Raw genomic sequence first — 576,716 nt, 5'->3', positions numbered from 1 at the left:
CTAGGAATAAACCTAACCAAAGATGTACAAGACCTATTTGCAGAAAACTACAGGGCATTGAAAAAAGAAACAGAGGAAGATATAAAAAGTGGAAGCACATACCTTGTTCATGGATTGGAAGAATTAACATCATTAAAATGTCTATATTACCCAAAGCAATGTATAGATTCAATGCAATCCCCATCAAAATACCAATGACATATTTCACAGAACTAGAACAAATACTTTAAAAGTTTATATGGAACCAAAAAAGACCTCGAATAGCCACAGCAATCTTGAAAAGAAGGACAAAGTAGGTGGGATCACAATACTGAATATCAGGTTATACTACAAAGCTACTATATATAAAACAGTCTGGTACTGGCACAAGAAGAGGCATATAGACCAGTGGAACAGAAGAGAGAACCTGGAAATGGACCCAAGACATTATGCTCAATTAATATTTGACAAAGGTGGCAAGAGCATACAATGCAGTAAAGATAGCCTCTTTAATAAATGGTGTTGGGAAAATTGGACAGCTACATGCAAAAAAAAAAAAAATGAACACTACACCATCAACTTACACCATCCACAAGCATAAACTCAAAATGGATAAAAGACTTAAATGTGACTCACGAATCCATAAAAATCCTAGAGGAAAACATAGGCAACAAAATTTGAGATATCATATGCAGCAGAGTTTACACTGATACATCACCTAAGGCAACAGAAACAGAGGAAAAAATGAACACATGGGACTACATCAACCTAAAAAGCTTCTGCACAGCAAAAGAAACAACCATCAAAATGAAAAGAGAATTCACTGTGTGGGAGAGCATAATTGCCAATGATACATCTGATAAGGGTTAATTTCCAAAATATATAGAGTACTCATACAACTCAACAAAAGGAAGACAAAGAACCCAATTAAAAAATGGCAGAGGACCTTAACAGACACCGTTCCAAATAGGACATACAAATGGCCGAGACATATAAAGAAATGCTCAACATCACTAATCATCAGATAGATGCAAATTAAAATGACTATGAGGTATCACCTCACACCTGTCAGAATGGCTGCCATCAACAAATCATCAAACAAGTGATGGTGAGGGTGTGGAAAAAGGGGACTCTAGTACACTGCTGGTGGGAATGCAGACTGGTACAGCCACTATGGAAAACACTATCATGTTACCTCAAAAAGTTAAAAATTGAACTGCCATTTGACCCAGTGATCCCACTTCTAGGAATATACCCTAAGAACCACAAAACACCAATCAGAAAGAATATATGTACCCCCATGTTCATAGCTGCACTATTTACAATAGCTAAGATCTGGAAATAGCCCAAGTGTCCATCAGTAGACGAATGGATAAAAAAGCAGTGGTACGTATACACAATGGAGTACTATGCAGCTATAAGAAAGAAAGATCCCTTATCCTTTGAGACAACACGGAAGGACCTGGAGAGTACTATCTTAATTAATTATAGCTAGGTAACACTGCCAACTAACATGTGGAAGTTTAAGATCTGATTTTTAAATTATTTTTACTTAAATAATATATTTAAGGAAGTTTTATCCTATTACTAAAATGTAAAAGCAAAATCTCCATAGATAGCTTACTGTAACAATAAATTATATGATATCAAATATTTGATTGACTTCGAAATAAAAAGTAAAGATATTTTCTCAAAGTAATTCAAAATCTTCAAGATTGTTACATATGACAAATCTAATTTGAACTCTTCTGTAATATCTTGCTATTTATTAAACATAGGTATCCCAGAAGAAAACTTAATTTTATATGAAACAAAACATATCAAAGTTTGTATAGTAAGGGATACGTTCCAAGACCCCTGGTGGATGCCTAAAATCATGGGTAGATTCAAACCCTATATATACTGTTTTTTCTATGCATACATACTTATGGTAAAGTTTAATTTATAAATCAGGCACAGGAAGAGATTAACAACATTAATTAATAATAAAATAGAACAATTATAATAATACATTGTAATAAAAGTATGTGAATGTGCTCTCTCTCTCTTCAGTAATTTTCATATTTTACAATCCAGTCACATTCTTTCTATCCTCACCTGAAGACATTTTTCCATTTTTTGTACAGATAGAGTGGGAGAGAAAGAGAAACATCGACGTGAAAGGGACACATCGAGTGGCTGCCACCCGCACGACCCAAGCAGAGCTGGGGACAAACTACAACCGAGGTAAATGCCCTTAGCGGGAACCAAACCCGGGTCTCTCCAGACTGCAGACCGACACTCTAACCGCTGAGCCAAACCAGCCAGGGCGCAGTCCAGTCACATCCTTGAATCTGTGTAACCATTCCTTACTTACAGTTAAATGGGTAACTCCTTTTAGGGGATCCCTTGCTGAATTTACAAACAGGCTCAATACTTTCTGGTGTAACAAATTTCTGTCATTTTTCTGTTCGTGTTCTCTACCCACAAATTTAATGCTTTTTCCATCTTAATGAAGCATTTGTCATGCACTGTGTTTGTAACTTTTGTAGTTTGAGTTGCTACAGCAAAAGGTGCATAAATTTGTTTTTCTTTTTTCACAATTTTAAGAATAGAAGATTGGTTCTTACTGTAGATCTTATCAACCTCAGCTTACAATTTTTTTTTCTTTCCTTACTGTCGAGAACGTTCACCTTTTCACTTAAAAGAAGGATTTCATGGCTTCTCTTTGGCATATCCAGATTGCCAGTATCACTATTCTTGCACTTTGGGGGCCATTGCTAAGTAAAATAAGGGCGACCTGAACACTAGCACTCAACTGACTAATGGGCAGGATAGGCTGGACAAAGGGATGATACGCTTCTGGGTGGGACAGATGGAGCAGGATAGCACAAGGTTCCATCATGCTACTCAAAACGGCACACAACTGAAAACATACATCTTTTATTTCTAGAATTTTTCATTTAATATTTTCAGATCACAGCGGACTTCGAGTAACTGAAACCACAGAAAGCAGGACTGTAGTTAAGGAAGGACAATTATATTGAATAAAATAAATAATCATTGATTTTCTCTTCTCCTCATTTAGACATTTATTTTCTAGAATGTAATGAAAACAATACAAACTTAAAATATCAAAAAAATAGACAGGAAAGAGAAACAACACAGAGAAAAAGAATAAATGAAAACCCACAGCATATCAGGACTGACAGTGTATGCAGAAACTACAAGAACATATTTTTAAAAATTGCCTGCAAGGTGTACAAGTAATGGCAAATCGACTGGAATGAAAATGTTAACGATTATGTCAGCACCTGAGAGATTATGGGAGGTGGGTTGTTGGTCAGTGTGGATGAAGGGCTACTGCTTACGTTGCTACTAAAACCAGGGGCTGCAGAAGCCTCCCTCTGCAGGAACTCAGTGCTCTTCCTCTATGTGTCTGGGGCCTGAGGGGTTCTGGGCCAGCTGCTAAGGATAAAGTTTGGGCAATAGTTCCACTAAATGACAGGCCCACTGAGGTTGCCAGCATGGTGCCCGTGGTCTGGGGGGAGGGTACAGGAAGCGGGGATCTTGGCAGAGGCACCAGCCCACGCTGTCAGGGGATCCTAACTGTGTGTTGCTGTCCAAGTTAAGCACATAACAGCCAAAAATGCTAGAGAGGCTGGTCCTGATCCCACAGGCACCTAGCACTAGAGGTTCTGTGCAGACGCCGCAATAGATAAAAAACACACATTTTCTGAGAGTCTGCTGTACAAGCCACTTTGGAAGCAGAAATGACTCTTAAGATCTTTCTAGCAGACAAAGGAGAAATATTTATAAGGTTAAGTTCCTTTTAAAAAGCATGAATTTGGAGCTGAGAGGCAAGAATTTGATGACCATTATAGAATTCAACTTGCAAAGCTAGAAAAAAGATAAATAAATCCAAAAAATATAGAAGAAAGAAACTAGTGAGGAAGAAGGCAAATTTAAAGAAATAAAAATATACAATATAAAAGAATCAATAAACTAATAAAACACAGGCTTTTGAAAGGACAGGTAAAAGAGACAAATTTGTCAAGATTGATCAAGAAAAGAATAGTGAACACATAAAAAAAGTTAGGATTGATAAACAATATATAAGTAGTATTACAGTAGAGGCATAAAAGTAAATAACACTACAACTAAACTTAGGCCAATAAATATGAAAACTTAGGTGAAGAAATTATCTTTAAAGAAGATGTAACTTATAAAACTAACTTAAGGAGAATGGGAAAAATTCTAAAAACACCTATGATTATTAAAGAAATTGAATCAGTAGCAAAATATCTACCTCCCTACCCAAACAAACACAAAAAACAATATCAATAAGGCAAGGCCAAGTAATTCTATTGACAATTTACACCAAACGTCTAAAAAAAAAGAAAGAAAAGAAAACCAGTCAAGTAATTTTATAAGATTAATATAATTTTGAATCAATATCAAAAAAGAACAGTATAAGAAACAACAATTATAAGCTAATTTTACATTTATTATAGAATAAGGCTACACCAGAAATGTTTGATTTCAGTTTAAAGACAGCCAAGAATGATGACTGAAATCCAAATCAAGGTGGCCTTCATTGCAGTTTCTTACTGAACCAGTGAATGAGTGAAACACAAAATATATGAGAGAAGGCACAAGGGAAAAAGTGGATACAGCTTCCTAGTCCTTGCTTAGTTTCTCATAGAAACTAAGTTTTGTTTTCAGTAAAGAGAGGGCAGGAGGAGAAACCTTCCATATCAAAGTAGCCCAAGTCACTCGCTTCCTTTCATTTATTAAAAAAATAAGAGGGGTCATGTCATCATTCAAGGGTCTATGGACCACTATATAAAGCATTTCCTTTCTACACTACAGTGACACAGTCTGTGTCATTAATGCATTGTGATTTTATTGCATTATGAGCCATATAGTGGGCTTGACCATAGCCTGATATGTGTGTGTGTGTGTGTGTATATATATACACATAAAACTTCTAAAAATGTATATGTGCAAGTTCAAATCCACAATATATTTAAAAAGTAAATCATGACCTGGTTGGTTACATCTTAGAAGTGTAGAGGCGATGTGATATTAAAAGCTCTCATATGCAATACAGCACGTTAATAAAGGGACAGAAAAACATAATTTTGGTGCATGCAAAAACATTGTATAAAGTCAACTTCAATTTAAGATTAAAAACTAGAAATAAAAGAGAATTTACCTAACCTAAATAAAATGCATTGTGCAGACACTATAACTGGATGAAAACTGGATGAATCTAACACATAATTCTAATTCTTTTTTTAATGTTATTTTTCATTATATAAGCTGAAAACCTTAATGCTTGGTTTCCTAGTCTGCCTTTAAAGAGTTCTGACCTGGGTAACTGAACATGCAGCAGCTATTTTGAATGCATGAGGGAAATATCTATATCTATGCTTATTTTGACATGAGAAAAGATAACTTATATGTGTTTGAGATACTAGACTCTTGTCACATTTCCTGATACCTTATAAATGAAATGAACACATTCACAAGGGATCCAGATTATCTGACTAAAACCTACAACAATGACCATTATTAATGTTGAAATTCTAAAAGCATTATCTTTAAAAATTAAGACCAAGGCAAGAAAAGTTACTATTACTGCTACAATTTAGCAGCATATTGACTGTTCTTGTTAGTCCAGGTGACAAGGGTAAAAGCTAAAATCCGTGAGATATAGGAGAGAAAAACTATAATTCTCCCAGAAAAACACTGAAAGGATATACAGGCAAATGTTTACAATTAATAAGATTTAAGCAAGTTTTAAGAAGACTAATATAAAAACTCAGTTGAATGTCTATACTCCAGCAACAGTATAATAGGAATTTTATTATTTTTTTTTATCCTCACCCGAGGACATTTTTCCATTTTTTGTACAGACAGAGTGGGAGGGAGAGAGATGAAGAGAGAGAGAGAGAGGGAAACATCGATGTGAAAGGGACACATCGAGTGGCTGCCACCCGCACGAACAACCAGGGCCGGGGACAAACTGCAACCGAGGTACATGCCCTTAGCGGGAACCGAACCCGGGTCTCTCCGGACCGCAGGGGGACGCTCTAACCGCTGAGCCAAACCGGCCAGGGCTATAATAGAAATTTTAAAAGTAACAATGACTATCAGCAATCTATAAATAGAGGGGAACTCCTAAAGTTGATAAAGGATGCCTATAAAAAACATACAGCTAACATAATATTTTTTTAAATTTTATTTTTGTTACAGATGTTTCTCCTTTTTTACCCCCTTGGCACCCTCCTCCCCATCCCCCCCGCCCCATCCCCGGCTTTGATGTCCATGTTCATTGGTTATGCGTACATGCATATAAGTTCTGTGGTTTATCTCTTCTCATCCCCACCACCCCCTCTTCTGAGGGTTGTCAGTCTGTACCCTACTTCCATGTTTCTGGGTCTACCATATTCCTCAGACTGTTATGTTCATTATATTCCATATATAAGTGAGATCAGGTGGTATTTGTCTTTTTCTGCTTGGCTTGTTTCACTTAGAATAATACTTTCCAGGTCCCTCCATGTTGTCTCAAAGGATAAGAGATTTTTCTTTCTTACAGTTGCATAGTACTCCATTGTGTATACGTACCACTGCTTTTTATCCATTTGTCTACTGATGGATACTTGGGCTGTTTCCAGATCTTAGCTATTGTAAACAGTGCAGCTATGAACATGGGGGTACATATATTCTTTCTGATTGGTGTTTCAGGCTTCTTAGGGTATATTCCTAGAAGTAGAATCACTGGGTCAAATGGAAGTTCAATTTTTAACTTTTTGAGGTAACATGATAGTGTTTTCCATAGTGGCTGTACCAGTCTGCATTCCCACCAGCAGTGTACTAGAGTCCCCTTTTCTCCATACCCTCGCCAACACTTGTTTGATGATTTGTGGATGGTGGCCATGCTGACAGGTGTGAGTGATACCTCATTGTTGTTTTAATTTGCATCTCTCTGATGATTAGTGATGTTGAGCACAGCTAACATAATATTAATGGAACAAATCTTGAAGCTTTCCATTAAGATCAGGAACAAGGCAAGGATATCTTTTCTCACCGTTACATTTGAACATGGTACAGGAAGACCTAGCTAATGCAATGAGACAAGAAAAGGAAATAAAAAGTATCCAGATTGAGAAAAATAAAAATAAATCTGTCTTTGCAGCTGATATGATTGTCTATGTAGAAAATCCAAGAGAATCAACAACAACAAAAACTCTCCAGGAATTAAAGAGTGATGATAGCAAGTTTGCAGGATACAAGGGGAATATACCAAAGTCAATAATTTGACTATATACAACAATGAAAAGTAGAATTAAAAGTTGAAAACATGATACTATGTACAATAGCACCCTCCCAAAATGAAATACTTAGGTATAAGTCTAACAAAATATGTACACAATATATATGAGAAAAACTAAAAAACTGTGAAGATATATCAAAGAAGAACTAAATAAATGGAGAGCTATTTCATGTGGATGGATAGGAAAATTTAGTATTGTAAAGATACCGGTTCTTCCTTACTTGATCCATAGATTCAATACAATACCCAAAAATCCTAGTAATAAACTGATTCTGAAGTTTATGTGCAGAGACAAATAGCCAACAAAATATTCAAAGAAAATACTGGAGGACTGACATAACCTGACTTCAAAATTAACTATAAAGCTACAGTAATCAAGAGAGAATAGCATTTGTGAAAGACTAGAGAAGTAGATCAATGAAATAGAATAGAGATCTCAGAAATAGACCCTCATAAATATTAATTAACTTATTTTTACAAAGGAGAAAAGGCACTACAAGGAAGCAAAGGTAGTTTTTTTAACGAATGTTTCTGAAATGCTCAGACATCCACATGTGAAAAATTAAAAAAAGAAAGATCTAGATATAAATGTTGTGTCCTCCATACACACAAAAAAGCAACTCAAAATGAATTATAGACCTAAATGTAAATAAAAAACTATAAAATTTCTATAAGATAAGAGAGGAGAAAAACTAGGTGACATTGGGTATGGTCATGATTCTATATACAACACCAAAGTCATGCATGATCCATGAAAGAAATAATTGATAAGGTAGTCTTTCTTAAAATCAAAAACTTCTGCTAAAGACAATGTCAAAAGAATGGGAAAACAAGCCACAAAGTGGGAGAAAATATTTGCAAAAGATACATCTGATAAAAAGACCATTATTAAAAATATACCAAGAACTCTTTTAAAATATGTTTTTATTGATTTTAGAGAGAGATGAAGGGAGAAGGAGAGATAGAAACATCGATGGAGGGAAACATCAACTGGCCGCCTACTGCATACCCCGTGTTGGGGACTGAGCCTGAAACCTGGGCATGTACCCTGACCAGGAATCAAACCAGCAATATATTGGTCCATGTGACATTCAACCACTGAGCCACACTGGCTGGGCACAAAGAACTCTTAAATATCAACAATAAGAAAACAAACCACTTAATTTAAAAATGGGCAAAAGAAATGAACGAATACCTCACCGAAGAAGACACGTGTGGAAAGTGGCTCATGAAAAGATTCTCTACATCATATGTCATCAAGGAAATACAAATTAAAGCAACAGTGTTATACTACTACACACTTACGATACAGGGTTGGGCAAAAGTAGGTTTACAGTTGTTCATATGGCAAGTCATACAATGGTTAATAAGAATACAAGAACAAACTTTGTTTCACATACTCATAACTGTAAACCTACATTTGCCCCACCCTGTATCCAGAACACTGACACCACCACATGCTGATGAGTTTGGGAGCAAGACGGAATCTTACTTATTGCTGGTGGAGATGCAAAATTTGATTGGTCCAAAAGACACTGTTCTGATTGGCCAAAACAGAGGCACTCTCACTGGTCAGAGCTGTGCAGCTCTGATTGGATGGGAAAAGCTTCAGTCCTATTGGTTGAAATGGGATTCTAGAACCCTTATAAGGGCTCTCTAAGATGACAGAAACTGGGTGCAGGCAAACAGTTCAGTACAGAGGCCGGCAGTTCAGTGCTGGCTTCTCCCTGAAGTGTAGTTTGGGTGAGAGGCACCCATGTACAAAGAGCTTCTGGCTCTAGTTTGTCTGTTTGTTTAATTTGAGTCCAGTTAGACACCAGGAGCCCTTCTTAGTAGGTGTCTTCTTTCTCATGGCTCACAAAGGTTAAAAATACATTTAGGTTAGTGGTTACTTGAGGCCTGATCTCACACAAAGAGATCACAAAGCCATACATAAAAAGGCTTCATCTGTATTTGTAATGACTTCTTTGTTCAACTGCATAGTAGGTACAAGGGAAAATTGTGTACTATATATATATAATATATAATATATGCTTTAGTATTGCTCCATTTTCTTCTTCTTTTTTTTAATTTTAAATCTTTATTGTTGAATGTAGAATGAATTACAGATGTTCCTCATTTTCCCCCATTGACCCCCTTCTCCCCACTCCCGCCTTTTCCCACACTATTGCCTGTGTCCATTGGTTATGCATATAAGTTCTTTGGTTTATTTCTTCCCACCCCCCAACCCCTTTCCCTTTGAGGTTTGTCAGTCTAGCAATGAATTTGTACTTCTTAATCCCTTCACCTTTTTCACCCATTCCCCCAATCCCCCAATCATCTGGCAACCAACAAAATGTTCTCTGTATCAATGAGAATGTTTCTGTTCTACATGTTCATTTTGTTTGTAGATTCCATTGTTGATAGATATGTATTCATTGCCATTTTCTTTGTTCATATATTTTATCTTTTTCTTTAAAAAGACCCTTTATCATTTCATATAATAACGGTTTGGTGGTGATGAACTCCTTTTATGTTTTCTTGTCTAGGAAAGTCTTTATATGGCCATCGATTCTAAATGACAGCTTTGCAGGATAGAGTAATCTTGGTTGTAGGTTCTTGCTTTTCATCACTCTGAATATTTCTTGCCACTCCCTTCTGGCCTGCAAAGTTTCTTTTGAGAAATCAGTTGACAGCCTTATGGGTACTCCCTTGTAGGTAACTAGCTGCCTTTCTCTTGCTGCTTTTAAGATTCTCTCTTTGTCTTGAACCTTTTGCAATTTGATGATGATGTGTCTTGGTGTGGGCCTGTTGGGGTTCATCTTATTTGGGACTCTCTGTGCTCCCTGGACTTGTATGTCTGTTTCCTTCACCAAGTTAGGAAAGTTTTCTGCCATTATTGTTTCAAACAGGTTTTCGATTTCTTGTTCTCTCTCTTCTCCTTCTGGCACCTTCAAGATGCGAATGTTGGCATGCTTGAAGTTGTCCCAGAGGCTCCTTACACTATCCTCATTTTTTTGGATTCCTTTTTCTTTTTTGCTGTTCTGATTGGGCGTGTTTTGCTTCCTTATATTCCAAATCGATGGTTTGCTTCTTGGATTTACGTACTCTACTATTGAATCTGTGTAAATTATTCTTTATTTCAGTTAATGCCTCCTTTATTTCTGACTGTGCATCCATCATTTCTGACTGGTCCTTTTTTATGCTCTTGAGGCCCTCACTAAGTTCACTGAGCATCCTTATAAGCAGTATTTTGAACTCAGCTTCTGTTAGGTTGCTTATCTCCATTTCGCTTAGTTCTTTTCTTGGGGTTTTGTTCTGTTCTTTCATTTGGGACCTGTTTCTTTGTCTCCTCATTTTGGCTGCCTCCCTGTGTTTATTTCTCTGTATTACTTTACGAGCTGTATGGGGCTATCTGAGACCAGATGCTGTTTGTTTGAAAGAATTTAGGAAAAACCTGAAGCAGGATCCAAGACAGGCCAATCCTATGGTTAAGCAAGTGGCAACAGCTTGGGTGGGCCTGAAAGTTGGGTGGGGCAGGGCGGGGCCTCAGGGAGTCACCAGGGTGGGCCTACCTGTGTGAGCCAGGTTGCTGGAGTCCCAGATATGGCTTCTGTCTGCCGCCCCAGGGAAGGGCTCACCAAGGGAACAAAGGCCTCTGACAGCACTTTTGTCCCGGAGAAAGCCCCCTCTCCAGCCCTCGCTTCAGTGCCAAACAACTCAGTTCTTCCCTGTATGTCTCTGGTGCCCCTGGAGCTGCCTCCCCTCCAAGCTTAGAGGGAGAGAGTCCGATAAGTCCGTGCGCGGGCCCTTTAAGGAGCTGCCTGGGGCTCCAGTCACCTCAGCCTCCCTGAGCCTCAGTTCCCGCTGGTTTTTCCAGGCAGAAGTTATGGGGATTCTCTTCCTGGCACTGGAACCCTCAGCGGGGCACCTGGTGTGGGACGGGGACCCCTCAGTCCTCAGGGAGGACCTTCCCAGCCGAGGTGTCCTCCTGATTTTTATCCGCCACATGTGGGTGTGGGACCAGCCCGTCCCCTCAGCCCCTCCTACCAGTCTGGATGTGGCTGCTGCTTTAATTCCGTAGTTGTAGGACTTCCATTCAACTGATTTCAGGAGGTTTTGAATGATGGTTGTTCTGTAGTTTAGTTGTAACTTTGATGTGGTTGTGGGAGGTCGTGATACCGCATTTACCTACCCACCATCTTGACCGGAAGTCTCCTATATTTTTATTATTTGTATTATATTTATATTTTTTTGTACAGATTCATAAATAGAGAATAACATTTTCCCTTATTTACCCTTGAAAGACTTTTTTTTGGTTATTGGTTCTTCTACAATATACCTTTCTAAGCTACAACAAAGCCAACATAATCACTTTAGGCCATAATGTTCAATACACTTCAAAAAATAGTGCTCATCACCTTATTTTGTTCATTATATTCCATAAATAAGTGAGATTATGTGGTATTTGTCTTTCTCTGATTGGCTTGTTTCACTTAGGATAATACTTTCCAGGTCCCTCCATGTTGTCTCAAAGGATAAGAGATCTTTCTTTCTTATAGCTACATAGTATTTTATTGTATATATGTACCACAGCTTTTTTATCTACTCATCTACTGATGGACACTTGGACTGTTTCCAGATCTTAGCAATTGTAAATAGTGCTGCTATGAACATAGGGGTACATATATTCTTTCTGATTGGTGTTTCAGGCTTCTTAGGGTATATTCCTAGAAGTGGGATCACTGGGTCAAATGAAAGTTCCATTTTGTATTTTTTGAGGAAACATCATATTGTTTTCCATTGTGGCTGCACCAGTCTGCATTCTCACCATCCGTGTACTAGAGTCCCCTTTTCTCCACACCCTCCAACACTTGTTGTTTGATAATTTGTTAATGCTAGCCATTCTGGCAGGTGTGAGGCGATACCTCATAGTCATTTTAATTTGCATCTCTCTGATGATTAGTGATGTTGAACATTTTTTTATATGTCTCTTGATCATTTGTATGTCCTGTTTGGAGAGGTGTCTATTTAGGTCCTCTGCCCATTTTTTAATTGGATTCTCTGTCTTCCTTTTGTTGAGTTGTATGAGTACTCGATATATTTTGAAATTAACCCCTGATCTGATATATGATTGGCAATTATGCTCTCCCATACAGTGGGTTCCCTTTCCATTTTGATGGTTGTTTCTTTTGCTGTGCAGAAGCTTTTTAGCTTGACATGGTCCCATTTATTAATTTGTTTCTGTGTTTCTCTTGCTGAATAACCACAACAATCTTTCAAAAGAAGAACAAAGTAGGAAGGATCATAATACCGGATTATCTGGTTATACTATAGAGCCATTGTATTCAAAACAGCCTGGTACTGGCACAAGACCAGGCATATAAATCAATGGAACAGAACAGAGAACTCAGAAATTGACCCAAGACATCATGCTCAATTAGTATTTGACAAAGGTGACAAGAGTACACAATCGAGTAAGGACAGCGTCTTCAATAAATGGTGTTGGGAAAACTGGACAGATAAATGCAAAAAAAATGAAACTAGGCCACCAACTTACACCATATACAAGAATAAACTCAAAATGGATAAAAGACTTAAAATTTCTTTTAAGATACTTTCTTTTGTCCATGACAAAGTTGAATTCATAGCTAAAGCAATACCTGTTCTACATAAGACCAACTTGGTTTGAAACAATATGCATATTTATAAAATGTGTCTCTCATTATCAGATAAAAAAGTGTGTATTAAGATATCAACTATCCTTGCTCCAAAACTATGGAATGGAAAAGAGTTGCAGCTATACTATAAGGTTATTTCTCCCTTAGAAAAGACTTTGTTGCAAGCATGCATTCATTCCCTTAATTTCACTTCAGGGACTTTTGAGATAAAAAAAAAAATCAGCTACAGTAATGAGATAATGTATTTAAAGGATATGTATACCAAATCCAACAGAATTGTCTGTTTTTGTTTCATGTTTTAAGATCATGTGCTTTTTGTTTTTAATGAAAAAGTCAATGTGAGGAGAAATATGCAATTTTGCTTTTGAAGGTAAATTTAGCTACATTAAAGTGGTGATCTTATATGATCTAATTCCTATCATCTATTCTCACACACATTTATACATCATATAGTCCTAACCATAAAGCAATATATTTCATGGTAAAGTCATACATTTAAAAAAGTGTGTATGAGTGTATTTACAATGGTAGAAAATAGAAGATATATGAACTGTCTTCTTTGATCCAATTTATAGAATTGTGCATGACAGGATAATTTCAGAAATTCTATTTTTTAAAAGTGCTTGTATGATACATGATCAAAAACCACCTAAACAATGGACTCCTACTCATTTTTCATAATGAAGCTCAAGTAAAATTTCCTTTGAAGAGTTGTCCCTAGCACCTCCTCTCCAGAGGCTGAAGTAGGCACCTCTTCAGCAGCTCCCAAGGCTCCCCTCCATTGTGCTGAGAACTCGAATGCCCCCTAACAGTCCTGTGTGTGTCTGTCTCCTCTGGGAGCATGAGCACCTGGGAGCTGATCTATTTCAGGGTCCTCAAGCTAGCCTCATGCTTGGCACTAAGTATTTACTCAACAAATAATTGCTCATCTGACCTTTTTGTGATATACATATATTCTGAATCTACATTCCCATGAATCTAATTAGGATCTTATTCTTATCTAGAAAAAAACATTTCAAGCAGGGTATGAGAAAAAAAAAGTGCCCATTTGCCAACAACATGTTACAATTTTACGTCTTCATTACCCTCTCTTCTTCTCTGGCAGAGTAGCCCTTTCTGGCATAACCAGTGACAACGTGACATTCCTCTAATAGAAACAGTTACTTTTTTATTTTCCAGAACATTGGGTTTAAAATAAAATTTAAAAGAAGTTAGTGAACTATTCTAATGATATAAGCTTACCTTGGTGTATGTATGTCTTAGCAACAGCGAAAGTACTTGATTCAACATGCATAAAAATTTTATCTTGGATAATATTTGATATAATTTCTATAATACACCTGGATTCTTATCACAATATGTAGTGATGTATATAAGAACTCTGCATGTCTAAAAAATGGAATAAGGGATACATTGAATTATGTATCATCTGAGAAGTAGTGACAGATGGCATTATAGAACATGCTGAACACTGGTATTTATACAGTAGTATGGAATGCACCTCTCTAGATAAATGAGGTTATTTCCAGGTATGACGCACCTAACCCCCAAATAACGGTTTATTTTAGGTTTGAGCACATCACACAACTTATTTTAGAGGCTACATCTGTCAGAATGAAACTGATGTGATGCAGAAATATAAAATTTATCAAAAAGAACTCCAAGAACACCTAGAAATGTGGGAATACAAAGAGAACTTAGAACAAAAGGATAAAAATCCTTGGCGGTGGAAATAAAATAAAATAAATAATTGAACTTCAAAGAGAACTGAGAAAAAATGTTTAGAATCATGGATCCAAGTCACTTAAAAAGCATTCCATGGATAAAGAACTCCACCCAAGCATAAGAAGCCTAAATGACAGCTGAAAAATATAGCAATCTCTAATCAATATAATTTACTTTGATTTTAGAGACCAAAATAAATCTTTGGAGGATGCCACTGACGGATCCTACATACAAAATGCAAAGTCACTCTGCTTTTTGCTTTGTATTTTGAAAACCCATCTTTTAAAAAAGCCAACGAACATAAATGAAATCATTGTAACTTGTGTTATCCAATTTATTTCTCACTTCTGCTTTCAATTTTTTTCTTCATGGAGAAACTGAATTCTTATTTCTTCAAAAATAGATTTTTTTTCACACCTAGCAGTGAAAAAAAATTACCTCCAATTTAGACCAATGATCAACTTTTTCCCCGAAACTTCAAATTTTTATTTGAGAATTCATGGTTTATTTACATTGAGGGGGGAAAAATTATATAGCATACAGAAATGTAATATTTTTATCATGCCCTTTGCAATTTTGCACTTTGAGACGTTTTCATAAACATAAAGCTCAGTTTGGAGCCAGTTTGTTGCTTCCCAAGCTCTTTGTGCACCTATAAACTTGACCTCATTCCCTTGTTGGGGTGTAGAATGGGACATTCTGCCATTCATCAATCACTTCCTGGTACAGTAAAATGCATCCACTCCTTTTGTGGCAGGATAATAAGAAGCTAGGAAAGTTCCTTGACAAGCAGAATAAGGGAAACTGAGACAAAATAATTGAACAAGGCCAAACGATATGAGCAATTTGCAGCCAGCTCATGAACCATATAGTTTTATCTTTCCTAACCAAAGATACTTAGGAGCAAATGGTTTACATATTCCAGACCATCCAGGGACAGAATGGCCCCAGTCCTGGCCCCTCTTCAGTGACATTCTTTGAAAATAAAACTAACCAGAAAATAACCCTGATGCACATTTTGATGAATCAACATATTGAAGGAGACACCTGGAAAGCTAATGAATATTCTGTTAAGACCCTCTCCTGAGATGCTGTCTTGCTAGAGCACATCTACACCTTATATCTCTGCTCTCTTCCTCCTAAACTCTAAGGGACCCCAGGCGACTTGCAACCAGGGAAGCATCACTCAAGGGCAGCTCATCCTGGGCTTAAGCCCTGAGCCTGTCTCTAAGGCCCCCTGTTCTCTGACTTTGCAGTGAGCTGACAGCAGCCTCACCTAGGCTCACTTCTGTCACTGTGACTTTTATTTCTCAGTGAGCTAAAACAGCCCTGCTGAGGCTCACTTTTGTCCTTATGGTATTTCTAGAGAGGCAAAGCAACTCGCCGCCCCCCCCCCCCCCCCCCCCCCCCCGGGCTCTCTCCTGTTGTTTCTTCTACCTTAAGCCCTTCCTTTGTTTCACTGTCTTCAGCTTTATAAACATACTGTAAAAATCACCTGGACTCCTGTTGTGAAATCTTTCCTGCACAAAGTCAAGAACCCACACAGTACTGGCTGACCCGAGCCAGACCTGTTCTGGGCCCAGTTCCCATCTGGCAACACTTTTAAAATGAAAATATAAGACTAAATTGAAAGAAAATTACTTATTTTACAATTGTGAAAATTTTGATGACACAGATGAACAACTACCACTGTTTTATTTTAAACAGTGACTTAAGTTTTATAAAGTATGTTTCCAAATGTATCAGTGATGACAAATATCTTCAGAACAAAAATAATTGCTATAAACATCAACTAGCATGTTGTCAAAGAATAAAAAGCTTTTATGTTTTCTGTCTGGTTATCCTACTGAGTGCTACTGCTGGATATCAGGAACAGCAAATCTAAAATGGAGAAGAATAGACACACAGTAAATTTATATATATTAAACTTCAAAACAAAGATTATTAATGAACAGGTCAAGCTTCCTCATTTTAACATGTTTGTATTTTTGCTCATGATTTCCCAGAAATAACTAAAAAATCTTAGTTAAATGCAATGCTATTTTCCACTTTGTAATTTGTACTATTTCCTTCTGAATAAAAATGAAGTATTAACTCTGTTGAGCAAAAATCTATATCACAGAACAATTAATGTTCTGTTTTTTCCATTTATTTTTAAATTACAGTTGACATGCAATATTAAATTAGTTTCATGTGTATAATACAGTGATTAGATATTTATATACCTTACAAAGTGATCACCCTGATAATTCAAGTACTCATCCTATACCTACTTCATTATCACATAACAAGCTATATGAAAACAGTACATGTTCTAATTTATGTATTGAAAACCTACTATGGGACCAATTACACATGCATCAAATTGATGATCATTAAGCTGCAGATAATTAAATATGAAGATCAGAAAAATTTTGCAGGTCTTTTTCAATAGTAATATAAACTGAGGTGGACATAAGTGGGCAGGAAAATTAAACTACAAAACAGCTTTCTTTACATTTTTAAGAGATATATATACACATCAGATATGCCCTAAAGCAGTATGAGTGATTGAAGTTGTTCAGCATTTTAAAAAATTGAATATTTTATATAAAAGCTCACTGTTCTTGGAAAATCATAATAATGATTATACTGGGCCTACATTGTCTATGGCAAAGGTTCTCAAAGTTATCTAGACCAGCAGTATCAGCATTACCTGGGAACATGTTAGAAATGAAGATTCTCTGAACTCATGCCAAATCCACTGAATCAGTTGCTAGGAATGGGGAAGAGCAAACTGTATTTCAGCAAGCCCTCTACATAATTTGGTTGTTTGCTGAAGTTTGAGAACCAAAGATCTTGGGCAATAAAAGGCATGGTTTTGCTTTGCTTAGCTGTGTTTTTGAACAGCAACAAACTAGTGTTGCATTTTATGCAATCCTTTCGTTTATTTCTAATTTATAGAGTTTTTACAGTGTGAACTATTTTATTGTTTTTTTTATTTATTTTTATTTTTAACTTTTAAACTATTCTTTCATAGCTACTTGGTTATTTGAATAGTTTTCCAGTTTGGTTTGCTAATACTATTTTATTTAAATTTGCCCTCTATGTCATTAGGTAAATTATTTTATAATTTTCCTTCCTTATCTAGTTTTATCAAGCATTTAAATAAGGTAGGAAGCTTTTCCATTTTTTTTTTTTTTTTTTTTTCCTTTTCTCTAGAATAGTTTGTATAAGACAGGGATTATCAATTTCTTGAAAGTTTTGTAAAACCTTTCTATAAAGAAATACTGGGCTTTGTAATTTTTTGAACAGACATGCAATCCTAAGTATTAGAGGATTCCATATCTTTGAATTCACCTGATCACTAAGACGTATGTTATCCCCAAATGAATATTCACAGTGCTTTTGCAGTCGCTCACAGACATCTGTCACCCGATGTGGATGCTCCTACCTGAGATCAAACAAGGTGACACTGCCTACTAGTTCCAGATCACACATTGTAAACAAGTACCCTTTCTACAGTCCGGACGTGACACGTTTTTTACATTTTGGTACTTTTGGTTGGTGATTTCACTGTTTAAAATGGCCCCCAAGTGTAGCGCTGAAGTGCTGTCTAATGATCCTAAGGGCAAGAAGGCTGTGTGTGGCTTACAGAGAAAATACATGTGTTACATAAGCTTTGTTCAGGCATGTTATAATGCCGTTGGCCAAGGGTTCAATGTTAATAATCAACAATATATGTTATATACAGTGTCTTTAAGAGAAACACATAAAATAAGACTATGTATTTATCAGTTGATAAAAATATTGGGACTGGAGGCTCTCAGAATTCTAATCTTGTATTTTCTCCTAGGAGTAATGGTTCATGTTTCCTAAGTCAGTGTTCACAGTTATGGAACATCTATATGTGAATAATGAGAATGACAGTGTTTTAAAACTACCAGTTCTTTAATGGCTATAGATCTACTAGGTTTTCTCTTATTTTTTGAGTCAGTTTGTTTATTTAAATTTATATTGAAAATTGTCCATTTCATAAAATTTTTTGCTACTATAGAGTTTTTTTTTTCTTTTATCCTCACCCAAGGACATTTTTCTATTTTTTGTTCAGGTAGAGTGGGAGGGGGAGAGAGGAAGAGAGAGAGAGAGAAATATCGATGTGAAAGGAACATATCGAGTGGCTGCCACGCGCACGACCAACCAGGGCCGGGGACAAACTGCAACCAAGGTATGTGCTCTTAGCGGGAACCGAACCCGCGTCTCTCAGGACCACAGGCTGATGCTCTAACCACTGAGCCAAACTGGCCAGGGCTCTATATAGATTTTTTTAAATCTGTGGTTGTGTCTTTTTTTTTTTTTTTTTTATCCTCACCCGAGGATATTTTTCCATTTTTTTGTACAGATAGAGTGGGAGGGAGAGAGAGGAAGGGAGAGAGAGTGAGAAACATCGACGTGAAGGGACACATCGAGTGGCTGGCACCCGCACGACCAACCAGGGCCGGGGACAAACCGCAGCCAAGGTACATGCCCTTAGCGGGAACCGAACCCGGGTCTCTCCGGACCGCAGGCCAACGTTCTAACTGCTGAGCCAAACTGGCCAGGGCTGTGGTTGTGTCTTTTTATTTTATTCCTAATATTGCTCAATTTTGCTCTTTGTTTTTTTCCTTGATCAATTTTATCAGGTTATTTACCTATTTTATTTTAAATACTTTTGGTTTGGTTTTGTAAAACCTGTCCATTGTTCCTTCATCTTCTATTTTATTAACTGTTTTCTTTTAACTCTTTCCTTCTGTTACAGGAGAAATCAGTGGGCTCAATGTCTGCACCACTTGTGGGAGTGAGGTTCTTGGGGTTTCACTGAAATAAGCATTTTCAGAAGCCCTCACAGGAGAATGAGATGTAGCAAAAGACTTGATCTCTGCGGAGTTAAATTCCTTGGGTTGCAAAGTCCCATGTTCCTTAGTCGTGTCCTGGAAAGGGAGCTGCTATGGATTCAGCAGAGCTAAAAGCAGAGCTGGTGTCCAGAGTTTTTGATCCACGGTGAAGCTGGGTCTGATATAGCTAGGTTCAGTTCATCAGTCCATTGTGTGGAGTCCACATGGCAATGGCCCATGTGGGCAAAAGCAAGAAAACACTCCCCCTGCAACAGGACTTCCAAGAGGCCCAGGAGACCCAATATAGTAAGAGCTTTCTTTGTTCAGGAGGTGATGTAGCTCAGATTTTGTGCTCTTGCAGTGGCTATACCTATTCTGGCCACTGACATGTTCCCAAGTGTGACCGACAGGTCAGCACCTTCCCATGTCACTTAGACCTTACTGGGCATGTGTCTAAACTGCCTCTGTCCAGTCTCTTCCCCCATCAGTCTGTGAGGAACATAGCTGGGGAGTAACTGCAGCTTTCTGGCAAAGCTGCATAAAGGACATGCCTATATTATCTGGTCTACCCTTTACTCCTTTTCTGTTAAATAATAACCAGATTATTGTAATGGTATCACTTCTACCTACTTGGGTCTTACTGATGTTTCATTTTTGTTTTTTAGAGAGAGAGGAAAGGAGAGAGAAATAGAAGCATTGATATGAAAGAAAAACATAGATCAGCTGCCTCTTGCACCACCTTTCTAATGGGGACTGAAACCACAACCCAGGCATGTGCCCTGACCAGAAAACAAATGGCACCCCTCAGTCCACGCTCAATACACTGAGCCACACCTGCTGAGCTGATTTTTTTATTTTTTTAAACTTGTAAGTTGAGTATTGCATTTCTTTATTTGTCCTTTTCAGTGTATAAATTTAAATGTAAAATTTTTTATGCTCTTTATTTTGTTTTATTTCCCTTGTCATTCAATTATAATTATTTCATAACTTACAGTGAAAATTTTTGGACTATAAATATGTTAGAAAAGATGTTTTCTGTATGTTTTAGATTCCAAAAATATAGGAATTTCAGCTTTTTTGCTCTAATACTAAATTTATTGCATTGAGATTATAAAATAAGGAATGCATAATAATGATTTTGCAGATATTTATTTTAGGTTCTACTGTTTGCTCAGTTTTGATAAATGTTCCATGTGTAGTGGAAATGAGTGAGTATTCTCTATGAATGCAAGATACTACATATATTCATAAAATCTGCTTATTAATTATGTTGTTAATGTTTTAATATTTTCAATAATTGTTTTTGTCTGCTTGATCATTTTTTGTCAGAAAAAATTGTATTGTAATCAACCATTAAGATTCGGGGGTCTGTCTATTTATCTTCTTGCTCTGTCTATTGTAAATTTATATGCGTATAAATAAATATATATATATATGCAATAATATATGTCTTTTTATAATTAATTTAATTATAGATTTTTAATAATTTTGTTGCTTTTTTAAATAGAATTTCTTTTTGCTTAACTTAAGTTATTCTTTTTTTTAGAAACTGAATTTCAATAATAAGTGTTCAAGTTGGTCTTACAATATATAGAATTAGGAAGAATTGGAGAACCAACTTTGTATGTAGCATTGAAAATGGTATTCTGTGTCATAAATAGGATATTTCTGCTATTATATTTTCTAACTAGTTTCTAACTACTTCTAACAAGTTTTGGCTTTATAATTAAATTTTATTAATCTCTGTATATTAAATTTGTACATAGTCATCTACTACATTTTTACTTGTCATAGTTTTTCAATTTATTCTTTTAAGTATTCCAAGTAGACATTCACTTTGGCTGTTAGCAATGATTCTATTTATATTCTACTTTTATACCTCCTGCTTTGTTCTCTTGACTAGTTGCATTGGCTACTACCTCTATAACAATGATAAATAATGATAGTAGATATTTTTATCTTGTTTCAGCTTTTATTGCTAAAGCAAATGCTAACTTTTAGTTAATACATTAGTCACAACCATGAAAATCTCATCTATTCAATTTTTAACATACTGTGAATATATCCACCTATTACTATTTTATATAGGGCAAAGATGTTTATTCATAATTTATAACATTATAGAAATTTCCATTGATTTCTAGTTCAGATAGTAAATATTATCTAATACCTTTAAGGATTTATAAGGATGACCACATTTTTTTCTCTCCTTTAATACTTTGTTTTTAAAGATTTTGTAGAATACCTTTTTAGCACTACCTTGTCTTAAAAATTGGGGATTGTGATACACAAGAATAAACTAAAAATGGATAAAAGACTTCTATGTAAGTTGTGGATCCATAAAAATTCTAGAAGTAACCACAGGTAGCAAAATCTCAGACATCTCATGTAGCAGAATTTTCAATGGTACATTGCCTAGGGCAAGAGAAACAAAGCAAAAAATAAACAAATGGGACTTCATCAAAATTAAAAGCTCTGCACAGCCAAAGAAACCATTAACAGAATGAAAAGGGGTCACACTGTATGGGAGAACATATATGCCAATGATATCTCTGATAAGGGGTTAATTTCCAAAATATATAGAGAACTCATACAACTTAACAAAAGGAAGACAAACAATCCAATTTAGAAATGGGCAAAGGATCTAAATGGACACTTCTCCAAAGAGGACATACAAATGACCAAGAAACATATAAGAAAATTCTCAAAGTCACTAATCATCAGAGAGATGCAAATTAAAATGACAATGAGGTATCACTTCACACCTGCCAGAATGGCTACCATAAACAGATCAACAAACCCCATGAGTTTTGGTGAGGTTGTGGAGAAAAAGGAACCCTAATACACCAATGGTAGGAATGCAGACTGGTGGAGCCACTATGGAAAATAGTATGGAGTTTCCTCAAAAAATTAAATTGAAGCTGTCATTTGACCCAGTGATTCCACTTCTAGAAATATATCCTAAGAATCTTGAAACACCAATCAAAAAGAATATATGTACTCCTATGTTCATAGGAGTGCTGTTTAAAATTGCTCAGATCTGAAAACAACACAAGTGCCCATCAGTAGATGAGTGGATAAAACAGCAGTGGTAAATTTACACAATGGAATATATGCAGTTATAAAAAAGAAGGATCTCTTACCCTTTGAGATAGCATAGAGGGACCTGGAGAATATTATACTAATTGAAATAAGCCAGTCAGCAGTACAAGCTTCTCCAGGGCAGGAGCCCAATCTCCCACACAGGTGCTGCCGTCCCGAGTCCATGAGTTGAGCAAGAAATCCGAGTAACACTTTGATTCTCTACAGGATACAGTAATAATTTTGCTGTATAAAAGACTTGTGATGAGAGAGTTCCAAAATGGCAGCAGAGTGAATGGAAGCTATACAGACCATCTTCCAGGACCAAACTGGAATTACAACAAAAATAAAGACAAATCATCAGGAAAAATCAAGAGGAAAGCAGTTGGAGAGGACCCATGTAACCAGGGACAGAAAAAAGGGGACACTGAATTGAGCCTGGTAGGATCTGCAGAGGCACAAGAGGGTGGGCTGGGAGCCCACAAAAAGAAGCTGTTTTAGTTGTGAGTAGCTCCCTCGGGGTTAAAATACCAAGCCAGCTCCACAGCACAGAGGGCTGGGACAAAGCACTAAAATAGCTACAGCCTCTCGCCTTGGGCTCCGACAGAGGGAGGGTGGACTGGACTGGAACTATGTGGACGCTTGGGAGCTTAGAAAGATGGGAGGGCATTGGAAGTTTTCTGCTGAATCACTCCCTAACAGAACAGTAGCTATATTACTCAAAGAGCCCCTTCTCAGAGCCCTAGGGAGAAGGAACAGCCCCTCCCTCAGAAATTTAATTCCACTCAGCTGGGCCAGAGAAATGCAAACTGAAGCTTCTTAACAGCTAGCATCTGCCCCACTCTCTGGAAATCCTTTTACCCTGAACACTTGAGAAATTTTTTATTCAGCTGAGGGCTACAACCTAAGGCTCATCAAGTAAATGAGACTAATACCCTCCAGGTAAAAAGCTAGAGGATAACTTAACCTTTCCTGGGCTTTTAAATCTACCCAGGGAAGTAAGACTTGACAGTGGTGTTTAACATGGGTCCTCCCACACTCATCCAAACCCAGTAGAGGAAGCCACAAACAGCAGAATACAAACAGGGTAAATTTGGCAGGCTCCAAAACCCACTGAAATAGCCAAACTGGTGAAACAAAGAAACAAATGCCAAATAAAAGAACAAGAGAACTCTACTGAAGAAGAGATAAATTAAATACAGTTAAGTGAGTTATCAGAAGTAGAGTTCAGATTGATGATAATGAGGAAGATCAACAGCATGAGTAAAGAGCTCAGTACCATAAGTAAAGATATAGAAACATTGAAAACCAACCAACTGGAAATGAAGAATGACGTAGCAGAAATCAAGAACACATTGGAAAGAATAACCAGCAGAGTAGAGGAAGCTGAGGATCGGATCAATGAATTAGAAGACAGATGCAAAAAGAAAAAAACAATTAAAAAACAGAAAGACAGCTTAAAAGAACTGTGGGACAGCTGGAAACAAAATAACATCACATCATAAGAGTTCCAGAGGAAGAAGAAAATGAGCAAGGGTTAGAGAATATATTTGAAGAAATAGTGACAGAAAATGTCCCTAATTTGGTGAAGGAAGAAGGCATTCAAGTTCAAGAAGCACAGAGAGCCCCAAGGAAGAAGAACCCGAACAGGCCCACACCAAGACATATAATAATTAAAATGCCAAAAATTAAAGACAAAAGAGAATCCTAAAGACAGCAAGAGATAAGCAACAGGAACCCCTGTAAGGCAAGAGAAACAAAGGAAAAAAATGAACACGTGGGACTACATCAAACTAAAAAGCTTCTGCACAGCAAAAGAAACAACCATCAAAATGGAAAGGGACCCCACTCTATGGGAGAGCATAATTGCCAACAATACATCAGATAAGGGGCTAATTTCCAAAATATATAGAGAACTCATACAACTTAACAAAAGGAAGACAAACAATCCAATTTAGAAATGGGCAAAGGATCTAAATGGACACTTCTCCAAAGAGGACATACAGATGACCAAGAGACATATAAAAAAATTCTCAAAGTCACTAATCATCAGAGAGATGCAAATTAAAACAACTATGAGGAATCACCTCACACCTACCAGAATGGCTGCCATTAACAAATCATCAAACAAATGCTGGCAAGGGTGTGGAGAAAAGGGGACTCTAATACACTGCTGGTGGGAATGCAGACTGGTGCAGCCTCTATGGAAAACAATATGGTATTACCTCAAAAAATTAAAAATTGATCTGCCATCTGACCCAGTGATCCCACTTCTAGGAATATACCCTAAGAAGCCTGAAACACCAATCAGAAAGAATATACATACCCCTATGTTCATAGCAGCACTACTTACAATTGCTAAGATCTGGAAACAGCCCAAGTGTCCATCAGTAGATAAGTGGATAAAAAAGCTGTGGTACATGTATACAATGGAATACTATGCAGCTGTAAGAAAGAAAGATCTCTTATCCTTTGAGACAACATGGAGGGACCTGGAGAGCATTATGCTAAATGAAATAAGCCAATCAGAGAAAGACAAATACCACATGATCTCACTTATTTGTGGAATATAATGAAAAAAATAATCTGATGAACAAAACAGACCCAGAGACATATAAAAGAGTATGGTTCAGACTGACAGACCTCAGAGGAGGGGGGCAGGGAAGGTTGGATGAGATAAATTAAAGAACTTATATGCATGATTGCATAACAAATGGACATAGACAACAATGCTGGGGGGGAGGGGTCAAAATGGAGGGAAGAGTGGCTAGGGAGGAAAAAGGAGAAACTTCTGTAACAAAAATAAATTACTAGAAATTGAAAAAAACAAACAAAAACTTGTGACAAGATTGTGAAGATTAATAAAGGAAAACCTCATTTAAACTGGAGTTAAGAGGGCCTGTAGAGTGTTCACATCCTATCACTCATCATCACTTACCTCAAACAGGAAGAGATGTATTTTCCATGTCCAACAGGAAGATGCCTTTCTGCTCTCCTACTCTAGCAGAAGAAGGAGAATCTTCTCCTCCCCCAGCAACCACTCAGTAAATGAAAGACTTCTACAACTCAGCCAATGAAAAGCCACTGCACTTCGAAATCCCAGTTTCCTCCAATGGACTCTTTGTTTACAACAGCCCCTCTGAACTCCCTCTTTTCTCTCCTTTGTTTTCTGAACTTGTATGTGGTTCACCATTAGACCACCTGTCCCAAATTGCAATTCTTTGGTGCCCTTAAATAAACTCATTTTGCTGGAGAAAAGAAATAAGCCAGTCAATGATGAGTATCATATGATCTTATTTGTACGTGTAGTCTAATGAACAAAGTAAACTGATGAACGAAATAATCCAGTGACATGGAAGCATGGAACAGACTGACAAATCTCAGAGGGAAAAGGGAGTGGGTGGGAAGAGATTAACCAAATAATTTATATGCATATATGCATAACCCATGGACACAGACCATTGTGTGGTGAAGGTTGGGGGCGGGTGATGGTGTGGAAGGGGTAAATGGGGGAGGAAAGAGGGGCATCAGTAATTCAATAATAAAGATAAATTTTAAAAAATTAAGTTAATTAAAATTTTTTCAAAAATGAATTGGAGGTTGTGGAGGGTGGATGTATGTGTATTATTTGTCTCTGAAAATCCCTTTGCTTTTATCATGGCAACTAGTCTGTTTGGGTTATGGAACTTTACTTGAATTAGTTTTATAATTTTTATAAATAATCCACATATATGTGAAAAGGTATTGTTTTCAGGGTACAGAATTTTACATATAATTTATCATTATGCTACTTTGCTTATACATGAATAGTAACATGAAATAAACTTTTTCAATACTAATGTGTTTCTATTTCTCTTTGTATTTCTAGCAGGCTTAAAAAATTTTTGCAATTATTTCTTTTTTATTAAGATTTTTAAAATTTTTCAATAATAGTTGACTTACAGTTTTATATTAGTTTCAGGAGTATAACCCAATGACTGGACATTATGTAACTTATTAAGTGATCACCCTGATAAATCTAGTACCCATCTGATACCATACACAGTTATTACAATATTATTGACTACATTTCCTAAACTATACTTTACATCCCTGTGACTATTTTATAATTGCCCATTTCTCCTTCTTAATCCCCTCACCCTCCTCCCATCTTTTGAAATCTCAGTTCCCCATTGCCCCTCCCCTCTGGCAACCATCAGTTCTCTCTCTGTGTCTATGAGTCTATTTCAATCTTGTTTATTTATTTTGTTCTTTAGATTCCACATATCAGTGAAATCATATGCTATTTGTCTTTCTCTGACTGACTTATTTCACTGAGCATAATACCCTCTAGGTCCATCCATGCAGTCTTTTATTTTTATGGAGATATATATATATATATATATATATCACAGCTTCTTTATCTACTTGTCTAATAATGGACACTTGGGTTGTTTCCATAGTTTGGCTATGGAATAATGCTGTGATGAACATAGGGGCATATATATTTTTTCAAATTGGTGTTTTGGGTTCCTTTGGATAAATCCCCAGAAGTAGAATTGCTGGATTATAAGGCAGATCTATTTTTAGGTTTTGAGAAAACTTCATACTGTTTTCCACAGTGGCTGCACCAATCTGCATTCCTACCAACAGTGCACAAGGGTTCCCTTTTCTCCACATCCTCATCAATACTTGTCATTAGTGAATTTATTGACAATAGCCATTCTGGCAGGTGTGAGGTGATACCTCATTATGGTTTTAATTTGCATTTCTCTGACAATTAGTGATGTTGAGTATCTTTTCATATGTCTATTGGCCTCATGCATATCTTTTTTGGAGAAGTGTCTATTCAGGTCCTCTAACCATTTTTTAAATTGGATTGTTTATTCTTTTGGTGTTGAATAGTATGAATTCTTTATAAATTTTGGATATTAAGCTCTTATCAGATGTATTATTGGCTAATATGTCTCCCATTTAGTAAGTTGTCTCTTCAATTTTTTTATGGTTCCTTTTTTGTGTAAAAACTCTTTAGTTTGATGTAGTCCTACTTGTTTATTTTTTCTTTTGTTTCCCTTGCTCAAGGAGATATATTAGAAAAAAATATTGCTAAGAGAAATGTCAGAGATTTTACTGCCTATATTTTATTCTAAATTTTTATGGTTTGGTTATGGTTTAAATCTAATTTTAAGTTTCTAATTCATTTTGAGTTTATTCTTGTATAGGGTGTAAGGAGGTTGTCTAGATCCATTTTTTGCAAGAATCTACCCAATTTTCCCAACACTATTTATTGAACAGACTGTCTTGACCCCTCGTATGTTCTTGCCTTTTTTTGTCAAATATTACTTGACCAGATAGACATGGGTTTATTTCTGGGCTCTCTGTTCTGTTCCATTGATCCATGTGTCTGTTTTTATGCCAGTACTACCTAGCAGGTATTTTTAAACTGTTACTTCCTCCTTAAAATATTTTTAAATTATTTTTTCCCAGAGACTGTTTCACTTGTAACATGGAATTAATGTGACTATTATACTTGTAGTATTTATGGAAATAAGACAAATTTCCTTCAAAGTCTGATAAATGCAACTACTGTTTTATATTTGTTCAAAACTGATTTCTAAGGGCCTATCATCAATGTCTTAAATTATTCCAAAGGGAAAGAACAATTCCAAAGGCCAAGAAATTATTTGTTTAGCCTTCCTAAGAATACAGGTAACTCCTTTGACAAGTAGCTCATTCTTCAGATTCACCCCAGTTCTCTTCACTGACCCAAACCTTTAACAGGATCAGATTCAGTCAACAATTGTGTTCAACTTAGAAGAGGACAGTAGTTGATTAGTAGTTAAATGGAATACATAGCCAACTAATTATGTGTAGATTTTAACCTCTATTAGGTCGGTGAGGAATTATTTGTTGATAATAATTCATATTCAATGTTGGACATAAATAGATTTGATTGATTTTCTAGACTGATATATATAGTTATACTCAGTTTGGCCCAGAAATTAAGTCAGTTGGCACCCTCACTAGGCTTCTAGTCATCATATGATCCATGTTCTGTGCTCCTATTTGCCTATAGTGACCTTGTGTTTGATGTTAAGTCCTCATCAGTTTTTGAGAATGAGAAGTTACCACCCTCCATCAGCTTCCTGCCACCACCCTACAACTGCCACATTATATGGCATCTTCTTCATCCTAGACAGATAATCATTACCCTCTTTTTCTCAATGCCATTGTCTCCCCATAAATCAACAAACAGAAAGAACATGTATAACAAAAGACAAAAGTTACATCCTCCCTAAAGCCCAACTGTACCAAACCGCTGTTGCACTTAATTGTCACTGTATGAAAAAAAAAATACCAGCCCTGGTCAGGTGCTTAGTTGGTTAGAGCATCACTCCAATATGCCAAGGTTGTGGCTTTGATCCCTGGTGAGGGCACATACAGGAATCAACCAACGAATGCAGAAATAAGTGGAACACAAATCAATGTCTCTCTGTCTCTCTCATCAATAAATAAAAATTAAAAAAAAAATAAATCTCCAAATTTCTTGTCTAGCTCCCTCAGCTATATCATCAAACTTCCTGTCAATCTCTTTACACTATTTCTTATGAAGATTTCTTTACATAAATATGTTCTTTTCTTATTTTGTGCCACATTTTTCTTCTTTTTTTTCACCCTGTTTCTCAAACTGAAAAGTCATTCTAGCTTAGCATATTAAAACCAATCCAACCAATGTTGCACCCATTACTGCGCTTTCTGTTTCTACAGAAGAATAGAAAATTGGCTGAGAAAGTGAGTCTTTGTTGATCTTCATTTAATTCAAGTACCATCAATACCTTCCTCAGAGTGTACCTTCTGTTTGGGCCTTGCTGTAAGCCAGTTGTCATGAAGCTACTAAATTATATCATTTCATGTCACTTTTATTCACATCCCCTACCTGGTCATACTATACAATGATGTTCTGTTCTTTTCCACTGTAACTGTACAAAAAATACTGTCACCAGGTTTTTTTAACATTGTTTGGGGGATTTTTTGGTTTGTTTATATGTTGTTGTTTTTGTGTCTTTTATATTCTGTAGTGTTTTCCCCTAGTGTATTTCCTGGGCATCTGACTTTTCAGAAAGAGAAACCACAATATCTGAAGAGAAATAATTCCTGGTTACAATTTCTTCACATCTAACTTTTACAAAGACTTGGTAATAGCATTTATAATTCACTCTATCCTTAGTATTTGCATGATTACAATAAAGACTTATTTCAATGTAAGAGTATGAATAAATAGTAACTAAAAATCTACATAAGCATAAATTCAATTTTGCAGATATTTCAGCTGTTCAAGCCACTAAACATCCACATGGATTATTTCATGTCATTCCACACATATTTATTCTGTTTCCACTCTTTGCCTTACGCTTCAATTAGATCCTTGAGGAATAGAAAACAACAAACAAACAAAACCTATAATATTCTTGCTCTTCAAGTGTCTGGCTTCTAGTCAATGAGACATAAATGAATATAGTGTAAACAACTGGAAAGTAGCATTATCTGGTAACATTTTCTATGCACATAAGAGTTTCATTACAAGGAAGCAAAAAACTAATTTAGTTGCTCATAGACTTTGTAATATACCAGTTTTAAGGCTAATGTGTATTTCAATGTAAAAACATGAAACAGTATAAAATGCAGCTCTTCTTTACTATTTAAGTACAGTATTTAGACATAATCAATGTTTCAAAAACATAAAATGAATGAAAAACTGAATGAATATTGTTATGATTTAAATCCAATAATTCTACTAACGTTCTGTAAGATTTCATGTAACTTCTATTCACAAAAACTGTTTCAAATGTATAAATTGAAGTTTTACTTTCATCTTTGCTTTAAACCATGAAATTAAGAACAGTGAAATAATTCTCTAATTTAAATATATCATATAATCAGATGCATCATAATCAAATGGTAGCTTTATCTTATAGCCAACTCAGTGACTTCAATTTAATAACATTAGTCTTAAACTATTCCTGAAAGTTCAATAAAAATTATTCTTAGCTAGAAATATAATGAAATAGATCACTTGGTTTTCTCATGTGTAAACGTGGGAATTCCAAGCTGCAATAAGCAATGTATCTTAGCTAAAGTTAAGAATGTTGAAAGAAAAAAAAGGCACATTCTTAGAACTTTCAAACTATGCAATGTATTGTTTTGTGTCATTAAAAGAGCTTGTCTTATTTGTCTACCTTAAATAATTTAAGAGGTTGTGATGATGGTGATGGTTATAAGAATGTAAAACAAGCTGATGAACAAAATAGACCCAGAAACATAGAAGTAGGGTACAGACTGACAGACCTCAGAAGAGGGGTATGGGGGAGGGAAGAGATAAACCACAGAACTTCTATGCATGTATGCCTAACCAATGGACATGGACAACAGTGCTGGGGGTGGGTGGCGGGATTGGGAGGAGAGTGTCAATGGGGGGGAAAAGGAGAAACATCTAACAAAAATAAACAAAATAAAATAAAAATAATTTTAAAAAAGAATGTAAAACAGAACATTTCCCATCAAAATATAAATGCACCATGAAGAGCAGATAAGATTCTGGCTGTATTTTGGCAAAGGTGGATGAAGCTTTAAGCTGAGGGAAAATTGTTGGGTTTCAGAACATTTTAAAAATGAACCTTAAACACTGAGGGAGGTCTTGATTTTAATGAAACAAATTGTGGTACCTTATTACTATTGTACCTGGCTGGAACTCTTGGGCAGGAAGACATTTTTCACTCAAAAAAAAAAAAAAAAGATCGATAATTGAATCCTAATAAAATAGAAGACAAAATCTGAAACATTTCAGGTTATGACTAGATGACCAGCTTCAGGGATGATAAGATTCCTACCTGGGTCACACATTGAACTATTTGGATGATTTCCAAGAGCCTGTGGTAGTTTGGTATCCTCACTTTTCATTAGAGTCATAATTGCATAATTTGAAACATTTCTATTTGAACAATATCACTAAGTTTTGCAAGTGGATGAATGAATTGTCTGATCTAGTCAAAAAAGTCAAGTGCCTTCATATTTAGGAAATGGGTTTCCTGTTACAAATTGTACTCCTAATCCAGAAAAACAGCTTTCAAATGTGTGCAGCTAAGATGCCTCCACAAACCCCTGCCTACATTATTGAAAAGCCCTCCTGGTGTGTTCCAGGACCATGATTTGGAACAAATGAAGCAAAATAGAGAACTGATAACAGAGTAATGAATTCAGAGATGTGCTAGCAAGCCAGGCCATGCGGGGTCTTGTAAACCCTGAAAGGACCGTTGCTGTTGCTCAAGGAGTAGAGGGAAGCCACGGGGAGGGTCAGAGTAAGAAAGCGGCTTGATCTAACTTTACTTCTTAAAGAATATCTCTGGCTGCTGTGTACACAACAAGTTCATTAAGATGTCTTTTAGTGGACACCTGTAAAAATTAAATCCGAAGTCATCTACCAAGCCCTCCTTTTCCTTTACTTCTTCACATCACTAATCACATTTGAACATTGTCCAGGCCTGGGAGGACACGTGGAAAATTCAAACAGCATAGGTAACTGATGGGCACACATTAAAGGGAACTCTTGGGCAGGAAGAGTTTACAAAGGTACGGGCAAGGTTAATGAGACTAAGAGTCAATGGTGAAATCTCCCCTAGTTAGTAATAGCAGGGAGCTGTCGCCAGCACTAGAGCTGAAGGGGAAAGGTGAATGGTGTTTACCAGAACCCAGAAGTAATTTCTGTAGCTTTAGGAGAAGACACCTGTAAGAGTCACGTCTCTAAACACAGCAATGCAGACAACTGCAGCAACCAGCAGCAAAGCTCGTTTTGAAGATGCAAATATGTCCCAATGCGATTGACATATTAGGAAACACTTTGAGCATAAGTGAATCTGATGTTTGCTGATGCACAATTTCACCCATGAGAAATACTGAGTGAACAGAGAATACTGCAGCTGAATGGTGCTGAGTACGAATACACAAAATATACACATGCACACATCTTGAATATCTACCAGCTACCTCAGCGCACTGTGTATGTTATGAGCCAGGTCCTCTCACATCTGGCTTCAAGTTCCATCCATTTCCAGATAACCCTCTTGTACCACTTCACAATAACACATTCTGCAGCTTTTCCAATGTCCACTTCTACAAGCAAACTTCAAGTCCTTTTCAAGATAAAGTGTCCTATTCATTGTAAAATGTGTGTTGTTTTTGTTTGTTTGTTTGTTTTTTTACCATTTAACGTGTGTAAAACTAGGCTACAGTTTTTATTAGGTTACGATATTTGTGTGTGTGTGTGTGTGTGTAACTGACAAAAATTTTGAGTGCTCTATTTCTAACCATATATATTTTTTTAAGCGATAGGAAAGTTTATTTGAAAGAAGACAGACTTCCTGCCTCAGGGAGGGGACCCAATTGGGTAGCCCGGCCCTGTGGTTTTAATTGCATAATTTTTCACAGTGTGATCATTTTTAGCACCTCAAATGTCCTGGTATAGAAAAGCTGATTGTACATACTTAGATCTCATCACATCCCTCTTTCCAGTTTCAGCCAATTGTTCTTACTGACCAAAATCAACTAGATACTAGGGCAAAGCAGCCTACTGATGTACTTCGTGAGGGTCGGCCTCCTGGGGCACAGTGCAGGATGGAGAAGAGAGGAGAGTGAATCTGAAAAGGCAAACTGCAAGTGTGCGGCACAGAAACCTTCTTTAGTTTAAAATCCTTTTTTGTTGTTTTTATTCCTGGTGCCTTGCTACTCAAAACGTAGTTCAAGGATCAGCAACTTCAGCATCTTCAGGGAGTGTGTTAATAATGCAGAGTATTGGGTCTCACCACAGAACTACTGAATCTAAGTCTGCATTTAAAAAAATCCTTCAAGTGATTTGTATGTGCATTAAATTTTCAGGAACACTGTTCTCAAAGCATATTATGTTGATTCTTCTCCTGTCTCTAAGTCACTGGCCACCGCCTTGCTATATCCTTCCCTATCAGCTCTTTCTCATCCAACTCAATAAATTTTCGAAGTGGTGTTGGAGCACAACTAGCCTGTAACCTGAAAAATATCAATAGTGGAGTAAATTTTGATTTCAATGATATCATTTCTATCCTAGTAGCTAGCTCCAAGAATACCGTAAAAAGTAAAATAACATCTGTTCCTAAGAATCCAGATCAAGACCGTTAGTCAAGCTTAATCTATGCTGATTCAAATACCAATATTGTCTACCAGCTTTCAAGGAAAATAACATGAGACCCCTAAGCAAATCAAAATGATAAATCTACAGTTGTTAATAGATACATGTATAGTTTAACATTTTAATATAGCAAAGTCTAAGAAATTTAGTTGGCTATGGAGGCTCCATTGTTTAAATTCAGTACATGATTTTATCCTTCTACTTTATTTTCAATACCTACCAACTCAAAGCGAAGTCACCTTCATCATCCATCACCTCTATCAGCTCCCCCCCAAAATTCTCCTGGTCACCTACTCTCAAGTCCTTAGAATTATATTTGACTCATTTATTTTTCTTGATCTCATTCCTAGAAACCACAAAATCACTGAATCTTAACAATCCTTTTTTTTTTTAATGCCTCATATCTTTTTCATCTTTTGCATTCTCATTTCTCATTTTCTGGTATATATCATGCCACCACTTACCTTGGGATACATAAATACTCTCCCAAGTGGTCTTTCTATATTTATTATTTCCTTACATCAGTAATTTTACCCAAACCTACAGGAGATCATCATTGTCTCCAGAGTAAAATTCATGCTTGCCCTAAGATTCATGATTTCATTTGGTCCCCAACTAGCATTCCAAGTTTATTTTGGAACTTGCACAGTGTTCTTCACAGCTCTATCACCCACCATGGGTGAGGCCCCAGGTCTCCGTGAGTGCATCCCTGAGTCTATGTAGAAAAATGTTGGAGAATTCCTGAACATCCGGCTATTGTGTGCTCGTCTGAACTTGTTTCCGTCATCCTCTTCTCCTTTAAGACAGTCCATTTACTTCAGACATGGCTTTCTAGGCAGACCACTTTGATTTTTATTTGTTTTTGTCCTTGGTGTTAATTTTTCAGATTCCTCTTGATTCCATGCTTCAAAGTACAGATCATACCAATACCTCCTTCAGGACTCAACCCTGAGAAACCTCAGCTCAATCAGTGCACCTAGACTCTTTTTATGGTGTGTTATTGAAAAAGAGATGTAGAATCCTTATTTGTAGTCTTTTCTACTGTTCTATTTCTCTAACCAAACTAGTTTCTTGAACTATTTGCCTCCATGAATGGAATATACTCTCCTTTCTTCTCCGAATACACAAATTGTTTCCACCTTCCAAGGACCCGATAAATTCCATTTCTCCATAAATGATTCAAATCCATATTACTTTAGCCACACCAATTATTGCTCTTTTCTTTTTCTCTAGGTACTTTTTATTTTTTAAATGAGTCTTTATTTTTAGTGAAGACTCATATGGTTTACAATATCAGGTGAATTTTTCCTGAATTGCTTAACTCATGTTTATTCCTTGCATCCTAACAGACCATAAACAAAGTCTAACTTCCTTAAACTTTTTGGAAGTTTTGCATGTGCTCAATATTTGTTGATTAAAGCCATAGCAATTTCTCTCATTTGTTTAATGGAAGAACCTGAGGTGTTTTTTTTTTTCTTAATAGTAAAGATAGAGCCTGGGCACTGGGAAGGAGCATATAAATATTACAAATACTACCCACATGCTAAACAGACTGACGGTGATTTTAAAAGTTGCCATTAAGAATACAATTCAAGTCTACATTTTATTAAACTTTAATCCTATGGCAATCTCTCCCCCCCCCACCCCCTTCATTCTCTGTTACTTTGTGTCAATAATTCTATTTAACTTTAACCATTAGGGAATAAATTAAAACAAATACACAATTAAATTGCCACGGGAAAGTTATTAATGCTGTTTTTTAGTGCAAAGCTTTCAATCTTAAGTATATTAAATGTGTCTATTGCTTGTCTACTTTGGCTAATTGTTCATAACTTTATTCCACTACAACTATCACTTAAATGTACTTGCATATATATGTATGTATGTTTTCTATACATGTATATTTAATTTTGTATGCATAGCTAAAATAGAAAACTAGTTGCTTCAAATAAGTTTTAGTATAAGAAATGTTTAAAAGAGTTTCCAGTGTTTGAGATATTGACTTTAAAACTAAAAAAACTTGAAATAGGCTTATAACATTAATAAAGTTTATAACAAATTATGTTTGTGTTTGATTTTGATTTAATTAAAAAATTGTATAGTGCTTCCTATGAGTCAGACACTGTTCTAACTTTACAAATTTGAACTTGTTTAGTCCTCATAACAATATGATGACCAAGGTATTATTATTATGCTCACTTTAGAGATGGGAAATCAGGCACAGCTAGTTTGTGACAAAGATAGGATTCATGCCCAGGATGTTTGGCTTGTTCAGGCTTTTAACCATCAAATACTGCTGCTATTCTTGTGAAAGAACAAAATAATGTTGTGGGGTATTTTGTGTATAAGTTTAAAATATTCTTCTATCTATATCCAAAGCCATTTTTTTAAATACGCAAAGCATCACATATCAGAGTATGTAAACCTGATCATGAAAACCACGTAAGTTCACCATCATTTACACTAAGGAATTGTGTTGTTTCTATTATACTTCTCATAAACTTTTCGACAAATTTTTATCTAGATTTTAATTCTTGTTTTATCAACAGTATTTTCTTTATGAATTTGTGCACATTTTTAATAATGGTCAAGATTTAAATTTAATGTTTATGTGTAGTAAAGTGAGACATACATAATTCTAAAGCCAAATAGTATCATAAACATTTTATAAAATATGTTTTTATTGATTTTAGAGAGAAAGGAAGAGAGAGGGAAAGAGAGATAGAAACATCAATGAGAGAGAAACATCAATTGGTTGCCTCCTGCATGACCTCTACTGGGAATTGAGCCTGAAACCTGTACATGTGCCCTGCCTGGGAATTAAACTGGCAACCTCTTGTTGTGTAGAATGATGTTCAACCAAGCCACACCAGCCAGGCTCATAAACATTTTTAATAAATGACAGTTACCTGTCCCAACCCTTTTCATCCTTGATTTTCATCTCCCAGATACAACTATTTTAAAATTATTCTGTTCCGGACATATAAATGGCCAAGAGACATATGAAGAAATGCTCAACATCACTAATCATCAGAGAGATGCAAATTAAAATAACAATGAGGTATCACCTCACACCTGTCAGAATGGCCGCCATCGACAAATCATCAAACAACAAGTGTTGGTGAGGGTGTGGAGAAAAGGGGACTCTAGTCCACTGCTGGTGGGAATGCAGACTGGTGCAGCCACTATGGAAAACACTATGGTGTTACCTCAAAAAGTTAAAAGTTGAACTGCCATTTGACCCAGTGATCCCACTTCTAGGAATATACCCTAAGAAGCCTGAAACATCAATCAGAAAGAATATATGTACCCCCATGTTTGTAGCAGCACTATTTACAATAGCTAAGATCTGGGAACAGCCCAAGTGTCCATCAATAGACAAATGAATAAAAAAACCATGATACATATACACAATGGAGTACTATGCAGCTGTAAGAAAGAAAGATCTCTTATCCTTTAGGATGGCATGGAGGGATCTGGAAAGTATTATCCTAAGCGAAACAAGCCAAACAGAAAAAGATAAATACGACATGATCTCACTTATTTGTGGAATATAATGAACATAACAGTCTGAAGAACAGGGTAGACCCAGAGACATGGAAGTAGGGTACAGACTGACAACCCTCAGAAGAGTGGTTGGGGGTGCAGGGGAAGGGATAAACCACAGAACTGATATGCATGTATGCATAACCGATGGACAGGACAACAAAGCTTGGGACAAGGTGGGGGATAAATGGGGAGGAGGGTGTCAATGGGGGAAAAAGGAAAAATATCTGTAACAAAAATAAATTAATAAAAAAATTAAAAGAAAAAAATAAAATTATTCTGTTCCCTCTGGTGTTTACAGCACCTCATTTTTTAAGAAACCGATTAAACTATTATTTCTTTTTTGCTTGTTTATTTTAGGTATGGCTTATTACTATTGGCGTGTGATAGATAAGGAGTCAAAAGAACCTACACTCAAATACATACTTGTATACTTGTCTAGTTTCTTTGTGCTTTGGCTATCCACAAGTTGTCTTATTTACCCGCTTTCTTTTCTTTCTTGTCTTAATTGAAGGAATAAAACACCCTAGTAAATTTAAGGGGACAGCTAGCTATAATTCAGGACCATATGCTATCTTATTAGGTTTGGCTTTTAAAGTGTGCTTAATTTTCATTTTCATTGCCAAGACGAACATCTTCTCCTTAGATCTTCAAAATTATGTGTCTGAATTATTTTAATCCATATAAGCATAAAAAAACGCTTTTTATTAAACCATTTTCATATTATTATTTTCTACCAGTTGCTTTTTCCAAATAATAACAAAAACAAAAGCATAGATTTGCATAACACTCATAGTTTCAAATCAATTTCACATACCTTGTCTCATTTTCTCCTTCCAATGCTTTATGAGGTATGGAGGCTGGTTTTATTTTCTACACCTTATAGATAATGAAACTGAGGTACAGAGAGTTTAATGTACTTGCCCAAGGGCATATAGCTAATAAATGATAAAATAGAGCTACGGCGCAGGTCTTCTCTTTTCTGATCCACAAAAGAATAAATCATGAGTATTTTTGAAGCCTTAATTCCTATTCAAACCAAGCTTTTACTATTAGATTAGACCAAATGTTTATATAAACGACTAACAGTATATTCTAGTGGTGAGCCAAACTCTGCATCTAGAATTGCCTCAATTTTCTTGTTGTAAAGGGGAGATAATGACAGAATCTAATTCATTGTGTTGTTATGACAATAAAATGAGTTAACACAAGTAAGAGCTCCTCTTGTGAACAAACCCAGGTTAAAATCTTGGCTCTTTTGGCCCTGGCCGGTTTGGCTCAGCAGTTGGAGCGTCAGCCTGCGGACCGGAGAGTCCCGGGTTCAGTTCCCGCTAAGGGCACGTACCTCGGTTGCAGTTTGTCCCCAGCCCCAGTTGGGGTCATGTGGGTGGCAACCACTCAATGTGTCTCTCTCACATTGATGTTTCTCTCTCTCTCTTCCTCCCTCTATCCCTCCCACTCTGCCTGAAGATAAATGCAAAAAATATCCTCGAGTGAGGATAAAAAAAAAATCTTGGCATTTTTGTACCAGCTCTGGACTCCTGGGCAAGTGACCTCCCCTTCATGAATCTCCAAAATAAAAATAACAACCTGGCCCACAGATTCTTGAAATAATTAACTGTGATAATATATGCAAGCTCCATTACAGTTCAACTATCAGATAACTGCTATTGCTGCTTCCCAAGTATTAGTCCTTGTCAATGTTGCCACTGGTTTTATTTGTCTGCTTGTTCTTAAGTGCTATGATTCAGGATTTCACTTCATCACTCACTTCATTGATCAACATTATTAGTTACTTTGGGGATAGCTGTCCAACTAGATAAAAAGGTACTTAACTCCTTTTTACCCACATCCCCCTCCCCCCCATTTTGTCCACTGGATACAGTGAGGTATTTTTCAGAGGCTTTAAGAGAAATACACCTAGATATCTGCTCCATCTACTGTGTTCCCACAGCACTTAGTTTGTACCTCTGTGATAGCCCTTACTGTGGTAAGTTACTGTTTTTACTTCTATCATCTTGAAATCAGGTAGCAGCAAGCCGCCCAGTGGATCCAGCCAGCCGTGACCCAGGGAAAATGCTTCTGCCCCCAAAGTCAGAAGTTTGTGCCTACACCGGCAGCTAGAGAACCACAGAGCACTGGCCAGGAGCAGCCCCTCCCGCGGCTACACAGAACACTGTCTAAGGCAGGGTACCCTAAAGCAAACAGAATAAAGTTAAATGGCTGGAGACCTAGATCTCAATTGAAGTGGGGCAGAAACTGATGAATCAAAAGTTGGTGCAACACAATCAGATTAATGAGGACATTTAAAGTTTATGAAAGGAAGGTGAAACTGGAAAAATTCTCTGTGCTAGAAATTCAGGTAGTATCTGATTAGATGTATGTGCCTGCTGGGGGACTGAGCACTGCTGCAAAGAAGTGAGTGATTCCGTCTCAGTCATTCTAGATGTGAATGAAAAGCCTCCTTCACGGCCATGTCAAGCCCACCTGCAACTGTGTCTGAGCTTATTACAGGAGGGATGTCATGTTAAGTCTTTTCCTCCCAGGGTATTAACAAGAGTCTTTGCATTTGGTGGAGCCTGTGATTGTCCTGTGCTGCAATGAGAACAGGACACAGTTTCTTCAAGCAGTCCCACGCACCCCAATGGGAAAGTCCTGTTAACTGGATAGGTTTTCTACATGTGCACTTTATTGCTATTACTGTTTTCTTCTCCATTTTTTACTTTGAGTTACAAACTTCCATTCCCGAACCTCTTGTCACTGATTTCCTCTGCTCCCATGCCTTCTGGCTTACTTCTTCCAACCTGTCTAGGAACAATTCACCCTTTTAATAAAAGAGCACTTTCCAAAGGTTTTCTTTCAGCTTTGTCTCTAACATGGAGATGAACTTGCATTCAAGCACACATCGCCAGAGATTATCCAAAGCAAAAATACATGCATAGCACATAAGCTATAGATCACTGGAACAGGTGCCATCATGCTCAAATGTAATGGGTCTCAAGAGTAATTCTTTAGCTCCCCTGATATATTTCTCCTTATAAATTGTGCAGGAATTGCCTCTTTGTAGCTCCTGCTCTTCCAGGGGAAGAACTACTTATTACCACTTATTACTTACTTAAGATTCATCCTCTCCTACTTGTTAACTTGCAAATGTGCTGTAGAATGTTAACTTTAAACAAGATTCCAACCCTGTTTCTAGTATTCTCACCCACAGAGCATACACAACAGGCTCTTGCAATGGACTTCACTTCTCCCACAGACGTTTGGTCTGCATGGCAACACATCACTGCCTTGCTTTCTTGCCTTTGTAGCATTTCTTGCTTCTCTGCTGATATATGGAATTTGGAACTAGAAAAGACTGTCAGCATGAGAATAAATCGGTTACTGTCTTCTTAGTTATTGCAGAGGAGAAATGGGTATGATGCAAAGATCTTACATGTGTTAGAAGGTGAATCTGAGGGAATGTGACACCAAGGTTTTAAGTCAGAAAGTCCAAAGGATACAGCAATTTAAATTATATTCCAGTCATCGCAGAGCTCTGGAGCCCCTAGCAGTAGCTGAGGAGCAAAGTCTTGACAAATTGACATTCAAACTGAGCAGCTTAACTCAGTGTAATTTTTCTGAGAGTATTTGAATTGCCCCCCCTCCCAGTTAATACTGTCATACTACAGAAAAATCACAACAGCTGCTGACTTATCAATTGGTGTGTTGATTAACTGGCCTGTTGAATATGGATATAAATGTCTACATCTCTGGTTCCAAGTGATGCTATAAGGGAATTTCCCGACCACCTTGGTCTTTGATGATAGACAGCGAAATCATCACTGTTCATTTGTACACCTGTGTTCTAATTCTCTTTGACGTTCAGCTTTCATATAGATATGAATATATGAATTTATAATTATTCTGTATATATTCCTATCTCTAATACTAAAAATAACCTATATTATCTAGTTTGAAGATTTCTGCTTTTTTTTAAACTAGAACATTTTCTCAAATTGTCTTTCATTTTTAAGTGACAGGCACCAGTATTTTCCTTTAGTTCTTTATATCCTTCTCTTATTCTTCTCTCTTCCTCTTTCCTTTCTCTTCCCTCCTATCCTTACCCACCTTCTACTACCAACCATCCCAGTTCAATATGACAGTGATGTCTTCTCAACCACAAACATGTGAAGAAAGAATCCCATTGTTTCTGGCTTCACCATCTCCAAACCAGAAATGCTCTTTCATTTCAGAAACTTGTGTTAGAAAAAAAGGAAAGATGCACTTTTAACTAATACTACAATTAACTAAGTGCCAAGAAAAAAAAAAACACAAATGCTTTGTAAACATTACCAATAATCTATTTCTATAAACTAAAGGAAACAACAACTTTCATACCTAAATAATCTTCTTATAACCCAAAACTAATGTTGGCTGACACTATTAAGGAGTTTTCATCTTACTGAGTGCTTGTTCTGTGTCAAGCACTGCATTGAACAAAATGCATTATTTTGTTTAATCCTCACTGTGATGCTATGAAACACTGTTGATAGTATTACTGTCATTTCTAAAATGAGGAAATTGAGATTTAGAATGGCTAAATCATTTATTCCCGGTCAAAAAGCTAGTAAAACTGTAGATTTGAAACCTAGGTCAGACTCATTTTAAAATACATGGTTTAAACCTATGTACTCTAATGCCTTCGGGGCTTTTTAAAAAGACTTTCAAAATATATTTTGAAGTAAAGATAAAAATAAAATTCTTGATCAATTGAAGTAATAGACTTTTTTTTTTTTTTTGCCAAACTCCACTTATAAATGGATTATAAAGCTACTTTTATTCCCTTTTGAGACAGAGTTCCCTAGAGATAATAAAAACAAAAAAATTATAATCATTTTGGTCATATTTTAAAGCAAACTTCTGGCATTATATGACCTCAACTGTTAAATAATTCTGTAAGAATATTTACAAAATGTAGACATTTAATTACATAATCCTATTACTGTATCTACGAAACTTAATGCTAACTTTTAATATTTACTAACTGGTCCGTATTTAATTGTTTTTAAGTTAGGAGCAGTTCTATCCTGAACATTAGCAAGACCAGCCTACTGAGACTCTTATACCAAAACTGGATATTTAAATTTTTGTAATAAATATTTAACCACTAAATAGTTAATAATTTAAAAACTATTTCTCAACCTAATAAATTATTAGATATATTATGTTTATCTTTTTACCTCAACAAGTATACTTTTATATAACAGTAAAACTTGAAAAATATGTATACAGCTATGGTTTTTATATGACTGAAAGTTTTAAAAATATAAAAAGATGACTATATATAATTATAACCGCATATGTCAGGCTGTTCCTTGGTTATGTTGGAAGGCATGTTGGAAGGCATAATAAAATACAGATATACATAATTTATAATTTATATATTCACTACATAAAGTTTATTTTTCTTGATTTACTTCAACAAAAAACATTGATTTTTATTATTCTGATTAAGTTTGTTTTATATTGATAGGAATGATTTAAATAAATCATGTCATTTCTAAAGTATACAAAATTAAAATCTACTTTAACAAATGCTGTCAATTTTAAAATTTAATTTTTTTTTGTTTTCCAAAATGTTACTTTTTGTATAATATTCTGTTACATGTTAAAATTATAAAATACATAGTAACATTGATAAATATTAAAATTGTAATTTATTACTTATAGTCTGATATTTGTGTCTAATTTCTTAAAAATTTAATAAAGTCATTAATTTTTAATAAAACCATAACTATTCTCAATTCTTGCATTCATTGTCTATTGTGTTGCCAATGCAAAAAAAACTGGTGTCACACTTGACTTAAATTACCTCTAGATCTACATATTTTAAGTTTCAGAGTAACTCTGTATGGTTTCTTATTATAAGAATGCCTGTCATCATATGCAACTGTTGTAAATTTCACACTATTTCATTGTACCTTCAGAACCATGAATTAGAACAGAAAAATAAGCAAAATAAAGGATTCTCATCACCGCTGAGAAACAGTTCTTCATTATATTGTAAAATCGATTGCAGTCATACTATCTGGAAGGAAGCATTTGACAAGTTAATTAATGTGTCTTTTCTGCCCATGAAGCACTTCTGCCTCTCAAATTCTTCCTGCACTATGAAGCAGTGTCAATTTCCAGTGTTCACGCAGGCGTAATCCTCAAATCCTCAGACCACATTCGGAGGCTGTCTTCTCTAATTTCAGACTACAAGACTAGAGACATAGAGAGGCGTTTCCCTGGGGCCTGAAGAGAGTTGGCCACAAGAATACATGTTTGGAACTAAGGGCTTTGTGGTACCAGTGCTGAGAGCCAGATCTCAGATCTCAAGCCAGAATTTTTATTTTGTTTTTTTGTATCCTCACTTGAGGACATTTTTTCATTTTTTGTTCAGATAGAGTGGGAGGGAGAGAGAGAGAGAAAAAAAAACATCAACATGAAAGGGCCGGGGACAAACTGCAACCGAGGTACGTGCCCTTAGTGGGAACTGAACCCGGGTCTCTCTGGACCGCAGGCCGACGCTCTAACCGCTAAACCAAACTGGCCAGGGCTTTATTTGTTTTTGTCTGCTTTGTAAATGTTTGTGTTTTGCAGAAATGTCTAACTTGTTTGCCTAAGGAAGAGGTCCCTTTGTCCAGATCAAGAGTTTATAATGTCATAGGTTATTCTGAATGTCAGGGGATCATCTGTTGAAAAAGCAGCCAATTCTAAAGCGTAGATAAGTCCCTCCATGCTGTTTCAAATTTAATCTAATCAGGACTTCCATATATGATTTATTTTTGTCCAATTTGTTTGGCAGTGGTATATAATATTTCAAACGCCATCTGTACTCTGCTAACCCAGAAGAGTAAATCAGCTGTGGGGTAGTGTCCATTGGGTCCCATCCAACACTGGACAATCAGACTAAAATATACTTATAATATAAAAAAAAAAAGGAAGAAAGATGTTCATTGCTGCTTCCATGCAATTTTATTTTCTATTATACCAAGAAAACTCATCAATACAAAAGCAATAAAAGAGATTTTAGGAATGGAAATTACTCTGAAGATTTTGCAAGCAAATGCTTAAAAAATAAATTTTAAAAGACACCCATTTCTATTCCAAGAATGGGAGATTTACATTCACTAAAGGAAAACAAATGTGTGTCAAATTGCTACTTAATCCTTGTCCAGGCAGAATTCAATCAGGGCAAGGTGCCTGATCAAATTGCCATGATGATCTATCGAAGTTATAAATATGACAATTTCTACCACAGAAAGAAATATGGGCTATCAATATATATGAGTATATGGATATTGAATGGAAGAAACAAGTTACAAAACTGTCTATTTTATTTCAGAGTCTACATTGTGTTAATGTAACATGAAAAGCCTTATGTTGATACAGAAATTCTGTTAAAATGTGTGCATGTACAATATGCACATAATATATAAATATGTGACTATGTTTGGATAAGTGCACCAGAAATCTTATACAAATAGCCTGAGCTATATTCAAGTAACAGTGAAAGTAATTAAACAAATAAAGGCACTGATTTATAAGAAAAGACTTAAATATATAAATATATTAAATTTAGAAATAAAAAGCTTAGTAGCATAATTACATTATTTTTAAGTGCTTATACTAGTCCAGGGTCACAGGTGGCTGGAGCCTCTTTCTGCAGCTCAGGATCCAAGGCAGAACCCGCCCTGGATAGGACACCCTTCCAAAGCAGGGCACCCTGACACACACACACACACTCACTCACACTCAGATGATGTAGACATGACAGTTCACCCCATATGCACATCAGATCACCCCAAGAAAACCCACACAGGCATGGGGAGAACGTGCAAACTTCACACAGACAGTGGTCCCAGGTGGGAATCGATCTTTTTCCTCAACGTTATCATGAAATGGGGTTGAATAAAATATTATTCAAAGACCAGCTCTACTACAAAATCCAGTTTGCTAAACTCAGAGAACGAAAACATTTAATTTCCTATAAGCATTTCTAGTGAGACTAGGGAGTTGCAGTTGTTTACTCCTCTGTTATATGTCTCATGTGCACCTGCTCCAGAGATCCCATACGTAATGATGGCATTTCAAACTTTAAAAATTATAATAACCACAGTTGAATAAATATTGTTTCTTTTCCAATCAGATAAGAAAGTGATGAGACTATTATTTTACTCTAACAATAACAATAACAAAAAGCAAAATAAGCTACAAAAAGCACAATTTTGAAAATTCATTGAAGAACTGAGGACACAAAATTAAGTTATTATCCAGAAAGGCCAAGTCCTTCATACAAGAGAAGAGATCCAAGGCTGCTCAGGAAGAAAATATGCCACGAAAGTGAGATGCGGATGAAGGTTAAGTAGGGAGTAAGTAGAAATTAGATACAGATTTAAAGAATTGTTAACAGGGACATGTGGGCTGCAATGGCCGATTAGAATTTGGAAGAACGCCACCCACAGACCAAACCTGCATCCATCTGCCAGTTCTCACTCCTGAGCGGTCACCAAGGGTAGGGAGTGATCACTAAAAGCAGAGAGGGTGGTGTCAAAGAACGAGAGCAAAGAGATAGCTCCTATGAGATGAGCAGGGCCTCTTCAGGGTGCAAATGTCCCTCAAAAGAAGGGTATTAGGGGAAGGAATCAGAGAGAAAAGTATTATCTAAGGAAGATGGGAGAAATTGAAGAGCTGATGAGAAGCCCCCCCCCCCCCCCCCCCCCCCCGCGCGCGTACACACACACCTGCTCATGGAAGACATTCATATTAATCACCACGTTCCATCCTGCTGAGCCAGGTATGACTTCAGAATCTTCTTCATCACCGCGCCTGAGACAGACACTACCATTCTGGTGAGAAACTCTTTGCCATCTTGTTCTGAATTTCCATTAGTGTGACCTTGTTTGATCAAGATTCTATAGCTATAAAGTGAGGAGCATGATCTCTATGATTTAAATCAAGGAGTCAGGAGTACAGTACTAAAACCATCATGGCATCTTCTAGCTCCAAATGACACATAGACCATGTGAGTTCAAATGAATTAGTATCTGCTAAGCTTTTTTTAGTGCATTTGGTGACATAGGCTGAATGTGAACAGTGATGCATTATTATTTTCAATAAGTGTTTATTTGTCCACCTTTAGAAAACTGGAAAGCAAATAGGCACCTTTTCTAAAATGATACTCAGCTCTGTGATTCTTTCAAATATCTGGAATCAAATTAAAACAAATATCCTTGTTTGTCATATTAAATAATCTTGTTTTTAAATAATCACTTTTTAAGCATTATTTCTTGCTTAGAAATAGACTTTCTAACATGCCTACCCCAAATTCACAATGTTAATATCTATTGTCAATATAGAAAACTCACCTTTTAGAACAAAAAGATTATTTGTGTGGCTGATTAGTTATCTCAGTTTAATTTCTTGCCATTTTGAGAGTTAAGTTTTTTGTTTTTTGTTTTTTCTCCAAAGTGACAAATTTGGTAGATAGTAATAGCCCTCTGGTCTTCTCAACTAGAAACAACCCCTTGTTGCAGATCAGTTAGTCATGCCAACAATTGATACATGAAAGTGCAATGGTTGTCTGTGTGGATATAGTGGAAAAGTGAAATAAGAGTGAATAGTCAGAGAAAGCAATAGTCAGAGGAAGGAAGAGTGTATCTGCCATTTGTATACTCTTTTTATAAAGTCTTAATTGTTGAGAGTATTACAGATGTCCCCCCTTTCTCCCCATTGTCCCCCTCCACCTGGTTTCCTCCTTGCCCTACGCCTTCACCACCCTATTGCCTGTGTCCATTGGTGATGCATATATGCATATACATTCTTTCGTTAATCTCGTCCCACCTCCCTCACCCTTCCTCATTTGCATACTCTTTAAAATTGTTGCAATGAACATTCAGCAAGAAAAAATAAATTCCCCTTCTTATAAACTTATTATTTTGAATATTAACAGGAGGCATTTTGTTAGCTGAGAGTAAATAACCAATGAAATTTTAGCTATAGAATGCAAAATTTAAGATATTGAAATGTACTAAGATTAGAGAAATTAATATCTCCAAACTCTCTTGCCATACTCACTACAACTTGAATCTCAACATAATCAACTCAACTCAAATGGAAACCTTTTTCTAATTTTGATAGCCCAGTATTTACTGCAAAGTTACTAAGCTTATTAAAGATACAATAAAAATCTGTCAAATTTCTTTAAAATGCAGGAAATGTTAAACTCTGCTGATTTTGGCAGGTGAAATCATACATGAAGTTGGCTTATAGAAACTATCAATAGCAACAGTACATTTTAATAAGGATTCACCAACTGACTTTAAATGTCCTCAATCTCTCCCTTGAATGTAGATTTTCATGGCTCTCCGATATCAGTATTCTCCTCTGGGCAAACACACTATACTCTCTAGCCTGCTTGTAGTAAGTTTGGGCTGAGGTGTCCATCTGTGACCTGTTTGCTCCCAGAACCTTCCCTTTTCTTGATCAGCTCTGCATGGCAGGGTGTGGATCCCTGAAGCCTGTCATGCCCTGGCTTGTAGTTATAGCTTCAAGCTGGATTTGGCAAATGAGAGCTACTGAACATTAAAGGAGGGAAGAAAGGAAAATCCACGGTGGCATTTACAGCAGTGGCTACATTTCTGCAGAGCTCGAATTCCCACCAGACACCCCACCATGATTTCAGCTTCCAATATGTAGCATGACCTCGGTTCTGGTAACACTGACTTCTATAACCAGAGGATATAAGAGTTTACTGCCATTGCTGATTCCTCAGGTGCCTTACTGTCCATTGTTTGTCTTTTATCACCTGTGTAGTGTCCTGTATTAAATTTCTTATGACCCATTCTTTATTTTGGGTCCTATAAAATAAGTTCTTTCTCTCTGATTGGACTCTGATAGATAACATCATATTTTCACATATCAACCATATGGGCAAAAGTGATGAGTGTCATTTCCATTAGATCTTCCCAGGTATAATTTGCATTCCTTTTCCCTTCTTCTGCTGAATAGAAAGGGCTGGGAGGATTTGTAAGGGAATAGTTCTTACCCAACTGGCACACATTATATTTTTACATAAATAAGAGATTAGCATTTATTAAGTTTCTGAGCTTTCAAGGTGTATCTATTACTGTATCTAGTGTTTACCTTAAATAATACAGGTGCCTTTCTGCTTCTATAATATTGGATCTCTACATTCACATACAGAATAATTATTTTTGTACAAATGTTTCTAATATCTAAAATTAGAGTTTAATAACACTTATCAGGAAAGTGATTTTGGGATTAATCCTCAATAACTATCTGAAAATTGTTTAAATAATAAAGTTGGATGTTGGTATATCTCATCTGTTTTTTAAGGTTAATACTCCAAACTTTTATGAACCTACCTCACACTAAAATAGTCATTTTATTGTCTCTCTTTTTTTAATCTTCACCCGAGGACATTTCTGCATTTATCTTCAGATAGAGCAGGAGGGAGAGGGGGAGGGAGGGAAAGAGAGAAATATCAATGTGAGAGAGACACATAGACTGGCTGCCACCCACACGACTCCAACCAGGGCTGGGGACAAACTGCAACCGATGTACGTGCCTTTAGAGGGAACTGAACCCGGGACTCTCCAGTCTGTGGGCCGACACTCTAACTGCCGAGCCAAAACAGCCAGGGTTTATTATCTCTTAAAACACATTAACTTGAACAATTTTTTTTCTCTCAGCCATCAGTGAGTATAGATGATCCAGTGCTAGTAGGGTGTGTCAGTGGTGTTAGGGTTTTCTCTTTTTTTCATCTTATCTGGCAAGCCTTATTTTTTGTCCTTGGGTTCCTTGTCAAAGATGGCATCATATCTACACTCCAGCCTCAGGGAAGAAGAAAGCAAGAGAAGGTGAGGAGAGAGCGGTGGGAAAGGTTTCTTTTATTCTAGATGCGCTAGCCAGAATTTACATAAATCACTTCTGTTCACACCACATAGGCAAAGCCTAGTCATGCAAGGGAGATTGGAAATGTGTCCCACCAAAGCTTCTGTTACTCTAAAAGGGGTAATAGATATGGGGATGGGAGAGCTGGAACAGAGGTTGCTTCTGTCATGGAGGTTTGCAAAATAAATGTGATCAAGCTATTAGTGAGTACTGTAAAAAAAAAAAAAAAAAATCAAGAAGCAAGTGCTTCTATAACAAATACTAAAATAAAGAAGCTGAAAGATCTTACCAAAAAAGGTAAAGCCATATTATAATATACACATTTTAAACTCATGTTCTGTTGACTTTAAAAAGCTATCAATCCAGTCAGTGTGGCTCAGTGGTTGGGCATCGACCCATGCACCAAAAGGTCACCGGTTCAACTCCCAGTTGGGACACAGGCCCAGGTTGTGGGTCCAAACCCCAGTGGGGGGCATGCAGGAGGCGGCCAGTCAATGTTCTTCCTCGTGGATGTTTCTACCTCTCCTTCTCACTTCTTCTCTCTCTATAAAGGAAATAATCTATAAAGGAAAAAAGCTATCAATTACATGATGTACTGCTATCTTATAATCACAAGGGGTAAAATGTTCATAATTAAACTATAGCACGATGTTTTTGTATTATTTAGAATTTATATTTTGTATTCATTGCAATAAATTTTCTATTTTTATGTATATGGACACTTTAGTACATGTATGCTTCTCTGTTTCCCACCTTTCTACGGATACAATAATTCTTTGTACTAAGGATGACTCACAGTGTATTCTTAGACCTGGTGATATTTAAAAAGCCAATTAAATTCAATGTATGTAGTACCAACAATGTGAATCATTCCATTGAAATGATAATATTATGAGCAGCTGTGGTCACGTTTTCACATGAACAGTCAATATCTGCTAGATAACTACTACTATCTGGCAAAAAAAAAAAAAATGATTAGAAGATGCATCCTAAATTTAGAGGTGTTCAAATGTTAAAAACAAAAAGTTCACCTTCAAATAAATGAAATACAGTAATGAGAAGGTACCACATGTGCCCTCCCACTGTGTCCCTCCCCACATCCACTCATTTCTGTTAGCTTTGTTGCATTTTGAACAGCACAGGTTTTGTGAAGGAGGAACACACCATCTTCTTGTTAAAAATTCAAATCCACTTTTGTTTTGTGATGAATATTTAAATAATTTTTATTTTATAAATGTTGGCCATTGTTTCTATTTTTAGATGCCACCTATAAGCGTAGTGAGGAAGACTGATACATAGTAATAGAACAGAATGTAAATGATAATACTTTTGACAGCAAAAATAGAAAGATGTGGTAATCAGCAATTGATATTTGGAGGGGACAAGAAAAGATGGAGGAATATTTAAGGTCACTAAGTCCCTCAATTTACATTGTGAAAATGCCGTCTTACATTGACAAATTAAAAAAAAAACTTATTATATTAAATTAATCTTTAAATTTAATCCAGAAACTGAATGACTAGCAAAAATATGGGGTGGAGCAAAGGGAGAAGAGAAAGTATAGACCAAGTAAACTGAATTCTTCATCTTGAAGGATGGGAGATCAACAGATACAGTGTAAAGCTATTCCTTCTAGGGAGTAGGTGAGGAATGAGATAAAAAGAGCTTTTTACTCTTTCATTGTATAACCTCTATATTTTTGACTTTTTTTTTTCACTTTTTAATTTCAGTGATTAGATTTTTTTAAAAATCCTCAGTGAGGGTATTTTTCTATTTATCCTCAGACAGAGTGGGAGAGAGAGAGAGGAAGATAAAGGGAGAGAGAGAGAAACATCGACCTGAGAGGGACACATCAACTGGTTATCTCCCACACGACCCCTACCCCCAAGCAGGGCCGGGGACAAACCACAACTAGCTACTTGTCCTTGGCTGGAATCAAACCCACAACTCATTGGTCCGCAGGCCAACACTACCACTGAGCCAAACTGGCCAGGGAAGTGATTACATTTTTAATGTTATTTTTCAAGAATAGTTGCTTGTTTTTAATGATCACCTGCTTGTTCATTTTATGTTCTATTTTTTTATTTCTTTACAAATTTTATAAACATTTAACACTATTCTTTATCTGAGAATTCTAATCATTAAAGTCTTTAGAGATCATATCTAATTTTTGGTTGCTTATTTGCTTTTGTTTGTTATTGATTTTATATTAATTGTGAATTCATATTTTTAACTTAACTTTAGGCGAAGGGATTGTCCTAAAAAACAACCTTGGGTGTACTTTTCAGTGACATGCTTGACCTGGAATCTCTTTAGGCTCATTTAAGGATTTCTTCTGAGCTCATGTCTTGCAGTGAAATCTAGTCTTGGTCTCTTATTTCCAGAATAAGTCAGTAAATATCCTGGAATAACATTTCACAGGCTTCAGTTTATTTTATCCTTGGGAATATTTCTTATCTCTTATAATTCCAGTGATTCAAGCAATACATTAAAAAGTGTACTTTAGCCGTGGCCAGCTTGGCTCAGAGGTTGAGCGTCGGCCTGCAGACCAGAGAGTCCCAGGTTCGGTTCCTGTGAAGGAATAAAATAAAATAAGAAGTGTAGCTTGAATTTTGTTGTATTATTGGGGGGGGGGTCTTTCATAATATTAAGTCAGCTGTACTTGTAGAAGTAGAAGAATATAAAATTCTGTAATGATTTATTAGTTATCTATTAGTATGTTAACAAGTTATCCCCAAACTTGGTGGCTTAAAACAACAAAAATTAATTAGCTCATAGTTTCTTTTACTCAAGAATTCCAGCATGGCTTCTATGAATACCTCTGGCTCAGGGTCTCTCACAAGGCTTTAGTCCAGGTCTTGGATGGACCTTCAGTCATTTTAAGGCTGGACTGGAGAAGGATGCTCATCCAAGCTCACTTACTGACTGAGGTCTTCATTGGCTGTTGTCCAAAATCACCAGTTCCTGGCCACATGGACTTTTCCACAGTATGGCAGTTGGCTTCCCTCAGAGCAACCAGAGAGACAGCAAGCTAGTATGGGAACCATAATCTCTTTGTAACCTAATCTTGCAAATGGCATCCCATCACTTTGGCTATAGTCTACTCAGAAAAGAGTCAGTAAATCTAGCCCACACTCAAGGATTACACAGGATTAGGTGGAAGAAGTCACAGGGGGCCATTTTATAAGATGCCTACTGCAATGACAAAAATAAATAAATTTTAAGGGAGTAAGTTTGTATTTATGTAAATCATTTGCCCGTATTATGGACGTATAGTATCTTTCCTTGAGTCCTTCATATTATATAACTCAACCAAATTTTCCACCATGAATCTCTTTTATTTTTATTCTGTATGCCTCAAAAATTACATTTCTTCTAAGATTCCAAAATGGCGGCAGAGTGAATGGAAGCTACACAGACCATCTCCCAGGACCAAACTGGAATTACAACTAAAATAAAGACAAATCGTCAGGAAAAAGCAACAGAAAAGCAGCTGGAGTGGACCCTATAACCAGAGACAGGAAAAAAGAACACTGAATTGAGCCTAGTAGGTCTGAAGAGGCATGAGAGGGCAGGCTTGGATCCCAGGGACAGCAGCTGTTTTAGCTGTGAGCAGAGCCCTCAGAGTTAAAATCCCAAGCCGGCTCCACAGTGCAGAGGGCCAGGACAGATCACTAAATTAGCTACAGCCACTCACCTTGGGCTCTAGGAGGGAGGGTGGACTAGACTGGAACTGTGTAGAGAGTCTTGAAATTTGGAGGGCACTAGGACTTTTTGCTGAATCACTCCCTCACAGGACAGTAGCCATCTCACTCAAAGAGCCCCTTCCCAGAGCCCCAGGGAGAAACAACAGCCCCTCCCTCTGGAAATTAACACCACTCAACTGGAGCAGAGGGTCATTAACAGCAAGCAAGCATCTGCCCCACCTTCTGGAAATCTTCTTACCCTGAATACCTGAGAGACTTTTTCACTCAGCCGAGGACTACAACCCAAGGTTCATCAAGTAATTGAGCCTTGCAAATCTACCCAGAAAAGTTAGACTTGACAATGGTGTTTAACATGGGTCCTCCAACACTCATCCAAATCCAGTAGAGGGAGCCACAAACAGCAGAACACCAACACCCACAGGGTAAATTTGCAGGCTTCAAAACCTACTCAGATAGCCAAAATGGTGAGAAAAAGAAACATCCCAAATGAAAAAACAAGAGAACTCTACTGAAGATGAGATCAATGAAATGCAGTTAAGCAAGTGATCAGAGGTAGTGCTCAGACCAATGATATTAAGGAAGCTCAACAGCATGAGTAAGAAGCTCAGCACCATGAGTAAATATATAGAAACACTGAAAACCAACCAACTGGAAATGAAGAATGATATAGCAGAAATCAAGAACACATTGGAAGGAATAACCAGCAGAGTAGAGGAAGCTGAGGATCGGATCAGTGAATTAGAAGACAGGGTAGAAAAAATCACCCAATCAGAAAACCAAAATGAAAAAACAGAAAGACAGCTTTAGAGAACTGTGGGACAACTGAAAACATAATAGCATTTGCATCATAGGAGTTCCAGAAGAAAAAGAAAATGAGCAAGGGTTAGAGAATGTATTTGAAGAAATAGTGACAGAAAACTTTTGTAACTTGGTGAAGAATGCATTCAAGTTTAAGAAGCACAGAGAGCCCCAAGTAGGAAGAACCCAAATACGCCCACACCAACACACATAATAATTAAAATGCCAAAAATTAAAGACAAAGAGAAAATCCTAAATAAAGCAAGAGATAAACAACAGGTTACCTATGAAGAAATGCCCGTAAGGCTCTCAGCTGACTTCTCAACAGAAACACTACAGGCCAGAAGGGAATGGCACAAAATAATCAAGGTCATGAAAAACAAGGGTCTGAATTCAAGACTACTCTTTCCAGCAAAGCTATAATTCAAAATAGAAGGTGAAATATAGAGCTTCCCAGACCAAAAAAACAAAAAAAGGCTAAGGGAATATATTAGCACCAAACCAGCACTGTAAGAAATGTTAAAAGGACTGCTGTAATTAGCACACGAAATGGGAAGAAAAGTATAAGCACACTAAACAAAAATGGCAATAAATAAGTGCATATTAATAATGACCTTAAATGAAAATCAATTGAATGCTCCAAAAGACACAAGTAGCTGATTGGGTAAGAAAGCATGACTCATATATATGTTGTTTACAAGAGTCCACCTCACAACAAAGGTTGAAAGTGAAGGGATGGAAAAAAATCTTCCAAGCAAATGAAAAGGAAAAAAAAGCTGGAGTAGCAATATCATATCTGATAAAATAGATTTTAAAATGAGGGCCATAACTAGAGACAAAAAAGGCCACTACACAATATTGAAAGAATCTATCCAACAGGAAGATATGACCTTGGTAAACATATATGCACCCAATATAGAAGCACCAAAATATATTTTAAAATCTTCTGAAGGACTTCAAAAGAGAAATTGACAGCAATACAATCATAGCAGGGGACTTCACCACCCCACTGACATCACTGGATAGAACCTCTAGACAAAAAATTAACAAAGAAACAAAGACTCTAAATTATGCACTAGATCAAATGGATTTAATAGATATCTACAGATAATTACACCCCAAAACGGCAGAATTCACATTCTCCTCAAATGCATATGGGACATTCTCAATGATAGACCACATGTTAGGACACAAACTAAGTCTCTTCAAGTTCAAGAGGTTTGAAATTATATCAGTCATCTTCTCAGATCACAATGGCATTAAACTAGAAATCAATTTGCAACAAGAACATAAAAAGACATTGGAACACATGGAAATAAATTGCATGTTATTAAACAATGAATGGGTTACCAAAGAGATCAATAAAGAAACTTAAAAATTCCTGGAAACCGATAAAAATGAACACACAACAACACAAAAATCTATGGGGTGCAGCAAAAGCAGTTCTGAGAGGAAAGTTCATAGCATTACAGGCCTACCTCAAGAAACAAGAAAAATTTCTCATTGACCATTTAACTTCACAACTCAAAGAATTAGAAAGAAAACAAACAAACAAACAAAAACAACCCCAGAGCAAGTACAAGGAAAGAAATAGTAAAGATTTCAGCAGAAATAAATGACATAGAGACCAAAAAAAAAAAAAAACAATTCAAAAGATCAATGAAACAAAGAACTGATTCTTCAAAAAGATAAACAAGATTGATGGACACTGAGCTAGCCTCACCAGGAAACAAAGTGAGAGAACCCAAATACACAAACTCAGAAATGAACAAGGAGAGTAACAACTGACACCACAGAAACACAAAGGATTGTTAACAAATACTATGAACAAGTATATGGCAACAAATTGGACAATCTAAGTGAAATGGACAAATTCCTAGAAATGCAGAGTCTCCCAAAACTGAACCGGGAAGAGATAGAAAACTTGAACAGACCAATAACAACTATGGAAATTGAAGATGTAATGAAGACTCCCCCAGCAAACAAAAGCCAAGGTCTGGACAACTGCATGAAAGAGTTTTACCAAACATTCAAAGAACTAACACCCATTCTCCTCAAACTATTCCAAAAAATTCAAGAATAAGGAAGACTTCCAAACTTGTTTTATGAGGCCAGCATCATTCTTATTCCAAAACCAGAAAAAGACACTACAAAGAAAGAAAACTATAGGCCAATATCCCTGATGAATATAGATGCCAAAATTCTGAACAAAATACTAACAAATCAAATCCAGTGATACATTAAAAATTATTCACTATGGCCAAGTGGGATTCATCCCAGGGATGCAAGGCTGGTACAATATTCACAAATCAATAAATGTGATACGCCACATAATTAAAATGAAGAGTGAAAACAATATGATCATATCAATAGATGCTGAAAATGCATTTAGAAAATCCAGCACCCATTTCTGATAAAAACAGTCAGCAATGTAGGAATAGAGAGATCATATCTTGACATAATAAAGGCCATATATGAAAAACCTATAGCCATCATCATACTCAATGGCCAAAAGCTAAAAGCATTTTCCTTAAAAACAGGAACAAGACAGGGATGCCCACTTTTGCCACTCTTATTTAAAATAGTACTGGAAGTCTTAGCCACAGCAATCAGACAGGAAGAAAAAATAAAAGGGATCCAAATTAGAAAGGAGGAAATGAAACTGTCATTATTTGCTGATGACATGATATTGTACACAGAAAACCCTGGAGACTCCATCAAAAATCTATTAGATTTAATAAACGAATTTCACAAGGTAGCAAGATACAAAATTAAGATCAATAAATCGATGGCATTCTTATACACCAATAATAAACTCACAAAAAGAAAAACTAAAAAACAATCCCATTTACCATTGTGGCAAAATAATTAAGATACCTAGGGATAACTTTAACCAAAGAAGTAAAGGACCTATTTGCAGAAAACTACAAGACATTGAAAAAAGAAAGAAAGGAAGATATGAAAAATGGATTGGAAGAATTAACATTAAAATGTCCATACTAACCAAAGCAATCTATAGATTCAATGCAATCCCCATTAAAATACCAACAATGTATTTCACAGAACTAGAACAAATACTTCAAAGTTTATATGGAACCAAAAAAAAAAAAAAAAAAAACCCAAATAGCCTCAGCAATCTTGAAAAAAAAAAAGAACAAAGTGGGAGGGATCACATTACCAGATATCAGGTTATACTACAAAGCAACTGTAATCAAAACAGCCTGTACTGGCACAAGAACAGGCAGTTAGATCAATGGAACAGAACAGAGAACCTGTAAATTGACCCTAGACATTATGCTCAATTAATATTTGACAAAGGTTGCAAGAGCATAGAGTGGAACCAAGACAGCCTCCTTAATAAATAGTATTGGGGAAATTGGACAGCTACACACAAAAAGATAAAACTAGATCACCAACTTACCCCTTACACTAGAATAAACTCAAAATAAATTTAAAAAACTTAAATGTGACTCTTGAATCCATAAAAATCCTAGAAGAAGGCAAAAAAAATTTTCAGACATCATACGCAGCAGAATTTTCACAGATACAACGCCTAAGGCAAGAGAAACAAAGGAAAAAATGAACACATGGGACTACATTAAACTAAAAAGCTCTGCACATCAAAAGAAAAGGCCATCAAAATAGAAAGGGAACCCACTATATGGGAGAGCATAATTGCCAACAATACATCAGATAAGGGGCTAATTTCTAAAATATATAGAGTGCCCATACAACTCAGCAAAAGGAAGACAAAGAACCCACTTAAAAAATGGGCAGAGGACCTTAATAGACACCTTTCCAAAAAGGACATACAAATGGCCAAGAGGCATATGAAGAAATGCTCAATGTCACTAATCATCAGAGAGATGCAAATTAAACCAACTATGAGGTATCACCTCACACCTGTCAGAATGGCCGCCATCAACAAATCCTCAAACAACAAGTGCAGGCGAGGGTGTGGAGAAAAGGGGACTCTAGTACACTGCTGGTGGGAATGCAGACTGGTGCAGCCACTATGGAAAACAATATGGTATTACCTCAAAAAATTAAAAATTGATCTGCCATCTGACCCAGTGATCCCACTTCTAGGAATATACCCTAAGAAGCCTGAAACACCAGTCAGAAAGAACATACATACCCCTATGTTCATAGCAGCACTATTTACAATCACTAAGATCTGGAAACAGCCCAAGTGTCCATCAATAGATGAGTGGATAGAAAAGCTGTGGTACATATACACAATGGGATACTAATGCAGCTATAAGAAAGAAAGATCTCTTATCCTTTGAGACAACATGGAAGGACCTCATGAGTATTATGCTAAGTGAAATAAGCCAATCAGAGAAAGACAAATATTACATGATCTCACTTACTTGTGGAATATAATGAACAAAAAAAAGCTGATGAACAAAATAGACCCAGAGACATAGAAAGGACTATGGTTCAGACTGTCAAACTTCAGAGGAGGGCAGTAGGGGGAGGGATGAGATAAACCCAAGAACTTATATGCATGTATGCACAACCAATGGGCATAGACAACAATGCTGCGGGTGGGGTAGGGAGCAGGATGTGGAGGAGGGTATCTATGGGGAGAAAATGAGAAACATCTGTAACAAAAATAAATTAATAAAAGATGAAAAAGAAAAACAAATTATATGTTTATAATTAAAGCTGGTTTTCAAAATCTTAAAAAACAAATAAAATCATTTCCTCTATGAGTTATATTTTCATCATGCAACTCCTCTTTCATAAAGCTTTTTTTTATTGTTGATTTCTAATCTCCTTTGTTTTCCTGATATATTCTATGTGATCAACCTTATTTGTCTTCTTCCTAGGAAGCATTTCTCAAACTGGTTTATTCCTTGCTACATCCCTGCCTTTATTCAGGTTATTTGACATGCCTGCTTGACTTTTCCTATTTCTCGCTTCTTAAATATTCTCATAATCTTCAAGATCTAGTTCATCCCATCTCTTCTACCTAGGCTCTCTCTGCTTTCAAGCTCATAGAGTTATGTTTTATTACTTATATCACTCATTTGACAGTTAATCACATATTGTTTTGTGACAGTTTTTTTTATAAATATTGTTTTCAACTCCCACTGGTATTTCATGTAAATGTGGATTTTATCAGCAAGGTTGTTAGTATCTAAAAGCAGAAATTGGTTTTCTAGAATATGTATAACAGTCAAAATGTACCTAGCTTAGAGATGTCACTCAAAAAAATATCTCAAACATTGACTTAGAGAAAAATAAAATCAAACTATCACCGTTAAATGTATTTTAACCTAGTAGCCATCTGAGTTTTAATTTACCCAACATATCAATGAACCTTTTTTTTATTACAACAAAATAAAATTTTTATTGGATACTTAAATATAGGAAAAATTTGTATTAAAACCAAAACAGTAATTTAAATCAATAATGAATAATAATCAATGATGATGGTGTTGCAAAGTTCACATGGAATTAAAAGGAAGCTTTAGAACAATCAAACTTAATGCTTAACCTTTATGATCTTAGTTTTCATAGCTGTGAGTGCCCCACTTTCTAAGTGTAGACATTCCTAAAGATAGGAAAGGAAAACAAGAGGCTAGTCGTACATGCAACATGAGTAGGAAATAGCCAGAGAGGATTCTAATTTATTAAATAACCTCAAAAAGACAAAAATAATAATAATCCTATTATCACCGGTGAAGCAAAGATCAGGTTAAAATGTTGGTGGTCGAATACTCTTTGTGACACAGCAGGCCAGTGTTACAGCCTCCCGGTTCATGGACAGGGATGGTTTATATGTCACCTTGTTGCAGGATCACTCAAAGCAAGGAAATAGAAAAGAAAATGGTAGGTTAGCCATACTTCATCTTTAAAAACTCCTTTTGAAGATATCTTCACAATGTCTAGAAACCTTTCTATCTTACTTCTTTTACAAATTGTGCTTCAGGAAGTCACAGCAGGATACTAAGAATCTCAGCTACTTTAAGAAAACAGATGAACAGCACAATGAGAAAAAGTAAAGTTTTCTCTCTTTAAACCCAATCTAGTTTTGAAAAAAAAAGGAAATCTTACTAGGTTACAATGTGTTAAGTGAGTTGCCCAAGGACAGAGAATGACTCATAGCAAGGCTAAGAATAACATGGCTTTTACGCCCTAGAAAACTTTTATTTAGAATAAAAATTTAAAACCTATGTGTAATTTCAAAAGTGTTCTTATAAATTTCTAAGTGTTTCACCAAAAAGTTTCTTTTCTTTTTCTTTAAATTTAAGGTAAGCGTTTGCAAAAATGTTATGCTAAATGAGACGGCATTGATCTCGGGATATAGAAGCCTTAAATATAGAGAGCTGAAAGGAAAGAAAAATGGGGAGGGAGAACTAAATGAAGTTAATATTTATAATTTTGATATAGTTGGACTACTCTAAAAGCCATTTATTTTAGAGAACATTATCAGGATGTACAAAGAGTATAAGTTCTAAGATCACAAAATGACTGGACTGCTCTATGAGAGTTGGATAAGTCACTTAGTCTGAGGTTTAAAGTCTTCTTTCTGGCCCTGGCCGGTTTGGCTCAACGGTTAGAGCGTCGGCCTGTGGTCCTGAGAGGCCCGGGTTCGGTTCCCGCTAAGGGCACATACCTCGGTTGCAGTTTGTCCCCGGCCCTGGTCGGTTGTGTGGGTGGCAGTCACTCGATGTGTTCCTTTCTCTCTCTCTCTCCCTCCCACTCTACCTGAACACAAAATGAAAAAATGTCCTCGGGTGAGGATAAAAAAAAAAAAGTTGGACTACTCTAAAAGCCATTTATTTTAGAGAACATTATCAGGATGTACAAAGAGTATAAGTTCTAAGATCACAAAATGACTGGACTGCTCTATGAGAGCTGGATAAATCACTTAGTCTGAGGTTTAAAGTCTTCTTTCTGGCCCTGGCCAGTTTGGCTCAGTGGTTAGAGCATTGGCCTGCGGTGCCGAGAGACCCAGGTTCGGTTCCCGCTAAGGGCACATACCTCGGTTGCAGTTTGTCCTCGGCCCTGGTTGGGTTCTGCGGGTGGCAACGACTCGATGTGTCCCTTTCACGTCAATGTTTCTCTCTCTCTCCCTCTCACTCTATCTGAACAAAATATCAAAAAATGTCCTCGAGTGAGGATAAAAAATAAATAAATAAATAAATAAAGTCTTCTTTCTGGGTGTAATTATCATGACATCATAATTTCAGTTATGCAACACAATACTTCAATATTATTTTATATTGTGAAATGGTCTCCGCAATAAGTCCCCTTAATATCTGTCATCATACATAGTTAAATTTTTTTTCTCCTGATAAAAACTTTCAATATCCACTCTCTTGCTACCTTCAAATATTCAATGTATTATTACTAATTGTAGTTATCATGTTCTACATTATATCCCATGACTTATACATTTTATAATTGAAAATTTATACCTTTTGACCCTCTTAACCAATTTCACCCACCACTCTATCACTGACTTCAGTCATCCATCAATCTCTTCTCTACATTCATGAGCTGGTTTTTGTTGTTGCTGCTATTGTTGTTTGGGTTTTTGTTTTGTTTTTCTAAATTCCACATATGTGAGATCATAGGGTATTTGTTTTTCTCTGCCTGATTTATTTCACTTAGCATAATGTCCTCGAGATCCAACATGTTGTCACAATAGCAAGATTTTATTGTTTTTTTTCTTACGGCGGAATCATATTCCATTGTATATAGATATCACATTTCCATTGTTCATTCATTCATTGATGAAAATTTAGGTTGTTTCAATGTCTTGGCTATTGTAATCGAGCTTCAAGGCCTTTACCCATAATTTACATTACAATGCAGCCCAATAGAGCTATTGTATGTAAAAATCCTTTGTAAATTCTAAAGCCTACATACATATTAAGCTATCTGTGGCCCCAAGATTTTATAACTTTTCCCTAAAGCGAAAAACGATAGGAGCTAGCTCTAGGCAAAACTGTAAATCAGACCAAATTAGATTTTATATTTTACCTGTTTTATTATTTTCCTCCATGTCTGCTGTTACTGTGAATATTCAAATGTCCTCTCTCCTTTTATCACCTCCTCCCTTTTCTACACTCAACTAAGATCAGAGACGGTGTCTGTATCTGTGTACATGCACTCCTATTTGCTGTACAGGGACAAGGGCCTATGGAAGAAATACAAAATCTTCCTTTTTCCTGGTAGCAATTTATCAGTGGGCTCCAAAAAACAGTGTTCCCTTTAAATACCCCAGAAAATTTGCTAAAATGGACAGATCACGGACAATCTGAAACAAAAGACACATCACAGAAAAAACTGAGTTTGGGGGGAAGTTAAAAGATTTTACAGCACTACTCACAGAATAAAACAGCAACTGCTACTGGCACATGCCCTGCACCTACTTTCTATTTTATATTTCTAAACTGCTTAAAGATCATGTCTGGGCACAGGGCTGTGTTTGTAGGACTCTCATTAATGTTAATGGAGTTGCCCAATATGAATAGTATTCATTTTTATACATAGAACTCCAATAGATATTAAACAGCAATTTGAAGTAAAATATAATTTAGCCAGATTTACATTTATAGGGTGAATGATTGCCAGGGCATATTTTCACTTTTTGTCCTGGAGACATTCTTAATGTATGAAAGGCAACTGTTTCTGAAATATGTAGAAAATTAAGTGAAACAGTAAAAAAAAAAAAAAAAAAACAGCCTGCTATAATCTGAGTGACTTATCCTGGTGAGGCTATTAGATTTAAGCAACTTTGGTCTCCTCTGATTGCCATTTAAAATGCATTTGAAACCCAGCTGGTGTGGGTGGGTTGAGCATCGTCCCATAGACTGAGAGGTCCCTGTTTGATTCCTGGTCAGGGCACATGCTGGGTTGCGAGATGATCCCTTGGGGGGGGGGGGTGTACAGGAGGCAGGCGATTGAGGTTTCTTGTGGTTTTTTTTGTTGTTGTTGAAAGTATTAGAGATGTCCCCTTTTTCCTCCATTGACCCTCTCCTCCTTGCTCCCACCTCTTTTCTGCTTTCCCCAACCTAATGTCTGTGTCCATTGGTTGTGCATACATGCATATACGTTCTTTGGTTTATCTTTTCCCACCCCTCTCACTCCCCCACCCCATACCTCTGAGGTTTGTCAGTCTGTTCTTTACTTCCATGACTCTGAATCTATTTTGATCGACAGCTTATTTTGTTCATGATGTTTCATAAATGAGATCATGCTATACCTGTCTGTCTCTGACTGGCTTATTTCATTCAGCATAATACTCTCCAGGTCCCTCTATGTTGTCTCAAAGGGTAAGAGATCTTTCTTTCTTATAGTTGCATAGTACTCCATTGTGTAAATGTACCACAGCATTTTTATCCACTATGTACTGATGGACACTTGGGTTGCTTCCAGATCTTAGCTATTGTAAATAGGATGGCTATGAATATAGAGATGCATGTATTCTTTCTGATTGGTGTTTCAGGTGTCTTAGGATATATTACTAGAAGTGGAATCACTGGGTAAAATGGAAGTTCTATTATTAATTTTTTGAGGAAGCACCATATTGTTTTCCATAGTGGCTTCACCACTTTGCATTCCAACCAGCAGTGTACTAGAGCCTCTTTTTCTCTACATTCTAGCCAGCACTAGTTTTTTGAGGATTTGTTGATGGCAGTCATTCTAACATGTGTGAAGTGATATTTCATAGTCATTTTAATTTGCATCTCTCTGATGATTAGAGATATTGAGCATTTTTTTTTCATATGTTTCTTGGCCATTTGTATGTCCTGTTTGGAGAAGTGTCTATTCAGGTCCTCTTCCCATTTTTTAATTGGATTGTCTGTCTTCCTTTTGTCGAGTTGTATGAGCACTCTATATGTTTTAGGAATTAACTCCTTGTCTGAAGTATTATTGGCAAATATGTTCTCCCAGAGAGCGGGTTCCCTTTTCATTTTGATGCTGGTTTCTTTTGCCATGCAGAAGCTTTTCAGTTTTATGTAGTCTCCTTTATTGATTTTTCCCTTTGTTTCTTTTGCCCTTGGCAATGTATCAGTGAAAATTTTGCTACACATAATGTCTGAGATTTTTCTCCCTACAATTTCTTCTAAGATTTTTATGGTTTCATGAGTGACATTAAAGTCTTTTATTCATTTTGAATTTATTCTTGTATATGGTATAAGTTGGTGGTCTAGTTTCATTTTTTTCATGTAGCTGTCCACTTTTCATAACACCATTTATTGAAGAGGCTGTCTTTTCTCCATTGTATGCTTTTGCCTCCTTTGTCAAATATTAATAGTATACTAGCTTGGGTCAATTTCTGGGTTCTCTGTTTTGTTCCATTGGTCTATATGCCTGTTCTTGTGCCAGTACCAGGCTGTTTGATTATGATGGTTTTGTAGTATAACTTGATATCTAGTATTATGATCCCGTGTTGTTCTTCTTTTTCAAGATTGCTGTGGTTATTCGGGGTCTCTTTTGGTTCCATATAAATTTTTGGAGTATTATTTCTAAATATGTGAAATATCCTGTTAATACTTAAATAGGGCCCTGGCCAGTTTGGCTCAGTGGTTAGAGCGTCAGCCTGCGGTCCACAGAGACCCAGGTTCAGTTCCCATTAAGAGCATGTACCTCGGCAGCAGTTTGTCCCCGACCCTGGCTGGGTTGTGGCCATTCGATGAGTTCCTTTCACGTCGATGTCTCTCTCTCTCTCTCCCTCCTGCTCTATCTGAAAAAAAAAAAAGGAAAAATGTCCTCACGTGAGGATAAAAAAAAAAAATACTTAAATAGAAATTGCATTGAATCTGTAGATTGCTTTGGGTAGTATAGACATTTTAATGATGGTGATTCTTCCGATCCGTGAACATGGTATATGTTTCCACTTTTTAATATTTTCTTTTCTTTCTTTTTTTAATGTTTTATAATTTTCTCAGAACAGGTCTTTTACCTCTTTCGTAAAGTTAATTTCTAATCTTATTTTTGTTGCAATGGTAAATGGAATTTTGTTTTGTTTTGTTTTTTTAGTTTCCCCTTCTGAATATTCATTTTTCATGTATAAGAATGCCATTGAGTCCGGCTGGTGTGGCTCAGTGACTGAGTGTCGACCCATGCACCAAGAGGTCTCCAGTAAGATTCCCAGTCAGGACACATGCCCAGGTTGTGGGCCCAATCCCCAGTGGGGGCCATGCAGGAGGCAGCCAATCAATGTTCTCTCTCATCAATGTTTGTATCTCTCTCTCCCTCTCTCTTCCTCTTCCTCTAGAAATCAATAAAGAAAAGAAGACTTAAAAAAAATAATGCTGTCAATGATGTTAATTTTGTATTCTGCTACTTTGCCAAACTCATTTATTAAATCTAGTAGACTTTTATGGAGTCTTTAGGGTTTTGTACATACAATATCATGTCATCTGCAAATAATGACAGTTTCACTTCCTCCTTTTCGATTTGGATCCCTTTCATTTTTTTCTTCTTGACTTCCAATACTATGTTAAATAAGAGTGGTGAAAGTGGACATCCTTATATTTTTCTTGTCCTTAAGGAAATGTTTTTAGTTTTTGCTCATTAAGTATGATGTTGGCTGTAGGCTTTTCATATATTGCCTTTATTATGTTAAGATATGATCCCTCTATTCCCACTTTGAGCTCTTTATTTAAACATCTATTTTGAATGATAGCCTTACCAGGTAGAATAGTCTTGATTCAGATCCTTGTTTTGCACTACCTTGAATACTTCATGCCATTCTCTTCTAGCCTGTGGTGTTTCTGTTTAGAAATTAGCTGATAGCCTTATGGGGGCTCCTTTGTAGGTAACCTGTTGCTTTTCTCTTGCTGCTTTTAAGATTCTCTCTTTGTCTTTAATTCTTGGCATTTTAATTATGATGTGTCTTGGCGTGGGCTTCTTTGGTTCTTTTTACTTGGGGCTCTCTGTACTTCCTGGACTAATATGCCTTTTTTCTTCACCATGTTAGGGAAGATTACTGTCACTATTTCTTCAAATAAATTCTCTAACCCTTGCTCACTTTCTTCTTCTTCTGGTATTCCAGTGATGCAGATGTTGCTATGTTTCATATTGTCTCATAGCTCTCTTAAACTGTCTTCCTGTTTTTAAATTGCTTTTTTGTTTTTTGTTTTTTTGGGTTTTTTTGGTTCTCAGATTGAGTGATTTTTTTTTCTCTATGCTGTCTTCTAATTCAGTGATCTGATCCTTTAATCTGCTGGTAATTTCTTCTATTGTGTTCTTTATTTTTGCTATGTCATTCTTTATTTCCACTTGGTTGTTTTTCATTTCCAATTGGTTTATTTTCATTGTTTCAATATATTTACTCATGCTGCTGAGCTCTTTACTCATACTGTTGAGCTTCATCATAATCATTACTCTGAACTCTACATCTGATAACTTGCTTAACTCTATTTCATTTACCCCTTCTTCTGTAGAATTTTCTTGTTCTTTCATTTTAAATTCTTTTTCTTTGTTTCACCATTTGGGCCATCTCAGCAGGGTTTCAAGCCTGCCAAAATTTTCCTATGGGTATTGATATTTCACTAATTGTAGCTCCTTCTGCTGGATTTGGATGAGTATGGAAGGGACCATACTGAAAAGCAATGTCTAGTCTTATTTTCCTGGGTAGAGTCTTGGGCCAAGCAAAGATTCAATTATCCCAGAGCTTTTGCCTGCAGGCTATTAGTCTCAGTAACTTAATGAGCCTTAGGTGGTAGACCTCAGCTGAATGAAAAATACATTAGGTGGGCAGGATAAGAGGATTTCCAGTGGGTGGGACAATTGCTTTCCACTGGGCTAAAGCTTTTTTGAGAATGAAATGATTTATGCAGCATTGGTTAATGACTTAGCACTGGAGCCCAGGCAGCTTCTTTCTCAGCTCTGACCCCAGAGCCTCAAAACCCAAAGACCACTTGCAGGGCCTAAGGGTCAGTGCACCCAAGCACTCATCTTTGCCTGCAGGCTGGTTGGTAGTCTTTGGCAGTTAATTTAGCCTCAGGTTGCACTTCTCCTGGCCAGGAAGGGTTAAATTCCCAGGGGAGGGGTTATTGCTTCCCTCCCTGGGCTATAGCTGCTTTGATGGGAGCCTTCTACCCTAGAAGAATGGTTCCTTCTGTGTGGGTTAATGGCTTAGCACAGAGACCCAGGCTTAGCCTTCACAGATTAGTCCCCGCAGCCCCGAAACCCAACAATCAAGAACCAGTTCCAAGGATCAAAGCCTCCAGAGGCTCTTCTCTGCCTACTGGCTGGTGGGTAGTATCTGGCTGTTAATGAGCTTCAGGTTGCACTTCTCCCGGCCTGGTAAATTTAAGTTCCCAAGGGAGGGGCAGTTGTTTCTCCCCTGGTCTAAAGCCACTCTGATGGGAAGGGGCTTCTTGAGGAAGATGGCTACTGCAGCATGGAGGAATGACTCAGCATAGGGCTCCTAGTGGCCTCCATCCCTGCTTTCTCCCCAGCACCATGAACCCCCAACTCATGCAGCCCCAACCCAGTCTTTCCTTCCTCTGCCAGAGCACAAGGTGAGTGGCTGTGGCTGTAATTTAGTGCACTGGTTCTTCAGGGAAGTGCCAGCGTTCCCTGTGCATGTCCCTGTTGGACAAAACCTCTGCTCTAGCGATTTTCTCAGCCAGGTATTGTGGGTGCCTTTCCCTATTCTGCCGCTCTGTGCTGGGGAGCCAGCTTGGGGCTCTACCCCTCAACTTCTCAGAGGGAGCTTCTCACAGCTAAGATATTCCTTAGCTATTGCCTGTAGGAACCCAGCCAGCCCTCTCATGCCTCTGCACCTCCTACCAGTCTCGATTTGGGGTTCTCTTTATGTCCTTGGTTATAAGGGTTCTGTCCAGCTGCTTTTCAGTTGCTTTTTCCAGATGACTTATCTTTATTTCAGTTGTAATTCTAGTTTTGTCCTGGGAGACAGTCTGTGTAACTTCCATTCACTCCACTGCCATCCCCCCCGCCATATCAATGTTTCCAACTCTTTCTCTTTTCCTCTCTCTCTAAAACATGTCAATAAAAACATATTTTTTAAAAAATAATAAGCCTGGACGGAGTGGCTCAGTGGTTGAGTGTCAACCCATGCACCAAGAGGTTGCCAGTTTGATTCCCGGTCAGGGCACATGCCCAGGATGTGGGCCTGATCCCCAGTAAGGGGCATGCAGTAGGCGGCCAGTCGATGTTCTCTCTCATCAATGTTTCTATCTCTCCCTTTTCTCTCTCTAAAAAAAAAAAAAATCAATAAAGAAAAAAATATTAAAAATAATAAATATTTAATAAATATTAAAAAATAATAAATAAAAAATAATAAATAAAATGCATTTTACTAATAACTACACATGCTAACTAAGACTTCCACACTGTTTTTTGTTTTTTGGGTTTTTTTGCACGTATCTTCAGATAGAGTGGGAGGGAGGGAGAGAAAGAAACATTGATGCAAGAGAGACACATCATTTGGTTGCCACCCACACAACCCCAATCAGGGCTGGGGACAAACTGCAACAGAGGTACGTGCCCTTAGCGGGAACCAAACCCGGGACTCTCTGGTCTGCAGGCCGAAGCTCTAACCGCTCAACCAAACTGGCCAGGGCCATACTGTTCTTCTACCAAGAAATCTAATAGTAGTGTTTATATAGACTCTGAAGATTCAGCATTTTTTCCTATCCCATATCTGTTATTTCCAAAACCACTTGCTTCTAACATGAAATATTATAATTTTGACATTAGTGAAACTGCTTCATAAGTGGATAGTTATTAATATCATGTACTTAAATATCATTAATATGTTTACTATTTTTTATGTACCATATATAACTCTATTTTTCTCCAACTCCATAGATCCTAATAAATATTTATGCCTATAATTAAAGTGTGTAAGTAATAATGGACTTTACAAATTACATGTGAACAAGTATAATTTGTTTGTTGACTTTCAGTAGTTATCTTGTAACAATTTTAAAAATTCACTTTCTATTGCTTGTAACATGTGTCCCTTCTTTGGGAAAGTGCTACATTTATCACCAATTAAAATATGTTTATGTACAATAAATTTCCGTTGACATTATGGCAATTTTCATTCATGTACTATTTTAATATTTTTTAAAGAAACATTTCCCATTTTTATTCATAAATTAATCAAAACAGCAAAAATAAATTTACAGAGCCACATATCAACAACAAAACAGGAAGGAAACAAAATATTCTAGAGATATCTTGAAAAGTTTCAAAGGAATACACATCGGGATAAAAATCAGTTAAACAGTGGTTGCACAGCAGATTATATTTATTCCTGCTTTTTCTCAATAAAGTCTTTCTTATATTTGCCTTTCTCTTTTCCAACTTGTTGAGATTTGGCTTTTTGTTCAAGAATTTTTTCCCAAACCTTGTCCAGGCTTAGCCTGGTGATAACCACCTTGCTCGGGTGAATGCTCACGTGGACAGTTGCGCGGTTAGCCTGTTCGTGCTGCACCTGCTCGATGTAGATAACACATTTCTTTCTGTATACCTGGACGACCTAGACGATTTGCTGACATTTGTATTGTACTCAAACCACCTGAACCTTGTCACCCATGTGGATAGGCGTGGAGTGGATGCTATACTTTTGGCCCAGCTCCTTGGAGAGTGGGGATGACATGGTCCTGATGCATGTGTCAGAGGGCATCAAAGTGGCATTCGAGGTTTTTGCTTCGGTCCGAGATCACGAAAGAGTGGATCTTCCTGGTGAGTGTCTACCTGGTGTCTATTCCACCATTTTTTGACAGTCATGTTATGTTTCAAACATGGCTGGCTAATTGTTACAATTTATAATTTATTTACTTCTAGTTTTACAAATTTCATAAGAAAGTCTTGGTGAGCACCTGTCTTTGAAAACTAAAATTCCTACGTAGACATTTTATTTGAAGATGTGAAGTTCCTTGTCTCCATGTCCCTCAATTCCGCCTCTCGTCCAGTCTTGAATGAGCTTCACTGCCTGCTTTCTGAGCCTCTACATCAGCACTCTGAGCTCTAATGCAGAAAATCACACAACTGCTCAGACTGATTCCAATTCCACTTGATGGCTTGCGCATCTGCTGGGTGTTCACATCTGCTTGGCAAACATTCTGTTCCGAGGCACCCTCTCTCCCAACCTCTAATTGGCAATTTCAAACATTCTCCCTCTCCTCACACCTCCCACCCCACCACCTGATCTGTCACTCTTAACACAAGACATATCCTTCTATTTGAAGAGAGAGAAAGAGAGTCTTTAAAAACTCCTTACTGCTGAGCTGTCCCCATCCCTTACCTGACTGTCCATCCTAGTCCCTGGACCCCTGATACCTGACCTCCTCAGAGAGCATGCTCTCACACTTTGGCCCTTTAACCTCCTGCTTTTGTAACACCCCTGTACCTCTTATAGCTTCCTTTCCACCAGCACTTACCCCAGGATGTTGGCATGAATTAGGCAAAAAAGCAGTGGGCATGGAGAGAAACCGACAGATTCAAGGTATACAGAGAATGAAGAATTAGACACATTTTGTGTTTAATGTGAAATGATGTCATCAATATTAATTTGTAAATAACCTATATTCCGGCTTGAAAAACTGGGAATCTTTTTATGTCATTTTGTAAGCCAGAGAAATTCACAAAGAGCTAGGAAATGGTAGATGGCTTTGCAACAGGCCAGACGAGTGCCGACTGAGTGGACTTTTGGCCATGTGAAGTTTAGGACTAGTGCATCTCCCGGTGGAAATATCCAGTGAAGAATTGTCTGCGAGGCTCTGAGTTTCAGCAGAGAAGGATGGGCTATAATTCTGGAAGTTATCATCGTACAGATGGTAAATGAGTCTATGTTAGTCCATTAAATCACACAGGGAAAATATTGGACATAAGACGAGAAGCAAGTTGAGGGTGGAATCCCTCATACATGCCTTTAAGGGATAAGCAGAGAACCTTGATTGCACACTGAGAAAGAATTGAACACCGGGGGAAGAAAATCAGGAGAATGTGCTATAGAATGCAAACGGGAGAATTTGGGGAAAGATGTATGAATAAAGAGTATCACACAAATGCCAAGGGTCAAGAGAGTAGGACTGAGAAGCACTTATTGGATCAATATACAGAAATCACTGGTAGCTCAGCAGGGCAGTTTAGTCGTTTGGGGGGTGCGGTGAGATGCGAGAAATTCAGAAATGCGTGGGAAAGAGTAAGTGGAAGTAACTAGTGTAGGAAGGGTCAAGAACGTTTTGTTAACGTGGGTGAGACTTGGGAGGGTAAGGACTCGTGGGAAGGAAGCGATACGAGGAAGAAGGGGGTTGAAATTAAGAAGCAGAAGAAAGAAGGTGTGAGTGTGTCTGGGGTCCAGCACACAGGTGGCACCAGCCAGGCACGGAAGGAGGGACAGCTCAGCAAGAAGTAAAAAATCCACTCTCCTCTCTTCCCCTCCCTTCCTCCTCCCTTTCTCCTCCCTTCCCCTCTCCTCCCCTCCCTTTGCTCCCTCTCTAAACAGGAGGGGAGATCTTCTGTAGAGAGTGACAAGTCAGGAGGCAGGGTAGGAGACGTGAGGAGAGAGATGACTATTGAAACTGCCAGCTAAAGCCAGTGAGGGGTGTCTGCGGAAACCCCCTTCCAGATTACCACTAGAGTGTCTGACTTCTCTGCCTGCCTCCTCCGTGGTCCCCCATACTGCACACTACAACCAGGGTGATTGTATTACAACACATTTCCTTTTTAAATGCTCCAGTTCCTTCCCACAAGTCTCAGGAATTTCTAGCCTCCTGAGCATGACATCAGGACCCTCACTCTGTGGTCCCTGCCCAAGGTTATGTTTTCTGTCTCAAGTCTTAGTACATGTGGATACCTGTCTAGAATGCCTGTGTCTGCCTACTCAGCCTGCCTCTTCCTCTTCTCCTATCTCCCCAGTCTTAATTTGGAAGTTGTCACCTGGAGAAGAGCTTTCTGCTCACTCCCTGCCGTGGGGAGTTGCTCTATCCTTTATTAGCACACGTACTGCATCAGGAGTTTCTGGTAACTTGTTTTATTTCTCCTATCAGCATCATGGCAAGGCCAGAGTAAGTACTAAGTAAACAGTTTTGAATGAATGCATAATGAAGCCATCCCGGAGATGAGTATTTGTTATACAAGTGTTTATACTTTATACATGACTAATTTTCAAAGAAATATAAACGAGAAGGCAAAATGTGTGTCCTCCTTGGACAAATAAGTACTATATCCATTTTTTTTTTCCATCCTCACCCGAGGACATTTCCATATTTTGTTCAGATAGAGTGGGAGGGAGAGAGAGAGAGAGAGAGAGAGAGAGAGAGAGAGAGAAACATCAAAGTGAAAGGGATACATGGAGTGGTTGCCACCCGCACAACCCATCCAGGGCCAGGGACAAACTGCAACCAAGGTACATGCCCTTAGCGGGAACCAAACCCAGGTCTCTCTGGACCACAGGCCACCACTCTAACCACTGAGCCAAATCAGCCAGGGCAGTACTATATCCATTTTAAAACAGAGAATCTAAACATGTGATACTCTGCCAGCATGAGGGGCAGACTGAGTGTGTATGGAACCTGGGTGTAATTTAAGACTATTGGACTCAGGCAGGTCAGGAACTGGGGCATCTCTTGCTGCCATCAGTAATAAGGCCTTCAAACTAGTGGGTCGACAATAGAAATGCCAGTAGTCACAACATACTGGCTCCTGTTATCTAGTCTGCAGACTCCGGCTACTAAATATACATTAGATCAATGAACGAGAGCAGTACGATAGTCCGCACAGACGGAGGGCCACCATCTTTTGCAGGCAGCTGAAGGTTGGAAACACACTGGACAGCACCCTAATTAAATGCTACCCTTATTTAACACTACAATTTTAAATTCTTCTATTCTCTGTTTTCTTTCTCCATTTTAATATATAAACTACAGTTATTCACCTCAATTTAAAAGCCAGGCATAGTTTTAGTATTTTCTGCTTTAAATAAAAAACCTAATAGCTTTTGTTTTATTTTCCATCTTTCTCTTCTTCTGGTAACCAACCTTTCTATGCTCTTTAGGTCTATTCAGGGATTAGACTGGTGACTTCTTATGTCAGTACGAAAGTGTCTCACAGCATGTTAGTCATTTTTTTTTTAAATTATGAAGTGCTATTACAACCTGGGCAAAAAAAGAAAAAAATGACACCTTCCCCACTGCATGCTGCAGAGATACCAAACAACTACCCAGCCTCTGTCTTTACAAGCTGATGCTCTATTTTTTGCTGGATCACTTGTCCAGCCCAACTTGTTCAGACAGAATAAGTTATCATCCACCATTACATAGAGTTGCCACACAAAGTAGAGGAAATCAAGTTAAATTTGGATTTCAGATTAAAAAGTGAATAAATTTTAGTGTAAATATGTCCCATGCAATTTTTGTAATATACTTACACTAAAAATTATTCACTAACTATCTGAAATTCAAATTTAACTGGGCCTCTCATTTTCTTTGCTAACTCTTACAACTAACTCTACCTGTGAAGGCTGCAGCCAGGAAGAGACCGTCTCAAAAATCATTTTCCATTTTCTATGCAGCCACCTCTCACCCACTCTCATCACTATCTCGTCTCCTTACCTGAAAAACCTCACCACTCAGAGATGCCGCAGGAAGGACAGCTCTCCAAGTCCAAGTCCAAGTCCAAGCCCCACCTGCTCATTCTCTCTTGAAGGAACAGAGGTTCAGAGTTGAGTGGCTGAAACGAGACACACAGTCATGAGATGGCAGAGCTGAGAGAGGTCCCAGTTTTGTCACTGTTTTTGTTAACTACAAGTTTTGAGTTCTAAAAATCTACATTTTAGAAAAAAAGTGTCATTTTGTTTTCAGGGTGTCACTAACAAAAGGCGGCTAAGCTTGGTTGGGTGGGAGATGGTTTCAGATTCTAAGAATAAAGGTCATAATAAATACCTTCTGAATTGATTTGCATGCAATATAATCCTACGCAAACCGATAGCTAACCCAGAAATAACCCGGACGTGGAGGTGTATCAAGAGGACAGAAAAGGGAATTAACAGCTGGAGGTGTCAACATGTCCCTGGAAACAAAGAAGCCCCTGGAGACCTGGGTGGATTCTCTTCAGAACTGCACAAGAAGCGTTATATCCCAGTAACGGGCCGTGTGGCACCGCTGATACCTATCAATGTACAAGCACATCGGAAAACAATCAACATAAAATGATACATATACATCTGAACACATTGAGCTTATTTATGCTTGAAGACAACTGCCTCTCTAAGGTCAAACCTGGGCCTGCTTTCCCCATGAACTCTCACTCTGCTCCCCCACTGGTAAAACATCCATCTGTATGATCCATGTCCTATTTCCTAATGTGAAATGCAATTTTAATAATATAAATCTCAAGCATATGATCCTCCAGATCACCCTCACTTGCCTCCAGGCTCCTGAAGGATGCAGGCACCAAAGAAATCAATGGAAATAATACTCTGAGCAGAGCAAGACCTCATCATGCACCAAGCTCAGAACCTGGCTTCTATCTGTCCTACGAGCAGGCTGAAAACTGGCAGCGTGCCTTAGTCAGGAGGTGGGAATTTAGCAGGTAGCCATGTGCTTTGGAACAAGAAGAAACAGCAGCTTTACAGTGTGCTGGTGGCCGCAATGATGTGATCCAGACAGGCCCAAGAGAAAGGCAGTATGCATTATCAGAGGTTCCCAGCGACTATGGGCTGTGCAGACAACCTAGCTTGGAATTACCCAGCCAAGCAAAAAGGAGATCCTGTCCACTAGTAAATAAAAGTGATAAAAATGGAAGAAGATCGTGAGAAATGGATGATGGGTTAAAAGGCACAGAACTGAAACTCAGAAGCTGTCTGTAAAGATAGGCATACATGGTGTGCTGTGTACCCCTCTTCTCAACACCATGTGCAGTGACCATAGGAAAATGTGTACGTTGAAATTGACTAACAATTCTAATCACTGTTTGTTTGCTTTTCTGAGGGTCAATTTACAAGCACGGCACTGCCCACAACCTAAAACCCAGCAGAGGAAACATGACAGAGGCAGTAGAGGACCATTGAACCCGGGTTGCCTTCAAAGAAAATGACCGGGGGCCAGAGGGGCAAACCCAGAAGCAGAAGTGGAAAGAAGAGTCTGGCATAACTTCTCGGGATCTAGAAGCCCTACCCATCCAAATCTAATTCAGAAGAGAAATCTAAAAAGTTCATCTCAGATTATGTTGATGCAGAGAAAAGAGAGAATATATAAACTTTAAATAATATTTAGAAATGAATGCTCTGTAAACGTGTACATTTTTAGTTCTACTTTGTTTGCTGCCTGAATTTTCCTTTGAAAATTCAAATCCTGTCTTTGCTGTTCTGTTTTGTTTCTAAACCTTAGTCTTGAGAGCCCCACACGAGGTTGCTGGAGCTGGGAGATGGAATAGGAAAGAGATGCCAAAAGAGGCAAGAAGGACCTCGTGTTGAACTTGGCCCGCTTTCAAACAGATACTAATAGCTCTTCGACCAAGCACAGCTATACCTGGAATTTGCAAAACTGCCTCCAGAGGTTCCACAGGACACCCACACATGAGTGAAGGCCCCAGACGTAACAAGGCAGCCTCCGACGGCATCCACGGGCATAGTGCCTGAATTTGCTCAAGGATATAAAAATTGCTCATTAATTTGCTTTCCCTGCAACTTCAAGACAAGGACAAACCTTAAGCAATCAGTGTGTGCATGGGCAAGCAGATAATTGCTTTTGCACTTTAGCAAAAGGTAATTGCCAGGCCTGTTCCAGAGGACAGGAAAGAAATACATTTCTTGTATTTTTTGTACCAAATGTTTTGCCAATTCCCAGTAAAGAATTGTAAAGATGACTGATTATTTAAAGACAACTGAAATTGCCCTGTATGTGCAAGACAGCATTCATCTCCTTGGTCTTGATAAGAAATTATTTTATTTACTACTGCAAACATTATACTCATTCTACAAAAGATATGTAAAAAAAATGACGAGGATAATAGTGGAAATAAGTATGGGGTGTGTGTGTGTGTGGTTCTGGTTTTTTAACTTTGAGCTTATTTTAAAGCCATCTGAAATTCCTTTTTTAAAATTTATACTTAAATCATAATTCAAGAAAATATCCGTTTTAAAGTAGAATATATAGAAATAGTTTTAAAGCAAAAAAAAAAAAAAATTATCTTAGCAATCAATTAATTCAAAGCCTAAATCCTACAGATGAGGAAATTTAGTTGGTTGCTAATGGAAGATCCCAAGTCTACTCCTCGGGCTCTGAATCCAAAGTTCTTTCTGGGACTCTGACACACTGCTTCCCTGGAAAGAAATAACCTAATACCTATTGACAGGGGCTGTATAAAATATTTAAGTATGTGATATATTTAACAATGCAGGTGAAGTGAGGGCAAAGCAGGTTAACCAAAGCAAACACTCTGGTGCGTGGGTTATCCCAGCTCCTCCCTTCAGCAATGCAGAGAGCCTCAGCTGTAGTTTCAGTTAGGGCCATCTGCAATCTCTGCTCTTTCCTCCTAACTTCATGCTGAGCGGTTTTGACCAAGTAACCAGAACTGGTCACTGCAAGACAAGATGGCCTCTAAAACGGCTTCTACTGCAAAACACTCATCGCTCACTGCATGTCCCTTTCTCATCCAGGTGAGCACTTTCCTAGTCACTTACTCCCCAGGGAACAGGTGCTAGAGAATCTGTATCACATTTGCCTGGTACTTGAAAGAAAATGTCCTACTCTTTTTTGGTGCATGAGAGGTGTTCATACACACCAACAGAACACGTTTTAACTATATTTCTACAGGAATAACCCTGCTTTCCATTTCCTGCCCTTGATATTATTTTAGGTTTTCTGGAACAATGACCCTTAATGCATCAAATTTTTTGTCAGTTGTTTTGACAATTAAAGCAAAATGCAGAAAGAGACTTCTAATATAACATCACTTATTTTAATTCTAGTTTACAGTGACTTGTGCTTGAAAATCATTTGTGATTATAAAAATTGAATAATCGAGAAGTTGCTGTGTACAACAGTGCAGGTGTGGCTTTGCACGATTCTAAAGGATGCCACTCACTTCATAATGGATAGCATCGTGCCCCCTCCAGAGTTGTATCATGTAGTCTGCATGGCTGTGCATGGTGGTGTCATCTCCTTGGGGGCTCATTTGCCTATATTTATGGAGTATAAAAGGCTATCTCGTGTGTTTTGCACTCTCTAGCAACTACTACTCTTTTTTCCTGTTTTGCAAACTCTTCCCCTGAGTCTCAATTATACAAACTCCATGAATAACAAAACCACAACTGCTTGATCTGTGATGGCAGGAAAAGCTTTCAGGACAAGACTATGAAGAGTAGAGATCTAAGCATGAAGACACAGGTTCAAATCCCCATCCAGGTACCTGAACAAGTCATTTGTGGATTCAGCCTCATTTTATTCGGCTGTAATGTGAAAGTAGGAGAATGTGACTTATCTCACTCAGTCACTGCAGTGAGGTAATGAAGTTGAAATCATCGAGCATAACCTGGCATCTTCCAGAGGAGGCTTCTACAGGCATTAAGAATTCTGAAGGGATTCCTATGATAGACCTGAGATTTAGACCACTTGGTAACTTATAGACCACTCTTCATTCATTTGTGTTAACCTAAGGGACCCAAGCAGAGCAGGCTGCCTACTCATGGAGAAACCAATGTCAAACTTGAGAAGACTGGGGGGAAAATGTATGAATAAATCATAATAAGACATATATAAATTAATAAAGGACAAGTGTAATCAACCTCACTTGTAATCAAGGAAATGCAAATGTAAGCATCAGTGGGAAAATATTTCCCACCCATCAAATTAACAAAGATGAAAAAAAATTTTGATGTTGAGGAAGTTGAAATGAGATTCCATCCCACACCACCAGCAGGACTGTAAATTGGCATCATTTTTTAGTAAAGCAATGTGACAGCAGGACACTGGACAATTAAAAAGTTAGTAATCTTTTTTTTTTTTTTTTTTATCCTCACCCGAGAACATTTTTCCATTTTTTGTTCAGGTAGAGTGGGAGGGAGAGAGAGAAACATCGATGCGAAAGGAACACATCGAGTGGCTGCCACCCGCACGACCGTACAGGGCCGGGGACAAACTGCAACCGAGGTACGTGCCCTTAGCGGGAACCGAACCCGGGTCTCTCAGGACCGCAGGCTGACGCTCTAACCGCTGAGCCAAACCGGCCAGGGCAAAAAGTTAGTAATCTTTCACTTAGAAATCCCACTCATAAGAATAAGCCTAAAGAAATAAGCCAGAGATGTACAGAAAAAGGTATGCATGGGGATACAAATACTTGGGGAAAATTAGCAAAAAAAAGAATCTATACTATCCAATAGAGTATGCAAAAATGAAATAATATTTTAGCAGAATGTTAAATGGTACACAAAATGCACCCTATATAGTTTTAAGTGAGTTATGTAGAGTAGACTTCCAATTTAAATACTCACCATATTGAGTGTACTTTGTAAAAGATAACTATAATCATAGCACTATAGGCCAGTAAAATCATTACTAGACTATTTTTAGGAAGTTCAAAGATAGGTAAAATTAAACTATGGTGTTAGAAACCGGGACAGTCATTACCTCCAAGGACTAGATAAGGGGTAGTAATTTGGAGGGTCTTCTGGGATGTTTTACTTCTTTTATTTGGGTGGTGATTACCCTACTGGGTTCACTTTGTGATAGTTCATTGAACACACTTGCAGTTTAATTCATTTTTTTCTGTATGTGTGCTATATTTCAATAAGAATTGATATATACATGATTTGTTAAACTATAAAGAAAAACAAGTGAATGTGTCATACAATTCATAACACTGGTTAAAACAACGCAATTCTTAGAGGTATGTAGGTTTCTTCAAGTGTATTCATAATGTTCTATGTCTTAAATTGTGTGGGTGATACATGGCTGTTCTCCTTAATATATGCAAACAGTATTTGAACTGCTTCATATGTGTATTTTACATTGAAAAATATTTTAAACTTTTCTTTAGAAAAAATATATAAAAATGTATAAAGTCTGTTTATGTAACTCAGACCTGTGTATTTGTGTGCGAAAGAAGTGGAGAACAGGGGGGATCTTTTTTTTTTTTTTTTTTTTTAATCTATTCATAGTAAAAAGGCTGCAAAGACATATACTAAATGTTTAGTCTTTCTCTTTAGAATAACAGGCAAATTTTTTTTTATGTACATCTTTTTGTATTTTCCAAATTATTCTTGACAATCATATTGGGGGGTTGGGGGGGAGATTTGTTCCATGTATTCATGCATTTATTGGTTGATTCTTCTATGTGCCCTGACTGGGGATAGAACAACCTTGGTTAACGGGACAATACTCTAATCAACTGAGCTAATCGGCCAGGGCCAACAATCATATACTTTCAGGATCCAGAAGGAAAACTACAATCTTTTTATACAATTTAAAATACGCATCAGGAGGCACCGCAGGGAAAAGGCACCGCTGCTGCCTGGTGGGAGAGGCTCGTGGGTGGGGCAGCGCCCGAAGGGGCAGAACTGGGGAGTGCGTGACGTCTGGAACTTGGGTGCCGCCCCCTCACGCGCTCGCAGACCATCCTGGCTGCGGATTGGGACGTTTGGGCCCGCGTGGGGCAGATGCTGCGGTTGGAGTCCAGGACACCGCTGGTCCCCGCTGCGCTGGGCCACAACAGTGGAGGTAGGAGGAGATACAGGTGGGCTCAGCGAACACTTCCCGCCCCACCGGCTCCCTTGGGAAGGTGGTCGACTGAGCTTCAGGGGAAAGTTCGAGTAAATTGGGGGAAAGCAGATGCTCCTTTCTTCCTTCCCACTTGAACCAGGAACGTTGCTTATAGATAAGCCTAATAAGTAGCCAAGAAATCATCTCCTGCGGGCAACTACAAGAGGGTATTCCAAAGTGGTTCCCCGTCCCCTACCTGGGCACACCCTCTCCCATTCTCTCTCGAAGGCCACGAAAGGCCAAGATTTTATTTGGTTTCCAAGTAACAGATTTTTTTGTTTTGTTTTGTTTTATTCTAACGTATATTCCTTAATAATGTGTATAATTTGAGGACATCTGCCTCTGGTCAAACGAAAGATGATGGTTATTTCAGAGTGCAGATTTTTGCTTATCTTTTGCGATATGGGCCGTTGTCTCCTTGACTTGAGTTACTGTGGATGTAGATATTGAATATCACTGAGTAGGGCAGAGAGACCATCTGAGCTCTCTTTCTCTAGAATACACAGACTTTGCCTTCAACTGTGTATGTTCGAACACCGTGCCTGGCATAATACTTGTTCCCTGAGGTGTTTGATGTATGAGTGACTGAGTGAGGGATCAAGGGACTGAGTGAAGGAATGTCTTTCACAAGGAGCCTACCATTCAAAGGTGGTTCAGCACGAGCAATGAAAAATAGATGTCAAGCTTGTTCAAAATTTCACGTTCCTTGTCCATGAAGTATTTATAGGTATCAGTAAGAGTCTCAGTTTTTGAAACACAGCCAAGTGTTTACATTTATTAGTAAACCACTAGTTTGAGATGAATGAATGAAAACTTGCTTTCTATTGATAAAAACCTTTTAACACGGTAATGTAACATGTTGCATGTAACATGCTAATAATGTTATACATACCAAAGGGTTTTGATCTTTCAAATTTCACCAGTAAGACCGTGAAAGCCTACAAGTGCTTTCTTTTAAATATTGCAGGCTGGATGGACTGTTTTCCTCCAAGTGGAATAATAACTTCAATTGGGGCTCAATAATATTTTGCAGGGTGTTTTTCTTCATGTATGACAAGAGTTCAAGGATTTTTGTAAAAGGAAAGGTACATAAAGGAAGAAGATAAAAAGAACACACTGGAAGCAAGAGATGGGCCAGAATTCTTCCAACTGCCTAACTTTGCCTGGGGAGTCTCAATTGTCTTAATTTGAGTAAGGAATGAAATATTGATTCTGATATAGAAGAAAGGGAGTCAATCTCTGCAGCACTGTATTGTACAGTGTTTCAGAGAAGTTTAAAAACAATTTTAAGCCTCTTTTCCAAGTTCATAGAACCAACCTAAACTGGTGCGTTGTCATGGTGCGCAACACAAGTACATAATCAAGATAGAACTGAGATTTGTTGTTGTTTCCAATGTGCACTTTTCACTGAAGTACCTATTCAATCTGTTACTCATCAGTGATATTATAAGCGAATGGCTAAAACTTCCAATCTGGTCATTCTAACGAGAAATAATTTTAAAAGCCATTCAGGAAAAATACCTCTTTTTAAAAATTTTACCACCACTCAGAATGGAAAATAACTACTTATAACAGAAACTGCCCTAAATTTGTAAAGGTACTCATCTTCTGAGCAGTGAAACTAGCACATTGGAAGTTGATTCCAACTTAAAAACACAGCAAGTGAATCATGAAATACAGAACCTTAAAATGATCTCCAGGGTAAGCCCACAGTTCATTCCTTACTGCATGAGAATATTTTTTAATTAAGACACGTAATGACTAAAAATCAAATTTCTCTACATAGAATTTGACTGCAATTTCTTTCTTTTTCTTTTATGTGACACATCAGTTGAAAATAGATTAGTAGGTACCCCAACAATGGTAGGCTATGGTAACAGATGCCATACAAACACCATATGCTCAAGGGTTTTTAAAGCTTTTTACAACAGGGAGCCCAGAATATTGTCTCTCAACTAGTGTGAAATATATTGAGTCATCTTCCTGGAAAGTAACACTCAAGTTGTAACATTTTGCACCCATGAAGAGCCTTGTTGAATTTTCTCAGGGATGTTAATAAAATAAAATATTACAGCAGTCTGGCTTAAAGACCACTGAAGGGGAGGCTATAACTTAGCACAGCTCTGGCAACATTTCAAAATACTTATGATGAATGAGCATGAGCTGGGTATCCAATAGAAAGAGCATTTTTCTAATTGTCTAACTTTTAAGAATTGCTGAGCACTAATAACAACCATAACAAAAATGACGATAGCAATACAATAGTTAACATTTACTGAGCACTTACTGTCATCAAGCAACCTTCTATTACTCTTCTCAATGACATGAGGCAGATATTATCATTAACCACATTTTTTTAAGTGAGGAAACTAAGAACCCAATGACCATGAATGTTATCAACATCATTCCAAATTCTCTAGACAATGAGAAAACGGTTGTAAAATAAGCATGATGTCAAAGATTAAGCTTTACTTCTGTATAGTATTTTAGAAAGCTTTAAGGAATAAATGTGTTTACATATTATATGATGTGATATCTAACTGTGTACACCTATGTATATCTATTATGAAGTGTCAGGATTCAGGTATTTGAACCACTAATATTTCATAAATTTTAGGCAATTTTGAAACATAATTAAACTGACAACACAGGGTAAGTGTTAGAACGTGTCCCTTTAAACTTAATGAGTTGAAACTGAAGTTACATTGAAATCTAGAACTGAGAGACAAGTGGGAAATTGATGTGGTTTTTAGTAGATCATTTAAAAAATGTTTTGAGAAGACTAGTATTATAATCATTGAGTAGAAATTGAAATTACTAATAAAATCAGAGTTTTTTATTTAATTTCTTTTTAATGGATGACTTGTTGTATCTGGCTATTTACTAAAATAAATTCAATAAATCATAATAATGAATGATAAAACTAATAATTAAATTATTCATAAGTTAAATCTTAAATAAATAATATATATTAAAGTTAAGATTTATTTATTTAAGATTTACTTAAATAAGGTTTATGTGTGCCTTTCCAAAGTGAACATTAACAAAGGGAATCAAAAATTTAAAAGTAATACTAAACCCCCTTCAGCAGAGGATGGGAATTGTATAAAACTCTGTTTGAGCTGGGATTTTTTTTAATGTGTTTGAAAATACAGACTTGGGAATGGTCTTGCTTTTCTTCAGACACCTAGAGTTTGTACTTATTAAGGTGATAGCTCCACATGTAGTTTAAAAACTACTGGCGCTCAACCTGGACCTGTAATTCTCTGCTAGAATAACTTCCCTTGGGAAATTCCAGGTTGTGGGTGTTCATCTGATTTCACATTCATGAATGCTTCAGTGTTCTCCCACCAGTTAGCACTTAAATTCCTGTTAGCCAGCGTAACTCAAGTGGAAGAATTCAATGCTGTCTTTAAAGATCACCCAAGTTACAGCTTGAAAAGACATTGTATTGTCACTGCCTTCCAAAAAAAAGTGTGCTTTTAACTTGTTAGAATTCAGCTCAATTTTATTAACTTGAAGGTGTAAGGAGCAAAACCATGATATAATAACTACTTCTCATCCCTCTTGACAAACCTTTGGAAACCTAAGTTTAAGTTGTAGAAAGGACTGCCAGGTGGTTGGGGGGAGTGGAGACATGTTGGTCAAAGGGGACAAACTTCCAGTCATAAAAGGAATAAGTTCTGGGGGTACAATGTCTGACATAGGATTATAGTTAATGATACTGTGTTATATCTTGGAAGCTGCTGAGAGAGTAGACCTTAAATGTTCTTATCACAAAAAAGAAATGGCAAGTACGTGAGGCAATGGAGATATTAACTAACCCTACTTTGGTAACCATTTTGCAATATATGTGTATCAATAAAGCTGGTAAAAAGAAAGAATTGCAATAGTACCATGGCCTCCACAGTCATGTATTAGGCCTCCCAGCCTATTGTATCTAGTCTCTATTTTAGGGAGATGAGTCTGGGGAGGGGGGCATGGTTAGGGAGGGTATTGAGTTCCTGGGGGCCTACTCAGAGAGGAAGAAGAATGGAGGAACACATAGAAAGTATCTAAATTCCCTTAGGTACTGGAGGCAATGCTTAATTAAAGATCTCAAAAGTTCATACCCCATCTTTTATACTTACTAATGTCAAGTTAAACATGAGGGTCATTATGAGACTGAGGGGCAGAACTTGCTATACATTCAAAATGATACCATGTATGAATTTAAACATTCCAACCTATGTATAGAATCCCTTCAGATGTTGCCCATACATGCATTGGCCAATTCCGTGTATGTAGAAAAGCAAGGATAATCTACAGTTTATAGAAGCATTATCTTCTCATGCAGTGCCATTTCTTCCCCTTTTCCTCCCAGAGAGTCTACTTTCTATGGGCCTTCGTGGTACTCTGGTGTCACAGAATCTGTCCAACTAGTACCCACACTAAACCGGTCACCTGGCTTTGTTCTTACGTTCCAGTGGCCAGTGACTACCTCTGTGTTTCACTTAGATCTTCGCCTCCCAAATTCATAATAACTTTTCATCCTTCCAGATCTTTTGTATCTACAATATGCTCTCAAAAACAATGGAGTGGATTTGGGATGTGGGGAGGGAGGTGTAATTTGAAAAATCGCTGCGGAAGCCTGATTCATCCCTTCCTCGAGGGTTGAGAACACTGCTTTGGTCTGGGAATTTTATACCAGGAGACGTTGCCCTATGCTGGTATTGATGTGAAGTGAGGGGAGAAGATAAAGTTTATTATTCTAGTGGGATTCATTGAGCTAACTCTTGAGGCTCCATGTTGAACTGTGGCAATGGAGAGAGGGACTATTTAAACTTGCCACTCAGAGATGACTGTGATTTACAATAGCTTTTTTTGGTAAATATTTCATAAACTTGAAGATCAAATTCTTTGTTATGTTTATTTTTCCAACTCAAGTAGTTATCCTTTTCTTTCTCTTTCCCAAGACAGAGAATGAGGAAAGCTTATTCATCGTCATGGCAACTGAAATGCGAAGAGGCCTTGTCAGTGCCTTCTCTGGTCCACACTGGCCTCTATTGAGACGTATTTCTCCCCAGCTCTTCCCCAGAATTGAGTGGTAACTGAAGTGGGGTTGATCCTGAGGTCACTGATGTGGTCATCAGGGCAGTATACCTACCAGTTAACATAACACCAGTGGCATGAAGACGAGAGAGCAAGCACAGAGCTCCCCCCCCCCCCGCCCCCCTGCCGCTGACCCCTTATCATAACTGAACTTTGAAAAAGTATGAGGTCAGCAAGCAAATTCTGCACATCCAGTGAAAGTTGTTTAGGCTAGTTGGGGTCTTCAAAAACAAACACAGGTAGAAAATCTCTTCCATTCTGTCCTCCATACACATAAAAAGAGTTAACTCCTAAGTCACTTGTATGAACTGCATTTCATTTGTTTTGTGTGGTTTTGCTCTCCCCGACAGTTTTGTAGATAAACATCTCCTGACTTACTGTCAAATTTTTTCCCTGCCTTAACACTCATATTTTCAGAAAATACAGAGAGTGTAGGTAGCAGAGTAGAGGGCATGTTATTAAGAAAGTCTTGCTTTAAAGGTAAACTCAAATTTTTTGGTATATGAAATTGCAAGCAGTTCTGACCTTCAATTTTCTTAGTGTAAGCCTTTTATTTGCATATAACATGCCTTTGATAAAGTGCACAAATTGTAAATGTACAGCTAACTGTATTATTTTATCAGCGTACTCATGTAACCAGCTCTCAGATCAACAAATGGTGATACCAATAAGCCCAGGAACGCCCTCCTGGCCCATTTCACTCTTCCGACACTGCACATTCGTTTTGCCTGCCTCGACTTTTAGTTTAATAAATCGTATAGTATTTGTCCTTAGCTTTTTTATACAACATTTTATTTTGGAGATTCTTCCATATAGTTGGTTTCTTGTAGGTGTAGTTTACTTATTCCCACGGCCATATAATATTTCCCACTGTATAAATATACTACCATTTATTTATCTTTTCTACTGTTGATGGACATTTAGAATACTTTCAGTGTTTTTGATGCTATAAACAGCTCTACTGACAATATTTCTGTCCATGTATTTTGTTGATCATATGTATGCATTTCTTCTGGGCACATAGGGGAAAAAAACAGATAGAGAGTATGGGAGGAAGTGGATGCTACCAAACAGCTTTCCAAAGTGGTTGTACTAATTTGGATTCACAACAGCAGTATGTAGGAGTTCCAGTTGTGCCATATACTTGCCAACACTGGGCATCGTCTATCTTTTTAATTGTAGTCTTCTGATGGATTTCAGGTTGTATCAACCTGGTGTTTCAATTTACATTTCCTTGATGTCTAGTGAAGTTGATAACTTTTTCATAAGTTTACTGGCCATTTGCAAATCCTTTTTGTAACATGTCTACTAATATTTTTGGCACCTTCCTCTACTGGCTTATCTATCTTTTTTCATTGATTTATAGAACCCTTTATATGTTCCTGATATGAGTCCATGTCCAATATATGTTTTATAAGTATTTTCTCTCATTCCATGAATTGTCTTTTCATTTTCTTCATGATACATTTCGATGAACAGAAGTTATTACTTGTAACATAATCCACTTTATTATGCTTTCTGTCCTACCTAAGAAATTTTTGCTTACCTCAAAGTCATGAAAGTATTCCAGGTTTTCTTCTAAAAACTTTGTTACCTTTTATATTTAGTTTTGTACTGCATTTGGAGTTACTTTTTGTGCATAATGTAAGAATCAAAGTCATTTCTTTCATTTGACTTAGTCAAGCACCGTTTATTAAGGAGGCCATAGTTTTCCTCATTGCATGGAAGGGTCACTCTTCTATTAAATGGTAATTTATGTATTTGTCTATTTTTGGGCTCTTTATTCTGTTCAAGTGGTTTAATTGCTTAATCTTGCCTTCAAACCACACTGACTTAATTATTATAGCTTTACAATAATTCTCACAATCTGGCTTTTTAAGTCTTCCAGCTTTGTTGTTCTTAGGGTTTAACTTGGCTATTCTTAGCTCTCTGTAGTTCTATATAAAATGTGAAATTTGTTGTTGTTTGACTTATGATCCAGCCATGGTCGATTTTTGTAAAGGTTTCAGGTATCCATGAAAAGAAAAATACATTCTGATGTCCTTTGCTTCAGGACTCTATGTATATCGATTAGGTCAATTTCACTACCTGTGCTGCTCTGAGCTTCTGTGTCTTTAAAGGTTTTCTTTTTTTTTTTTAATCAGTTACTGAGAGAGGTAAGTTAAAATTAAAATTTTCAACTATGATTGGAGATTTGTCCATTTTGTTGAGAAATGTCTAGTTTTGCATTATGTTATTTTAGAGCCATCTTATGGACCCACCTGACTGATGGCCTTGTGCCATCTTTTCCTTGCATTGATTCCTTTCTGTTATAAAATACCCTTTTGTATCAGTTAAGGTTCAGTCACAAAACAGAAACTAGATGAAACAGATTAGTACAAAGAATAATTACCTGGATTAGAAAGTGGCTACCTGCTAAAAGGAAGAGAAAGAGAACTCCAAGGATTGTCGACGTAGAACCAGCAGCAAGCAGGTTACTCCTATTAGGGCTGAGAGGAGAACAAGGAAGAAGCTGGAAACCTTTGCGGAGGTCCTGCAGGACAGAAACTCATGCCTCTGAGAAGGCACGGCTGTCCCTGGAACTCGTGACTATGATGGTATTCACTTGTGCAGAACTGGGACAACAGTGGGGCTGTATTAATAAAGCAACTTACCAAAAGGACACCTCCACCGAACATGAGACTGCCACCCCAGAGCTCAATGCTGCCTGGACCCCTGATCCCCTTGCTACTGGCCGAAACAGAGCGCCAGAAGAAGGAAAAGTTCCTTCTTCCTCATGCAGCCTAGAGTGTTTCTCCAGTACCCTCTAGGGGCAGGGTGCTCCAGCCAACTGGAAGAAAAGAAAAGTAATGGGGTCTGCAGAATGTGGTTGAGGACCACTTTTGGAGCTGAGACAATAAATTAATAACTGGCACACATGCTTTATGTCTAGTAATGCTTCTTGCCACAAAGTCTACCTTGTCCGATAGAAGAGCCCTCCCATTCTCATGGTTGATGTTCGCTTGCTGTTTCTTTCTGCATGGTTTTATTGTCATCCTTTCTGGGTCCCTATATTTAAGGTGCATTTCTCATAAGCAGAATACAGTTGGGGTTTGTAATTTTTTTTTAGTGTGATAATCTTAGATTTTTATTTGGAATATTAGTACTTATAAGTATAAAGTTATTACCTATCATTTTTGTTTATATCTGCCATATAGCTACCTGTTTTTTGTTTTGTTTTGTTTTTTGTTAATCCTCACCCAATGATATTCTTTCCATTGATTTTTAGAGAGAGTAGAAGGGAGGGAGGAAGAGGGAGACAGAGATAAACATTGATGTGAGGCACATCCATTGGTTGTCTCCTGCACACACCCCTATCTGGGTCAGGAATCAAACCTTCAAACCAGGTACCTGCCTTTGACCAGGAATTGAACCCATGACCCTTTGGTCCATGGGCCAATGCTCTATAACTGAGCCACAGTGGCCAGGACTACCTGTTCTTTATTTGCTTTTTTTTTCATTAATTTCTTGCCTTTCTTCCCTGGATTATTCAAAATACTTCATTTTCCCCGATATTAATTTATTAATTATACATTCTTTTACTCTTCTTCAATTTTTACCCTAGACATTACAATATGAATTCTGAATTTATTACAATCTGATACAAATGATTATTTTTACCAAATTACTGATAATTTTAGAACATTAGAATAGTTTAACTCCATTTACCCTCTCTGTCTTTTATATTGTTACTGTTCTTTTTAATTTGACATACATTGTAAGCCTGGTAGACACTACTGTTCTTGCTTTATACAGTCAAATGACAGTCAGTCAATATTTGTTTTTGTATGTACAGTCTCATGTCTTCACTGTTACTCTTCATTCCTAACTGCAGTCCTGTCTTGCCTCTGCTTCCTTCCCATCTGTACTGCTTCTGGGGTTCCCACTATGCTTCTACTCGACCCTTTCAAGGGGTTCCGCACATCTCTGAAGTTCTTTTTGTTTATTTTTTGTATTTTGTATTCTTTTACTTCTCTACTTAAATTCAGATGTCTTCTATTGACTCTTGAGTTTACTGATCCTGTTTTCTGCCACGTCTATATCTGTTGTTTAATCCACCTGAGGAACTAATTTCAGATACTATATTTCTTAGTTCTAGAATCCTCATTTGATTCTTTTTTACAAAACCAATACTCTGGTAAAATTCTTTATCTTTATCATCTCTCCCTCTATTGCCTTGATTATATCAGAGTTATTTTAAATACACGAGTTATTTAATATAGGAGTTATTTACCTAACTCCTATATTTTAATCACCTATGATTGTGTTTCTATTGTCTACTTTTTCTTTTGGTTTTTAATTATGTTATATTTGGGGTGTTTGGGGGCATATGTAATAATTGTTATTGAGTGCTGAATATTGTATATTGAAGATTATGGAGGATCCAGATGATGTATCTTCCCTCATAACGGATTCATTCTTCCCTTCACTGGGCAGATAACATGGTAGTTTGTCTTAATCAGGGACTGTTTCACGTGGAGGCTTGGTGGCAGCTCTGAAGAGTCTACCTCTGGTTTATTCTGGCTCTCGAGAGTTTTCAGCTGAGAATCTGATGTTTCTTTAACGACACTTCTTCCTGCAGATCTTTGTCTTCTGAGACTGCCAAGGCTTTGCATTACTTTTTCAGAAGCTCTCCACTTTGGTCTTTAGAATTTTGTCCCACATGGCCTCAGAAATGATCATTTTCCCCCAGTGGTGAACATCTCTGTGCTTGAGGTTCCCCAAACGTGGCCCCAAAGCCGCGCTGGTTTTACCATCACCAGAGATGTATCTCCTTCAGTGAAAAGCTGAGGTTCTCAGCCTTCTCCCCAGGCTGAACCAGCAAATGCCCCAGGATAAAAATAGCTGTAAAGGACAGCTCATTCTCATGAAGGGGCATGCCCGCTCCACTCCTCATCCCTGCTCAGCTCTCCAGCACACTGCTTCTCTACCTGTTCTCAGGGACAGTGCTGATCCGATACAAGCGACTCCTCTCTACCCACAGGCAGAAGCTACCATGTAACCAGATGGTTCACATAATATATTGGGCAGGTTGAAATTGTTAATATAGTAATTTTAAAAATATGGCTTTGTTTTAAAAGTCTGATACATATCAAAAGTTTTCTAAGCAGTTGTTTGACTTCACTGTTCTCTTTCTCTGAGATCAGTTGGGAAGTATTAGTGACTGATTAATACGCAGTCAGTTTTCAAATATTTCTCAACTTTGCAAACCTGTAAATCTTCATTAAATGTCATTGAAACCTGATTGAAAAAGAAATAATACAAAAATTCTAAGCTATTTTGATATCTTCTCTATCTTAATTCAAATATTAATATCCCCCACAGACAATGGCATTTCTGCAAAATAAATATCAGCACTTATACTAGAAAAAGAGTCAGAAAAAAATTTCAAATAATAGTACTAAAAAACTCTACAAGGAAGAAATTAAATTATTATCTTCTTTACCTATGTTGTTTTTGATGTGGGGAGAAGCAGCAGAGCAGTGTGCAGGGAGGAGAGACCCTGAGGCTCTCTGCCCCCTTACTCCCTTTTCATACTCCAGGGGAAAACAGAGCGAAGCTGACTACACCTGGAAATGAGGCTGTGTGTTTAAACACAGAGGGGGAGGGATCTGTGTGTTGAGCAACCTGAGCAAGGGGCTGAGGGATGTTAGAGGGGTGAGGAAAGGGTGCATGCTACGTGTTGCTTTGTACCTTGGACTGGGAAGGAGCGTAACAGCCCACAGCAGCTCATGGGTTTGCAAACCAAGCCTGCTGGCTTCGTGAAGGGAGGCAGTAAAGTCTAATTAAATGTCAAGTCATTTATGCAAAATATGCAAAAATAACTTAAACACACACACACACAAGACAAATATATACAAGATCTAAATTGTTCTGTTTGAAAGCACTTCATAATTATATTATCTTTGGGAAAATATCAAACTAGAAATATTACAAAGAATTATGGAAGCCCACTTTTGGCTCAGATACTTATGATGTGAAATGGCTTGGCCTGAATAGACAGTTAGATAAATAGATCTTCTCACTGTGTGTGTGTGTGTGTGTGTGTGTGTGTGTGCGCGCACATCAGGTTCTGTGGTAAATGTCTACAACAATATGCCATTAATCCTCAGTCAAATTATATTAAAAATACCATCAGTCTCTCTAGTGTTAAAAATGAAATCTTTTTCTTAACTTTTAAAGGGAAGGACAATTTAGGAATTGTTACGTTAAAATGCATTGTAAACATATTAAAATATATTAAAATTACAACAGCGATAGTTTTTTATACACTATGTTTGGAGATTAAGGAATTTCTATGTTTACTTTCTACCTGTCTGTACCCTACTCCAAAAGACATCACAGAGATATATAATGATCTTATGTGAAAATAAGCATCCAATTCAGCTTCAGGGAAAAATAATTTAGAAGCAGTTTCATTTTTATGCCTCAGGTTCCATTTGTGAGACAGTAGTGGTAAATATTAATTATTCATGCATTACCCATAGTGTGCCCCTTTTATAAACCATGCACTGTTTGGGTGGGTATGTGTGATATCAGCAGAAAATAGATCAGTAAGTTTTCTTTGGAGTGAATGTTCTCTTACCTTACTGACTGCTCTCCAAGACACAATTTCCTAAGGGGCCAACTGTTTTGAGATTCAATTTTTATGTAAATATTAGTCACTAACCTTTTTAAATTTAGGAAGAAAATTGATACATGTGTACTGTGTGTGAATATAAAGAAAGTCTCACAATATAAAGCAAGTCACCAAAAAAATTAGTGTTTTATGTATAAATATTATGTTTATAATTTGTTCATTATATAGAATATATACGATATTTACCGCCATAATTGCTACCCTCACGGAGAATGTATGTATCGGATAATGCATTAGTATCTAACACATGCTGTTTTGCTCATTCTTCGGTCATCCCTATGAGGAACGAGTTAGTGTTTGATGGATGAGAAAATCAAGAGCCATCAAAGTCAAATATTTTACCAAAAGTTTCTTCAGCAAATAAGAAACAGAGTTAGGATGTGAACTCATATCTCTCTAAGTCCAGACTGTGTGTCCTGACTCGTATCCTGCTCAGTGTTTTCACCTAGTAGAAACCCAACAAGTATTGTTGACTGAATGGATAAATGAATGTCTCCCAATAATCCATCCTTACAGCTGCTTTTAGGGAAGGTAGCGCGTAGAGGTCAGGTGTTTCTTTAGCATCAGCGGCCGCCTTCCTGGCAGACTGCCTCCTCCGTGTCAGCCCAGGCACAAGTGCTGCCTCAGCCACGCACAACACTTGAGTGCATTGGCCCGGGGTCAGCATGGCCACAGACCTCTTACTTCCGACTCCCCTGGAGTAGACTGACCATGAACGTGCTTGATAATTTTACAAAAAAATTTGGTCCAGCATTTAATATTATTTAAAATTAATCATCATCATAACAACTGAACCTTGTCGAGCATTTACAAATGTTCATTTATGCTTTGGTGTTGCTAATACTTTTAATTTCAAGTGGTCAGGGACTGGAGTGGGAGAGTCAAGAGACAGTGCATATACCATAGCAATTTCACATTGGACGTCTTATATTTCTAGTGCAGCCCTCCTCTGCTTATTTAATGAGCAAATTTCTATGTATCACTCCAAACAAGTGAATGAACATGTGTGGGGCCTGGAACCTAAGAGGCCGCAGAAAATTCTGATGCATGCTGACATAGGGCTCCCAGCAGACTGTCAACTCGGATGCTTTCCTGATGTCCAGCTCTCCCCCTAAGCATTCTAATAGTACTGTGGATTGGGAAGAGAAAATCACCATTTGCAATCATCACAGTTAAGATTGGTTCAGGCAACAATCGTCTGTGGATGATAAATTGAGACAGGGGTAGACGGATGTTGGATGAGGAGCATAATAATTGCATGGTCTCAAAGTGTCTCCCCAAAGACTGCTTATAAGTTGCAACATGCAAATCTTTAACTATACTCTGAAGAAACTAGATAACATCATGACCAGGTGCTTAAAATTGGCATCACCCAAAAAAATGGTGGGCATGTGTGCCTCTGAATGGGATACCTTGAGAAAGACACCTCATTCTGTTCTGACTGGGAATGTTCAACCTGAATCTAAACGTGTGGAAATATCAGACAAACCCAAAGTGAGGTGGATTCAGTAAAAAAGCTGGCTTATACTCTTCAAAAAAATATTGATGTATGGAAAACAAAGAAGGCTGAGGAACTATTCCAGAGTAAGAGACTAAACAGAGGTGACAACTACATGCAATATATTACCCTAGACCAAATCTTACACTGGAGGACAAAATACTAAGAGGACATTATCAAGACAGCGGATAGAATTGGAATAGAGACTATAGATTAGACAATAGTGTTATATCGATGTCTACATCAGTGGATTGTGTTACATAAGAGAAATATCCTTGATTTTAAGAAATATGTGCTGAAGTAGTAAAGGGTGATGAGGCATGATGTATGCAACCTACTTGCAAATGACTTCTATGTGTGTGTGTGTGTGTGTATACACACACACACTAAATGTGTGTAAGTGTGTGTGTGACCTATTTATACTACACATACACACACACACACTCACATATTAGGGAGAGAATAAAAAATGTGACCAAAATATTTAAAATTAGTAAATATGGGTAAAAGGCAGCAGGATATTTTAGATACTATTCTTAAAGAACTTTTCTGTATATTTAAAATTATTTCCAATAAAAACTTGTGTTGTTTTAAAGATACCTTTCCCATCTCTGGGCAGATTTAACATGTTTGAGAACAATTAAGTCATTTAAAGGGTAGCTCAAAAGATAAGGAGTCTTTGTAGTTACTGTTCATTAATTTTGTGAGCCTCTGAAAACAAAGTGCTGAGCCTTCCAGTATGTGCTTCTTCATTTGGAAATGGCAATTTTGATCACCATTTACTGTGTGCTTGGTGGGAGGCAGTGGAGTGAGGTAGAGCAAGTTCTGAGTACTGCAAAATGTGGTTCATAGCACTGATTTGCTGTGTGCCATGGGCAGGTCATTTCACCAGCCTAAGGCCCCATTTCTTCATCAGCAAAGCAAGGATATTAAATTGGAGTACATTGAAAACCTCTTCATATCTACCTTCCTACCATTCTTAATTATAGTTTAAGAAATAAAATATGAAAGTCTAAGAATTAAGAACAATAGCAACAGAATTAAAGAGTTGACCAAAGTTAAAAGAAAATGTTTTCCTTAGCACATCTGTACAGCCTTAGCCTCTTAAGTAAATAGAAACTTGGATCACTTTTATAGAAAGACAGAGCAATGTTTGCAAAGAAACAGAAGGAGATTAGCACTTTCCCTCAGGATGCCCATGAACTTGGTGGCCCCGTTGCATTTATGTTTCAAGAAGAAATGTAGCCAAAGGTCTCGGAAGCACACTGAAACATTACTTCCACTACCCTCATATTCCTGCCACAGCATGAGTTACTGTTTTTACAATCAAATTAGATGAAGGATGTTGGAGAAGTATAGGTGTGTCCTCATGGACTACACTTGTAAAGATAGCAAGTCTTACCCATTATTGCCTCCCCAAAAAGGTCTGGTTTTTTTCTTTCTGATTTTGCTTTTGCTTCCAGATGAGCCATACTTTATATCAACAAAGAATTGGAAAATTTATTTACTTCTTAACACAGACTCAAATACAAGAGATCAGGGTAGCTGCATCATAAATATTGTTGATGTAGAGTAGTAAATAATAAAAATAGAAGAAAGGAAAGAAAGTAGACAGGGAGGGAGGGAGGGTGGGTGAGTGGGTGGGAGGGAGGGAGAAGAGGAGGGAGAGAGGAAAAGGAAGAAAGGGAGGGAGGGAAGGAGAGAGGGAGGGAGGGAGGGAGGGAGGAAGGAAGGAAGGAAGGAAGGAAGGAAGGAAGGAAGGAAGGAAGGAAGGAAGGAAGGAAGGAAGGAAGGAAGGGGAATTGCCCGGAGAACCTTTCTATGATGAAACCAGTTTGTAAAACACTAGCTTATAGTTAGTTGACTCCTAACTAAACTGTCTAATAACCTTTTATAATGTGATACAGCAAGAAATGAAAAAGATAATCTTGATTTTTTTATTAGATATAAAGAAAGATAAAATACCATTATTTCATTTGTCCAGTCAACAGATATTTATTGTGTATCTACTCTGTGTCAAACACATCCTGAATATATAGCCGTGAACGAGTCATACAATACACATTCTCTCATCGAGCTTAAATCATGGTGGAGGAAGATAGATATGAATGAAATATACATAAGTAAATATTGCTGTGATAAGGAGTATGAAGAGATTTAAAATCGATATATGACTGAGGGGTGGTTACTTTAATTCATCAGAGAAGGTTTCTATGGGAACAGACATTTAAGCTATGATCTGAGTAACCATGAAAAACAGTGGAGAGAACTTTCCAGCCCATCTAATGCAAAAGTTCTAAGGTGAGAAGGAATTTGTAAAATTAGCAGAACAGAATGAAATCCAGGTGGCTGGAAAATAGTAGATAAGGGAGGAGAACATGATGAATTTTTAGAGGCAGCAGAGGTATAAGGGATTTATATTCTATTCTATGTGTTAGGGGCAGCCATTAAAAGGTTTTAAGTGTGAATTTGGGATCTTTCACTTGAAAGGATGACTGGTGTGCTGTGTTCGAGGAAGCAATTCCAGTTATCTAGACATGCGATCAAGGGATCTGGAGGAGGGTATTGTCATGGATGTGCAAAGAGGTGGACCTTTGAAAGAAAGAGTCTATAGGGTCTGATGACAGAATGAAAGATGGAGGTTAAGTGAAAGAAAGAAAAGAAAAGAAGAAAGAAAGAAAGAAAGAAAGAAAGAAAGAAAGAAAGAAAGAAAGAAAGAAAGAAAGAAAGAAAGAAAGAAAAGGAAAAGATGGCTCATAAATTTCTGTCCTGGACAACTGCATAAATGTGGGGCCATGGACTGGAATGGAGAGGCCTGGGAGAGGGGCAATTTGAGGGGATGGGAATTAAGAGATCAGTTTGGGGCTTGTTAATTTTAAGATGCATATTAAGCCATTACAAATAGATATGTCACATAGACAGCTGGGTGTATAATTTTGAAGTTCTGGGAGTCTGTTAGGCTAGAGCTGTACACCTGGGAGTTGAGAGCATATGACAGTACTTGAAGCTATACGACTGGACAGATTACCCAAGGACAGAATGTAGTTGGAGAAAAGAAGTGGCACCAGCTCTTGAGTGGAACAGAAGAGAAAGAGCCCACCCCGAAGACTGAAAATGGGTGGCCAGTAAAGTGACAGAAAAATCAGATGGCCGTGGTACCTGAGGTCAGCGAGCATTCCATAAAAGAGAATGTCACCTGCAAAGATTGCTCCAAGATACCTGGCTGATGAGAGCCTCGGGATGGCAACACGAAGGTCATTGATGACGTGTGTCCGAGCAGTCCGAAAAGAATGAACGGAAGGGACTACAGCCGCGAGAGAGTGGATTGGGAAGAGAATATGTGTTGAAAAAGTGGAGACAGAACATCAAAAAACGTTCAGTCAGTTTTTTCAGTGCAGGCAACAGCAACATAGGAGAGGAGCCGGAGGGAGAAGTGAGAGCAAGGGAGTTTGCTTGTTTGTTTTTCTTAGAAGAAAACGTTGCTTATGCTAAGCGAAATAAGCCCGTCAGAGAAAGGTAAGTATCACATGACCTCACTTATTTGTGGAATCTAATGAACAAATTAAACTGATGAACAAAATAGATCCAGAGACAGGGAAGTGGGGATCAGACCGATAAACCTCAGAAGGAAGGGAGGTGGCAGGGGGCGGGAAGAGATAAACCAAAGAATTTGTGTGCAGATGTGCACAACCAATGGACACAGACAGCAGTGAGCCAAGGCAGAGGAAGTGGGGGTGGGGAGGAGGGTGTCAATGGGGGAAAAAAGGAGGGACATCTGTAATATTTTCAACAATAAAAATAAATTTTAAAAAATAACAATATTGTGATTAGTTTACATGGTGTCAGATTGTTAAAATTAGTGAGAAGATTACATTGTAATCTTTACAATTTTACATTGTAAAATATAAAAATGTTTAGTAACTATTCTGTATACCTGAAACTGATATAATCCATATAAGACTATATACCCACTATACTTAAATAAAAAATACATTTTAAAATCACACACACACACAAGATAGAAGTGTTGTTAGATCGGTATGTGCAATACCAGGATTGAGCAACTGAGAAGAGGTGATGTGGAAAGATGACCTGCAAGAGCACAGCCATCGGGAGGAGAGGTGGGATCCAGATAAAAGAGTTTAGACTTTCTAAGAGTAAGGGGATCTTCAGGGAGGCTGCTTGTGTAAACCTCACCTCCTCTCTTCATCGATGTGCCGTTTCAGAAATGATCTCATTTGGTTTTCACATGGTTCACGTGTTTTCGATCACTCCCATTTCCAGAGAAAGGAAATAAAGTTTGCAGACGTTGGATAATTTCTCCTAGGACAGATAGTTAATAAATAGTAAATCTAGAATTTAAACTCTTCTTGCAACTCCAAATGGGATGCTCTCCCCACCACAGAACCCTGTGCTGCAGCTGTCTTTCGAACAGGCTCCCTGATGCAGCGTGGGAACGTTCAGTGTACCAGGTACAAACAAGTGCAGTGCTTTGGCACCATTATTCCCACTTGGTGACTCAGTGATCAGCAAATGATTTGGCAGTTTTAAGTTTGAAGTCCCTGGAGTTCACTCATGTGAAAGTTTAATGTCCACATCATTTTGAATTTAATGATTGTTGGAATATAACAGGGCCATACTAGCACTTGCAACAAAAGATCTTGTAAAAAATAAAACTCCTAAAACCTAATGACTTTCTCAACAAATTTGGTTCATATACTTGCTAAGCATACATTGTTAATTCATTTTGTCACCATTTTAAAAGGAGTCCCACCCACTAAAACAGAACTGAAGTTAAATAGCTGGTTATTAAATTAATTTTTAAAAATTTAAGGTAGGGGAAGCACAGATCCCTGTCAGTGGTAGTACAGTGAACAGGGATTTATTATCCTACAGTCCAAAATGCCCTGCATTCCAGTCTTAGGTCTGGCAAACTCTCTGGGTGGTCACCTTGAAGTTGTTCAATCTCCTGGTTTCCTCCTTAGTAAGATGAGGGTAATGGCGTTGATACAAAAGGGGTAATCCAGTGAGCTAACTGTAAACTGGGAGTGTCTTTGGTGGTGGTTATTATTATTATTATTATTATATTACATAATATGTTTAATTTTGTGTTTCTTAATATTGTGAGCCAATTTCCTTCTCCCTTCTGATAATAGTGCCTTATGGGTACTTCGATAAAAGAAAAGAAAAATTGCCTGTATAGGGACACGTCCCCGCCAGCCTCTGAAAAGCAAATCTCTTGAAATTGTGTCAGTCCCATGTTCCTACAGAAGCAGATCCGTTGTCACTACAACAGTATTCACCTCAGCCATGCTCGTATTCAGTAACAAATGTGCACCGAGGGCCTATTTCGTTCAGGTTTTGGAGAGAATCTGACATCACTGTAGCAAAAGAATTTAATACATTTCCATCTCAAAGGTTCACAGTCTGAAAGAGAGTGTCTCCACCGTATGCACTTATCTATCTGTACATCTCCCCTCCTCACCCTCCACCCCTGTTCCCAACTGTGAGCGCTAGAACGCCAAGTCCATTCTTGCTCATCTTTAGTTTCCTTCATAATATCCAGTACAAAACCTCGCTCATAGTAGGTGTTCAATAAATAATTATTGGGTTGAGGAGATCTTTTGTAGTGTGTTTTTTAAAATATCATGGTGTACTAGTAGACTAACAAACAAGATGTTTTCCTTATAATGTCTCTCTGGTTACATTTAACAGCAAGTTAAAATTAGATCCTTTTCTGTGTGTGTGGTGTTTTTTGTTTTTTTTTTTTTTATAAGAAAGAAAACCATGGCAACTGTGATGTTGAATGTTTCAGAGAGCACATTTTTGTAAGGATTCTCTTTTTCTGAATTTCCCATGTTTGAGCTGCCTATTTCAATTGAAATTCTAATAGATAATTTGTGGTACTAATAGCCATATAGACCACTGATCGTATCTATGAAGCAATAGAAATTCCCACGTAGAACAGAATGCTAGATGAAATGCCTGAAGAGAAAAATAAATGTGTAGAAAATCCATTGAATAGATTTTAAATGGTTACCCCCTGGAAATGATTGAACATTAACCTCTCTTTGTTTCTTGTACCTGTATTTATTATAAAACATTGGAGATTGTTCTAATGTTTTGTATCAATATTTGCTAGAAATCATTTTTTTCTCTGTGAGGAAATCAATTTTACAATGCTGTCTTCTAAATTAAAGAATGGGCATTTTTACAGAATGTTATCAGTGAATACTGTCTAATAGTTTTCTCCAAAAGTATTTTTTACTGAAGTAGTGATTAAAGTGTAACTTGGTGCCTCAGGAACACTGAGTAATGTCATGTTAATCAACTTGACTACTAAAAACATGAAAAGGTTGATAGTTTAAATCTAGTTGGTACAGGATTCATTTGAATTATCAAAGAAGAAGCTGTACTTTATCCAAAACCAAATTTAAAACAAACAAAGAGAGATCTAGCAAAGTATCTGAGAAACAACTTAAAAATTTACAAGCCATACCTTAAAAAAATCCAATTTTGTTTTTCTTAAAATGTGTAAATTATCCTTTGAGTCACAATATCCATATTGATCAACATCTATTGAATGCCTATTTTATGCTAACCACTGTCAAGATACATAAAGCATATTTCTGCTTTTAGAGAATTTATTGGAAGAAATAAGTCATTCGTACATAACTGCAATGTACAAAATAAGTGCTATAAATGCCATGGGTATTCTAAGGAAGGAAACATGGATAACTCTGGACAGGTACAATAAGGTGGGCACAGGAAGATGAAGAACTCTTAGTAGACAGATGGAAAACCTAGTATCTTTGGGAAGTAACACGAATTTCAAATTATCATTAGCATAGTTTACAGAAGGACTGCTAAATAAGCCTGGAAGCATACATTGGGCTAGGTGGTGAAAGGTCTTGAATTCCAGGTTATTTAAATGGAATTTAATAATTTTTTTAAAAAAGCTATAGGTAAGAAGTTCCGTAACTCTTCTGCAGATGTGCAATGCTTTTTATAAAGAGCAGGCTCTAAATCTGAAGCTGAAGTCACTTGATTTGTAACCAACAATTGAAGAATATTGGTTGGGTTTGGCCATGTTATTTCAGCCTGCACATTTAGGCCACTTTTAAGGATATTTATTCTGGGTTTTTGAGGGGGCATGAATTATTGTTTCTTGGATACATCTGCAATAATTAATCTTCCAGATGTTTGAAATGAAACATTTTTTCACAAATTTCTTTCCTCTGAGTGCTCTATCTACCACATGCACTTTCCCCTGCTCTTATTGTTTCTTATACAAATCTTCACTGAAAACCAGAATTATGGTTTCTATAGAGAGGTTTAAGAACTGTTGCAGAAATACTCAGAAACCAGTTTTATGAAACCTTCCTTCTTGTAAAGAAAAAAAAAAAAGTTGTGGAGAGGAGGGGGGGACAACTGGGAGGAAGACTGGTGTGGGGGAATTTGAAGGAAAAATAGGCAGAAGATAGAAGGGAGGGAGGGAGGGAGGGAGGGAGGGAGAGGGAGGGAGGGAGGGAGGGAAAGAAAGAGATTGAGAGAGAGAGGAGAGAGAGAATACCTTCTAGAAGAAGTCGTTATGAGGATACGTTTATACATTTATATGTGTTTAAGGGATGTAAAATCAATGCAGAAGAGATAGGTAATGCTACTGTAGAGAGGTAATGCTAAAAATATTGCTAAGTATAAACAATTACAGACAATCTGACACATTTTAGTCACCGGTTCTTGAAGTAGAGAGAGAGTTCTGGGGCATACCGTGAAAGTGTTTGAATAGCTCACCGACCTGTGTTTCCTGTTTATGTTTTTGCAGTCTATTTTAACAATAAATATGAATCAGTGATCCTTAAAATCTGATATTTTGAGCTTTAAACCATTTTCAAGTGTTTCACATTTCTTTGCCTTCACGAGGTAGTATTAAACCAAGATTTTATATATATATATGTCTCCTTCTTGGTTACATATACACACACACACACACACACACATATATCCTTCTTGGTTATATACACACACACATACACACACACACACACATAATTTCTATAGTATTAATCTGAATCAAGCTTTATTTGGAACTTAGCCATACTGTGTGATATATAAATTTTACTCAAAATTTTATATGCTCCTTAAAAAAAAACAAAAAAACCATACAATGCATGCATGGGGTGTTGGAGTTGTGCCACTTTCTTTTCTGCATATCTGCTACTGAAAGAAACTTATTGGTATAGTTGTATATCCCAAGTGTCCAAGTTTCCAACCATGAGACATCTTAATTCAAGGACCAGCACTAATTTTTTCAAATCATATATGGTACAAAGGTAAACATAAGATAGAGCAATGGCCAAGGCAAATTTTATCTCATCACTCTATCTAGCCACATTAATGGTCCAAAAGACATATTGGATGCTAGCAATGATTCCAAGGGAGGAAAGAAAACAGGGCCTTGATCAAAGTCAAGCTGTGTGGATGGGGCCTATGATTCCCTGCCATGGTGATCTCCTTCATTATTAAGTGAAACACAGACTGCCAAAAATGTATTTTATTAGGCATTTTCTTCCATAGAAACACAACTCTAATAGCTCAGTATGAATCACTGGGGAAATATTATTATAGTATTAAACTTTTGCAAATGAATTTCCAAGATGGCTGTTAATGAAATTATTGAAATTTGACCTCTCTAATAAAATAATATAGATCTCACAGAACAGTTTTGACATATCCACATTTGAACTCAACCTTTTCTGATGACAAAAATGTACAATTTTAGGGAGAAAGAAAGTACCTCAAAGGTTAGAGCCATATGTACAGTTTTGTTTCTCCCTTTACTGTCCTTAAGAATTACTGGGGAGGAGATCCAAGATGCAGTAAAGTTGATAGAAGTTACATTCACCTCCTCCCAAGACTAAACTGGAATTTCAACTAAATTATAGATCAACCTGAATAATGAACTGAAGACTAGCAGAACAGAAGTCTTATAACCAAGGATTTATAGAAGAAGCCACATTGAGACTGGTAGGAAGAGTGATGTACAAAGTCTGGCCCTTCACCCATGTGTGATGGTTGAGCACCTGGAGAGACACCAGAGCTGCAGAGTTCCTTCTGAGGAGGAAGGGTCTCAACTCCATTCCAGGCTCCCTAGCCCAGAGCACCGGAGCTGGAAAAAGGAGCCCACGTGACATCTGGCTATGAAAATCATGGGATTCTGTCTGCCAAGGAAAGATGAAAGTCTGCTAGAAATCCAAAACCCACTTAAATGTTCAATGCACAAAAATCTTGTTTGTAGACACTCAACCAGGGCACCAGCAAAGGGAAGGCAGCTCTGAGAAAACTGGAGTTATATAGGAAAATCTGGGTCGTGTGGCTCCAGGGAGGGAGCTGAAGAGACAGCCTTCAAGGTCCCTGATCTGAGTCCCTTTCCCACAGCACCCACAGAGGCCATCTTTCCTGAGTCAGGCACTCCCCTCCATATAACATCAGCATGGGGAAATGCAGTAGCCCCCGCCCACTCCCTGTAGCCCCATCCTGACAAGTTCACACCCTTCAGAGGAGTCAGCTGACTGAGGCTAGCCTGGGCCGATGGTGCAGACTTTCTTGGAGGGCTCTTGAGGAAGTCCAGGCACACACACGGTGTGTTGGAGATGGGCATGGAAAGAGACTGAGTTTTGTGCCTCTGAGTGGGGACCATCCCACACACACACCTGACCCAGTCCGTGTCCCCTGGAATATCTACTAACTTCAAACTCCTGGTGACCTCACTCTGCCATGTTTGTACCCTACAGAGGAGTCAGCTGGCTGCCATCAGCCTGGGCTTATGATGTAAATGTTCTTGGAAGACTCTTGAGGCGGTCCAGATATAGTCTGGGAGATACTGAGTTGTGTGGATCTAAGGCTGAGGACATTCTTCATTGACATCCTCAACCAGTGCCACCATTCCTGTGAAGAGACTTCACTTCAGATGGACAAATCCTGGTCTGTTTTTTCCTGGTGAATTCTATTGGTCTCACCATGATGGTTCTCTTAGACCCTGTCCCACCACAGAAGTCCATGGGCACTAAGTAGGAAGCAACTGGCCTTGATGTATCCTGAGACTTTTGCTGAGTGGTCTCAGGCCCAGCTCTGGTGCTGAGTTTAAATTTGTATCAGTCTGGTGAACACTGCTCGCCCCTACCTGATGACTCACTGAGGACCTACCTCATGAATCTTGCATAACTGCCAGAGGTTCTTTCACTGGCTGAGCCTAACAGGCAGCCGATAGGCAGAGATGGATCTCAAGGTGCCTTGGGCCTTTTGTTGATTTGCTCTCAGACTCAATACTGGTGGAAGCTGGCCTTAGTGAACAGTTCAGCCTTTTCATGCACACCCAACCTAGTAGAGGCAGCTACAAACTGTGGATTGCTTTGTAGCTCCAAACAAGTAGCCCAGGGCTGATCACAGACAATGTTTGACATTGACCTGCACTGCAGTCCCTCCTAAAAAGCCCAGAAGCAACTCACCCAGTGGCAGGCTTTGGTCCACATCAGAGCATGACAAAATTAGTTCCACAAGTGGTACACACAAATGAAGATCTTGACAGACACTAGCACTTGCTGGGATGAATTCCCTTTATGGGACCAACCCTTGTACAACAGCTCATACACTGTGGTCAAGGTTAATTCTCATACTCAGCCAGCCTGAGGGTCAACACCACCCACAGACAGGCCAATAGCAATCAAGACTCAACTATAACAGAAGGGTTCACATAACTCACACAAAAGACATTTCTGAAATACCTAGCTCAGGTGATCAGGGGGACTGTGCCACTGAGCCCCACAAGACACCATGTACGTAAAGCCGTCCTATCAAGAATGGATAGCAGATATACCTAATACACAGAAAGAAATACAGATAGGTAGCCAAAATGGGAGACAAAGAAACATGTTACAAATGAAAGAACAGGAGAAATCTCCAGAAAAAAGAACTAAATGAAATGCAGGCAAGCAATCTACCAGATAGAGTTCAAAACAATGATCATAAGAATGCTCAATAAACTTAGGAGAGGAATGGAAAAGCTCAGTGAGAACTTAAACAGAGAGATAGTAAGCATAAAAAAGGACATAGAAACCACAAAAAAAGAATCAGTCAAAAATGAAGAGTATAATATCTGACATGAAGAATACACTAGAAGGAATCAGCATCGGGTTAGGTGAAGCAGAGGATCAAATTAGCAATTTGAAAGACAAGATAGCAGAAAACACACAATCAGAACAGCAAAAAGAAGAAGATTTTTAAAAATGAAAATAGCCCTGGCCAGTATGGCTCAGGATTGCTGGTTCAATTCTTGGTCATGGCACACGCCCAAGTATGGGCTCAATTGGGCATGCAAAAGGCAACCGATTGGTATTTTGCTCTCACATTGATGTGTCTCCCTCTTCCTCTCTCTCTCTAAAATCAGTAAAAATATTTTTTTTAAATGAAGATAATTGAAGGAAGCTCTGAGGCAACATCAAGCATAACAACATCTGCATCATAGGGGTACCAGAAGGAGAGAAGCTGATCTGTGGTGACCTGTTGGACTTAAAACTAGTTAACTTCTTATTCTTTCTTTTTTCTTATTTCTTTACTCTTAAAATTTCTTCTTATTTTTCTTTTTATTGTTTTCTATTTTTCTTTTTTACTGACTTTTTTTTCTTTTTCTCAATTTTTCTTTTTGTTCTCTTCTCATTTTTGAATTTTTTAATATTCTTGGTACTTTTTCTTAATTTTCTATAGAATTTTTTAGTTAATATTGTTAGTATTGATGTAGTTAGTATAGTTATTATTATTTATTAACATTGATAATTAGCATAGTTAATATTATTAGTACTAGTTACCATAGTATAATTAGTATTATTTGTTAGCACAGTTAGTAAGCAGAGTTAGCACTGATAGGATTGTCGGTTAGTGTAGTTAGCAAGTCACTCTGTCTAATAAACTTGTAACCATTTCTGTCAGTGAGGAGCCCCATAATGGCCATTACCAGCTCCTAAACACCTTGGCCAGGGAAACTTTGCCATGGTGAGGTTGACCTGGCACATTCTGACCAGGCCAGAAGTAGCTGTCAAAATCATTAATTGGCTGGGCTCCTCCAGGCTTTTTCAAGAAGTCCACTGTACGAATGGCTTAAAGCACCCAAATATCATAAAGTTTTCGAGGTGATTGCCACTGAAGAAACATTATTCCTCATTATGGAGCATGTGAGCACAGGGGACATGTTTGATACTCTGGAGAACCACGGCCACATGACTGATAAGGAAGCCCTAGTCAGGTCCAGCAGCTGGCATCAGTGGTACAGTGCTGCTGCCAGAAAGGTATTGTCCACAGGGATCTGAAGCCAGACAACATACTTTTAGATGCTGAGGTGAATGTAGAACTTGCAAACCTTGGCCTCGGTAGTGAATTTATCTGCCATAAACTGAGCACATTCTGTGGCACCCTCTCATATCACCCCAGAGGTGGTGTGGTGCCAAACCTATGGCTGATGTTTGGAGCCTGGGGGTGGTTCTTTACAGGATGGCCCTAGGGGCTCCCCCTCCACCCATACTGTAGCATCAGTATTGGAGACCCAGAGGGAGCCAACAAGGAAATCTCCCTCCATGCTGGGCAGCCTGATGGTGGAACCTTAGCCTCTCCTCTGGCCACAGCCAAGACCGCCAGGGGTGGCTAGGAGCGTCTTCAGTTTCATATTAAGACTCGTGCTATGGGCCATCCACTGGAAAAAAAAAAAAAATCTCAAAAGGATAAGAGTCAAGCCTTTATAATTTTTTAGATTGTAGAAAAACAAGTCACAGTCACAGTCAGAGACTCTGGGGAGATCAAGCCACACTCTTTGCATTTTTAATGCAAATCTTGAAGGTGCTCTCTCAAGGAAGGCAAGCCATGTGGTACAGGAAATCAGCTAGAGGCTGGGTGCAAATATCTGTGGGTGAGAGCAGTGCTAGAAATACACACTGTGTGTGCAAGGACCCCAGGAGAGAGGACTTGGTCCAGTCGATGATGGAGGTATGCAAACTGCTGTGGCATTCTCTACTGGGGATTCACACCAGAAGGGTATCCAGCATCTCTATGGCCTTCAGAAGCATCTTATCCAAAATAGCTGCTAAGCTTAGAGGAAGGCCTGGAGCCCCCTGTGGCTCAAGAGGAGAGACTGCCCTCACTACGGATCCATCCCTTGGCCCCACCTGAATGAAACTTGAGAGACTGAACTGTTTTTCTTGGGGCCCTTCTCCTCTCCCCTGCTCTTTTCTTCCGTGTAAGTGGAGGTTCTTATTGAAGTATTTGGTTTGTTCAACATTTTTAATAAACTTGATGCTCCAGAAAGATGAATTGGATACTCTGTTTTTCATCCTCCCTGTATAGAATTTTGCATCCTCAAAAAAAGAATTGCTGGGTCTGACTTATTTTACTTAGCATAATACCCTCCAGGTCTAACCATGTTGTCACAAATGGTAAGATTTCATTCTTTTTTATAACCAAGTAATATTCCATTCTATATAGAACTACATCTTCTTTATTCAATCATCTATTGATGATCACTTAGGTTGCTTCAAGAGACAAGCTATTGTAAATAATACTACAATGGACATAAGGATGTGTATATCTTTTTCAATTAGTGTTTTGGATTTCTTCAATAAATACCCTGAAGTGTAATTGCTGGGTAACAGCAGTTCTATTTTTAATTTTTTGAGTAACTTCCACACTGTTTTCCATAGTGTCTGCACCAATTGCAACCCCACCAATAGTGCACAAGTGTTGCTTTCCCCCATATTCTCGCTAGTACTTGTTTGTTGACTTATTGATGATAGCAATTCTGACAGGTATGATGTTATATCTAATTGTGGTTTTAACTTTGATTTTCTCTGATAACTAGTTATGTCAAGCACCTATTCATAAGTCTATTAGCCATCTGTATGTTGTCTGGGGGAAAATGTCTATTCAGGTCTTCTCCCCATTTTTAATTGGATTTTTGTTTGTTTTGGTGTTAAATTGTATGTTTTCTTTATAAATTTTGGATATTAATCCCTTACTTAATGTATCATTGGCAGATATCTTCTTCCATCCAGTAGGTGGTCTTTTCATTTTGTTGATGGTTTCCCTTGCTGTGAAAACACCATTTAGTTTGATGCAGTCCTATTTGTTTATTTTGTTTTTTGTTTTCTCGCAGAGAAGGACAAAAACCCTATGATTTCACTTATATGTGGAACTAAAAACCCAAATAAATGAACAGCAAAATAGAAACAGACTCATATATACAGAGAACAAAATGATGGTTGCCAGATAGAAGGGGGTTGGGAGGCTGGGTGGAAGGTTAATGGATTAAGAAAAGCAAATTGTTAATTACAAAATAGTGATGGGAATGTAAAGTATGGCATAGGAAATATAGTCAATAATATTGTAATAACTCTGTACGGTACCTGGTAGGTACTAGATTTATTGGGATAGATCACTTTGTAAGTTATATAAATGTCTAACCACTAGGCTGTGCACCTGAAACTAATATAATACTGAATGTCAACTATAATTGAAAAAGAAAAAGGAAAAAAAAATGAACTACTAGGTCAAAGTTTAGTGCTTTTTAAAAGGGTTTCTATAAGCAAACTACTGTCTTTCAAGCAAACCAATAAAAATAATCAGCAATATTACCATAATCATAAATTTCGAAAGCTACTTAAGACTTCGGTAGGCGAGAAGCAAGAATACTAGCAATACTAGCTCTTTTCTCATTGTTTTCTTACTATACTCAGGCCTTCTTTCTTGCCTTTTCTCTTCTTTTTGTGTTCTGATGCAAGGCCACTATTAGCTCTCTTATTCTATAGAGAAAGGAGCTACCCCCAAGCTAGGAGGCAGTGAGTGGAAGTTCCAGGGCGGAAACGGCAATCCAGGTTCTGCTAGTGACCAACAGTATGACTTGAATAAGCAACTTAACCTCTCTATCCCTTATTTACTTTGGAAAATGTGGTCCTCATTCCTGTTTACTGTACAGAGTTGTTTCCAGAACAGAGTATGTTAGATGAAAAAGTCTTCAAAAATGTGTCTTCAAACCGTACTACACAATCATTAGGTCTTAGGATTTTTATATTTTGAAATTAATCTAGAAGCAGAGATAGTATGCAGAAACGTTTGAATCAAAAGGCTGTTAGTTATTATATTTGTTGAACATTAGTGGTTTAGGAAAATGCTGTGTCTTCATATGATATACAGTGTTGATGCCATTGCTACCAAAATATTAATACAGTAGAATCATGTAGCTCCACATTAATGAGAGGTTGAAGGGCATGTTCTTCTGCTTTCTAGTCAGGTCTGAATAACAGTTACCTTTAAATGGTTTAAACTTGAGATTTTCCTTACTAATAGAAAAAACAAATTGTGGAAACATGGTGCTTACATTTCTGAAAGCTTTTCAGAGGAAGCAGCTGCTGTTTCTTTAGACACTCAAGTCTATTATACAGGTTAGTGGTATATTTTATAATGAGTTCTAGACCAACTGCCTTTCTCAGGAAATTAATATTGAGATGGATTTTTGTTGTTGTTGTTGTCTTTTTTTGTCCTCAGTGGCTGGTATAAGGTTTTCCTATTTGGTGACTTTGGGTAGCCCATAAAATTGTTCGTTCAATGTTGTTCAGCTATAGATGATTATTTTTAAGACATTGTCTAAATGTATTTTCAACAAATGCTTGGTAAATTTTGAAATTGAAACATGCACTTCCTTGGTAAAACGGCAGTGATGTACACACAGTTTTACTTTATAGAGACAAAATACCTATAATGCATAAAAGTGTTTATAAATAAATTTTAGCCCTGGCTGGTTTGGCTCAGCAGTTAGAGTGTCAACCTGTGGTCCAGAGAGACCCAGGTTCGGTTCTGGCTAAGGGTATGTACCTCGGTTCCAATTTGTCCCCAGCCCTGATTGGATCGTGTAGGAGGCAGCCACTCAATGTGTTCCTTTCATATTGATGTTTCTCTCTCTCTCTCTCTCTTCCTCTCTCTCCCTTCCACTCTATCTGAACAAAAAATAAAAAAAGTGTCCTCAGGTGAGGATAAAAATAAAAATAATAAATAAATTTGACTATAGTCTTAAATCATTAAAATTTCAAAATATTGTTTTAATTATTTTTCTTCTTCTAACCCCTATAGGAGTTTCGGGGGGAATCAATGAATTCAGAAAGCAGTAGGAGTTTGGAGAATACAGTAAACAGGGTCTATTCTGATCAGCTGGTTCCAAAGATAAACACAAGCAGGAAACTGTCCACTTCAGCAAACCCACCCAGCATCCTGGAAATACCACAAGAGATTAAGAAAAGCTGTGGAGACAAACAGGTAGAAATCACAGTCGAAAGAATAAAAATGGCAAAGAGCATCAAAGAAAAACAAAGCAATGATTTAGAGAAACTGGCCTTTAAAAGGAAGGCAGAAGGCGAAGAAAAGCCAGCTGGAAGGAAAGAGGCAAAGATCCTGGAACTTGACAGCCCGTTGATCACACCGCCCCTGCCTCACATCCCCCTGAAGAACATCATGGATGTGGAGGCGAAGTTGGTCTACATCGATGAAGAGGACGTGAGCTACGAGTTTGTGGAGCCCTTCACGTCCACTGGGACTCAGCCAACATGCCGAGCTGCTGAAATAGTAGACCCTGTGCACGCACCTAATTGCAGCCGTCTGCCTCAGATTGACAAATGGCTTCAGGTAGCCTTAAAGGATGCCAGCTTGTGCTACAGACAGAAGAAGTACGCCGTGGCGGCGGGACAGTTCAGAACAGCACTGGAGGTACGGAATTAGAGAAAATATAGATTGGTGAGAAGGAACTGTGAAATGAAAAGTGATTACATTGAGCAGCTTTGATCATACTGTAATGAATAGTGATCATGGGGTGAAAATCTTGAATGATATGAGGATTATGTGGTTTCTGGTTTCCATAAAGCAAATAAGATATGCCTGTAAATTAAAATGCCTGTGTGCCCTTGACATAACTCATGCCTTTTCTCTGATAACAAACCTTGAAGTAAGCAATAACATATAAAAGTGCAGTTGGTTTTATAATTTAGATGTACACCTTTAAAAGCCATAAAGTTTTAGTACCGCAGTGGTGGGTAGAATATAGATTCTTTAGAAATAGGTACTTAACGAGTATACCAATTGTCCCCTTTTGATGTTAGTCTTAATTACTAAATATAGCTGTCTTTGCTTTTTAGCATGTAGTGGTAATTGATGCATAATACATATTAAAAACAAAACAACACCATTTTACTTTATCATCAAACTTCACTTTCCTTCCCAGCCTAGTGAGCTTTATGAATAATTCTTTTTCTCTCTGCGAGCAGGTAAGTTGGTCAATATCTTGGTATAAAGAAATTGCCCAAGGACTAAAATGAACTTGAAAATCACTACTAAAACACAAAATAGTAGGAAAAATTACTTCATCTCTTGACTTACTGAGCCCATAAAAGGATTGAAGTGTGTAAGTAGAAGTCCTATTGGCCTGGCAATATGGGTAACTGCATATTTCATGAACTGCAAAAAAAAAAAAAAAAAAAATTCAGTGCATTATCTATATATGCCTAGTGGCCACTGGAGATATAATTAATGAGGTAAGACATGGTTCCTTCCCTCTAGCAGTCTGAGGGAGACAGACCAGTAAACAGTTAAATAAAGATGGCATAAAGGAGTACGATTGACTACCATGAGACAGAGGGCGGGGGCAGGAGTCAAACATGAGATGTTTGTGATGGAGATTTAAAGAGTAAAGTATGTCCACTGTTACTTGCAGGTTAAAATGACTACATCTACAATGAATTATTAATAAACAGTATAGACATGTGCCCCTAAATATTTAAAAAGAAATGCTAAGCACAAAAAGGGTAGCCTAACGAGATATGAAATGAGAAGGGAGAGCACAAATAGATTCATCTATACATATTTCTGTCCATAGAGGGTTACCCACGCAGAGAAGGGAAGAGTCCTGCACTGGGTAACAAGGGCCCAAATAATCAAGCTGTCCACAAAGCTCTGAGAACCCTTCGCTGTCCTCTGGCTGAGAAGGGAATGTTAAAGAAAGACTCAGGAACAGCCCTAGGCATTTCTGCTGGGTCTGTTTTCAGATGACATTTTTGTGTGTGTAGGGGAAGGGGGCAAGGTGAAAGGTGCAATTTTATAGATAAAAATAATCATTTTGGCAATGAAATAGGGGCACAAAAAATAAAGGATATAAACTTCCAGTGATGCCTAGGCAGAAGGAAAAGCTATCTGCATTGACTGGAAGAAAATATCCAGTTTTTCCATAAAGCCCAGTGTTCAAAATTATAAAATTTGAATCAGGTTTTAATGACCCCAAGATGTAACTGTACTGGAAAATGCTTATGTTCTGACTCTTTTTTATGCACATTCATTCTCTACCCCCTACCCTCATCTCTTTCTCTATCTCTGCCCAACCCCCAAAGTTTTTAGGAAAGTGTTGGATGCTGACATTAATTGCTGGTAATTAACAAAGGTAATTATTTTGAGTCCAAAACTTAGCTTAGACATCTGGTCTAGCTTTTGTCTCATTATCTTGGGAGTTAATTTTGAAATCTTACCAATCTTACCTAGAATGTCTCTTAATAAGCCAAAGCTACTAGAATAGAAAAGATTTTTGACTTCTTGAACCCTTTTTTCTCATGAATTTAATTTTTCTTAAATTTAACCTCTTCAATACTGAGCGTTCTCAGGTATTATTTAATGCATCTCTCTCTTTTCCTTGGGTCCCATCATGAATTTGAGTAAGATAGGATGGATGACAGAGACCAAGACATAATGAAAAGAATCATACCTGCAAGATAGATGCATCAATGACTATTTGAGTATGTGTATGTTAGAATTACATTTGGATGCAAGTGACAGGAAACCCAAAATAACAGTGTCTAAAGCAAGAGAGAAGTTTATTTATTTATTTATTTTTGCACAGAAATGTAGGTAGAGAAGGGCAGGTATGGTAAGATCATCAGGGTGTCAGATTCTATTTTATTCTTTAAGATGTGGCTTTGATCTCATGATCCAAAACAGCAGCCTCTATTGGTGTCATTGCATCCACCCTCTAGCCAACCAGAGAGGAAAAAAGGAAGGACAGAGGCACATGGTTTTTCTACAAGCACACTTCATAGAAGTTGCACACACCATTTCTGTTTTTTTTTTCATTGACCCAAATTTAATCATGTGGCCACACAAACCTACAAAGAGGCTGAAAAATATCTTTATTCCACATGCTCCTAACACTCAGGGTCCTATTACTGAGGAAGAAGGGTAGAATAGACATTGAAGGATGACTAGCAATACTGAAGCATTCCATCCAAATGCTTGTTACTTGAGGGGGCATTGTGAAGAATACAAAATGCTTGCCAAATGGGTGGTATAAAGACAGCTGTTAGGAGTATATAGATGACTTATTGTGGATAAAGGTGAAACCACAAAAAAATAAACAAAAAAATTAAAACTTGGAAAGACCCTGGAGATTTGTAAATATTTATTTATTATTTGACATGATAATTTCCAGTGCACCTAATAATCCCTTTAGGAATATTCTGCTTATATGTTAGTTTCCCTGTGCTATTGACAAAGTATTAACTAATTTTTTATGACAGTATTTTATGATTAAGATTAAACGGTATGCAGTGATTGAAAAGACAACAGTTCAGCTTCCAAAAAGCAGTCAACTTTGGTCTTTTAGGATTTCAGAACACAGAAGGCATTTATTAAATTTGCTTAACGACACTTATTTTGCTATTCTTTCTTTTTACTGTATAAAGTTGAATCAGTTGTGTAGGCAAGATGAGTTTTTAGCTCTGTGACCAACTCATCAATCTTTGTTAAATTTTAATAAAATCAGTCATTTGCTGTTTATTTGGGTCCTCTCTTTGTTTCTTGATGAGTCATCAATCTTGCTTATCTCTCCAAAGAGCCAGCTCTTGATTTCATTGATCTTTTATATCGTATTTTTTAGTCTCTCTGTCATTTATTTCTACTCTGATCTTGACTATTCCCTTCCTTCTACTTACTCTGGGCTTTTCATGTTGTTCTCATTCTAATTCTTTTCATTTTAGGAGTAGATAGTTCATTAGAGATTTTTTTTTTATTTCTTGAGGTAGGCCTATAATGCTATGAACTTTCCTGTCAGGAATGCTTTCACCGTGTTCCATTAATTTAAGGTAGTTTTTAAGGTAGTTGTGTGTTTATTTTAGTTTTTTTTTCACAACGTTTTTATTTCTTCCTTGATTTCATTGTTAACCCATTCATTGTCTAATGGCATGCTATTTAGCCTCAAAGTGTTTGTTTTTTAGAGTTTTTATTGTAGTTGATTTCTAGTTTCATGCCATTGTGATCTGAGAAAATGCTTGATCTAATTTCAATATTCTTGACTTATAGAGACTTATTTTGTGTCCTAACATGTGGTCTGTCTTTGAGAATGCCCCGTGTGCACTTGAGAGTCATTGGCTTTTGTGTTTGTATTCACATCAGAAGTCACACTAGTAGGGCAAATGGTATAAGCTAGGGATAAAAAAAAAAGCACAAATTTATATTAAATTACATTTTCATGCCTAGATGCTATTTCCCATAATTTTTAGAGGACTAGTATATAAATTCATCCGCTATAAAAATAGTAGGGGTTCTCTATAAGGAAATATATAAGATACTGCCCTCGTGTGGTTGTATTTGCATAGTAGGCAATAGACACTATTTTCAACTCATTTATAAACATTCCAGTTGCACTTTATTTTTTTTTACAATTGCACTTTATATAACAATAATTATTAATAAAGACCTATAGGAAAATTTGAAGGTGTGGGAATGTACTAGTCAAGTTTTGGTGTATTGTTTTTGTTTGTTGGTTTGTTTTGTTTTGTCACTTATAGGAAAAACACTCATTATAAAGGGTTCTTCTAAGTTTGTCATGCAACCAAAATAATATCATCATTTCAACCTTACTCATAGGATCTTAGTAAGAAAGAGGCTTCCACCTTTGAATTAGAATTAGATCTATACACACCCTTCAAAATACACAGCTTCAAACAATTCCACTGAGTCAGCTAAAGAAGGTAGAACACAGCTTATCCCTTACCAAATGGAACTTCCTTTTTTTAAAAAAGTTTATCTTTACTGTTGAAAGTATTAGAGATGCCCCCCCCCCCCGCACTGTCAACCCAATTGATCCCCTTCACCCTGCTCCCTCCACAGCCAAATGGAATTTTGAATTCTGATTTCGTCACATAGGAACTCATTGAGATACTAATGTTTTGTTTTTAAATATCTTGGTGCCTCAGTCACTGATCAGTGAAGTTAGAGTAATAACTCACATTTATGAAGCTCTTTCTACAGGTCAAATATTATTCCATTTTATTCTTACAACAAGCATAGGGGATAGGACTATTATTATTCTTGTGTTACTAATGAGAAGACTGAGGAATAGCTAGGTTAAGGAACTTGCGCAAAGGTCAACAGCTAGAAGTGGTAGAACTAGAAGCCGAACCGGAATGATCTGGCTTTGAGTTCACCAGCTTAACCACTATGCCTTTACTACTCTGAGTGTGAGTTTGTTGGAAAAACAGAATTGTTGCCTGTGCCAGACCTGCAGAATCAAGATCTGCATTTAAATAAGATCCCAAGTGGTCCTTGTGCACATTGCAGTTTGAGGAACATGGCACTCTGCAATGTGTCAACATGGAACGGGTTTGCCCTCCAATTAAAACTTTGCAGTTGGGTCCCTCACTTAAAATGCTCTATGCCCCTCACTAATTTCATAGTAAATAATTTTCTTTTAAGCATTTTTTTTCTATAACAATGGTCTAGAATTTTTGGATTTCAGAGATTCATAAAATTTAAAAAAAAAATAAGTTAAGGAGGAGGATTACTGTTGTATTTGTATTATGCAAGAACATTATATAAAAATTACTATCTATTATCATCATCATCTCATAACAAAAACATGGAGCAATTTAAGATCAATGAGATAGAAAGAAAATAGAAAGAGCATATGCTCAGAAAGAAGGATTTTTATAAGTAAATTGTATTTTAATTTGATGAAAAGTTGACTAAATTGTCTTTTTCTTTTTATTATTTCCCCTTGGATTAGTAAAGCATTGGTCTGAGAACCAGTTTTTGGGAATCACTGTTCTAGAACACATTCCCTTTATGGTAAAAATCAGGTATCCAGGATGATTAAACCTGCACAGGGCCTTCTTATGAGATTACGTCCAGTGTAATGGAATTTGGGATGAAGCAGGTCCATGTTGGAGCCTGTCCAAGGGGGCTTATTTAATGAAGTAGCAAAGATATCTCATTATGGGGCAGCCTCACCTATAATTGCTTTGCTGAGAATAATTCTGTAGCAAATCTCTAGGACATCCCTGCACCTAATGGACATCCCAGAAAGCTTACTTTAAATGGATTCTAACCCAGATAGTTCTTAGTGGAACATGATCAAGAAATCAGGAGTTCACCACATTTCCTGAGTGCCTGGGCTGTCTTTTCACACTTCTGTGGATTTGCATGTGGAGTTGGTATGCACATCTTGACTCCTGCTGGGGTCCAGGCCCCTTTATTCAGCTAAACACCCCAATAACCTTCAAAGACAGATATTATCCCCATTTTACAGACAAAGAAACAAATGCTCTAAAATTGTTGGTTTTTTTAAAGAAAACATCTTACAGTGCCACATCTTGTTTGTGGCAGGGCTGAGACTGAATTGAGGTGCCCTGATTTCACATCTGGAATTCTTACACTACTGCCTTTTCATACATTCGCGTATGCAATAATTGCCTAGGAATATTGTTTAAAATGCAGATTCTAATGGGTTAGGTCTGTGATGGGAAACCAGATGCCTCATTTCAAATAAGTTCCCAAATAATGTCCATGGTGCTGGTCCAGAGACGACTCTGAGTAGCAAAGATTTATGCTACACCACTGGTGGGTTTGCAAATGCCTGCCATTGCCCTTCCAGCCAGTTAGCAGTAAGTACTTCCACATCATTAGCTCACACAGCCCTGGGTGGGCACAAGGCTCCAGGGCTGTGATGGACAGAGCACCAGATTTAGCATTAGATTGTCTGTGTTTGATGTGGCTTCTGGTACCTAATTGCTGTGTGACTTTGAACAAGTTTCTAAACCCCTCAGAACATTGTTAAGTAGGAGTGATAATAACTAATGCCCATCAACAAGGTGCCGTCACATAGGATTACTTGTTGAAAAGCATGCTGAACTCTAAATTCATGTGCGACCTGTCATTGGACCGCTTAAGTACCTCATTTCCCTGTACAGTATATATTTAACTTAAAGCTTTAGCACAGCCAAGGGTTTTTCTCAGTTCGGTGTTTATCATCATTGTTTTTATCCATATCCCATTTTTCCTTTGATTAACATTAAAAATTTATCATCTTCTTTTGATGATATTTGAAATTCTGTCAGAGCAGAGGGTCAAAATAATGCATTACTTTCCACTCTAGCCACGCTTTCAGAAGCAATTATCTAAATCAAACACTACTTTGAACTATTAACTGCTTTTGACAAAAATACAGCTTTCATTTTAATGCACAAATTGTTGTGCTAGAATAGCTCACTTTTGCTTTGTTGTCAGGTATAAACGGATTGTTGAGCTCTGTATGTTCCGAATTGAACATTTCAGATTTTAACGTGATTGCTGCCATCTTTGTTCCAGCCAGAGACATCGTAACTAATAAGTATCCAATAGTAAAAGAGATTGTCTTAAAACTAGTAAATTTATATAGCAGAAAAATACTAAATGGATTCCTCTCTTAACCTCAATAAAATAAGATATACCCCATAATTAAACACTAGCTAAGTAAAACAAATCTCTAGAAAAGCAGGATTTGTCATTATAAAGAAAAAGTATGTTAATATCCCTGACATTTACTGGCTGTCTCAGCCTGACATAGAGCTAGGTGCAGGAACACAGATATAAACAAAACCTCATCCCCTCCCTAAAGGAGCCAGAGACTAGAGACAAGGATGGGGTCCTGCTGCCTGTGTTCCATTACTTCATTTGCATTTTCAGTTTATCTATTTTTTTCTTTTTAATTCAGTGTGTTGTTGTTATTTATATCTTAATTTTTTTTTCTGAAACACGTCCTTCCTTTAAGTGCACACTGAAAAGGACTTCTTACATATTTCAGTGTAACTTCATTAATTCTGGTGACCATCACCCCAACCCAGGTGGAATCAACAGAATGGAAAGATTTAAGCTACACCAAGAAGAGTTGATTTTTGGTTAAAGGAAAACAATATTTTCCAGGCTGAATATCATTAAAAAGAGATGGGAAATGGGAAGAATATCTAAAGTGATTCCCCAGTTTGATGGGCCCCTCTTACTACAGAGGCTTTTTTTCCAGATGACCTGGATCCAACTCACCTGACTCCTGTTAAGCCCTCTTCCTTCCTGCGAGGAAAAGAGCAGCAATTCTTATATGTACTGAGCACCCATAATATGGGGGAGCTTGTGGGGCTGGATGTGGGGAGAATCAAAAGGAGGAGAAGCATGAAAAAGGGGGCAACTGAGTTGCAAGGCAGGTGTTGACTCTCTCCAAGAGTACTGAGTTTCCACCCTGGTCAGTTTGGCTCCGCGGTTGAGCAATGGCCGGTGGACCAGAGAGTCCTGGTTGCTGCTAGGGGCACTTACCACCAAAAAAAAAAAAAGAGTACTGAGTTCCCATACAGTAAAGTGTGGGGGAAGGGTGAGTAGGAGAATTTTTCAAGAAATAAGACTATGTGCTATAATTTGTATCACTGTACATACGAAAGAAGAATTTCATTTTACATAAAAATATTATAAAATTCACAGATTCTTGACATTGTTACAATCACCTAGGGGAGATGTTAAATATATATGGATGCCCAAAGTCTCCCTCAGAGAGTCTGATACAATTGTCTGGGGTTCAGATAATGACCATGCCTGGGCACTGGTAATTTTTAGTTCCTAGCATGAAAGATGTTCATCACTTCCTTCTCCTTTAAAAGCACCTACAAGTAGTGTTAACCGACATGTGCCTTTTTTAAGGAATTAAGAGAACTGATATCTAAATATTCTAAAGCTATTTTAAAATTTTAAAAAATGGCATTGTCATGAAAATGTATTCTTTGGAAATTTACACTTAAAATAATCTCATATTTACTTAAAAATCATATTAACTTAATGACTACTTTCTTATTAACAACTAAGAAATAGATTGTTACTAAACTCTAGTCACTGGTTAATTAGCATGTACCTCTGAAATATTAAATTTATTTTATTAATGATGACCTTACAAAAAAATGAATTATTAATCCATAGGAAGCTGAATAAGATATTTTTCAAGAGCAGGATTATTGCCATAGTTTACAGGTGGTCATTATGGACTTGATTCAAACAACAGTAAATATTAATATAGTTTTTAAATATAGTTAATTCTGTTCACATTGTTTTGACTCAAAACCCAATCAATCAACTCAGTCACTGAAGTCTTATATAATTTGTTATTCAAGTCGATGGTTCCATGTTAAAGTTCACACACACACTAAAACATGATTCTAATCAAAATATTGGATAATATTGCCCAACATTTCTCCTGCTATTCAACTTTCCAAATTTATTGCAAGATTTCCAAAGCCAGATAAAGTTCAAATCAGCAATCTTCTTTTTTCCTTCATGCACAAAATAGTGTGATGTTCAAACAGACTCCATAGGTACTGAGTAGATGAGATCCACTTGAATCTATTAAAAAAAGTTGTAACACAGAGTGAGGTTGTGGTTCCTTTTTTGATTCAGGTGATCTAGAAGAAAGTTAAAGAAAAAATTTTATTTTAACATCTAGTTATTTGTTTAATTCTTCTGTTGCTTCATTTGACATTCACTAAAATACAGAAGACTTTTTTTTCACTTGGGACATGACTCTGTTCCTATCAGAGAATAAGATGCAGTTAGGCAACAGATTTTCCTCGCACTGCCTCAATGTGGTTTCCTTATTTTGTATGAATTGTATGAGTACCTAGAACATTGTAGTCATCCATACTTTACTGCCACTATCAATGTGTGTTTTATATCCAGAAATAAGTAACTTCTGGAGTACCTGTTTTAGTCTACAATGATGGTGATGATGATACGATACTACTAACCTATGAATAATTAATTAATCATTGATTTTGTGGGGTAAGTTATACCAAAAACTCAAACACAAATTATTAAGTTGAAAATTTCTCATTAGTTTCTATCAAATTGTTTGGTGACATGGGGGTAAAGCACATTTTATGACAGGACTTTGGTTCTCAAAGAATTTAGATTTGAGCTTCAGACAGAGTCCTGAAACTGTAAGGCAATTAGGAACCTATCAAGTGTTCGGTGATGGTCATGGCTGTGTAGAACAAAGGTTTATGATGGGAGAGTCTGATGGAGTTTGTGATGCACACTTTTCAGCATGACTCTGTGTCATGCCATTTATCTGTATTAACTCCTTTAATCCTCGCAGCAACCCAGTGGGTCAGGAACTATTATTATTCCCTATAAAAGAGATAAAATGCATAAAGCACTCATGAAAATGATGACAGGATTTGGGTTGAATTTAAGGGTTTGAATGGACCTGAGAAATAAATAGTTAAATGGAAAAGTGGAGTGGTAGAGGGGAAATGTGTATGATATGTGAGAGGAACACTCCTAACAGGATGGAGAACTTGAGGAAGAAGCATGAAATGAAAGGCAGCAAAGAGAGGGGTGGGCCAGGAAAGCATTATTATTAAATAAATGTGGATTGATAAAGCTAGATTTTAGATAGTCTTAAACATCAGGTAGAGAAAATTGGGATTTGTATTGAAGGCAAAAGAGATGTTTTTGGATAGGAAAGTAGTAATGTAAAAAAAAAAATGATTAATTGAGAATTAATAAAGGAAATGTTTAGTAGTTATATTTTATCAATACCATGTTGGTTATTATGGAAGCTACAAGAAAGTATAAGATTTCAACTCCCAAATTATAGCTCTTTATCTTTTATTATGTTACATTTGAAATGTAGTTATACTCTTTTTATGGTAGATATTTTATTTGCCATGACCCAAATGTTAATTTTAGAGGAAAACAGCCAGAGGGATGAGAGTCTGAGGGAACCAGAAAGAGAAAATTCCAGGGTAAAATAGGAAGGAGGTGGCTGTTGCTAGGCTAGAAAGTGCTGGCAGAATGGGGAGAAGTGAAGCTGGAGGAGCTGGCAGCTTGCCAGGGAGCCGTGTGTGCCTTGTCTCAGCCTTGAGCACTATCCGGTGGGCAACAGGAGCCCAAAAGGACTAATGTGGCAAATGACAGTCAGATTTTCGTTTTGCTATATCACTCTGGTGTATATAGAGAGCAAAAATAGTGCTCAGTCTCTGGGTTATAACCTATTACTGGGTTGTGAAATCAATTTAATGGGTAGTGATCAGCCTTGCATTTAATTGAAATCTAGAATAGAACAGCATAGAACAGCATAGAATAGAATAGAATAGAATAGAATAGAATAGAATAGAATAGAATAGAATAGAATAGAATAGAATAGAATAGAATAGAATAGAATTACAATCCAATAGAAAATATCAGAGTTTATGGAATATTGGAAGGTAAGTTTTACTTTGTGAAAACATTGTTTCTGGTATGTAATGTATATCAATATCTATATATAAATAGAAAGGGGAAGAAGTATAAATAAATTAATTACTCGTGCTCTGTGCATGTGTGTGTGCGTGCACGTGTATGTCCTGGTTCTGATGTAAAATCTATTTCTTACCATAAATTGTGGTAAAAAATATTTAAAAGTCTCTGGTTTAGAGGCAGATTTGGGAAGAAAAAGACTGAAGGCCATTAAAAGGTTATACCTGTGATGATCCGGGTGAGAAAACTAAAAGGCAGAAATGGATGAGTAATAGTAAGTATAAAGAGGAGAAACCAAAGTAAAGTAGTAAAGGAAGAAGGAAAAGAAGAAAAATGTTTACACCCTAGAGGCAGGTGAGAAACAAAGAAGCATTTCCTAAGGATCAAAGTGCAACCAACTCAGGAACATGAGCACATTTAGAGGTAAAGTGGATGAAAGCAGTTGGCTGTGTTTCATGTGAGGACTGATGGCAAGCTCAGTTGGAGCAGCATATTTGCTGGCTAGAGGCATGTAGGAAGCACAGAGGAGAGTGTGTGACCAAAAATAGACATTGATGAATCATCCATTCCTGATGCCACCTGAATTCTAATAAGAAATAGGGATGAGGAAAGAATCCTGGAGAATGTGAACAATTAAGAAAAGGCTCTTTTAAACCAAGAAATGATGAGACTGAAGAAGAAACTCTAAAATGTAACTCTTTGTGGACTGGAGGCTTTGGGAAAATGGCTAGTTACAGAGTTTCTAGAGATAGCACTAAGAGTGAAAAATAATCCATTTGGCTGTCAAAGGTCTATAGACAGATAGACAGAACACGTTAAATGGCTGTCACTGCAACCCAGCTAGGAAGCCTTGCTTCCTCAAACATGGGCAGGACACACTTCAGCTTAGCAAGCCTAGGGAAGAAATAGTTCGAACCTGAAAAGTTACACTGACCATGTTCACAACTTTCATGTTTAAGATGTGGACTAAAATTTAGCAAGCAAAATGTGTACCTTGAAATTTTACACACTGGCACAATTAGTCTTTGTATTCATTACATAGATGAGCATAAGATGTAATCTCAGTGACCTATGTTAAAACAATAGACAATCACCTGAAACATCTGATTCCATTTGCTTGTTGACAAAGGAGAACTGTGCTTGTAGAACATAGCCTTTCCACCAAGCCAACCATCAAAAGCCAAGATGAGATTGAAAAGGAAAGAAGTGGGGCCCTGGCTGAGTAGCTCAGTTGGTCAGAGCGCTGTCCCAATGCATCAAGGTGGCAGGTTCAATCCCTGGTCAGGGCAAACACAAAAAGCATCCAATGAATGCATAAATAAAAGGAACAGCAAATTGATTTCTCTCTCTCTTTAATTAATATGCAAAAATATTTTTTAAAAAAGAAAGTGTCACCCTGGCCGGTTTGGCTCAGTGGTTGGAGTGTTGGCCTGCGGTACAGAGAGACACGGGTTCAGTTCCCACTAAGGGCACGTACCTCGGTTGCAGTTTGTACCCGGCCCTGGTTGGTCGTGCGGGTGGCAGCCACTCGATGTGCCCCTTCACATCGATGTTTCCCTCTCTCTTCCTCTCTCTCCCTCCTGCTCTATCTGAACAAAAAATGGAAAAATGTCCTCGGGTGAGGATAAAAAAAAATAAAGAAAGTGTCCAAAATATTGATTTGAAAAGAAGAGGAAAAATGAGTGATGCAATGAAAATGTAGAGTGATGGGCTTATTCTCACTTTTTATTTATTTATTTTTTTAAATCTTTATTGTTGAATGTATTACAGATGTTCCTCATTTTTCCCTCATTGACCCCCTCCTCCATCACCCCCCCCACACCATTTCCCACACTATTGTCTGTGTCCATTGGTTATGCATATAAGTTCTTTGGTTTATTTCTTCCCACCCCCCAACCCCTTTCCCTTTGAAGTTTGTCAGTCTAGCAATGAATTTGTACTTCTTAATCCCTTCACCTTTTTCACCCATTCCCCCAACCCCCCTCCCATCTGGCAACCAACAAAATGTTCTCTGTATCTATGAGAATGTTTCTGTTCTACATGTTCATTTTGTTTGTAGATTCTATTGTTGATAGATATGTATTCATTGCCATTTTGTTTATTCATATATTTTATCTTTTTCTTCAAAAAGACCCTTCATCATTTCATATAATAACGGTTTGGTGGTGATGAACTCCTTTCGCTTTTCCTTGTCTGGGAAAGTCTTTATATGGCCATCGATTCTAAATGATAGCTTTGCAGGATAGAGTCATCTTGGTTGTAGGTTCTTGCTTTTCATCACTCTGAATATTTCTTGCCACTCCCTTCTGGTCTGCAAAGTTTCTTTTGAGAAATCAGCTGACAGCCTTATGGGTACTCCCTTGTAGGTAACTAGCTACCTTTCTCCTGCTGCTTTTAAGATTCTCTCTTTGTCTTGATCCTTTTGCATTTTGATGATGATGTATCTTGGTGTGGGCCTCGTGGGGTTCATCTTATTTGGGACTCTCTGTGCTTCCTGGACATGTATGTCTGTTTCCAAGTTAGGAAAGTTTTCTGCCATTATTGTTTCAAACAGGTTTTCAGTTTCTTGTTCTCTCTCTTCCCCTTCTGGCACCCCCAAGATGCGAATGTGGGCACGCTTGAAGTTGTCCCAGAGGCTCCTTACACTATCCTCATTTTTTTGGATTCTTTTTTCTTTTTGCTGTTCTGATTGGGCATTTTTTTCTTCCTTATATTCCAAATCAATGGTTTACTTCTTGGATTTACATACTCTACTATTGAATCTGTATAAATTATTCTTTATTTCAGTTAATGTCTCCTTCATTTTTGACTGTGCATCCATCATTTCTGACTGGTCCTTTTTTATGCTCTTGAGGCCCTCACTAAATTCATTGAGCATCCTTATAAGCAGTATTTTGAACTCAGTATCTGTTAGGTTGCCTATCTCCATTTCACTTAGTTCTTTTCTTGGGGTTTTGTTCTGTTCTTTCATTTGGGACCTGTTTCTTTGTCTCCTCATTTTGGTTGCCTCCCTGTGTTTGTTTCTGTGTATTACCAACGAGAGGTATGGGGCTAGCTGAGACCAGATGCTGCTTGTTTGAAAGAATTTAGGAAAACTTGAAGCAGGATCCAAGACAGGCCAATCCTACGGTTAAGCAAGTGGCAACAGCTTGAGTGGGCCTGAAAGTTGGGTGGGGCGGGGCCTCAGGGAGTCACCAGGGCGGGGCTACCAGCGTGAGCCAGGTTGCTGGAGTCCCAGGTATGAGACTGTCTGCCACCCCAGGGAAGGGCTCAGCAAAGGAACAAAGGCCTCTGACAGCACGTTTGTCCCTGAGAAAGCCCCCTCTCCAGCCCACGCTCCAGTGCCAAACAGCTCAGTTCTTCCCTGTGTGTCTCTGGTGCACCCTGAGCTGCCTCCCCTCCAAGCTTAGAGGGAGAGAGTCCGATAAGTCCGGGTGCGGGCCCTTTAAGGAGCTGCCTGGGGCTCCAGCCGCCTCAGCTTCCCTGAGCCTCAGTTCCCGCTGGTTTTTCCAGCCAGAAGTGATGGGGATTCTCTTCCTGGCACTGGAACCCTGAGCGGGGCACCTGGTGTGGGACGGGGACCCCTTAGTCCTCAGGGAGGACCTTCCCAACCAAGATGTCCTCCTGATTTTTATCTGCCACACGTGGGTGTGGGACCAGCCTGTCCCCTCCGCCCTCCTACCAGTCTGGATGTGGCTGCTGCTTCTTTAATTCCATAATTGTAGGACTTCCATTCAGCTTGATTTCAGACGGTTTTGAATGATGGTTGTTCTGTAGTTTAGCTGTAACTTTGATGTGGTTGTGGGAGGACGCGATACCCATTTACCCTCCCGCCATCTTGACCGGAAGTCTCTTATTCTCACTTTTTAAAAGAATATGAACACTGGATATGATTATATTGGCCATGTCCATAGAGAAAAGAGAAAGAATAAAAGTAATGAAAAGGTGATGGACAATGTGAGGTCCCCAGGGAAGCATGAAAAGATTAGGGTCTGGGGACAGAAGAAAGGGTTAGATTGAACATGTGAAAACCTGTTTCACTGGATAGGAAGGGAGACTTTTTATGGGTAGAGGGTAAGCTGAGAGAATTCTTAGCTTACGTTTTTTGAGTTGGAAGCAGTTTAGGAATTTGAGACTTCAACTGAAGATTAGTCAAACAACAGAGGCAAGTCAGACAAGGGCCAAATAGGATGAAGGCAGGGGATTCAGGGACTCCCTAAGGAGAGGGACCAGGAATCTAACAGCAACACAGTGCAAAGTTATATGACTTTCTACAATGTGTCTCTGAGAATCCAAAAGTTTTGGTTGACTCAGACTTGAGGTTTTGATGAGAAAGATGAGAGGGCAAAACTATTGTGTTTAATGTGGAAAGAATGGTGGTAGTGGTGGACTGTGGGTCTGGGCTGGATAGGAAAGGACAGGGCAGAGGACAGCTGTCTGAGGGAGAGCACATGGCATTTCAGGGACTAAAGGTTAACCGAGTGAGTAGAAGGTAGTGAAAGAGCTGAAAGGGTAGGTTTGGTCAAGAAGTTGTACTGTCGTATAAGATTTGATATGTTAACTTCCACGGGATTGAGGAGTTAAGGAACTAAAAAAAAAAAAAAGGCGAGAGGCCAGGATGTTAGTGGATGACTGCTGAATCCTCCACAAATGAATATCTAAAGTCACTCAGGACGATCCTGGGACAAAGAGCAAAAGTGTCAACTTTTAGTAAATGTGGGGAGATATCAGGAGTCTGGTCAATGACAGAGTTAGGGTAGAATAACTGGATGACACAGTGTTCTGCAATACTGTCCTAAGGGACAGGAAAGACAAAAACCTCTGACTGTAAGGAAAGTGGGCTCCTTGGAGGGTCAGGTGAAATTGAAGAATGTGAAGAGAACATTCAACCTCTTGATTAACTGAATGTGGTGACTGGTTTGCAGTGGGAGGGATCATGCGTGACAGTAGCAGCTGTGGGAGGCAGATTTCTGAAGGGAAGCCACACAGCACAATAGCAATGAGATTTGGGGAATGTTTCATTCAAAGAGGGGTTGAAACATGCCTGGGGCAGCATTGTTACTGGTCAACGGTCTAGCCCAGGTGAAGGTCATACACAATCCACCTATGCTCAGTCTTCTTGGAGAGCTCAGCAAGCCTTAGTTTGAAGGTGGAAAAGAGGAAAGAGGCTTGTTTCTATATGCAGCAACGTATAGAACATTTTTCTTCTTTTTGTTACTGTGCCCTTTTTCCTATGTATGTACAGCACTAATAAACAAACAGTGAGGGATGTTCCAATGATATAAACTGGCACAATGATAAATTGCTTTTATAATACACCTTTAAAGTCAGTTAGCAAGGTTATTTGTACATTTTGGCATGTTCATTTATATTTATTGAATTTTCCTCTTGATTTTAATATTTGAAATATTAATGAATAATTGTTTATGACTACTTAGAAGGAAACATATAAATACATATAGTGGTAATCACATCTTTTTAATAATAAAAAAAAAGACCACCCTAATTTACCTTGAGTGTTTAAAAGATTAATTTAAAATATTGATAAAAAATCATTCTCAATGGCTTTGTTACCATACTGTGTATGTGTATTCTTTGTGTGCTCTGTGCTTTTAGTACACTCCATTTGGGATGTTTCCTAGAGCCAGGTGATAATTATGTGTTGCCACACAAAGTTTTAAACACGATAAATAACTGTTTTTATGCACCAACCAAAACAGTGAAAAAATGAAAATTAAAGAAGTAATTATTATTCACACTTGCGGATGCCTTCATAAGGTGTGAACATCAAAAGCTTGTAACTTCACATCAGTTTATCCTTTTGTTTCTATTTTAATTGTTTTATAACTTTAAAAGTTGACTCAGCAACAGACCAAAACAAGGTGCCAGAAATAGTTTCAAGTAGCCCAAGCCTGATACTCCTCTCAGATGAGGAATAAACAGAGTGTCCAACCATTTGGATGGGTTATGGGAACAGCAATCAAGTAGCCACTTAAGCAAAAGAAGTAAGTAAAATATTATGCTCTCTAACACTGGGAACATATGTCATTGTCGAGAACAGGAAGCTACCGCTGGCACTAAGGGGCCTGCTCAGCATTTCTGGCTCCCACAGAGAGTTTTTTCACAGCCACTTTAAAACTGAGTTATTGTGTGTTTCCCTCCGCTATAGTGTCATGAACACTGAGGGTGCTTTCTAAAGCAGGGCCAGCCGCTAAGTGATGCTAAGTGATGGGTTTCGGCAGAGTTCTCCGAGGGGGCGTCCAGAGAGCGCAATCTTCCCATCGGGATGTCCATGTAAGGCATCACACAGTTGCTGCCACCACCACTTGTTAATTTAGGCTGTCAAAGGAGGAATATGGAAAAATGAAAATGAATGCCAAGAGACTCCGCTGAAGCTAGAGAGAGGTGTAGGTGGCTGTGACAGGTTTTTGACCTCCACTGAAGTGTGTCCTGATGACAGTAACATGCACAGTGGAATCCTCAGCTCACTCATCAGCTCACCCACACACAGCATGACTATCACAAGTGGGAGCTGTTCTGTGCCACTCACTGCTTTTGTTTTACATATTTTAAATATGTCACTTATTTTTGTATAGGTAATATATTCACATAGTTCAACATTCAAGAGGTACAAAATTGTATGCAGGAAAAGTCTCTTTTCCAGCCCAATGCTGCAGCCACCCAGTTTCCCTCTAAATGGGCAACCATTGTTTATCTTTTAAGTTGATACATATATTGATACATATAAGTTGATACTCATATTGATTTTTTTTTTTTTTTACATCTAAGTGCATCTTAAAGGCTATTCTCTAGCAGTGTCTATCATATTTTCTCCTGTTTATTACTGCATACTATTTCACTATATTAAAGATATATATTCTCTATTTATGACTATTTGGGGTTATTTTTTTTAGTATCTTCTTCTTATAAATAGTGCTGCAATTAATAACCTTGTATACATGTCATTTTCATGAATGCAGGCCTATCCTTACATCAGAATCCAAGAACTTGCACATTTGAAATTTTTATAGATGTTACCAAGTTACATCACATCAGCCATGTATGAGAACCTATTTTCTTTCATCTCACCAAATCAGTGTATTAGCAAAATTCTTTTAATCTTTTCCAAAATAATAGCTAAAAAAAAATTAGAGTATAAGACAAATTTGCATTTCTCTTATTATGAAAAAGTTGAACATCTTTTCCTATTTTTTTTTTTTTTATCCTCACCCGAGGACATTTTTCCTTTTTTGTTCAGGTAGAGTGGGAGGGAGAGACAGGAAGAGAGAGAGAGAGAGAGAAACATCGATGTGAAAGGGACACATCGAGTGGCTGCCACCCACACGACCAACCAGGGCTGGGGACAAACTGCAACCGAGGTACATGCCCTTAGCGGGAACCGAACCCGGGCCTCTCGGGACCGCAGGTTGACGCTCTAACCGCTGAGCCAAACTGGCCAGGGCTTAAGAGTCATTAACATTTGCTTTTTTTTTGTCTATTTCCATTTCCATGTCTATTATTTTACCCAAGTTACTCAGGAGTAGAGTGTCTTTCAATTCAAAACAAGTTTGAAGTTCCTTTGGGGCAAATACTTTTTCTTTTATTTTAATGTAATTCTGGTAAATTTCTGCAGAGTAGAAGAAAACTTTCCCCTTTAATTTCTGTTGGGTTATAAACTTATATTAGAACCCAATTACCATTCTGGAGTAGCACCAGGGCTGACCGGAGTGGCCATTCCTTACAGGGTGAGGTTAATGTCTCTAGAGTGAAGTGCGTGCTTATATTTTCAAGAAATGGGATAGTAGTTAAGCAATAACACTTAGAAAAAAATACTCCTAGTCTATAAAAATCAGAAAGACCTTTATTAGTAATAAAGTTCTTGTACATAAGCACTACTTCTTTCACATTTGGAGACTGTAAAATCTTTGGCAATTTAGGAAACGTTATTTGAGATTGTAACATTTTAGATTTTCACCAAGTGTAGCACTGTCATTTCTCCTAGAAAGTCCTGAGAGGAAGAATGTGGTAGAGGTTAATAGCTAGCTAAAGGTAGATTTCACCAGACTGTCCCTCTAATGATGTGTTTTATAGGTAGCATATAGTAGCACAGTTATATTAACTCTGGCTGAATTTTTTCTTGTGAAATTTTGTTGAAAGATCTACATTTTAATTAGTGTCTGGGATAAACCATTGATTTTAAATAGGAAAATTATCTGATTCCTTCTACTACATATTTACTGCAAAACAAGAAATATAAAGGTTGTCAATAATGGCTCAGTCAACCATGACACCCAATTTGGAATTCTCTCTGACTAGTGGCAGTGATTTGATAGAAAGGCTATTTTTTCTTCCATGACATCAGAAGGTCAGTGCTGAACTTTGAGCATCAATTGCCTCCAGTAATACTGTGCTTTTACTTAATCTAAAATGTATAGATAGGTTACAGATACATAGGTAAATTTTACAATTCTTTTTATTCATTCTTAATCTGTAAGATGTAAAGGAGAGAAGAAATTCTTTTTCACTTTCATACACAGCAAAAAAAAAAAAAAGTTTTCTATCATTATTCTGAAATCACTTCCATTCAAATACTTAGAAGCATGGTCTTAACTCTGATTGTCATTCCTGCACTTCAGTCAGCATTTATTATGCTGTTAGTGTGTGCCAGCTCTTTTCTTCCTTCAGTTCTCACAACCACCCAAAGAGGTAGGATTATCATTCGCCCCATTTTGCAGATGTGGAAACTATGGCTCTGGGAAGTCAAATTATTCGCTTCAGATCACTCTACCAGGCAGTAGCAAAGTGAGAGCTTGAATAGGATTCCAAATACATAGAAACTATAACCACTATGCATACAGCCTACTGAGCAGTGGAGCCTTTTTCAAACCAAACCTTTCAGAGAACCATGAGTGATAGTCAAAATATTTTGTAATCAGCATAGCCAAAGCACTGAACAATTATAAAAAGGGCACACACTAATCTGAACAAATGCCTACAGCCAATGGCTGAATATGAGCTCAATAAACTTAGAAAGATAAAATGAGAGGAAAAAAATGGCGGTAGAGTGAATGGAGCTACACAGACCATCTCCCAGGATCAAACTTGATTTACAACAAAAATAAAGACAAATCATCAGGAAGGGACAACCGAAAGGCAGCCAGGAAAACCACATAACCAGGGACACTGACTCAGTGGGAGGACACAAGAGGGGGCTGGGAGTCCACGGTCCACAGCGGCCTGGGCTGGGACCAGCGGACTCTGGGACCAAGGGCTGAGTGCTATGCCCTTGGCTGGTGCCACAGACTCGGCCACCCTTAGCTGGGAGCAGCGCCCTCGTGTTAAAAGTCCCAGGCAGCTCCATGATGCAGAGTCTGGACAGAGGCTAAATTGGCAGCAGTCACTCACCTTGGGCTCCAGCAGAGGGAAGGCAGACTGGACTGGAACTGTGTGGGGACACTCGGGATTTGGAGGGTGCTCAGAGCTTTTGCTGAGTGCAGCCATTCAGGACTGTGGTCATCTTACTCCTTCCCAGAGCACTTGGGAGAGGCGGTGGCCCCTCCCTCGGATATTCAACCCCACCTGGTGGCCATTGAAATGCTAATTGAGGCCCATTAACAACCAGCATCTGCCCGACCCTTGGGAAATCCACTTACACTGAGACTGAGGGAGTTTTTCAGGCAACTCAGAAACCAAGGTTCTTTAAGTGACCTCTACTAATAGCCTCAAGGCAAAATGAAAGCTAGAGGAAAGTTAAGACTTGACAGTGGTGGTTAAAATGGGTCCTCCCTGCCTCATCCAAACCCAGGAGAGGGAGCCACAAACAGCAGAACACCAACACTCACAGGGAAAATTTGGCAGACTCCAAAGCCCACTGTGATAGCCAAAATGGTGAAAAACAGAAACAAAAGCCAAATGAAAGAACAAGAGACCTCTACTGAAGATGAGATAAATGAGGTGCAGTTAAGTAAGTTAACAGAACTAGAATTCAGAGCCATGATCTTGAGGAAGCTCAATAGCATGTGTAAGGACATGAGCACCATGAGTAAAGACATAGAAATGTTGAAAATCAACCAGTTGGAAATTAAAAACGACATATCAGAAATGAAAAACACATTGGACGGTCTAAACAGCAGAGTAGAGGAAGCTGAGGACCGGATCAGTGAATTAGAAGACAGGGTAGAAAAAATCAACCAATCAGAAAAACAAAAGGAAAAAACGATTAAAAAACAGGAAGACAGCTTAAGAGAACTGTGGGACAACTGGAAATGTAATAATATTCGCATATTAGGAGTCCCCGAAGAAGAAGAAAATGAGCAAGGGTTAGAGAATATATTCAAAGAAATAGTGACAGAAAACTTTCCTAATTTGGTGAAGGAAGAAGGCATTCAAGTTCAAGAAGCACAGAGAGCCCCAAGTAAGAAGAACCCAAACAGGCCCACACCAAGACAAATAGTAATCAAAGTGCCAAAAATTCAAGACAAAGAGAGAATCCTAAAAGCAGCAAGAGATAAGCAACAGGTCACCTACAAAGGAAACCCCATAGAGCTCTCAGCTGACTTCTCACAAAGAACACTACAGGCCAGAAGGGGAATGGCATGAAGTAATCAAAGTCATGAAAAACAAGGATCTGAATCCAAGACTACTCTGCGCAGCAAGGCTATCATTAGAAATGGAAGGGCAAATAAAGAGCTTCCTAGACAAAAAAGGCGAAGGGAATACATTAGCACCAAACCAGCACTGCAAGAAATGTTAAAAGGACTGCTGTAATTAGCAGTAGAAATGGGAAGAAAAATAGAACCACACTAAACAAAAATGGCAATAAATAAGTACATATCAATAATCACCTTAAATGTAAATGGATTGAAGGCTCCCATAAAAAGACACAGAGTAGCTGATTGGATAAGAAAGCATGACTCATCTATATGTTGTTTACAAGAGATCCACCTCACAACAAAAGACTCACATAGATTGAGAGTGAAGAGATGGAAAAAAATCTTCCAAGCAAACAGAAAGGGAAAAAAAGCTGGAGGAGCAATACTCATATCTGATAAAATAGACTTTAAAATGAAGGCCATAACTAGAGACAAAGAAGGCCACTACATAATATTGAAAGGATCTATTCAACAGGAAGATATAACCTTGATAAACATATATGCACCCTATATAGGAGCACCAAAATATATTAAAAATCTTCTGGAGGACTTCAAAGGAGAAATCGATAGCAATTCAATCATAGCAGGGGACCCCGCTGACATCACTGGATAGATCCTCTAGACAAAAAATTGGCAAGGAAACATAGACTCTAAATGAAGCACTAGACCAAATGGATTTAATAGATATCTACAGAGAATTACACCCCAAAACTACATAATTCACATTCTTCTCAAGTGCACATGGGACATTCTCAAAGACAGACCACATGTTAGGACACAAAATAAGTCTCTACAAGTTCAAGAAGACTGAAATCATATCAAGCACCTGCTCAGATCACAATGGCATGAAACTAGAAATCAATTGCAAGAACATACAAAGACATTTGAACACATGGAAGCTAAATAGCATGTTATTAAACAATGAATGGGTCACCGAGGAGATCAAGGAAGAAATCAAAAACTTCATGGAAACCAATGAAAATGAAAACACAACAACACAAAATCTATGGGATGCAGTGAAAGCAGTTCTGTGAGGGAAGTTCATAGCACTACAGGCCTACCTCAAAAAAACAAGAAAAATCTCTAATAGTCTATATAACCTCACAACCTAAAGAACTAGAGAGCAAACAAAAAGAAAACCCCTGAGCAAGTAGAAGGAAGGAAATAGTAAAGATTTGAGCAGAAATAAACAACATAGAGACCAAAAAAACAATTCAAAGGATCAATGAAACAAAGAGCTGGTTTTTTGAAAAGATAAACAAGACTGATGGACTCTTAGCTAGACTCACCAAAAAACAAAAAGAGAGAACCCAAATACACAAAATCAGAAATGAAACAGGAGAAGTAACAACTGACACCACAGAAATACAAAAGATCGTTAACAACTACTATGAACAATTATATGGCAACAAATTCGACAATCTAAGAGAAATGGACAAATTTCTAGAAACACATAGTCTCCCAAAAATGGACCAGGAAGAGAGAGAAAACTTGAACAGACCAATATCAACAGAAGAAATTGAGGATGTAATCAAGACTCTCCCAGCAAACAAAAGCCGAGGCCCGGATGGCTTCACGGGGGAGTTTTCCAAACATTCAAAGAAGAACTAACACCCATTTCCTCAAACTATTTCAAAAAATTCAAGAAGAAGGAAGACTTCCAAACTTGTTTTATGAAGCCAGCATAATTCTAATTCCAAAACCAGAAAAAGACACTATGAAGAAAGAAAACTACAGGCCAATATCCCTGAATAACATGGACACCAAAATCCTGAACAAAATACTAGCAAATCGGATCCAGCAATACACCGAAAAATTATCCACCATGACCAAGTGGGATTCATCCCAGGAATGCAAGGCTGGTACAATATTTGCAAATCAATAAATGTGATACACCACATAAACAAAATGAAAAATAAAAACCACATGATCATATCAATAGATGCCGAAAAAACCTTCGACTAAATCCAGCATCCATTTCTGATAAAAACACTCAGCAATGTGGGAATAGAGGGATCATATCTAGACATAATAAAGGCCATATATGAAAGACCTACAGCCAACATCATACTCAATGGGCAGAAACTAAAAACATTTCCATTAAGAACAGGAACAAGACAGGGATGTCCACTTTCACCACTCTTATTTAACATAGTACTGGAAGTCTTAGCCACAGCAATCAGACAGGAAGAAAAAATAAAAGGGATCCATATTGGAAAGGAGGAAGTGAAACTGTCATTATTTGCAGATGACATGATACTATACGTAGAAAACCCCAAAGACTCCATCAAAAATTTACTAGACTTAATAAATGCATTTGGTAAAGTAACAGGATACAAAATTAACGTCAAGAAATCGATGACATTCTTATACACCAAGGATGAACTCACAGAAAGAGAAACTAAGAAAACAATCCCATTTACCATTGCAGCAAAAAAATTAAGATACCTAGGAATAAACTTAACCAAAGAAATAAAGGACCTATTCGCAGAAAACTACAGGTCATTGAAAAAATAAATAGAGGAAAATATTAAAAAGTGGAAGCACATACCCTGTTCATGGATTGGGAGAATTAACATCATTAAAATGTCCATATTACCCAAAGGAATCTATGGATTCAATGCAATCCCCATCAAAAAACCAAAGGCATACTTCTCAGAATTAGAACAAGTACTTCAAAAGTTCATATGGAACCAAAAAAGACCTCAAATAGCCACAGCAGTCTTGAAAAGGAAGAACAAAGTTGGAGGGATCACTTTACGAGATTTCAGGTTATACTACAAAGCCACCGTAATCAAAACAGCCTGGTACTGGCACAAGAACAGGCATATAGACCAGTGGAACAGAACAGAGAACCCAGAAATGGACCCAAGGCAATATGCTCAATTAATATTTGACAAAGGTGGCAAGAGCATACAGTGGAGTAAAGACAGCCTCTTTAATAAATGGTGCTGGGAAAATTGGATAGCTACATGCAGAAAAATGAAACTAGACCATCAACTTACACCCTACACAAGAATAAACTCAAAATGGATAAAAGACTTAAATGTGACTCATGAATCCATAAAAATCCTAGAAGAAACTGTAGGCAACAAAATTTCAGATATACGCAGCAGAATTTTCACTGATACATCACCTAAGGCAATAGAAACAAAGGAGAAAATGAACACATGGGACTACATCAAACTCAAAAGCTTCTGCACAGCGAAAGATACAATCATCAAAACGGAAAGGCTACCCACTGTATAGGAGAGCATAATTGCCAATGATATATCAGATAAGGGGTTAATTTCCAAATATATAGAGTGCTCATACAAGTCCACAAAAGGAAGACAAAGAACCCAAAGAAAAAATGGGCAGAGGAGCCCTGGCCGGTTTGGCTCAGCGGTTGGAGCATCGGCCTGCGGTCCTGAGAGACCCGGGTTCGGTTCCTGCTAAGGGCATGTGCCTCCGCTGTAGTTTGTCTCCAGCTCTGGTCAGTCAGTCGTGCGGGTGGCAGCCACTCGATGTGTTTCTTTTACGTCGATGTTTCTCCCTCTCTCTCTCTGTTCCTCTCTCTCCCTCCCACTCTACCTGAACAAAAAATAGGAGAATGTCCTCGGGTGAGGATAAAAAATAAAAATAAAAAAATAAAAATGGGCAGAGGAACTAAATAGACACCTCTCCAAACAGGACATACAAATGGCTAAGAGATATATGAAGAAATGCTCAACATCATTAATCATCAGAGAGATGCAAATTAAAACAACAATGAGGTATCACTTCATACCTGTCAGAATGGCCGCCATCGACAAATCATCAAACAACAAGTGTTGGCGAGGGTGTGGAGAAAAGGGGACTCTAGTGCACTGCTGGTGGGAATGTAGAGTGGTGCAGCCACTATGGAAAATAATATGGTGTTACCTCAAAAAACTAAAAATTGAACTTCCATTTGACCCAGTGATCCCAATTCTAGGAATATACTCTAAGAAGCCTGAAACACCAATCAGAAGGAATATATGTACCCCCATGTTTGTAGCAGCACTATTTACAATAGCTAAGATCTGGAAACAGCCCAAGTGTCCATCAGTAGACGAATGGATAAAAAGCAGTGGTACATATACACAATGGAGTACTATGCAGCTGTAAGAAAGAAAGATCTCTTATCCTTTGAGACTACATGGAGGTACCTGGAAAGTATTATCCTAAGTGAAACAAGCCAAACAGAGAAAGACAAGTATCATATGATTTCACTTATTTGTGGAATGTAATGAACATAACAGTCTGAGGAATGGGGTAGTCCCAGAGATGTGGAAGTGGGTTGCAGACTGACAATCCCCAGAAGAGGGGGTGGTGGGGGAGAGATAAACCACAGAACTTATATGCATGTATGCATGAACGGTGGACATGGACAACAAACTTGGGACAGGGCAGGGAGGGAGGGGGAGAGGGAAATCAGTAGGGGGAAAAAGGAGAAATATCTGTAACAATAATTAATTAATAAAAAATAAATAAATTTTTTTTAAAAAGAAAGATAAAATGAAGCAGTTCTGAAGCTGCTATGGAGAACCGGCGACTCCCCTTGTGGCCTGCCCATCACACTCTTTTAGAAGACCCTTGTTCTATCCTTATTTGTCCCTTTAATCTCCTCCTCCCAGAAATGAGGGCTTAATATTAAAAGAAAAAAAAACAACTCTCATGAAACCTCATTCTGTTTGTATTATTTTATAATCTAATATGAGCTCCTATCCTTCTTGTTTGTACTTTGTTTCAGTAATTGGATAAAGATATGGATTCATTCAAATCCCTTTAAAATATCTTTTGACTACACCTACTTCTAATTTTTCTAGTATCGTTTTGTAGGGAAACCTGTCCTTGTACATTTTAGCATACAACTGCTGGGAAATATATGTTTGTCCTTTATGGTCATTTTCTGAATATTCATAAGAATGCTTATAATTTTCCATTGGCTCAAAATTACTTCCCTTTTTAAAGTGTTATATAGAGAATATATTGTCCAAATGAGGATTTGGCTTTAAACATTTATGATTCACTTATTTAAACAGTTACCAGGTAAGTTTCACAGTGGGAAGATGAGCCTTGAATGCTGCTCTTACTGTGAGAAAATCGGACAAAATCTATGGGAGAGAGTGTAGGACAAGCCTGGCCATTGTGAAAAGTTGTATAGTGGGGCTTCAATGCAACACTGATTGAGCCAGTTAGTATTTCCATTTCTCTTTTTTTAGAAAGTACTTTTGGTGGCTTACTGTACAAAGAAACATAGCTCAAATAAGAGCAAAGGAACGCAAGTCAAAAAGGAATGGAAAAGTGGCAGAGGAAGTAAGATGGAAAAGAGGAAATTGAGTAAATCAGAAAGCCTGCTCTGTGCTCCTCCTACTCCAAATAAACGCAAAGTGGTATTTTGTGCTTACCAGGAGCCAAGGTGAACAAAGGGATGGAATTAATTAACCTAGCTACATTCACTAATTTTAAATAATACTGATTCATGAGAAGATGTGTCTTTTTATTACTACTGAACTCTAAAAGATATTTGCTACATAGGGATCTATATAAAGAATATCAGTACCTTTTGAGGACATTGATTTGGGAATATAAATGTAATTTGGGAAGCATGGTACATGCCAAAGCACTGGCTGTTTTTGTTTCACATGCATAACTTTCGCAGGTTTTTTTCTTGGGGTGCTCGCATGATGCATATGATCTTAGTACTTATAGTATCATCATACACATATTAATCTCTTGGAAATTTTTATTTCCTAATTGACGGCATGCAGCACATTTTTACTGGGTGCCTGTTCTGTGCCAGACACTGTGTTAGGCTCTGAGGATGTAATTCAAAATAGTCATGTTCTCTCTCCTAATGAGGATTCTAGCTCAGCAATGAAAATAAAATGTGGTATGTGTTTCAGTGAAGGAAGAATAAAATGCTATGACAGTAAATGACATTTGACAGCATCTAAAGCTGTGGTTCCCATATTGTTTATTTCATGAATCAGTGTATTTGTTAAAATGGGGATCAACATAGGTTGCCAACATTTTATTAACCAAGAAAAGATATATAAAAGAGAAAAAAAGAGGAACTATTGCCTTCTAATAAACATAATTCTATTTGAAGGACATTTTACATTAAAAATGTAGAAAGAACACCGTCTTAGAATAAGGGCGGACTTTTACCAAAAGGACAGTAGACAAGGGTAATTGTCAATCTTAACTCAAAATACATGTAATGTTTTAGTTACAGACAAATTACAAGACCTGATTTTAATAACAATTGGTAGGAAGTGCTACACAAGTATAGTGCTATAACAGGTAATAACCAGAGGGAGCTGCTTCAGAAGAGAGAACCGGGACTCTGCTCAGAAAAGAGAGAACGTTTATAATCAGGCCCAAAGGATAAGCATGAGTCAGAAGTGCAACAAAAACACCCACAAAAACTGTCCCTGTCAGAAATGTTTAACATTCTTCCCCTCCATATTATTGCTCTATGATTGCTATAAAAAGTAACTATTTAATGGCTTAAACAACACAATTTATTATCTCAGAATTTTGCTGAGTCAATGAGACTCGCTGGACTAAACTCAGGGTGTTTGCAGGGCGGCGTTCCTCCTGGAGGCTCCAGGGGAGAATCTGTTTCCTCGCCTTTTCCAGCTTCTAGGTGCTGCCTGCATGCTTTAGATCATGGCCCCTTTCTCCATCTTCCAATCCACAGTGTAGCATCTTTAAATATCTCCCTGCTTGTGACACTGGCTCCTTTGCCGCCCTATTCCACATTCGGAGAACACTTATGATGTCACTGAACCCACCCAAATAGTTCAGAATAATCTCTTTAATTTAAAGATAGCTGATTAGCCCTTGCTAGTTTGGCTCAGCAGTTAGAGCATCGGCCCCCAGACCAGAGAGTCCCGGGTTCGGTTCCCACTAAAGGCACGTACCTCTGTTGCAGTTTGTCCTTGGCCCCAGTTGGGGTCGTGTGGGTGGCAGCCAGTCTGTGTGTCTCTCTCACATCGCTGTTTCTCTCTCTCTCTTCCCCCTCTCTCCCTCCCGCTCTTTCTAAGATAAATGCAAAAATGTCCTCGGGTGAGGATTAAAAAAATAATAATAAAGATAGCTGATTAGCAGCCTTGTTTCCATCTGCAAACTTACTCCATCCTTGTCAGTTACAAAACCTCCAGGGAGTAGAATTTAGACATCTCTGGGAAGCCATTATTCTACCCTCTGACTAACGGAGACCAACGTATGGGCTCAGCTGCTTTCTTCTGGACCACTGGCTTGTCACGGACCGCGAAGGCCTGCGCGATATCACCTTCTTCGCAGGCTAACAGGACAGCCTGCCAGAATTCATGGGTGACAATAGAAGACATGAGGCTCTTGGGTCACAAACCAAGGACTGCCTTACTCCTAGCACAGCAGTAGCATCACATCTGCATCAGCTCCCGTATCTCCACGTCCCATGGGGGGGTCCAGGTGAGGCCTGAAGGATGCCTGCACACGTCCTGGACTGTGTTGTAGGAGAGAAACCTCAAGCTTACAGAACCTGAATCACTGATGATGGTCAGTAAGCATGACCCTTTTTATCCACAGGGAGACATCACCTCTCTCCTCCATGGCTGTTCCATATACAAACTTGCTTGAAAAGACCATCCAAAACAAAGGGAAGTTATTGCCTTGTTTGTAAGACATGCAAGAAAATTAGAGACCCTTGGAAAATTTTCCTCCAATATATTTATGCTGTGCCTGTTTTAAGTTAAAGGACTTGATTTTCTCTTTTTAAATACCTTTTTTTTTTCAATTACTTATTCAACTGAATCTCCATTTATTTATACATTGTATTTAAATATTTCTCTAGTGCCTACCCTATTCCTTATTATCTTTTCAGAGAATTCTAGATGAAAACATGTTGACTTTTTGGCTAATTAAATAAACAAATTATTAACACAAAATGACAACTTGACCTCAGTACATAATGAGAAAACAAATATTAGCAAATTTTCTAATTAGAGCCCTGATACAAACAGGTAATTATGAAGAAAAACCAGGTGCTAATATTCCCTTGATGTGAAATGTCATTCTAGGAACACAGTGACTGAGAGAGGCCTTCACTAAGAAGTGGAAGACAGCCAATTCATTTCCACATATTAAATTAAACCCATTCTGAAAGTAAGTAATGGCTGCAACAAGTTAAAAAAAACACACAAATAATTAAACAAGTGATCACATTTGACATTAAAAGTATCAGCATTTATAAATGTATAAATTTACTAATGGGTCTATTCCCCCTTTTTTTCTGACATTCTCCTAAGTTAAAGCTGACAATTCCATATGTTCCTACTTTTAAGGACAAAGACAGCTACGAGGAAAATATTAAATAATGATGAAAATGAGCTAAGTCAGGATAAAAAAAAATGAAGTAACATGAGATATAGTCTATCTTTTATGTGCAGAGGTGATGGTCATAGTTGCATATCAACAAGACATATTGTTTGAGTAACTTTTTCTCCATAAGTGGTAACACACAAGGTGAGTTGTCAATATCCTCCCATCTAATAGTCCTAAGACCAACGTCATGCTACCAGACCAAGGGAAAGGTGACAGATTTTATTTATAAAAAAGAGTTGCTCACAAGCCAACTAGATTGTATTTCTAGTCTACATCTGTAGTAATTGCAATCTTCCCACTCAATTTATTATCCCTTTGACAGTTCTGGAAAAAAAAAACTGAGATAAAGCACTATCCCTAATTTTAAAATGCCCCTGTGCTGTAGTAAATTGGTGCTCCTATGTTAATTTATCAACTTGAATATGTTGACTAAAGAAGCACTTACAAGTTGCCAAGGAGCTCGACAAACTCCGGCAGCTTTCCTGGACGGGCAAGGAGCTGCAGCAATTCGGTGGAAGGCAGTTGGGACTTGCAGCCAGAAAACCTGCGCTTTCCGTCAGGCTCCTCCCCACCCGACCTCAGTGAACGCCGAACCTCAGTTTCCTCATTTGCGAGGAGAATGAAAACGTGTTGCTCTATCTCCGATCTCAAGGTGACATGATGGGATACTTCCAAAACCACCTCGATTCATACATGAAAGGTTGTTTATCTTTAATCTGGACTTCATTCTTTTTGTTTGATTTTTGCTTCGGAATTTTCTTTCAGGGAGTTCTTTAGCACCCGTGAAGAGCAGGCGTTTCAGTGCATGGTACCTTTGGAAAACAAGGAGTGTGCTCCACAGTTTACAACCTGCTTGGGTCAGAAATCCCATTTACCATTTAAAAGGATTTTTCAGTTTCTATATGTATAAATTTTGTTTATATGTATGCCACTTTTTTTCAGTTTAATGTCAATGTAGTTAATGGTTGAAGCCTATAAAACTTTTACTTTTAACTAGAATTATTTATTAAGCCCTAAAACATAATTTTTATAAATGTCATAGGTACACCTTAAAAGATATAGTTCAATTTAAAATGACTAGTATGTTTTTATTTCCAAAGTAATTATAAATACCTAAGTGATGCTAGGCTCTATGCTAGGAACTGGTGATGCAACAATGAACAAGGCAGATCCCTGCTTTTAGGGGGTTTAAACTCTAGCAAGGAATAAAGAAGAGAAGATATACTGTTATGTGTTATGACTGGAGGGTTCGAGGCACTACTACCCTTAGACTCTGGCAAAAAAGATCCCTTGCCCCTGGCCCCTTCAGAGAACCTCACTCTGGCTCTCCTCCACTGTGCCCCTTCTCACTAGGCACAGAGACCACAGCATCTGTGGAGCATCCTGGCATGCCCCTCTGGAGCCCATAGCCCCCACTAGACCCTCCTCTGGGTAGCAGCGATGCCAGAATTCCCTGATTAAATGGTTCCAACCTACTTCTAGGGCCAGAGCAGACTTTTCTAGATCCACCCTCCTGAAGATGGAGGTTGTATTTATGCTCATTGGTAGAGACACAAACTCAGTGCTTGGGGAGGCTGTGAATGGGGTTTGAAAGCATGATCTGGGTTGTCCCCATGTAGGAGAAGCTGTTCACAGTACTGGGTGGAGGCAGGAGTGGAAAAGGAAGGAGCAGTGGCCAGACTGGGAACAGGAAGCTGGGGCCACTTCTTTTCAAAGTCACGTTCTAGGACAGAACTCCGAGGATCCTGGAAATTCTAATTTGAACTTCGTTTTCCAGGTGGTTTTGAGGATATATTTGTCAAGGTAGGAGGATGGAACATATTTTATTCAATGGTTTGTTAGCTTGATTTATAGCTTTAAAATATTTAGACATATGGAATGTGGGCCTTCATTTGTATTCTTGCCCCAGGCCCTGCAAATGTTGGGGCAGTCCTGGTACCAAGTGCTCTGGGGACACCTAACATAGAGATTTAAGCTTACATGAGGGTGTGTAAAGGCCTCTCAGATTGCTCATGGTTCTGTAGAGTAGGTTCAGCAGAGTAGGCTTAGCCACAGATAGTCTCCTGTGTAAATCACTACATTTGTAGTCTTAAGGTAAAAAAGTCATATGTTCATCATAATAAGTGATAAAATACATTAACTGTTTTTTTAATATGTTTGGGTTGGTTTTTTTGGTTTTGTTTTTTTTTTTTTTTTTTTTTTTTTTTTGGAGAGAGAGAGAGAGGAAGGGAGAGAGAGATAAAAACATCAATGTGAGAGAAACCCACTAATCGGCTGCCTCCTAGCCGTCCTGCACTGGGGATCAAGCCCTCAACCCGGGCATGTGCCCTGACGGCACTGGACCAGGACCTCTCGGTCCATGGGATGATGCTCAATCCACTGAGCCACACCACACCGGCTGGGCAAAATTCATTAATTCTTAAGATTCTAGAATAACAACATATTTAGTATAATAAATAGTATCTATATGAAACTAAAATACTGACATCATTCTTAAAAGGCAAGTACTAACTGTTGCTTTTAACTTTTACCTAAAACAAGAAGGCAACTATCATTCAATTATTTTACATGGATCTTAAATTTCCAGCCAGTTCATTTTGGCAGATATTAATTTCTTTTTTCCTTTCCTAGGGGTGTTTTCATTTACTCCACAACTTCTTTAAAGTTTTTTCTTTTTAATTGATGTTAGTGAGAAAGAGAGATCAGAGTGAGAGACATTGACATAAGAAAGAAAGATGGATCAGTTGCCTCCTGCACGTGCCCCAGCCAGGGATCATACCCACAACCTGGGTATGTGCCCTGACTGGGAATCGAACCCACCACCTTTTTGGTGCTCAGGAGGATGCTTCAGCCAATTGAGCCACCTGGCCAGGGCTCAAGCCTTTTACCTCGTTCGAGTTCCCTGTATTGTTGCTGGTCTATACCCTGTTTTGAAGGCATGAGTCCCATAAAATTACTAATTGCTTGCTAAAATACACTTTTACTTATTTCAAATTTTCTCTTTCAAGATTCATTGGAAGCCTTCATTTTCCTCTTTATGATTTTTTTCATCTGTTTGGTCAACCACTGCTCAGAGCTGGTGTTTAGGCCAGGAAGCAGCTCATTATTTTCCCAAATGCTTCCTATGTCTCGATTATTAATCTGCATCAGCTGGAGGCAAATAGTATTCTGTACACTCTCCGGTCTTAACACATAATCAGGAACTTGGCAAAGGAAGAGAGCGGTGGTGGAAGTCCTGGCCAGGCTGGCCATGAGGAAGAAGCAGTAAATCAAATATAAGCAAGTCACATGGCTTTTTTAATTTGAGTAAGAATACAAGTCTATTTTAACATTGTTGGCCTGGTCAGGCATCTGTTAGCTACTGTGTTTGCAAATTCATTCTCTCTCTCTCTCTTGTATTTCTAAACTAGAAATTTCCAGATAAGATTTTAGTATTTTGATATTTGACATTTGAGGAAGGGGTTTTATCAAACAATGACTAAGGGAAAGGTAAGACATCTCTAAGAATCAGCAGTTTGGAAGGTGCTCTCTGGCTCCTTCAGGTTGACAATAGAACACTTGAGAACCGGGATGCTTGCTCTCACAGTACATTTTCTGAGAGAATATCTCATTCCAAGCTTGCGTAGGTATGTTTCTTCTCCGCCACAATTTAGGACCCGTGATCATTTTTTGGAAATCAAGCATGTTATGCTGAACTCTCTCCTCCATTAGCTAGTAGGCAGACTTTAAGCTGTGTGCTTGTAATCCTCCCCGCAGTACCACTTTGTAAGTTCAAAAATAGGGAATTTCATTCAGAATTTGTCTAGTGGTGCCCTGTTTACTTAAATTCAAGGTCCTTGCAAGATCAGAAATTGCCTAAAACTGTTTCTCCTATTGTTCGTCAAGTATAATTTTGACAATGAACAAGATCTCTAAGATCCTATTTCCATAAAACAACAAAATTCTCCATAGTGGCATCCCCGTATATCTCCAGTAGACCTCACTGCCAGCACCCTAGTCTCTCCTTTCTCCTCCTTCCCCACTACACCCAGAGCTCTAGGTCCCGAAAGGACAATCAAGTGGCAGGTGCAGCGCACTGAGAGGGCTTCCTTTCGCATTTTGGAGTTTCAGCATGAAAAGACCAGCCCTGGTTTCCCCTCCTTGCAGGAGAGCGCTTTATTCAACTCTGATGTGCTTGCCTGCTTTCTGACTCTCCCCAGTCTTTGCCTGGTCTCTAACTACTTGATCTGAGGAATTCCTTTCCTCTCTTTAGACTCCTCCCTTCTGAAAGGTACTTGAGTAGATTCTAGTAAAAGGAGTGGTGGTGCAGGCCCAGGGACTCTCCTACCTAAGGCAGTGCCAACGTAATACTTGTGTTCCGTCCCCTTCCAGACTTCTGTTCTAGAGAATCTAGTCACAAACAACCCCGCACACTGAGTGGGTAATCAAAAGGAAGAAAATTACAGTTGCAAATAATCCCATGACTCAACACTAATAAACATTAGAGTTTATATTTTAGGATATGGAATGGTGTGGCATGGATAGTATAATTAATACATGGGACATAATTATGCTACAAATTATTTATTATTTTTTTATGTAAAATTCCATTTTAACTGGGTGCCAGGTATTTTTATTTTCTAAATTTAGCAGCCCTATAACAGCTTTAATCTCCACAGGCGTGTTTTCTTTTACGTATAATATACCCTCACTAATAATCTCACATTTTTTTTTAAAGCTCTTTATTTATTTTATTTATTTATTTTTTATCCTCACCCAAGGACATTTTTCTCCATTTTTTGTTCAGAGTGGGAGGGAGAGAGAGAGAGAGAAACATCGACGTGAAAGGGACACATCGAGTGGTTGCCACCAGCACGACCAACTAGGGCTGGGGACAAACTGCAACCAAGGTACGTGCCCTTAGTGGGAACCGAACCCTGGTCTCTCTAGACCGCAGGCCGACGTTCTAACCTCTGAGCCAAACTGGCCAGGGCAATAATCTCACATTTTCAAAAGTTAAGAACCAGTGAAAGATCATTTTAGGAATCCTTTTGCTCAGGAAATAGAGAGCATTTTGCTACTCATGTACACGGTGAAAAATTGTCTCCTTTATTAACTAGTAGTATGTTGATGGAGAACATGAGTGATTTTAATTTATATTTTGGTGTTTTCATTGAGAATTATAGCTTCAAAATGTACTAACTAGTTGGTTGGCGTATACCAATTATTTTAGTTAACTCTGAGTATTAAGCAATGATAGATTTTTATTTAGAATTAAATAAAAGGTCAAGTTGGCAGATTAAAAGCTTATAAAGAGGAGATAGAGTAAATTCATATGAAAAAGATATAATTTCATTTTTTGCCCAATGCATAAAAAAATTAGAAATGAAATTTTTATAGCCCTGTATAAAGGGAAAAATATTATTTTATTAGTGACTATAAGGTTTCACTTTGGGGAAGGTGAGTGCAGATTGTTTTATTTTATTAATTTAAAGTGTTTTGGTTTATTTTAAACAAGAACCTCATCATGGACACGGTTTTTCTTATTTATGTTCACCATAATATTGTCAACGATGCACTCCTTGATCCTAGAAGTGATTTCAAGTCATAATGAGGATTGCATATAAGATATTTGTGACTTGTCAAGCTCACAAGAAATACAGAGAATTGCACCTGAATGACATCAACTATTTATATCAACTCACTGACAATCTTTTGACAGTATCATATTTCAGACAGTAACTTTATAAATTTGGGCACCTAGAGAAATTCCTTAATAAACTAAAATATTTTCAGGGTGACATTAACCATAGGCACTTTTAGTGTCACACGCAGGCAAGAATTACAAAATGGATTTACACTGAAAACTTTTTCTAGTTCTTGCAATTACTGTAACGTGATGGCTGGAAAACAATGGCAGGAAGATTTTCTTCTACTTATCTGCAGACCCATCTCCTTCTATTTGGTGTCACCAAAGACTAGTGTGGAAGACAGTTGCAAAGATTGGACAACGAAAAGAGTCTGCAACAACTCATTGGGTGTTTATGGAAGGTGACATAGCATCAGGGTTCATTGAGAGCCAGAAGGAAGATCTGCAATACTAATTAAGGGAAAAGCAGTTCTCATTCACCTGGCTTGTTCCGATATCACTTCTTGGCAGTAAAAAGAGACTAAGATAATATGCAAATCTGACAATTGGGAAGTTGATGAGTTAAGGTAGATACTTGATATCACCTCTTTTTTCTGACCACCAGGCATCTGTCCCATTTTCAAAATTATTTTCAATGTTGAAATGATTTATATGGTCAGAATCACTCCAGTATGGTTCACAGTAAATATAAGGTGGCAGCAACTAACATCAGACTTAATGCATGTTTCTAGTTGGTTTGCTCTTCAAATATATTTAACCAACTGGTATGTTTTTTAATCCAAGGAATTCCCTAATTTCAAAACGTGATGTGTTTAACTCATTTTTTCCCTCCGTACATTTGTCATTTGGACTTTGCTATGTTGGAGGAGGTCATCGAGAAACCATGACCTTCAGTTGACCTGGGAGGTAGACCCAGATAATCAGAGGCTCCTGTCCTTAAAATGTACATTGCATCCACTGTTCTCACAACCAGAGCTATTTCAAGGCTGCATCCTGAGAAATGAATGGGTTGTTGAAACCGTCTGGACTAAATATGTGACTGACCCCTGTTAAAGCCTTTAAAACTTTTAAGATTCTGGAGGGTGAGTGTGGAGATCTACTCATCTTGTGGTGATCCAAGTAACCTCACATGTAAGTTTCCATGCTTATTAAACCTGCCACCTACCAATCCAGAGTGGTCTGTGTCTTTCTTCACTCTCTCCTTGCCTTTTGTGTACAGGGACCAATTTGTGAACCAATAACCATGACAGATAAGGTGTAGATTCCTATAGAAAAAAATGGGTACATTTCCTGACTGGAAGCCAATACTGTAGTACCAGCACCACAGTAGCCAGTATTTAACTACAAGAGTATTTAAAAATGCAATGGTTAAGAGAATGCCTTCTGAGCTCTGAGCCATGTGAGTCTGAATGCAAGCTTAGTTGTTTACCACAGCTTTGTGACCTTGAGGAAGTTATTTAAACTATCTAAGCCTCAATCCTATAATCTGTAAAGTGAAAATAATGGTGGACCTGTGTCATGTGGTAATACAAGTAAAAGGCTTAACATAATTCATGGCATCTGTAAATATGCAATAAACAATGGAAATTGTTATTGCTCTAAGAAATATTAACAAGTTTAAGTTACATTATAGTATAATTCACTATGGAAGTGTTACAATCATCACATTTCTTCGTGACTTTTCTCCCCTTACCTATGACTAGCTAAAATATTGAGGTAGAAGGTTTTTTTTCTCCTTGATACATTTTATCCTGGAGGCTGCCCATTGTTAGCAGCATATAGGCAAAGAGGAGATGGCAAGTGATGTCTTCATGTTAAACCTGTTTTCTAAACAAGGTCAGTATAGAAACTCACTTTCTATTTGGGTGCATCTTTCCTTTTTTTCAGAAGTGGAAAACATTTTTACAGAACCTTTAGGAGACTCTGATATGAGAGTATTAGTTGGTGAGACAGAAAGTAATCATTTCCTTCTTGTGCACTTGAACTGAGAGCCATCAAAATAAGTTATCACCTGTTCTCACATCCCTTAAAATCCTGATTAGTTCTCTAGCAAAAGTACTCCTTTCTGCCACGTCTTAGCACCAGTCCTGGAAACAGCATGCCTGCTTTTACATTGAAACTTCAATGATTGTGCTTTAAATAAAGTTTTATTGTTGTATGGAAAAATGACTTGCATGTACTATAAAAACTTATTTTTCGCTGCATAGATCCATAAATATTGCTTTAAAGTTCCTTTCCAGAATTCAGATCCTCTTATCATTGCTTTTATGCCTCTTTTCTCCTAAAATATTTAAATTAAAAAAACAATACTTTAAAAATAAACTCCCACCCCTTCTGCCATTTTTTAATCAAACCCATGAGAGAGATGAAGTCTGATTTATAATATAAATTATATACATGGAATCAGAAAACAAACCTTGTGAACAAAACATTTCAGAAAGAAGTGTACAGATATGGGGAAAGCACTGAATTTGAAATCAGAAGAATTATTTTTCATTTCTTCCTCTGCCGTGTATAAACTGTGTGACCTTGGATGGGTCTAGCTCTCTTCAAATTTCAGATTTATTACCCACAAAATGAGAGTCAGTGTCTACCTCACCTGGCTCTTTGAGCTTTAGTGAAGAGAAAATAAGGTAATGCATAGAAGTGTTATATAAATTCCACATCTCCATTTAAGTATTTTTAGCAGTGCAGAATTAACTATTCAGCTGCTCTTCAGAAATTCTTTTTTAAGGTTCTGAAGAGCTTGCTGTCTTTTACAATTAGGACCCAGCTCTGCCCACCATGTTGACGGGCTCAGGGTTCACTGCTGCCAGGACATCCGACAGCACCTCTCTGAACATTCGGATGTGCTGATAAGAGAGGGATTATGCAAAAACATACTGATATTTTGCCTGAAAGATTAGTGAATAATTTCCCTTCATTCTATTTTGAAGAGCAAACACTTAAAAGTCACAATATTGACTAATATAGTCCTCTCATCTACATCATATAATATATTCTTCAACCTTTTTATTATCTCTGAGTGGCTATAAAATCTCAGCTGTATAAAATATTTTTTTTTCAGATTTATAACATTCCATAAAAATTTTAGGTGTGAAAAGTATTTTCTACCAAGCTAAAACTATCCCAGCCTCATGGATGTTTCTTTTTAAAAAGGTGTTATTCTTCATAGCACAACATCAAGGTGTTAATTTAAACATGCATTTTGAGAAGGAATGTATCCATTGGTATTGCTAATTTAAAAAAATTTTTTTTTTTTTTACTAACCAGAATTTTACAACTGATGAAACAGTGTGGATTAAATGACCCCAGAACTCCATTCTTTCTGGGACTAGAAACTGAAATCTCTTGGCATCTGCAAGCCAAGTAATTTCTTATTTACTTTAAATATGCACATTGAACATCTCTGAAATGTCTTAAAAGTGAATTCTAAAAGACAATGAGACATGCCTGGATTTGACCAACTCAAAAGTAACACAGGTAACATATACATTGAAATAGACTACACCAGCTCATATCTATAATATAATTACATTGCCTTGTGAACAGACAGGCTAAACTTGCATCTTTCTCTCCTCATATTATTTTTAGAAGTATTTATCTCAAAATTGGGGTATTAGATACCAGCCCCATTTGAACCAAAAAGTAAGAAAGATGGAAGTTGCTTTAAGATGGTGTTTCCCAAAATGATTTCCACAAAACTCTAGGCCCTCAAGATATTCTTCCAAAAAATAATTTGTTGCAGAAACATGATTCTCTGGTCAAATAAGTTTGTAAAATATTGTATGTCATATTTTCCTCTTAGATATTTGCAATATGCATTAGTATGTCAAATAGTTTTAGTAGCCCTGCAGTCAAGCATATCACAAGCTTATTTAATCTGAGAAATTGTTTGATATAACAACTCCTTAACATCTTGTAGAACACAAAAATTCTGAACTGTTTCTGATGAGTGACATCAGAGGAATGGAGGTGTGAGAGATCCCTCTGGTCTCTCCCCCTGACATTTCAACAAGTTGATCAGCTATAATTCAACAAAGGATTCCCTGCTCAACATATAGGCATGCCTCAAAGGTCTGTGCATTGAAGCAACTAGAGGTGAGCAAATGAGAACAAATAGGGGACATGAGAAGGAAGGAGAGCTCAGATGGCCACGGACAGCCCTGTAGCTGGAAGCACTTGGTGGACTCAGCCCAGAGAGGAGAGGAAGCCTGCAGCAACAACCACTTCCTTCCACTGGGAGAAGCAGAGAGTCTTGGTGAGCACTCCTTCAGGAGTGAGTGTTGTGAACTGTAGCTGAGCCAGCCAAGATGCCTGGGCGAGGACACAGTGCGGGGGCTCTGCAGTGGCTGTCTGCTGTCAGGGAGTTGGTGTTCCAAACAAAGAAATGTAGCCATAGAGCCCTGCCATCGCTTAGACTCCCAAAACTCACCTCCTGTCTCCCTTGGTGTCAGGTTGAAGAGCACATTATCTGCAATATGAGAACTCTTACAGCAGAATTACTATTTCCTTCTGTGACTGATCTCCCATTGGGGCACAAGGGTAGAACCTTATGGAGGTCTGGGGTCATCATTACCAAGAGGACAAAACAAACACCACCCCAAGCAGCAGAGCTATATTGACTATAGTTGTGGAGGTCAGCTTTGGGATTTCACAGAGCTAAAAGTCTTGTGATTCAGTGCCTACTGGAAATTAATAGAAAGACCTCTTCATAGAAAGCTCTAGAGAAGGGCCAACAATATATCGATGCCTTGACAGAGAAGAAGCCCAGCATGTATCATGAATCACTATGGTAGCTAGGCAGTTAAGAAAGAAAATGAAAAATATCCAGAAAGCAAACTGGAACACATGGAAATATGTGATATAAATGACAGAGAATTCAGGATTGCAGTTCTGAAAATACTCAGCAAAATGCAAGAAAATACGAACAGGCAATTTAATGCACTCAGAAAACATTAATGAACAAAACAAGTACTTTATCCAAGAGATTGAAACTTTAAAAAAAAAGAAATCCTGGAGATGAAACATTCAATTAAAAAGATTAGGAGTGAACAACTGAGCATAGGAAACAGAGCCAGCCAGATGGAGGAAAGAATTAGTGATATTGAAGATAGAAATCTAGAAATAACACAGAGGGAAGAAGATAGAGACCTGGGCATAAAAAGGAAAGAAAGAAAAAAAGGGCTCTATGAAATATGACTCCATCAGGAAATGCAATATAAGAATAATAAGCATACCAGTAGAAGAGAGGGAGAAAAGAACAGAGAGCCTATTCAAACAAATTAGTGGATGAGAACTTCTTAAACCTATGGAAAGAATTAGGTCTTTGAATCCAAGAAACAAACAGAATACCTAGTTACCTTAACCCAAAGAGGCCCTCTCCAAGGCACACTGTATTAAAACCATCAAAAATTAATGACAAATAAAGTATTCTCAAAGCAGCCAGGGAAAAGAAGGAAGTGAACTACAAAGGAAAACCCATCCAGTTATCATCAAATTTCTCAGCAGAAACTCTACAAGCCAGAAGAGAGGAATCAAATATTCAAAAAACCAAAAGAGAGAAATTACCAACCAAGAGTAAACTATCCAGCAACGTTATCCTTTAAATATGAGGGAGAAATAAAGACCTTTCCAGACATATAGAAGCTAAGGGAATTTATCACCAGAAAACCTCCACTGCAGAAAATACTCAAAGAGGTTATCCTACCTGAAACAAAATGCATAAGGTCACAACACAAGATCACCAAAGAACTTACAGCATAAACAGGGATAATTTGTGACAACAAAAACATAAAGAGCAAAGAGTAAAGGTCTGAATTGGCAAAGGAAGATGGAGATAAGATACACTCACCGGAAACAAAAAACTATTGTATATATGCAACTTTCTTCTTCAAAAACCTAATGGTAACCACACACAAAAACCTCTATATCTAAGATACATAGATTAATTTTTAAAAAAAGGAAATAAGTATGGAAAACCACCAAACAAAAATGACAGACAGAAACACAAAGGAGACACAGAGCTGCCAGAAAATAAAGGATTAAATGGCTAGAGAAAATTGTCATACATCAATAATTACCCTACATGTAAATGAACTGAATTTATCAATAAAGAGGCACAGAGTAGAAGATTGGATCAAAACCAAAATCCAACCATTTGTTGCCTTCAATAGACACATCTAAGCTGAAAAGGCAAAGGTAGATTCAAAGTGAAAGGGTGGAAAATGATTCTCTAGGTAAATAACATCCACAGAAAAGTAGGTGCAGTCATACTTACATCTGACAAAATAGATTTCAAGATAACAAAGGTAACGGGAGACAAAGAGGGGCATTTTATAAAGATAAAGGGGGAAACTACATCAAGAAGACATAATACTTCCTAATACATATGCACCCAGTCAGAGAGTAGTGAAATATATAAAGCAACTACTCACAGAACTAGAGGGAGAAACAAACCAAAACAAAGTCGTAGTTGGGGAATTTAATAGTCCATTGACCACTCTAGATAGATCATCCAAACAAAAAAAAAATCAATAAAGAAATATCAGCCTTAAATGGCACATTAGACCAAATGGACACAAATGACAATTATAGAACCTTTAATCTCATATTATCAGATAATACCTTCTTCTCCAATGCACATTTAACTTTCTTAAAAATAGACCATATGTTAGGTCACAAAACTAGCCTCAAAAAATTGAAGAAGATTGAAATTATACTAAGCATATTCTCTGACTACAATGCCTTGAAATTAGAAATCAACTGCAAAAAAAAAGTAAAGAAATTCAGAAATATGTGGAGACTAAACAACTGAAAACTGATTTGGTCAAAGAAGAAATAAAAGGTGAAATCAAAAGATATATAGAAACAAATGAGAATGACAATATGATATATCAAAACTTCTGGGATGTAGTGAAATCAGTAATGAGAAGCAAGTTTATATCATTACAGGCCTATCTCAAAAAAACAAGAGAAATCCCAACTAAACAACCTAACATTACATCTTAAAGTACTAGGAAAAAAAAACAAAAGCAGCCCAAAGTCAGCAGAAGAAAGGAAATAATAAAAATTAGAGCAGAACTGAATGAAATAGAGAAAAACGACTATACAAAAAAAATTAATACAACAAAGAGCTGGTTCTTTGAAAAGATTAATAAGATTGACAAAACTGCTGTCTAGACTAAGGTAAAAACAAGTCCCATATAAACAATATCAGAAATGAAAGAGAACTTATCACAGACATCACATATATACAAAGAATCATACTAGAGTACCATGAAGGACTATATGGCACCAAATTCAGTAACCTAAAAGAAATGGATAAGTTCCTAGAAATATATAACCTTTCTAGACTAAATCATGAAGAATTAGAAAAGCTAAATAGACTGATCAGCAGTGAGGAAATTGAAATAACCATCAAAAACCTCCAAAATATATGATAAAAATCCAGGACCAGATGGCTTTACCAGTGAAGTCTACCTAACATTTAAAGAAGATTTAAAACCTATCCTTCTCAAACTCATCCAAAAAGTTGAAGAAGAGACAATACTTCCTAACACATTTTATGAAGCCAACATAACCCTGATAACAAAATCTGGCAGGGATGACACACACAAAGAAAGAAAACTACAGATCAATATCTCTAATGAATACAGATACAAAAATCCTAAACAAAACACTAGCAAACTGAGTACAAAAATACATTTTAAAAAATAATATATCACAATCAAGATGGATTCATTCCAGGTGCACAAGGATGGCTCAACATATGCAAATAATCAATGTATACACCACATTAACAAAAGTAAGGATAAAAATCATTATTTTTTCAATTGATGCAGAAAAACATTTGATAAGATACTACATACATTTATGGTTAAAACAATAAAATAGGAATAGAAAGAAAGTACCTCAACATAATAAAGGCCATACTTGACAAACTCTCAGATAATATTATACTCAATGCCAATAAAAACCTGAAAGCTTTTCCTCCAAAATCAGTAGCAAGACAAGGATGCTCACTCTTACCACTCTTATTCAGCATAGTTCTGGAAGTCCTAGCCAAAGCAATAAGACAAGAGAAAGAAATAAAAGGCATCCAAATTGGGAAGGAAGAAGTAAAAGTGTCACTTTTCGCAGCCAACATGATTCTGTACATAAAAAACCCTAAATACTCCACATACACACAAAAACTATTAGAAACTATAAGCAATTACAGTTAAGTTGCAGGATACAAAATCAGTGTACAAAAAGTGATTGCTTTCCTGTAGACTAACAACAGTACTTCATGAAAGGAAATGAAGAAAACAATTGTTCTTGCAATTACAACTAAAAGAATAAAATACCTAGAAATAAACTTAACAAAGAATGTGAAAGATCTATGTAACAAAAATTACAAAACATTATTAAAAGATGTTATAAGAGACACAACAAAATGAAAAGATATTCCACGTTCATGGATTAGAAGAATCAACATAGTTCAAATAGCCACCTCACCCAAAACAATATACAGATTTAATGCAATCTCCATCAAAATCCCAATGTCATTTTTTAAAGAAATAGAATGAAAAAAAAATCAGATTTGTATGGAATCACAAAAGGCTCCAAATAGCCAAAGCCATTCCAAACAGGATGGCATTGTCAGAGAAACAGACATACAAATCAATGGAACAGATTTGAGAGCCCAGATATAAACCACATGTATGTATGTAGATAATTTTTGACAAAAGAGCCAAAAACACACAGTGGAGAAAAGAAACCCTCTTCAATAAATGAAACTTAAAAATTAGAAAGCCACTTGCAAAAGAAATTAGATTACAGTTTGTCCCTATGTACAAAAACTAATTCAAAGTGGATCAATGACCTAAATATAAGATCTGAAAAAATAAATTGCATGGAAGAAATCATAGGTACTAAACTTATGGAACTTGGTTGTAGAGATCATTTTATGAATTTGACCCCAAAGGCAAGAGAAGTAAAGGCAAAAATAAATGGATAGGACTATATAAAACTAAAAATCTTCTGCAGAACAAAAGAAACTGACAGCAAAGCAGAGGCAAACAACCAAATGGGAGATGATGTTTATAAACAAGAGCTCTGACAAGGGGTTAATATCTAAAATATGTAAAGAACTTATATAATTCAACACCAAATAAGCAAACAACCAATTAAAAAGCGGGCAAAGGACCTAAAGAGATACATCTTCCAAAAAGATATACAAATGGCCAACAGATATATATATAAAAAGACGTTCCACTTCACTAGAAATTAGGAAAATGCAAATCAAAACTACAATGAGATACCACTTCACACCAGTTATAATGGCTATTATTAACAAGACAAGTAATACTAAGTATTGGAGAGGCTGTGTAGCCCTGGCCAGTTTGGCTCAGCGGTTAGAGCGTCAGCCGGTGGTCCGGAGAGACCCGGGTTCGGTTTCCGCTAAGGGCATGTACCTCGGTTGCAGTTTGTCCCCGGCCCTGGTTGGGTTGTGTGGGTGGCAACCACTCGATGTGTCCCTTTCACATCGATGTTTCTCTCTCTCTCTCTCTTCCTCTCTCTCCCTCCCACTCTATCTGAACAAAAAATGGAAAAATATCCTCGGGTGAGGATAAAAAATAAAATAAAATAAAATAAAATAAAAAGAGAGGCTGTGTAGAAAAGGGAACCCTCATTCACTGCTGATGGGAATGTAAACTGGTACAGCCACTATGGAAAATAGTCTGGCAATTCCTCAAAAATTTAAGAATGGAATTAACCATATGACCCAGCAATCCATTTCCTGGGTATCTACCCATAAAACTTGAAAACATATATTCACAAAGATATATGCACCCCTATGTCCAGTGCAGCATTATTCACAATGGCCAAGACATGGAGACAACCAAAGTGTCCTTCAGTAGAAGATTGGATAAAGAAGATGTGGTACATACACACAGTGGAATACTATTCAGCCATAAGAAAAGATAAAATACTGCCATTTGCAACAACATGGATGGACCTTGAAAATATGATGCTAGGTGAAATAAGTCAGTCAGAAAAAGCTAAGAACCATATGATTTCACTCACATGTGGGATATAAAACTGAAATTCGTAGATACAGACAGCAGTGTGGTGGTTGCCAAAGGGAAGGGAGGGTGGGCCAGAGTGGGCCTAATAGATGGTGATGGAAGATAACCTGATTTTGTGTGGTTGGCACACAGTACAATATACAGATCTCATATCACAGAAATGTGCACTTGAAATCTGTATGATTCTATTATCCAATGTGACCTCAATAAATGTAATAAAAATAAAAATAAAAAGTTTGCCAAAAAAACAAAAAACTGTTTCTGTCCTGTAGGAAATTGTGGTACTAAAAGCAAAAGAAAGATGGTGATAATAGAGATCCAGACTTTTATCTTGTGTCAAAACCTACAGTGCACACCTTTACACCAGGATGTGTGGAAAAATTTGGAAAAGAAATTCTTAGAGAGATAAATTTAGTTCTCTGCTTATAGTAGGTTAAGTTATTTGTCCCAATTCTTTGCCCCCACTCTCACAAATCATAGTATTTATTATATACATCCTCACCCCAGCTACGGTCCCAGTCCTTGACATTGGGAAGCCCTTGTGACTTGCTTTGAACAGCGGGTTGTTAGACCTGAAATGAGCAAGGCTTTAAATGTACTTGACCAGTTGTCTCACCCTTTTCTAATGTTGTCTTTTCTACGATAAAAACATGTCTTTGATAGCTGCTGTTGCAAGTCCTAGTTAAGCTGGAGTTAACTATCATCTTAGACCCAATCCTAGCTAAACATAACCTAGTTTGGTCAACCTTAGACAACCTGCGGTTACATAGATAAGAAATAATTGCATATTGGTGTATGCCAGTGAGTTTGGGAGTAGTTTGTGTTGCTGTGTTTTCATGACAATTGTTGACTTATGTACTGCTCCATAGGAGTTTGCTCCAAAATAATTAATACTGCTATCAATGTCCATGATAACTGAAGGAGAAATCAAGTGAATGGGAGTGAAATCAAGCCATGTATAGGGCAATGAATTTGTGGATTATTGGGGTTTTATTTCCCTTAATTCTTTAGTTCTTAAAAAATATGTCCTGTTGCCCTGGCCAGTTTGGCTCAGCGGTTGGAGCGTCGGCCTGCGGTCCAGAGAGACCCGGGTTCGGTTCCCGCTAAGGGCGCGTACCTCGGTTGCAGTTTGTCCCCGGCCCTGGTTGGTCGTGCGAGTGGCAGCCACTCAACGTGTCCCTTCACGTCGATGTTTCTCTCTCTCTCTCTCTTCCTCTCTCTCCCTCCCGCTCTATCTGAATAAAAAATGGAAAAATGTCCTCGGGTGAGGATAAAAAAATAAATAAAAAAAAATATGTCCTGTTAAAAGCATGTTGTTGTTTTTTTTATATCTGACTTGTCTTAGTATGGTTACCCCAACATTTCTAAAGAAAACATACCCTCCCAGACAGCCCAGCTTTCCCCACTTTAAAAAAAAAAAAAAATGAGGCTATGAAAAACACTTAATTAACATGAATATCAATTGGAAAATAAAGAAATCTGCCATTTATATATTAAGACCAAGGGTCCCACAAATTCCCAATTATTTTCAAATTCCCTTAAAATATTAATGTTAACTATACTGCTGTTCAGCAAAGGTGATGAAGAGGTAGACTAGAAACCCCCAGCCTAGGGAACTGGTAGTTCCTGCTGGACAGTCATTGCCCACCAGGCTGCTCACTGCCACCAGCCAAGGCCTTCCTCACTGGACCCCAGACAAGGACACTTGTGATCTTACCCCCCCAAAGCACCTCCACTGTGTTTGTTTTCTCATTCGCATGCCATATTTAGTCCTTTTCAACATTTCCACATGTTCTCGCCTTCTCTGATTCTTGAATTAGTCAACTACCTGTGTATAAAATGGGTGATTATAGAAATAAAGTGATTCATGTATGTAAAAGTTCCTTACCTGGCTACTCAATAAATGTTGCCTATCTCTCTTTTCCTGCCTATCCTACTATTTCTTAATGATTGTCCTTTGAGATATAATAAGCTATAAAGATAGATATAGATATATAGCTATAAGCCACTCAATATAGGAATGTAAATAAAGTGGTCATAAATAAGAAACTAGTGTTAATAATAGCTGTTGGGATTCACAATGATCTTTCTAGGGTTTGACTATGACTAATATTAATGGCCACATGAGCAGCACACTGTCTAAAGAACATAGGATCTAGGTGAGGATGAGAGAGCAGGTCTGGTTTTGAATCTAGGTCTAGAAATTACTGTCTGATAAGTTAGGACCGTCTCTTAAACCCAATTTCCACATCTGAGAATGGGAAATAATAGTGTTTAAGAAGATGCCATCTATAAAGGATAATATCTAATGAGATACTACATACAAAGGGCTTAGCACAGTGTCAAACACGTATCAGCACTCAGTAAATGCTAGCTATTATAATTATGTCCCAAGAGTTAACTATGTATGTGATAATATATTTACTTTATAATAAAAATAACTACTTCAAAATGAGCATGTTGTTAACATTCTTTTTATTTTAAAACCACTACATTTATGACCTGAAATGCAGGGACAAGAAGAAATGAAGCTATAATGTATTAATTAATCTCACTCCTGCCACATTTCTAATCTGCTTTACACATCATGTAGCTGGAATTTAGGGGTATACCAGAGAAAAAACCTGAAGGTTAATGTGTATCATCTACATGCTTCAGAGTATAAGCAAATTACTGGCTGGTCATATCAAGGTGAAACACAGAGGAATGAACACACTGGCCACACCTCTATTTGAAGGCTACCTGGGGGAATAAAAAAAAAGACTGAAGCACAGCCATTTCAACAAATAGGAGTGGGAGTGATTAATTACTTTTTACTGTCATTCAACAACTTGTCACCCAGGGAGTAACCTCATTTCTTCAATTCCCATAAATTTAATAGAGGTCACATCATGGCCTACTTGGCTGAAAAGCATTGCTTCTAAAACCCTGATGGTACTTTTAAGTCCGCTGATGTGTGAACATAATACTGTGCATCTCTTAGCTTCACATATTCTGTCTCTCCCATGGAGACACTTTAGTAGATCTATGTGGCACCATGTAGAAAGTTACAAGTGATGAGCTCTCTGATTCATTCCTCTTTCATGCAACAAGATGATAGAAAACTTAAAACCAGTGGGTGTTATTCTACAGTGTAGAGCTTCTTTCCTTTCTGTTAAGGGTATATAAAAGGTGTTTATTGAACTTGAAAACTATTAGTTATGAGGCCCTTTCAGTTGAACATTTAGTTTGGTATTTAAAAAGAAATTGTAAAGATCCCATTGAAAAATTTACAGGTAAGGATGGTAGTTTAGCTGTTGTGCCTAATTCTCATCCCACCATATGCATTAATCCCCATGAAGAAATTTTGAAAATGTAGGATAACAGCAAAAGATCTGCCAAACACCAAATAGAATTTTCAAAGGACAAAGCTCCAAGGAAGAACAGATGATAAAATTTAGATTATTGTACATATTTGTCTATTGCATGCCCAATTCAGAGATACGGGCTTTTTTCTTCTTCTTCTTCTTCTTCTTCGTTGACATTTAGGGAGAGAGGAAGAGAGAGATAGAAACATCGATGAGAGACAACATCGATTGCCCCCACTGGAGATTTGGCCTAACACCTGGGCATGTGCCCTGACCGGGAATTGAACCGATGACCTCTTGGTGCATGGGTCAATGGTCAACCACTGAGCCACACCAGCTGGGCGACACGGGCCTTTTGCAACGAGAATGTAGCAGTCCCCAGCTTTGTTCAAAGATTCATTTCTGGGACTCTTCATGCTATTTCACCCCCTAATTCCACTACTAGTACCTATCTTTTTTTATCTATGCATAAAATGTTAATCCCTTGAACATGGGGGAAATGGAAATTTACAAGCAGCAATTTTCTTCACCTTGAGATATGAAGTCAAAGATGTGGGGAAAGAAAGAGCAGTGAACTCTGGAGGCTGAAGTTTAGTAATTTTCCTTTCCAATTCTCCTGGCAGAGAAAGCTGTATATGCGAGGTTTAACAACACCTAGGTGAGCTGCAAGGAGAACCAAGGAGAACCACCAACCCAAATTCTAGAAAACATTTGGCATGGACCAGTCTCTTTTACAAACACAGGTCTATACAGTGAAGAAACAAACACACACACACACACACAAAAGAAAGCATTAAACTCAGGTGGAATCCAGAAGTCATATTTTCCAAAAGAAAATCATTATGTTGTAATAAGAAGGTCTAGTGAAAGTCTAACAGAAGTGATAGGTACTAAGACTTAAATAAAAATTTAAGAAATACATTAATTTAGGATAATGAACCTGATGTGGGATACAGAGAAGTTTCCATTAAAAAAAAAAAAAAAAATTAGTTCTAGCCTCTGCTACTAAGTGGGGCTAATCACTATTTACTTTTTTTGCATAGGTTTTAATACCTATTAAATGGAACAAATTTTATCTGCCTCATGGAAATATTAAGAAGTTAAATGTAAATATGTGCATGAAAATGTCTTAAAAATTATAAAAATGTATTAGCAATAAAGTCTTTAATATATTTTTAAGAGATTTTCCTCCACATTTCTGATTTCATTTTATCACTTATTGATTCTTTATTTGCTTCTAATTTAAAATTTATTCTTATAGTTATTTGCTATTTCTTATTTATTTCCTCCTATTCTCTAATTTCACTTTTTCAAAATAACCAAAAGAATACTGCTTTTTTATATTTCTTATTTTAAAATCTCTCGTATTTTTATTTAAGAGAGTATCTTCAGGATTAAATGTTGAGCTTTCTAGCTTCTTCAACTTTGGCTTCATTTCTTCTGTGTTGACTTCATTCTCAGGCAGAAATGTGTTTCCTATAGCAAAGAAGGATCCCTCAACACTAAGTTCCTGCTGTCGTAACATCCACACCTTGGAAACGGCTACCACCTCAGGTAGAGGCAGTTGTCTTAATGAGCTCGATTCTGTAGGATGAGGAAAGAAATACAGAACATGCCAAAACACAGGCTTCCCTGGCTGAGCTCTTGGAAATTAACATGAAAAATAATGTGAAATGGAAGACAAATGGTAAAGCAACTGAGAAGATAATTTATAAATAAAGAAATATAAAATGACTAGCAAATATGGAAAAAAGGTCTAGTCTTACAAGTAACTAAGGAAAGCGGGTGGTAAAGTTTTTTTCTTTTTCAAAAAAAATTATTTTATTGATTTCAGAGAAAGAGGAAGGGACAGGGAGAGAGAGAGAAACATCGATGAGAGAGAACATCAATTGGCCGTAACATTGATGAGAGAGAACATCGATGAGAGAGAACATCGATTGGCCGCCTCCTGCATGCCCCTCACTGGGGATTTGGCCCACAACCTAGGCATGTGCCATGACTGGGAATTGAACCGGTGACCTCTTGGTGCATGGGTAAACATTCAACACCAAAGGAGCTAAAGTTTTCTTCTTTATAGGCTTCACTTATTTATTTATTTCCATCAGGGACAGTTATTTATTTTTTTAATTATTAATAATTTTTTTATTACAGATGTTCCTCCTTTTTCCCCATTGACACCCTCTTCCCGGCTCCCCCCTCCCTCCACATTCACCGCACTGTTGTCTGTGTCCATTGGTTGTGCACATATGCATATAAATTCTCTGGTTTATCTTTTCCTGCCCCCTTACTCCCCTTCTCTCTGAGGTTTGTCAGTCTGTTCCCTACTTCCATGTCTCTAGATCTGTTTTGTTCATGAACTTATTTTTTATTTTATTTATTTTTTTATTTTTGGTACATGCCCCTAGTGGGAACCGAATCTGGGACTCTCTGGTCCGCAGGCCAACGCTCCAACCGCTGAGCCAAACTTGCCCGGGCTCATCAACTTATTTTGTTCATTATATTCCACTAATAAGTGAGATCATGAGATACTTGTCTTTCTCTGATTGGCTTATTTTGCTTATTATAATACTCTCCGTGTCCCTCCATGTCGTATCGAAGAGTAACAGATCTTTCTTCCTTAGAGCTGCATAGTATTCCATTGTGTAAAAGTACCACAGTAAAGCAGGTAGTCAAGTTTTAAAGAGCAACAGTAAGCCCGTACCTTCTTAAATAGTTTTTGACAAAAGAGATGGAAATAAGAGCTTTTAATTTTTTCTTGAGTAACACACAGAAACATACAACAAACTTATATACAAGAAAAACTAAAATAAATAACCTAGGTATTGAACTACAGATATTAGTAGAAGATCTACAGAAGGGGGAAAAAAAAAAGAAAGAAAGAAAGAAAGAAGCAAAAAATAACAAGGCCCTGGCCAGTTTGGCTCAGCGGTTGAGCGTGGGCCTGTGAACCAGAGAGTCCCGGGTTTGGGTCCTGCTAGGGGCACGTACCACAGAAAAAAAAAATATCAAGGCCAACAGAAAAAAACAAAAGACTAGTGAATTAGAAAGCATAATGGAAGAATTAGTAAATTAATCTAAGAGTTTGTTCTATTTAGAGAAAATAAATGGCCAGTCTAGCTAAATCAACCCGGTGGGGGGGGGGGGACTACATAGTATTGAGAGGAGAAAGGAAATGCCACCGCAGTTACACAGGCATTTGAAACGTTCTGAGACTGTAGCATTCTCCACTGTAAGGACACATTTTAAAATGAGTGAAACTGGCCCTGGCCGGTTAGGCTCAGCAGTTAGAGTGTCGGCCTGCGGTCCAGAGAGATCAGGGTTCGGTTCCCGCTAAGGAACCAATTCTAATGTACCTCAGTTGCGGTTTGTCCCCGGCCCTGGTTGGGTTGTGTGGGTGGCAGCCACTCCATGTGTTCCTTCCACGTCGATGTTTCTCTCTCTCTCTCTCTCTCTCTCTCTCTCTCTCTCTCTCTCTCTCTCTCCCTCCCACTCTATCTGAACAAAAAATGGAAAAATGTCTTTGGATGAGGATTTAAAAAAAAGAAAAGAAAAGAAAAATAAATAAAATAAAATGAGTGAAACTGATCATTTTCTAGGAAAACAAAATTGATGCAAAACATTAAAATCCTGAACAGAACAACTATTAAAAAAGAAAAGAAAAAAAAAACAAACGTGAAAGGAGCTATACTCAATCTTTTCAACTATTTATTTCAAAATGTTTCAGTCAATTGAAAAAGATGGGAATCCTTCCAAATTGTTTTACAAATCTAGGACAAGCCTGATACCAAAATGTGATAAACATAATTCAAAGTAAATATGTATTTGAGAAAAATGTAATTATACATTTACTAAATGAAAATAAGTCACTAAAAATTAGAACAACCCAGCTTAAAAATGAAGAAAATTCATGAACAAACATCATACATATACATGTGGCCAATAAATGTGAGGTTGAGCTAGTAATCAAATTAAAGTGAAATAAATTAGCATTGCTAATACTTAGTATGGGTGACGATGTAGAGAAACAAGAATTTAAATAAATTGTTGGTAAAACTGTAAAACTTATTTGAAGAGCACTCTCTGATGTATATTCTAAAATATTTTTTTGAATTGTATTGTATACTCCTGACTCTGCAATTCTAATATATAAGGAGAAATTATAACATTTAGAATATAACAGTTTGGAAATGATTAAATGTGTGGGCCAGGATGTATATACAAGGCTGTTCTATGGACATTATTTATGATGTTGAAAACTTTTAATGTCACTACAGAAAGTTCTCTCTATGGAAAGCATCAAATGAGGATCTAGTAAAATTATGCAGTTATTTTAAAATGGTATACATCTAAAGACTATACTTTCAGAGATCATTTCTATTGTTTGTTAAAAATGCTATACATCTTTATTTATTAACATGGAAATGATAATAATATGTTCAAAGAAAGAAACAGTTTACATAATAGTATGGATAACTAATAACAATTTTTGTAAATGGATAACTAGCCAGCTAACTAGATAGATAGATAGATAGATAGATAGATAGATAGATAGATAGATAGATAGATAGATATGGATAGATATATCCACAACAAAATCTAACAGTGGTCATTTTTTAATAATAGAGTCATGTATGTACTTTCTTCTTTATAATTTCTTGTTTTTTTCCTTGTTATTGAATTTGTTGAGGTGACACTGGTTAACAAAAGTTTATAGGTTTCAGGTGCACAATTCCACAACACATCATTGGTACATCGTACTGTGTGTTCACCACCCCAAGTCAAGTCTCCTTCCATCATCATTTTCCCCCCATGCCCTCCTCCACCTTCTCCCACCCCGCCCCCAGCAGTCATCACACAGTTGTCCATGTCTATGAGTTTTTTCTCTCTCTTTTTTGCTCAATTCGTCCACTCTCCAAACCAGCTCCTCAACCACCCCCTTTTACATCAGTCACCCTGCCCTTTCTCCAAGTCTGTCTCTATTTTGCTTGTTAGTTCATTTTAAGTGAAATAAGCCAGTCAGAGAAAGCCATGTACCATATGATCTCACTCATATGTGGAACTTAATGAACAAAATGAACTTTATAATTTCAATTTTCTACATTTCTAACAGTTCAGTAGAGTTCTTTACACTATCAGTGGTGAAAAACTTGTGATGTTTGGTTTTATTTGGGTCCCAATCTGTTATGGACTACTTTATCAAATATAATAAGGAATTACTAGAAAAAAATAAGTCATAAAAAATACAAAACCTAACATTTTTATCTTAAGATTCAACAGACATATTTCTCTGTTGAATTTCTAAAAAGTTTCTAAATGCTTACTCTCTGTGATGTAGGTATCTCATCATGGATCAGTAGTTCATGGGATGACACTGTGTGGCGTTGATGCAGTGATCAAAGACATAGATCAGCGATTTTCAACCCGGTGCAGTGCACACTGTGGGCTGCAAGAAATTTTAAAACGTGCAATACCTGACCATTTAGTCAGGGGCACTGACCTCTTTTCCTTGACATTGCCAAAAAAAATGACAACAGTCCGCACAATAGCCATCCGGTGTGACTGAATCAAAATTTACCTTTTTTTGCCAGATTGACAATAAAATATATAACATATTTTTGGTGTGCCACAGAATTTCAGTAATTAGTTTCTGTGTGCCATGACATGAAAAAGGTTGAAAATCACTGACATAGACTCTAGTGCCAGACATCTCAGTGTAAATCCCGGTTCCTAATTCTATGGCCTGAGCAGATTGCTTAAACTCTGAACTGCAGTTTTCCCCGTAAAATGAGTGCTACGAATTGAATGTTTGTGTGCTCCCCAAATTTGTATGTTGAAGCCCAATCCCCCTATGCAGTGACATTTGGAGGTGGGTCTTTGGGGGTTATTAGGCCATAAGGGTGGAGTCCTCATGAATGTGTGAGCGCCTTTACAAAGGAGCCCACGTGAGTCCCATCACTCTCCTGCCATATGAGGCAACAATGAGAAGCTGGCAGTTTGCAACGTGAAAGGAAGGTCCCCACCAGCACTCGGCCATGCTGGCACCCTGATCTTGGACTTCCCAGCCTCCAGAACTGTGAGAGATAAATGTTTGTTTTATAAGTCACCCAGTCTATAGTATTTTGTTTTAGCAGTCTGAACTAAGACAGTGGGCATGAAAATAGCGCTTCATATGGTGATTATTAAATGAGGTAACAGATGTAGAACACTAGAACATTGCTTGTAATGTATTGAACTATTTAAATGTTTGCATTCATTATCACTAGTATTGCTTTTATAAAAAAGTAGAGTGGAAAATAAAGCCAAGGATGTAGCAGATAATCTTGAGACACTCTTCTAGAATGCAGAAATAAAATAAAATTGGAAAGCCTAAAGAATAGAGATGGAATATGCAACTTAAGAACTACTTCATTAAAAAAGAAAACATAGCCATTGGAATGGGACCAATAATCAAAGATGTAACTGGAAAAAACTTCTAAGCCTAAAAAAAGTCTGAGTATGAAAACACAGGAGACACAAAGAACTTACCTCTTTTCAGGCAGAATAGATTAATATAGAACACATTGGGTACATGGTAATAATTTGAATTATAAGAAGAGAAAAAATACTATATATTGGGGAAAAGAAAGACATTTCAACACAGGAAGGTCTTTAAAATTATGTCTGGCCCTGGCCGGTTTGGTTCAGCGGTTAGAGCGTCGGCCTGCGGTCCTGAGAGACCCGGGTTCGGTTCCCACTAAGGGCGCGTGCCTCGGTTGCAGTTTGTCCCCGGCCCTGGTCGGTTGTGCGGGTGGCAACCACTCGATGTGTCCCTTTCACATCGATGTTTCTCTCTCTCTCTCTCTCTGTTCCTCTCTCTCCCTCCCACTCTACCTGAACAAAAAAAAAAAAATGGAAAAATGTCCTCGGGTGAGGATAAAAAAATAAAATTATGTCTGATTTCATAAAAAAGTATTGTGTTTCTTCTTTTCTGCATGCTAAATACAAAAATATAAATGCAGAACTATGTATTTACAAGAAATGGTTATGTCTCAAGAAATGTATACTCAGCCACATTCATTTACAAGTGTAAAATATATTCTCAAGTATTCATAAGAACAGAAAAGTTAACATCCTCAGAACCCCTCCTGAAAAAAGGAGGGTGCTGCTAACAGAGAGATTATTAAGAAAAAATATTAATTATACAGAAGTCATTATACAAAAAGATGTACCAACTTTCCTCTGGGAATATCACTAAACACAATCCTCATCTCATAGAAACATAATGAGAATATGGAGAGAAAATGCATCCTTTCACAATGGCTTCTGAATAAAACTTCAGAGCAAACCGCATTATTTCTTAACCCCCATTATAGAAATCAGTCTATAATTTGACAAGAAAAACCTATTAAAAACTTTCCCTCAGATATGATTTATCTTTTCATCTAAAATCCCAGTTAAAGATGATTATAACTATGCTTAAAGGAAAGGCAGGAGGAATAAAATGAAGGACAGCTAGATCTTTGCATGATTATTTTTTTAAATTAATTTATTTTTGTTACAGATGTTTCTCCTTTTTCCCCCATTGACACCCTCCTCCTGATCCCACCCCTGCCAGCATTGTCTATGTCCATTGGTCAGGCATACATGCACATAAGTTCTTTGCTTTATCTCTTCCCTTTCCCTTGCCCCCCTCCTGAGGTTTGTCAGTCTGAACCCTACTTCTATGTCTATTTTGTTCATCAGCTTATTTTATTCATTATATTTGACAAATAAGTGAGATCATGTGATATTTTTTCTATTAAACTCTACTTTGAGATCATTGTAGATTCATATGTAGCTGCAAGAAATAATTCAGAGAGATCCCATGTACTCTTTATGCAGTTTCTCCCAATGATAAGATCTTGCAAAACTGTAGTAAGGTATCACCACCAGAATACAGTGTGAGGCAAAAGTAGCTTTACAGTTGTGAGTACACGAAACACAATTTATTCTTGTATTGTTTTTTTATTAATTACTGTATTATTTTCCATGTGAACAATTTTAAACCTACTCTTGTTCCACTCTCTATTAATACTGATGCAAGGGCCATCAATCTAAAATTTCTCCATCTTTATATACTCTGTGTGTGTATTTAGTTCTGTTGAGTTTTGTAATGTGTTGATTTGTGTCACCTCGGTTCTATCCGTACAAGGTTCTTTCCTGTTGTTTTCATAGCCACAGCACCTGTTCCATCCCTAAGCCCTCATAATCACTAATCTTTTCTCTATTCCTGTAATTTTCTCATGCAATCATACAGTACGTAACATTTTGGGATTGGCTTTTTTCTCTCTAACCCTAATTCCCTAGAGATTCATTTAAGTTCTTATATATATCACTCATTGGTTCTTTCTTGTTACTGAGTAGTATCACATAGCATTGATGTACCACAATGCATTCAATCATTCACCCATTGAAGGACATCTAGATCGTTTCTAGTTTGGGGCTATTGTGAATTAAGTTGCTATAAACATTCATGTATGGACTTCTGTATGAGCATAAGTCTTTATTTCTCTATAATAAATATCTAGGGGTGCAATTGTTGAATTGTATCATAGTTGCTTGTTTAGCGTTTTAGGAAACTGCCAGTTTTCTCCAGTGGTTGTACCATCTTAATTTCTATCACCAATGTGTGATTGATCCAATTCCTCACCATTCTCAGCTTTTGGCAATGTCATTATTTTTCATTTTAGCCATTCTGATGGGCATGTAGTGATATCCCACTGTACTTCTAATTTGCATTTCTCTAATGACTAATGATGTCAAACAATAAACATTTGGGACATATTTTTATATGCTTATTTGCCATCTGCATGTCCTCTTCAGTGAACTATATAGTCATGTCCTTTGCCCAATTTCAAAATAGACTGTGTTAGGGTATTTTTACTGTTGAGTTTTTATTCCATTATGGCAAGATAATATAGTCAATGAGTTCAATTTCTTTTCAATTTTGGGGTGGCTTAGAATATGTTTTATATCAGTAGCTTTTCCATGGATGCTTGACAAAAATATTTATTCTGCTGTTGCTAGGTGGAGTACTCTAAATACTGAATGTGTCGATTATATCCTGTTGGTTGATTTTGTTCATATCTTCTATATCTTTGCTGATTTTTTTTCTAGTATTTCTATCATTTGATGAGAGGGGGACATTGAAATATCCAACTATAATTGTAACATAAATATATTTTAATATATTTTAGATTTTAATTGAAAACATAAAAACAAGTAGAGCACATAAAAAGGAATGCAAAATTACATATAATGTGTAATTTATTATGATACAAATACATGTAGAAAAAGTATGCCAAAATTAATGGCAATTATACATGGTGAGAGGGTTATAGATAACATACTCTCCATCTTTAGAGTTTTTTTTTGTAAGTTCCAAAAACAATATTAAAAAATCTTTAAAATTACTGGTTGAATGGATAACATATATCTTAATTTGCTGATATTTGATAACTCAAACAATGCCATATTTTGTTCAAGATTTATTGTCCTCCTTAGATCTTAAGGGATCACTCAAAATTATGTCCAAGAAATATAGTGGGCAAACACTCACCATATACTATTTAATTAAAGGGGAATCTATTAACAATATCAATCTTAGTAATTATGATCCTATTTTTTTTGAAATATGTGGTTGTGTTTTTAAAAATGGGACCCATAGCATAATAATTAACATTGGTTATTTCTGTTATTAGTGGGAAATGCATAATTTTTATCTGTGTTTTTAACAAATCTTGAAATTCTGGTGTACAGTACCATAATTTTTGAAAATAGGTGTGATATTTATTTCTTAAAATAACTGCAATACCTTAGAAAAAAGTATTTAATGAAGTATTATCATTTTATTTTCAAAAATTATCAAATATGTTTTATAAAATATGTATTTTCTTATTAAATGTGAGCTTGTGATTTTAATTTACTATTGAAATTTCATTTAATGTCTAACTACTTATCAAAACAGCAACTAAACCCATAAAAGGATTTCATTGCATTTTCCCTTTAATAATATGCTTTAAATTTGTCCATGTTTCATTCAAAAATATTGTAAGGCTTCATTTTGAAATAAAAAAACTGACACCTGATATTATTTTTTCTAATTAAAAATTTTCTCACTGATATATCAGGTAGTTTAAAAGTTTCTTACCTTATCTCTATAAGTTATTTCCTCAAAGACTTGGTGTATAGTTTTAGACAACTATTAATGTGAACAAAATCATTTTTCCTACATTCAAGCAAATGTATACCAAATTAAAGTCCTTCATCTTCCGGAGAATTAACTTCGCAGTCTTTGCAGATGCCTGCGTAGAAATTTTAAAATTCAGTGAAATGCCTGGACTGCTTTTTATAATCATGATATCAGTGTTTTGTCTACATTTACATATAATTCTACCTTTAAATTCAACATATTCCATAAATGTTTGCCTTATTGCAAAGCTTACCTCAAAGATATACCACTTTGGCAAAAACAAATAAAGTAATCTTTGATAAAATCAAGAACGTTCTCTATCTTACAATACCTGATTGATAAAACAAGATTACTACAGCTATGCATAAAAACCTACCCAGCAGGCTGCCTGTTTTCCATTTTAATGCGAATTGAAAAATTATCTTTGTCTTTCAGTGTGGTCTCACAGTTTGGTTTTATGAAGTACTCCCTTTAGTGTGTTAAGATTGATTATTTTTATTTCTTTTCTGGCCTCAAGTCTCATAGAAGTAGAAAATATTACAGACATTCGATGATAAGGCATTTTAGTCTTCCCTTAGTTTTGGTGTTCAGAGACAAAGCCTTTAATATTATTAAATCTGGAGGTTGGCTTCCTCTTGCTGTGTTGGATCTGAATGTCCTCACGGAAGCAACCCCTTCTACTCTCTCAGTGACCCCCATTCATCCCACAAGAAGTGTGCTTGAGAAAGGAAGCTGTTTGCTCCACCACCTTAAAGAGGAATACAGCCCTGGCTGGTTTGGCTCAGCGGTTAGAGCGTCCACCTGCGGTCCAGAGAGACCCGGGTTCGGTTCCCGCTAAGGGCACGTACCTCGGTTGCAGTTTGTCCCCGGCCCTGGTTGGTCGTGCGGGTGGCAGCCACTCGATGTGTCCCTTTCACATCGATGTTTCCCTCTCTCTCTCTCTCTTCCTCTCTCTCCCTCCCGCTCTGTCTGTGCAAAAAGTGGAAAAATGTCCTCGGGTGAGGATAAAAAAAAAAACATGGGAAAAAAAATAAAAAGAGGAATACAGACAGACGGGGCTGACTAGAGGGAGGCAAAAGAAGGGGTACGGGGATATCTGTAATACTCTCCTACAATAAAGATAAATTTTTAAAAATATATGAAATGTGTGGCTTGTTTGTTTCTTTGTGTTGTTTCTATAACATTGAAGAGTCCAGGAGGTTTGGGTATGTAAGGCTTGAAAAAATAATGCTGATTTTATTTAGAATATAAAATTATTCAAGAAGTCCTAGCATTTTAATACTGTGATGTATACTAACAAACAAAACTACACAGTAGAAAAGAACAGAGATGCAGATGCCCTGCGCACAGTCACTAAACAGAAGGTGCAGTTTTTCCTTTCCCATCAGCCTTGATTCCAAGAACAGCAGAAAATTCTGAGGGGGTGAGAGTGCTGAGCTACACTTGTCATATTATTGACACTCCTTACTATTTGGGGTTCTCCAAAAAAAAATTGTTTTTTCTCTACAGTTTATTCATAGTGTCCAGAAACCAGTGGCTTCCTGGAATTTTTATTAAGAATTCCACATTCTTGCCATGTTTTTCAGATACTGTGGCCTCTGCCAATAAATTCTAATAAATTTTTACTTCTTTTCTTTCAATAACATCCTAGAGAACATGATTCAGACTCAAATTAATCACCGATCATGTTAATGGCTCCTAGGAGTTTACTTCCGATACCTCTTATTCCATTAAATCAAACTTGATAGTGTGCTAGATCATTGCTCAGCTGGGTTTCCATAAAAGCACTGGTATTTAATATAATTTATACCTGGTTTTCTGTGAAGGTCTTTGCTTATTGTGTGCTTTATTTTTAAAACATTCTTAGCAAATGACACTCCTTTAAAATAGATCATACTTCTAAAACATTTTACAGTTAAATGTGTTACTTATTTCATATTACAGTCACATAATAGTGAACAAAAACAATTTATTTAATTTACAATCAAAATATTAATATTTTACTTGTAGTTTGGTAAAGGAGGTGTACATATATATGTTTTACTTATTTAAAAGATAAATTATATTCCAAGATTACTAGAATATATAAAGTGTTGTATTTTTTTAAGCTTTGCAGCAAAGGGGCAGTTCTGGGAAAACCATTTGAAGCATCTGCTGAAGATATAGCAAGCGTAGCAAGTTTCATTGAGACAAAGCTTGTTATATGCTATCTACGGATGAGGAAACCTGACCTTGCCTTGAATCATGCACACAGGTAAAATGAAATATTAATAACCAAAAGTAAGTACTATCTATGCAAGCAAAGATATTATGTGAACTTGTGTTATTAATTTCCATTCCACTGAAATTTCAGGACAAAACAACAAAACATTTCTTCATGACTTGATCTATGTTAAGCTAGGCGATCATAGATACCACAAAGAGCATCTCAAAACCTAATGAAAGAAATAGACGTAAATGACTATTTCAAAATGCAGGGCAAAATAAAAAGGCAAATAACTGTGGTAGCAAACTATTATAGGAAGAAAGGAGGGAGCAAATAAGGTAAGTAAGGGAGGTGATACTCAAGGATAAGAGAATTTCCAGAATTGTACAAAATACGGAGAATGGTGGAGAGGAATTCTGACTGTGAAGCCTGGGCCTTGAAAGTTTGTTGCTTATTTTGGGGGATGGCATAGCAATCCCAAGGATGCTATGCAGGGCGTTAGAGCTGTCCATGGGTATGAAACAGTTTTTATCTATGTCCTTAACAGTTTGTTTTTTTATTTTTATTACTTTTCAGAACTCTGTATTGTTACATTATCTTGTGACTTCCCAGAACCCCCAGGCCTATTTTTTTCTATAAAATTATTCCTCTCTCATGGCCTGTTTCTTAAAAGCTTGCTCTTCTCCTGGGTAATAATCAGTTTAATCTATATCAAAGATAAAGTGATTCTGTTACACTTTTCAAATAACTCTTTCGTTAGAATTATGATGTTTCTATCCCTCCCTGCCTGCCTTAGAGCAACTTACCTAGAACATCCGTCTTGTCCATTCTCAGTCTGTGTTCTTTTGAATACAAACAGCAAAACTAACACCAACATGAAAGAAAAATCCCTGCCCTGTTAACCACAGGAAACACAACTATCAGTCATATTATGACCTATGATGTAAGCAGGAGATCTGCCAACATAGTAAAAGTCACTTACAACTCCACATCCACGAATACATGCAAGTTCTGCCTGAGATTCTTCAAGCCCTGAAGAGACGTCTAGCTTGTAGGCTTAAGATCGACATCAAGGACCTGCAGGCAATACATTCGACTTGAAATTCACAAGATAACCTGTGTGGAAAATATTTTCCTGTTTAAATAAACTACAGAACCTAAGGCATATTCTCTTTGGTGCTGAAAGAAAATTCATCTCCCTATAGTTTCCAAACCCGGTATCAGGACATATGGCCTGTGCAAGAATTATATTCCATTTCCATTTAAAAGAACCAATATTGGAAATGGAAGCTGTGTTTTAGTGTGTCAAAGTATTGGAATATCTGGGCTACTAGGGTGACTTGTGAGCACTTTGGGGAAAATATTTGAAATTGGGGTTAGCCCAGAAGATCTATAGGCATATGTAAACTATAATGAATTGAAATGCACTAAATTATGTATCACCTTCTTCGTGGCTTTCACTACAGATAGAAAGGGCCCTGGATATCAGAATAGTTTGATGAATTTTCAAATCACTTATTATACAAGGGTTCCATCTGGTATGGTCAGGTCAAAGTTCTATTGAGTATTATAAAAATAAGAAATGAGCCCTGGCCGGTTTGGCTCAGCGGTTAGAGCGCCCGCCTGCGGTCCAGAGAGACCCGGGTTCAGTTCCCGCTAAGGGCATGTACCTTGGTTGCAGTTTGTCCCCGGCCCTGGTTGGTCGTGCAGGTGGCAGCCACTCGATGTGTCCCTTTCACATTGATTTTTCTCTCTCTCTCTCTTCCTCTCTCTCCCTCCCACTCTGTCTGTACAAAAAATGGGAAAATGTCCTCGGGTGAGGATAAAAAAATAAAAAAATAAATAAATAAATAAATAAATAAATAAATAAGAAATGAACATGTTTCAAAAATTCCTCTAAAATCCAAATATAAGATACAATTAAATGCTACAATTCCTGAGGATGAAAGAACTACCTAAAATAATTTCACTATTTAGACTTTAAAACTTTTGTTTTAAAACTAAGAGTGCTCTTTCAAGACCTTGAAAATTGCTGAGGGGAGGATATATAATGGTGAATAGTGAAATCATCTTCCTTATATGCTAGATTTAATTTTTGTATCCTTTTTATATTTTAAAATAATGTTTGCTTCTGTTTCTAAATTGAAAATTAAGTAAGAAATGCAAATCAATAGAGGTTAAACAGCCAATTCATACAATTAATAATGCACCATGTGAAATAAATCATTTTACTGGGCTTGCCATATTGCAGAACTGTATAAGTAAGTGCATATAATTCTAGTATTGAAATGTTTTCAAAGAGCTCAGATTTAAAAGCAGACATTGAAATACAATCAATATATTTCTAAATTAATCAGGATACTCAGTCTATAAATAGCTTAAAACCATTAGTTATACTCTGAATGCAAAATGTTGCCTTTGTATTATTATCATATTGTGATGATTGATTCTAATCATGAATCAAAATTAAAATATTCCTTTTTGCATTTATTTGCATTTGCCTAAGCATCCTTTCTTTAATTTTATGTAAATGTGAAGTCTTCTGCATATCGTTCATTTGCAATAACAAAAGATATTTGTTAACACAAAAATTAGCTTAAAACTATCATGTAGTTTGTTTCTGATAAAAATAAATGCATGTTGTTTTGTCATGTAGAAGACTATGAGACCATAACTTTACAGTTTTCAGTTCAACAAAGATATATTTTAAAAATAATTAGGTGGGGTCTGGCTGGTGTGACTCAGTGGTTGAGCGTCGACCCATGCACCAAGAGGTTGTTGGTTCGATTCCTGGTCAGGACACATGCCCAGGTTGTGGGCCTGACCCCAGTGGGAGGCATGCAGGAGGTGGCAATCGATATTCTCTCCCATCAATATTTCTATATCTCTCTCTCCCTTTCCCTTTCTCTCTCTCTAAAAAATCAATAAAGAAAAATAAGTAAAATTAATTAGGTGAGTATTACCATTTGAATATGATGAAAAGTGATACAAAGTCTCTAGAAATAATTATTAACAAAAATATATTTTTTATTTTAATAACATATTCAACGTGGCAAACATGGACATCATTTTTTTTTTTTTACTTTAATCAAGAGTGATACCTAAATTCACCAGTCAAACATATCAAGTCTGTACTTCATTAAACTAGTGTCATTGTTTATCAGCAGGTGTTTTGAACATTCTAGACTGATTTCTAATTACTGGTAACTTATCAAGAGTAGAAATTCTTCTATAACTCTTTTCCCATCATATAATTATATCTTGATGTATATAATTGTAAAGATTCTAATGATGCATGTCGCTTGTTTGCATATTTCTCACCTTTAGATTTTTGTTTTTGTTGCAGAATTTTTATGCCACACGGTGGCAAACAAATGAAGTGCAAATACTGAATATGTGGAAAAGATTCTGTTTTCAAAATTGCTTTATAATGGTGATATCTACATTCATTCATTCATTCAACATATATTTATTGACTTCCTACCAAGAGCCTGTGCTAGGTAGTGAGGAGGCCATTGTAAACAGGAAATATATGGTATTTATACATAGTGGAAAACTAGCCAACAAAGTTAAAAATAAATATTAATAAATCTATGAGAAAAGAGTATGATAAATATTATGAAGAAAATAAACATAATTTCATGTTACAGAGGCAGCATGTATGGTATAGTGAATCAGAGCACAGAATCTGGAATCTGACTGCTAAGATTTAAATTCTTACTCCCCTACTCACTGCTTAGTCTGAATTTAATTCTTTACAAAATTGAGTTATAATAATAGTATCTACTTCACAAATACTATCTCACGGGGTTTCAAAAAATTAAATACAAGCCCATGTATTTTTTATTCCAGCCATGAAAAAGTTACTGGTATCGCACCTGCCTTCCTGCTGTAAACAACTATAAAAGTGGACAAAATATATAAGTAATTGTTTCCGACATTGGACAATGGTCACAGCAGGCCTTTGATTCTCTAGAGAAGGAAAATATACATTGTGAGCCCCACAATTTTCTCAGCTTTTGGCTTGGATTATTTTCCTGCCTTAATTCAAGGAGATGGAGATCAACTTAAACTACAGTTTTGCTGAGCTGAGGATGCAGAGATTTCAATACTAAGCTACAAAAAAAGCTGTAATTTATAGGCCAGTTGGCCATAGAAGAGGTAGCTGTGGGAGGAAGTTGGGTGTAGAAGTCTACATAAGGATTTACTGCAGGTTCATGGCCAGTGTGAGTAGTGAGACTCATGTAACAGAGATTTCCCACTAAAGATCTAAGTGCTAAATGAAAATACTAGAGGAGCTGCAGTGATAGAAGATTTTGGAGTACCAGTGCAGAGAGACCTCACTGAGTACCTCAAACATTCAACTGAGACCCCAGACAGACCATGCTTTAAGAATAAGCAGCATGTCCTCAAAAAGGACTACATCTTAGGACGAAGCTCAAAGCTCTAATGGACCTGCCCTAAGATAGACTAGAACCAAGCATGACAAGAGCAAGATTGTTCATCATTTAAACTGACTAATAGGAAAAAAAAAAAAAAATCATTTCACCGATACAACATATAAGGCAAGAGAAACAAAGAAAAAAATGAACACATGGGACTACATCAAACTAAAAAGCTTCTGCTCAGCAAAAGAAATAACCATCAAAACAGAAAGGGATCCCACTATATGGGAGACCATAATTGCCAATGATGCATCAGATAAGGTGTTAATTTCCAATATATATAGAGTGCTCATACAACTCAACAAAAGGAAGACAAAGAACCCAGTTATAAAATGGGCAGAGGACCTAAATAGACACCTCTCCAAACAGGACATACAAATGGCCAAGAGACATATGAAGAAATGCTCAACACCACTAATCATCAGAGAAATGCAAATTAAAACAACTCTGAGGTATCACCTCACACCTGTCAGAATGGCCGCCATCAACAAGTCATAAAACAGCCAGCGTTGGCAAGGGTGTAGAGAAAAGGGGACTCTAGTACACTGCTGGTGGGAATGCAGACTGGTGCAGCCACTGTGGAAAACGCTATGGTGTTACCTCAAAAATTTAAAAATTGAACTGCCATTTGACCCAGTGATCCCACTTCTAGGAATATACCCTAAGAAACCTAAAACACCAATCAGAAAGAATATATGTACCCCTATGTTCATAGCAGCACTATTTACAATAGCTAAGATCTGGAAACAACCCAAGTGTTCATCGGTAGATGAGTGGATTAAAAAGCTGTGGTACATGTAGACAATGGAGTACTATGCAGCTGTAAGAAAGAAAGATCTCTTATCCTTGAGATGGCTTGGAAGGACCTGGAGAGTATTATGCTAAGTGAAACAAGCCAAGCAGAGAAAGACAAATATCACATGATCTCACTTATTTGTGGAATATAATGAACTAAACAAACTGCTGAATAAAATTAACCCAGAGACATAGAGGTGGGGTACAGACTGATAAGCCTCAGAGGAGGGGGGTTTGTGGGGGAAGAGATAAACCACAGAACTTACATGCATGTATGCATGACCAATGAACATAGACAACAAAGCTGGGGATGGGGCGGGGGGACGGGAGGAGGATGTCAATAAGGGAAAAATGAGAAACATCTGTAACAAAAACAAATTAGTAAATAAAATTTTTTTAAAAGAAATCAACAATGTTGCTGAGATAAATCATAATCCAATTTCCTACATTATTCAAAATGTCCAGCGTAAATAAAATAATTACTATACATGCAAAGAAAAAGGAAAATGAGACTCATACTTAAAAAAATAAACAGTCTATAGAAACAGATTCAATAATGTCCAGATGTTGGAATTGCTAGAAGATTTTTAACAAGCTGTGAAAAATAGGCTTGAGGACCTTGAGGTAAAGATAGTCATAATAAGTAAACAGATGATGAGACTCTAACAGAAAAATAAAAACCACAGAAAAGAACCAATTTTGCATAGATTAAGAAAACATCTAAAAAAAAAAAATTGTACCTATTGACCTTAATATCAGTTTGGAGCCCTTAGCTGGGTAGTTCAGTTGGTTAGAACATCATCCCAATACTCCAAGGTTGCAGGTTTGATACCTGGTCAGGGCACACACAAGAAATCAACCAATGAATGCATAAATAAGTAGAACAACAAATCACTGCAAATCTCTCTCTCTCTTCCTCCCTCCCTCCCATCCTCTTTTTCTCTAAAAACAATTTAAAAAATCATATTGGAGACTGCTAAAGATAAGGTTAGTGAACCTTAAGACAAATCAATAGAAACTACCCAATGAAGAATAGAGACTAAAAGGAGATTTTTAAATATTAACCAATACTTCAGTGACCTGTTCTCAAGGACTGTAGCAAGTAATCTAGCACAGATATAATTTAAGTCTCAAAGGGAACAAAAAAAAAGAATGGAACATAAAAGTTGTTACTGGGAATTTCCTAAATTTGGTTAAAAAAAGGAAGATCCATTTAGCTCAAACTAAGATAAATACATAGAACACCATAATGAAACTCTTGAGAACGCAAGATGGAGAGAATTTATTAAAGGTAACCAAAGGAAAACAACACATTACATACAAAGAAACAATGATGCAAATAGCAGGTGACTCTGGAAATAACAGAGGCCAAAATACAACAGAACAACTTTAAAGTGATGAAAGAAAAATAAATGATACTAAACCGAAATTCTATCTTCAGCAAAAGTATTCTTCAAAAATAAGAGTGAGATAAATATATTTTTATATAAATAAAAGTTTGGAAATTAATCCTAAGCAGATCTACACTTTAAGAAATGATGAAGAAGGTATTTCAAGCTGAATGATGGTAGATTGAAATTTGGATCTACAAAAAGGAATGCATAGCACCAGAAATGATAAATAAGTGAGTAAATATAAAACACGATTTTTTTCTTATAATGTATTTAAAGAATGACTATTTAAAGAAAAATAATAGCATTTTTATATTATGTAAAGTAAAAATAATAAATAATAAGATTACATTATTTTAATGGGAAATATTTGACTACAATACCTCAAAGGCCTGTGGGAGGGAATATAAATGGAATTTTATTACTAAGGTTTTTACAAGAAGTAATACAATATTAACTCTAAGTAGCCTGTCTTAAATTAAGGATGCAGATTATAATCCTTAGAGTATCTAAAAACATAAAGAGTATAGCTAGAAAGCCAATAATGGACTTAAAATTACATATTAAAGAATATTTAAGTAACTGAAAATAAATGGGAAAGGGGTAATTGGGAAACAAATAATGAGTGGGACAATGGAAGACAATAACAAGATAGTAGAGTTGAACCAAACCATATTCATAATTGCATTAAATATACATTGATTAAACATTCCATTTAAAAGACAGTGATTGTCAATCTAGAGTAAATTAAAAAATTCAACTATATGCTATCTACAAAAGGACATAGGTTTAAAGTAAAGAGAAGAAAAATTATATGCTACACAGTAAACATTAAAACCTGTTTTTATGTCAGGTTTGCCTATGTTAGTATCTAACTAGACCTCAGGAAAGGGGTACTATCAGAGATAAAATTAGGCTCAATAAGCAAGATATCTAGAAAACCCCTTCAAGCACTTGGAAATTAAACAATACACATAAAAATAACCATGCGTCAAATGTAAGAAATAAAATGACCAAAAGCATGGGTTTGAATCTTTGCTTCATCGCTTACCAGCTTTGACTTTCACAAGTAGCTTCTCTTTGCCTCAGTTTTCTCACCTCTAACGCTGAGTAGAGATCCCAAAATACATCAGACTTGTGTTTTAGTTCAATCCCACCACCACCACCAAATGCAGATTATTTTCAATGGTAATAATACCAATAAACTACATATATATGCATAGAGGAAACTATGATTTTTAAATATCCTTTTTGAACCCCAACAGATACTCAATTAAGTAGACAATTTGAAAACTATGAAAATACAACTGTTAGGGCCTCATTTTTCACAACTTTGAGGATAATTAAAATGTTTAGAAGTGATGTGAGCTTCAAACATGACATATTCATGAGGTTTTTTTCTTTCTTTTAATGTTTTTTCTTGATTTTAAAGAGAGAGTGGAAGGGAGAGAGAGAGAGAGAGAGAAAGTGGTTCTGAAATTGGATCCAATTTCTTAAGTTGCATTTCCAAGTAGCAAAAGCTGTGATAAAAGAATCACGCTCTATTTCTATTAAATATATTTACAAAATTTCATGCTTGTATTTTAACTTTTTTATTATATAGAGCTTGCAATAGATTAATTCAAATAACTACCTATGATATTTTTATATTGCCGCCATTACACTTTACCATTCATTCCATGGCTCTTCACTCAAACTTGTCATCTGCTACCTTTATATTCAAAGTGACTGCATTTTAGTTTATAATCCTCTTGCTTGGTGTGTTATGTCTCATTCTAGCTTCCACTCTTTCTTTTCTAACAATTTAGCTTGGTCTTAATTCTGGGATCAGTATCCATTTGGCTTTTATCTTTTCTACCCATTAACTTATTACTATAAAAATAGTTTATAAATGAGGAAGCAGTATATTAATGGAATGGAGTGGTATTCTTATGCAACAATGCATGTGTCTGTCTATCTTTAGAAGGTAAATCTACCATTTACTGCTGGTTTGTTCAATTTCCCTGTGAGTCCTGAAAAACAGAGCAGGAGGTGCTAATGTACAACTCCCACCTTTCCTGCCTTCAGGAAATGTTCAGTTTGATCCGATCCTCAGAGAGGGCAAGAAGGCTGCACAGATACTCCTCATGGGTGGGTTTTTTCCTACGTTATTATAAGATGATGCTATGATATTTGTTTCCCACTTTCTAATACCCCAGCTCTAAAATCCATTCAGATGTGTTGAAAAAAATCACTTAGCCTCTCTGCAGCTTCTTCCTCTGTAAATCTCACTGGGACACTAAAAGTATTCATGTACTTGAAATGTTCTAAAACATGACATTTGCTTAGCCTGGGGTAAATACAAATGAGAACTGAAGAGATATGTTTGTTTCTACTTCCTGCAAGGTCAATTGATGTTTTAAAAGTTCTAAATTTTCCAAAATTGATTCTGTAAATACAAATAAAAAGAAAGAAAAGGAGCTGTAAATGTCCCTGTAATGTGCATGTTAAACAAGGTTCGAAAAGGAAAAGTCTGCCTTTGAATCCCTGCAACATCACTGGCCTTGACTGGCACAAGTCACTTAACTTTTCTTGCCTCGGTTCTGCATTTCTTAACAAAGGAAAAGGACAGTATCTTCCTCAGCACTTACAACAGGGATAAAATGACATTACAGATGGGAAAATATTTGTGCAAATCTTAACATGAAGGTCAAATTGTGCTTATTTTCAAAGACCTCAGGTGACCAACCTGAAACTTCACAAGAGTCTAGAATTCAAACTTCTTTTCATGAGCACATTTGCTCTGCCTACCACAGTGAGTAGTCAGTCCATCTGATGCTCACCAAGAAAGTGAAAACGTTTTGGTGGTCCCCATGAGGGAATTCATATTTATCCTCCTAATTTGCTGTCTTTATATGCAAAAAAGATTTCCTGACAAGTAGTTAGAAAAATGGAATAGCTCAAGACCAGTACTAAAACTGAATAAGTATAGAGATATACAAGAAATTCATGAATACTGAATGTTCAAAAATGTTAAAAATAATTTAAAAATTAATTATTTCTTAAATGGAGAACTACCATATTTCCAAATTTATCCGACATTGTGTGTAAGGGACACAACCTTATTCCCAGTGAATCTGCCTCACCCAGGCTAAACTCTAAAATTGATGTTTGTGTCTTGTCCTCAAAGCAAGTTGTCTCGATCTTTTGCCCCCTGTTCAGTCCTGAAGATCTCGTCTGGGATATCTGGCATGGGAAAACCACCTCCAGGCTATTACAGACAGGGCTACATGTAGCAAGAGACAAACTGGGAGCAGACCAGTTTTTATGGAGAAGGTAAAAAACATGACCTAGTTGCCAGCCCCTATTTATTTAATAGCTCTTGTCAGTCTGTGTTTGATGTTTTAAGGTTTCTTTTTACCTTTTTTTCCCCAGATAGAAATCTCTTGTTGGGTGTGCCCAACTTGCTCTCACTCTAAAACTTTACCATAGAAGAGCTGATTACCTTACAAATAAAGGTACACTCTACTATCCGTTTTACTTTTCATGACTCATGAATGTGTGTTTCATGGATATGGATATTTTCATGGACATTTTATACCGTTGTCAACACAGTACGTGCCTCAACTAACATTTTGCAGCTCCTGGGGTTATACTGTTACGGCTGTATTTATCTAAACTGTCCCTCATTTCCTCCTCTGTTGCTATGGCAAGAATTCTCATATTTATCCTCTTTCAGGCCTGTGACTTTTCCTTATTTTTCACAGAATTCTGAAGAGCAGCCATATGTTAAGTTATAACACCTTAGTTTGAAAATAAAAGTCTCCTTGGTGGCATTGCCTATAACTGCTCACAGGTTACATGTGACATACATTTCTTGTGACGCTTCCTCACTAGAGAGGTGAGGTGCCTTTTCCAGGTTACCTGAGGCAAAATAATTTGTAATTGGATATAACTATTCTTATAATATTACCAAGTATTAAGCTTTTGTTAACAAATATGATTTTCACACACAAAAAAAACAGCTGATTTCACAGTACTATTTGATTTTTTTTTCTTTTTTTGGTATTTTACTGTAAGAGATTAGCAGATAAAAGAAGTCTAATATATAACTTTACTATATATCTAACCTCAATCTTTTTGCTTTTTTTAGACTTTTAGCTTCTGTGAGCTTTCCATGTAGAACCTGTTCAATACATACAGGCTCGGATAAAGTTATTTTGGTTTTTGCAAAAAGAAAATAATGTGAGAATCACATTGAGAAGTCACAGGAATGTAGCCCAAAAAAGGGGACAGGATGTATCGGTTTTAGGAGAGAAGTCCAAAGGAGGGTGTGACATAATGCAAATTATTAAACCAGCATGTTCCATGTGCCTCCTCATCTTCATCTGTGCATTAGAGCCTTCACACCAGTCTAACTGTTCCCTTGTCCTCACACTGGTCCTGTGACCCCATTATTAAAGTTCCCAAAGCGGTTTTTGTGTGTGTTATATCTATAAATATTCATCGTATTAGAAACTAAAATGTAGAAATTTTAAAATATTTATTTATTTTAGAATAACGATAAACCAAATAAATGTTAACAAAAATACATATTTTACGAAAAATAACTATTTTCAAAAAGCATACATTGAGGAGTAGCATTGTTGTACATTTTTGCAGATTTGTTAATGTGTGGCATTATAAAAGAAAACTGGGTTCTCATAGCTGACTCTGCATTCAATCTGTCGCAATATGGTTGAACTATATGAAGAAAACCCAGTCTGACACAGTTGGAAAAAGTTTAAAAAAGGAAGAGAATGTTAATAGACTTTTTAGATACTCTTGAATATTCTCCTTTGATAATACACCAAGATTAACAAGTGGTAATTTCTTTAACATTAATTGCAATATGGATTCTAAAACCTTATCAACCAATTTGTACTCTTACATTAAAAGCTATTTGGGCCTTGGCTGGTTTTGCTCAGCAGTTAGAGCATCGGCCTGCAGACCAGAGAGTCCTGGGTTCGGTTCCTGCTAAGGGAACGTACCTCGGTTTGTCCCCAGCCCCAGTTGGGGTCGTGTGGGTGGCAACCACTCGATGTCTCTCTCTCACATCGATGTTTCTCTCTCTTTCTTCCTCTCTCTCCCTCCTACTCTATCTGAACAAAAAAATGGGAAAAAAAAACAAAAAAAAAGCCATTTGGTCTTTCTTACACTTCGAATGGATTGTTTACCCATGACTTAGTAACATCATACATTGGTTATTAGGAAAATAATGCATCATTTGCAGATTTCAATTATGCAATAGTAAAACTTTTTAAATTGCATGTTAATTTCACCAATCTCATCAGGAAAGTCTTTAAGCATTGGGCAGCTGTCAAGCTCACAGTGAAAGATACAAGTTTTTCAAAATTCTAATTTTACTTGAAAGTTCAAACTTTTATCGCTGGCAATAAATACTGTCAGTTGTGTTCCTTTAAGCGACAGGCACACTGATATTATTTTTGAGAAATGTCTGCCAAATTCCAAGTCTGATCATCATAGTTTGTTAGTTGTTCTTCCAAGTAAAACACATTGTTCCGTGGAAACAGTGACTATGTCAGCTGACAAACACAAACACCTGCGCAAGGGCTTTCTTCGAGACCACCCTCACGCTTTGCTGTGCCGGAGAGAAATGCTGTATGCACACATGCCATGTAGTTATGCCAAACATTAAAAAGACATGTGCTCAAGGGATGAGATTTATCTTTTGTGGGGGAGGGTGGTGTGATAGGGGAGTGTATTCCACTGGTGAAGAATACACTCAGTGGACAGTTTGCTATCACTGATTTCATTCCTGAAGAAGAGCCTGCAGTTTTACCCACAGGGTTTTTTATACATCAGTACAAATGTCAACACTGAAAAAGAAAAATAATAACTTAATGTCATTATAAAAATAATAATAATACTGTGAACCCCCTGAAAGTTCCTAGGAACCCTTGGGAATCCGCAGGCCACACCGGAAGAACCACTGTGCTGGTTCCTAGCGCCCTCAGTATCCTCCCGGCTGGTGTACCCGTCCTCTCTCTTCAGAGAGTTGCAATGATTACCCTCTTTAAAAAAATGTTTCCATCATGTGCTTGCTTTGTAATCCCTGAAGGATTAGTAATTTCTGCCATAATATTAAAAATCCTTTAACTAATGAGCAGATTTTCCTGCCTTGCCCTGTAGTTACTGTATCACTTTAGTCCAGCAAATTTACATGGCAGTTTTTAATATGGCTCGCCATGCTCTAGCAGCAGATCATTTGTGGGTCACTTTTCCAGTTTGGGTTTTCTACCTCTATTCCCTAATTGTGACCATTTTAAAGTGCAGCTCAAAATTTACTTCCTCCTGATTTATTTCCAAGTTTTATCCTTTCCCATCATTGCAGACCCTTTTGCAAACCTATTTTTTTTCCATCTCCTTTGTATGCATCTCACAATGTAACTGTTTCCAGTTCCAGTGAATTTATAGTTGTTTATATGTGTATTTTTATGGTTTTTTACAATTTGGTTACTACTTCTATTTGGGTGCTAGTTGCTTATTGTCTAACATAGCTTTTTAAACAAAGCAAACACAATATATACTATTGTCATTATATTCACAGAAATGGCAGAACTTTTATAGATATTCAGGAAATGTATTCTCTCTAAAGTAATGTGCTATGACACTTTATTTGGTACAAGTCCCAACAGGTTGCAACTCAATACTTTGACCAAAGAGAATAGAATGTCAAAATGGAAGATTTAGTTATCTTTGTCAGTAAAAAAAGGATTAATAAACCCATTAGAAATCATTTTGTATTTCAAAGTAGAATCATTAACATTTTCATTTATAGTATTAGTAATTATTAGACTTTTTTAATTATTGTCACTTTGAGTAATAGTAATTTGGTTTATAACTAAACATTGAATCCAATAATGAGAACTTTTTCTATCATTAAAGTCCTTATCCAATTCAAATTTTGATTTTAAAATTCCAAACTACAGTATATAATCTAGGGATTTGGCCAAAATGAATAATGTGGTAACCCTGCTAATGCTACTAATTAAGCAAAGGAAAATCACAGACAATTAGCTGAAGTCAAAATGCTTCACAAAGCCTAAGAGTTACATTAATATTTCTCCTTTGGTTTAGAGGCTATAAGGGACCTTATAGTAGGTAAAATATTGTTATCTAGATGTCATTTATTAGTCTCCAAACCCAAAAATAATGTTTATATCAATAATTTTAATACTTGATAATATACAAATAGTTTTGATCTTGCTATTGAAAAATCCCTCTAATTCTCAGACTATAAAAGAAATAAGTGTCCTATTTCATTTTCCCATGAAACTATCTGGTAGAATTCTTCATAATTTATTTCAGTTTAGTTGAAAGGTTCTTGCATAATTGCCCATTGAAGGCAGCATAAACAATAATAGAATGAAGGAAGACACTTATTTCCATAGAATAGGTCTACTCAAAATATTAATTTAAGTTTGTATTTACTCTTCTGACTCTTTTCTTTAAAAGCTGTACAGTGCCTGGAACCTGATTTATACTCAATAATTGTAGCTGAATGAATCATCGTTTCTGGTAGATTAGAACAGAGGGAATTTATTAATTGTGCTTTTCAAAACAATCATTCTAAAGTGCATCCCACCCAAGAAACACAGAGAATGGAAGAAATGTGATATTTGTCAAGCTGTTCTTGAACCACCACCATCGCTACTCCGCCCACCCCTCCTCAATGTTCCACAGACAGATGAACCGGCTTTATATCTACATCTTTGGTTTCTGAATCTTGATAGCTTTTCTACAGGAGAGATGATAAGCTGTATTTGGTTCATGGGTCCTGAAGAAAAGATAGCAGAGCCAACACTATTATTTTTTTCAGAGAAAATGTCAAGAACAAAAAAATGAAAATGTCAAAAGATAGGTTGATATACTGTATTACTTAAAAGACTGTTTTGTTGGAAGAACTGACCAAGTGATTTACTAACAGCTTTTACTGGACAGTCTTTGGATTACAATGTAGATGAAAAATAAATGGGATTCATTTCATATTTACTCCAGGCATTTGGCACATGGAGAAAAAAATGGGTAAAAGCAAGTACGGTCTAGAAATGTGGGGTTTTTTTGTTTGTTTGTTTGTTTTCATGTCTTCAAATTATGAAAAACAATTTTGTATTGAGAATTTTTCTCAAAGGCCTTACTTATCTATCTTTATCTCTGTATACTTTAATTATATAAACTGCCTTTCGTCCTGATCATATCTTCATAGAGTTGGGGATTATGAGATTGTGTAAACCTGACATTCAACTGGGATATAGGTGCAAAAATCAGTGGAGAGAGGCTCTTCGTAGATTTGGGTCACCATTGATATAAACCTAATTAGAGAATCTTAGATAAAATTAGGGTCTTTGGTCACTCCTTTGGAAGAGTGTGTTCAGTAATTCAGTAACATTGTTTTATTCCAAAAACATTCATTGAGTGCCCATTATGTGTTAAGTATTGTCTAGGTGCTCCACATATAAAGAGAATTTTTGGTGAACATTACTTTCTATTATGGAGAGGTCTCCAATGGATACAGAGTAATTAAGCTCGTAAAAAAGAAAAAAAAAATGTAGGGAAAATGAAATGTTCTCCATTGCTCAAAAAGGCATTTACTTTGCAATTCCAAAGATCTCGTAGCATATCATACTTATTTTGGGTGATTATTTGATTCATTTTGGAAGATACAGAAGACTAAAAGGCAGCTTCCTTCTAAAATTTTTTATTTCTTGGTATTAATGACCCATTAAGTTTGTTATTCAAATTTTAATTAATAGGTTGCTAATTTGATTTCTGGTCAGGGCACATGCCCAGGCTGTGGACCAAATCCCCAGTGAGGGGCATGCAGGAGGCAGCCAATCGATGTTCTCTCTCATCAATGTTTCTATCTCTCTCTCCCTCTCCCTTCCTCTCTCTCCAAAGTCAATAAAGAAAAAAAAATTTTTAAGTAAAATATACTTAGACAGACATACTCATCATTCTTTAATGTGTATACATTACTAATTCTTTAAGAAGACAGAAAATATAACATCTCCCTTTTAACTATATATTTTTCCATACTGTGACAATAAAGCAATTCTTAAAAGTACTTATCCGATTGACTCTTGGTCATGTCAAGAAATAAGCTATTTGTTGTTCAATTGAGTAATTCATACTTTTCACATTTAATATTTTTCACATATAATTAATTGTAATAAGGGGGAAACAAAATATCTGAGATGGTATTTGAGTTACTCCCGCTTGGCTTTTTCTCTAAACTTGTTTTCTTCTGTGCCATGCACATGCTGGGATCTCAAGAAATATGTGAGAATTATTTTTTCTTGCTCTTTCCCTAAAGAGCTAGGTTTTACTTTTATGCTTTTTCAAAAACATACTTTGCTACTGTTTTGGCAGAGCTATATGTTTTATTCGACAACAATCTACTGTAATTCTCTTATTTTGAAAACCAATGCCCTTAATTCTAATGTTATGCTCTAATACTTTATAAAATAGTTCTATTTATCCCATGTAAATTAAATTGGGTCATTCTATTGTTCTGTCTTGCTTGGCAATGTAAGATATTTAAAGTGAGCAATGGATCTCTCAATTCTTTTCAATAAGTTGAGGACTGTTATACTTTATTTTAGCTTTTAATTCTAATCATCAATCTTTTGTAATGCACCAAGTGACCAAATAAGACATATTTCACTGAATCCTTGTGCAGTGATAACAGTATTGCATAAGCTTCCTTTACATTCCCATTCCTTCCACCTACCCAGAATTTAGGTTACTAGATTGAGATTTCATATTATGCCAACAACCCATAATGAAAGAAGCTCAAAAAAGCAACCATATGGAACACTTTCTGATTTTTCTATAAATCTGTTACTGAGGACAGATTGTTTCATTCTAGGGCATCTTTGGATAAGGTGATCTTTCTGATTATACTACAAGAAATATTTGAATTGAGCAACTGGCTTGTTTAAAACAAACTATATGCCCTCTTTGCATGTGCTATGAGAAAACCTGGAAGAAAATGTATCGTTCATCTCAACCAAACTCTTAGATCTTACGACATATTTTATGTACTATCCTCATCCAGGCCTCGTCTTAACTCTCCTACTTTTAATATTGCTTTCCTCATTCAGTTATTTTTTTTATTATTAATTGTAATAAAACACACATAAAGTATACCATGTTATTCATTATTTAAATGTGTAATTCAGTAGTGTTAAGTACATTCACATTGTTGTAAATCAATCTCCAGAACTCTTCATCTTGCAGGAGTAAAACTCCATACCATTGAACAACTTCCCGCTGCCCTTTCACTCCAGCCTCTGGCCACCAGCATTCTACATGCTATCCCTATGAATTTATCTACTCTAGGTAACTCATATAAGTGAAATGACACAGTATTTGTCTTTTCATGATGGGTTTATTTACCCTAGCATACTGTCCTGAAGATTCATCTATGCTGTAGTATTTATAAGAATTTCCTTCTTTCTAAGGGTAAACAATATTCTGTTGTGTGTATAGGCCACATTGTATTTATCCACTCAACTGTTGATGGACACTTGTGATATTTCCACCTTTTAGCTATTGCAAATAATATTGCTATGAGCATGGGGGTGTACATCTTCAAAACCCAGCTGTCAATACTTTTGGGTACATACACAGAAGTGGAATTGTTGAATCAGATTGTAATTCTATTTTTAGTATTTTGAGGAATTTTGATAATGTTTTGCACAATAGCTGCACCATTTAACATTCCCACGCGCCATGCACAAGGCTTCTAATTTCTTCACATTCTTAACAACACTGGTTATTTTCTGGGGTTTTTTGTTTGTTTTTGATAGTCATTCTAATGAGTGTGAGGTGGTATGTGATTGTGGGCTTTTTAAAAAAAGAATAGTTTATTGATTTTCAGAGAGAGAGTGAGAAACATCTATGTGAGACAACATCAACCAGCTTCCTCCTATATACTCCCCACAGAGGACTGAGTCTGCCACCCTCAGCCTGCAACCAGGATGTACCCCTGACAGAGAATCCAACTGGCAAGTTCCTCGTGCACCAGAGGACACCCAACAGCTAAGCCACACCAGCCAGGGCTCTCATTGTGGTTTTGATTTACATTGTCTTAAGAATTAGTGACTTTGAGCATCTTTTCATGTGCTTATTGGCCATTTGCGTATCTTCTTTGAAGAAATGTCTATTCTAGTTCTTTGCCTGTTTTTTAGTTTTTAGGGTTTTTTTTTTTATTGTTGAGTTGTAGGAGCTTCTTATATATTCTGGATACTAGTCACTTATCAGATACAAACATGATTTGCAAATATTTTCTCCCATTCCATGGGTTGCCTTTTCATTCTATTGATAGTGTCTTTTGATGTACAAAAGTTTCTAATTTTGCTAGTCCAATTCATCTAGTTTTTCTTTTGTTCCCTGTGAGTTATTTTTAGTTTAATGTAAGTTTTCTATAAGTTGCTTTAAACTCTTTCTAGAACAGTATATAAATAGATGATAATATAATTACTCACTTTTCAACATTGAGTATTTTGTCACTTTTGCAAGATATTTCAATTTTTTGGACGTTGTTATGAAGCCTTTTTCATTTGTTAATGGCATGAATAGGACAAATAGTACTTGAATATCTGAATGAAAATTATCAATGTAGAAAGATAATTCTCCATGGGTCTCCTGCATTATTATTATTATTATTTATTTTTTGCATCCTTTGAAAAAGGCACAGCATGTCCTTACTCTAGACTATTTTTTTTTTTTTTAAATAGTATGCATTGGAAGAAAAGGCAAGTCTTCTTACAGCCTTGGAAGACGGAATTACTATCTCCCTCTAGAGCTAAGGAGAGACAGGCTTACAGCTCACTTTAAAAGATTTATATTCTCTAAGCTCAGCAGTCCTTTCCTGTGATGCAACCTACTGCATGTGAAGGTGTCACTGGCCTTCTCTGCATCGCCATCTGCAAACTGTGGCAGTACAACACAAGACTGATACATTGGCTACTGCCAAGACTATGACTAAGAAACTCTCCTTTGTCTCTGTCCCTGGAGGTTCATGTCTTCTATGAGCATCCATGAAACGATGTTATGCTAACTTACTAACCTGCAAGTAGGGAAAAATTCAGACCCTTCACCGTGCTCAACAGTGTATGTATTATAAGGGATTTTGGTGATTATACTTAAAAATCATTTAGTCTAATCTCCCAGTCAGTCAAGAATTTATTACACATCCTGACAGATGGCATTCTAAATATCACTTAAATGATTCCGGTAATAAGAAACTCTCCTCAAAGCCTGTTGTATCATTGGTTAATAAGTATCTCCTTATTGATAACTTTATAATATTGGTTTTAGCCTGGCCTCATCTGGTATTATATAGAATAATTGTTCTATTTTTCACATGGTAGGTCTTTGTATTTGAAAGTACTTAGTTTGTCTGCACTAATTTTATTTAATTATCTAAACACATTTTCATTCTATCAGCTTCATACACTGTTCTCCAGACTCACTGGACACTCTAGACACACTCCAATATGATGATGATTCTCACAGATGCTCTGAACTATAGATGGGTTCAAGGGACTGTATGGCTATGGCACAATTCAGTGAAAATATTATATATTATTTGGACACTATACTTTTATTGATTTTATGTAAAATGTTATGTAGCTATATTATATTGTTATATCACATTTCACTTGTGATTAGTTTAAATTCAGATTTTTTCCACATGGTCATACTCAAACTGCGATTATATCTATAAAATTGATTTTTTTTTAAAATTCATGACATGACCTGGCTGGTGTGACAGCTGGTGGGAACATCATCCTGTGGACCCAAGAGTCGTGTGTTCAATTCCTGCTCAGAGCACATATCTAGGCTATATTTCAGTCCCTGGTTGGGGCGCATTTGAGAGTCAGCCAATCAATGTTTCTCACATCAATGTCTGTCTGTCTGTTTCTCTCTCTCCCTTCCTCTTTCTCTAAAATCAGTGGACATGTCCTTGGGTGAGGACTAAAGAAGGAAAAAGAAAAGAAAAAAAATTAATACAGTATTAAGTTGAAGTATCTGTGATGCGTTCAGGTGCATAATTTAAAAATAAATTATGACATAAGGTTTTTATTTTTAACCAGTGCAGATCATTTGAATTTAGCTTCTGTCATCAGCGGTATTAGTTCCTTGTTAGGTAAAATGTATGCCATCTGAAAATTTTATAGGCACCTTTCAATTTCTCAGTCTTACTTACTAATGGATATATTGTTCACAACAGTGGCTAAGAATAAGCCATTAAATTCCTTATTTTATAGTAAGCCAGACCATACTTCAAGAGTCTTGAGCAATTGTTCAACCACTTCTAATCTACTGAATGATGTCATTATCCAGTATAAATGTCACCATCTTAACCATACAGATATCATGCTTTATATTGTAGTAAAATCAAAAATTAACAATAAAAATTTTAATAAGAAAAACAACCCTGTAGAAGTCAAGCAGTGTTGTCCTGAATAAATTTTCAATCAAAATGAAATTAAAATCTGTAATTAGAGGCTAGGGAAAAAACTATGAGACAAAAGCATACTCTGTCATTCTTAAGGAAAGGGTCAAAGGTAAAATCAGTTTTTAAAAATTATAGCTATAAAAGTTTTAATTAGAGCCCTGGCCAGTTTGGCTCAGCGGTTAGAGCATCGGCCTGCGGTCCGCAGAGACCCGGGTTCGGTTCCCGCTAAGGGCACGTACCTCGGTTGCAGTTTGTCCCCGGCCCTGGTTGGTCGTGCGGGTGGCAGCCACTCGATGTGTCCCTTCACATCGATGTTTCTCTCTCTCTCTCCCTTCCTCTCTTTCCCTCCCACTCTATCTGTACAAAAAATGGAAAAATGTCCTCGGGTGAGGATAAAAAAAAAATTTAAAAAAAAGTTTTAATTAGAAAGAAAACATAAATAAATGGCAAGTCAAGAATAAGAAGAAAAGTAATAAAATAAAATCCAGAGAGGACAAAAATGGATTAACAAATATAAATGTAGAAATAAATGAATTAAAAGACAAAAGGAATAATAGAGTGAATAGCTAAATCTAGATTAGTTTGGTTGAAAGACTATAAAATACAAAACCTTTGGCAAATTAATTTCTGCATAATATTTTATAAAAATCACAGTATAATAAAAAAAAAATCTTAATTTTATGCTTGTTCACTGCTGTCCTGAATGCAGTTTTGTTTTATTATTTACTTTCTTCATCCTTCACTTTAATATTTTGCTTAGTAATTTTAATGTTCTTCTGAATCACAAATTAATTCAAATGATTTCTGCAAGAGATTAAAGGAGATAGTCTACAAGATCACGTTCATAGATCCAACGTGTGTTTGAAAAAATGAAACATTTATTTTTTATATTAACTCAGGAAAATGATATATTTTTCTCAAATCAATTCATAATTAAAATCATCAGTATAATAGTGAAGCATCCCTATACCACCTAACTTATTTAAATTTCTTTTTTTTATTTTAGCCTATTTAGTAAGAGAAGAAAAGAGATGTATATATAGAAAAACAGTACCAACACCATTATTTGCAGACAATGTGAATAAAACTAAATTATTGTAATATTAAGTTATAAGAATGAAAAGTGTTTTTAAAGTACATATCCAAATGTTCACAATAAGAAGTTAGAGGATTGGATGCATGGGACAGTCTGAAAACTGTCAGAGGAAAGGGAGAAGGTGGGGACTGGAAGAGAGAAAGTGGAGGGATTAGCTAAGGAACATAAATGTATAACTGACGACACTGACAACAGTGGTGATGGCCAGAGGGAAGTGGGGGTGGGGTCCGTGGCGAGGAGATAGGGGGTTAAAACTGGGACATCTGTAATAGCATAAACAATAAAAATAAAGACAAAAAGAAGTTGGAAAATATAATGGGGAAAAACATCTCATTTTTATTTTGCATATATGTAGTGCTTCTCAAACTTAAATATGCATACAAATCACCTGAGTGTTTTGTTAAAATTCAGATTTAGTATGTTTGTAGGATGGAGAATCAAGGTTTTATGGTTCTAATGAGCATCCGGGTACTACTGATTATACTTTAAGTAGTAAGTTATAGATACATACATACAAATATACATATAAACATATATTCTCATGTATAAGTCTTATGTATAATTTTATAGCTTAAGAATCAACAAGAAAAATATTACTGGGAGACATAGAAGAATATTTGAATTAAAAAGAGAAATGCTACATTCCTGGATGGAAAGACAATAGTACAAAAATATCTATTCTTTCTAAAATTATTCCAATACCTTTATTTAAACACCAGTGAAAATCACCAAATGCAGTTTTTTTGCAACTTTAAAAAATGAAGATTATAAAGCTCATCAGAAAGGATAAATCTGCCATATTAGATAACAGACATTTTCACAAAGAGAACATTAGGCAGGCCTTTCCCTGCAGGAAATTAAAGTGTATTTTTAAATGACAACAATTAAAACAATTGGTTTCTGCCAGAAACAGACATATCAACAGTGTGGGGTACAAATTCCAGCCATCGATCTAAGGGTGCATATGAATTTAGTGTATAATAAAAGTGGCATATCAAATCACTGAGAAGAGTAAATTATTTGATATGTGAACTGAGACACCTTGAATAATCACCAAAACAGACTTATATTCTGGCCTCACAAGATTATGACCTTAGGACTTAAAGCAAGCATACATGCCTACATGAGTACATGTTATGTAAAATTTAATATAAAAGATAAATTTTAAAGCATTCATAAATAGAAATAATAAAAAGCATAAGATATACTACAGGGACAAAATTTATAAAGAAAATAAATTTTCATCTATTGTAACATTTATCATTTTACATGACCCCATTCTTAACGTAAGGTTAGTCAATTGAGTGAGCAATTGTGGTCCATTGTTAACACTGTGTCTATTCTTCTGGCAAAAATTTGATGACTTGTATAATTTAGTTATTTTGTCTAATGTGATTTTTGTTTTTACCGAAAGCCCTAGCTCCATAGCTAAATCAGAGTTATTTCCTCGCTGATAAAATCAGGCCAATCAGCACAGAGATCTTCTCTAAATATAATTAATTGTAGGGTTTTTGGTTTTGATTTTGTTTTTACTACAGCCCCAGTCAAATTGTCTGTTTTGGTTATAGAGGGTCTCCTACAGCTCCCCAAATCGCATCAAATGATAAATGACTAAGAAGTTTTTTAAGGCTAAATCAACATTTCTTCTACAAGTTGTACACAATACAAAACACATCTTTCAAATGGTATGTCATTTTGGAAAGCATCAAATAAATTAATAAAAATGTAAAAACCAGGCTTCATAATTACCAGTAGCATTTCCTTTCCAAATAGCTAATAGGGCACAGTATAAGCACACAGTGAATACAACAATAATAAGAGTCAAAAATAATAAATTGCCAGATATAATATTTCATTTCAAATTTCTAAACATTCGTTTATAGCTATAGGCGTGCAGGGTAGACTGAGTCCAGGCTTTCTCTGGGTCCTTCACATTAAGCTGTGACTCCTGTGGTTCGGTGTAGGATGGTGTCATGGTTAAAAGAACCGAGTCCAGTCTAGCAATAGAGATTTCTAAACTCATGTCCTCTAGTATAGTTCTTCAACATCATAAAAAGAACTTAAAATTCCAAGCAATGTTTTTTAAATCTAACTTTTTAAAAAATTACACTGAAACAGTGTTTTCCTTACCAACCCTCGTTACCCGTAAAAATCTCCTCCTCCATCCACACCAGAAGCTACTTAATGACTTCCTTTCCCTCCTCCTCTTCTTTCACTAAACCCTCCCTCACTCCACTTCTGCCTACCACTCCCCAGCCTTCTCGCCAGTCTGATCCGTTTTGGGAAAGTGAACTTTGGCAAAGCAAGATTTTGTGGAGAACAGCTTAGCAAAGCCAGAACACTACATTGTGGGAAAGAGATGTAAGACCACAGACATCCATGCAGTAAGGATTTTATAAACACTTACTAAACTTACATTAAGTGAATAAATTATCACAAAGTAAAGAGGAAGAATTACCTTTGTTTTGAAAGGAAACATTAAGGTTAGAGTTGGAAGACCCAGGCCACTAGATAGAGCTCTCTGCTCTTATTTATGCTGCTCCATTTTTTTTTTTTATCCTCACCCGAGGACATTTTTCCATTTTTTGTTCAAATAGAGTGGGAGGGAGAGAGAGGAACAGAGAGAGAGAGAGAAACATCGACGTGAAAGGTACACATCGAGTGGCTGCCACCCGCACGACCGACCAGGGCCGGGGACAAACTGCAACCGAGGTACGCGCCCTTAGCGGGAACCGAACCCGTGTCTCTTAGGACCGCAGGTCGACGCTCTAACCGCTGAGCCAAACCAGCCAGGGCTATGCTTCTCCATTTTTACAGGGATAAAATATATAAACATGCTTTGTAAACATATTATTTTTCTAATTAATGTAAAGTAGTAGTCCTAGATATTAGTAGTTTGGTATTGATGTGGAATAAACTCATACAATTGTTTTTAAATTTCCAACACTTTGGTCAGAAATCATCAAAAATAATATTTATTCTTGGTGAATTAATATATTTATCTGTACAAATTATTATTCATAGAGAGCAGTAAAACTTCACTCAGTTCCATCTATTCAGAAATCATCCAATGAAAGGCAGTAAGATATAATACAAAATTCTGTGGCTAAAGATGAGAAATACAATAAATTTGGAACTCTTCAACTAACTAGTTGTATATAATTTTAGAAAGGTCCCTTAACCTTTCTACTTTCTGTTCACTGGTGTTTAAAGTAAGCTTAATTATTTAATCAATTCACCTCATCATCATATAATTCTATATTGTACATGGGCCAGATAGAGGGGTTTTTTTTTTCTACTTTATTCTTTTCATAAGCAATATTTCAGGAAGTGGAATTATTTTTGTCTGCATGGTTTTTTCATCTGGAGTTCTTAGTGAGCCACATGAATTCCCTAAATTTGGGCAATTATGGTTATATGTATTATTCTGGATAAAAGTCTATAGCTTTCACCTGATTCTCACAAAGCTCTGTGAGTCTCTCAAAAAAATACTAAGCCTGGTTGGTGTGACTCAGTGGATTTAGCATCATCCGATGGACTAAGAGGTCCTGGTTCAGGGCACGTGCCTGGGTTTCAGTCTTGATCTCCGGTGGGGGGTGTGCAGGAGGCAGCTGATCAATGTTTCTCTCTAACATTGATGTTTCTATCTCTCTCTCTAAAAAAAAAAAAAAACCACAATAAAAATATATTTAAAAAAATAAAAGGTTCACCTGGAAACGTTTCTCTCTCACATCAATGTTTCTATCTTCCTCCTGTCCTCTGTTTAAAAAATCAATAAAAACATATTTTAAAAAATTAAGAACCATTTTAGTGATAAATTAATTCCAAATGATTCTCATCAACTTATTTAAAAGGCTCATAAGATGGTTGCTTAATAATCTCCTGTTGGTTCTATAACATTTTTTTCCCATACCAATAACACACTGTTAATATAAGCTACATTTCAAACTTTCACTAATACTGCGTCCTCATTCAGTAATGGGCCATGGACTACATCTGTAGTTCACCTCATTATATCAGAAGCCTTGAACAGTGCCTGGCAAGGAAAGAAAACGTCTACTAGATTATCTCTAGAAGAAGGCAGGAGGGGAATGACCATCATCTCATCCAGGCTTGGATCTAGGCTCCAGAACTCCATGAAATGATGGAGGAATCATCAAGACTTGTTATTTCCAGAGAAAATGAAAATCCAAAGTGAATAAGAGCCTTACCAAAAGTGTCAAGGTCAAGACCAGAGTCCTTAAATAGTATAGGGCTCCTTCTATTCCACTACATCATCCAACTGGAAGAAAACACAGAAACTAATTATGAAGTGCAAAAGAACGTATCACCCAAATTTCAGTTCCTTTCTTTCAGTGGAAATTCAGTAGCTAGCAGCAACCTTTTCCTTTGTTATAGGTAGACATACCATAAATAATCTGTGAATTTTTTCTGACTTATTAACATAAGAAAATAAAATAATATCATCTCATATGTAATATTAGTTGGATTCAACTTTTTTGTCATTGTCTCATGTTCTATAAATAAAATTGTTTTTATCATGCAAACTTTATTAGCTTTTAATAATGCTTGTTTATTTGTCTTCACTAACAATTACAGGAAGAAAGAGGTTTCATTCATTAGTATCTTTTAAAATATATAGTATACAAAATTAGATGCATGTTATTTCATTTCTATACACTTCTGGTAATTGTCTTTTAAAAACCTAATAACATTTGTGTTTCTTTTGTCTTTTTACAGGAGCATTGTTTTAAACCCAGCCTATTTCCGAAATCATCTTCGTCAGGCAACAGTGTTTAGATGTCTGGAGAGATATTCAGAAGCTGCCCGGTATGTTTGTTATGACTTCTGTGAAGATTTATTTCAAGTTAAATTAATTTTATTCTCAGCTTCTGGTAATAGCATAATAGAACTTTCCATTTCTCTCGTGGAATATGATTTTACCAGAATTATTGTCATATAAATGTCAAACCAACAATTATTGACTATCTTTTTCTTTAATTAAAGCTATTTTGTGTTCATAGCTCTTAGTAAAATTCAAATTTTCCTGCCATGAGCTCACTGATAACAATGGGAAAACTTCTATGGAAGATTAGAAATGAACTTGACCGCTTGCTCTCAAGTACATTCCCGATCCTTGTTGTAATGGCACAATTTTGTGACTATCTCTTTCTTGAGTTCTAGAAATAAAATCCAATCACATATAAAGGACCCCAAGAGCCCATTTCTAAAAGAGGTGGGAGCAGTTATAACTCCAGTGGTTGTTAGGGGTGTCCTGAAATATTGCTTCTTGGATCCAAATATATTTCATAAAAACTTAGTGGAATGGCTCTTAATACTCTCATCCCCAGAACCTAGACATATGGCAAAGAATTGCAAGAATTGCTCTGGTCAGTTTAGCTGAGTAGTTAGAGCACCGGTCTGTGGACCAATGAGACCCTGGTTGGATTCCAGCCAGGGGCACGTACCTCAGTTGCAGTTCGTCCAGGCCCTGGTCAGGGTGGTGTGGGAGGCAACCAGTCAATATGTCTCTTTCACATCAATGTTTCTCTCTTTTTCTCTCTCCCTCTCTCCCTCCCTCCTACTCTATCAGAAGATAAATGGAAAAATATTCTTGGGTGAGGATTAAAAAAAAAAAAGAATTGCGCAACAGCCTCAATGCTATATTTAGAGTTTTTTCTGCACCTGTGACATCTGTGGCCTTTTTTCCTCCCTTGGTCAAGTTTATCATATCAGACTTTCCCTCTCTTTTATGAATTATCCAAAGTTGTCTTCATCTTCCAGTGTATAGAAACATGCTGTTTCTTATTCATCAACTTGACCACCCCAGAGGTTTAACAAGAAAGTGTTAATGGTTTCTACACTTAATCCAAACACAACTCCTAAAGAGAAATTTACAGTAATATAGATGGAGAAGGGGGGGCTTAGGTTGCAGATGGCTACTATCTCTAGAACATTTGCAAATAACACTTCCTTGGAAAATAAAGTATAAGAAATTTAAGTAGATAATAAAGTGGTTTCGTAACACTGATAGCATGAAGCTGACATGAATTTACATTGTGTAAGATGGTCATAGGAGTTACCTGAACTCAATTAAATGATGATTATGGAAGGCAGAATGAATCCCAACTACTCCCACTTTGCAGTCAAACAACCAACATGCCACATCTATTTTCCAGTGTGTTAATGTCCATTTTTAAAAATTAAAATAAGCTTTTATTAATTTTTTAATTTTACAGCTATCCGTAAAACAGTTTTCTTAGGAAGTAATTTATTAATGTGTCTTTATAATGTAATCAGAAGATTAGTAGAAGAAGGTTATATGCAACTTCAGAACTAGATTGTAACTAGAAAAAAGCTGCTGGTGATGTGTTGGGATCAGTTTGTACAGACTCTGTAAAGCTGTAGGAGAAATTAGCAATCCTGGGAGAATTTACACTATGGAAATTGGTAATCACTACAAATCCAGGCCTTTTTGGTTTGGAGTATAGCTAGGTTACCAGTATATCATTAATTATAACTTAATTGCATCAAGCCTAATTGAGTTAAATGTGACCAAAAAAAAAATTATGGGTCCTAAAAAAAATAAACAAGAACTTCAAAATTAGGAATTTCTTAGTATTTGCCATATAAAATTGGCACTGAATATTTATTGTCCTTGACATGTATATCCCTGTGGTGAAATAAGTATAACTGTTTAATCCCATGTGGTAACTGACCTGACAATGCTCCTTGAGAAAGTTCCTGATAATTTTTGGTTATGCTGGTGTAGACTTTCCAACAGACAAGCAGATTCGATTGCTTTCAGATACAAGTATTTTTTATCTTGGTTTTCTTAATGGCAGGATTACAGCTCTCAATATACAGTATTGGTTGTTCTTTTTCCCCCTAAGGGAAAGAACGCTATGAACCGTGAACATGAATATCTTAGTATCTCTTAGCTATCAGAGATATAATGTAAAACAATAAATATAAATCAATATATAAAGCATTCATGTTTATCATTAATGTCTTAGGAGATCTGGGTAGTTTGATTCAGGTCTCTTACAAGCACATTATATTAAAACTCATTGGAAACTCCAACACATCAAGGTTATTTCCTCTACGATTCCAAATAGTCGTGTTTCTGAGCCTGACAAGCATCTACCAAATACCAAAATATACTGTTTTTATCTGATTTAGAAGGTCTTAAAACCATGATTCCCAGTGAAGTGGATCATGTCCTATCTGTTCCAAGTTAGAGTATTTATAGTTATTAGTACCTGGAAGTTGGACTGTTTATGGTTTTCTGAGCCTAACCAGCTCTACCAAGGAAGGAATTCCTAGTGAAGCCAGTAAAGATTCCAGGATAGCCTCCTGAGAGCCCATATTCCCACCCAGAGAAGCTAGAGGAGAGGCTGCTCCCTGTGGCTGAAGGCAAGGCACCAGTCAGTTTCACAGCAATGGGAAGTTCCTTTTATTTTATGGGTCAATATCTTTTCAGTACCATCCTACTAGAAGAAAGAGCAAGAATACAGAGATAGTAGAATACAAAAAAAAAAAAATAGGGATATTTCATTTTGGTTTAGGTTCTGCAATGATGCTAGTCACCCTTGAGGAGACAACTGGCACTGGTTAAAGTGATGAAAATAACATTTTCGAAATCTAAATTGAGATTACTGTAACACCCCCCCCCCAAGAAATAAGAAACCTCTAAGACCTTACCTGAAATAACAAGTAGCCTAGCTATTTAACATTACTTTGTTTCTATGAATATAAAAGTGTATGTATTTAACTAGAATGTCTGCTCAAATGTGTTCCTCCTCCTCCAACACTAACACACACACACACACACACACACACACACACACAATCCCATCATTTGACACTACCTTCATAAAAAAAATAAGACAAGAAAAAATGTGCAGAGATGAGAAATGAACAAACAAAAACCAAGACTGACTATTGTGGGAAGAGAATTAGTGACTCATGGTAACATGAATGACATAATGTCTTTCATCTCTATATGCTCAATGTTTAGCACGGGGCTTGACACATACCAATTACCAACTTGGGATCTGCAAATTAAATCAGCTAGTTTTGGGTTGGTAGTTAACAACCGTTTACCTTCATCAATAAGAATATATTGCATGAAATTGTTAGTACAACCCTGGTTGAAAGATAAATATGAAAGTGTGCACTTAGTAATTAGAATGATAGCATCATGCCTCCTGTAATGAAGATCCATAGGCAAAAAAAAAAATAGCTGATATTCCACAGAATCTTTAGTTAAGACCACGCTGTGTGAAAGGTAGCAAAGAGAAGGTTAATACTAAAGGAGACAGCACAACAAAGCCTTTCTATCCATCACTGAGGAAGAATTAGCCATATATTTCTACACACATGGACCAGATGGGGATAGAAGAGCAGGAATAACACACTCAAATGCTTGCAAAGCCCAGGCAGATGGTGTATGTAGAAGACCAATTATAAGATTAAAGGGTGTCTTATGAACTACAGAGAACTGGAGATCACTAATTAGAATGACCATATAATTTGTCTGGCAAACTGAATATTCATAATTGTGAAAGTGGGCACTACTAAAAATTATACCAGGAAAACAGGCATCAACCAGGACCACAGGGAGTCCACAGGCTACTGCCAGCCCTTCCATAGGAAGTGTCCATATATCCAGTCCAGCTGATGTAGCTGTACAGAAATGTAAGTTCAGTACCGCACATTTTTGAGTCTTCTAGAAATAGTATGAAAATGCAGAGCTTTCCAAGAAATTTCTTGACTTTCAAATGTTGACAGTTATTTCGAGTTTTTCAGTGTCATCTTAAGAAAGCTAGTGGTCCCATCCATGAAAATGTAGTTCACTAAAGAATGAATTTCTCAAATGATCAATTTTCAGAATTCACCAAATTTAAAGTGTACTCAAAACTTCTTTTGAGAAATAATCTTATGTAATAATTAATATGAATATATTTTCTTATGTACATATTCCTTATGAAACATTCAACAGTTTTTTTTATTTTAGAGAATTTTTAGTTTTTCAAAATCTAGTCATAGAATGGTTTAGTCTTATGAAATATGTTCTTTTTGTGTGTATTATTATTACTCTACTGCTCTTGAATATATTCTGTGACTATTTTTTTAAATGAATACAATCAATTTTAATTTGAAAGTTTAACAGTTTACGCTGATTTCTTTCTAAAATTTTTTTTATTGTTTTATTTTTAACACTTTATCATTTTTAGGATTCTTTCCTCAATTTTTGGAGAATGGCCAAATTTATCTATTTAATAAAATATATTTTAAAATATTAATAGCATTTACAGTGATTTGTGTGTAATGAGCTGATTTGAGCAGCTCTCTGCTTTATCCCTGAAGCCAGACACAGCACAGGCTGGGCTGCAGACCCCACAGAGGGAGAGAGTGAAGAACAAGGAGCAATTCGAGGCCCAGGAACCTGGAATCCTAGTTCCCTTCAAATGTACCTATAGGATAACTAATATTTTTCTAACGAGCTAAACTAAAATTTAGTAAATAGATATGTTTATAAATTTTATAAACTGGTCATTGACATACTCATTATCTTATGAACTGACCTACAGCTCACAGGCTATGAGTAGCAGATCAGGTTTGAAGCCTAGATCAAATCCTCATTTTCAATTCTCAATAAATCCTGCTGTTTAATACTTCACAGATGAAAACTGAGCTTCCTTCTACCAGCAAAAGGATTCCTTCGCATGTCAATTTTGTGCTAGGGCACGTGGGGAAATATTTTAGCCTAAAATCAGCAGTTCACTATTAGAAAAAGATGACATTTTACATGGTGCAGTGGCTTTAGTTAATTTATTATCTGCAGCAAATCTGGTCTATTCTACCTTTCTTTTTGCAATTTTGCTTAATATCAAGTATGTAGTTTGCAAGAAATAGATTAAATAATAAAATATGCAGTCTAAAATTTTCTAACCTTTGCCCTTCGTGTTTTTATTGATGACAGTATTACAGATGTTTCCCATTCCCCGCTCTGCCCCCCTTTGCCCAGCTCCCACCCCACTCCAAGCTTTCACCACACTGTTGTCTGTGTCCATGGGCTATGCATATATGCATATATGTTCTTTGGTTTATCTCTTCCCAATTCCCTCATCCCCTTCCCCTCTAAGATCTGTCAGTCTGTTCTATGCATCCATGTCTCTGGACCTATTTTGTTCGTCAGCATATTAAAGTAATGCACTAAATGGCACACTGCATTTCAGAGGTATTTTATATTACATGTGCTTTTCAGGATAAAAAAAATGCAAATTGGTAAGATACCACCAAGTTGTATCAGTCTGTTTGTTGCTGCATGATGAATTTCTCCCTCATAGCTAATTCTCAGCTTTGTCCCTCTCTCTCTTGATCTCTGCCAGTGTCTTTTCTTTGTCCATTTTGCCATTTTGGCTGCCTACACTCTTATCCTCTTTCTCTACCCTTGCCACTATTCTTGTTTCCTGCCTCCTACCTCTTTCTCAAAAATGTATCCTTTCCTTGTGAGCATCCCCTTCCTCCTGGTCACTCACAAGTAATTCTCATTGTATCTCGTTTAGTGTGTAATCCCTTGGCTCTCCTTGGTGATGGCCATTGATTTAACTGATCAATGGTTACATTAGCTTTGGTTTTATTTTATTTTTGATACTCTGAGATTAAAATTACTTGGGATATTTGAATTTTCTGGAAACCTGCTCTCTAGATGAATGTACAATAAAAACTTCATATGATAAATTCCTTGAAAAACGAATTATTTTAGAAAGGTATATTCAGCCGTGCCTAAGTGTGACACGTTAGAGTATCAATTTTTGAATGAAAATTTGTGCTAACACTTAGGACCTAGGCTCTATATAAGTACATAAGCATCAAGATATCCCAGAGTTGGTTGTTTGTTTGTGTTTTGTTTTTTGTTCTTGCCAAGCTGTATTTTCTATTCAGGTAAATCAAAACACAATACTTTAAGATATATTAATTCATGGCTACCCTCACTGACAAGCCAGATAGTAGAAGTTAGTAGAGGTGGGAGCAAGTGGGTTTCTGAGAATGATGTGGGGAGGTTGGTTTGGTTATTGTTTTTCTTGCAAACGCTGATTCATGGGAATTGGAAATAATGCATATATAAATCTCACTCTGCCAAACAAAAACAAACAAAAAAAAGGAGTGATCCCAAAATAAATTGAAACGTTTGTTCCGAGATCTGGTGACATAAAACAGTGGTGCTGCTACAGATAAGCAATCACTCAGGAGTGATACTACAACAGTGAACAGCAACAAACTGCGTCAGCCTCTTTGGTGTCATGGAACTCTATGACTTTAAATGAGATTATTATGTATCTTGCAAGGGAGGAGAAAATACTGACAGGTAGACTCAAGACAAGTGATTCTGAAGAGAGGATAGTAGTGTTGGGAGTTTATTTTAACTTGGTTATGATCATTGGATATGATCATTCTACCATTAAGTGACCTTCCTCCCTTTTCCTGTTTTCTAAACACAGTTTAGAAAAAGCTGTGTGAACCTGAAGCATTGTAAAAATGTGGCTTCTTGGGGTATGATTTCTAAAAGAGGCATTAATAAAGATAGATTTAGTCATTTCACATGGCTTAGGGTAAATATCTGACCATAAGGCTACAGCTCACCCAATTTTTATGTATATAAGATACAGTGTTTATGATTTCAAGGGAAAGAAGTGAAGGTTAAAATATACTAAAGCCATTTCTTATGTCTTTAGATTTAAAATTGTGGACTTAAAAAATATCTAATCTTTTTTCTTTTTTTTTTTTGACCCTTACCCGAGGATATTTTTTCACTAATTTTTAGATAAAGTGGAAGGGAGGGAGAGAGGGAGAGAGAGAGAGAAGGAGAGAAACATTAATGTGAGATACATCGATTGACTACCTCCTACACAAATCCCACCCAGACAGGGGAAACTGCAACCCAGGTACGTGCCCTTGAGCAGGAATCAAACTCATGACCCTTCAGTCTGGGGGCCAACACTCTAATGGCTGGGCTAAATGTCTAATCTTATAACAAAAATACTAATCTTAAGATTGTAAAAACATTACGTGGCTTAAAAATAATTCTGTTGCCTTAAGACAAGTTGAACCTTTTGGACATGATCCAAATTATGAGTAAATAATTTCAAAGGTACATAATTTTAGATAAATATAGAAAGAATTTTAACCCAGACTCTTGAAAAAAACACCCAAAAGTTTTTTAGAGAGGAATAAACATTGATAAGCTTTGTGAATACCTCCATCCTGTTGCTGTTTACCACAATAAATATTTTTGCATTTGTATTACCTATAAATATTTCTAAAATAGTTTAGAAATGCACAATTCTTGGGCTGTGTGAACATTCTGCAAAGACTGATTAGAAAACATATGGCATAGTACAGAAAAATTGTTTTTCTTTGCCACAGAGCCAACCTTGCATTTTTTAAGTGGGTGGAGCCTTGAAAACCACATAAAAAAGAACACAGAAAGGTCCTAAGCTGTCATGTTTTAAGTGTGAAGAAGTAAAGATCTTCTCTTCCCTCCCTTCTTCTGTTCAATCATATGTCCACCTAATTTCATGTTTTCCCCAATAATGGAATGTAGAAAAACAATTAAACATAAAAAAAAAATTTAATCTAAAGAAGCTAGAGTTTAACTCTGAGTGTTCTGTGCTGTTTTCTGATATCTAAGTATTGCCAAGTGAATTAGAGTTTAGTCTGCAGATGCTATAATTATGATAAATGGGTTTAAATGTCCATGTTTTTGATCTGTAAATTAGAGATAATAATCGCACCTATGTCACAGAGGTTATTATGAGGATAAATGAGACAATTTATACAGTGCATTTAGCACAGTATTTGGCACATCATAAACCCTCAACAAAAAGAATGAGCTAGCCCTGGCCAGTTTGGCTCAGCAGTTAGAGCGTCGGCCTGCGGTCCGGAGAGACCTGGGTTCGGCTCCCGCTAAGGGCACGTACCTCGGTTGCAGTTTGTCCCCGCCCTGGTTGGTCGTGCGGGTGACAGCCACTCGATGTGTCCCTTCACGTCGATGTTTCTGTCTCTCTCTCCCTTCCTCTCTCTCCCTTCCTCTCTCTCCCTCCCACTCTATCTGTACAAAAAATGGAAAAATATCCTCTGGTGAGGATAAAAAAAAAAAAAATGAGCTATTATCGTTGTTTTTGTTGTTAACAATTAGAGTTCTTTGAAAATAGATGAAGCTCCCTTAAGAAACAATGAGTTTCTCAAAATTAAAACCAGAATATGCTTAGCATTTATTTAGCTAAGACACTGCACTACAAGAGGCAAGATTGGATGAAAAGACAATTAGATCCTGTCTCACTTTGAGAGACCACATGTCTGTGTTTTTGGGAAACCGTGTTAACATATGGATTGAAGGGCAAGATTTTGGTTGGATTAAGGAGCTAACAGCACGTTTCTGACTTAAAAAAAAGAAAGAAAAAAAACTTTGTATCTGAATATATTGTGAATTTTAGCATTCTGTTTGATTCTGCATACTATTCCAAGTATTCCTGAAGAAAGTTAGTAGTGGAGTCCCCTAGGGTGGGCCTCTGGAACTTGAAATAACTGAGAAAGACAAATGTTCAGGTAACCAGGTCTTGACTCAAATTCTTCTTGTTTTCCTTTACTTGTTTCTATCAAAAATAGCAATACCCCGATGGAAGATTAAACTGGAAATCCTAATAGCACACTGCCAAAATCTCTGAAATTCTTTACCCTTTAAAAAATATAATAATACTGGTAGTGGTTCAACACACCATTATGAACATACATTAATCTTGATTCCACTAATTGTGAAAATTGCTTGTAAGTCAAAAGTTCTGTTTCTGTGTCTGTCTGCTAAAGAGGAATCACCTACACTGGAGAATAATAGTCAAACCAGGAAGGCCTGTGTTCTACTCCCAGGACTACAAATGACTAGCTCTGTGTGACCTTGGACAAGTTAATTCAGTAAGCTCTCTCAGTTTCAATTTCCTCAACCATAAAATGGAGATAATAATACTACTTTACAAAGTAAGCTCAAGGATTAAATAAAATAATGAATAAAAACACCAAACTCAGTTCCTGGCATATAGTACGCCCTCAGTTAATTATTCCTGCTGCTGTTGTTATTACCAACTTTGAAGAATTATGTTTAGAACCTAATATATTAACTCTGAATTAATTCTGTCAAATGAAAATTTGATATAAACATTAAATTCCTGGACTACCACCCTGACGTATCTCAATTTTAACAGCCATTATCTTTGACCCTTTTCTCTTTGCCAAACTTTATAGCAGATGCTTGTTGTGCATTCTTCTTATTCTTCACAGCTCTGCACATTGTAGGTGAGAAAAACCTAAGGTAGACTCTGAGTGACTTGTCAAAGATCACACCACTGATAAGTAGCAAATCTGGAATTTGAACTTAATTTTGTCATTGAGACCCTGACTCATGCACAAAAGTATACACTTCACATTATCAGACTTTACGTTTGCCACTGAGTTGCATTTGAAATTGTATTGCCCTTTATTTTTTACATTTTTATTTTTATTACTAATGAGCCTGTGCATCTCTATTTATTGCCCAAACACCTTTCCTCTTTTGTGAAACTTTCATTTGAGTATTTATCTTTTGCTCATTTTTTTTATTGGACTGTTTGCCTTGTTATCATTGAATCATAAGATTCTTTGTATATCTGGGTACTAAGAATTTTTTTAGAACCGAAAAATGGCGGCGGAGTGAACGGAGCTACACAGACCGTCTCCCAGAACCAAACTGGAATTACAACTATAACACAGACAAATCGACGGGAAAAACCAACAGAAAAGCAGCTTGCGAGGACCATACAACGAGGGACACTGACTCCATCCCGGTAGGCTTGCGAAGGCGCGAGACGGGGCTGGGAGCCCACGGCCAGCAGCTCGGCAGCGGCCTCAGCTGGGAGCGGCGCCCTCGGGTCACACTCCCAGGCGGCTCCACAGCGCAGCCGGGACAGAGGCTGAAACAGCCACAGCCACTCACCTTGGGCTCCGGCAGAGGGAGGGCGGACTGGACTGGAACTGTGTCGGGACACTCGGGGTTTGGAGGGCGCTCAGAGCTTTGGCTGAGTGCAGCCACTCAGGACGGTGGCCACATTGCTTCTTCCCAGGGCTCTGAGGAGAGGCAGCAGCCCCTCCCTCGGAGATCCAACCCCACCCTGTGGGCCATTGAAGTGCTAATTGAGGCTCACTAACAACCAGCATCTGCCCCACCCTCGTGAAAGCCCCTTGGCTGAGCACCAGAGGGAGTTTTTCAATCAACTGACAACCCAAAACTCATCAATTAACCAAGACTACTAGCCTCCAGGCAAAAAGCTAGAGGATAACAGTACGTTTCCTGGGCTGGCAACTTTAACCAGGAAAGTAAGACTTGACAGTAGTGTTCAACGTGGGTCCTCCCTCACTCATCTAAACACAGGAGAGGGAGCCACAAACAGCAGAACACCAACACCCACAGGGAGAACTTGACAGGCTCCAAAGCCCACAGTGATAGCCAAAATGGTGAAACACAGAAACAGAAGCCAAATGAAAGAACAAGAGACCTCAACCGAAGATGAGATCAATGCAGAGCAATTAGGCATGTTAACAGAGCTAGAATTCAGAGCCATGATCTTGAGGAAGCTGAACAGCATGAGTAAGGACATAGAGACACTGAAAATAAGCCAATTGGAAATTAAAAACCAACAAGAAGAGATAAAAAATGACATATCAGAAATGAAAAACACATTGGAAGGTTTAAAAAGCAGAGTAGGGGAAACTGAGGACCGGATCAGTAAATTAGAAGACAGGGTAGAAAAAATCAACCAATCAGAAAAACAAAAGGAAAAAACTACTAAAAAACAGGAAGACAGCTTAAGAGAACTATGGGACAACTGGAAACGTAATAATATTCGCATCATAGGAGTCCCCGAAGAAGAAGAAAATGAGCAAGGCATAGAGAATATATTCAAAAACATAGTGAGAGAAAACTTCCCTAATTTGGTGAAGGAAGAAGGCATTCAAGTTCAAGAAGCACAGAGAGTCCCAAGTAAGAAGAACCCAAACAGGCCCACACCAAGACACATAGTAATTAAAATGCCACAAATTAAAGACAAAGAGAGAATCCTAAAAGCAGCAAGAGATAAGCAACAGGTTACCTACAAAGGGAACCCCATAAGGCTCTCAGCTGACTTCTCACAAGAAACACTACAGGCCAGAAGAGAATGGCATGAAGTAATCAAAGTCATGAAAAACAAGAATCTGAATCCAAGACTACTCTACCCAGCAAGGCTATCATTCAAAATAGAAGGTCAAATAAAGAGCTTCCCAGACAAAAAAAGGCTAAGGGAGTACATTAGCACCAAACCAGCACTGCAAGAAATGTTAAAAGGACTGCTGTAATGAGCAGTAGAAATGGGAAGAAAAAGAGAACCACACTAAACAAAAATGGCAATAAATAAGTACATATCAATAATCACCTTAAACGTTAATGGATTGAATGCTCCCATAAAGAGACACAGAGTAGCTGATTGGATAAGAAAGCATGACTCATCTATATGTTGTCTACAAGAGACCCACCTCTCAACAAAAGACTCACATAGGTTGAAAGTGAAGGGATGGAAAAAAATTTTCCAAGCAAATGGAAAGCAAAAAAAAGCTGGGGTAGCAATTCTCATATCTGATAAAATAGATTTCAAAATGAAGACCATAACTAGAGACAAAGACGGCCACTACATAATATTGAAAGGATCTATCCAACAGGAAGATATAACCTTGATAAACATATATGCACCCAATATAGGAGCACCAAAATATATTAAAAATCTTCTGGAGGACTTCCAAGGAGAAATCGACAACAATACAATCATAGCAGGGGACTTCAACACCCCGTTGACAGCACTGGATAGATCCTCTAGGCAAAAAATTAGCAAGGAAACAGAGACTCTAAATGAAGCACTAGACCAAAGGGATTTAATAGATATCTGCAGAGAATTACACCCCAAAACTACAGAATACACATTCTTCTCAAGTGCACATGGGACATTCTCAAAGATAGACCACATGATATGACACAAACTAAATCTCTACAAGTTCAAGAAGATTGAAATCATATCAAGCATCTTCTCAGATCACAATGGCATGAAACTAGAAATCAATTGCAACAAGAACATGCAAAGACATTTCAACACATGGAGGTTAAATAGCATGTTATTAAACAATGATTGGGTCACCGACGGGATCAAGGAAGAAATTAAAAACTTCCTGGAAACCAATGAAAATGAACACACAAGAACACAAAATCTATGGGATGCAGCGAAAGCTGTTCTGAGAGGGAAGTTCATAGCACTACAGGCCTACCTCAAAAAACAAGAAAAATTTCTAATTGACTGTCTAACCTCACAACTTAAGGAACTAGAAAGCAAACAAAAAGAAAACCCCAGAGCAAGTAGAAGGAAGGAAATAGTAAAGATCAGAGCAGAAATAAATGACATAGAGACCAAAAAAACAATTCAAAGGATCAATGAAACAAAGAGCTGGTTTTTCGAAAAGATAAACAAGATTGACGGACCCTTAGCTAGACTCCCCAAGAAACAAAGAGAGAGAACCCAAATACACAAAATCAGAAATGAAAGAGGAGAAGTAACAACCAACACCACGGAAATACAAAAGATCGTTAACAACTACTATGAACAACTATATGGCAACAAATTCGAAAATCTAAGCGAAATGGACAAATTTCTAGAAACACACAGTATCCCAAAACTATTCCCGGAAGAGATAGAAAACTTAAACAGACCAATAACAACCAAGGAAATTGAAGAGGTAATCAAGACTCTCCCAGCAAACAAAAGCCCAGGCCCAGATGGTTTCACAGGGGAGTTTTACCGAACATTCAAAAAAGAACTAACACCCATTCTCCTCAAACTATTTCAAAAAATTCAAGAAGAAGGAAGACTTCCAAACACGTTCTATGAGGCCAGCATAATTCTAATTCCAAAACCAGAAAAAGACACTACGAAGAAAGAAAACTACAGGCCAATATCCCTGATGAACATAGACGCCAAAATCCTGAACAAAATATTAGCAAATCGGATCCAGAAGTACATCAAAAAAATTATTCACCATGACCAAGTGGGATTCATTCCAGGGATGCAAGGCTGGTACAATATTCGCAAATCAATAAACGTGATACACCACATCAACAAAATGAAGAATAAAAACCACATGATCATATCAATAGATGCTGAAAAAGCATTCGACAAAATCCAGCATCCATTTCTGATAAAAACGCTCAGCAATGTAGGAATAGAGGGATCCTATCTCGACATAATAAAGGCCATATATGAAAGACCTACAGCCAACATCATACTCAATGGACAGAAACTAAAAACATTTCCATTAAGAACAGGAACAAGACAGGGATGTCCACTTTCGCCACTCTTATTTAACATTGTACTGGAAGTCTTAGCCACAGCAATCAGACAGGAAGAAAAAATAAAAGGGATCCAAATTGGAAAGGAAGAAGTGAAACTGTCATTATTTGCAGATGACATGATATTGTACATAGAAAACCCTAAAGACTCCATCAAAAATCTATTAGACTTAATAAATGAATTTGGCTAAGTAGCAGGATACAAAATTAACGTCAAGAAATCGACGGCATTCTTGTACATCAATGATGAACTCACAGAAAGAGAAACTGAAAAAACAATCCCATTTACCATTGCGCCAAAAAAATTACGATACCTAGGAATAAACTTAACCAAAGAAGTAAAGGACTTATTTGCAGAAAACTACAGGTCATTGAAAAAAGAAATAGAGGAAGATATAAAAAAGTGGAAGCACATACCCTGTTCATGGATTGGAAGAATTAACATAATTAAAATGTCCATACTACCCAAAGCAATCTATAGATTTAATGCAATCCCCATCAAAATACCAACGACATATTTCATAGAACTAGAACAAACACTTCAAAAGTTCATATGGAACCAAAAAAGACCCCGAATAGCCACAGCAATCTTGAAAAAAAAGAACAAAGTAGGTGGGATCACAATACCAGATATCAGGTTATACTACAAAGCGACTGTAACCAAAACAGCCTGGTACTGGCACAGGAACAGGCATATAGACCAGTGGAACAGAACTGAAAACCCAGAAATGGACCCAAGGCAATACGCTCAATTAATATTTGACAAAGGTGGCAAGAGCATACAGTGGAGTAAAGACAGCCTCTTTAATAAATGGTGTTGGGAAAATTGGACAGCTACATGCAAAAAAATGAAACTAGACCATCAACTTACACCATACACAAAAATAAACTCAAAATGGATAAAAGACTTAAATGTGACCCGTGAATCCATAAAAATTCTAGAAGAAAATGTAGGCAACAAAATTTCGGACATCATACGGAGCAGAATTTTCACTGATACATCACCTAAGGCAACAGAAATAAAGGAGAAAATGAACACATGGGACTACATCAAACTAAAAAGCTTCTGCACAGCAAAGGAAACAATCATCAAAATGGAAAGGGAACCCACTGTATGGGAGAACATCATTGCCAATGATGTATCAGATAAGGGGTTAATTTCCAATATATATAGTGCTCATACAACTCCACAAAAGGAAGACAAAGAACCCAATTAAAAAATGGGCAGAGGAGCTGAATAGACACCTCTCCAAACAGGACATACAAATGGCCAAGAGACATATGAAGAAATGCTCAACATCACTAATCATCAGAGAGATGCAAATTAAAACAACAATGAGGTATCACCTCACACCTGTCAGAATGGCCGCCATCAACAAATCATCAAACAACAAGTGTTGGCGAGGGTGTGGAGAAAAGGGGACTCTAATACACTGCTGGTGGGAATGCAGACTGGTGCAGCCGCTATGGAAAACAATATGGTGCTACCTCAAAAATTAAAAATTGAACTTCCATTTGACCCAGTGATCCCACTGCTGGGAATATACCCTAAGAAGCCTGAAACACCAATCAGGAAGAATATATGTACCCCCATGTTCATAGCAGCACTATTTACAATAGCTAAGATCTGGAAACAGCCCAAGTGTCCACCAGTAGACGAATGGATAAAAACGCTGTGGTACATATACACAATGGAGTACTATGCAGCGGTAAGAAAGAAAGATCTCTTATCCTTTGAGACGACATGGAGGGACCTGGAAAGTATTATCCTAAGTGAAAGAAGCCAAGCAGAAAAAGACAAATACCACATGATCTCACTTATATACGGAATATAATGAACATAACAGTCTGAGGAATACAGTAGACCCAGACACATGGAAGTAGGGCACAGACTGACATCCCTCAGAAGAGGGGATGGGGGGTGGGGGGGTGGGAAGAGATAAACCACAGAACTTATATGCATGTATGCATGACCAATGGACATGGACAACTAAGCCGGGGACAGGGTGGAGGGGGGTTAGGGTGGGGGGTGCCAATGGGGTAAAAAGGTAAAATATCTGTAACAAAAAAAATAAATAAATAAAATACAAAAAAAAAAAAGAATTTTTTATAGTAGTGTTGAAAGTAATTTATTCCAATTTATGATTTATATAATCATATTCTTCATGATATTTCTTGATAAAAAATAAGTCTAAAGACTCAGTTTTAGTTTAATTAAATGTAGTCAACTTTCTTTGTAACTTTCACTGTTTGAGTTTTAAGAAATTCTCTCCTATACTAAGTTCATCAAGATAGCCTTCTATATTGTCTTCAAAGTTTAAAATTTTTCTTTTTGTGTGTGTTAGGATGGGGAGAAAGATTTTTCTTTTATTTTTTCAATTAAAGTTGACATTATTTTATAGTAGGTTTAGGTGTGCAGCATAGTGGTTAGACTGTTCGATTTATAAAAACCTTGTAATAAAAATGAAGCATATCTTTGATGGGCTCATGAGTAGAATGGACATGTCTGAATAAAGAAAAAAATCTCTGAGCTTGAGGATATGACAATAAAAAATTCCAAAACTGAAAAGTAAAGACAAAAGGACTGGGTAAAAAAAGAAGAGATTATCCAAGAACTGTAGGAGAACCACGAAAGTTATTATACATGTGTAATAGAAATACCAGATGGAGAAAAAAGGGAGAAAAGAGCATAACAGAATACAAATCATAACAATGTCCTCTCTCAGACCACAGTGGAATAAAAACTAGAAAACAATAGCCCTGGGAGGCTTGGCTCAGTGGTCGGAGCATCGGCCTGGGACGGGACAGTCAGGGTTTGGTGTGCACTAAGGGCAGTGCCTTGGTGGTGGTTCCTCTGCCCGAGCGGGGTCGTGTGGGTGGTGGCCACTCGATGTGTCTCTCTCACCTTGATGTTTTGCTCTCTCTCTTCCTCCCTCTCTCCCTCCTGCTCTGTCTGAGAATAAATGCAAGAATGTCCTTGGGTGAGGATAAAAACAAAAAACAAAAAAAACTAGAAAACAATAACAGAACAGAAAAATAGGTGAAAAATCACAAACTACTTGGATATTAAACAACACACTTCTAAATAATATGAGTCAAATAAGAAATTTTAGAAGAAATTTCAAAATATTTCAACTAAAAAAAAAGTAATGCCAATCAAAATTTGTGGAATGCAGCAAAAGCAGAGCTAAGACGGAAATTTATAGTGTTAAATGCATACATTAGAAAATAAAAAAGATCTAAAAGGAATCTGTTTCTGTGTCATAAAAGTACCAAAATAAGTCTGGCCAGTTGGCTCAGTGGTTGAGTGTTGACCCATGCACCAAGAGATCGCCAGTTCGATTCCCAGTCAGGGCACATGCCCAGGTTGTGGGCCAAATCCTCAGTGGGGGCATGCAGGAGACAGCCAATCAATGTTCTCTCTCATTGATGTTCCTATCTCTCTCTCCTTCTCCCTTCCTCTCTCTCTAAAATCAATAAGGAAAAAAAAATTAATAAAAAAAAGTACAAAAATAAAAACAAATTAAATCCTGAGTAAGCAGAAGAAAAAATATAATAGAAAATAGAGTCAAAATCAATAAAATTGAAAGCAGAAATTAATAAAATCAACAAAATCAAAAACTGTTTCCATCGAAAAGATCAATAAAATTATGTTAAGCTTCTAGCCAAGCTAGAAAGAGCAAGAATACAAATTGCTATTATCAGAAATGAAAAGGGAATATCACTACAGATCCCGTCAAAGTAATATTAAAGGAATATTATGAATAACTCTATGCCCACAAAATTGTTAACTTAGATTAAATGAATGAATTACTTGAAAGACACAGTCTTCCAGAACTCACACAAGAAGAAAGAGACAATCTAAATAGGCCTATATCTATTAAATAAGTTGAATCAATATTTAATAATCTTCTATGACAGAAAGTACTAGGCCCAGATGGATTCATTGGTGAATTTTGCCAAACATTTAAAGAAGAAATTATGACAATTCTCTACAATTTCATTCAGAAGATAGAACCATAGAGAATATTTTCTCACATTTTATGAAGCCAGATTTACACTAATCCCAAAACAATAAAAGACATTACAAGAAAACTACAGACTAATATCTCTTGTGAACATAAATGCAAAATACAATGGGCCAAAGATAGTCCTTTAACAATGGGGCTGGAACAACTTAAAAATACACATTAAAAAACAAGAATCTAGACATAGACCTTATACCTTTCAAACAGATTAATTCAAAGTGAATTATAAACCTAAATATAAACCATAAAGCTATAGAATTCTTACAATGTAGGATAAAATCTAGGTAATTTGGGGGTATAGTAATGCCTTTTTAGATACTATATCAAAGCCATGATCCATGAAAGAAAGAATTGATAACTGGACTTCATTAAAATTAAAAACTTCTGCTCTATGAAAAGCATTGTTAAGAGAATGAGATGACAAACCACAGGCTGGGAGAAAATATTTTCAAAAAACATATCTGATAAAGGATTATTATCCAAAATATACAACAAATTCTTAAAACTTAACAGTAAGAAAATAAACAACCTGATTTTTAAAATGAGCAAAAGACTGCCCTGGCCAGTTTGGCTCAGTGGTTAGAGCATCGGTCTGCCATCCAGAGATCTGGGTTTGGTTCCCACTAAGGGCATGTACCTCAGTTGCAGTTTGTCCCTGGCCCCAGTGGGGGTCATGTGGGTGGCAACCAGTTGATGTGCCTCTCTCACATTGATGTTTCTCTCTCTCTCTCCCTTCCTTCCTCTCTCACTCCCACTCTATCTGAAAATAAATGCAAAAATGTCCTCAAGTGAGGATAATAAATAAATTAATTAATTAATTAATTTAAAAAATGAGCAAAAGACCTAAACAAACACCCCACAAAGATATACAGATGGCAAGCAAGTATATAAAAAAATGCTCAACATTATTAGGGAACTGCAAATTACAATAACAGTGGTATACCACTAGACACCTGTTAGAATTGCCAAAACTCCAAAACATTACCACCACCAAAATGTGGAACAGGAGAAATTCTGTCCATCACTGATTGGAATGCAAAATGGTACAACCACTTAGGTCTTAGGAAGACAGTTTAGCAGTTTCCTACAAAACTAAATATACATTTACCCTTTAATACAGTATTTACACAAATTAATTGAAAATGTATGTTTACACAAAAACCTGTACACAGATGTTTATAGCAGCTTTATTCGTAATGGCCAAAAATTGGAAACAACTAAGATGTCCTTCAGTAGACGAATGGATAAACAAACTGTGGTATGTCCAGACAGTGGAATATTTTGCAGGACCAAAAAAGTGAGCTATCAAACCATGAAAAGAATCTAAATGAAAGTAGAATGGAAGAGGCGGGGTGAGGGAGAGAGAGAAGCATAGTTGTGAAAGAGACACGTTTAGTTGACTCTCACAATCACCCCAACCAGGGCTAGGGATCAACCTGCACCCCAGGTATATGCCCTTGAGTGGGAATCAAACCCGTGACCCTTTGGTGTGTGGGCCACCGCTCTAACCACTGAGCAACACTGAGCCAGGGCTGATGTGTACTTTTTTAAGCAACTTTTCTGTAAATTTAAAATTGTTTCAAAACAATTAAAAAAAAAAACTTGTTTGTTATGATTGTTTTCAGTTCATATTGTTTAATAGTATCAGTTGTTCTGGGTATGATTTCTCTGATTATCTTATCCACCATATTCCCAAATTTGAAAGCCGAGACTTAACATTTTAAAGACATTTTTATCATCTTTCTCTCTCAGCCTATTTTGGGATATCCTTTGCCTGCTATAATTTAAGAACATGTTCTTTTTCTGCATATTATATTTCCTACGGATCCATCTTAATTTTAGCGTCTGAAACTGATTCTTCTATTCCTTTATACTATTCTTTAGTTACCTAAATCATAAACCCAGTGCTAACGCCATTAGAATTGGGGCTAGATTATCAAAATTGGCAATCCAGTTTTATCACTTATAATTGTGTTGGCCTTGGCAAGGCCTTTAGCCTCTGTGGAAAGGGAATCATAATAAGGGTAGTGCCCAGTCTCATCTGTTCAGAAGTTGACAGGAGAACCAACTCTCTGCTTTCCCCTTGATCCCTGACATCACACTCTGGATTTTTTCCAACCTCTCTGACTTTTTCTTCCAAATCTTTTATTTTTCCATCTACTGCTTAATAACCAGTATTTCCAAAGGTTCTATCCCCTCTACTTTTTTTTTAAATTGTGCATTTGCTTTTCCTTGATCACTAAATCCCCTTTCCTGACTTTAATCAATATACTACTGGCTCTGAAATTTATGCCTAAATTCTCAGATCTTACCCCCAATCTCCACATTTATATTGTCAAGCCTCTTCTGATTATTGTGGTTTTTTTATAAGCAACTCAATCAATATATGTTCTAAGCTGAACTCTTTAGTGCTCTCAAAAACTTAACTCTCCAATATCTTAATTCTCTAACATAAGAGATTGATTAATTACATAATGAAAATACCCACAGAATACAATGCAATCATTTTAATGCAACCAAATATTAGATTGATTGACTCCATAAAAGAAGCTGTAAGCATGAGTTTACAGAAGCTGAACAGGGCTGTTGAGGACAGGACATTGTGAACATCACTCATTCATAAGGTTGCCGGCAGCATGAAGCCAACTCAAGAGCACATAACACACACACAGATGAATATTTAGTAATGTGGAAGATACACTTACTCACTGTATTGCTCATGTTAAAAAGCAGGTTAAGATACAATATGTGTGGTATGTTTTATTTACAGAACTAATTTGAACATATCTGTCTCCAGACTAATTACTTGTCTCTCTCTCTCTCTCTCTCTCTCTCTCTCTCTCTCTCTCTCTCTCTCACACACACACACACACACACACACACACACACACACACACTTCAATACTGAAATACTACCCAAGCCAAACACAGGATGCTATTTCATGCTTATTCACATTTGTATATTCCATCTTCTCTACGCGGAATAGCTTCTCCCTTGCTGTTCATCTCTCCCTTCTTGGGGCCCACCTCCTCTGGGAAGGTTTCCCTGACTCCTTTTTTTCTGTACTATTTCTCTCCTTTGCCTTTATTTCTACTGGTGCATATACTACGCCATAATTATTTCCTTAAATGTCAATTTATCTTAGAAGACCAGGGGTTCCTGAAGAGGGAGAACTGACCAATTCACATATTTTACCTTCACTATCTACCTTCATGATTCACTTATATTATTCACAGTATAAATATTTGTGGAACTGAACTTACAATGCATATGAAAGCACATGATATACCACAGATAGTGTTGTAAAATGAAAGATAGATTACTGCTATTTAAATTCATACTATAACACACTGACATTTTAAGTCAGCATTATAAAGGACAGATTCTTCAAAAGAGGGGGTTTCTTACCTAAATTAATGTAACCTAGGTGTCAAAATCTTGAGTCTAATAGTAAAGTAAGTAAGATCCCCTTAGACCAGGTGTGTGTATATACAAATACGGAGTAACAGAAGAGCTCCTTATGCTATAACTTTATAAAAGTCCACAAAAGGACTTATTGGAAATAATTTGACCCAGACTTTGACATAAAAACTTGAATTTTTACTCTACATCTTATATGATTTGAGTTTCCCCAAGCCTTACCCTCCTGTGAATGCAAATCGAATCATAATAATGGCAACAACTCAATATTAGCTTGTATCTCCACCTGCATAATATAAGAGTTCAGCTTTCCTCCAATTTACTTGAGACTCACACACATCCTAGAAAAAGATAGAGTAGAATAGCATGAGATGAAGAGGTTAGTGTTTGATGTCAACTTCTAAGACTTGTACATGGCTTTGCGCATACAACCTGTGTACAAATACGCTCATAAAAACATATAATTGTAATGATTAATATATTATTCTATGGACATAATATAATCATAAACTTTTACTCAAGATTTCTCTGCTCCAAAAATTTCAGCAAATTAATGACAGTTTTGCTCGTTGACCTTTCCTGCTCATAGTCATCATTGTATTTCCCATAGATGACTTTATCAGTATAACTCTACCTTAGCCTTCAATTAATTATCTCAGTTTTTTCCTGTAAGACCTGGAAAACCACCCTCTTATCTGGCAGATGTTTAATTTCTTTACCATCAATCAGGGAAAACCTTAACTAATATCTTTCTTCCTTTTTTTTGGGGGGGGGGGGTTTGTTTGTTTATGTTTTTTAATTAATTAATTTATTTTTTTACAGATGTTTCTCCTTTTTCCCCCACTGATTCTCCCCTCCCCCACTCTCGCCTGCACCCAGCTTTGTTGTCCATGTCCATTGTTCATGCATACATGCATATAAGTTCTGTGGTTTCTCTCTCCCCACAACCTCTTCTTCTGGGGATTGTCAGTCTGTACTCCACGTCCACGTCTCTGGGACTACCCCATTCCTCAGACTGTTGTGTTCATTATATTCCACAAATAAGTGAGATCATATGATACTTGTCTTTCTCTGTTTGGCTTGTTTCACTTAGGATAATACTTTCCAGGTCCATCCATGTAGTCTCAAAGGATAAGAGATTTTTCTTTCTTACAGCTGCGTAGTATTCCATTGTGTATATGTACCACAGCTTTTTTATCCATTCGTCTACTGATGGACACTTGGAACTGGGTTCTTTATCCTCCTTTTGTTGAGTTGTATGAGCACTCTATATATATTGGAAATTAACCCCTTATCTGATGTATCATTGGCAATGATGTTCTCCCATAGAGTGGGCTGCCTTTCCATTTTGATGATTGTATTTTTTTGCTGTGCAGAAGCTTTTGAGTTTGATGTAGTCCCATGTGTTCATTTTTTTTTCTTTGTTTCTGTTGCCTTAGGTGATGTATCAGTGAATACTGTGAATTCGGCTGTGCATGATGTCTGAAATTTTGTTGCCTACATTTTCTTCTAGGATTTTTATGGATTCATGAGTCACATTTAAGTCTTTTATCCATTGTGAGTTTATTCTTGTGTATGGTGTAAGTCGATGGTCTAGTTTTATTTTTTTGCATGTAGCTGTTTAATTTTCCCAACACCATTTATTAAAGAGACTGTCTTTTCTCCACAGTATGTTCTTGCCACCTATGTCAAATATTAATTGAGCATATTGTCTTGGGTCCATTTCTGGGTTTCTATTCTGTTCCATTGATCTATCTGCCTGTTCTTGTGCCAGTACCAGGCTGTTTTGATTACAGTGGCTTTGTAGTAAAACCTGAAATCTGGTAATGTGATCCCTCTTACTTTGTTCTTCCTTTTCAAGATTGTTGTGGCTATTCGAGATTTTTTTGTTCCACATGAACTTTTGAAGTATTTGTTCTAGTTCTGTGAAGTATGTCGTTGGTATTTTGATGGGGATTGCATTGACTCTATAGATTGCTTTGGGTAGTATGGACATTTTAATGATGTTAATTCTTCCAATCCATGAACAGGGTATGTGCTTCCACTTTTTTATATCTTCCTTTATTTCTTTTTTTAATGACCTGTAGTTTTCTGCAAATAGGTCCTTTACTTCTTTGGTTAAGTTTATTCCTAAGTATCTTAATTTTTTTTTGCTGCAGTGGTAAATGGGATTGTTTTTTTAGTTTCTCTTTCTGTGAGTTCATAATTGGTGTATAAAAATGCCACAGATTTCTTGATGTTAATTTTCTATCCTGCTACTTTGCCAAATTCATTTATTAAGTCTAGAAGATTTTTGATGGAGTCTTTGGGGTTTTCTATGTATAGTATCATGTCATCTGCAAATAATGACAGTTTCATTTCCTCCTTTCCAATTTAGATCTTTTTATTTTTTCTTCCTGTCTGATTGCTGTGGCTAAGACTTCCAGTACTATGTGTAAATAAGAGTGGTGAAAGTGGGCATCCCTGTCTTGTTCCTGTTCTTAAGGAAAATGCTTTTAATTTTTGCCCATTGAGTATGATGTTGGCTGTAGGTCTTTCATACATGGTCTTTATTATGTAGAGGTATGATCCCTCTATTCCCAGATTGCTGAGTGCTTTTATCAGAAATAGATGCTGGATTTTGTCGAATGCTTTTTCAGCATTTATTGATATGGTTATATGATTTTAATCTTTCATTTTGTTTATGTGGTGTATCACATTTATTGATTTGCAAATATTGTACCAGCCTTGCATCCCTGGGATGAATACCACTTGGTCATGGTGAATAATTTTTTTGATGTATTGCTGGATTTGATTTGCTAGTATTTTGTTCAGGATTTTGGCCTCTATGTTCATCAGGGATATTGGCCTGTAGTTTTCTTTCTTTGCAGTGTCTTTTTCTGGTTTTGGAATTAGAATTATGCTGGCCTCATAAAATGAGTTTGGAAGTCTTCTTTCTTCTTGAATTTTTTAAAATAGTTCGAGACGAATTGGTATTAGTTCTTTTTTGAATGTTCGGTAAAACTCCCCCGTGAAGCCATCCGGGCTTGGGCTTTTGTTTTCTGGGAGAGTCTTGATTACATCTTCAATTTATTTTGTTGTTATTGGTCTGTTCAAGTTTTCTATCTCTTCCTGGTCCAGTTTTGGGAGACTGTGTGTTTCTAGAAATTTGTCCATTTCATTTAGATTGTCGAATTTGTTGCCATATAATTGTTCATAATATTTGTTCACAATCCTTTGTATTTCTGTGGTGTCCGTTATTATTTCTCCTCTTTAATTTCTGATTTTGTGTATTTGAATTCTCTCTCTTTGTTTCTTGGTGAGTCTAACTAAGGGTCTATCAATCTTGTTTATCTTTTCAAAGAACCAGCTCTTTGTTTCATTGATCCTTTGAATTGTTTTTTTGGTCTCCATGTTATTTATTTCTGTGCTGATCTTTACTACTTCCTTCCTTCTACTTCCTCTGGGGTTTTCTTTTTGTTTGCTTTCTAGTTCTTTAAGTTGTGAGGTTAGATAGTTTATTAGAAATTTTTCTTGCTTCTTGAGGTAGGCCTGTAGTGCTATGAACTTCCCTCTCAGAACTGCTTTCGCTGCATCCCATAGATTTTGTGTTGTTGTGTGTTCATTTTCATTGGTCTCCAGGAAGTTTTTAATTTCTTCCTTGTTCTCCATGGTAACCCATTCATTGTTCAAAAGATGCTATTTAGCCTCCATGTTTTCAAATGTCTTTGCATGTTCTTGTTGTAATTGATTTCTAGTTTTATGCCATTGTGATCTGAGAAGATGCCTGATATGATTTCAGTCTTCTTGAACTTGTAGAGACTTAGTTTGTGCCCTAACATGCGGTCTATCTTTGATAATGTCCCATGTTCACTTGAGAAGAATGTGAATTCTGCAGTTTGGGGGTGTAATTCTCTGTAGATATCTATTAAATCCATTTGATCTAGTGCTTCATTTAGAGTCTGTGTTTCCTTGTTAATTTTTTGTCTAGAAGATCTATCCAGTGATGTCAGCGGGGTGTTGAAGTCTCCTGTTATGGTTGTATTGCTATTGATTTCTCCTTTGAAGTCCTCTAGAAAGTTTATAATATATGTTGGTACTCCTATCTTGGGTGCATACATGTTTACCAAGGTTATATCTTCCTGTTGGATAGATCTTTTTGATATTATGTAGTGGCCTTCTTTGTCTCTGGTTGTGGCCTTCATTTTGAAATCTATTTTATCAGATATGAATATTGCTACCCCAGTTTTTTTTTTCTTTCCGTTTGCTTCAAAGACATTTTTCCATTTCTTCACTTTCAAGCTATGTGAGTCTTTTGTTGTCAGGTGGGTCTCTTGTAAACAACATATATGTGAGTCATGCTTTCTTATCCAGTCAGCTATTCCGTGTCTTTTTATTGGAGCATTCAAACCATTCACATTTAAGTTGATAATTGATATGTACTTATTTATTGCCATTTTTGTTTAGTGTGGTTCTATTTTTCTTTCTATTTCTTTTACTAATTACAGCAGTCCTTTTAGCATATCTTGCAGAGCTGGTTTGGTGTTAACATATTCCTTTAGCCTTTTTTTTGTCTGGAAAGCTTTTTATTTGACCTAGTTTAAATGATAGTCTTTCTGGATAGAGTAGTCTTGGATTGAGATGTTTGTTTTTCATGACCTTAATTACTTTATGCCACTCCCTTCTGGCCTGTAGTGTTTCTTGTGAGAAGTGAGCTGATAGCCTAATGGGGTTTTCTTTGTAGGTAACCTGTTGCTTATCTCTTGCTGCCTTTAGGATTTCTCTTTGTCTTTAATTTTTGGCATTTGAATTACTATGTGTCTTGGTGTGGGCCTGTTTGTATTCTTCTTACTTGGGGTTTCTTGAACTTGAATGCTTTCTTCCTTCACCAAGTTGGTAAAGTTTTCTGTCATATTTCTTCAAATATATTCTCTAACCCTTGCCCATTTTTTTTCCTCTTCAGGGACTCCTATGATGCAAATATTATTATGTTTCCAGTTTTCCCACAATTCTCTTAAGCTGTCTTCCTGTTTTTTAATTGTTTTTTCCTTTTGGGTTTCTGATTGGTTGATTTTTTTCTATTCTGTCTTCTAAGTCACTGGTCTGGTCCTCAGCTTCCTCTACTCTGCTGGTTATTTCTTCCAATGTGTTCTTTAATTCTGCTATGTTATTCTTCATTTCCACTGGGTCGGTTGTTAATGTTTCTATATCTTAACTCATGGTGCTGAGGTCCTTACTCATGTTGTTGAGCTTCCTCAAGATCATGGCTCTGAACTCTACCTCTGGTAATTTTCTTAGCTACATTTCATTGATCTCATCTTCAATAGAGTTCTCTTGTTCTTTCATTTGGGATTTGTTTCTGTGTTTCACCATTTTGGATATCTCAGTGTATTTTGCCAAATTTTCCCTGTGGGTATTGGTGTTCTGCTGTTTGTGGCTCCCTCTACTGGTTTTGGATGGACCTGGGTGGGCCCATGTTAAACACCACAGTCTAGTCTTACTTTCCTGGGTAGATTTTCAAGCCCAGGACAGGTTCGGTTATCCTCTAGCTTTTTCCTGGTGGCTAGTATTCTCAGTTACTCAGTGCCTTGGAATGTAGCCCTGGTGTTCTGCCTAAGAGGATTTTTAGAGGGTGGGATAGATGCTGGTTATTAATGAGCCTCAATTTGCATTTCTTTGCCTCACCTGGGAAAGGCTGAATCTCCAAAGAGGGGAGGCTGCTGCTTTTTTCCAAGCTCTAGGAAGGAGCACACTGGCAAAAACTCTGAGTGCCTTCCAAATCCTGGGTGTCCCCACAGAGTTCCAACCCAGTCTGCCCTCCCTCTGCCATAGCCCCCAGCTGAGCGGCTGTGGCTATTTTAGCGCTCTGTCCTGGCTTTCTGTGCTAAGGAACAGGCTTGGTCTTTATTCCCCAAGGGCACTACTCACAGCTAAGACTGCTGCTGTCCGTGGGCTCCCAGCCCGCCACCCTCTCGCGCCTCCACAGATCCTACCAGTGTCCCTGGTTATATGGTCCTGTCCTGCTGCTTTACTGTTGCTTTTTTCCAAGTATTTGTGTTTATTTTAGTTGTAATTCCTGTTTGGTCTTGGGAAATCATCTTCCATTCACTCCACCTCCATTTTCACATCCTTTCTCCCTTTTGAAAAATAGGTTTAAAACTTGCAATGAGTATTGCTGATTTCACTGACTTCATTCTTTGTCTGTGGGCCTAAGCTTATTGAATAAAGTGAAAACTAGCACTGGACACTATTATAATTCCATCTTCCCTTTTGTGTTTCCATCAATATTTTGAAATCCAACTAGGTTAAATACCTGCATAATATAATCTTGTTGACATGAAGCTTTTGTTTCAACCTTCCATCTCTGGGTTCCTCAACAAGGAACTGGGAACAAGTCCCAAGTCAGGGAACCAGGCACCTAAGGGAATTCTCCCTCTTTTACTGTAGTCTGAATACTCTTTAAGGGATCTCATAAGTTTGTTGTGTTCTAAGCGTAATTGCTCAAAAGAATGTCTTTGCATCATGAGTCTCTATTAATGGACTTCTGTGTGAAAGATTTTGCTCTCTTCAAATAAATTCTATAAAGTCCTGGCCATGGCTGTCAATTCCTAAATTTCTGTTTCTCCCTGGGGCATGAATGACCACATTGTCTCTTTGGGAATGCAAGCCCCAGCCCTTTGATGGGAAGAGTCATTTCCCGAGTCAGGAAGGACAGAAATGGGTGCATTTGTACAGGGCCTTCAGAATTCCTGTATCTCACATTTGATGAGTCACAGGGTAGTAGAAGCATCTCAGATGCACATTAACAGGTTTACTATTAAATTTCCTCTACCCAAAATTAAGTAGGGTCTTTCCTACACTCACCATGAATATTTATCCTTATAATATATCTAGTCCCCCTAGACCTCACTCCCCCCACCAACCCTAGACACATCCTAGGCCCCACATCTTCCTTCTAAGGATACACTTATTACCTTCAGGTTTTTGAAACAATTATAATTTTATTAAGAATCTCTTGCTGCACAGTCTACTCTTCTGTGAACTGGTATGGTTTGTTTCTTCATGCCTGCAGAACGTATATTTCTTTTCTCAATAACAACTGACATGAAAAAAAATACTTGCTAGTTGTTATTGCTTGCAAAATTAAAAACACAAATAAAAGAAATAAGATAAACATCATGAAACCTTTAGTTTATGTGGGGAAAAAGAATATCAACTCTACCTATGTTAAATCCCCTTCACGTAAACATCTAAATAAACAAATGGATATTGTACCGTGCCCCAAAAGAAATGTAAAAGTTTCCTAAAATCAATACCATGAAATAGTCCAAGGATGCAAAAGCTTCTCCTAAGAGTGAAAGGGTGATTACCTTGTAAATTCGACATTGTACTGTTAGAATCTAGCATCTTCTTCTGTCTTTTATGTATTCTGTCCCAAAGCTTAATAATACGGATACTAGTTGTAACTTGCACATATTGAGTGCTCAAAAAATAAATAGTTATTTGGTTTTAATATGTAACTCTATAGCTTTTTAATGTCCAATTCTATAGCTTTCTTAATGCTGTTCAGATCTGGAATCCCTCTCTTTTTTCTTCTACAACCCTGCTTGTGTTCTATTTTCATCTGAAAAACAGTGTATAGAAATTTTGCCTTATGTTGGTATGGTTGTTTGTGTGTGTTGGATAATCTGTGAAGTAGTGGAAATACATCTTAATGTTTATTAACAATGCTTTTTATTCTAATCTACAAGTTAAAAGCTACAAAATGAGCAGTTGGAAAGCACCATTTCAGCATTAAAATCAGAATTTCTATGGATTCCATCTCCTGATAAATTCTACCTGAAGGTCACCCAGCGAGTGCATTGAGGATAAACACAGGTATCTCTAAGAAAATATACATCTTACAGGAGGAAAAAGGGCTAGTGTACAGTATATGTATTTATTTCCATAGAATCTTTGGTCAGAAAAAAAGTCAAATACTATTTAATTTGAATTTATTGCAGCCCACTATATAATCAGCTCTTGCCATAAAGATGGAATAGAAGAAGCAGAAAATGAGATTCCTGAGCTTATAATCCTGATAGAGATAAAATAAACAATTCTCTTTGGAAAGTATTAAACAGGTATATTTAACCATGGAGGATAGCTGAGCAACAAGCATTTGTGCTCTAAGACATCTCCCCTGAGAGAAAAATAGGAAACCACAGGATCATCTAAATCATGTCCATTTTGAAGAGTGGAAGGAGCCCTATTACCCTACGACAACAGGCGTAGTCGAGGACTGTCTTAGAAAAGCCTCGGTGTACGGTCACCCTAAGCATGGAGTCAAGAGTGAGGCATCACGGTGCTGATCACTCCCCCCTGAGATTTTCTCCTGATCAGAACAACCTTTAAAAAATACTCTCAAGATGTTTATTATTAAAGCAGCCTAAAGTGGAGAAAAGGATGGAGGACAGGGGACCCAAAGAGGTAGAGATTAATTCGTTTTTTCTTTCTCATTCTCCATCAGCTACTTACTGCTTCTCTTTTGAATGTTCTAGTTCTCATATATCTGTGATTGCTAGTCGTGCATGTTTTGCCCAAGATGTTTGTTCTGGGTGACGTCATCAGTCTCTAAAACTTGATGGCCCATCCTGGTCCAAACAAGAAAGGGGATCAAGATCACCTAAACGTGCTCCCTCATCAGGAGCCGTAGACAAGGCAGTTTCTTTTGGAAGTGGACTGGCTGACCCCATCAGTTTATTCACAATGGGCAAAAGTACTGCACTTTATTTCAGCTAGTTGGACATAAGCTCTCTGATCAACATCTTTGCATATCCTTCCAGCCTCAGACCAAAGTGTCCTTCATGAACCAAGTGGCCAATAGCTTTTGGTTGAATGAATAAGTGAATGAATGAGGTGGTAGCTATGGCTAGAGACAGAAGAATATAGCTAATGGAAAACAACTGTTACTGCCAGCCCCTACCTCAGAGAAATATCCTCAAAGGAAAGCATAGTCCTAGTTATACAGCATAGTTTGCTTCCCCAATGCACTTTTTTTCCTGGAGGAATAAATCTCAAAATATTTAATGTAATGCCGTAGAAAATTTGGTTTCATGTATAGAATCTCATTTTAACTTCAGCAGCACATCTGTGCCTCCCTTCATTTGACAAAATAATTGGTAAATATTTGTTTACCAGCTACTATGTGCCAGTCACTAGATGCTTAGAGATACAACAATGAACAAACCTTCAAAAGTATCTGTCCCAGGGATAGGCAAGATGGCTGAAGCCTAAGGAAGTTCTGTCCACTTGCTCCAAGTACAAGACCGGACTTGAGGCTAAACTGCAGAGCATTCCACTTGAAAAACCACCTGAAAATAGCTGACTGGAAATACTGCAGGTGGGGAGAGTGGAGAGAAGACCAGAGAAGACGCGAAGAGGGTGAGCAAACTCACACAGCTGCCCAGGGCGGCTGGGAGGGTGGAGGGAAGGTATGGCTGTGCAGCTCCTGCCCCCCCCCCCGCCCCCGCCCCACACAGAGATCCAAGGCGACAGCAACAGAGAAGGGAAGGGGAGCTCACGTAGCATTGGACGGTGGGAATCAGAGGTGGTTCGGCCCACCAGGGAGACTCAGCACTTCCCCAGGCTAAAAGCCAGTGGGTGGTTTGGGCTCCAGCCTGGAAAGCTCTCCTGATTGTGGGAGCCAGAGAGCCTACAAAGCAGAAAGGCACACCTGAGGAGGGACCTGGGTGAATCGCACAGCAGCACATCAGAGGGGCCAGGTATTTGCTGAAAGAACTTTGACAGGGACTAGCCAGAGTGATCAGGAAAAGAGGCATGTTCCTCCCCACCTCAAGCGAAGAGGAGGCACCCCTTCCCCAACCTGTGCAAAAGCTTAGGCCTGGAAATCTGCACCCCAGCAGCAGAGCTGGGAAGGAGCCTGAGCAGAAGCTCCACCCAGTGAGAACTGGCCATGCTGAAAGATTAAAGAGCCAAGCAGGCATTTTTTCCCTTTCTCCTTTTTATTTTTTCTATTCTCCCTGCTTCAGGTAGCAACCGGGGTGTGCCAGCAACCCAGGCATAGCTGAGACATTGGAAGGAGAGAAAGAGACTGCCTGCCTCTCCTATAAGCTACAGGCACCACCCCCAACACAAATCTGTTTGAACCACCCTGACTGGTCCTGATAGCCTGCAGAGTCCAGTACCATAGGGGAAGGGAAAACATCCCAGAACAACAAATACATACAAGTGGTGAGTCCCTAAGGTGGCCCAGCTTCTGGGCTAGGAACTACGTAGGATCCGACCCTGTAGGGCTTCAGCCAAAGGCCCAGGGCCAGGAAGGGATTGCAGTTCATATTGGCCTGCACCAGAGAACTACCCAAGAGGAAAGGGACTCTACACCCAAAGGGCCAGATCCAACAACATCACAGCAAAATCCAGGTCAACAAGGTCAGAGTTGAGACTCATAGTTAACAACCCTCAGGATTTAGCCCACCCACAAACAGGCAACAGCACTCAAGACCCAAATTCAACAGGAGAGCCTGCATAACCCACACAAGGGTCATTTCTAGAGCCAGCTCAAAAGATCAAGGAGACTACGCCCCTGGGTCCCACAAGAAGGCCACCATGCCAAGACAGGGAGGCAAAGCAGTCTTATCTGATGCATACTGATCTGCCTATGTGTTCCAACACATCTCAACTGGCCCCAAACTACCAGACTGCTAAAGCAGTGAGACAAAGAAACAACCGCCAAATGAAAGAAAAGGAGGAATCTCCAGAAAAGGAACTACATGAAATGAAGGCAAGCAGTTTGTCAGATAAAGAATTCTAAGCAATGGTTTTAAGGATGCTCAAACAACTTAGTGAGAACTACAAGCAACTTAATGAGAATTACACCAGCCTAAAAAATAAAAAAATTTTAAAAAAAGAGGTAGAAACTATGAATAAAAATCAAGTGGAAATGAGGAATGACATAACCAATATAAAAAATATCTTGGGCCCAGCTGGTGTGGCTCAGTGGTTGAGCATCAACCCATGCACCAAGAAGATGCTGGTTTGACTCCTGGTCAGGACACATGCCCAGATTGTAGGCCAAATCCCCATCGAGGGGCATGCAGGAGGTGGCCAATCGATGTTCTCTCTCACCGATGGTTCTATCTCTCTCTCCTTCTCCCTTCTTCTCTCTAAAATCAATAAAGAAAAAAGAATTGTAAAAAAAAATACCTTGGAAGAATTCAATAATAGATTAAAAGAAGCCGAATACCAAATCAACAAATTAGAAGACAAAGTAGAAAATATACCCAATTAGAACAGCAAATGGAAAAAAAAAATTAAAAAGCAGGAGGAGAGTTTAAGGGAGCTTTGAGATGAAATGTAACAATATTCACATTAATAAGGGTACCAGAAAGAGAAGTCAGAGAAAGGAATAGAGAACTTATTTGAAGAAATAATGACAGAAAACTTCCCTAACCTGGTGAAGAAAAAAGTCACACAAGTCCAGGAAACACAGAGTCCCAATATGTTGTCTGATTGCTGTGGCTAAGATTTCCAGTACTGGAAGTCTTAGGCTCAGCAATCAGACAAGAAGAAGAAATAAAAGACATTCAAATGGGAAAGGAAAAAGTGAAACTGTTATTAGTCACAGATGACATGATAATGTACATAGAAAATCCTAAAGACTCCACCAGAAAACTACCAGATTTAATAAATTAATGTGAAAAAGTAGCAGGATACAAAATCAACATCCAGAAATCATTAACATTTTTATTCACAAATAATGAACAGAGAGAGAGAGGGAAAAAAAACAATCCCATTTACCATAAAAAAAAAAAAAAATTAAGATACCCAGGAATAAACTTATCCAAGGAAGTAAAAGACCCGTTCTCAGAAAACTACAGGACATTGAAAAATAAATAGAGGAAGATATAGAAAAGTGGAAGCATATACCATGTTCATGGATTAGAAGAATTAACATCATTAAAATGTCCATACTATTCAAATTAATCTATAGAGTCAATGCAGTCCCCATTAAAATACCAATGGCATATTTCACAGATTTAGAACAAATACTCCAAAGGTTTGTATGGAACCAAAAAATACCCTGAATTGCCACAGCAATCTTGAAAAGAAGAACAAAGTTAAAGGGATTACAATACTGTATGTCAAGTTATACAACAAAGTCATTGTAATCAAAACAGCCTGGTACTGGCACAAGAACCAGCATATAAATCAATGGAACAGAACATAGAAACCAGAAATTGACCCAAGATATACTCAATTAATATTTGACAAAGGAGGCAAGAGTACACAATGGAGTAAAGACAGTCTCTTCAATAAATGGTGTTGGGAAAATTGGACAGCTACGTGCAAAAAAAATGAAACTAGATCATGAACTTACACCACACGCAGGAATAAACTCAAAATGAATAAAAGACTTAAATGTTACTCATGAAACTGTAAAAACCCTAGAAGAAAATGTAGGCAGCAAAATCTCAGACATCACAAGTAGCAGAATATTCACCTATACATGGCCTAGGACAAGAGAAACAAAGAGAAAAATTAATAAATGGGACTACATCAAACTAAAGAGCTTTTGCACAGCAAAAGAAACCAGCATCAAAATGAAAAAGGAACCCACTTTATGAGAGAACATATTTGCCAATGATACATTAGATAAGGGGTTTATTTCCAAAATATATAGAGTACTCATACAATTCAACAAAAGGGAGATAAACAATCCAATTTCAAAATGGACAGAGGAGCCCTGGCCAGTTTGGCTCAGCAGTTGGAACATCGGCCTGCAGACCAGAGAGTCTCGAGTTTGGTTCCCAGTAGGGGTATGTACCAAAAAAAATTTTTTTTTTAATAAAATGGACAGAGGGTCTAAATAGACATTTCTCCAAATAGGACATAAAAATAGCCAAGACATATGAATAAATTTGCTCAATGTCACTGATTATCAGAGAGATGCAAATTAAAATAACTGTGAGGTATCACTTCACACCAGCCACAATGGCTACCATCATCAAATCCTCAAACAACAATTGTTGGCGAGGGTGTGGAGAAAAGGGGACTCTAGTACACTGCTGGTGGGAATGCAGACTGGTGCAGCCACTATGGAAAACAACATGGTATTTCCTCAAAAAATTAAAAATGGAACTGCCATTTGACCCAGTGGTTCCACTTCTTGAAATACGTCCTAAGAAGGCTGAAACACCAATCAGAAAAATGTATGCACCCCTATTTTCATAGCAGTGCTATTTACCATAGCTAAGTGTCCATCAGTAGATGAGTGGATAAAAAAACTGTGGTACATATACCCAATGCAACACTATACAGCTGTAAGAAAAAGGATCTCTTACCCTTTGAGATGACATGGAGGGACTCGAAGAGTATTATGCTATGCAGAATAAGCCATTCAGAGAAAGACAAATACCACATGATCTCACTTATTTGTGGAATACAATGAACAAGGTGGTCTGATGAACGAAATAGACCCAGAGATATAGAAAGGAGTATGGTTCAGACTGACAAACCTTTAAGGAGGGGGGCAGAGGGGAATGGATGAGATGAACCAAAGAACTTGCATGCAGGTATGCATAACCAATGAACATAGACAGCAATGCTGAGGGAGTGGGAGGATGGGATGGGGAGGAAGGTGTCAATAGAGGGAAAAGGAGGGACATCTGTAATAAAAAAATTTATATATAAATTAATTAATATATATTTTAATTGTTCATTCATTTGACAATAATGTAACAAGACCCTACACTGAGCGAAGCTCTGGTGAATTCATAATGATGAATGAGAGGTGATCCCTGCCTTCCACATAATGATATCATATCAGAGATGCCTTTAAAGAATACCAATAGATAATCTACAAGGGAGAGTTAGGGGGGTCTCAGAGAAGACCTATAAGCAATGTGTTACAGTAGGGATGACAAAAACATTTCAGTTACTAAGGGTTAAAGAAGGCTGTACCCCAAAATGTGGCATTCTTGTTGTAGGCTCAAAACTACACTATGTATATTAGTTATAAGCTTGTATAATTTTTTTTAATGCAAGAAAAAAAATTTAATAAAAATGAGAAAATCAATACGCTTTTGAGGCAGTCTAAAATAAAGCCTGTTTGGATAGATGCTTCTCAATGAAGCAATGTGCATTTCATTTTCCCAAATATCAATGTTAGTGCCTGGGCAGAATAGTAATTTGCAAGCTAACACTTACTGAGTGCTTCCCAAGTATCAAGCCCGGCTTGATGTGCATTCCATATGATAGGATATTTCATCCTTCTGACAATCCTATCAGGTTGGCAACTATCATTATCCACATGGTAATATTAGGAAACTGAGGACCAGAGAGGTCAAGTAACTTGTCCAAATTCATACAGACAGCAAATGGCTGAGCTAGGATTCAAATAAAGGAGTCTAGCTCAAATGTCTGAATTTTCTATCCCTATGCCGTATTGCCTCTCTGCTAATATGATGAAAATAATTTACTCCAAATCATTAATGAACTATAATGTCTTTACCTTCAGAGAAAACACCTTGTGCAATACCATTTAATAACTCAACCTAAAGAAGTGATTAATGTGTCATTTTATAGCACTTCATGTCACTGAGGGGAACATTTTGAGGGCAGGGGACTTTTTGATGCCCTACAAATTGCCTGTTTATTTCTAGATGTACTGTTGCATTGAAATTTTAGAAGCAGAATGGATACACTTGAATGAAGGAAAGTAATGAGAAAGGGAGAAGCTGAGTTCCGTAAAACTGACCTGAGGCCAGGTGGAGGCCGGTTTCGCTGTGGGGCTCTTTGGTGGCAGGAATGCAAGCAGAGTGCATCGCAAAGAAAACAAAAGATGCCAGGACAAAGGCACAAACCGTTTTCTCTCTTTTGTTTATCAATTACAGTTTACATTCATTATTATCTTGTATTAGTTTCAGGTGTGCAGCTTAGCAACATGAACTATTCAAAGAAGTCTGGGAACGTGTGAAAAGCAAATCTGAACACACTGTAATTTTCCCTGATGTCCACCCTGAATATGTATCACTCATAAAAACCAGACCTTGCTTCAATGTTGCCTCTGTAGTCCTCTGCTCTCTTGGGAGAGTCAGCCAGTCCTTTCTCAGTGAGCTGTTAACACTTTATTGTATCTTCATGGGATTTTCACAAAAATGTTTTGTTGTTAATGATGGTGGCGGTGATGGTGTTTTGTTATTGTGGTTCTCCTATTTGGATGAAATTGAAAACAATATAAAATTGTTTTAACTATCCATTCACCTTGGGTCTCAAGTGTCCTGTGTAGCAATTTTGATTATATTAAGAAAAAGACATTCCCCAGCTAGGAGACCTCTGCCCTAGCTCTCCATCAACTGGTTCTGACCTTTCATACCATTCCTATTTTTCTGTACAGACATGAAGCTTGCCTGAGTTGAGAACATCTGACTCAACATCGGACCCTACCATCTCTACCTTCATTCTCAAGTTGACAAACATAATATTAATGATAATTCTGCCAACCTAAAAGTTGTAGGTTATTTCATAGGTTTCAAATAACTGTACATGTAATATTACTCACACACACATACCCCTCCAGAAGATAGGGATTATTAAAATCATCTCCGCTATTGAGATGAACCATGCACAATGTTAGGGTTAAGTGACTTGCCCAAGGTCAAGCATATCAGAAAGGAGGGAGAGGCATGAGACTCCATGGCCTGGCTTCAGCTTCCACGCAGGACCAAGCAAACGATGCTTCCCCCTTCCTCTTCTCTTCCCCTCTTTGGTGCTCAGATGATTAAACCTCAGGGAACTTTTTCTAAGTTATACATCATTTTTCAGCATGGGGCCGCTTGTCCTTCTTGTTCTTTTGGGGAGCCAAAAAAGTATCCTGCTCAAGACTAATAAGAAAAATGCTCTTGATAATATGGTCTAAGAAATGTTCTGAAGTAAAACTCAACCTGAAAAATATTTAAAATCGGTTTCACCAATCATTAAAGGGCCTATGATTCCCTTTCAGAACCTCTGTAAACACCTCCGAATGGTTCTCAGCCCCCCTTCATCTCGTGGGAAGTGAGGGAGGGTGTTCGGATTGGTCAAGTAACTGGCAAGCATTTGGCACGTGGAACGCATACCCCGCGATGCCAGCCTCCCGCAGTGCACAGGACCATCCCCCACCACACAAAATGTACTTACCTACAATGGCCAAGAGTGACCGCTATTGAGAAACGCTGCTTCTACTCCATTAAAAATTCAGATGTATAGTCATTTTACTCTTTTGTTTGGTTTTATTTTCATAGAAAACATTGCATAAGTATTCAATGTATGTCATTTCAGTAAGCTGTGCTTTAAATGGGTGTGTCTAGGCTGCCTTGAAAACCTCACCACGGGGCATGTATATTTGGTTCTATTGGAAATCGATTACGTGTTCCAAGAGGCCAGCTTACCACTTGGAGTCTGGCTACCGGTCCTCCTACCGCTCCTCCTCCTTACCTGTAGGTGTCAGACTATAGGCAGCGGACTTTATGAATGCAGTCCAATTACACGAAATGCTAAATAACCAAGATGTTTTATCAGACTGTATAATCTCTTTCTATTCTGAGACTTTTCTTACCCAATCATAGATCAGGAGATGGAATGGCAAGCAGTAAGACCATGATTTTTCCTTATTTCTGGGGTGTAACAAGACAGTTCTGGCTATATTTGCTGTAAGCTGTTCCTCTGCTGTGAATGGGTTTATTTTCTGCTCTGTCTCTTCCTTCCAACTGCTTTACATTTCGTATTGGCTGGAGAAACTGCTGGTGTGGACTACTGAAAGCAAAATTAGAATCAGGATGACCTGTTTTTACATATCCAGACTCTCCTCTGGCTTTTGTTCCTCTTCCGGATGACCTTCATTTTTTTTTTTCCTGACATTCTTTGTTTTTTCTTAATCTTTCCCCTTCATCTGATCCCACAGGAAGTTGGATAAACTTTAGGATGCTGTTCAAGTTTAGAAAACACGTGTTCTGGATTTTTACATATACCAAAGGTGAGGGCTCCCTCTGCTGGTGAAGAAAAGTTCCAAGGATGGGGGCTCGATTCTTGGTCCCGCGAGAGTGACCTGAGGATGTGGTGGAGCAGGAGACTGGTCACTGGCAGGAACATTCTCTAGAAAAATGCTCCAGGAGGAAACCTTCAAGAATGAACACTAACAGTGCTTCTCAGGTTTATCAGGCTCCATGAACGCTTTCCAGAGTCAGGGTAGCACATTATTTAACATGATGCTGGTCTGTGATACCAGTCAGGCTCCACCTGAGGGTAATACTGTTGGGTTCAGTCCAAATACATTATTGTTTTCTCGTTATTTATAATTTCCTTGAGAATAAGTTATTCGTTCGTTCATTTGGAAACAGAAAGAATTCTGTTTTAGGTTTTTCTTTTCTTTCAGGATCAATAGGATACAACTGGAAACTGCCCCTCGTGTCTGGAATATGTCCATATTTAAGGACTCAAATGCCTTCTCACATGCCTTTGCCGTTTGACTGTCCTTAGGAATAGTACCGATATGTCAATTTCCTGCTTGCTTACTGTCACTGCCCTCTGTAGGCTCACATGCTGTTGCGCAGACTCCTGCACTAACTTCCCACGCCCAGCTTTCTCACCCTCAATGCAACCTCTGAAGAGTGGCCCAGGTTCTCTCTCTAAACCACACAGCTACCCAAGTCACTCTGTACTTAAAATCCAAGCTACTCACGACTTCTCCCTGCCTCCCTTGCCTGCTCTAAACTCAGCACGATGGTCCTGTTGGGGTTTCCTCTCTTCTTCTTTCTAATCTCTGCACAGAGCGATGTCCTATAAATTCAACATTGTATTGTTGGACTCTAGCATCTGGCTTCTCGGGTCTTCCCTGTACTCAGTGTTCAAGCTGTACCCTATGCCTAGAATACTCTTCTCAGTCGCACTCGACAATTGCTCGGCCAAATCCTGCTCATTGTTTTAGGCTGACCCAGCTTCTCATCTCCCCTAGGTCCTCCTCCCTGAACACACCTACCGACTCAGCTGTCTGAGTGCATATATTATTTTACTTTACTCATTGTGACATAATTATCTTTGAGCATGTTTGCCTTCCCATTTGACTGTAATGCTAAGAAATGGCTTAGTCACCTTAGAATCTCATCTTTGTAAAATAAATGAATTTATGAAGTATGTAGCTATGAGTCTAAAAACACGTGTACTCAGACCTCTCTCTCTATCTATATAGGTTCCCCAGTTCCTCTTCTTCATCTTGGAGAAAAGTGGGGTCCAGCTATCAAGGGACAGTGCTTGTAAACCCATGCCTAAAAAGCAGAGACGGCCCTCGAATACTGCAAGTACTGTCTAAGGCTGTCACTGTCCCTGAAAGGTCCCCAAGAGGTCCTTCTCAACATGGAATTTAGACCAGCTGAGATTTAAAATCAAAAGTTCCCATTTACTCTCCCTGCTTCCCAACCTCTATAGGACAAAGTCCAAATTCATCTGTCTGGAATCCGAGGCCTACTACAATCTGTTGCCAACATGCTCTTTATAATTCTCTTTTTTTACACAAACACTCTGCCTCTCCTCAGATTCTGTATTAATATTTTCCACCTTCAATGCCCTTAAATTTACTATGTCTCTGGTAAAACTAAATAAAATCTCTTTTCTTCATCATCACTTAAAAATAATGCTAGCCATTTTTTTAGTTCTCAGCACTGAATCAGTCCATTAGAGCCAAAGTAATCATTTCCTCCTTTAAAAGTCCATAGCACATATGCTCTGTACTTCTTAGTTAACATTATGTACTTAACATTTGCATAGTTCTTTGTGGCTATAAAACTGCCTTATATTTTTATTACTCTTTTCAAATATGGCTGTCACATCAATACTCAAAAATTGGCATCTCATAGAGGCCAGCATCAAGGTCTCATACTTTTTTATTATGCCATGACTCCAAACCTTGCTTATTATAATAAACATAAATGCTTGTATATTTTGATAACCTCATTTGTGGACTCTGCACAGAAAAAAATAAAATCAAAGCTTTATATATAATTTGACATAAGTCCTATTTATCTAGGCCTTTTCAACCAGACATATATTTTCTATAGAAGTAATAACATATCTTTTTACATGGCCAGGAAAAGAAAAGTTGACTGTATCAGATTAATAAGCCAAAACCAAGAACACTTGTCTGCTAGTGACACAACCATGGGATAGGGATAGGGGAAGAGAACAAGCATTAATAGGCAATAATAATTAACTCCCCTGGTACTTAATCAACCACAGGAATGTTGTTTTTAGACTGTACACTTGTGGTCAACAGTTTGGCAAGAAATTAGATCCAAGAAGTCCAGCAAAAGATCATGGAGTCTTGTGAAAGATGCACAGGAAAACAATGGCAATATGCACAGAATCACAGTTAAGAGGCCAAAAGTTGATGACACCAAATTTTCTGAAAATTAGTCTCCTCAATTCTAGGAACTTCAGTTTCCTTATTTCATAACTTGGTTTTAAAAATTAAATGAGATGTAAAAGTACTTACTATATACATGGTAATCACTCAGTAAATATTGCTGTTACAAATATCAATATAATAATTTTGTTGTTGTTTGTTGTTATCAATCAAGAATACAGGAGCAGGAGATATTTGAAATTTCAGACTAGTAGCCAAGGCAGGCAGTGAACTTGAAGAAAAACTCTCACTGATTCCTAGACAGTCTTGCAGGAGCAAGCATGGCTAGAATCCCAGTAATAGTCGAAATTTAAAAATACAATCAGAGCAAGAGCCCATTAACTAGATTTGGCCAGCAAAAGGTAAAGATTCGTCTCAGGGACAACTTTCAGCTATTAGAACTGGCAATTAGGCAAAGAGACAGACTTGTTGTGAAAGTCCAGAGACTGAACTGTAACTTCTTCAATGCCTATCAACTACTGAAATGATGGACCCAGAGTGCTGTAGGGCTCAGCCTCCTGATGAACATCAAATGACTAGCGGTAGTGGAGCTGGGGGAGGGGAGGATGAGCAGGTCAAAGCACAGACAAAAGCAGATATAAATGATCGAGCACTGTATTGGTCTGGGTTCCCCGGAGAAACAGACCAATGGGACATATGTATGTAGAGTTGGCTCATGCAACTACAGGAGCTGAGAAGTCCTGAAATCTGTGGTTAGCAAACTGGAGGTTCCAAGGAGACAGAGATAGAATTCCAGTCTAAACCCAGAGGCCCGAGAACCTAGAGAACTGATGGGATAAGTTCTAAGTCTAGTCCCAGTTCAGAAAACGAATTCTCTCTTACTCACCCTTTTTGTTCTCTTCAGCCCTTCAATAGATTAGATAAGTCACACCCATATTGGAGAGGGCAATCTGCTTTATTTAGTCTATAAATTCAAATGTTAATATCACCCAACAACATGCTCACAGATACATCCAGATAAATGCTTAATCAAATATCCTGGCAAACCATAGCCCACTCAAGTTAACACTTAAAATGAACCTTCACGAGGCCCAGCCAGTGTAGCTCAGTTGTTTGACTGTCATTCCAGGTCCCAAGAGGTCACCAGTTCAATTCCCAGTCAGGGCACATGCCCAGGTTGCAGGCTCTATCCCCAGTAAGGGGCATGCAGGGGGCAGCTGATAGATAATGTTTCTCTCTCATCTATGTTTCTATCTCTCTCTCCCTCTGTCTCCCTTTTTCTCTCTAAAATCAATAAAAACATATTTTTAAAAAATGAACCATCATGCCCGGCCGGTGTGATTGAGCATGGACCCATGTACCAAGAGGTTGCTGGTTCGATTCCCGGTCAGGGCATATGCCCAGGTTGTGGGCCTGATCCCCAGTTTGGGGCATGCAAGAGGTGGCCAATTGATGTTCTCTCTCATCAATGTTTCTTTCTCTCCTTCTCTTTTCCTCTCTCTCTCTAAAAAAAAAAAAAAAAAAATCAGTGAAGAAAAGAAATAATGAATCATCACAAGCACCTGCTATTTACTGGGTTTTCTGTGAGATACTTTGATGGTAGGCTTCTGAAGCTTAGAGTTCAGATCCGCGGCGCCAGTAGGAATCCAGTTTCGATGGAGATGTTCTGTCGTTCAGTGTAGTAGCCACTAGCCACATGTGGCTAACTGGGCCTTGAAATGTGCCTTGTGTACCTGAGAAATTGCATTTTTCATTTGAATTCATTTAAATATAAATAGCCACACATGGCTAGTGATTACCATATTGGATGATACAGATCTAGGGGGAAAAGGTAATAAAGAAGTAAATACACAAGCACAAAATGTGAGGCTTATGCAGGAAAAGAATAAAGTTCTGGTTGAGAGATGGTAGGGCAGAACTTACTTAGATCAAATGGTCAGAGAAGGCCACACTGAAGAGGTCATCAATGTTGAAGCCAAAGCCTAAAGGCCTAAATCTTGAGAAGGAGGAACCAGATGAAAAATTGAGGGGATAAATTTCAAGCAAGAGGAACCACCTGCACAAATGCCCCCAAGGTAGGAAATTCTTATTCACTTTAGCAACTGAACAAGCCACATCCACTGGAGGGTGGTAGAAACCCTCACCATGTTGATGAGGAAAACAGGCAACCTATGACAAGAATAGTGGGCCACAATAGAGGCTTGGGCTTTATTTGAGGTAGTTTACATTCAAATATTCTACAAGATCATTGTGGCTGATTGCTGTGTGGAAAATATAGAAGCCTTTGAAAAGATGCTTGAGGGGTGTGTGTATGTGTGTGCGCACGCACACACTTGTGTGAACTTACATTTGGCTCTCCTTCTGGTCTAGATATAACCTTTTTAATATTAGTGTGTATTTGTATTCAAAAATAATATGCACTTTGTATTAACATTAATTCTTCTAAAATTAACAACATGATATATGTATGTTGTTGAGCGTTTTTAAGGACAGAAGGACGGATATAACCTCCTCCTAACTATGTTGATAGTAAGGAAGAATTCTGTTGTTAGTTACAACTATCCAATAGACATACTTTCCCCAAGTACCTGTACCAGCTACATAACTGAAAATAGCTGCACACAAAGACATACAATTATTCTGAGACTCTTGAGAGAGGTCAATTTCCCATCGTAGAAGAAAGATCAGGAGGAGCTAAAGTTGAAAAGACAGCCGTGAAACTGACTAATGTCTAGAAAAGGGGACCCATGAAGAAAGACTAAAGCAAGTAAGGTTCAATAATTAACCTAGGGAAGAGAAGATTAATAAATTACTGTGGGGATTCTAGAACCCCTAGACAGAGGGAAGGGTCTTCGTGGGTTGTAGTAACACTGGAAAAACTGTAGCCCGCAAAACAAAACTACAGAAAATGCCACCGATGGCTGTGAGGTTGCGGAATTGGTGAGGGAAGCAGAGCACTGTGCTCTGTGTCAGTCTTTAAAACAGGCTAGAGTCTCCTCAGCCTCATTTGAAAGGTTTAAGTGTAATCTGCCTACAGGCAAGGTGATGAAAGGAAGGACTTTTCAAGGTCCCAGCCAGTCAGCCCGAGGAGACCACACTGCTGACTGTGTGCTGTGATTTTCTTTTGTTTACCCATATCTTATTGTTTTACACCACCATGTGGCCACACCGAGAAGTATGTTATAAATTTTGAGTCAGAATGTAGGCTTGGAGAAATGTCAGTAGTATATTCTCATACCCTAGAATTGCACAGTCTGTTTAGAATATTCAGTGTGTGAAATCACCTGGCACGAATATCCTTCTACATCGTGATCCTTTTATAGTATTAATTTGGAAAGCAAAACCAGTACCTACCGTATTAATAATAAGATGTCAAGTTCTTTTATTGTGCATGTGCCATTCTATAGGAATGGGATCTGATTCACAATAAGCTCAGTTCATGACATCAAAATCTTTTCTTTTTAGATGCACATGTATTTAAAAGCCAGATTCTGACCCTTTTATATTTCACAGATGAAGTAAGTGAATTAAGTGTGACTTCAGAAACAATTTGGTAAAATGAATTCAAATATGGTAACACAACAGAAGTCATCATGTTAAAATAATTACAGAGACAACATATTAAGCCAATGTTCTCTGGGTACCTTGCCTCTTTAATTTATGTGATAAATACATCGGCATCCATTAACATTTATTAAGCTCTCATATGACTTAATGTTGCTCTGGCTTCTCTATTGCACACTGACGAAGCCTTCCTGCCACGCCACCCCCAGGCCAGCGCCGCTGCAAAAGCATCTGGTAGGTATGGACAGGGAGGTGGCCCCAGGGCCAGACTGCTCATATTAGGATCCTAATAAGGATGTCACTTATTAGTAACTCTGTAGGACTTAGGTTCTTTGTAACAAGAATGTAATCTTTTTTATTTAAATACATATATAAGGTAATGTTTGGTCATTAAGTGAACAAATATTTATTGTGTGACTATCACTGATCTGGGCAAAAAATATTCTTGCCTTCAAGGAGCTTACATTCCAGGAAAGAGCTGATGGTGAATGTTTTAGGCTTGGTGACCATAGGGTCTCTCATAACTATTCAGCTCTCACTGATACATAAGAAGTGATAATAGCCATGGCCTGTTTAGCTCAGTGGTTAGAGCAGCGGCCCTCAGACAGGAGAGTCCCAGGTTTGGTTCCCGCTAAGGGCACGTACCTCAGTTGCAGTTTGTTCCCGACCCCGGTTGGGGTCGTGTGGGTGGCAACCAGTTGATGTATCTCTCTCACATCAATGTTTCTCTCTTTCTCCTCCTCCCTCTCTCCCTCCTCCTCTATCTGAAGATAAATGCAAACAATGTCCCTGGGTGGGGCTAAAAAAAAAAAGTGATCATAGTATATAAACAATGCGTACATGAATGAGCACTACTCTGTTCCATTAAAACTTTATTTACAAACACAGGTGGCAGACCAGATTTGACCCACAGGCCACAGTTTGCTGACCCCTGCCATAGAAGAAGACAGCCATAAATGCTACCAAACGTAGTAATAATAAAATAAACACTGTGTGGGATGGTGATAAGTACTGCGGGAAAAGTACGAGGCAAGAGCAGGGATAGTACTGCAGTGTGTCAGGGTAGTCCTGCCCGAGACAGTAACACCCAATACACACCTGAAGGAGGTAACCAAGAGAGCCAAGGGGTGTCTAGGGAAAGAACATTCCAGGACAGAAAAGGACAAGCGCAAAATCCCAGAGGCAATGGTGTACCTGTTTGTTTGTGGAACAGCAAGAGGGACAGAGTAAGTAGGAAATGAAATCAGAGGAGCAATATGTGCCCAAATGGAATAGGACTCAAACACTTTTTTTATTGTTGACACTGTTGCAGATGTACCCCACTTTCCTCTCTTGCCCCCTTCACTCAACCCCCACCCTCCAGGCATTTGCCACATTATTTTCTGTGTCCATGGGCTATGCATTTATGCATATATGTTTTTTGGTTAATCTCTTCTAGTCCCCCAACGCCCCTCCCCTATGAGATCTGTCAGTCTGTTCCATGCATCCATGCCTCTCTGGATCTATTTTATTCATCAGTTCATTTTGTTCATTAGATTACACATATAAGTGAGATCATATGGTATACATCTTTCTCTGACTGACTTTTTTCACATAGGATGACAGTCCCCAGATTCACAAAAGGTAAGAGTTTCTTTTTTCTTACAGCCACATAGTATTCCATTGTGTAAATGTACCACAGTTTTTTTATCCACTCTTCTACTGATGGGCACTTGGTTTGTTTGCAGACCTTAGCTATTGTAAATAGTGCTTCCATGAACATAGGGGTGCAAATATTCTTTCTGACTGGTGTTGCAGGATTCTTGGGATATATTCCCAGAATTGGGATCCCTGGGTCAAAAGGCAGTGCCATTCTTAATTTTTTTAAGAAAACACGATATTATTTTCCATAGTGGCTGCACCAGTCTGCATTCCTGCCAGCAGTGTACTAGAGTCCCCTTTTCTCCACATCCTAGCCAACAATTGTTGTTTGTTGATGTATTGATGGTAGCCATTCTGGCAGTGAGGGGATACCTCATTGTAGTTTTAAGTTGCATCTCTCTAATTATTAGTAACATTGAGCATTTTTTCATATGTCTCTTGGCCATTTGTATGTCCTCTTTGGAGAACTGTGTATTCAGGTCTTCTGCCCATTTTTTAATTATATTGTTTGTCTTCTTGGTGTTGGGTTGTATACGTTCTTTATGTATTTTGGCTATTAACCCCTTATCAGATATATCATTGGCAAAAATGTTCTTCCATACAATGGGTTCTCTTTTCATTTTGATGTGGTTTGTTTTGTTTGTTTGTTGTTTTGGGGGGGTGTTTTTTGTTTGTTTGTTTTTGTTGCTGTGCAGAAGCTTTTCAGTTTGATGTAGTCCCATTTGTTTATTTTTTTTCTTTGTTTCTCTTGCCACACGAGATGTCTGAAATTTCACCACCTATATTTTCTTCCAGGATTTTTATGGTTTTGTGAGTTTATTTTTATGGTTTGTAAGTTTATTTTTTATCCATTTTGCATTTATTCTTGTGTATGGTATAAGTTGGTGGTCTAGTTTCATTTTTTTTGCATGTAGCTGTCCAATTTTTTTCAACACCATTTATTCAAGAGACTGCTTTACTCCATTGAATGCTCTTTCCTCCTTTGCCAAATATTAATTGACCATAAAGGTGTGGGTTGACTTCTGGGATCTCTGTTCTGTTCCATTGATCTGTATGCCTGTTCTTGTGCTAGTACCAGGCTCTTTTGATTACAATGGCTTTGTAGTATATCAAATACTATTTTAAAAACTGGTTTCTACTCTGGGTGAGATAAGTACCCTTTGCAGTTTTAAGCATAGCAGTGACCTGCTCCAATGCACTAATTTTAATGAGATCGTTCTGTCTGCTGTGTTGAGAATAGACAGATGGGAAGCAGGAAAGAACAGTTTGAGGTTGTTGCAATAATCCAGATGAGACTTGATGGACCAGATGGTAATGCTGGAGGTGGTGAGAAGTGGACAGATTCTGACATTGGTTAAAGATAACCTGACCAGAACTTTATCTTAGACTCGATAGAAAATGTGAGAGATGAAGAAGAGGATTAGGGACTGGGGGGGGGGGGGGGGGGTAGATCAGTATCTCTGGCATGGAACTGTTAAGTTTGAAATACCTATTAGGTATGTGTCAAAGGTTTAGAAATAACCAAATTAACATCAATGAATCAAGAAGTAGTAATAACTAGTAAAATTTATTGTGCACACACCAAAAAGATAGTCTGCAAGCTGTGAGCATTCAAGTCAAAACATGGAGTGAGGCTCAGGGGTCTATTGGTATAAAGCAGCTGATATAGTGAGAAAGCAATGATTATTTGTAGTTCAAAGAGATTGGTTATAATATTAGAATTTTTCAAATGATAACAAATTGGTGAATGGTTACCTCATAGGAACCTTGGAAAACAGTTGAGGTTTTGCTTATGATTTCCAAAGGTATAAGCAAGAAATGACCCACCATCAAGTTAGTCTTGCAAAATAAGATAAAGTAAGCTTTCTTTGTATGACTAAATTGGTTTTATCTGCTCAGGGAATTTTCAAGGCTGGCCTCTAGTTTTGATTTCCACATATCTAAGTAGAGCCGTCGACAAAGCAGCCTCTGGAAGAGTCTACAGATCCAAGAACAGGTTTAAGCTCAGAGTATAAATGTAAGAGTTGTCAACCCATAAATGATACTTAAAACTGTGGAACTGGTGGCATCACTGAGGGATTGAGTACAGAAAGAAAGCCAAGGGGTTCAAGCATTGTGCCCTGCCTGCTCCGAAGCTAGGAGATGGCATACCAGCACAGGAGGCTGAACCGAGCAACCACTGAGACTGGAGGGAGCCAGAAAGAGCTGTGGAAGCCAGTGCGGAGAGTACACTGGAGCAGGAACAAGCCCCTGCATCACTTGCCCCTGAGAGTGATGTGAACTGAAGGCTAAGAATTGGGCTATTGCATGAGCTGTGTGGACACCATTCACAAGAGCAGTTTCAGTGAAGCGGTGGGAATGAAAACCTTGCTGGAGTGAGCCCCGGAGAGAGAAATTAGACATAAGTGCACACAACTTTCTCTAGCAGGCTTTTTGTTTTTTTTGGTTGTTTTTTTTTTTTTTGGTAGAGAAGGAGAGAATTAAGATGGTAACTGGAAGGGAAGTGGATCAAGAGGGATCTTGAGATGTTTTGCTTTAAGATGGTAAAAAGAACAGCATTTTGTGTGCTGGGAGAAAAGCTCTAAGAGAAAAGGAAAAATTGAAAGAATAGAAAAGAGAGGGAGAGAATATTGTTGGAGCAGTTTGCACGGGTAGGCCCGAGGGGAAGAGGTCTGGTGCAGAAGTGTGGGTGGGCTGGGTTCACACGCTGCTATGCAGAGAGCTTAACATGGTGCTTAGCATTCATTAAAGGCTCAAAGCTGACAGATATTAAAACATCAACTGTCAATTTAAAAGGTTTGGCTAATATGATCGTGCAGTGCCATGCAGCTACAACACTCAGCAGATTAATGAAAGTAAGTTGAATAGAATAATGACAATGAAATGAGGACTCTTAGCAGCAAAACGGAATCACAGTGACAGACATCCAGGGTATTGGCCTAACGTAAACAGAGATACCTGAAGAAAAGTAGGAAGCATGACAGGTTAGTATTTACATCGACTCATGGGGTGAGCCAGCCAGAACCAGGATCCCACAGGCACTTGACTCCTTGTAGATGCTCTGAGTTGATTATAAATTCAGCATGATTTAGGAGGAAAAAAACAACCCTGTCTCTTTCCTCATAAATATTGCATGGTATAACGATATTTTCATGCTCTTTCAGTGATTTTTATGCTGATTCAAAGGCTAACCTGTAGGGCAGAGCTGTGATAGGGAACCAGACAAAGGAAAGTGGGAGGTGCAGGCATCACTTTGCACTGGGAAGAGAATGGGGTTGGAGCAACTACAATCTAAACTGTGTTTCTCATATGAACACAGCTCTGTGTCAGGTATTGAAAGAAAGACATGATGCTTAAGAAAAGTACCTCCACAAACTTGTAGCTTTATGGAACCATATTTTGTTATTCAATATTAGTACCTTTTTCTTTTGATTAAATTTATTGGGGTGACATTAGTTAAGAAAATTATATCGGTTTCATGTGTATAGTTCTATGATACATTATCTGTGTGTTGTATTGTGTACCCACCACCCAAAGTCAAATCATCTTTCGTCACCGTACATTTGACCCCCTTTACTATCGCCCACCCCCTTCCTTTCAGTTACCACCATACTGTTGTCTGTGTCTATGAGCTTTTGTTTGTGTTTCTTGTTTGTTCATTAGTTGCTTTCAGTTTTATACTCCACATATAAGTGCAAACATATGGATTTTAACTTTTTCTGTCTGACTTCTTTTGCTTAGCCTATTCTCCAGGTCCTTGGCAAATGGCAGTACGTCATCTTTTCTTGCGGCTGTGTAGTGTTTTGTTGTATACAGCACCACATCTTCATTATCCAGAGCTACAGAAGGAACTTTCGGTTGTTCCCGTGTCTTGGACACCATGACTAAAGCTACAGTGAACATAGGGGTGCATATGTCTTTGCAAAGAAATGTTTTCCGGTGTTTGGGGTAGATAACCAGAAGAGAGGTTGCTGGGTTATATGATAACTCTAGACCTAATTTTTTAAGGCATCTCCATACCTTTTTACTATTGTAGTAACTGTGCTGCACTGAGGGGAGGTAACAAACTACAATGAATCTTAATGCTTTACTTGTTCCTTTTTCATTAATTTTATTTTTCAGTTACAGTTTATATTCAATATGATTTTGTACTGGTTTCAGGTGTACAGCATAGTGGTTAGATAATCACATACTTTACAGAGTGTCCCCCCATATTCCAGGACCCACCTGACACCATACATTGATATAATATTATTGACTTGACTATGCTGTACTGTACATGCCCATGACTGTTTGTAACTACCAATTTGTACTTTTAATCCCTTCACCTTTTTTACCCAGTCTCAATATAAATTTGGAGATGTGTTCCTTTGGCAAAAGACTTGAGCCTCCGGGTGTCATAGAACCATACTTAAGAATGTAGCACCCTGGCTGGTTTGGCTCAGCGGTTAGAGCGTCGGCCTGTGGTCCGGAGAGACCCGGGTTCGGTTCCCGCTAAGGGCATGTACCTCGGTTGCAGTTTGTCCCCGGCCCTGGCTGGGTCATGCGGGTGGCAGCCACTTGATGTGTCCCTTTCATGGCGATGTTTCTCTCTCTCTCTCTCCCTCCCACTCTATCTAAACAAAAAATGGAAAAATGTCCTCAGGTGAGGATAGAAAAAAAAAAAGAATGTAGCACCCTGGCTGGTTTGGCTCAGCGGTTAGAGCGTCGGCCTGCAGACCAGAGAGTCCTGGGTTCGGTTCCTGCTAGGGGCACACACCAAAAAAAAAAAAAAAAGAATATAGCAATTTGAGAACATGTAATTACAGAAAAAGCAACTTTTGGAAAATAATAATAATAATGCTAAAAAATTCTACATTTACAGTAGTCAACTCAAAACCAAAGCATCAGAAGCATTACAAATGCAGGCAATCCCTAGAAACCCACCGTGGCCATCCATCTCCCTTTCTCTCCAATCGCTCCACTACAAGGATGACAATCACACGTCATACAAACTACCAATTTAGCTTTCACTTAACGGAAGCCACTGGGTCTATGAAGCCAGGATGTCTTTTACACTTGTTGAGTGTTTCAAAATTGTAGTTTCTTTCCTGAACTCTGCATAGTGATTTTAGTACAATCTATACATTGTCCCCAAAGAGAAAACAGTAGACATATTTTTAAGGGGGCCTGTGGCCAGGAGGTGAAGTTGGTTTTTGACTACTGACTGACAATTACACCAATGCTTCCACCTGTCGCTCAGCCTAGTACTTCGTTTACCTTCGAGTTAGACAAACTATGCCAAATCTGGCCCTGCGTGTGTTTTTGGAAATAAAGTCCTATTGGAATACAGCCCTACTCATTTGTTTACATATAGTTTATAGCTGCTTCCGCAAGACAAAGCTGAGTAGTTAGGAGATACATGGCCCAAAACATTTGCTATCTGATTCTTTTTAGGAAAAGTTTGTCCTCCCTGCTTACTTAATGGCTGGTGTCCTGTTAAACAATGTTTGTTGAGTCATATTTGGTATTCAAGGAAAAGGAGTCTCAGAATGCAGTCAGTCATCACCTGAGAGTACACAGTTTCTATTAATACACCGTGTGCTGTCCTTGAGTGAGATTTTTCATTGATTGATTTTATTTCATTGATATTTTCATTAAGATTTTCCATTGATTTTTTCAGTTCAGAATTCAGTAAATGGATTTCTATTAGGTGACGGCACCTACATGACAAGGAGGCTTCCTTTTTAGGTGTTCCTGGGGAGAACATTTTCCCGTGTGTTCCTGTCATAATGCAAATGTTGGGAATTCCCTTTTGCCACTCTCCCGTCTATGATTGTTATAGCTTATTTGCTACCCCATAACATATTTACACAACATCAAAACCTCCTGGCTCCCTTTATCTTATTAAACTAGAGCTCTGAAAAATAAAAAGATTCTTAAAAGATCAGTTATTCTTAAATTATTGTCATTTATTTTGAAATGTCAGTGGACAGCTTCTTTTCAATACCACATGTGTGAAAAGAAAAACACTGAGCTGAATAATCTGCCAAATGGTGGTATTTTTTTCCACTGTTAATTTTTAAATTTCCAATTTTTCTCTGTTCTGAGCAAGAATGTAAACATTTTAATTCTTTCAACAGAGTGCCATCATAAGTTTATAGCCGCTGTGCCTTAGACAACTCACATCTAGGGAAGGAAATTTCTAATTCAATTTACAATGATGTCAAGAAACAACACGTATCTGCAGGCAAAGATAAGAAAAACATTCAGGGGTACTCAGTGATAGCTCTACTTAAATAAATAAACTTTTGGTTATAGTGATTAGGTACACAGGATTATTATATGTTTAATTGGCTAACGTGACAATTTGGAATTACTTCTAGTCACATTTAATTGGATTTGGAGTCTCTGGAGAAAAGAAATAGAGAGGCCTCACAGAGAAACAGTCATAAAAGTAAACTGTTTTTCCAAAGGGTGCTAAGCAATGAATTAATATCCATTGCACAATAGTTTTTAATATCCCCTCAGCTTAATAAGACTAATGCAATGGTTGTACACACTAGATACTAAAACCAATTCAATTAAACACAAGTTTGCAGGAAGAGGAGTGTTTGCAGAATTGGAAAATTTTTATTTTCAATTTTAAGGAAGCTAATATAATCAGACGTGAATAATCTTTAATTCAGGTAAAGCCTGAGATGTACTTAAATACCAATATATAATAGTTAGCTATAATACTATGCTAGGTTTAAAGGCATTTTGCAGTCCATAATATATGTTACTACATAAATGCTTTGAAGCTTAGTAAGAGGTAACCAAAACAAAGCATTCTCTTATCTATAAATACTATTGTCTTGTTGTTAATCCTCACCCCAGGATTTTTCCACTTATTTTTAGAGAGAGTGGAAGGGAGGGCGGGAGAGGGAGAGAGAGAGAAAATCATCAATGTGAGAGAGACACATCTATTGGTTGCCTCCTGCACATGCTCCAACTGGGGTGGGGAACAAATCTGCAACCCAGGTAGGTGCCCTTGATCAGGAATCGAACCTGCCATCCTTTGGTGGGTAGGCCAGTGCTCTAACCACTGAGAAACACTGGCTGGGGCTGTAAATACTGTTCTTATACTGTTAAAACAAACAAAAAAATCTAAGAGATAAATGGCCAAGTTTCCTCTCTTACAGTGTTAGTTTAGCTATCAAAAAACCCTACTTTCTACATTGAAAATTATGCCTTATGCTTTGTTTAATATTTGTCCGTCAAATTTATTCATTATAAAATCTTCTTCCTCAGTATTTATATATACTACCTGTTGTGGTTTTTCTTTGGTCTTAATCATTGGGTTTTGGTTTTGTGTTTTTTAATCTGTCCCTGTTCTTAGGAGTGCCATGATTGCTGACTACATGTTCTGGCTCTTCGGAGGAAGTGAGCAGTGTGTAAGCAAGCTCATCAAACTGTATTGGCAGGTAAAAACTGATATCCCAATGAGGGAGGAGGGGCCTGTTTCATTTTCAGACCAAAATGAAGGATTGGTGCTCATAAGATTGCTGAAAAAGGTAGCTGTTGGCATATCAATCAGAAAGACACCACTCAGTGGTAATATATTTAATGAATTTATAATGAAGTAGATTTTTCTAACTAATTTTAAGGGTAAAATTCAAGGTTGTTAACCCTTGGCTCATACCTCAGTTTTACAACCCAATATAAATTTTAGACATCCCGGGAACAGTTTTCCCAGCCATGCTGCTATAATGACATGATCCTTTAAAACATGAACTTTGTGTTTTCATAGATTCTTTCTGATCTATGACCTGTAAAAGCAGATGCTAGAAGTAATACCAATTACACAATGAAGGGAAATGCAAAGATCAGTTGTATTTGTTGGGTAACATTTAGGATTTGGAACACTTAACCAAACAAACTCCAGATTTTCTTTCTTATTATTCAAAATGGTAGCAAGAAGTCACACAAAAGGTCAGTTAGATGTCAAGAAGAGAGTTATACTTTCTTAGAATTATAGGAGAATTAAGAATGTGCTAGGCTCAGCCGGTGTGGCTCAGTGGATTGAGCATCCTCCCATGGACTTAGAGATCGAGGTTCAATTTCCGGTCAGAGCATGTGCCCAGGTTGTGGGCTGGATCCCCAGTAGGAGGAGGGCAGGAGGCAATCGATCAAGGTTTCTCTCTCACATCGATGTTTCTATCTCTCTCTCTAAAAAAAATCAATAAACACACACACACACATATATATATATTTTCATATATATATATATATATATATATATATATATATATGAAAGAATGTACTAGGTCATTGTCCTTCAAAACATACACATCTATTTTTGTTCCATTCTTTCCCCACAAATTGTCAATGATGTTCTGCTGAAATATATCCAAAATAAAGATCTCACTTATTCTCAAGAAACATCTTATTTGCTAACTGTTAAACTGCTTTCTTCATTTATTTATTAATTTGTTCTTTATTGATTTTTTTTTTTTTTTAGAGAGAGAGAAAGGGAGAGGGAGAGAGATAGGAACATCGATGAGAGAGGACATTGATTGGCTGCGTCCTGCATGCCCCCCACTGGGGATCAGGCCCACAACCTGAGCATGTGCCCTGATCTGGGATCAAACCGGTGACCTCCTGGTGCATAGGTCGACACCCAACCGCTGAGCCACACCAGCCTGGCTGCTTTCTTCATTTAAAGTGGATTTCTCCTGCCTTAAAACATACATTAAGTGGTTCCCAGTGGGGCCACACTGGTCAAATGAAAACCCATTTCCAAATAAAAGTTTTTAAAAATATTTGAAAATCAACTACAATAACTTCCTCTATATCTTCTGCTCTCCAGACTATGTGAGACTCTTTTTTTCTTTGTGTTTCAAGATAGTTTAATTTAATTGAATATGAACCTTTGCAACGAACTAGAACAAGATCTGCTAAAACACTAATATGAAAGTGAGAAATAATCATCAACAGTCTTCTAGTGCTCCCTGGTTTTTCCCACAATTTCACTAGTGTGTCTTGGTCCCAAGTTCTCTGTATTTCTATCACACATTATCTTCATGAGACAGGAATGTCTCAGTAACCTCAGTAATTTGTTTTGTTTTACCATGTAACCTCAGTAATTTATATTGTGTCATCTAAATATTTGGAGTTCAATTTACTCAATATAAAAATAAGAATTTAAATTAGTCTTATTTATCATTGAGACCTATAACATTTTTTTAAGTTAATCTTTAGGTAAATTTTAATCTAAAAAAATTACTAGTTTGCTGATAAGTTCTAGACATACCTAAGGAAATCTAGAACATGCAAAACATCAGTAGTTGCTAATAGATGTGTAAGTAAATAATTGTAAAGAATTGCTAGATTTGAAAAATAAGCAAATAATATGGGCTATAAATATAATAAAGGAAGAAGACGTTTTATCAAAGGATTCCAGAGGCTTCTAGAGAGAGGTGAGAAAGGAGCTGAATCTTGAGGATGAGATAATAGTTATCAGACCTGGCATATATTAGGTCCCAAATGAATGTTCGTTTTAGTTTATTTACTCATTAAACCAACATATATTGAGTATCTACTGTTTTTTCTACATTGAACTAGGGGAGAAAAGGGTCCAGTGTTGGTTCAACCTAAGAAAGGTCAAGAGCTTGAAGTTGGTTAATAAGTTTTTTGTTTCCTTTATCTTTCAAAGAGTAATAATGCCACTATTTACTTCAAACTAAGAAAATAATCTCCACTTAGCCATGCATGCATGTTTGCTATATTAAAAAAAAGAATAAAACAAATACTATTATTTTGCCATTCTGTATTAAGAAAAGATAAGAAAAACATGTTTCTTTCGGCATTCTAATTTTCTCCTTTAATTGGAATCAACTTGGTATATTGAAAACGAGGCCTTGTCTGGAAGTCATGTCTGATTCAGTCCAGGTTCTAACACCAGTTACCTAACCTGAGGCAAGTTAGTCTAGAGAAGCTTCAACTATAAAATATGAGATGACTACCATCAAGTGTTTGAGGAGGTCTATTTTTAAAGTCCATGTAAGCACTAAAAGCTTGCGTTTTTAGGCACATCCAAACATGATATCACAAATTTTAAGGAAAAAATAACATAATTAGAAATTGCATCCTACAAATGAATTCCATAAACTACACCCTCTCACTAGCTCCAGAATCATGACACCACACCATTGTCTCACCAGTTACATTCTTCCTTCTAATAGCCAGTTTCTCCTTGATCTTAATTCAAATAGATACGCCTGCCCCTTACACCTTGTTCTGTTCTAAATCAAAGTTTAGGGCATTGCCAGAGAGTGCCCAGTCCATGCCAACTTTAAAGATGGGGACGCTCCACTACCCAACCCCATCGCAGCTACAGTGTCGAATTGAAGAATGCCCCAAACATCACAGACTAGGAATTGTATTTGTATGTACATTCATAGACATTCATTAAGTGAATATAGACAGGGGCTGTTTTCACTACCTTTGTAAGTGGAGAGGATACTATACAGCTTCCTTTTCAACCACATAAAATCCCTCCCATTCTGGTCAGTTCTTCTTTTTCAGGTTTTAAACAGGGAATGGAAAATTTCAGAATGTAAAAATTTGAGAACCAGTTTATACCCACTCTCATAGACCATTGATTGACAAAATTTTTACTCAAAAGAACAGACCCTTGCTTTGGTGAGCACAGAACACCTTTACATTGTATTAAGAATATTTTTCAAATCATCAACCCAGTAAGAAAATAAAAAGGGCATAAAGCTCTATGCTGTATGACAGCTCACACTGGGATATAGCACTTTGAACAAAAGTGTTTGCACATGTTATTATGTAATCATGTCACCTCGCCAGAGCTAGAGAGGATTGGAAATAACTTGTCACACCATACTTGCGTGCATACCTCTGCAACCTGAGACCTTTCTTCTGTCATCAGCCACCCTCCTCTTCTCAAACACTTGGAGAAATCCTCACAATTCTGAACAAATTAGCAAAATGGAAAGTCCTAGTCAGGCTAAGAATTAGCTATTTTGAAGCAGTGACCCTTATGTGTTTATATATTGCTCCTAAAGTAATAATATTATTCCAAGAAGAACTTCATAGTAAACTCGAGTCCTCCTCCACTTGAGATCCAGGGCTAGACTTAATAGCATCAGGAAACATACAAGGTTCCTCTCAGGTTTCCTTTCCTGTTTTCCTGTTCTCACTTTCAGTCATGTGGGTTATCTTGAATGGGCTTTATCTCCTGCAGTGTGAGTTACAAAGCCAACTCTGATCTGCACCACTCAGCAAAGGGGAGTGGGAAAAGGCCATAATAGCTCATTTTGTTGCAAAACTCCCATGAAATGAGTTTAAAGGAACCCCACTAAATGGACAAGATGCCTGATAAGCTCATTTCCACCTTAATAGTTTTTTTCTTCTTTTTTTTTTTGTTTTGTTTTGTTTTTGTTCTTGTTTTCTGAGTCACAAACCCCTCTGAGAATCTGATTCAATTTGCAGGCTTCCACCTAGAAACATTACTCATAAACACATACACAGAGAAGAATATGCTTACCCTTTATCTCTACATTGAGAATTGATCTTCTGCACATAGAACGCCAGAGCAATATTTACAGATTATTCTGGCTTTCTCGTTCTTGTGAGAAGGTTATGCAAATTTTCTGGAATAAGAAATTGGAATATTATATTTGACATCTCATCAATGTCAGTATTTTATTGTGATGACAATAGAGCCAAAACCCTGATTCACGAAGTCTTAAATAGCAAATGGAGTCAGAGCTCCTAGGGCCCACAATATCTCATAGCAGTAGGCATGCATCAAAAAACATCCAAATTCATATTACATCATTCCCTTTGTCCTCAAGTCAATGAGATTATATTTGTTAAGTCTGTATCATCAAAGCTATGCCAGCAATGTGTTTTGATGTTAAAGCCATCTAAACAAATGTGATCTTTGTAAGACGTAAACGATTTTCTGAGTGTCTATAGATTTTTATACCTAGAAACTCTGAAGACTTTGTCAGTCTCACCCCTAGTCTGGGAAGTTAATATTATTATTGGACTCCAGCTACCTCATTTGAAGTAGCAGCTTGACCCAAGAAAAGCTCACAGTTTATCCAAAAAAAGCTCATAGTTTGTTCAGCATCATGTCTAATAGTCAATGTCATTATTTCAATCAAAAGATTTGTCTCATTTATATGACTAAGATATCAGCCATTTTAAAAATAAAAGCTAGTCATGGAATGAACTCACTATCAATTTGTCCTAAAATGAGGTTGTTGTTTTTTTCTATTAAATTTTTTTAAAGACTTAACCAAACCAAATTACTTCTAAATTTCTTCTCTGGATTGCCAATAAACTTCTCCAGTAGGTAAGAACCTCATGGTGTGGGTTCTCGTACCTTGACAAAGATCTCCGGAAGAGGCACTGATTTGAGTTCTTGGCTCTGCGGCAGTTGAAGGCTTTCGCAGCAGTAAAAGACCTCTTTTTGGATTGTTGGAAGAGGTGTTGACACCAACACAGGCCCATGAAGAAAGACTGACACACGGAGCAGCTTTCCTCAGTGAAGTAGCAAAGGCTGAGGCAGCGCCAACAGCACAGGTTGTCCATCTGTGCAGAGAACACCAAGACTTCCCATCCAATTCAAGTTGTACTTGGCATTGAAATGTTCACCATCTTAAAGATATCAATGGCACAAATGGTTCCCAAAAAGGGCTCACCGAAAAGGAATATTTCTTTGGTGTAATTACTCGCAAAGGACAAAATCAGGAGCTGGCTGCACCGAGAAACAAGATTTTCCCCAGCTAATCCTTGAGGAAGATGGTGTCGCCTCTGGGCCCCCAAAGCTCTTCCTTGACTTCCTGGGGTTCACATCCACAGGTTAAAACTCTTACACTACTCATTCTCTTTTGAAAAGCCCCTTTCCTCTTTGGTATTGGGCCTCGCAAGAGACATTTACTGCTTTCAGCACTCAAATCAGAAAATAGCACCCAGGATGTTAGTGTCATATAGTAAAACGGCACTGTAGTCAGTCAGCTTGAAACCTTTCCAACCCAGGGTCTCCAGCTGCCTCTTAAATTAGTAGATATTTTTTTCTTTACCCTCAATTGCATTTGTTATTATACTCATTCAGCAAATATTTATTAAGCACTTATTAGTGACGACATGTTAGGTACTGTGCTATGTGTTGGAAATGCATCAGTGAACAAAACAGACATCACCCTGTCTTCAAGCATATTTTCTAACACAAAATATTTACCAAGAAAAACAACTGGTACTTAAATTAGACAACACTTCTTTTCAATCTTTTTCTTTACATGTTTTTCTTCACTTTTTTTTTTTTTTTTTTCATCAAAGTGAACTGCAAAAAGTAGCTCAAGATATCTTTGTTAAACAAATCAATCAACCAAATATTGGTTGGTCATGAAGTTCAAATCAATAATGTTGAGAATATTTTGGAACAGTTGTTTTGTTTGTAAGTTTAAAATTCAGTGCTTATACGACTTCAAGTATTTCTGTGTTTGTGTGTGTAAAGTTCACAATTGTGGGCAACTTTTGTGCTTTAGCTGAGTGTGAAATTCATCAGACTGTTTGGAGAAGGCTGTAGATTTCTTTTGTCTCATTGGTTTCTGTGCTCACTGGTGTCTTCATACAAACCCTAAGGTCTTAGCTATTAGCTTTGTTCAAATGTGGCAATGGAGGCAGCAATAAACCAATGGATTTCTCTGCACTAACCAGAGAATCTTGTAGTATAACTTAACACTGAGCGTAAGTTGATCCCTTATACTAATAACTAACACTAACTTTTTTACTTCAGTTTTTTGTTTTTCTTCTTGATACAGTATTGCAAAATCATTTCAATATTAGTCACCTTTATAGTAAAAATTTATGATATCTCAAATCTCAGAATAAAAATTAAATCTTCAATATGAAATTACAAGCAAAGTAAGGTCAAGAAAACAGAAAAAAAAAAATTTTATTAGCTTTAATAAAACACCTACATGTTCTGGAGAAGAAGAATGTGTTCTCTCTGAAGATTTGTTTCCACATGAAACATTTTTCCACCAAAAGGAACAAAATAGAAATACCACATGAGCCATTTCTTTTAATGTCTCATATTTAAAGTCTATTTATTTATTGATTTGGCCTTGTCAGGCAGAAAGTTTATACATATTTAGACAAGAAGAATCTGAAAGCAACCAGTCATCATACATGGAGGGGAAAAGTAGGTTTACAGTTGTGAGTACAGGAAACACAGAGTTTATTCTTGTATTATCATTTACCAATGTTGTATTGTTTTCCATACTCACAACTGTAAACTACTTTTGCCCCACCTGTGGTATTTAGGTGAGATATCACTTGAGAAACACCAAACACTCACCCACAAGCCTTCCCGTCAGTTGCCATGTATTATGCTTACATTCCCGCCATTTGGCACTGAGTCTCCAGTCACCCCCAGGTCATATGTGAAAGAATTTTATCTGGAAGTTTTTAACTCATTAATTGGTGAGCCCTGAACACAACTGTGAGAATAAGTTCATTTGGGACTTCTTAGTCTCTTTGGGAACATGAAAACAGAATCCTGAAGGGACACGATGAGAGGAAAGGTATACTGATGACGAAGGGGACAACGCACACCAGCTCTCATGAGGAACAGTGACCGAATGGGGTGTAATCTTCATTGTTGACAGTATTACAGATGCCCTCCTTTTCTCCTGTTGACACCCTCCTCTCCACTGCCGCCCCCCTACCCCCTTCACTGCACTATTGTCTGTGTCCACTGGTTCTGCATATATGCATACAAATTCTTTGGTTTGTCTCTTCCCACCCTCCTCCCCGCTTCCCTCTGAGGTTTGTTAGTCTCTGCTTCCATGTCTCTGGATCTATTTTGCTTGTCAGCTTATTTTGTTCATTATTTTCCACAAATAAGTGAGATTATGTGATATTTGTCTTTCTCTGTTTGGCTTGTTTGGCTTAGGATAATACTCCCTTCTATGTCATCTCAAAAGATAGGAGATCTTTTTTTCTTACAGCTGCATAGCGTTCCATTGTGTAAATGTACCACTGCTTTTTTTTAATCTTCACCTGAGGATATTTTTTTAATTGATTTTTTAGATGGGCTGGGAGGAAGGAAGGGAAAGAGACAGAGAGAGGGAAACATCAACATGAGAGACACATCAATTGGCTACATCCTGACAGCCCTGACTGGGGCTGGGGATCGAACCTGCCACCAAGGTATGTGCCCTTGACCGGGAATCAAACCCGCAGCTCTTTGGTCCCCCAGACCACACTCTAACCATTGAACCAAACTGGTCAGGGCTACCGCAGCTTTTGTATCCACTCATCTACTGATGGGCACTTGGGCTGTTTCCAGATCTTAGCTATTTTAAATAGCACTGTTATGAACACAGGAGTGCATATATTCTCCCTAATTGGTATTTTAAGCTTCTTAGGATATACTCCTAGAAATGAGATCACTGGGTCAAATGTGGCAGTCCCATTTTTAATTTTTTGAGGAAACTTCACCGTGTTTTCCACAGTGGCTGCATCAGTCTGCATTCTCACCAGAAGTATACTAGGGTTCCCTTTTCTCCACCACCTCACCAGCACTGGCTGTTTGGTGATTTGTTGATGGGAGCCATTCTGGCTGGTGTGAGGTGATACTGCACAATTGTTTTAATTTGTGTCTCTCTGATGATTAGTGCCAATGAGCATTTTTTCATAGGTAGGTTGAACAGAAGGACTGGATAGAGGCGATGGATGTCTGTGCTCAACTCTGTGAAGGAAGGAAGCAAAAGAAACATGAGCAGTAGAAAGAAGTCAGGCCTGAAATTCATAAGACGTAACTTCTAATTTCTACACTAGAATTCCATTTTGGATAAGTCACTTCATTTCTGTATTAATTAGCTACTGCTACGATAATGCTGTGTAACAAATCTCTCTAAAACTCAGTAACTGAAAATAATAAGCAGCTTGGTTGCCTTGGACTTGATTTATGTAGGCTTGTCTTGCCTGGGCTTGACTAAGCTTAGATCCAAGCTGCTAAGAGCCCCAAGTGTGATCCACATGTGTCTTATCCTCCTTTGACCAATGGCTGCCTAATGTTTATTCTTCTTATGCTAAAATGCAGGAGTCTAAGAGAGAAAGCAAGGCCATATGAGCACATTCCAAGCCTCTGCTCATACTGTGCTTTCTAACAACCCACTGGCCAAAGCAAGCCACGTGGCCAAGCCTAAGGACAAGGGGTGAGATTCACCTACTCACTGCAAAGCCATGACAAAGGTGTGGATATGATATTGCTATAGGGAGGGGAAACTGATCCCAGAAACTCAATCCGCAACTCCTCTAGACTTTAGTTTGTGCTTTGGTATGATGAGGAAGTTAGCCTCAGTCAGTGGTTCTCAAACACAGTCTAGTGGCCAACTATATCATAGCCACTTGGGAAAATATTTAAAATATCGGATCCCAGAGTTACGTGAGGGCCTGAGAACTGTATTTGTCCACTTCCCTCCAATTAGGTGACTCTGATGCACAGTCCTGGGCTAGGTGGCCTCTGATGCCATTTACAATTTCTTTTAAAGTTAATGTTCAGTTTAGCATACGGAAGAGTTTAGCTGGGGCTTCCCTAGGTGCAAAGGGAGAGTATCAGATGACCTGCACAGGTGATGCTGCCTCCCTGACAGTGCAAGCGAGGTGGTGCGCGTGCCCCAGATTATCCCCTCAGTCTGCCCAGGCAACCTGTGCTTCCTATTTTTAAAAGTTAACAACTGTTCTCCCCTTTTCGCCATGTTGTAAGTCAGGTTTTCCCGCACGCTTCCCATCCCCAAAAGCAAACTTCCTGGCTGCTTCAGGAGACTTTTTTGCATTCAGTGTTACATCTAGACAACAATGGGTATTGCAAGATTTTCTAGTCACTTGCCTACTAAGCTGGAAAATATTAAACCTCTCGTTTTATAAATTCTCATACTTTTCAGTTAGAAGACAGACTAAAGAGAAAGTGTCCAAATTGAGACGAGAGGTAAAAGAGCTGTTTTTCCTGGGTCTTGGAAAAAGATAAATGTAGAAATAAATTTCTCATCTAATTATTCATTCCTGTTTATATATTCTTTAATGATACATTTCCATGGTTACCAGCGTTGTTAAATGTTGCCCGTGTTTCATTTTGCTGTGATGCTATTTGAGGTAGGATGCCAGGAGGGGAGGTTCACTTTCAAATGAAAGATGTAATTGAGGCATGTATTTGATCCCAGGTTGAGTGTTCCTGTGAAGGAGATAGTGACCATGACATTATATTCTATTTATGTAGTTTTGTGTAGCTCTTCTATTGATGTCCTGTGAGTGTGCCAGGCCTTAGGAAGACAGAAAGAAAGGAAGGAAAAGAAAGAGGGCGAAAAAGGGAGGGAGGGATAGAGGAAGGCACCTTAATCCTCCACATATTAAACTTATGTGTACATTTCACTATTATTATATATATTTGGTGACATGGATTTTCCCAGACTGTCAAGGAGGTGAGGTTGCTCTTTACCTCATTCATGCTTCCCTTCTCATTCTACCTTTTCCAACCACACACGTACATGCCAGGGGCCAAAGTCTTCTTTCAAAAATGAGTCTAACATTTAATTACTTCACCTCTTTGTGAATTTTGGTCCAAGTGTCACCTTTTCAGAGGCGGTCTGCTTTGGAAGCCCCAGTTGTCACAGAAAGAAAGGGCTTTGTCTCCGGCTAAAACACTGTCAGGTATCCAGATGATGTAAGAATTCGGAGACAGCGCCTCGGAATGTGCCCTGCGGGGAGCAGCATACTTCTCTTATACATTAACCTTCTCTTTGCAAGTTGATAAGTCAAGCTCCTTAGAAAATGGTGACATCTTCTCAAACAAAAAAGTTAATCCTCATCCACTCCTGAGAAATACTTACTTATTTTTTCAGTGGCGCTGGTTTGGTTTTGCAGTCATAGCAGTAGGGGAGGAGGAACCCCACACCACTTCAACCGTCAACGTTTCATCCCAGCCCTCTCCTAAAAGGCTTGCTGGGTTTCTGATGGCTGTTAAGGGTAAATAAAAGAATAAAAGTGACCTCTAAATTTTTTTTCATTTTTCTCTGATTTGAGAATGATAAGGATGTCAGAGATTTAAGACAGTTGGGGCCTTTTTTTTTTTTTTTTTCCTACTTGACCAGATTCGGGTATAATTATTTGATTCCCAAGAGTTCTGAGGCTATTCTGCTAGGTTGCCATGAGATAATTCTGTTCACATAGAGGACTTGCCTTTCAGTTTACATTTGTGAACATGTTGATTCCTTCTTTGTTTTGTTCGCATATGAAAATCAAAAAATTGCTATGATTAAAATCAAATGTAGAAGGTTCTATGGTTGACTTTTATATTTTTCATACATTTTTATGGGTTTGATTTACAAGCTTGCAGAGAAATTGAGGTCACTTTGGTTTGTTTGTTTGTTTGTTTGTTTGTTTTTTTAGCAACTGGAGACGTGGAATAACTTATTCCATGAAATTATGAACATTTTAAGCTGTGTTCACCCAGGAATAAGATAGTCTGTAAAGCTCAAAGCCTTGGATGGTTTTATTTATATTGGACCATCTTTTTGATGGTATTGCAAACCAATGACCAAGAAATTCTCCTCTTCTCTTGAACTACTGCGATTGCACTCTCCTCGCTAGCTTTTGGAGGCTGCCCGCTCCACCTGTGCTGTGGTTGTTGGTTGCATCGTTTTCTTTTTCATAACCTCCCTCTTCCAAATAATGAGACTTTGGCATCTTAAATGTCAACCTTTAACATATGGCATGATTTACTTTTTCTCAGGATCTTAAAGTTAACTATTGAGCGAACCTATTTTTATCCAAGAAAGCAGAGGTGCTATTCTGCACAGTGCAGTCTAAACCAGAGTCAACAGCCTGTGAGGGCCAATAACATTCAGAAAACCTAGCGAGGACTGTTTCAGGCCCAAACCGAAAGGGGTGGCAAACATGATCATAAGCATGGCAGGTCTTCACTTGATCCATTCTTCAGCAGCTGGGGTGTGGCCTGGTTAGCATTCATGTATAAGACACAAATCAGAGATCCACTGAGGACTGGACACAGGTGATCTGTCGTGTAGAGCAGGTCTCTTGAAGATAGCACTTCATTTCATTCTCACTGAGACATCTTGATGATGGAAAGTCACCTACAGGAGGACACCTGCCCATCAATGTCACCCTCCTGCAACCTGTTGCATTCTAAAATATAAAGTCCTCTGATAGGAGCCACAGCCTGGAAGAGATTCATTACAGACAAATGAGAGAAATAAGAAAGGAAAAGAAGAGGTATGTGGTTGCCAAGCAAAGTTGAAACTTGAGGAACAGAAGAAATGACGGGGAGGGAGGAATACTCCTAAGACAAACTCTGAGCACTTGACACTACACTATACAGACACGTTTCTACACGGCACAGCCCTAGTCCCTTTAACTGGGTTCTCGACAGGCAGACATTGCTCCTCGGTCTGTGCACCGCCAGGGCCAGACAGCTGCTAGCTTACAAGATGAACGGTTCGCTCACTCTTTGGAAGGCTCCTTCAGAACCTTTTTCCTTTTGCTAAGGATTCCATTTCTGCCTGGTGAAGCTTTACAGAGGAGCCCTTCTTATGTCCGGAATCCTGTCTTAGTGTGGGACAGGCTGGGGACCCCCTTTGTGCGTCCGCACGAGGCTCTGATTGAGACAGAACTGATTTTAATTCCCCCATCTCTCCCCCCCTTCAAAAAAAAAATTCTGTCACAAAGTAGCCATGTGAACTATTGCATGTCGTTTAATATAAAGACTCCTTTTTTCTCTTCCATAAAACGGGATAACAATGCTCGTTTTCTAGTGTCATCGTAACAAATAAGCAGAATAGTTTATCTATGTAATTTAGCCAATGCACAGAGACCACTCATTTAATTAATAAATGAGTTTTACAGATTCGTCAATGAATTAAATGAAGTTTACAAGGGCAGGTTGCTTTCTGATGGCAACCTACCTCTTGTCTTCAAATAAAACATCCTTGAATTCTTTTGACTCTTTTCCTAATATACACTTTTTCAAGGGCATCCTTGATTTTCCACTCAAAGTCATCTGCATAGTAGCCCAAGAGATAAGACAGATGCTTTGTGTAAAAAGCAGTACAAGTCTGGGGACCAGGTCACCAGGTTGTTGTCGAAACCCTGCCATTAATCGGCTGTTTCTACCAGCAAGCCTAAACCAAAAGCACCAGTCTAGCAATGGAATCAGAAAACAACATTCAGGTAGGGAAAGGGATACCTACCCTCACGTAACTAAACAAACAGAGCTGGAATGCACAACGACAAAAAGGTCCCAAATTCTGCTGGCATTCACCACTGAACACAGAGCCCAAAACGCATTAGTAATACCCAGTTGTGCTTATGCAATAATTACAGTAATATAGCTATTTATTCCTGTGATACCTTTTGGTGATTCATTTTAAGTCATCAAGAATAAAAGCTCTGTGGCATCCTAAGGAGTCTGGAGGCTGCTGAAACCCACACTTGTAACTCTTGAGTTTCTATCAGCTGATGTTTCTCTAAGGCACAAGCAGAAAATTGCTCAAGGTCTTAGCACAAGAACATCCTTTAAATTCTATTTATAAATTATATGTGCTTTGCCACTAACTAAGCTAGACCAGCCCAAGCACATTATTTACGTTTCCCTATCAAGAAGCCTTTCTTTTAATTTTTGTAAATGTTTCTCTTTACAACAGGCATGCTAGGTGATAGCGTATCTTAAATCTAATGAGTGGCCAGTGGACAAAGTAGTCTTATTGTGACCAGTAGCTGTGAAGGATGGGTATTCTTTTGGTGTTGGGTTAATTTGTGAAGAGGATCTTGGCCTGATTTAGGTTCAATGTGGTGTGTGATTCATTTGTTTCTCTATTAGTGTTACAGTCAAGTTGTTGTCTTTGAAGACAGGATTAAGATAGCCAGAAAAAGAAAAAGAGAAGTAATACTTATGCTCCCAGGAATGTATAATCTAATTAGAAAGATGAACAGCCGCTCAGTATAAGAGAAAGCATTGGTTTTGGAGACTTGGGTTCTTGCCTTGCTTCCATCTCCAATTTTGTGACATCAGGTATGTCAACAGAACTCACCTTCTTCAGCTTCCTTAGTTATAAAGCTGAATGATTTTTGAATACCTTAGACCTCATTAGTTACACGCTGGAAGAACATGGGAATAAAATTTTGCTACAAAACATATATGATTAAAATTAATACAGGATGTCCTGGCCAGTGTTGCACAGTGGTTAGAACACTGGCCTGCACGCCAAAGGGTCACAGGTTCGATTCCTAGTCTGGGACATGTACCTGGGTCGCAGGTTTGATCCCTGGCCCTGGTCAGGGTATGTGTGTGGGAGGCAAGCAATCAATGTGTCTTTCTCACATCTATGTTCCTCTCATTGATGTTTCTCTCTCTCCTTCTCTCCTTTCCACTCTTCTTAAAAAAGTCAGTGGACAAAATATCTTCAGGTGAGAACTAACAAACAAACAAAAGTTAACGTAGGGTAAATTTTAGGGTTAAATATTGAAGTTATCTAGCTAATGGGAGCATCATGTGTAATTAAAACTTTAACCCTAACCCTAAGTCTAACCCGACTGGATTGTGGGCAGTGGTACACACACACACACACACACACACACACACACATATATTCCAAAATTATATAGCATTCACATACACTGCAAAACTAAATTAAATACTTCAGAATTTTAAAATGATGTTTATTATGACTATTTTTAAACAGGGCAGGTTGAAAAGTAGAGAATTCAAAACAGTTATGTAAAAATGTACTTACCTTGGTATATGCAACTTACCCGTTGATACAGTCTTGGGTCATTTCCATACAATACTAATAAATGCAAAAAAAATTTTAAATATCTTAATTTAAACTGCATGAAAATATAATTTTCACATTACTGGGTTAATAAATGTAATGGCAAACTGCCAAATATTACCTTACATTAGAAAATACAGAATTTATAACGAAGGTTGTTTAATAAAAGAACTGTAAATTCAAGGTAATATTTTAGCATTAAAATGTTGATCGTCAAGGCAAGGGAAGCATTCAGTTGTTACATATGTTATTCTGACATACACTTATTTTAATAAAGTCATCATAAAAATGTCAGTTCTGGCTATTGCAGCAATGATACAGTGAATAATAAGTTTATAAGAAAGTTTTGTTGTTGTTGTTGTTTTTTATCCTCACCCGAGGACATTTTTTGATATTTTGTTCAGATAGAGTGGGAAGGAGGGGGAGAGAGAGAGAGAAACATCGATACGAAAGGGACACATCGAGTGGTTGCCACCCACACGACCCAACCAGGGCAAGGGACAAACTGCAACTGAGGTATGTGCCCTTAGCGGGAACCGAACCTGGGTCTCTCTGGAACATAGGCCAATGCTCTAACCACTGAGCCAAACCGGCCAGGGCTATAAGGAAGTTTTAAGGTAAGATATTCAGATCTTTAGGAAAACCTTCTCCTCAGGTTAATTCTAAATTTTAGAACAATTGAAATCATCCAAATTAAACCCATATATATTTTAAAAGATTAATGCTCACAAAATTTGTATTTCCATTTTCTAGAAATTCTAGTCATCATTCAAAATTGTATCATTACTAACGTAATAACTAAGAGCCATATTAGCCACTAAAGACTAAAGGTTCCCATCTTGATCATTTATAGCTCGCAAGTATACCACTGCTTTGAATCTAATCATGTTAACTTTGAAAATAAAGTAATACAATCATATTATTCATTTACTAGGAATACCTACTTACATGGACTTTATGAGGATGAAGGAAATAGGATATATCAAAGCATTTATCACTACTAAATAAAAGTTATTTTATCTCTTATAACATCATGGTTTTTTTCTGTAATTTTTTATAACATAAGGATTAAACAACAAGTGTTGGCGAGGGTGTGGAGAAAAGGGGACTCTAATACACTGCTGGTGGGAATGCAGACTGGTGCAGCCGCTATGGAAAACAATATGGTGCTACCTCAAAAAATTAAAAATTGAACTTCCATTTGACCCAGTGATCCCACTGCTGGGAATATACCCTAAGAAGCCTGAAACACCAATCAGGAAGAATATATGTACCCCCATGTTCATAGCAGCACTATTTACAATAGCTAAGATCTGGAAACAGCCCAAGTGTCCACCAGTAGACGAATGGATAAAAAAGCTGTGGTACATATACACAATGGAGTACTATGCAGCGGTAAGAAAGAAAGATCTCTTCTCCTTTGAGACAACATGGAGGGACCTAGAAAGTATTATCCTAAGTGAAAGAAGCCAAGCAGAAAAAGACAAATACCACATGATCTCACTTATATATGGAATATAATGAACATAACAGTCTGAGGAATACAGTAGACCCAGAAACATGGAAGTAGGGCACAGACTGACATCCCTCAGAAGAGGGGGTGGGGGGGTGGGGGGTGGGAAGAGATAAACCACAGAACTTATATGCATGTATGCATGACCAATGGACATGGACAACTAAGCCGGGGACGGGGCGGAGGTGGGGTGGGGTGGGGGGTGCCAATGGGGTAAAAAGGTAAAATATCTGTAACAAAACAATAAATAAAAAATTCATTAAAAAAAAGGATTAAGGATTTCTATTTTTATCTATTATTATCCATGCATTAAGATTGACTGACTGTTACAACAAACAATCCCAAAATTTCAGTAACTTAAAACAATAAAAGTTTATTTTATCCTCACAATGTAGTCCAACGTGGGTGTTCCTGGGAGGTCTTCCTCCAATGAGCGACATGGAAACCTGTACCCCTTCCATGGTGTAGCTCCATCTTTCTCTGTGTCTTGGGAGCCCTCCCAGCTGATAGGGAAAGAAGACAGAGGCTCATACTAGGCAGGGTTTATGGACCATTCCCATCTACATTCTATTGGCCCACACTCAGCCACATGGCCACACTGAACTGCATGAGAATCTGAAAAATGCCTACCCATGTCCCTGGGTTATATGTACATATATGTTCTAAAACTCTACAGTGCTCACACACACTGCAAAACTAAAGTAAATTAAATACTTTAGAATTTAAAATATTTGTTATGAGTGCTTGTAAACAGGAGGGTAAAACCATAATTTTCAAAAGACAAAGTAAAATATTATATTTGAGACCCTAATTCTAAATCCCCAAAAATAAAAAGCTGTTTATCCCTAGAAAAGTCATTAAAACCTCTCCAGGTCACAATTCATCTCCAACTGAGTGAATTGGTCTGGAAAATTCCCAAGGTTTCTACCTGATGTAATCTTGTAAATAAAGCAATTTACTACAATTATGGCCAACCCTGATATTGAGAGTATTAAAGGAATAATTTGAAAATAATCTACAATAATTTGATCACATTTTCTAATTAGAAGTGACAGGATTTCTACTTACTGAACCACCATTACTGGATACATAATTAAAAGGTTACAATTTACCCAAATACTCCAGCCAAAGGATAGGGAAAAAATTTCATAATCTCATTGTGTTGCGAATGTTTGAGGTTTATAGTGACTGCCAGATTTTTCCTGGGCACCTGGAGTGCTATTAAAAATTTACCAGAAAGAACCAACTCTCTTGGGTTTAGAAGAGGGAGAAGAAATTTGTTTATTTTGTGCTAGTCATCTTTTCCCCTCTACTTTGGTTGCTTTTCGTTTACCCTTGATAGTGTGTCTCTCCCCATGTCTCCCATAGTGTCTTATTATACAGGTGTCCGGGGCAAGTTGATCTCTGAGGTAGCCAGTAGCTGGTTCTTTTTGCTTAGCTACAGTACAAGGAGAAATTATGTTACTGTTTGTAGAGGACATGTGTAGCTGCTAGCATACACTCTTAGTCTATGTTACTATAAGCTTAAAAACTTGATAAATGTGAGGACAACAATGGCTATTCGGACGCTGCAAGGTAAACACCTAATTTCAAAGTTTCTTTGTGTAGCAGCAGAGGAGGTATACTTAACAGTAATGTGCACTTAGCACCAGGACACGTGGATGAGCTTGGTGGTCTCTGCGTACGTGTAACAGTGATTGACACCAGAGAAGCTCATACACTGAGAAAGAATGACTCAGTTACAGAAGATTTTTGTCAAACTAAAAACTATCATTTGAGATCTGCCTTCATTTTTAGCACAGCTACTTTTTATAAGCTTCAGTTCCTCATCTGGTCTCTTTCTCTACTTTCAAATCAAGGAAATTTTTGATGAATGGTAAAAAGTGAATTAAAATCTATATTTTAATGTCTAAAATTGTTACAAAATATTGTCATTTGTAAAAATCCTTAAATATAATTTTTCAATATGCATATAAAAGATTCTTCATGAAAGATCAGCCCAACTCTAAATTACTGTCACAAAAATGAAAACCTGATATTTTGATCCCTAACTCAAAATCCCTATGATTTTAATAAAGCTAAATTTTTCTCAAGATTGTTTCATTAAGGAGTTATTCAATGATGTACCAGAAATATATATATATGAGATACTATGTATATGTACATGTATATGACAGGTCCAAAGCCTTGTTTATCTCCAGAAAAAGAAAACATTTTTAATACATTAAAACACATCAAGGATGTGTCAGGATTGGGAAAAGGGATCTGTATTTTCATTTCTACTCTATTTTTCAATGTTTCTTTTGGGGGCTATAATTTCTTTGAGAAAGTATCTCCAGGGAGAATTCAATTCTCATCCTCACTTACACACTCCGCTCACTCTCGCACCTCCTTACCCATCACCAAGGTAGAGGCAGAAGCCACAAAAGAGCCCGGTTTCTATTGGCTCCGAGTGGGAAGAGGGGGCTGTGCTCCAGCACATACCCTCCTATGTGGAGAGCCCTGTGAAAGCCCCTGTGCAATGCCTTGAGCATCCTGCCAAGAGTGTAGTGTCTCAAACAAGCAGGTGAAGCTGCCACACAAAAACCACACTTCTGCCACTTGCCAAAAAAAAAAAAAAAAAGGCTGGTGTAGGCTCTTCAGCAGGAGTCTTACTGCCCCTGCTGGGAGATGGCTTAGCAAAGCTACCCTGTGGAAGTCACTTCATCTGCCGGCAGTTGGAAGAGAAACGAGATGGAGGGAGTGTTTTCTTCTACCCTGGCCTTGCTGCAATACTGTGAATGTCTTTTTGGAAGAAAACTAGGGAGTTAAATCCCTTCAGTACATTTTTGATCCAGAATTTAAAGCAAAATATCCATCATCAAGGTATTCAAAGAGACCGTCAGAAAAGCTACTTGGGTGTTAGGAACTGTCACGGGCTGAATTGTGTTCCCAAAAATTCATATGCTGAAGTCTTAACCCCTAACCCTGTGCTGGGATTGTGATTGTATTTGCAGAAGTGATAATTAAAGTGAGATATTTGGGTGGATCTTAATCCAACATGACAGGTGTCCTAATAAGAAGTAGAGACTACAGACCCACGTAGAGGAAAAACCATGTGAAAACACAGGGAGAAGCTACACACCAACCTGCATGCAAAAGAGAAAGACCTGAGAAATCGACCCTGTAAGCACCTTGATCTTGGACTTCGGGCCTCTGGAACTCTAAGAACACGTGTGATACTTGGTTACAGCAGTCCAAGCAAACTGATGCAAACTAACAGCTTTCAAAAGGCAGTGAAGTCAGATTATGACCTTAGAACTGAGGTCCAGAACAGTCTTCCCTCTCCAGCACATCATGCCACATGCATCTAGGTACAACCACTCGCTTCTTGGTTTGGGTAGGCCATGCCAGGGTTGCTTCCGGTGATGAACATATGTACGCGCCAATCTGGAGAAACGATTCTCCTACTCAAGCTAAAGAATTCTTATTGTTGCAGGAGGACCAGAGCCTGGTGCCTAAACACCTTGTTTAAATTCTTCATCCACATCTCTGAATTCCAGTCCTGCTGCCTGTATTACCCACTCTAGACTTCCAAAGTCGGCATCCAGGCCTGAGCACCCAAACCCGGCTGCACACTCACAGTCCACCCCTACCTCCGTCTGAGTGCTGACAGCCGACCGGTGTTTCTCACATCGAGGTTTCTGTCTCTTTCCCCCTTCCTGTCTCTCTAAAATATCAATGAAAACATATTTTTAAAAAATAATACATTTGTTTTCTAATTCAAGTCTCAGAGAAAGGAGAATTCTTTGCATCCAGATTAATTCTTGCAAATCTGCTCTTTTACACCCAGTATAGATGATCACAGAGGCCGTGTGACATCACTGACACGTAGAGCAGGCAATGAACGAGTTAAATTAGGCTTCTCAGTTTCAAATCAACTCCTATTGCTTTGAATATCAATCATAAACTTATTTACAAAATACTATGCCATAATAATATAACTTGCTGTTCATTAAATGGCTTTTTCTTTGTTAAAAAGTTCAGATCTATTATTTTTCCTTATTGGTTGTTGGCACTCTTAGTTATCAGGAAAAAAAATATTCTTATAAATAAATATAGATTCTTATAATATGCCTTTATGCTATTTTTAGAAAAATAAGATTACTACAGACACTTCTACTTTTAATTCAGTGTTCAGGTCTTATTACAAGGGAAAGTTGTAGAAAAGGAATAAATCTTTTTTAAAACCTCTCATAACTTTCTTTTTTGGCCTGTTTCAAAATAATAATGGGTTTACTTAAAACAGGAAGTTGAGGGTGATGTCAGGCTTTATCAGAATGGTATATGAGCAAAGAAAATGTAAAGAAATTATTACATTCTTAAATCGCCAAATCCATCTCAAACAGCCCTTGTGATCTGGACAGAAGGGGGAGCTGCTGGAGGGTGTTGGGAAGGGTTTTCGGGTTCCAGAGGTTTTCCCAGCTCCTGGAAGGAGAAGAAAATGTCGTTTGTCTAGTTTGTCATGTTATTCGTAGAAAACACTTAGATTTAGATCCTTCAGTTTGTTGTTGTTTTTTAAGTGGAAATTGCTCATCAATGTCTCTTTGTAAGATGCTATGTTGGACTTAAGAATATGATTTTTTTAAATCAAGTAAAAAAATTACATCTTAGAAAATAGGATTTTTATTTTTATCTCAAAACAAGCTCAGTTCAGAGGTGTCTGTTTACAAACGTTCTTCATTTAATTGGTTTTCTTAATATGAACTAGTATTTCCAGAACTAATTAAAATTTCATTCTAATGAATATTCAAAACCAAATACGTTATCTTTGCAGTACAGTATATAGATTTTTAAGTCATCCATAAAGGTAATTATATTATTTTACCTTCCTGAAAACTCCTGTGTTGTTATTGATGCTAAAGGGGTCGTTTGCTTTTCCTCAGGCCATGATTGAAGAAGCCATCACCAGAGCGGAGTCATTCTCAGTCATGTACACACCGTTCGCCACAAAAATCACAGCGGATAAAGTAGAAAAAGTAAAAGAGGTTTTCACAAAAACTCACCCCGCATATGTGGACTATATCTACACAGGTAAAATTCAATGTCTTCAAGTGATCGGCCGATACTTTATTTCCATTAAAACAAATAGAGGCCCAACTGAAGTGGCTCGGTTGGTTGAGTGTGCTCCTGTGCATCGAACGGTTGCGGGTTCGATTTCCTGGTCAGGACAATGTTTCTCCCTCACATTGATGTCTTCCCTACCCCTTGGATTAAAAGAAAATAGAGAACCATTTCTGGTTTATTTGTTTATTGTTTTGTTTTTAGGGGTATGGTGTTTTCATCTGAGGACTTGAAATGGGACGTTATTTTAGGTTTTAGATAGGCCTGACCCTAAGGGTCTAGTGCAGTACTTCTTGTGCCATCATGTTTCTGTATTTTAAGATGAGGAGTAAAACCTAGAAGCGCTAAGATTTTTAATATAAAGGAATAACCTTTGGTAAAATGCCACCTTTCCCCATATCCTTCATGAGGAAACCAGATGATCATAGTACTTTCTTGCAGACGGATTGTATTTTCCTCTATTGTACCCTCCTTCCTCCATCTATCTCACACTCAGACCTCCCTCTTGCCTCATGTTCTTGATCACTGGTGTCCAAAGGATGTGGAGAGCTGAGCGTGCATAGAGGACATAACACTACTTTTATGCTTTTCCCTCTTTTTTGTCTTTGTAAGCCACTTGCTTTTATTTATTCATTCAAAAATACTTTTTACTGTCTATGCTATACCAAGTGTTATTCTGCATCAAGACGGGGATTTTCGTGTACTAAATCAATAGCTCTTAACAATAAACACCATGTTAAGCAAAATCTCTAAATGCATGTCTAATATCACATCCTCCTATTAAGGCCCCTTCATTCCTTTTATCAGGGCTTTGGGGCCAAGTCACCGGTTTATATGATAAATAATGTATCCTGTTGGTGATTACTTTTATAAAATTTTTTTGTTAATCCTCACCTGAGGATATTTTTCCATTGATTTTTTTCAGAGAAAGTGGAAGGTAAGGAGAGAGAAAGAGAGAGAGAGAGAAACATCAATGTGAGAGAGAGACATCAATTGGTTGCCTCCTCTACCACCCCAGCTGGGGTCAGGAACTGAACCTGCCACCCAGGTACATGTCCTTGACCAGAATTGAACCCTTGACCCTTCACTCAGCATCCAACGCTCTAACCAGTGAGCCCAACTTTCCAGGGCAGTCATTACTTTTTAAATGCCAGGCATTCTATATCCATTACCTCTTGTGATTCTCGTAATTTATGAAGTAGTAAGATGACTCTCATTTAGAAACAAGAAAACGATAATCAGAGAAAGCAAACAGCTTTTCCAAAGGTGCATAGCAAATCAAAGGCAGCCGGCCTTGGATTTGAACCCATGTCCTTGCCATTGAGCTACACTGCTTCCATCTGACAGGAGCAGAGAGGTAGTAGAAGCATTAAATTTAAATCCTATGGAGTCTTTTTTGTTGTTTTCTACTACACCTCAAGCGCTTCAGAAGAAACTAAGTAAATAAATCTAACCAGTGATGATTAGTGAGTCCCTCGGGAGCAATGAGAGTTTGAGGGCAGGGAAAGGGAAGAGAAGGCAGGCAGTGCATGCTATACTGGACATTGGTGCTGATTTACTTCATCTGAATGTTTTGTCAGGAAGTAGAGAAAAATGTTTCAGAACTCACATTTTTTGTTAATTGTGATAAATTGTTTATTATTTTATTATGGATATCTTAGGGCTATTTGGGGGACCATCAATAGCACACAAAAGTCATGTCTATCTAGTGTCATGGAAAATGTATCAAATTCAGCTATTCCCATTTTATTCTCAGCTCTGTTGGTAATGAAGAGATATTCATTGAGATCATCAGTTTGCCAGGCCTCTACTAGTAGAATTAGTTTAGTTACATTTAACCTACTTCCCAGGGAAGTCTTGAAGATTAATTAATACTTAGGAAGCACTGTTGTCACTGATAGTTTAAAAACAATAATAACATTAATGAGCCGGATTCATGTCTCATAACTCTATCAAACCTGTTCTCAAGATGATTTATGATCTGTTGGCAAGATGACTCATGCTAAAGGAATTTATACTTTGGAAGAGAAGATAATTATAAGTTATTAATGGTTGTTTCTATTATTTTATAATTACTAATTGCTGGAGTATGGCAGTGCTGTCTGAGAACCTAGGAAGGAAAGGTACAGCGTCTGGAGAAAGAGGGGAGCTAGAAACGGCAGTCCGGACTTTTACGTTTCTTTGGGACTGGCTAGGTCCTTTGCTCTGTAGAACCTGCACTTTGGACTAACAAGGCTATTGCACTGATGACGCTGCTTGCCTCTGTTCAAATGATGAAAGTGTCCTCCCCAAAGCCATCGCTGGAATCATGGTGACACCACAGCTGTAACTGTGCACAGTCCGAGTAGTATGGCTTCTTTTCCCCCAGGTAATTCCAAGGGGAGTGAAGGCACCACGTCCACGAAGAGGGAAGGTGAAATGCTCTCTTAGCATCGGATTATCTTTCACAGGAGGTGCAGAGCGGTTACTATGGCAGCCTCCAGTGGCCAAGGGCTGTCGTTAGAAAGTGAGTGACATGAGAGAGAGGGCCTAGAAGAGTGGCCACCTTGTTCTGTTGGCACTGCCCAGAAACCAGGATTCTCCTTCTATCCACCTTGTAGATAGAATTTAAGAAGTTTCTATCCTGCCAAAAATTTATTCAGTTATATATTTCAACAAATTGTCATGTAGCAGGTGTGACTGGACAATCACACAGCAGATGTTTAAAACATGAGACTCTTTTTTTTTTTTTTCTTTTACCTACACATATTCATCTTTGGTCTTCCCAGAGACAAAAATATATTCTATCTCATCCTAGGAGGTCTCAGTCCCATCCAATTATTTAGTCTCTCTTTGGTTAACTAATCAAACTCATTAGCTTTCTTCCCCTTTCTTTCCACGGGATTTTCTTCTTCCAGTTTCAACGTTCACAGAATACAAATGTACTCAGTGTCCAAAGGGGGGTCAGTGGGCATGTGAGGAGAGAGTCTTCTTGTAAAGTCTGGTGCAGGTGGATTCAGTGGCTGATTGCATGGCCAGTGCAACTTAAGATCAGCTCTGTTGGCTTGAGCAGAGCCAATGATAGGTTCATTTATATGACATCGTGGATGATCCAAGGGTACCTGTGGGTTCCCCGTGCTGCCTCATGGTGCAGATGTTTCTTTATATATACACCAACCCCCCTGCCACACAAATTGGCCCAACTTAGAGCCAGTCTCTGAGATTCCCTCGCTTTGCCAGAATGCTGGCGTGTAAACGCTCTCACCTTCGGAGTCTTACTCTAGAAATGCTCTCTACTCTATTAGGGACTAGAGGTAGTTTTAGCCCCCTCTCCAACTTGCTATGTTATTCTGCCATTTCTCTTCTCCTTTCTTCGCACACCAGAATCCCAAACTCCGCAGGACAGGACGGGATCTACAATGAAGATGGGTAGTTTATTCATAACACCCTACCAGACAGAACTCTCGTTCCTTAGTCCCTGACTAAGTGGATAGGAACGTGAAACTAAAGAAGCCACAAGACAAAAGCAGCTTGGGTCTTTGAATGGCCATGTGGAAGGTCACCCACTGCATACCCACAAGAGCAAAAAACATAATTCTCTTGCTGTAGATCACTGAGACTTGGGGGTTGTTTAAGTCAGTTAGCTTTATTCTAACTAATTCGCTGCCTTACATCATAACAAGTAAGCAGCTTCCTACTCCTACTACAGTATACACAATAAATTCATGCAAACTCAGTAACTGAATAAACATTCCTCCGTATGAAATCAGCTCCATCCTCAGAAACATTCGGAGCCTGTACACATTCTCTTTGATCTCACATTCACTCATCCTTCCGCAGGCAACTACAGGTGGATACGCTCATACACATGTGTTTGTGCCCACCCAGAAAGATAACCTTTCAGGAGAGACACTGATGCTCCATGAGAGAGAGAACACAATTAGGTAGTTTTCATTGCAGCAAGAGAAATTGAAGCCGCAGCAAGAATTTCTAAATTATAGAGTGCATCTGAACAGTCAACAACGAAGGTCATAATATCTGTACCTCAAAGATCTTGGATGAGGAGTCTACCTATCAAAGTTTTCCTGGATAAGTAGTTGTTATCATTAAAACTTGGAGACTCACTCATTTAATTCTCCCAGCAGGGGCTGGCAGACAAACCTCCGACTCAGAAACTCTGCCCAACTCCAGGTCACCTTCATCAAGCTAGATAGTATTGAATTCATTACTGCTTGATCATGTGACGGTGCCATGAGCCCAGCAATAGCTGGCAGGGTGGTGGGGATGATGAGCAGGAAGAGAAGTCATGATAGACATCCCCAGGCAGTGTATTATCTCTAGCCAATCCCCAGTTCACAGTTACCCTTGTCAGGGATTTCCACGTGGAAAACAGATTCAAAGGGGAAAACTACAAAAATAAATTCATTTTGAAATGCATATAGCTCTAAATATTTTTTTTCAGTGACTAGACCAAATAAATAGTGATTAATTAAGGGAAATCCCCACTTCAGGTAGGCACTAGGACTATATTGCCCTTATAACCTCCATGAGAGTGAAGAAGAAAGGTTAAAATTCAAATCTGCCTTGTAGGACAACCAGGTCTCTACATCCTCAGGAACTTACTGTGCATCATTTGCTATTTTGGGAATATGATAAGCCCACCAAAATCTTAAATCCATATTATAATAGAGCTGTATTGTATTATGTTTTGTGGAGAAAAAAAATTACTGAATTTTTAGCAGTATAGCTATCCATTTTTCTTATTTAAGGAAAAATCCAGTTTGATTCATGCAGAGTAGTCAGGGCATATAAAACAAATAATAATTCACCAGCCCCAGAATTATTATGTTTTCATTTTTAAAGATTTTTCTTGAGATTTTTATTCATATATTCCAATGAAATAATGCAATTCTGTATAATTCTTATTCTTGCATGGCGGTATTTTAATAATAATAAAGTAATACAATAAGCATATCCTGTCTTCTCTTGATGAAAATATCAAGATTTATTTGCTAGATAAATAAATATTCAGTAATGGATTTGTGGTTAGTAATGTTTAGTAGAAAAGTTTTCTGGATAAGATATCAATTACTTTAACACTTAGGTAGATAGAGTCATATTTTGTCTTTCCAGTGTAATTTAACTCCCAAGAGTAAATATGTTTGTTCAGAGAAATAATATATTGTTTTAAAATAGACCTTTAAAAATTGCTTTGCACTGAAATTTATAACCTTATTTTTGTACAGTCATCATTTACCAGTAAGGATAATACATTATTATACTCTCTAAAACATGAAGTTAAAATTTCTCATTTTATCCTTTCTTTTAAAAAATATCAAGAGTTTTTAAGATCAGACTATATTCCTTTTTGTAAGTTGTTCTCTCAAATGGAAGCAGTTATAGAATTAAAGAAACTACATCCCCAATATTGTTATGAAAGTGTTACAGGCAGATTGGTTATAAAGATGATAAATCATCTCATATTTGCATCACAGAATTCTTATGAGAAACAGAGAATCATTCCCAAAGTAACAAAATCCCTCATATATAGAACTAAAGTCTCTATTCTTAAAATATTAACATGTTGATCTTGGTAGATTTACCAGTTTCTCAGGTTCCTAGCCATTGCCAGTTACCCACATCTGCATAAAAAAACTTTATAACCATTTCAAAACAGAGCTAATCTTAGCAGGTAAGGGAACTACATTAAGACTTTATTTGTCCTGAAACACTAATTTATGCTGTCTAATCCAGCCACTCTGTAATATTATTGCCAACCATTAGGCGCTGCCATCTAATAAAATGTAGCTGGGCATTAAAATCCTTAAAGACTGAACTCCCAATCATAAAAACAATGTCCACTTTCTCAATTCTAAATTCTACATGTGGATTTTTCACAGAATTAGAAATTTCTGTTAGTGGTGTTATCCTTTCTTAAATTTACTTCTGTATATCTAGCATGAGTCCTATTTACTTCTGCTTTAATACTTGGCTCGCGATGAACTTAAACCTTACTAGTGTTTCTTGATGACCTTGTGGCCCACAGATAATCACTGCAATTCAAACTTAAAAGAGGTCAACCAAAGCATTTGTATTTTTAAAAACATTTTATCATAAAATATTACACATATATAGACACAATTCATAAAACAAATACACAGCTTAGCTAATTATTACAGAATAAGCATCAAATAAAAAAATAAATAAAACATTGCCAGTTCTCCATGTACCCTCAACTAGCCTCCTGCGGATCTAAAGCCACTCCCTACCCTCCACGAAGGTGACTATTGTCCTGATTCCTGGAATAATGCCTTCCTTACTTTTCTGTATAGTTATCACCTGTGCATTTCTGAACTCTGACCTTTTATTTGCCTGCTTTGAAACATTGTAATTAGGAAATCATAGAGTAGATATTCTTTTGTATCTGGCTCTTTTTGCTCAATGTTTTATTTACGACATTCAGCTATGTTTCAAAAAGCTTTAGTTGGTATATTTTTATTGCTATATAATTTTCCATTATATGAATAGTCTAGAACTTATATACATATTCTGCTGGTGCTGAACATTTGAGTTGTTTGTGGCTATTACAAAAAAAATGTTATTATATGAACATTCATATATATATTTCCTATTAAACAATATGTCTGGAAGTAGAGTTGCTGAATCATACAGTGTGTGTGTGTGTGTGTGTGTGTGTGTGTGTGTGTGTGTATACACATAATTTTTTTTTGGTACATGCCCCTAGCGAGAACCAAACCTAGGACTCTGGTCCGCAGGCTGACGCTCCAACCACTGAGCCAAACCAGCCAAGGCCAGTATATATATATTTTGCCTACATTTGTTATTTTGTTTTTAATAGCCATCCTAACAGGTGAGTAGTATCTTATTGTGATTTTGATTTGCATTTCTTAATGATTAGTAATGCTGAACAACTTTTTATGTGCTTATTGGCCATTTGCATATCTTCTTTGGAGAAATGTCTACCCAAACACTTTCCCATGTTTTAATTGAGTTGTTTCATTGTTGTTGTTGAGTTGTAGGAGTTCTTTATATATTCTGATATCAATCTTTTAACAGGTGTATGATTTGCAAATATGTTTTCCCATTTCATAGGTTGCCTTCTCACTCTGTTTATAGTGTCTTTTGATTCATAAGTTTTAAATTTTTATGACTTCCAATATATCTACCTTTTTCTTTTGTTGTTTGTGCTTTTGGTGTCATGTTCAAAAATCATTGCCGATTCCAGTGTTACAAAGCTTTTTATCTGTGCATTTATCTAAAATTTTAATAGTTTTAGCTCTTACATTTGGTTTTTTGGTTCTCTTTTAGTTAATTTTTGTATATAGTGTATGGTAAGTGTCCAACTCCATTGTTTTGCCTGTGGATATTCAGTTTTCCCAGAATCATCTGTTGTAAAGACTGCCCTTTCTCCATTGAATAATCTTGACACCCTTGTCAAAAATCATTTCACCATATATGTAAGGGTCTATTTCTGGGATTTCTATTATATTCCATTGGTCTATCTGTCTGTCTTTATGCTAGTACCGTTACTATTTTGATTGCTGTTTTTTTGTAGTAAGTTTTAAAATCAAGAAGTAGGAGACTTCCAATTTTGTTCTTTTTCAAGATTGTTTTGTTCTTCAGGGTTTATTAAGATTCCATGTGAATTTTAGAATGGACTTTTCTATTTCTGAAAAAAAAACTGTTGGAATTTTGATAGGGATTGAATTGCATTTCTAGATTACTTTAAATATTACATCTGAACATTAAGTCTTCCAATCTATAAACACAAGACGTTTTATCATCTATTCTTCTTTAATTTCTTACAGCCACATTTTGTAAATTTCAGTGTACAAATCTTCAACCTGCTGAGTTAAATCTATTTCTAATTATTTTATTATTTTTAATGCTATTATGAGTGAGACAATTTTCTATGTTTATCACTTTTATACATACCTTTATGTTTTTGCTATGCACTACATGGATATACAAATACAGTTTGGGCAAAAGTAGGTTTACAGTTGTGAGTACATGAAGCAGGGTTTATTCTTGTATTATTATTTATTAATTATTGTATTACTTTCCATACGTATAACTGTAAACTACTTTTGCCCCACCCTGTATGAATCCTTGAATTGTCCTCCAGGTTTTTTTTTGAATTCGTAGAAATGCTATTTTTATTATTTTTATATTTCTGCAAGTTTCTTTTATTTAATATTATACTTACGAGATTCATCCATGTTTCTACAATACACTGTAATTCATTTATTTTCAGTTTAATTTACCTAAATTTATATATGAAATCGAATGTTACTAGTCATTGAACCTGTTTCCAATAGTTTGTTATTACAAACAAAAGTGGTATAAACATTTTTATGTGATCTTTTTGTGCACATGTTCAAGAAATTCTCTGAAGTATATACTAAGGAGTAAAATTATTTTCTGGGTCATAAAGCATAAGCATCTTTAGCTTGTTATACATTACCAAATGGCTTATTAAAGTGGGTTTTTGTTTCACCATCCAAATACAAGTGTGCAAGAGTGCCTGTTTATATTTATCATCATCAATGTAGTACCGTCAGACTTTTTAAAATGTTGCCAATCCATGAATGGGAAATGGTATCACACACTTTTAAAAAATACATATTTCCCTGACGATTAATCAAGTTTAATATATTGTTATGTCCTTTGTTAACCTATGGTTACATTTTCTTAAATGACATACAAAATTGTTCTCAAAAACTTTAAAATTTATAAGAATGGCATTTTTACTATGTATATATTCCTGTAAGTGACATGTTCATATTCTTTGCTCATTTGGTTTTCTGAAGTTTTATTATTGATTTGTTGGAGAATTTTATATTTTATTCCAATAGGAAGCATGTCTTTTCTATGTTGTCTTTTGATGAATTAAAGTATAAATTTTAATGTCATTTTATAAAATGTTAATGACTTGTGACTTTATCTTATTTAAGAATACATCCCTACTCAAGCACATAAATATATTCATTCCTTCTTTTTCTTGTTCTGTTGTTCTGGCTAGGATCACAACACAATGTTGAGTAGAGGAAGTGATAACAAATGTCCATGTTGTTCCAGATTCTAAAGCAAACTATATTAAAAGTTTTACCATTTAATGTAATATTTACTGTAGGTTTTTTAAAATACTGTTTATCAGGTTAAGGAAGTCTCTATTTTGCTAGATGTTTAGCATTGCTGATCCTCTCTATTATATATTTGTTTTGTTTTATTCTTATTCCATTACTTTCTGCTCTTATATTTATTGTTCCCTTTATTTCACATTTTAGGTGCTTATTCTGTTATCATCTAGTTTCCTTCATTGGATTCTGAGCTTATTAATTTTCAACTATTCCCCATTTTTTAGTAAAGATTAAATTTTTTCAAGAATGATTTTGGTTGCATCTTACAAATTTGGAACATTTTACTATATTTCATCTTAAAATATTATCTAAGTTCCAAAATGAAATCTTTGAGCCATGGTCTTACTAAGATAAGCCATTCTTTTTGTTGTTGTTTCCTTTATTGATTTTAGAGAGAGAGGGAAAGAGAGATAGAAACATCGATGAGAGAGAACATCAACTGGCCGCCTCCTGCATGCCCCCCACTGGCGATCAGGCCCACAACCTGGGCAAGTGCCCTGACCGGGAATCAAATCGGCGACCTCTTAGTGCATGGGTCAATGCTCAACCACTGAGCCACACTGGCCAGACAGAAAAGCCATTCTTAATGCCTAGGTGTTAGGAAATGATTAGTTATTTTTGTTATTGAATTTTAACCTTATTTTATCATATCTAAAAACACAATCAAAATTATAATAATTCCTGAAATTGTAAGGCTTATGGCCTAGTATATGGTTAACTTTCATTAACATGACGTTGATGCTTGAGAAGAATATATTTTTCTCATTGTCAGATGAGGTTTTTTATGTGTCCATTAGTTCAAGCTTGAAAATTACCCATACTCATATCTACTCATTTTTTATCTACTTGATTAATTAATTAATATATAGAAAAAATGTTTAAATAATCAGTGATGGCGGTGGACTTGTCAATTTTAATAATTTTGCCAATTTTTACTTTTTAAGTTTTAGCTTAAAGTGCACATACACTTTTAATATTGTTAAACTTTCCTTATAAATTGTATGTTATCATTATGTAATTATGCTCTTTGGCCTTAATAATGCTTTGTGTATTAAAATATACTTGTCTGTTATTAATATAAAAGCACTAGTTTTATTATGATTAGTACTTTTCTAGTATTTGTTTTCACATCCTTTTACTTTCAAAATGTTGTGCCTTTTTTTGATATTCTCTTAAAATGTTCATAACTGAACTTTTATTTATTTGATTATTTATTTAGTTGGTCTCTGTCGTTTTAACAATTCCTGATTTGCTTGTATAAAAGTTCCTGAAACACAGGAATTTTTGTCTATTTTGTTACTGATGTATCCCATTGGCTTAAATAGAACCTGGCACATAGTAAGTGCTAAATAAATATTTGTTAATTTACCTTATTTCTACCATGCTAAGGGTTTGTTATTCCATGAGTTTATCCCCCCTCTTAACTTTTCTTCTTTTATATTTTTTAAGGTTTTTTTCTTTATTTCTCCTGTTTACAGGTTTGAAAATTATGTTTCTGATTTTAAGGATTAGGTTTGACATTTTAATATGCATAGATATCTTAACAGAATTGAAATTTTTAATAATTATCTTTACTCAACAAGATACAAGTCTTAGAATATTGTAACTAAAATTATACCCCAACATATAAATCCCATATTTTTTTTAAACCTAAACAAAATTTTTTTTTTTTTAGTAAATGCTGTTTATTAAAAGTATATCTGTATATGGGAAGTCACATTTTATTTATTAATTTATTTTTGTTACAGATATTTCTCCTTTTTCCCCTACTGACACCCTCCTCCCAATCTCTCCACCCACCACCACCAGCACATTGTTGGCTATGTCCACTGGTTATGCATAGATGCAAGTAAGTTATTTGGTTTATCTCTTCCTGCCCCACAGCCCCCTCTTCTGAGGTTTGTCAGTCTGTGCCCTACTTCTATGACTCAGGGTCTATTTTTTTCATCAGCTTACTTTGTTCATTATATTCCACAAATAAGTGAGATCATGTGATATTCGTCTTTCTCTAATTGGTTCATTTCACTTAGCATAATATTCTCCAGGTCCCTCCATGTCGTCTTAAAGGATAAGAGATCTCTCTTTCTTATAGCTGCATAGTGTTCCATTGTGTAAAAGTACCACAGCTTCCTTATCCACTCATCTATTGATGGACACTTGGGTTGTTTCCAGATCTAAGTGATTGTAAATAGTGCTGCTATGAACATAAGGGTACACATATTCTTTCTGATTGGTGTTTCAGGCTTCTTAGGATATATTCCTAGAAGTGGGTAAATCTCATATTTTTATTCCAACTTGATTTTGTTTCCCTTATTCCCAAAATTAATTATTATAGCGATCATTGTTTTTGCATAGTCAATATTTATTTATAGTTATCTTTTATACATGTCTACTAATTTTGTCTTACATTTCAGTCATTCTGAGTTTTATTTTATTTTTGTAGAGTATATTCTTAGAAGTTCCTATGGTAAAGAAGGGTCTGTTAGTATTCAACTCTGTTTCTGATTGTCTAAAATATCTCTAATTTACCCTGGTTCTTGGATAACTGTGCAGCTAGATATAAAATTCTAAATGGAAAAATTAGCACTTTGAAGATATTGTTTTCCTGCTTTCTAAGTTGTATCTTTGCTGTTGAGAAGTCAGATATCATTCCTTTGTGGATATTCTATAGTTTAACTATGATGTGTTTAGTTGTAATTTTTTTCTGGGAAGTCTCTGTGTTCCATAATCTAAAGAATCATGTCCTTCATAAATTATGAATAATTGTCATTCATTTTTTAATACTCCAGTCCCTTAACTCTTATTATTCTTTCATTTAAGAATTTTAGCTGGACATTTGTTATTTCTACGCATTCTATTTTCCTTATCACTGAAGTTATTTATGACATTTTCTCTCTCTTTGTTGCTTTGTGCTATCCACTTTACTTCTCCATTTCTTAAAAACCATATCAAAATTTTCACCCTGTTGACCTGAATCTTTTGACCAACTCCCTTCTTCCCTTCCCCCAGCCCCCACTCCTATCAAAGTTTTCTTTATTCACCCCATTTCTTACTAACCATTACAAACTTTCCACCCATCAGGGATGAGTCCCTTGACTCTCTCTTCTCATGTCTACCTATTCTCTTGTTAATTGTTCTAATGTTGTTAGTCTAATAGACATTGAAGAGAACAGCACTATCTTTAATGTTTGTATTATCTCAACTCTACTTTGATGGGGACAGAATTAAGAAACTTCCCCAGAATAAATATAATACAACAGATTAAATATAAAACTTTGGAATCAATAAGAATTTAAAGAGAAATAGAAATGAACTACGCTTAAAAGTCCTGTGGGAATTATTTGTTTTTCAAAGTTTATATATGGGTTATGAGAGGAAATATACAAAGACTGGTTTTAGAGAAGTAGATCAACAACCTGAAGTGAAAATTAAGAATCTTAGGAATGGCGCCCTGGCCAGTTTGGCTCAGCAGTTAGAGCATCGGCCTGTGGTACAGAGAGACCCGGGTTCGGTTCCCGCTGAGAGCACGTACTTCGGTTGCAGTTTGTCCCCGGCCCTGGTTGGTCATGCGGGTGGCAGCCACTCGATGTGTCCCTTCACGTCGATGTTTCTCTCTCTCTCTCTCTCCCTTCCTCTCTCTCCCTCCCACTCTATCTGTACAAAAAATGGAAAAATATCCTCGGGTGAGGATAAAAAAAAAAAAAAGAATCTTAGGAATGGAAACCAAATTTTTTCACTTGCACGTAAAACTCTGAAATTATAATAAAGGTCAAAGGGGAAATATAACTTATTATACATATAGTTTTCTCACACATTGAATACAAAAATCAAAATATGCTATCAATGATTTTAAAAGTAGAAACTGCTTTATTATTATATGATAACTGAGTTTCAAAGTTGATGCATTTTTTTATTTTCTTGCTGATGTGAATTTGTGGATAAATTCCGAGATAAAAGTATTTGCATCAAAAGGGATACAGCCCTGGCCGGTTAGGCTCAGCAGTTAGAGCGTCAGCCCATGGACCAGAGAGACCTGGGTTTGGTTCCCACTAAGGGCACGTACCTTGGTTGCAGTTTTTCTCCTGCCCTGGTTGGGGTCATGTGGGTGGCAGCCAGTCGATGTGTCTCTCTCACATCGATGTTTCTCTCTCTCTCTTCTTCCTTCTCTCCCTCCCGCTCTATCTGAAGATAAATGCAAAAATGTCCTCAGGTGAGGATTAAAAAAAGGGGGGATACAAGATAAAACTCAGAAAATGACTTAGAAAGAAGCAATGACTATGTTGGCATCATGAAGGCACTGTAGAAGCTAAACTCTGAAAGTGATCGGTAAAAAGAGGTCATATGAAACTGACATGGTCCCATCTTACACTGAGCAATTAGGACCTTCGAAAAAGATTTTGTTCTAACTCAAAATGTCAGCACTTTTTGTCAGGACAAAGTGCAGAGAAGTGACATACACAGCAGGAAACGAAAAGGAAGTGAAACTTAGAGAAAGGTGATGCTAGAACACTAACAAATCTGCATACGTCTAAAAGTTTAAAAACGAGTTTTCTGTTTTAAAAATTGCTGTGTCAAGTTCATTTACAGTCTGCTAGATGTGGTTATGATGAGGTGTCCAACAGAAAATACCGATGACAATGGCATCTATGTTTTGTACTTCCCTTCTAGAGAGCTCAAATTTTATTTCACAGATATTTCACTTCATAAAAAATAAAGATACCCTTCAAATATATAGATGAGTCTGCTGACCTACAATCAATACGTCATGTTTTTGCAGATGTTTTTGTGGCTAAGAGTCCATATTTCAGAGAACAAGCTGCAGCAAGGGTATAACCTGAATCCAAAATTAATTTTTCCATCCAGGCAAAGCTGCTGTGTTTATCTAAATGTCTACTCCATGGAGCTAGCTACACAGACTATTTTACCTCATTCACCCTTCACAAATTGAACAGAAATCACTTAAAATTTTGGTAAAATGAAGAACAAAGACAGATCTTTGTTTTTAACTTTAGTGACAGAGAAATAAGTCATATCTCCAAAACTCTGAACGTTTCATTAGTTTTGATTTTTCGAACTCCTATTTTTATGTAGATTATTAAGAATTCAATATTCAGGAAAGTTTGTTTTTAGATTCCATTCAAGTATTGATGAAGCACCAAGTTCTTGCGGCAGGAACATAACTTGAAGATGGGATCTTCAAGAGGATCAAATCTTGTTGGGGAGCTAAGACAGCCCTATGAAACATTAGGAGAGTCACTCTAAAGTATAGATAATATAGATGTTCTTTAAGAGTTTAAAGGACACAATGAAATATTTAGGAAACCCTTCATGGACAGAGTGGGACTTAAATTACGTACATCCAGAAGGATAGTGATTGATTAAATAAAGGAAAAATGGGGGGAAATGTAGGTGTTCCTGGGTGGAAAAGCACAAAGTTCTGAAGCAGGATAAGTACAGGCTGGCACAACGTCATGAAAGCAACAGCAGATGATAGGTTTATACTGCAGAAAATGAAGAAATCGGATGTAGACTGTGAAACAGGTGCACACAGTTGAGAGCCTTGAATATCAGGAAAGAGGTTACTGATGTTCCCGAGCATGAATGTGACCAGGACAAAGGCAGTGTTCCTAAACTACTCATTGGGGGTGGTGTGGAGATATAGTGGCATGAAATGATAAAGGTGGCAGTGAGGCTGTTTGGGGAACTTTTTCTGTAATCCAGATGTTACATGATCAGAAATTTAACCAGCATGGGCAATGATCATGCAAAGAAAGGGATTAATATGACATGTATTGCAATGGTCACATATAATTCATTTTTGAGTCCCACTAAATGTTAGGAAATAAAAGAAAGAAAAGTCAACAGTGGCTTCAAATTCAACAGTGGCACCCAAAGCCAGAATAATTAGGGTGAATAATGGCTATCCTTATGTCGTAGTGGTGAAAAGCAGGGAAGAGGGGTGATACGGAGATATCAAAAGTCACTTTGGCCCTGGCCGGTTTGGCTCAGCGGTTAGAGCGTCGGTCTGCGGTCCGGAGAGACCCGGGTTCAGTTCCCGCTAAGGGCACGTACCTCGGTTGCAGTTTGTCCCCGGCCCTGGTCGGTTGTGCGGGTGGCAGCCACTCGATGTGTTCCTTTCACATCGATGTTTCTCTCTCTCTCTCTGTTCCTCTCTCTCTCTCCCACTCTACCTGAACAAAATAATGGAAAAATGTCCTCGGGTGAGGATAAAAAAAAAAAAAGTCACTTTGGAGAGATTCCAAAATGGCAGCAGAGTGAACGGAGCTACACAGACCGTCTCCCAGAACCAAACTGGAATTACAACTGTAACACAGACAAATCAACAGGAAAAAGCAACAGAAAAGCAGCTGGCGAGGATCATAAAACCAGGGACACTGACTCAATCCTGGCAGGATTGCATAGATGCGAGACAGGGGCTGGGAGCCCACGGCAGCGGCCTTAGCTGGGAGCCACGCCCTCGGGTTACACTCCCAGGTGGCTCCACAGCGCAGCTGGGACAGAGGCTAAACTAGTCACAGCCATTCACCTTGGGCTCCAGCAGAGGGAGGGCAGACTGGACTGGAACTGTGTGGGGACACTTAGGATTTGGAGGACGCTCAGAGCTTTTGCTGAGCTACAGCCACAGGAGACTGTGGTCATCTTGCTCCTTCCCAGGGCTCTGGGGAAAGGCAACAGCCCCTCCCTCAGAGATTCAACCCCACCCTGTGGGCCATTGAAATGCAAATTGAGGCTCACTAACAACCAGCATCTGCCCCACCCTCGGGAAATCCCCTTACACTGAGCACCTGAGGGAGTTTTTCAATCAACTGACAACCCAAAACTCTTCAAGTAACCTCGACTTCTAGCCTCCAGGCAAAAAGCTAGAGGATAACTGTACCATTCCTGGGCTAGTAACTCTAACTAGGAAAGTAAGACTTGACAGTGGTGTTTAACGTGGGTCCTCCTCGCTCATCTAAACCCAGGAGAGGGAGCCACAAACAGCAGAACATCAACACCCACAGGGAAAACTTGGCAGGCTCCAAAGCTCACTGTGATAGCCAAAATGGTAAAACACAGAAACAAAAGCCAAATGAAAGAACAAGAGACCTCCACAGAAGATGAGATAAATGTGGAGCAGTTAGGCAAGTTAACAGAGCTAGAATTCAGAGCCATGATCTTGAGGAAACTCAACAGCATGAGTAAGGACATAGAAATGCTGAAAATTAAAAATCACCAAGAGGAGATCAAGAATGACATATCAGAAATAAAGAACACATTGGAAGGTCTAAACAGCAGAGTAGAGGAAGCTGAGGACTGGATCAGTGAATTAAAAAGACAGGGTAGAAAAAATCAACCAATCAGAAAACCAAAAAAAACAACAATTAAAAAACAGGAAGACAGCTTAAGAGAACTGTGGGACACCTGGAAACATAATAATATTCGCATCATAGGAGTCCCCAAAGAAGAAAAAAAAATAGCAAGGGTTAGAGAATATATTCAAAAACATAGTGACAGAAAACTTCCCTAATTCGGTAAAGGAAGAAGGCCTTCAAGATCAAGAAGCACAGAGAGCCCCAAGTAAGAAGAACCCAAACAAGCCCACACCAAGACACAGAGTAATTAAAATGCCAAAAATTAAAGACAAAGAGAGAATCGTAAAAGCAGCAAGAGATAAGCAACAGGTTACCTACAAAGGAAACCCCATAAGGCTCTCAGCTGACTTCTCACAAGAAACACTACAGGCCAGAAGGGAATGGCATGAAATAATTAAGGTCATGAAAAACAAGGATCTGAATCCAAGACTACTCTACCAAGCAAGGCTATCTATCATTCAAAATAGAAGGTCAAATAAAGAGCTTCCCAGACAGGGAATATATTTTTAAAAAGGCTAAGGGAATATATTAACACCAAACCAGCACTACAAGAAATGTTAAAAGGACTGCTGTAATTAGTAGAAGAAAAATATAACCACACTAAAAAAAAAAAAAAAAAGGCAATAAATAAGTACATATCAATAATCACCTTAAATTGTAAATGGACTGAATGCTCCAATAAAAAGACATAGAGTAGCTGATTGGATAAGAAAGCATGACTTATCTATATGTTGTTTACAAGAGATCCACCTCACAACAAAAGACTCACATAGCTTGAAAGTGAAGGGATGGAAAAAAATCTTCCAAGCAAATGGAAAGCAAAAAAAAGCTGGGCTAGCAATACTCATATCTGATACAATAGATTTCAAAATTAAGACCATAACTAGAGACAAAGAAGGCCACTACATAATATTGAAAGGATCTATCCAAAAGGAAGATATAACCTTGATAAACATATATGCGCCCAATATAGGAGCACCAAAATATATTAAAATCATCTGGAGGAATTCAAAGGAGAAATTCACAGCAATACAATCATAGTGGGGGACTTCAACACCCTGCTGACATCACTGGATAGAACCTCTAGGCAAAAAATTAACAAGGGAACAGAGACTCTAAATGAAGCACTAGACCAAATGGATTTAATAGATATCTACAGAGAATTACACCCCAAAACTACAGAATTCACATTCTTCGCAAGTGCAGATGGGACATTCTCAAAAATCGACCACATTATAGGACACAAACTAAATCTCTACAAGTTCAAGAAGATTGAAATCATATCAAGCATCTTCTCAGATCACAATGGCATGAAACTAGAAATCAATTGCAACAAGAACATGCAAAGACATTTCAACACATGGAGGCTAAATAGCATGTTATTAAACAATGAATGGGTTACCGAGGAGATCATGGAAGAAATCAAAAACTTCCTGGAGACCAATGAAAATGAAGATACAACAACACAAAATCTATGGGATGCAGCAAAAGCAGTTCTGAGAGGGAAGTTCATAGCACTACAGGCCTACCTCAAGAAACAAGAAAAATTTCTAATTGACTGTCTAACCTCACAACTTAAAGAATTAGAAAGCAAACAAAAAGAAAACCCTAAAGGAAGTAGAAGGAAAGAATTAGTAAAGATCAGAGCAGAAATAAACGACATAGAGACCAAAAAAACAATTCAAAGGATCAATGAAACAAAGAGCTGGTTCTTTGAAAAGATAAACAAGATTGATAAACCCTTAGCTAGACTCGCCAAGAAACAAAGAGAGAGAACCCAAATACACAAAATCAGAAATGAAAGAGGAGAAGTAACGACTGACACCACAGATATACAAAAGATCATTAACAGCTACTATGAACAATTATATGGCAACAAATTTGACATCTAAGCGAAATGGACAAATTTTAGAAATACACAGTCTCCCAAAACTGGACTGGGAAAAGATAGAAAACTTGAACAGACCAATAACAACTAAGGAAACTGAACAGGTAATCAAGACTCTCCCAGCAAACAAAAGCCCAGGCCCAGGTGGCTTTACAGGGGAGTTTTACCGAACTTTCAAAAAGAACTAACACCATTCTCCTCAAACTATTTCAAAAAATTCAAGAAGGAAGACTTCCAAACTCGTTTTATGAGGCCAGCATAATTCTAATTCCAAAACCAGAAAAAGACACTACAAAGAAAGAAAACTACAGGCCAATATCCCTGATGAACATAGACCCCAAAATCCTGAACAAAATACTAGCAAATTGGATCCAGCAATACATCAAAAAAATTATTCATACATATACACAATGGAGTACTATGCAGGAGTAAGAAAGAAAGATCTCTTATCTTTGAGACTACATGGAGGGACCTGGAAAGTATCATCCTAAGTGAAACAAGCCAAACAGAGAAAGACAAGTTTCATATGATCTCACTTATTTGTGGAATATAATAAACATAACAGTCTGAGGAATGGGATAGTCCCAGAGACGCGGAAGTGGGGTACAGACTGACAATCCCCTAAAGAGGGGGGTGGTGGGGGAGAGATAAGCCACAGAACTTATATGCATGTACGCATGAACAGTGGACATGGACAACAAACTGGGGAAAGGGCAGGGAGGGAGGGGGAGGGGGGAATCAGTGGGGGGGAAAGGAGAAACATCTGTAACAAAAATAAATAAATTAAATTTAAAAAAATTATTCAGCATGACCAAGTGGGATTCATCCCAAGAATGCAATGCTGGTACAATATTCACAAATCAATAAATGTGATACACCACATAAACAAAATGAAGAATAAAAACTATATGATCATATCAATAGACGCTGAAAAAGCATTCGACAAAATCCAGCATCCATTTCTGATAAAAACGCTCAGCAGTGTGGGAATAGAGGGATCATATCTAGACATAATAAAGGCCATATATGAAAGACCTACAGCAAACATCATACTCAATGGGCAAAAACTAAAAGCATTTCCCTTAAGAACAGAAACAAGACAGGGATGTTCACTTTCACTACTCTTATTTAACATAGTACTGGAAGTGTTAGCCACAGCAATCAGACAGGAAGAAAAAATAAAAGGGATCCAAATTGTAAAGGAAGAAGTGAAACGGTCATTATTTGCAGATGACATGATATTATACGTAGGAAACCCTAAAGACTCCATCGAAAATCAACTAGACTTAATAAATAAATTTGGCAAAGTAGCAGGATACAAAATTAATGTCAAGAAATCGATGGCATTCTTATACACCAATGAACTCACAGAAAGAAAAACCAAAAAAAAAATCCCTTTTACCATCGCGGAAAAAAAAATTAAGATACCTAGTAATAAACTTAACCAAAGAAGTAAAGGACCTATTTGCAGAAAACTATAGGACATTGAAAAAAGAAATAGAGGAAGATATAAAAAAGTGGAAGCATATACCATGTTCATGGATTGGAAGAATTAACATCATTAAAATGTCCATATTACCCAAAGCAATCTATAGATTCCATGCAATACCCATCAAAATACCAACAACATATTTCATAAAACTAGAACAAATAGTTCAAAAGTTCATATGGAACCAAAAAGGCGCCAAATAGCCACAGCAATTTTGAAAAAAAAAGGACAAAGTAGGTGGGATCACAATACTAGATATCAGGTGATACTACAAAGTGACTGTAATCAAAACAGCCTGGTACTGGCACAAGAACAGGCATATAGACCAGTGGAACAGAATAGAGAACACTGAAATGAACCCAAGGAAATATGCTCAATTAATATTTGACAAAGGTGGCAAGAGCATACAGTGGAGTAAAAACAGCCTCTTTAATAAATGGTTTTGGGAAAATTGGACAGCTACCTGCAAAAAAAAAAAAAAAAAATGAAACTAGACCATCAACTTACACCATACACAAAAATAAACTCAAAATGGATAAAAGACTTAAATGTGACCTGTTAATCCATAAAAATTCTAGAAGTAAATGTAGGCAACAAAATTTCGGACATCATACGCAGCATAATTTTTACTGATACATCACCTAAGGCAACAGAAACAAAGGAAAAAATGAGCACATGGGACTACATCAAACTAAAAAGTTTCTGCACAGCAAAAGAAACAACCATCAAAATGGAAAGGCAACCCACTCTATGGGAGAACATCATTGCCAATGATACATCAGATAAGGGGTTAATTTCCAAAGTATATAGAGTACTCATACAACTCAACAAAAGGAAGACAAAGAACCCAATTAAAAATGGGCAGAGGAGCTAAAAATAGACACCTCTCCAAACAGGACATACAAATGGCCAAGAGACATATGAAGAAATGCTCAACATCACTAATCATCAGAGAGATGCAAATTAAAACAACAATGAGGTATCACCTCACACCTGTCAGAATGGCCGCCATCAACAAATCATCAAACAGCAAGTGTTGGCAAGTGTGTGGAGAAAAGGGGACTCTAGTACACTGCTGTGGGAATGCAGACTGGTGCAGCCACTATGGAAAACAATATGGTGTTAACCTCAAAAAATTAAAAAGTGAACTTCCATTTGACCCAGTGATCCTGCTTCTGGGAATATACCCTAAGAAGCCTGAAACACCAATCAGAAAGAATATATGTACCCCCATGTTCGTAGCAGCACTATTTACAATAGCTAAGATCTGGAAACAGCCCAAGTGTCCATCAGTAGACGAATGGATAAAAAAGCAGTGGTACATATACACAATGGAGTACTATGCAGCTGTAAGAAAGAAAGAGCTCTTATCCTTTGAGATGGCATGGAGGGACCTGGAAAATATTATCCTAAGTAAAACAAGCCAAGCAGAAAAAGAGAAATATCACATGATCTCACTTATATATGGAATATAATGAACGTAACAGTCTGAGGAATAGGGTAGACCCAGAAACATGGAAGTAGGGTACAGACTGACAACCCTCAGAAGAGGGGGTGGGAAGAGATAAACCACAGAACTTATATGCATGTATGCATAACCAATGGACATGGACAACAAAGCCGGGGATGGGGTGGGGGGATGGGGAGTAGGCTGTCAATGGGGTAATAAAGGAGAAACATCTGTAACAAAAATAAAATTTTTAAAAAAAGAACAATGAAAAAAAAGTCACTTTTAAGGGTTATATTTGCTGTGTTTGAGTGCTGTTTTTCAAAAATCAGTGTCTCAGTTGGCATTTGGAGATGCTGTGCTGGAATTTGGTGATAATTTTCAGAAAAGACTAAAGCTTTGATCTTCAATTTTTTGGTTAGATATAATAGCTAAAGCCACAGAACAGAGAAATTCCCCCAGAGTGTGTGTTTAAAGAAACCAGAGACAGCTTGAAAGAGCACTTACCAAGAACGCAAGAGGAGAAAGAGAGAAAGAGAAACCAGTATGTATGTGTGTGTAGGAAAGAAGGGGTGACAGAGACAGAGAAAAGGAGACAGAGATATGGAGACAGAGACAAGAGACAGGGAGACGACAGAGAAAGAAAGAGAACAGATTATCACTGAACTTGAAGTAGGAAGAACGCAACAGTACAGGAGGTCAAAGAGCATGCCTGACTTGGGGACTGGTCAGTTTCAGACTTCTCTGGTATAATAAAAATGTTTATGAAGGGCAAACTTGATCTGCAGAGAGTTACACATCTTTCATTTGGAAAAAAATTGAAATATTATGTTCCTGTAAGAAATTTATTCTGCATAATCTATCTTTGATATTCTTTTTTAAAGCATCTGCTTCCCTCATGGTAAAAGTTTGGAACGGCCTCATACCTGCAAACTGACTTTTTAAATAATAAATTTGGTCATAGTCATCTAAATTTCATTTCCACTTGTGACAAATTGCAAAGGAATGCATTAAAGGATTTATCTGTCCAAAGTTTCCTTCTTATGTGACAGGAGCAAAGAAGACATTTTTAATCAATTCAACTTTTCCTAGCAAAGGACAATATAATCTGGTTAACTTCCATATCCATGAGAGGCACAGGGCTTTGTGGACGGAGGTAGAGGTTTATGAGCATGAAACTGAGAACAATTAGCACTCAAATTAATGTTACATAAGATTCAACATCTGGTAAGCGTTTCGTCATTTTGGGTCATAGACCACCTGCTGCTTAAATGTTCACACAACTGCAATATACTCTGCATACAAATGGAATAAGAATGATACTTTAAAGAATATTTTTTTTCTAAATTTAACCATGTATATAGGGACCGCTCACATTTTAAAACTTTGACTAGAAGTTAATAATGAATTAAACACTCATGAGATGAAATGTATAGGGTCAAAATAAATAGAAAATACTTCTATTTTTGCAAGCATATTTTATAATAAATTAAATATAATGCTAGCATTAGTTTCACTCATTTATTTAATCACTGCCACTATTAGTATTGGTCTCCTCTTTATCCACCAAATGTTTACGAGCAGATGTCAACCTCTCAAAGGCTTTGTGTTACTTATACAATAGAGTCAAACATCTGCATGTTCCTGGCAACAGAGCTGCACCAGAAAATGCTAAATCTCAAGATGCTTCCTGCAACCCACTACAAACACGAGTCCATACACAATACACCCTAATCTGTTCTGAACTCCAGGACTCAGGGACCTCCAAGATCACTTCAGTGTAGGCCTAAACAACTTGGAGATGTCTTTTCTGAGCTGAATCCTTTCTGGTATTGACAGGAAACTTTGGGGTATCTGAGATCCAGAGACTTCTATGTCAACAAGCTAGATATACTCTAGGGGGTCAGAGGAGCCCGAAAGCCTATTCACATCCACTCAGGGGACCTCTGGACATCCAGAGTTACCCGGGAAGCCAAGACCCTCCTCATAGGACAACCCCAGACATTACCAACAGCATGGTCAGGCAGTCCTGGGGCCTTCTAAGTTGGGGAGCAAAACCAGATGGAAAAGCATAACCAGGGAATAGCTCTAATTTTATTGGTTTCAAATATTGGGCTTCTCAGTAAATCTGAGTTTGAACAAAGGGTTTTACAGCTAAAGAAGGGTAGGTGGGTAGGGTAAATAAAACACTCATGGTGTACTGTGTCTAATTTTTTAAAAGAAATATTGCAGATAAATTGTGAAGGTTCTATTTGAACCATTACCATTTGAGTTCTGATTTGACATTAAAAATTGACCTTTAACCAAATTAAAATAGAAGGATATTTGGAATTTCATAGTTTCCCCTTTTTGGCAGTGTTAAGTAGGGAGGGCTCATTAACCTCTCTATTCATTATCCTTCATTTGAGAAGTCTTTTACAATAAACCAAAGTCTTATTACTCAGAATGAAAATGAATTAAGTGAATCTGTGTTCCAAGACTCTATGGCTTACATTTGTCCCTGTCCCAAAAGTAATCTAGAGCCAAGGAAGATGAAAGCAGAGAGCAATGGTTAGGCCTGCGGTCTCTGGAATCAGACTGCCCAGGTGTGAATCCTGCTCTGTCCACTTAACAGGCTGTGTTCTTAGGCAAGTCACTTCCTATCTGTGTACCTCCACTTCCTATTTGTAAAATGGGGACAATGTCATGAATTTTGTAAAGTTTTCAAGAGGATTTAAAAAGACAATGCACACAAAATCCTTAGAACTCGGGAAGATAGAGTAAGTACTCAGGAAATATTAGCTGTTATGGTCATTAAGAACTGAGTCTATTTTAGAACCATTTTCATGACACTTGAATTTCCAAGTCACCTTACGAAAGACAGTACGTTTATCATTTTCAAATTTCCTTCCACAACAGGGCATGATGATAAATAAATTAATTAGCCTTATATTTTAATTCTCACTTGGTAATTTCTTCTTTCCTTCTATGTAACATTATTTCCTTACATCTCAAACTATGAACATAAAAATAGATCAAATTCTCTTGAAAAGAGTCACAGAGGTAAATATTAAGGCGCAAGCTTGTCCTGAATTTTTATTATTTTGAATGTGGGGAAAGAGGACCATTCCTGTGCCTTGTGTAAGTTTATACTTTCAGAAAAATGTAAATAATGAAATATAATCTTGATATATCAGCTGTTTGACCTTTTGATGCATGCATGCCTTTACTTTGTGTCTTTAATGTTTGTACTCCTTTTTTCCAAGTACAACTCCTGAAATCTAGAAAAAAAACACCCTGAAAACAATAACAATATAACAAAGTCTTTAGTTCTCTTTCTGTTGTATTTCAGATCTTCAAGGATTCCATGTGTTGCCTCAGACAGTTGATTGGTCATCTTTTCCTCCCCAACAATACCTCTTGATTCTTGGGTTCAGACACAAAGAAGACGGAAAATTTTTGGAAAAAGTATCAAGGAGGAAGCTGCCAACATTTATAGGTAAATCACCTGGACTTATTATCTTTCAACATAATCATAAGGCAGGATTTGTACCTTATTCAAGCCTTATTCATCAAAAGGCCTAGCATATAGTAGGAACCCAGAAATATTTGTTGGGTTGTAATTAATTCCTTCCAATCTTCTCTGTGTGTTCGTTAACAATACCTGGAATTCTGGTTCCGGGAAAGCTTCCCCAAGACCAGACACAGTCCTAGAGTGCCAGCTCCCCACTCAGCCATTTCACTCAGCCACACTATCAATGTCTATTCACAGGGCACTCAAAAAATACAAGTTTTGTTTTGTTTTGATCCTCACCCGAGGACATTTTTCCATTTTTGGTCAGCTAGAGTGGGAGGGAGAGAGAGAGAGGGAGAGAGAGAGAGAGAGAGAGAGAGAGAAACATTGACGTGAAAGGGACACATCGAGTGGCTGCCACCTGCACGACCCAACCAGGGCCGGGGACAAACTGCAACTGAGGTACGTGCCCTTAGCGGGAACCGAACCCGGGTCTCTCTGGACCGCAGGCCAACGCTCTAACCACTGAGCCAAACCGGCCAGGGCAAAAAATACAAGTTTTATCATCAATTAGCAAATGTAGAAAACAATTATACACAGAACTACATAATCATTCTGTTGAAATGAAATGAAAAATACAGCCAGTGACCATCTTAAATCACTTTAATTACCTGCTATTATATTAATATCTGTTCCACTCTTTTCTTACGCAGTTAACCAAGAGCTTAGATCTCCAGAAGAGTATTATAATTAAGTGGTGTTCAGTAATTCTAGTTGAAACTTTCAATAAAATCAAGAAATATTCACAGGGAGTTGAAGTCTCAAACTTGTGGATAAATTCATGACCAAGTTGAATTTATTCCTTCAGCTCTACACACATAATTAAGCATTTGTGTTTTGTCCGGTGCTGTGTCCTCTGAGGCTTATCTCAACTTCGAGCTACAAAGTCAATGGGATCTGCACACTTGGTAATACCTGGAAGAAACAAGACAAGAATCAGACACAGTCATGACAACATTTTTTCACAACTCAGGAAGAACATACTCAGCAGAGAGAGGCGAATTGTTATGGGCTGCCTCCCAGATCTCCCCGTCAGGACCATGACAAAACGAATAAATGATGGTCCCTAAGAGGCAACGTCTCCTCACCTTCCTCCTCGTAGATCTTCATTGTTATGCATGTGGTCGAGGGATGGGACTGGTTTCGATATTAAAGATTTCTTATCTATTAACATTGGGATATCTGTTTATAGCTTGCTAAAAAAAAGCATTTTGAAATGGAAGTCTGGAGAAAAAGTATAAAGTTTATTGTTACAATTTTTAGAACACAAAACTCCCTTCAGTCCACTGACGAGAGAAGATACAGTGAGGCAGATGGAGACAATGGGGAAACGAGTCTTGCCAATATTGGATTTTATTAGAAGCACCCAGTTGAATGTAGGTATATGAGATTTTTCTATTTGTCCAATGTACGATATTAAACAATTCTAGAATTATGGAAAGCTTATGGTGCAAATATTGCAAGCATTAAGGATTTTAGAAATTTTCACAGTAAATCTCATTTACAAAACCAACCTAAGTTTAGCTAATGATTGTATTCCTTTTATATTTAAAAATAGTTTACAACACTATGCTTTGCAATTTAAAGCATTTATTAGGTAATGCCTCCTTAAAGAGTCTCTTCTTGTGCCTTCCTGATACCTGCTTTAAGGCCGCAGTGAATTTCTCTTTTCAACTGAATAACAACATTGTAGCAAACACAGTATTTTCCCTAATTCATATATTGGGCTATTGCATGTAACCATCTTGTTACCTACACAAGAATTCAGCCAGCACTACACTAATACACTCAGGGCGACTCAACATTGCCAATTGCTCTTGGTATACCCTTAATGTAAATTATATAACCCCTTTCTCTGATGCAAACAAAATATGCCTTGTAATTTTCAGTCTTAAAAAACAAAAACAAAATAAGACCTGCATTATGCTGTGCTATTTTATAAAATATGAACTATAAAGGGAACATATCATTAACCGGCCATAAGGCTGCAGATTCCCCCTTTTTTAATTTTGTTTTATTTAATTAATTTATTTTGGTTACAGATGTTTGTCTTTTTTCCCCCATTGACACCCTCCTCCCGTTTCAGCCCTCCACCCAGCATTGTTATCTATATCTATTGATTATGCTTATACGCGTAAGTTCTTCAGTTTATCTCTTCCCTCCCCCCACAAACCGCCCCCTCCTCTGAGGTTTCTCAGTCTGAATCCTACTGCTATGTTTCTGGGCTCCTTTTTAATATAGTCATTTTCCCTGTCCATCCACAGTTTACCTAAGGTCAACCGTGATCAGAAAATGTTAAATGGAACATTCCAGAAATACCTCACTCCCTGTCATCTTACAGGCATTGTACCATCTCACATCATTACAAGAAGGCTGAGTGCAATGCTGTAAGATACTATGAGAGAGATACATTCACATAATTTTTATCACCACATGTTGTTACGATTGTTCTATTTTATTATTGGTTATTGTTATTAATCTCTTACTGTGCCAAATTCATAAATTAAACGTTATTATAGGTATGCATGTATGGGGGGAAGAACAGTTTATATGGGATTTAATACTGTCCGTGTGGTTTCACTGGGGTTCTTGGAATTATCCTCCTGAGGATAAAGAGGGACTACCGTATTTTTCAAAAGGCCTGTAGGCTGGCAATTTTAAAGACTTTTCCTTTTGTGAATTTTGTATCACATTATCGATGTGATGTTCTTACCTAACAAGGGGAGCCAATGGGGTCAACACATACAGCAACTTAACATCTTTTCAGCAGTTTATCTGCTCAATAACATTATTCAGCATTTTTAAAAAGCTATAAAATCTCTAATATATGTGTATGATTTGTAATTCTATGCATTACAATACAAAATCACAGTTTTGCTGATTTTCCGAGCTCCCCTGACTGTGTCACACCCAATTATCTTCCCTCTATTTCTGTTAATAAGGACTTCATCTCTGTCTTAGTCATCTCGACTGTTATAACAAAATACCACAGCCTCGGTGGCTTAAACAGAAATTTATTGTCTCACAGTTCCAGAGACTAGAAATCCAAGACCAGGTGCCAGCACGGTCAGGTTCTGATGAAGGCCCTCTTCCTGGTTGGGAGGTGGCTGCTTTTTTGCTGTCCTCACACGGCAGAGGGCAAGCCCTGTGAAATCTCTTCTTATAAGAGCCATACTCCCATCATAAGGACCCCCAACCCCATGACCTCATCTAATGACCTCCCCAAAGCCCCATCTTCAAATACCAACACACTGGGGGATATGGCTTCAACATATGAATTGTGGGTGGACACAAACATTCAGCTTATAGCACTCTCACTGGCTGCACTATGAATGTTGTGTCCTGTTCTCCAATTCGCCCTCTATCACAATCTCCTCCAGACACACACACACACACACACACACACACACACACACTTACCAACCTCTCTATCTAGAGACCCACACACATCATCACTGTCATCATCAGCCCCTGCAAGCAGTGACAGTTTTGCTAGCAAGAACCATCACCAGGTAGCACGATCTCACCTCATCCACACACGGTCAGCCTGGTAGAGCCAGTGTGCTGCATGTTGTGGAGGTGATCTGTGTGTGCCCTGGCCTTTTGGAGAGACACCTGCCATGCTTGTTACTTGACAGGAAAACAACCACATCATCTCTTTCCAACTCAGATCTCACAGTGTGTTGTGAATGCTGGTGGGACCTATGTAAGCATTGGGCACTTTTTAAATGTTCTTAATTCATTTTCTTCTCACCTTTAAAAGGACATTCTAGCTACTTGGAAATTTATATATGCATGTGTCTGTAATGGAAATTCTAAAACCATACAGTAATTAAGATTCTTAGCATCTAATTAATAACTCAATCTTTTAAAAAATGAATCAGCACCACTTTGCTAGCTGCAAGGCATTTTTACTTTCCTATGTTTGCTTCTATGAAAAATAATAGTTTTGAAAGATTGTCTCAAAGGGTTTTAATAGAATTGAAATGATTGATCCCAAAGGTACCCTGGGACCACAAGTGTATTCAAATATCTGTCTCTGGGTTTCTTATTATATGGCCAGCCCCAGCTTTATAAAGCAGAACTGGATAACACTGGCTGCAAAGGTAACCTAGTTTAATGGAGCAAGTAGTGAGTTGGTGAGTAGAAATTATTCCTACATGGTATCATTAACTGCGACTCAAGCAGCCCTGAACAGTGTTTTGAAGATCCCCTGAGGTCTGTCTTCTTCTCGTCAGACATCAAACACCATCCACTCAAATGCTTAGACATCACATTGTCCTTATTGCCCGTTACCTTAGTTTGTGAGACCTGTACATGAAGACTTTAGTCCAAAGCTGAGCTCTGGCTGTGTAACCCCAGGGCAAGTCACTAATCTCTCAGCTGCTTTTTCTCATACTTATGGGCCCACTTCACAGAGTTGTTGTGAGACCAAAAGTACGTAATCCATGTTGAAGCACTTTGTAAAGTATTATAAATTTTAGAAGTTTTAATTACTTGTATTGGTTTTAGTTTGCTTCAAAAAAGGACCATTTTATACACCTTTCTTTTTCTTTATACAAACTGTGGGCTTTGAAATGACATATTCTTCTAAAATGAAGATTGTGCAAGTGGCCTGTGGATTTTTTTTTTTTTTCTTGCATCACTGATGTGCTCATTGTCACAAAGTTGAGGGACTTTTGTGCTCTATGTCATAACGGCGGGGTTCGAGTTCTCATCTCCAGCCATGGGGCAGATCTATCCCCATAGTAGGGCTTCCCAGGGAACATGAATTTCCACCTCTTGCCATGGAGTGGTAGACGTAGTTGCTGAAGAAGACCAGGGACAATCTGGTACGAGGAAGGTTTCTGTGTCTCAGGCAATGCTTCTCCTTACATTCTGACATGACTTTTCTTTTCTTTATAGATTTCTTTGCTAGGCACACAACACATGACCAAACAAGAATGATTCTGGTGGCCGGAGAGATATCATCTAAAATACTGTACTGTCTGCCTATCTGGTGTCTTTTCATCCCAAAGAACATCAACCCCGTTCAACCAGTAACCCTGCTTTAATGGCGGTTTTGCTTCTCTGAATCTTTGTCCTAATTATTTCACATGCTATCAGATGCCCTTGTGCTTTTTCAGTCATTAACTTTATTGGCGGCTGTCCTTTTCAAACCTTATGTACTGTGTTTCCTGGACTAAATGTTAAAGAGTCAAAATAATAAAATATCTTGCATGAAGCCTCCTTCGCAGGCTGACTTGCCAAAAAAATGACTTAACTAACCATGATTTTAATACCTCATTCATTTTACTTTTAATTCCCCCGAGTGAAGCATAAAAAATGTTTACTTATGCACATTTTAAATGAACAATAATATGTGTTTCTTACTCCTCTTTTTTTTTTTTTTTGCAATTCATGTTTCTATATGTTGAGTCAAGTGGAATTATATTCCAAATACTTGGGCCGTGCTTTTCAGCATTATTTTATATAGTGCCACATATTTGCCAAATATTAACCGTACCTGCTATTACATGTTGGCAATTCTAACTGCAGGCTACATTCGGACTTGCTATCTACCTAAGCTTCATTGTACCTGTGTGAGGTTTTAGCTTCAATCATCACCACTTTAGAACTCTCTCCGGCAGCTAAGGAGCCCTTTGGTCACTCCTGAAGTCTCATGGGAAGGCCACTTCTTGTTAGATTTAGCTCTTGCTAGCATTAGATGTTTAAGGTGATTCCTTCATTTTGTGTCATTTCCTTTATTTTCTTAAAGCAACAGCATTAAAACATTCCTGCTGGCATTAAATTAATTTGTATTTCTTTTTCACTTTGTATCTCAAAGACCCCTATCTTGTATAGGTAAAACATGCATCTGTAGTTTCCTGATCCCCAAAGCTGCATTTGTCTTGGGACCCTGGTGGGGTGCGAGGGGGTGGGGGGCTGGATCAACTATACTCCCTTCCTAGTGTTTTATTGGTATGGAGCACATCCTATTTTGTTATGCACCCAACAATCAAGCTAACAAAACCCCATTGCCTGTTACTATTTTTATTTCCCTAATGTTTAGGGAAATTGCACGAATGGACTATGTTCCCAAGCTTTGCGTTGAGTCACTGTACCACTTGCCTACAACTAGCCCCGGTGTTTATTGTTTTTTAAAAGACAAAGAAAGCAATTTTTCTTCAGAAAGAAAACAGTTTCTCCTGCAACTTGCTTTACTTGGCAGAACCCATTGTTTAGCTACACGTTTACACTAAATGGGCAGGCTAGCTGTTTTGTCAGGTCAGAGAAGGGACCCCAAATCCATAACTGGCAATCATTGCTTCTATGGGTTTATAGATTTTTAGATAAATGATTCATCTGAAAGAACGAATTAGCAGGGATAAAGGAGCATTCACTAAACTGGTATTAGGGAGAAATATAACAAATACAATGCGGTAGTGCTCACCCTTCCTTTATTAACAAGATTCTAGAAAAGTGCCAACTTCTAGAGGTTGTTTGTCAATTACAATTTGAGTATGGCATTTCAGAAATTACTGCTTCTAAATTCAAGCTGAAATTCAGATGTTCTTTAGTAATGCTAGTTTATAATGGTTTTTCTCTTTGGAAGATATATTTTAAGAAAAAAATTATGTCTGCCTTCTCTAATTTCAGGGTAGGGGGCATCTGTTTCATAAGTATGCGCAAACTAAAATAGTTCTTGTTCAGAGACTAAGCTTTAAGGTAGTGCTCTGTTCTTCAACTTCTGCTTAAGATATTTGAATATTTATGGGAAGGGCATACCTAGCTACAATCCAGAGAGAAAGAGAGAGAGAAAGAGAGATCATGAGATTATGAGTCACTGAGTAAGGCCTGTGACTCTGCCTTATTAACAAACAAGCCTAGAGAGTCTGGTGCAGATGGGCAGGGGGAACCCTGTCTTAAAGGGACCATGGTCCTCCAACTCTCCTCTTCTGAGCACCAGGATGAGAAATGCAATTGCCAATCGAAATTCTCTTGTGACCCAATTTCTCATCACCCTCCACACAGTAGAAACTCAAGGATTTTCTTTTCATCCTTATAGGTCCCTTTATGTCATACTTTTTCTAAATAAAAATGTAGGGATTTTATTATAAACTTTGCCTCTCTTATCTTGCATTATACTTTGTATTCAACTTTTTAGAGAAAGTGACATCTCCTCTTTCGTGGTTGGCAATAGCAAACACAGGTGTGGGTCACATTACAAATGTGCCCCCTTTTCAGAAAGCACCAAATAACAATAGATTCACGGGAGTTGGTGGTCCTTACAAATGTGGACAGTAGCCTACTTCACGATGGATCATGTCAGCTTCTGGGACGGCCCTAGGAGTCAGACCTAAGTGCCACATCACCACTGGCCAGGTGGCGCACAGGTTCAATTTCAGTCCCCATTCCTCCTCTTAGTACAATTTCCTTATGCAGGGCCACCTGCAAATCAGTCCTGCAGTGTGTTCCCTTTTCTATACAGTCATCTAATTGAAGGATGGATACAGGTAAATTCTCTAAAATGAGAGAAGGAAACAGTTGTGTGTACTAGATATCATTGCTTCAAAGGATGTAAATATATTATAGGAAACCCTAACTTCAATCCCCTAACTTCAATAGAGAAAGCTCTATTTCTGTGGTTTTGTTCTAAAACAATTCCTTTTACTGGGAGCCTAGGGGAGTTTCCCTGCGTGCTCAGGCGCCTTGGAGAAGTTGCAATATGCCAGCCTGCTCAGCCAGCTACAGAGAGTAAAGGAGCAGTCCCAGGTGATCAATCAAGCAATGGCAGAACTAGCAACCATCCCCTATCTAGGGGACATCAGTCAAGAGGAGGCGGACTTGGTAAGTGTGTGTTTTTCTTTGTGTACGGCTTTCACGGGCCCTGAGTCAACAGAAAACATGGCATGGCTGGAAAGAAACTTGTCATCATAAATGTGGTCGGAGGCAAACTCCCCAACCCTCGTGAAGCATTCTGATGAAGAAAGCTGGGAGATGTAGAAAGGTAAGCGTGTCTTTATTTGATCTGTTCGGATTGACCAGCTTCCATGTTTTAACACCAAGAGTTGTGTGATGTGAAAAAATGTGGAGAAGGGCTGATCATTCGTAATGTGTGTCAGGCTTTTTATTTTAAGCAAGGTCAAGTTTTAATAAATTGCTTCTTAAACGCCAAGATATGTTAACATACGATTCTCTTCTATGGAAAACTGAAAGTACAAAAGAATAAGTGCTGTATAGAAAACCACCCCCTCAAAATAGTCTTGAGAGTTTTCTCATTCACTTGTAGTGCCTCATTACGTTGGCAGTGCCAACACACACACACACACACACACACACACATTTAGATAGCACGGTTATTTTATTGGAGCGGAACATATAGTTAGTCAGACGGCTGTGTTTTTAAACTGAATTGACCAGTTAACTCAGAAAATACAGAGCAGAGACCGTCAAAAACTACTTGGAGAAATAGCTCAAACAATCTTCAAACAAATTTGATTATTATAACCATAATTAATATTAGAAATGATAGCATCTGGTTTGAAAAACAATTAGTAAACAGTGTGCTGGCCATTCGAGGAAAGATGAGCCGTACTCTACATGGAGACCCTAAGGTTTGATAGGGAAGGGTTCTTTACATTGAGGCTTTAATTGAAGGTAGCTAGAACTAATCACGGACCTGAACTGAATCCACGTAGCAAGGATGAGAACAGTCCAAACTGATCAGCTGTAATTTTCTGATAACTAAAGGAATCCTCCCTCTATGAGTTTTTAAAGTTATAACAAATCGCTCTGGCTGGTTTGGCTCAGCAGTTAGAGCGTCGGCCCACAGACCAATGAGATCCGGGTTCAGTTCCGGCCAAGGGCGCTACCTCGGTAGTGGTTCATCCTCGGCCCTGGTCAGGGTCAGGTGGCAGGCAACCAGTCGATGTGTCTCTCTCTTGCATCGATGTCTCTCTCTCTCTCTCTCTCTCTCTCTCTCTCTCTCTCCTACTCTGTCTAAAGATAGATGAAAAAATATTCTCGGGTGAGGATTTTAAAAAAAGTTACAACAAATCAACCAAGAAATGAACAGCCAACATTTATAATGCTCATTTGAACCTGTATGAGTGTGTTAAATAAATATTGATACTCAAAGTAAGCGTGTAGCCCAGGGGTTTTGCTCAGTGGTTAGAGCGTCGGCCTGTGGTCTAGAGAGACCCAGGTTCGGTTCTCGCTAAGGGCGCGCAACTTGGTTGCAGTTTGTCCCCAGCCCTGGTTGGGTCGTGCAGGTGGCAGCCACTCTATGTGTACCTTTCATGTCGATGTTTTTCTCTCTCTCTTTCTCTCTTTCCTACCCACTCTATCTGAACAAAAAATGGGAAAATGTCCTTGGGTGAGGATAAAAAAAAAAAAAAAGTAAGCGTGTAAAGTGGTCTGACTGACCAAATAATAAAACCATGCTTTCTAAAGAGTAAAACTATAGGGAGCGGGGGAGAAGGCTACTAATCAGGGATTTGCCGAATCAAAACTAGCAGTCATACTTCCAAAGCCTCTGCAACCGCCTCCCGGAGGCTGGTTTCTCATACCATCCTCCAGCATCCGAGTGCAGTAGGTATGGAGCCTTCAGTGCATATTAGAGCCCATTTTAGATGATTAACACCCCTCGGAGACAGGAGGAAGCAAAGAAAATGTTAATTTAAGAAGCTGGCACAGTGTTGATCCTGTGTTTCTGAAACGCACTTGCAGGATTTGGGTGAAAAAGACAAGGGAGTTTTCTGCCCTGGGGTCTTCTTAACCACACATCTGCAGCTTCTTTTTCCTGGAAGTACTTACATTTCAAAATATATACAAAGAGGGACAAACGAGCGTGATTGACACCCCTTATGAACATTTGAGTGAAATATGCCACTATCTCAAACCTTGAAAAATAGGATTTCATGGGTTATTTTTATAATTTACATACCTACTAGGAAAAAAAAAACACATTTTAATATAAATGTAAACGCGTGTATATGTGGAGGCCCAATATGTAAAAGTCATGTATCTTGCAAGACATCATCACTGTAAATAATAGATTTTCATTTTCAACCTTGGAACATGGGTTAACCTAGACAATAAACCCTGGTAATACTTTTTATTTTTTCTTTTATTGATTTTAGAGAGAGAGGAAGAGAGAGGGAGAGAGAGATCAAAACATCGATTGGCCGCCTCCTGTATGCCCCCTAATGGGGATTTGGCCCACAGCCTGGGCATGTGTCCTGACCAGGAATCTAACCAGCGACCTCCTGGTGCATGGGTCAACACTCAACCACTGAGCCACACCAGCCAGACCCCTGGTGATTCCTTTTATGGTGCTATATAAACAGTGACTGCTCAGTAGAAGAGTTCTGAGGGACTCCTCGCTGCCCTCCTGCTTCAACTCTGCAATCCCCGAAGTTCCGAAAGATTATCTAAGGGCTCGCACTGTTTGAAGCCACAGTGAACTGAACTGGCATTTGTTCTTTTTCAGAGAACTTTCTTTTCAGCTTTGACTGTCACATGGCTTCGTGTGGCTTCACTGCTTTGCAGCTCTGTGCCCAGCACGTGCAAAGGACTGTTTCACAGTGGAACACGGTAGTTTTGGGCAAAGGGTGGAATTTTGAAAACTTGTCTTTGAATGGAACCTAAAAAGAATCGTTGGTTATTTTGACATTTTAGAGAGGAACAGAACAGTAAAAGGACTTAAGTGAGCTAGAGCCTTTAAGAGGCGATAAAAAAGCCCAGTTTTAGAATTGTCCTCTGGTGAGCTTTTGCATGATGCCTAAAATTATAATCTATCAGCCTCAGGAGAAAATACTAAAACGCACGCATGTACTACATGCCATTTCCTGAGAGAATGAACTACGGCCTTCATTCTTTACAACCCCAATCTGTTTCTACAAAACATCAACACTTCCTACATTAAAACCTATACGTTTTCTACAAATTTCCAAGAAGAACCTTTTCACTGTTTCAGTCTTTTACGCCTGCAATAATGCTCAGTAATGACTGAAGCAAAGAGGAGGTAGCGTGTTCATTGTCGGGAAGATGAGTAATAAAATCATCAGCGAACAAATGATTTTTTAATTAGGTTTTAATCTGTGTATTTAGAGAAGTTATTTCTGTGCGAATTGCACACTGATGGTTTTTATCTTGGTGCCGCAGCTGCAGTCACTGATGGCTGATGCCATGGACAGCCTTGAAGGGAGAGGGGGCGGCAGGGAACGCGTGTGGAACACCATCCAAAAGGTAAGACTCCCGCTGAAGGGAACAGGTGTATTACTCACAAAGAAGTGTGCATTTGGGGTCTCGTCTGTTTAGAAGATAAAAGGAAAGTTCTCCAGGTTGTTTTATTATTTGTTTTTAGAAATAAATGCAGCTCTCTCTCTCTCTCTCTGGAAGTGTGACCAAAATCAAATATGGATTTTTTTTAACCTGTTCCCTCAGGTCTGCTTCTTTCCCTGCAGACTGTGGTCATGTGCTTTTATGGGTCTTCTTTTCGTGCTCATTTTCATATTCTGTTTTTATCCACTGCTTCTTCATTATTGGTTAGTATAGTTTCTTAAAAAGCCCTTCCATCGGTGTTTTAGTCCATTTCCCAACTCTTTCCTCCATTTTTTGTCACTTAAAAAAAAAAGCTACATTTCACGAAACAACAGAGAAACTGGCACATTGATATTTTGTAGGAGGAATAACATGCCGGTGGTTAGAAGCAAGAACTGACCCGTCATTGGCTACTAGTGTTTAAATCAAGCAAACATCAGGATGTGCCTAGCCCCAGTGTTCAGAGACTTGTGTGATACCACGGGCCCTATGACAACATGGGTGTGAGTAACATTGAGTCACAAGTCCAGCTAAAGACAATAAATTCTGATCCATCTACTCCCCACTCGGCCTTTTCCAATCGCTGTGGGACCCACCAAGAGGACTGATGTCAGGAGCTGTGAGGTGCAACCAAAGAAGCCTGCCCTTTGAGAGGTGGCCGTCCGCCCTGAAGGAGTCGGTGCATCTGAGGACATGAGTGTCTTCCGAAGTCACTAAGGCCCTGTGATACATGTATGAGACAGAAGTCAACTGAGCTCAGCAAATATCTGTTGCTATTTACCACTCCAGAGAGAACAGCAGGCGTTAAAGACTTTGCGTTGAGCAAGACAAACACAGCCCCTGCCTGTATGGGCCTTACCATCAAGGAAAGAAGACAGTTAGGAAAGAGTTACTGACAAGGGTAATGAATATTAAAGTGAAAGGGGGATATTCAATGATCTATAGAAACAAACAGGGGAATGTAATTTGGTCTGGGAGGTCACTAAAGCCAAAAGTGATATTTATACAACATTAACGTCTATGTCATGATTGTCAGGTAAAAAGGGGAAGAGTTCCAAACAGAAGAAATGGCTTGTACCAGGGACGCAAGGAACACATGGCCAATTCAAAGACTGACAGGGGTGCAAGGAGCATATTTCAAAATGAAGCGCAGAGGCAGAAGTCAACTCACAGAAGGACTTCTAAATTTTGTGAGACATAATTTGTGTGTTTGAGACATCTCCAGGATGTAGCAGGAGAATAGACTGAGGGGCTACAGAAGTGTGGGGAGGTCAGTTATAAGGCGACATGATCTACGGAGGAGGACGCAGAGCTGGAGCAAAGCAGACGGATGTAAGAAATATTCAAGAAGCCAAATCAACAGGCCTTGTAGTTCACTGGTTGCACATGGGAATTCAGACAGCAGAAGAAATGAGAATGGTGCCCACATATTTGGCTGGAACCACTGGCCAGGGGATACAGAGGGGCCCACTGGTGCTATTTACTCAGGAAGGAAACACTGCTGGAAGAGCAGCTTTTGGCAGACAATCTAAACAACTTCAGAAACCATTTGGGAGACAGATTTTTTTTAAAGGAAATTTAATATAAAGAATGGTTAACTAGGTATGAAATTGTTAGCTAAAGGAAAAAGCAAAAGAGAACAATACTTTATCACAAAGGAAGCATTTAAAGGAAGCATCTACCACCCATGGGTGCTGGGAAATCAAAGAGAAGATGTTAGAATTACTGAAGCAGAAGCCCGGGGAAGGGACCCTGCTGGGCCAACACTCAGACTTCCCACTAGGAGGTGCTGCTTAGTATCTCTGAGCTTGGAGAGGGGTCCTGAAGGGCTGAGACCCCGGTTTCTGAGGAGGGGGCACTAACCCACTGGTGCTGGTGTAGAGGTGAGAGGGAAGAGGCGGTGGAAATGGAGGTAATTCTGCAACCTTTGGAAAAAACTAGATTCAACTGATACTACAGAAAGGAACCTGTTTCTAGAGGAAGGAACCATTGCTGAAGAGATGCTCACAGGAACCCCAGTGGACAGACAGTCAGCAGCAAGTGGACAAGAGGCAGCAAGCCCCTCCTTTCTCCTTTGGCTTTGCAGTGTGTCCCTCTGTTGCCTTATTGACGGAGACTAGGAGCGGGCAAAAGGGGAGAGTTTGCAGAGCGCCAGCCCCGGCATCGAAGAACTAACAACAGAAGGGTGGGTTTGGAGTTGGGAGAGTGGAGAAAATAACTGACACAAAAGCGTACTGACCTTACAGTGCCGGCAAGATACCCAAGAGGAAGACAAAGGCTGGGGGTCTGGATAAAAGACTGAATGGAGATAGAGTTCTTAGTCATTGCCAAGGTGCCGTTACCTGCCATCGTCTGAGTGGGCGACATGGCTGGGCAAGGGCACTGGAGAAGACGGGCTCTAGGAGCACGTTTCGATCTCGAGGGGAGAACCCTACAGATGAGACTAAGAAGCAGTGCCAAGAGGGAGTGGAGCTAGGGGTAAAGCAAATTCAGTTCTGATGGGAGCCAAGCGACATGATCAAAGATTTCTGCTGGCTACAGAGGTAACTGTTTAAAACAAATGTCAGCAAACTCCAGCCCGCAGGTCAGCATTGGCCAACCACCTATTTCTGTAAATCAGTTCTACCGCACACATGGATGCCATTCATGTACGTATCATCCCTGGCACCTTGGTCAAGCTCAGGAGTCACCACAAAGACTATATAGCTCACAAGGCCTAAAATCTGTACTACCTGTCCCTGTACAGAAAAAGTGCTATGCCTTGGTTTAGAACATTGCCCTTCACAGAAATATTTGCTTTTGTACAGTAATGTAATCGTATTTTTACCGTCTATCAATAACATTTGTACAGTGATATTTGTATTTATAAATCTAAGTGACAATAGAACAATCCAAATATGAAATTACAATGACCAGCCAAAAAGGTGAAAAACATTGACATTTATCTATTCCTGTCTGCATCTTGTAAATAATCACCAAATCCGCCTCATTTTCAGCTAGTTTTTGATACTTACATTCATAGAAGCACTGAGCCTGTGGCTTCCCACTTTGCACCTGTTTTAGTCCTTTATTACTGTGTTACAAATCACCCCAAATATATAGTGGTTTAGCAACAATTTGCTATTCTCTTGTGGTTCCTTAGATTGACCAGACTCAGCCAGGTAGTTCCTGCTCAGTGTCTCTCATGCAGTTCAATCACGTGGGGTCATTTCAAAGTTAAAATGGACTGGACTCCAGAATGGCTCACTCAGGTGCTGACAGTTGACATAGTCAGCTGAGACAGTTGACTGGAGTGCCCTAAGGTGGCCTCTCCACGTGACTTAGGCTGGGTTCCAAGAGGAAGTATTTCAAGACAAAGAAAACAGAAACTACCAATCAGACCTCTTAAAGACTAGGCCCAGAATTGACAGAGCAACTTTCACCTTATCTGTTGGTCAAAGCAGTCACAGGCAAGCCCAGATTCACAGGGTCGGAGGAACAGATTTCACTTCTCTGTGGAGGATCTGTACGTTCTGGGAGAGAAGGAAATGATAGTGTCTGTCTTGGAGACAAGCTCCAGCAGCAAAGCCATGACTCTGGGCTGGAAAACTTGCAAGCGCACAGGCATCAAGAGGATAGTCAAGTCAAAGCCACTGAGACTGGAAGGCTGCAGAGCCACTCTCCCCAACCATGGGTGTCTAGAAAGACTCACTGGTGAGCAGCCAGTCTTTCCAAATTAAAAGCCCTGGTAATGATCCTCGCTTTCTAATGGAGGCTCCTGAGAGGTCCTTAGGAAGATGTGAACGTGAAGGAACAGGGTGCCAAATTTTTCCCCAGGGCTTTTAATTTGGTTAATGTGACTCTACAAAGGATGATCCTATCACTTTCAGACAATTCCGGTAGCAAGTAAGTAATTTCCTTTTATTGCTACAGAGTTAATTTGCGTGCGCAGAAAAAAAAAATAATTAAAAAAAAAAAAAACTAATTGTACAAGCTACACTGTGTTCCGAGCCCACTAGAAGTTGATATCAGCATCACCACCTCTGAGATCTGTTATCTGTAATAGAAACAGCTGTTGCACCTAATGAAAACACTTGAAATTTTCATCGGAAGCAGCAGAATTATAGCAGCACCTCCTAGTTCCACATAGTTATGGGGGGACTGTCAGAACCCCCATTGCCTGACAGCTTTCAGAACTCCCCTTTGCTGTAGGTCCAGAAAAAGCCTATGAAGATGGAATCTGATCCCTGAGCACTGACCTCCTGTCTACGTTTTGTTTCCTTTGAGCTTTCATAAGAATCCAGAAGGAGAAAGTGTGAGACAATCATTTTGTCTTAATTCACTAGAACCAAAATACATTCTTTATAGAGTTCTCAGGATATTGGTTTTTGTTTTGGGTTGGCTTTACAGAGTACTGTGTTCCTTCTGGTAATTAACTCAAGAAAGATATACATATATTGGTTTAGCTGTGCATAGACAAAAATGAGCAGGTTATGTCAAAAAAAAAAAAGGTAAATTTTCTTGTATTGGCAAGTCCCATGCCACGGCAGAACTCTTTAGTTAAGGTTGTCACACTTTGTGCAGCCGGTGTGGCTCAGTGGTTGAGCAATGACCCATGCACCAAATGGGCATTGTTTCAGTTCCCGGTCAGGACACATGCCCAGGCTGTGGGCCTGATCCCCAGTGGGGCCATGCAGGAGACAGCCAATCAATGTTCTCTCTCATCGATCTTTCTACCTCTCCCTCTCATTTCCTCTCTCTCTAAAAAATCAATAGAGAAAATAAAAAGATTGTCACTCTTTGCTTCATTTTAGTCTATAACAAAAGTACCCTGAGAAAACACTCTTTTGAATATCTCACAGGTCCTATTAACACACCACTCATTCATGCATTCATCAAACATTTACCCAGCACCTCCTCTGGGTCAGACTATTACAAGCAGTGCCCTCGTGATGTTTGCCCTCTACTAGAGAAAAGTAGGCACTAACACCACCTAAAATATCTGCAATGTGTTATAAGTAATCAATACTAGGAGTGGAGGAGGCAGGAAAAGGAAAAAGGAAGTGACAGATGATTGCAACAGCAACAGAATAGCCAGGGCAGGATTCACCAAGGTGACATTTGAATAAACATCTGAAGAAAATGCACACATTGCAAATATCTGGTGAAAAGCTTTCCAAGTAAAGGAAACAGCAAATGCAAAACCCAGAGACTGGGCATGCCTGGTTATGTACAAGGCAAGGAAGTCGGGGTGACCAGAGTACAATGAAAAAGAGTAACAAGAAATAAAACCAGAAAGCAGAGGACATAATGTTTTGTCAAAAAAGAAAACAATCTAAGCTACTGAGTTGAAAATAGATTGAAGGGGGCAAGGGCAAAGTCAGGGACACTAGTTATAGGTTATTACAATGATACAGGGGAGGGATACGGTGGCTTGAACAAGGTTGGATGGCTTGAACCTTGAACCCATGCCTATTCCATCTCACCAGAGAATCAGTTAAGAGAAACATTTGAGCAACACTCTGCCGTAACAGAGACGAAAAGGTGCCTGCTCCTCACTTACAAAGTCTAAATTTCACACTAAGAAGATCAGAATTTAATCTGGTATAACAAAGTATTTTTTTCCTATTCTGATATGCCCCTGGATCACTGATGTGAGACTAAATGAGAGAAATGAAGCTGTTATTCTAAAAGTAATGAGAGGAACACGCCAGCATATACTCATGGCCCTGTGAATTTTCATGAAAAGTAATGCTACTTTTACATTTCATCAGCTATTTTAATATAACATAGTACATCATAATCTTCAATGAATCCAACTAGTGCAGTATAGGTGGATGTCTTTAAATCATCCATATGAACTTATTTAAAATTATTTAGCTTTTTATGTTCCTTTTTAATCTCAGGATCTTAACTTATAAATCATACTTGTCATACAGAAATGACATTCATTGATATACTAATTTGGTCTTTTAGGAGGAAATTGTATGTCACTTAGCAACTCTATTCTGTTGGAGGCTGATGTCGGCAAAGCAGGGGAGAACACGAATCTGGGAGATGGGCCAGGGGCAGTTGGTTGCGGAGGGAGAGGGAAAAGCAAATTGGAACATTATATTTACTTTCCACATCAGCATTCAAACCTGACATCCTTCCAGAAACCCTTCTGAGAGAGACTGCACACGCGGCACTATCCTTCACGGCCAGTCATCCGGGCTGACTAATATGTGCTTAGGGCACGCGGTTGTGTCTCTCTGAAAGTACTGCTGTCTTTTCAAGATTCAGCAGCCATACCCCTCGTTTGCAAAGCTGTTTTTTCAGCAATCAGGTTTTTTCTGTGTGTCTTGTTCTTTAAAGAGTCTCTGCAGATTTATTGCAATTTGATTATGAATCTTCTCAGCTTCTGGTTATGGGCTTCTGCATTAGCATATCCCCAAATTCCTTTACAGTGTGTGCTTCAAGCACTGCTAAGCAGCTCTGTCCATGGCGACAGGAAGGTCGTGGACAGCAACCTAAGTGCTGCTATTGTGGACCATGCTGGGGGCAGGGCCAGGGGAAGGCTCTGAGGACTAGGAGGGAGGCAAGGCCCAAGGGGATGGAGAGGTGCAGGGAAAAGATCACTGAGATTCCTGGGATATGTGAGTCTGTGCCAGTCGGGGTCCAGGCCAGCAGCTGTAGTGAAGGGGCCCCCACCCAGGTCCAGACAAACCTCCTCTTGCGGTCACAGGCTGAGCCCGGGGGCAGTCGGACCTGAGGGGAAGGCCTCATCCTCAATTGTTACCCACAGCAGAGCCAGGTCTAGCCCGGGAAGTGCAAAAAGACAAAAGCCATCTCCTCGGCCACTGTGACATCCCCCAAATCTAAACGGCCCATTGCAATTACTTAAACCAAACAGCATCTTTCTCTTCTGACTTAAAAGAAGAAGTATGGGGTTACTTTCTTAAACATTTTCATCACCTCTAGTTGCTGACCACTCACTTTCCACCTGTACTTGGCCGTGCCTCCAAAATTTGGAATACCTCCGTTTTACACTTTGTGGGCTGATAGTATCTTCGAAAACTTTGATGATTTGGCAAAAAAAATTTCTGCAACAGAAGTGTTTCTGTGCAGGAGTTGGAATCCCAGCATGACCTTCATTTAGGGAGCATGTATCCAAAGTGTTACTGTTTTTAACCAGGACTTTGTCAAGGGGCAGGCAGAGCTAATTGCCACTGTGCTCTTGTACTTGAAATACTATAGCTCAACAAGTTATCAGACTATGTTAGTCTTTTTTTTTAAAATATGTTTTTATTGATTTTTTTAGAGAGAGAGATAGAAACATCGATGTGAGAGAGATACATCGATCAGCTGCCTCCTGCACGCCCCCTACTGGGGATCCAAGCCCACAACCCAGGCATGTGCCCTGACTGGGAATTGAACCGGGACCTTTCATTCCATGGGACGATGCTCAATCCACTGACCCACACCAGCCAGGCCAAACTATGTTAAGTTTTTGAAGCTTGCTTTTGAGTAGCTATCACAATTTAAACAAGGTATAGAAAAATGTAGCTCAGATAAATAAGTTGATAATGTAATGATGCCAAATATCAGTGACTACTATTGATCTTTTAGTATGTGCCAAGCATTTCAACAAGTTATCATTTCAATGATTGTAATAACCCTATGAGGGAGGGGTCATTATTTCTCCATTGAAAAATGAAGAGAAGGACCTTTTTAGAATTAACAAGGGAATCAAGCCCAAGTTTGTACTGATGGGGTTTGGTTTTGAATTGGATTATTTAGGTCCAAGGCTCTGTTCTTAATCATCAGCTAGAGTGCTTAGGTTCAACCAAATGCAGCTACTAAAGGTCAATGGCACAAAGAACATTGCCTGCCCCCAGCTCAGACTCTGTAAGACAACCAAGGAGACCACCTTTGAGTCTGCTCTTGGGCAGTGAGTGGGGTAGAAGCACCAGAGGCTACTGCAGGTGTCCTCTGTCTGTCTCCAGATCGCAGCTCACTGGCCCAGCCGAGGACTTACCCAGACTGCTTTGCAACAGCTTCCTGACCAAATCCGAATTTTGCCACACACCATCTCCCTGGATTATGCTGCTCTTACTGTCCTCCCCATCATCCCACCCTTTGTAGACATACCATGTTTAGGTTGGCTTTTATACCTCACCATTTTCACTCTTCCTGCAACATCAGAACTTGAAGAAAATAGCTTGAAAGTATCATTGCTCCTGTAGTGTCACTCTGAGGGTCACTCTCTGGTGGGTTATCTGAATTAGCATTCCAAAAGGTACCAGGGTCTCAATGAAAACACAATTTGAGAAGTATATATTGCCATAACCCCTCCAAGCTTTGCCCTCACGTCACGGAGCCCTGGAGGCTGGGATTGGACAGCCCATTGTTTACCTCCGGTACTTCCTGTGATCTCTCCCTCTGTCCCACTAAAAAGATAATACAGGGAGGCAACTAACGCAGAAATTGAAAATGCTCGTATTACTCCAAGCCTATTGGTGTTCTTATCTTTGTAAATGCTTTTCAAAACGCGTCTTTTAGAAGTTCAGTGAAATATTCTGAAATAGAAGAGCATATATCTCAAGCGAAGAGTAAGTTTTCAGTTCATTCTAAAAGTCACTGTCTTTAAAATACCAAAAGTCTTCTTTGCTTGGAGGCCCAGCATTTTATTGCATGTATTTTGTACATTAAGTTTTGCAATCTTTTGTAATTCTGGAGAATAACAGAGTAACAGTTTATACCACTTGGTAGCTAAATGAACCATAGGACATCTTCCATTCTGTGCTGAAAGTGGGATTAATATAGAGTTCAGAGCAATTGACTTGTGGCTCATTCAGTCATTTAGAGTGTACTCATTACACCTTTCATTTTTTGGAGAAGGGCAAAAATGAAAGTGCCTTTGCATGCAGCCCTAAAGAAAGGTATGAGTCATTTGTTATCCTGATTCTGACTTTCTTTCTTTTTATTTATATATTTATTTATTTTAGAGAGAGAAGAAGGGAGGGAGAGATAGAAACATCAATGTGAGAGAGAAACATCGATCTTCAGCCTCCTGCATGCCCCCTACTGGGAATTGAGCCTGAAACCCGGGTATGTATCCTGACTGGGAATCGAACCAGGACCGCTCAGTCCACGGGATGATGCTTCATCCACTGAGCCACACTGGCCAGATGATTATGACTTTCTTAAAATGGTGCATGTAGGAGAGGAGACAAGACTGTAATCTAAAATACTACAAATGCCGTAAGCACAAACACACCCATTTCTCTTAGCATCATCAAAACTGTGTAAACCTTGCGTGTATTTGCTAAAAAGCCTTTGTCTGGGAGAGGAGCATGAGATGGTTGGTGAAAGGTGACCGTGGTCCTATGTTAGAGAGATCCCACCCTGCACATTAAATTACTGAATTAAAAGGAATTTGAGAGACTTATAACTTCCCAAGTTCTCTTAACTGGAGAGAAGACCCCTTCAGCTTCACAATAATTCGCTTCATCATAGTGTTAAAGATATTTAGAAGCAACTGGAAAAACTAATTCAAGAAATAAAAGTACATCTTCCTGAGGTATGGGGATCAAAAATAATTTTTTAAAAAGCAATGGTAGCGAATTTCTGCTTCTGGGAATATAGAATAAACATGCTTTTCCTAGTTGTCTCATTAAGTACATCTAAAAACCCTGGACAGTAGATGGAAAACAAATACACGACTCAAAGGTAGAGTGCAAAAGGCAGACACCCTAGGGACATGGGCACCTGAGCAATGACGTAGTGGTAAGGATAAGTTCATTAGTTGTCAGGTTTTTATTTTTTGCCTCATACATTCTGCACTTGTTGCTGAAGAAGCTAGTACCCCAGAATACTAACACGTGCAAACTAAAAGAGCCCCCCCCCCCAAAAAAAAAGCCTGCCCTGTCTAGCCAAAGGACAAGGAAAGGGGTAGCCTACCAAGACAGAAAACTCTTAGACAATAATCGTTCTACTCCAGCCAAACACCACGGGAAAGAAATGGTCATCCAACCCATGTCAGCAAAGGCCAAGTGAGGAGTTAGACTCCTGCCCTCGCTAGGCTATAACAAGGTGTCCCAACCTTCCCACGCTAACGGGGGTGTCAGAGAAAGCTAAATAAGGAGCCTGGACTTCCAACCCCACCGAGTGGTAAGGTTCCTCTTCCCCTTTCCTTCTGCTGGTGCCGTATCAGAGAAGGCCTAGTAGGTCAGGATTTTGCACACACCCTCTCCTGAGCCTCCTACCTCAGTCTGATGTCCGTGGAGGCTGCTTGGTGAGCAGTGATGAGGTTCTCCTACCCTCCCAGCTGGGGAGGTATGAGGGGAGACCTAGTGAAGAGCTCGAATGCCAATGCCCAGCCCGAAGGAACGAGGAGCCCCTTCCTCAGGTGACACGTGCAAACTCGTCACCTGACTGGGGGACCTGAATGCAATCTGTCCCTGGCAGCATGAGGCAGTGCCTCTCCCATCCCTGTCACAGCAGTGTCGGAAAGATGCAGCTAAACCAAGGGCCTAAATAAGATCCAGTAGATCATAACGTAATTCTCAAAATGTCCAGAATTCAGCCCGGGATCACTCATCATACCAAGAATCAGGAAAGTCTCAAACTGAGTGAAGAAAGATAATCAATAGACGCTAACACAGAGATGTGAGAGCTATTGGAACTTTCTGACAAAGATTTTAAAGCAACCATCATAAAAATGTTTTAATGAGCAATTGCAATTTACATACCCCTTAAAGCAGTGGTTCTCAACCTGTGGGTCGCGACCCCTTTGGGGGTCAAATGACCCTTTCACAGGGGTCATCTAAGACCATCAGAAAACACATATTTCAGTTATGAAGTAGCAACAAAAATAATTTGATGGTTGGGGGTCACTACAACATGAGGAACTGTATTAAAGGGTCGCGGCATTAGGAAGGTTGAGAACCACTGCCTTAAAGCAAATGAAATAATCAAGTTCTCGGCAAAGAAATAGAAGCTATATGAGAGATAAACAGGAACTTTGGAACTGAAAAATACAATAACCAAAATTAAGAAGCTCACTGGAGGGGCTCGACAGCAGAATGAAGGGGATAAAGGAAAGAATCAGAGAATTAACGTAGGACTATAGATATTACCCAATCTGACCACCACCCATGGACCTAATAAAGGCATGTGCCCCTCTCTGTCTGTCTCTCAGCTTGTACCTGCCTTGACCTCCTGGGTAGCCCCTCAAGGCATGCCATGTACTTCCTCCGGGACCTACGAGTAATAAATTTCCCTATTTTAATTTTTCTTGTGGTCTTTTTTGAACTGCAGGTCATCATCCCGCACTGTGCTCTCCTTACCAAATTAACAAAGACATAACAGTCTTCCACTCTTTTTCTGCCTTTTGAGATTTAACTGATCATTTTATATGATTTTATTTACTCTCCTTTTTAGCATTGTCAGTTATACTTCTTTTTTACTCTTTTTAGTGGTTGCCTCAAAGTTTGGAATACACATTTATAACTAATCCCTGTCCACTTACAAATAACACTATATCCCTACACAGGTAGTGTGAGTATCTTATAATAACAAAATAATCTTAATTCCTTTTTCCATTTCCTTCCATCATTGTCATTCATTTTAGTTATATATATATGATATGTCCATAAGCAGCATACATAATCAAATACACTGTTGCTATTACTGCCCATTCACCAAGCTCAGCCATAAAACACACCTTAACAAATTTAAAATAATAGAAATCATACAATTTAAAGTCATAATGAGATAAGTCACTACACACCTATCAAAATAGCATAAAAAAATAGTGGCAACACTAAATGCTGGTGAGGATGCAGAGAAATTAAATCATTCATACATTGCTGGTACGAATGGAAAATGGTACAACCACCATGGGAAACAATATGATAGTTTCTTAAACACACACACACACACAGCTGAATACTAAGGGAAGGCCACTTTTCTTGTCTTGAAAACACACCAGCAGTCCTATGGCGCAACCAGCATCCATTGGCCAGTCATGTGGACCAACTTCTCTAGAAGCCTTCAGATGACTGGCGTCCAGGCGATATCTTTCTTATCTTTACTGCAACCTCATGAGATACTGAGCCAGATCCAACTAACTAAACCATTTTGAAATTCCTAACACTCAGAAATTGTAAAAATAAATGTTTATTGTTGCTTAAGCTACTAAAACAAACAAAAAACTAAATGTGCAACTATCATAGGACCTAGCATTCATACTCCTGGGCATTTATCCCAGAGAAATAAAGTCTTATGTTCACACAAAGACCTATACACAAATTTTTATGCCAACTTTTGTACAGCCAAAAATTGGAAGTGAGAGATAGCCTTCAAAGTGTCAATAGTTGGACTGCAATACATGCATACCATGGAGTACAGCTAAGCAATAAAAAGGGGCAAACTGTTGAAACATGCAACAACCTGAGCAAATCTCCAGAGAGGCATGGAGTTATATGATCTCATTTCTCTAACCTTTTTAAAATGACAATATAGAAATGGTAACAGATTAGTGGTTGCTAGCGTTAGAGGGAGTGGGGCCAGGATGGAAATGGGTGTAGCCATACAGGGTAATACAGGAGACCTTCCTGGTAATGGAACTGTCTTATGTCTTGAGTGTATCAATGGCAGTATCCTGGCTGTGGTTTTCTAATACCATTTTGCAAAATGTTACCATTGGGGCTAACTACATAAAGAGTAGAAAGATTTTTCCGCTACTACTTCTTACTGATGCATGGGAATCTACAACTATGTCAAAATTAAAAGTTAAAAAATACATTCAAACCTTCAAATAATTTATGCCATTAAATGTGGAAAAATAAAAATTTAAACAGCCATGATACGTGTTTTTATGGACAGAGTGATAACAAGGTTTTCTAATGTTCTTTAACTCTAAACTAAACATAATAAAAAGTGCTATCATTATGGGCATTTTCGGTTAAGAGTTGGTAATACAATTTAGCAAGAAGTTTTTTTGCACATTTTATAACATTTAAGCAGTAGGCACCTTGGATTTTACGTTGTTCTTTCATGACTAGAGCACTGAATAACAAGTTCTCTAAATAAAATAAGGAGAAATATGGGGCTTGTTTGTCTGTTTGAATGGTAGCCAAAAGCTAAAGAAAAATGCTATATTATGAATAGCAGAAACAACTCTGTTTCAGAAACTAACTTTGCTTTGGAAATTAATTTCAAGCCTGTTTGAAAACAACTGTAATGCTAATTAGAATTAGAATGCAAACCATTTAGATGATAAATATTTAAAAGCATTTGGTCTGGAAACTAAACTGGAACAGAACAGAGAAGCGAACGCTGTCAAACCCACTGCGGTGGAGTGAAATGTCCGCCCTGCCCAGAGGGTTTGTCCACATTGCTGATGGCTGGAAACACACTTTCTTTTTTTTTTTTTTTTCCAACAAGCATTTTATTTTTTTTTTATTTTATTTTATGAATTTTTATTTATTTTTTGTTACAGATATTTTACCTTTTTACCCCATGGGCACCCCCCACCCCACCCCACCTCCGCCCTGTCCCCGGCTTAGTTGTCCATGTCCATTGGTCATGCACACATGCATATAAGTTCTGTGGTTTATCTCTTCCCACCCCCCCACCCCCCATCCCCTCTTCTGAGGGATGTCAGTCTGTGCCCTACTTCCATGTGGAAACACACTTTCATTCTGCAACCACCACTGTCGCCGTGTAAACCTGATATTCATTCCTGAAGAATCCGATTCTTATTCCATCTACCTTTTTTCTTCTTCAGAGATATCTTTAAAAGTTCTACCAAGAAGAAAAAAGCCATTTGAAGACCCAATTCCTGAGGGGTGAACGTGTACAAACAAACCCCTGTACACATACCTAATACTCTCTCCTTGATCCAGGCTAGATGAGATCCAAGAGGAAGTCCCAATTCAAGCCCAGTATCTTGCTTCTCAGTGTAAACTACAAATGTTTGTGTTTGAGATCAGCTTCCCCTCACTGCCATTATTGAAAAGAAACCACCCCGGTTCCCAAAGTGTATACTTAGCCTGTGCAGGGTGTACCAAGCGGGTAGCAAGCATCAGAGAGCGGGAAGAATGAATTCTAGAAAGCATCAATAATGTTTGAGGGGAAAATTAGAACTTAATTGAGCTTCCTTTTATTTTATGGCTTAGCAGTGATACTAGCTTGCTGGGGCTGCTGTAACTAAGTACACACAGTGAGTGGCTTGAGCAACAGACATGTATTGTCTCCGTTCTGGAGGCTGGAAATCTGAGATCCTAGAGCCATCTGCACCCTGGCCGGTTTTGCTCAGTGGTTAGAGCGTCGGCCTGCAGACCAGAGAGTCCTGGGTTCGGTTCCCGCTAAGGGCACGTACCTCGGTTGCAGTTTGTCCCCAGCCCCAGTTGGGGTCGTGTGGGTGGTGGCCACTCCATATGTCTCTCACATCGATGTTTCTCTTTCTCTCTCTTCCTCCCTCTCTATCTAAAGATAAATGCAAAAATGTCCTTGGGTGAGGATTAAAAAAAATTTTTTTTTTTTAAAGAGTCATCAGCTTCTGAGGGCCATGAGGAAAATTCGTACCCTGCCTCTCCCATAGCTTCTGGTGGTTTGCTGACAGTCTCGATCATACTTTGACCTGTAGGAGCAGCACCCTGATCTCTGCTTTCATTTTCACACGGCGTTCACCCTGTGTGCATGTCCGTGTCCAAAATGCCCTTTTCGATGAGGACAGAAGCATTTTGGATTAGTGCCCAAACTAATGACCACATTTTTTACTTGATTACTTCCATAAAGACCCCATTTGGAAATACTGGGAGTTAAGACATCAACATATGAATTTTGGGAAAATAAGATCCAACTCATCACAGTCATATTTGATGTTAAATGACTTTAAGAGGGAAAAGGCCACCCAGATCTCTACAGTGCCTCTCCTTCCCATCTGTCACTGGAATGACACCGCTTTCAAAGCTCTATTAGGCTGTGTGGTCCCTTCGTGTTATCATCTCTCACCAGCTTTGCTCATGTTGAGCTTCTTGACATGTCTTTCCTTAGCTTGCCCCATTTCTAACCCCCTGTGGCCCTGAAATTCAGTATCTTGCTCAGCAACGCTCTTGGTGTCATGGCCAGCCTTCACACAGTAGTCGAAGTTGCTTCCGCCCTTGGCTCCCATGCCTCCAATTACCAAATGAAAATAAGTTGGATCTATGAACACACGAAGCTAACAGCAATCCTCCTTCACAAGAGAGCTCTCAGGGGCAGAGACTCACCTGACCCCAGGACATCCCCACAGTTTCCACCCACGTATAAGACTGTGTTGGGTATATAAGATAGAAACCCACTTTGCGGTAAAAGGTTATTAGAGAAAATATTCAAGTTCCTTTTAGCATGCCTATACCAACAGTCTGTTTTACAGGATTTCTGTGAAGATTTAATGGCGTAATGTTTGTGCAAAGCTCTTCATAAATGGCTAAACCCTCCACAAAGATTATGATAGTGGTACATTGTGTAGTGCCTGGAGATTTCACCATAGATTCGCTCACAACTTTGCTGTATGGATGGCTTTTCCTCTGTCGGGAATGTGTCTCTTACCCCAGCAAAGACCCGGCGGCTGTAACCTCCAGGGCACCCCCACCTTCCTGCAGGTAGAACTCACTGTTCTGCCATGTTTGCTAACAGAGCTTTTTGTATATAATTCTTACATAAACAGTTATGTATTGTTGTAATTTGTCATTAACTGCCTCTCCTACATGAATAGGAGTTCTTCACAAACAAACACCTTGATACTTGACAATGCCAAATACATAGTACACAGTCAGTAAATACTTGCATCAAGGATGAATGGACGTCCTTTGAAATCTGGGCTCTCTAGAAATGTTCCTATAATATTGGTCTACTTAGTCACCTCCACATTTCTTCCTAATTGATATTGTTTCTGTACTGTTAGAATTTAGATACTGCCTCTGTTCTCAGGTTTTCTTCTCTTTTAGAGTTTCATAGTCGCCTTTGTTCTGAGCTTTCGGAATCTACAGTTAATCATGACTGACAGACTTTGTCAGGATTGAAAGGTCCTGTAAGACTGGTTGATAACCCTTACCTTCTGATGCGGAATATAACATACCACCTGATACTGAGAACCTGCTCTCCTACTGAGACCTGTAGTTCCCCTCATTTGGTCGGCCCATCTCTCTGTGATGCCAAGTCAGCACGGGCATATCGATACACAGAAAGTGGTATCTGCCCATTTTGCAAATGGGAAAACTAGACTCAGAATGACTAAATAGACTATTGGATATAGTTAAGCACATAGATTCTGTACCAAAAAGAAAGTCTAATAAGGCCTCTGCTCCAAACACTGGCTCATTTTCTTCAGTACATGCTTACATATTTCTTTGTGTTTTATTTCCCTAAGGGCTTTATAGAAATTTCTATCACTTGCAATCTGTTCGCCTTAGTTATATGAATCTATTTTCTCTTCAACCAGCATTTTTCTTTCCTTGACTTAAAAAAAATAATAAAATAAAGAACCAGCTTTAGTAAAAACATGTTACAGCTCTCCGATACTTCAGTAAGTACAGAAGCTAAAATTGAGTTACTTTGCTGCATATTGGGTCATTCAGCTAATGGTATACTCTAAGAGAATAAGCTCTGATTTGAAAAACTGCGAGGGCTCCTCTTAAGACCAGACTAACTGATCAATGAATACACATCATGGAGTTTTTTGGTTTGGTGTGTTGATGAAAATTTCCAAGCTAACCCTCTCCTCGCCAAAAGCTGGTGAAAACTGAAGTTCAGAAAGGCCAAGTGACTTCTGTGAGGGTCCAGATCAGGGTGACAAGCCAGGCCAAGAGCAGAACTCAACACTCCTACTTCTTATTCAGTGCCCTTTCGACCTCTGGCTGGTTCAAGTATGGAGATCAAACCTTGTTAGTACCTTGCCTCGAGAGTCTCAAAGCTAAGCATTGGTAATAGAGTGACGGTGTATGAAAGTAGTGATAATTAAACTTGTAAGAGGAAAGAAAGCCTTCAGATACACCTCATACCAGGCATCACTTTGAGGGAGTAAAAACACATTGGTTTCTGAATGTCTTCAGCTCTATGATCAGAGAGAAGGATAAATGAGGGTCTACTATATCCTTGGTGCTGGGGATAGTGGACAACATGGACCTAGTTCTTGACTTACGGAGATTAAAATCCAGATGGCAAGACATATTATACAAATCATTATGAACAATTAAATTTAAAAATTACAATATGTGCCCTGGCCGGTTTGGCTCAGCGGTTAGAGCGTCGGCCTGCGGTCCTGAGAGACCCAGGTTCGGTTCCCGCTAAGGGCACGTACCTCGGTTGCAGTTTGTCCCCGGCCCTGGTCGGTTGTGCGGGTGGCAGCCACTCGATGTGTCCCTTTCACGTCGATGTTTCTCTCTCTCTCTCCCTTCCTCTCTCTCCCTCCCACTCTACCTGAACAAAAAATGGAAAAATGTCCTCGGGTGAGGATAAAAAAAAAAAAAATTACAATATGCAAAGAGATGAATGGGTTGCTGTGGAAATAGGTTACTGAGGACCCAATCTGGTCTGGACTATCCAGAAAGACTTCCCTGAGGCACTGATGTTGAACCTGAAATTCAAAGGATGTGTAAGGGTTGGGATGGGGGTGTTCCAGCAGAGCATAGCATTAGGAAGACCAAGAGAACACAGCACAGCTGTGCGCTGTGCTCAGATGACAGAGATGTACCACACGGCTGAGACAGATGGAGTGACACAAATGAACCAGATCACCCCGAGCCATGTGAGCCATGTTTAGAGTGGGGGAGTCTACTTGAGTATTTTAAGCAAAGGAATAATGTGATCGGGATTACATTTTTAAAACATCGGTCCAGTATCATTGGCGAGTGGGTTGAAATGTTAGCATGAAGACAACCAGGTAGGAGGTGAACACAGGCCAGGTGAGACACAGTTTGCACCCTTGACCTCACAGCTTAAATAGGCATATTCTCTCTTCCAATGACACATCTTGTGTTTTTCTTTCTGTCTGGAATGAAAGGCAACACAGTCAACCCTGCTCTTAATAAACACAATTAAAAAAAAAAAAGACAGCAGCCACTTAATGGATAGTTGAAAACAATTATTTTCTGAATCATTGAAGAAAGCTTTTTTGTTGCATTGGCATTGTAATTTTAAATCGTATTTGAGCTCATTGCAAACATTCTAATTGCAAAGAGCTTTGATTTAAATGATAAATGATCAGTGCAGATAACATAAGTGAGTCATCATCAACTTAACTATTGAAATAACAGTAAAGTTCCACCGATTATGTTTGTTTTGATTGTGCTCCATATTAATTTTTTTACTTACAATTTTGGTGTAAGTTGGATAGTATAAATATATAGAATACATAAAATAATGCATTGACTTCATGACAAGATCCAAAAATATTCTGTCAAATTATTTTGATGATTGCTGCAATAATCAGACATAATAAACTATAATGTGCCTTTAGAGAAATTTATTTGAAGTAATTTTAAGTTTTCAAACAGAATTGTTTTCATATTAATAAGTTATCTTATGTTCTTAGAAAAACCAATGGAGAGCTTATATCACCTGGGTAATATAAAACCTAACAATAACATATAAATGAGTGCTACCATTCATTATTCTCTTTGACAATATGAATTATCTTTTAGATATTATAGTGAATGATAAATCAAGTGATCTAAAAATAGAACTCGAAATTGGAAACTTGAGTTGTAAGCACTTTTTGTCTTAAGTAGATGACATGTTCATGCACCTTGAGCTAACTTGATGACATGGGCTCCTCTGGAAATGACTTTAGGCTAATATAACAAATAGGTCCTGGCAGTCAGGGTTAAGTGTAAATTTGTTATATCTACAGACTTTCATGAGGGCCCAACTCAGAATATACGTAAATTGTTTTATTCTATAGTTCCTTCTGACAAATCATATAATACATTCAACTGTCATTGAATAATTAGATGTTTTCTTTGGAGAAACATTCATACTTTATTTTTAAGAATCACTGAATTGGCCCTGGCTGCTTTGGCTCAGCAGTTAGAGTGTCGGCCCACGGACCAATGGATTGCAGGTTTGATTCCGGTCAAGGGCACGTACCTCGGTTGCGGTTCCTCCCAGCCCTGGTTGGGTCATAAGGGAGGCAACCTGTTGCTGTGTCTCTCTCACATCAATGTTTCTTTCTCTCTCATTCCCTCTCCTTCCCTCCCACTCTAACTGGTGATAAATAGAAAAATATCCTCGGGTAAGGAATAAAAATTTAAAAAGAATTATTGATTTGAATTCATTATTTAATTTTACTCCCTAGGGTGTGGCATGTTTTTAAATGCATTTTTTCAAATTTTCCTTTTGATTTAAAATAAATAGTTCTTACTAAGACAGTGTGGAATATTCACTTTTCTCCCAAGGTGGCCAGGGGCAGACAAATGCGAAGATCTCTGACTTGAGGGAAGTGGATTTGTTTCTTCCATTCCTTTTGATAATAGATCAATTTTTTACCACTTACTTCTTTTTGAAATCCCTGGTTTCACCGACCACTAAGACAGCGAGTGATTCTCATCACCCGGTAGGCAGGACTGAGTGGTGACGCAAACTCCCTCATGCCTGTTTCCTGCTCCTGAAACAGGGAGACCCGCAGCGGGATCACAAGGAGCCCTTGTGTTCAACCGTTTCTGTCTCTACCGGTTCTGCTCCCACATGAACCTGCATGTGCCATTTCATTTTAAATACATCGCTACTTTCCTACATATGCAAAACCTTGGAAAACAACAACAAATCTTGTTATATCTATGTCTCCTAGGTTGGACGAGTTGAAGACTTTCTCTACCAATTAGAGGATAATTTCTTAAAAACCAAAAAACTGAGAAATGCTCGAAGGCAAAAAACAAAAATGAAGCGGCTTCAAACTGTGCAGCAAAGCTAGTCACCGGAGAGCGGCTCGACCTCGAGACGTCGCGGAGAAAGCGACGGGGGCATCCCAGCAGCCTGACTGTGTGACAGCTCCTGGCTGAGGCTGTTGCCAGGGGAATGAGGTGGCACTTCCCCTGGCTCATCTTTAGTGAAGGCAGTCTATACTTCATTAATCTCGACTGGCAGCAATAAATATTCTCCGCACATTTGACCTGACTCTTGTTCAACTTCCTCTTATTTAGTTAGTTTATAAAATAACCATTTCTGCCTCTCACTTGCCTTATTCTTTCAAAATTGACTAAGGTGTACCAGGACTACCCAAGTATGCTTGTCGTGTATGTGCACACTCATGCAGTTATCAAGAGTTATCCACTCACCACATAGAGATATGGACAGACAATATAAATGCACATTTTTAAAATCATTCAACTGATATTAGGCTTTCTCGATCCTTATAGAGATAGTCTTATGTGGTATGGCTGATGCTATCTGTTAAATTATCTCATTAAAGACTTGAGTCTGTTCTCTGGGTTCTTTATATCCCCTCCTCTTAGACGACTCAACACAATGCATGTACTTGACAAAGTGGTTAGCCAATAGCCATTTCTCAAGACCTCAGCTGACACCAAAAGAGGGTTTGAAGATAGAACAAGAAGGAAGAAGTCAGATACAGAGGAAAATAAATAAGAAAACATAATTTTTAAAAGTAGTAGAAAAATAATGAACAGGGTCTGGCATGTGTGGCTCAGTGGTTGAGCACTGACCCATGCACCGAGATGTCACCGGTTCAATTCCTGGTCAGGACACATGCCCAGGTTGTGGGCCAAAGCCCCAGTGGGGGGCATGCAGGAGGCAGCCAGTCGATGGTCTCTCTCATCAATGTTTCTATCTCTCTCCCTCTCCCTTCCTCTCTCTCTAAAAATCAATAAAGGAAAATATAATAATAATAATAATGAGCAGGATCTCAGAGTATATTGGTAATAAACAACATGAAAAGTAAAACAGAGAATAAAATACTTGGTGTGGAATGATTCTTTATACAATGAGACTGCAAAAGAATCGATAATTTTGTCACTGTATGTTTGATTTGTATAATCATAATTATTCAAGATGTAAATATTTTTAAATACTGAAATAAAATAAGATCTTGGTTCCCCTGGGGACAATTTGCTTAATCTTACCTTTATCCAATAGTCCCCTCTTTTCTATCCAGTCCCATCTGGAGAACACCATCACCGCCACCAGCTTCCCTCAGCTTAGTTATTAATACCCTGGTAGTCAGTTAAAGGCAGTAGAGTTTTTAAAAACTCCTTTTTATTTCTAAACTCACACCAGCATGGCCAGTATGTATGAGAGCATACTGTAAAATAATTTATTTCTATGGACACTTGAATCTAGCCAAATGTGGGAGTGTAAGGTAAATGGCTAAGCCTGCCATCTGACCACTGATGCTGTTATCACTTCTGATCATTGTTCAGAAATTTCCCATTATTATTATTTTTAAAATCCTTATAATATCTCTAAGAAATGCAGCTTGAGCTTTGAATTTTAACTTTAGTGTTAACATTTTATTTTCCAAAAGGATTTCTGTGTTCGGTAACAGTTTTTTTTATGTTTTATTTTTCTTAATTGGGTTGGACTCTTATCGCTGCCTGTTTGTTTCTTCTGCTATTTTCTGAAAGGTCTGTGGGTATACGATAGATGTTCTATCACTTTACCTTTGTTCTTTGAAAATTAAGTTTCTCTCATTCCAAAGTATCTAAAGATTATATTTGGAAAGGATACAATTACAACTTTTAGATTTTGCCTTCACTCTTTGATCAGTTTCCCCAAATCCAATACTAAATATCCATTGGTGATTTTGGCCGGGGCTTGGGTAGAGAAAGGAGGGCTGTTCTTGTTGGTCTTGGGAAGAAAGATATAAAATGGGAATTCAAAACTCTCCAACATTTTTTAGAAAGAAATAATCAACATTCATAGTTCTTCCAAAAGGTATCAAATCTTTAGGAATCTTGATAGGTGTAACAGAAATGTCCATAAGAATGAATTTTGCTCGTGGTTTCCACACTAGTGTCAAGTTCCTTAAGAAGCAATAATGCCGCAAAATTTATCGCACCTGGTCCTCTGTTTGTTTTTAAGTTGTCTGCAAAGAAAGATTTACAAAGCAATATGGTATTAGGGAAAAAAATCAATACTCGGGAAAGGAAAGTTTACAAAGTACTTTCAGAATGGTTATTTTATTTCAGCTTCACAAGAGTTTCATCATGTATGCATTGTCCCCATTTTGCAACTGTGGAAAGAAGGTTGAGAGCTTGCTTGACGCCAAGACTTGGTCTGTCCTCTGCTTATCTGAAATATGACCCATGGACAAGCAACATGGGCATCACTTGGGAAATGGTAAGAAACGCAGAATTTTAAGCCTCTCCCCAGATCTACTGAATCAGAATCTGTATTTTTAATGAGATCCCCGGGTGATTTATATGCACATTAAAGTTTGAGAATTGCTTCTTTACCATATTGGAAAATATTTTTCAGTCAGCTTAAAATTAACCTTAGAGACTGATGATTCATTCACTTTAGGTTTTGGTCCAGATGAATATCTCCAAATATCATTTCTGCAAAGGTTTATGCACACACAAAATTAAAGTTTGTTAATAATAGGATACCAGCTTTTTTTCTGTTATTTTCTTGAAGATATGTGGTATTTTATTCTACAATCTTTTTAAAACATGATGCAAAACAAAATTAAAAAAAAAAAAAGGCATACTGGCTGGCCTGGCTGGTGTGGCTCAGTGGTTGAGCATTGACCCATGCAACAAGAGGTCACCAGTTCGATTCCCAGTCAGGGCACATGCCCAGGTTGTGGGTCTGATCCCCAGTGGGGGGCATGCAGGAAGCGGCCAATTGATGTTCTCTCATCGATGTTTCTCTCCCTCTCTCTCTCTCTCCCTCTCCCTTCCTCTCTCTCTGAAAAATAAAATAAATTTTTTTAAAAAAGAAAGGTATATTGGCTGAAAAGGAGAAGTGACATATACTTAATGATCAGATCGATTGAAACATTATTCGTTGTGCAGCTAGCCCATGTCCTAATGCTTCTGTAATCGCAGTGTCCCCGGTCTTCCACTACCTCCCGAGTCCTTCCACGGTTGGCAGATGCATCGGGATGGGGCACAGACCTCTGCTGATCTCTAATGCCAGGGCCAACTTGTCTTTCCAAACAGCTAAACAGATTCTCCCCAACTGGTCTACATTAGGGAGATAAATTCTGTCTATAAAATGTCTATTGAGGGACCGCCGCTGGGCATTCTTCTGTAAGAAACAGTTCAAGTTCAGAAGCCCCGCCCCCAAAGAAGGAATCCCAAAGGAGGCCGCCAGGACCACGTGAAACTCGTGTGTTCTGGTCGTGTCTGCTTTAACGCCAGGCACTGGACCATTCTGCCATTCTCTGCTCATTCTTCAGGGCATCTTGGTGTTTGTTTGTTTGCATGTGTAGGGGTTCCGAATATATCACCCTAAAGTATGCCACTTTGGCATATTAATTATTTTGAATTAAAGTTACCTGAGAAACAGCCTAGGCAAGAAGGACACTCTGACCTTTCTTCATTCTTCTTAAAACAGGAAATAAATCTCCCACATGGGAGATACACTCTAGGGCTAAGAAGGTTGTATAAACAAACCTTCTTAATTCTTCACAATTTACTACTCTTACCCCAAGCCCCTCTGTCTTTGTCAATTCTGCACAAATTTATTGTTTCTCTGTCTAAAAGGTATAATAGCTTCCTGTTCTGGTCATTTGTTTGTTGGTTGGTTTGTTTGCTTTAATAATTTTTCTTTATTTATTTTAGAGAGAGAGAAAGGGAAAGGGACAGAGATAGAGACATCAATGAGAGAACATCGATTGCTACATCAAACTAAAAAGCTTCTGCACAGCAAAAGAAACAATCATCAAAATGGTAAGGGAACCCACTGCGTGGGAGAGCATAATTGCCAAAGATGCATCAGATAAGGGCTTAATTTCCAAAATATATAGAGTACTCATATAACTCAACAAAAGGAAGACAAAGAACCCAATTTAAAAATGGGCAGAGGCCCTGGCCAGTTTGGCTCAGCGGTTGGAGCGTCAGGCTGCGGTCCAGAGAGACCTGGGTTTGGTTCCCGCTGAGGGCACGTACCCTGGTTGCAGTTTGTCCCCAGCCCTAGTTGGTCATGCGGGTGGCAGCCTCTTGATATGTCCCTTTCACATCGATGTTTCTCTTTCTCTCTCTCTCTCCCTCCCACTCTATCAGAACAACAACAACAACAAAAATGGGCAGAGGACCTAAATAGACACCGCACCAAACAGGACATACAAATGGCCAAGAGACATTTGAAGAAATGCTCAACATCCCTAATCATTGGAGAGATGCAAATTAAAACAACAATGAGGTATCACTTCACACCTGTTGGAATGGCCGCCATCAACAAATCATTAAACCACAAGTGTTGGCGAGAGTGTGGAGAAAAGGGGACTCTAGTGCACTGCTGGTGGGAATGCAGACTGGTGCAGCCACTATGGAAAACACTACGGTGTTATCTCCAAAAGTTAAAAATTGAACTGTCATTTGACCCAGTGACCCCACTCCTAGGAATATACCTTAAGAAGCCTGAAACACCAATCAGAAAGAATATATGTACCCCCATGTTCATAGCAGCACTATTTACAATAGCTAAGATCTGGAAACAGCCCAAGTGTCCATCAGTAGATGAGTGGATAAAAAAGCTGTGGTACATATACACAACAAAACACTATACAGCTGTAAGAAAGAAAGATCTCTTATCCTCTGAGATTGCTTGGAGGGACCTGGAGAGCATTATGCTAAGTAAAACAAGCCAAGTAGAGAAAGACAAATATCACATGATCTCACTTATTTGTGGAATATAGTGAACTAAACAAACTGATGAACAAAATTGACCCAGAGACATAGAGGTAAGCTACAGACTGACAAACCTCAGAAGAGGGGGTGTTGGGGGAGAAGAGATAAACAACAGAACTTATATGCACGTATGCATAACCATGGACATAGACAACAAAGCTGGGGATAGGGTGGGGGGGATGGGGAGGAAGGTGTCAATGGGGGAAAAAGAAGAAACATCTATAACAAAAACAAATTAATAAAAATAATTTTTTAAAAAACAGAGAACATCGATTGGTTGCCTCCTGCATGCCCCCCACTGGGGATTGGGCCCACAACCTGGGCATGTGCCCAGACCAAGAATCAAACTGGCAACCTCTTGGAGCATGAGTCAATGCTCATCCACTGAGCCACACCAGCTGGGCTGTTCTGGTCACTTCTTTGAGTCTCATATCTTTGTGGGACTCCCATAAGTACATAGATAATTGAATTTGTTTTTCTCCTGTTAATCTCTTCTTATTATTACAGGGGTATCTCAGACACATACCTATAAGGGTAGAAGAAAAATATTTTTTCCTCCCCAACAGATGTTTGTTTTTCTCAGCTCTTCAGTTCCAAACTTTTCCAACCTACGGAAAAGTGGCAACAATACCACAATATAACAGATATACCCTTCACATCGATTTCCCTGATTATACATTTTGCCTCATTGCTTTCTCTCTGTCCCTTGTAGGGCGCGCTCTCTCGCACGCTCTCTCATCAAATCCATTATAACACACTCCACAGAAAAACCAAATTGTTTCTTTTAATTAAATTACCTTATCATGAGTACTATGCTAATCCAGGTCTAAATTTGTTCTCTCCATCAAATTAGCCAACTAACGACAACAACTTAGAAACTGCTGGGGGAAGTGGCTATAGATGGCACACACCACGCTGGCCCCTTCTCCTCCTCCCCTTCCCCCTTCTCTCCCCCTCCCCCTCCCCCTTTCCTCTTCCTCCTCCTCAAGCTGGCTTTCTATGGCATCGCTTTGATGGTCACAGTAGCAGTCAGCAGGGCAGGGTCCTTGAAGAAGGAACAGCAAGTAGCAGAAGCAAGATATGGCCTCAGAGCTGCAAACTCATACTTTTGTATTTCTGCAAAGGTGGCAGATCTTTATTCTTTGAGATCAGATGATGTAATTATTAAAAATGGCCAGAAATGACTCAGAACTCAAATCGGTGGGTGAATAGAGTAAATGCTCAACTGAATCGATGCTATTCTGTGTCCAGGATCATGTGTTTCTCTGAAGTGATGGCACAAACAAAGGCAACTGCATCAAAATTAACACAGATCCCAAGGTGACTCCTCTGAAGAGAACCACGTGTACGCTGGTATTTACATGCCGGCATGTTTGTGTAAGAAGTCTGTCTTTCCAGGCACTTCTCTATGCATCTGATTGAATAGAAAATTAGAAAGATAAATAAATAAACCCGTTTAGAATGAAATCTGTCAGTGTGCATTGAAAGCCCTAATGGTGTTTATACATTTTGTCCCAATCATTTCACTATGGGGAAACTATGCTAAAGAAATAACCAAATGCATACTAAAATAGAAAAGTTAAAAGGTATTCAGCACCGGGTTATTTTATTTTATTTTTTTCTTTATTGATTTTAGAGAGAGAGGAAGGGAGAGAGAGAGAGAATGAAAACATCGATGAGAAAGAATATTGATTGGCCACCTCCTGCATGCCCCTCACTGAGGATTTGACCCACAACCTGGGCATGTGCCCTGACTGGGAATCGAACCGGTGACCTCTTGGTGCATGGGTCGATGCTAAACCACTGAGTCACACTGGCCGGGCAGCAGAGGGTTATTTTAAATAGAAAGATAAAACGAACTCAACTAAAATTTCCCAACATAGGTAGACTGAATGATTTCTGACAATGGAACCAATGCTTAACCTAATAACATATAAAAATTTTATGATGTTAAAAGAACAAAGATATAAAATGATATGCAGCACAATTATAACTAGGTTATAAAATATATGCAAATAAAAGACTAGAAGGGAATACAATAAGATATTAAGAATGGGTTATCTTTAGTGGAGACAGTTATGGGTGATTTTATTATATTTTCCTTAATATTATGCCATAAGGATATGTTCCTTGATAATTAGAAAAAAAAAAACTTAAAAATATTCTTATTTAGTATCACACTATAGAGAAATACCCATTCATATGAGCTTTTCTTTGCCTATTTACATATATATATTTGCATCACAGATCATTTATGTGGCATAAACAGAGGCCAGTAGAAATATTTACTTACAGAATTATTTGAATTATTTGTGGCATAAAATTTTTATGACCACCTCCACCAAACATCCCTGGGGACATGCAGTCCAAAGGTCACTTACGCAACTATTACACAGAACACCAATTATGACGTTTTTCTTGCCTTTATCAACATGATACACCATATATGTGTTGTTTCTATCTCCCTTGCTTTTGTTCCTCCTTTCTCCTCTGATTGTTTTGTTTCATTCCTTCCCTGTACACGCAGGATATCATCTCATAAAATATGAGATGATCACAGACCAAAGTCCCTTAAATCAAACGTATTGAAAGTTGAGAGACCACTGGCAGAGCACAGCTTTGATTTACAGGGGTTTGATTCACTGAGGAAGTGTGATGGAGTCCAAGTTCAATCAGATATTTCACAAGTTGTCTGATGTACTCAGCAGCTCCCTGGGCTCCTGGGACAGGGATACAAAGGACTATTGTACAGTCTTGACAAGTAGCAGATTGTCAAGATAGAATGTAATGACACCTGGGGGCAGGCTCCTGTTTTTGACAAGCCATCAGAGACAGGAAAAATCAGAAAACAGACCCAAAGGGCATCCCAGAAGTTATCAATGTAAATATATTCTGCTTGTGCCTTAATGAAAATAAGCCAGAAGCACTTGGTCTGTATGATAGTTAGAACACAAAATCACTCTCCACAAAACTTCTTTAATGAATGGTACAGGAACTTGAAAACTAAGTTTTGGATATGCTTTTTGGTTGTGATTTTCTGTCAATCCAAGGCAATGTGTGGAACTAATATGCATTAATAATAAAAACTTTAACTTTCTTTTTTTTTTTTATCCTCAACCGAGGGTATTTTTCCCTTTTTTTTTTTTTTTTTTTTGTACAGATAGAGTGGGAGGGAGAGAGAGAGAGAAACATCGACGTGAAGGTACACATCGAGTGGCTGCCACCCGCACGACCAACCAGGGCCGGGGACAAACTGCAACCAAAGTACGTGCCCTTAGCGGGAACCGAACCCGGGTCTCTCCAGACCGCAGGCCAACGCTCTAACCGCTGAGCCAAACCGGCCAGGGCTTAACTTTCTTTCTAAATAAATGTTTGGCAAGTAGAAAGGAAAATATTTAGTGAGAAATGGGAAGGCTGAATCCCTCTACGTGTTTTTTTTGTTGTTGTTTTTTTGGTACGTGCCCCTAGCAGGAACTGAACCCAGGACTCTCTGGTCCGCAGGCTGACACTCCAACCACTGAGCCAAACCAGCCAGGGCAATACTGAATCCCTGTCACCTATTGCAAGTCAGCCTTTTGTCTGAGCCTTGCATGACAAGCTTGCAGTCATGAGTAGCTGTGTCAGGCCCTGCTTCCTTAAATCAGAGGGGGAAAATTGGTGTAGTACAGCTATTAAATGTAAAACCCTCAGAACAATACCTCCCACAGGTACTGCTCAAGTCAAGTTAGCTGATGATGACGGTAAGCATAATATGGAAAGCAAAGTGGGCTTGGATTTTGAAGACCTGAGTTTAAGTCCTAGCTTTTTTGTAAAATGAGATAATACTTCTTCCCCTGCCTAATGAGATTCCAGTAAGGAGAAAATAAGATAATGAAATATAAAATGATTTGTAAACTCTGTAGCAATAACACCTCACCTTTATTGACAACTCACTATAGCTAGGCATTGTGCTATTTGGTACTCACTACAAAGCTGAGAGGGGAAATATACCTCCTTTCACAGATGAGACCCAGGGGGTAAAGTAACTTCCACATAACTAGAAAGTAGCAAAGCTGGAGTTCAAATCCAAAGTTGGGACTTGATATTCTGCCTCTCTGTTTTATCCTTGTATTACTATTTTTAAGACCTTGTGGGTCTCAGGTAACATTAGCATTATACATTCTTGGGATTGCTCAAAACTGACCCCAGGAATTCACTCTGAGTCCAATACAGTAACCACTAGTCACATAGGACTATCGAGCCCCTGAAATACGCCTAAGTGCAACCAAAGACCTAAATTTAATTTAAACTTTAAATTTTTTAACTTAACTTTTGAAAATTAAATTTTAAAACTGATATTCAATTCAGTCGCTGGAAAACTGAAATATATTTGGAAAACTCGGATATCAAAGTCTACTTTTTAACTGTAAATTTTATAAAATTTAAGTATAGATCAATTATTTCCAAAGAAAACTTAGTGCTCGAATTGAGAGATTGTCTAAGTATAAGATAGACACCTGATTTTAAAGACAGTACTTAAAAAAAATGTGAAATAGTTCAATAAAAACTCTTAAATGGATTACGTGTTGAAATGATAATATTTCAGACATAGTCATTCAAAGAAAATATATTATTAAAAATTCATTTCACCCGTTTCTTGTTACTATTTTACTGTAGTTACTAAAACACTCACAACTGTTCATGTGGCTTGCGCCGTATTTCTGTTGCCCAGCACTGGCCTGGGAAAAAGTCAGCTGGTGCTGGGAGCTCTCCCTTCCTCCTGGCCGGCGGGGCTCACAGGAGCTTGGCCTCCTACCGTGGCCATAAGCTACCAAGGACCCCAAAGTCCCCCAGTCCCCAGAGGCCGGCAGTTGGCTCTCCAGTCAGCTGGCTGCTCTAGCCCCCGAGGCGGGTGGGACCCCGTGGTGAGTCTGCTCTCCTGCCGGCCCTGTAAAGTGAGTGATCATGCAGGAGGCAGGCGCTGCTCCCGGAACACCTCCCACTGTGTCCAGCACCAAGTCCTGCGCTCAGCACACCTTTCTGGGGACATCCTGTCCACCACACCTTGCTGAACTTTGCTGTAGGTCTCCTAGTAAAGCTTTTCTAACCCCTAGAGCTGCAGAATTTGCCTCATAACAGATGGTGACCACAAAGAGACCCACCTCGCACAACAGGGGCTCCTGGGAATCTTGGAGAAAAGGAATCTGGAAAAGATGACACGTCCTGCGCACAGGAAAACAGACACCCAGGGAGCACTGAGATTTGCCATCTCACTGTAAATGTGAGACATGTACACTCACCCCAGGAGACAGCAAGGACATCCTGCCTACATGTATAACCACTGAGTCCCTTGGGTCACGTTATCTCATGAAAACGTAAGTGGAAGTCCTATACTAATCCACAGTACTGCATTTAACTCAGAATAAAGCTGAAACACAGTGCTGCTCCTGTACTCCGGGGACAAGGGACTCCCCAGCCACCAGCAAGCATGACGGAGAGCTACCTGCTGCGGAGAAGACCCACCTCCATATGTTGCTCATTAAACGTCTACTGAGAGCACCCATCTACGTGCGAGGATGTAAACAAGACAGCAGGACAGGAATGTGAAATAATATAAAAAGCATTGGCATTTTCATTATGTAATCTGGGTCTCAGTCCCCTAATCTGTGAAACAATAATAATAGTCTTCAAATGAGTAATGAGAGCCTTAAGTTGATCGTGTGTGTTGACTGTCTAGACAGTGTGTGACACAAAGCAGAGACAAGAGAATCTCGGTGCCCTCCCTGAGAGAGAACAGAGTAAAAGACAAGCCCTGCCCTGAAAAGGCAGCGTGATCGCCGAGGGGCAGGGCTGAGGACAGGCTGCGCAGTGGAGAACAGCAGACCCCTGCGTGGCGCAGGAAGGAGGGCCCCTGGCAGGTGCGTGTGTTGCAGGAGGACCAGAAGGCCATTCAGAAGGAAGAGGAGGCAGTCATGTGACACGGAAGTTGTAAGAAACTGAACTGATGGGAACAAAAAGTCAGAGTGGCTTCTTTGAAAAGAAAATCACTGTCATCTTTTCTTGCCATTTGCAGTCCTCATAAACGTTTAGCAAGGAAAACCCAATTATTGGAGGTATTTAATGAGCTCTGTTTCAAATAATCACAATTTTAAATTAAATATGTTAATGTTTTGCCAGAATTCTAGATCTTTGTAAAATAGAAACTTGCCTTCACCTTTATACTTTATAACTAGTGTGTGTGTGTGTGTGTGTGTGTGTGTGTCAAAATCTGAAATTTGTCCACCCCACTCTCGATTCCCAGGGTCACTGCCTTAGCTCAGGTGTCACATCATCTTCCATGAGTGGTAATTATTCCTGATGGGACTCATTGTCCCATTTTCTCCTCCCTCGAATCCGTCAGCCACATTGTGACCAGAGCAATCTTTCGGAACCACAACTGCCGGTCACTACACAGCTTCACAACACCAGCAGCTCCCCCTTTCTGCAGAACAGGCCAGACCACTCGGGATGCACTGAGACTCCAAGGCCCAGTCCTGCCGAATTTCCTGCCCATCTCTTGAGTAGCCCTACCCCAGACCACCCCGCTTTTCAGTGATACTTGGCATGACACCGCACCCTGACCACCCCCACCTTCCTTAACCTGCTCTCACTCTTCTCTACACCCTTCTCCTTCTTCTCTACTCGGCCTGCAGAGCCTCCGCTCAAAACAGGGACAGTCAAAGACGGAGAGCAGGCTGCCAGCCGCCAGGGGGCAGGGCTGCGGGGCGGAGGGATTGAGAGAAAGAAAAATAAAAGTCACTTATTCTTTAAAACTTTCATCCATTCACTTCTCCTTCTCCAATCCCAGCAGCCTTTATCACACAATGCTCTGTTCATACCACTAGCATAACTCTAATCGTATCGTGTAAGAATGTATTGTATACACATTGGTCTTCTCCTTTACATTGTGAACATTTCGAGGAAAGGGACATTTTTTTAATCCCCAAATCTCCTTTCAAGTGTCTAGGGTATATTGAATTTTCTGAAAATATTTATGGAAAAGAAGAAAAATAGAATAGCAAAATGGAAGACGTTTAGCGATTGAGTTTAAAATTTAGCACAACTGATTTTTAGTCGAGTTCCCAGAGATGAAGTTGCTGGGTTGTGATCAAAGTCAACCCACATTGTTTCTCCGAATGTCACTCACCCCATCTGCAAAATAGGAATAATAATAATAGATCTTACCTCCCGGGAACTGTCGTGAGAGTAAATGAATTGAAAGAGTAGTTATAAATTTTCAATTTTGAATTGAGCCCATGGTCATTCCATTTTTTAAATGTATTTTTCAGAGAAGGAAAATTAGAAATTGGATCCAAAATTTTCATTGAAAAAATATTCCCTCTTGTTGAATAATAATAGGAGACAAAACATGCCACAGTTCCAACTCATCCTCCTTTATTAATGAATTAAGCCTCATCAAAAGGCAATAAAAGGGGCATAAGAGGCTCCTAAGAACCATTCAAATTTTTATCAGTCATTTTCTCTCTATAAAATGAGCATTTCTATTAAAATGATATTACATACAAATGGAATTTTAATGTGTGGAGATTCTTTAAAATCATGAGACCACCTGATAAAGGCAGGCTTAAAACTATCTTTGCCTCCATAGAAATTAGAAATGAAAGAAACACTGAAATGAATAAAATTAGAATATTCAAAACCAAAGTAACCACAATGAGGAAGCTTCCCAAATGAGGAAGCTTCAGGACATCCAACTCCAAGGTGCCCACAGTTCATAATGCTGGGTCTTGGCCAGCAGTGACCATGGGAAATGAACTCTTCATGCCCAGAAAGACCACCTGGGTTACGCAGGACTGCAAGTGAAGGCTCAGGGTGGGACTAGAACCAGGATTGCCATGTCACCACACCACAGAAATCAGCAATTACTTGCCACAAGGTACAGGGCAGGAGGCAATGTTACAGCAGGCAAAAATATAGTCAAGTTCAAAGAATGGTCACTCCAGACACAAGTGAGCTCCTCAAAGAATAGGAAAATAATACATTTGGAACATTTGTGTCAACAACCAAGCTTTGATGTCATCTTCAAAATATGACCACAGTGATGAATAGAAAGCATTTCAAATTGAGATAATATGCATAAAACTACATACATTATATGTGGAACTAATTGGGGGATGTGAATATTTACCTTGATCTTCTCTGAGAAATTTCATTTAAAAAAGAAGAAAAATGTATGTGAGAACAAATACTCAACAAACAACTCCAAGGTAGAAGCCGGGTAGAAGCCGAAAACCTCTGGAAGTGCATCACTTTCACTGTTCCCTGGGACACAGCTAAGGAAATCAGTTTTCTTTCACCCGCTGTCTCCCACGTGCACTGAAAGAACTGACCCTCCCAAAGGACTGGTTAAATCTTTTATAAACAGGAAAAATCTAACTCAGTGCTTCCTTGTACTTAAGAAATCTACAAAGCCACAAATCACTATTACTATCATCTCCCTTTTGGCTTTCCCCCCTCAGCTAGGATCTATCAATGCTGACACTTTACATTGGAAAAGCTGGTCCTCGTTCCCAAAGCATTCGCTCCTTTGATCTTCAACGCAGCCTGGAGTGGTAGGCGGTGCAATTATTCTCTGGATGAACGGAAGGAGGCTCAGAGATGGAAGGTCATACTCCTGCAATGAAGCACATTGAAGATAAAAACCCAAGTCTCCCAGGTCCAAAGCTACTGCATCTCCCGCTACCATTTAAAAATTGCATAATGGTTATGAGATGGTTCCATTTTCCAAGAAACCCCCTTGGCAAGTGCTCCTAAATGTTTCCGGAGCCCCTTGGAGTAGCTGGTGCTATGTTTAATCACTTGGGGGGAAGAGGCCATGTGAGTTTCTCCTGTGCGAGGCGTTGGCAGTGGGCTCAGGCTGCAGATGGGCAGAGGGAGGGGAGACCAGGGTGCAACGCTTCGAGCGGGGATTAAACATCCAAATCGGAAAATGAACAGCTGTAGCCCCTTTACATCACAGTTTTAAAATTCTGAGCGTAAAAAGAACTATAAAATTCACAAGTAGGCCCCGGATCATAACAGATGAATAAGGGATTTATAATCTTTAAACTGCAAGGAGAATGGCTTACATTTGTAAGCCATTTCCTGTTTTGATGACAATCAGTGTCCTGAGAGGAGCCCGCGTTGTGCCTTTTCTGGTTTTTTGTGCCATCCATCACGAGCGACAACAGGACAGAACACAGTAAAACCTATGTAACTTCAGATTTTTCCATTTGGTTTTTTTCCTCCTTTCTCTTTTCTTTCATTCTTTCTTTTTTTTTTTCTTTTTTCTTGTTTTGTTTCCTTGTTTGTCATCATTTGATTGAGCCGTCATTTTCTGGTGTGGCCTGCTAGCCAGCTCATTAACCTGGAAGGGGGAGATGACCTGGACAATTACCTTCCAGATTATTAAAACACCTAAAATAAAGCAACAGCCTGCTAGTGCTTTTCATGAACTAGCTCGGGTATTAAATTCTGACACCTGGTCCCAGCCTGTAACCATGAGCAATGGCAGGAAGCAGGGCTCTTCCTGAACTGTCTTAAAGTGACATTCTTCTTTTAATGCTTCCAGGTCATGTGTAGATTATGCGTCAATAAACCTTGGGAAAATTTCAACACCTCCCTTCTCTACAGCACCCTCCCTACTACAACAAAAGGTCCCTTATTCCTTCACAGGGACTTTTTTCAGCTCAATCTGTTTTCCTTTGTAGTAAAAGGATTTGTCTAAAATTGATAAGAACCTTTACAACAACCCAAATTCTCCATTTTTCTAGAAATGCACTGTTCGTGAAATGCAGTTTGAAGATATCAGAGCGCATATGCAAAGAAACAATGCAAAAGTCTTAGATCCAGTGTCCCTGGGCTGCAGCCTGGCTATTAACCATTATGGCCTACAGCAGGGCTGTGCCGTGTGCACCTGCCTGTATTATGGTGCTACACATGCAACCAACTGGAAAACTACAGCTGCACCAATGCAAGAAAAATAAAAAAGAAGACGTGAACTACGCTACATTTTTTCAGGTATTATTCAAATCTTACAGTTGGGAAAATGCTAGGATGACATAAAAATCCAGTAAATTCTAAATTAAAAAGGAAAAAACTTTTTCTTCTCGGTGTTATTTTTTCACTCTTGGTCCAGTTCGATTGTTTAGCCTTTTACAGCACAGAAAATACATCAAGTATCAGAAACTGGTAGCATACCCATGGCTGACCTGGCTATAGAATTACACTTTTATCTCCATCACTTATACTCCAACTGCCCTTGGATGGCTTTATACACAGGTGACATTTGGGACCTATGAGGAGTTTCCCCTCGGAGGCTGCAAAGCTTGGGGTACATTATTCCAACTCTAGGAGCTCATTAAAGTATCTCCACACAGTGTTTTATGACGGATATGGCAGCCTCAGGAACTCCAGTTGGGTACATAAACAGCTTCTTGTTGTTTGTTATTCTAATTGTGGTCATTATACAAATGTAAATGATATGTGCACTCTGTCTTCATTTGCATGTAATTTGGGGAAGCAGTATTTGAAAAAAGAAGCATTGTCAACCACTCCTTTTACCAATCACTGCTCTTCTCAGACAATAGATTAACTCATTCATTCATTCATTCATTCGTCCATTCATTCATTTATTCCACAAACATTAACTCAATATCTACTGTGCAGTAGGCAGTATGAGAGGGTAACAGCTATGAGATATACAAAAATGATAAGGAGATAGTCCTGTCCTTAAAGAGCAGATGGTCTAGTGAAAAGAGAAACATAAACAGGTAAATTACCAGCACTATTTGTTTGTTAAGTGGTGGGATTTAGGTATAAACGCAATTCTACATCAGAAGACTCAACCCCATAGGTTTAACAGAGATATTACTTGAGCTGGATTTTGAGGGATGAGTAGGACATTTCCAAATGAAGACAGCACAAAGGACATCATTGATAGGGAACAGAGCAAAAGCATAAAGAAGATGTGTCGAAAAAATGTTATTTTAGTTCTGACCTAAGCAAAATATAACTAAGTAAAGGCAATCCACTGTCCATTGCCTCCCCTTCGCCTTCTCCAAACCACAAAAAACAGGCAAATTCTAATACAAATAATGTGGAACTTCCTTCTGTTTCTCTCTATTTATATGAACAAAGATACAATTTTGTTACTAAAAGGGTTAGTAAAGTTTTAACAAAATTAAACTTCATACTGACCAGTTAGTCCTGCACATAAACACCCGAGCAGTTTTCTAAAAAAAACCCTGGGACTGAAACCCAGAGAAACCATAAAGATAGGGGGTTAATGGTGGCCTTGGAAAACTTGGAGGGACCATCAAAAAGAAAGAGATTAATTGCCCTGATCTCTGTAACAAGCTCATCTTGTCCCCTGCAACAGGTTCCTCCCTCGCCTCTGTAGCAGTTCCTATCAGCCCTGGCACCAAAAAGCAGCGCCAGGAGAATGTAGTTTTTTTGTAGTTTCTGTAGGTTGTGCCTATATAAGCCAGAGAGCAAAAAAGGCTCGAGGCTGGGCCCTTCTCAGCTCAGCCCGCCTGCACCCGGGCGTATGCAAGAAAGCCATGTTGCCCTCCATTGGCCTTGTGTGCGGATGTGATCGCCTGCCAGCTCAGAACTTTAATTACTAACAACCACAATGACAGTAACTAACTTAGGAACTGTGCACTTTAACATCATTGTCTCCCTGGTCTTAGAAAATAATCAAACCAGCCTGGCCAGTGTGGCTCAGTGGATTGAGTGTCATCCCATGGACTGAGAGGTCCCAGTTCGATTCCCCGTCAGGGCACATGCCCGGGTTGCAGGCTCCATTCCCAGTGAGGGGCATGCAGGAGGTGGCCAATCAATGTTCTCACTCATCGATGTTTCTCTCTCTCTTTCTCTCTCTCTAAATCAATAAAGAAAAATAAATAAAAAATAAAAAAATAGAGTACATGTTTGTGCCAGGGCATAAGAAATTTTCAAGGCGGTCAGTCAACATATCAGGCCAGACTCTGGTCAACATGGCAGCGTAGGTAAATGCAGCATCGCCTCCTCCCACAATCACAACACAATTACAACTAAACCACAGAACAACCATCATTCAGAACCGCCTGAAATCGATCTGAATGCAAGTCCTATAACTACGGAATTAAAGGAGCCACACCGAGACTGGTAGGAGGGGCGGAGGCGGACGGGCTGGTCCCACACCCACGTGTGGTGGATAAAAATCAGGGGGACACCTTGGCTGGGAAGGTCCTCCCCGAGGAGTGAGGGGTCCCTGTCCCACACCAGCCTCCAAGTTCAGGGTTCCAGTGCCAGGAAGAGAAGTCCCCATCACTTCTGGCTGGAAAAACCAGCGGGAACTGAGACTGAAGGAGGCTGAGGTTGCGGGAGCCCCAGGCAGCTCCTCTTAAAGGGCCCATGCACAGACTTACTCAGACTCGCACCCTCTAAGTTCAGAGGGGAGGTTGCTTGAGGGGTGCCGGAGACATACAGGGAAAAACTAAGCTGTTTGGCCTCGGGACAAAGGCTGGACAGGTGGCTTTCTCTGGACAGACATGATGGTGGAGGCCATTGTTCCTTTGGTGAGCCCTTCCCCGGGCAGCAGGCAGCCACCATATCTGGGACTCCAGCAACCTGACTCACACCGTTGGCCAGGCCCTGGTGATTCCCTGAGGCTCCGCCGACCCAACTTTCAGGCCTACCCAAGCTGTTTCCAATGGCTTTACCATAGGATTGACCTCTCTTGGATCCAGCTTCAGAGTTTCCAGAAATCTCTCAAACAAGCAGCATCTGGTCTCAGGGAGCAAAGCCCCATGCCTCTTGTTAAGTGGCCCCAGGCCTGGCACTAGAAGCAGCCAGCCTTGGTTCACAACTTAGCTTTTTCTGGGCACCGCCAAGCCCAGCACAAGAAGCAGCCATCGACAGATCACTTTGTAGCTATACCAATGCTGTCTAATAAAAATATAATGTTGAGCCGACCGGTGTGGCTCACTGGCTGAGCATTGACCCATGCATCAAGAGGTCGCCGGTTCGATTCTTGGTCAGAACACATGCCCAGGTTGTGGGCCCTATCCTCAGTAGGGGGCATGCAGGAGGTGGCCAACCGATGTTCTCTTTCATTGATGTTTTTATTTCTCCTTACCTTTCCCTTCCTCTCTCTCTAAAAATCAATAAAGAAAAAAATTAAAATATATATATATAATGTTGAGTCACAAAAGTGAATCACATATATCATTTAAATATTTTCTTATAGCTACATTAAAAATTAAAATGAAACAGGAGAAATTCATTTTAATAATATATTTTATTTAACCTAATCTAAGATATTATAATTCCAAAATATAAACAATATTTATAAAGTATTAACAAGGTATTTTACTCCTTTTGTACAAAGTCTTTGACTTCCAGTATGTAATTTCCATAGAAAGCACATCTCAGTTTGAACTACCTACACTGCAAGTGCCCAGTAGCCATGGGTGTGTGTAGTGGCTATGATATTAGACAGCATGACTCCATACGCAAGAAACATCTGTGGCCCTCCCTTCCCTGCACTCTGTATTGGTAGTAATCCCCAAATAATCAAAGGATGAGCCAGGGATAGTCAAGATTCTGGCTAAAAATATACAGTAAATACCCTTGGTTCATTCATTCAATCATTCATTCACTTCGCAAACTTTAGCTGAGAAGCTACTATTGTGTGTCAAGTTATGTGCTTCATGTGGGAACACAAAACTCCATAAAACTTGGTCTCTGCTTTTAAAGTCTAGTTGAAAAGAAACAAGGAAAACAATAATGATGCAATTCCTTGAATGTGTTGAAAACCTCGGGAGGCAAGTCAGGGAATGACCATGGGAGAGAGGGGAGCTGGGAAAATATTCAGAGCACTAGAGGCACAGGGAAAATTTAGTGGGACCACTGAAAAGGGAAAGGGAAAACAAACCTCAGAAGAAAAAGGAGCATGTTAAAAAACCTAAGGCGCCCTGGCCAGTTTGGCTCAGCGGTTGAGCGTCGGCCTGCAGACCAGAGAGTCCCGGGTTTGGTTCCCGCTAGGGGTACATACCACCAAAAAAAAACCAAGCAAAAAACCTAAGGCACCATTCTACAGAATTCAAAAGTAAAATCTGTAGTAGGGAGGCTCCAGGGCTGGCAGAGAACACGTTAGCACACCTGTGTGTCTGTTGCATATACCCCATCACAATGGGCATGGTGTGGAACCAGAAACCCTGCAAGCTTCCCACACCTGGCTTAGAGTCTTCTGATAAGTTCTAGGCAAATCCCTGCAAGTTATATTTAGAAAGGGACAGTAGCTATCTGTGATCAACATTCCAGAACGAAACTAAAAATCCAACAAATAATGCTGCACACATATCTGCTGGATGTGAATGAGTTACTGTCATAGTTATTCAGACTTACAGTATTTTCAAACCAAAGGCTGAGGGCTTACGGTTGGATGTGTTGCTTATAAAATGGAGCTTTTTGGACCAATTCAGAAAATTCTGTGCTGAAATATTTCAACAACAGTAACAGAATTACCCTTACCTTGATTGACTCCCTTTGACTTCAAGATGGAAAGCAAGGTTCATCCCAACATCCCCAGCCTCACCTCCACCTTCACCTCCACACTGGCCCTCACACGTTCACGTGCGCTGCACTCCTGTCATAGTGAGTTACTTGTGGTTCCTGACGTACAGAGCTGTAGCCTCTCACTTGCAGACCTTTGCATGGGTAATTCCCAGAATGCTCTGCTAATGTCTACCAGACCAAGACCTTAAAACTCAGCTCAAGTGCAGCCTCCTTGAGAAAGCCTCCCCATCCCCCCACTCTCCACCCCTCTGGGGAGAGGCTGCTCCTATGTGCCCTTGTAGACCCAGTGAATATCTTCACCAGAGTTTTTTCCTTTCATTTAGTTGTTATCATTTCCCACAAGACCAACTCCTAGTGGGCAAAGATTTTTCTTTTTTGTTTTTAATTTTATATCCCTGGCACCTACTTAAATGCTCAATAAGTGACTAAGAAAAGGGATGAATGACTGAAACAATCAATCATATTGTCTGAAGAACAAATGATTCAGGTTGAAGAATTTATGTTATGGATAATTTAGACACAAAAGGCAAAGTTGTAGCTGATCAATCAAATATTTTTAAGCAAAGTAATACATAGTAAAGGAGATACACGGTTGTGACTAATTTAAAAGAAGGCAAATTTGGGCATAAGGCAGAACTTCCTAACAATTAGGAAGACAGACCACTCTTTTGTGGTCCAGGCAGGCAAATTATGCCTGCGGGCCAAACCCAGCCCACCACATGTTTTTGTATATAAAGTTTTATTATAATATATCTATACCCATGTGTTTACATATTGCCCATAGCTGCTGTCACACACAACGGCAGAATTGAGTAGTTGCAACAAAATCCTAAGGCTTGCGAGATCTAATATATTTACTATCTGACCCTTTACAGAAAAGGTTGCTGACCCCTGGCTGCTAATGAGGTTGTGAGATTCCCATTATAGGAAATATTCAAGTAGAGGCCAGATCCGTCTAGGATGCACAAAGAATATGTTCCTTAAAAGGGAGAATAGTAACCTTTAAAGTTCCTCCCTCAGGACAGGCCTATGATTATAGACCTACTTTTTATGACAAAAATAATTTGTCTTTGACTGACAACCCTGTAACGGGCAGCATTGCTAGTGGTGGAAAAGGAAATCATCACCTATGTGGTTATGGTTCAGGCAATGCACCTGACTTCCTTACTCCAGTTTACTAACACTATGAATAATGAAAAGAATAGATTTTTGACTTCCAGCATCACTAGGGCACTTTCGTAGGAAGAAGTCACGAGAGATTCAAAGGCAGCCGAGGGAACAGAGACCTGACCTGATGTTGACTGCATTTTCCAATAGACCTAAAACCAGGCTTTTCCTCTGGACCACAGGTACTAATCAGGGGCAGCCCTTCAGCCCTTGTTACTCATTAGGAAGGGAGCCACTCGTGAGATGACCTGTTCTGCTTGCTTTATTGGTGTTGACTCCCCTCGGCAATGCTGGGGGTCAGGTCTTGAAGAATGCTTTTTCATCCTTTGGCAGGTATGTTTACTAGGAATGAAAAATTTCTCAAACTGAAGAAGCACTCTGAATGAAAAAGAACTCCTTTTCGTAAGTCATGCTATTTTCACATGCTAACGTGACACACTGTGCGAAGTTGTTAATGCTGAACTGAAGCCACGTGCGCACATCCATGTGGTGTTTACCGGGAGGGTGGAAATGCCTCCGAGCATCCACACTTCCACTTCCAGGGGGTGTCGCTTTGCGTGGATCGAGGACGGAGCTGCTGCACCAGGAAGAGAGACGCACTCCTGCATCCTGCGACACTGGCCAAGGTGTTGCTGTGGTGACCTGGCCAAGGGTGTTCGCTTGCTCCCGCCACCACCTCAGCAAAGCACAGCAGTGACATTAGCACATTTCTGGTATTTGCTCTACAAATAAAGAAGGAGCAGGAGCAAGTCCCAAGGACTCTATTTAAAGTGTTTAGGTGAGCTGTCCCCAAAGACACTTCTTCTCACTCCATCCCCTCTTCAAACATCTCCTCACCAAACATGGCAAGTTCCAGACCATGCTCAAAGATGAAGGCAGCTGAAAAGCCCCCAAAACATTTGTGGTAGGAATGATTTATAGCTGCAGCTCACTGCTCTCCAGTGGTCACATTTGAAAACACGAACGGGTGTCTCCTTCTTTCCCACCGCCCCTTTGGAAAGAGGTCCTCTCTACTGGTTTATCACGGCTGCTGTGCCAATGAGCAGCTCTCTCAGATGGATGCTGACTCCTGTGGTCAGTCTGAAGGAATTGGCTGCTTTTGAAGGAAGGGAAGAAATCTCTCCAGCAGAAAGGGAGGATGGTGTAAGTTACAGCTGTCTGGGGCCAGCTCGCACAGATACTTGGCGTTTGTTCTTTTCCTCCTCCCCTCGCTCCCCTGTGTTGGAGGATACCTGCTGTAATAAAAAGTAATAGAGAGAATTTGCTCCCACGAAGCTTTATTGAAATGCTCCACTGGCTGAGTGACTGTAGGTCGGGAGGGAAAACGTTCGGTCGATGGGATTCAGAGCGATGCTCCCCCTGCAGAACCCCCACCGCACCGACTGGCTGCACCAGCACATGGCATTCATCAAGTCTTGCCCTGCTGTGTTGTCTGTGCATGTCTGTCTCACCCCCTCAAAGGAGTGTAAAATTTCCTTCAAGGTAATATAATCCCACCTGCTCTCCTTTGTACCGCTAGCAGCTCCTAGCACAGGGCCTTACACCCTGAAGTCATTTGAGGGGGGAAAAATGGTGTGCTACTTCTGAAGTCTGTGAACTAGTTTGAGCACATTTTAATACTTTTTTTTTTTTTAAAGTTTTACAAGGAACCAGAACACAAAAGAGAAGCGGGCAGATTTTTTTTTTTTAATCTTTCCTCGATGTGAAATCTCCAGAACCCGTGAATATGTTACGTGACTTGGCAAGGGGGAATTAAAGTTACAGATGGAATCAAAGTTGCTACTAGCTGACCTTAAAACAGCGAGATTTTCCTAGATTTCTGGGTTGCCCAATATAATCACAAAGGTCCCTAAAAGTAAAAGCAGGAAGAAGGAAGCATGTTAGTGTCGGTGATGCTCTCTGAGAAGGAGGACCAGCCATTGCGGGCGTTGGAGACAGAAGGGCCGCAGACCAGCAATGTGGGCAGATGCCAGGACCTGGAAAAGGCCAGAATGTGTCCTCCCTGCAGCCTCCAGAGGAAATGCAGCCCGAGGATCCCCTGCTCTGACCTAGTGCAGTTATGATCTCAGAACTGTAAGACAAGAAGTGTGTACTGTTTTAAGCCACCAAATTTATAGAAATTTGTGACAGAAGACAGAAGACATGGGTAGAATCAAGTATCCAAGAATTAGGCAGAAGGAAGGGGATTTTAATATTGAGACATTTTCTTCCTGACAGTCTCTGCCTCCAAGTGAGCCTTCAATCTTGTTTGACAAGGGAGTTTCTAAGCGATAGGGACTAAGAAGGAAGCAATCAACTGTACGGCAAAAATCTTCGGCCATCCAGGCCCTTCTGTGTCTCACAGAACAACCCACGGTGGAAGGGAGAGCTAGCCTTTTGCTCTTACGTGAAGTGAGCGGTAGTGATTTCATGGGGAAGAATAAGGTCCCCCAATCTAGTTCCCCAGAATGTCCCTTCCACTTCTCCACTGGGCCTTGAGAACTGGGAGAGTCCTACCACAGCCAGTCAAATAGGGCACCATCCCTGCTTTCTGTAGGGAAATCTTACATCTGTGGATATGAGGGGGCTGGTTTTCCCAACGGAAAACAACTTGCCATGGTGTCTGTATGCAAAATGTCACTGAAAACGGGTGTCCCCAAATCTGATAACAGATGTTTCCAAATGAGATAGGCTCAGAGCCAACAATACTGGCTGGAAACAAAAAGGGATGCATATAGACACAGGTGTTTGCCAAGCCAGGGAGGAAAATAGAGTTGGGCTCCAAAGACCATCTTTGCTGATATCACAATTATGTTTACCATCAACACTTGAAGGTGCAGCTCCCCAGGTCAGCCTGTCGAGCTGATAAGGCTGGAAGGGCTGCAAAGGCTGTCTCTAGTACACCCTCTGAGTGACGTAGGAGCCTAAAGCACTCTATAATTGTTCAGTACCCAAGGTACAAGTGAACACGTTAATGGGACTTGGCCTCTAGCCCACTTCTTATGAATACACATAAACACACCCTTTATTGCTCAATAATGTTTTCCCTTTTGCAACTTTTTATGAGCTATTAAGAAAAAAATGGGGCTTGTATTTTAATTTTTTCAGGAGAAGAAACCACAGAAATACCAAATCTTCCAAATGGGAACTTCTCTTGCCTGCTGCCTCAACCAAAAATTATATGTCAGGGGAGTGGTCAAAGCTTTAGCATCGACAACTCGAGATATTAATTTGGTCCACATTCAACTTACTTGCTCTCCAGAATGAATTTCTGCATTTGTCTTTATGAGCCCAACCTCCTTCTCTTGGGTGCTCAAGGTGCAATGCAGCAGAATTCATCTGTTTAATATACCTGGGGGATGTGCTCCCCACCCGCTCTGCTACAAATTAGCACTCTCTCGCTCGGCTTCCGTCCAGAAGAAAAAGAAGCTCTTTCATCCATGCACCTTTGCATTGCACCATCTACGTTGAGTCCAGGCCTGCATGACCCCCTGCCTGGACCTTGCAATAGCTTCCTAACTAGTCACCTTGTCTCAGTACTCACATTTTCCAATTTATATAATCACATTGCTGCCAGATTAATATTGAAGGAAAGATATAATATTGCCCCAGCTTTGATGCTTCAATAGTTCTTCATTTTTCACCAAATGAAGTTCAACCTCCTTAACCTGGCATTCAACCTCATGCAACCTGGCTTCAAATTACATTTTCACATGTATCACTCACAGCCCTCTTTCATGCATGCTGCATCACTGATCATCGATGGTTTGGCACTCTGCAGTGTACCGACGCATGCTTCTGTTCTTGCCACTCTTGGTTCTTTGTTGCAAGCCACAGAAACTGGCTTTGGCTGCTTTAGGAACCAGAGGGTATGCTGGGAGGTCACAGAATCTAAAGAGCAAGGCACAGAAAGGACAGAAATCAGAGTTGGAGAGGAAAGTGCTCAGTAGCAGGAACTTGCAGACAGTCCCTTCAGGGCACAGACAAAGTAAATAAATGAGCTCCAGATTTTTGAGTTGTTTTGTTTGGTTTGGTTTTTACCAGTCTACCCAGATTTTAGTTCCAGAGTATTCAACTGACCTGACTTTGGTTAGAAACAATCAGAACACCTTGATAGACAATTTCTCAAACTTTACCCAAATGGAGAAGAGAATTCTCCAAAAGTAAATCAGAGTTTTAATACCAAAAGAACAAACAGAGGTTGGGCAGCCAAAAGCAAGGAACACCTATAACACATTATCTCTACTGGAATGCCCATTTCAACCCACCAAAACTCTGCCCATCCTTCAAGACTCAGTTCAGACACCATCCTGATGTCTGATCTCACCTCTCTTGTTCTAAATTTCCAGTTCAGAGTGTGCTCCTCTTCTAGTCCTCCTTACTTTCTTCCTTGTTCATAGTTTGCATGTCTTATCCCCTTCCTTGTTTGCTAGCTTTGTAGTGAGAACGTCACCCTATCTAGGCTTCAGTTCCTAGATCTACAAAAAGGAGATAACAACAACTATCTCTCAGAATCATTGTGAGTAGGATTATAATATCTGTGTATAGCGTAATTATTTCAGTGTCTGGCATGATGTAAGCCTTCAATATATGGTGCTGTTATTATTATTTTTATTAGCCTGTCATTATCATCGTCAGTATATAACTCTTTTAGATTGGGAACCATGATTTATTTGTTTGTATAAACCCTAGTCAAATATTTTACACATAAAACTATGTGTTACTTCTAGTAAATGAATGATTCAATCAATAAGGCAATCAATCAATGAGAGAAGAAGAAAATTTGGAAGCTGAAATTTCACTAGACCTGCCCTTTCTACTTTTACAACCCAACAAAGGACCCCAACTGTAGGAGCAAAAATCATCAGAAATGTTCCAACAAATAGACAGGAAAGAGCTTTCCACTGATCATTCTGTAGTTCTGAGGTGTCTGGGAATACAGCCCCAGTTCTGTTCCTTTTGCACCAATAACCTGTATCTGCATGACATTTTAAAACTCATTAATGAAAAGAAGGAATGAAGGAACAGGAAAAAAAGAAGGGAAGGAGACCACCAATAAGAACTTCAGGGTGACTCGTGGTGATACAGACACCCCGGCCCTGACCTAGTTCTCAAACTCTGTCAGGGGCCCCTCTAGAGTCATCCTTGGTGCTGCTACTGTGTGTCATGGTTCAAGACACCCCTTGGGCATCCTGTCTCCCTGGGTTACCATTATGGGTCTGTCTTCTATGAATTTATCTAGACCTTCAAATCTATTTTTAGCCCTGGCCGGTTTGGCTCAGCGGTTAGAGCGTCGGCCTGCGGTCCTGTGAGACCCGGGTTCGGTTCCTGCTAAGGGCGCGTACCTTGGTTGCAGTTTGTCCCCGGCCCTGGTTGGTCGTGCGGATGGCAGCCACTCAATGTGTTCCTTTCACATCGATGTTTCTCTCTCTCTCTCTGTTCCTCTCTCTCCCTCCCACTCTACCTGAACAAAAAATGGAAAAATGTCCTCGGGTGAGGATAAAAAATAAATAAAAATTTAAAAAAATCTATTTTTAGATTCAGCCTTTGCCACTTTCCATTAGTACCTTAAAGCTTTGCTTTAAGTTTCATCAGATGCCTAGTGAAAAACAAGCCCTTCCAACAGAGAACGGGAGCAAGTTCCATTCAAACGTTACCTGTGCCACCCACTCAGCAGCCTTGGGCCAAACATTGCCCTCTCTGATTCTCTTTGATTCCTGTAAAACTGATATAGTAATCTTCAGATTAGTACATTAAAGATTAATTAGATTTTAATTTTAACTTTTCCATGCCACTCAGAATATGGAGATTGTATAAATGTTACATCTGATAGATTCTGAATAAGAATCTTTTTTGAATTTGACTACATTTTTATGTCCCCGATCTTTCATTTTTCCTTCATATCATCATATTTTTGTACGCTTTGGATAATCCCTGTAAGACCACAACATATAGTTGTGTAGATTAGGCTTTGCACTGTTCTAGGGGCCAACATCCATTCATTATGAAAATTTCTAGATGAATATCAGTGAAGTATCTCAAGGCAAGGGTGCCTTTTTCTACTCCACAAAAAGATACTAGGAAGACATGACCGCTAAATTTGATACATCAGTATATCTTCCTTCACTTTATTCTTGGGTCTTTAATACATTTTCATTTATTGAATAGGTTCAAGAAAGCCTAGTGACATTTCAAATATAATATACGTGCAGTAGTTGCTTCCTGCGTCAGACTTTCCACTCACACAGCACACAGCCCTCTGACCTGGCCTGTTCTTCACGAGCTCGGTTACCGGGGCCCAGCACCTCTTCTTCCAGCCCTGGTTCTGGATTCAGAAGATACACATTTTAACACAGGTCTATAAGTTAATCAGATTTGAACGCCTTCTCTCCACATCCTCGTGTCTGGCATAGAAATCTGTCTCTAGTTGGGTGTGAGGATGCCAGGCAACTCCACAGAGAAACATTAAATGTTGTTCCAATTAGCATTATCTTTTATTTTCTCCTCAAAGGGAAGTCGACTATTGGGATTGGCTCCTTTTAGGCACTGAATATATTTTTACCCCTCAGAGTGGAGCCAAGAAAAGCATCTCTTGATATGTTTCTAGATTTAATATTTCCAGGTGGATTTAAGAAAACTACTATTATATTGCTTCAAGTACATGCATGTGTGCATACTCACACACCACAAACACACACACACACACACAATTATCATCATCATCATCTATATAAAACAAGATGTAACCATTTTAACAGGAAATGTGCATTTCACAGATTTAGGAGTAAGAATTCTCAGGATGATGCAAGCAAACATGCATCAGGTATTCACTGAGCTCTTAAAACTCGGCTTGTGTTGAAATCACAGGAAAGGCAAAATCCTTGCTTCAGGATAGGAATGGAAAGATGTCAAGTTGTGTACTCTACCAACCCTCGTTTTTGTAATCTTTAAAACGAGAATAATAATACCGATTCCTCAGACCATTTGTTAACTGAAATAATAAACATAAATCTCCTAAGTAGCTAATAAATATTTAGCAAATACTTATGGACAACCTACTGCACTAACGACAAAGGTATGCACTGTTCCTGACTTAATGGAGCTTTTACTCCTGTTAGAGTGTTGCGTTTTTCAAGAGTTTCTTAAAGGGAGCAACCAGTGGTGTGCTGGAGGAGCTTACAATGGCCTGCAAGAGCCCGTTACTAAATGTATAAAACTAGTTGCAAAACCAATGTAGTTTGAAATGTGGGAGTATTTATAGCACAGCAATTGCCAAGCACTATAAATCAGACTTTTTTTTTTCCCCAAAAAAAGCCAGTTTTCTAACACATCTTTCAGAGCAAAGTGTGAAAGCATGGGGGATCTATCCTAATGGCTAAGAACAGGGATCTGGAATTGGGGGTTCATGGATTAAAATCCTAGCTCTACAATCTATAAACTATGAGACTTGGAACAATTTATTTAGCTACTCTGAGCCTTATTATCTTCTTATGTTAATATCGTTACCTACTTGTATTAATCTGAACAGGCTGCCAGAACAGACATAGACTAGATGGCTAAAACATCAGTTTTGTTTTGTTTTTTGTTTCGATTCTCACCCGAGGACACTTTTCCATATTTTGTTCAGATAGAGTGGGAGGGGGAGAGAGAGAGAGAAACATCGACGCGAAGGGACACATCGAGTGGTTGCCACCCGCATGACCCAACCAGGGCCAGGGACAAACTGCAACTGAGGTACGTACCCTTAGCGGGAACCGAACCCGGGTCTCTCCGGACCTCAGGCTGATGCTCTAACCGCTGAGCCAAATCGGCCAGGGCTAAAACAGCAGTTTTGTCACAGTTTTAGAGGCAAAAGTCCAAGATTAAGTGACCAACATAGTCATTTTCTGGGGAGGACTCTTTCTGGCTTGCAAATGGCCAACTTCTCACTGTGTCCTCATGTGGCCCTTCCTTTGTGGATGTGCATGGAGAGAGTGCAAACAAGCTCTCTAAGGTCTGTTCCTATAAGGACACTAATTCTAACAGATCAAGCCCCCACCCTTAAGGCTTCATTTAACCTTGAAACCTCCCTGAAGACCTTTTCTCTAAACAGTCATATTGTGGGTAGGGCTTCAACATATGAATGTTAAAAGGACACAAACATTTAGTCCTTAACACTATCTGGTAAGTTTGTTGGGAAGATGAGAAAGTATATAAATGCAATGGGTCAAGCTTCACAAGTACTCAATAAATATTATCTGTTTTATTACTATTACCTGTTATACAAGTGGGTCTGGCTTTGTGAGGTGGTGGGAAGGGAAACTAGAGATGGGAAACCTATAGTGAAGAAGGTTATTGAGCAGACTATTGGAAAACCTCAGACAATTACAGTCTAGACAAAGACAGATCTCATTAAAATAAAAATTAACAAGGTATAGAAACTTGTTAAGGTGATACCAAAAAATGGCCAGAGATAGCTCTGAGGAGTCTGTGTGGAAGGAATTAATGAAAAAAACAAAAAAACAAAAAGACACCATAAGATGAGAACCAATTTTGGGAGTGTTAGAAGATAAACTGAAATAATTGAGACGTTAATATAATGGTCAAAAACTTTCAAAATCCAAATTTCAAATTCTGAAAGTATGTTTTTATTGACCAAATATTTCTTGAGTGTTTGCTCTGTGTAAGAAATTGTCAGGGATACAAAAATGGCCAAAATAGCATCCCTGTCCTTGATATGCTTATGGTCCATTACAGGAGAGAACATGAAAAAGATGACTGAAGGACATTCAGATTAGGTGCACTGAATTTCAAAAAAAGAGAGGGCTTATTGCTGGCCATCAATTAGAATTTGATGAAGGCAGGGGGATAGAACATGAAGGATAGAAAGATTTAGATAAATAGAAAGATGGTGATGAAAGTAAAGAAAGACATCTTTTTTTTTTATCCTCACCCAAGGACATTTTTCCATTTTCTGTTCAGATAGAGTGGGAGGGAGAGAGTGAGAGAGGGAGAAACATCGACGTGAAAGGGACACATCAAGTGGCTGCCACCCGCATGACCAACCAGGGCCGGGGACAAACTGCAACCGAGGTACATGCCCTTTGCGGGAACCGAACCCGGGTCTCTCCAGACTGCAGGCCGACGCTCTAACCGCTGAGCCAAACCGGCCAGGCAAGAAAGATATCTTTAAAAAGGCTTCTCAGCAGCATAAGAAAAGTCATTGAGTTGAGAAAATGTGTCCAGGAGGCAGTTCAGTTCAGTCAATCAAAGCATAGATAGCCAATTAGAGAATAGTAAAAAGTCAAGGTAGAAAGGTTGTCAAAGACCAAACCACAGAGAATCTTAAAATCTAGGTTAAAGAATTTAAACTTGATAAAACATTGATGAAGGAACTAAAGAAGACACAGAAAGACATCCCATGTTACTGGACCGTAAGAATTAATATTGTTAACATGTCATATTACCCAATATGATCTACAGATTCAATGTAATCCTTATTAAAATTCCAATGACATTCTTTACAGATATGTTTTATAAACCCTAAAATTTATATGGAACCACAAAATAACCCAAGTAGCCAAGGCAATTTTGAACAAAAGGAAACCTGACGGCATCACATTTTCTGACTACAAAATATATTGCAAAGCTACAGTAATCAAAAGAGTATAGTTCTGTCAGAAAAACAGACATATAGACCAATGGAATAGAATAGAGAGCTCAGAAACATACCAACTCATCTACAGTCTTCAACAAAGGTGGCAAGAACACACAGCAGGGAAAGGACAGCTTCTTCAATAAACAGTGTTGGGAAAACTAGATATCCAAATGAAAAAGAATAAAATTAGATCCATATCATACACCATATACAAAACTTAACTTAAAATGTATCAAGGACTTAAATGTAAGATATGAAACCATAGAACTCCTGGAAGAAAACATAAGGAAATATCTTTTTGACATTGGTCTGGGCAATGATTTATTAAATAGACAACAAAAGCACAAGCAACAAAAGCAAAAATAGATATATGGGATTGCATCAAACTAGAAAGCTTCTGCACAACAAAGGGAAGAACCAATAGAGTGAAAAGATAACTTACAGAAAGTAATAGAATATTTTCAAATAATATATCTGATATAGAGTCAAAATAAAAAAATATAAGGAACTCATAATAGCGGAAGGAAGGAAGGAAGGAAGGAAGGAAGGAAGGAAGGAAGGAAGGAAGGAAGGAAGGAAGGAAGGAAAAGAAAGAAAATTTAATGGGCAAGGGACCTGAATAGACATTTCTCAAAAGGAAATGTACAAATGGCCAATGAGTATATGAGAAGGTACTCAGCCTCGCTAATCATCAGAGAAATGAAAATCAAAACCACTGTGAAATATCACCACACACCTGTTGGAATGACCATTATCAGAAAGATAAAATACAACAAGAGTTGGTGAGCATGTGAAGAAAAGGGAGCTCTTGTCACAGGGTTGGTGGGAATGTAAATTGGTACAGCCATTATGGAAACTGTGTGGAGATTCTTCAAAAAATTAAAAATAGAACTATCATGATCCAGTAATCCCACTCCTGGGTATATATTCTAAGAAAATGAAATCAGGATATTAAAGAAATATCCACACTCCCATGTTCATTCTAGCATTATTCACAATAGCCAGGATATGGAAGCAACCTAAATGTCCATTGATGGGGAAATAGATAAAGAAGATATGATATGTATATATAACTTAATATTATTTCATTTAAATATGGCAAAAGACCCAAATATATATTTCTTCAAAGAAGACATACAAATGACCAACAGTATATGAATTGATGTCAGTATCACTTATCATCAGGACATGCATATCAAAACTACCATGAGATATCATCTCAGACTTATAGAATGATTGCAATCAAGAAGACAGGAGGTACAAGTGTTGAGATGAGTGTGGGGGAAAGGGGACCCTTGTATAATGTTGATGGGAATGTAAATTGGTAGAATCACTATGAAAAATAGTATGGATTTTTCTCAAAAAATTAAAAATAGAACTACCACATAATCCAGCAATCCCATTACTGAGTATAAATACAAAGAAATAAAATCAGTACCTCGAAAGATTTCTGTACTACTGTTTTCATTTACAACATTATTCGTAATAGTCAAAATGTGGAAACAACTTCAGTATCCCTTAATGGGTTAATAGCTAAATAAAATGTGATATATATATATACACACACACACACACACACACACACACACACACACACAGTGGACTATTATTCAGCCATATCAAAGACAGAAATCCTGCAATTTGCAGGATCATGGATGAATCTTAAGGACAGTGTGCTAAGTGAAATAAACCAGATACTAAAAGACAAATACTGTATGATATTATTTATAAGTAGAATCTAATATAATCAATAAACTCACAGAAGCAGAGAGTAGAATGATAATTACCAGGGGTTTGAGGGAGAGGGGAAAGGGGAAATGCCAGAGAGTACTAATTTTCAGTTATGCAAGATGAATGAGTTCTGGAAATCTAATGTACAATAATGTGACTATAGTTAATCAATCTGAATTGAATACTGAAATGTACTAAGAGGGTAGTAGTTAAGTATTCTCACCAAAAAATAAACAAATGTGAACTATGTAACATGGGTATGTTAGTTAACTTTATTGTGGTAAATATATATATGTATATATATATACACACACATATATATTTCTATATACATATATATATCACATCATCAAGTTGTATACCTTAAATATACACAATTTTTAATTGCCAAGTATACCTCAATAAAGCTAGAAAAAAAATAAAAACAAAAACTGCCTCAAAAAAGAATTTGAACTTTAGTGGACATTGTTCAAATATAAGCATCTTTTACCCCAACCACAACTGACTGATTTAGACCCTCAAAGGCCCCAAATCTCTAAATAACCTTTATCAGCCGTACTGATATTATGGGGCCTAATCCCTGGCACCACTCCTTTCGCAGTGCCTTCAGCAACCAGGCCAAACCCCAGTGCTTCATTTCCTGATCTCTGGGAAAGGAAACCATCCTCAGCCTTTAGCTACCTCAGTTTTCAAACTCAGAACTTCCTCAAAAAGATTAAGTAGAAAAGTCTGCTGCTCTTACTTCTGCATATATTTCTATGTGCAGTATAGTCCACGACAGTATCAGTCTATAACAGTTATTAAGCAAAAGAAAGAGAAGCTGGCCCTGGCCAGTTTGGCTCAGCGGTTGAGCATCGGCCTGCGGACCAGAGAGTCTCAGGTTCGTTCTCACTAGGGGGAAGGAAGGAAGGAAGGAAGGAAGGAAGGAAGGAAGGAAGGAAGGAAGGAAGGAAGGAAGGAAGGAAGGAAGGAAGGGAGGGAGGGAGGGAGGGAGGGAGGGAGGGAGGGAGGGAGGGAGGGAGGGAGGGAGGGAGGGAGGGAGGGAGGGAGGGGGGAGGGAGGGAGGGGGGGAGGGGAGGGAGGGAGGGAGGGAAAGAAAGAAGAGAAAGAGAAAGAAAGAGAGAAAGAAAGAGAAGCTAAAAAAGTCCAGGAAGGTCTCTTCTGAGGAGCTACTCTTCTTTGTCTCCTCACTGGAATTATCTGGGAAGAAGAGAGTCAGAGGAAGAGTGTGGAAGCCAAAGTTTTGGAGGCTCCACATCTCCTTCACAAGCATTTTGACCTATGCGTCTTGCTACCTCCAAGTGGGAGGCTCCACGATTCTCTGAGTCTCTGCAGAACATACCCAATTCCTTGTTTATGTCTGTGTCCCTTGTTAGAGGACATCATCAAGAGGATGTGACTGCTGGTTGACCTGAGAGTTGGACCTGAACAACCAAAGGCTGCTCATCTCCTCCCCTGTCCTTGGAGTGTACGTTCCGCCCACTGTTCTCAGAGCCAGAACTGTTTTCAAGAATGAAGTTTTGTGTGAGTAACGTACTGTTAAGACAGTCTGAACTGAATATGTCATTGAACCCAGTTAAGGTTTCTATATAAGCTTTTAAGATTTTGCTGGGCTAGTTCAGAGATCACTTGTCTTTTGGTTGCCCAAGACAAAGTTCATATGTAATTTCCCTTGCTAATTAAACCTGCCATAACCCAATCTGGAGTGGTCTCTTCCTGACCTCCATATATGGGGGCCAGCTTCACCCAGAAAATTCCCAAAGTTGCAAAACCAACACCCCAGCACCTGGCCTAAGGTGCTCAGTCAATGCTGGTAAGCAGGGGGTGAAGGAAGGAGAGAAGAGAGGAACAGAAGGAACAGCAAGACAACAGGGCACAGGGCTGGGGACAGCTTGCCTCCTCTTTTAGATTTTGGGTTTAAGAACAAAGACGATAATCTGCAATCATCTTTATATTCTTCCAGCCGAAACACCTGATACAGAATCAAACATGTACCGAATGTTCAATAAATGTTCACTCAATTAAATTTCCTGAGAAAGTGAGTCTGCTTTCTTTCACTTTTAGAGAGGCTGATATATAGGTTGGCCATACCTTTACAATCCACAGATTTTTGTAGAAGGGCAATTTAAATCCCAAATTATAATGGGTTTATTATTAGTAGTATTAGTATTACTCTTATTATTGCTACTACTACTATTCTTACCCGTGATGCCCAGGAAAGCTGAAAGATCCCATGGGTAAAGGAGACTAGAGTATTTTAAAGACTCAAAACTAAAGCAACCTGCCTCCCCCTTCTCTCCAGCACAACAGCAGGAATTAACTGCCTACTTGGAGGAAATGAACAGAAGCATTAGTCCATCTCCAATGGAAAAACCAAGCCCTTGGGGGCTTCATACTGAGCCTGCTAAGCTGCATCATTTTAAGAAGGATTTAAATGGACCATTTTCTTTTGGTCAGAAGAGAATCACACTGAGATGAGAAGGAAGTCTAGCAATGAGAACAAGCATCTTGCATAAGGTCAGTTGGCCTAGTCTATCCTAGACAGGTGAAGTCCGAAGATGGCAACTGTGTCTCTGCAGCTGGCACACCTTTGAATTAGTGAGGACAAGGATTAGAGATTAGAAAGAAGCCTTGCATTTAAAAACAGATGGTTTTCTCTTAATTTCTAGGAGAATTAGGACTGCCCAGATGCTACTGCTGATAGAATTGACTTCTAATAGCATACTGCAAGGTTGAGACTGTCATTTGCGCTTTGTAAAATCCAAAACTCTTCAGAGCTCTGAACTATAACAGCCCAAGCAAACTGAAGCAGATGGAGCATTTTTGTCCACTTCCTTCACCGTCTTCCATTTCCTCTCTTCTGCTCAGCACCAAGCACTCTCTAATTAAAAGGAAGTCATCCACGTACAGACTGCAGAAGCCCGGCAAAGGTGACGTGTTCTGTTCCTTTGTAAAATGAATGGAATCCCAAGTTATTACCCAATCTAGCAGCATATCAGTTGGAAAGATCTTCAGCAAGCCTTCTAGGTGGTAATCAGTACAAAAGAGCTCACTGATAAATTCACCCAACTTTTCTCGAGCATCTTTGTGATGCCAGGGACTGAGCTTTCAGAGTTACTGCTCAGAATCCATCACCAAGTGTGTAGCCCGTGTGCATGTGAGACCCAGACCTGACACGCATGCAGGCCAGTGTAGTCCAGTCAAATGTAGGCTGTGATAGCTTCCCAAGGATACTGGCAAGACTGAAAGATGTTCTGCACAGTACCTATTGTGGACTTAAAATATGATTTTATAAGTCAAGTGACTATCTTATGGAAAGCCTGTTTATATTGTATCATATTCTTGTGTTAAAAGAATTCATTGTCCTTGGCTGGGTAGATCGGTTGGTTGGAGTGTCATTCCACACACCAAAATGTTGTGGGTTTGATTCCCAGTCAGGGCACATGCCTTGGTGGCGGGTTTGATTCCTGGTTGGGGAGCATACAGGAGGCAACTAATTAATGTTTCCCTCTCACATCAATGTTTCTCTCTCTCTCTTCCTCCCACCTTCTCTCTCTAAAATCAATAAAAACATATCCTCAGGTGAGGATAAAAAAATTTTAAAAGATTTCATTGATCATAGATACATATGTACATGTGCATCCATGCAAATATTTTTCTATTCCACAACTCTAGCCCTATGTTAGCATTTCTCCATTTGCAGAGATGCTGGGCGCCTCACCATGTGGAAGTGGCCCAACCCTCCGGAGAGTGTAACATAGTAAAGATAGCATGAAACCATGGAAACACCATTTCCTAGCACTTCAATCATCTCCAAGAAACAATTACAACCTTTTTCTTTTACATCTCTATTCATATGGACTCTTTTAGAATGGCATGGTGGCATTTCACTGTGGTTTGAAACTGCATTCTGCTACACGTTAATCTAAACCCCTCCTGCATCAATTTCACTACTTTTTTTTCTTGACCTATTAGTGTAAATAGGGGGGGGGAAATCACTTACCATCTTTTATACTGGCTATGCCTTACCTTTTTGCAGTGTCTATGACAGAGTACCTTGCTTATCATACATGTTGCTCAGATTTAACCAATAATATCAACCAGTTCATATACCAAATATATATATTGGCTATTAAACAACTACTTCGTCTGGCCGGTGTGGTTCAGTGGTTAAGTATTGACCCATGCACCAAGAGGTCGCTGGTTCAATTCCCAGTTAGGACACATGCCCAGGTTGTGGGCCTGATCCCCAATAGGGGTATGCAGGAGGCGGCCAATCAGTGTTCTCTCTCATCAATGTTTCTATCTGTCTCTCCCTCTCACTTCCTCTCTCTGTAAAATCAATAAAGGAAAAAAATCAAACAAACCGCTTCTTCAAAACATTTCATGTGGCCCTGGCCAGTTTGGCTCAGCGGTTAGAGCATCAACCTGCGGTCCAGAGAGACTCGGGTTTGGTTCCCACTAAGGGCACGTACCTTGGTTGCAGTTTGTCCCCGGCCCTGGTTGGGTTGTGTGGGTGGCAGCCACTCGATGTGTCCCTTTCACGTCGATGTTTCTCTCTCTCTCTCCCTTCTACTTTATTTGAACAAAAAATGGAAAAATGTCCTTGGGTGAGGATAAAACAAAACAAAACAAAGAAACACTTCACGTGTATTATTTTACAATTTTCCTAAAAAGTTGTTTTCACAATCCCAGATTACCCAGCTCTCAGAGAGGCTAAGTAACTCACCCTAAGTCACAACTAATGAATTCGAAAGCTGGGATCTATGCCCAAGCCCATCTGACCTCAAAGCCGCGTTGTAGGCTCCAGGCGACCAGGCCGTGTCTCGCCTTTGGTCCTAGGGCTAGATCTGGCTGCTTTTCATTGTCAATAAGCTCCACGTGTACTTTCTAATGAAAGCATTTCTTAACTAGGAACAGCTCTACAGAGAAGCTTTAAAAAGAAAGAAGAGTAAATTTGAAGAGGTCAGAGCTTGAAATTTTTTCCCATGATATTTCTTTATAGTAATTGCTCCAAACGATAAGGTGATACTTATTTCCAGTAAAATGGTGACAGTCCCAGAAACGCTGACTCACTTGTAATGGGGCATCATTCCTGGAACCACATCCCATACAAAGTGGCCTGTCAGAGCCCAGCAGACGCGCAAGGGCCTCTCTGGTCACGGCACCTTGTTTCCCTCCCTTCAGTGGGAGTGTCCACGGGACACTGTGCTGCGTGCTCACGTGACAGGTCTGTGTCGGAGAGGCCAGTACTTCTCAGGTTACTTGCCAAAATATGTAGCTACCTGGGTGTTTGTTTTCTTTATCATGAAAAAGTATGAAATTAATGACTGATTTTTGTCTCCCTTCCTGCTCTGGCATTTCCTTGTACCTTACTTCCTTTCTGAGAAGCCCCTCGTGCAGAGTCTGCCCTGTCCCATAGCAAGCTGCACGTTCTCCCAAACCCCTGCCCAGTCACTTACAGGGGCTCTCTGTGACCAAGCTTTTTAAAGGTCCATTTCCACTCTATTGCTTCTCACTTTCTCATTCAGACACCTCCAAAGAGCCATGTGAAATGGAGGTCTCCACTCTTATTTATTTGATCTCTGCAATATTTGATGCCGTTCTCCATTCCCTCCTGGAAACTTTCAGATGCCTCGATGTTCTTGGAATCATTCTGTTCTCGTTCTCCTTCTATCTGCCCCATCCTCCTTACCATGTTCATTCATGCAATATCTTTTATATCATCCATCTTTTCTTTGTCCTGCATCTTAATGGTAATCATTCATGGGATCCTGCTTCTACATTTTTTAAAAAAAATTTTATTGATTGATTGATTTTAGAGGGAGGAAATGAGGGAGAGAGAGAGAGACTTGTTGCTCTTCTTATTTATGCGCTCACTGGTTGATTCTTATATGTATGTGCCCCGACTGGAGATAGAACCTGCAACCTGGCATATCAGGATGATGCTATTACCAACAGAGATACCCGGCCAGAGCCCTGCTTCTGTATTTTTAGCTACACTCTTCCTAGGTGACTTCATTCTTAAGACTTCAAATGTGCTTGTTATACTGTGTCTGCCAAATATTCTAATTGTAATGAAGGCAAGGATCACACCAATCTTGGCCTGGAGCATAGGAAATGAGTAATAGATGTTTGCTGAATGCACTAAATATTTATCTCCAACCCAGGTCTCCCTCCTGAGCCCCACATCATATATATATAGCTACTTATTGGACTAATTGACCTGAATGTCTTACAGGAATCTCACATTTATTTTATTCAAAAGTAGCTCATTCTCAACTGGTCCCCAATTTCTTTCTTGCCTTTGGTTCTGTATTTTAGTAAATGGCATCATGTGAATCTGTTGCCCTGGAGGTTGTCCTTATGACTCCCTCTTACCCGTATGCCCTCTTTTTATATCCTATTATCCATTAAATCCATTCATTTGTCTCTTGTAAATCTTTCATGTCTATCCTCTCCACCCACTCACACTGTCACAGACTTAGCTCAGGCTTTCATCATCATGTCACCACCATGGCCTCCTCATTGGTCTCATTTTCACTCTCGCTCCAGTCCCCGGACACCCCCATGCATCCTCTACACTGCTGTCGGAAGGCTTCTTCTGAAAAGAAACCCAATCATGCACAATTATACATCCAATATTATAAGTTCCATGAAGTTCCCCCTTCTCTCTCCTTATAAGCACTGCAACAAACACCTTCACAGAAGGCTCACTCAGGGCAAATGCAACCCTACCCTTGTAGCAGGAATCCAGCCAACCTTCCAATGGGAATCAGAACCCTGGGTCTAGGCTACCCCAGATGCCTATACTGCGTTCACACAAGGCCAGTGGTGCCTGTGCCATATCCTTAGTCAATATACTTACCTTGAATACCATTTATTTCACTAATTTAAAATTATTGCTAGCTTCCCTCAGGCTAGTTAATAAACGCTCTAGTGCTAATTGAGATGGCTAAGAGAAACATTTATAGTACCGACCTGATTAAAGTCTTTCAAATGCTAACCAACCTCCCCTGGAGTGTATATTTCTGATTAAGGTGCTTCAAATATCAGCAAGCTGCCCCTGGAGGTGGGTTAAACTAGCTAAATGCACACGTGTGTATTACACTTCCCCTGCTGAATGATTTTAAACTAAACGATAGTCAAGATTCTGCCCGTTTCACAGGGCCTTCCGTCCACAGTACTTGCCCAACCCTTGGCATCCTTGCTTCAATGCTCAGGGCGAGAATAAATGTGCAACAGATGTTCTTGTTAATGAATAAATGGGTGACATGACTAATTCATTACTTTTAAAGACAAAAATCCTGGATAGGAACTCAGACTTCATTTCATCTGTCTGAGCTCAGTCTTTCATTTATCCTAATATTAAGCTGAACCGTATGAAAATGCCATCTTTAAAATTGGAAAACAAGCCAAACAGAGAAAGACAAGTATCATATGATCTCACTTATTTGTGGAATAGAATGAACATAACAGTCTGAGGAATGGGGTAGTCCCAGAGACGTGGAAGTGGGGTACAGACTGACAATCCCCAGAAGAGGGGGTGGTGGGGGAGAGATAAACCACAGAACTTATATGCATGTGTGCATGAACAATGGACATGGAAAACAAAGCTGGGAACAGGGCGGGGAGGGAGGGGGAGGCGGGAATCAGTGGGGGGGGGGAGAAACATCTGTAACAAAAATTAATTAATAAAAAAATAAAAATAAAATAAAATTGGAAAACAGGCCAATATGGACAATTTTATGTGGCTCAGTCCCTTGTGATGCTTCCAAGCCACCTTCAAATCTAAAAAGAGAAACTAGTTTAAAGCATTTGTAAGAATCACGTCGCATTCAAGCGCTTAATGCCAAAATCCCAGGGAGAGGAGCAGATCCCTTGGTCACCACTGTCTCACCTTCCTTAATAGTCTTCACCCTTCCACAGGGGCTGAGGTTTGTCACAGATCAATACAATCCTGGGCACTTTGGAGGTGACATTCAGATTAGTGGGAGGGTGAAGAAAATCAATTCCTACTTTTCAGGCTGCAGGTGCCCACAGATTTCCTGGGGTGAGGAGTGAACTCTCATTTCAGACACAAAGGCCAAGATGGCCTCTCCTTTCAGGCCCACCGGCTGATTGCGGAGGTGACGCACAGAAGAATAGCAACCCCGGGGGCCTGTCCTTGTCATTAAGGGCACTGGCACAAAAGACCTCTTTATGGCAGACTTAGAAAGAGGAGAGAATGGAATTCCTATTTCACCAACCCTTGAAGTAAAATTACCTTGAGAATTTGGGCTTCATACAGGGATAAGAGCCCCAGCCTTCATTACCCGGCCAAGACTTGAAGGGAAGAAATGCTTTCTGAGCAAAAGTGTCACTTCGGAGGGGAGAGGGGAAGAAAAGATGAGTCAAGGTGAGGCAAAGTGAATTCCACCATTTAATTAGCAATCACCCCTGACCTGCCAGACACAGCTAGCACAATTCTTGAACGGCGCAGTCAAAGCAAAAGGCAGGTCATTAGACAGCAAGCACGGGAGCTTTGAGAAGTGTCGCGTTGCCAGGGTTTGCACGGAGCAAACCGGATGTATGTGCTAAGCTTTCAATAGAGTCTGCTTTCTCCTTGGCAATCAGAGCTGATTTGTCAGTCATGCCACCTATAATGCGGAAGGCACCGGAACGTGGGTTGACGGAAGCAAGTTCAGAAAATCAATTATGCTTATATTTACACTCCCTCAAGGCTGAGGCGTTGCAAAAACTGCAGAAATATTATCTTTCTGTTTACAAAGGAGCAGAAAGGAAGGGTGAGATTGCAATTCGGTGTGATGAATAAATCTATGGCTGTTTGGGGAAAGGTACAATAGTTGAATATATATGAGATTGGTCATGGGAAGTGCATTTCATATGGTCAGCAATTGTAGAAATTACCATTTTAAATGAGCATAGGGACAAGGGCATGTTCAAGAACTATAGGATCGTCTTTTATAGGTAAGGAGTGAACAAGAAATGCTTTCAAATCAGCCTATTTATTGATGGGTAATTGGTAGAATTAATTCATTGATGGGCGTTTATGATCTCTCTCAAAGAGCCCCATGAGGACAACAATACCCTCACACAAGAGGTGGTATATAACGTCCTCCTAGCCTTCTCCAGATGGGAGTCTAAAACCATTCAGAAACCTCCGAATTCCCAATTCAGTGAATACTTCCCAGAACTCAACAGACTTCCTTATGGTTGTTGCCACAGGTGACTTCTCTCTTCTTCTTCAAACACTGTCACCCTTGGTTTCTGTGCTATCTCGCTCCTGACTGTCCTTCTGCCTCCCTGGTCATCCTACTGATATCGCCTTTGTGAGTTTCTCTTTGCCTGCATGTGCCTGGCACACTGATGCTCCCCGATGCAGCTTCCACATTTTCGAGTGCTATTTGCTTCTCACCGATGGCTTTAACAGCAAGCAATAGGCTGAAGATACCTAATCTCTACCTCTTGTTTTGACCTGACTGGAGCCTCAGGCTCAACATGTAACTTCCCCATGGACATCTCCACCTAGGTTTTCACCACACTTTACACGCAGTATGTCCGAGTTAGAACTAGTTATCCATCCAGCTTTCAGCCCTGCTCCTCCTCTTACCCTCCCTGCTGTTAGCTGTCCAGCACCACTTATTAAAACTCCAGCTTGCCCGACTGGTGTGGCCCAGTGGTTGAGCATGGACCCAGGCACCAAGAGGTCACCATTCGATTCCTGGCCAGGGCACACGCCTAGGTTGTAGGCTCGATCCCCAGTGTGGGGCATGCAGGAGGTGGCCGATCGATGTTCTCACTCATCGATGTTTCTATCTTTCTCTCCCTCTTCCTTCCTCTCTCTCTAAAATCAACAAAAGGAAAAAAACACTCAGCTTTACCCTAGTGATCAGAGATGGCCCATAATAATAAGCTAATTTCTAAAGCTGTAACAATGAAGAGGTTATGAAAATCATCAACACATAAGAAATTTCCCCAAAAAAATTTATTACCAAAAGGAGATGGAAGAGCATTGATAGATGAAATTAAACTAAGGAAGCTATGCCTAAAATACATATACAGGAAGGACATTTTATAATGACTTTAAAAAGCCAGTTTACCAAGAATACATAACAATCTTGAATGTATATCAACTGTAGTGTGTCTCTTGACTGATTTTCAAATCTAACAAAATGCTGTGGGTTTCATTAAACACAAAAGCTGGGTTGGAAAATCATTCCTTTACTTGTTCTTCTGAAATTGTTTTCCATTTCAACCCACAGAGCCAGCGGCATAATGAGGAGTTTCCAGCCACATCTACAGTAACATCTTGACATCCCAACATCTTTTAGATTCTTGGAAAACAGCTGGGTATAGTATTCATTCAATTCTTCCAGCTGTGAGTTTTTATCTTCCTCTTTTGGCTCTTTGAAGTTTTACCAATTCATTTCCAAACTCCTAGAAAAGCTTCACATAATGAAAACATCAATTTGTTTGAAAGGGAGTAGTTCTGGGATAGAACATTTTATTCTGAAAGACCATGAAGAACCAAGCAAAGCCACTCTTGGCTAAATTATATATAGGCAATCCAATGCCATGTTATTCCTGAGCCCTACTTTACCTCCCAGCCTACAAAAGCATTGTGAGCTGAATCATTTAATTTCAAAAACACTATGAGTTGCCCTGGCCAGTGGGCTCAGTCTGTTGAGCATCGTTCCATGCACCGACAGGTCACCAGTCCTATTCCAGGTCAGGGCACATGCCTGGGTTTCAGGCTTGATCCCCAGGAGGGAGCTGGTTGATATTTGTCTCTCTCTCTCTCCCTCTCCCTTCCTCTTTCTCTTTTAAATCAGTAAGAAAATATTTTTTAAAACCACTTTGTATTCATTACAAACTGGATGAAGAATTTTACTATTAGTAGGATCAGTTCGACATTTAGGAAACTCTTCAGAATCCAGTTTTAATGTGTACGTGAGGTGGGTAGACTAAGTAGGTAGGATTTGTATCAAAAGATGTACCCACAGCTCTGAGTTGGAATCAGTGAGTCAGCCAAAGTCTTCCCTTCTGGTTCATGAAGTCTTTCCTCCAGAGAGTTCTCACGTTCGTTACCTCATTAATCATGGGTAAACCAGGGTCATAATAGCTCACTAATTCCCAGGAGGGAACATGGAGACACAGACTGAACAAATAATTCAGTAAATCAACTCTGTGAAATTTTTTAAAAGTAATAATAATGTCCTAGGAAAATGTGGAGCTTCATAGAGATTTTGTTGATACTGCGAATAAGAGGTGAACTCTGCCCAGTGAGCATCATTAGTGTTAATTTGTAATTTAGCCTGGAAAGAACGTTAGCACTGTAGTGATCGCGTTGGTCAAAATTTCCGCCTAATACACAAGCCTACCAGCGTCACTCTGGCCCACTGCAGAAAGCCCCATCCCCTCACCCCTGCTACGAGGACTTCCGAGATCTGCCTCAGGGATAAATCACTGAATTTCCTCATCTGTGAAATGAGTCCTCCCGCTTAGCCCGAGCCTTTTGCCCGAGGTACTTATTGAGAATGAAAGATGTGAAAGTTCTTTACTCCTTAAAAAAATAATTACATATGGTTAGTCAGGCAAATAATTACAGGTCAAAAGCCCCAGGACTTTAAGAGAAACGAGAACTTTATGTCACTATGACCTAAGTGAGAATTTAAATAAAAGTTAAAATATACTATGCCAGTGCCTTTTGCTGTTTTGTGGCTCCAGGTATTTTTTTCTGATGGATTGTGGTCAGGATTTGAACCAATGAGGCTTTTACAGGTTGGTCACCATTTGAAGGTATTGATAGGTTTATGACCCATATGCTATATTGGAATTAATTAACATGTTGGCGATTCTGTCTTTCAATGCATAATTTTAATTACTCTTGACAACAACAAAACATTATCTTTATTTTATCAATAAAATGGAGATACTGATAAAATTACAAAAGAAACTTGCCCAGAACATCACAGCCAGGAGGTGGTAAGAGCTAATCATCGAATTCAGGTCTTTTGAGTCTTAAATACATGTTTCTCTTAATACATGGAACTCCTGCCATCAGTGACATGTTTCACCTTAATCCGATTTATTCCAACATCTTAAATTACGTCATTCGCAAAGTGAATTTGAATCTTCCTTTGTTGTGTTGGAAATACTGGGCTCTGAACACGATGTGAGCAAACGCACCTGCCATGCGCAGAAGAGGGTAGACGGTGTCACTCCCTGGGGAGTGTGCAGCTCGTGGGGACTCTCTAAAGGGTGCTCCATGGCGGCTCCGTGACCTGATACATCAGAAGAAGGAGGTATTTTGTTTTTTAAATACCTGACAAAAGATGAATGTTCAAGTCTAAAATTATGACTGCCATACACTATGGCACTTGCTTTCAAACTTTTATTTTACCCCAGTTCCTGTGAAATGCAACACACTGGTATGAGTAATAGTGGCGCGGCTCTCTGCCACACCAATTCACAGTAGGTGGCAGCCTGTCTGAAACCCTGAGGGTAGGGTGGTGAGGTCCCGGCCGAAATTTGGTCAAGGCCCCAGCCTCAGATGACCCAGCTATGAGAGGCAGGGGAGGTAGGAAGAGCAGTATTTCCACCACTAAATAAATCCAACCTTTTATATATATAATATGTTTTTATTGATTTTTTAGAGAGAGAGGACGGGAAAGAGAGGTAGAAACATAAATGCAAGAGAGATACATCCATCAGCTGCCTCCTGCACGCCCCCTACTTGGGATCGAGCCCAAAACCCAGGCATGCGCCCTGCCTGACCAGGAATTGAACTGGGACCTCTCAGTCCGTGGGATGACGCTCAGTCCACTGAGCCACACCAGCCGGGCTAAATCCAACCTTCATTAGAGCAAAGAACCCATACATTAATGCAAACTATTAGCAATACCAGCCTAGAAAATTACAGAGGTTCCCCTGCCTCCAGCCTGACGGAGCCCATACTGGGGCATGTGGCTTGGTAAGTACAGGCTGCATGTCAGTCCTGACGCCTCTCTGGCCCTGCTGGGACATAACCTCCACAAAGAGGCAGCGACCTGCTCAGTGAGGTGAACGCACAGGTCTCTACATATCGCTAGAAGTGCAACAAGTACGTGTTGAAAGATTAAAGCTCAATCTCTTTGCCCCTCAATAATTATCAATTGCTTAGGTGATTTACTGAAAAAGAAAAGGGCACACACACACACACACACATTTAACCTAACAAAATGAAAGACATGTATATTGAAATCACTTTTCACTTCTCAAAGTTTAATTTTGTAAAGTAAACCAATGCTGGTGAATTTGGTCGTGGTAACTCAGGCACGGCTGCTGGGCTGCAGGTTGGTGCAAACTTGTGGAAAGCACCATGGCAACGCGACTCAGGAAAGGGGGGGCGGGCGGGGATGGAAGAGGGTATGGGAGGATAAAGGGTGACAGAAAAAAATAAAGAGAAAAAATAAATTAAATAAAAATAAATAAGGGAAAGATGGAGGCTACCAACTGTATGATTTTTACTATATGATATTCTGGAAGCAGTAAAATAATGGACACTGTAAAAAATATCAGTGGGCCCTGGCCGGTGTGGCTCAGCGGTTAGAGCGTCTGCCTGCGGTCCCGAGAGACCCGGGTTCGGTTCCCGCTAAGGGCATGTACCTCGGTTGCAGTTTGTCCCCGGCCCTGGTCGGTTGTGCGGGTGGCAGCCACTCGATGTGTCCCTTTCGCATCGATGTTTCTCTCTCTCTCTCTGTTCCTCTCTCTCCCTCCCACTCTACCTGAACAAAAAGTGGAAAAATGTCCTCGGGTGAGGATAAAAAAATAAAAAAAATAAAAAAAAAAAAATATATCAGTGGTGACCAGAGGTCAGGGGGGAGGAAGGAATGAATAGGGGGAACACAGAGGACTTTTAGGGCAGTGACACTATTCTGTGTGATACTATAATGGTGGACACATATCACTACCCATTTGTCAAATCCCACAGAACGTACAACACAAAGAGCGAACCTTAAGATAAACTATAGACTTGGGGTGATACTGATGTATCAATGTGGGTTCATTGTAACAAATGTTGATAGTAGGGAGGCTGTGCTAGTGTAGCGGCAGGTGCTTTATTGGAACCGTAATTGTTTTAGCTGTGAGCGTAAAACTGTTTAAAAAAAATGAATTATATATTTTTTTAACTCTTACCCAAGGAAATGTTATTATTGATTTTAGAGAGAGAAGAGGGAAAGAGAGAGAGAGATAAACATCAATCACTTGCCTTCTGTACACACCCAAACAGGAATGGAATCCGCAGTCCAGGTATGTGCCCTGACTAGGGATTGAATCCAACCTGAAACCTACTGGTGTATGGACACTCCAACCAACTGAACCACCCAGCCAGGGCAGAAATCTCTTTAAAAAAAAAAAAATTTAAAGCCAGAGATGTCCAGACCCTTTGGTTCAATTATCCCACTTCTAAGAATCTATCTTGAGCAAATATTCAAGATGCAATCAAAAAGTTTTATTAAAGATGTTTATCAAGAACTTCTGGTCAAGATGACGGGTAGGTAAACGTGGTATCACCTCCTCCCACACCACATCAAAATTACAACTAAACTACAGCACAACCGTCATTCAGAACTGCCTGACATCAAGCTGAATGGAAGCCCTACAACTACGAAATTAAAGAAGCAGACTGGTAGGGGGGGCAGAGGTGCAGACAGACTGGTCCCACACCCACGGGTGGCAGATAAAAATCAGGAGGACGGCCCTGGCCAGTTAGGCTCAGCGGTTAGAGCATTGGCCTGCAGTCTGAAGAGACCCGGGTTCGGTTCCTGCTAAGGGCACGTACCTTGGTTGCAGTTTGTCCCCGGCCCCAGCTGAGGTCTTGTGGGTGGTGACCAGTCAATGTGTCTCTCTCACATGGATATTTCTCTCTCTCTCTTCCTCCCTCTTTCCCTCCTGCTCTATCTGAAGATAAATGCAAAAACAAAAAACAAAAAAGAAATTTAAAAAATGAGGATAGTATAAGGAGCCTCTGGGACCACTTCAAACAGGCCAACATTCACACCATAGGGGTGCCAGAAGGAGAAGAGAGAGAACAAGAAATTGAAAACCTACTTGAAACAATAATGACAGAAAACTTCCCTAACTTGGTGAAGGAAACAGACATACAAGTCCAGGAAGCACAGAGAGTCCCAAACAAGATGAATCCAAGGAGGCCCACACCAAGACACATCATCATCAAAATCTAAAAGGCTAAATACAAAGAGAGAATCTTAAAAGCAGCTCCCATAAGACTGTCAGATGATTTCTCAAAAAATACTTTGCAGGTCAGGAGGAAATGGCAAGAGATATTCAAGGTAATGAAAAATAACCACGTACAACCAAGACTACTTTATCCTGCAAAGCTATCATTTAGAATCCGTGGACATATCAAGAGTTTCCTAGACAAGAAAAAGTTAAAGGAGTTCATCACCACCAAACCAGTATTATATGAAATGTTGAAGAGTCTTCTTGAAGGAGAAGAACAACAATATGAATAATAAAATGGCAATAAATACATATCTATCAACAATTGAATCTACAAACAAAATGAGCAAGCAGAACAGAAACAGACTCATAGATATAGAGAAATTTTTGTTGCCTTCCAGATGGGTGGAGGCTGAAGGGCTGGGTGAAAAAGATGAAGAAATTAAGAAGCACAAATTGGTTGTTAGACTGATGAACCTCAAAGGGAAGGGGGGAGGGAGGGCAGGATGAGATAAAGCAAAAAACTTCTATGTATATATGCATAACCAATGGACACCGACAATAGTGTGGGGAAGGCAGGAGTGGGGTGAGATTGGGGAGGAGGGGATCAATGGGGAAAAAGGGGGGACATCTGTAATACATTCAACAATAAAGATGAGTTAAAAAAAATTTTTAAGATGTTTGTCACAGTAGTTCTGAAAATATAAAAGCAAACTAAGGACCTACTAATGGCAACAGGAAGATAATTAATGGTACAGCCATAATAAAATACATGCAGACATTTGAAATCTAGCTTTTGAAGAATACATAAAAATGTGAGAAAATTCTCAAGTATAAAAATCGGTATAGAAAAGTAAGTGTAATCCCAGGGGTATCTATTCCCTGGATATGATAAAATCTAAATCTAAGAAAATTCAAAAGTTTTTTTCTTTTAACATTGAGATAGAAAAAACTTTCTAAAGCATGACAATAAACACAGTATCCATAGCAAAAAAATGGATAGCATATATATAAACTACTTTAACTTCTGGACATCCATCAAAACAGAAATATAAATAAAATTAAATGAAGAAATAAGGAAAAATGCTGATAGCATATGTAACCTAAAAAAAAAGTTATTAATGAACTAACCTCACAATCTGCATTAGATGAAACTGGGTACATATCACCCTACTTACTGTTTGATCATATTAAACCTCCACTTCCATGTCTCTAAGGAGTGAGTTACAAGAAGCTCCTTCATAAGAGTGTTGTGAGGATTAAATGGGATGATGCTTTTAGAGTTCATAGCACAATTTATGACCCATAGCTCTAAATTAATAATAGCTCTGACTATTAATAAATGAAAGAAAACTCTAATAAGTCAGCACTTTTCACCCAAAATATTAGTGAAAATATGAATTTAAAAATGACACCAGCCCTGGCCAGTTTGGCTCAGCAGTTAGAGCGTCTGCCTGCGGTCCGGAGAGACCCGGGTTCGGTTCCCGCTAAGGGCATGTACCTCGGTTGCAGTTTGTCCCCGGCCCTGGTTGGTCGTGCGGGTGGCGGCCACTCGATGTGTCCCTTTCACATCGATGTTTCCCTCTCTCTCTCTTCCTCTCTCTCCCTCCCACTCTGTCTGTACAAAAAAATAGAAAAATGTCCTCGGATGAGGATTAAAAAATAAAATAAAATAAAATAAAAATGACACCAAGTATTGAAAAAGGAAGAGGAGTTGCCACCCCACGGACTGCCAGTAGGAATGTAAATGTGTAGTCGTTTAAACAGCAGTGTGGCAGCATGCATCAACATTGTGAGCGTGCCTACATAGTCCTTGCCTGGAAATGTTTACTTCCAGGAATTTATCCTAAGGAATATCACATGCACTATAATGAATGCGCAAGGGTTCTCATGACAAAACTATGTATACAGTGGTCCCTTCTTATCTGCAGGGAATACATTCCAAGACCCACAGTGGATGCCTGAAACAATGGGAAATATGAAACTCTACGTATACTCTGATTTACCCTGTGCCTACACACCTTTTCACTGAAAGGAAGCCTAAGATGGCTTCTCTTTGGCATATTCGAATTGCCAGCATCACGACTCGTGCACTTTGGGGCCATTAGTAAGTAGAATAAGGGTCACCTGAACACAAGCACTTCGATACCACCAGACTTTTACTAAGTGAGTAACAGGTGGTATCACGTCCAGCGTGGATACACTGGACAAAGGGATGATTCACATCCTAGGTGGGACAGAGCTGGGCATTACTCAGAATGGCACACGTTAAAATTTATGACAGATTTCTTTCTGAAATGTTCTGTGTCACGGTTTTGGACTGCAGTTAACCGTGAGTAACTGAAACCTCCGAAAGAGAAACCACGGGTAAGGGAGGACTACTATAAATTGAAAGTTAAAAGGTGGAAATAATCTTATGTTCAACAATGAGGAATAAATTATGGTACATTCTATTAGAATTGTTTGGGTCATAATCACAGAGTCATTCAATTTACTTTAAGTAAGTGAATCCTTATTGGAAATACTAATGGAACAGAAAGGAAATTGGGAATCTTATCCACAGTTATGCTTCAGTGGAACCAAAAAAAGGTTCTCACAGGAAGAGCCCAAGTTATCCATTAAGACTGCCCAAAGACTAGAATGAAAGTAAAAGAACTGAAGAGCCAGGCAGCAGCCAGCAGCCTAAGAACCCAGAGTATTTGTCCTTTCTCATCACTGAATTGTTAATCCTGACTGTCATGACTCAGCTACTATGCAACTGGTTCTCCTATTCCTACGAACCGAACACCTCCCCCTCAACTCTGTATTCCTCAGCTACTCATGATGACGTTCCCTTGCTCTTGGCATTCACTGCTCTCCTTGCCTCCTACCACCCTTTCCCACAGCATCTTCTCCTTCTGTTTCCATGGTCGCTGACTAAATCCCAGCATATGTTCAATTCTCAAAAGAATGCGATTGGTTGTGTTAATCGCCATCATCTCTGACCGATCAAGCTTCCGTGGCAGGCCACCTCCTAGGTGCTAGGTCATTGGCATACCCCCGCATGGACTGCCCTTAGATCAGAGGTTACAACCACATGTGGACTCAATCTAGCCCACAGGCGTGGTTTGTTTGGCCTAAGTTTTGTTGGCCACACAGTGAGGAGATCAAAGAATTGTGTTCAAAAATAGGAATTTTTTGCTTTTCTTGATAATCCAGAGAACTGGGTAATACTTAGTCTTTACTTCTGGATGACAACAGTTGGCAAAAGCTGCATATTGGTCTCCCCTTAAGCCAGGGCATGCTCTCTCCAGCTCCCTGCAGCCTCCAGTGAGCTCCCTGTCGCCTCATGCATCTGCCTGCTTTCTTGCTCGCCTCTAATGGCTTTGAGTTTGCAAACTCTGAGGTAAGTGCCCTCCTCTGCTCCAATCATTTGTGACCAGGGTGATGGAGTCAGGTGATAAGAAACAGCTCCTGGTTTTTTATGAGAAATGATATGGTCCTGCTTCCTCAACAGACAGCCATGAACAGACAGCCTTCAGAAGGGGGCTGTGGGTGTGACCGATGTCTGAAGCTTGACTTATCCATTACACAAATAGGACCGGTAATGTATTTTTATAAATATCAGTATCTATCATTTACTTACATAGAGCTACAGTCACGATGTTTTGTGAAAGGGCAGAGTCATATCATTAAGATAGCATCAAAATATTCCATTATTTTAAATGGGGAAAAAAATGTAATCTGGGTCAAGCCCATTCAAAAACCCCAAATAATTTTCCAAAATGTACTTAAATACTCTTAAACATCTATATAATAACATTCTCAAGGATGTCTGCCTAAATATACTATACACAACATTAACTACGTCGTTATTTAATACTTCATGCACTTTTTAGTGGATATATTTTCAAGCAATATGCAACAGTACAGTAGAAATTAGTTTTCCTTGCATACTTCAACAGGCCAATAATATGATGTAAGTTTTAAAATATTATATATTTTAAAGTTATGTAATGTGCACAAATAACAGTTAAATAAGCAAATATGGACATTTTTAAAAATGATTATTTATGAAACAAGGAACGGTTTAGGAAGAGAAAGATGGAGCTACTATTAGGTAGACACCGTGGCGGCTCAGGAGTAGTGGGGGTGAGTGGGCACACGCGAGCAGAGAGCCGGTGAAATGGCAAACACCTGCCATCACCTAAGTCCAAGGACCCTGAGGCCAGCCATCTCTTTGGTACTTGAGTCTTGAAATGAGTGGCTATGAACAATTATCTAAAATGGTAAATAACCATGGACCCAAAAAATAACATAAAAGTAGCAAGAACAATCATTTCATCTGCATAATCCCACGTTTTCTAAAGATCCGGCAACAGGTATTTATGGTTCCTCTTCCTTCTCCTCTTTTGACTGGAATGAACATCAAGTTGAACAAGTTTCTCGGTCATAAGTTACCATCCACCTCACTAAATCTGGCCTTCTTCACAAGATTTAGGATTTTTGCGTTGCGTTAATCACTTCCCCAAAACCTTGGAAGTCAGCAACAATCGTGGGACCTGTTTCTCCCATATTCCATTCATTGTTTGTTGTGATACATGCCAAGCCCAGTTGATAAATTTGAAGACCTTCTGAATGTCAAAACTCTTCCATAAATCCTTAATCGTAGCAGTGTTGCCGGCATCCTCGGACCATATATCAGCATATAAGTGCAACATACTGCAAACAATATGCCTCGAAGGCTGCAGTGATTCTTAGGTCCAGAGGCTACAACAATGACCTGATGCTGGGAGGCAGAGAGACCACTGTGAAATTATCTCTGTAACTGTCAACAGTAGAAGGACATCTGGGAGAATTGTCTATTATCAAAAAAGCCTTGGTTGCAAGTTTCCCATCCGTGTGTACTTGTTGATAAATAGAGACAGTTAGCTCCTCATGTAATCACTGAGCCCTGCACTGGTCACACAGTCTTTATGAGTTGAATGTCATTAATAGGCGATTCAATCTTCAGTAGCCCTTAAAAGGCACCGGGGTTTTTGAAGTGATACACCAGCAGAAGTTTCAGCTTAACATCCCATTCTCTTTAAAGTGGTGTTAGTCTATGTTATATCGTTTATGTTCTGACACTTCTGTCTCCTTTTCTGAAATGAACACACAGGATAGCATTTGTTCCCAAAATAGCCCAATTTCATCAATGTTAAAATTTTGCTTTGCAGTTCAATCACCTTTGTCAGTAGTTTTCTGCAATTCACGGGCTCATCTACTCTCTTTGCGGGCTTTTTAGCATTCTTAGAAGACGTTTTGTTATAATAATGTCGGGAATGCGATGAGCTGATGCACATGTTTAAACCGTGCAAGCACAGTTCAGTGTTACCCAAGAAAGAGCTGAGAATCGACTACAGCATGCTCTACATTTTCTCCCCTGAATTTCTGCACAGATCAAACGGTTTTGCTGCTATGACCATGTGGATTTGACATAATAAGTTTTCCTTTCAGATAGTGAGTTTTGGGATAAACTTTATAAGCCATTTAAACAAAGTTTTGGATTAGTGAGATTCAAATGACAAGGATTATCCATTATAATAATAAAAGAATATAAACCAAGGCTAATAGTATGTATCAATTCTATAGTTTAAATGGGGAAAATGAATAAATGGATAAATCAATAAGAATAAAACACCATCTGCACGGACTAGCAGAGTACTTCACACCTGAACCACATTATTTGGTCCTCAAAGCAGAAAGGCACTTTACAATCGGCCCTCATTTGTCACAGTTAATCAGTTCCAAACTCCACCGCGATAAATGAATTTCCACGAAGTAGGATTCTTTATTTATAAATCGAATATTTTCGCAGTTAGAGCATAGAAAACCTGTTTACAACCTTCTAAATAGTTTTTTAACATTAGAGCCCTCTAGATATAAAATAACACCATTTAGTCACCATTATTAAACAAAATAAGAGAAAATAAGACATTAGATGTCACAAATATCATATTATTACCATACATTTAATTACACACACACAGTTCTTACACACAACCACTAACCTGTGAAAAGAGTGCAACTTGTTCTCTGATGAAGCGATGAAGATGAAGAGATGTACTGCACAGCAAAGAAGAGCAAGTTACTGCTCCTCTGAAGGCACGACCTCAGGAGAGTCTTCAGGTGGTGCAGTATCTTCAGCAGCTGCGTCGTCGTCGTCTTCCGCTGGAGGAGCACTAGGAGGAGGCTGTGGGTGTCTGGGTGCGCGGCTGAAGAACATTGTGACAGGCAGTTGCTGGCGCTGTCTTTTCATATGCGTGAGGAGGCTTTTGTAGGGTTCTATCGTTTCATCAAGTGTATTCTGGAACCGTAATGCACGCATCATTTGTGGGTCCCATTCGTCAGTCATGTCCTGTACTACCTTAATAGTTCTCACGACTTGAGAGAGACAATCAAGTGTAAGGCCAGCTTCCTCCTCCTGACCCCCAGGAACCTCTGGCTGCTCTTCCTCTTCCTCACTTGCAGACTAAGTCATCTGAACCAGATCCTCGTCAGTTAAGGGATCTGAATGTGTCTACAGCAGCTCATCCACGTCATCATGGGTCATAGCCACGAAACCTTCTCCTGCTAGCATCCGGGCTAGCCTAACTGCCTTATCCACTGCCAAGTTGCTTATATCCTCTGGGGTGAATCCTCTGAAGTCGTGGACAATTTCAGGCCACAACATCTTCCAGCTGACCTTCATGGTCTCCATCTTTATGTTTTTCAACGCAGCCTGGATGTTCTCAGACAGGTCGCGATGGTATACTGCCGCCACTACTCCTTCAGCAAGAAGTTCTCCTCAAGGTTCGTGCCTTCAGTGAGGTGCTGCAGGGTGTTTCGTGTGTAGAGGGCCTTGAATGCGTGAAGAACACCTTGGTCCATGTGCTGGATCAGCGAAGTGGTGTTGGGAGGAACTCCATCCGCACACCTTAGTAGGATAGGTCTTGCGCATGACCTCCAGCATTGTCCATGGGGAGAAGGACATTAAACTCGAGTCTCTTCTCTGTGAGATACAGCTTGACTTGGGGGATGAAGCATTCGTGGAACCAGTCCAATGACAGCTGCTTCGTGATCCAGCCCTTGTCGTTGTGCATCCAATGTACTGGCAGCAGGTTTTTGTTTTTATTCTTCAGGGCCCTAGGGTTCTTGGCCTTGTAGATAAGGGCAGGCTTGAGCAAAAATCCCTCAGCATTTCCACACATAATGATAGTCATGTGATCCTTATATGCCTTGAAGCCACGGACCTTGGCCTCATCCTTGAAAATGAATGTCCGGGAAGGCATTCTCTTCCAGAACAGTCCTGTTTGTTCATATTGAACACCTGTTCTGGACGATACTCGCCCTCCTCAAGGATCTTCTGGAACATGTTGTTCACGTAGTCCTCTGCTGCAGGCTGGTCAGCAGAGGTAGGTTCTCCGTGGAGAATGACACTCTTCAGATGATACCTTTTCTAGAACTTCTCAAACCAACCCTTGCTCACCATGAAATCCATGAATGTTGCAGAAGAGGGTCCTGGTTGAGGTTCGTCCACCATAAAGCACTGATAGAGCTGCCTCGCCTTCTCCCAGATGACCAGCGAATCCAACGGAATGGTTTTCTTGTGGCTGTAGCTGATCCAAATGGCTAGGGCAGACTCTGTTTTCACTATGAACTTATTATGACTTGTCATGACGCGCTTTGCTTCCTTGTTGAAAGAGACAGTAGCCATTGCATGGATGTTCTTTTCATCTTTAAAGATGGAGCAAATGGTAGATTCATTCAAGTCATAATGGTGGGCAACCTCCATGATTTTCTTGCCATCTTTGATCATATCCAAGAGTTTCACCTTCTCCTGGATGGTAAACATCTTCCCCGAGCGCTTAGTTTCATCGTCAGAAGGCTTAGAAGCAGGAGCACGTTTAGGAGCCATCATGAGGCTTAGATAAAAGTTCTCAGAAATTGCAAACAAGAGCAAAAATCTTTACAAGGGCAAAGATGCTTCTGATGCCTAGCGATGTAGAAGCGTGTATGAAACAAACGAACTTGCGCCCTGGCCAGTTTGGCACAGCGGTTAGAGCGTCGGCCTGTGGTCCGGAGAGACCCGGGTTCGGTTCCCGCTAAGGGCACGTACTTCGGTTGCAGTTTGTCCCCGGCCCTGGTTGGTCGTGTGGGTGGCAACCACTCGATGTGTCCCTTCACGTTGATGTTTCTCTCCCTCTCTCCCTTCCTCTCTCTCCCTCCCACTCTATCTGTACAAAAAATGGGAAAATATCCTCGGGTGAGGATAAAAAAAAAAAAAAGAAACGAACTTGCATGAGGCTGAGCCAATCACTGGCCACGATAGGAAGAGGATAGGATAACCAATGAACAGCACACTCTGATTGGCTTGGTTTCACCACACCCAAGTTTTTGGAAAAAAGTTATTGCCCATACACAAGGAGCGGTTTAGTGGTTGCACCTGGCATTGAAGGATTTGCGGGGGTGCTTGACTACATAGACCTACAGTTCATATGTACAGTAATTGTAATTGTAATTGTAATTGTAATACAGGAGTGTATAATTGACTCAGACAACTGAGCGCGCGCTGTATCATTTTTCACTGTCTCGATCAACTTTTTAATGAATATATTTGAATAAACCGCAATAGAGTGAAGCCACAAAGGTCAAAGCGCGAAGTGGCAAGGGACAACTATACCGATATTTCCCATCCACTTATATGGCAGATTTTATTTAAAGTGTAACAAGATATTAAAATGGGACTTTCATTTTGTATCTCTTTCAGTAGCAACCACCAAGAAGCTGAGAGCCAAACAATAGATGACAAAGGAGACTTGCAGAGGTGTCAGAAACCTGGTTTTCAGCGTTAGCTCAACATGATGTCAAAGGTATAAAAAGGTTTTGTAGAAGCAGAGAAAGAAAACTTGCATTGCTGTGACATTTTCCCTTCCTCCTCCCTTGGGAAGAAATAGGATGTTTCCCCTTTACCTCCAGCTTAGAGGCATTAAGGGGGACATTTACAGAGCTTGATATGTTTCCTGGAATGTGGAGGGCACAGGGGATTGGTTTCTGAGGCACCCTGAAGGGTCTATCCCCTGAGGTAGCTGCAGGGGGCGCTAGCTACCCTTGCACCAACAGTGTGGGCACAATACTATCAGTCAAGTAAGATGCTTCTTGACCCTGATCTCCTCTTTTCACCAAAAGAGAAGATTCTGGGACAGCTTAGTCATGGGGTAGTAAAGGAGGGTGTAGCCTTGGCCAGTGTTTCAGTTGATTGAAGCATAGTCCCATACACCAAAAGGTGGTGGGCTCCATTCCTGGTCGGCACATACCCAGGATGTGGTTGGGGTGCGTGTGAGAGGCAGCTGAATGATATTCTCTATCACTCTCCCTTCCTCTCGCTAAAAAAATCAGTGCAAATGAATCAATCAACCAACCAACCAATAAAACACATCTCACTTAAAAAAGAAAAAAAGGAAGTACTATAGTGAAGGAAGGAAGGAGAGAAACAAATGTCAAGACCTGGAGGAAAGCGAGGAGCAAGACCATGCCCCTTCCTTTGTCACCACAGACTTCCAACCACCTTGTGGGAAAGAAAAGTTCAACCTCAGTGAAGTTCACATTGGTGGCCTGAACTAATGAAGACTATAAAGGAGACTATTCTAGTGACTAAACGTGAATGGAAACCATGTGTCTTCTGAGAATGATACAAAAACTCAGGAGACTGGTCCTAAATTCACCAAAGGAGCGGGGAAAATCAACAGGCATCAAATGGATCCTGTGCCATAGGACTGAGAGAGGGCAGGCAAAGGGGCTTACAACTGTGCCCTGTGGAGTTCTGCTGGCCCATGTTAGTACAACTCCCATGGGCGTCAGATTGCTATCGTTACTGGAGCATCGCACGCTGCGTTCAACGGGCCTTCTCCCCCAGAGCGCATAGAAGTTGCCCCAGTCTTCATTCCAACAGCTCTCTTCCACAGCGAGCTTTACTTTACAGGCGCCGGGAACCGCGGGGCTGTCCTGCTGGCGGTGGGACTGGTCTTTGCTCTGTTGCTGGAACATTCAGAATAAAATGTGTGGTGCGCGTTTAACACAGGCAGCAGACACGCTGCGGGCACTTACATCGAGTGCCAGCCTTCGCCCTAGCCTCATCTTTCCCTCCCTCCTCTTTCTGCCACTGTCTTCTGTCTTTGGGGGTTTTACATTTTTATGCAAAACACCTCAAATCTTTTCTGTAATATGACCGAGTGATAAATATATTTATCACAAATATCTGTAGACCTAGCTTAAAATAATTTGCACTAAAATGAATCTGGAATATAACTGAACTTTGTTCTAATAATTATGAAGATGCTTTGGGGTCTTGTATTGCCTTAAGGCCATCAACGTGAGCATCAATTACTATTGCACTGTAAGTGTGTTAACCCGAGAAGGAGTCTACTTAATGACGGATCTAATAACAAAGTATTCTCTGTGTTACTAGCCTAAGGTAGGTGGAAGGTGGATAATAATATTCTGAAATCATCTTCTTTAATTTTTAGGTATTTCTAAGTCATATTTCTAGTCATCTACCTCTAAGACATTTTGTTTTAAAGAAACAAATGCTTTTTTACGTGATAATGCTATTTGCACACATTTCAGATTTTAAACGCACATACACACGACCAAATTAGGATTTCTAGTTCAAAATGTAGCTGAAACACAAAGAATTACCCAATAAAAACTCCAGTAAGCGTCAAGAAATAATGTGATAAAAGGGAAAACTCACTAAAGGAGAGTGTTGAATACCTTTCTAAAAGATGGAAACAGTCTGAGGAATGGAGTAGTCCCAGAGACGTGGAAGTGGGGTGCAGACTGACAATCCCCAGAAGAGGGAGTGGTGGGGGAGAGATAAACCACAGAACTTATATGCATGTATGCATGAACAATGGACATGGACACCAAAGCTGGGGACCGGGCGGGGAGAGAGGGGAAGGGGAGAATCAGTGGGGGGAAAAGGAGAAACAGCTGTAACAAAAATTAATTAATAAAAAAAATATTCTTGATTAATGAAAAAAAAAATATATGGAAAGAGGATGAACGCCTGTTGAAGCATAAAACCAATTGAGGAAGCGGGGATCTAGAATTCACAGAAGAAACAAAAGGAACAAAAACGAGACTTGATGTCAGAACCCCCGAGAGACTCCAAATTCAGGGTCAGAGGTAAGAGGAAGACAGGAAGTCAGGGAGGGGGCTAAAGAGAGATTAAAATTTCTGTACTCAGCGACACCCTGGGAGGTGGGCTGCGGTTGTGGGGACAGGTGACAAGAAGAAAGCCCAAAGGAGCACAAGAAGACCTTTACAAGAAAGCCATGTCCAAAAACCATGGGAACTAAGTGTGGTATGATTCTGAGCAGCTGGGGGAGGGCTGCTGAAAAGAAGTGGAAATCCACTGGAACCAGCTTTGAGGATCATTTGGCTTTGACTGGTACCAAGGTGGAAAGAATCAATTTGTAATCCTAACACGTGACTTGTCTCTACGCTGGACAGTATTCACTTGGTCATAATAATGTAAATGCTATGTATTAAATGTCGAACCTTTGAATTAACCTCTAAGCCACGCCTGGAAAACTTACAAATGTTACATAACAGAATGCATGTTATTGCTTTTGACAATATGAAATTGTTTTGCGGTGCGGAGTTTAATGCTCTCGACCGGCATCACCATCCCGCCCTCACGAGGCCCTCTGCCCAGGGCGCCCCTCACACCACAGCCCCAGGAACTGTGCCCAACAGTACCCCACCACCAGCACCACCCTTCCAAGCCCCTATGGCCAGGACTTGGAGGGGCTTTCATGGACCGGGAAGCAGACAGAAAATGGGGCTTCCTGTGAGGGAGAAGAGCCACTGAATGAGAAAAAGAAAGAACAGTAATTTCGCTCCAGAAAGTGAACAAGGTATGCGTGGGGAGTGAAAAGGAAAAAAAAAGCTATACGTGCAGGGGAGACAGTAGACCCACGATGAAGTTGAAACGGTGAAGTGGAGAGAAGGCCAGGTGTTCTGATGGCCTCCTCTAGGGCAAACAGCAGGGCACAGTAATTAGCACAGATAATAGTGCCACCCCAGCTCTACCACTTACTAACTAGCAACCTTGCCTAAGTTATGTAACTGCTCTGTGCCTCAGTTTCCATGTCTGAAAAACGGGGATAGTTAATTTCTAGTTCACAGGTCCAATGTGAGAAGAAATGAGTGAATAGATACAAAGTTCCTGGCATACAGTAAGCACTCAATAAACATTTAACATCATCTAACATCATTGGAAGCCATAATTTAAATTGAAGGAAGAGGAGCAGAGAAATTGTACTTTTTAGCTTCTCAGAAGTCCAGCAAATAAATAATGCTTTAAGTGAACAGTTGAAGAAATAGCAGTGTTTTGTATTCTTTAGTTAAGAGGTAACCATTAGTAACACTAAAACCAGAAATAGTTATGTTATTTTTCTAATCAAGAATTACACAACTATTTAATAAACTTGGCACAAATCAATTCTATGAATGCTGAAACCACAAAAGCCAAACAAATCAAGCTGAATCTATTCTTTTGCAAATGAATTCAGCCTGGAAGATTTATTTGGACATGAAAAATAGTCTCTCAGCCAACAATATTTTCCCAAGTCTTTGCCACCCTTCCAGGGTTAGAGCAACGCCACACCTCTGGGCAGGGTGACTCGCAATTTCAAACTCCATGGAAGTTATCCTGGCCCATAGCCCATAGCCCAATTTCATGCAGGCTCATGTGGCTGCTTCCCCAGTTCCAGCATGTGGGTGCCACGTACCTGGAGGGCTGAAACACTCTGAGAGATTGCTACACAGGTTATCAGTGTCACACTTCTTGCAGGAAGACTACCTGCTTCCACCAGTAACAAGATTGCTCTTTGGACTATTCTAGCAATGTCAGAGCTGATGCCTATCCCCTTACCTAACAGTCATTCAGGCAAAGCTCAAAATCTACATCCTTCCTAAGGCACACCTGACAGGAACATGTTAGATTAACAATCCGAGAGGAACTGAAACCCCAAAGATATTTAGACATATATGGGATGTGGCTATTATTTTTCTCAGTGATACAGTTGCTTCACTTTCCTGAATGTATTGCTCGCACATAGATATTGGAACAATGCCAACAGTTTTTGAGCACCTATTATCTGTCAGGTTCTGTGCTAGATATTGATAATCTAGTTTAACAGATAAGTTAGACCAACAAAAGTAACGGAATATACATTCTGTGACGAAGGTAAACACAGGGTGCTGCTGGAACATGTGTGAGGGGAACTAACCCAGCCTGAGGATAGTAGTTAAGGAAAAATAAAGTCTTTCTAGGGAAGGGATACAGCATAGACAAAGAGCCAGAATAAGAGCAGGTTGTAAAATTTCTCTTCACACACAAAAACTTGTGTAACATGTGGTGATGGATGGTAACTAAATTTATTGTGATCATTTGTCAGCATATACATATATTGACCATTATGTTATACACCTGAAGCGAATGTCAACTGTATCTCAAAAAGTAATAAGAAAAAATAAGATACTGAATGAAAATGCAGTGAATTTAGAAATTAATTTGGGAAGGATTGTTTTAAGTATTAGGTATTATCATCCAGAAAAAAATAAGTCTCTACAATCATTCAAGATTCATGCCCTTTAATAAGGGTTTGTATTCAATATGAGGCCTGTACCTTTCTCATTAAATTTATTCCGAGAGATTTCATAAACTTGTCACTGTTGTAAGGAAAATTTTTAATGTGTTGCTTCAAATGCTAACTGGATATCACCAACTTGGAGAAAAGCTTTTAATTTTTGTACATCTATTATGTATTTATCTGTTGTGGTGAATTACATCAATTTTGTGTAATTAAAGCAACCTCGCATTCTAGAGACAAACTCAACTTTGTAATGATGCATAGTCTCTTTTATACAATGTGAACTCACTTTGCTTGGAATATTAGCAATTTTAGAGTATTTCCATGATAGTCTTGAATAAAATTAGACTACCATTTTCCTTTCCTGGTCTTTGTTTTGATATGAAGGTCATGTTAAACTACTTTTTAAAAAATGGAAAATGTGCCCTGGCTGGTTTTGCTCAGTGGTTAGAGCATCGGTCCACGGACCAGAAAGTCCCGGGTTCGGTTCCTGCTAAGGGCACGTAACTTGGTTGCAGTTTGTCCCCGGCCCCAGTTGGGGTCTTGTGGGTGGCAACCACTCGATGTTTCTCTCTCTCACTTCCTCCTTCTCTCCCTCCCACTCTATCTGAAGATAAATGCAAAAAAAAAAAAAAGTGTCCACGGGTGCGGATAAAAAAATAAAATAAAATAAAAAATGTTCTCTTCAATCTGTTTCTTGAATTTAGAAAGTTGTTCATAATAGATTATATCCAGATGTAGATCATACCTAACATTGTTTGCTCTTTCTCTCTCTCAACCTTGAAATGTTTGTCAATGTTATTGGCTTCTCAAAGAGCTGAATAAAACAATAAATTACTATGAACAACTGTATAAATAACACTCAGGTTTAGTGATAGAATGCTGCCAGCAGTACACATGTAACCATGTGCCCCTTCATTTTCACCCATGAGGTTATACTATGTTGGTTTTTAGGGATATCATTTTCTTGCTGTCTTTAAACTTTTGCCAGATATCTCTGCAATCTTACACAATATAGTATCACTTTACCAATTTTTGCATTTTATCTAAGCAAAATCATACAGGGGTTGTTCTTTTATATCTGCTTCCTTACATTCAATAATTACCCAGGTCACTGCATGTTCATTAGTTCATTCAATGCATGACCAAAACACAGAATATTAATCTATTTTAATGTTAATATACATTTGATTTTTTGTTTCAAGTTATTATGTGTAGTCCAGTTATGAATATTTGTGTACATGGATCCTGGTATTTGTATGCCTACATTTCTCTGGAATAAATATCTAAGATTGGAATTGTTGGGGTTTAAGGTACGCATATGCTAAACCTCACTGGTTAATGTCCAAGTGTTTTGGAAAGTTACACAATTTATACTCCTACAAGCAGTGGCAGAAACTCTGCTTCCCCTCTGGGCCAAGCCAACATGGTGCACGTGCAATGAGTGGTATCTTATTTGTACTTTCTGTATTATGTATGAGAATATTTCTTAATAAGCTTACTAGCCATTTGGATTTTCTCACTTGTGAAATGTCCATTTTTCTATAGGGATGTTTGATTGTTCTGTTCTTTTTGTATTCTGGATAAGTCCTTGTCAGTTACATTTATCATGTACATGTATTCTGTGACTTCCACTCTTACTGATGTCTTTTCAAAACCAGTTTTTTTTAATCCTCACCTGAGGATATTTTTTCTATTGATTTTCAGGTAGAGTGGAAGGGAGGGAGGGATAAAGAGAAATATCCATGTGGGAGAGACATATCCATTGGTTGCCTCTCACATGACCCCAATGGGGACTGGGGAATCAAACCTGCAACCCAGGTGCCCTTGACCTGGAATCAGACTCTCGACCCTGCAGCCCATGGACCAACACTCTAACTGCTGAGCCAAACCAGCCAGGGCAAAACTAGTAGTTCTTAATTTTCATGTAGATTTATCAATCTTTTCCAACCTAACAAATTAAGATACTCTCCTACATTATCTAGTAAAATCTTTATATTTGTACTTTTCAGATTTAGGTCTATAATCCCCTTGGAACTCATTTTTGTATTGAATATTAAAAAAAGAGATTAATTTCCTCTTTTAAAAAAAATAGATACTCCTTTTTCTCAGAACCATTTATTGAACAATCTTTTCCCACTGTTTTAAGTGCCTCTTTTACCTGTTTGTGGGTTTTCAATCGTGATCCATCATTGTGTTCAGTACACCAAGAGCTTTAGTACCTCACTGTCCTGATTTCTACAGATTATAATTAACCTTGTTTCTGATAGAGTGAGTCCTCATACTTCTTCAACTGATTCATTCTTAATCTTTTGTATTTCTGTATAAATTTTAAGAACAATTTATCATGTTATATGCACACAAAATCTGACAGCATTTTGATCGGCTCTGTTTTCAATATTGAAGTATCCAATCCATGACTATGATAAAGCATCTCCATTAAGATGTAAATAAAACTCAACAGTCTTCTCTGTAAAATCTTGTACTTCTTCTATTAGATTATTAAGTACTTCAATAATTTTTATGCTATTATAACAGGTAACATTTTAAAAAAAGTATTTCAACCTGTTTGTGGCCAGTGTAAAGAAATACAATTGATAATATTTGTATACTGATTTGTTTTATCAGACTTCAATCTCATAACTTATCTGTGTACATCCAATACAGTTCCAATGTCATGCCTTATGTCACTTCCTCTCCCTTGAAACCCCACTTTTGGAGGGAATCACAGCTCCATTTCCAATAAAATGATAAAAGCAGTGTAATTTCTGCCAGAAAAATGTACATTTGTACATAAACACAATTTTATATAACTATTATAGAATCCACAATCTCCATTCTGCAAAGTAGATTCCAGATTTAAAAATCCTATGCTACATATAGTCCAGTATACTAATGCTCAAATGAGGAAGCATTATTTATAATGGAGGAAGGAAGAAGCAAATAAATATGCAAGCAAATACACAACAGAGCAGAGGTTGATGTAGGTATTCATACTGGCCTATGAAAATTTGTCCAAAGGAATAGTTTAAAAATAAAACATACAATACACTCAGGTTTTAATATTTATTTACAGAGTTCTTACTAACACAATTGCTTTTAAAATATAGCAATAAAGGGTCACTTACTATTTAAAAGTGGCATATACGTGGTATAGAAAAATATCTATATAGTCAGTTAAACTATTAAGATCACTGAGAACTGTTAAATGACAATTACATGTTTGTTGTACTCCCTAAACAGGTAGGAAATAAAAAGGCATTTATTCATAAGAACTTGATTATTTTATATTTAATGACTATCAGAAAAATTATTGTAAAAAGTAACATCAAGGCATGAAAAATATTTTTACAACAGCAAATAAATGTATTTCAATTTTACATCTAATTACGGGACCACAATAAAAAGTTGATCATACACATATCTATGTATTTTACAGCAGATTAGTAGAACTAATGCCAACTTTAGTTATTTCATAAAGAACATAAACAATCTTTACCACAACTTCCCCATGGCCATCCTTCAAAGTAAAATTCCACACACTATCAAACTAAACCAAGATTTGCTAGTGACTAAAAATCACCATAGTCTCTGAAACAGCTACAAGTATACATCAATATTAGGTTAGTGAAAAATATACATTATTTTTTAATTTTTCTGTCCTTATCTCAATTTGCAAAAGTATTTTGAAGCAATCTCCTTTCACTGTTATTTTTTTTAATAAGGGTAAATCTTTTTAAATCCACATGCTAGATATTAAAAGCACTTAAAAATAAATTAAACTGCAAACGAAGCAGTTAAATAACTACTTCAAACAGCACATGTGAAACAAGACCCCACTATTTAATCAGAGATCTATGCAGGTTTTTATATAGGTAAGGACTGTGGTATCACTTAATTTCTTCACAAATTGAGATACACAAATATGCGTTTCCAAAATTAATTCATGGATACAAAGAAATTCACAGCAATATTTGGCATCCACCAATAAAATGCGTATGTGTCAGGTTGCAAAGCTACTGATCTCATGAATAACAAGATATTGGTCTTCAAATGAAGGATTTGAGCAAAGAGAAAAATGACATCAAAATCAATATAATTTTTTAATAAATTAACTTGAAAAATGTAAGAGGTTAACCTTCGTCTTTCAAGAAGAAAATCAAATGGCATAGTGTAGTGTAACCTATCTTCTTTCCGGCTTTCACCAAGTGCTAATGACAAGTACCATTTAAGTCAGTTTCTTATTTGCATATGAGGTGTAAAGTTTCTATAAATTAAGATTTTTTTTAAAGCTTCATATCAAATGAGTTGTAGATCTACTTAAAGTATGACTTCTCCTTTCAAAGAAGGAAGGAAGGCTGACAAGGGAGGGAGATGGGATACCCTGTAAAGATAAGACAAATATTTTATATTTAAAATTTTTCTTTTTAAAAATTGTAACATACAGTTTAGCATCATGCATATCATCTTTAAATTCTACAAAATACCATAACAATTAATTAAAAGTTTTCTAAAAATCCTAAACTCTTTCAATACATAAAAAGAATTTAAAATTGGAGGGGGGAACATAACTGAAAGTATTTCAGCATTCTAAAAACAAAAAGCGAACGGATGCCACGCATCAACACACTGAGATAGATACTGGCTTACTGCTAGTAATGGCACTTAACTTCTATGAGATATTAATAATTCAGTGTTTCAGGTTATTTAAAAAATTACAGATCAGTAAACAAGTTTTGAGGTAAAAAGACAAACCCTAGTGGTTTCTTCTGAAGCTAATCATAAAGCAGAATAGGAGAAATGACTTTGTGAGAAATAATTTTCTAAAATTGAAAGTCATACACTCCTAAAGAGGTTTTATATTGTGTGTGTAACCTATTATGTATGTATTTGTATAATTTTGCTCCACACAAAAATTGAGCAAAACAGCAGTATTTCTGATAATAAAGTTACTAAGCTACCTAAAATTGTTTCAGAAGTCACAGTTAAATTATCAAAAGAATTTTTAACAACAAAGAAGCATACGCAAGAATACTAAAAACCCAACAGTGAGTGTAAATCAAAACGAATTACAAAAAAAGTTAGTATTTTATCATACATGAAAGGCTATGTGTAACTAAAACTCAGAACCAACAGGGTTCTCACCTACAAGGTAGTAAAATGAAGTGTTTAAAGAGCTGAGCTGATCGATCATTACCATGCAAGTGATAACAAAGCAATGATTTAAGTAGAAAATGTAAGTTTACATTTTCCTCAAGTAAAATTTTATGATTTGATATATTATAAGCATACATTTTATAAAATGCCATAAATCTAAGATTAAGAATCAGATTTGGAATTTGAATCACTTTACATGGCAATTATTACTATTCTTTAAAATGACCACTTTCATAAATAAGAAAATAGTATTGATTCTAATAGTATTGATTTTTTTTTGGACTTAAGCATAAATTATCTCGCAAAAATATTTTTATGTGCCAACAGGCAAAGAAACTCTATTAAGCCCAGTTGTGAATTCAAAGGAGTTATAAAGTAGTGAACTCGAAAGTCCCCACCCACCTAGTAAATAATTCAGTGGAGAAAGAATACTTTCTTTTTTCACAAATACAGATTTCAAACAGCTAATAAGCTCACATTAAACTTCACGAGGCTTGTTTCCATTACTGGTTGGTATATCTCCTAATTCTTCACAAATATCAAAGATGACTTGGATAGAACTTTTTTTGAAATTTGAAAAATCAATATTTCCTTTTAGTGTCTCTGAAAAACTAGCTTGTGAGGCAGAATGACGTATAGATGAAAACCAGGAGTTTTGAGAGCGCCCACCAGTAGAGTTTGAGCGCTGAGCATAAACATGCTTAGTAAATCCAATTGTACTGCATGTGGAAACTGAATGGATAATCTGTTAGAACAGAAATAAGCAATGGAGAAGAGGACATGAATGTCTGAAAGACATTTTAGGTACTTCTATTTATATTGTCTACATAAAAATGACAAGATCATAAATCATACAAATTAATTTTCTAAAAAATTTCTACCAAGTCCTTCATATGAAAAACAATAGAAACTAATAGTTACCATAGGAAATAAATAAGAGATAGTTCTTTGGCCTTCAGAAAGCTTATAATCTGATTTTAATAAAGAAACACTTACTGTATTTTGTCAATTTTAATACATTTTTCACTGATCAAATTTCTTTGCATGCTTATATTACCAGCTAAGCACAACCTTTTTCTCCAGTTGGAAGGTTAACCTTGATTAAATATCAGTATAACATGCTCTGCCCTGGCCGGCTGGCTCAATTGGTTAGAACATCATCCCATAAACCAAGAGGTTGTGGGTTCGATTCCCGTCAGGGCAAATACCTAGGTTGCAGGTTCAATCCACCATCGGGGCATGTACAGGAGGCAACTGATGTTTTGATCTCACATCAATGTTTCTCACCCCCCCCAACTCTGTCTCTAAAATCAATAAAAATATATCCTCAGGTGAGGATTTAAAAAAAAATTCTGTATAAACATGTTTAGATTCAGCTGTAACTCTTTGATGTATTAAAGACTTAACTACTTTTTAAAAAGTAACCATTTGTAAAACACTACAGCAGCCTCGTGGTGACTCCTCACCATGACCTACCCAGTCAGGAATTTATGATTTATACAGCACCCATTCTTTGTCCACAAGATCCGTGAAGAGTTCAAGAAGAGTATTATACTGGTGCAGGGAACAGCCTGTACAAAAGCCTCTAGGTGGAATAAGCTTAGGGTTTTGCTTTGTTTGTTTTTTTAATCCTCACCTGAGGACATTTTTCCATTTTTTGTTCAGGTAGAGTGGGAGGGAGAGAGAGGAACAGAGAGAGAGAGAGAGAGAAACATCGATGTGAAAGGGACACATCGAGTGGCTGCCACCCGCACGACTGACCAGAGCCGGGGACAAACTGCAACCGAGGTACGGGCCCTTAGCGGGAACCGAACCCGGGTCTCTCAGGACCGCAGGCCGATGCTTTAACCACTGAGCCAATCCGGCCAGGGCGAGCTTAGGGTTTTTTAAGGAAAGCAAGAAAGCCAGTGTGGCTGGATAGGGTAGGAGGGAGGGAACACTAGTGAAAGGAAATGGGAGAGAAGTTAGGGGTTGGGAGGAAAGAGCATGCTGCCATGGAGGAACCTGATATTCTAAGGGTGAAGGGAGATCAATGAGGGTTTAGCTGGGAACAACAGGGGTTCTCTCTGGCAGCCAGGGGGAGGCTGAACAAGGATTGGGGAAAGAGAGCAGACATTGTGCCAGGAGCTGTTCAAAGCACTTTGCCTAAATTAACTTGTTTAATCCTTACAACTACTACTTTGAATTCATTTTACAGATGGTGAAACTGAAACAGAGATCTTTAGTAATTTGCCAAAAGCCATACAGCTAATAAATAGCAAAGCTAGGATTTGAACACGAGTTCCAGAGTTCATGCTCTTAGCCATTATTCAAACTGCTTCTCATTATATAATCACATCACATAAGGTATGTGTGTGTGCCCATGTGTGTGCATTTAGTCTTTATAATAACACCATAGGGTAAGTACTTTTTTTTTTTTTTATTACTCACCCGAGGATATTTTTCTACTTATTATCAGATAGAGTGTGAGGGAGGGAGAAAGACAGAGAGAAACATCGATGTGATAGAGCCACATCGACTGGTTGCCTCCTGAATGACCCCACCAGGGCCAGGGACAAACTGCAACCAAGGTACATGCCCTTGACCGAAATCGAACCCGCAACTCTTTGGTCCCCAGGCCGATATATATATATAAATAAATGGCGATTTAGATTTCCATCTTTAAGATGAGCAAATTTCATAAATATGAACAATTAGCCCATTAAGTCAAAGTCACTTACTGCTAATGATGATGTGCTAGACAGACGACTCATCACATGCTTGTCATTGCTGAGAGGGCTTCTTCCCTCCACTGAACTTTGGGATGCCATCAGAGCCCTTCGTAGAGCTCTTTTTGGAGTTTTGGAGAAAGAGAATGCTCTTGTAACCTAGAATTTTAAAAGCTACAGTTAAGCCTAAAGAAATTTAATATAAACATTAAGAACAATTATGCATAAACAAAGCCAAATACACCCTAAAAGTTTTTGTACAAATAATGTATAATAGAATTAGAATCTCTTCAGACAAAGCACTGACAAAATGTAGTACGGTAAGTCCTCACTCAATGTCATGGTCGTCAATATGTTCTGTGACTTCAAGTGAAACAACATATAACAAAACCAATTTTACCACAGGTTAGTTGATATAAACAACTAAGTTCCTACAGCACTCTCATGAACATTATAATGAAACAATGTTGAACATTATCTCAAGACCTGCTGTATACTTCCATTCATAGAGCACTATATAGTCAAATGGGAGAAAGTACGAGGATTAACTTGACATGGGAAGAGAAGAAACATGGCGTATTTGTCTGATTCCACTAAAATTTAGTTGTGAGATCGTTAATCCAAAACCATTTGAACCTCAATTTTCTTATTGAAAAAGTGAAGGAGTTCATTTGACTCACCATTTAACACGTTTATCTAGTATGTATCATGTATGTTAATTGCTGGGAGATATAAAGATAATGAAATAAAGTACAGGCCTCCCCTCAAAAGCAGAAACAACAAAAACTTGTAAATCTAGCAATAGACTATGGCAGAAAATTTTACCTGACCTATTAAAATTCTAGTTCTACCTTTATTATTATTTTTTTTTTATCCTCACCCGAGGACATTTTTCCACTTTTTGTTCATATAGAGCGGGAGGGAGAGAGAGGAAGAGAGAGAGAGAGAAACATCGATGTGAAGGGACACATCGAGTGGCTGCCACCCATACGACCAACCAGGGCCGGGGACAAACTGCAACCGAGGTACGTGCCCTTAGCGGGAACCGAACCCAGGTCTCTCTGTACCGCAGGCTGATGCTCTAACCGCTGAGCCAAACCGGCGAGGGCTAGTTCTACCTTTAAAAAGCCCTATTACCGCTGGCCGGTTTAGCTCAGTGCTCAGAGCGTCGACCTGCGGTCCAGAGAGACCCGGGTTCGGTTTCCGCTAAGGGCACGTAACTCAGTTGCAGTTTGTCCCCGGCCCTGGTTGGGTCATGATATGGCAACCACTTGATGTGTCCCTTTCACGTCAATATTTCTCTCTCTCTCTCTCTCTCTCTCTCTCTCTCTCCCCCCCCCCCCCCCCACTCTATCTGAAAAATGTCCTCGGGTGAGGATAAAAAAAAACCCTATTACCAACATTCTTATGTAGTCCTTAATAACCCTGAGAAGGTAAATAGAGAAGTTGTCTCCATCTTTACAAGACTGAAACACACTCTGGTCAGGAACAGACCCCGGGTCTTCTGTCTCTGTCCTGTTCCCTTTGCTGAATATTATCTGAGGCAATATTCAAGAAGAGCACACAAATCTTTATCTAAAACACCATCAGTACATTTCTGAAGTAGAGCTCACAGAAATATTACTGTAACAAGAATATGAAGGATAACAGGTTGTTATAATTACTGTGCCAAGGAATTCACTAAACTAAAACTCTATCTCTGTGGGCCACTAGGGACTCACCTTTTTTGAAGTCTTCTTTATTGCTCTAGATGCTCTACTCAATGTACTATCCATATCTTTTGTATTTACTTCAAAGGTTTCTGGATCAGCTGTGTACATAAGATTTTCCTGTTGAAAAAAAAAACACATTTTTATTACTTTAAAATAAAATTTTACTTGTTATTATTTTTTAACAATTTTTATTGATTTCAAAGAAAGAAAGGGAGAGAGAGAGAGAGAAATATCAATGAAAGAGAAACACGGACTGGCTGCTCCCTGCATGCCTCCTCCTGGGGATCGAGCTCACAACCCAGGCGTGTGCCCTCATCAGGAATCGAACCTGTGACCTCCTGGTACATGGGAAGACACTCAACCGACTGAGCCACATCAGCTGGGTTAAAATTAAAAATGTAAAATAGTTGTTTCTAAAAACCAAATCTCAAGCACTTATCTACATATAGGAGTAAATATAAATGAAGCTACTCAAGATTTTTGATATGCTCGACAATTTCTATTCTATAATGTACGAATTTAAGGATAGTGAAAAATAAGCACTCAGTAAATAAAAAAAAAAAAACATGGCCAATGTACACCGAAGAAATTGGAAAATAAAATTTAATATAAATTACTAATAGCCCTAAAATTAACAAGGTATAAATTTATTGTAATGTATATGATTAAGAATAAAGTCTTCTACAAAATCAGTATTACAAACACTTTCCTTGAGAAAATTTAAAATGTAAACTTACACTTTCTCCTACTTTTCTCTTTCATCCTCGATTAACATCTAGAGAAATTCTAAATTGGAGGTTATGAACTTGTGATCAAAAGTTCCCAGAAGTGGCAATGCATGGAAATTAGGAGGTTTGCAACCCCACTTAAATTATGGGCAAAATTCTGTATGTACTTATGTGCAAAGGACATTTTTCTGAGGAGATTTACAGTTTTTATCACATTCTGAAAAGAGTCAAAGATTTCACAGATGCCAAGAACCAAATTAATCTTAATGAAACAAATAAACTCTAAATAACTTAAATATTACTTGCTCAGATTATCCCTGGCCTTTCAGAATAAAAAAAATTAGACAAAATGTTTTTGCACATTCCTGTAACCAAGCTTCACTTTAAATTTCTAAGTCTAGACCATGAGATGGCAAGTTGCCTCACTACTCTTGCACTATAAGACTGGCTATCCTCGAGCACTATCATTCTATGGCTAGAGAATTTTACACAATCATGTGAATGTGTTTCTGAAAATCTTATCTGCAAAATGCAAAAAACACCTGTATATTTAACTTATTTTAATCATAATGCTAAAACAAAATAATGCAAAGTAGGTCTTTGAATGAAATATTAAACCCCTCTACAAATACAAGTTGTTGAATATTATACTCGACAATTGAAGTGCTTGCTTTAGCTCTTCACCACTAACATCCACATAGACAACCTTAGCTTTGTTAAATCTTCTTTAATTTCATTAGAACAGCCAAATCCACCCTCCCTGCCTGCTCTAGACCCTCTCTTTTCCAGTTGATCTATTTGCTAAATGACTCATAGTTACTTATCTAATCCCACTCAGGTAACAATAATTAACAATTATCAGTATCTTTTAAAAACAATGTTATAATTATTTTTATTTTTTTAAATCACATTATAGAAAAAAATTAATAAAATTACCCACAAACTCTACTAACCATTTACTATTTATATTTTGGTATATTCCTTACAGATATTTTCCTACATGCATAAAAATTTTAACAAAATTAGAGTTATACTATTCAGTTTTGTATCTTATGTTTGTCAGTTAGCTGTATACATTGTATTTTTCATGTCTTTAAATATGCAAAATAATTATTCTTAATGAACAGCTTATAAATCTCTTCTGGTTATACTAGAATTAATTTCATCATTTGACTATTTTCAAACACTTAAAGTGCTTCCACTTTCTTGTTAAGAAATAAACTATTACAATAGCTGAAAAAGAATAAAGTAATACTTAGGAATAAATTTAACCAAGGAAATGAAAGACTTACACACTGTAAACAAAATGTTGCTGAAATAAATTAAAGAAGATACAAATAAATGAAAAAACACCCTGTGTTCATGAACTGGAAGATTTAATATTGTTAAGAAGTACATACTACCCAAAGCAATCTACAGATTCAATAAAATCCCTATGATTTTTTTTCTTTCAGGAAAAGAAAAATTAATTCACGCTGGCCAGTTTGGCTCAGCAGTTTGAGTGTAGGCCTGCGAACCAGAGAGTCCTGAGTTCGGTTCCCACTAGGGGCATGTACCAAAAAAAAAAAAAGAAAGAAAGAAAAGAAAAATTAATTCTAAATTTCATATGTAATCTCGAGGGATCCCAACTAGCCATAATAATCTTAAAAAAAAAAAGATGAAAGTCTCAAACTGCATGGTTTCAACTTACTACAAAACTACTGTAACCAAAACAATAAAGTCTGGCTGGTGTGGCTCAGTGGTTGAGCACTTACTCATGGACCCAGAGGTTGCCAGTTCAATTCCCAGTCAGGACACATGCTCAGATTATGATCCCCAGTAAGGGGCATACAGGAGGTGGCCAATCGATGTTCTCTCTCATCGATGTTTCTATCTCTCTTTCCCTCCCTCTCCCTTCTCTCTCCAAAAATTAATAAAGAGAAAAAAAAAAAAGCTTCTGCACAGCAAAAGAAACAATTAACAAAATGAGAAGACAGTCTATGGAATGAAAAATAGATATATATTTTTAACCCAGCCAATGTGGCTCAGTGGCTAAGCACTGACCCATGCACCAAGAGATCACTAGTTCGATTTCTGGTCAGGGCACATGCCCAGGTTGTGGGCCAAATCCCCAGTGGGGGGCATGCAGCAGGTGGCCAGTCAATATTCTTTCTGAAAGATGATTCTATCTCTCTCTCCTTTTTCCTCTCTCTCTAAAAATCAATAAAGAAAGAAAGAAAGAAAAGAAAGAAAGAAAGAAAGAAAGAAAGAAAGAAAGAAAGAAAGAAAGAAAGAAAGAAAGAAAGAAAATAAACAAACAATAAAGTACAGGCTACAGGCACAGGTATAGAATAGAATAGAATACATTAGAGAGCCCAGAAACAAACCCTCACATGGTCACATGATTTGACAAGGGCATCAAAACTAGTCAAAGGGAAAAGGACAGTTTTTCAATAAATGGTTCTAGAAAAAATAGATATCCACAGCAAAAAAGAAAGAAGTTGAACCCTTATCTTACACCACATATAAAAATTAACCCAAAATAGTTCAAACATCTAAATAAGAGCTAAAATTATAAAAATTCTCAGAAGAAAACACAAGGCAAAAGTTTCAAGACACTGCCCTGGCTGGTTTGGCTTACTGGCTGGAGCGTCGGCCTGAGGACCAGAGTCCCGGGTTCTGTTCCTGCTAGGGGCACGCACCAAAAAAAAAAAAGTTTCAAGACACTGGATTTAGCAATGATTTCTTGGATGATACCACAGGCAGAGACAAAAGAAAAATAGACAAATTGGACTTCATGAAAATTTAAAAATTTTGTGAAAGAGACACTATCAAAGATTAAGATGGCAACCCACATGAGAAAAAGTGTTTGCAAATCATATATCTGGTAAGGAATTAATATCCATAATATACAGAGAATTCTAAAACTCAACACCAAAAAAAAAAAGATTCAACATTTACCACCTACATTTTCTTACAGGTTTTTGAAATGGTGTCGCTTTACTTTTAATTCTTGAACCTACCTATAGGAGTTAAGTTAGGATATACAACTAATTTTATCTAAGTACTTAAGGATATATCTTAGCACCACCATGTGTTAACCATCTTATTAAATTGTTATGGTTCTACATTTATCATACAATAAAGTCTTATTTCAAGGACACCAATCCTTTCCATTGATCCACCTATAAATTTTTGAATCAGTATAAAGCAGTCTGATCATTATAACTTAAAAATACAAATTAAATATCTCATAAAGGAAGTACTGTTTTAGTGTTCTGATCATTATAACTTGAAAATACAATTTAATATAGCATAAAGAACTATTTACTAAATTTTCTTGTTGCTTTTTTTAAAAAAATTATTTTTGGAATCACTCTAATTCTAGATATTTCCTATAAGATTATATAAGGACTTCAATGAATTGAGTTCTTTATGGCTAGTCAATATTCTCATGGAGGAACATCATACCATTAAGTACTGTAATGTTCTTAAAATAGGTTTTGTTTGTTCCTTATAAGGCTATTCCTAGATTTATACTAAAGTTTCCTAAATTTATACCAAATTTATTGGAAAGAGAGCCGGGGCCAGTGGGGGGGGGGGGGGGGGGCGGCGAGGGGGTGAGGGGTGTCTTCATTTCCTACACTTTCTAGATGACAACTGCTGGCAAAGATGAAAACTATTGATATGTTTTATATTTATTTGGCTACTTAACTCTGTTTTAAGTTCTAGTCATTTTCAATTGGTTCTTGTCAATTATATAGACAATCATATGAAAAATAACTCTTAAGAGTTAACATCTCTTGCCAATCCATGAGAAACAAAGCAGCCAGGACTGTGATTCAAGCTCTGCCTAACCCTGAGTCTGCCAGCATCCCCACTCACATACTCCTGCGAGGTTTTGCATTATTAAGATTTCGTATAGCTCATAGGAGACAGGATCACATTTCCCACCATGCCATACATATGGCACTATAAACTAAGCACAGCTTTAACTTCAGTTTTAGGAACTTAATTTTGTTCCCATTTCATTCCATTTTCAATTTTAATTTCATTTTTATTTGGATTTCGTCCCATCAATAAATATATATTGAAAAACTACTATTTGATATTAGTTTTGTTATGTTCCTAGATATAGAGACAAAGTCAGGAAAAAAAATGTTTTGACACAGAATCATTTTCCTTCAGTACGTCGTATTTTTAAACTACAAGGTAATTTATCAATGCTCACTCTGAATTGGTCAACTTATGACATTTTCTAAAAACTGAGAGCTAAAAAATCCAATAGAATTGTCAGAAAGCAATTAGAAACAGTAAGAGAATTAATTTAATAAAAATGATGGATTATAAAATTAACATCCCTACATCAAAGATTCACCTACACAGAAAACAACTTAAACAGCAAAACTATCTGGTATCGCTGTCCCTTAGCCAATGCCACAGTGATTTCCTCAAACTCTGTAATCATGTTTATATCTTAGAGTTTCTGATTTGGTCAAATTAAAGTGGTACCAATAATATATATTTATATTAACAATTTACTATGTATGGCTAATAATCAGCAAAATAATTATAATTTTAAATAGAAATCATATTAACTTCATTATAAATATTATTGGCTCATAGCACAAACTCTTCTTATATATGTTCTATTGCCAATCTATTTCTCATGTAGTTAGAAATTCCAGTTCTACAATATTGAATATTAAATGAATTCTGCTAATAAATAATTAGTGGTAAAAGTACTGAAATGTAGAGTAACACATTTAATGATCAAATTACTTCTAAACTATTCCAAGTGGGGGAAGGGAATATAACATTGTTTAAATTCATTTGTTAATAGAATTATGCTTTTGATATTAGAGGTTAGAAATCTGTAATGGCTTCAGCAAAGCTACTGTCTGGTTCAGGGGATATATGAACCTTAAGAGTATGGACAACACAATTAAAGGTTACATCATGGCAAGAGACCAAAAATACACACCTAAGTATTCTTAAGAAAAAAAATTTTCAACAGATGAACACTTTAACATTTAAATCTGAAATAACAGAATACGGGACATCATATACAGGAGGAGAAAAACTATTGAGAGGGTTTAACCAAGAATAAGGATACTACCTAGAATCTAATGTTTGCTTTATGCTCTTGGCCTTAGTTTCATATGTAAAATAATGTTATTAGGTTAAGTGTTCTTTCAACCTGAAAAATTTTAATTTTTAAGTCATTTACAAATGGGTATGTCAAATGAAATTAGTCTAGAATAAACAGTTATACTTATTTTACTCTTAATTATTTAAGCTTAATTATAATTATTTAGGGCACTAAAAGATATATAATAGGAGAACAGAAACTAGTGACTAAAAGAATCAGAGACTTTTATCTTTTACATCTTTTGTGTGTATGTGTGTGTGTGTATTTAAAAATGCTTTCTCTTCAACATGGTAAATGTTCTCAAATGATAAGACACAGGCAGAGCTTTTTAAAATTTTACTATATATGCAGTATTTTAAATGTGAGAAGAAGCTCAACTGAAGTCGATGAATATGTGAATTTACAGACATATTTCTTAGTAACAAAATTTCACAACTTTAAAAAAACTGTTTAAGACAGTATAAATCAGGACAGTTAAATGTTTGCTGCCATCTTGTGGCTAATTTTACTTTATAAAATTTGTTTCATTAGTTGTTTATATTTGAATTCAAGGATTATTAGCTATCTCATGACTAGCAATTCAATAGATTGTATTTTAAGGAAAATTATCCATTAACTATTTATGCTTCAGTTTTATAGTTATAAATTCAGAAAGGACTGCATAAGCCAGATATCTAATCGAACATCATGATAAATGTGGGAGTAATTTCTAAAATAGGCAATCACTATATTGCAAGGATCCACTATATATATAGATACCTAGAACTATGAAAAACAAATTCTTCCTCATAATGAGCAGTTTTGTAAACTCTATAACAAAAACTATCTCCATCATTTTTCTAGCCAACATTCTGTTTTATGCATTAACATTGTATTTTCTCCATAAAACTTTCTGTGGAACAAACAATCCTTTATTTACAACAACCTATTTTTGTCCCATAGAAATTTTTAAAAACAAATCAAAAAGTCTATATAAACCACAATAATTATACCTCAGTGTCTTTCATAAGAAAATGTAATGATAATTAAAATATTTTACGACTTCCAGTCAAGATGGGGCAGAGGTAAATGCAGTATCGCTTCCTCCAACAACCACATCAAAATTACAACTAAATTACAGAATAAACATCCTTCAGAACCACCTGAAATTGCACTGAATGAAAGTCCTACAACTATGAAATTAAAGAAGCCATATCGAGACTGGTAGGAGGGGCAGAGGCGGACGGGCTGGTCCCACACCCTCGTGGAGGATAAAAATCAGGAGGACACCTCAGCTGAGAAGGTCCTCCCTGAGGAGTGAGGGGTCCCCGCCCCACACCACGCCACCAGCTCAGGGTTCCAGTGCCAGGAAGAGAAGTCCCCATAACTTCTGGCTGGAAAAATCAGTGGAAACTGAGGCTGAGGGAGGCTGAGCCTGTGAGAATCCCAGGCAGCTCCTCTTAAAGGGCCCGCGCACAGACATACCCAGACTTGCTCCTCCTGGGCTCCAGCGTTGGGGAGGCAGCTTGAAAGGAACAAGAGACATACGGGATAGAACAGATGTGTTTCGCACTGGGCGAGAGCTATAGAAACAGCTTTCTCCTGGACAGACTTGCTTTGGGAGGCCTTGGTTCCCTTGGTGAGCCCTGCCCTGGGGCAGCAGACAGCCGCCATATCTGGGACTCCAGCAACCTGGCTCACACTGGTAGCCCCGCCCTGCTGACTCCCTGAGGCCCCGCCCCACCCAGCTTTCAGGCCCACCCAAGCTGTTGCCAGTTGATTAACCATAGGATTGGCCTGTCTTGGATCCTGCTTCAGGTTTTCCTAAATTCTTTCAAACAAGCAGTATCTGGTCTCAGATAGCCCCATACCTCTGTTAAGCAATATATAGAAACAAACAAAGGAAGACAGCCAAAATGAGGAGACAAAAAAACAGGTCCCAAATGAAAGAACAGAACAAAACCCCAAGAACTAAGCGAAATGGAGATAAGCAACCTAACAGATGCTGAGTTCGAAATACTGCTTATAAGGATGCTCAGTGGGCTTAGTGAGGGACCAGTCAGAAATGATGGATGCACAGTCAGAAATGAAGGAGGCATTAACTGAAATAAAGAATAATTTACACAGATTCAATAGTAGAGTATGTAAATCCAAGAAGCAAACCATTGATTTGGAATATAAGGAAGCAAAAAACGTCCAATCAGAACAGCAAAAAAAAAAAAAAAAGAATACAGAAAAATGAGGATAGTGTAAAGAGCCTCTGGGACAACTTCAAGCGTGCAGCATTTGCATCTTGGGGGTGCCAGAAGGAGAAGAGAAAGAACAAGAAATTGAAAACCTGTTTGAAACAATAATGGCAGAAAACTTTCTTAACTTGGTGAAGGAAACAGACATACAAGTCCAGGAAACACAGAGAGTCCCAACAAGATGAACTTGAAGAGGTCGACACCAAGACACATCATCAAAATGCCAAAAGTTAAAGACAAAGAGAATCTTAAAAGCAGCAAGAGAAAAGCAATTCATTACCTACAAAGGAGCTCCCATAAGACTGTCAGTGATTTCTCAAAAGAAACTTTGCAGGCCAGAAAGGAGTGACAAGAGATATTCAGAGTGCTGAAAAGCAACCACCTACAACTAAGATTACTCTATCTTGCAAAGCTATCATTTAGACTCAATGGACACGTCAACAGTTTCCCAGACAAGAAAAAGCTAAAGGAGTTCATCACCATAAACCAGTATTATATGAAATGTTTAAGGGTCTTCTTGAAGGAGAAGAACAATATGAACAATAAAATGGCAATAAATACATATCTATCATCAATTGAATCTACCAACAAAATGAGCAAGCAGAACAGAAAAAGACTCATAGATACAGAGAACTTTTTGTTGCTTGCCAAGTGAGAGGGGGCTGGGGAGATGGGTAACGAAGATGAAGGAATTAAGAAGTACAAATTGGTTGTTAGACTGATGAACCTCAAAGGGAAGGGGTGAGGGAGGGCAGAAAGGGATAAAGCAAAGAACTTGTATGCATATATGCATAACCAAGTGACACAAACAATAGTATGGGAAAGGCAGGAGTGGGGCGGGATTGGGGAGGAGGGAATCAATGGGGAGAAAAAGGGGGACAACTGTAATACACACAACAATAAAGATAAGTTAAAAATAAACATTTTACTGTTACAGGAATGTCCAAAGTAATCTCAGTTATAGTACTATTGTACTGAAAAGAGTCGTCTATCAATACAGTCTCCCATCATTTGTATGTGGCCTATCATTTGAGAACATTTATCATGTTGAAGAGAAAGCATTTTTAAATATATATATATATATATTTTACAAACAAGAAGTAAAAGATAAAAATCTCTGACTTTTTAAAAATCACTAATTTCTGTCTTCCTATTATGTCTTTTTTGGTGCCCTAAATAACTGGAGCTTAATCAATCAATAGTAAATAAGTATATCTATTGTTTACTTAAGACTAATTTCATTTGGTATACCCACTTATATATTACTTAAGAATCAAAATTTTCAGAAAGAACACTTAATCTAATACCATTATTTTACATATGAAACTAAGGCCAAGTGCATAAAGCTAACGTTAGATTCTAGGTAGTATCCTTATTCTTGGTTAAACTCTCTCAATAGTTTTTCTTCTTGCAGATACGCTGTCCCATATTCTGTTATTTCAGAGTTAAAGGTTAAAGTGTTAATCTGTTGAATATTTTTTCTCAGAATACTTAGGTATGTATTTTCAGTCTCTTGCCATGATGTAACCCTTAATTGTGCTGTCCATATTCTTAAGGCTTATATATCTCCTGAAGTCAGACAGTAGCTTTGCTGAAGTCATTACAGATTTCTAACCTCTAATATCAAGAGTATAATTCTATTAACAAATGAATTTTAATAAATGTGTCATTTGTGCAATGATGCAAGTCTATGTCTATCACATGTCTCCCCATTAATGATGAAGAAATTAAATTTTTTTTTAAATCCTCCCCGAGGACATTTTTGCATTTATCTTCAGATAGAGCAGGAGGGAGAAAGGAAGAGAGAGAGAGAGAGAAACATCGACGTGAGAGAGACACATCAACTGGTGCCACCCACACAAACTCAACCGGGGCCGGGGACAAACTGCAACCAAGGTATGTGCCCTTAATGGGAACCAAGCCCAGGATCTCTGGTCCGTGGGCTAACACTCTAACGGCTGAGCCAAACCAGCCAGGGCAAATTAAATCATCTTTTAAGTGACCTATATTTTATCCAAGAGATACTACAAGCTACTGATTTCTATAAGTCATTTAACTTGATAATTTGAATTTCTCATGTATCTTCACATTCATCTGTATAAGATAAAGATAATTATATATTCTATATGTATATATTCACAATGGCATTTGATTTTAAGAGGCTGGACTGAGAAAACTGGATTGGCTACTTGCCTGACAGAAAAAGCAACTTGATACAAACTCATTACTGCTTTCAGTTAGATAAAGGAACAGCAGAACAGAATACCCTCTATTTTACAAACAGCCAGGTCAAAAATCATCAATGAAAATCACAGGGTACAAGTCCCAAAATCTTCTCACTAAATCAGAGCCAGGGGAGCCATAAGGTTATGAGGACCTTTCTGTAAACTCGCAACTCAAAGAAATGTTTTATGTGTCTATACTTCTAAAAAATCTTTTCCATAACAACTTATCAAACCAGCTTTTCTCAATACACATTAAACTACAACTCTCCTGTATTCATAATTAACAAGTCATTAGAAATGTATAGGTTTCACTTGAATGAATTGCCATGGAGTTTAACTTTTCATCATAATAGTAGGTTAAAAACTTACAGCATCTGCTTTACAAATGGTGTTGGCTACATGTCGACACAGCATCTTGAGCCAGTTTTCTTTTGGAAGTTCCTCTGATGTCATCTGGAAACTGAGCAGCACATTTGCCTGCTCTGTTGGTGGCCTCACAAGCAAGGCAAAAGCATTATGGCAATCTAGGATTCCAGAATCATAAACATTAAGTGTTATTCTTGGAAAATGATAGATTTATGCAAGTTTAGTTCTCTGAGACCAACAATATTCCAATGAAATGATCACTTCTCCATCCTTTCCACCCCCTCTCTTTTAATTGGACAAAGAGCATCACCATATTACATTAAAACATTAGAAAGAATTATGACAATAAGTACCATATGAGGAACCAACAATGACTTGACATTACATAAACAGTATTTTTCATGATATTTCAGATTTTATATGATGGAATTTTTAAATTAGGATGAAGCATTACTTAGAATCCTAGAATTTCAGTTTTAAAATAAAATGGCATTGCCCTGGCCGGTTTGGCTCAGCGGTTAGAGCGTTGGCCTGCGGTCCGGAGAGACCCGGGTTCGGTTCCCGCTAAGGGCACGTACCTTGGTTGCAGTTTGTCCCCAGCCCTGGTTGGGTCGTGTGGGTGGCAACCACTCGATGTGTCGCTTTCACGTCGATGTTTCTCTCTCTCTCTCTCCCTCTCACTCTATCTGAACAAAAATATCGAAAAATGTCCTCGGGTGAGGATAAAAAATAAATAAATAAATAAAATAAAATAAAATAAAATGGCATTGTAAGAATAATTTAAAAACTCAAGCTATTTAAATCAAGTTCAAAGAAACAAAATGTCCAAATATTAAAACTGTTACAAAATATTTTATAATCAAGATTCAGGACCTATTTTAAACAACAAAGCCTTCTATTATTATAATCCAAAAAATATGGAAATGATTTAAAATAAATGTACTACATAACCATTAATAATTCAGATTTGACAACAGAACAACGATAGCAACATAAGTTACTGTTCAAATTTTCTTTAATTGTTTCTATTAACTCAAAGCCTTTCATCATTAGACAATAGGATCAGTAATGAAATCAGCTTACACCATAAAAACGTATGCTTAACATCCAAAATAAGGCCATGCATACACATCACTAGGTCCAATTAAACAGATGATACTGTTTTGAGTAGGTATAAACTTTTGGCAATTTCAGGCCTTTAGCGAACCCTCCCTAACACTATCAAAGTTGAGGGTAAAAGCTTCCCTTAATACACATTTAACTCCATGTCAAAACTACCAGTTACTTTGGGTATATTTACTCATACACATCTATTCCTGATTATATCCTAACTGTATCCTTAACAATGCAGCCACTGGCAACAGGGAAGGTATAAGATGCGGAGCACAGGTAATAGACTGGTGATTTCTTTTGGATTCTGAAGAAATAAAATGTTTTCATGTGGGAACAGGCTAGGTTAAGGTAGATAGTACTTTCATTTGAAAAAAAAATTAAAAATCAAGTCAGTTCCTCGAGGTGGAGCTGGAATAAAAGTTATCAGAACTAACTATATGTAAAAATAACTTAGCAATATAAGCAAAACATAAGGGAGTGATTCAAAGTGATTTAGCCAATAGTTTATCAATAAGCATACCTTCTGTCTCTCTTATGTCCAACACCTTCTTAATTTGAGAAAGAGGCATTAGATGAATATGCTTAAGAGAAGCTGGGGGTCGGGTGTGGCCATGAGGACTCCTAAAAGTGCCAATAACTTTGTGGCGTTTCCTTGCTATCTGAGTATAGAAAAGAAGTCATTATCAGTAATATGAATAGAAACAAAGTCAAAATACTTAAAAATAAAAATAAATACTTAAAAATAAAATCAGTAATACGAATAAAAATAAAGGCAAAATACTTAAAAATAATACTTAAAAAATAAAGATCACATAAATCTTTATGCAGCTCACTTGACTATTAGTCATTCCAGAATTACTATGGGATAAGAAGTTAGGTAAAAATTTCATACATTTAATTGTGTAACAGATATGCTCATGTTTATATGATAGGAGTAAAACCCGGCCAAGGGACAGGATCTATGCAAAAAATCCTAGATGTTCAAAAAAAACTTAGGAGCAATGAGAGAACTAACACAATCAAAGAACTGAGAAACTTTCTTGAGTTCAAGAAGGAAAATAGTTGCTCTGGGACCTCTGTATTGGGTACAAAAAACAGCTGATATCAGTTTAAGAGCAGAATTCAAAATTATCTCAGATCCCGAGAATAAAGGAATAAACACAGAAAGGTTATGCCTCTCATATTTTCATACCGTTGAGAAAGAAGACAGTTACAAGGTAACTAAACACTACATTAAACAAATGATACAAATTATACACTTAAGCTTCTATGTTAAGATATAACTTTATCTAAACTGGGGATTCATACAAAAGGAAGAAATAGGTCAAGTAATGCTGGAAAAGCCAGGAGCAAAATCAGAAAGAATCCTGTGATTCATGATGTACTTGAGTTCTGTGAATTTCATAATGTCTTTACATTTACTGTTTTCATTTCTATGAAAGCCTGGTATGTTATTTGGGCTTTTTAAAAGAACATCTCTTTTGAGGGTATAATCATCAACTGAAAGACATTTATAGAAAATGTCTTAGATTAGGTTATTTAATTAATTGAGATTAACTGGTCACCATATGAATATGATAAAGTATGGCTGAGACGTATACCCTACCTAGTATTGGCTAATTAGAAAAGATCAAAAGGCATTCAGCATCACATTCATATTGAAGCAGAAATATGACACAGATCTATGTTACATATTAAATATTAAAAGTTCATTTACATTAATATAATAAAAATAAGCAACAGACAAATATTTAAATATACTTTTAAATAAATTTGGTTAAGCAAAATAAATAATTTTAAGGTTTATTTTTAAAATGGAAAAATAATGACAAGTGTTAATATTAATAACATATGCTAATACATCAAGGTAAAAAACTCAAAACAAATAAAATATAAAAAGGGAAATATATTATTAAATACTAAATTAGTTTAGCTTCAGTAAAACATCACCTGTCATATTTAAGAGAAGTCAATATAGATTTTATCCATTTTAAATGTTTCTAACTTTTACCATGCTCTTCATTCAAAATTTGCTAAGAGATTTTGTTTTTTGTTTTTTAAAATTTATTGATTTTAGAGAGAGAAAGGAAGGAAAGGAGGGAGAGAGAAACATCAATTTGTTGTTCTACTTATTTATGCACTCATTGGTTGATTCTTGTATGTGCCCTAACCAGGGATCAAACCTGCAACCTTGGCATATCAGGATGACACTCTAACCAATTTAGCTATCTGGCCAGGGTTGTTTGTTATTTTAGACAAACAAGCTAAAGAATGAGAGCTTAGGGTTATAAATCTTTAAGTCCAAATTTAATGTTAAGAAATAGAGCTGTTTCACAGTTTCTGTGATTCTGAGATAGGAAAGCTAAGAGAATAGAACAAAAAGTCACTGGTAAATGAAATGAGAGGTCAGGGTATTACATAATCGACTGGAAGCTACAGGGAATGACAAATGGTAGGAATGAGAGTAAAAGGTAAGTCAAGGAGCCAGTTATAGAAGACTTCATGGAATTTGAAGGGGATATAAGATAAAAAATTTAAAGTTAGCAACAACTCTCTCAGGATTAAGGAGATAAAAACCAGAATGGATTAGCAGGGAAGTACAGATAACCTAAGCAATTTGATGAATGGAGCCAGATGACCAAGGGATTTCAACTGGAAAAAACTAAAAAAGCTTTAAATAGAAGCTAACAATAGAAGTACTGAGCAACTATAAAAAGACAGTAAAACTCCATGGTAATGCAAACTGAGGTAAAATATGACTGATAACTGACCACCTATCTCCTGTTCTCAAACACAGAGCAGGCTAAATCTCTTATTATGGGATAGACAAGTAGTTCACATGACTTTTTATAACTTTCTCAGTTCTGGATATGGCCAATTGTGCACAGTATTTACACCATCATTACTTTTGCGTTTTGTAACATTCCTGAACAAATAAAAATATTATTTTTCACTAACCTCACAACAAAACTTTGAATTTAACATAAGTGAACTTTTGGTGACTGGGCATGACTTATTCTCTAAATAATTTTATATTGTATTTTATAATAATATACATGAGCCCTGGCCGGCACACCAGGTCTCAGATTTGATTCCCAGTCAAGGGCATGTACTTGGGTTGCAGGTTTGATCCCCAGCCCTGGTCAGAGCTCGTGCAGCAGGCAACCATCATCTTTCTCACATTGATGTTTGTTTCTCTTTCTTTATTTCTCTCTCTCTCCCCCCACCTATCCCCTCCCCTTACCTTCTCTCAAAAAAAAAAAAGCCAATGAAAAAAATATCCTCAGGTGAGGAATAACCAAAATAATAATATACATGATACAAAAGCACACACTAGAAGACAAGTTAGAAAAGGAAAAAAAAAAAAGAGCATTAGACTTAAAAAAAGGAAACCCATCAAATCACTTTAATGAAAGCAACAGAAAGATACCCTATAACAGAAATGTCAAATTAGTCATCTGGTTAATTAATATCCATTTTATCAAAATGAATAGTTTTATCTCCTGAGATGACAGAAAACATACTCCTTTGTATATATCCCCCATTAGGCTACTTAAATGTTTAAAAATACACTATTAACAGAATGAAAAAAAAAAAAAAAGTTGAAAAAGCAAACAAATATAATTCAGTTTGCCTGTAGAAATAATATGGGAGAAAAAAACTTTAACCTAGATGAGAATTTTAGAATTAGAATCACTGAATGTTATCTGATATACTGACTACTTACTCACTCTAAACCCTGCAGACTTAATAATCAGGGCATCATAATTCATGACTTAAATAACCAAGTTATCTCTCTTTTCAACAAAATTGACTTCTTCTTTTCTGGAAAAATCTATTTAAATTTCAAAATAAACTCATTTAGGAAATAGGAAGTTCCTAAAATTCTTGACTTAAGCATTTATTTGCATGGAAATAAGCTAAATTTTCATTCTGACTTAAATTTGAAGTCATGAAAATTTATCATACTTCTTATTATTAGGTCTTCTTCTAAATGCATTCCATTAATAAATAGTATTAAATCAACTGGTCTCAATAAAAAAAGTATAATTATTTAAGTTTATTTACTTTAAACGTATATATAATACTTTCATCAAAGTTTGGTTTTAGACATTCAAAGAAGTCACACAAATCAGCAGGGTTATGTACAACCTTACCTCCAGGCAGTCATTGAAGAGAAAGAGAGTCACTTGTTCTCCTCTGTCACAAGGGTGCTCACCTAGAGAAATTGTTTCCACTCGTTGGACTAAGCTTCGGTGAGAAGATAAAAGATTAGCCTGTATAGATTGAAAGTATTAATAGATCACATGGGAACAAGGAATTTTTTAAAGTAATAATTTAAAAGAAAGTGTGCCAAGATACTGTTTATATTTAAACTGTAGAATCTAAATAATAAGAAAGAGAAAATAAATTGGCAATCATCAAAAATGAATACTTACTGGGCATCCATCTACTTCATAAACAACATCAAAAATTTGCTTTTGAGCTTCAGTTTTTCTCTTATCTTCATTAATATGCCTGAAAATTAATAAGTTTATTTTCAAATTTTAACTTTTAAAACAACAGAATATGAAAACTACATACAAATACTTCTCATGTCACAGTAAAAGTCCTTCCAGTGAGTTTATCTTAATCCTGATAACTGAATCAGTTAAAATATTCCCTAGAAGTATCCCACTACATTAAAAAAATTCCATAGACCCTTCAGAAAAGTACGGTTTACTATAGTCCTCACTAAATTCTCTTTTTATTATACTCAGTATACACTTCCTAAAATACATGAAATATGTATAATCTTCAGGTTAACAGTTCTAGCAATAAATTCAGTTAAGGTTTTATTAAAGTCATATGCTTTTGGAGGTGATGGAAATGTTCCTTATCTTGATAGTAGTGATGGTTTTGTGGGAGTATATGTATGCCAAAATTAAACTATATTTTAAACATGTATAATAATTTCTTTAAAAAACATACTGAAACTACTAAAACAGATCTATAACAAATTAATGTTTATAAATTAAGTGTGTGTAATTAATGGTGTTAGGATCCAATTTTAGTTTTTTTTTGTTTTGCTTAAATGGCAAGGGCTAGTTAATTGGTGCTGTCTCAGTATTTCCATTAACAGATTATGGTTGTTTCAATCAAGCACAATAAGCATTTAATCCCTATGCTAAATCAGCATCACAATGCAACATTTAAATATTAGCTTATATAATTCAACATCTACTGGAAGTCTACTATGAGCAAACCATTTAAGACAGGAATATATTAGAAAGATTTGTAAGTTCTTGGGAAGCTTAAATAAAATGATGAAAAAAAATCTTTAATCACCAATCTTATTAATTTGGCTCATTATCCCTATAACAGCCCACTTGTCACTACTCTCAAGGAGGCAACAGGTCAAATGACTAATCTGTTCCCTGATTAGGTTACTTTATAATCTTTGTTTACCAAAATATATTGTTTATAAATAACAAATAACATATGCTATCATCCAAATAATAGTGGCAGAGTACACTACACACTAAACAGGCAAACTGAGCAAGTAACAACTTCTCAACTTTTCTCTTTTATGAAAATATATTAACATTGACTGCCTACTTCAAAGAGTTTGTTGAAAGAATCAAGGTAAATAGTGTCAGAGTTTGTTAAACCATGAAATGTTTAAAAAATTATTATCCTGGCCCCAAAGTAAATCAAAAGTATGAAGACTGACTGATGAACATATAAAATATGAATGTAAGTAAAAAGCAAAACATGCATAAAACTGTCAGTAGCAACAGAAACTCTAACTTAACTTGAGCATTATTTTACTGCTGGGCACTCACTCTCACAGCTAATAAAGTTCCTTGCTAAGAGCTCTTTTGCAAGTATTTTAAGAAACTATTTCATATTGAAGCACTTCATGGAATCTCAGAAATCTTTTAATTAAATCTATTAAATATGTTGATAATGTAAAGTCCAAAGATTTGACATGTTCTCGCCCTCCATGAGACAAAACAATACCAGCACAGTTTTCAATTCTGATCATAATTGTCTGAAAAGATCATGTCTGATCAAAACCATGTCTATAAGTTTAACAATCAAGGCCCAAAGTCAATGTCACTGAGTTTTTACTTTTCATTTCATTCCTTAAAATTCAAGGTTAAGAAGCCAAAAGCCAAAAGTAAAGTGAAAAAAGTATTGTAAACCTTTTCTTTTTATTTCACCATGGTCAAATTCCCAAGTTACATTTGGGCGGTTTATATGTATATGAAGACAAACACAAGCTACAACCAGAGGTATATAAAGAAAATGTCTATTAGTAAATTATAACATTTTCAAATATGTAAACCATTGTTACTCTCTGTGCATAATAGTTTAATACCTTAAGAAATAAATGTTTTTGATTAACCCATGTGTTCTTACAATAGCTTCTCATTTTAATGTGTAACTACAATATTAGAAAAATAACAAATATTTTAGAAATATTTGTTTATGTTTTTCTCTCCATTTATGACTCTAATTGTTCTATCAATGCCATTCTAAATCCAAGGAACAATAAAAAATTGGGGAAAAAAGCACTTACGTCATTACTTCCTTTAGTGATCCAATAGCTTTTTCTAGAGTGCTTTTGTCAGGATTTTCTTCAGCCGTGTGCTTCTTAAGATCTGTAATGATAAAATGTTACTTTCATGATTAACAAAAATTCAATAATTTTCCACTAAGACGTAAAAACACCACCCATCTTAATAGATATAGACTGATAATTTTTAAATACAAAATCCAACCTTTACTTTAAAAAAAATATTTATGCAGCATTCCCTCAAGAGCTTTCTTCCTATATGTGTTAAGGTTTCCACATTTTTTTTCTTATCTACTAATCTTGCAGAATAATACATAACTCATTATTTCACAACTATTTCAATTTCCTTCTAGTAAAGTTTGGGGATTTCTAGATTCCTTTAACACCCTCCATGAATGAAGACACCTGGTCCTCAATTAGCAGAGAAATCATTATATATGTTGTATTTCTACCCATGACTCCATCACAGAGAGCATCTGGTGTCCTTGGAGCAGGTTTTGTTGAGTTTACAGGTTCGTGGGATGCTTAAACTTTGACTGTTCTTATCCAGGTTGTTCATAATGTTCCCTTTGCTATATTCCACCTAATGATTCCCTAGTACTCGTTCACCTAATCTTTTAAGTGGATTGATAGAAGGCTTAGAAATCAAGTTTATTTTAATCATGACAACACTTGATGGATTTCTACAAGTATTTAATGAAACAATAATGAAGATAAGTAAGTAAGCAAAAAAACTACACTGCTTTGTAAAGTTAAAAGTATGACTGCTCATATATTCTCTTTATAATCTATAAAAGAGGACAGCTTTTAAAGACTAGGAAATAATTTTAGGCTAGTAATTTTAAGCCACATTAGACAACCTTAAAGAGAAAAATATTACCAACTTTTTAAGTTACTATTATAATTCATGTTAACCCAAATATGTTAAAGAGAATAACAGATTAAACAGTCACAAAATTAGCCTCCTTGTCAGCTATACTAACTACTGTAGTTAAGGTTTAAGAATCAAAATGCTGCCCTGGCCGGTTTGGCTCAGCGGTTAGAGCGTCGGCCTGCGGTCCTGAGATGGGTTCGGTTCCCGCTAAGGGCGTGTACCTCGATTGCAGTTTGTCCCCGGCCCTGGTCGGTTGTGCGGGTGGCAGCCACTCGATGTGTTCCTTTCACATCGATGTTTCTCTCTCTCTGTTCCTCTCTCTCCCTCCCACTCTACCTGAACAAAAAATGGAAAAATGTCCTCCGGTGAGGATAAAAAAAAAAAAAGAATCAAAATGCTTTATTACAGACTTACTCCTGTTAGTAGTTAAGTTTTCATACTTAAATTTTAAAAATAATATAAAAACTGACACTGTCCTAAAATATTCATTACTTTAGTCAGCTAAATGTAAAGGCATATATATATGCTTGTATTTTACTGAAAGCAAAATTTATTCAAAAAAGTTAACTCTCCGCTATAAAACTCCCTTCCCATAAGAGTGTTCTGCACATTCTTAAAAAAAAAAAAATCAGCATAAGACCAAGTATACAAAATTTTACTAAGATTCAGAAAAGAACCGTGAATCACATTCATGAAACACATGAATCACCTCTTGCCTTGCAATTTTGTGGGTGAATAGTATGTTTACATGAATGTAAATTGATTTTGAATTAATGACACACCATGAAATGTAAAGAGACTTCTAGTGGAGAGAGAAAAAGTACAATGCTAATCAATACAACTGACATCAGAACAAATAAAGCAATTTAGACCAGACTGAATTTTTGTAGCACCAGTTATTAAGATTATCCATAAAGATATTTTCTATGTAAAAGATATAAACTTTGATGCTGAAATCTAAGAAAATTATGGAAACAAAAATGAGTTTCAAACTTTTTAGAACAGAACAATTCCATAAAAACAACCAAAGTGGTCTAAAAAACAATCAGACAAGTACCATTCAAAAGTAACGCAACACTGGGTAACCTCTGCACTGGTCGGATGAGAAGTTCAACAAGGCTTTGCCGTCCACATTCTGGTTTAGCTTGGTTTATCTGAAAGGAATTAATTAATTCAACAATTTTTTAAAGGTTTTCTGAAAACATCAGGCACCTTACATTTATCAATTACATCTAATCATTAGTGCCCTGATGACTAATAGGAAAGGTGACGTGGTAGTTGTTCTCTGGCAGATTACTGTGGTTGAAATGACCTCCTGGCAAACCAAGGGTTAATTAAACATCTCAACCAGAGAATGAGTTCCTCTACACACTACTATATATCCCATCTTAAGTTGCTCATAAATCTACATTATTCACAAGGAGAAAACTTTTAAGATACTAATTATCTTGATACTACTGGATAAACAAAGTAAGGTGTTGCTAAGGAAAAAAATCATTAAAGGTAAAACAAAATCCTCCTGGAAATATTTTAGATGTTTGAGAACTAAAACATGTATAACTTAAGAATAATAATAAAAAAAATCATAAACAGCACTCTCATTCACTTAGCTGCCTCTTGGACCCCACTAACTAGTATGTCAAATTTTCAGAAGCTGAACATCACTACTACTCTCAGGTACAGCTGAAGCTAACAGACAACATTAAAGTGTTCTTACATGAATACATTTTTACTAAAAGCATAATTTTAATAAACTTCAGAAATTATTCTCAGATTTTTATTTGAAGGAATGTAAATTACCTTCAGAAAAGCATGAAATCTTGGTTTCTGTTTTTCACACTTAATAATTGTTTCCTTGCTCATTTCAAAGAAGTTTACAAAGGGAGGGTAGGTTTTCACCAAATCTTTTGACTAGTAAGAAGAAGAAAAAAGCATTAATTTTAATGCATGTCACCCTTAGACAATGAAACGTGAAGTCAAATAATCAAGTCACAATGTGACATATTCAATGTAAAAGTTTCCAAGTTTCTTCTCACGTTAAATGCAAAAATTTATAAACTTCTTACTAATGAGTGAGTTTATTGCTAAACAAAATGCATCAGTTGGTACACACAGCCTAGAATCTGAAAAGTAAAGACCAAAAAGAAACAAAAGTATATTAAAGTTTTTGTAAAGATGTAAACATGACAAGTTTAAAAACTTCTATAAATTTAATTCACAACAAAGAACAACATACAATAAATGGTGTTAAGGAAATTTGACAGCCACATACAACAGAATGAAATTAGACCACTATCTTATACCATACACAAAATGGATTCAAGACTTGAATGTAATGCCCTGGCCAGTTTGGCTCAGTGGTTAGAGTGTAGGCCTGCAGTCCAGAGAGGCCTGGGTTCGGTTCCCGCTAAGGGCATGTACCTCGGTTGCAGTTGGGTCATGTGGGAGAAAGCCACTCAATGTCCCTTTCACATAGATGTTTCTCTCTCTCTCTCTCTACCCCACTCTATCTGAACAAAAAAAAAAAAGGAAAAATGTTCTCGGGTAAGGATGAAAAAAAGAAAAAGACTTGAATGTTAGACCTGCAACTATAAAATTGCTAGAAGCAAACATAGGAAGTTAAGCTCCTTGATATGGGTTCTAGTGATGTTTTTGAGGATCTGACTCCAAAGGCAAGGGAAACAAAAGCAAAAATAAACAAATGGGACTACATCAAACTAAAAGGTTTCTGCACAGTGAATAAAATCATCATTAAAATGAAAAGGCATCTTACTGAATGGAAGATATTTGCTAACCATACATCCGATAAGGGGTTAAAATACAAAATACAAAAAGAAGTCATGCAATGCAACAACGAAAAAAACCCTGATTTAAAAAAAGGGCAGGAAGATCTGAATAGACATTTCCCAAAGAAGACGTACAGATGGCAACAAGCACATGTAAAGATGTTCAACATCACTAAATAATCAGGAAAGTGCATACCAAAGCCACAATGAGATACCACCTCACACCTGTTAAAATAATTATTATCAAAAAGACAAGAAATAAAAAGTATTGGAGAGGATGTGGAGAAAAGGGAACTCTGTGTACACTGTTGGTAGGATTAAGTGGTGCAGCAAGTATAGAAAACAGTATAGAGATTACTCAAAAAATTAGAACTACCATATGATCCAGCAATTCCACGTCTGCATATTTATCCAAAGAATGTGAAAACACTAATTCAAAAAGATATATGCACCCCTATGTTCATTGCAGCATATTTACAATAGTCAAGGTGTGGAAACAACCTAAGTATCCATCAATGGAATATTATTCAGCCATTAAGAAATAAAATCTTACCATTTATAAAAACATGGATAAAACTTGAGGGTATATGCTAAGTAAAATAAGGCAGAAAGATAAACACAAATACCATATGCTTTCACAAAAAATTGAAAAACAAAATCAATAGCTACAGAGAACAGATCAGTGGTTACCAAAGTAGAAGGGGTTTGGGGGATGAGCAAAGGAGGGGAAGGGGTCAATTGCATGGTGATGGATAATTACTAGACTCTGTAAGTATATTCAGATACTAAACTATGTTGTTCACCTGAAACTTATATAATAAAAAAGTCTTTAAGTTCAGAATATAGTAATTAGAATTGATCTATGCAGAACCTAAGACCATGCTATTAGTTACTGAAGGATCCAAACTATCATTAAAAGATCAATTATATTACCTAAAAATACAAACAAAAAGAGAAAAAATGTCTTGACCAATTGAGGACACTAACAGGTATCAAAAAGATGTGAGAATAATGTACATATTTGGAATTCTCCACCAACCAGAACAAAATCTCAGAGAATATATGATAAAGATGGAAGTTAAAAAACCTCAGAAAACTAAAGTAAATATGCCAGAACCTAAGGCACTGAAAATTTTAAGTCACATTCAAAAAGATCGAAAGAAACTTATAAATCCTATTCATATCACCTCATTCAAAATGAATTTACTTTATTTGAAAAACTTAAACTATATTGTTCTTATCCTAAAGAAAAGCAGTTCGTCAGAAGCTTTTATGCAGAGTAGAACATAATGACAGCAAAAAGTAATGTAAACTAAGAAAAAGAAAAATAAACACTCAATTATAGAAAATTTTAAAAAATCATTAATCTATGGCCATTTGTGAAGGACAAGTAACTTGACATATAGTAAAATGATGATAACATAGTACATATACAACAGTGTTCCTAACAATGACCTTGAGCTATCGAAAGTGTTAAATTTTATATTTTACAAACACAATGATTTCAAAGTTTTAAAAGCTCTCACACATTTAAACAAGTTAATTTTCATTTCGTGCCAATCCTTTGATACAATACTTTAATACAAAAAAATTTTTAAAGAATATAATAATAAAAAAAAAAATGCTTACATATTTAAGAAAGATGTCACCAATGCTTTTACTCTCATCCCAATTAACAATGAGGTCTTCAAGATCATCCTGAAAGAACATAAATTAAATCATTTATAAGTGAACTTGATCACCCCTTAAATCTTTTATCATTTTCAAGATATTCATTTTGAAGGTGCTTTATAGAATGTCTTATTTTGATGTGCAAAACAATAACACATTCTTTCTCCTCCACAAGGAATTAACTTGTTAACTTGAGAAAATATCCTTTGAAAAATCATTAAGAAAATATAGAGTATCAAGCCAATAAGACCTAACTTCTCAATATGATGTGACAATTCAGTATCTTTTCTTATTAACTATAAAGCTGATTGACATTACTTATTACAGAAATTACTTTTAATCCTGCTGCAGAAGCATCTTATTTAACACCAGCCATTAGAAACTAATCTATAATAAAGGTCAACAAACTTTACTTAAAGGGCTAAATGATAAATACTTTAAGTTTTAAAGGCCATATGGTTTCTGTCACAATACTGAACTCTGTCTTTGTAGAGTGAAAACAGCCATAGACAATATATAAATAGTTGAGTGTGGCTGTGTCAATAAAACTTTCTTTACCAAAATCAAACTTTACCAAAATCCAAAACTGGCTAGATTTGGTCCCTTGACCATAGTTTGCTAATCCGTGGTCTTAACTCTAATTGAAATTCTAAGTGAGTTGAAAGTAGAAATTAATCAATTAGCCCTTACACCAAGGGTTCTCAAAGTATCCACAAACCCCATAGCACACCTTTTTAGTGGGATCCATGAGATTCAAACTATTTTCAATTACCATATTAAGGCATTATTTCACCTTTCCACTCTAATTCACACACAAGCATAAAAAAGTTTTCTAGAGGCCACATCATGTGTGATACTGCAACAGACTGAATTAAAAAACACATATGAGAAACAATTTCCTACTAAGTCAGACAGAAAAAACGTAAAACAACATCACTCTTCCACTATTTGGGAAATTAATTATTTTTTATAAAAAATGTTATTTATGCTACGATGTAATGAGTTATTATTAAATATATTAATCTATTTTAAATCAGATATCCACACACAAAAAGATAAACCTTCAGCTCACCCAAAAATTACCTCAAAATGAATTATAGACCTAATTGTAAAAGCTAAAACAATACAACATTTAGAAGAAAACATAGGAGAAAAAAGGTTAGGCAAAATTTTCTCAGATATGATCCCAAAGGGCAGTACATGGGGAAAAAAAAAAAAAAATGGGTGGAATGGACTTCATCAAAATTAAAAACCTATACTTCACAGAAACTATTAAAGTATAAACTATTATACTTCGAGAGACAGCAGATTGGGAGAGAATATTTGCAAAACATATAGCTGATAAAGGACTTGTATCTAAAATTCACAGAGAATCTTTACAAATCAATAAGACAACAAACACAATCAAAACATGAGTAACAGATCTAAGCACAAATTTCACCAAAGATAATATACAAATGGGTACAAAGCACAGGAAAAGATGCTCAACATCATTAATTATTAGGGGAAAGCACCTCAAAACCAAAATGAGGTACCTCATATCCTAGAATGGCTATTTAAAAAGGATAAGTATAAGCAAGAATGTGGAGAAATTTGAACATCATATATTACTGCTGAGAATGTAACATGATGTTAAAAAGCCTGCAGTTTCTCAAACATTTTAAATATAAGATGACTAATATGACCCAAAAAGTCCACTCCCAAGTATCTACTGAAGGGAAATGAAAGCATGCCTACACAAAATTTGCACACAATGTTCACAGCAGCCTTATCCATAATAGCCCAAAACTGGAAACAACCTAAATTTCCATCAGCTGGTAACAATAAAGAAATGTAGCATAGCCTGGCCAGTGTGGCTCAGTGGACTGAGCGTCATTCCACGGACTGAGAGGTCCCAGTTCAATTCTCGGTCAAGGCAAATGCCCGGGTTGCAGGCTTGATCCCCCGAGGGGGAGGGAAGAATGCTGGAGACTGATCCATGTTTCTCTCTCACATGGATGTTTCTATCTCTCTCTCCCTTCTTTTCTCTCTAAAAAATCAATAAAAACATATTTTTTTAAAAAATGTAGCATAGTCATATAAAGGACTATTATCTGGCCATACAAAGGAACAAACTATTAACATGCTACATCACTAATGAAATTTAAAAATATGCTAAGTAAAGGAAGCCAGACATAAGACATCACAAAATATATTTGCATTTATATGAAACATCATAGACAGAGAGGAGATTAGCAGTTGCATTAACTATAAATGGGCATAAAGGATCTTATTGGGGGAGTGAAAATGTTCAAAAATCAATAAATGGCGACAACTACATCACTTGTCTAAGTTTTTAAAATCACTGAATGTATATTCAAAATGTGAATTAAAAGACATAGAAAATGTATCTCAATAAAGCTGTTTAAAATATGATGCATCTGTCCGGCCGGTGTGGCTCAGTGGTTGAACATCGACCCATGCACCAAGAGGTCGCCAGTTCCATTCCTGGTCAGGGCACATGCCCAGGTTGTGGGCCTGATCCCCAGCGGGGAGCATGCAGGAGGCGGCCAATCAATGTTCTCTCTAATTGATGTTTCTAGCTTTCTCTTCCTTTCACTTCCTCTCTCTCTAAAATCAAAGAAAAAAAATTTTTTTAAATAAAAAAAATATGATGCATCTTAAAAAATATTTTAAAATTTTACATTTAAATTTCAAATACAATTAAACCCACATAAAGGCGCCTCAATAATTTTTTAGAAGGAAAGACATCTTAAGACCAAATAATTTAAGAGCCATTCTCATACACTAAGAAATTCAGAAAAGTTCAAAAGAAGAAAAAAATTCCTTCTGACAGTATAAAAGTTAACTCAAAGGAAGAATACTTAAAAGCCTACAACTCAAGAACTAAGATTTAACTATTTAAAATATTTGAAAGAAGCAAATGGGAGAATATAAACTAGTGGATTCTGGCACGAACTAGCTAGTTTTAAATATTGGCTCTAGCACTTCTTAGTTCTGTACCCTTGGGCAAGTTACTTAACCTATTAGTGCATCAAGTTCTGAAAAATTAGGATTCCTATCTGATAAAGGATTAAATTTGTTAATACTTCTTCAGCACTTAGAAGAATCCCTAACAGATAGTGGTGCTCAATAAACTATTATTAACTATATTTTCCTATGTATTTAATATAATGTAGGGGGGATATTTGCAAAACTGTGATGCAAAAGAGAAAAACTTATAGCTCTGACAATATAATGGTATGCTTTTTTCCTCCACATTCTTATGTCTTATTATAGCATATTGTTATAATTGTTCAATTTTATTATTAGTTACTGTTGTTAATCTCTTACTGTGCTTCATTTGTAAATTAAACTTTATTATGGGTACGTGTGTATAGGAAAAACATAAGTATATATAGGGCTCAGTACCATATGCAGTTTCAGGAATTCACTGGGGATCTCAGAAAATGTCCCCCTGATCCCCAAGGATAAGGATTACTGTATACCTTTTGTAACTCAAACTGTGTTATTGTCTGCTTCTGCAGAGCCCAACCAGAAACAAGGATGACATCAACCGGAGCAGTAATTCTCTACTACAGATGGCTGTATATACTTATATAAGAACATTGCTATCAAAAAGCAAAATAATCTCTAGGCACTCAGAAAAACAGTCCACTCTGTTTCTGGTTAAACTTTAATTCCAAATGCTTGTTGATTAAATAAAGATTTCTCCCTTCATTGTTAGTTCAGGAACTAAGTTATAAAGGAACTAAGTAAGGTCTCAGATAACAGTTGTGAACCAGTATTCAAATTTAAGTTCGTCTGACTCCAGATTCCATGTCATTTCACATGATCTATACACCATAGTTCCTACCCATTAGAAACGCAGAGTTAATTGGGAAGTGAACGAGCCCCCAAGAGCATTATTCATAGTGCCATCATTCTTACAGTTTCTGTGGAAAAAGGCTTGACCCAATTTAGGATAGACACTGAGACACAGCTCCTTCTCCTTGTCCATAAAACATCAGGAATTCTCCATAGGATTTTCCCAACTTTACCTCCTGGCCACCAGAAAGGAGACTCTCTATAGTTCTAAGACATAGAACATAGTTCCCAAAGCCTATTAGAAAAGTAGAGGAAGTGACAAATAGATGAGATTAAGAAAACTAAAGCTACTTTTTTCTTTTCTTCCTCTTTAAGTTTCTTTCTGTACTGTTATCAACTACTTTTATATAAGATAGGTTTCTCTTTTACCTAGCTCACTGCACAATATATCCAATTAGCAGATTCCCCAGTACACACTTGTTCCTGAAACAAGTACAAGGGACCTTAAGATTTACATTAACAATGGATAAACACAAAAAAGAAAAAGTGCTCCCTACAATCCCTCCCTTTCTCTTTTGTTTCATCATAGTTCCATACAAATATAGGCATTTGTACCTCACAGACCAATATTAATCCTGAAAAAAAAAAAAATCACTTAGAAAAAGAGAGAGATTGATAACAATCTCAAAATTTCTCATCAATCTAAAGATCATCAGCAAACTAGAACTTGGAGGCAAATCAATAAAGCAGAAAGTGCCCACATAATATCTAGATGAGAAAAATACAGAGTTCCAGTCCTGATACAGACATTTAAAAGTAGCATGACCATCACTCAGCAAACATTTATTGACAGAAATCTAAGTGCCAGACACAGTGGTTGTAAATACAGTGGGTAAAAAAATGGGTTTAATCCTTTACAAAACTTCTGAATGTTAATTTACTCATCTTCTGAATTTAGTTTATTATTAATATGAAATGCTATTGTTATTTATTGAATGCTCAGTGTCAGACACTATGCTTTCGTGACTTATAAACAGGTTAAAAAATAAATAAAAATTTCATAACTACCCATGAGTCAGGTACTATCCCATTTTGCAGATAACAAAACTGAAGCACTTAAAAGTCAGTCAGCTGACTTCAAACCCAAATCAGCTTAATTCCATAGTCCATATGCATAACCATGAAATATAGTTGACCCTTGAAAAACACAGCTTTGAAGTACACAGGTCCACTTACATGCAATTTTTTTCAATAAATATACAGTCCACTCTCCATATCCCCAGGTTTCACATCAGTGGATTCAACCAACCATGATCAAAAGCAGCATCTTCTGTATGTGGTTAGGAATTCTCGAATACAAGGGGCCAACTGTATGCATTGTTCTGTGCCATTTTATATAAGGAACTTAAGTATCACCAGATTTTGGTATCTGTATGGGGGTCCTAGAACCAATCCCCCAAGGATATTAAAGGATGACTTGTAGTTAAGCTTTTGGGAAGTTAAAAGTTATACTCAGATTTTTTACTGCACAGGGAGGTGCTCCTAACCCCAGCATTGTTTAAGGGTCAATTGCACAGACACAAGTGTTTCTCGGGTATACCATATTAATGAGATGACATGGAAAATTGTACAAATGTAAAACACATTTATAGGGTTTATTCATAATATACCCTACAACATGATTGTCTACACCATGATCTAGAAGTAATATAGCATTAATAATAGTCAAGACATGAAAACAACTTAAGTGTCCCCTGATGAAGGACTAGGTAAAGAAAATGTGGTAGCTTACAATAGCATATTATTCAGCCATTTAAAAGAATGAAATCCTGCCCTGGCCAGTTTGGCTCAGCGGTTAGAGCGTCGGCATGCGGTCCGGAGAGACCCGGGTTCGGTTCCCGCTAAGGGCACGTACTTCGGTTGCAGTTTGTCCCCGGCCCTGGTTGGTCGTGCGGGTGGCAGCCACTCGATGTGTCCCTTCACGTCGATGTTTCTCTCTCTCTCTCCCTTACTCTCTCTCCCTCCCACTCTATCTGTACAAAAAATGGAAGAATGTCCTCGGGTGAGAATAAAAAATAAAAAAAAAATGAAATCCTGTCATTTGCAACAACATGGATGAACCGTGAAGGCATTATGCCAAGTGAAATAAATCATAAAAAGACAAAAACTGTATAATCTCACTTATATGTAGAATATAAAAACAAAAACAAATCATAGATACAGAGAACAGACTGGAGGCTGCCAGAGGGAGGGGGTGGGAGGTGGATAAAATAATTAATGATAGACAAAAAGTATAAATTTCCAACTATGAGATAAATAAGTCTTTCAGATATAATGTACAGCATGGTGATTATAGTTAATAATACTGTACTATACATGCAAAAGTTGCTGAGAAAGATCTTAAAAGTTCTCACAAAGAAAAAAATTGTAACTATGTGTGGTGATAAGTGTTAACTAAACTTATTGCGGTGATCAGCAATATATACATATATCAAATTAATACATTGTACACCTAAAACCAATACAATACTATATGTCTATTATATTTTATTAATATATATTTTTTAATTCTCACCCAAAGATTTTTTTTTTTTTTTCATCCTCACCTGAGGACATTTTTCCATTTTTTGTACAGATAGAGTGGGAGGGAAAGAGAGGAAGGGAGAGAGAGAGAGAGAGAAACATCGACGTGAAGGGACACATCGAGTGGCTGCCATCCGCACGACCAACCAGGGCCGGGGGACAAACTGCAACCGAGGTACATGCCCTTAGCGGGAACCGAACCTGGGTCTCTCCGGACCGCAGGCCGACGCTCTAACCGCTGAGCCAAACTGGCCAGGGCCAAAGATGTTTTTATTGATCTTAGAGAGAGTGGAAGGGAGGGAGAGAGAGAGAGAATATTGACGTGAGAGAAATATCGATCAGTTGCTTCCTTCAAACACCCCAAAAGGGAGCTGAATCCAAAACCTGGGTATGTGCCCTGACCAGAAATCAAACCCGTGACCTTTCTGATGCACAGGACGATGCTCCAACCAACTGAGCCACTCCGACCAGGGCAATTCTAGCTCTTTTTTTGTTTTTATTTATTTATTTATTTATTTTTTTTATCCTCACCCGAGGACACTTTTTCATTCTTTGTTCAGATAGAGCAGGAGGGGGAGAGAGAGAGAGAGAGAGAGAGAGAGAGAGAGAGAGAGAGAGAGAGAGAGAGAAACATCGATGTGAAAGGGACACACCGAGTGGCTGCCACCCGCACGACCAACCAGGGCCGGGGACAAACTGCAACCGAAGTACGTGCCCTTAGCGGGAACCGAACCCGGGTCTCTCCGGACCGCAGGCCGACGCTTTAACCGCTGAGCCAAACCGGCCAGGGCTGGTTTTTTTTTTAAAAAAGATAGCATAAGAGTTTAGGAGAACAGACTTTGAAACTAGACATAAAAGGGTACAAATCCCAGATACAGCACTTACTAGATAACTGACTTTGGAAAAATTATTTAATCTCTGTCTGTAGTAGTTTTGCATCTGTAAAATGCAGACAATAACAATAACAACTTTTTAGTCAAGTTCAATTGACGTGGTAATTTGAAAAAAAAATTTTTGATTAAAAATATCTGCTATGTATAAAAAAGACAAAGAAAATACAGCAAATGTTTAGGAGTACCTGGGTGATTGGATTATGAATATTTTCAAGTCTTTTTTTCCTTTCCTCCTGGTTTTAAAATGTTTGACAGCATGCGTTCATTTAATGGTGGAAAAAGTACAGGCTTTGAAATTTTTAAGTGTGTGACAAACTTGAAATCAGCTAAAAACAACTAAGAGCTGAAATACTAGTAATCCAACTTTTCAGAAGAAGCTTCAAGAAATGTTACACATGAGAAAACTAAAGGGTAACAATCATTTTCAAAGGTCCAATGAATCAGAGAATATGACTTTCTGAATTTATGATCCTGTACACATAAGAAGTAGAACATTTTATATTACAAAGAAACTTGCACAACCAGACTGGCTAAATGACTGACACAGAGACAAATTGATCCACAAACTAATGGTAGAATACCAAGATGAAAACCTACTTGCCTTCCCATTCTACCTTTATGCCTCTCACACTTATGAAACAAAAAACATTCCAGAATACTTTCCACTTTAAATATTCAGAACCCTAACCGGAAATAAGAATAAACTAGCCTGAGACGCTGTAGCATTTTAAGAAAATAAAAATTCCTTCAGTGCTCCCTTTATATCTAGAAATAACTGAAATATATAAGGGTTTTGATAAATATAAAGTACAAGTATTTGATAAATTGCATTTTTATTAACTTATAGATCTTTTGTATTTTTGTGTGTACTGTGCAGTGAAATCAAAAGTAATTTAACGTATTTGTTCGAAACATTTTATAATTCAGATTAATCTTTTTTACTACAATATGGAATAAACATTAATATGGCTGATTTTTGAGGAGAAAAACTGATGAATTGTGCTCAAGAATCACATAAAAAAAATACGAGGAAATAAAGCTAAATGACTTTTAAGAGCTCAGCTAACCCTGCCCAAAATTACTTTACTATGAATGATTGATACCTGGAAATCATGGACCCCCTTCATTTAAAATAAAAATCATTAAAAAGAGAATAGTATTTTCTTACATGATTTTAGCATTTATCTAACTATAGAGAATTGAATGAAATGAACTCTAAGTCACTTCCAGCTTCACAGTTTTTCAAATAAGCCAAAGCAAAACAAAAACATGCAATCCAAGAGGAACAATAGCAGACAAATAGCACTAGCAACTACATGTCTCTATAGAAGACTTGTAAGGTCTTAATTCCTTATTTTCAGGATTAAAATAAAAAAAAGCAAACAACAAATATTAATGCACTGCAGCAAAGGACAAATCATTCAAAGGAATAAATGAGAAGTTTTAGATATAAAATTTATTTAGCTTATCAGAAGTATCTGAAAAATCATAATAAATATACACAATCGAAAAAACTGCTATGAATCTAACATATACAAACTTACCTTTATCTTAGTGTGCACATCAAAGATATCTGGGATACTACCAAAAATAGTCTTAATCTCTTCTGGTGCAAGGATAGGCCCACCACGTTGCCCTTCTTCTTCCAATGGTACCTGAAATAACTAAAAGGTAAAAAAAAAAGACGAGTTTAGGTAGATTATGGGGAAGGGGGAGGGGGGGGGGAAAGCTAACACATAGTGATAAAGAGAAGATTAAAATGTTGATGAAAAAGAAAAAAAAAGTTTTAAATACTTCTCTATAAACTTGAGGCCTTTATTTTCTTTAAAATATTTTCTACTTTATCCTATTAATTTATATATCTGTGTGTGTGTGTGTGTGTGTGTGTATACTCTTGTAATAAAATGTTATGTTAGAATCTAATAAAAATATATCATACAGTTCTATAAATCATTAAAACTGATAGTATGATACAAGAGTAGTTTCTATTTTTATTCAAGTTACTAAGGACGAAATCAATAAGCAATCAGTTATTTCCAGATATATACTTACTATAAGTACTAAATGTTTTTAAATGGTAGCACAGAATCTTGGTTGGGTGGGGAATGTACAATCCTCAGGCCGTATGGCCCACGAAATCAATATCAGCTAATACCACACACTTCACCAAATTAGCCTGACCAAATATAGCAGGCTCATTTTTAAGTTGATAATTTTGTATGACCCTCAGATGATGTTATAAATATCCAAATGGCCCTTGGCAGAAAGAAGGTTTCCCACTCCTGGAGGGAAAGAGACTAGATTTGAAGCAGAAAACCATGTTGTTGCTTCAATCAATCTAAAAAAGTAAAAGATAAACAGCTCCTGGAACTAATATGTGAATATAACAAAGTCACAGGATAAAAGGTTAGCACACACATGCACAGATGCACAGAGGACAGAGATACATCGATCTTATTTCTATATACCAGTAATGTACAAAGGAAACAAAAATTTAAAAAGCATCACGTACAATAAAACATTAAAATACTGAAGTATAAACATACAGCAGATCCTCAAATAACATCCTCTCATTATTAACAGTTGATAAACTTAACTCTTAGTCTATGATAAAATTAGTGTTACCATATGTCATTTTGCTTAAAGTCGCAGAACCTATTGACTGTGTTAACTGAGAACTTACTAAAATAAAACATGTATATGATGCTGAAAGCTAAGGATGCTGATCAAAGAAATCAGAGAAGATCTAAGTAAATGAGAACATAGCGGTGGATAGAAAGAATCAACAGAGTAAGAATGTCAATTCTCCCCCAAATTGATCTACGGATTAACCCAATACCTATCAAAATTCCAGGACATTTTGTAGATTAAAAAAAAACAGATTCTGAAAATGTATATGGAATGGCAAAGGAACTTCTTAGTATAAAGCTGCAGTATTAAAGACTGTGTAGTACTGGTGAAGGGAGAAACACACAGGATCAATAGCAGAGAATAAAGCCCAGGAACAAACCCACACAAATATGAAATTTGTTTACAAAAATACAAAAACAATTCAATGGAGGAAAGCTAGTTTAACAAATAGTACTAGAACACCATTTGCTACAGACAAAAAAATAAACCTCAGCCTAAATATAACTAAAGTGTGGTCTATTTTTAAAAATCAGATAAATTGGACTTCATCAAAATTAAAAACTTTTTTAGACACCTCTCCAAACAGGACATACAAATGGCTAAGAGACATATGAAGAAATGTTCATCATCACTAATCATCAGAGAGATGCAAATCAAAACAACAATGAGGTATCACCTCACACCGGTCAGAATGGCCGCCATCAACAAATCATCAAACAACAAGTGTTGGCGAGGGTGTGGAGAAAAGGGGACTCTAGTACACTGTTGGTGGGAATGCAGACTGGTGCAGCCACTATGGAAAACAATATGGTGTCACCTCAAAAAATTAAAAATTGAACTCCCATTTGACCCAGTGATCCCACTTCTAGGAATATACCCTAAGAAGCCTGAAACACCAATCAGAAAGAATATATGTACCCCCATCTTTGTAGCAGCACTATTTACAATCGCTAAGATCTGGAAACAGCCCAAGTGCCCATCAGTAGACGAATGGATTAAAAAGTTGTGGTACATATACACAATGGAGTACTACGCAGCGGTAAGAAAGAAAGATCTCTTGTCCTTTGAGACTACATGGAGGGACCTGGAAAGTATCATCCTGAGTGAAACAAGCCAAGCAGAGAAAGACAAATTTCATATGATCTCACTGATTTCTGGAATATAATGAACATAACAGTTTGAGGACAATCCCCTAAGGAGTGGGGAGCTGAGAGAGGGATGAACAACAGAATTTATATGCATATAGGCATGAACAGTGGACATGGACAACAATCGGGGGAAGGGGCGGGGAGGGAAGGGGGAGGGGGGAACCACTGGGGGAAAAAAGGAGAATCATTTGTAACAAAAATTATTCAATAAAAAAAAAAAAAAAAAAAAAAAAAAAAAAAAAAAATTAAAAACTTTTTTTGGATTTCTGGTCAAGATGGCGGCGTAGGTAAACACAGTACTCGCCTCCTCCCACAACCATATCAAAATTATAACTAAACTACAGCACAACCATCATTCAGAACTGCCTGAAATCAAGCTGAATGGAAGTCCTACAACTACGAAATTAAAGCAGCAGCCACATCCAGACTGGTAGGAGGGGCAAAGGCGCGCCGACAGGCAGGTCCCTCACCCACATGTGGCGAATAAAAATCAGGAAGGACACCTCAGCTGGGAGGGTCCTCCCTGAGGAGGGAGGGGTCCTGTCCCACACCAGGCACACAGCTCAGGGTTCCAGTGCCAGGAAGAGAAGTCCTTATAACTTCTGGCTGGAAAAACCAGCAGGAACTGAGGCTGAGGGAAGCTGAGGCTGCTGGAGCCCCAGGCAGCTCCTTAAAGGGCCCATGCAGGACTTACTCAGACTCGCTCCCTCTAAGCTGAGAGGGGAGGCAGCTTGAAAGGCACCATAGACAGACAGGTAAGAACTGAGCTGTTTGGCCTCCGGATGAGGGCTGGAGAGGCAGCTTTCTCCTGGATAGACGTGCTGGCGGTGGCTGAAGATCCTTTGGTGAGCCCTTCCCTGGGGCAGCAGACAGCAGCCATATCTGGGACTCCAGCAACCTGGTTCACACTGGTAGCCCCGCTCTGGTGATTTCCTGAGGTCCCACCCCACCCAACTTTCAGGCCCACCAAGGCTCTTCCCAAAGGCTTTACCATAGGATTGGCCTATCTTGAATCCTGCTTCAGAGTTTCCTAAAATCTCTCAAACAAGCAGCATCTGGTCTCGGCAAGCCCCATATCTCTCAAGTGGCCCCAGGCCTGGCACTAGAAGCAGCCAGCCTTGGTTCACAACTTGGCTTTTCCTGTGCACCTCCAAGCCCAGCACGAGAAGAAGCCATCTGCAGATCACTTTGTAGCTTATGCCTGGTGGCCCTGGGTAGAACACAGGCTGTGGCTGACCTTGCCCCAGAGCCAGCACACCCAGTGTACAGCTTCAGACCACGTCGAAACACCACCACCCAACCACCTCCACAAGTGACACACTCAAGGAATGGACTCAGTAGGTACCAGAGCCCTGCTGAAGTAAGTCTTGCTCTGTGTGGTGGGCCCCTACAACACTGATCCTCCAAGGTAGTCAGAGGGCATAGCCATTCCTTACAGCTGATCATCCTGAGTAAATCACCCCCACTGATGTGCCAACAGCAATCGACTCAATTACAACAGAAGGGTGTACAGTCCACGCTAGGGCTGCACCTCGAGGGCCCAGCTGGGGTGATCAGTGAAGCCATGCCACTGGAGTCTACAGGACACCTACAATGGGCCACCCTATGAAGCCTAGGAAACATAGCAACTCTACCTAATACATAGAAACAAACACAGGGAAGCAGCCAAAGTGAGGAGACAAAGAAACATGTCCCAAATGAAAGAATTGAACAAAATTCCAGGAAAAGAACTAAACAAAATGGAGATAAGCAATCAATCAGATGCAGAGTTAAAAACACTAGTTATAAGGTTGCTCAGGGAACTTAGTGAGACATTCAAGGAACATAGTAAGACCTCCAACGAACTTAGTGAGAACATCAACAACATAAAAAAGGACCAGTCAGAAATGAAGAATGCACTAACTGAAATAAAGAATAATTTACAGTGAATCAATAGTAAAGTAGGTGAAGCCAAGAAGCAAACCATCGAATTGGAATATAAGGAAGCAAAACACACCCAATCAGAACAGCAAAAAGAAAAAAGAATCCAAAAAAATGAGGATAGTGTAAGGAGCCTCTGGGACAACTTCAAGCGTGCCAACATTCACATCACAGGGGTGCCAGAAGTAGAAGAGAAAGAGCAAGAAATGAAAACCTATTTGAAAAAATCATGACAGAAAACTTCCCTAACTTGGTAAAGGAAACAGACATACAAGTCTAGGAAGCACAGGGAGTCCCAAACAAGATGAACCCAAAGAGGCCCACACCAAGACACATCATCATCAAAATGCCAAAGATTAAAGACAAAGAGAGAATCTTAAAAGCAGCAAGAGAAAAGCAGTTCATTACCTACAAAGGAGCTCCCATAAGACTGTCAGCTGATTTCTCAAAAGAAACTTTGCAGGCCAGAAAGGAGTGGCAAGAGATATTCAAGGTGATGAAACCCAACCATCTACAACCAAGAATACTCTATTCTGCAAAGCTATCATTTAGAATCGATGGACATATCAAGAGTTTCCCAGACAAGAAAAAGCTAAAGGAGTTCACCACCACCAAACTAGTATTATAGGAAATGCTGAAGAGTCTTCTTTAAGAAGAACAACAAAAATATAAACAATAAAATGGCAATTAATACATATCTATCAACAACTGAATCTACAAACAAAATGAGCAAGCAGAACAGAAATAGATTCATAGATACAGAGAACTTCTTGTTGCTTGCCAGATGGGCAGGGGCTGGAGGGATGGGTGAAAAGGACAAAGGAATTTAGAAGTATAAATTGGTCCTCGCCAATTTGCCTCAGCGGTTAGAGCATCTGCCTGTGGACCAGAGAGTCCCAGGTTCGGTTCTTCCTAAGGGCATGTACTTCAGCTGCAGTTTGTTCCCAGCCCCAGTTGGGGTCATATGGGTGGCAGCCAGTTGATGTGTCTCTCTCACATGCATGTTTCTGTCTCTCTCTCCCCCCCCCTCCCACTCTATCTAAAGATAAATGCAAAAATGTCCTCGGGTGAGGATTAAAAAACAAACAAACTACAAATTGGTTGTTGGACTGATGAACCTCAAAGGGAAGGGAGAAGGCAGGATGGGATGCGATAAAGCAAAAAACTTCTATGCATATATGCATAACCAATAAACACTGACAATAGTGTGGGGAAACCAGGAGGGGGTAAGATTAAGAAAGACGGGGTCAATGGGGAAATAATGAGGGGACATCTATAATACATTCAACAATAAAGATGAGTTTAAAATAAAATTAAAAACTTTTCTTCAGCATAAGACTTAGAATAAGATATACTATAGACTAGGAAAAAATATTTGCAAATCACATTATCTGACAAAACAATAGTATTAAAAAATACAGAGAATTCTCAAACTCAGATGGAAACAACTAATTAAAATAATAATGTATAGCCCCGCCAGGGTGACTTAGTGGACTAAGCACTGTTCTATGGACTGAGAAGTCCCAGTTCGATTCCCAGTAAGGGTACATGCCCGGGTTGCGGGTTTGATCCCCAGTAGCGGGTGTGCAGGAGGTGGTCGATAGATGTTTCTCTCTCACATCGATGTTTCTACCTCTCTCCCCACCTTTCTCTCTCTCTAAAAAAAAGTCAATAAAAACATATTGTTTTAAAATAAATAATAGAAATGTATATGTAGAAGTAAAATAAATTACAGTAATAGCACAAAAGCCAGGCCCTGGGCAGTTTTGCTCAGCGGTTAGAGCGTCGGCCCACAGACCGGAGAGGCCCGGGTTCTATTCCCGCTAAGGGCATGTAACTTGGTTGTACTTTGTTTCCCCACCCTAGTTGGGGCCATGTGGGTGGCAACCACTTGATGTGTCTTCTCACGTAGATGTTTCCTCTCTTCCTCCCTCTTTCCCTCCCACTCTATCTGAAGATAAATGAAAAATGTCCTCAGGTGAGGATTAAAATAAATAAATTAATTAAACAATAAAAACATGTTAAAAAATAACACACTAAAACTTAATTCCAATGTCCATTAAAAACAAAAGTTAAATTAACTGATTTACTCATACAGAAAAATAAATTACAGCTACATACAACAACAAAAAACATTACTCTCCAGTGAAAAAGCAATCACTAAAAATACATAAACATGATTACATTTATATAGTTTGTTTTCCTACACATATGTGATAGATCTGTAAGGAAAATAAGCACAAAATTCCAGACGATTATCTCTGAGGGAGGGAAAGAAACATAGTAGAGGTTTCAAAAATATTTGTAATCATTTAATATTCTTTATCTAATCAACAATTAATTTTAAAACCTTAAGAAAAATATTCAGATAACCAAAATATATCAAGTTTCATTAAACATCTTTCAACAGTCTTAAAATATGTTAAACCATCCTAAAACAGTTCTATGTTTGCTTTAAGCCCCATATAAAATTAGAGAGCCAGAAACTATTGATTCTACCTTTCCAATATTTCTTAAATCTATCCTCATTTCATTTTCACTGATACTATCCTAAAAAGTTCAGGGCCTCAAAACCTAACTAAGACTGCTTAAATAACTTCCAATTCAGTCTCCTTGCCTCCACAAATTACTCTCGTTAATACCTCCTTCAAAGTGAACCAAGTTATCTTTCTAAAATGCTAGTCAGATATATCTTCCTCTTCTACAGCTTACAGATAACACAACACACTATACAAAGGCCTTCCTGGTTATGGCACAGACATCTTATCTCAACTCTCACTCTATTCACGTCCCCTCCTTGGTCCCCTTATACCACCCTAAATTCTAATCCCCCTAGACTACTCTTGATACCTTGAATAACAATACATCTTCAATCATCTGTATCATTTGCAAAATCTCAAATACACTGCCCATCCATATTCTTTGCATGTTCCAGACTCATACTTTATTTTTTTATCCTCACCCGAGGACATTTTTGCATGTGTCTTCAGATAGAGTGGGAGGGAGAGAGGAAGAGAAAGAAACATCAATGTGCCCTGGCCAGTTTGGCTCAGGGGTTAGAGTGTCGGCCTGCGGACCAGAGAGTCTCGGGTTCGGTTCCCACTAGGGGCACGTCTCCTGCACCCCACCCCCCAAAAGAAACATCAATGTGAGAAAGACACATCGAGTGGTTGCTACCCGCACGACCCAACTAGGGCCGGGGACAAACTGCAACGGAGGTACGTGCCCTTAGCGGGAACTGAACCTGGGACTCTCTGGTCCACCGGCCGACACTTACAGCTGGGCCAAACCGGCCAGGGCCCAGACTCATACTTTAAAATCCAGTTCAATTATTTTATTTATGATGTTTTTCCAGTGTTCAGCCTATCAAAAATTAGATACAATCCAACACCTTTCCTAAGCTGGAAGAGGAGTAAAACTCACCTCACAGATCTCCAAATATCTTAACTAAACCTCCCTCATAATGCTTATAACCTTCCACTTGGTATTACAGTTTGGTATATATATTCTATCTCCCCTTCTAGGCTAACTCCTTTAAAACAAAAATCCTCTTTAACTCTTGGCACATATTAATTTATAATTTTATTATTAATTTTTATAATAGTCTGGAATATTTTATTATTCCATATTATAATATATTCTGGATATTCATTTAATTTGGGGGCTACGTTAAAATTTATTCAAATTCAATTTTAAAAAAAGAACACATCAGTCCTAAAATAAAGCTTCAAAAAAACCCTATCATGAATATAGACCATAACCTTCTTTTTAAATATGTTTTTATTCATTTTAGAGAGAGGGGAAGGGAGAGGGAGAGACAGAAACATTGATATAAAAGAGAAACATCGATCAGCTGCCTCCTGCATGTTCCCTAGTGGGGATCTAGCCAGCAACCCACACATGTGCCCTTCCCTGGGATATAATCATCGACCTTTGGTGCACAGGACACTACTCAACTGAGCCACACCAGCCAGGGCTGGACCATAATCTTTTAAATAAAACCTTAGATGAGTTTATACTAAGCATAGTGGTATAAAATTTTGTCCACAGTTTAATAATTCCAAGGGCTTTTATAAAAGGAGTTCTGGTAAATTTAACTGATGTGCAAATTAGAATCCTGAAACTCCAGTGCCTTTACCATGGCCTGAAAGGATTTACATTTCCAGGCTATAAATGCTACCAAAGTACATAAACGGTACATGCCAAAAGGATATTCTGCTACTCAACTACATTTTAGCTGACTATGAAAACTTAAACATGAAAGTCATCCAGGTGATTTCCCTTGAGGAATAGAAAAGCTGACTTAAAACAAGTAAAGTTTAATACAGCTGAGGGCCTCATAAAACCTTAACCACTGCTAAACAAATTAAATGTGAAGAATAACCTCTCCAATGTTACCAAGAAAGAAGTCTTTACATTTCTTATCACCATTTTTTTTCTATTTAAAGACAAGTTTGATAGTATCAACTTTATTTCCCTAATAAACTATCTGTCATTAACTAAAACAAATTTATTCCTTCTTTCTACAGATTCCAAAATAGTGTCCTATTATTATGTCTTTCAGAATCTTGAATGTTGATTTACTCCTTAATATCATCTTCAATCTCATATCATAAGGATTCACTAGAATTGCCTTTTCTTCAGAAATAACATCATAGTACATTTTAGTAGTGGTAAGCAATAAGCTAACATTTACTTATGACTAATTATTGAAAGTTTAAGAAAACTCAACATAAGAATTTTTTTAAATTACTAACATCCATATTGTTATACTTTACTACTGCTTTTGCACATATGTACAGAACTACCTAAGGCAATGACTCTAGAACACACATTTTCAGAAAACGTTATCTACCACTTCCACATATGAATATGAATATAAATATAAATGCAGTATCTATCTTGACAAGGAACCCACAAAGTTCTGAATTAAACTCGGTCCCTCTATGATCATCTAATCAGGACCTTTGCTCTTTAAAGCCACTCTAAAATATGGTGCTATTTCTGCATGAATAAAAGCTACTATTACAGTTATGGCATTTCCTCAACAGCAGTTTTTGTCACACACTTTCATTTTTAATATCTATGTTCAAATTCTATGCTTATATAATTTTCTTGTAAGAAATAATATCTCTTAGATTTTTTTACTTAGAAACATTGGAACAGAAATCATTTTGCCACCGAACTCTTACCTGAATAATTGTGGCCAATATATTTACATAATTACTTTCAGTCTGATAGAGTTCTTTTGCAACTTGCCATCTGGCTGACTGCTTTGAAGGAACTGGAGTGGAATTTTTAGAAGACTTAGTACAAGACTTTGGTGTTCCTAAAAAATAAAAAGGAAAAATGATATAAAACGCAGGCCAGATATAAATACTAAATATTGCACAGATACAACAGTAAAAGAGAAGGATATCAACTCTTATAAATATACTACCATATAGATTTCCATTAAAGTAAAATTTCTTCTTAAGACGAGGCCAGGAAAAAAGCTGTCAAAAATATCAATGATTCCAAATTGACAGACATTTTACTAAATAAATAGCCTGTACTCTTGAAATATGTCAAGGTCATTAAACACAAAGATTGAGAAATTGTTCCAGATTAGAAGAGACTAGAGAGAAAGATAACATAACCTGTAATCCTGGGTTGGATCCTAGACCAGAAAAAAAAAATTATTCTTTTGCTAAAAAGGACATTAATGGAACAATGGTAAAATTTGAAGGTCTGTGAGGTAGATCATAGTAATAATGTTAATTTCCTAATTGCAATACAAGAAATGTTCCTATATTGTGGAAAATATAAATTTAAGTATTTAGAGGTAAAGGCACAACATATCTGCAATGTACTCTCAAAATACTGCAGATATTAAAAATATGTGTGTGGAGAAACAGAGAGAGAGAAAGAGAGAATATGAATGAATGAATGAATGAATGAATGAATGAATGAATGTTAAAGCAAACACAGCAGAATATTTCCATTTGGGAAATTTGAGTAGAGTATAGGAATTTTTGTACTATTTTTGCAATCTGAAATTATTTCAAAATTAAAAGCTTAAATAATAAAATGAAAAGCAACATACAGAAACATTTAAGTTAAAAAAGAAAAATGTTGTTATGACTACACAACTACAGTAACAGAAAACTTTTCATACATGTATGAAGAAAGCCTCCTTCAAAAAATACCGAACATCAACTACAAATTCTTTGTTAATTCAAATTATCTTAACATAAACATCTAGTCCAACCCAAAGTGCAGGGAGGATGCATTCATATATTTCAGATGTATTTCAAAGAAAATTTTAAAAAAGAAATTTTACAAATGCTTAAAATACCTTTTCTTACTATCAATATGTTAGAATATTTCAACATTATATACAAAATCTCCTAATAGAAATTTTTACAATAGGAAAAGGAATGTATAACACATAATAGAATGACAAGAAAAGACACTATACGGTTCTAACATACCAATTTTACTCAATGAAAAATAATTTTAAGCATTAAAACAATCGTGTGCACTAAGGAGTTTAAATGAGTTTTAAAGATAACAGACTTCAAATAATTTCATGTGCCCTGTTTTTCAGTTTACTGTCACCAGACTAAGAAGCCTCTGCTATTAAATGATACTTTAAGGGGAAAAAATTGATATGTACTGATCCAATTTAGGAGGATTATATTACAGACTATCTAATATATTAGTATTGCCATGACTGCTTTTTTAGTGGTTCATTTACCTCTCCTGTCCCCTAAATTAAAATCAAACTCCAGTCCTTTATAATCAGCTCTTACTTACCACCCCATGCCCATTATGTCCATAATTATGGAACCAGTAAATTCTCAGGTCAACTTATCTAATCATAATCTCCTGCACAAGTACCTGGTCGAACTTTTCCAAATGCCTACTGGACATCACTACCTCAATTTAACCTAAATTTTCTCTAAAACTGCATTACCTTCCTCCAAAATATAAGCTTCCTATTTTGTCAAGGTAACATTTCTTCCATTTGATACTTTGCCTCTTTACTCTTATTCCCTTCCTATCACTCCATTCCATCAATATCTCCCCAATGCTTCTTTTCTTTCCAATCCTGGTTCAGGGCCTTATCATCTTGTGGCCCAAGCCACTGCAGATTACTTCGTGGTTTGGCTATCTCTACATTGCCTTCCTTCTCCTAGTTCTTCAGAGTAATCTACTACAAATTACTCAATTACTTTGCTGCTCAAGACTTCCTAAAGTTCCTTGTTGACAACAATATATAGTTCAGAACTGCCAGTTTGCTTTCAAAGTCCTCTAATATTAGGCCCCAATTAAGCCAATTACTTTTACTCCTCCATACTCCAAGCAAACTAACCTATTCACTACTCCCTAAAAACTCAGTTTGTATATTGTATTCTTGCTCTTCTTATATTCTCAAATCCAACTCATTTTTCTGGGTCTACCTTAAAATGACTTTTAATTCATTCTATGAATACTGTATTTAGTGAGTACCTACTCTGTACTAGGTACTGGGAATACAGCAAAGAGTAAGACAGACAAGGTTCATTTTCTCTTAAAGCTTACATTCTGGGGAAGCAAATAAAATAAAGAGGTAAACAAAAAATATAATTTCTAATAATGATAACTATACTGAAGACAACAATCAGGTGATGGGTTGGTAGGAAGGAGTGGTAGAACAGGGGCTCAGCTTTATAGAGAACCCAACAGAACTTCTTAAAGGCAGACAGAGCAAGTGTGACATTCCTGAGCTATGGATGTAGTAGAAATATTTAAACAAAGATAGTATGACTGAAGCTCAGAGAGTATAACTAGAGAGAATGACACCACATGAGGTTAGAGGTAGGTGAGGATTACATAGTAACTTGAAAGCTATGACAATACAAAACTCCTGAATGACTAAGCAAAGTGGCATGGTCTAATTTACAGTTTTAGAGATCACTGTCAGTGCTACATGTATAAAGGCAAAACTGGATATGGAGAGACCATTCAGTAGACCACTGCAATTGCCTAAGAGAGATCTTTTCTACAGAAAAAGTTGATAAAGGATGGCAAAGGAATAGCGCTAAGAGTGATAGAATCAAAAGTTCTAATTTGATAATGTATGTTTAAGATGTGGACAAGGAGGTATAAAGTAGGCAACTGGAGAGGAAAGATGACAAACTTTGGGGTCATCAGCATATAAATGTTGCTAAAGCCGTGGAATTAAATGAGATCATTTAGGGAAAATAAAATAGAGAAGAAACAACACAGGAATAACATTCAACATTCAGAGTTGGAGAGTGAAGCTACGCAAAGGAGAATAAGAAATAAGTAATATACAAAAGCCAAAAGAAAAAAATGCCTCCAGAAATAAGTAGCTGTTCATTGCATAAAAACTGTCATCTCCCCAGCAAAAGCCAATTTCATATAGTGAGGTGGGGGGCGGGGGCTGAAGTTCAATTGGAATGGATTGAAAAGACAAAGAAAAGCAAGGAAATGAGACAATGGATCAAGGTAATTCTTTGAAGAGTGGTCATGTGAAAGGGAAGAGAGAAATGGGACGGTAAGTGGAGAGTGTCAAGGGAAGGTTTTGATTGTTTCTTAAATCTAGAAAACACAACATATTTTTATGCTGACTAAAAAAGAAAAAATTGATCATCAACAGAAGAATCGATTGTAGAAACTTTCCTGTATCAGTTGAGAACAAAGTGAACTCACCCTCCTCTGACTTCATTGTACCTATTTTCCCATAATAAATCTGTGATTTTGTTTAGCTAATGTTAAGGATTTGTTCTTCGAACAGTTTCATCACTTTCTAGTTGTGTGACCCTTAATAAGTTATTTCCCTAACCTCAGTCTAGACATCTGTAAAGTAGGAGAGCTGAAACCTGTCTTATAAATACACAAAATATAACAAGCATTCAGCATACAGTAAACAATTATTAAATAGAAGCATTTTCATGTGCCTTTTCTCAATGGGAACAAAAGTAATTAAAGGCAGAGCCTTTCCTATTCAGTAAAGCAGAGATTTATCAATACTCTAATAATCATTCTACTTCACTAAATTTAAAGATAAATTTTTTAAAATGTGAATTACCTCCATAGTTAATGCTAGACTCTGGTGTGTTGGAGATATCTAGAAGTGACCCTATAGAAAGGGAATGTTCAGCTGATGGGCGTTTACGGGGAGGAAAAGGTGATAGGTCCGTCTCTCTTGAAAGCTGAGCAAGTGTCTCTTTTAAACGACGTCTTTTGCGATTGCTGTTTGGAGTACTTAAAGAAAGCAGTGACACTGATTTCTTGAGCTCAGGTGTATTAGCCTGCAATCAAAAGCACAAAATCTCAATTTCACTTCCATGGTTCTTTACTGAGACAGGAAGAAAAGAAAAATATATTAATGAGTCTGACAAAACATGAATTTTGCACAATAATTTTACAACTATATACTCTGCCAGGTAATTCAGAAACTACATAGAATATAATAGTCACAGGACCACTATAATTGTCTAACCCTTAGCACCTCCTTTTTCTTCATAGCACTATCACCATTACATAGTCATCTGTACGCGGTTTATTGTCTATTCCCCCAATAGGCCATAGACTCCAGGGCAGGAACCACTCATAGTTTGTTCACTGTATCCCTAGAATTTAGCCCAGTCTAGACAACTAGTGCTCTCCAAAATCTGCCAAGTAACACTTGATTTTAAGAGCTCTCTCTCAATATCTAAAACACTTTTTAAAACTTTATGTTAACCCAACATTGAGAAGAGTCTGAAGAGAACACAATATAGTACCTACCTGTTTAGATTTTATAAAAACACAATAAATCCACACTTCATCTTCAATATGCTATTCAAAATTATAAATCCCAGACTGAAGTAAATCTTCCTTTAAAGCCTACTTCCATACATTTATGTTACATTTTGGTGAATGATACCACTCTTCACCAAGATCCAACATGAAGGCTGGATTTTCCTACCTACCTTCTACTACTATAGTCATTTCTTTTTTTAAAATGACAGCTTCCTCCTTAATATTAAATGGCTCCCAATACTTACAGCAGTGATTTTCAACCAGTGTGCCGCAAGAATTTTTAAACAATACCTGACTCTGACCTCGTTTCCTTTAGATTGTCAAATTATAAAATGCCAACAGCCAACACAAGAAGCCGTCCAGTGTGCATGAATCAAAATTATGCCTATTCTTTTGTCAGATCAGCAAAAACTATTTTTCTTGGTATGCTGTAAAATTTTAGTTATTAGTTTGTGTGCCATGAGATAAAATAGGTTGAAAATTGCTGACTTATAGGATAAACTCTAAACCTCTTCAATATATTAAAAACTTAATTCTGCCTATCTAGTAGGCTTTATCTATTGGCTTTCTTTCTCACATTCTTTTCTAAAAATGTTTTCTTATTGATTTTTTGGGGAGAGGACAGGAGAGAGAGAAGAGAGAGGAACATCGATGTGAGAGACAATCGATCTGCTGCCTCCTGCACGACCCCTACTGGGGATTGAGCCCGAGACCTGGGCATGTGCCCTGACCTGGAATCGAACCGGGACCTCTCAGTCCATGGGACGGCACTCAATCCACTGAGCCACACCAGCCGGGCTCCCATATTCTTTTCTAAAGCCATACTAAACTACTTGCTATTTTAAAATACTTTCAAGCTTTCATACCCATTCCCTTCTGCTGTCTAAACTGAATGTCTATACCAGGTTAGCCTAGTAAGTTGGCTCAACATTTATTTGCCCTTTTCAATCCTACATGAGTCTTCCACAATGAAGCTGGTTAAAATATATCAATCAATTATAGCATATATAATTCTGCACTGTAACTGTTTGCATATCTCTTTCCCTTATGGTTCTAAGTTTCTGAAAATAGAAAAATTATTGCTCATAATAATATCACCAAGTATTAGCACAGAATGACATATATATGTTTACAATAATATCCATTACAATGAGCAGTTTCAGCTAAATATACATAGATTACTACTCAATATCTAATTGTTCTCAAACTCCTAAACGTGAGGTAAAAGTTGACCTGTATGCTAATTATACCAAGCTCTTTTTGGACAGAAGGCGTCATCTATATACAATCAAATTCACAAAACAAATGACCAAGGTACAAAAAAAAGCATACCTTTTCATATAAATACATAGTTTCTCCAGCTCGGGCATCCATTTGAATGCTTCCCCAGAACCACTAGATGATAAAAAGAACATTTTAATTACGAGTTCACCTTATCAGAATAGCCAATAGTAATATTTTTAGAAAACTAATCTCATTTTACAATTACTTGCCTCTTGCTTAACAACATAAAGTTTCTTTGAAGGTTCAAATGGAAGTTCTTTTACTATATTCTCTTCAACTATAAGGTGGGTGCACCTTTCATCTCCAACTGGTAAATAGCTACCTCCTAAAGGAAAATGCATACAAACATAAATAGGGCAAACTATCTTCAAACTCAAGTTTTTATTTTTATTTTTTTTCAGAAAGAGAAAGAAGAGAGAGAGAGAGACAGAGAGAGAAGCATCCATGTGAGAGAAAAACATCAACCAGTTGCCTCTTGTACTCACCCCAACCAAAGACAGGACCCTCAACCTAGGTATGTGCCCTGACTGGGAATCAAACCCAACGACTTTAGGGGTACAGGATGACGTTCCCATAAGGCCAGGGACTAATTGAAAAAAAATTTTTTTATTATTATTTTTTTTATCCTCACCTGGGGACATTTTTCCATTTTTTTTGTTCAGATAGGGGGGGGAGGGGGAGGGGGGGAGGGGGGGAGAGGGAGAGGGAGAGGGAGAGGGAGAGGGAGAGGGAGAGGGAGAGGGAGAGGGAGAGGGAGAGGGACGTGAAAGGGACACATCGAGTGGCTGCCACCCACACAACCAACCAGGGCCGGGCACAAACTGCAACCGAGGTATGTGCCCTTAGCGGGAACCGAACCCGGGTCTCTCTGGACCTCAGGCCGACGCTCTAACAGCTAAGCCAAACCAGCCAGGGCATAATCGAAAATTTTAAAAAGACATATTCACCAGGAAATCATTAAGCAGAAGTGGGGAATAAAATATATATATATAAAACTTTGAAATTATGCCAAATTCTACCTTGCATTTCAGTCATTTCTTCCATATTGGTTTTCTCTTCATCTGAAAATCCCAGAAAACTTAAAATGCAATCTTGAAATGGAGGAACTTTAAATTCATTTCTAAAGTCATCAACTGATGCACAGAAATCCCTAAAAACAAAATATATTCTTCTAAAAACCAGCTTAACTTAAATTCAACAAATTAGGTGCATCAATTTATAATTCTCAAGATTTTAGCATCACCCATTTATGGAAAATACTCTACATCTAGTCCCGAAATGTTAACAATCACTTTAATATTTTAATCAAGAAAAAAAAATGTTTTTAATTTTATGTGTACTTAGTCATCCTAAATTAACTTCTGACAAAATTGGATATCAGGTAATCTTTACAAGATTCAAATTCCTGCTCTGTACATGAACTTTTATGTGTATTCCAGGGGTTCTAGTCTCATCAAATATTAAGTAATGAAGAAGCACAATAGCAAGGAATTATGAGGTTGGAAAGCTTAAAAAGATTATGAATTGCAATCACCACTTAAAATGTAGCCAGAAAAAACACAATCGAAACATCCAGATTCATTAAGCTATTACCTAATAATTTTAGATTATAATATTATTTCACAAGATAAAGTCCAAAGATAACTACAGATGTCTTCCAATTTTCAATATTTCATAAATTTTTTTTATAACTTCACTCTTCCTAGCCTTTATTCCCTAAGCTACTTAAAGACTGATCTATACTATAAATTCAGGGTTTGGGGCACATGGGTTTACCTTTATAAGATGACGTTTAATTCACATAATGAACTACTGAATTTTTAAACACTTACTGTTCATTCCGCCTTTCCCAAGCTTTATAAATCCATTCTGGCTTCATAATTGGAGTACCCAAGCTCACAGCAATCTAAACATAAAAACATTAAACTACTATTAATTTTTACTTTAACTGCATACATGGTAGTTCTAAGCAATTATATCTTTCTTTTTTTTTGCAGTTTTAATCATTGTTCATCTACTTTATAACATAAAGAAAAAGTAACAGGACAAAAAAAACCTCTTTCAATCACACAATCTTAAGTTAAAGTAACTTTAAAGCAAATTCCATGATTTGCAAACTATTTCCCTATTTAAGTAACTAAAAACCTCAGTATGAATTAGAAAGTATGAATTCCCAGGAATTCAACATTAAACTAAAATTACCATTTGCTACATAAATGATAAATATACTGAAGGAGGGTGGGAAAAGAGAGAGAAACTCTCCCTAAGATACATATTCAAATGCAATCTTAGACTAAGATTTTAATCCTAATCAAAGTACTTTCTCCTGTTTTAAAATTTTCACAAGTTAAATCTAAGAACCTTTATAAAAACATAGCTCTGTTCTGTTCTTATAAAGACCACTTAAACAAGAGTGAAATATCAGCTTTCATCACTTCCCAACTCCCCCTCATTCAATGCTCGTAGTAACCTTTGCATTACTCATCTACCTGATATGTTATCCATCTACAAAGCTCCACAATCCTACTCATCTTTGAAGATCTAACTCAAGTTCCACTGCCACCTTAAAACCTGAGACCACACTCCTATGATTTAAAATTTTTGCTAAATGTACATAAAGCAAAAATTGAATTTCTCGTCTTCAGTTAGTTATAGTAGAAATAGATGAGACTTATTATTAAATCAATTCCCAAATGATGCTATATTGAAATACACAAAAATACCCAGTTTACATACCCTGAATTTTTCTCCTTGCGTACAATTTGCCACCAAATGTGTAACTTTGGAATTAAAGTCTTTTCGAATAACTCCACCCATGTGATGGACCAATGTCACCAATCTGACCTCAAAAGAAAAATTAAGCACCGTTGACTTTATAATAATTTAAACAAAATTTTAAACTATGTTTACAATTCATTTAGCATTTACTGAATACTTTCTATTTATAAGGTACATACAGGGATTTTTATAAAGATAAATTTTATGTCAAAAAAAACTAAAGATTCATTGGCTTTGGCACAGGCAAAATTATATATAGTGATAAGCTAGTAAAGATGATCATACAAAACTTAGTTAATTAAACTGACTTCCATACAGCTAAATGTATTACTACTTTTTTTTTAGTACATGCCCCTAGCAGGAACCAAACCCAGGACTCGCTAAGCCAAACCAGCCAGAGCCTATTACTACTATTTTTTATAACATGAGATTACATCACACCAAGATTCTTCACACAAAATTAGAATAATACTCCACTAGCTCCAACACAGAAAAACTTTTGAATCAAAGAATGGTGTTTCTATGAATTCTCTAGGGCAGTAAGAATACTTTAAGGCTCACCCTGGCCGGGTTGCCCAGTGGTTAGAGTGTCCGCCCACAGACCAGAGTCTCAGGTTGGAATCCAGTCAAGGGCACGTACCTCAGTTGCAGTACCTACCTCAGTTGCGCGGTTCGTCCCCAGCCCTGGCCAGGGATATGCAGGAGGCAACCAGTCGATGTGTTCCTCACACAATGATCTATCTTTGTTTCTCTTTCTCTCTCTCCCTCTCTCTCTCTTTTTTTCTCCCTCCCACTCTATCTGAAGATAAATGAAAAAATATCCTCAGGTAAAGATTAAAAAAAAAATACGTTAAGGCTAAACTTGCGTAACAAAAAATTGCATTGTGTGAACAAAAACTTCAAATAATGTGGCTGATAGGATACGGAACCAAAAGACAGTTTAAACAAATTAAACAGTTATGGAATTCTTCTGTTAATGCATATGCTAGCCATCCTAGACAAAATATTTGTTTCTTTACAAGGCTCTTCAGAATGTTTCTTCACAAATTTTAAAATGGGTACAGTCATAGTAATTTCTCCTTCAAAACTTTTAAAATAAAACCATGATACCAACCTCAGAAGATGGGCATGGGGGGAGAGGGAAGGGGAAGAGATAAACCAAAGAACTTATATGCATAACCAATGGACATAGAAAACAATGCGGGGAACAGGGTCAGGAAGAGTATATCAATTGGGGAAAGAGGAGAAACACCTGTAACAAAAATAAATTAATAAAAAATGAATAAATAAAACCATGATACAATTATCAAAAATAGTGCCAATTTAAATTTATTTTGCTGGTAAAAATATTCTTTGAATACAATGTTTTCAAATACTTACTAGTTCTTCTTTCTTCCTGAATCCAGTAAAGCACAGTACTAGATTCATCATGCTTGTACAATACAGTGGACGACATGAAAATGGCAAAGGCTGAAGAATACAACAATTTTAAATCTGTGAACTTTCTTTATAGTAGAAAACAGAATACATCTTTCTCAAGTTAAACATATCTTCCCTCTTGCCAATCAACTACCCCAATCCAAATATCTACTTGCATTTTTCAATATGCAGCAAAAAAAGAGATTGCTAGTTTAATAAAAAAATTCCCACGATTCCCAAATCATATTTGATACATAAAATCTAAACACTTTATGATTTCCAAATTAAATAAAATATATTCAAACCTTTAATTCCAAAATGTACTTAGTCACATGTAAATATTATCGATAAGGAAATAGTTTCAATTCCATACACTGTTGCAAATGCTTCCAATTAAAGTAAAAACAGATCAAATATCTACAGATACCAGGTATATAACATGTAATGAACCAAATATATGTCCAATTTTTGAGATAAAAAAGGAGGTAATCAGTAAATAATTTAACCAATTTAACACACACATATATATCAGAATAAGAATTATAGATATGTTTAATTATTTAATATATGTGTATTTAATTAGCACCATTATTCAAAAAGATTCTTTTTCTTAATTTTCATCTTTAAAATTTTATTTGGTTTCTGAAAGCAACATTTTTCAATCAAAACAGAATTAAAAATTATCATGTGCTTATTATTAGTATCTATAACAAAAACAATGACTTAAGCTATTTTAAGTTAATAAGGCAAGCTTAAGAATGGCAAAACATAGCAATAAAACCAAAGAATAGGGACTAACACTGCTATAACTTATATATTACATATTTGGTTTTTATTGCTGAACTTTCAAATGTCTTAGATTTTCACTACTAAAAATTACAGTAGAAAGAATGAAAGGACTATACTACACTAGCTACTACTATTCCTGTTCTAAATATTTCATGACCTCAACATCAATGGAATTGTTCTGCTTATGAATTCTCAAAACATTCATTAATAAAAATTTAACCTTGAAAATAATAAACATATATTCTTCTTACCTCTCCTTTTTGTGCACAGTTTAATACCACTGGTGGTCCAATAACTCTACAATCAGTCTTATATAATTCAGTAAAAACAGGATCCTGGAAGTCCATGACTATGAATATATTTTCAAATTCTGGAGAATCCAAACTTTCATATTCTTCCATTGATTCCATCTTTACAAAGGGCACTTTAATTTCCTTGATTTTTTTCATGTATTTAAAGAAATAAAATTTATATATTATAAAATTAATTATTATAATTCTCTAAATAAGACCTACAAATCAATTCAATACCAAAATTTTTAATTTTATATTTGTAGAAAACATAAGTTTTAAATCATACAAGAATGAACATCATACTTAGTAGTGAACAGTCATTTCGTTAGCTGCTTATTTGTATTTTTATATATGCATATCTCCATCTACCTTCAGATCTTAAATTTTGGCCCTGGCCAGTTTTGCTCAGTGGTTAGAGCGTCAGCCTGAGGACTGAAGAATCAAGAGCACATACTCGGTTTGGGGTTCAATCCCTGTCCCTGATCAGGGTCATGTGGGAGGGAACCAATCAATGTGTCTCTTTCACATCAATGTTTCTCTCTCTTTCTCCCTCCCTCCCACTCTATCTGAACAAGAAATCAGTGGAAAAATATCCTTGGGTGAGGATTAAAAAAAAAAAATCTTAAAATCTGAAGATTATAAAGGCATAAGCTTCTAACTTAACTTAGTAGTCATTCATCCAGTATGCATATAAAATAAAAATGATGAATTTAAGTACACACATTTTGATAGTAGGATGCATTAAAAAGATATTCTCTATTGCTTTTTCTTCCAACCAAAAAAATGATGCTATACGTATAGTTCCTTCTTGCACAAAATTGTCTTCAAAAAAATAGAAAACTATGGCACTTAATATCTACAAAAAGGATGTAGATTAATGTAATCATTTCAGGATACATGAGGAAAATAAGAGAAAGATATGAAATATGTAGGCAGTTGCAGCATGGCAAATACAGAAAACAATGTTGTGGGAGGGCAGTATCAGGAGGAGGGTGTCAATGAGGAAAAAGGGAGAAATATCTGTAACAAAAATAAATTAAAATTAAAAAAAATTTTTTTAATTAAATGCTAATCAGACCTTAAAATAATTAAAAGTTAGGAAGCGCCTGTTGGGAATTCTTCCAGTTTCTATGGAAATGATTCAAAACACAATAAAAAAAAAGGCAAGTTACTGTTTACTACTTTATCCTGTACATCTATGAAAAAGAAGATATTTAAGTGCTGTATGACTCCTGTGTAAAAAAAAAGAACCATTAAAAAAAAATTCTGAATGGGTAAATAATTTGGGCTTTATTTGCTAGACTGATGTGATAGGCTGAATTATGTACCCCCAAGATTCATGTTGAAACTCTAATCCCTGATACTTTAGAATGTGACTGTATTTGACAGTAGGGCCTTTCAAGAGGTAATTAAGGTGCTTGCTTTGACAGAACATATACTAAAATTGGAGCCATAATGAGATTAGCATGACCCCTACACAAGGGTGACATGCAAATTCATAAAGCATTCCATAAAAAAAAAGAGGTAACTAAGATAAAATGAGGTCACATGGGTGGGCCCTAATCCAATCTGTCTTGTGTCCTTATAAGAGGAGAAAATGTGGACATACAACAGAGATAGCAGGGATGTGCATGCAGAAGAAAGGCCATGTGAACACACAGCAAGAAAATGGCTGCCACCTACACGCCAAGGAGTAAGGCCTCCAAAGAAACCAAAACTGCCGATACCTTAATCTTAGACTTCTAGCCCTAGGAACTCTGAGAAAATACTTTTCTGTTGTTTAAACCAACCAATGTGAGGTATTTTATTATGGCAGCCCCCACAAACTATTACAGCTGGTATAGAGAATTAGATATATTCCATATGCTGAGATAAATTCCCTAATGATTGTCAATCATTATGACTTACGATTTTGGAAATAAAGCATAAATTTGGAATAAAGTTAATGAGAAAAAAAGATAAAGAATTTAAAGAAAAGTATCAGATCTTTGTAAATACATAAGTCATTTCAATTTAACAATGCCAAATTATAAAGATTTCATTATTTGCAATATATGTTACAGTTTAGGGTTTCAGAAATACAAATTTTAGAAATAAATATAAAGTTGTTCATATTCATCTAGCTTCAGAGTACGCAATATGCGTTATGCCTAATTAAGGTCCAATCACCATAAGTGGAATATAAGAATACAACCAAGGGAAGTGCAGCATGCCACATGCAATGAAATGCTTGACCTACCATATTAACAACACTTTTTATTAATTTTTCATCCAATTTTCCAGGGCAACTTTCTTTTATCTTTATAACAGGGACATCCATTATTTTAATAGTCTGTAGAAAAGAAACTTAAGTATGAGATTAAAACTATAAAATAATGTACACACTGATGGAAATAGCCTTTTAAAAAAATTAAAAACTTAAAACTCCATACCTTTAAGGCTTTTATAAGTTCTTCTTGTCGTCCAGCTTCCTGAACCAATATCACTCTTGTTTCAACCTGAGGCATTTCTTCTATTAAAGTTAAAAATGTTTAAATGTTTATCAGAAATTAACATCAAAATCAGGTTCCTAATCCCATTTTTGGTTATATCTGCTGTTTTCCATCTTTGAGATCATAACATTCTCTAAAATTAAAATTACTTAATTCCCAGTTTATTTTTTTAAAAAATTTGCCACATAGCATTTTAACAAAGAAAAAATGTATGCAAACATCAGCAATCCTCCTAACCAAAGAAGGCATTCACTGTCTTAGACAGTCCTCCTCTTCAACAGCGCATGCAACTTTAGGAAAGGCCCATTTACACAGTGGAGTAAGAGAAGTGCCTTTTCACCTAACCATACATAACTGAATACAATCTAGCTAACAATGTTGCAGCTAGATTACCCTCTCATACAGAAACAGCAATATCCAACAAGAAGCATTAATCCAAACAATAATCAAAGAGTGTAAAGAGTGTTACAGTTAAATCATAAGAAAATCTGTACTCAGTAAATTAAGGGTTAAAATAGTAATTTGGTGTTTTAAAGCACATTTACCTTCAACATATGAAGTATGTCCAATAAATAAGTTTTCCTTAGAAGTTTCAGTAACTTTAGAATCAAAAATAGAAGAGTCTGCCAAGCTTGTCCTCCCAGTAGTGGATGTTAGTACACTATTGTCAGCCATTGTTTATACTCTTCTAAGTTTGCTAAAAAATTTAAATTTGAATAAAAATACATGAAACAAACATGATCACTGGGCAAAACAAGCATTAGAGCCCTTATTTTCTTGCTCTTGTAAGTTTCTAACACTTATTTCCAATGGGAGGGGAAAGGCTATAAACATGTTTTCACTCAAAGTCACCTTAAAAGAATGTTATAAAAAAAAGTCAAGAGATGAACTAACCTGTGTTCAGAAAAGAAGAGAGCCCTGGCACGTTTGGTTCAGCAGTTAGAGCTTCTGCCTTTGGACCAAAGGGTCGTGAGTTCAATTTCCAGGTAAGGGGACAAACGTGGGTTGCAGGTCCAATCCCACTGCAGGAGGCAACCAATGGATGTCTCTCTCTCACATCGATGTTTTTCTAAAAATCAATGGAAAGATATCCTCGGATGAGGGTTAACAAAAAAAAGAAAGAAAGAAAGAAAGAAAGAAAAGAAATGGAGGAGGGAGATTTTAATAAACCAAAACATTTTAAGTTCACATTTTTCTCCTATGCCAATCTTCTTCAAGGCCACCAAAACAGGTGATTAGAAATTACAATTGTCTCTGGTGATACTGTATATGATCAATTTATTGCCAAAACAGCTTTAAGATTTAGGGGGGGGTAAGTTTCATGATAAACTGATGACAGAACATATGAGTTTGAATACAAACTGAAATACACTAATCACTTTTTATTCATGTATTCTGTAAGCTTTTTTTGTTATTGTTTTGTTTTGTTTTGGTGTGTGCCCCTAGCGGAACCGAACCTGGGACTCAGGTCCGCAGGCCGACGCTCCAACCGCTGATCCAAACCGGCCAGGGCTGTATTCTGTAAGCTTTTAAAAGAAATGCAATAGAATCAGTGTTCATAAATTCCTACAGCTTATTTTTCATCCAAGAACATTCTTAAGGAACTTCTGACTAAAGAACACTAATAAATCACATGCCTCTTTACAACACAAAGATAAATTTGTCACTTAAACAAATATTCACTTTTGATTTCTTTTTAATTTTCAGGCAATCATCTTCCAGGGTAGGGAAGCTAAATGCAATACTGGACATGTGAGTGGCGTTACTGACAACAGTAACAATATTTACAACATTACATAACATTATGCTTATGTGGCAGACACTGTTCGAAACCTTGTGTTTAATCTCTGCAACAATCCTCAGAGGCAGGTGCTGTTATTATCTCTAGCTGATCAAGAAACCTAGAACAGAGGGGCTCAGTAACTTCCTCCAAGTCCCAGTTAGCGGTGAAACCGGGATTCCAACCCGGGCTGATTTCCAGAAGCTGCGCGTTTAACCACTAAGCACACAGATCTGCACAGAAGAAGGGGCGCGGGGAAGTCGAGGGGCCGCGGGGAAGGCGAGGGGCGGCGGCTGGGGCCGGACGGGCGGGCTTTCCTGTAAAAACTCAAGTGCCCACAGAGAAGACGCCAAGAAGAATCCTGGAGGAAAACCACGAATTCCTCCGAGATAAGACCACAAGGGGTGCCGCCGCCGGCCCCCAGAGCCGCAAAGGGCAGTGCGGCTTGTCAAGACGCCCCCCCTTCCCATCTCCGCCCCTTCACCCACTGACTCTCCCGGAAGAAATACCGAACCAGGTGAGCGGTGGCGATGCACAGCGGCCTGGGGGGCTCGGGCTCCCACTCGGCGTCACGGCCCGGCGCTGGGAGAGCGGCGGGGCAGCCCCGGAGCCGGGGAGCCTGGGCTGGGACGCTCCGGAATTCGCGGTCACCGGGGCGGGGCTGTCGCACTCAAGCAAGGGAGCCCACTGCTCCCGGGACGCTAGCGCACTCCCACCTCCCTCACTCACCCCCACACCCACACCCACAGAGTCCTCACCACTCAAAACATGCCCTGGAAGTGCCACCTCTTCAAGCTCCGAGTCGTCTCACCGTTACCGCCATTACTCGCCGGAGGCACCCACAGCCAATTCAAAAAGTGAGCCTCTCCCTCTAAAAGCCATGCCAATTGGCGCGTGATGTCAACCCCCTTCCCATAGGCTGGAGTCTCCAGAGGGGCGGTGATTGGTCGCTGATCTCCGCCACTGATTGGTTGTACGTGTGTTTCAAATCAACCCAACGTCTCGGAAGTCGGAACGTGAGGATTTTGGAGAGAAGTTCCCGGATGTGACCAGAAGTTGGCGGTGGTGGCTCCTGGGCTACTTCCTTGGGAGGAGCAGGTGTTCTGTGGCAACCGGTTGTTTACTCAGTAAACATACCGTTTCCTGAGGAAAGTTTGAGCAATTCTGCTCCAACTTTTCTTTATTTTTAAGCGTCCCCAAATCCTCCGTACGAAATCTGTGCCTCCATAGATGACTTCCCCCCACTGATTGTGACCTGTGAGATCTCCCTGCCCGAATGCTTTCTGCTTTAGCAATTGAGTTAAAGGTGTGGACGCAGCAAGGACAAGGACAGGACGACTCGGGCACGCAGACGGACCTAAATCAGCAGCCTGCTCATTTAAATCCTGATGTACGTAAAGCATTGCACTCTGGGCTAGGGGATTTCGTGTGTGATTAAAATAAATTCTTAGCATTTCTCGGACTTTAAAAAATATATATGCTTGCATTTGAACAAATGTAAAAAGAAATATGTCTGAGATTCTAAAATCCTGAAGCCAAAGTAAACTGCTACCTGATGTCCTCCCCCACCCCCGCCGTGAGATCTTTTGTTACTTCCCTCTAAAGACTAGCCAAGAATTTATCATTTCTCCTGTAATAACAATTGTTATTATGAAACAATCTTATTTTCTTCATTCTCTAAATATAATACCCTGTATAATACAATCTCTTAAGAAAAGTACGCCTCCCCCAGGTGGGTTTTGCATAGTTCCCACCAAATCACTGATTTACATTTAAAAAGAAAGGGGAATCCATAGCCAGAACCTTAAATTCCATTGAGAGAAAGAAAACTTGTACTTTGAAATGGAACACTTTTGAAAATCTCAAACAGGTCATGGGGATTCACATTTTTTTCTGATTTTGTCAGGCCACCTTAGAATGCCTGAAAAGTTTGCAATTGCAATACATAAAATGAATGGATCAGTCTGGTAATTATTGATTTCCCTGTTTATAATTGAAGAATATTTGCAGTCTGCCTTCATTATAATGCTATGATAACCGTTAGGGCAAAGAAAAGAAAAACAGTAATTGAAATTTCATTTTGGAATGTGCTTGCATTCTTACACTAGGGTGTGCCCAGCATTCCAAAAATTCTCATCACTGAAAAGACTTTATAGCTAGTAAGGAGAGCAATCTATTTCCTGTTGAACAAGTTTGCACCCAAACCTAATGACTGACTACATGGTATTGATATCATTGTAACGAATGCAGTTATTAATAACTGGAAAGGAGCAAGTGAAGTGTTCTACTGCATCTCATCCTCCTGCAGGGGCCTCTGGAAATACTTACTACAGTGGCACCCCAACAAGCCAACTCCCACTAACAAAGGAGAAAGACCATCCACAAATTTCTCTGATAACAGAATCACTGCATAAATTATATGCAAGCCTAACAAAAGTTATACTTGATTCCTCTAAGAGATGTGTGTCAGTTTGACTACGAAATAAACAGGCAATGCAATCTTATAACATTTCCAAGCCATGTAACCTCAAGCAAGTTATTCAACCTCTCTGCGCCTGTTGGTCTTTTTATAAACTGGCATTCTTGTACTGAACTCATAGTGTTGTTGTGAGGATTAAAATAGTTAATGTATTTAATTAAAACATACTGACATAAAAGCATTCGATAGATGTTAGCTGTTAATATTACTACTACTTTTAGTACTACTGTTATTTCAGCTGAAGCCCAGTAATCCTCTAATGGGACTGATGGTTCTCTACACTGCCTTCTTACCCCTGACCACAGGAACTATGGCACTATGTTTCTGTTCCCTTTGGCTCATCTTAATCCAGACACAAATCCCACTACCCACCAGACAAAGCATGATGCAGAGAAGACCTCCATTGCATTCTTTTCCTACCAGAAGGAGGACAGTCCTTCTACACTAAATCTAATCTCTCTCTTCTCTTAAGGAAAGCCTGCTGCACTCAAGCCGTCTTGTCTTGTCTATAAGACATGATGACTCTTGCTGCTGCCCTTGGCCAGGCTTCTTTCCCTTTCCAAGGCAGGTCCTAACTAAGATTCCTTGTGTTAAATGCTACCCTTTTTCTCCAGGACCCTTCACTGGAAATATAGTTATTGAATTCATATATCAAAGGGACAAAACTGTTTAAAGTATAAGCTAGCTAGGTAGATAGGTAAATTAAAATAAGAAGTTTCGTGAAAGAATAAACCATTAAAAAAATACTTGTGTGTTATCCATAATTTCTAAGATGCTGAATGAACAGGTTTCAGACAGAAAGTACTAAAGGGGTTGCAGTTTGTCCCCGGCCCTGGTCGGTTGTGCGGGTGGCAGCCACTCGATATGTTCCTTTCACATCGATGTTTCTCTCTCTCTGTTCCTCTCTCTCCCTCCCACTCTACCTGAACAAAAAATGGAAAAATGTCCTCGGGTGAGGATAAAAAAAACAAAAACAAAAAGTACTAAAGGAATTGAACTGAATTTAAGTATTTGGTATATTAAAGTGTGTGACATATTTTCCCCAAGCAATAAAATAATTTCTGAGGGGGAGAAATGAAATGTAGATTGAATTACCAAGATTATTCCTTTGGAGGATTAAGCAGCCCCTCCTCCCCCCATCTCCGAATTGAATGACACTCTGGACCATCTTTCCTGACTTCCCTCTTGCTCCTCTTCCAGGTTATTCCCTACTCATTACTCATAGTTTCTTTCTTTCCTTCCTTCCCTCCCACACCCATCTCCATCTTCTTTTTTTTGCCTCTACTCCTTCAGGGTAACAGAATGGGAAGTTGGGAAAATTAGTTGGGGTTATGGACTATCTTTCTCCACCCACCCTCATTCACAAGTGTGCACATTGCCCATGCAATCACTCTTCAAATCAGAATAAACAGCATTTCTCGCACTTTGCTAATTTGTTTGAATCTACTAATAAGAATTAGTATATCTGAAAAATTATTAAATTTGTTGCAAAAATGGACAACATTTGTTGTGATGGACTTTGTTTTTATTACCTAAAGTTGTGATGAAATATATTACAATTGTCTGATGTTATTTCTAAATATGAAATGTTATCAACCTATAATTTTATCTATTTTATAATAAATTTAAGTGTCTCATCATAGGATTAAATGTTTTACTTTAACTAAATATGAACACTGAACGCTGTAATGTCACATCGATTTCACATAGTTGTTTTTCTTCTCTGTCGCCATTCTTGACCCCTCAAGGCACTTACGAAGTACATAGCTATATGTAATGTCCCATCAGGTATAGTTACAAAGATTCAGTCCTTAATTTATCACTTAAGTTCTTATTCCAAAATGTTTAATAAATTGCCATGGAATTTTGTTCTATCTTGGAATTATTAACATTTTCCAATTAAAATGTCATATTTCCAAGTTGATTATAATACAGCATCTTCTAACCTGTCATCTCTGCCTGAAAAACAGGCTTTAGAAATTATAATCATTTTGAGCCATATGAAGCTATTTTATGCACCTCAATAGCCATTAATTAGGATATGAATCATTGCTTTATTCACATGAATCAATAGGCTATAAATTACTTGACATAGATTTGCCAGACTGTACAGATTTAGCACTTAAAGTTTCACAAATAGAATTCGCTTTCCTTGATGGAGCAAGAGGTTTCCAAATATGATGAGGCCATTATTTCAAATTATCTCATTTGATTAGTAAAATCTTAGATGTGGAAAAAAATCTTAGCTCATTAGTCTCATTCTTTATTTTACAGATGAGTTGTACTAAGTCTAGCAACAGAGAGGTTATAGTCCTTTACCAAGGTCAAGTAACAAGTCAGTGCCAAAACCAAGATCAAAAGTTTTATTTCCATTAATCTATTCTTTTTATTAAAGATATTAATATTTATACTTTACATTATACTTATAAAAGTACCAATGTATTTATTCATAATGCTTATATTTTTTATCTTTAAAATCATTAAGATTCTTTTAACTCCATAAGAGCCTTGTTGATCTTGTTCTTGTATCTCCAGCACCTAGCAACAATTCCTGGTACAGTTCTCAAATGTTGCATGAGCCCTGGCCAGTTTTACTCAGTGGTTAGAAGTGTTGGCCCTCGGAGCTAAGAGTCTCAGGTTCAATTCTGGTCAAGGGTATGTACCTCAGTTGCAGTTCGTCCCCGGCCCTGGTTGGGGTCATGAGGGAGGCAGCCAATTGATGTGTCTCTCTCACATTGATGTTTCTCTCTCTCCTCCTCCCACTCTATCTGAAGATATTTGGAAAAATATCCTCAGGTGAGGATTAAAAAAAATAAAAATAAAAAGTTGCATGAACAGCATTGTAATTTATCTCTAGAATCTGTATCTCCTTCTAATCCATTCTCCAGCCTGCATTCAGAGTGATATTATGCAAATCCAAACTCATCATATCACCACCTACCTGGTCTGACCTCTACCTGCATTTCCAGCTTCATCTTACACCATATTCACTTTCTTTCTCTTGAGTTCTCCAAATGCTTTCCTTATTAAGTATTTTTGTACTTGTTCTTATCTCTGCCAATTCTTCTGATCCCCATTCTTTTAACCTAGAATAGATAACTTCTATTCATCCTTTAACATTTGCTTACTTACCACTCCTAGAAAGATCTTTCCTAACTACCCGCACTATCAGAACTCCCATTACACAATACCCAGTACCATGAGTATGTTGTAGTACTTATCAAAGATGTGATTATTGGATTAATGTTTGTCTCCTCCACTATCTAAGCTAGTTGAGAGTATGGAAAACATTTTTTTTTTTTTTTTTTTATCCTCACCCGAGGACATCTTTTCATTTTTTTGTACAGATAGAGTGGGAGGGAGAGAGAGGAAGAGAGAGAGAGGGAAACATCGATGTGAAGGGACACATTGAGTGGCTGCCACCCGCACGACCAACCAGGGCCGGGGACAAACTGCAACCGAGGTACATGCCCTTAGCGGGAACCGAACCCAGGTCTCTCTGGACCGCAGGCGGATGCTCTAACCGCTGAGCCAAACCGGCCAGGGCTGGAAAACATTTTTTATCCACCATTTCATCTACAGTGCCTAACACATAGAAGGTACTAAATTAAATATTTGGTGGAATACAAGTGAATGAATGAATGAACGAACTTATTTTTATTATAATATCACTGGTGCTCTTTCCAAAGACACTAAAGAAAGTTTCTATTATTTTTATTTCTTTCTAACCCATTATTTAAGACTTAAAAAAAATAAGTAGCAGATATCCAAAATTAGTAAATATACAGGATATAATAATTTACATCTTTGACATTTGCATAAATTACCTAAGAATTGAATGATTCTTATACTACAGTTAGTCCAGCTATGAGTGGAAGAAAGTTGATGCTAATGGTACTAAACAGATTCAGTAAAAACTTGCCACTGTTTATGAACATAGGCCATTATCCATATCAAATATTTAGTTTTTGTACAATCTACAGTTTCATACACTATTCACTGACACTCATAAATTGCTTTTTCCACACTATCAACTGACTTGCAAACATCTGGTATATCCTAAAGTTATATTGGCTGCCAGTTTAGTTTTGACAGCCCCTCTAATTTTATCAATATTTAAAACAACATTTGTTGTCTTATAGTTTCTGGGGCACAACTTAGCTAGATACTCCAGCCTCCAAATGGCTCAATCAATCAAAGTATTCACCGACAATCTCTCAAAGGTATAATTTTTTTCAAAGGTATAATTAAGTTGTTGAGTAGGGTGACAATCATCTCAAAATTCAACTAGACAGAACCCTGCTTTCAAGTTCACTCAGTGGTTGTGGTTCGGGTCCTTGCAGATTGCTAAACTATGTCCTCCATTTCTCACTGTCTTCAGTCCTATCTCATGAGACCTCTCTGTAGGACAGTGGGTAACATGACAACTGGTTTTGTCAAGTTAAGCAAGAGAGTACCAGAAAACTGCAAGTTCAAGTCTTTTCTGACCTAGTATCAGAAGTGACAGCCCCACCCCATCACTTTTGCCTTATTAAATTCATTAAAAGCAACTAACGAGGTCCAGCCCACAGCCAAGGGAAGGGGATTACACAAGGGCATGAATACTAAGAGGATGGGAATTATCGGGAACCATTTCAGAAACTCCCTACTACAACATGCAAACAGAAAACATAAAAAAGCAGAAGAGTTATATTAATGTCATATAAAATAGATTTCAAGACAAAGAGTTGCCAGAGATAATAAAATGTTTACAATTTTACATTATTAATTCCTTAGTGAGACATAAATATCATAAATAATTATAGACATTTATATGACTAACAGTAGCATTTCAAACTAATATTCAATATAACACATTGTATAAACAGAGTAAAGAAAAAAGACCACGTGATCAGTTCAGTAGATGCATAAAAAACATGTAATAAAAGGAAATATCCATTCATGATAAAACTTCACAGCAATTTGGAAATAGAAGCAAACTTTCTGAGTCTGGTAAATATCTTGCATTAAAAATGTACTGCTGTATTATACTTACCTGGCAGTGGAGATACCATGATTACAAGATGGTTTCCCAGGGCAAAGCTTATCCATTGCACTTCTGTGATTTCCCTGTGATTTCCCCAAATGTGGGAAACTTGACGGCATAATTTGTAACAGTGAAGGGTTGCATTCTCACTCTCCCCTGGAAAAAAAAAAAAATTAACAGCTATAATCCCACTAATAAAATATTTATAAGACGACATGGAGGGAACTGGAAAGTATTATCCTAAGCAAAACAAGTCAAGCAGAAAAAGACAAATACCACATGATCTCACTTATTTGTGGAATATAATGAACATAACAGTCTGAGGAATAGGGTAGACTCAGAGACGTGGAAGTAGGGTACAGACTGACAACCCTCAGAAGAGGGGGTGGGGGGGAGGGAAGAGATAAACCACAGAACTTATATGCAGGTAAGCATAACCAATAGACATGGACAACAAAGCCAGGCACGGGGTGGGGGGCGGGGGGAGAGATGGGGAGAAGAGTGTCAATGGGGTAAAAAAGGAGAAACATCTGTAACAAAAATAAAATTAAATAAATAAATGAAAAAATAAATAATAATAAATAAAATAAAATATTTAATGAACAAGTCAAAATGCCCATTCTCACCACTCTACTCAAAATACTGAAGGTTTTATTTATTGTAATAAAAAATGAAAAACAGTCCGGCTAGTGTGGTTCAGTGGTTGGGCATCAACCCATGCACCAAGAGGTCGCTGGTTTGATTCCTGGTCTTGACACACACCCAGGTTGTGGGCCAAATCCCCAGTGGGGGGGCGTGTAGGAGGTGGCCAATCAATGTTCTCTCTCATTGATGTTTCTATCTTTCTCTTCTCACTTCCTCTCTCTAAAATCAATAAAGGAAAAAAAATTAAAAACAAATAAAAGGACTAAAAAAGAAAAGATAGAAATAAAAACTGCCTTGATTTGCAAATGACATAACGAGTTCATAAGAAATTTTAAGTAATCTACAAAACTACACTTAGACCTAACAATTGAATTTAGTAAAATTAACATAAAAAATCAATTTTATTTTTAAATCTAGCAGTCACTAATTGGAAAGTGAAATTAGAAAAACAATTTCATTTACTATAGAATTAGAAAACATAAAATACATAGGAATTAATATAACAAAAAGCATTCTAAACCTCCACACTGAAAACTAGAAAGCATTGTTTAGAGAATTTAAAGAAGAACTTAAAAACTGGTGTGATATATCATGTTCAAGGAACCATTAGTCTCAATACTATTCAATGACAATTATCCACAAATTGATTTACAGAATCAATGATTTCCCAATTAGGATCCTAACAGACTTTTTGTAGAACTTGCAAAGAAGATTTTTAAATTTGTTGAAAAGCAAAGGACCTAGAATATTCTAAGTAGTCTTGTTATAGAATAAAGTTAGAGTACTTCCACTATCTGACTTCAAGACTTAATATAAAGCTATAATAATCAAGACAGTATAGTGTTAGTATGAAGTATCAACAAAGAGATTAATGAAACAATAGATTCCCCACTTACACAGTCTTCTGAATTTCTACAAAGGCAACAAAGCAATCCAGTGGGGAAAACAGCCTTTTCAACAATTGGTACGGGAAAAACTATATATACAAATGGAAAAAAAGATGTATCTCAACCCTTGTCACACATCACACATAAAAAAATAATTTTAGGTGGATCACAAACACAAAAGCTAAAATTATAAAGCTTTTAGAAGAAAAACAAAAATATCTCCATGACTTGGATCTAAGCAAAGGTTTCTTAGACAAGTCACAAGAAACAATAACCATAACAACAACAAATAAAACAACAACAACCTGATAAATTAGACTTATTATAATTTAAAACAAAGAAACCATTAAGAAAATGAATAGGCAATCCACAGACATAGAAAAACATTTACAAAACATATATTGGCCAAAGGACTGTTATCAGGATAAATATATATATAAATACAACGCAATAAGAAAAAACCAAGCAAGCTAATTAAAAATGGACAAAAGATTTGAACAGACACTTCACATAAAAAATGCTCAATGTCATTGATATGCACAATAACATGAAAATGAGATAACAGTGTACACTCACTGGAATGGCTAAAAATTGAAAGCCGGAAAATACCAAATGTTGAAAATGTGAGAAAATCAGAACCCTTAATGTGAATGAATGTAAAAACCCACAACTTCTTTAGAAAAAATAATCTGACAGTTTCTTATAAAATTAAGTATATGCTTACTTATAACATTATTACTTACCCAAGAAAAATCAATACATATGACCACAAAAATATTTGTATAAGAATGTCAATAGTAACTTTATTCACAATACTCAAAAGCTGGTAACAGCCCAGATGGCCATCAGAGAATATATAAACTAACTGTGGCATATTCCTACAATGGAATATTACTTAGCAAGAAAAAGGGATGAATCACTGATTTCCACAACAATGTAGATAACTCTCAAAACAATGTAGATAACTCTCAAAACATTAACTCTCAATGTAGATAACTCTCAATGTAGATAACTCTGTGTTGGGGGAAAGCCTCACACAAAAGAGTAAGGCTATTTATACAAGATTCTAGAACAGTAAGATATAATCTATAACGGAAAAACTCAGAACAGCTGTCCCTTGAGAGGACAGAAATAAGAAATAAATGAGAAAGCATGATGGCAATGATAATATTCTCTACCTTGATAGTTTGAGTTATATAGGTAGGTATATTTATCAGAACTCAATGAATATACACAGAAGATCTGTGCCTTTTATTGTTTGGAAAGTTTACATCAAAAGAGTAAGTGAATACATATTATACTCTAGTCAATGATATGCATGTTAAAGTAGTTAAGGGAAATTGCACAGATGTCTGTAATTTACTTTAAAATGTGTAAAAAAGTAGATGAACTGATAGCTAGATATAGGAATGGATAGATATATGATAAAATCAGAAATAGTAAAATATTCATGGTGTAATCTAGGTGGTCTGTAAATAGATGTTTACTATAAAATTATTTTGACTTTGCTGTTTGAAAATTTTCACAAAATGTTGGGAGAAAATTGGATAAAAATTTATTTTAAAATATGAGAATATCAAAGAAATATAAATGCAGACTGGGTATTTGATGATATTAAGAAATTATTATATGTGCGTGTGATAATGGTATTGTGGTTATAAACTTGAAAGATATCTTATTTTTTAAATACACATTCCAAAATATAAAAACCAGACTTTTGAGACCCTTGCTAAGTTTTTCTTTGGTTGTTCTTGAATTTTTTTTTTTTAATCCTCACCTGAAGATATTTTTCCATTTATCTTCAGATAGAGTGGGATGGAGGAAGAGAAAGAGAGAGAGAGAAAGGGAAACATTGACATGAGAGAGACACATTGATTGGTTGCCTCCCACAAGACCCCGACCAGGGCTGGGGGCGAACCACAACCGAGGTATGTGCCCTTGACCAGAATCGAACCTGCAACTCTTTGGTCCGCAGGCCAACACTCCAACTGCTGAGCCAATCTGGCCAGGGCGCCAAATTTTATACATATTTTAAATTCATGTAGTTGACCTAATAGCCTTCCCAGTTCTTTTCTTTTATCCTATGGTTATGATATATTGACCCTGAATACTACAACTTTACTAAATCCTGCGACAGAAATAAAGCAAAGGAGTGACCTTTTAAAATATTTTTATTGATTTTTAGAGAGAGAGGAAGGGAGAGGGAGAAAGAGATAGAAACATCAATGTGAGAGAGAACCAGCGATGCTCCCAGGGATCTGGCCCACCACCTGGGCACATGCCCTGACCAGGAATCGGACCAGTGACCTCTTGGTGCATGGGTCGATGCTCAAACACTGAGACACACAGAGTGGGCAGGAGTGACCTTTTAGCGCAGGAATTCACAAATTATGGGATATGAGCCCAAGGCACTGGGAGCCAAGAAAAGTTTTAAACCCATGATGACTGAAGTACCAAAATTCCAGCAAGCATAAGGGACCAAGTAAACAGTATGCGAGATGGTAAAGACCAGACAGGCAAAGAAATTCCATATTTTGGACAACAATGGTACATCAGAGGAAACCTAAAATTCAGGCAATTATAAAATACCAAAAGTTCTTAACCTTTGCACTATAGTGAGTGAACTGATGGGTGCCCTATGAAGTATTCTGTGAGTTTCTGTGAGGATTATATGAAGTGTTAGTGCTTAGGATAGTGACACATGGAAAACACTCAATATATGCCAGCTATTAGTATTATTATTTCTTTGACACACATTTATTAGGTACTTACTATATACCAAGCACTGTGCTAGTCCCTGGAGATAAAACTATGAAACAAATTGATGTGGCCTTTTCCCTTACAGAGCTCAGAGTTCAGTGAGCCCTGTCTAGACAATCTCCAACTCTCCCCACTTCCCATGTTTTCCTTTCTGTACAACTGGAGTTCATAAAGCCACATAGTATCCTAACCATCCATAATAAAACAGTAATTTTATGTTAATATGTATAAAATAGAAAAATGTTTTTCTAGTGCATACTAACATGAAAGTTGTGATGCTTGATATAGTCACAGATCTGAAGGGAAAAAAATTAATGCTTTTTCTCTTATTACGTTTACCTTCTCTTTCACACACAGTTGAACTTATTTTATAGAGGCTATTAAAATATTAGGCTATTTTCCCCTTCATTAAGCATAATTTCCTTTAATTTTTCATTAACATTTTGCATGCTTTTCTCTTTAAAGATTAGATAGAGCTGTTATGGGTAATATAGGGTTGAGATGTTTATCCATATTTTCAAATACCATTCTTTTATTTTCCTAATTAAATCCCTTTTCTTGTTCCTTTTCTTTTTTTGGGTGGATGTGACCAACCAAGTTATTGGCATATATTAAATCACTGCCTTTGAGAACCCCAGTGTGAAATTTAAAGCCAAAAATATGTAATTGTATAGTAGGTACCTCTAGACAGCACTTCTATATCATTCGATTTTTTAAAATTGTGAACAAGGATTACTTTTATCATTTAAAGCTGTGAAAGCAGAACAGCCCTAATTGTGTCATTTTCCCTGTCAAACCTTCCTGTTAACTACAATGACAGGCATTCAAGACTTTCCCATGAACATTCAAGTGGTTTACCAACTCTCCCCTAATTAGAAAAAAGAAATATGTTTTCATGCTATGTAAATAAGGAACATAAAATAAAAAGACCATTTCCTGAAAAGTTTTTAAATACCTTAAGGTAGAAACCACAAATAATATATTTATTTAAATTTTTGCCATTAAAAATTAAATTATCTACCCATAAACTTTATAAGTAATAGTGCAAATCTAAAAACAACAACAACAACAACAAACAACTTAAGGTTCGGTCTATTAATTTGTTCAATTATCTTGTTAGAATTTTAATGAATATATTTACTATCCTAAAGAAAAATCAAATATGTGTGTAACAAGATTATCATGGGAAATAATTTTTTAGAAAAACTTTGTACTATCTTGATGGGAAAGCTCTGACTTCTTGAATTTGATTAAAATTCCTCAGGACAGATAAATTTTTTGTTTGTTTGTTTAAGAAAAGTTTTACTAGTGTGTTAATATTTCAGCAAAATTACTGCAACAGGTTTAAAAGGCAGACAAATACATTATAGCCTATAAAGTAACAACGGTGTTGTATACCATTAAAATATCACACAGACCTATGGGATTTATTCACTAACAGATCCATAAAAAAAAAATGAAATCTGAAAGGTCAAATCCAGTATTAGCACCTACAATATCTCTGAAAGTAAAACTTGTTACTGTTTCATTCTCTCCTAATATATTTAACTCTCCCAATATGGTGCTCTCACACCTCAAAGATGAATGAAAGGCATAAGAAGCCCAATACTAAAAACATACAGCCAAAAAAACCACTAGAAATATTGACTCAGAGTTGAGTCTTAATTGGAAATCACTTAACTTACTGTACTTGAAACCATCATAAGATTTCTATGCAATGAATACTGTATATGAGGAAAGTCTATGAATCATAAGGTTTGCCAGTAGGATAGTTAAAAATTAGCAATATACAGTATTATTCCTATCAAATTTGTTCTCATAAGTTATATTTATAACAAAACTATAATTAAAATATTTATTAAACTTGCTTATTACAGTTTCAGGGACACAGCAGAGGCATTTATGTGTTTGATGGTTTAGCATCCACTGTATTGTGCTTATTTATGTAAGGAACAGGCAACACATACCCAACATTCAAGGTAATGCACCGATAACAAAATTCTCCAAAAAAAAAAAAAAAATACTGGAAATTGTATTAAATACTACTTTATTAGAAATAATTGCTATAATAAGACAAATAACATTTTTCCACTGAAATTTAGTTTGAGAAACTCTTTAAGATCTGAGTTGTGGAAAACTGATAGTTCTTTGAAATCTGGGAGATGCATTAGCAACGCCACAGACACAGCCTACCTTATACTAAACTCCTGAAGAAAAGCATTTTATTAATTTGGGGGATAAGACTGAACTCTGGCTAAGAGATGACTTTGACGTCTACAGCCACCTGGGAAGCTCACCCAAGGAATTGGTATTGTTAGCAGATAAAACAAACTTTGCGTTGGGCTGACCAACTGCATATTTCATTAATAAATTTGAATTTTTAAAAAATGAAATGCTTCATTGTGTTTTCTCAGGAACTAATGAAAAGATTACAGAGTCCTACACAATTTGGAGACACAAAGTGGATGCTGAGCAATTGGGTCACTCCAGGTGAAGAATTTTAGAAAGTTAGTCCTGGGAGTAACGGCACCGCGGCTCTGGCAGCAGGTACAAAGGAATGACGCTCTGGAGAGGCGGTAGGGGGCGCTCTGCGATCGGCCAGTGGAGAGATGAGGTCCCAGCTGGAGCTGGGATCTTTAATTCTATGGTTTATCTACCACTTCTCATTCCTGTCTTCATAAATGGTAGTTTCAATAACTCGAAGTCCTCTCTCAATGGGGTCTGTCAGGAGGAGGCCTTGGGAAGCATGTATCTTCTCATTCTGCTCTTGAATGTATTTGGAGACTTTCCTCAGAACCTTCTCAGAATGAGTTGCCGTGCATACGAAGATGGTATATGCTGTTCAACAAGCCAAACAGCCTTCAAGATATGACTGACCCCCGCTCCTCTGCTTCTGCATAAAGGTTATTTAGAGTTCGAACTGTTTCTGCAAACTGCTGCCTATCAATCCGGTTCTCCAGCTCCGCGGGGAACTTGGTCTGGACCTGGCCGCGTGTGCCACAGCTGTGGTCTCGCTGGATGAGTATCTTCCCGAACACGGCGCCTGCTGCGGCCTCAGGGAGAGGACAAGACGGCCGTGCCGCCTTCTCGGCCCTCCAGGTGCTGTCGCTAATTTTTTTTTTTTTTTAAGACTTCACAGTTTTAATACTTCCTAGATGCTCAACTGAGGCAAAGTGATAAAATGCCCCCCCCCCCAAGTAAAACCCCAAGCCCCCAGCAGCTGCTTTTGCAGCCATATTAAAAAAAAAATACAAACTCTTCTTAAAAAATAGATTGCACAGAAAGAACCCAGAGGACAGAGGGGTTCAGGGAGAGGCAGGGGCTGCCCCAGCTACTGGTAGGGAGCCTTGGGGAGAGGTCCAGGAGGGTGCGCCGACATGAACTTCACGGGGCTGTGATGCTTGGTGGACACCTACCTGGTCCGCCCTGCCCAACCTCCCTCGCTGCTCCTCCCAGCAGCTCTGGCCCAGGGACCCTCCTACACCCTGAGTCCTAGTACCTGCTTCTCACTGAGGTGGCTTAAATAAAGAAACAAAAAGACCCAAAGCAAGGAGGGCTGCTGGCTAGCCAGCAGGGATGTCCCCTTCCGGAGCAGACCTCTCTCTACTTAGGGGGTTTGGATAGTTATCAAGACCTGCTACTACTTAGACATCCCTGGAGGGGTGACAGGCCCCAGACTCCCTTATGGCTCCTGGGAACACAGACTTTGTACACACACCCTCCTATGTACCCAGCCGTGACAGGGCATGGTCTGGAGCTGTCCTCCCAGCAGGCCTCAGAGGAGCTGCGGAGAGGTGGCGTGTGCACAGGATGGCTGGGGCGGCAGGTGTAGGATAGGTCATAGGAACCCTCCAGCTCATGCAAGGAGAAGCATGAGGGGGAAGCCCCACCGAGACAGAGGTAAGGCGGAGTGAGGTGATGGTGTGTGTTCAGCCAGGCCAGTTCCGGGGCTGGGGACAGAGACAGGGCAGGGGCCATGGCTCACAGGGTCGGTGGGAGCAAGTCAGGGCCTGGTGCTGGGGAGGGGTATGGGTGCCCCCTGCCCACTCAGAGCTCCACACCTGGCTACCTCCTGCAGAAGTATCTGGTGCAGGGTAGAATCTCCAGAGTGGGGACAGTGGACCGGGCTCAGTCAGGGACCTCGGGGTGGGCAGGCAGTCCACTTTCACCATGCTGGTAGGTCTCCCAGAAGCCCTAGGACAGATACATTTTTATTCTTGTGACATAATGCCTCTTCTTAAACCTAGAAAAGGGAATTTAAGCATAGGCTTTGTTTCCTAGGCCACAGAAATGAAGGGCTAGGTTCTAGTTCATTGTCTTTGGTTGACACCACATGACTGGGCTTCACTTCCTCCGGCTTCACCTGGTGGTCCTTTTTCTATCTCCTCTCAAATGTGGGCATATTCTGCCGGAACCAAGGATTCCACCGTGGTCTCCCGTTCCCATGGGTGCTGAATAACACAGGCTGAGTCAAAGCGGCTCTGCAAAGGATATGAATCTGTTTAATAATAGCGGGTCCAAAAACATCAATTTTCTCTAGTGTCCTGAATTAGATATATATCTGCCTAACCTTGCTAATCATCAGGATTGGTGGGAAATTGAACCCATCTTGTTTAGCTGATTGTATAGGACAGTGAGGATTGGGCAGACAAGCTCTGCTCCTTCTTTAGGATCATAAACAACCTGGGTCATCAAAAATACACCAGGAAATTTGGGGCAGAGGGTTCTGGTCTTCAGTCCATTCTGATTACCTCTCGGATGTTAGTTATCGAGGCTGCATGAATTATTTGCAGGCAGGCACCGCTTTTCCTTTCATGCTCTACTTGAACAAGAATGACTTTCATTCCCCCAATTCATGACACTCCCCAAAAGCAGTCCTCAGGCTCACACCGACACAGAGCTCAGGCCCATCTGCTCCTACTTAGTGATGAGATCCTCATCACTCTCAAACTACCTCCACTATGTTTCAGGAAAAATGCCCGAGAAGTCAGACTAGCACTCTCTCTTCTTCCCTCCCATGCTTCGGAAACACAAAATGGTTAACTTCCCAGAGGGCGAAGTGGGTGGTGCTGATGGGATCTTCGATGTCATGAAGCTTTTCATGGGAAGGAAGTCTCATTCCTATATGTACTTTGACTACTGCTACTTTATTACACTAATTATGTAAACATGAGTTATTATGAGAGACTAAATCAAAACGAATTAAATTTAAACATTGATTATTTACTTAATGAAACATATAATCAAAATCTCATAATTAACATTGAAAAATCACAAGTCTGCTAGAGCAGATTTTCTTAAATATTATATACACATTTATCAAACTAAAAAACAAGTTATATTGATTATGGAGACTATTATTACTTTTATTATTATTTCAAGCAGTTATAAAAGTATTCATATTATGGATTTAAATTGTTGTTTTTGTTATTTCTATACTATTCTGATTGTTAGTCATTCATCTTAGGGGTTGCCTTCCTAGGGTACAAAAATACTAATTACTTTGAGGGTACAGTACCGAGTTAAAAAACGAAACAAAACAGAAAACATCAATGCAAGGTGGCCAGGTTATAGATTCTAGATTGTCAGCACATTGGTCCAGGTTGTACCTTTCAAATTTCAGCTGCTAATCTCCCGGCTGTACTTCCTTCTTGCAGTTATTTTTTATGGTAAAGACGCTAATGTGAAACTTAGGATAAGGTATTTTGGACAGAGCAGAGTGGAGTCAATACAAACAGCAGGAGAATAAATCATGGACTATCAGAGCTACAGAACACCTAGTAAACAGTCTCTACTACTTTATTTTCTAAACAAGGAAAATGAGAAGGAAGAGGGAGCAGATACCTGTGGCGAGGAGACTATCAAACTGGTCTTTGCAATAATAGTTCACGAATCATGATTCTCTAGTCCTGAACAAGGGGGATGGCAATAAAAAAGAAGGCAAACCCGAGAGCCAGAGTAAACAAAACAGAAGACTTGCTACTGACTGATGAGAGGTAGGAGAATCATAAAGTTAGGTAGGAGCGCTAGTTTCTATAATCCATAACATGCTATAGGGAGCTGATTTTATAGCCAAGTATAGTTTCTTTCCAGCAGAGTTTGCCTTGTTTGTCAAGGAAAATTAGTGGAGCCGCTGAATGCAGGATGGCCTTGAACAATGCTATGTGATATCCTCAACATGACTGGTTATCAGATTCGTTTTTCTTCCTACTAGGCAATAATTGTAGGTGTTTTAAAACAGAGTGCTCTCCTTCTCAGGAGCGTTCCCTCACCACTCCCTTCCTCCTCTTCTTCCCAGGGTGTTACCTTTACCTTGCTCGCTCCTGAGCTCCAAGGGCCCTTCTGCCACTGTAACTTGTTTCCTTAGGCTACTCTACGGCTCACTTTACTACCCCTGTCACTTTCTAAATAAACTTTCTCTTGTAAATTGAGTGCTTGGCTCTGAATTCTTCTTTTTCCTAATTCAAGAACCAAGGTCCAACTTCACCAGTAACAGTTGGCGCCCTTTGGCCGCCACCGTGGCCGGTAACACACACAGTGAAGAAATTCTCCGGTGGTACAAATGAGTGAAAAACATGTGCTGGAACTGTTAAAATGTTCACACTACCATTGTGCATGCAAGTTATTTATTTTAATGATCCATATATGTGTGGCTATGTTCTAATCTATTCCACCTTTTTTCTCTTTTAGGAGAATATTAAGATTCAGCAATTTGCCCTGGCCGGTTTGGCTCAGCGGTTAGAGCGTTGGCCTGTGGTCCAGAGAGACCCGGGTTCGGTTCCCGCTAAGGGCATGTACCTCAGTTGCAGTTGTCCCCGGCCCTGGTTGGTCGTGTGGGTGGCAACCACTCTATGTGTCCCTTTCACATCGATGTTTTTCTCTCTCTCTCTCCCTCCCACTCTATCTGAACAAAAAAATGAAAAAAAAAAAAAAAAAGATTCATCAATTCTAGTAGAATAGGCGCTGCTTGCTACAGCATCCACAACTAGGAATTTAAAAGAGATACATTTTAATCTATAAAATACACTTCTATTAACAAGCACTGTAATTAGGTATTGAATATACTAGAAAACATGTACATTATATAAACAGATTTATAAATAGGATAATTAGAGTGTTTATTTATTTATTTTTGGTACCTGCCCCTAGCAGGAATCGAACCCAGGACTCTCTGGTCCACGGGCCTATGCTCCAACCGCTGAGCCAAACCAGCCAGGGCAAGAGTATTGATTTAAAAGCAGAAGCATTGAGTAGTCACATAAAAAATTACAAATTCACTCATCTATTATTTCTTCATTTTAAATTTCATATTCAATAAAATGCGCTGTAGCTTTCCTTGGTCTCAGCAGTGGCTTTCACTTTCATGTTGACAATGTGAATTGAAGGAGCATTAATTTGGAAAGAATGGTTTACTTTGGTTTAATCCACGTATTGCAATGTGGGGTTCTGACAACAACGTACACTGCACATATTTTCAGCCCAGATTATTATCATATATTTGAATGATGATTGTAGAATCACTATAGATGATAATTAAATGACTGGAGTTAAGATAAAAACCAGAAAAACACAAAACTCAGGAATTGACTTTACAGAAGTCTTATGGCAGATGCATGGCAAAGACTCTAAAAAATTATTAAAAACACACACACACACACAAATAAATAAAAACAAAACAGTGCTGCTGAAAGTGTGATCTGTAGATCAGAACCACTCTATACACTATTATCAGTTCACAATGAGGTAACTACAGTAATTGCAAGTTAGCATTTAGAAACTTGAATAGTTCGCTGTGACATCCAAGTGGATGATCACAGAGTAATGACAAAAAAGAATTGAAAAATAACCCTGGTCCTTCACCAGGGACAGTTCAAGAAGCTCTGTTTTCAAAAACAAGAAAAGATATTTATAATACATGAAGTTATAAAAGCAGGTAATAAAACTTTATATTGTAGGAAACCACTTTTATAAATATATACATTTATATATAGTAGAAGTGGAAATATAGTAACCAAAAGAAAAAGATTAAAATAATGTATATAAAATTCTTAGACTACTGCCTGATCCACAGAAACACTCAACAGGTGTTCATGTTGATGATGATAACGGCAGCAACACAGATGACGACGATGCCTGGACCCCTCTGCAGGTTCCAGTCCTACTCTTGCTGTTCTATAACCATCAAGGATTTAGATTTTATTCCGAAGTTGCTACTGCCACCACAATACTTATTGCGTTTTTTGCTGCTGGTGCAGACCCCACCCCAGAAGTCTCTACCTTATCATTGAGCCATTCCAAATGCACAGTCATCATTAATCATGGATTCTCCTCATGGCACTTTCTCTTTCTGGGTCATATAGTTATTAACAAGCTATAAAACCCACCAAAAAACCTAGCACTAACTTATGCAGCTTAAAAATCAAAATGTAGTGTTGCGTGTGCAAGTCAGCTTACATCTTTCCCACAGTTATCTAGATTGATAAAAGAATACACATTTATTTAGAGGGTTACAGCTGAAAGAAACACAAGAGATCACATGACGAAGGTTAAAAAGTAAAGCTCTGGCAACATCTGATTCTGTAGTCCGGCTCTGCCTTTGCCTGAATGTGTGACTTTGGGCAAGTTACTTCTCGTATCTTCTCTCTTAACCTGAAGTAGTAATATTACTTATCTCTCTTTTAGCAGTGACTGGCAAAGTATGTGCTCAGTAAATAATAGTTATTATTATTAGCATAACCCTACCATTTACAGAGGAGGAAACCAAGTTGAAGAGGCCCAAGATCACATGATTGATCCATAATTGAACTAGGACTAGTTGCCAATGCTCTTTCTCATACACCTTGTTGTCTTTCACAACTCTATTCTGCAATTCTACAAGTTCCTAGAGATGCCTGCATTGGGTTTATTTTGTCTTCTAGAAAAACATGGGAAATATGTAATGTGTGTGTGTGTGTGTGTGTGTGTGTGTGTGTGTATACACACACACATTTGGTTCAGTATATTTTTTTGTTTTGTGCATTCGTTAATTTAATTCTGGAAATACAGTGTTGTGGACCTGTAGATGCATAGAAAGGGGGACAAACAGCAAATGCAACTAAGTGTAATTTCTGTGTCTCCAATAGATGTGCCATCACTGGCCAGCCTCTGCCTTCAGGGATTCACAAATATTAATGAGGTGGGTTTGGAAATTATTTAAAATCATCATAATTGTGTGCTCCTAAATGGTTATATTAGGGCTTTCAGTTACAAACAGAACCAATGCACTGTAGCTAGTTTTAACAGAAAAGGGCAATTCTTAGAGGCTAGTGCTGTGTGGAGCAGTACCCAAAGCTACCATGAGACCATCCACCGTGCCTCTAGGAGCAATGAGCACAGACATTAACACCAACTTTCACCTCTGATGCTACGAAGAACTCCACGACTCTCAGCTATACTCTGCTCAGTGTCTTCTTCCTCATGATGCTTGTTTGAGTCAAAGGTTTCCAAGCGTACTGCTCATGACAGAATCTAGGCACATGCTGGGTGTCTGGGATGTGGGAGAGATTGGGAAGGTGATATTTATAGTTTCCAGCTTGCGGACCAGGGGTTCACAATGTGAGAAACCACCAACATTTAGAAAGAATGTTCAGTCCTGGCCGGTGCTCAGTTGGTTAGAGCTTGATGCCGACAGGCAAAGCTTGAGGGTTCGATCTCTGGTCAGGGCACACAAAAGAATCAACCAATGAATGCATAAATAAGTGGAACAACTAATCAGTGTTTCTCTCTCTCTCTCAAATCAACAAAAAAAAATTTTTTTAAGAGTTTTTCAAAAGACTTCAGGAGGACACAGATATACCAAATGCCCACTATGGTACGCATGCAAATTTTCTTCGAAATAATGCTTCTTTCCTAGGCTTCCAAATATATTCACTAGAAAGCATGTAAATCAGGTGACTCCTTTTAAACAATATAAAATGAAATGAATATTTCTGTGGAGTTAAGTAGTTAAAATTTTCCTTTTTATGTTTTCCCTCCAACACTCCCTTTTTATCTCCTATTTTTCCTATTCTGCCTCTATTTTCCCTTGTATTTTTCTCTGAATCTATGATTTCACTAAATATATTTATCAATAATTTGTATAAATGACATTTTCATTAAATTTGAAAAAGCTATTGAGTAAATTTACCAATGCTTCTTATATTCATTCATTAAAAATATTTGTTAAGCACCTACCATGTGCCAGGCTGCTAGGGACACAGCAGTGAATAAAACAGACGGAATCGCTTTCTCCTCAGTAGGTATAGTAGGGATTTTAAATTACTTCGAGATCTTACAAAAAGTAACCAATGAAGTAGGGTGACGTTTAATAAGAAAAGAGCAAAATCACAGTAAATAATTCAATTTTCAACAATAAATCTCTAAAATAAGGACTTTCCAGACGTATTTTAGAACAAAACAAAATAAAGTAACTAGCAGTTGTTTTCTAAATGAGTCACTACTGTTCTGTATGTTTTTAAAAATAATTATGATATGGGAATATATTAGCCGAGAGATAAAGAACGAAAACAAGGATATAATCCTGAGGTGCAGGACTTTGACCTGGTTTCAATGTTGTTAGTCCTATGCTTGACCCTCTCTGTTTTTCTCACTTTCCATACTGTTAATATTTAAAATATTCAAGTTTACATCTCCAAGTAAGATCTCTCCCCTGAGACCCAAATACCGAACTACCTACCAGGCCCTCCCTTTGGAAGCCTCACAGGTTCTCAAACTCCCGTAGGACCAAAACAGAACTCAGTATTTCGGCGGTTCTCAACCTGTGGGTCGCGACCCCTTTGGGGGTAGAACAACCCTTTCACAGTGGTCCCCTAAGACATAACAGTAGCAAAATTACAGTTATGAAGTAGCAACAAAAATAATTTTTTGGTTGGGGTCACCACAACATGAGGAACTGTATTAAAGGGTTGTGCATTAGGAAGGTTGAGAACCACTGCCTGAGTATTTTCTTCCACACACCTTCTGCTGCTGTATTTTCTAAGTGAATGGTGCCACCTAAGTGAATGGTGCCACCTAACCCACGACCCTGAAAGCATCTTCCACTCTCCTTCTCCCGAATGGTAGTAGCCCAGCAATCCTGTGTATTATTCCCCTCTTGTCCAGTACTTTCTACCCCTCCTGCTGCTATCTTATTCAAGGTCTTAGCTCTTCTCACCCAGAACAACATCTTGCTTCCAGTTTGACATCTTGACTTTCAATTGCTTGCCCACCATAGCAGGTATACACTATCAGAATGATCTCTTTAAAAAGATAGATCTGATTATATTACCCACCTTCCATTAGACTATTTCATTGGCTTTCTTAGCCCTCAGGTCAAGACAAAGCTTAAGCTACAGATGGACAAACTCCCTTCCCTTGCAAAAGGGCAAGTCAGTTGTGCATTGTAGCCCACAGTCCAACCGGGGCAGGGTATTCTACCCTGAGGAAGCTATATATGCACACTTCGGACCAGTGACAGCTTTGCAGCACCCAGGTTACCTTCCTCAAGTTTATGAAGGTTTGATTAGAAAGAAAGTGATAATTATTGGTTTAGTATCTGATACCATACAAGACTGAACATTTGTATTAACAAGATAAAACTGAAGCAACAGAGATATTGGTTGGTCCTAAGAGAAAGAAGAATTTTTTCTGTTAGATTGATTAAACCTGAAAGCAAGTTGTCAAATCTCTAGAGGTGTTTAAAACCTTGGGAGAGTTGTAGATACTCTTCTCTGACATAGCTTATCAGTTTGGCTCAAATAACCTCTTCCTTTTTATTTATTTTATTTTATTTTTTTATCCTCACCCGAGGACATTTTTCCATTTTTTGTTCAGGTAAAGTGGGAGGGAGAGAGAGGAACACAGAGAGAGAGAGAAACATCGATGTGAAAGGAACACATCGAATGGCTGCCACCCGCACGACCGACCAGGGCCGGGGACAAACTGCAACCGAGGTACGTGCCCTTAGCGGGAACCGAACCCGGGTCTCTCAGGACCGCAGGCCGACGCTCTAACTGCTGAACCAAACCGGCCAGGGCACCTCTTCCTTTTTAAAAAACCTAATCTTGCCCTGGCCAGTTCAGCTCAAAGGTTAAAGCACCGGCTTGCAGACCAGAGAGTCCTGAGTTCGGTTCCCACTAGGGGCATGTAACTTTAGTTGCAGTTTGTCCCCGGCCCTGGTTGGGGTCGTGTGGGTGGCAACCAGTTGATGTGCCTCTCTCACATAGATGTTTCTCTCTCTCTCTTCCTCTCTTTCTCCCTCCTGCTCTATCTGAAGATAAATGCAAAAATGTCCTTGGGTAAGGATAAAAAAAAATGTAAAAACCTAATCTTATTTTGAGTAATTAAATATTAATCTATCAGGAGGCATGATGTTGTGGAAAATAATTTTTTAGAAAACCTTATAGCACTATGATTGAAAAAAAATTTTTTAATCCTCACCTGAGGATATTTTTCCATTTTATTTTTTTAGACAGAGTGACAGGGGGAGAGAGAGAGAAACATCGTTGTGAGAAAGACACCCCAGTACTCTGCGGGCCGACACTCCTGAGCCAAATTGAGCCAAACTGGCCAGGGCATGTAGTTGCAAATTCTGTCTTTCTCCACTGCTATGCCTGGTTAAATACTTTTTACTTACAGTGCTGGGGACAAACTGCAATACAGGTCCATGCCCTTAGCGGGAACCAAACCCGGGACTCTCTGGTCTGTGGGCTGATGCTCTAACTGCTGAGCCAAACTGGCCAGGGCCACATAGTGCTGGTTCTGTGAGCCTTCTAACTTCTGACTGGAGGAACTAATTGCTCCCACCTGAGCTCCTGTAGTACTTGACCCAAACCACCAAGTTCAATGACGTGTCTCACAGTATTGCTGTGTTTTACTTCCCATGATACAATGCTCTGAGCTCTACAAATCTGCCCCCTCTTTAAAGGCAGGAAAGTCACATCTTTGTAAACTCACTACCCCTGCCTGCCATCCGCCTCCAGTGGCCCCCAGCATAATGCATGCAATATGATATGAATTCAATGAATTTTTGTTGAATTTCACTAAATTTCAAGTGAGCGTTTCTAAAGCACTATGCTTTGAAGTATTGGGGGTTTTTACTGGTTGAATATACAAGGTGGCTTGTGAAATCAATATTATTGCTCTACAGTCACACCTTCTATATGTAACTATGACTTCTTAACATAGTTAGAGCATGGGTAAACTTACTGTTTTTCCAAAGTCAAGTATTTCTAATCCATAAAGAATTTTTTAAAAAGCACCGTGCTGCCCTGGCTGGCTTGGCTCAGTGGTTAGAGCGGCGGCCTGCAGTCCAGTTTGTACCCGGCCCTGACCCAACTAGGGCTGTGCGGGAGGCGGTCACTCTAGGTATCCCTTTACGTCGATGTCTCCCTCCCCCCCCCCGAACAAAAAATGGAAAAATGTTCTCAGGTGAGGATAAAAAAAAAGCACTGTGCTAATAAAAACTGTGGTGAATAGCAGTGTAATATTTTAAGTGTTTACAAAATCCCTTTTGTCACCAGCATCTAAACACATGCATATTATGCATCTATATTTTTGTCTTAATAGGTAAATATTCTTTTAGACAACCCTTTGTATAAAAACTGAAATGACATGGGAGAATTAATCTTACATAGTATGAATGTTACCAAAGGAATGATACTTTTTAATTACTAGACTATACCACTCACACCACATTGTAAATCCTTTTTTCTTTTTGCCTTTATATCCCAGAATCTAGCATAGTAGTATAAGTTCAGTAAATACTGTTTAAATTAGTGAAAGAATGAATATATGAATGAGACCAGGCAAAATCCACCTGAGAATTACAGTAATATAATAACTGACCTCACTAGAAAATTGTTTCATATTTTTTTATACAGAGAAATGGCACTGTAAAAAAATAAAATGCATAAAATGCATCATATTATTATCTCCTAATGTTGTTATAATCTGTTACCTTAGCATTTCCAAGAGAGGTATTTCCATTAAAGATTCTGACTTTTTTTAAAAAAACATTTTTTTCTTTACTGAGAGAGAGGAAGGGAGAGGGAGATAGAGAACATCGATTGGCCGCCTTCTGCGTGCCCTCCTCTTGGGGTTGGGCTCACAACCTGGGCATGTGCCCTGACTGGGAATTGAACCAGTAACCTCTTGGCACATGGGTCGTGCTCAACCACTGAACCACATCAGCCGGGCCTGACTTTCATTTTAGTTGTGGTAGATGTGATTTCTGGGGCAACCATGGTATTTATCTACCCTCATCCCTTTCTTGCACACAATGCATGATGTCTAAAAATTCCACCACTAAATATTACTACTATGTTTCTGGCTTGAAGGGCTACAAATCTAAAATAACTAAGACTCTTAAAAATTTTTTTTTTATTTGTGAAGGAAGAATGGAGAAGTTACTCATTGTATCCTAACAAGAAAAAGCTTAAAGAAACAAGTGCTCTTTGATTAGAAAAATAAAAATAAAATTACAGTTACTTTGTTTTTTATTTAGATTAATAATTTCCTCCCTTCTTCCTCGTTGTCACTTCAGGAAGGGATTTAGGGTATGATGATGTTTTTAAGAAAATAGGATTTGTCATTAGAACACTGCATTTAAGTCCTGATGCTACTTACTCTGTGATGTTAAGAAAATCATGTAAGTTAGTTGGTCCCTAGTTTTCTCATCTCTAAGACTATTTAAAAAATAATTTTCATTCTACCAATTTCACAGAACTGTACAAATTAAATGGAAAAAGAAAAAACAAACTACATATGAAAGAGCTTTGACCACTGAGAACTGTAAAGTTATAAAAATCTAGGTAGTAAGTACCACAGTAGTACTAGCAACTGGAATAGTGAAATAAGGAGCATGAGTATCTCTATTTTATCACTAAATGATCTGACCAGAAAGTGGACAGAAAAGTACCAAGCCCTGAGATGTAATTAATTCTTAAATAGGGATGATAGGTATTTTGGTCTCCAAGATAACTTTAATGTTGAGTTTCTTCATTTTGCTACAAATCCTGGCAGTTATGGTCATCTAAAATGAAAGGTTAGCCTTGGAAGTCAGGAGATATTTTACTTGGCATGGACTGCCTAGGAAATGTGTCTTCTTTTGGTATGTCAGGAGTCCCCATGACAAATTTTGATTAGAGGTTTGGCTTGGTTCCTATCAACTCAGTTTAGGCCTTGAGAAGAACAAAACACATGAACTTAAAAAGACTGGCAAATGATAATATTTTATAACAACAAAAATGAAAAAGTTAGCATAAAATATAATGACAAAAATGCTAGTGAGGTGCAGTCATTGTGAAGTAGATGATCACAGAATTTCCAAAATCAGTGATACTTTCATTTAATCAAAATAGGCCATTAGAAACAATAATAATATCTCAATATACATATATTTTTCAGACAAGCCTGTGATGTCTCTTCTTACACTAGTAAAAGTATAAAGAATACAATTTTAGTTTTTGGATGCTGATATCTTCACCACTGATTATAGAATTTATTTTGTAATTCTATTCATTAAGTAAGGCTCTATTTATAAAGCAATTTGTAATGAGTTAGTCATGAGTATTGCATAAGCTGAATGATTCATTTTACCTAAGGAAAGGAAAAATAACTTAAGTCCAATGAGTCTAGAACAGTTTAATCATGCTCCATGTTTCTTCTCAAAGATATAATTTCTTGCCAATTATGCATTTCTATGAGTTGATTATGATCACCTATTAAGCTAATACTATATTTTAATTATTCTTTGTTTTTCCCAACATAAATTAATTTTCCATGAGAGCTCTTGAGTTTTTCTTTAAAAAGTACATTTTTAGCCCTGGCTGGTTTGGCTCAGCAGTTAGAGCGTTAGCCTGTGGTCCAGAAAGACCTGGGTTCGGTTCCTGCTAAGGGCATGTACCTTGGTTGCAGTTTGTCCCTGATCCTGGTTGGGTTGTGCGGTTGGCAACCACTCAATGTGTCCCTTTCATGTCGATGTTTCTCTTCCTCTCTCTTCCTCCCACTGTATCTGAACAAAAAATGGAAAAATGTCCTCGGGTGAGGATAAAAAAAAAAAAGTATAGTTTTAGCCTGGCCGGTGTGGCTCAGTGGTTGAGTGTCAACCCATGCACCAACAGGCTGCTGGTTCAATTCCAGATCAGGGCACATGCCCAGGTTGTGGGCCCGATCCCAGTGCGGGGTATGTGGGAGGCAGCCAATCAATGTTCTTTCTCATTAATGTTTCTGTATCTCTCTTCTTTTCCCTTCCTCTCTCTCTAAAATAAAAAAAAAAAAAAAAAAATTTTTAAAAAGTATACCTTTGGAGCTTAATAATGCCTTTTAAAATATGGTTAGCCTGTATTTGCATTCTTATGTAACTGGTAGCTCTTGGAAGCCTGAAGGAATCTTGGAGATGCTGGACCCAAACTATTTTACAGATGAAGAAACTAAGAGCCAAGAATGATAAATAATTTCTTCAAGGTCATATAGCTAGTTGATGACAGAACAGAATAAAGAACTCCCAGCCAACTTTTCTTTGTAACAGACTACTTGAGGCAAATAAGTGATAGAATATTGTTTTATAAGTACAATGTTAAGATTAGATAAATAGATGTAACTTTCAAAAAATGTCCAGGTCTATCTGGTGTAAATTGGTTCCAGTACCAATTTTTTTTTTGGTATCTGTTGTGGCCTTTTATTTCAAAGTTATTTTTTAAATATTATTACAGAAGTAGTACATAAAGAAAATTTAAAAATTAAAAGTAATAAAAAGAAAAAAGTATACATTGCTCTACTACACAAACACAAATGTACATGTTTTTTAAATTTTTATTTTATTCATTATTATTATTTTTTTTTATCCTCACCTGAGGACATTTTTTCCACTGTTTGTTCAGATACAGAGGGAGAGAGAGAGAGAAAAACATCAACGTGAAAGGGACACATCAAGTGGTTGCCACCCGCACAACCCAACCAGGGCTGGGGACAAACTGCAACCAAGGTACATGCCTTTAGCAGAAACCGAACTCGGGTCTCTCTGGATCGTAGGCTGACGCTCTAACTGCTGAGCCAAACCGGCCAGGGCCACAAATGTGTTTGAAGCTTAGGTGTATTTATGTACGGTTTTTGTATTTAAATTTTTTTGTGTTGTTTGAAATATAATTGTCATCATAATATACATCCACTTATTATAACACAAGCAGTTGTTTGTGGTAGTATCTTGTTTTTTAAATTATTTTAAAGGCAGGGTACTCTCTTTACATTGAGAATAATATTTACTTATATTGTTTTAATATATAGAAAAAACATTATTTATTTTAAAATAAATATTTTTCTACAAGGAACCATTTATGTAGTTTCCAAATATTTTTCTAATTTTAATTATTATTATTTTTTTTTTATTCCTCACCCAAGGATATTTTTCTTGGGAGGGAAAGAGAGAGGGAGGGAGAGAGAGAGACAGAGAGAAACACCGGTGCGATAGATCCACATTGACTGGTTGCCTCCCGCACGACCCCACAAGGGTGGGGGACAAACCAAAACCGAGGTACGTGCCCTTGACCAGAATTGAACCCGTGACTCATTGGTCTGCGGGTCAAAGCTCTAACCCCTGAGCCAAGTTGGCCAGGGCAATTTTTCTCATTTTAAATAACTAATATTTTATTAAGAAATATGTTTTCTTCCTAAGGATTCAATTATAACATTATTCACAAAAAGAAAAGGCATACTGCCTGTTTACCTGTCTTCTCTAATATCTGTATGATTTATTCTATCTTTTTTTGTTGTTTATAAAAGAGCAAACAAACTTGGGTTTTAGTTCCAGTATTTCCCCTTCTAAACTAACATTAAGTCATTAGAGCACTTTAGACCTTAGATTACTTATTTGTAAAATAGGAGTAATGATAATTATATCATGTTTGTCTTCTTTTTCTTTTTAAAAAAATGTATAAAGGTATAATTGATATAACATTATATTAATTGCAGATGTATAATGATTTGATGTTTGTATATATTACAAAATGATAACCCCAATAAGTCCCCAATTACTCATGGACCAGAGAGCCTTTGTAGAAGTCCAGGTTTCCAGAAGAGAAATTCCAGTACTCTATTGTGAGTTTAGAGATATTGGAGTGGGCTTAGTAAAGACTGGAGGAGAGGACAGCTACTTCAAATGTGAAAACTGCAATGCAAAACTCTAAGGCACATGAAAAAAACAAAAACAAAAAACAAGGAAACATGATACCACCAAATAATCACAATAATCTTCCAGTAACCAAACACAAAGACATGGAGATTTCCAGTGTACCAGACAAAGAATTCAAAATAGCTGTTTTTAAGGAAACTCAATGAACTACAAGAAAACAAATACAATTCAACAAAACCAGGAAAACAATACACAAAACAAAATGAGAAGTTTAACGAAGAGATAGAAATCATAAAACAGAAATTCTAGAGTTGAAGAATACAATGAATGAAATGAAAAAAGCAACACAATAAAGAGCATCAATAGACTTGATCAAGTAGAAGAAAGATAGGTAGGATATTCAAAATTACAAGGTGTGAGAAAACCCATTTACACCCTCTACCTCACCCCACCTCTTTTCCTAGTAGCCTTAATTAGTCATTAGATTAGGATTCAATCTTCTTGAGCTTCAGAAGATCATCAAGGGAAACATCACCTGTACAGGAGTCACCCAAACTATCTCAGGAGGCCTGGAAACCACAGGCACAGCTACTATAATGGAAGGGGTGGACTGCTTAGCTACAGCGCTTCCATTACTCATTTAACATTTGGGTACTGTACTGGATTCATAGTGCCAAACACCCATTCCAAATTTACTTCCTTCCTCGTGTCAGAATATGACGTTATTTAGTAATAGGGTCTTGCAGATATAGTTAGTTAAGATGAGGTTATAACTTAACTAACCTATATAAGGTGGGCCCTTAACTCAATATGAATAGTGTCCTTATAGGAAGAAAAGAGACACAAAGACTGATGCACTGCAGAAATGGCCAGTGAAGACAGAGGCAGAGTTGGATGCATCTACAATCCAAGGAATGCCAAGGGTTTCCAGCAATCACAGAAGATAGGATGAGGCAAAGAAGTATCCTTTTTTCCTAGAACTTTCAGAAAGAGCATGGCCCTGCTCACACCTTGATTTCAGACTTCTAGCCTCCAGAGCTGTGAGAATATATAATTCTGTTATTTTAAGCCATTCAGATTGTGGTATTTTTTGCACCAGCAATAGAAAACTAATACAATTACTCAGGGTGAGATCCAGGAAACCAGAGGATGAGGCATTGGAGTGGCCCCTGAGTTGTGTGTTTATGATGGGAAGAGGAAGCAATATGGTACCCCAACCAGAAAGCAACATGGTCATTTTCCTGGAGCTGCCATAAGTTAGCCCATGCTGGATTTTTTAGAAGTTCAAAAATCTTTTAGATGATAATATAAAAGGATGATTGCAAGGAAAAGAAAAACTTCCTTCTAATCTTTGAACACAAGCCAAGGCTTTCTGTCTTGAGTGAATATAATGCTGCCACAATTGGTGAAATCAAGCATTAGCTTCAAACCATCATCAGTAGAGTGTCATGCAAATTAAGTTTTCATATTATAAATACAGTAATTCCCAAACTAATTTTCTCCTGTCATGTAGTGACTTAGACTTGAATAAAAAGTTTAATGTTGTTGCCTGGGCAGTGTGGCTCATTGGATTGAGCATCGTCCCATGGACTGAGAGGTCTCCATTTGATTCCTGATCAGGGCACATGCCCGGGTTGTGGGCTTGATCTCCAATAGGAGGCATGCAGGAGGCAGCTGGCCCATGTTTCTCTCTCACATCAATGTTTCTCTCTCTCTCTTTCCTTTCCTCTCTCTCTTAAAAATTAATAAAAACATATTTTTTAATAAAAGCTTGAAGGAGGGGAAAAAATAAAAGCTTGGGAAAAAATAGGGATATCTATAATACTTTCAACAATAAAAAAAAAAAAAAAGCTTAATGTTGCATTTAGATCATATTGCTAAGAATGTTGCTGAATATAATCCTGGGTACTGACAGGACTGAACTCACCATCTTAGCGGACAACCTGCCTTACATCCAATATTTCTGTCGGTTGATGACATTGTTCAGACCAGAAACTCTGAAGTCATTATTGACTCTACCCTCTTTCTCCCTTTTCTAGAATCCAGTTAAGAAATTCCACCAACTTAACTTCTAAATGATTTATTTCATTTTCACTATTTATCACTATTGAGTTTCTCTAAATCAGACAGTACTCTTTCTGGTTACTTCTTCTCAACCTCTTTGGTCAATTTGTCCCCCTCCACTTCCTACATCTGATGTTCTAGAAATATCAAGGTGCTTGTAATTCTGTGCTCACACCACATTTCAGGATTTGGTGTATGTTTTTCCCTGACTGGGATATTCTTACCTATTGTCCACCAGCACACACCTTTCAACTTGAAGAATTTGCTCAGCTGCCATCCTTCTTAGGGATCTTCTTACTCTCCACTCATCAGAGATCAGACCTAACCTTGATTTACTCTGCACTCTCTCTGAACGTTGTATGTATCCGGAATAACCTGTTTATCTGGTTTTCTCTCTCACTAGAGTGGATGTTTTTTGTGGGAAAGGGGCCATTTTCATCCTGACAGTGCCTTGCAGTAGGATTCAGTGTTTGTTGAACTAAAGTTCTGCTTGTCTTTGGATGAAGAAACTTACTTCACATGATGTCGTACATGACATTTTGGGTAAATTATTTCAAGTAATAAAATAAAGATTTGGTTAAGCAATGATATTGCTATGTTATATAATTGGGAGATTTTAATAAAAACTAATTTAATTCCATATAAATGGAAATGTTAATTGCTCAATTCCAATTACATCTTATTTCCTTAGAAGCAAAGCATTTTCTTTTTATCTTCACCCGAGGACATTTTTCCATTTTTTGTTCAGATAGAATGGGAGGGAGAGAGAGGAAGAGAGAGAAACATCAACATGAAAGGGACACATCGAGTGGCTGCCTCCCGCATGACCCAACCAGGGCTGGGGACAAACTGCAACCAAGGTATATGCCCTGAGCGGGAACCAAACCCGGGCCTCTCTGGACCGCAGGCCTACACTCTAACCGCTGAGCCAAACTGGCCAGGGCAAAAGATCTGCCCTCCCATGCCCATGCTACCTCTCTGACTCTCTGACTCTCTGACTGTGCCTGTATCACCACCCCTTGCACACTACTCCTGTCTCACCAGCATCCTTTTTGTTCCTTGACCTTCTTAGCAACTTAGAGCCTCTACACTTGTTCTTTGACCTCTCGATTCCAATGTGGCTGCCTCCTTAGTCATTCAGGTCTCAGTTCAAATGTCATCTCTTCAAAGAGAACCCCTTCATTCACTTTATTTATTTATTTTTAAATGTGTTTTTATTTATTTTTTTTAGAGAGAGAGAAACATCAATTGAGAAAGATTGATCGACTGCCTCCTGCACGCCCCCTATTGAGCTTGCAACCTAGGCATATGGCCTGATCCGGAATCGAACCAGGACCTCTCAGTCCAATGGGCCAATGCTCAATCTGCTGAGCCACACCAGCCAGGCTCATCACCCAGTTTAAAGCAGCAACCAGCCACAGGGTGTCACACCGCCCTGTTCTATTTTCTTCATAGTCCTAATTACTTAGCAGCAGAGTAAAACTGTGAATTATTTTATAAATTACCTGAAAGCAAGTTTTTTTTTTGTTTTTTTTTTTAGCCAATCTAGTAGTCAGCTTGGTTTTAATCTCTGGGACTATTTCTCATCACCCATAAAGATTCATTTCTAATTTTATGCACATGCATTCACCCACAAACTTATGCCTCTCTAGTTGTTTAGAGTTATATGTTTTACTAGTAACTACAAAAAATATATAAAACGATTTCAAACTTAAATGTCTGAAATGCCATTGAAGTGTATCCCTCATATACATATTTTCCTTTAATTTTAAACAGGAAATGAACTTTCCCGCAGTAATCTCATCAGTTTACAATGTATGATTGATTACTTCACTTCCTTGAATCAGATTAAATGTAGATTACTATTTTAAAGTGACAAATTATATGTGTCAGGTGTTTACAGCCTTGAGCAAGTCTGGAATTCTTCCCTTACCATTTCCTAGAAACAGTTATTCCAAATGTTTTCCTTGTAGATCTCAGGTGGTAGTTCTGCTGGTGAAGTTCTCTTTCCCCTTCTGCACTCGCTTTCCATGCCCAATCTTTAACAGAAAATCTGGATTCAAGTGCTCTTTTGGTTCCAATGATCTACTAGAGGAGTTTTTTCAGGTGGTATTTCCCCCATTTATTCATGGATTTGTATTTAATTCATTGGTTTATAATCCACTATTATTATTCATTCTGATGCTAAAATTACCCCAGCTTTAACCATTGGGAGAGCCTTAAAGCTGCCACCTGAGTCCTGTTGACCAGTCCCTTTCATTTTTAAGCACTTCTCTATCTTCTAACACAATGGGCGAATCCTGTACTTTATCTGCCCAGTCCTGGAATCAACCTCCACCCCCACCCGCTCAAGTACCTGTGGCAGAGGCATGGTTTCTTTTACTGGAGGCTGGGATTTAGAAACCAAGACGTAGGTGCTGGATATACTACTGTCTTGCTCTTGCTTGAACTATAAGAATTTGTAATTATTTTCCTTCACCACGTATCAGCTAGAATTTCATTCCATTGTAAGACAGTGGGTTTTTACCTTTCTCAGTATCTCCATGTTGAGAAAGGCCCAAGTGCTTTGCACAAAGAGAAACTATTTCAGGTTTCCATTTGCGAACCTTCAGCGGGGAGCCCTTGGTCACAGGTGTGCAGTACAGACCCGTGTCCTCCAGAGTCCGCTGTGCTGCGCCCAGAGCCCGGCGCTTTCTCCAACCGGGAGCGTGTGCAGCACCGCGCAAGGGCACCGGAGAGGGGCACGTCAGCGCTCCCACTTCCTCCCGACACCGCCTCTGATTGGCTCCTGGGTATATAAGAAACCAGTGAATGAGAAGCTGGCCCTTGCATAAACTTGCTGGAGGTCTTTGAGTGGCATTGCCCTTTTGTCCCCATCATCCCGCAGACGAGCCGACCCGGGGGAGGATGAGGTCGTCCTGTGTCGTGCTCACTGCCCTTGTGGCGCTGGCCGCCTATTATGTTTACATCCCCCTGCCCAGCTCCGTGTCCGATCCCTGGAAGCTGATGCTGCTGGACGCGACTTTTCGGGGAGCACAGCAAGCGGTGAGACGCAGCCCAGCGCTGGTTTTTCTCTCCTTCCTCTTAAGCAGTATTCGAAGGGGGAAGCAAAATTTCCGGACCATGTCCCAGGAGAATGCATATTTTTCTAATGCAGTGAGGCAACTGCTTTTTAAGGTGGCTCAGTCTGGCATTTTCAGGGTGTCGCATTCGCCTCCTTGCTAGCAGCGGGCTAGGTCTCTGTCTCCCTGTCTGCGTTGGCGACGGAGAAGGTGAAGTTCTTGAATAGAATTTGACAACTGTTTAACCCTACTGTCTGACCTCAGCAGCCCCCACTTTCTGGTTTGCAACGTCAAAAAGCAATCTTTCAGCATTTTATAAGCCACCTATTCCTACCATGTTCGTTCTCCGATAGGGGCCGGCGGAGAGCGAGTTAAATGTTTTTAGGGACAGCTCTGGGGAAAACCGGCGCTTATTTGGAGCAATGCAGCCACCTTAAAAGCAGGAGTGGGCACAGACGATGTCCCAACATCCCCTGGCCGTGGGGCTTTCCGTTCGGGGGGCCAGCAGTCTGGGCTCCTCCAGGCGTTTGAGGAACCGCTCAGATCTCTCATTTCATGCCTGGCATTTATCAACTTAGTCCAAGAAAGCAAGCCGGGAGGCCTGGCTGGCTGGAGGAGAGGGGCGAAGGCAGCAGCCGTGTTTGCATGGTGCATTTGTTTTCTGCCTATTCTGCAGCATTTATTTGATGTCCTTGGCTGTGGAAATGACCTTTGCCTAGGCCAGGATACCGTGGCTCACATCAGCAGGGTAACTTTTCTCTCTACTGTATCATGAGTGTTTATTTCTTATTCCCCCCCCCCCAAATAGGAAAACATTACTGTCTCTGCTTTATTCTATGGTAAGAGGCCTTATTTTAGTGCCAAAGACTCTGAAATCCAAACTACAATCTGCAGCCAAGGCTGAGCCCAATAATTGAACAGTATTTCTGAGCAGCTTGCTCAATCTAAATTCCTAACTTTCCTCCAAAATCAAGTTTCCTCTCTTCCCCAAACCAGGGGCTTAAATCTCAGGTTATTCATGTGAACACTCCCTCCACCCCTCCCTCAAGAGTGACTACAGGGCCCTGGCCGGTTTGGCTCAGCGGTTAGAGCATCGGCCTGAGGTCCGGAGAGACCCGGGTTCGGTTCCCGCTAAGGGCACGTACTTCGGTTGCAGTTTGTCCCCGGCCCTGGTTGGTCATGCGGGTGGCAGCCACAGCCACTCGATGTGTCCCTTCACATCGATGTTTCTCTCTCTCTCTCTCTCTCTCTCTCTCTCTCTCTCTCTCTCTCTCTCCCTCTCTCTCCCTCCCACTCTATCTGTACAAAAAATGGAAAAATATCCTCGGGTGAGGAAGAAAAAAAAAAAAAAAAGAGTGACTAGAGGGAGCCCTGGCCGGTTTGGCTCAGCGGTTAGAGCATCTGATTGCTGTCCAGAGAGACCCTGGTTCGGTTCCCGCTAAAGGCATGTACCTTGGTTGCAGTTTGTCCCCGGCCCTGGTTGGTCGTGCGGGTGGCAGCCACTCGATGTGTCCTTTTCATGTCAATGTTTCTCTCTCTCTCTCTCCCTCCCACTCTATCTGAACAAAAAAAATGAAAAAATAGCCTCGGGTGAGGATAAAAAAAAGAATGACTAGAGGGGAAAAAACCCATGACTTTTCCTGTATGTGTTCCTTTTCCCTGCCCATCCTCATCGTGTATGGGATTCCATGGTCTCTGAAGTGTGCTGCTATCAAAAAACCCCTTAACTAGGGTGTTGCAGCATACTCTGAGTAGGGTTTACTTCTCTTGAATCCAGCCACCTTCTTCACCCACTAAGTCCCCTGTTATCTCCTAGGAAGTTTCTATGAAACTATAGATCCTCTTCCTTCCCTCTGTCTCACTGGAATGCTAATATGATAAAAGAATGACCGCCCCCTCCTCTATCATTGTTTTCATGAAAGGTGATCTTCATCTAGGAAGCCCTGAAATCTCTCTTTTCCTTCAGAAATTATGTAATTTGGGAGTAACATCCTTCACGGATTCTGGCGTACACTGGTATTTACCTGGGGTGGGTTACAAGGCTGTAGTAAATAGTAGGTAGTAGATAAGAAAAGGAGTGACTAATAAGAATAAGAAAAAGGGCAGTGGGGGGAGGGGAATAAAACTTTTATATTGGCTACAGAGATTATTTTTAGTTTTCAGGTCACCAAAGAAGTCTTCCCCATTGTAAGTAATCTGGGAAAAGCCAGTTTGGAAGAAAAGCCTTTCTTCCCCAACTAGGCTGCCATCCCATCCCACTAAAGGCAAGGTCTTTGGACCCTACAGTCCTTTACAGAATGTGCCTCCAGCCCGGCATGTGTGGCTCAGTGGATTGAGCATGGCCCCATAGACTGAGAGGTCCCAGTTCAATTCCTGGTCAGGGCACAGGCGAGTTGCGGGCTCAATCCCCATTAGGGGGCGTGCAGGAGGCAGCTATTTCTCACATAGATGTTTCTCTCTATCTTAAAATAAAACAACAGAATGTGCCCTCAGCTGGAGTTTGGGAATGATAATGTGTGTAATGCCCGGTTACAGAAGTAGATGAAGTAGCAAAGTATCCTCACCTAGCACTGTGGGTTGGGAGTGGCTTTGCACAGAAGTGGCTCTCATCACTGGTTTTTTAAACTGTGAAGTATCAGAAAAATCATTCAGACCACATGGAAGCCTATTCTGTCCAGTAAAGCAATTTACCAATGTTGCTTCAAATTGTCCTGAGGAAAAGACAATGTGGCTTGACCCATTGTAATTAGATAAGAGCATGACTGTTAGAATCATTCCTTCCTGAATCACATCCCAGCCAGGCCACCAACTGATTGTGGGCCAATTTCCTAACCTACTCTGATCCTCAGTTTTCCCTATAAAATGAGGCCAACCTTGTAAGGTGGTGTGAGGTTTAGTAACGTACTTAAATGCCTGGAATGTGTTGTAGTTATTCTTTTAAGAGTTGTCCCACAGGTCTGCTATGGATTGTGGAGATTCACAAATCTATGGGATTGCCCAGTTGTGTTGAAACAATAAAACAAATGTAAACTGGAAGCAACTGAAACTTGGAGAACTACCACTAAATATCATGACATAAAGTTTGTTACCCAAATCATTTTAGAGATAATTGGTTCAATCTAAAAGCAACTGAAGCTACTTCTGAAGTGAAGCTTGGCCTACTTCCTAACACAGCAGACTCATGCCTCAGGTCAAGAATCATGAATGCTAATTTTATCGTGTCATTGGCAACTGCTTCACCCCTCATACCACTCTTATCTCCTTTATCTTGTGCAGAAGAAATATGTTTATTGTACTTTTCTTCCTTGGAGTTCTCCAATATTACCTAAGAAGAAACTATTTGGTAACTTTTTCTAAGTCATCTCAAACACAAATGCTACATTAGAATCATCTAGGGAGCTTTTAAAAAATCTTGATGCCCAAGTCACACCCTATACCAGCTTCATTTAGAATTTCTGGGAAATAAGTCCCACGCATCAGTGTTTTCAAAAGCTCTCCAGGTGATTTCAATGTACAGCAAAATTTGAGAACCACTGTGCATTAAAATAAATAAAATGCATTGCAGATGTAAATAATATATTTTCCTCAAACTACCCAAGTTATGTTGCACATATGTTGCTGGGAATGAGTCCCGCATATTAGCATGAATTAGTTTATCAGATTATTTTGTTGATACTTTTTGGCTCTAAGACTCTAAGGGGATAAAATACTAGCCAGGCAAATTTCAGTGTTGTAGCAGAGCCATTATAAGACTTGAGCAGTGGAAAAACACAAATAAAAGACGGCCTGGGAAAAGGCAGTAGAGAGAGAGGTTTATATAAAGATTGGGCAGCAGAAAACTAGAGGGACAAAAGAATGGAGTTTGGAGAAATTCTGATACTGATTTCAAACTGCTATGCAGGCAAAGAGTTTTAAAAAAGGATAATCCCAGTACAGGGGAAGATACTAAGAGGTGTGTATGGCTGAGCTTGGCAGTATCCATTGAAAAACATAGAAGCATATTTATCCTTTGCAGTTATTTTGGAGGAATTTATTTTAAGTAATCATGGATATAGGCAAAACTGTAGCTATAAAGATGGAAACAGTTTACAGGAGCAAAAAGCTTGTTCAAGTAGTCCAAAAACACTGCTATTTATGAGAAATATGGAGGAACCACTCGGCAATCTTTTTTATCTTATATTCCTTTTTTAAAAAATTTTTAAAGAGAGAAGGAGAGAGATGGATTTGTTGTTTTATTCATTTATGCATTCATTTGTTGATTCTTGTATGTGCCCTGACTGGGGATTGAACCTGGAATTTAAAAGAATGAAAATTTAAGAACAATAAGAGATTAAGTAAATTGTGGTAAACCTACATTTTGGAATAGTATGCAGTAAAAAAAAAAAAATTAGCTTGTGAAACAATGGTTAGTGGCCTACAAAAGATTTGTACTGTACATTAAGTGGGAAAATATACAAAACAGCATATATGCTCATTAGTCCATTTAAAATCTTGTAAAACATATAGTTATATATATGCAGGAGGATATAATTTAAATACATGGATTTGGGGGGTGTAAAATTATATCTTAAATTTTCAAATCTATATGTTCTAGTTTTTTTTTTTTTCATTATTAAACACGTATTTATTGAAGGCCTACTTTATCATGCAATAAATTTTAAATACCACAAATCAAAAAAGCAACAGAACCACACTTGTTTCCCCATATAGCTTCAAACTGTCATAGTCAAATAATAACTCTTAAACACTATCAAAACAGCAAAAATAATTTAAAGTGTTACAACTGTAGCGAATTTAATGAAAATCACAAGCAGCTCATCACAATTTAAAGTCTTAAACACTGAAAACATACACTATGTGACAAATTATAAGTAAACTTTGGGGTCCCATTAGTTGGGAGTCAGTCCCACATGGGAAGAATTTGGTAGAAGTGACGAAAAGAGTAACAACTACTTAGTCCCACTGGATCCTCCGCTCTTCTTCAGGAAGGATACTCCAGTTTGAGGAGACAATATCCCAGGCCAGCCAGTTGAAATCGTCACTGTCGTTCCAGTTATTTTTGCTCCTATCTAAACCAGAGCTCTCGAAATCTTGTCGATCCCCGAGTAGCTCCAGGTGTAAGGGGCGAACTGGATCCCTTTGCAGTCCTCCACGATGGCCCTGCTGTCACCTGCAGGAAGATGCAGGTGTCTCTCGCAGTGGGTACCCGGAGCAGTTGGCAGGCCACGGCCAGCACGCACTCAGTGTCATCACCCAGAAACACAGAGGTGGACGCCGGGCCGCAGAGCAACGTGCAGCCCCGGGCCTTGATCAGCCGCAGGGTGTTGGGATTGCCACACAGCTTGATCGTACCATTACTCAGGTCGGTCAAAACGACGTCTCGCTGGTGCAGCTCCTCCCCTCTCTTCTCCAACACTTGGGACTTCAGGTGGGAGAAGCCGCAGAGCCAGCTGGAATCCAAGCCTCCCTCCTCCTTCACGGACCGCGGGGAGGCCAGGATGCCTTCCGCCGCCTGGGTGCCCGGAGCCGCATCTACGTCGGTGGCCAAAGCGGCGTCCTTCCTCCGGATCTTGAAAGCGAAACGCTTCTTGGGCCGCAGCGGCAGGCGCTGGCGCCTCCTGTCCCTGCCGCACTCCGTAGGCGACCGGGAACAAAACCGAGCCCTCGAGCACTTTCTGCAGCCCTGAAGCCGAGCGGCGCCTGCTCCAGCCGGTCGACGGACTCCCCGCCCTCCAGAAGCTCTTCCTCCGCTGCTCGCTCCGATCGATCGAAGGCGAAAAAGTCGCTCTTCCCCTCCACCACCTCCTGGTTCTGCCGCTTTTGCTTCCGCCTTTCCACCTCCAGTCGCCTCTCTTGATTTCGTCTCTGAAGCCGCTCAGGCAGCAGGCTCCGGTCCCGCTGGGACCCCGTGTCCCCGTTTCCCAGACCTCACCGGAGCAGTTAGCTCTCTCCATCCTGACTGCAAGCTTCTGTATGTTCTAGTTTTTTTGTTTTTGTTTTTTTTTTTACAATGAACATGTAATAATAACTAAAACTTTTTTTGTAATAAGTTGTTTTTTAAAAAAAAGTTTTTTTTTTCTTTATTGATTTTTAGAGAGAGGAAGGGAGAGGGAGAGAGAAATAGAAACATCAATGAGAGAGAACATCTATTGGCTGCCTCCTGCGTGCCCCCCCCTGGGGATGGGGCCCACAACCTGGGCATGTGCCCTGACCGGGAATCGAACTGGCGACCTCTTGGTGCATGGGTCGATTCTCAACCCCTGAGCCACACCAGCCGGGTTGTAATACGTTTTGTAGTAGGTTTTCTACTTCTAAAGTGAAATTGATGTGCCTATATGCATATCAATGTGAATAATATTTTAGTAATTGTTCTATGAAGAAAACCAGGTGTGCCCGGCCAGCGTTGCTCAGTGGATTGAGCGTTGTCCCGTGTACTGAGAGGTCCTGGTTTGATTCCTGGTCAGGGCACATGCCCAGGTTGAGGTCTCAATCTCCAGAAGGAAGTATGCAGGAGGCAGCCGATCAATCTTACTCTCTCACAATGATGTTTCTCTCTCTCTCTCTTCCTTCCTCTCTAAAAAAAAAAAAAATCAATAAAAACATTAAAAAAAAAAAAAGAAAGAAAGAAAATCAGGTGTTTTTTCAAAGGCATCCTGGACCCCCTGACACAGCTATCCCATGGTACACTTCATGCTCAGTCGCTTAGCTGAACACAGGTTGAAGACTTACTGTGTGGGGTTTTAGGGAGATGCCAAAATGACCTAAAAGAAACTACAGCCTAGTAGACTGGAGAAGCCTTGTTAATATACAGCTATTGAAAAGGTAGGAGCTGACAGGTATTACAGAAGAGGTACAGTGACAGAAACTAAGGAGAGCAAGGTTTTAAACAGTGTAAAGGGGTGATAAACATGGCAGATAAAGTTAATAATGGCATCTGAAGGGAGTTCAGAATAAGAGCTTGACTTGTCTTACCTTGATCATCTCTTAGCTTACTAGTTCTTCTACTAGAGTACCTTTCTGATGATGTGTAAAAGAGAGGTTGTTAAACTTGATATTTCTACTGAATGTTCACCTACTTCTTATGAATGACAATGCTTTTGGACAAGTTGAGCAAGTTTTTTTTAATCCTGTAAAATGCCCTTAAACTTGTTGAAATCTAAAGTGATCTTGCCTGGATTTTCTGTGCACTATGTGCCTTTGGGCTCTGTGGGTGTGGTTGAAATGACAGCTCAACCAGGCCCACACAGAGCTCCAACTTGCTGACCTTTTTCATAACCATTCATGCATGAACCAGGGTGTTTACTAATGTCAGGTAGATTTATCCTGAAGATAATAGTAAATAACAAGTTTTGTCTTCCACCTTCTAGACTTTCCATGATCTATATTTCTTCATGTTAGAGATTTCACTAACCACAACATTTTTTAGCTGACTTGATGGCGTCTTTCTTTAAATACCTAGCTGCAGAGAGGCTTTAAGAATAGCTTCGGGCCCTGGCCGGTTTGGCTCAGCGGTTAGAGCGTCGGCCTGCGGTTCCGCTAAAGGGCACGTACTTCGGTTGCAGTTTGTCCCCGGCCCTGGTTGGTCGTGCGGTGGCAGCCACTCGATGTGTCCCTTTCACATCGATGTTTCTCTCTCTCTATCTCTCCCTCCCACTCTATCTGTACAAAAACTGGAAAAATGTCCTCGGGTGAGGATAAAAAATAAAAAAAAATAAAAAAAGAAATTAAAAAAAAAAAAAAAAAGAATAGCTTCAGGGCAGTATTTATTTAATATTCATTCTGACAGGTCAGCAATCTGAGTTGGTCTTTATATAGACAGCACCTCTTGGTGGATCCAATCAAACATTAAGGTCAGATTGATTCAGCTACCAGGTATGGCAGACAATGCCTAATTTATAGTTTTTCTTTTTGTTTCCTAGAACTCTGCAAATATAGTCCCGAGCACATAAATGCCTTTATTATTACTTTATTTTAATGGCACATTCTTTCTAACATGTGGCTTAAACTTGATCTAAGACATTTCTGTGAGATGTGAAAGCACACTAACCATTCTTAAATGTTCTATTAATGCATAATTACTTCTTTTAAATAGTGAGTAATATTTACTTTTATTGCCAAATGAAACTATGTGGAAATTGTCTACCACTTATTTTCTCCTTTATTTTATCTTTTAGTGTTCCCAAAATAAAATTAAAATTCTACCATTTAGAAGTCATCAGTTATTCAATGAATATTAACTGAACACCAGTGCTAAAAAGTGGCAAAACAAAAATTAAAAAGAAACATACCTACTCTTGAGAAGCTTACAGTGGAGTGAAAGGGAGATAAACCTATTGACAGTTACAGAGTGGGGACTTGAATTACAGAGAAGAGTTATGATAGAGGTATTTATGGGTTACTACATGAGTCTTAAAAAGGGCATCTAATGTAGACCTGGGCATCAGGAAATTTCCCTGCACATTGACATCGAATCTGAGTTATCAAGGTCAGTGTTTACGGTAAAAGTACTAACATCCATTAGGCATATAGTGAGGATTTACCCTGTGCCAGATACTGTGCTACATGCTCTGCATGCAGTTCATTTAGTTCACATTAAAATTCTATGAAGCGGGTGTTTTGGTTTTGGTTTTGGATCATTTTCTGGTGTATTAGCACATCAAAATGAAATGTAAGGCCTGGGAAAAGACCTGTCAAAGCATGAAGTGAATGGTGTCTCTGCTTAGCAGCCATCAGAATCTCTGGGTCAGAAAGGAATTTAGGTGTTACCTAAACCAACCCATGGACTGTGGTTTCACCTGACCCACTTGTCTGCCCTGAGAACCCCCAGCTCAGAGGACTGATGCCTCTAATGAGGGTTACAATGAAGAAGTGGGTGTTATTATTTTCTTTATCTTACAAAGGACACTGAAATGCAAAGAACTGACTCAAGATGACATTGATAAGAGGTGAAATCATGATTCACCTCCAGCCTGTCTTACTCTGAACTCAAGAGCTTGACCATTGTACTAGAATGCCTTTCCTTAGCCAGCTGAGTGAAGGAGGTGGGGGAAGAGAAGAGAGAGGAGAAGAGGTGAAAAGGACACTCCAGCTCGGAGGGACTTTCCAATGGGAGAGGGCGGTGGAGCTAAGGACCTACAGTGATCAGGCTGGCTGGAGCACGAAGTTCAGAGGTCAGAGAGATAAGGCAGGAAGCAAGCACAGGTCAGATAATGAAGGGTTTTGTGGGCCAAGAGAGGAGCCACAAAGATTTTTAGCAGGGAAATCACATGGTCAAATCTGTGTTTTAGAACAGTCTTTCTCAGTGACAGTGTAGAAACTAAAGTTTAAGAGATCAGTGAAGAGAAGAGATCACTTCTGAAGCAATCCAGATGAGAGGTGATAGCGTGAACTAATCAAGTGGGACTATTTGGAGTGACGGTTGCTGATGGGGTGGATAGTATGAGTGTAGACAGAAAGGAGTCAAGAATGACTCCTGGGACAGACTCTGGAGTCACTGGGTAAATGGTGACAATAAATATGATTTAGGGAAAGGAGCAGATCTGAGGGTGAAGATAATAGAGTTTTGGATCTTGTGTTGAAGTGTCCGTGGGACTAGTCCAACAATAGCTGTTCATAAACAGCTTGCATATATACATGACCAGAGCTCAGAGCTCAGAGTTCAGGGGAGGGAGAGAGCGAGAGAGAGCGAGAGAGAGCACGCGCGCTGGGCTGGAGATGCAGATTTGGGAGTGGTCCGTGAATGGGTCGTGATGCCAGCAGTGGGAATGAATGTGTATGAAGTGAAAGCAGGATTCAGGGATCCTACCAAAGATACCCCAGGCGGACAGCAGTGGTGAGAGGAAGAGGAGGCAAGCCCTGGGAGAAAGGAGACCCTAAACTAAAGAACCTTACATTTATATAGAACTCCAGGTTCTTTTAAAGGGTTTCTCTTATATCATCTGACTTTATTTTACAAGAAATAACTGGCTGGCATTAGTTATTTCCATTTGTCAGGTGAGGAAACAGGTTCAGAAAGGCTCAGTGACATCCCCTAAGATTTCACGGTTAGTTATACTGGGGAAGTAGGGACTGGAATCGAAGACCCTGCCCTCCCAGTTTCATCTCTTCCTACTGAGCCAGGCTGACCTGAAACCAAGTCCTCTTGGATGGACTTGCTCCTTTTTGTCCCTGGTGCTGTCTCTCTGACAGGCCCCTCCTTGCTCTGGCCATGCACGCGGAACGTTCAGGACCGCTGTGCCACTACTACACTGTATCCTGACCTCTTTTTGAGTCCCCACAGCCCATAGTGAAATTAATCTACACTAGTGTTTCCCAATCACTTTTCATGCTGTAGACTTGATTACATTTTTAAAGTACGCCCGGGGAAACGGAAGGAAATATGAAGAGTAATCTATATGGGTTTGAATGACAGAATTCACAAGATTTATAAAGAGAAGTATACAATGGTTCTCCAATAGAATGCCAATGTGATACATTTTGATTAGTTATAACATGGTTTTAAGTGTTTACTTCTATAAAACACCTAAACCAATATCTTGTGGCTCACCTGTAAACTATTTGTAACGTACCTGGTAGGGATTTCTCCTCTTTATAGGTTATTATTATTGCTATTAAATGTACAAAGATAGTCCCCAAGTTACATAGACCTAGTTACATTGTCCAAACCAGGCCGTTTTTTGAGAGTGATGGGGGCTGCTATTAATAATCATACCAATTTAACTGTTTTAAACCAGAATTATTCCTAGACAAATCTGGACAGTGCTTGGCTGACATTTATTTGACTTGCAAATGTTCAGTATCTTCAAGTCTAAATGTAGAATGATCCTTGTGCCTCTGTTCTGCTCACATGTGACTGCTAACCTTCCAGTGCCCTTCCCCTCACCCCTAGAACAGTGGCACAATAAAGGGATTAAATTCCTTTGCTGGCACTTAGGGCCTGCTACAACCTGGCTGTACCACTCTGCTGAGTCTCACTTGTTCCCATGACAGTCCACACACTTGTTATCTGACACCTTTCCTCTGCCTCCCAGGCCCCGCCCACTCTCTTCCTTTGTCCAGCATCTCCCACATCTTTCAACACCTCCTCAAAAAACATCTTTCAGGAACTTCCCCTTTTTGTCCAGTCAGCTTTTTTTCTCTTTCTTTTACACCGGCTAGCATTTTGTTTTTCTTTTATGGCTTTGTATGATTTCTTTCCTTCTGGTGAAATGTACAAACTCTCCACCAAGTCATTAGCTGTCTCACCTACGATAGACTCCCTTTTCCTCTTACTGTGTTAGGGGTCTCTGGTTCGGTTTGGTTAGAAGATCCTTCGCACCGAGAACACAGGAAGTCACCGTTTCACTTTCTCTCAGTGTTCCATGTTTGTGCTGCAGGGGCATGCCTCGTGCTTCATGGGCTACTGACTAGGAACTTACTGAAAATGGCTTTTTGCGGTTTTTTGCAACTTTTTTCTCAAGCCTCACCATTTTCTAGGTTTCTGACTTCCTCATAATATTTTTGCAGATTATGTCTTTTGTGCTAGTTGCTAGTGAATTACGTGCCTGTTCTAGCCAAATATTAGTTGTAATTACAGGCCATCTCCTTAAAAGTTGCTGGCGAATTCCCACATTCATTTCATATCATTCTATCTTTCCCTTTTCCACTTGAATGGATAATTGGCGAATGCCCCAGAAGAAATTCATTTGAGCCCTGGCTGGTGTGACTCAATTGATTGGGTTTCATCTCGTGTACCGAAAGGTTGGGGGTTTGATTCCTGGTCAGGGCACATGCCTGGGTTTCGGACTTGATCCCCAGTAGGGGGTATGCAAGAGGCAGCAGATCAATGTTTTTCTCTCTCAATGGTGTTTTCTCCCTCTCTCTTCCTTTCTCTCTCTCTAAAAAACAATAAAAATGTATATTAAAAAAAGAAATGTATATGACCTGACCCTCTTCTGTGCTGCCTATCCCATAATAATGTCCCTGTGCTGGGACTCAAATTACCTTTTATTTGACTGTGCTGAAGTTTACTTTTCTAAAGTGCACGTTGTTTATCTCACTCTTCCTAGTTTATGCATCAGAAAAAGATGAGGTCACCCTGTCCCAAGATTTCAATCATTTCCATTTCGTGACACAGTTCTTCCCGGTCAGTGGGAAGCAGTCCAGAGCAGCAATAGTCCCTGCTTCTTGACTTTCTCAGTAAGGCAAGTCAGTTCTGCTTTTAGATTATTTGCTTTTAACAGAATAAGATTTCTGGCAGATCATAATGGATCCATTTACTGAATAATAAATATAGCTATCTTGCAAAATAGTAGTTAACATCCTCATTTGACAGGAAAGGAAATAAACTCAGCAAAGCTGGCTGTGAACCAGTCTGCTGGATGCCATGGTCTTTTGAACTATATCAGTCTCCTCTCTTCCCCTTCCCCCTCCACCCCTCCTCTCTGAAGTCTTTTGTGCTAGTTGTGTGATCCACATGAAGAAAACATCATGCAGGAATGGAGTGTATTATGTATTTACACATTTTCATTCTGAAGGATTTTAATATATATTACACATTGAAAAGGGTTCATGGTTAAACAGTATTTGGAAATGCTGTGTTAAAAGAGTTAATCAGCCCTGGCCGGTTTGGCTCAGCGGTTAGAGCGTCCACCTGCGGTCCGGAGAGACCCGGGTTCGGTTCCCGCTAAGGGCATGTACCTCGGTTGCAGTTTGTCCCCGGCCCTGGTTGGTCGTGCGGGTGGCAGCCACTCGATGTGTCCCTTTCACATCAGTGTTTCCCTCTCTCTCTCTTCCTCTCTCTCCCTCCCACTCTGTCTGTACAAAAAATGGAAAAATGTCCTCGGATGAGGATTAAAAACAAAACAAAACAAAAAAAACAGAGTTAATCAGGATTTCTTTTTAAACTATAAAATGTTTCAGAATTCCTACGATACTAACATGTATTTTGAGTCTTAGAGATTGTATAGTGAGTCCCAAATTTAATTGACTATAGATCTTTGTTTTACAAAACAGTTCATGATACTGATGGTATATTTACCAAAGTTGGGGGACCATTTTCATAGTGTTTAAGAGCACGGATTTTGGGATCAAGGAGACTTGTGTTCAAATCCAGGCTCTAAGCTATACTAGCTGTGTGACCTTGAAGAGTGTTTAACCTATGACTTTTTTTCCTAATCTAGCCACGATATTTAGCCCATAAAGCTACTTAAAGACTGTATGGGTAACATGTATAAAGCTTTATTATTTGTCATCATTACCATGCATTAGTTAATAAGTAAATCACTTGGAATAGTACTTGGCACATAAGACATATGTTTAGTTCAGATCTGATTTTTGGCAGTTCTCTACAGTATACTCCTGTAGTGATATGCTGGTTCTTACTCTTTGATTTTCACCATTGTTCTGGTCAGTCTGCTACTACTCTCAGGTTTGTGGATTTCTGTACAGGTATAGATCTTCTTAACCTGTTGGCTAGGCCACTGGATTTCGATCCTGGTTTCAGCACTTACTAGTTTGAGACTAGTTGGGCCAGTTACGTAAACTTTCTAAACTTCAGTTTAGTTTTCCTATCTATAAAAGTGGGATAATGACAGTGCCTCTTTCAAGGCTCGCTGTGTGGAATAAATGGGATTGTATATATAAAGTTCTTAGCACAGTGCTTTGTATGAAGCAAGAACTGAAAACCTCTTCCTATGGTTAGAGTTTTGGAGCCCTTGGGCTGATGATGTTCTTCTAACTTGATGTATGAATCAGCAGCAGCAGCACTAATTCAAACTGTTCTAATTGTTTTACATACGTACTACCTCAATCTTTATAACAACCCTATGAGGTAAGTACTAGTATTATTCCAATATTGTAAATGAAGACGTTCAAGCACAAATGGGGTTAAGTAACTTGCCCAAGCCACACCCCCAGAGCCAGAGTTCTCATTCAGGCGGCTTGGTGGAATTCGTGCTCTAGAAGCTGGAGAAATCGTGTGTCTGTTAGACTGCCCCTGTCTTATGTCACACATTTCTTCTGGGCTTTGCCGAGGTATTAATTTGTTTTAGAAAATTAGGTGTCACCTGAAAAAGAGTTCCTTAGACTTTAGGTACCTACACTAGAGTTGGGGATATGATATTTTGTTATATAAAGTGCTTTGTTTGACCTCTGTCCCAGTGGTGGCCGCCTTGCCACAGTGTGAAGGTAGTGAAGAAGGACTTGCAAAGCAGGGTCATTTTCCTCAACAAAGGCTTTGGATTTGCTCACATGGTTGCCTGTGGGCTCAGAGATCTGGTCTATAACTATGGAAAAATGGCATTGCCTTCTAAGTTATTAAAGGCAGGTGTCTTCAATTGACCACCATGACCTCTGTTATTCATTAAGTGAGCAATTATTGTGAGCCAGGCACTGGGATGATGGCAGCGCTCTCTCTCTCTCTCTCTCTCTATCTCTCTCTCTCTCTCTCTCTCTCTCACGCGCCAGCCCCTGGCCTTCCTGGAGCTACAATCCATGACAAAAACGTGACAAATAATCATATAAAGGAAAACACAGGAAATATCAAGAAATTTGTTGGAAGGTCAGAGGTATTTGAAATCCCCTAAAGACATGAAATCCCCTAAGGAAGTTGTTGAGTGAGGACAGAAGATCTAGAGTTGTGAGAAGAGGTGGAGCCAACAAAGGGGATAAGAGCAGTCAGGAAACAAAGAGAAAAACTAGGAAAATATGTCAGAGACACCAAGGAAGAACATCACCGCGGTGGTCAGTTCTCCTGAGGGACTGAGCAATGTGAGGAGGCCAGTGGGCCCATCAGCTCTGCGTCCTGGCAGACCCCTCAACGTGTCAGACACAAGACGCACCCCCAGGGCACTGGCCCTTTGTGTGTCAGCACCTCAACCTGCAGCCTGTTTGCTGGAACAATTTCAAGGATTCCTGACAAAACCGTTTTGATTTAGGCAATATGGATATTGAGATCTCATTTTTCACAGGAAATAGCCAAAATATACTTTATAGCTTGTTGCTAAAACCTGAGATGGAGGTTACTGATGGACATTACCGAAATACTATACACACACACACATATGTGTATAGATATATATGTATATATAATTATATACCTATAAAATTATTTAGTACATTAAAAAATAAATTAAAAAGCAACAACAAGGGAAATGAAAAAGGAAAGAAACTCCCCTTCCCCAAATAACTAAATTTAAGTTGGTTTGTTCATTATATGGAAATACATTTAAAATCTGGACTCTTGCGCTGGCCGGTTTGGCTCAGCGGTTAGAGCGTCCGCCTGTGGTCCAGAGAGACCCGGGTTCGGTTCCCGCTAAGGGCACGTAGTTTATGGAGAGCCAGGTTTACTCTGGGTCATTTTGTGAACATTGAAATCAGGCTTAAATGTATAGTGCTGTACTCTGTTACAGCTCCTCCCATTTCTGTTCATGGAGGGAACTCATGCATTATTCATTCTCCAAACTACCGATGTATTTTCAGCACATATTTATTGGTCACCTGGAATGTGCCAGACCCCGCAGAGACCTTGAGGTGCTCATATTCTAGTTTGGAAAATCCAAGTAGACAATTCCAACAAAACACGCTTAGTACTGCGGTTTGTGGTCCACAGGGGGCGCCGCAGGAGCCTCGCCTGGGAGCCTCTGGACGTCTGGGGAATGCAGGTGGAGGAACGCAGAGGAAGTGCTGCTGAGCTGACTCTGAGCGGACAAGGAGCAGCAGTCAGACAGACAGGGAAGGGAGGGAATTCCAGGAGGAGACAGCAGGTGCAGAATAGTGAGGTGGGAGAACGCGAGTTTCTGACAGGTAGGAAATAAAAGTCTGAAAGACATCTCTACATAACCGATCCATTGAGGTGCTAGCCCCAGTCTTGTGTTGTTAAGATATAATTCACCATTTTAATTATGGTAACTGTAAGTAAGCTAATAATAGGATTATGAAAGCACACACCATTTCATTATATTTCAAGAAGTAGTACTACTTGGCAAATTAAGCTTTAAATTTCTTTATTAAATATTCTCTGTGCCCTGACCCGTTTGGCTCAGCGGTTAGAACATTGGCCCGTGGACCAGAGAGTCCTGGGTTCGGTTCCCACTAAGGGCACAGATCTCGGTTGCAGTTTGTCCCTAGCCCCGGTTGGGGTTGTGTAGGTGGCAACCATTCGACGTATCTCTCTCACATCGATGTTTCTCTCTCTTCCCCCCTCTCTCCCTCCCACTCTATCTGAAGATAAATGCAAAAAAAAAAATAGCTCCTTGGGTGAAGATAAAAAAAAAAATTCTCTGTTATAAACCCATAGAGTGGTATTTATATTTTGGTGGGCAAATACATAATTTGATTGAAAACCGTTTGGTGCCCTGGCTGGGTTGGCTCAGCAGTTAGAGCATCTGCCTGCGGTCCAGAGACAGAGAGACCCGGGTTCGGTTCCGCAAAGGGCACATACCTCGGTTGCAGTTTGTTCCCGACCCTGGATGGGTCGTGTGGGTGGCAACCACTCAATGTGTCCCTTTCACGTTGATGTTTCTCTCTCTCTCTCTCTCTCTCTCCCTTTCACTCTATCTGAACAAAATATGAAATAATGTCCTCGGGTGAGGATTAAAAAAAAAAAGAAAAGAAAGAAAGAAAACCATTTGCTTTTCTATTGTTGTTTGGTTTTAGTAGCTTTTGGTCTTAAACAAAAACTTAAGTCAGTCTGCCCTTGCTGTGCCTCAAATGCTCTGCTTCAGAAAGTCATTCCTTGTTTCAACTTTGAAATAAGCACAACATCCCGGCCGGTGTGGCTCAGTGGATGAGCATCATCCCACGGACTGAGAGGTCCTGGTTCGATTCCTAGTCAGGACACCTGCTCGGTTGTGGGCTCAATCCCCAGTAAGGGGGCATGCAGGAGGCCAATGTTTCTTTCTCACATCAGTGTTCCTATCTCTCTCTCCTCTCTCTCTAAAACAAATCAATAATATCCTAATTGAAACAAGCACTGCAGTAATTGGCAGCTACAGTGCCTTACTTGAGTCAGAAGTTCCCTGAATGTTTACCAAAAGGGTTGGGTTGGTTGGGTCTGTGGTTAGAGAACCTGACCGCTTGTCCCAATCTGGTTTCCCTCTCACCTCTATTTTACTCTCACTCCACCCTGTTCTTTCCCTCCATAGAACATGCTGCCATTCATAATTGTCTGTTTGTTTAATTACTCCTAAATAATTTGTCTCCCTAAGTAATTCTGTCTCCTCTGCCTGGCTGGAAGCTCTGTGAGGGGGCATGTCTGTGGGCTTCACCACTGTGGACCCTGCTCCTAAAAGTACCTGACAACTATACTAGAAGAATGGGCCACATTATTACTGCTTAGCTTTCCCTTCTGTTTGTAATGGAGCATGTGCCCTTTTAAATGTAACTATTCCCCTAGTGGAAACTGACATGATTTAGTTACTTGCTGTTATAGATGGTGTTACAGTGAACAAACTTGTATATATCATTTTTTTGTGTGTTTAAGATTTTTTTCCTTAAGTGTTTCCCCAAAACTAGAACTACTAAATCAGAGTATAAATATTTTTGCAGGTCCTTATTTCTAAGTTATTCTCTTATTTATGTGGTTAACAGCAATGTGAGAGAATGCCAATTTTGCTATCCTCTTTCCAGCCTAAAATATTGTAACCAAGTTTTAAAAACTTATTCATTTAATAGCTTAAATCAATACTTTGGTTCATTGTAATTTCTTTGAATATGGTTGGCATTAGAATACTTGTTCATTTCTTCAATGACTATTTATTGCGCATCTACTTTGTATCAGCTCTATTCTAAGGAAATCTAGTGAACAAATGTAGTAATTCCTGCTGTCACCCTCTATTATTTTTTTAAAAAAATATTCACCCAAGGATATTTTTCCATTTATTTCTTAATATAGAATGAGAGAGAGGGAGGGAAGAAGGGAGAGAGAGAGAAAAATAAAACACATCAATTGATTGCCTCCCGCATGACCCTGACTGGCGGCCAGGGATCAAACCTGCAACTGAGGTCTGTGGCCTTGACCAGGAATTGAACCCTTGACTCTTTGGTCCATGGGCCGATGCTCAACTGCTGAGCCAAACTGGCCAGGGCTCACCCTCTATTCTCTTTTTTTTTTTTTAAATTCTCATCCAAAGATATTTTTCTATTTATCTTCGGATAGAGTGGGAGGGAGAGAAAGGGAGAGAGAGAGAAACATTGATGTGAGAGGGACTGGTTGCCTCCCACATGACCTCCACCAAGGCTGGGGACAAACCACAACCAAGATATGTGTCCTTGGCCAGAATTGAACCCGTGACTCATTGGTCCTCACCCTGACGCTCTACCACTGAGCCAAACTGGCCAAGGCTCTATTCTTATTCTTTTTTTAAAAAAAAAAAACATATTTTTATTGATTTTTTTTGAGAGAGAGATAGAAACATCTAGGTAAGAGAAACATCGATGGGCTGCTTCCTGCATGTCCCCCCTGGGGATCCAGCCTGTAACCCAGACATGTGCTCTGACCTGGAATCAAACCGGTACCTCTCAGTCCATGGCACGATGCTCAGTCCCGAACCACACCAGCTGGGCTCTACTCTTATTCTAAAAGAAAATTTCACTTAAAAAATATTTGAGATGTTAAGTACTTTTGAAAAATTTATACAGCTGGTAAACAGCCAAGAAGGGATTCCAACCTGGTCTTTTATTTCAATGCCATGGTCTTTTCAATCTTCTACACTCCCCTGTGAAGGGAAGTAGAGGGGCTTTTTAGCAGAGTGCCTGTTCCTCTAAGTATCTTCCTCTAAACTTAATCCAGTTACTATGCCATTGCTAGTACTCAGAACATGTCTCAAACCTCTTTCAGAAGTTTCATTCCAAGCCATTTGGTGAGGTGCATGTGAACATCAGTTTCGCCTTGTTTGTGCATCAAATACAGCCCTCAGTTTCATCATACACCTCTTTATCTAGAGGAACTTTGGCTTTTCCAGGAAGCAAATTCAACCTCAGGGAAAGAGGATTTGTGCCCACTAAGGGTATACAAAGTAGTGGACCAAACTCTCTGAAATCAGTTGGATCACAGATATGAATTCCCTACTTCCTTGCAAGGGTTAGTACTCTGGATGTTGCTTTGGTTTTAAGTTTAGTGTGAAAGTGTCTGCTTCCACTTCTGCACGAATTGTAGGGCCCTGCATGTCCACAGCACCTGTGGGTACCTCCAAGTGTGTAACACATATGTCAGCCTCAAGGAGAAGGGCCAGTGACCCTTCACACAGTATTGGGCACTATTATTATAACAGCCAGTTATAAATAGCCCACTTCCTGAATCCTTGGTGGGGTGAAGGAGACAGCACATAGGCAGCTTGGACTTTCTTTCATATTTATATTATATCATATAATATATTCTCTTTAACATATTTCCCTTTAATCTTTTCTTCTAAAACTAACCAAGTTAATCTTAGAAAAATTAATCTTCATTTTCAATTTATTTTTTGATTCCCAAACTGTCATAAGTACCTCTGACAAGGAGACTAAACTCAAATCAAGGAAAAGGAAATCCGTGTTTTGAAGGAAAAGAAATTTTTAAAAGAAACAAGTGCATCAGCTTCTGTGGTCCTTGGGTGAACCAGTAAATCTCATTCAGATTCTCCACAGTCCCCATGGCCATTGTCATTGCTCTCTGATTAAACTGTTTCTCTGTATCATCAAGATGCAAAATGTAAAACAAACAAAATCAACTATTCTGATTTCAGGTCCTGGTTTTGTTTATTATTGCCCAGATTTGGGGATAGAATACTGTCAATCATGCATATTGTTTGTATGTAAAAAATGTAATTTAACTTTCAAACAACCATCTTGAGAGCTAGAGATGGACCTGTAGATATGTTATTTTGGACTCACAATGCATATTAAACATTTTAAAATTCATTCCAACACTTAGAATTCAGGATGTTTTACATAATAATCTGGGTTTTCTCTTTCTCTTTAAAAAAAAATAAGATCATCTGGCAACATGGGGCTAGAGTTTCCACATCATCCAATCACCTGGGGAGAACAGCAGCTTCTTCCTTATTAAGGACATTGTTTCTCTAGTTTACCACAAGCCCCCCCGCTCCATAATGTATTACACCTGTTTTATTCATTTGCCCTGGCCCCTGAAGACACAAGTTTATGACCTGTGTTCTACAGTTACACTCATTTAATGTTTCACCTAATTAACATATTTATTGAAAACCTTTTTATTTGGCACCAGTGTTCTAAATGATTCCTATGCTTCAGGGGTTCAGATTCTACTTGGACAGACAAGACATAATTGTACAGTAAGTAAAGTAATAAAGGAGCATAAGCCTGGAGATGTCAGGAGGCAATAAGCCCATGGGTGATTTTCAAATGGGCAGTAGAGTTGACGATGGCTGGGAGTTAGGAAAGGGTGGAAGCTGAGCTGGAGCAACCTTGGGAGGAATGAGACCCAAGCTGTACCTTGACGAGTGGGTCAGAATAGCATTGCAGGGAGGCTAAGGAAAGGGAGTCCTGTGTGGAAAGGGAGAAGGAAAGAATGGAGAATACGAACAAAAGCAAAGTGATAGGAATGAGAAGTTTAGGAACAGTGAGAGGCCGTTTTGTTGGGTGAAGGAGCTGTTTACAAGAACATGGGCTACCGCTCATCAGTGAAACTATCTGACATTCACTCTTGAATTCTCACCCCCTCACAATTACCCTGGAAATGCCCAAACAGAAAGATAGCAGGCAGTTTGTGCAAACATTGGCCCACCTCTCTTTACGCAAACCATGTTTCCCAGTGTCTTAAATTTCCTTTGCGTTACCTCTTCCTGGCTCTCCTTCCCCCAGGAAGAAATGGAAAGGAGACTGATTCTTGGCATAATAGGAGCTCTCCAGTCAACTGGGAAAACTTGGAAAACGGGAAAAGAAAGCATGGAGAGGATAGAAGGGCAGTTTGGCATGTCCCATGGAATTTTTGGAGGGGCCCAGGTTCACCCAACCCTTTGGTCTAAAAGGCTATGGTATTCCTCTGAACATCTCACCCTCGAGTTGCCTCCAAGACAGGCTGCTCCGGGCTTGTTTCTCGAGTTTCCTGAAGACCCTGAGAATGATCCTGAGGATGGCTTTGCATGCCCAGTGTTTGGTGTTATGTAGGAGTTGTGTAACGGAGGAAACCCTGCATAGTCCTAAATCCTGACTGGATGGATGTAAGATCAAGCTGAAATAATAAAATCAAGCATCCACTCTTCTCGCCTTTCCCTTAGGCGTACAGTGTGTGAACATTTATAGTCTATCCCAGGGCAAAGGGTTAGATATTGGGTGTGCTGAACACCAGAAAGCATTGGATCTAGCAGAGGAGAAATAACACTTGGAGTGTAGGCTCTGGCCTGGGACTTAGAGCAGGACTGGAGGACGGGCTCTGGCTCCCAAACAGAGCGGGACCTTGGTAAGTCATTCAAATGCAGAGTCAGTTTTATTTGTAAAAGAAGGGGGCTGGACTAGGCACAAGGCTTCCCCAACCAGTTTTTAGGGGATTTAATAGGTGTGAAAAGATTAAAGACTTAGCAGAGTAAACTAAATTCCTGTTTTACTGCTAGGACTTGTCACTGTCTTTAAAAAGCTGATGATCTCTGTGAACCTGAGAGAAGAACTGATAGGCAGTATTTCCCAAACTTAGTTCATCACAGGATCGCAGGGCCTTTCACTCAGTTCTCTGTGCAAAATTACCTCCTCCAATTGCTGTTCCACGGAATCCAGTTTGGGAAAAGCTGCTTTGTAGTTTTCCTTCCAGCTTTGACATTCTAATAGTCGCAATATCTAAACAGGCCACAAAAGCGGAGAAAGCCAGAGACGTGGAAGAGAGCTCAAGGAGCAGGTCAGCAGGCAGTGAGGATCTAAGACAGTGCTGCTGAGACATGGATGTTCTCACTGTAGGTTTGGGGGGCAGACGAGTAGTAACGTTGGAAGTATTACCCAATGGGACTGGGCAGGAGCAGATCTGCCTCGGGCCGGCCTGTAAGTTCTTGACTTCGTGCAGGAAAGATTTCACAGCGTGAGTTCAGGTGATTTTGAGAGTGTGTTTAATAAAGCTGACAGTGAAGCAAAGAAGTAACAGGAGAGAGCCTGGGCGGGCCTGCTGTAGCTCCCTGGAGACGGTGCAGGAAAGAAGTAGGCCACACTGGGCTGCATGAACTCACCGAAAAGTAAGTCACCGTGACAGACGTGAGCCAAGACAGGGCTGCTTGGGTCACTGGGAAGTCAGAGAAAAAGGGGACCTTGGAGACAGGTTCAGGGGTTAGCCAGGGACAAGCTGCCACTGCCCGCTGCTCCCCTGGTTGCAAGTCTCAAGGGGATCCTTAGAGTTTAGGAGGAAAAAAGTAAAAACGTCATGCCTGAGGAAAAGCGTGGGCATGCCCAGAGAGAGTCCACCCTGGGTCCTTTGTCTTGAGGCTTTGAGTCTTTTCTGTGGGAATCCTAGGGGAGGTCTCAGGGGAGGATCTTAACAGAATGTTTATGAGTGTTCCAGGTGTGTCCTTCATGCTGACTTATCAAGATGAGTGTACAGCAGAGTCAGGGTCATCCTCTGGTCAGTTTCATCTTTAAAGAATGTCATCGATGAGGGACTGGGACTGAGGTGGATCTGCCTCCACATGATCTGGAATGTGTAAGCCATGTGCTCCTAAGTGTCCTTGGTTAGGGAAGATTAGATTTTGTGATTCACTAGCTGGCTGTAAATTGCTCAAATTGTTTGGCATTGTTCAAATTATTTTGTCTCAGTTTCCCTCATTCCACTTGCCGAGGGACTTACCTAGCTTCTTACTATCCTGCCTCAGAAGAGTGGAATGAAAATAACAACAACAACAAAATAAGCACAGCATTAAACAATTTTGTTATGAAGGTGGAGAGAAAGAAAGGTTAGGGTCACCGAAACCTTCCGGAGAAACTGAAACTTTTTTCCATATAGATGTAGTGAAAGAACCTGGAGCTAGGGACCTGCTGACCTGCATTCTGATCCGAACAGGGCAGTAGCCGGAGGCGGGGTCTGTCCCCTCACCTCTCTGGGCCTGTGTCCTCCGTTTGTAAAGAAGAGAGGCTGTGTGCCCGTGGGCCCTTTAGCTTTTAAAATTGTACAACATTATTTATACCCAGTGTAAGTTAGTAAGGATTGAGTTTCTCAGAATGGATTTGGTGAGGAAAAATGTCTGAAGAAATGAAGGCTGAGACCTAGATCAGAATTAGGTCGAAGAGGCTCCTTCCCTAGCTCCACGAGGATGGATCTTGTTCTCTGTGAGACAGAGTCCCAGCTGCCGGGGGTTCTCGCCATCCTCTCCGTGCGACCAGATGGTGTCTGTGCAGCTGGCTTCTTATGTTAACGTGGCTTAACTCCCCAACTCAACCCACCAGACACCTGAACTAGATTGAGTCATCATTAACTCTCCCAAGAAATTCGTTTTCTTGGTTCGCTTTCACCCAGACTTATGTTTTGTCTTGGTTTTGGTTTTAGTTTTTGTAGCAGCATGCCTAGATAATTGCACTTTAGTGAGCCCTTTCCAATTTTTGTTTATTTGTAGTCTTGCGGCATTTCCTAGATTTGATTTCCTTAAGTACTGGCTAAGGTAAAATTAGTTGTAGTAATCTCATAATTATGAGACACAGTAATGTGTGTCTTGGCAAATAGTCTCAGATATGTGGGAAGCACCAGTGGATTTTGTTCTCAAGCATTATATATACACGTCTAAGTGTGATTGTGACTCATTCACTCCACAAGGGTCTGCTGCACTCACACTACGTGCAGGCAGTGTGCTTAGTGGTAGGGATGAAGCCGTGAAAATGTGCATTGCTCTTATCCTCATGACCTGTGGGAATCTGCAAACAAAGAATTGTGTAAAATTCACTCCCTCATTCATTTTAAGTTACAAAAGAATGATGAAGTGTTAACTTTCAGTGAAGCTTTAACTGAAAGAAAATATGCTTTGTAACCTTATTTACCTGTTGATCTAAAAATAAAAGGCCAGCCCTGGCCGGTTTGGCTCAGCAGTTAGAGCGTGGGCCTGCGGTCCTGAGACACCTGGGTTCGGTTCCCGCTGGGGGCACGTGCCTCGGTTGCAGTTTGTCCCCAGCCCTGGTCGGTTGTGCGGGTGGCAACCACTCGATGTGTCCCTTTCACATTGATGTTTCTCTCTCTCTCTCTGTTCCTCTCTCTCCCTCCCACTCTACCTGAACAAAAAGTGGAAAAATGTCCTCGGGTGAGGAAAAAAAAATAAAAATAAAAAAATAAAATAAATAAATAAATAAAAGGCCAGAGTAGAGACAACAAGCACTTATTTTTGATACAAAAGAATAGGTATTCAGGAATCTCTGATTCAGGCAGAAACGCACGTAGTGTTAGGATTAGGAGGCAAGGGGTGTTTGAGGAAAAAGGAAAGGGGAACAATTACATCAGTAGTTGTGAAGTAATGCATCTTATAGGTGCGGACAACCTGACATAGTGATGTTAATCCTAAAGAATGTTTTTAATTTTCAGTCCCCTAGTCATTTCGTCTACTTTCATATTATCTTTGCAAACAGCTGTTCAGGACACAGTACTGCTTTAGGCCCAGTCCAAAGGTTATTTTGCCCTGTTTTAACATTTCAAGGCTTGAGGAAGGAGATGGGCAAGGTCGCTCCCCTGGGATGGCAGCTCAGACTCTGTTGTAAATTGACTCCGTGTTTATTATTTATTGTTTATCCACTATACGGAATGAAAGGAGGAAAATGTTCAATAATACTGAGTTTTATTAACCCCACGGTGGGAAATAACCTTATGCTTATGTGTCTTCCTAAATCACCGGGTCACACACAATTAAAAACCCACAAAGAAATGAAGAGTCGTTACATTAAATGTTTTCTTCCTGAAAATTCTTAACTGCTGTATACGTCTATGCTCAAGCAGTAAAATTTAATTATGCACCATTTTATGTTTATACAGCAAAATAATAAAGGCACAATGAATTCAAGCAAACTTAAAATTAAAACTTTTCTACGTCTGAGCTGCGGGTGGGGGCACAGCTTGGCTCCGCGGTTCCCCAGTGGCTTTCTGATGGCCAGCACAGGCTTCCTCGTACCCACTGCTCTCCTCTGACGTGTGAAGCTGATGCTCTCTGGGTAATAAAAGAGAGCATGTTTCTAGGGTTCTGCTTTTTCTGCACTAGGGAATTTCAGGGCTAAAGGAGGAATTAAGTACTGAGAATATGTTCTTTGGCTTTAGATGTACTGTGATACCATGATGAAAGGGTTTCAAAGTGGAAATTGTTACTTTGAACCTACTTGACCCTCATTATAAGCCTCAATTTCCAATCCTCACAGAAGAGATTATGATGAAAAGAGTCTCCAGTTTAACTCTTCTCCAACATCTTTGGATATAGTTATTGTGTTTAAAATGAAAAAAAAAAAAAAAACACACACACACAAAAAACCCAAATCCAAAACTAAAGGGTTGGCTAGGATCTGTTTGCCTCCATTTAATATATTTTAGGAATTTCAGAATACAGAGGTTCCCATTGTATTTTAATTAAAACCCTGGTCCTCTTTTTTTTTCTCATTTTTAAAAAAGTGATTTTAGAGAGAGAGGAATTGAGAGGGAGAGAGAGATAGAAACATCGATGAGAGAGAACATTAATTGGCCGCCTCCTGCATGACCCCACTGGGGATAGGGCCCACAACCTGGGCATGTGCCCTCACCAGGAATCGAACCAGCAATCTCTTGGTGCATGGGTCAACTCTCAACCACTGAGCCACACTGGCTGGACAATCCTGGCCCTTTTTAAAGTCCACCAATATCCCTGACCTGTTTGGCTCAGCGGTTGGAGCGTTGGCCCATCCACCAGAGAGTCCTGGGTTCGGTTCCGCTAGGGGCGTGTGCCTCGGTTGTAGTTTGTTGCCGGCCGCGGTTGGGGTTGTGTGGGTGGCAGCCACTCGATGTGTCTCTCACATTAATATTTCTCTCTCTTCCTCCCTTTCTCCTTCCTGCTCTATCTGAAGGTGAATGCAAAAATGTCCTCAGGTAAAGATTAAATAAATAAATAAACAAACAAATAAATAATAAAAATAATAAAGTCCACCAATATTTTCAAATGTTTTAGTGTTTTTTCCCCTTGGGTTTTTTTTTTTTTTCTCTTCAATCTTTGCCCCTTCTTGTTTCGCCACATCATCAGATACTTGAATGGGGTCTTCATCATTAGACGCCACCTCAGCTTCCTTCCCCCCCCTCCCCCTCCTCCTTCCCACCCTCTCCTCCTGTTTCTCCTACCACCTCTGAGTCTTCCTGGAGTCTCAGCTTCTAAGGTCTACGTGTATCCCTCTCTTTCGCCAGTGAGCTCATGGATCTTGGCAAGAAAGGCTTTATAGATGCCATTATACTTTTTCCCCAAAGACTGAAATTCCTTATTAAATTTAGCTTCTATCTGATCATGTAATTTCTGAAGGTTTTTAAAAAAAATTTAATATAGTTGATATACAATATTATATTAGTTATATTAGTTTCAGATGTACAATATAGTGAATAAAAATTTTTATACCTTACAAATGTGACTACTCCACTAATTCTAGTAGTCATCTGCCACTGTGTAAACTTGTCACAATAATATTGATCATAGTCCCCTTCACCTTTACACCCACCCCTCCAGCACCTCTCCCCTCTGGCAACTTTTCCTTTGGTCTCTTTATCAATGAGCCTGTTCTTTGTTTTAGATTCCACGTATAAGTGAAACCATATAGTATTTGTCTTTCTCTGACTTATTTCACTTCGCATGGTACCCTCTAGGTTCATCCGTGTTGTTGCAAATGGTAAGATTTTATTCTTCTTAATTGTTGCATAATATTTTATTGTATATATGTACATCACATCTTCTTTATCCATTCATCTATTTTTTTTTTCTTTCTTTCTTTTTTTATGAATTTTTATTTATTTTTTTGTTACAGATATTTCACCTTTTTACCTCATTGGCACCCCCCCCCCCCTCCACCCTGTCCCCGGCTTAGTTGTCCATGTCCATTGGTCATGCATACATGCATATAAGTTCTGTAGTTTATCTCTTCCCACCCCCCCACCCCCCATCCCCTCTTCTGAGGGATGTCAGTCTGTGCCCTACTTCCATGTGTCTGGGTCTACTGTATTCCTCAGACTGTTATGTTCATTATATTCCATATATAAGTGAGATCATGTGGTATTTGTCTTTTTCTGCTTGGCTTCTTTCACTTAGGATAATACTATCCAGGTCCCTCCATGTCGTCTCAAAGGATAAGAGATCTTTCTTTCTTACCGCTGCATAGTACTCCATTGTGTATATGTACCACAGCTTTTTTATCCATTCGTCTACTGGTGGACACTTGGGCTGTTTCCAGATCTTAGCTATTGTAAATAGTGCTGCTATGAACATGGGGGTACATATATTCTTCCTGATTGGTGTTTCAGGCTTCTTAGGGTATATTCCCAGCAGTGGGATCACTGGGTCAAATTATCCATTCATCTATTGATGGACACCTAAGTTGCTTTCATATCTTGGCTATTATAAATAATGCTGCAATAAACAGAGCAGTGCATATATCTTTTAGAATTATTGTTTTCTTTTCTTTTCTTTTTTTTTTTTTTTGGATAAATACCCAGAAGTGGAATTGCAGGATTGTATGTTAGGTCTTTTTTTAGTATTTTGAGGAATCTCCATACTATTTCTAAAGTGGCTGCACCAAATTGCAGTTCCTGATGCACCAACAGTTCATAAGGGTTCCCTCTTCTCCACATTCTCACCAGCACTTATTTGTTGACCTTTTGGTAATAGCCATTCTGACTAGGGTGTTATCTCTTTGTGATCTTGATTTGTGTTTTCTTGATGGTTAGTGATATTGAGCATCTTTTCATGAGTTTGTTGGCCATCTGTGTCTTCTTTGAGAAATGTTTTTTCATGTCTTCTGCCCATTTTTTTTATCAGACTTTTTTTTGTTATTGAGTTTATGAGTACCTTATATATTTTGGATATCAACCCCTTATTGAATATATTATTTGTGAATGTATTCTCCCATTCAGTAGGTTGTCTTTTTATTTGGTGGATGGCTTTTTTCACTGTGTAGAAGCTTTTTAGTTCTATGAAGTCTTCTTTGTTTATTTGCTCAAGGGGGTATATTCAAAATGATATTACTCAGACTGATGTCCAATTAGTTTACTACCTATGTTTTCTTCTAGGAGTTTTATGGTTTCAGGCCTTACATTTATGTCTTTAATAAATTTGAATTTATTTTTATATAGTGTAAGAGAGTTAGTTTCAGGGTTTTTGCATGTATCTGTTTAGTTTTCCCAACACCATTTGTTGAAGAGACTATCATTTCTCCGTTGTGCACCCTTGCTTCCCTTGTCATAGATTAGTTGACCATATAAACAAGGGCTTATTTCTGTGCTCTGTATTCTATTCCATTGATAAAAAATGTGTCTGTTTTTGTGCCGGTACCATACTGTTTTAATTATTACAGCTTTCCAGTGTAGTTTGAAATCAGGAAGCATGATACCTCCAACTTTGTTCTTCTTTCTCAAGATTGATTTGTCTATTTGTGGTCTTTTGTGTTTCCATATAAATTTTAGGATTATGTTTTTCTAGTTCTGAGAAGAATGTCATTGGTAGTTTGATAGGGATTGCAATGAATCTGTAGGTTGCTTTGGGAAGTATCATCATTTTAACAGTATTAATTCTTCTAATCCATTAGCCTGATATATCTTTCCACTGATTTGTGTCCTTTTCAATTTCTTCCTTCAATGTCTTAATAGTTTTCTGAGTACAGGTCTTTTACCTCCTTGGTTAAATTTATTCCTAGGTATTTTATTCTTTTGATACAATTATAAATGGAATTGTTTTCATAATTTTTCCTCCTGATTATCTGTTATTAGTGTATAGGAATGTCACAGATTTCTGTATGTTAATTTTGTGTCCTGCTACTTTACTGAATTATTTTATTAATTCTATTAATTTTTGGTGGATTCTTTAGGATTTTCTATATAAAATATCATGTCATCTGCAAATAGTGACAGTTTTACTTCTTCCTTTTCAATGTGGATGCCTTATGTTTCTGCAGTTTTTGAGGGCAAGGAACTCATTTCACAGAGCTGGCCACTTGGAGTAGTCTTGAACTCAATAGCTTGTTTGTGTAATGGTGATAATAGGGATAAGAGATAAAAAGAGTAAGTTCTCAATAACCTTGACTTAAACACAGTGAACAGTAAAAACTAATAACTTACTAACCTACTTATTGTGCCAAACTCTTTCTCTTTTCAGTTGGGATTTATCTCTTTTAGTGGAACCAGACTTTTGCTTCCCTGGGTTTTGTACTGGCGCTGAGAGGATGGGTGATAGAGAGGAGGAATGGATGTTCTTAGAGGATATCCTAAAGACCAGATTCGAAGGCATCACATTAGGAATACTTTAACACATTGAAATACAGTGCCAACCCTATTTCTCTCAGGGCCACAGAACAGGAGTTCATCCCAACTTCCCAACAAGCCTTGCTCTTCTGTACCTTTGTGAGTTACCACACTTTGTTTCCCTGTTTGGAATGTCCTCCCCCACTTTTTTCTGGCAAACTGTTATTTGTTCCTAGAAACCCAGCTCAAATATCACCAATGCTGTGAACATGTTGCAAACCCCTCGGAGCAGAAATTGTTACTTCTTTCTCTGTGTATGTAGCCATAGTACTTTTCATACAATTGCATTGCAGAGTATATATCCATCTTGTATACTGTCAGCTGCTGCTTTTTTTTTTAGATTTTTATTTTTAAATACATATATTTTATTTATTTAATATATATTTTATATATATAGTATATATACTCTCTCTCTCTCTCTCTCTCTATATATATATATATATATATATATATATATATATAATATATGTATTTTGTCCTCACCTGAGGACATTTTTGCATTTATCTTCAGATAGAGCAGGAGGGAGAGAGGGAGGAAGAGAGAGAGAGAAACATCGATGAGAGAGAGACACATCTAGTGGTTGCCACCCACATGACCCCTACCAGGGCTGGGGACAAACTGCAACAAAGATATGTGCCCTTAGCGAGAACCGAACCCAGGACTCTTTGGTCTGCAGGCCGATGCTCTAACCACTGAGCAAAACCAGCCAGGGCTTAAAACATATTTTTATTGATATTTAGAGAGAAAGAGGAAGGGAGAAGGAGAAAGAGATAGAAACATTGATGAGAAAGAAACATCAATCAGCTGCCTCCTGAATGACCCCTGTTGAGGATAGAGCCAGCAACCCAGGCCTATGCCCTGACTGGGAATTGAACAGGTGACCCCTTGGTGCATGGTAAGCTATGCTGGTCAGCCTATACTGTCAGCTTCTTAAGAATGGAGCCCATCTTTTTATTTCCACTTGTCTCTGTACCAGTTTTGGTATCTGATGCCGCAAACACGCAAATGTTTGCCGAACAAGTGGATAAAAAATAGATATGAACCCTTTACCTTGTGATGGGATAGCTAACCTATGAATTCACAACAGATATAGTTATCTAACCTCTAACTCTAATCGATACAGTATCGGTTGTATAGATATTTTGATTTAGTCAGACATTAAACACGTTCGATTGTTTGTTGTAGTTGTGGATCTATAACTGAATGTCAAAGTGATTATGAAGCATCCATTGTTTCAATTTCCGGAATCTGTTGAATCTAGAAGCCTCTCCTGGGGTAGATTTAGAATTTGCATCATTAGGTACCTCCAGACCCTATCGGAATAGCCTTCCTTCCTTCCTGAGCCTCTGGGACCGGTGGTCATCTTCTCTCCTAAGGCTTAGGCCAAGGAGTGACTAAAATTTCTGGCTGTAGAAATTATAATAGATGTAAAGCCACTGGCTTTTGTACTGAAGCCAGTTTTGGCAGGCAGTGTTGACTGAGGCCACCTGGTCCTGCTAACCTGTGCTGCTGGTTCGGAGTGTTCGGGATACATTTCATGACCTACTTTCCTTCTCCACCCTGGTTTTCAACCTTTTACTCTGAAGTGATCAGAGCCCGTGTGATGGGAGAGGCTCAGCATTAAATGATGGTTTGGTTAGTGATTTTATTCTGAGCTCTGAGTAACAGCATTCAGAGTGATGAACAGTCAGTTAGGTTCTGGAACTCACTTCGTCCCTTGGAGCTTTATGATCCTGGGCAATGCATTTAGCTTCAAATGAGCATAAAATGAGTGTCTTAGCTGTTCTTCCCATTTCTCAGGTTCCTTTGAGACTCAGAGACGTCCAAGTTCAAATGGCCATAAACTGTAAAGCATTATATACCAAAGACTAATTATCATACTTCTTAAAATTGATTAGGTATTTCATACAGTATGCATTAATTTATCAGAATCACATTCTAAAGGTACACAAAGGGGTCTTAATTTAGTATAACCATCTGAATCTGGCTCTTCAGACATCTGTAGGTATCTATAAAAATCATTTGCCTATGACTTTTGATTTTACAAGCCGTGTAAGAAACCATTTCTCAAAGTTCACATCTAATTTGCTACTTCCTGCACCTTACACAAAGCAGAGGATTAAGCCACATTCGGGAGTGTCCCGTAGAACATCTGTGAAGTCAGGCAGAGGCCGTGGGTGGACAGGCTCGGAGTTGCCATACGCAGAAGGAAGCCTGGCAGTTTTGTTTAGAACGCGCATTCCTTCGTGCTGCCTTCAATCAGCTGCTCTTTGGAACACTCAAGTGAAAACAAATGCTGCTTGTCCCGGCAATCAAGGGAGGCTTTTAGCAGCTTCAGGGGCCTCATGAAGGACATTCGCTTGTGACCAGCTATGTATGTGGCACTGGGAAACAATTGATCTCCAACATTCAGACCTTATTCCAAGGAACTCATTCCAAGGAACTCACAATCCAGTCATTGCTATTACAGGTGACAGAGGTGTGGGTAAAAAAAAAACACCTCAAATTAATGTTTTAAAGTCTTATTTCAATTGTCATGTGCGTGTGTATGGAAGGCCAAAGAGAGTGAGATGGAACAGGACCGAGAAAGGGGTGAGAGAGAAAAGGACCAGAGAAGGCTTGAGAGGGAAATGTGCTGATGAGGAGGAGCTGGAGGAGAGGGGAAGACGGGGCACCTCCTGGGCCCAGAGTGGTCAAGGCTAGAGCTGTTCTGCTGCAGCTGCTGACCTGGGCAAGGCATGTATTTTTCCTAACCCTCAGTTTCTCTTTGTATAAATGGGAGGCTATGTGTTTATTCCAGATGTAAAATCTTCTAGTTTTATTATACAGGTTTGAGAACAAATTGACTCGTGTATAGCTGTAGAGGGTGATGGTTAAGGATTCTGGAACCAGAATGCTTCTATTCAAGTCCAGCCCACTGCCGTCAGCCTGTGTGACCTTGGGCATGTCACTGGACCACTATTGGTCTGAAATACCTCCACACTGAGAACAGTGGCTGGCAGACAGCAAATGTCAGTACGTTTGAGCTATTGTACTCCTGGACAGAATATACGAGGCTTTTGAAGCTAAGCAAGTACTTTGGCAAGACAGAAATTCTTTGTCTTCTATGTGATAGTGAAAAACAGGTTCAGGAACTGGAAAGAGAAAAGCTTATCATGTTTGTGCTCCCCCAGATTGAATGGTGGCCCTGGGAGGGTGAGAACAAACTGTAGGCTTTAGGGTGCAGGATCCATCCCTCAGTGAGCTCTTTCCTGTCTCTGTTCCAAGTTACATCGTTAACTGAGTGGGGGTGAGGCTTCCTCAGGTTTGCTTTGTAGCTTGTAATGAAATCCTTGGATACAGAACTAAACAACTTTGAAATTCTATAGTCCAGTAATCGCAGCTAAGAACCCAACTGTTGCATAATTGTACTTTGCTTTTCAGGTTGGCGTAGTAAGTCCCCCAGTGCTTCGCTACACGGAGAAGAGTGCTGCTGAGCTCCACACAGCTCTTCGGGTCCCTGCCTACTCGGCAGTGCGGGAAAGAACGTTTATTTAACAAAAATAGTACTGAGTAAAAGGAATGAGGGAGGAAGGACAGGTATAGGAAAGGTAACCTGACCAGATGGGGACCTACCAAAGTCCTGAGCAAGGTTCCTGCCAAGTCAGGGCCTCCAGAGAGAGAGGAGACAACAACAGGTCATGTGGATTCATTTCTCATGTGTTAAAGAATTTCAAGGCAGGATAATGAAAAGTGGTTCTTCACAACCTTTTCTTCTGAGCAAGTCTGGACGATGGGGGTTATATCACTTAAAGGACTCTGCTCCCCTGAAGTCCTTATACATCTCTCAGTTCAGGGCCATGCCGCCGGTGATTCCGCGTGGCTGCAAGCTAATGTGAGTCACCGCAGCTAAGCTAAGGTCATGAGACTTTATTATATGGCAGTCTGAGATGCTAAAAAGGCCTGGCATAAGCAAATACAAACAGCATTATGAGCACTGATATACTAGGTTCTATGCAAGGTACCCTTTAAAAGCACCATGAAGTCGTTTTTATGATCAGCCCAGTTTTACAGGAGAAGAAACAGAGGCTGGGAGAGATTTGGTGACTTGCCCGGAATCACCCAACTAGTAAAGTGTCCGAGCCCAGATTGAGCCTGGGCTGACTGACTTCCTAGTCCACACCCTGAACTAGTATACAAGGCTCTTGACCAAGGAAGAAGGGGGTGAAGTAGAGAGGCAGTGGACTGCTCTAGGGCGTGGGGTGCCAGGAAAATCTGATTTGTAGCTATTGCTAATTTCTGTGACATAAGTACTCCCATCATGGCCAGTTTCAAGCTACTGGCCTGCTATCAACTGACTTGTACACTGTAACAGTTGGTTTTTGTGACCTGGCAAGAGCTACTTGCAGCAGACCCCTGAAGGCCATTGCCAGAGAATCAGCAGGTACAGGACACAGTAAAGTTACACACGTTTTGCTTAGTACACTTGACTCAAGAGAACTGGAAAGTACAGGGTTGGTGGTGAGGAATGGGGTTGGAACGGAGAGTGGGCTCAGACTGGAATGTCAAGTTCAGGTGTTTGTTTTTTTCTATAGGAAACTGGATGGCAATGGAAGTTTTTAAATAGCCAGGTAATATGATCAGCCTTTTAGGGTAAGAACTCTGATAAGCAGTATACATCAGGTTATAGAGAAAGAAAGTGTCTAGAATTCAAGTTTGTAGGCAAATACAGGAAATAATGAACATATAATCAAGGCAGTATGTCTGGGGGAGTGAAGGCAGGGGGTAGAACAAGATTCATAAATTGTTGACATAAATTGATGAGTGATTGGACATCATCTGAGGGAAAGAAGGAGCTGAAGAAAATACAGGTGTCCCGCTGTGCCACTTGCTTTTACAAAAGGCCCACATTAGTACCTGTTTTCAAGAACCGAAAGGAATTTGAAGAGGATTTCGTTTTTATGAAAAATGGTGAAAAGCAGCCCTGGCTGGTTTGGCTCAGCGGTTAAAGCGTCGGCCTGCGGTCCAGAAAGACCAGGGTTCAGTTCCTGCTAAGGGCATGTACCTCGGTTGCAGTTTGTCCCCGGCCCTGGTTGGTCGTGCGGGTGGCAACCACTCGATGTGTCCCTTTCACATCGATGTTTCTCTCTCTCTCTCCCTTCCTCTCTCTCCCTCCCACTCTATCTGTACAAAAAATGGAAAAATATCCTCGGGTGAGGATAAGAAAATAAAAACAATAAAAAAAAAAAAGAGCTTTTAGGCCAGATCCTGGAGATGGTTGGAAATATGAACCTGCAGCCTAAGAACCACTGATCAGGGACTGGAGAGAGAAATTTGGAAGTCATCAGCATATGGACAGAGATCACAGCCGTTCAATGTCATAGGCTACTAGTTAGTAAGTGCTTCCTGTTTGCAAGGCATTGTGCCGCAGAAGTACATTGGCTTACTCAGGGGAAGCAGGAGTTGTACAGTTGAATCAAATTTAAAAAATGGAGCCTTGGAGAACACCATTCTTTAAAGGGCCAGTGGGTATGAGAGAGGAGAGAAAGAAACAGTCAATAAAAGACGCAAAGAAAAAGAGGAGGACTTAATTATTTGTGTGGCTAGAGAAACAGATTGGAGAAGTTAAGGGGAAGAGTTTCAAGAAAGGCCAAGTTGTTGTTAGATGCCTGCAGTGAGGCCAAGCAGGTCTTCGGCACTGGCAGTGTGGTGATGGGGGCGTTGGTGAACCTCATAAGAACAGTTGAGTCTGAGATATCTGGCAGGGAGCCAGATTGTAATGGGATGCCTTCAAAAGGGTGGGCAGTCTTTGAAAAGTCACTGTGTTCTTTAGGGTAAAGACAGAACTGATCCTAACAGAAATCAAGTTCTCTTTAGGAGAGAATGCTCTCAGCTTTTCTGCCTGCCTCCTTCCTGTACACTCACCTGCCCCAGCTTCCCCACGGCCGGCCCTTTCATCGTCTTCCAGAGCCATCTCCTTCCTCCAATGATCATTTCTTTTCTCTTCTGTAAGCTTTGTCTCTCCTTGTTTACAAGCTCTCCCCCTGCGAGCATGCTCGTTTCATCTTTTTAAAAAAAAGGTTTTCTTTGCTTTTCCCCTCAGTCTGTTGTCCTCCTGCTCCCTCGTCTCTACAAACAGTGAAAGTCTCTAGTTCACGACGCCTGCTGCTTCACTCCCACTCATTCTGCGACCCCGTCCAGCCTGGCTTCCAGCCAGGATCGCCCACCAAACTCTGCCTACTGGGTTTACCAGTGATCCTGTCACCCCGCTGTCAACACCAAGACCTGCTGGCCCCCCTGCAGGCACCTGACAACAACGCTCTCTCTTGAAACTCTCTTCCCGGACTTCCGGTCAGGATGGCGGGTAGGTAAATGCGGTATCGCGTCCTCCCACAACCACATCAAAGTTACAACTAAACTACAGAACCACCATCATTCAAAACCACCTGAAATCGAGCTGAATGGGAGTCCTACAACTACAGAATTAAAGCAGCAGCAGCATCCAGACTGGGAGGAGGGCGGAGGGGACGGGCTGGTCCCACACCCACGTGTGGCGGATAAAAATCAGGAGGACACCTCGGCTGGGAAGGTCCTTCCTGAGGACTGAGGGGTCCCCATCCCACACCAGGTGCCCCGCTCAGGGTTCCAGTGACAGGAAGAGAATCCCCACCACTTCTGGCTGGAAAACCAGCGGGAACCGAGGCTCAGGGAGGCTGTGGCTGCCGGAGCCCCAGGCAGCTCCTCTTAAAGGGCCTGCGCACGGACTTACTGGGACTTGCACCCTCCAGGCTCCAGCATCAAGGAGGCAGTTTAAAAGGCACCAGAGACATACAGGGAAGAACTGAGTTGTATGACACTGGGGCGAGGGCTGGAGAGACAGCTTTCTCCTGGACAGACATGCTGTCAGAGGCCTTTGTTCCTTTGGTGAGCCCTTCCCTGGGGCGGCAGACAGAAGCCATATCTGGGACTCCAGCAACCTGGCTCACACTGGTAGCCCCGCCCTGGTGATTCCCTGAGGCCCCGCCCCACCCAACTTTCAGGCCCACCCAAACTGCTACTAGTTGCTTTACCACAGGATTGGCCTGTCTTGGATCCTGCTTCTGAGTTTCCTAAATTCTCTCAAGCTGCATCTGGTCTTAGTGAACCCCATACTTCTCGTTAAGTGGCCCCAGGCCTGGCACTAGAAGCAGCCAGCCTTGGTTCACAGCTTGGCTTTTCCTGGGCACCTCCAAGCCCACCACAGAAGCAGCCATTGGCAAGTCACTTTGTAGCTTATGCCTGGTGGCCCTGGGTAGAACACAGGCAGTGGCTGACCTTGCCCCAGAGCCAGCACACTCAGTGGACAGCTTCAGAACACTGTGAAGCACCACCACCCAACCACCTCCACAAGTGACACACTCAAGGAGTGGACTCAGTGGGTACCAGAGCCCTGCTGAAGTAAGTCTTGCTCTGTGTGGTGGGCACCTGTACAGCTGATCATCCAAGCAATCAAGACTCAATTACAATAGAAGGGTGTAAAGTCTACATGAGGGGTGCACCTCAAGAGCCCAGCTCGGAGACCATGGAGGCTATGCCAGTGAACCCTACAGGACACCTACTACAATAGGCCATCCTAGGAAGCCCAGGAGACATAGCAACTCCACCTAATAGATAGAAACAAACACAAGGAGGCAGCCAAAATGAGGAAGCAACGAAACATGTCCCAAATGAAAGAACAGAACAAAACTCCAATAAAAGAACTAAATGAAATGGAGATAAGCAATCTAACAGATGCAAAGTTCAAAATACTGCTTATAAGGATGCTCAATGAACTTAATGAGAACTTCAGTGAACTTAGTGAGGGCCTCAAGAGCGTAAAAAAGGACCAATTAGAAATGAAAGAGGCACTAACTGAAATAAAGAATAATTTACAGAGATTCAATAGTAGAGTAGGTAAAGCCAAGAAGCAAACCATCGATCTGGAATATAAGGAAGCAAAAAACACATAATCAGAACAGCAAAAGGAAAAAATAATCCAAAAAAATGAGGATGGCCTCTGGGACAACTTCAAGCATACCAACATTCACATCATGGGGCTGCCAGAAGGAGAAGAGAGAGAACAAGAAATTAAAAACCTATTTGAAACAATAATGACAGAAAACTTCCCTAACTTGGTGAAGAAAACAGACATACAAGTCCAGGAAGCACAGAGAGTCCCAAACAAGATGAACCCAAAGAACCCCACACCAAGACACATCATCATCAAAATGCAAAAGGTTCGAGACAAAGAGAGAATCTTAAAAGCAGCAAGAGAAAAGCAGTTAGTAACCTACAAGGGAGTTCCCATAAGACTGTCAGCTGATTTCTCAACAGAAACTTTGCAGACCAGAAGGGAGTGGCAAGGAATATTTAGAGTGATAAAAAGCAAGAACCTACAACCAAGATTACTCTATCCTGCAAAGCTGTCGTTTAGAATCGATGAACATATGAAGAGTTTCCCAGACAAGAAAAAGCTAAAGGAGTTCATCATCACCAAACCATTATTATATGAAATGTTGAAGGGCCTTCTTGAAGGAAAAGAAGATAAAAAATATGAACAAACAAAATGGAAATAAATACATATCTATCGACAATTGAATCTACAAACAAAATCAACAAGCAGCACAGAAACATTCTCGTAGATATAGAGAACATTTTCTTGACTGCCAGATGGGAGAGGAGTTGAGGGAGTGGGTGAAAAGGGTGAAGAGATTAAGAAGCACAAATTGGTTATTAGACTGACAAACCTCAAAGGGAAGGGGAGGGAAATAAACCAAAGAACTTATATGCATATATGCATGACCAATGGACACAGACAACAGTGTGGGGAAAGGCAGGAGTGGGGCGGAATAGGAGAGGAGGGAGTCAATAGGAGAAAAAGGAGGAATATCTGTAATACATTCAACAATAAAGATAAGTTTTTAAATTTTTAAAAACTAAAAAAAAAACTCTGTTCCCCTTAACTTCTCCAGCCTCCTGTTTCTCTTGCCATACTAATAATTAATTCCACCTCTTCTTGGGGGGTGGGGGTGGGGAAATCATTTAATGATTGGTTCTTTGTGTCCTGTCCACTGTCCCTTAAAATGATGGTGTTCCCAAGGTTGTTTTTTTTTTTTAAATTTTATTTAACTTTACAGTTCCTGCTTTCCCTGAGTAAACTGACTTCCCCTCTCTGGTGGAATTTACCCTGTTACTAAAAGGCTTCAGAAATGGTGACTAGATAGCCTGAGTGGGGTTGGATGAGGGAGCCATCCCCCAGTAAGTGATAGAGTGTTTTTATTTTTGTAATCTGGGTGGGAATCGGAGAGAGGACTTGGATGTGTTCCTAGTCTCTTGCAGGAGAGTGGTGCTGAACACTTGTAAAGCAAAGTGTGGGTGGGGCAGAGACTGAAGTGTGGAACACCTGTCCCACACATAAACAGCTGTGTGCCTTTCCCCACCCTTTCTCCTTCTCCAAACTATCGATCATTCATTAAAACTCAGTTCAGCTCAGCTAATACCGTCTCAAGGCAGCCTCTTCACATAGCTGCTGTCTCTCTTCCTAGGCTGTGTCACATGCCTTTGTACTTTAAGGTACATATCTCTATTTTTGAAGTTTCTACGTCATATCATGATCATCTATGGTGTCTAGGATGTTCCCACTTTCAGGGCCCATGAAATGTTTCCCTTACCTCTTTAGCTCTGGCTGGTTGAATAAGTCAAACGACATGCAGCAGACTAACAGGAGAAAATAAACATGTAATATGTGTGCATGTGGAATTCACATAAGCATGAATATCCCGAAGACAGACAAATGAGGTCTGTATGTCATGTTGGATTAAGGAGGGGGAGGTAGGCAATTCACAGGGAGATGAGGAAGAGCACATTTTGGTAAGCACATGCTTATAGGGCCACCCAGAAACAATGAGACACAAAGGGGAGTCTACTCGGATCCTCTCTGTCTGCTACACTTAAATTTATGCCACCCAGAAACAATGAGACACAAAGGGGAGTCTACTCGGATCCTCTCTGTCTGCTACACTTAAATTTATATGTGTTAGGGTGACTGTGCTAAGGTTCCACTCCTGAAGCAGTTGGGGTTTTTTTGGTTTTGTTTTTGTAATTATGTTTTTATTTATTTTTTTAGAAAGAGAGGCAGAGAGAGAGAGAGAGAGACATCCATCAGCTGCCTCCTGCACACTTCCTACTGGGGATCAAGCCTGCAACTCAAGCATGTGCCCTGACCAGGATTTGAACCAGGACCTCTCAGTTCATGGGACGATGCTCAATCCACTGAGCCACACCGGCCAGGCTTGGTTTTAGTTTCTATCTGAATATTTTATGCAGGGAAGGAGAAAGGAGGGGTGGGAAACCACAACTCTTCTTGTCTTCTTGAGTTTGTTGGGCAGTAATTGTTTTTAGCTTAAAATAATCTGCATGCCAGGGTGGTACATACTGGAGACACTCCTCCCTGACCTGCCCACCACATTTTTGTTTCTCGAAAGTAGGCCATTGTGCTTTAAAAGTTCATCCTGTACCCCAAATGCTTAGACCAGTCATGACCAAATGGGCACTTAATAAATGGTGGTTGAATGAATTAGCTCACTTGATTTACTTAGTGATTCTCAACCTTTCTATGTGTTGAAATCACAGAGAGAGCTGAAACAATACCCATGCCTTTGGCCACACTCTCAGAGATGATTATTTAATGGGTGTGGGATGGGACTCAGGCACTGGTTTTAAAACTTTAGGTGAAACTAATATGCTGCCAGCTTTGAGAATCATCAGATTAAATGAGTAAAATAATATGACAGTGCCTGCTATATGCCAGATGTTTTAATAAAATGTTCACAATAACTCAGTGGATGGAGATGAGATTTGTTTTTGTTAACACATGGAAAAAGCAGAGGCTCAGAATGATGTAATGATTTTGCATAAACCACAGAGCTGGTAAGAAGCAGGGCTAGGCAAAGGCTCTGTTACCTTGCATTGCCTTTCCAGCCTCCCACCAGTGATGGGGAATCTGTTCAGTCTCATCCATTCTCTCAGAGGTGAGCTGAAGTGTAACAATTGGAGAAATGTTGCATTAGCTCTATTCTACTTCCAAGACATAAATATTGTCACCTTTGTTCTGTGGGATAAAAACTGAAGTAACAATTTTCTTTTATAATATCAATTAGTTGACAACCATAATAATAGCAGTTTATATAGTGTTTAATATGTGCCAGGCACTGTTCTAACTGCTTTCCATATGTTAACTCATTTAATTTTCAGAATAATACTATGAGTTAGGCAGCATTATTCCCATTTTACAGATGAGGAAATTAAGGCATAAGAGCTTTAATTAAGACATATAACCAGTAAGTAGTAAAAATGAGATTCAAACCCAGGCTTTTGCACAATGATAGAAGAAGATTGATATGATGCTGTAATTCCTGAGTATTGATTAGCCTGGACCAACAATTTTAGCTCTTGACCTGAGCAACCCTAAACCTGGGAATACATTCTCAGCAGGTTAGAATGCATGGGAAAGTCTTGACAGCTGTTAAGACTTGAAGGGAGCAGTAGTCAAAGTGCAGAGCTGAGCTCTCTGGCACTGAGTAAAGGCAATGATGATGAAGCCGCCACATAATTGGATTATTCCCATGAGGCACCTAAAACTTCTTTTAGCTATTAGTAATGACATCCTAGGTATGCTAATGGTCATTTTTTCAGTCTTAAGCTTCATTAAATTGCCAAATTGTCACCTTTTAAAAAAATTCTTTCAAATTTGACTTCTGTACTATGATTCACTCTTAGTGTTCTTTTTGCCACTCTCTAGACTTCTCCTTCTAGATTCTTCCTTCTGACCTAAGAATATTGTCTTCAAGGTCTGCTTCCTTGACACTATGTTTTGTCTCTTGGCTACTGCTCCTGAGTTTCCCTGTTATTTGAGATAATAGTTAAGCCCGAGCTCTTTCCCCAGGCCTGATGTCCTTGAATCTCTGACCCTGTATTTGTGACCGGCCTTTTGGAACTATGTACCTGGATGTTCTATTGACTTTGCATGGAACGATTCTAAAATGAAACTTATCTCCCCTTTCCTGACTGTTCTCCTGCCTGTTTTCTGTTTCTCAGACCCCAGGTGAAAACTGTGGGTGTCTTTGAATCCTTTCTCTGTGTCCCCCTAGCCGGATCCCAGTCCCTCCACTCTGTGAGCAATTGCCAAGGCCCATCAAGTGTGTCTCGGGAGTTCCCTGATGTTCCCTGCCCTGTGTTCTCAAGGGGCAGCCCTTATTTTCTCTCCTGCAAACAGCTGCCTGATTCTTAAGCTGTTGCCCTGGCCTCCGGTCTATTCTCTTACCAATCTATCGTGTACACTTCAGCTGCATAATTCTTCCTAAAGTATAGTCTCATAATAACAAGAGAACAGTGTCCCCAAATCTGTGTTGTTTGACCACTGACAACTACGTAAGGTCCACACTTACGAGCATTTCATCTGCCGCCAGCCTTCCAGCTGCGCTTCAGTCAGACCGGATCATCCTCTGCGTCACAAATTGTGACTGGGGGCCCTTAGTCCAGATTTGGCCTGCAGACATGTTTTGTTTGGTCCTCAACTTAAAAAAAAAAAAAAAAATCTGAATCGATGCTTTAAAATCAAAGGAATTCCCATGAAAGTTAAAGTCTCAGAGAAAGTACAGGAAGCTGTGAAAGCTTTAGAAGAGATGGAAATTTGGAAAAAGGGAGAGGATCAGACAAGACTTAAATTCTTACCTACTGTTCAGCTAGTATGGCTCAGTGGTTGAGCGTCAACCCAGGGACTGAGAGATCCTGGTTCGATTCCCGGTCAGGGCACATGCCCAGGTTGTGGGCCCGATCCCCAGTGGGGGGCAGGCAGGAGGCAGCCAATTGATGTTCTCTCTCATCAATGTTTTTATCTCTTTCACCCTCTCCCTTCCTGTCTCTCTCAAATCAATAAAGAAAAAAAAAACTTTAAAATTCTTATCCACTTAAGTTCTCGATCAATCTTTTACTCACCTTTGTAGTGGAGTCTTTATATATAGTAGGTAACTAATTAATACTTGTTGAATTACAGTTATATGACCTTTGGTAATTTTTTGCCACAAACATTGAGGTTTTTCTGTTTCACAAGAGTTCTGCATTTAGCGAATCTCAGGTGATTTGTGCAGTAGCCTTAAGTGCAAGTCACAAAATTTGCATACCAATAAAGATTTTTTTTTTTTATCCTCACCCGAGGACATTTTTGCATCCATCCTCAGATAGAATGGGAGGGACAGAGGGAGGGTGAGAGAGAGAAACATCGACGTCAAAGAGACACATCTACGTCAAAGAGACACATCGACTGGCTGCCACCCCCATGACTCCAACCGGGGCCAGGGACAAACTGCAACCAAGGTACGTGCCCTTTATGGGATCCGAACCCAGGACTCTCTGGTCCATGCGCCGATACTCTAACCGCTGAGCCAAACTGGCCAGGGCCCAATAAAGAAATTTAAATCTGCATTTAAAAGTACATTCAAATTTTATGGTGTTAAAAAGATGACCATAGATTTTCATGCTGATAAATGACCCATGAAAATTTGTTTTGTATAACAGGCAGGAATAAAGCAGAATTCAGAGAGGAGAATTTTAAAAACTCTTAGACAGGATGAAATGACTGTCCCTGGGAAAGGTGGAGAACCACGGATGTAGAATGCCAGCCTTTGAACATAGGAAATGAAGCAGGTGGTCAATTGCAATAGATGCTCTAAGCATTTAATGTGGTTGGCTCATGATGAAAGTTGACCACGTGCTAAGTGAGTTATGTGAATGGGTATCAGTGTACTATGGCTTTCCCCCAGCTTCCTGTCCCCTTTGACGTAAGCATATAAATGAGCTTTTTAGAGATAATTATTTTACATCTCTGTAACCTGAAATAATTTTAGAACTTGGTAATAGTCATGGTCCTAATACCAAATGTACATAAGAGGAAAAAATGGTTGTCTCGGCTTCTCTGGAAATATTGAACTGTCCCTGGGCTGATGTTTCTAAGTGCAATGGTTTCTGGATCAGAGGTACAATGATAACATTAACCAACTCATATAAGGCTCAGTATGTGCCAGCCACTGTTCTAGTTGTTTTTGCCTTTTGTTTGTTTGTTCTTAATGAACACCAGCTAATGGGTTTGTAAGGCAGTGCTTTCCAGCGCTGTTCACGGCAGGGCGTGTGTATTCCACAATAATATTTACATGGACACTAGGATAAATGGCTCAGGAGCTCGCTTGGCTGCCCGGGGGCTGAGGGGTTCTGTACACAGGACATCGGCACTCACTTCGAGGTGCACCTGTGTGCCCATACACACTGTGCTGGGAAGCTGCGTGATGGTGTATTGCAGACTTTCTATAGTCCTGATTTCTGCTGGTAGCATTGCTTCCTTGACCTTATGATGGCATTAAATATTTCACTAATCATCAGTGTTCTGTTTCATAGTCTACAGAAGGGCACTGTTACTCTCCAAGCTATTCCCCTTTCTGAGGTTTGAGAGCCACTTGGGGAAAGTTTATGCACATGTGCCAGGAAAGTTCCCATCACTCGACACCTCTGAACCTCTCTAGTTCGATCAGTCTCTGGCCTCCAGGCTGCTTCCAAGTCGCTGTCTTGGAAACATGGCCATTAAGTTGTGCAAGGAGTCAGTTTTATAAGTGCACTCAACAGGAAGAGCTTGTGTAAGAGGTGAAGAGAGGGGAATACACTCCACAGGGTCTTTGCTGAGTGGGTGGCTTGGGTTTCTTCTCTCTATGCTCCTTCTCCAACCAAATAACATTCTGTGGACATTTAATGTGGAGCTCAATGCCCTCGGGCTCAGAGGGGGAGAGACGCTGCTATGTGTTCTTTGCACATTTCTGAAAAGCTCCTGGTTATGCCGGAGGTGGTCTGCTTCTTCCCTCTCACACACTTATCCCTTTCTCCGACTCTCTGAACAACCAGACATACTCAACACACTTACAAATACTTAAAGTAAATACAAAACTTGCCTCTCTTTTATTTGCATTTAAATGAAGTATTCTTCCTCTACTCTTATTATGCTTTTGAACTGTGATGTGCTGATCTAAGGAAAAACAAAAAGGACTGAATCCTTTAGTTCTAGGAATTCATTAGTTCTAGGTTTCAGTCCCAGAACTGCCACTTATCCAGCTAATTGGGTAAGTTTATTTAATTTCTAAGCCTTGTGATGATACCCGTCCCATTGCCCTCTCAGAGCTGACCTGGAAAACCAGAGGGAATCTAATGCATGAAAGTATTCTGGAAGTTCTCAAAGCTCAAGGTCAATGCAAGTTGTCATTGTATTAAAAGTGGCCAGGGAGTCCTCAAGAGCAGTAGGAGTCCCTTGTAAGAATTGAAATGCTGAGAGTTGGCGAGTGTGGTTCTGGTGGTGATGGGTTGACCGGGCTCTCACTCCTTATTCCCTCCCTCACCTTGCAGAGTAACCTGATGCACTACCTGGGCCTGAGCCACCATCTGGTCGCGCTGAATTTTATCATCACGAATTTCGACAAGAAAAGCGCCTGGTCATCTGGCCAGGTGAAGGTGACCGACACCGACTTCGACGGCGTGGAAGTCAGAGTGTTTGAAGGCCCTCCAAAGCCAGAAGAGCCGCTGAAACGCAGCGTTGTTTATATCCACGGGGGAGGCTGGGCTCTGGGGAGTGCAAGTAAGTCCCGGTCACCTTCAGATTGTTTAGGGCTGTGGTTGGCCCTGGGAGAAACGTGTGTTTAATTGAGTTTGAATTTCTTTTTGGGTAAAGAGAAGGGAACTATTTGACTTGGTTCCTCTGGACAGTCTCAGTTGCCCCTATTTGTCCCAGCAAAAGTATGCGTGGTGTGTCCTTTTCACGCTTGAAAGTGTCCTAGTTTGGATGATTAATTATATGTTTATACCCTACTTAAAGGTCTTCGCCTGTTTGTTTGCTTATTTGTTAGTTAATGAGGGTAGACTGTTTTGAAAAGATCTCCTGTGATGGAAATCATAGGCTGAGTTATTGCGAAGTGCCGGCAACGGCTTTCCTACCCAGCCCAGGTGGAATTTCACTGGATGCAGGGTGCGGGGACCATCCACAGCTCTTTTGCCATCTTGTGTTTTGAACACATCTTTCTGTGAAATAGAACAAGTATTTCTGAAGACATGTTAGCTCATCCACATTTGATCTGCTTCTGACGCCAAGGATGGAAATGTAAAAGCATGCCACCGTTCAAAAGGAGTGATCTCACCGAGTGCAGGAATGCTCCCCGTGGTGCTGGGTTCCTTTCTCAGCAGAGCGGGTTCAGATGGCAAGCCGCCAGGCGGAGCAGCCAGCAGAAGGCACGGGGCAGAGCAGGGGCCTGATCTCTGCCTGCAATGTCCATGGAGCTATTTCCTCATCTTCCGCCCTGAGCTGTGGCAACTAGTTCTAGTTTGTTTCTTTCTTTTTTTTTTCTTCTTCTTCTTTATAATTCCTCACCCGAGGATATTTTTCTGTTGATCATAAGATAGAGTGGGAGGGAGGGAGAGACAGAGAGAGACGGAGAGCAACCTCGATGTGAAAGAGACACATTGACTGGTTGCCTCCCGCCTGACCCAACAAGGGCCGGGGACAAACCACAACCAAGGTACATGCCCTTGACCAGAATCAAACCTGCATTGGTCCGCGGGCTGACGCTCTAACCGCTGAGCCAGACTGGCCAGGGTTGTTCATTTGTTTCATAATAACCTATTTTTTATGAGGCAAAGGCCAAAAGTACAGTTCTTTATAGTAATTCCATTTCATTTAACTACACATTCATCATTTATTCTTTTATTTATTGATTTGTTCACGTGTTGGACAGATGTTTACTGAGCATATAGGTTAGCCTAGGACTGGCAGCTGTTCTGGGGTGCAGGACTTCCAGAACAAAAACTCAAACAGTTGTGTGCAAACCTGGACCTTTGTCACCCCAATGTGGCTAGGTGATGGGGATATAAAAATGAATAAAACAGAATCTTTTTTCCTAGAAAAGAATGAGTCTGTACCATGGGACATTTGCCAGGTGAGACTTTATACTGGAGGCCAGGAAGTGTGAGTGCCGGGAATGGTCTAGATTATATGAGTCAGCCTGGCCTTTTCCACATAATTTGATGACTTTTGCCAGAGGAGATGCTCAGGCTGAGGAAGGTATGTAGATGGCTATGTGCTTATTGAACTTCTGAGTCTAAGACTGCCTTGGAAAACCTATGCATAAGGTGATATTTGGCTTTTTGTTGACACAATCTGCTCTTAATATATTGGAATAACCACAAACTGATGAATTTTTTACATAATAAAATTGCTTCTGTCGCTGCAAACCTCTGGATTGTCTTTCTAAGGATTGTTAAGCATTCTTAAAATCTAGTCTGGTATGTGTTGATTTAAACAAAAATACCATGTTCTTCAAATTGTTGACTTTTCTGAATTGCAGCAAATGAGGATGTTAAAAGAGAACATTTTTATGGTTCTAAGGAGAAAACTGCTTATTGGTCATGATTGTTGGAAAGGCATATATTTGAAGAGCTACAAAGTCAGAATTAATTTGGTGCATTTCATATAGTCCATTTTGAAATAAACGTTTAGTTCATTAAGAACACGTTCAAAGACAATCTAATATGGATTTCCTATTATTTTATAGTAATTGCATTTTATCAGAAACCCAATTTAAATTCTACGTTTGTACATGTAGCTATATTAAGGAGATAGATATATGTTCACATTTGCTTTTTATTGTTAATACTTAAGTCCAAGTCTAAGAGCAGTTCACAATTAGCAGACTTTAATAATGGACAGTGCTAAATACCTTGTTTAATAGTGATTGCTCCTTTGTTTCCTTTAGAAATCAGCTATTATGATGAACTGTGTACAGCAATGGCTGAGGAGTTGAATGCTGTCATTGTCTCCGTTGAGTAAGTAATTAATACTAGTCATAGAAATAAATTTAAGAAGAGATCCTAGATAACCATCTAGTTACTTTATTTTACACGTGATAAAATTAAGTATAAAATAAAGGTTCAGAGAAGTGATTTTTCCCAGGGTTAGCCAAAATGATTTCTGATACAACTTAGAATTTCTTGAACTTTCTATATAATGTCTTAAATTCTCTTATTATTTTAGTTTTGGAAACTTCTGGAAAAGGAGTTAACTGAAATTGAGAGAAATATACAATCAGTTATCTATAGCATATAAGCTCTATCACTGCTGTTTTTAAAACAAAAACCAATCAGCATTTTAAGAGAATCTCTCCTACAACCATGGGTTGTAAAGCTGTTCCCCTGAAGACAGGTTCTGTAGGTCAGACCTTGTAAACTGTAATGAGTTCAACGAATCGTCGTCAATGTAGATATGATTATCATTAGTAGTAGTAATGTTAGTATTGATATTTTGAGTTGCTGCCACCATCTTTCTGGGAAACTAAGAAGACTGTGAATACTTATAACAACCGTGGGGATAGTAACAATACAAAAGTCGTGGCACCTGTTCCGTGGCAGAGGTGGCGCTGGTGCCACCGCAGACGTCGTCAACCTTCCCTCGGAGCTTTGGTCCTAAGTCACTCTCTCAGCAAGCCTTCCAGACACCCCTGTTGAAAATTGCAACCCACTTTCCTCTTGAATTGAGGTCCTTTATTTTTCTCCAAAACTGTCATCAACAACTGACAGATCATCATATATTTAACCTACTATGCAGTTTTCGTACTGAACAGAAACAGACCATGTAAGTTTCCTGAAGGCAGGGATTTTAGGGACTTTGCTCTCTTTTGTTCATTGCTGATCGTTGTGCCTGAAAACATTCTTGGCAAGACAGTAGGCACTCAGTAAATATTTGTGGGATGGATGAACAGGGTCTTGCTTAATTCTCATATAAATCATCCGCAATAACAATGATATTTTCCCCATAGATGAGGAAACTGAGGCCCGAGAATGTAAGGAACCTGCATGAGGTCACATAGCCAGTTAGTCACAGTGCTGGAGTGGCGAACTGAGCCAGGTCACATTGTCCCGAGGCCAGGGTGAAGCCGGTATCGAAGGAAGCTGACCATGCTGAGTGGCCATATGACAGTGTTACAGCAACAACATCGGCTGCTTTTCACGCCCTGAGCTCATCCAGCTCTCCCGGTCCCTCTGCCCCTTCCTGCCAGCAGCTCTCCCTTTCCAGCTCATGTCCTCCTTGCCCCCAGTCCAGGCCTGAGAACTAACAGATCTCAATCCTCTCTCTGCAGTCCCTTGGAAGGCTGGTCCCCTGAGCCCTTCGGGCAGCCCTGGCCCGTCTGCAGACGCCGCAGTCACACAGAGCGGTGCCATGCTTCTGGCCCTGAGCTCAGGCTCCCAGTGAGTCCTCCCAGCCCTCTGAGGGACCCTTGGCAGAGTGTTGCAATGCAGGAACCTTCAAGAAAATGATGATGTCATCTGGCTTGGGCAGCTGGTCAGAGCAAACCAGGGCTATTTAAGCAGCTTGGTGTTGGGGAACCAGCCTCTGAACCCTTCCAGTGGTTCCCTGTGTAGCTCCTCACAGGCCTGGGCATAGGAGGAAAGCTGGCCTTGCTTTACTTGGCACCGAGAAGGCTCTCCGCCCAGGCCTCACCCACCTCCAGGGCTGTGATATAACAGTTGGCAACACGCTGTAGCTCTTCCGACATCCCCTTCTCCACGTGTCAGCATCTGTTTCAAGTAAGACGGGTGTTCTTAAGCTTATAATAAAAACGCACAAGATGGATGAGATGTTTAAAAAAATTTTTTTTTAAAGAAAGCATAGACAGGGACTGCTTTCATCTCTGACTTTCTGTGAGGCCTGATTTGTGCAATGCAGCTTCCAGAAGTTTACCAATTGGGAGGCATCGCAGCAGTGGGCGGTCATTACTCGTGATTGTGTGACCGCAGGCAAGTCAGTCAACCTCGTGTGCAGTGGGGTAGGAATCCTTTCTGTGTGTCTAAAAAAATGTTAGCTGCTGGGAACCAAAATCGTGTCTTTCCTTTGGGTCCCCATCACCAACTATAAGGCTTAGCACATGTATTCGAGGCAAATATACTTCAGGGTGGGGGGCTAATGGTGTCAGAGAGTTGTCACAAGAATCAGTTTGGACAACTGAGATAGAAGGGCTTCAGATACCCAAAGGTGCTAGACAGTCTAGAGGATTAGTGCTGTAGCCCACAGGTGAAAAGGTCCAACTTACAGATTTATTTACCAGCATGTGCTTGGAACTCACAGCACTTTTTTTTTTTTTCTGAAGAAATGATAAACTAAGATGCTTAGGATTCAGGCCAGCCAGCCCACAAAGAGCTGTGTGACCTGTGCTCTAGTTGAGACATAGCCAACATCATATGATCATGATGTTTCTTTTGCAAAGTACCGTCTGACTTGAGAACATATGTCTCCTCACTACTCATGTGTTTCCTCTTTCTTTTATTCCATAAACATCTGTTGATTCCTATTATATGCCAGTGTGTTAAATGCTGGTGACGTGCCATGTAAGACAGATATCATTCCTGCCCTAAAAGTTTACAATCTAGGTGAGGAAATAAACTTTGAATGAGTCATGGTAAGTGTGATCAGTGATGCAAGGCAGAAGGTGAGTAGTAATGGAGGCACCTAGTAGGTAAGATCTTATCTAGTTTGAAGGGTCAGAAAGGGCGTCTTGAAGAAAGTCGTATTTGAATTGAGGTCCTGAGGATGCGCAGAACTTAGACAAAGTGAGTGGGTCGTGGAGGTTCCCAGCGGGGTAATGAGAGGCCTTGGGAGGAAGGGGAGGAGGCAGAGAATTAAGGGAATAAAACAAGAGAGAAGACAGATGGGGGCGCTTACATTCTGACTATGACCAAGGAAAAGAAGAAATAAGGGTGGGCGCTTCTGAGAGACCCTTGGCTGTCCTCCTCCTCCTTGCAAGTAGACTCCTTGGAGACAGTTGCTCCTTATCTTCGAGGCCCAGGGAGCGGAGCTGGGCTCCGAGCTGCGCCGCGTGGGGCGGGGCCCTGGGGAACGTTATAATCTGATGAGCTGGCAGCTAGCGTGGGGCCGCCCTGAGCGTGGAGTCACCTCTCGGGAGCGATCACCGGAACTCAGAAGTCCCCAGTCCATGTTGTGGGCACTGGCCCGGGTTCCGGGGACTAACCCAGCAGCGGATGGGTAGACGAAGGCCTCAAGGTGTGAAAACAGGCTGTGCCTTCTACTCAGTAGCTTCTGTAACACTGTGCTGTTTTACATGTTAATTGCACAATAAGTATTTGTAAAATAAATGGGGGAAAAAGTATCTTATAATACCAAAGATACATGATGTATCCTCAGTTATATGATCTAAGAAGGTCCTATTTTAGATTCATAAACTTATTTTCATCAAGTTCAACGCATAACATGGTATCTTTTTACCTATATTTTCTATAATAAGACACAATACTAGAACCATAAAATAAGTGAAAAGGAAGATTTAATTTCTTTTTTCAAAAGACAAAATGTAAGCTAACACAGTTGGCATGTTGGATATTATTAAATTCTATTTAATCCATTTTATTTCATTCTATAAATTCTATTAAGTTCTAGAAAGCATTTATGTTGCTTTCTTGGATGAGGAAAACAGTTCCAAGTTGTGTTTTGCTTTTTTTTTTTTTAATTTTTTTTTCCTTTATTGACTTTTTTAGAGAGAGAGGAAGTGAGAGGGAGAGAGAGCGAAACATCGACGAGAGAGAACATCGACTGGCCGCCTCCTGTATGCCCCCCACTGGGAATTGGGCCCACAACCTGGGCATGTGTCTTGACCAGGAATTGAAGTGGCGACCTCTTGGTGCCTGGGTCCACGCCCAACCACTGAGCCACACGGGCTGGACGGGTAAACTGTCCACTGCATGGAGATGGAGATTCCGCCCACCCCCCGCCAGGCGGCCGTGCACCGAGCACCGAACCTTCCGCAGAGCCGTGAGGCCGGTTGCTACTGCAGCCTCTGTTTGCTGCAACGAGACACTTATGCATCTTTTATTTCACCCATAAAATTAGATGAGTACAAGCTGACAAAACCACAGTGCTTTTAGGAGGCACAGTACAACCCACATCTTAAGAATCGTTGGAAAATAAGACACTGAGAAACAGAGTGACAGTGACCTTCTCTCTTCTCCTTCACCTGCCCGAGTCCTGAGCAGAGCCGGCGTCAGTCCCGCCTGGGCAGCGCTGGAAGGTGGGCCGGCCCAATCCCTAAGCATTCCCCTCCAAGACAGGGAAGATCTGCTGAAAGCCTTTCTTTTGCTCAGCTGGGGCCAACCTGAGCACACCCAAAGGCAGTGTCAGAAATAATTCAACTCTACAGACAGATAATACTGTGGCTTCTTGTAAGAAGTACGTTCTTTTATTCTCTTCACCATCATTAGCTTGACAAATCCCCTTTTTAGACATTTAACTTCAAAAGTCTTTTTGGCTTTGTTTTCTACTAACAACAACCCCCCGGTTCCTCTCTTGTGGTTTGGTCTCAGACTTTCTAGGGGAAACGTGCGCTTTACAAAAAGCCGAGCTGCAGAGCTGCAGCACGCGAGCACCTGCGGCTGGAAACCGCAGGGAGGTAGTGAGCCGGCTTCACCCACGCCTGCACCCTGGAGCTGTTTGGCTTGTGAAACGACAGAGAAAGGAGGCCAGAGGACCTGGCACCACACTTGCTTGGGTTTCTGGAGTCATGGGGCAGCACCCTGGCTCGTTTACTCAGAGGTGAGAGGTGAGGTGTGCATCTGAGAGGGAGGAGGCGGTCCGATAACGCAGAGCTCTGTGAGCTCCCTGCTGTGTGCAGAGATAGGAGTCAAGAACCCTTCAATGGTGACCAGCCTCAGAATCACGTCCTTCGAATGGATGGAGTTCTCGGCTCCAGCACTCCTAGGATGTTGGTGAAGCATCCTGACGCGTCAGTTCTTGCTGATGTTACCCTTACTCCAATCAGCCAAGCCTGAGCTGGTCTCAGCTCTGCCTCACTGAGGAACTGGCGGTCAAAGCTACATCGAGGGGCCAGTTTTGAGAGTAGAATCAGAAAGGAGGACCCTGCCTCAACCTTTATGCACAGATCACATTTTAAGAAGGAAAAAAAAAATACCCATTCACAATCCTTCCACCTTTTTAGTTTTACTAATATGTTCTTTGTAGTGGGAAGGAAGCTTCTCTCTGTTAGAGGAATACGTACATCCTTCCTCTGGAGATGTCTCCTAACGAGAGCACGGTATGGATGCAATTACTGATTTGTTTCAGATAACCCTGGCTACAGATAGGGTTCTCCGTGACCTGTTTATATTCTCAAGATGAATTTATTGAGCTCCTCTTGGGAGATGGTGAAAATGGGGGGCAGGAAGAGGCCAAAAAAAAGGAGTGAGATTTTTATCTCACTCCTGCTGAATCTCGTAGGCCTGTGATTTCATTCTAGAGTATCATGTGTACCTTTTGCCTACCTGGCTCCATGTACAGAGAGCCAGTGTCCTCGTCCCCAGCGGAGGATTGTACACCATGCTTCCAGGTCGGGTTATTTTGCAGGAGAATGTGCATTACAATGTCACTGCCACACTGGTGACAGTCAGGACTTCAGCTTCCACAGGCTCAGAGTGACTTACATTTCCCCTCAGCTGCAGGTTTGGGTGCAGTCCCTGGCTTTGACCTCAGGAGCCATTTGTCACTCTTTCTGAGCACTGTTAACAAAGTGGGTGCTACTAGTTCAGGGAGGTGTCCACCCAGCTCTTGTGTCCATAATCCTGACTTTTCATCTATTTCTAAAGGAAGTTGAGGTGTCTGTGTTCTGACTTACTCTTAGAGAGACTTTGAGAAGGAGAGTTACTTTTGGCTGGGCTCTCAGGTTTCTTGGAAGAAGTGACATTTGAAATGAGACCAAAAGGGCATGGGGTGGGGGGCACATTAGGGGATGGAGAGAGGAACCAATACGTTGGGAACGGGAACAGGAGGTGGTTCAGAGAAGGGTCACAAGGTGCCGGACTTGGTGGTATTTCTGAACTTCGGCTGCACATTAGAATTACTCAGGGGAATTTTTCTTTAAATATAGATATGCTGGGCTCCCCTCCAGATCAGATGAATTGGAATCTTTTGTAGAGGGGCTGAAACCTTCCTGTTTCTGTAAAGCCCAGGAATTATTCTCCGGTGTGTATAGAGTTGAGAAACTTCGAGCTGTGCATAGAACGCAGGAAGCGGAGTCCTTGGGGATGTGCCAGACCAGCGGGTGGGTTCGGAGCGGTTTCTGGCTTTATGTTTTTAAAGCCATATGGCTTATTACTTTTCTCACCACAGACAGTGTTATATGTAAAAGGGATAAAATAAATCTCTAAAATTTTTGTTTGGAGGAAAGAAAAGTATGTTGTTAAGATTGTCAACATAAGAAACATCCAAACCTGGAGATGGTTTTTATAAGCATTTATTTGAGCCAAAACTGACGACAGTTGTCAGGAAGCAGGATCTCAAATGTTCCAGAGTGGTAGTTTGCAGTTTCTTTTACGCATGTGGAATGAAGGAGGAAATATAAGCAGCACGACATGCAGTGGGAGAGAGCAAGGCAGGGTTAGATTACAGGACAGGTAACAAGAGTATGTACTCTTTGGAGGGTGGTTACACCTTGGAGGGGTATTACTTCTGGCATTTCAGAGATGTGTTAACCTAGATGCACAAGAACCATGGACAGAGCTTGCTTAAAAACTAAAGAAGTTATTTGCCTGCAGCACCATTACCCACCATGACTTGCCCAGTGAGGCAACACTCCCTTTTCGACACGAGGTACCATGTGTCCAGACACTGTGCTTGGAGGTTTATTTTGAGAATTGTGTTACAAAACCATTGAAATCATGAGAGATGAGCCCTGGCTGGTGTGGCTCCGTGGGTTGGGCATCGTCCTGTGCGTCAAGAGTTTGCTGGTTCAATAACCAGTCAGGGCACATGCCTAGGTTGCCGGTTTTTGTGTTTTGTTTTGTTTTTTTATCCTCACCCGAGGACATTTTTCAATATTTTGTTCAGATAGAGTGGGAGGGAGAGAGAGAGAGAAACATTGACGTGAAAGGGACACATCGAGTGGCTGCCACCCACACGACCAACCAGGGCCGGGGACAAACTGCAACCGAGGTACATGCCCTTAGCCGGAACCAAACCCGGGTCTCTCTGGATCGGTCGACGCTCTAACCACTGAGCACAACTGGCCAGGGCTGGGTTGCAGGTTTGATAGCAGGTAGGGGGTGTGCAAGAGACAGCCAACTGATGTTTCCCTCTCTCTTCCTTGCTCTGTAAAAAGTCAATAAAAATTTTTTTTCAAAATCACAAGAGACGTTCTAGGGAGTCAGAATCCTAATTTCCTGGACTTTGCTTTGGTAGGGTAATGAAAACACATGTTCAATAGTAAGAGGCTGTGAGTGTTGAAGGAAAAGTGTTTTAAAAGGGGCTGGGTTTTGAAGTCTGTGGATTCAGACCACAGCTTTGCCACTTACTAGCTGTGACACAAGTGACACGTCCTCCTTGAGCCTTGTGTTTTCAGCCTTAACCCACAGGTTTGCTCTGAGATCTGAATGAAACACGTTGGGAGGGCACTTGGTGGCATGCTTCCCCAAGCAGCAATAACATAATTTTTATAGAGTATACACATTTATTAAACTCATTAAACCTCATTCCTGAGTTTACATTACATTTTGTTCTAATAGGAGGCATGCACAGCAAGAGACAGGCAAAAGCTGGGCGTGCAGAGTCATCCGTCCCTGAGATGAGTTGGGGAAACAGAGACTCTATTTGCTAGAATTCACCAGGGGCTTTTCCTCGGGAGCTGCAATTTTTAAATGTAAAAAAAAGGTAGAATCCTCTTTCAGTACTTTGCAGGAACACAGCTTTGAACAGAAACAGCAGATAAATATATTCTGCACAATTTCTTTGGCTATACCACTCACAAGTTCTTCCTGTTCCTCCGTTTTCTGGGTCTATAAAGATATTACGGAACTTTTGTTTTACTCCTCTGGTCAATTTCAAGCTCCTTTGAAGACTCATCTTACACTAGGTGACCTCAGAAATATCTAGTTTCACTCTATTCCCCAGTCTGTGCAAATAGTGTCCCTTCTTATCGAATAAAATTAGAGAATGTTTCCAGCTTGAACGAAGGTAAAGGGAGGGTTTTGTTTTGTTTTTTTAAGGGCTCCAGGAAGACTTTTTATACCTGTTTGTTTTTAAGTATGTTTACTCCGTTATCTGAACCAGTTAATAACTGGATGATAAGATTTGAGGTAATGGCATTTTTTTTTATTTTTTATTTTTTTTTTTAGCTTACCAATTTCCTTTTTATTCAAAGTCTTAAAGACCTTTTGTGAAACAACATCTGAAAATGTAATTCATGTGTGTGTACTAGTAGAATATGTTCTGACCTCCGGCGCCACCAGGAAAACAGTTTATTATGATACATGGAATCTTGCTGAGATAAAATAGCCTATTTTCACAACTTGAGTCATAAAGTGCGTTTGTATTTATTTCATTGAAAGAATTGAGAATTCAGCTTGGTAATATTGGAGTTAAAATATTGAGACTTCCTCCCAGAATCATGTGCGATATCTCCACCTAGTGGACACAGTGGTGTACTCCTTCCTACTCCTTTCACCAATTGTTACCAGTGGAATGCTGTAGCCCAGCTTTAAGACGAATTAAGGCTAATTGGAGAAAAAAACATTTTGGATGATAACTTGATCACCACAGATGGAACAATAAGAAATAAATCAGAAAACTTATTTTATCTGTTATAAGGCAACCATTAAGGGAGTTTCTTATTGTATTTAGAGTTGTTCAATGTAGAAATTTCTGGATGACCAGATCTGCATTAAACAGTATTTTCATCCATTTGACTGTCTACACTGAATGTGAAGATATTTAGTTAAATAGCTAAATTTCAGATGGGGGAAATAAATGGCCTTATATAGAGTAGCTTAGAAAAAATTAGTTTCTGAAAATAAGAATGCTAATTTTAAATGGAAAAATAAAAAGACATGAGTTCTTAACAATTAGATTTTGTTTATTTGTTTGTTAATCCTCACCTGAGGATATTTTTCCTTTACTTTTTAGCTAGAGTGAAAGGGAACAAGAAGAGAGAGAGAAACATCAATGGGAGAGAGACAAATTGACTGGTTGTCTCCCACACGTACCTACAACCCAGTACATACCTTTGACTGGGAGTCGAACCTACGACTCTTTGGTCCATGGACCGACGCTCTAACTGCTGAGCCAAACTGGCCAGGGCTTAATTATTAGATTCTAATGAAGTCGTTTCTATCCTACCTTGTTTTTATTTGTTAAACTTATTTACAAATTAAGTAGCTTATCAGTGCCTCAGTTTTTACATTTGCAAAATGAAGGTGTGTTAACGCTCACAAAAGATTTACTGGATGGATGGTTATGTGCCTAGCACATTGATAGGTGTGGGAAACACAATGATGAACAAAGCACAGTTCTTGGTAGCAGAGAACACACTCTCTAGAGGAATACATAAAGAAATCCTTTCAAGATGAGACAATAAGAACAGTAATATACCCCAGCACGCAGTATTACCAAGGAATACTAGTTGTTAGCTCAGCCCCAGAGCAAGTGGCGTTAATGGTCAAGGAAGGCTGCATGGAGGAGGCCAAACCCTGGAATAAGGATTAAAGGATAAGTGAGAATGAATAAGCAAGGAAGGATGGGGGTTGGGGGACTGAGAGGACTCTCCAAGACGAGGCTACCAGATATAGATTTGTAAGATGACATGGAGCATTTGACAAAATCAGTGTTTGGGGGACTCTTAAGGGAATATGAACCCTGTTAAATGCACAGAGTAGGATCCCAAAGGGACTTTGATCTCGCAAATAGGGGCAGTAGGAGAGCCCCAGAGGTATCCCAGGAGGCCTGCCCTGGGCTGTCTGGCAGACTTGGCTTCCTTTTTGCTGGTTGACAACTGGCATTTTCGTTTAATCCCTCCAGAGAGTGAATGTATTGCTTGGGTTTAGAGTCAGACTGGCATGACCTCTTCAGTGGAGTCCAGTGTCACTGCACTGAACAAGTAAATTGTGAAGAATACTGGATGGACTCACTAAACGGAAAATCAGCGAAGTGCTAATGCTGCCAAGGCACCTTCAAACCCAGAGGTTGTGACTGACTTTGGAAATAAATGTCCAGATCCGTGGTGGTTCTACCCACTGCCCAGTAGGCGACATCTGCCTTTCACTGGGAGTTTTGTTTCTGCATTGCCAGTGGTTGTAGGTGTTTGTTTTCATTTGGTTTGGTTTGCTGACTGAGAGTAAAAAGAAGAATTATTGATAATACAAAATCATTACATTTGAAGCTACGCATTTAATTAGTTAGAAAATGAATTGTTTGTTTTAATACTTATTTCCATTCCTTATTTATGTCTGGCATCAAAAGAACCAGTGTCTCCTAAACTTCAAATGGCCTTAAAGACTTAGTGAAGTCCTTAAATGAACACAACTTTTGCCTTCGCAGATACAGGCTAGTTCCAAAGGTGTATTTCCCCGAGCAAATCCACGATGTTGTACGTGCCACCAAGTATTTCCTGCAGCCGGAAGTCTTACAGAAGTATTCGGTCGACCCAGGCAGAATCGGCATTTCTGGTGACAGTGCTGGTGGGAATTTGGCCGCCGCGCTGGGCCAACAGGTAACAGACTGCTCCGGGGTGCTGGCGGGAGGGGGTGCATGACAACACCGAGTCTGACACACTCCACGTGGCCTGGCAGAGGCTTAGCCAGGTGGGCAGGTCACTGGCGAGGTCACACAGATGGCTGAACTTGGAGAGCACTCAGAGATCTTCCTGGAAACAGGAGAGGGCTCCCTGAAAGACATGTCATCTCCGAGTCCGTGTAAAGGCCCCACACGATCAATACCAGGAGAAGCCTAACATTTTACAGGCTCCCTTGTTCCTCAGGGATTGCCGTGAAATTAAGTATCTCCTGCTTGTTTTCCATGTTGGACTTCTAAACATGGAACGTTTTTGCTTTTTTTTTTTCTTAAATTACAATTGCTGAGAACTTACAACCAAATTAAAAAGTGTCTCTCAATTTTTTTTTAAATATCAAAGAAAATATTGCATGGTTTGCCACTTTATTTTTACTTTTTTTAATTTTATTTTTTTATCCTCAACCAAGGACAGTTTTGCATTTATCTTGAGATAGAACGGAAGGGGGGGAGGGAAGAAGAGAGAGGGAGAGAGACATTGACATGAGAGACACACTGAAACTGCAACCAAGGAACGTGCTCTTAGTGGGAACTGACCACAGGCCTCTCTGTCTGCGGGCTGACGCGCTAACCACTGAGCAAACTGGCCAGGGCATGCCACTTTAAATGTACTAATAAATCCGAGTTTTATCTGGTTAAAGCCTTTGAAAACAAAATTTGGGGCAGCTGTATACATTCAAAGATAAGTACATTTCCTTCCAGTTAAGGATTTGACAAGAGACAAATTCTGAGCTGTCCTAAATTAGATTACAGCGGGCTGGGGGGCAGGAGGAAGAGGGAAGAGGTAGTCAGTTAAAGAGCCTCGGGCCCAAACCTGCAAAGAAAGTTCCTGTTCCTGAGCTGATGGCAGGTTAGAACTTGGAATGAACTCCCAGTCGCCAGTCGCCAGGCACCACTACATCCTGCTTATGCGTGACCTTTCCAGAGTGTTGCCCACAAGCAGCTCAGAAGCAGGAACTACTTCTTCCTTGTGGACCTTGCACCTGTCCCCACATTGCTTTTCCGCCCCCCTTATCTACAGTGTGAATCTTTCAAACAACTCACACCCTTCTTCCCGGAACCCATTGCACAGGACAGCCTGTCAACTGCAGGACAGTGGACACGGCCCTGTTTTCCCTCCAGCCCAGCGGCTGGGGATTCAGACTGCGGCCCCTGGACCTGTTGGTCCGCTCCTGGCCAGCGCAGGGCTCAACCCACCTTTTCTTCCAGAAAGGCTTTGGGCTGCAAAGGTTTTTGTTTAACATACCAAATAAGTTACAGCATCTCTGCTTCTCACCTCCAAAATTTTAGGGGTATTTTCAAGTAGCAGCTGCTTTTTACTTGTGGGGCACCTTGGTTTCTTCCCTTGGCTGTAATTTAAGAACTTGGTTGTCCACTTGGCATCATCCAACTGTGGTAGGAAGTCCTGGTGCCCTGGGGAGGCTTTCAGACCAGACAGACGGGGAAGGGACGCCACCCCCCTCTGGGAGCGCTGGGGCTCTGGGCAAGTCCCTTAACCTCTCTGAGCCTCGGGAAAATGAGGATAATATCGTCTGATCCTGGGGCTGTTGCCAGGACTTAGTGAGATGATGTATATACAATTCTTGACACATATTAATAGTGCTATTTACTGATCACTTACATCTTCCCTGGGGATGGGGTTTTGAAAGCCAGTGTGAAGCGAAATTATATGGCTAAAGGTACCTTGAAGATTGTTTATTTGCCTACAGTGAGCTAGTTAGCCGTCTTTTAGATGTTACACGAAAAACCAATCATTTGAGACACTAGAATTACAACATGAGGCAATGCGATCACAGTTGGGGGAGGCAGGGGGTTGAGATCTGCTGAGGTGACAGGGCCCTCCCCTTTCCCGTTTCGACCTTGCTCTGAGGAGCGTGCTCACTAAGCAGAATGGGGGGTGCATTGCCAGCCTTACGTTAAGTGAGATCTCACCCTCTCAGCAGCCCGAAGGCTGAGTGCTGTCAGAGGAGATACCCTGAGGCCCTACTGAAACGTCTGGAGTCCTGCCATCTGTTCATTTTCCTGCCCTTCTCCTTTGCAAGAACCAGACTAGTTTTTTTCTCCTAGGAAGCCATGCCTTTGGGGGCCTTGCAGGGAACACAGAACAAAATAGGGTTCACACAGTATCCATCCACAATTCTCAGGAAGATGTGCTGAATGCCAGAGGGCAGACACAAGGACCTGTTAATGAGGGTTTAAAGCCCGAAGAGACCATGTACCTTTGAAATGTTCACTCCAAATCACGAGTTGCAAACGTCATACGTTTGCTGGTAAATATCCAGCAGCTTGACCAGGTGTTATTTATTCTTTTAAACTACGTCAATACCATGCCTGCTAGAAAGTTAATAACTGTATCCCTTTGACCGATTGAAAGTAACCCCGTTTTAAGGCGTGGTTTCCGTAAAAGGAACCACGCAAAATAAAATAATATGTTTGCTGCTTCTTCTCCAGTTTAATCAAGATGCCAACCTGAAAAACAAGCTCAAAGTGCAAGCTTTAATTTATCCAGTCCTTCAAGCTTTAGATTTTAACACACCCTCGTATCAGCAAAACGTGAACACCGCAATCCTGCCCCGTTATGTCATGGTCAAGTACTGGGTGGACTATTTCAAAGGCAACCATGACTTCATCCAGGCGATGATAGTGAACAACCACACTTCACTTGATGTGGAAGAGGCTGCCGCCCTCAGGGCCCGTCTAAACTGGACGTCCCTCTTGCCTGCATCCATCACCAAGCACTACAAGCCTGTTGTGCAGACCATGGGCAACGCCAGGATTGTCCAGGAGCTCCCTCAGCTGCTGGACGCCCGTTCTGCCCCGCTCATCGCCGACCAGGAAGTCCTGCGGCACCTCCCGAAGACCTACATTCTGACGTGTGAGCACGATGTCCTACGAGACGATGGGATCATGTATGCAAAGCGTTTGGAGAGTGCAGGTGTGGAGGTGACCCTCGATCACTTTGAGGATGGCTTCCACGGGTGCATGATTTTCACCAGGTGGCCCACCAATTTCTCAGTGGGCATCCGGACTAGGAATAGTTACATCAAGTGGCTGGATCAAAACCTGTGAAGGAGTCGAAGTTCTGGAATGCTTGTGCCCCTCGTGAACCTCCCGCGCCTGCTTTGGAGAGACATGCACTTTGTAGTCGACTAATTTTCCCCTGTTACTCGTGAGTTATGCAATCTCGATCCCCTGCTTTATGTTCATTTAATTTTTTAAAATGCACTTGACTAACGTAAGTCCAGAAAGATCTAAATCTGGTTCTCCAAGTGGGCCAGTCTCTCTGTTCATGCTTTAACCAAACTGCTATGAATACCCATCACTGCAGAGAGCAGGACTAGGAGCTGGAGATAGTTGTGTGTCCTGCCTTCATCCGGAAGTTCTTTTTAGATAACACAGTAACCTTGAATGAGTTAAGAAAGCGTGGGCTCTTCTTCAACGTGCTAGAGTTTACTTTGGGTTGAGAACACTGTTAAATGTGTGCACTTGAAGGTCAGTGCTGGGTACCAAGTGCTGTCTGTCCTTTGTGGGTGGGTGGTTTTGTTTCCCATGGGGATTTTGGCATAGGTGTTCCAGCAAGGACAAGTTTCTCCAGTGATGTTCTTGCAGTGGTTCTCAACCTTCCTAATGCCGCGACCCTTTAATACAGTTCCTCATGTTGTGGTGACCCCCCCAACCATAAAATTATTTTCATTGCTACTTCATAACTATAATTTTGCTACTGTTATGTTTTAGGCAACCCCTGTGAAAGGGTCATTCGACCCCCAAAGGGGTCACAACCCACAGGTTGAGAACCACTGCTTTAGAGTGTTAGTTTTGTGAGATAGCTATCTATAAGTCCAGTTGGATTATGATGACACTTGAAAGTTTTTTTTTCTACCACTATTATTAGAAAATATAAGGTTGCATGCACTGGATATCTGTACATTGTTAAGTTGTTTTGGCTATGCTGTGGCCTAGGGGGAGAACTTTTGGGACCACATTTATTTAAATTTAGAATAAACTTTTCATTGTAGAACAAGTGTAAACAAACAGATCAACCTATTGTTTTCGTAATGAATACTTCTGACATAAATTACCAAGAGCAATGTGTATATATTTGGCAGAGTCAGAAAAAAGGATATGTTTAATATTAATTTAAAATTATGAAAAATACCTGTGGAGGGTCTAGTTTATTCTTGAAAACTCAACTTTTTCATTTACATGGCTTTAAAATGGGGCTATTTTGGAATATATATAATGTATTGTTTATTTTTAAAAGTTATTTAATGTCAACATATGTAGCTAGACCCAAGTTTTTTCAGAATAAAACCTATAATGAATATTAAAAATAATATTTTTTAAAACTACCTTAGAATTATATCCACATGTGATTTTATGGGGAAAGGTAAAATAGCTAGTAATGCTACTATACATCACGCCCGAGTATTTTGATGTTCACATGCGTATACAAATTAAGATAAGCAGAAGCTATGACTCCATTTGGTAAAGTCATCTAAGTTTCTAGTTTATTGCTTATGCAAACACACACTGCTCGTTTCTGCTCTCTACAGTCAGAGGAACACTAGCTCATGTTCTTCTGGGTGAAGAACCTGTTATCTACGCCCTCCTGCCTTTTTCCATCACGTGTAGACTTCCAACGGCCCAAGGTTAACGTGACGCAAAGCCTTCACTGCCAGTGGGAACATCGGTGGCGTCACCAGAAACTCCAGTTCTGATGTGAGCTGAGCACGTCCACTCCCCTTCCTGCCGTCCATACGTGTCCCCCAGTCCCTGCTTCCTCCAGGGACCGCAGAGAGCAGCAGTCTGGCCAAGTAACGAAACAGTTTCACACATTTATCGGTGGGGAGAAAGTAGAACCTTTCAGTCATTTCAAAGATGGGCATTTCCCACAGCTGGCAATGAAGTACATGAGCGTTTGCAGAGTTATTATTTTTTTATTTCTTACGTCAGCCAGTAGCATTTTATGTAGAAAACAAAAGTAAATGCAACAGCGTGTGTGCCTGTGTGTGTATAAAAATAATTATACGGATCAGCATGCTGATGTACCCTCTGGGCCTCTTTCCCCTTTCCTCTAACATCTGAGAGCCGATTGCTTGACCAATGAGGTTTCTTCCAACTATAAGTCCCAACCACTTTTGTCAGACTGACACATGGTATTGACCTCTTCTTCTAGTTTTTTGGGGTCTTTTTTGTAAGTCATTTAGTCCATATACACAGACACAGGCACCATCAAAGATATTTTTTCTTAAAAATCAGGAGTTTAGTTCTTCTCTTATCGCTACCCTCCTTGTTTAATATTATGCTTTCTGACACCCTTTGAAGGAACCAATATTTGGACCTTATTTGAGGTCGTCTACCTCTAATAGAACAACAACAAAAACGATGCATGTACAGACATCCTTAAAATGACATTCCCCGCCCTAGGATTAAAAGCCAAATCTGTAGCAGTTATAGACAGTCAGTGGTCCTAGATCTCTAAAGGGGTCTCAGATGAAAAGGGAGCGAACGGACAGGGCCCCAGCACTGCTTCTGAAGACATACTTGAGTTTCCTTGCAGCTTCGATAGATGTGAGTGATTTGTCTAAAGACTTGCACTGTGTCTCACCTCAGACCTTGACATTCTCCCTGTGATAATAACAGTTGTGAATCATGATACACAAAACTGCTGCACCTAAGAGGGGCTATAAACCAACCAAAAAATCTCAGTGCTAAGGACTCCTTTGGGAGGCCTGCAGAGTTTATGTGGAAGGGGTTTGGGTTTGGGGTGAGTTAATTTTCTTTTAGTTTTTGTTCTTTCTTTTTTTTTTTTTTTTTTTAAAGTTTATGCTCTGCAGAGTGATATATATTTCACTGTTATGGTTTTGTTTTGTTTTCCTGTTTTAAGAAAAAGTTGATAGCCTTCCTGTAACATCATCATTGTGTGTGACATATGAACATACATAAATGAAGAAAAAATCTTGAAGAACAGTGAAATATAGTGAAGTGTGAATTAGTCCTGATGTTGTTTCATTGATTTGTGCAGAATTTAAGACTATTATATAATCACCTCGGTGGATAGAATCTTTTATGCATGACCTTTTAACCTTTGACTGTTTGCTTACTTCCCACTGCAAAGGGAAAGAGATTTTATGAAAGATTTTAGGCAGCATATCTATTTTATAAGATGAATCCCATTTGGAGGTAGCAAAGAGTATGTCTGTTTTGACTTGTGTTTAAATAAAATGGCTCCATCTGGCAGTGTGCTCCTCGCCTCATTTTCTGGGTCCCAGCTCTCTTTTTCTCTGTACCTCAGCTCCTAACCACAGTGGTGCCCACATCTCTGCCCACGGGAGTCCTCCAGCTGCCTGTCAAGAGAGGGGGCTCAGTGGCCTCCTTGATGACATTCATTTTATGTCTGGATACAGTATGTGCTGTTCATACTGGGGAAACCTATCAAATATACAGTTTTTTTTTAAAGTTCTTTAGAGACCACGGGGTGGGACCGTTGCATTCCTCTGGGCTGATGCTGTAGGAGGAGAGCGCTCCACCCAAGAAGGAGGGGCTTCGCAATGTGGGAGAGACGCTCTGCACAGAGGTCCTGGCGGCTGGCCCCAGAGCCGCAGGCCCCAGGGACTCTTCACTGGACTCTAGTCCGCTCTGCCCTCCCTCTGCCTGAGCCCAGGGGTGTCTTGGAAACCTGTACAAGGGACACCAAACCCAGACTTGAGGCTTTAGAGAAGGCAACTTCTCCACCCAGGATGGGGTCAAAATATTTCCATCATGGCTCATTCAAGGACGAGGACCAATGGTAGAAAATTACTTACCCTCCTACTGCCAAGGGGATCTCTGGTAAAATATCTGAAGAGGAGGTGGTAAGACGGTTAAAGGTGGTTGTGGAAAGTTTCATGGCTGTGGACCAAGACTCTGAAAAAAAACAGCTTTATTTAACAGTCCATCGCCTTAACCACTTGGCCACCTCGGCCCACGTACACCGAGCTTTATTTAACCTGGCTTTACATCTTGCTTCTGACTTTTTCCTCAAGCATCCTGATAAAGGTGTGCACCTATCAAACATCTGATACATTCCCCAGTACACTAAAGGCTATATTTATGTTTATAACAAGGCAGGTGAAGGGGTTAGAGGATACAAAGAGCCCACAATTCAACAGGTATTTTTATTGAGAACATTACTTAAGTCAAGACATATAGCATATGCTTTGAGTTAGAAGACAGCAATGACATTTTTACACAATTATACAGAACATCATTTTCAGTTACAAACAATAGCCACGATCTGAAAGTTTGTATGCACATGGTAGATCTCTTGAGTTCTGTTATTTATAAGGTGATCCAGTATCTCAGGAGCTTTGGCCCATAAGAATTTAAACAAGCAAGCATATGATGACAACGGCTTTACTGAAGAGGAGAGCTTAAGCTATTGCACCATTTATATACGTTCTGCGGATTGGGAAAACATCTATCAGAGAGTTGTCAGAGTGTGTTTGTGACTTAATGTGGGAGCTCTATAATACTGATAGTCATTTGTTGCCCTCAGTTTTATCCCAGCTTGAAATTATTTATTTATTTTAAAAACAACTTTATTAAGGTGTAATTTAACTCAGTCCTCATAACACTCACTCATTTAAGTGTCTGCTTTTAGTAAACTTACGACCTAGTTTTAGAACACTTCCATCACCACAGAAAGATTCCTTGTGCCAGTCTGCAGTCAATCCCCATTCTAATTTTTTCTGTCTGTACAGATTAGTGTTGTTTTTTTTAATCTTTATTGCTCAATGTATTGATGCTTCTCATTTTTCCCCTGTTGACCCCCTTCTCCCCACTCCCGCCCCCCTCCTGCCTTTTCCCACACTGTTGTCTGTGTCCATTAGTTATGCATATAAGTTCTTTGGTTTATTTATTTCCACACCCCAACCCCCCTTCCCTTTGAGGTTTGTCAGTCTAGCGACCAATTTGTACTTCTTAATCCCTTCACCTTTTTCACCCATTCCCCCAAAGCCCCTCCCATCTGGCAACCAACAAAATGTTCTCTGTATCTATGAGAATGTTTTTTTTCTGCCTGTTCATTTTGTTTGTAGATTCAATTGTCGATAGATATGTACTCATTGCCATTTTGTTTGTTCATATATTTTATCTTTTTCTTCAAAAAGACCCTTCATCATTTCATATAATAACGGTTTGGTAGTGATGAACTTCTTTAACTTTTTCTTGTCTGGGAAAGTCTTTATATGGCCATCGATTCTAAATGACAGCTTTGCAGGACAGAGTAACCTTGGTTGTAGGTTCTTGCTTTTTATCACTCTGAATATTTCTTGCCACTCCCTTCTGGTCTGCAAAGTTTCTTTTGAGAAATCAGCTGACAGTCTTATGGGCACTCTCTTGTACGTAATCAACTGCTTTTCTCTTGCTGCTTTTAAGATTCTCTCTTTGTCTTCAACCTTTTGCATTTTGATGATGATGTGTCTTGGTGTGGGGTTCTTTGGGTTCATCTTGTTTGGGACTCTCTGTGCTTCCTGGACTTGTATGTCTGTTTCCTTCACCAAGTTAGGGAATTTTTTTGCCATTATTGGTTCAAATAGGTTTTCAATTTCTTGTTCTCTCTCTTCTCCTTCTGGCACCTTCAAGATGCGAATGTTGGCATGCTTGAAGTTGTCCCAGAGGCTCCTTACACTATCCTCATTTTTTTTGGATTCTTTTTTCTTTTTGCTATTCTGATTGGGCGTTTTTTGCTTCCTTAGATTCCAAATCGATGGTTTGCTTCTTGGCTTTACCTACTCTACTATTGAATCTGTGTAAATTCTTCTTCTTCTTTTTTTTTTTAATCCTCACCTGAGGAGATTTTTTTCATTTTTTGTTCAGATAGAGTGGGAGGAAGAGAGAGAAACATCGACATGAAAGGGACCCATCAAGTGGCTGCCACCTGCACAACCCAACCAGGGCCGGGGACAAACTGCAACCAAGGTACGTGCCCTTAGCAGGAACCAAACCTGGGTCTCTCTGGACCGCAGGTCGACGCTCTAACCGATAAGTCAAACCAGCGAGGGCTGTAAATTATTCTTTATTTCAGTTAGTGCCTCCTTCATTTCTGACTGGTCCTTTTTTATGCTCTTGAGGCCCTCCCTAAGTTCACTGAGGTTCTCACTGAGTTCATTGAGCATCCTTATAAGCAGTATTTTGAACTCAGTATCTGTTAGGTTGCTTATCTCCATTTCGCTTAGTTCTTTCCTTGGGGTTTTGTTCTGTTCTTTCATTTGGGACCTGTTTCTTTGTCTCCTCATTTTGGCTGCCTCCCTGTGCTTGTTTCTGTGTATTACTTAACCAGCGGTATGGGGCTAGCCGAGACCAGATGCTGCTTGTTTGAAAGAATTTAGGAAAACCTGAAGCAGGATCCAAGACAGGCCAATCCTATGGTTAAGCAACTGGCAACAGCTTGAGGCTACCAGTGTGAGCCAGGTTGCTGGAGTCCCAGATATGGCGACTGTCTGCCGCCCCAGGGAAGGGCTCACCAAAGGAACAAAGGCCTCTGACAGCACCTTTGTCCTGGAGAAAGCCCCCTCTCCAGCCCTCGCTCCAGTGCCAAACAGCTCAGTTCTTCCCTGTGTGTCTCTGGCGCCCCTCGAGCTGCCTCCCCTCCGAGCTTAGAGGGAGAGAGTCTGATAAGTCCGTGCGCGGGCCCTTTAAGGAGCTGCCTGGGGCTCCAGTCACCTCAGCCTCCCTGAGCCTCAGTTCCCGCTGGTTTTTCCAGCCAGAAGTTATGGGGATTCTCTTCCTGGCACTGGAACCCTGAGCTGGGCGCCTGATGTGGGACGGGGACCCCTTAGTCCTCAGGAAGGACCTTCCCAGCCGAGGTGTCCTCCTGATTTTTATCCGCCACACTTGGGTGTGGGACCAGCCCGTCCCCTCCGCCCTCCTACCAGTCTGGATGCTGCTGCTGCTTTAATTCCGTAGTTGAGGGAGGTCCATTCAGCTCTATTTCAGGTGGTTCTGAATGATGGTGGTTCTGTAGTTTAGTTGATGTGGTTGTGGGAGGACGTGATACCGCGTTTACCTACCCACCACCTTGACCGGAAGTCTCCTCCCAGCTTGAATTTAAACTAAACAGCAATGATTCTGAGGAATGCCTGCAAGTTGTCCAACAACTGGCAAAAATGTTTGGGGCAAAGGATTCAGAATTTGGCTTCTCTAAGCAAACCACTTTGTCAGTGTTACCTGGGCAGGTTTAATGACATTCATATACCAATATGCCTGGAGTATGAAATTTGCTAGCCACTGTCTCATGAACCATCCTGATTTAGCAAAGGACTTAAAAGTATTTTACAACGAGGTCACGTGCCCCTGAGGAACTTATTGGGCATGATGTTATTATGTCTGTAGTTACAGTTGCTAAAAAAGGATATTCTTCTGGTCAATGATCGCTTACTTAACTTTATGAGATAGAGAACTTAAGGCAAACGGTGGTGAGTGTGCAAAGAAACCATGATGGGACTTGCCCAAATTTGTAAGAAGTGTGCTTTTACAATCAGCAGCTGGAAAAGATGCTACAAAACAGATTTCATGGATCAAAGACAAATTGCTACATATATATTATCAAAATAGTATTGATGACCGATTGTTTGTTGAATGGATCTTTGCTCAATACTACATGGTTCCCCATAATTTGGAAACTATACAATGGATGAAGTACTTCTATTACTTGTATGCCAAACTGGATTTAAATGCCATGAAGTATGTTCAAATGTCAAACTAACTGTTCTTTTCATCTTTTGTAGCATTCTGTATGTTGGGGGGGGGGCAGTAAATAACTGTATTTTTAAATGTTAACAATTTATGTAATGTAAACATTGTTTAAATGGTTACACGATAAAATATACAGCTTTTTTTTAGAAAGTGAAAAAGAAAAGGTGATTTAAATACTTCCAAGCAAAACTTAATAACTCAAAGTCAGGTCTGTCCTGTCCAGAAGGAACTCCCTTTCGGCCCCTTTATCTCTATTTTGTTCTCCTTCTGATCCGAACACAGCAATTGTTCTGGTTGTCTATTGTTGAGTAACATATTACAGTCGTCCCTCGTTTATTGCTGTTAATCCGTTCCAGACTCTGGCGGTTGCACCTGGCGTTGAAGGACTCCTGGGGTGCGCGAATACATAGGCCTACAGTCCATACGTACAGTCATTTTAATTTTAATTGTAATACAGGGGTGTATAATTGACTCAGACAACCGAGGGCGCCCTGTATCATTTTCACTGTCTCGATCAACTTTTTAATGAATATCTTTGAAAAAACCGCCCTAGAGTGAAGCCGCGAAAGTCGAAGCGCAAAGCGACGAGGGACGACTGTATTCTGAAACTCCTAAGTTAAAATAATAACCATTTGTTGCTGCATGATGCTGGGTTGACTGAGCTTAGCCTGGTGGATCATCTGCTAACTGCAGTGTTGACCTGGGGCCCAAGCAGAGAGCTCCCCCTGGGCTGGAACAGCCACTGTGCTCAGCTCACTGCGTGGCTGGTGGAGGGTCTGGCTGAGGGCTGCATGGCCTTTCCTCCTGAATGGAGTTCTACAAGCATGGCACCTGAATTCCAAGATGCAACATTCTACGTACGCAAAGCAGGAAACTTAGCATCTTCTAAGATGCAAGTTTCGACATTACCCAGTGTCGTTTCGCCCTTTTCTACTGGTCAAAGCAAATCACAGGACCAGCCCAGATTCAAGGAGGGGAAATAGACACCACAGCTTAGTGGAAGGAGTGGCAGTTCCTGCTGGGAGAGAACTTTCATTTTGACTAGTCATTGATGAGTACAACATTCTCCGCTTACGTTTTTAAAATATATCTGAGCCCTGGCCGGTTTGGCTCAGTGGTTGGAGCGTCCACCTGCGGTCTGGAGAGACCCGGGTTCAGTTCTCGCTAAGGGCATGTACCTCGGTTGCCCCCGGCCCTGGTTGGTCGTGTGGGTGGCAGCCACTCAATGTGTCCCTTTCACATCGATGTCTCTCTCTCTCTCTTCCTCTCTCTCCCTCCCACTCTATCTGTACAAAAAATGGAAAAATGCCCTCGGGTGAGGATTAAAAAATAAAATATATCTGAAAATTGGAAAATCATCCACAGATTACTTCCAGCCCCATACATTTTTTACCTTGTTTTTCCTCCACCTCCCTTCACACTTCTGGTGCTGGGTGCAATACAATTAACTCACCTTTCAATACAGCTGGCTCTACATTCAGCGGAGTATAGGGTAGGGATGTTCCTGGAAGTCATCCCCCCTGCTGGGGGAGTCAGCAATAACTGAACTGAAGCAGCTGAAAATCAATGGAATAGATTCCACTAAACTCAAGCTAAATGCATTCCCAGTTCAATTTTCCCTTGACTAAACCCTAAAAATGCCTGCAGCCCTTCCAAGCCATCTAACACATAGGCAATCATGCTGGAGGAGAAAGTGGAGTGGAGACAGTCAGTGATAGCAACCAACAGCAGTTAAAAGTGCACACCTATGAATGGGGCCACTGCACAAGATTTACATTCACCATTTACCCTCCTTCCAGGTGCCTATCCTGGGCCATCCTGTAATCCCACCAGTTAGCCCCAAACTAAATGCTTTATCTCCTCCCCTGCACTGGTCTGGCCTGTAGTCCCTGCTTCACTTATTTTACCCCTCCTCTCCAGTTACCCAAGCTCAATTCATGACAGTTTTATTCCCTAACCCAGTCTTCCAACTCTTAATCAATCACCAAGTCCAATTAATTCTACTTCCTATTTCTCAAAATCCATTCCCTGCCCGGTCAGTGTGGCACGGTGGTTGAACATCGGCCTATACACCAAGAGGTTGCCAGTTTGATTCCCCGTCAGGGCACATGCCCAGGTTGTGGGCACAATCCCCAGTGGGGGGCATGCAGGAAGCAGTCCATCAATGTTCTCTCTTATTGATGTTTCTACCTCTCTCTCCCTCTCCCCTCGCCTCTCTCTAAAATCAATAAAGAAAAAAAAGTTTTAAATCTATTCCATTCTTTCCATTTCTGGACCCACTTAGTGGAGTCCTTTGACACTTCTTGCCCAAAGAATTGCAATAACTTTCTAACTAGTTTTCTTCTCTCAAGTCCTGTGCCCCTCAAATACACGCACTTCACGGCGGCAAAAAAGCATGATTTAAAACTCAAACCTGACCGTGTATTTCCAACTTTAAAGTCCTTCAGTCCCTCAGCATTCTGTGCACAGCTCTCTCTTCCATGGACTTGCCTCTGCCTATGTCTGCAGCCTTAGTTGTGCAAGTGCAGTCTGTGCACCCCGGGGGACCCACAACATCAAAAGTATTTTCATAATAATACTATGATATTATTTGCCTTTGTTCCCATTTTGCTTTAATGAGTGTGAAGAGGAGTTTTCCAGCTGTTTCTTGACATATGTATTGCACAGGCAGATACGAGAATCCAGCTGGCTCCTGTTAAGCCAGACATTAAAAATTTTGCAAACACGTACCACCCTTCTCACTTGTTTGTGTTTAGAAAATTTAAGGCTCCCCTGCCCCATAAAACATAGCTTAAGGTAACATATAGTTAAATACATCAACTACTATGGTGAAATTTTCTGTTTTAATTTCTAATGTGGTAATCACCAAAAAATTAATTTCACATAATAAAAGCTCTTTGGGGGATCCTCAAAAAATTTTAGGAAGGTAAAGTCCTGAGGCCAAAACACCCAAGAACCGTTGTTGTACATATCATCTCCAGGCAACCCTGCGTATAGTGTGAGGCCAGCCAATGTTGAACTTCTTATTAAGGTTCTGCCCATGAACCATGTTTTCTCTTACCTGATACTCTTCCCTCCACCTAGAATGCCTTTCTTTGCCCTGCCCTGTCTTCCTTTGCCAGCCTCCTCCTGGAAGCATTCCCTAACTGCTCCCTCACCAGGATGACACAGGTGTCCTTCCTGTCTCCCATCGCATTGAACACATGGCAGAGTAACTGTCTGTTAGTGGGCCCGACTCCCCGATCAGACTCTGAGATCCTGGTGGGGGGTCATATCCGCATCGCCTTTGTGACCCCAATGCCTGACACAGTGCCTCTCACAGAACAAGCACTCAATCAGTACTTGCTGAGCAACTGTTCTTATATAGTCACAATGAAGATATAGTGTTCTTTTCACGACACAAAACATTGTGCCTGATGCTATTATATATTATTCTTAATGTAAATCTCAGGTTTTTTTCCCCTTCAGATGTGTGTGTGTGTGTGTGTGTGTGTGTGTGTGTGTGTGTGTGTTCTGCATTTTGAAAGGACCATTTTGTGCAGCAACCTCATTTGGTCAACAATTGACATACTGAAGCCTGCAGTAAAATGTTTTTTCAATTCAAGGCAATCACCAGCAGAGGACACTCTTGACAGAAAATGGCATTGAGCCGTTCTACACACAGTTGCTTGTACTATTTCACCTAGAATAAAAAGATTTCCCACTAGTTTCCTGTTTGTTTCTATAAAAGATAAATAAAAAGCCTTTCCATCACAGAATAAATTAAATTGGGTAATTTTTCAAGCAGAGAGACTTTAAAATCCTCGTATAAGTACCTGAGAGAAACGGCCATGGTCACAGAACAAAGCAAAACAAAACAAAACAGGACTCACATTGATCCTTTTCAAAGCATGACTCACCTTTCTGCCCACCAGTGCTTTGTCTTTGTTTACTTTTACATGTTTTTATTCATGAAACATATTTGCTATCGACCTGGCAAAAGGCTGAAGGGGAAAAAAACGATGTTCTGCATTTTGAAAGGACCATTTTGTGCAGCGAGAACTGTAGGACCTGCTTCTTTTGTTGTGTTTGCTGGCAGATTCCAGGCACCCAGCACCGGCTGGGTTCTTGTGTGAAGAAACAACCTTCAAAAACAAGGAAGGCAGAGCCCGACGGCCCTCTAAAGCTAAAGCACATTTTCAATCCAAACCACATTTGGCGGGGACATCCGCAGGATCGCCCTGCTTTTAAAAACAAATACAATCTGTTCCATGGCTAAAGGGGGAAAGCCTGACACTCCACTCATGTGGAACAGAGGGAATTGCAGGAATGAACTAGAATTGAGGAAACCCATTCCGTCCCAGCTCTGCCAGCAAGTATCTCAGTAAATGTACGTAAGTTATCCATTGGTGGTCTCGGTGTCCTCAATTTAAAAGTTACATTTACTAAACTCCATCTTTACTCCTAAAACACTTGAAGCAGCTTATAATTAAACTAACAAACAAACAGCACATTGAAATAGTAACAGAAATAAGAGCTCATAGGAAAAGAACAAAACTATGCTGACGGGAAAAAACAGTTGGGGTTGACTTCTGGTTTGGCTCCAAGCACTGTCCACACAAGAACATGAAGCCTGTAGAAATGTCTTGTAAGGGTTTATCTGAGCCAAAATTTTGAGGACATGCCCAGAACCAAACTTCAACGGATCGAGAAAATGCCCTGGAGTATAGCAGTTTCACAGCTTATTTTATACATCAGAATGAAAGGAGAAGATGTAAGGAGGGTTATTGTACATGAAATCCATTGGTGGTAGATTAAGGGGGCGGGAGAAAGCAAAGCAGGGGTGGGGAGGAACCTCTGGGATTGGATAAGAAGTAAAAAGATAGACACATACTTTTTTTTTTTTTTATCTTCACCCGAGGATATTTTTCCATTTTTTGTACAGATAGAGTGGGAGGGAGAGAGAGGAAGGGAGAGAGAGAGAGAGAAAAATCAACGTGAAAGGACACATCGAGTGGCTGCCACCCGCACAACCAACCAGGGCTGGGGACAAACTGCAACCAAAGTACGTGCCTTTAGCGGGAACCAAACCCGGGTCTCTCCGGACCGCAGGTCGACGCTTTAACCGCTGAGCCAAACTGGCCAGGGTGACACATACTTCTCTTTAAAAATGTTTTATCCTCACCCGAGGATATTTTTGCATTTATCTTCAGCTAGAGTGGGAGGGAGACAGGGAGGAAGAGAGAGAAAAATGATGTGAGAGAGACACATGGAGTGGTTGCTACCCATGCAACCCCAACTGGGGCTGGAGACAAACCACAACCAAGGTACGTGCCCTTGGCCGGAATCAAACCCAGGACTCCCTGGTCCAGTCCGCAGGTCAACGCTCTAACCGCTAAGCCAAAAAGCGAGGGTGATACATATTTCTTTTACACTGGTGGGCACGGGCTAGTTAATAGGTAGCATTTACAGCACATAGCAATGGTGTGCAGAAAATGAGATAACAATGTGTGATCTGTGGTCTCCTGTTCTGGTGGTTTGATGCTCAGTGCCTGTGGTTGTGCCTTCCAGGAATCGAGAAAAGGAAAGTGCTGTAACATTGCAAAGGCCTGTTATCCTAGATGCATGAGAAGAGAGCACAGTGCTCACTTGGGGTACAGATTGACCTTTAGTAAGGAAGCTATAGGCCTGGGACATGACTACCCACCACGGCCTGCCCAGTTAGGGGTCTCTGATCAGACCGTCCTGTGTGGTTGCTTTGAGTCACCATTCGGCACTCTGATAGCTTGTCAGGTTTATGATAGAGCCCCTTTCTCATTCAAAGCACCCTGGCAGTTGAGGAAGAAGTTAAAAATGTGGTTGGTGAGGTGTTTGAGTTTCTCAGGGGTGATGGTCTGTCTCCAGCACTGAATTCTAAAAGAAAATCCCTCCATGCACCTTAAAGGCTTAATGCCCTCAGTTATTTATAGCAAATATAGCATAACTACTTATTTAGTGAAACTCAATGAAAACTGAGGACAAGTGTATATATATATATATATATTTATATATATTTTTTTTTTGGTACGTGCCCCTAGCGGGAACCAAACCCAGAACTCTCTGGTGTGCAGGCCAACTCTCCAACCGTTGAGCCAAACCGGCCAGGGCCTGAGGACCGGTTTAAACTTCAATGTATCATATGTCAAACCAACGGAAGTGGTGATGCCTGCCCTACTGTCTTCCTCCTAAAACTATTAGACTTTTAGAAACAAAGTCACAGAAAGACATTTTTAAAAGTAATGAGTTGAGCCCTGGCTGGTTTGGCTCAGCAGTTAGAGCGTCAGCCTGTGGACCAGAGAGACCCGGTTTCGGTTCCCGTCAAGGACACGTACCTCAGTTGTAGTTTGTCCCCGGCCCCGGTTCGGGGTGTGTGGGTGGCAGCCAGTCGGTGTGTCTCTCTCACATTGATGTTTGTCTCTCTCTTCTTCCCTCTCTCCCTCCTGCTCTATTTGAAGATAAATGCAAGAATGTCCTCAGTGAGGATTAAAAACAAAAAGTAATGAGTTGAAGAAATGTTAGATATTATTAAACGTATTCCTCCCTCTAGGTATAGTGATAATAATATGATCAGCTTTCTTTTCTTTTATTGCTGTCAAGGGGGGAAGGAAAAGGGGGCATCACAGGTACATAGAAAAATTATTTAAGGTTATTTATACAAGATACAGTTCACTGGTTACCTCTGAAGAGTGGGAATAAGATGTCGAGGGAAGAAAGTTCTTTTTCCTTTGGTTCCCTCTGGGAAAAAATGATGTGTTGTGTTTTTTTTTTTTGATATAATGACTATGTATTATTTAATATATATATATTTAAAAGGCCATTTGCTCATAAATAATACCTATACAAGGTCTGCAAAAGGACTCCAAATATCCATTTTAATTTTCCTTTAGACATGATTTAGTTTATCTCTTTGAAAGTCCTCAATTGCAACAAACAGACAGTCAGTCAAGCTAGCTAGCATGTTGAAGGAAACAACCAGAAATTTGGACACTCGAGACCAAAAAAATGAAAGAAAGCCTGCTCTCAGGAAGCTTGGTACAGAAAATTTAAGAACCCAGGCTACTTCCTCTATCTCTGTGTATCGAATTCCTGCTTCCTTCTTCTTATCTTCCCAAACACCCAACCTTTTTTTTTTTAATCCTCACCTGAGGACATATTTCCATTTTTGTTCAGATAGAGTGGGAGGGGGGAGAGAGAGAGCACGCGAGTGAAACATCGATCTGAGAGGGACACATCAGGTGGCTGCCTCCCGCACAACCCCAGCCAGGGCCAGGGATGAACCGCAACCGAGGTGGCGCCCTTGGCTGGAATCGAAGCCGCGTCTCATTGGTCTGCGGGCCGATGCTCTAACCGCTGAGCAAACCGGCCAGGGCACAGCCAGCTTTTCTCAGCAAATATGTCTGGCCCGAAACAACCACCGATTCCGGGTGAGCTTAAAGCCCTCACCACTCTCTTTCTCTGGTCTCACTGTTTCTTAGGCCAGGGCTTCTCAAAGGTCAGTCAGTCTGTGGGTTCCCTGGGACTTTCCTTACGACACATTCTAACTCAGTAGGTTCACTGGGCTCTGGGACTCCCAGGTACTTTCCGGTCTGCAGACCGCCCTTTGGGTAGCAAAGTCTTAGTTCACCTTTTTCGTTCCTTCTGATGCTACATTTTACATTTACTTGGTCTGATCAGTAAAGATATGGTGGGAGGGAGTGCGCAGGAGGGGACAATGGGGGCGAGGGGAAGGGGGACATCTGTAATAGTTTCAACAATAAAGATACATTTAAAAAATAAATAAATAAAATAACATGGGTTTTGTGTTGTTCTTGGGGGTGGTTTCCTTTTTTTAAAAAAAATAAAGTATGGTTGACCTACGATAATATATTTCAGGTATACCACATAGTAATTCTATGTCTATATACTTTACAATGTGACCACCACAGGATGCCTAGTAACTATCAGTCACTGTACAAAGTCATTATGATATTGTTGACTATGCTCCCTGTGCTGCATTAATTAGTGGCATTTTGGGGAGAAAGAATCTGATGGGTGGCTAGCCAGCCAATGATTTGGGTTGGATGCTATCATCTGTGGCCTGGGACAACTGTGTTCACATGCTCTCTTAGAGGGCATGTGGATGGGAGTAGAGTCTCCGAGAAAGAGAGGAAGGGGTGAGTGGGCACCTCAAACATGGATCTTACTCTTGTCTGCATCCAAAGTTGCCACAAACGTGACCCAGCCATATACACTAGACCACCTCTCTCCATTCCGAGGTAACTTGGGCTTCCTCAGAGCTCACGCCGCCAGAGGACTGGCGTTCTTCCTTCAGGTTCCTCGCTGTCTGCTCCGGGGTGCTTTCCCACGCTCAGGCCTGATGGAGTAATCAGGGTTTCAAACTTGAGATTCTGGTTCAGTGAATCCAGCGTGGGGCCTGGGCACTGGGATTTTGAACAAGCTTTATGTGTCATTCTGATCCATCAGTGCACTCGATCTGAGAACAGCTAAACTGGAAATAATTCCTCTGCTGGGGAGGGGGGGTGGGGAGTGGAGAATGGGGGTTCCTTACATTAAAATGCATATGTAGCCATAGCATGTCACATCTGTGGCTTTCACATTTCAGCATATACAGGAATCCTTTGGAGGGCTTGATAAAACACAGATGGCTGTGTAGATTGCTGGCCTCACTCCCTAAATGTTTGATTCAGTAGGTCTGGGACTGGGCCCAATAATTCATATTTTTACAAGGTCACAGTGACACTGTTGCCGCTGAAGCTGAACACATTGTGACGATCCCTGTGTTCTGTGATACTACTGCTGATAATCACCCGCCGCGGAACACGAAGGGTAAGAAGAGAACATGTAAATATTTATGAAATAACTCAGGACTATAAAAATGTCCCATAGTAGTCAGGGAATTACTTGGAGAAACAAATGAAAGATGGGTTCCACTAAGACCTTGCACACGCGGTCTCTCAGTCAGGGTCCCAGCAGGAAAGAGATTGCACCCTTTTTTTTTATCCTCGCCCGAGGACATTTTTACATTTATCTTCAGATAGAGCAGGAGGGAGAGATGGTGCAATAGAGAGAGAGAAACATCCATGTGAGAGAGACACATCAAGTGGTTGCCACCCACATGACCCCAACGGGGGCTGGGGACAAACTGCAATCAAAGCGTGTGCCCCTAGAGGGAACCAAATCCAAGACTCTCTGGTAGGCGGGCTGACACTAACCGCTGAGCCAAACTGGCAAGGCGAGATTGCACCCTTAAACTGGTTCATTTGAGAAGCATTTACAAAGGGATTCTTTGCAAAACTGCGGGCAGGGTTGAAAGAAACCAACAAGAGCAGTGCGGTACTCAGGCTAGTACAATAGACAGCTGTTTCCTTATCTAGATCTGGTAATACAAAGGGAGGAAGCGATCCTTCGTTCTAAGAGAGGGTAGCTGCAGGAAGAAAGCCTGGCATCCACTGTCCTTTGGTGAGCCATCAAAGGAAGAACCAGGGAATAAATTCCCCGAACTTCACCTGCCTTCTGCCGTCCGTTCTCCAGCCTGTGCCTTCCACGTTCTGAACTGGACGTGGAGGAGCCCACCTTGCAGTCCTTATTGGTCAGACTCTCTGGGCCCACAACAGGATAGAGGAGGGGGTGAATGGATCTGAAACAGAAAACACCCAGTTCATGGGGTCTGTAGACTGAACCCCACATCTAGTGCTTTTGTAGCCTGGGGTTTAGCAGCACAGTTAATAAGGGGAGGCAGATGTTTTTCATGTATGCACAGGCAAATGTGAGCTCTTTATGGTCCCTGAAGTAATTACACTTAAAAAACATAATAGGAGTGATGTTTAATTTAGGGTGACACTTAGCAGAAATAATGGATGTGGCTCTATTACAACAACAGGCCGTGGTGGTTATTCTGACTCAAAATCTGTAAGCACAATAATGAACTACAAATACATTATTAGCCTTTCCTTTTAAGTACAAATGTTAGGATCAAATGATTTTTTTCCCGCTTACTTTGGAGCATTAATTTTGGCTTATGGTTGGCAGAAAAAAAGAGGACCTTGCAAACTATCATTCCAACATCATAGGGATAGAGACTTCACATAAACTGTCCATTTGTTGGCGATCAAGAAAGAGAATTGTGCTTCTCTTCTATGGCCAATGAGGACTGTCCAGGCAGAGAAAGGGCACAAGGATCATACGTTCAGCAAAATATTGGATCTCAAAATGTCCACTTATCCACTTCCCCCATGGTCTGGTCTCTCATCCATTCAAACATCCTTCCATCCATTCATCCATTCAATAAATGTTGCATTCCTCTAAATGCCTAGCATAGTGCCAATCACAAGGTACCTCTGGGCCCTCAGAGGCTTACAATCCTGTGAGGAAAATGGAAAAGCTAATGTCATTGATCTAATTATTAAACAACTAAAAGTATTTATAATAGTCCTTGGTTCACCATAGATGTTACTTTATTTAATCCTAGTTCAGCTTGGGAAGTCATTTTTATTTTCCTGATTTTATGGAGAGAGCAATGAAAAGGATGAAAGTGTGTAACGGAAGTTGGTCTGAAAAAGAGGAAAATAGTATAAAAAGAGAAGACCACCAACAGGCAAAAACCACTGCTTTGTAACTTGGCTTAGGCCTGGCTCTACTGTGGTGCAGGGTCCATGACCAACTGCTGCCCCAGGATGCGTGTCGGGTGGAGTTTCCAGCCATGTCCATCACCGTGAAGCCTGGGTCATTTGCTGCAGCTTTGCCGAGAGAGAATGGGCGACCAGGACAGTGTGATCGGCAGTGTCCTTTCTGCCTCTTTCCACTGGAGCCATAATGAACCAGTGCCCCCAACAAGCACATGAAGTCCTCTGCAGCCAAATTAAAATGCCCTGTAAGTAGTCCCAACACCACGCTTTTTTTTCAGTCTCCAAATTGGCATGACCTAATAAGGAACGCTTTGTGCACAGGACGGAGCATTTGTTCTCTGTCTGTGAAGATGTGGCCTGTTTCTTCCTGGTCTCGCCTTACCAGTTTGATTCACCAGACACCCAGTGTAGACCCAGGATGTCTCCAAACCGAAGCACATGCCAGAGGAACGTGGAGCATATAAAGGATTAATATCATGGTCTGGTTTGATTTTTAAAACTTTATTTAAAATTGTGGATACGTTCTGGCGATTTTAAAAGAACACTGAACATACCTTAAAAACACTACATTCAAGCTATTTTGCTTACCTTTCATCTACAAACAACTTTCTTTATTAACTAAACTATTAAGCACAAAGTAAGTAGTTTTTGGAACAATGCTGTGTGAATCCTGAGGGAATTACTCATGATAATATAGATGATGGATTGAACGCTTGTGTATGTGACAAGTGCATCACAAATATATAATATAGCTTTTGTTTCTCAAGAAAACTCAGACAACACAAAATAAATCTAATCAAATATTCTGAGATATGCTAATCAGTCAGCTATTACAACTTTCATCTGGTCCATGTCCAAGCTCTGATAAACTCACCTATTGTAATCTTCTAGAAATTCCCATTATACTCATTTTGTTGGCAAACTTTACACACATTTACTCATGATGTTACTGGGTATTTCATAAAAGTAAAAGTGACTCATCATGAAAACAGCTGAAGCTGCCCTGGGCAGTTTGGCTCAGCGATTGCAGCATCTGCCCATGGACCAAAGAGTCGTGGGTTCAATTTTGGTGAAGGGCACGAACCTTGGTTGCAGTTTGGTCCGGCCCTGGTGGGGTCATGCGGGAGGCAACCAATAGATGTGTCTCTCTCACATTGATGTTTTCTCTATTTCTCTCTCTTCCTCCCTCCACCCCTCCCTCTTTGTCTGAAAGTAAATGGAAAAATGTCCTCGAGTGAGGACTTAAAAAAAAAAAAAAAAAAGCTGAAGCCTTCTATTTTTGTTTAATTAAAAAGTTTTAAACAAAATTTATATTTTAAAAGTTCAGGTCCCTTGGTTAGAAATACGAATTTATCTAATTTATTTATATAATTTTGTAAAAATTTTGCATATTCAGTTTAATATTTCTTTTTTAAAATATATTTTTATTGATTTTTTTAGAGAGAGAGGAAGGGAGAGGGGGAGAGAAAGAGAAACATCGATGAGAGAAAAACATTGATTGGCCGCCTCCTGCACGCCCCACACTGGGGATCAAGCCCGAAACCTGGGCATGTGCCCTGTCGGGAATCAAACCTGACACCTCATGGTGCGTGGGAAAACACTTACTCCACCGATCCACACCTGCTGGGCCAGTTCGCTATTTCTTCATAGATAAAATGTACTGCATTAATTACTTCAAGTATATCTCAAGCCATAGGAAACTCGTCTTATGATCAGAAAGGGAGACATTAAAGATTGAAATACATAGACATTGAAATGCATCATTCACTCAACTTGTAAGACCACATTTTGTATTAGATAATATGATCAACTTTGTCAATCTAAAAGTATTTTCTACCAATCTCCTTAAAATGGTATTGAGGAGTTTGTGAAACAAACCAATTGAATATGATGCTGCCCTGGGCAGAAGCATCCAGACCCCAGTGTCCTTTTATGTCGGTGAAAACTGAGACCACAGTCAGGCTTTATAAACTGTTTAGCCCTTACTTCTCATAGGACTCTAGCCTCCTCACACCTGTAAGATTTCTTCTTCTTCTTTTTTTAATCCTCACTTGAGGATATTTTTCTTTTTATCTTCAGATAGAGTGGGAGGGAAGGAGAGGGAGGGAGAGAGAGAGAGAGGAACATCGACACGAGAGAGACACATAGACTGGTTGCCTCCCGCATGGCCCCAACCAGGGCCAGCGATAAACTGCAACCGAGGTACATGCCCCTGACCGAAATCGAACCTGTAACTCTTTGGTTCGTGGGCCGACACTCTAAAGTGCTGAGCCAGGCCGGCCAGGGCAAGGTTTATTCTAATAAGCCCTGAAGTGTACTGGATTTACCAGTGCACACTCTCCCCTCCTCCTGAATAACTGATAATAACACAAAAAGCAATAGGACCAAATTTTGGACCCAGTAATTGCAGGGCAAGGGGGAAAATACACACAAAATCTTTTGGTCCTTCACAAGCAACAGCTTGACCGAAAAACAAACTGCCTTGACTCTCCCTAAACACAAATTCTAAGCTTTAAAAAGTATTATTATTTCATTTCCTTCTTTATCATGTTTATTAGAATTTTTTCTCCATTCAAGGAAAGTTTTTTTTTTTTTTTAAATGATTAATAAAGCTTTGGCACAGTTTCAGTGTTGAATTCAATTCCAGTTATGTACTCTTGAGTCATCTTAGACTCAATTCAGAACACTTAAAACACTACCATCTAGTTCTTGGGAAATTCCACATTAATATCTCAACAGATCTAATTAGGTAGTTAATTAGTTAACCACTCAAAGGGAAATTTCTAGGTGACTAAACCCATTCAACTGAATTCTAATGCCTTCCTGTCCATATTTAAGGATACAGATGTTCAAACTAGTATTGTATTCACTTTACATATGTGAATATATATAATATACATAACATTTGGCCCTGCCCAGTTGGGCTCATTTGTTAGAGGGTCGGCCTGTGCACCAAAGAGTCCAGGGTTTGGTTCCCACTAAGGGCACGTACCTCGGTTGCAGTTTGTCCTCAGCCCCGGTTCAGGTCGTGTGGGTGGCAGCCAGTCGACGTTTCTCTCTCTCTCTTCCTCCCTCTCTCCTTCCCGCTCCATCTGAAGATTTATGCAAAAATGTCCTCGGGTGAGGATAAAAATATATATATATTTATATATACATAACATTTGTATGTTTGTATATATATAATTATGTTGGTAACAAATTGTTAAATAATAACTTCTTACCTCTGGAGAACTGGAAATGGGATTTCAACTATTACTTTCCTGTCTTTGGAAAGAAGGTAGAAATCTAAACTTAGTTTCACTTAGAGATCACTGATGAACTTGACTGAGTTGTATTGACAATCTGTTCCCTCATTCTACCATAGCAGAAAAAAAAAGATTAAGTCTTCTTCTAATTTAATAATTTGTCTGTCTGCCTGGCCAGTGTGGCTGTGTTTGAACGTTGACCCATGCACCAAGAGGTCACTGGTTCGGTTCCGGGTCAGGGCACATGCCCAGGTTGTGGGCCTGATCCCCGGTGGGGGGCATGCAGGATGCGGCCAATTGATGTTTCTCATCAATGTTTCTATTTCTCGCTACCTCTCCCTTCCTCTCTCTCTCTCAAATTAATAAAGAAAAAAAATTTTTTTAAATAATAATTTGCATGTCTTGTCAACCTTTATTGCATTCTGCTTTGTGTGTGTGTGTGTGGGGGGGGGGGGAATAAAAGGCACAATAATAGAGATGTGACTCTGTGTAAAAACTGCTGTTCTTAACCCCTAAGGGTCTATTTGAAGGATGACTATTATTTAAGAAAAAAAAAAAGTAGTGTTAAAATAAACATATACATATTTAATTAGTAAAGAAGAAATGTATAAAAGTATTTTCCTGTTCTTTTTTTAAAATGACTCTGCTATACCTTTATAATGTTTTATTTCTTATAATAAACACATTAAAGAAATATTTTTCTTAGGCTCAGACCTAAATCCTTTCCTTGTGTTTTCTTTCTTTTCCCTGCTTTCCTTTTTGCATCTCTACTCTCTTTGATTTTCTTCTGTTTCTGAAGATAGAATCGGGAAAAGAAAGGCAAAAACTAAGACCACACTTGTAAGACTTCTGAAATATATGTATACTGGAGTAAACAAGTACAGAAAACTATGAGCCTAAGCATGCCTAAATCAGCTAGAAAAATTTGCCTTAATTATTGTCAGTTTAGTCTGAGAAGGATCCATGAAATACAGATTCCAGAAGAAAAAACAAACAAACACAAGATGCTGGTAACACTATGTCATGCTGAACTCGTGTGACCGGGCATTTGTGTGGAAGAGCAAAGTGGAATGTGAGCGTGTGCCAAATGTCCAGGGAGAGCCTGATTTCCTGGAACTGGCTACATTCAAAGAAGCCCTAAAGTTTCGTTTTACTTAACTACTTCACTTTCTCTTAATCCAAATGACCTCTTGGAACTTGAGAGCTAGAATTCTAAGCCTTTCATTTTACATACACAGAGAATTAGGACCATCGGCTGGCTCCAGCTGCCCTGGGCCCCACAGTCCTCTTTTGCATTACTTTATTCTGGTTTTATACTTCGATGAAAACCACACTCTTCTATTATTTGATTAAAGTTTAAATCTATAACTATACTTGAAGCCATCTAGGAGTCAATTATATCAAGCAAGATGATTATCCATAAACAAAAATATATTCAAAGAACAATTTAGATTAGTGTCTCCCTTCCAATTAGACGTGATGCTCAAAGTCTTTAATAACCGGCAGAGCACCTGCCTTGACCCATTGATGCGGACACCAGCTGTGAACACCTGGCCTCGACTGAGATGAGTGTGAGGGAGAATTTGCTTTCTGGGTATATACTACATTAGTCTATTTCTAGCTGATGTGGATTCTGAGGCCTGGGGGTTGCAGGCTTTTAATTTCTTGGATAATAGGCTTGGGGTTTCACTGGCAACATATCTCCTTTAAAGTCTATTGGCCTTTGGCCCTGGTTCATTTGGCTCCATGGTTGGAGCATTGGCCTGCGGACCAGAGAGTCCTGGGTACAGTTCCCGCTAAGGCCAAGTACCTTGGTGGCAGTTTGTCCCCGTCCAGGTTAGGGTTGTGTGGATGGCGACCAGTCAATGTCTCTCTCTCACATCAATGTTTCTCTCTCTCTCTCTTCCCCCCTCTCCCTCCCGCTTTAGCTGAAGATATTCGCAAAAATGTCCTCCGGTGAGGATAAAAAAAAAAAAGTCTATTAGCCTTTGTTGATTTATTTACTATTATTGTTATTTAAACTCATCTTTATTGTTGAATGTATTACAGATGTCCCCCCTTTTTCCCCACTGACACCCTCCTCTCCAGTCCCGCCCCCTTCCTGCCTTGCCACACTATAGTCTGTGCCCCTTGGTAATGCATATATACATAGAAGTTCTTCAGTTTATCTTATCTCCCCTTCCCTCCTCCCTTCCCTTTGAGGTTCATCAGTCTAACAACCAATTTGTACTTCTTTTTTTTTTTTTTTTTTTTAATCCTCATCAGAGGACATTTTTCCATTTTTTGTACAGACAGTGTGGGAGGGAGAGAGAGGAAGAGAGAGAGAGGGAAACATCGATGTGAAAGGGACACATCGAGTGGCTGCCACCCACACGACCAACCAGGGCCGGGGACAAACCGCAACCGAGGTACATGCCCTTAGCGGGAACCGAACCCGGGTCTCTCCGGACCGCAGGCGGACGCTCTAACCGCTGAGCCAAACCGGCCAGGGCCCAATTTGTACTTCTTAATTCCTTCCTCTTTTTCACTTATCCCCCTAGTCCCCTCCATCTCGCAAGCAACAAAATGTTCTGTGTCTAAGAGTCTGTTTCTGTTCTGCTTTCTCATTTTGTTTGTACATTCCATTGTTCATAGATATATATTATTTGCCACTTTATTTTTCAGATTTTTGTTTTTCTTCTCCTCAAGAAGACCCTTCAACATTTCATATAATACTGGTTTGGTGGTGATGAATTCCTTTAGTTTTTTCTTGTCTTGGAAGCTCTTTACATGTCCATTGATTCTAAGTGATAGCTTTGGAGGATAGAGTAATCTTGGTTGTAGGACATTGCTTTTCATCACCTTGAATATATCTTGCCACTTCTTTCTGGCCTGCAAAGTTTCTTTTGAGAAATCAGCTGACACTCTTATGGGAGCTCTTTTGTAGGTTACAGACTGCTTTTCTCTTGCTGCTTTTATGATTCTCTCTTTGGCCCTGGCCGGTTTGGCTCAGCAGTTAGAGCGTTGGCCTGCGGTCCAGAGAGACCTGGGTTTGGTCCCCACTAAGGGCATGTACCTTGGCTGCAGTTTGTCCCCGGCCCTGGTTGGGTCGTGTGGGAGGCAGCCAGTCGATGTGTAACTTTCATGTCAATGTTTCTCTCTCACTCTCTCTCTCTTTCTCTCTCTCCTTCGCACTCCATCTGAATAAAAAATAGAAAAATGTCCTCGGGTGAGGTTAAAAAAAAGTAAAAAAAAAAAGATTCTGTCTTTGTTTTTAACCTTTGGCATTATAATGATGATGTGTCCTGTTGTGACCCTCTTTGAGTTCAACTTGTTTGGGACTCTCTGTGCTTCCTGGACTTGTATGCCTTTTTTCTTCACTAAGTTAGAGACGTTTTCTGTCACTATTGTTTCAAATAGGTTTTTAATTTCTTGCTCTCTCTTCTCTTTCTGGCACCCCTATGAATGTTGGCATGCTTGAAGTTATTCCAGAGGTTCCTTACACTATCCTTTTTTTTATTTTTTTTATTCGTTTTGCTGTTCTGATTGGGTGTTTTCTGCTTACTTATATTTCAAATCAATGGTTTGCTTCTTGGTTTTACTTACTCTACTACTGATTCCCTGTAAATTATTCTTTATCTCAGTTAGTGCATCCTTCATTTCTGACTGATCCTTTTTCATGTTGTTGATGTTCTCACTAAGTTCCTTGGAGGTCTTCTTAAGTTCCTTGAAGGCCTCACTAAGTTCCTTGAAAGTCTTACCAAGTTCCTTGAGCAACCTTATAACCTGTGTTTTGAACTATACATCTGACTGATTGCTTATCCTCATTTTGTTTAGTTCCTTTCCTGGAATTTTGTTCTTTTCTTTCATTTGGGACATGTTTCCTTGTCTCCTCATTTTAGCTGCTTTCCTGGGTTTTTTTCTATGTATTAGGTAGATTTGCTATGTCTCCTA

The 576,716-nt window shown here is 38.7% G+C and overlaps 3 protein-coding genes, 1 long non-coding RNA gene, 2 other non-coding genes and 3 pseudogenes across 20 annotated transcripts; 5 read left to right on the top strand and 4 right to left on the bottom strand.

Annotated features, from left to right (window-relative positions):
• Positions 1-108,957: 108,957 nt before the first annotated feature.
• Positions 108,958-327,248, top strand: SPATA16 (spermatogenesis associated 16). The gene is made up of 10 exons (XM_036243294.1): positions 108,958-109,581; positions 170,834-170,979; positions 196,909-196,998; positions 250,021-250,105; positions 270,953-271,100; positions 295,799-295,945; positions 297,284-297,396; positions 303,686-303,850; positions 307,169-307,252; positions 327,126-327,248. The coding sequence occupies exons 1-10, from the start codon at positions 108,970-108,972 to the stop codon at positions 327,246-327,248; spliced, it is 1,713 nt and encodes a 570-aa protein (XP_036099187.1). The 5' UTR covers positions 108,958-108,969.
• A 1,168-nt stretch (positions 327,249-328,416) lies between these two features.
• LOC118617387 lies at positions 328,417-371,534 on the bottom strand. 2 transcript variants are annotated; one of them, XR_004956822.1, is made up of 5 exons: positions 371,438-371,534; positions 333,375-333,562; positions 332,675-332,756; positions 329,021-329,378; positions 328,417-328,506 (listed from the first exon to the last, which is right to left on the bottom strand). It is a non-coding gene; the product is annotated as an uncharacterized LOC118617387 (long non-coding RNA). The 2 variants fall into 2 exon arrangements; XR_004956823.1 differs by lacking the exon at positions 371,438-371,534 and adding an exon at positions 340,316-340,423.
• A 19,647-nt stretch (positions 371,535-391,181) lies between these two features.
• ECT2 (epithelial cell transforming 2) lies at positions 391,182-455,896 on the bottom strand. 5 transcript variants are annotated; one of them, XM_036242709.1, is made up of 25 exons: positions 454,119-454,259; positions 453,770-453,921; positions 453,165-453,244; positions 452,972-453,064; positions 450,691-450,873; positions 449,612-449,701; positions 448,190-448,297; positions 447,286-447,359; positions 446,473-446,603; positions 445,663-445,778; positions 445,502-445,564; positions 443,454-443,676; positions 439,567-439,703; positions 430,220-430,339; positions 421,351-421,419; positions 418,736-418,846; positions 417,993-418,089; positions 416,065-416,146; positions 413,939-414,017; positions 413,657-413,776; positions 410,020-410,158; positions 408,390-408,544; positions 397,721-397,828; positions 396,012-396,158; positions 391,190-392,518 (listed from the first exon to the last, which is right to left on the bottom strand). In XM_036242709.1, exons 2-25 carry the CDS (start codon positions 453,897-453,899, stop codon positions 392,429-392,431), a joined length of 2,745 nt encoding a protein of 914 aa, XP_036098602.1. In that variant the 5' UTR covers positions 453,900-453,921; positions 454,119-454,259; the 3' UTR covers positions 391,190-392,428. The 5 variants fall into 5 exon arrangements, with proteins under 5 accessions (XP_036098605.1, XP_036098602.1, XP_036098603.1 ...); XM_036242712.1 differs by lacking the exons at positions 452,972-453,064; positions 454,119-454,259 and adding an exon at positions 455,763-455,896 and having other exon boundaries at positions 391,182-392,518; XM_036242710.1 differs by lacking the exon at positions 452,972-453,064 and having other exon boundaries at positions 454,119-454,257.
• Positions 452,147-452,250, top strand: LOC118617970. The gene has a single exon (XR_004956922.1). It is a non-coding gene; the product is annotated as a U6 spliceosomal RNA (small nuclear RNA).
• Positions 455,897-462,510: 6,614 nt separating the features above from the next.
• On the top strand, positions 462,511-462,668 carry LOC118618037. Its single transcript, XR_004956976.1, has one exon. It is a non-coding gene; the product is annotated as a U1 spliceosomal RNA (small nuclear RNA).
• Positions 462,669-469,454: 6,786 nt separating this feature from the next.
• LOC118616923 lies at positions 469,455-478,004 on the bottom strand (annotated as a pseudogene).
• Positions 478,005-489,830: 11,826 nt separating this feature from the next.
• NCEH1 (neutral cholesterol ester hydrolase 1) lies at positions 489,831-551,856 on the top strand. Of its 10 annotated transcripts, none has more exons than XM_036243027.1 (5): positions 489,831-490,055; positions 534,907-535,135; positions 537,303-537,372; positions 547,910-548,081; positions 550,610-551,856. In XM_036243027.1, exons 1-5 carry the CDS (start codon positions 489,918-489,920, stop codon positions 551,225-551,227), a joined length of 1,227 nt encoding a protein of 408 aa, XP_036098920.1. In that variant the 5' UTR covers positions 489,831-489,917; the 3' UTR covers positions 551,228-551,856. The 10 variants fall into 10 exon arrangements, with proteins under 10 accessions (XP_036098920.1, XP_036098922.1, XP_036098927.1 ...); XM_036243029.1 differs by lacking the exon at positions 489,831-490,055 and adding an exon at positions 490,776-490,820; XM_036243034.1 differs by lacking the exon at positions 489,831-490,055 and adding an exon at positions 498,536-498,557.
• LOC118617243 lies at positions 494,300-496,026 on the bottom strand (annotated as a pseudogene).
• A 3,064-nt stretch (positions 551,857-554,920) lies between the features above and the next one.
• LOC118616922 lies at positions 554,921-558,905 on the top strand (annotated as a pseudogene).
• The last annotated feature ends 17,811 nt before the right edge of the window (positions 558,906-576,716 follow it).

This window comes from Molossus molossus, unplaced genomic scaffold, assembly GCF_014108415.1.
Source record: "Molossus molossus isolate mMolMol1 unplaced genomic scaffold, mMolMol1.p scaffold_m16_p_5, whole genome shotgun sequence".
Classification (NCBI taxonomy): domain Eukaryota; kingdom Metazoa; phylum Chordata; class Mammalia; order Chiroptera; family Molossidae; genus Molossus; species Molossus molossus.
Note: the sequence above shows the minus strand (reverse complement) of the source record. Positions and strands in the feature narration are given on the sequence as shown.

Coding starts and splice junctions, on each gene's coding strand:
- SPATA16 (XM_036243294.1), top strand. CDS start 108,970: ATGAATTCAGAAAGCAGTAGGAGTTTGGAGAATACAGTAAACAGGGTC. Junction 196,999..250,020: donor AGATATTCAGAAGCTGCCCG/GTATGTTTGTTA, acceptor CCCTGTTCTTAG/GAGTGCCATGATTGCTGACT. Junction 271,101..295,798: donor TGTGGACTATATCTACACAG/GTAAAATTCAAT, acceptor GTTGTATTTCAG/ATCTTCAAGGATTCCATGTG.
- ECT2 (XM_036242709.1), bottom strand. CDS start 453,899: ATGGCTGACAATAGTGTACTAACATCCACTACTGGGAGGACAAGCTTG. Junction 418,090..418,735: donor GATTTCATGCTTTTCTGAAG/GTAATTTACATT, acceptor AATTCCTTTCAG/ATAAACCAAGCTAAACCAGA. Junction 414,018..416,064: donor TCACTAAAGGAAGTAATGAC/GTAAGTGCTTTT, acceptor ATTAATTTTCAG/GCATATTAATGAAGATAAGA.
- NCEH1 (XM_036243027.1), top strand. CDS start 489,918: ATGAGGTCGTCCTGTGTCGTGCTCACTGCCCTTGTGGCGCTGGCCGCC. Junction 490,056..534,906: donor TTCGGGGAGCACAGCAAGCG/GTGAGACGCAGC, acceptor CTCACCTTGCAG/AGTAACCTGATGCACTACCT. Junction 548,082..550,609: donor CCGCCGCGCTGGGCCAACAG/GTAACAGACTGC, acceptor CTTCTTCTCCAG/TTTAATCAAGATGCCAACCT.